Source organism: Pseudonaja textilis, chromosome 1 (genome assembly GCF_049901715.1).
Source record: "Pseudonaja textilis isolate UNSWEBS1 chromosome 1, rPseTex1.2, whole genome shotgun sequence".
Lineage (NCBI taxonomy): Eukaryota > Metazoa > Chordata > Lepidosauria > Squamata > Elapidae > Pseudonaja > Pseudonaja textilis.
Window position 1 is genome coordinate 40,887,241 of NC_141990.1, and position 576,716 is coordinate 41,463,956.

The 576,716-nt window shown below is 37.4% G+C and overlaps 2 protein-coding genes and 1 long non-coding RNA gene across 4 annotated transcripts; 1 reads left to right on the top strand and 2 right to left on the bottom strand.

Annotated features, from left to right (window-relative positions):
- Positions 1-56,069: 56,069 nt before the first annotated feature.
- PRKCE (protein kinase C epsilon) lies at positions 56,070-360,820 on the bottom strand. 2 transcript variants are annotated; one of them, XM_026695853.2, is made up of 17 exons: positions 357,975-358,302; positions 356,558-357,846; positions 199,871-199,934; positions 151,710-151,787; positions 149,357-149,516; positions 148,157-148,191; positions 144,042-144,127; positions 142,029-142,158; positions 137,518-137,660; positions 134,919-135,015; positions 133,415-133,629; positions 127,875-128,048; positions 96,907-97,061; positions 83,560-83,698; positions 82,082-82,270; positions 77,418-77,564; positions 56,070-61,406 (listed from the first exon to the last, which is right to left on the bottom strand). In XM_026695853.2, the coding sequence occupies exons 2-17, from the start codon at positions 356,903-356,905 to the stop codon at positions 61,260-61,262; spliced, it is 2,307 nt and encodes a 768-aa protein (XP_026551638.1). In that variant the 5' UTR covers positions 356,906-357,846; positions 357,975-358,302; the 3' UTR covers positions 56,070-61,259. The 2 variants fall into 2 exon arrangements, with proteins under 2 accessions (XP_026551638.1, XP_026551639.1); XM_026695854.2 differs by lacking the exon at positions 151,710-151,787 and having other exon boundaries at positions 356,558-360,820.
- On the bottom strand, positions 335,306-338,335 carry LOC148127574 (uncharacterized). The gene is made up of 2 exons (XR_015743414.1): positions 336,064-338,335; positions 335,306-335,807 (listed from the first exon to the last, which is right to left on the bottom strand). It is a non-coding gene; the product is annotated as an uncharacterized LOC148127574 (long non-coding RNA).
- Positions 360,821-370,629: 9,809 nt separating the features above from the next.
- SRBD1 (S1 RNA binding domain 1) lies at positions 370,630-528,301 on the top strand. The gene is made up of 21 exons (XM_087932314.1): positions 370,630-371,093; positions 376,999-377,078; positions 378,121-378,298; positions 379,647-379,973; positions 382,520-382,686; positions 383,862-383,979; positions 386,542-386,680; positions 388,999-389,095; positions 390,751-390,886; positions 403,206-403,309; positions 405,237-405,344; positions 406,854-407,011; positions 409,215-409,305; positions 410,209-410,316; positions 434,473-434,564; positions 455,944-456,026; positions 509,012-509,118; positions 510,509-510,685; positions 513,533-513,685; positions 523,489-523,673; positions 527,387-528,301. Exons 1-21 carry the CDS (start codon positions 370,917-370,919, stop codon positions 527,674-527,676), a joined length of 3,075 nt encoding a protein of 1,024 aa, XP_087788440.1. The 5' UTR covers positions 370,630-370,916; the 3' UTR covers positions 527,677-528,301.
- The last annotated feature ends 48,415 nt before the right edge of the window (positions 528,302-576,716 follow it).

A 576,716-nucleotide genomic window follows, 5' to 3' on the forward strand; every position in this document is an offset into this window, starting at 1 on the left:
CTTCCTTAGGCTGTCTTTTCAGACATACTGTAACAGGTAAGTAAGTGCCAACTGTGTGTATGGTGACCTTATTATCTTGGAAAGAATAACCAACTAACCTAAAAAAGGGGCAAATTTTGAAGTAAGTTCGTAAGGATAAAAAATAGGAAATAGTTTATGTTTCTAACTTTGCTATACAAAGAAAAATTCAAGAGTAAAACCAAGAAAAACTTTAGAAAAATGCATATTTGAAAAAAAAAACAGTCTACACTACTATTACTGTTAATCTTCTCATCACTCCTTATCACCCTTCCCCTCCCACTTGTGACTGTATGACTGTAACTTTGTCGCTTGTATACTTACGATTTATACTGACTGTTTCCTAGTATGATTTGATTGCTGATTGTACCCTATGACTATCATTAAGTATTGTACGTTATGATTCTTGATTCTTAACAAATGTATCTTTTCTTTTATGTATATTGAAAGTATTTTCACCAAGACAAATTCCTTGTGTGTCCAATCACACTTGGCCAATAAAGTATTCTATTCTATCTATAAAGGCCAAAGTATTGAATGGCACCTCAGCTACACTCATCAGAGTCTCCCTTACAATTACACTGTTAATAATATTCTCACAATAACATATATTATTTTTGCAGCATGTATTTTATGGTTGGGGTCATGGTTAACATGTTGGAACTGGAAACTCTTGTGGAGCTAATTGCATACCTTTCAGTTATTCTCTTTCAGTCCAACCTCTCACACAGGATTTTTGTTATGGAGAAACATGGAGGAGAAAGTACTGCATATGCTGCAGAGTTTCTAGAGGAAAGACAGGATAGAAATCTGATAAATCAATAAATAAAAGTAATAATACTATTTTTTAAATATCCCATCCAGTTGCTAAGAGAAGTATGTTCAGAGGTAGCATGGCAGAACCTATTAAAAGCATAGGGAAAAAAAGCACTGCAGAAAAAAAAATACAGAACATTATGATTCCCATGCATTTCAAATAATATTTTACCCAAGGGAAGATGGGCTTCTGACTGAGTTAATGTAGGCAGATCAATAAGGATTATCAGATTATTCCTTAAAACAGCTATTGTTCATTAAATTAAAGTTTACATTTTAGGATAGTTGATACAGATAGCTTAGAGCAGGGGTGTCAAAATTGATTTCATTGAGAGCCACAGCAGGGTTGTGTTTGATCTCAGAAGGCCGGGGTGGGTGGAGCCAGGGTGGGCATGGCCAGCATGTCACTCATGTTGGGGGAGGCACCTGTGGTGTCCTGAATGCTCTGCCAATGAAAGCGGAGCTTGGGGGGGCATGCGTGGCCCTCGCAAACTCCGTTTTCAGCAGGGAAGATGTCCTGCAACCTTTTGCCAGAGAAAATGGAGCTTATGAGGGCCATGTGCAGCCCTCCCGAGTTCTGTTTTTGCTGGCAAAGGCACCACGGGCCAGTCCTTCACTGTTTCCAGGGTGGTCCCACTGTCCAGATCTAAGCACCACATAGGCTGCATCTGGCCCCTAGGCCTTGAGTTTGAAACCCCTAGCTTAGAGGACACTTTAGAACAGGGGTCTCCAACCTTTTGGACCTCAGGGACCACCAAACTCATAATTTTAAATCCTGGGGACCACTAATGTGAATTTTGACTGACGGTGGCTTGCTGGCGTTGGTGGGAGAGAGAGAGAGAGAGAGAGAGAGATCTGATCCAACCTCTCTCTCTCCCTCTCCCACACACACAGAGGCAGGATTCAAATTTTTTAACAACCGGTTCTGTGGGCATGACCTAATTTGTGGGTGTGGTTTGGTGGTCATGTGATTGGCTGGGCATGGCTTGTATGTAAATATTATAAATATTTATATAAATATTGAATTTTTTATTTAAAAAAAGAGCAACTTTCACCCAAAATCAGGCAAAGCAGGCAGGAAGATTGAGTTCCTCACAGAATCACAGATTCATTCAGCGATCTATCTTTCTGCCATCAGCTAGCTGAGCCTATCACATAAAATTTGCTTGCAAGCAAACCCATAAAATTAATTCACAACATACCATATATGTAAATATTGAATTTTTTTATTAAAAAGAGCAACTTTTTCCCAAAATCAGACAGAGCAGGCAGGCAGATTGAGTTGTTCACAGAATCACAGATTCACTTAGAGATCTGTGTTTCTGCCATTGGCTACCTAAATCTGCACTGCTTCAGTTCTAAGGAAGGTTTGACTAGTTAAAAGCAGAGCCAAAGATCTAAGATTAGAAAGAAAGCAAGAAATGCAATGATTTCCTGTTTTCTAGCTGATCTAAATCTCACAGCACAGCAGAATAGCTGATGGTTGGGGGAAAAAAGGAAAAATAGCAACTTAGCAGGCAAGTTTGCCAGGTAAGGAGTGAGTGGGCAGGGAGGGTTCCCATGGGCCATGTGGGTGGTGCAGCCTTGTGTTCCTGCACAGTCTGGATTAATTGCTTTGGGGGGGGTGTCTGGGGGTGACATTTCTTTGCGGATCACCAAAATTTTCTCACGGACCACCTTTAGATTGATTGTATAGCAGGAAAGTTGCCCATCACTTTTTATCAGTAAACATAAATATTTTCACTTGATATAATGTTTTCTCAATATATTCAGAGAATTAAACCATTTCATCCATGCATCTATTGCTCTTTCCTTGTTTGTCTCTCTATTAACAGTTTACATATTCATAAAGAAATAGCTATTATGAATCATTAAGTCTTTCTTCAGATATAACTTGGTAGCTAAATTAGTTTAGATGTTGTTTTAACAATACCCTTTTGAGTTTGTGTTTTGTTTTATTGTTAGTTGCTTTGGGCACCAATCTTTGACAGAAAAGTAGGGTATAGATTCAAGAATCAAATGCATTTCCCATATATTTACCTAGCAAGTAAAATCTTGTCAACACTTATTTTACATAGCTGCAAATAATGGTTTTTGACAAATTTTCCTATTCCGGTATCATCCTCTGCATCCTTTTTACATTTAGTCTGGGAACTTTCTCCTTGTCAGAATATACCAGCCCATAGGCACTAATAGAGGACAGTGATTTATTGATGAGAGGGTGAGATGGGAGGGGAATTTCCCTCACTCAGCCACTAAATAATGGCTCCCTGTTCCTACTATCCTTTATTGGCTTGACAGTTTCCTGGCTGGTTGAATTTATTAATCAGCCATGCTTTGCTAATGAGATTGTGTCTCCTTGTTTCAGTCAGTCTTGTCTTCCGATTATTCTTCCATATCTTAGAATTTCCACATTTTAGTTAGAGCTCCAGCTTTGTCAAGGCCTTGCATCTCTTATAGTTGAAAGGGGTATCAAGCACCTGGTGATACTGTTTGGTTGGAAATAAATAATATTACTGTTATGCTAAACATTGGTTTATATCTTCCTTTTCTGTCAGTACTGTCTGTGTGCATAACAACTTCCCCTTCTTCACCCCCACTGGAACTCTTGAGGTTTGTCTTTATTTATTTTCATGCAAAGCTGGCTAAATCCCTTCACCATTCCCATGTCCCTTCTGGTTAAGAGAATGTTTGATCCTAAATATGGGGGTGGGGATGGCCCAGGACACCTAAACATAATGTCCTTTTTTTGTAAACAATATTAGCAACACAAAATCATTGATTTCAACTCATTTGATGAAATTTCTCTGGCTTAAACAGGCCCACAAGGTAGTATTAAAATGCCCCCTAAAAATAACACTTAGAAATATACTTTAAACATACAAAGGTCAAATACCATGGCTAAAGAACAGATGTAATATTATCAACAATGAAACAAAATAACACTATTCAAAATAAACAGTTTTTCCAAAGTCCTAAAATAAAAAGAGCCCAATCATCTTCCCATCTAAGGGAAGCAAGGAGACTTGGAGAGGCCAAATCTACAAATCTCCAAAAGATTGTCACAAAGAAGAAAGGATGGGCTTCCCCCACTTTGCTTCTACAGCAGTGTTTCATAAACATTTTTGTTTCGGGATCCTTCCCATCTTTAAAAATTATGGAGGACCCTAAAACAAAACATTTGTCTGAAATTTCCTGCTTGAGCTCAGGATTGGACTAAACTACCCCAAGATCCCTTCCATTCTGTTAGTTTACTTATTTTAGATTTTTTTAAATCCCACTTTTATTATTTTTATAATAACTTAAAGTGGTGAACATACCTAATATCCCTTCTTCATCCTGTTTTCCCTATAAAACAGAATGAGTTGGAAGTGAGTTGGGCTGAGAGAGAGTGAATGAAATCCTATCAAATTTAATTCTTCACCATTCTTAATGGTTTCTTGTTTTTGAAAGATGAATACCAATATAATACTGTGAGTGTTTTCTTTTAATTATTTTAATTATTTTTGTTTTTAAAATCTGTATGCTGTCCTTCAAAACCAGATTTTCCCAGGTGTGGCTTCATAAATGTATTAACTCATTTAAGCAAGGTGATTTCAATATGATGCTCTCAACATCCATTTGTGAACTGATTAATGTCAGCATTTGCATGATTCATACATCCTACATCAGAAATAAACAAGATAACAAAATGTTATTAATATATATTAATAAATATATATGTATTACCTGCTCATATTTCCATGAGTTTATTATGTGAATGGACAAAAAAATCTAAACTAAAACATAAGCTGAAAGTTACAATTGCTGCCACAATTCTAGTTCAATGCAATAGCAAAATTTATAACCAAAATCTGTTCCTGAACATTTAACATGAAAGTTTTAACCACTAACAAAGATTAGCCTAAATTTTATATGATGTGTGAGTTGCACAGCTGAACCTCCCATGTCATAGAGCATCCAACATTTGCAAATCACTACATTGCATTCTTCTTGAGAGTGAGATGGGTGATATCTAAGTCTGACAAATAAATTAAATAAATAAAAATTTCTTAGTACAGATCTGCTCCCCCTTCAAATCATTCTTATGTTGCACTTGGGTTGATATTGATTTCTCACTGGCTGAAGGTTGAAGGTTTACTGACCATTTTCCGAGGTCAGTAAAATGAGGACCCAGATTGTTGGGGGAAATATGCTGACTCTGTAAACCACTTAGAGAGGGCTGCAAAGCAGAGGTGGTATTCAGCAGGTTCTGACCAGTTCTGGAGAACCAGCAGCAGAAATTTGGAGAACCGGCAAATACCACCTTTGACTGCAGATTTTATAGTATCCTTCCCTTGCTATGCCCACCAACCCATGCCCACAGAACTGGTAGTAATAAAAATTGAATCCTACCACTGCTGCAAAGCATTGTGAAGCAGTATATAAGTCTAAGTGCTATTGCTATCATTGGTCACCAACATCTAAATTCTCAGATTCCTCATAACTGTTTCGTTATAATCTGCAGAAAATCCAGACCAAAAGTGTATCTAACCCAGCCTTCTGCTTCCCACATTGGCCAAACAAATGCATCTGGAAAGCCCACAAGCAGAGCAAGAAGGTAATGTCTTCTTTCTCCTCTGGATCAGTGGCTTCTAAAACTCAGAATCATGTTGTGTCTGCACCAGAGCAAGTATATCACCATCAAGGCTGGTACCCACTGACGGTCTTAGCCTATCTGTGATTAATGGTTGATGCATCTTGTTTGGAGCCACTCTGAAGAACAGGAGAACAGAAATACAGATATTTTTAAGAAATGAAAAGGAGCTATTCTACACAAATAAGACTAATTTTAGGCTTTGATTTAAAACTGCCCTACAATCCTGACTTGAATGCATGCAATAAACCATAATCCTGGCTTTAGATGTTATAGTAAGTTATCTCTGACTGGATTGTTTACCAACTTACAAAGCAGGAGCCAATGTTCTTCTCCAGCAGGAATTTGTGGCTTGATGCAGCCTGGATTCCTATCTTTTTCTTATGTGCCAGTATGGCCATTGTCTTCTGGCATTTCTATTTAAATAATATAGCACTAAATGTGTACTTTAAATAAAAGAATAAGGTATTTACTTTCCATTCTCAAAATCTAGTTTTTACTAAAAGATGCAAATTACTCCTCCTAATCTATATTCATCCTTGGTTATTATCAGTTTGGGTCTAGATTCCAGCAATTACATTCTCTTTAAAACACCCAGCAGAATATTGGTTCCACTAATCAATAGAAGCTTTAAATTTATATTTGCTTAAAAAATTGCAAAAAGCCTTAAAAAATGGCCCAGAGTGTATATGAAAAAAAGCTGTTTCTATATATCAAGGGGCAAGCAATCCTTCTGGAACACTTTTTTAAAAAATTGGCTTTCAAGAACCCAGATGCCTATTGGTGATGCAATGGAGAGGTTGGGGCAGAGATGGTATTCAGCAGGTTCTGACCAGTTCTGGAGAACTGGTAGTGGAAATTTTGAGTAGTTTGGAGAACGGGCAAATACTTTATTTATTTTATTTATTTATTTATTTGATTTGTCAATTGTTTACAAGATAATAAGTATAAGTGTATACATAGTTATGAATACATGAAATGGGTACATATAAGTAAAATAAAAGAAAAAAAAAGAAACAATAGGACAGGGACGGTAGGCACATTGGTGCACTTATGCACGCCCCCTAGAGACCTCTTAGGAAAGGGGTGAGGTCAATAGTAGACAGTCTAAGGTTAAAGTTTTTGGGGTTTGGGGAAGAAACTACAGAGTCGGGTAGAGTATTCCAGACATTGATCACTCTGTTGCTGAAGTCGTATTTCCTGCAATCAAGCTTGGTGCGGTTAACCTTGAGTTTGTATCTATTGTGTGCTCTTGTGTTGTTATGGTTGAGATTTTACAGTATCCTTCCTCTGCCACGGCCACCAAGCCACGCCCACAGAACTGGTATTAAAAATTTTGAATCCCACCACTGGGTTGGGGGACAACTTCGTTCTCCTCCTCCCTTTTTCACTGTATTTTGTATAATTTGGAAACTGCCTTTCTACACCATACAAATAAAGGTTTAAATGTCAATAACAAAACTTTGAATAGAATGGAACCCCCTACAAATGTGAAAGCATAGATGCTACATGATCATATTAACCAATTCCAGTAAATAATAAACTCTTATTTTGGACAAAAAAAGAGCAGAAAATAATGGGAAAAATCCCTTTTTGACAAAGATTTATTGAAAGCTGCTTTCTAGTCAGCAGACAACGGTCCCTATACTGAGAAACAGTCTGTGCTTAAAATAGAAACAATCTGATCTGATCTGATCTGTGAGGGTTCTATACAATGTAAAAATTGCATATATATACAAATAGCATTAAATATCTTTCAACACTCCATAGGTGGAAAGAGATATTATGCTCTTACACTCCTCTCCTCTCCCTGTGAATTATCCTTTACTTTTCCATACTGAGTGGAAACTTTTTACCTAACATGTTATCTTAATATTCTCAGGCACATCAGCCTGGCTACAGGTTTTTCAATCTTCCATTTGTAAACATCTTTCTTTTGTAGGATTTCCCAGTCCAAGTTCAATTTAAAGAAAAAGAGGAGGCAGTGGGAGGTTGAGTTATCCATTAGGATTTAACAGTTGAAGAGCAGATTGAGCAGACATATTCACCTGGTGCCAATCTTCTATACTTTGAAAAAATATAGTATATTTCTATTTAAATATAAATAAGCGTGGGAGTGTCTGTGTGGGGGGGGGGATTAAATTGTGAATTTTAAACTATGGATCTTTAATGTTGTACACCACTTAGAGTCACTGTGTGAGTGTTGGGCGACTGTGTAAATTTGTTTAACAAATATATAAATAAAAACTTTATTTCTAATGGATGTGCATATGTTCTGAAAAATTCCCTTCTCCTGTCCAACCATTTTAAAATAATATCTAAGCAGCTAAAATAATGGTTTAGCCTGCATACTAGGTAATCCTCTTTTCCCAAGGTTTCACTTCTAACCATCTAACTAAATGAAGCAATAGTGTGTAGTATGTACTCACAGCAGCTAATATTAACAAGGCTTTAAAAAGATGTGGGTTTTTTTTCAAAAGAAAAATAGAGATAGTAAAAAATAGGACACTTCTTATAGCTCAAAACAGAAAATTTGATTATAGTTCCTCTTTTAACTGATCTGATGACAGGTAAACATGCTTCCTCTGTAACGATTTGATTGTATGGTAATAGAATGGAAAGAAATGTCACCTGCAAATATCGGAATATTCAGGTAATCAAAATACATGTATGTGCTAGGATTTTAAATATAGCTCCCAGATGATAGAAGAACAGAACAAGATCAAAGGACCAGGTCACTTATTTCCTAGATCAACTAACTTTTAGTTTTTCCAATGATCTGAGTTGGATTCAAAGCTTCTTTTCTAGAATAAACACTCACCTTCACAGTCAAGAGACAAGAAAAATATTTCAGCTGGTTGAATGGAAGATGTACATCCAGAATCCAGATAGGTCTGATATATCAGCTACTACTACTACTACTCAAGAAGATAAATTTTTACTGAAATGACAGTTTCTATTCTCCTAACTCCTTTTGCCATACTTCAAAAAGAATAAAAATTGCTTGGTAAATTTGTAACTATTCCTAAATATCTGCAACTGAATCTTTTCCTGTCAGCTGGTCTCTATTCTCTGATCATTTTTCCTTCCTTAGGATACACACAGGACCAAGATAAAGGCCCTGGTCTCTTGAACTTTGCAAATTGTATGCATACTGCTGAGAGTCATGCATAGATGTAAATAAATAACAGCAGCGAAAGGGCCTTGGTGGTAAACCCAATGATAGTGCACATGCTTTGCATGCAGAAGTTTCCTGGTTCAATACTTAGCTTTTCTAAATAGGTTTGAGAATAAAACCTCTCTTCATACAGGCTCACTGGGTACAAGATTATCTATCTATCCAGATACTTAAATTGAAAATGCCTATTCCTAAAACAACAAACACAAACCCTTCAAAAATTCATTCCATACCCTAAACAGAGAATCATTGATCACAAAATATTTATTTCCTGATGATCTTGAAGCTAGATATGCCATGCAAATTATGTTACTGTGACACTGTATGAATATTATTCAAAGGTATAGCAGGAAGAAAACACAGCACAGAGGCTTTTAAATAGTACTAATAGCTGGGGACAAATAATGTCACTGCTGACATTGGCCTTGGATGTTAAAGCCCTTGATGACCTAGGTCAGGGGTGTCAAACTCGTGTTGTCATGGCATCGTCACATGACGTATCACAACTTTTCCCCCCTTTGCTAAATCGGGCATGGGCGTGACCAGTGCGTGATGCATGAGTTTGACAGCCCTGGCCTAGGTTATAGGAAGGACTCAATTTCTACTTCTGTTACACTTGCTGCTTTCTGTAATTACAGTTCCAAAAAACCTTCTCTTATAGTAGCATCTCCATTATGGAGCTTGTTCCCCACATAGTGCTATTTATTTATTTACACGCTAACTTTTATATCCCTTCCAGCTCTAGGAATGAAGAGTGGCTAACATCCAAATGAAACACATAAAATAACAATAACCATCTTGAGTTAACATAAGAGGAAAGAGCAAACACACATGAGGATTAAAAATGTTTCTCAGCTCTCAAACTTTAAGTGTTGTTTTTTTTAAAAAAATGTTGCTCTATGGAAAATATTTTTCCCCCCATTTTTTTTATTTCAATCTGCATATGCACAACAATACATTAACAGTGTGGCATCAATATATCATACATTTTAGTATAGGCAAAATTAATAATATCAATCATATTTCTCAATGCATATATTTCACATTAATTCATAATCCTTCAATGCTTATTTTCAACCTTTCAAAATTCTATGAAAATATTTATGGAGTCGAGGGGACCCTTCAATTTTAGGAGGCAGCATAATGTACCAGGAATGGTCTGCTAGTCAATTTTTTTTTTTTTTGCTTCCAGGTCCACTCATCCAGATCTGTGGAAGACAAGGAATCCAGAGCATCCTCTCCTGGACTGGTTGAATGGGATAGTTAGAATTCCTCTGGAGAAGACAGTCCCAGAAGGACTTTGGTTCTAAGCCTTGTAAACCATTTTATATTCATTAGTTAGAGTATACATTTATCTTTTTTCTCCCAAATACCTAACCAGGTTTTTATATTCTTGTGAGTTTTGAATGAACACGATCACTTTTAATTACAAGTACTTCCCCTCCCCGCATATTTTTAATATGTGAAACAACAGTGGAATATATTTACATTGCTGGATCCTTCTTGCTCTTTAATTTGCAATCGTGACTCCTATTATCTTGCATTTTTGCTATTCAGGACTGTGTGAGTTGTTTTTTGTTGCCAGAAAAGTGTATAAAAGGGACATGTGTGCAATTCAAATTTAAAAAAGAAAAACTAAGGAAGATAGAGCTCCCTAAACAGCCTGATAAAAAACTGAGCATTTTCACCAGTCTGGGATTACTGTACTTATACTGGTAGATATGAAAAAGTGAGAGGTGAGATGACATAAGGCATGAAAAGAAATAACTGAATTTGCAGTGAATTTTTGGTGCAAGTTTCAGTTCCAATCTATCAATTGCTGTATTTAACTTTTCCACTTTTTGTGGATAATAACTTAAAAAACGAAGCTAACCAAGAATAAGGCCAGCCTAAATTCTTAACATCTCTATAGTGAACTAACAAATCAAGGGCTGTCTTTTTTAAATTATACATATAAAAGCTGACATGGATAGCCTTTGAATATTTTCTTTAATGAAGGCATTTTGCATTATGGAAGATAATATCAATTTTATGATTTACAAAATTCATAGAGCATAATAAAGATTGCACTTTTATATTATGGAGTAAGACCAAGACCAATCTGAACAAGCAGCCAGGCATTATATCAATATTTGGGGTCATTATGACATTGCAGCCTCTATTTTTTTTGCCCAACTCCTACTTAGCAATGTTAGACAGTTGAAAGTAGTTGTCATTTTAATTCCTACAATGAATCTGATGTAATGACACTATGAAGAATTTATTGCAAGGTAAAATGAAAGTCTAAAGCTTCTCAGTACTGTCACCCTGCTTGCTATTTTTACCAGATGTTGATTCTGGACCTGGATAGCTCAGAGAAGGAGTCCCACAGAACACTGGGGCATTCTACAAACCAGGATTTGGCTCTGATAGTAACACTATCGATGGAGAGCAATACAGAGGTGGTTAGGATTATTTCAACTATTAAGGCAAGCATTGTCCAAAGTAAGCTCTTTCTCACCTAGTTCTGTTTGTTCTTGGCATTATGTTCTATCAGTGGGATAATCTTATTTTTCTATTGAATTATTAGGTTTGAGTCACAGCTATAAACTCATCTTTTTGTGTACTGTTGACAAACAAAACAAAGAGGCAAGGAGAACTGATCACACTTAAGGAATATTTACAGAGTTTCAACATGGATTCTACCAGTTTTGGTTAGTTTACTAATAAAAAATGAGCTAACTACTCTAGATAATTTCAAATGTCTTTCCAATCTCTAAAGAACTAATTATATAGAATAGCATTTTTAAAGTAATCACAATTATTTAAAATTAAATAATTCACAGCTTTTGAAATCTCATTTGAAGTTTTCCTCAAGCAGTCTGGTGGTTACTATGTCAGATTCTTACATAATCACATTACTGATGTAGCTCCAAATTTAACAACAAATATGAAAGGTCATGAGACTTATGACTTTGCGGAATAGGATAACAAGGTAAAGAAGAATGTGACTTTTAAGACATGCAGAATTTCTGAAATGGTGGTTTAGGTGTAATTTTTCAAGAAAAATATTTTTCAAAATTAGATGGTGCTGCTGGTCACAGTACAAAGAGTGAAAGGGTCATATTTCCCAAAGAATGTTATTGCAAAATTCTGTATCATTGAATTAAAATTTGGTGACAATATGAAATCACACAGAAATGAAGTTGTCTAGAATATCTGAGGGTATTAGATTGTAGAAAGCTGATGTCAGGCTATCTTGGCCTAAAATCAGCAAAAAACATAATAAACCATAGTCAAGTGACTGCAGGATTCTGCAAATAGCTAAAAATGCAGGTCTTTTGTCAAGAAGTCAAAATGAGATCACATGACAGAGTGACTGTTGGATTTTGAATCTGGGTCATATATATATTTCTGGGAGGTCTGTGGTAACTTAAAATTGTTGCTAAGCAATCAGTTGTAAGTCAAAGACTACCTGTAGTTATTCCAATATAATCCCAATACCAACTTCTAGTTAGCTGTCTAATGGTTTCATTCTGAATTCAGTGCATATTTCACACTATTCCTAAAGATTCACCTGCCTACAGAGCAAGGTAATGTATGAAATCTCCATATCCAGAGACACTGGATCATTGGATAAAGCCAGTGAGACCCTGCAGTGGCAGAGGAAAGCCACATGCTGAAATTTAGAAGACCTTCAGTTTGAACCATTGTAACATCCACATGATTGTTCTTTAAGAGACAAATATATCTTTTCAAGGGTAACAGAATAACATCTTTCACGTAAATAGACCAAGCCCATTCTGAAAAATCAAAACATAGAGTGTGCTATAGTTTTGCTGCATTCCGAAGCTTTCTTTTCCCTGTATTTCCTATCTTAGTTCATGGTAATCAAGCATCTTCCATCTCAGCTATTGCATAGATTTTCAATTTTTGGTGTTTGACTCGGTCATAAATCAAGTAACTTTTTTATTACAGATTAATAGAGTTGGAAGGGATCTTGTGGGTCATCTAGTCCAACCCCACACCCAAGCAGGAGACCGTACACCATTTCTGACAGATGACAATCCAGTCTCTTCTTGAAAGCTTTCAGTGATGAAGCTCCCACAACTTCACAAGGCAATCTGTTCCATTGGTTGATAGCTCTCACTGAATCTCTCCTTGTTCAGTTTCCATCCATTATTCTTTGTCTAGACTTCAGGTGCTTTGGAAAATAGCTTGACCCCTTCCTCTCTGTGGCAGCCCCTCAAATATTGGAACAGGGATATCATGACTTCCCTGGTCCTTCTCTTCAATAGACTAGCCATGCCCAGTTCCTGCAATCATTTGTATGTTTTAGCCTCCAGTCCCCAAATCATCTTGGTTGCTCTTCTCTGTACTCTTTCTAGAGCAGGGGTCTTCAAACTTGACAGCTTTAAGACTTGTGGACTTCGACTCCCAGAATTCCTCCTCCAGTCAAGTTAACTCAAGAATTCTGGAAGTTGAAGTCCACAAGTCTTAAATTTGCCAAGTTTGGAGACCCTTGTCCCAGAGTCTCAGCATCCCTAGGGCTACTTATGATCTGTATTTGAAATTTTGACAGCTGTCCTTCCCCCCCATGGTCACCTGGTCACATTTTGGGCACTCAGCAACTGGCCTGCATTTACTGCTGTCTCTAGCTTCCTTTACAATATATTTTTTTGCCAGCAAACAGCATTTACTTCCAGTTGCCAGCAAACACCCATTGTAAACAATGAATTTGCTTAATGAATGCCATGTTCACTGAACAACTGCCACAGAAGAGGTCCTAAAATCAGGCATAGTCACATGCTATCCTTAACAACTGGCATGACTTACAATCATAATTTTGGACTCAATTGTGGTCATAAGTCAATTGAAATTATGAATCTCAATTGATCAGTAAAAAACTCTCATTAAAGATCAAGAGCATATCAAAGTTTTTCTTGGCTTATTATGCCTCATATGTTTACCTGGTTAACTCAGGTTAACTGTGTTCTCTTTAAGCAAGCAATGGGATGGAATGGGATAGTTTACACCCAGTTAATGAGCACAAACTATGTCCAAGTAATCTGTTTAAATAACTATTTATTTAACAAAATTAGATAAATTAACTTTGTGCTAAACCCAATTCTTAAACATACTGTAAAGTAATCATGCTATTCAGGGAATTCTAGAGCTAGAGTCCAACACACCTGGAGGCAGCAGTTTGAGAAAATCTTCTGTACCTTAAATAAAATGCCCAACACTAATCCCCTGATTTTGGAAGTTTTTATGGGCAGGTAGCATTTAATATAACTGTTTGCATGTCCCATAGAGAGGAAAGCTGGGAGTAACCTCGCCTCTAATTTAAAGTGACAGGGATATGCATCTTAGCAATCCATTTGTTGATTCACTTCTGAGAGCAAAACATATTGGGCTGGCCTTGGGCCATCCTTGTCAGGAGTAGCTGAGGAGGTATGAACAATGCTCTTTGTTAAGCTGAGTTATATTACCGAGAAGGCTTTATATGCTGAACCTCTAAGCAAGCAAGTTGGAACGGGAGCAAATATTATTTTTGAGTGATATGCTCAACAAAAAAAATACAAATTAGATGTCATTAATTACAATTAGCATTGTTTTCACATCACGATGAGATGAGAAGTCACATGATGAAACAGGTCTAGGCTTCGGTTTGTTACCATTTTCTTTCTAGAAAGTGAAAAATCTATTCACTATTTTGTTAGCATTCATGGTGATCCATTAGATTCTTGGCTACAAAATACTTTAATTAACATAAAGTAATCTTTAAAGCCTCTGGGTCTTGCAAGGACTTTACTAAAAATGATGAAATAAAACATGCTAGAACCTGCATTAAACTCCAAAACAATGTTAACTCATAAATATCCCTTAAACAAGTTCATCCTAGACGGACTATTACTGGCTTTTATTGATGAACAAATTAGGCAACAGGACTAACTAGGGCAGAATTCTCTCTCTGTGTGTTTGTGTGTCTGTGTACATCCATGCACATGAATGTAAGGATTTAGGTTAGCATGGCCACATTCATTTGAAATCCTGGCAGTTAAAATCCTAACATAACTAAATGCCCTTAGATTGGGGAAGACGAGTATAAAAGATCAAAATACATTTGCTCTTTCTTTTCCCAAATCATTGATTTCAACAGGGACTATCATACTTAAAACTGGATAATAGTGACTAGTATATTAAAAAGGCCAGAGAGGCAAAAACTAAGGGGCAACTAAGAGGCAAATTAAGCTATCTCTAGCAATGGGCAGCTTTTGACATTTTTTGAAACTCACCATGAGGAAGACTTTATTAAAAATAATGTTTAGTCTTTCAAAATCCAAAAGCTTATAGCCGATGTCGGAAGGTCAGATTGGGTTTTAGCTCACCAAAATTAAACTCTTAGGCTCATTTTACCCAGAGCAAAATAAACATTCAAGCAGGTCTTCACCCCAATTAGAAGTTTCTGAAATTTATACTCCTTACAAATAGGAAGTTACTTCCTACCCATTCTTTTTCTGTTTACCTAAAGGACCACAAACTTTCTTTTCTGAAACAATATAACAATTTTCCTGTACTCTCAGCCAATGGGTATCTTGAATGACAGAAGGTAAGGAAGCACCTCCCAACACCTTTCCAGTCAACATAGTTAGAGAAAATGACACTTTTCATTCACTGCTGGCAGAACAATAAAATCTATAATTGTGCAATTTGGATTAAAGTCTAAAACTTAGCACACCTAAGTTTAAGGGGAGATGCTTGATGCTTGATATTCTCTGATGATGTTTCAAACATTACTGATGTCATCATTGTCGTTGACCTCTAGACCAAATAAGATGGCATTTGGTTGCTTCCGTTCACACTCAGCAGCTTCTTTGATGAGGATGGGAATATCAATATTTGTAGGATTTGTGGTTTTTTTTGTTGTGGTTGTTGGGTAGAGATATGGTTTGTAGATGTTTGATATTCATTTTTTTGTGCTGTCTCTTTTTTTTCAAGGTTTGTTCATCTTGCTTGTATAGTGTCCAGGGATGTTACAATGGTTCAAGGGATGTTATTTGTGTTTCAATGGTATCAATTCTTTTGAACAGGGCAATGTATTTGTCTAATTTGGGTCTGCACAGCAGGCAGAAATATGGAAAAGCATTGATGGATGATTTTAGGAATAGAGCCATTTGTTTTGGTAATCCTAAGCAATTATGGTGAGCGTAGTTATCACAAAGGGAACATTTGATGTAATCTTCATTCTTCTTTAAGAAATCTTTACATATAAGGCAAAAGCAGGAATCTTGTGGTTCTTTAGTAGGGATTTCTTTCTTTTTAGGTTGTGGTTTGACATTGGATTGTTTTCCTGGCATTGTTGAGATGGTTTGTTGATTGAGTTGTTCAATAAAACAAGATCTTATGGTAATCAATAAAGCAATATCACACCAAACAATCAATTATACTAATCACACTAGTCAATTAATTTAACTAATCTATAATCACCCTATAATTAATTACACTAATCACTATACACACTAGTCAATTAATTGCCCTAATCACTAATTTGCACTAAACATTCTGATCAAAATAATATTCAAAACAGTTAATCAAACTAAACAATAACCACTAGTCTATAATAATCTATAATAATCTATTACTCACTAATGATAAATAATTGTAAAAATTAATTAATCTATTAGTTAAGACCAGTTAATTAATTAAACAGAATTATACTGAGAAAAATTAGGGCAGGAAGAGAAAATGGGGGTGTAGGGCAGAAAGAGGAGAAGATTTAGTTTGGATTGCTCCTGAGGAGGTATAGGAAGAGGGCATTTATTAGGTTGAAAATATAGATGAAAGTCTAGATGGAAATCTTTTAGCAGAAGGCTACTCTTCACTCGTTACTTCAGATCTTCAGTTAGTGATGTTAGGAAACCAGATCTGTCTTCTCACGGATCTTCTTGTCAGCGATCTTAGGGATTATGTTGTTGCATGAATCAGTAGGGCTACTAAGAAGGCAGGGAAGGCACACAGCCGTTACAAAATCAGCCGTTGAAATTCTGCCATTGATTAAGAGTCAAGGCTAATTATATATTGCTAGTAGCACTGTAATGCTCAATGGACTCTGATTTTAGCGCTTTTTGGTGAAATAGGAGAACCTGCTCTTTGAGTTCAGGACCTCTATCGAGGGATCGGTTGAACACAGGTGATTAAAGATGAAGCCGGCTTAGGGCACGAAGAAATAAAATCTGTAAGAAGTATCAACAAGCATAGTGCAGCAATTAAAAGTGTTGGTCTAAAAATGTACAACAAAAACATGCAATTGAAACTGTAATTTCCTCCCTGACATAAATAGCAATATTTAGAATGGAATGCTTTAGGAAAGGGCATGAATTTACAGGTACAAAGAATCAAATTTAACTTTTTTTTCTTGTGCCATATCTGTCATCAGACATTGGCAATCATGTTGGAAATCCTATTTTTATCAACAGCCGCACAAAAAAGTGCTGTTGAGTTTTGTCCAAAACAGACCCTTAGATTTTGAAACCAGGATGTTCTTCTTCTGCCTGGACCTCATTTGCCTTCAATCTTTCCTTGGAGGATTAAATGAAGTATGCCGTATTTTTCTGGGTGTTGCATCACATGTCCAAAATATTCTAACTTTCACTTTTTTATGGTTTTGATTATTTCCCTTGGTTTTCCCAAGTGGCTTATAACCTCCTCATTTCTGATTTTGTCAACTCAACTTTTATGTAACAGTTGCCTGTAAACCCACATTTCAACTGCTTCTAGTCTCTTCAAGGGGCTTTCTGTCAGAGACCAACTTTTCACTCTGTAGAGCAGGATAGAAAAGATGTAGCATCTGACAAGCCTGATTTTCAATCTTAGGCTTATGTCATGACTGCAGAAGACTTTTTTTCATTTTAAGGGCATGACTCATTAAGCTTATTGTTCTTATTCAGTACACTTCTTTGCATTTATTTTTTGGGGGATTGTCACAAAAGTTGACTTTAGACAATCATTTGACATCTTTCCTGTTTCATATATTCAATTGAAGAGCTGCAGTAAAAATTTCTTCCCATTGTCTTCCAGCAATTTTAAAATTTCTACTGGAATATCATCAGGACCTGTGGCTTTTCTTGTTTTTGCTATTTTTATTGCATGTTCAACCTCCTTCATAATGATGTTTGGACTAGTTATTATGCTTCCCATATCAATATCATCCCTAGTGTCCAAATTCTTCAATATATTCTTTCCATCTTATTCGTTTTTCATCCTCATCTAAGATAATTTCCCCCTCCTTGACAATTAAGTTGTTGGTTTTCGTTTTGTAGAGGCCTGCTGCATCTTTATTGTGTAAGTTTTAACTTACTTTGTATAAATGCCAGTGTTTCCTCTTTTCCTCTATGTCTCTTACTTAAAGGGGAAAAGGGAAACATGATTAACAATCACATATTTAACATTCCACAATTCCATTTTCCAATGTTGTGAAACCATCATGAGTTACAGCCTATACAAATAGCTTGGTTTCTGGGGGAAGACACATACAAAAAAGACTTGCATTTCTGGAAAACTAAAGAGTTTATTATGCCACATGATTTCTTAGATGACTCTAATGCAGTGTTTCTGAACTTTGGCCACTTTCAGGTCTTAGCTGGCTAAGGAATTCTGAGAAATTCTGGGAGTTGAAGTCCACATATCCGAAAGTGGCCAAGGTTGAGATTTCAGTAGGTAGGATAGCAGCATGTCCCATAATGAGAACGTTGTAGGTAGCAGGGGCAAGTTTAAACATGTTTTCCCTTTGCTTTGTTTTTGGAAGCCATGTGTGTGTGTGTGTGTGTGTATGTGTGTGTGTATGTGTGTGTTTGTGTATGTTTAAAATACTTAATGACATGTTTATTCATTCTGAAATATTGTGCACTAGTTTTATTTTCAAATGAAATATAGTAAGGTATTTCCCTGTTTTTGTTCGGTGATTTGCCATTGAATTTTGGTCACAGAGATATTTATTTAAATTTAGATTTCTAAGATCACCCAACTCAATCAACAGTGGCTTTCATCTAACCAACATTCAAGTTACCTTACAGCAATTAGAAATGCAAATTACAATTTTAGTATTTAAGAATTAGTATCATGAAAATCAAAACTGAATTTGATTAACAATTAGAAGCTTGATGAAAGGTGGGTTTTTCCCAATTTCCTAACTATTGGGAAAATTCGGGCCAATATACCTCCTTCGGAATAATGTTCCCCCTGTTGGTCCTGATCCTGTCTATCTTTAGAAAGATATTAAAAATCTGTGTTTTTCTCCTCAGGCATTGGGTCTGGGAGTGGTATGACTCGTTGGATGACTTTTCCCTCCAACATGCGGTGTTTGCATGTTGTTCCGGATTATGTTTTTATGCTTTGTTCTCTTATACAGTTTTTATTAGCTTGTAATTGTTTTTGGTTATGCATGCCTCCCTGAGTCATGTCTTGATGAGGAGGCTAAATGAATAATCCTATAAACAAATAAATAAATTCCACAGTCTGAAGAAGGCCCTCCCCTATCTTCAAAGTAGATGAGCTTTTGTCAGGGTCTCTCCAATTGATCTTGAGGAAGGAGGCTGGACTGTTAAAAGTAGATATAAAGATGTCTTATTGGTAATGGATTATTCATGCTTAGTCTAATGGAGGAATAAGCTTCCCGCTACAGCCCACAGTGTCTGACTGGAAGAAGAAACAAACCAGGGATGGGAAAAATGGTCATAGGAGCAAATACATGGAGCAAAATGTATTGATCTAGCTATTTACTCTCCTCCTTTACCAGTAGGAATGAGAACATTATTTCATTCTCTTTCATGACAGCTATTCCTATTTGCCAAAGTAATTTTTTTTTACCTTGTCCTTTTTGTCATTCACATTTCATTTTGTCACTCCTTTTGCATCCTTTCTTTAATTATTCTATTCCACCATTTCTTTGATATTAGTGTAACTCTTGTTCTGCAGCAAGTTGTCCCTTGGCGTGTTGGCTGTGGCAAGTTGTCCTGCAGCCAGTTGGCTGCAGTGAGTTGGCCATGGTGACTTGGCCATGATGAATGATGTCATTTACATATGGAATGGCTATGCAACTTATTTAACATGTAAGTGAAGATAATTGGAAAAATGCTGCTGCTATTCCCCTACATAAAATTCTAGGTAACAGAAATGAAGCTAGGAGCTGTGGTGATGCAGTGGTTAGAATACAGTATTGCAGGCTACTTCTACCGATTACCAAGAGTTTGATCCTGTCTTGCTCAAGGTTGACTCAGCCTTCCATCCTTCTGAGGTCGGTAAAATGAGGACCCAGATTTTTGGGGGCAATATGCTGACATTGTAAACTGTTTATAGAGGGCTAAAAAGCAGTACAAAGTGGTATATAAGTCTAAGTGCTATTTCTATGAACACGAAGGGTATATAGCAGAATTCTAATTCAAAGGGTATGAAAAAGGAAAATAAGCAAAATTTCAGAACCACAGAATTACTTTATGCTGCGTTGGTAATAGGCAGAGAAGATTTTTGTTGCTCACTGAGGAATATATAAATGTGAGAAATGAAAAATGTTACATATTTGTTGATTGTCACACACTTTCTCTTTTTTGATTCTTATAATAAAGTCAATAGATTTGAACTATGAAATGTTTATATGAATATGGAGTTGAAACTTAGTTGCTGAATACAATAAGAACAATATTTGATGAATTAAATCATGTATGCTTAGGGAATGGTTCAGTACTGAGTTGGGAATTAACAAGAATGTGTAATGACCCCTTTATTGTTTAATGTAGAAAATGTACAAGGAATGATTATGATGACACTAGAGATGTTATTGACAGGGATGTGCACTTGTATGCAGATAATGTTATTGGCTGGAAACCATATAATTTGCAACAAACATTAGATAGATTGAATAATTCAGAAAGGCTTATGGATTTTAACATTAATGTACCAAAGGCTAACCTATGTTTAACTGGAGAAATAGAGTGAAGAATAGTAAGTGCTATACAAATAGTAAAACATTAGAGCAAGTAGAGAAATTTGTATTCTTTGGTAGAATGCTTATGAAAGATTGGGAAGTGGATACAGAAATTTTAAGATGTGCAAATGGCTGCATATAAGAATGTACTCATTTTAATATGGAAATAGCAGTTGGTTGTAACAGGAAGACATCAACTAAATTATGGGAATATTATGGGAATAGGCTATTTAAGAAGTGATCAAGAAAGAACTGGTATTGAATGAATGTGGATTGAAAACAAAAATGAGTGACCAAAGGAAAAAAATGTATTGAAGTAATTTGGTCAGGGAGGGTGGATGAATGAAGAATGAATTTCAACACAAATATATAAAGAAAGATTGAAAGGTTTAAGATGAAGGAGAAGACTTGTGGTGAGCAGAGTTGAGATCTTTCAAAAGAGAATTATAAATTGATACAAGAGCAAGCAGAAGAATGAAAAAAAAAGAAGGAATCAAAATTGACAAATTCATGCATTATTTTTGCAAGTTATTTCTGCTTTCAGAAGAAACTAACCTTTGTGTTATTGTGAGTAGTTTGACTTCCCCCTCTTATTGCAGGGATCTCTTTTGTGACCTTCATGGAAAATGCTGACCAAATGGCACAAAGACCAAAGAGATATAGAATGATCAACTTATGTTACCAAACCAAAGAAAAGAGGTGTTAAAAATGGGTAAGGCTGAGAGTTTATCAACTGGCCACAAATAAATAGCTTTCAAGAGGTGTCCTATCAGCCAGCTGTATCAGCAAACAATTACAGATAGTAAACATCTACATGAGTTGGCAGCAAACATTGCAAATATCTATTTTCTGATGTTAGGCTTGTTACCTTTTGCTAAGTTGGGTTTTGTTGGTCTGCATAGTCATGTGCAGATCACACTTTATGGTACTATGTGCCATAGGATGATACAATGATTCTATTTAGCCCTATTAAGGACATACCTAAAATGCAAACCTAATGGACAAAGGAAATGAAATCTTTAGATATTGGGATTTGAACATGTGGCCACTGATGAGAAAGATGTAGAATAGATAGTATTGTGGATTTGGGATTCCCCCCTCCCATGTTCAAAATATAATTTCAAAAAGCAAATATAAGAAAAAAAGGAAAGCATGCATCAGTTACATAGTACATCAAAAACCTTTAGTACAATATATTAATTATTACATTTCTTCCTCCTTCTTTAGAATTTAGGTATTTCTATTTTGGGATGACCTCTTGACTCAGGAGAGGTACTGCCAATGGAAGAGGAGGGAAGGCCATTTTTGTTAATGTCAGCCTCACATGTAGTCTCTTACAGTATAAAAATCTACTGCAAAGGATTGAATAGCACTCCAGTAGGTAAACAGAAGGGCTTCAAAGAGAAATGAGAATTACTTTTTCTGCTCTATTAAAGTCTGTTCCACTATTAATATTATCTTTTTTTATTGAAAGAAGATAAAATACTAAATTCAACTTATAATCATCGTCATCATCACTGTACCATTTTTATGTTATATATAAAAGGCAACACAAAGATGATTTGATGGAACATAAAAATCACATAGTATCATGTAACTATAATTAGGAAAGAATAGAAGTAAAGGCCAGACAAGACCACTTCTCCAAGTAAGAAATGGCAGCAATAAGGGAATATTAAGGATTCCAAATATCCATATCTATAATATCTGAATCTGTATCTTGATGTCCCATTCAACTTTGAAGCCCCTATCTATTTAGAGTTTGAGATTCAGGAACATGTTTTACAAGGAAATCAGATGGTAAACTCTTCCATGTTTTTGCTTATTTGTTTGTTACATAGCTCTAACTTAATTTTTCAAGAACTTTAGCAATGGTCTAAATCTTTGCACTCACTGTTGCATGAATTGAAAATACTTCAACTGTATTTTTTCCTTGAATTATGAATTTAGTTTCATATCATTGCTTATTGGTTTAGTTGCTGATAACTTGAAGATCACAGCAAATATAATTATATAAATTTAATAGGTATTCAGATATTCCTTTTTAACAATTGTTCCCTGAATTTATCGTCATTTTCTGTATCTTTTATGAAATCTTTCTAGCTATGTGAGTAATGTGTTATGTAACACAACCCAAATCTCCTTCAGCTAGATTTCCAGGTCAAGGCCTTTAACTGATTTTCATTTATTTTGCTAAGCAAATATTTGTGATTGTGATTCATCAGGATACCTTCATAAACTCCCACTCACTATCTAAAAAAACTAGCAGTGATGAAGATTGCCATTTGGCTGATAGAGAAAAGCTTAGCAGGATATCTGTGCATTGTTCCATGTTCCATACTAGCAGGCTTGTAGACCTGCATTCCTATTGGTCCGGAAGAGCTGGGCCGTGATTGGACGATATACGCATTCCTGATTGGTTCGTATGGGGTTTGCCGCGGTTGGGTAAAACCAAGCGCAGCAAGCTTAAACAACTGTCATAGGCTGCCTGGCCGTGGCCAGCTCTATATACAGGGCTGTCGCGGCTAGGCTTGTTGTCTCAGAATCTGCCTCCTTAATAAAGAGCTGTTGTTCACTACTCGAGCCTCGTGTCTTAATGGGACCCACCGACCATACTTAACATTCCCTTTCTGCTCCACCTGTGGAGAGGCCTGTGGGCAGAATTTGATTGGCTAGCTCTTGATGGTAGCTATCATAAGGTTAAAAAAAAAAGGGTAAAGGGAAAGAGTAGGGCACATAGATATAGCCATTGGTCCTGCCCCTCTTTTGCAATAATTGTAGATGCATCAGGTCAGTGTTTTCCACTGCTGAGTTCCCTCCAGGTATTATTGAGAAAAAAACCCATTAGCCAGAAATACAGTCCTTCACCTTTGCTTTCATTCTTTACTCAGTGCACTTTTTTTATGGCAAGGGGAGAAAAAAAGCCAAATCAATTTGTGTTTATGTGTGTAGAGGGCTATGTATACTGTAAATAGTAAAATCACTTCTGATTGCAACTATGGAGGACAGAGAGTTGATGGTAAAGTATGACGTTTTGATACCAAGCCTGGTGCAGGGGAACCCTTGAAGCTGGATCAAGGTAAGGAAATCTCCCACATGGCAGATCCACAGAAAACTTGACAGATCTTTATTTGAAGTTTCTTCTAAATAGAATCTGAATTGAATTTCCAAGCTCAACAGAAGCTCCACGACAAGGGGAAAAGGGGTAGCACTGATCTTTGTAGTCATGTTATATGTGAATGGCTTAATGAGACACAATCACTTTTGTCATTACTTCAGCTCCATCCACCACCACCATCCATTCTGCCACCGAACTATACATAAGTCAATGTGGTAGCCATTCCCACAAAATTGCGCACTGAGTTCCATAGAATTTTAGAACAAGAGATCTGCAACAGAAAAACAGTTATGCTGATGGAGCAAGTTCACTTCGAGCTCAGGGATCAATTTGGAGGACACCTTTCACTAATCTTATCCATAATGATAAGACGGTGCAATTGCCCTCTGCTCTGCACAAGTCAACATCTTGAATCTGATGACTGAGCTTTGATTTTAGTATTCAGTGCCATACACTAAATAAATTAAATACATTAGCATTCAGTTTTATTGAATGCTATGGAAACTGCCAGACTTGCAGGAGGAAAAAAAACCTAGCTCCTGTACATACATGTGCTGGTTTGAGGAGAAGTATTGACTAATCTTCCAGTGGTTGTGAAAGTCGGTGACTGAGAAGGTACAAGAGAAAGAAGCTAGATGCCTTTGAATTATGTATCTGGAGACTGTTACTAAGAGTAAAATGAACTGCAAGAGGAACAAATCTATCAGTCTTGGAAGAAGTAAAGACTATATGCCCTCTCGATCAGCAAGAAGTAATTCTCATTTTTTAGCCACATGATGCAAAATAGATGATGCACTGCTATAAGGATAATGCAAGTAGTCTTCAACTTAGACTTATTCATTTATAGCAACAGAAGTTACAATGGTGCTGAAAAAATGACATAGGTCCAGTCTTTATACTTACAACCATCGCAATCTCCTTGTGGTTATGTGATCAAAATTTGGGTGCTTGGCAACCAGCTTGTATTCATGACCGTTGCAGCATCCAAGGATCATATGTGACCTTCCCAGCTAGTTTCTGACAAGCAAAGTCAATGGGGAAAATGCTTAGAAACCATGTGAGTCATTTAACAACTGGGGTGATTCACTTAACCTTAGCAAAAAGGGGGTACCATTTAACAGCCAATTTGGAACTTACAGTTTCAGTTCAAGACTACTTGTACTTGACAAGATTGAGGTAAGAAAAAGAGAGGAATAATAGTGGGTAAGTTCAATAGATCAGGAAATCACTGGAATGTCCTTAAAAAACAACAACCCATTACTAGGGGTAGGTTGAAATGCCAGGTGTTTGTCCATACAATTGCCAAAGGAAGTGTCAGCCTTCAAGATTTTCTCCCTTTCCTTTGCATCTTTCGGCTGTCATAAGTAATGGGGGGAGGAGGGGGGAATGGTGAGCTGGAGGTGTTACAAACCAGCACTGTATAAACTGAGGGGGATACATTCTTGCTTAGGTTTCTATTCTATGCTATGCGCAGCTGCAACCCTTTATCAAACTATGTCAAGGTCAACGGACAGAAGCCTCATCACCACCTAGAGATGCCACATGATGATATATACAACTTTTAATTGGATGAGCCAATTGAACTATTGGGGGTGGGAACATTGCCATTACTTTGTATATGTGATTTACGCACCCATTTTCTCAGATTCAGAATTCTTTTGTTGCTACCACTTGATTTCCAGTAAAAGATATCTTTTCTCTGATTAAAGGAGTCTAAGTATTTCTTTCTTGGATTTTGAATGGAGCACCAGCTGACATTATTCTGAATCTCCACATTACCAGCACACCCAGAGAATTAATAAATTTTCTTCCGAGGGGGTCTGAACACAATGTCAAATCCAACCAGTGACCAAGAAGACCTGGGAGCAACTGGAGGACAAGATTATCTGCTGCTAGAGGAAGCAGGGGAAGCCAACTTGTTAGCAGAACTAAATCTTGGGGGAAAAACCAGCTGTAAAACCCAAATGGTCCCTGGGAGTCAGTTGGAAGGATCCCGAGGAAAAGCCTCCTCCAGAAGTGACCACTACCCGTCGGCGTGGAAGAGAGGAGCCATGGCAAGAGAAGGAAAGAAATAATTTTTTACTAACTCAAGCCATGCATCTTCTAAATGAAGCTATCGGAGAACCTCAAACTGATCAAAGGTATGAGGGAGAAGAGGGGGAGACAGCCCCAGCCAGAAGAAATGAGCAGCCACTCCTATAAATCAACCCAGGCTAGTGCAACAGGCAGCAGCAGCCCAGGGGGCCCCAGCGGGAGAGGTAAGTGCCAGAAGATGTAGAACTCCAAAGGTGCCTCCGTTGGAAGTAAAATATGAGGGGGGATCCCAAGGAGTTAGGATTCTTCCTGGCACAAGTCTGGAGCCATATGGAGGAATATGGAGGGGATTTTTCCTCAGAAGCAGCCAAAGTTAGATGTGTTACCAGGGCTCTGGAGAGAACAGCTGCAAAGTGGATGGTGACTTTGCATAGTGAAAATGCCCCTCAGCTGATGAATTTTGACCTGTTCATGACTGTGCTGTGGGCCAGGTTTGAAGACCCACTTGCTGAACGTAAGGCCAGAATTAGGATGAAGACCATAAATCAGGGGTGGAGATCAGTGACCAACTACACCCAGGAATTTAGAGAGCTGGCATGTCATATTCGAGGCTGGTCCCAGGGAGCCCTGATAGAAGCTTTTAAAGATGGGTTAAATGAAGATGTATATCAAAGCTGTATTGCCAGAAGAGACCCCAGTGAGCTGCAGCAGTGGTACATGCTGGCAGCAGAGGTGGAAATTGATCTGACCTGAAACAGATGCCGGGGGGGGGGGGTGTTGGTTGGAGCAAGTCCTCCCCCACCAGCCCTTGAGAAGCCTTAAAATGTCAAAAGGGAGGAATGGCGGCAAAACCCAAGACCACTGCTTGCTTCCAATGTGGGAAGGAAGGTCACCGGGCTGCAGATTGCCATGCCAAACTAGAACTAATTAGAATTAATTTTTCATTGAAGTACATTCCAGGGGGGAGGAACTTCATGGCGGATGCTTTATCTAGATTACCTCAATATAATAGTGCTCGCCAAGAAGTAGTACGTCGATTGTCCCAAGCAAACAGTTGGCAGCTTCAGTGGTTACCAGAGCCCCAAAAAAGAAGGAGGTTGATTTATCAAATGATTTGACTGCACAATTAAGAGATGCTCTAAAACTTGATGATTGGTTCCTTGCTCACTCAAATAACTGTATGGTTAGAGATGGATTGGCATGAGTGGGGGCCAAATTATATGTGCCAGCGAAGCTGAGAAACCAAATATTACAACAAGCTCATGACTCTAAAGCCGCTGGTCATTTTGGATTCGTGAAAACCTTACAGTTGGTTAAAAGGCAATTTTGGTGGCCTACCTTGAAAAAGGACATTGAAACTTATGTAGCTAGTTGTCCTATCTATGCCTCAGCCAAATGGCCTCTTGGTAAACCAGCAGGTTTACTACAAAATGTGGCTAGACCAACGGCTCCATGGAAGGAAACCTCTATGGATTTTATACTGCAGGGGTCCCCAACCACCGGGCCCCGGACCAGTACCGGTCCGTGTATCATTTTGTACCAGGTCGCAAAGAAAATAAAAATAAAAATAAAATAAAAATGGCGGCTTTCTTCGCCTTTGGTGAATGCTGCTGGGATCAGGGATCAAGAACACAAAGGAAAGAAGAGGAGGGAGGAAGCAACTGAAGCCTGTCCTGCTCTCCGGCTCAGTGGCTTCGGTTTCCTCCTGCCTCATTCCTCTCTTAGTTGCGCTCTTGCTCCTCCACCAGCCCAGGAAGAAACTGCTTCAAAGAAGCCAGCAGGGTGGCTTTTCCTGTCGGCGCAGCTCCTCCAAAGTGCCCATTCACCCCCACACAGCCACCTGTGGTTCAATCCAGTGCTCCGTTCTGCCTGCCTGCCTGCCTGCCTTTGTTTCTGGTTGTTTCGGAGCAGCTTCGGCTGAGAAAAAGAGGCGAATAGTTATTAAAGGGAGGGAGACACCTGAGGGATGAGGCTGAGGAAGGCAGGGCTGGGAGGCGGGGCTTCTCAGCTGTCCTGCAGGGACTTGTCCTGAGTCATGGAGACAGCCATGGGCCGCCGCCACCCAGCAATCAGTTTTGAAGGCGCTCCTCAGCCAGGTGCAGTTCCTGAATCTGCAGCTGAAACCCTCCGTTTTAAATGCCCCAATAGAAGAGAATATCTGTCGCTCAGGGTTGCAATGAGGAGGCCTTGGCACTCCCTGAACTTGGTGGTTTGCTGGCAGACGTTTTATTACCCAACTAGGTAACAACATCAGATGTTACCTAATCAGGTAATGAAACGTCTGCAAGCAAACCACCAAACGCCGACTCCACCCCACCCTACCTGGTCCTTAAAAAAGTGTTTCTGCGTAAAACTGGTCCCTGGTACAAAAAAGATTGGGGACCACTGTTATAGTGGAATTATCTGAAAGTGGGGGGAATACAGTTATTTGGGTAGTAACTGATTTGTTTTCCAAACAGGTACATTTCATACCTTGTCTGAAAATCCCATCTGCAAAAATGTTGGCTAAACTGTTTATTTTACTTATCTACAGGTTACATGGGGTTCCTGAACACATAATCTCAGACAGGGGTGTCCAGTTTACCTCAAACTTTTGGAAGGAGTTCCTGAAGTTATTGGGCTCTGCCCAGGGCTTAAGCTCCTCCCACCACCCACAAACCAATGGGGCTTGTGAGAGAACTAACTCAATATTGGAACAATATCTTCGATGTGATATAAATTATCAGCAAGATAATTGGGCGGACCTATTGCCATTCGCTGAGGTGGCATATAATAATTCAGTACATATTAGTACTGGGTTTACTCCATTTAAAGTGGCTTCGGGACAAGACTTTGTACCCATAACCGAGCTTCCATGGGAGAAACCTAACATTCAGTCATTAGATGAATGGATAACAGAGCTCCAGTTTACCTGGCCGGTTATCTGTAAAGCATTAGATGATGCCCATCGAGCTCATAAAAAATTTGCAGATAAAAAGAGAACTCCACAAAAACCATATCAAGTGGGTGACAAGGTCTTTTTATCCACCAGATATTTGCAGACCACACAAAAGTCAAAAAAGCTTGGACCTAAGTATGTTGGACCTTTCTCAATTGACCGAATTGTGAACCCTGTGGCAGTCCAAACGAAATTACCAAAAACTCTTCGATGGATCCACCCTGTTTTCCACGTTAGTTTATTAAAACCTGAACATACCTCCAACTTGAGACCAACTCAGGTTGATCCCCCTGTACCATTGCTAATTGAAGGTGAACAACATTTTGAAGTTAAAGAAATTTTGGATTCTCAAAAACGAAGGGGTCGACTCCAGTATTTGGTTGCTTGGAAACATTTTCCTCCTTCCCAGGCTGAGTGGGTGAATGAGAAGGATGTTAGAGCTCCTACACTTATCAAGGCATTTTGTACTAAATATCCTGATAAACCCTAAAAAATTAGTATGTTGTTGTTACATGTATATTTTCTATTACCTTCTATTTTTATCTTTTTTAGGACTAACGTCTCTTTTCTAGGAGGGCCGAATGTCAGCCTTCAAGATTTTCTCCCTTTCCTTTGCATCTTTCGGCTGTCATAAGTAATGGGGGGAGGAGGGGGGAATGGTTATGGGAAGTGAGCTGGAGGTGTTTACAAACCAGCACTGTAGAAACTGAGGGGGATACATTCTTGCTTAGGTTTCTATCCTATGCTATGCGCAGCTGCAACCCTTTATCAAACTATGTCAAGATCAATGGACAGAAGCCTCATCACCACCTAGAGATGCCCACATGATGATATACACAACTTTTAATTGGATGAGCCAATTAAACTATTGGGGGTGGGAATGTTGCCATTAATTTGTATATGTGATTTACGCGCCCATTTTCTCAGATTCAGAATTATTTCGTTGCTACCACTTGATTTCCAGTAAAAGATATCTTTTCTCTGATTAAAGGAGTCTCAGTAGTTCTTTCTTGGATTTTGAATGGAGCACTAGCTGACAGGAAGGGCCTCACTCAGTGGCACCTGATATCTATATGATACAATCTAACCTGTCTTTTAAGTGATGAAACCACATGCCAGACAGTACCAGATGAAACAACAATATTCAATGTGCATTTCAGTTTTGAATTTCATTACCCAATAAGATTCTTCCTAAAATATGTAAGACATTTTACTGCATGTGAAGAATACCAGAACCAGAATAATCTGAAGGGCTTTTAAAACAATCAAAGTCTCTTTCTTAGCACTCTTCAACGTGTCATCTGAAAGACACTACAGACTTGGCCTGACTTGAAACAATCCAGACACAGAGATGCAGCATTAATTCATGATAGGTGTGACACATAGGATTGAGAAACACCAGGGATATCATAAGCTTACTCCCCTCACATGTGGAGTTTCTCTGTTATATTTGATGCACAATCTGGAAGTATTTTAAACTCTTCTAAATCCCACTCATTTCAGTGTGTAAGCACAAATATTCCACCAGCAGAGTTCAAAATAAGAAGTATACTCTTTAATGTCATAACATCTGCATTGCAATTTCTACAAACCTGGTTTTTTTTAATGTCTTCCTGTTTGTGATTCATTTGAATTTTTTGATAAAGGTAGTAGAGACTGATACTGTTGGATTCACATAATAATCTTTGACTAGTGATGCTGTCAAGAGAAGATTTGGAGAAATAAGTCCCCATTGGCAGCAGTCTGAAACATAGAGCAGTAGAGTTAATGCACATTGTTATCTAACCTTCATCTCCTACTCCAAAGGATCATTACAGTCAATATTCCCAAACTTCCCCCACTATCTTTTAATAAAAGAAATAGGTTTGAAACATGATCAACAAATCAACCAGGATTCATTTGTGGATGGGCTCTATCTCAACTAGAAGTATCAATTGTGCAGATTTTATTTAGGAATAGCTTTATTCCTCACTTATGCCAAGGCTTAATTCTAGACATTTTACCTGTGTATGCACATGCAAATATACAAGCTGCTTCTGGGGGAGCTACATTCATTTGGATGGGATTTATTTTATTTATTTTTAATGTTATCTTATTTTTTCGTGTTGTTATTATTTTTACAAATAAATCAAGGCAGTGAACATACTTAATACTCCTTTCTTCTCCTAATTTTCCCCACAACTCGTGTGAGGTGAATTAAGCTGAGAAAGAATGATTGGCTCAAATTCACCCAGCTGACTTTCATGTCTAAGGCTGGACTAGAATTCATAGTCTCCTGTTTCTAGACTGGTGCCTTAACCACTAGTCCGAACTCTCAAAGTAAGGTACCTCACAGGTGAGCGGCTTGGTATTTCCAGTCTAGTACTTATTAAAGCTGAGATTCACGTATCTTTACAAATGTTGTCTGGATCTGAAAAAAACAACAACCCAAAATTCATGGTATTCATGATTTTAAACTCCCCTGAACATAAAGGACTCCTAGATATTACCTTGTTTTTGCCTTCATTCTTGCATTTTGCAAGTCCAAAGTTTAGGCTACTGACGTCACCGCTGGCAAATACATCTGCAGAATGCACTAGCTGGTTTAAAGGGATTAGCAAAAAGACATTCAAAGTTAATGCATCTCTATCTTTGGTTGTGTTCTTCCTAAGAGTAACACAAAGCCCTTGAGCAAAGTCCAGTATGCTGAAATGGTAAAAAAAAAAAAAAAAACGGGATCTGCAGGAATTTGAGTGGTGCAGATTCCATTGAAGTTAAGTCTTTGAATCTATGATATTTCCTCTACAAAGGTAAACATTGGTGGAGGAAGAAAATACAATGTCATTAAATATGCAAGCCACTACTTTGGAGAGAAACCACCTTGTAGGAGAGAAACTTCCTATATTCAAAGTTTTTTCCCCTTTAGTAAGGGATAATTTACAAAAGTTCCCACACATCATCTTTCCCCACACATACACCTGAAATTTACAGTAGTCTGAAATTTTATTCTGCAGTCTCAGGGATTCTGCCATTTCACTACAATCTCTTTATCCTACATGTATAAGCCCAGGCTTTAGAGATAAATACAATACCTTAAGTCTTCTGGAGACAGACTCTTGAGTGTCATTCTGTCCAGTGTGTTTATTTAGCACATTGTTGGTATAAAAAACAATTAAAATATCCCCTTAATTTTCCACTGGGGAGCTCATTCTGATTAGTGACACATAGCCATTCTCTTTCTCCAAGATGGAATAATTCTTTTAAAAGAGCCACATTTCACAGGGCATAATCCAGCATATTCTGCATGTGGACAAGAGGCAAAGCACCTTTCCCTCGCTTCCAGACCACTCTGCATCCTGAAGTTGGCAGTTCATTATTAAGGCATTGAAATTTAATAGGATTTGAAGAGCACCAAGTTGTGGAAAGCCAGTCGTGGCACAATTTGGGAATGAAGTTTACAGAATCGATTTCTGGAACATCACTGCAAATCTATTTTAACTTACTTGGTGGGTAAGTCTTTGCTTCTAATTCAAGGGACATTAATAACAAATGCCTCATTTCTGTTTTCATACCAAAGAATGATGCTGATGTTCTGTTTTTAGTCATTCCATTCATACAGGTACTGGCCAATGTCAGACTGAAACTTTCCCCCTAGTTCAAATTTCTCCAAGTGGATACCTCCAGCTATGCTGGGACAACAAGTTCCAGAACGGTCATGCTGGCTGAGAATTCTGGAAATTGACAACTTCTCAGGCCTGTTATAAATTTCCCATATTTGTAGGCCACTATCCTGGAAAGATCATTCAGTCTGCACTGAAGGGGAATGGCTGTTGGCCTTTTGGTGTAAAACTTGCACTAGGTATGAATGCTGTTAGGTTGGCCACAGGCTCACTGAAATAGTGTAGAAGAAGAAAGCAGAGGATAGGAACCTGCTGATCCTGTCAATCTTGTCAATGTTGTTGTGGGACATACAGGTCTGACCACCTGGAAAGCATTTGGAAAATGTAATTGAAGGCTTTGCTTAGATGCCTGAAGCCTCTCTCTCTCCCCCCCCTCTCTCTTTCTCTCTCTTTCTCTCCTTCCTTCCTTCCTTCCTTCTTTTATTTCATTTATTTTCCTTCTTAGTACACCCACCCATCCACAAATACACATCCACACACACACACGTGGTGTGGTTAATGTGCATATAAAAATCTTCATGAAACTTCTATAAAATAAAAGAAGAGGAAGAAGAGAAAGAGAAAGAGGAGAAAACAAACCCTCAGCAGTCTGAATGCCTGGTAAGAAGAAACACAGTTTCAAATAAAATTGAAAGATGCTAATTTAAATCCAGAGGTGCACCATTTGGGACAACTATACTTTAGACAAAACTACCCACAACATAATATTTATTGTGGCTTTAATATTTATTGTGGCTTGAGAATTTCTGACAGAATGCTAAACATTGATGGAAACTTTCATTGCACAGTTTGTACTCTCTTCTTGTTTTCTTAAAAACCCGATTGGAGAATTCTTGGAAATAGGGTGCCTTAAAATAGAAAACTATATTTTGTAAAGTGAAATGGCCAAGCTGTGCTTGCATGTCATAGCCAACCACAAATTAGCTAACATATTTTAGTCTAGCATATGGTTAATTTATATTTTGGAGTATTATTGCAAACCCAGAAAATTGGGTGGAGTAGACCATTGTTTAATTGTGGGCAAGCATATCATGCAAATGCAGCCACACTCACTTCATGCCAGTGCTTGTGAGAAAGATTCTAAACCAATATGTTTTCTGATGTAATATTTTTCTATTTGTGGGTAATTAAAAGGTGTATTGCTAAGGATTCAAAATGATAAAGCCTGCTTTTTCCTTCAGGCTTCTATACCCTTACTTTAGATGTAGACAAATCTTGTTTTCTACAGAAAACATGAATATTGAAATGTAACCTCTCCCTTTTGCATGCAAATTGGCATGACTATGGTGACCCTCTGCACAAGAACTTAATATTCTAGTCTTAGGACTTCACTCTGTGGCTCAGGACCCTGTCTCTAGAAGAGGCAGGCAACCATTTTTAGAGAGCCAATATGGATGGCATGGCTATTTATTATATCTCCTGTCCAAGAGACTTCAGGATGCAATTTTTCTGTTCTGCTTCTGAAGTTCACTTCTCTGTGTCATGTCACCTCACAGGCTCTTGTTTCTTTTGAATAATGTGCCTCTGTTTGTTTCAGAGGTTCTTTGGCTCTTCTATAGAATCAGAAGCACCCCTTGAACTGAGCTAATACTTCCACCCTCTCTGTAAGAATGTACCATTTTACCAGTAATCTGAGATAGAAAGAGCTCACCTTTAGCTCTGGAATACAGTAGTCATGGGAATTATATAAATATATTGGTCTTGAAATTGCTAGACTGGTTGCCAAAAGGCTTCTGGGTCAAATTCAAAGTATCAGCTATTTAAGCTTTTTATAGGGCAAAACTGTGATATATTAGCCTGGTGTTTCTCAACCGTGGCAACTTTAAGAGGTATGGACTCTAACTCCCAGAATTCCCCAGCCAGTATGCATTAGGTAATCCCTTGCCAGAATTTAATCAGCCTATCCAGTTCATCAAGAGGGGTCCTGTACTGAGTTACCCCTAAGAGTTAGAAGGGACATGAAGCAGGTGACAATTCTTAGTGATGTAAGCCATTTTTGCCATAGAAGTATGGATCATCCCTTCCTTATAAACATTTTGTAAACTAGCCAATGTCATTTGGTTTTGGAAGAGTAGTTCAGCTCTTAGGCTAATTAAGGTATTGAACACTATGAGATTAAAAAAAAAATAGTAGGGTTTTTTAATAGGAGAAATGATTTTGCTGTACTCTGACCCTGTTCAACTGGGGTAAGCTATAGATATTGCAAATAAGTAAATGTACCCTTTTCCCCATTTGCAACCTTATTTCACTGTCGCTGTGCAGTTACCTGCTGCATTGTACCTAGGTTGCAGTAGAAGCTTTTGAAGATATCTGTTTCCTGCAGAGGGAGGGATGAAGAGGGCAGAGAAGGTAGTGGGTAGAAAGGCTGCTGCTGGCAAGCGATCTGAGGGTTGATAGCTCCTCACTCACAGATAAGTGTGTCCGAATCTTCAAGGATTTTAGTATCTTGGTATGTAATAAGAGAGTGCATCACCACCAGAATCATTATTTCCAGGCATTCTCTGTTGTCCAGAGACTGAAGTCCCAACCCTTGGGCTTTATTTTTTATTTATGTGGGATTATCCAGACTTGAAGAACTATATTTGTGTTGCAGAATAACAGCGCCAATTACAGATTTTAATAAACAACTCAAAAGCTTAGGTAGAAGGAGCTAAACTTCTTCTTTTGAAGAGTTACCCAAATAACCCCAGAAATGGTGTCATTATTTTATCTGTCTGTAGCATGAAATTCTGTTTGAATTAGACACATATAAAGAATTGGAAAATGGAAAGTGAATCACTGGACATTCAAGAAGGGTTAAGGAAGGACATCGGCATTCATTTGTTGTACCACTCAGTGTAGTAGAGAAGACATTACCTTCTATAAGATGGCTCAAAAGTCAAATGCACAGATTGCATGAGGATGTCTTGCCTTCCTTCCTTCCCCGATACTCATTCCTGCTCACACAAATTAATCAAGACTGCAAACAACTTTTTATAAAGTCTGAAACCATGAAAAGAAGTAAGAGGTAGTTGCTGACTAGATGCACCAACAGTTCAGTTATGTATGAAGCAGGTTATATTGTGCTGATCAAGTAATGAGGGACATTTCCATATGACATTATTTCTAGTCCCAAACCCTCACCACCACTTTAGAGCTAGGTGTAATTTTTTTTCCACATAACACATTTCAAAATACAGAGGATTAGATGAGAAGACCATGAGCAGCCACCAAGAAGAGGATGCAAAAATAGTTATTTTTTGAAACAGTGCCCTGTTTCTTGCTGCTGCAGCTTCTGCAGCAACAAAAAAGTCTCCTCATCCCACTGAATATGGAAATAAATCATGAACTGCCCTACCTTCACATTTCCAGAACATACTGTGTGCATTGTGTTTGGCTGCTTGTAAAAAAACAACACAAAATCTATCAGTTGCTGTAAAGGAAAAATTATGAAGACATCAAGTCACCATTTCTCCATTGCCTTTGTAAGCCTATTGCTAAGTATGATGGTGAAAGAATAGCGTGCAGACCAATTTTTTTTTTAACTAAGTACTTTTCCCAGCAGCTGTAACCACTGTTGGATGTTCCTGCAATGTCTGGAACAAAAGTTGGGGGAAGAACATATTAAATGATGAAGATCCATGGTTCCTATGATTGCAAGGGTGAAAGATTGCCTGTAGAAAGGGGAGGGAGAAAGCCAGGGAGAGAGAGAGAAACAACTGTCTGGAATAAAAAAAGGACCATCATTCCCCACAACCCACAATAGGGAAAGAAAGAAAAAATCCTCCATCTATGAAACAATTACTAAAATAAAAATCTGGCTTGCAACCAAGTAAGGAACAGAAGGGAGAAGCAGAAGGCTTTGTCAAACCAAATCTTCTTAAAATGATTTCAATTGCAGCAGGTAACAGTATACAGCAGACCTCATCTTATAAGTTAAAATGGGCTGTGTTTTAGTAGTCCTTGAATAGAAGACTGGCTATTGAATGGTAGGAAACACCAGGGCCAAAGGTTAGACTAGGAAGTCAACAATACATCAGAATAGGGTATGGGGACAAAGTACTTTGTACTATTGCCAGAAAAACTGTATGATACAGTCATGAATTCAGTATAAATTATATTTGACTGAGACTGTACTTCATGCAAATAAAGAAGGAGCCGTTATGGAGGGATGTCTATAAAGCCAACAAGTTATTTTGCTACTTAAGAACCTGTGAATAGGATGCTGCTGTTTCAGTTGAAGCCTGGGAAATAGGAAGCAGAATGAAACAAGGAAACGATGAAAAAATGGTCTTTGCAGAATGCCAATACTAAAGACTGAATATTTTCTTTCTTTCTCTTTTTGATATACTGCAGCTGAGCTAGCAATGAAGTAGCTCAGCTTCTGAACATAGATTGCAGTGTGTGAGGCAGTGCAAAGATTCTCCACATGTAAATTTCTAGAATTGTTTTTCCTAGATTCAATCTGTCATGAAGAAGCAGTAAGACTTAGTAACAGAAGAGCTGCTGATGGTTGTTCTCTTCTAGGAAGTGAATTGGGCAGAGGCTATAAGTCATTGTTTTTCTATGATGGTGGTGTTAATTCAGAGATCAGACTTGCCTGCTAATTTTCAGGAGATTATTGAAAACGAAGCTATTTTGGAGGCATTCTCTTGCTTTAATACATAGTCCCACTTCTATTTTTATTTTACATTGTGTTTCTTGCTTTTGTTGGGGTTTCATGAGTGTGCTTACTAAGGAGGCTTTCACTATTGGCACATGGTCTACCCTACCTGCTTGACTGTGATAGGGTACAAAACAAATAACCATTGTTGTTTGCCATGTCACTTGGCACCAGTTTTCACCAGCATAACAAAGGAAGGATAAAGTGAAAAGACAGCTAGAATCCTGACCACCATTTGACTGATCTTTTACTGTACCTTCATTTCCCACAATCTCATATATCCTCTGGTGCAGGGGTCTCCAACCTTGGCAACTTTAAGCCTGGAGGACTTCAACTCCCAGAATTCTGTGAGTTGAAGTCCGCCTGGCTTAAAGTCGTCAAGGCTGGATACCCCTGCTCTGGTGTGCTACAGATCTTTTTGTAATATTTTTTGGGGGAGGGAAGCTTCCTTTTCACACTGAAGGGAACTATGGCCAGATAAATGGATTGAAGTACAAATATGAACCATTTCATGAATGAGAATAAATAGCAAAAAAAAAAAAAATCCCTTTACCAAGTATGAGAAAGTCAATTTGATCCAGGTGAGAGTCATGGTTGCTTCTGCTCTGCAGGTCTTGACAGACTGTTATCAGTGAAGAACATATTACCCAAACATTATCAATTCCTTCATCTCAGGAGCTCATTTTGTGGAGACTGCAGAAGAGTCAGACAGTTGCATAAATGACCCTAACTGCAGGACCTATCAAGGGTTTAACGTAACCCAGCTGAAATATGGGGAGAGATTTGCAAAGCTGATTGACAGAGCAGAATGTTGCTCTTTATCAACAGTGCACACAAAGGCCTTTGGACCTCACCCCACCCAGAGTCTGTTTGGTTGGAAAAATCTGAAAAATTAAATAGGATCTGTTCTCAGGGTGACAGGTGAGGAGTTCAAAAAATTGCCTGATAGTGAATGATTGGCCTAATTGTAATAGTACATAAGTTGTAGCAGGCAAGACAGGATACAGATAGGTAGACATGGAATATTGGAGATCAGAAAATATGCATGTATTTCAATCCAAGTCTGACATTCAACATTAATAATGTTTTCTTATTTTCTTCATATGATAATATGGGGAAAATCTTCCCAAGCAATATCTGCTGTAGCCAAAATCACAAGTCTAGATTCTTTGAGAATTAGAATACTTCCACTAGACCATTCTCTACAACTATAATCATACATGCTTCATTGCAACAATGTAATGCTTCTTTCATTGTCAGTCTCACAATATTTTATGTGCTTAAAAAGCATTAGGAAAATGTTGAGCTATAGGCCACTATACCTCTGTATGTAAACTGTGTGCCCCACTCTTTCAGGACAATCTTGTGGAGAAGTTTAGAAGCTTTGGCTGCCATCTTGCAAATACCTTTCTTCAGTGTACTGTTTGCTTTTACAAACATATCTTTAAAAATAGATTGCTTTTTAAAATATGTTGTTTACATTGCTTACATAATTCTAACTAGAAATGACTGGGATTTCATTGCATGAAGCAGTCCTATACTTGCTCAGTGGGACTTAAACAAGTTAGCCCATTTATAGTGTATTATGTCAACCTTACCAAGGTGACCAGACAGGAAAGAACAGCCGGATAAGCTAATAGACTTCTTCATTGGCCAAGTGAGATTGGACACACAAGAAATTTGTCTTGGTGCAAATGCTTTCAGTGTACATAAAAGAAAAGATAAATTTGTCAAGAATCATAAGGTACAACACTTAATGATAGGCATAGGGTACAATAAGCAATCAAATCATACTAGGAAACAGTCAATATAAATCGTAAGGATACAAGTGACAAAGTTACAGTCATACAGTCACAAGTGGGAGGGGATGGGTGATAAGGAGTGATGAGAAGATTAATAGTAATAGTAGTGCAGACTTTGTAAATAGTTGGACAGTGTTGAGGAAGTTATTTGTTTAGCAGAGTGATGGCTTTCGGGGAAAAAAACTGTCCTTGTGTCTAGTTGTTCTGGTGTGCAATGCTCTATAGCATTGTTTTGGGGTAGGAGTTTAAACAGTTTATGTCCAGGATGCGAGGGGTTTGTAAATATTTTTTACAGCCCTCTTTGACTCGTGCAGTATACAGGTCCTCGATTGAAGGCAGGTTGGTAGTAATTGTTTTTTTCTGCAGTCCTAATTATCCTCTGAAATCTGTGTCTGTCCTGTTGGGTTGCAGAACCAAACCAGACAGTTATAGAGGTGCAGATGATAGACTCAATAATTCCTCTGTGGAACTGTATCAGCAGCTCCTTGGGCAGTTTGAGCTTTTTGAGTTGGTGCAGAAAGAACATTCTTTGCTGTGTTTTTTTGATGACATTTTTGATGTTAGGTGTCCATTTTAGGTCTTGTGATATGTTAGAACCTAGAAATTTCACTGTTGATACAGTGTTGTCTAGTATTGTAAGAGGTGGTAGTATGGGAGGGTTTCTTCTAAAGTCTACCATCATTTCCATGGTTTAACCATTTCTAACGTAATTCTACGTTATTGTAAAGCTGCATTAACAGAATCTTCCAAGTCTGAAAATATAATTTTCCTAGTGTCACATTTACAATCCCATAACTTAGGGAGGATCTTTCCCAAGTCTCTTGCTATGTAGCTGTAGGCTATGTTCCCTTTTATCTGACCATTCCCTAGCAGCATCTTTGCCCTGGACTCCCAAGGTCATTCCCAAATACCATTACAGTTATAAGATCCACTGAGCTTAAAAGTGACATAACTGATTTGTGAGATAGGAAGTACATGGTAAAAATATGCCTGATCAGCTGTGTATAACTTTGCACGTTTCAATTCCATACCAGATTATATAAAGCCTATCTTTTTCATGCAGCCAAATCTTTTTGTACTCTAGAACAAATAAGATAATCTATCTGTGCAGTGGAATGTGTTCTTAATTGGAATAATGTAAATATAAATATAAAAAAAGCAAATGACTATAGCTCAGTGGAAGAATATATGTTTTGGGGCAGAAGTCCCAGGTCCAGTCTCCACCATCTTCTAAAATCCTGAACAGCTGTTGTCTCTCTGAATCTCCATGTTGTTGGTCAGTGTAGACTAGATCAATGTTTCCCAACTTGGACAGTTTTAAGATGTGTGGACTTCAACTTCCAGAATTCATAGCAATGGTCATGCTGGCTGGGGAATTCTGGGAATTTAAGTCCATGCATCTTAAAGTTGCCCAGATTGGGAAACCATGAGCTAGATGAATAAGTTATCTATGCATAAGGCAACTTCCTGCTTTTTTTTAGTGTTGTGAATGAAACAACTGCTCAAAATTCATAATTATTGTTTCCTACAGATTTAAAGACATAGTGGAGAAGTGAGGAAAATAATAGGACATTCTCTTTCTTTGAACTAGGGATCAAAGCTTGGTGAGGGTGCACATGCTTTGCATCTTAAAAGCATTGGGTTCAGTCCTTGGCATGTTCAGTGAAAAGGAAAAAGCCAGGAACAGATGTAAATGGAAGAGAAGCAAGAATAGTGTGAAGACCCTGGAGAATTGCTGTAGGAAGAGTAACTGATTGAACTAAATAATCAGATAATCTGATACAAGGGTATTTGCTTTGCTGATATAAAGATTCTGTTAGTTGATATCTGTGTACTTAGGATGGGAATGGGAAATTTTCCTAGCCCTGGAAAGAACCCACCAGTGCTGGGAAATTGATATCTTTCTGCATATTTCTGCATAAGAATAAAGACAAAAATGGGATAAAGGTTTGGCAGCAGAACTAGTTAATCCTGAAATAACGATATGTGGGAATATTCCTCCAGGGAAGCTAAGTTGCATCTGCAGAGATATACTCCAGAAGTTAGTAAAACTTGAACCATCCAAAGCTTCCCAGGAACATTTAGTACAAAGGACATTAGTGTCAGAGAGGGCAGCCAATATACAGCTTAGACTCCCTTCATTTTAAGAACAAGCTTCACTAAGCACAAACTAGTTGGAAGTGATACATCAAATTTTCCAAATTCTCCAATACATGATGGAAAATATGGTAGTGCAATTTTGGTGTGGTTTGATTCAAGTGGTTCTATACCCAACCAGAAACAAAAATCCAATGTAGGACTAATATAATTTTCTTGACCCAAGAGAAAATTCTGATCTTATCAATGTGTTGATGCCTTGCAACATGAGATTGCTGTCTGGAGAAGTGAGATTGTTATGCGATAAGCAGCAGCAACATGCCTTGAAGGATGGCTGCACCTTTCTTCAAAGAGGACTTGGCAAATTATTTTGGTCAATCTATAATGCAACTGCTTTATTCTAATTCCTTTTTCTAGACCTTCACATTTATTTTGGAAAATCCTGGATTTTCTAGTGGTTCACGATATGTTCCCCAAGATTTTTGAACATCAACTTTGGCCATCTTTCATAATCATGTAGAGCCACAGAAGAGCACTGAATGTATTTATGGAGCACTTTCAGGCTGTCAGGGGCAATATTCAAATCCAGTTTTACATGTGAACCAACAAAGGCTATGCTAAAATATACCCCAGATTTTCTTTTATAGAGAGAGGCCACTGTATAGAAGAGATTCTTTGAACTTTTTAAAAATCACATCTCAAGGATAGTATACCAGCTGAGCAAAAATCTTCTTATTGTTTGTTTAGCTAGTACTGCACTGCGTTTATCAGGCATGATTCAAAATAGCAGGCTAATCCAGCAGAACAGGAAAAACTCTGAATTGCATAATACAACTGGTAGACACCAGCCATCTTTAGCTTTCCTAGAGATGTACTACAGCCTCCTAATTGTACAGTTCTGCAAAAAAAGTACAACATCAAAGATATTAAAAAAACAAAGTAGGGGTAGCATACTTGTGCCCCGCATATAGACATATGAACCTGCACAGTGAGGTGTGCTATACTGGGGCATTTCCTATATCAGGGACTCCTGAAAACTTGCCTATACAAGAATAACGTTCCAGAGACCAAAGACAGACAATTGCCATCTAAATTTCCATAATGCATTGGAGGCATGATTAGAAATTATAGTGACAGCTTCGAGTACATGGAGATTCAGAGAGACAGCTGATAGTTTTTTTAAAATCTTTCACAGCACAATTCAAGTAGTTATGGGACTGATTCTCTGGAACCATATTCAGACTGAGAAGGTTTATTTTTTTATTATTTAGTTTAAAAGGGTGATATGTTTTTTTGCAAATAAAATTGAGTTGATGGAATGATTTGAAAACCTTACATTGAATATTATTTTTATAATTATAATTATTTGTATGTTCAGAAAAAGATCTGTGCAAACCATTCAGAAGGATTTCACAGCCAAATGATAGTTCTTGCAAAATCTTTGCACTTCTCCCCTTTTTCTATCTGAGCAAACTGGTCATTGCTGTGAACTTATATTTAGATTTTCAAACCAAACAAGAGCTATTTAGGATACAAACTGATTTTCCTTCCTGATTAAACAAACAGCTGCTGCTGGCCCCCGAAATTCACTATTCACAAATATTTGAACAAAACAGAACAGCCAACTGATGAGAGAAGCAGAAACTGGTACACAAATATTTTGGCATACCAAGCCCATGTTCATTTGCTATTTTTTAAAAGAATCCCATGGTCAGACATGTGTTTTCCAGTTATATTGTGACAATATTCAAGAAAAAGGAGCCAAAAATTCTATTTACTATGATCTTGAGGGTTCCTACACTAGTTACACCAACATTTTGTAGCATATAACTGATTACTACCACATTTTTTAAAATGTATCAATTATTGTAGCACATTATCTGGGTTCAGAATACCCCAGTGACTGCTTGGGAGTTGAAAACTTCAACAGAGCACCTGCTTTCAGAGTTTACGCAAGTAGTTGGCAACATCTGTGCTTTTCTGTATTAACTGTGGAAGTCCCCTTTCACCAAAAAGAAACATCATATTCTTCTTCCTGTTGTGAATCAAGCAAAGTCTGATCTATTTCAATAGTCTTTTACAGTTTAATGTCTCCATGTGTATGTGTTTAATGGAATGACATATTTGCATAGAGGAAAGAGTCTTTTAGGCTATCTAATAAAGCTTGATGCAGCAAATCCAGGTTTAGAGATTCTGAAATAAATGGATTTGCAAAAAAAAACAAAAAACCTAATAATGTTTTTGTTGAACGTCCTCTGATGAAAATTGACCAGCCTTCCAGATACTTGGTTTTACTACTAAACTGCTCCAACATCAAAAAAGATCTTCCACTAATGTTCAAAATCAATGTTCCCATAACAAATCTTAAACAGCCCTTGGCCAAGGTATTCTTCGTTTGTCTCTTGAATCCACCTCTATTTTGACATTACCATATTGTACATTTGTTTCCTCCCTTTTCCTTGGTCCAATAACCCAACTGAGAAGGGCAGGAAGAAACAACTCTATTATATTTTGCAGATGTATTCAAATAAATAAACTGTGCAAGGAAGTCCAAAAAGAAGTCCAGAAGAACTTAAGGTCTCCAAAGATTATTGGGACTTAGAAGATGTCTAATGAAGCTTATCATTAACACACTTCTACCAGAGACTGTCATTAGTCAAAATGTCTGTATTTTACTCAGATTCTAGCTATAATTATCAAGTGCCATGTTGGTTGAAAGATGGGATCTTTGAGGCTCACTGAACTTGGTTATTGGTGCTCACTGACCTTGGTTATTTTTTTGTTTCATTACCCAACTAGGTAACATTATCAGTGCTTAAAAGGAAGTGGGTTTTGCTCTCTGTTTACATACAAAGGTTTACCCTCCCAATGGTGGTGGTAGTGTTCTTGGTGGGTCCTTGATTAGGTATATTGTTATGCTAGAGCAGGGGTGTTAAACTCACATCGTCACAGGAGCATCACGTGATGTATCGGTGCTTTTCCCCCCTTTCGCCAAAGTGGGCATGGTTGTGAGCAATGCATGATGCATCTGGCCCGAGGGCCAGGAGTTTGACAGCCCTGTTCTAGAGAATCCATGAAAGTCTGGCATTTAGATGAATCAACCATCAACACAGACACATAGAAATAAACATCTACTCATTATTCAAAAGAGACAATCAAAAAGCTACATCTCCCTGCCAGCAATCAACATCCAGATAAGCAAAGATTAAAATCAAGATTAATACTAGTCCAACAGACAAACTTTAAATAATACAGGATCTTGACAGACTTGAACACTGAGCGCTATCTAACAAAATGAAATTCAATGGTGAAAAAGTAAGGTTCTACATTTAGGCAAGAAAAATTAAATGTACAGATACAGTAGTAGTACCGTAACTGTGAGAAGGATCTCGGAGTCCTAGTGGACAACCATTTAAATATGAGCCAGCAGTGTGCAGCAGCTGCTAAAACAACCAACACAGTTCTAGGCTTCATAAACAGAAGGATAGAATCAAGATCACATGAAATGCTGATGCCACTTTATAATGCCTTGGTAAGGCCACACGTGGAATACTGCGTTCAGTTTTGATCACCACAATGTAAAAAAGATGTTGACACTCTAGAAGGAGTGCAGAGAAGAGCAACAAAGATGATTAGGGGGCTGGAGGCTAAAACATAGGAAGAGCAGTTACAGGAACTGGGTATGTCTAGTCTAATGAAAAGAAGGACTAGGGGAGACATGATAGTAGTATTCCAATATCTCAGGGGCTGCCACAAAGAAGAGGGAGTCAAACCACCTAAGGGCAGGACAAGAAGCAATGAGTTGAAACTAATCAATGAGAGAAGCAACTTAGAACGAAGGAGGAATTTCCTGACCATTAGAACAATTAATCTGTGGAACAACTTGCCTCCAGAAGCTGTGAATTCTCTAATACTGGAAGTTTTTAAAAAGATGTTGGATAACCATTTGTCTGAAGTGGTGTAGGGTTTCCTGCCTAGGCAGGGGGTTGGACTAGAAGACCTCCAAGGATGTGCTTGGCTGTGTGCGCAGTCACTTTGATTTGTGGGCATCAGTAGAGTAACTGGAGACAGCCGTTGAACCAACCGTGCAAGCTCTGTAAAGATATGGCTGCTTTCAAGCTTTCAGAAGAGGCTCTTTGCTCATGTTACACATGTCCTCCCCTTTTGAATGCTTCATGTCGCCTAATGGCAAATGCAGAAAACCAATCCAAACAAAGTAAGTCAGCGATCCATATCCTGAATCATCAGAGATGCCTTTTGGATTTACTTTAGGGTTATTGTGACTTTCTATCATACACAGATCCTCCTAGGATTGATCAGTTTCGTTCGGTGTAGTGATATCCAGGAAAAGTATCAGCAGAGCAAGTTATCAACTTAACTCAAGTTAATCAAAACCATAGTACAGAACAGGAGTCCCCAAACTTGCAACTTTAAGACTTGTGGACTTCAACTTCCAGAATTCTCCAGCCAGCATAGCCTTTCTAATTGTATTTTTTCCCTCACACCATTGGGATGTTAATGTCAAATAGAGCCACATGTTACAGTGAAGAAGGGAATCTTGTCATGCCAATGAGGGACAAGCACAATGTAGCAACACAAATCTCTTTGCCCTGGTTACTATCTCTTAAGCAATAGCATCAACCTTCCTGTCAAATGATGCTAATCTTTTAAAATACTAACATTTTTCTCCTCCCATCTTACTTCAAATGTGTTCTCTTCTTTAAAGGGTTCATTATAGATAACTCTCAGCCAATCATTGAATCTGTCTTTTTTTTCTTGAACAAAAGGCTGATAGTCTCAGGAATGGAAAAAGAGAAGATATAGGCACTTTCTCTTTGTAGAGACACATTCAGTTACTGATGTTGGATCTCCTAACCTATCTTCCTTTCAGGCCCATTTAGGCAGCCTCCAAGACGCCTTCTGCTCACAACATTCCAGCCTGCATTCCTTGGGGAATGAAGAAACTATCTCTGAGGTTCAAAAGCCTTGAGGGGAATGTCATTCAGGCTTTTTAGGGTCTTTTAACTAGGGATGTTTAGATTGGTCTAATGCCAATTTACATAAATGTCGCAGGTTTTAGATATTACTCCTCTTGGTTGATAATTAGAGCAACTTGTCTTTGTTCTCATATATATTGTCCCTCTGAAATACGGAGTTTTGCAACTTTCTCCCATATGTGCTTTAAAAATTCCACATTTTTCTGAGGAATAATAATAAAATGTGGCTTCTGTTCAAGGAAATCAGTAAGCAAAAGGAATATATTATTGCAGGTGTGATCATAGAACTTTCCAAGAGCCAGGGACTTTCACTGTCCAAGTTATTTACACTGGAAGAAACTGAACTCAGATCCGAAATGGAACAGATTCCCTTGTTTCATGATGCTGAATTTGGTTCGTTTGCTGAGATTAAAGGTATTAGCAGCCTCTCTAGATAGACACTAACTGTGTAACAAACTTAGCAGTTGTTAAGTCTAATGAAAACACATGCTCGGAAGATGCACTGTATATTATTTTGTATCCAGAGGATTTTATTTTCATTGAATATTACTGCATAATCCATTAAAATTTCAGTTGAGAGAAATAAAACAAATAAAAGCCAAGTTTCTTTCTTTTAGAAAGGTGGAGCTTCTGGAAGGTGGAACGCATGGGGAGTTGCTATATGAAGTTTTTTTTAATTAACATTTTTATCAGATTATAGAATAAAATACAAAGCTAAAATACAAAAATATGAAAGCAAATATTAGGACACAGTGAGGAGGAAAAGGGGAAATAAAAGTGAGGGTGGGAGGGAGAAAAGAAAAAAGCATTGACTTCCGACTTTCTCTGTTGCAGTAGAATAAAGCATCAACATCGAACCTCAACTTTTTACTTTTCCCAAACAATATAAAACTAGCCATTTCTATAACAACAAATCAATCTGTAGTTTTTTGAAGTTTTGAAACACTTGCTACAAAGTCAGTTTTAGGTTTTATATTTCTTTTTTGGATTTCTTAAGGTTGCCCAACTCCAGGAAGACTTGGGATTGCTTACAATATGCCCAATACATATGTTAAAAACACAATTTAAAATATGTCACTGCCTGAACTAAAACACCATGCAGGAAAACCTCAGTATCAGATTTCTCCACATAGACTCTAACCCCGTAACAAGAAGCCCTGTTTCTGCTTGTGTCATTTGACAACTGAAGCATCTGAGCTGGACTCTACAGTATAGCCATGGAAAGCACAGCAAGTCAGCCTATTACCTGCTTCGTGCTATATAACCTACTGAATGTTTCGTGACAGAAACTTCAGAATTTATCTAGTTCAGATGCAGTTGTAAGCAGTCTGTTGAATCTGGGTGAAGTAGGCTTCATTCTGTATTTGCAGCCTAATTCAAAGGAATTGCCAATTCAGAATGTAAAACATAAAATTTTAGATTAGCAGTTAAAAGTGGCTTGCTTGAGAGAGTGTGCATGTGTGTGAGTGTCTTACTGGTGCTGTTTCTCCCCAAAAGGACATATAAATATCTGGTGAAATTGCTCTGTAAGTGATTGTAGATTTAGATATTTAATTTACTCGGTTGTACTTTACTTTTGGGGGATGAATTCTGGTTTTATAATTTTTTTATAAACTGCTAAGGTGACTTTGATAGGAAGCATGTAAAATATAAAAAATAGGGAAAATAAGGGCAGCCTGATAGTTTCTTTTACGCAGGACTAAAACTCTATCATCTACCCTCATTTTTTGTATGTTGTTTCTTGTTCTCTTAATAAGATCTGTGCATCTAGCCTCCTCGTGAAAAGTAAACTCAGTTTTATTGAAAAATCATTTGTTTGGTTCTTGCATTTTCTTCCTTCCCTGTGATGTCTTAGGCTTGGCTTTACCTACTAGATGAAGAAGGCCTGGTCAAAGAATCATGGGATAATCTGTGACATATTGAGCAGTATTGGTTGGGTCTCCAAATTCTGCTTTTATTGGGGGTTTTTCTAGTTTTTATTATTGTGAGCCACCCAAAGTGTTGGTGCATAATACGAACAGAAATATAATTCAACAAACAAATACATAAATAAAATTGCTTAGGAATAATAGAGTGCCTTTCAAGAGGCACAGAGAGGTAGAAACTTACATTACCATAACATTATTTTTTAAGGCAAATAACCTGCCTGGTTATGTTGCAGGATGATTGTCCACCCTGTAAACTCTGACGGTATCCTCAGTGTAAAACTGGATTTCATTTAGGGTGCTCTGGGATGTTCAGAGCTTGGAGTCATAATTAGTATATTGTAGCCTGTCATTTTTGTTAGCATGCTGGTTGTTGTTGCTGCAAATTCTTTGAAGATGATCTCACACAATTTGCAACCTTTTGGAGGGCAGGTGCATCTTTTCCAGCTTCCACACTTATACTCAAATGTAAAATCTGGGCTTGAAGGATTTTTAAATTCAGAATTTGATTTTCAGTCGAGCTCCAAAGACCGCTGCTTTTATTCCAGCCAGGACAGCAGTATATTCAGCATCCTGGGAAGAAGACTGATCAGCAGTCACGGCAGCTACAGGCAGCTTCCCAACTATTTATATCGAGTCTCTCCCCCTCCTCCATAGAAAGATCTCTTTTGAAAGCAGTTCAAAGATTCATTTGGTGTTTCGTCACTGGGCATCTGTGACAGAACATGATGGCTGAATCAGGAGCTTGTTTCCAGGGTCTTCCAGAGCTACAGCACAAAAGCCGATGGCTTCCTATATTGTGCTGGAAGCTGTCTTTCAAAGCCAAGGAGGAGGCATAGGATGGTCTTTAGTCTCTCAATCAAGGACTCCCTTTTCAATATCCAACCTGGTACATTCCAAAAGGACAAACTATGAAGTGCAACCCTGCAATAGCTTGGATAGTCAGATGCTTGAGGAAATCTGCTTCCCTTAATTTCATCGTTCCTTTTGCCATGTGTGAAAGAAATGACAAAAGAATGCCAGCTTTCTCTTGGTTTTTTTTTCAATGGGTCCTGCCACCTTAAAAAAAAAAAGCACAGGCAGTATGTATTCACAAATGCAAGAATGTAGGATTTTTGATAGATAGATGATGATATAGATAAATGATAGATTTTATATAGATGACGGAGGTGATGGGGGTGGGGATGGGAAAAGAAAGAGAGAGACAGACAGACAGACAATTTTGTTTGAGTTTGGAAGCTAGGCAGAATCAGGTCTGACCAGGAATATCAGAACAGCTGTCTGAATTAGGAATTTGGAAAAAGAAAATCTCAGGAGGCAACAGCGAACTAAATCTGCATTGCTGTGTCATTTATTTGAAGGGGACTTTAGTTCCTTCAAAAAGCTTGAATTATGGAACTGTAGATGTTCATTCTCAGTAGTAGAAACTTGTAGTAACATCTGGAATCTCTTTTGTGAGATGGCAATAAACTTTCATTACCTTTCTGCAATTTGGCAGATTATCTGAGCATCAGCCTTACTTTTAGGCATTTCTCCTTATGCATTTCCTATAGGGACTCTCTTTGGCTATGCTAAATAAACTGGACAAAGTCAACAAAACTAAATATACAAAAATTTCATATTACCTTTTTTTTTTACTGTAATCCCAGCCTTTAGCCTTGTTTATGGTCTATTGCACAGGTAGACCTAGAAAAACATGGTTTACATTTAAAGTTAAAGGTACTGCATGTAGGTTGCTTAAATGAACTTCACTAGGAAGGGAGTCATGAAAAATGAAGAGTTTCTGCCTTTTGAGACATGGACAGAACATGATCACACACTTGTACCTTGCTGGCTGGCAATTAGAACAGGCTTGTGTGGGAAATGGAAGAAACATTTTCATAGTTTGACTTTAATAGTAAACGATGAACAATTTTGAATTTGTCCATCTACCTATAAGGAACCAGGACCAGAATGGGTGAATATTATAGATAATGCAAATTCTTACTTCTGGAAACTTGCTTGCTGATTTTTCACCATTTATATGTATGAACTTGTCATCATTCAATTCATTCTTTTAAGCATATCTTAATGTTGATACAATAATTTTAGAGCCACACACATTAGCATATCATTCAATCTAATAAAACAGCTTTATCTACATATACATTCATATCCCTAACCAATATGCTTTAACATTGTCACAAGTATTCACTTATTATTCATTCATAAATAAATTTAATAGTGAGGGGGACATCCTCATCTTCAGTGTTGAAATATTTATTAAATATTCCATTTAGTCCAATGCATGCTTTATTTCTATCATACACTACTCACGTTCAGTACCAAAATTTCAGTTCCACATTCAAGTGAAAAAGTATGTAAATCAAGCTTATTCACATTTTCCATACACTTTGTGTATGAAAAATGTATAATACGCTTTGTCACACTCCTGCAATCTTTAGGGACCAGCAGAAGAGCAACATTCTGTTTTGCACACCCCCTGCCTGACATAAAGCTGTATTGCAGCCCCAAAGTTTGCTTTGCTCTTTTATCTTCTCCCAGATGGAATTTTGCCAAACATCTTCCCAGGTGAATTTTACTAATTAGCCCCTCTGTTGTTTTTAAATTCACTCTTACTACTTTTCTGTTTGCATAAAAAAACAATTATAGCACTTTTCCAATGATCGGGCACAGCTGCAATCTTCACTTTAAAGAAATTGTACAGGCACTCCATAAACAAACTTCATCCATATTTCAATGTTTCTCCAGTTATACCATCTGCATTTTCTAATAACAGCTTCATACATCAACACTGTTATTTATTGATTCCTTCCTATTTATTGATTCCTGTGATTTATTGATTCCCACCATGTTAAAGACAACAGCCTGGTTTTTGTTATCTGTCTCCTTCACTTCCGGGTTCATCCAAAAGTTTCAGTTTGCCTGCTTTGTCTAATATCTACTTCAGCTGCATATGTGTGAGGATATCAAATTATTTGTCCCTGACAACATGCATAAACCTCTATCACTACTGCTAAAGGCTAAAAATGAACAGTTCAAGTAAGCATAAGTTGAGATCAAAACTCAAACTAGCACCATAACCCCTGTTGGTGTGTTCAGGAATTATTACAGGTAGTCCTTGACTTATATTCTTTTAGTGAGCGTTCAGGTTACAACAGCACTGAAAAAGTGGTTATGATTGTCTCTCACACTTATGATTGTCTCTCACACTCTCTCACATTCCCATAATTACACGATCAAAATTTGGGTGCTTGGCAACTAGGCGTGTACTCACAACAGTTGCAGCATCCTGGGGTCCTGACAGCATCATTTGTGACCTTCCCAGCTGCCTTCCGACAAACATAATGAATGGGAAAGCTGGATTCATTTTTCAACAGTCCAGTTCATGTAATATCCATGGCAAAATTATTGTAAAATTGAGTGTGCCTCACTTAACAATTGCCTTGCTTAGCATTGGAAATTCTGATCTCAGTTGTGGATGTACTTTAAGTCAAGAGCTACCTGAAAAAGCCTTGAGAGAACAAGCTCAGGGAGTATAGTAAGTGAAATATTCTGTATTTTGACCATACTATTGCCAGGCCTATGTGGATGGTTTTCATTTGAGTCACAAACCTCTCTCTGTCTCTAGATTGCCTCAGGCAATTTTAATTCAAGTGGAAGCTAGATCCTGTAGTTATCAATTTTAATAGCTATTCCTTCATTCAGCAGAATAGAATGGACTCTGTGGCCTAAATCCAATCCAGTCGTCCAATCCAATCCCACCTCTGTGATGTCTTTAATTTCAATTTCATCATTTTGTCCTTTTTAAAAGCTCTCATGACAGAAGGCTTTCCCAGATATTGAGGACAAGAAGGCCAGACTTTGTCCTAGTGACACATCTCAAGGTCTTCCATTCTTCTACTTCCAGCTTCTGGTTATTTAAGGAGAAAATTTATGGCTAGGCTTAGCTTTTGCCTTGAAATGATAGAGTTCTAAGGAAAATGCATGGAATCTTTTTTACAAGCAAGGACAGAGTGTTGGTGGTAGGTAGGCACAAGAGGAATTATACTACTATAGTTGTTCTATGTCTATTTTTGAATCGCCATTTAGCTGTAATCTCCACCCCTTTATTGGGTTGAGCACCCAGTTATGTGTGTGAAATAAATTATCCCAGAAATGGCTGCTCAAATTTTACATAAAATAAATGCAGCACAATTCCAGAATGTGACAAAATTCAAACCTTCTAAAAAACATTAAGATGCTTTAATTGTCAATTAAAAGCTAGCTGATGACGTCAGAACCTTTTCAGTACAGGTTAAGCTTCATTAACATTTGAGTGTGACCAACACCAGGAAGTTCTAGGCTACAGGCAATAATGGAAAGTTGGTGGGGGAAAATATCTGGAACCAATTCTATACAGTATTGGATGTGTCCATATAGACACCAAGAATCAGGTTCATCTCAGAAGGAACTTTATCTTTAATGTCTGAATCAGTAATTTCCATTTTAATTTATTGAGTGTATGGCATACATGGACTTGCAATATATATTAACATTTCATATAGATTAATAAAATGGAATAAAATATAAATGTTAAAAGATCTATATTCAAACAGCAATGTCTAGGACATCCAACCATTAAAACCTAGCATCATTTATATGAAAAAAAATCAGAAACTGGACTGGTATATAGTACCCTAAACTTACAGCCAGTTATTATGTGAGCTTTTAATGGGTATCGACTATGCACTTGGAAATATATTTTAAACACATGCAGATGAGATCTGTACATTTCTAAACTGTGAATGAGCCAATTCAGAAATATGCAGATTTATACCACACATGTTAAGGATGCTGGCTGCAACAAGATGATTCCCCACATCCACCATACTTATAAAGATCAACTTCATGTTTCGTTCAGCATGGTCACCATTTCCATGATGCAGCCAAAAGAGACTTGTGGCTCACATAAATACCAAGCAGAGCTTCAATTGCACTCTTGCAGCTGCCGCCTTGATTTCTGTTTGTCATACCTTGCAAATGTTCCTGGTCCTCAGGGGTTCTGTGGCACTCCTGAGAAATGAGTCCTGTTTCCTCATTTCTTTAATCAGGCACATAGGAATGCCACTTCTTCAACTGACATGGTAACTTCCCTTCCATCGTTAACCAATGTCTGTGGGAGAAAGCTAAAAGAATATGCACCCTTCTCTATATCGGCACTGCATCCTGTTCCACTTAGTCTCTTTCCTCACTGTTCTTCCAAATATCTATAACATCCATTGCTGCACAAGTTTAAAACCAAATACATTTTCTACTCAGCAACTCATGATTTAAAAGATAGGACATGAAAGGCAAAAAGGGAGTCAAAGAGATCCTGCCCACAAAGCTAAGATAGCTTATTGCTCTGTGTAAAAAACATAGCGATATACTTCAAGGCTTTTAAAGAGGGCAATGGCTGGAATTTTGGTAAGATTAAGATGCTGGCCGTCTCTCCAGTTTTAAAACAGATAAGCTGAGGAGTGGGTTGGCAGGATTTAATGTCAAATGATTGGTAGGCTTCTGGAAGATAACCTGATTTCTGTCAGGAGAGTTAACAAGGCAGCTGTTACCTTACCCCAAATCCTCTTCTGGGGAGCTTTATAGCTGAATGAGCTCACTTGCTTGACTTGCTTATGGTCTTGCTCTGTGAACACCCATATGTCAGAATGAAATTTAGTAGATTTGGAAACTCTGGGTCTAAAAGTCATGAGGACTTGTTATTAAATCTACATAAATATGTCAGTGAAGTTATGCCTTTTTTCACATACTTTCTTCAATAATATGTTTTCCATTATTTTATAAGATACAAATTGCCACCTTATTTAGGGATACAAGTTTAGCTTAGAAGCTTAGGATAACAGAGTTGGAAGGGACCTTGGAGGTCTTCTAGTCCAACCCCCTGCTCAGGCAGGAAACCCTACACCATTTCAGACAAATAGTTGTCCAATCTCTTCTTAAAAACTTCCAGTGTTGGAGAATTCACAACTTCTGGAGGCAAGCTGTTCCACTGGTTAACCCTAACAGTCAGGGAATTCCTCCTTAGTTCTAGGTTGCTTCTCTCTTTGATTAGTTTCCATCCATTGCTTCTTGTCCTGCCCTCTGGTGCTTTGGAAAACTCTCTTTGACTCTCTTTTCTTTGTGGCAACCCCTGAGATATCGGAACACTGCTATCATGTCATCCCTTCTTTTCATTAAATTAGACATACCCAATTCCAGCAACTGGTCTTTATATGTTTTAGCCTTCAGTCCCTTGATAATCTTTGTTGCTCTTCTCTGCACACTTTCTAGAGTCTCAACATCTTTTTTACATTGTGGTGGCCAAAGCCAGATGAAATATTCCAAGTGTGGTTTAAAAATATCGAGGAAGGAGGCAATGACATACCACTTTTCTACTGTTGCCAAATCAATGGAATGGAATCTGTCCATGTGACGACCAGGAGTTAAGCTTTAGTTGAAGTTCTTTTTGCCTTTTATAGGAGCAGGAATTCTGTGTCAGGGAGTTGTAATGGGTCTCTTAAAGAGTTATGTTCTTCATGAATAGTCCCTATTATATCTGCTTGAGAAAATCTTCATTCTCAATTGAAACCACTTATGAAAACTGCAAAACATTTTTTAACATCATAGTATTTATTAGCTTCTGAAACAATACACATTCACATACTTGAGAATACAGTACATTTGGCACAGTAATAATGGCTACAGTGAAATAACCCTAATGAATGGCAAGAGATTTAAATTACAACTGTAGGAAAAAGTCTGTACAAAGAAAATCTCACAATCGAAGAAAAAAAATGAAAACAAAGCAAAAATACTACCTGGTCCTGTAACACTCAGTAAATTTCATATTTTTCCCCAGAACTATTCTCCACTAAATTTCAAATAAGGCATTTTTTAAAAAGCCTTTCTAGAGAGACAGAAGTAGTTTTATTGTAGAGGGAGAGGTAATATTGTCCCCATGGACAGTGACTTCCAAAAAACAAAGCAAGAAAAAGTGGTCTGCTGTGATTTCTTTCCATTTTTCCATTTGGCATTTCGCACACTTTTTATGCATCCTTCTTATCGTGCCAAAAAGTCAGGGGGAAAGCTTTACTAAAAGGAAAATCTTTTAATCACTTGCTAATTTTTTGAAAGTTTGAGAAAAATGAGGAAACTGCTGAACGGAATGGTTCAGGAACAGAATTCACCTATATGTGGATGGCAGCAAGAGGTTTTGCACACAAGCAAACTGCTTCAGCTCTGTTGGCTTTTAGTGCAGCTAGTGCCATGCCTCCTCTTTAGTGGCCTTGCATGCTGATAGATTCACCCATTTCCATAAACAAAAATAAAAATCCAGACATTAACCTAGATAATTTAATATAGATTCAGGTTCAGGTATCATGATACAGCCTGAGATACATCTGTTAGCCACATACCTGCCATGGGCAAAATCCATCAAAGTTTAATTGCATGGGTTTCTATTGCAGGATCAAGGTGGACTTCAGGATTACAGCTGAAATATCTTTGCATGCAAAAACATTATTTTTTTTTCCTATTCAGCATCCTAGAGAGAGAAATGCAGGAACTGCAGAAATGTTTGTCAGAAATCGTGCATGCCAGGAAAGGAAAGTCATATACTCCACAATTTTGCTTACAGAAGCTTTGTGGAATGCATGTTTTAGTCTCTTATAAAGAACCACTAATCTCCATTTTGTATAAAGACCTTGCATGCCATGCAAACAAGACTGCACTGGACAATCATTCTGCAGTTTAGCCAACCTACAAACAGTTTTTGGGAAGCCTTTTGCAATTTGCAAAGTTTTTATTCACCTATGAAAAACACTGCTTAGCTTTGTTCATTTTTGCACTGGATGAACTTCATATGAAGTTAACTTCATAAGAAAAATCTACAGAACAGGTATGACACTCCAAAAACTAAAGGGCATTTTTACACTCTTTCCCTCTAAAATGAAAATTCAATGAGATGATGCATCCTTTGTGACATTGCTGTGCTTTCGCTCTAGAAGCCAGAGGGTGAGGAGATGGGGTTTCTTCCCCCTTCCCCCCAGCCCCTTAGTTTTGATTAAAAATAAAATAAATTATTTAACAATGTTTGATACTTTATTACTTTGGTAAGCCAGACAACACATGACTTGGTATAGCATATTTAATATTCTGAAATCCTCATGAATACATACATATATGTATATATATTTATATATAATAATAATAATTACACCTGAGTTTAAAAAAAAACACAACATAAGGAAATTAAGTGTCTTTGTCACCAAAAGTGGCTCTGAACAGCCATACATAAAACTGATGTAACCTAATCTGTCCCTTTATAAAGATGACTTCCGTCACCTGTTCAAGCTACTTTGAGGCCTGGAAATTGCTCCACGAGGCTTCTTGCGACATTATGCAAAGTTACAGGCCACATGGGAGAAGTCCACAATGGGTGCCTTTTCTGGAAATTGGGGTATAGTGTCTATATGCTCTGGACTGTATGCCCGGAGGCAATCCTGCTTTAATTGGTGGGATCCTCTGGACTCATCTGAAGGCACCAGTCTGCAGCAATTTGACCAATTTTATCCAAGTCTAGCTCTTTGTAATTTACCCCATGACAGTTTATGTGACAGATTGTCCCTGCTCAGACTGCTGACAAAGCATTTTTAAGAGGGGCTTCAGAGCAGGCTCCTGTAGCTGTCCATGGATACCCAGTTCAGATGCTGTTCTTATCTACTAGCATGGAAGGACACTTTTGATAGGCAGGAGGCTCTACATTCTCTGATGGAGAAACCTTCCTGCAACAATTTTCTTCTCATAGAGATCGCATGAGATGGGGCATGTGTCTGAAAGATGTGCTTTGGTTAATAGTGGTTGCTTTCCCCCCTCTCCCCGCTCTCTCTACCATTCCATATACAGTTTAAGAGAACTATACAGGAGAATCAGTACAGCTTAATATAAGTTTACATCGGTCCTATAGCAAAAAAAAGAGAGGGAAATTCATCTTTGACAATAACTTGAACCAATACACAAACAGAGTATTGCACATGGACATAATCATAATTATTCCTTCATAGACTAATTTTAATAATATGCCTGAACATGCAGCAGTTGATACCTCTATATTCATTGAGTCCCACAGGCCTTGCAATAAACATCTATATACAAATCTCACTTGCACAGAGAGAGAGAGAGAGAGAGAGAGAGAGAGAAAGAGAGGGGGAGAGGGAGAGGGAGGGAGAGAAAGAGAGAAAAGAAGAAAGGAAAAGTTAGGAAAATGCTTGATGACTGCCGCTCTATCTCCCCATATCCAAAAGTCAGGCTCCATAGCCAATACATTTTATGCATAGACAATGCACTTTATTAATATTTTTTTCAGAGAAAAAAGGCATATACCATAATTAGGAATGGTCAAATAACAAGTGTTAAATGACTAAGGAAGTGTTCAGAAGAAAATTACAACCAATTCAAACTTTTATGTAAATTTTATAATAAAGTGTCTATGGGGCTTCACTTTTGGTACACCCTGTATGTAAGTGTGCGTGTATGTTTGTGTGTGTGTGTATATGAAAAATCCAAGTGCAACAAATAAAAAGGATTCCCTTAACTGCTCATTCAGTATATATATATATATATATATATATGTATGTATGTATAAATCTATACGCACACGTACATGTATATATATATATGTGTGTGTGTGTGTGTGTGTGTGTGTGTGATACATGTTGTACAAACACGCATGTCCACACTTACATATACAAAAATGCAGTATTCCCAGAAATATGAGTAAATAACATTATCAGCATATCTACAAGCGGTAACTTCACATTTCTTTCTTAATGATTTTCCACATGAGTTACCAGTTTGTCATGATTACACAAGAAATCCATTTACAACCTTCAACAATGTCAGTTTTTGAATCTTGATCTTAATCTCTCCCTCCTTTTTCATTTCATGAATGGTTTTGCTTTGCTTTGTGGTTTTCCTGTTGACCACAGTTATCACATCAGTTCTTTCAAAGCTTTTCACAACCAAACAGTAGTACTACTGGGCTGACCCACAGTACAGTAGTCGCGCATTCCAGGATCTCCTTCTCCAGCCCTCTGCTGTTGGCCAGGGGCCCCTTTACACAGGGCTCCGGAAGAGGAAAGAGGTAACTGGAGGTGAGCATTCAGCAAAGAGAAAGGGAGGACAAAGACTATGTACAATGAAAGATGGGTCATCCCATTTTTGTGGGTAAAAGCCTGCAAAAGTAACACACTGCTATTGAAATTAAAATTAAATAAGCAAAGCAGGTCATCATTCAGGTTCAGTACATAAAAAAGAGGCTCTCCCTCCCCCTTAAGTCCCTTTCATACCTGTCAATGCACCAATGATGTAAACGATTTAGGCACATGCTTTTAAACAGTTTTACTATGGAAGGATTATCATGAATATGGCAAAGCAGCTGTAAGAACTGTAGAAAACCTATGATGCTTTATTAAAGCTAGCATAGGCTTTTGGAGAATTTGTCCATTCTTAGCCCTTTAAAACACCTGTCTTTGTAGCATTTGTGTTAGTGATTCTTTTTAAAAAAATTAGTTATAATTTCTAAATCAAAACTTTTAAAAAGTCATGTATTCTTTAAAAAATATAGCTTTTTCCTAAAATGTTTTCCATAGCATTTATTATTCTAATCACAACACTTTCAGAGTATTTGCTTTTCAAGACCCAGCCTTGCAACAAAATGCTCTTTAAAATATAAATGTTGAGTGGGAGGAAGTGGAAAATCATTTTGCCCCATTCACTGCTGTATTACAGCATGGCTTGTTAATGTTTAGAAAGCTGCTCTAATATAAGTATGGGTGAGACCCATAGAAAAGAGAAGAGTAGGATTCCTTCCTGTCAGTTACTTGCATTTCTAAAAGAAAACAGATTTCAAGAAGAACATTGTAGAGTTTTTAACTAGGTTTTCGATGAGTGTTTGCTTAATAAGTCCCATCGTGTTTGAGGTTTAATTGTGGGTTAAAAGTGGCACAGTTCAGCCTCAGAAACATAATGTGGAAGTCCTGCATAGCATACGATGGCTGTTTCATCCTGATGACATTCTCCTTTCAGGCTCCCATCAGAATTAAGAGAAACAATCCCCAATTGAATTTCTTATTTTGGGGCAGACGTCAACTCACAAGCTTGGGGCAGCCCTTGTAACACTAAGCCCTGGTTCTGATTAGGACAGTGCAACACCAAGAAGCATTTAGAGAAAGAGTGGGCATTGGTGTATCTGTCACTAGCATTTTCTCTGCAACTTTTCCATTTCCTCTGTGTCTGATCATCTTTATCCTGAAAGAAATTCATATATCATGGCAACTTCTGATTGCATGTGGAAAGCTGCCTTTTCCTTTGATCTGATTGTGAAACAGATTAGGGCAGATTATGTAGGCTTGTTACACATCTTTGAATTCTGAGATTATCAACATTCTGCCTCCTGTCATTTCTAATCACAATGAGAGCAGAGATTTTTAATCAGCCAAGGCAGTGTATATATATTTTTTAAATCTGAGTTCTGAAAAATTGTAGTGTATCCACAGAGTTCAGTTACCTTTTCATTTAACCCTCCGAGGTTAAATTGAATGAAAGCCAGTTTGAGTTCAACTGAGATCTCAGATGCATGATAAGCTGCTAAACGGAAGCTGTTTTCAGCTGCTTTTGTGGATGTCAGCCTCTAGACCGTCTACTAAACTATTTATGTATACTAGAACTATTTGGGTTTCTAGCATCTTTTTCCTCACCAGGTAAAGAGCAAGCAGTGTGACAACAATGCCTTATGACAGCAATTATTGAAGGCAAACATGGCATTATACCTGGAGCATCAATTAGTAGCCATATTGACCAAGACAGACCTCAGCTCTCATATATTTAAAATGCTTGCCTTTCAAGGGTAAATGCTTCATTCAGTTTATTTTGAATATTGGAAACCTGGCATCTCCATTCTAAGCACATGAATTGGAAAGAAATGATTACATTGGGTTTTATAAATTACTTGCATGATTAGTTCAAATGTGTAAAAACCTAGGGTTGGAGACAGACATACTTAAAACAAGCCTAATAAAGGAACTGAATTTAAATTAGCTGAAGAAAAATGAAATCTGAATTATTTCAGTGAATCTAAGGGAAAGAATATGGGGGTTTGCTCCCTATTAGACTAAATACAGTTGCTTATGTCTACAGTAGAAACTACAATCCAAATTAGGATAGTGGCAGCAGACAAAAAGTTAAAGGCCCCCAGCCCCCAATCTATTTTGGTGTGTTTTTAAAGCAACCTTGAGCCTGAAATTTTAAAATGTGTAGTCCTAAGAGTTCCTAACACTTGGAGCAGCTGCTTTTTCCTCTCCAAATGGTTCCCAAAGGTTTTGCCTCCACAGATAAGATTTAAAATCAGTGTTTATCGCTGTATCTTCTAAGACATAATTTTTGAATCCCAGCAACCTTTAAGATGTATGGACTTCCCAGTTTTAAGTCCACACATTTTAAAACCGCTGAGATTGAAAAAAAAAAAACATTCTAAGACGCTCAACAGAACTTTGAGAAGATCATATTTGACAGATTTGGGCATATTTCTTTTGCCTGACACTAAAATGCAAAACTTCACTTTCCTAAGGTTGCATTCCATGGAAAGAGCTGCCTATTGAAGAATTGAAGTTCACTCCAAACGTACCCATTTGAATGTTAAGGGGTGTGAGCTCAACCATTCCTGTTGACAATTTATTGAAATCAATGGCAAAAGGGTTTAATGTTTATCTCTCGTGCTTCATAAGGCCCCTGGCAATCAACTCAAAATGCATTGAGCTAATTCCAAGCTCAGTAAATCTTATGGCTGATTTATAGATTTGTATCTGAGTTGAAAATAAGTCATAATGAAGAATTCCTCTCTCTCCATAATCATACAACATATATACTTATCTATCTAGCACAATGGGATGAGATACCTATTTGTGGCATCTTGGAAAAAAGTTGTCTAACCTTCAGTACATACTCTAGACCATAATTTTAAGCTTTAAAAGATGAAGCTAAAATTCTGAGTGATTTTTCAATATTAAAAATGGTTGAACTAATTACTTTTGACAGTGCTAGATGATTTTAAAAAAAGACAAAGCCTTCCTGAAAATAAAAGAAAGTCTGAATAGAGAGAACGAGAGACACAGCAGCAAAAAACAACAGCAATGTGTTACCTTTACAATTTCTAATACAAAATTTTTGCATTGCTCTGTAAAACAGCTAATATGAGTGCCTCCAGATCAAGGAAATATAACAATAAATAGACAGTAGAAAGTAATGGGTTTAGGCTCATGATCAGAGAAGCAGTTCTTGATGGTGTAGCTGGAGGATTTTTCAGAACACAACTTGCAGCATCTGTGATCTGGTGGTTCCAATTTAGGGGTGGGGAAAAATATCTTATGGCAGCAGCTCTTCTCCAAAATATGAGAAGCCTTTAAATTCTTCTTGGTTGATTTGCTTTATAATTGTCTCATCCACTGGTGTTAATATTGGGTCTTCTCGTGTAAAGTCTTGATCAAAGTTATTTACATCCCTTTTGGTTTTCTGAGAAACAAAAGCAAAAGATGAAGAATGAGTGGTGTTCTTGCACCAACAACCAACTTTTTTTTTTACTGGGATTCGAAAAGAGTGATAAAGGCTTCTAAAGCAGGGTTTGAGAATCATGGCCCTGTTATGACGTGTGAACTTCAACGCCTGGAATTCCTGAGCCAGCCATGCAAGTTATAAAAGGGCCATGGTTCCCCACCCCCGTTCTAAAGGAAGATGGTGCCATTTCATACACACAGGTCTCTTTCTCTCTCTCTCTCTCTCTCTCTCCCCCCCCTCACACTTCATACAGGAGAAGGCGAAAAGAGAAGGTGGCCAAGTGAGGATGCAGAAGCAAAGAATGGTCCTGGATAATTAGCTTTTAATTGAGAAGTTGGAAGCAAAATGATGGTATTTATAACTTAAACTATACCACACTGCACCAATCTGGATAAATGAATGATGAATTCAAACAGAATTTGTCTGGAAATGGCATAATGGGTTGATTACAAATATAGGAGTGAATATAGGATTACAAATATAGGAGTGAAGCATATGATCCCAATTATTGATGGTGAATATGACATGGGATAAGCAAAATCTCACAAATTCACAGTTTTTTTGCACCTAGCAGTGATTGTTTTTCACAGACAGAACTTTTACAACTGTGTGTGGAAGATCCACCACCTACAGTCCTGATATGCCTAGTGCTAATTTTGACCATGATGGAAGCTATTCTGAACATATCAGTAAAATTGGCATACAGTCAGTGATTGCATCTATTTAGTATGCTTACTACAATGCAGTTTCTCTAAATTTTATGCTAATAAATGAACCTTCAATGAAGTGCTTCCTGTTCCAGATTTGTTGTTCCACAGGGGAAACTTACCTCTTGAAACATCTTTAGTTCAGTGGTTTCTAAAACATAAGTTTTCAGAGAATGACACAAACTCCCAATGTACTCTTCACAATGTTTATCTTAACTTGACAGAGACTCAAAATATCTACATACAAGAGTCATGATGGCTCAGTGGTTAGAATGTAGTATTGCAGGATAACTCTGTCCACAGCCAGGAGTTCGATCCTGACTGGCTCAAGGTTGACTCAGTCTTCCATCCTTCTGAGCTCAGTAAAGTAGAACCCAGATTGTTGGGGGCAATATGCTGACATTTGTAAACCATTTAGAGAGTGCTGTAAAGCATTATGAAGTAATATAGAAGCATACATGCTTATACTATTAGTATATAACCCATCCCAGTCAAGAGTAAAATCCTAGTTGTGGCGTAAAAGGGAAAAAGATGGGTATCCAATTTTCCAAATATCCCCTTTTCATTGCAGACCCTTTGCTATACCTTTAAAAATCTGGTTATGAAACCACCTCTCAATTATTAATTTACTGAGTCTAGAAAATATGACAGCTAGCAGATAAATGTTTTACTCCTTCTCTTTGCTTATGAAGGCAAGCCATGGATTGTTTTCTGAAGTAGGCATGAGTTTTTGAGAGGGCCTAATAAGTTATGGCTGGATCATTACAGATATGACTTATGACAACTGAGCCTAAAATCTCTGTTGCTATGCAAGACAGTTATTAAGTGAGCGTTACCCCATTTTATGACTTGCCACAGTTGACTTTGCTTGTCAGGTGGTCACAAAGGGTGATAACATGACCCTGGGACACTGCAACATCATAAATACATGCAAATTGCCAAGCGTCCGAATTTAAGTGCAACAACCAACCGTAAGTCACTTTTTTCAGTGCCATTGCAACTTCGAATTGTTACTAAATGAATAGTTCTAAGTTGACGACTACTTGCATATCATGTTCACCTTTTGTACACTATAATCTCAAATGGTTTTTCTACAATTACTGAAATAAAAAAAGACATCATTTGATTAAAATCTCCCAAGCAAGAAGAAATCACAGTGTTTTCGTTATAATTCAATACAGAATTAAGCACAGAGATGTAATTACTAAAACTGGAGTGTGTAATGTTTCCAAGGAAATTCTTCCCACATAAACTTTCTTGCAACTATTAGCACTGTATATCCCACAATTTGTAGAAAAATGGATTTGCATGGACTTTGAAAGCATGTATAAAACATGCATTACCTCAGAGATCTTTGTACAACCTTCATGATAGATTTCTTCAAAATGATGCTTTTCAAATGTTTTAAAATACAATTTCTTATCTAACAACTATGGGGACATTAATTAAAAATAGGGAAGGTACCATTACAGTATTTATGTCTACAATGTATATCCCATAATTTTTTATTGTTGAAAACCATCACATGTTAAGAGAGACTACTTTGGGCACTGAATTTGGAGAACCCAGAGGATTTTTTTTACTCCACTGCAAATTTCCAATGTTTCCCTGTGTTCTTCCAGTATTCTTAAAAAAACAGATTTTCATAACTTTGAGGAAAACTGTAGTGCCAGAAGGTTAAATAAGATCGTGCTGTTCTAGCTCACAATTACATGATAAATTTGTGATGCACTCAGTGCAATCTTGCCTTTTTATATTTCTTGCCCTGTTTCATATTCGTAGTTGATTCAGAACAACCAATCAACTGCAGCAAATTTCTTTTTCCTATTGTGTTCCACATATTTTACATCTATTGCATTTTTGTTTTATACCTATAGTGCAACTGCATAAACTAAAAAGACATATATTAAGTCCTCTGCCTTGAGGGAGGAGCATAACTTCAATCCATACCTCAACACTGTCTTTACTCAAGGTTGCACCTTGTTGCTTGCTTTCCCTTGAAAATGTTCTACTTCTTTCTTATAAAAGTGCCCCCAGCCTCTGTCTGCAGCTTCTGATTTCAGAAAGCAGACATAGGGTCTCACCTAGCTTTTGGTTTCAATTGAATAGGCTTTAAATCTATTGGATATCTGGATTTGTTTTGGGCTGTGCCTACCAAAAAGCTGTAGTAATATCGGTGATTTTGAGGCTTTGACCACTCTTTCTGAAACAAACTATAACTGTACTTCATTTGTGAGGCATTATTTTACTGTGTGTTAAATAGAGTAAGTTATCCCAGACTTGAGAACTAAAGAAGACTTATAAGAAGCAAGAAATGAAGATGAGATTAATGATACATTCAAGGTGAGACAGGAACTTATGGGGAAATCTAAAGCTAAGAGTTAAGAGAAAAGAGAAGAAAAAGAAAAATGCTGTTCGAAAAGGAGCTGTATCAGGTAACCATCATGAAAGTCTCACTTAATTGGATTTGGAATATTTCTAGTAAATGAAGTCACATAAAGTAAAAAAAAATTTTTTTTTTTGCTGAAACTGACCCATTTATTTGCTGCTCATAATGATTATTTTAAAACACTGCCACTGACCTTATTCATAAAATTTTGCAAGATCAGATAAAATAGCACTATTCTGAACTACAAGGCTAAGATACATAATAATATACAGAAAGCATATACAGAACAGATTTTGTTCTTTCTTTTGCAAAAGGCAGGAGATGACTCAAACACTATGAAGTGAGAAACTGAGCATGGAGACAATGTGGAGTGGATAAATGGGAAAGGTTAAGTACTTCTGCTGAACTGGCATGCACAACCATCCTTCATAAAGTCATGTGCTAAGGAAAAAAAATGGGACAGCCCAAACCAAATTGGCTAATAATTCTTTTTCTTTATAAAATGTGCACAAAATTAACTCTGGTGCTAACTTGATTTCCTTGCCATTTATAATATTGTATTTTATAGAAGTATATTTAGTATAGTAGTGTCCATTTTTTCTCTAAGGAGTTCAAGGCAATGTAGGTGGTATAGTAGCACTTATGCCTCTCAAGTTCATTTGCTTGATTTAGGCAGAGAATTGCTCTTTTAAAATGACGATTCGCTATTTTTCTTCTTTGAGTTGAACTCAACTCTTGGTGACTTCATGGACGTATCCTTATAAGTCTTCCCTGCAACAAAATTCAGATGATTGCTGTTCTTGGATAGCGTGGGTTTTTTTTAAAAAAACTTCCCAGTCTAACCTACAGCCAAGGAATCTTCTAGTGGTCTCTCCTGTGGGTACTAACCACATTGGTCCTTCTTAATATTTCAAGAATAATCAAGATTGACTAGATGCTGCCACCTTGCTGGGCATGTCCCTGATTATTGTAAAATATGTATAACCTACATGTTATATTTCCTATACCCATATCAGCTTTGAAGAAATTAGATCTTCATGTAAGCTGCATTGAGCTCCTAGAGGAAAGGTATGATATATATCTAACATATATAAGAGCCTCAGTGGTGCAATGGAGAGTGCAGTACTGCAAGCTACTTCTGCTGACAGCCAGCTGCCTACAATTTGGCAGTTTGAATCCCACCAGGCTCAAAGTTGACTCAGCCTTCAATCCTTCCGAGGTGAATAAAATGAGGACCCAGATTGTTGGGGACAATATGCTGACTCTGTAAACCGCTTAGAGAGGGCTGTAAAGCACTGTAAAGCGGTACAGAATATAAATCTAAGTGCTATTGCTATATATATATAAATACAGAATTGAGAGTGCTTCCGCCATTTGGAATTCATTGTTGGTTTTCTTCTTCTCTGGGGAAAGCGTAAGGCCCTCCAACACCCTCCTCTGATAAGCACTTTCTATCTATAGCAAGAAGAATTGATAGCAAGAGGAGGTGATGGAAGCCAATCTCTCAAACAGATCTCTGAAGAAGTAGAGGAAGGGATGGGTAATGTTCACTTTGCTAAATTAATTTGAATTTCTCTTTCTGCTTCCCCCTATGAGAATGTGAGTGTTTTGTAGATAGGAGGAGAGAAGAAGAACAGTTTTCTCTTGAGATGAGGAAAAAGATAAAACTGAATTCATATCTAGAATATTTTGAGTTTGTAACTGACAAGCGTGCTGTGGTTCTTCTCTTGGCCAAGCAGAATTTAAGCAGATGATATTCATTGCCTTTCCATTTCACAATACGTGAAAGGGACTGGAGGATATATTTCTTTATTCTCAGTTATTACATTTCCCTTCGGCTCTGCCATCCCTACTGGATTCTATGAGGAAGAAGTCTCTAATTTGAGCTTATGACACAATGAATAGGATAAGCAACAGCCACCACCCTTGTTCTGGTACTGTGAATGACTGCCCAGTCATGTATGCCACATTGTAATCCTAAACCAGTTGATAAGCCTGAGATATTAAAACTTCCCACAAATAAATGCCAGTGCATTAGAATAAGAGTATTGGATAAAACAGCCTTTTTTCCCCTTTCACATATATCTGTGCTGTCAGTATTTCAGTCTTTTCCTGTTCTTTGATTTTATCCTCTTTTAGTTTTACATGGAGTAGTGAAAAGTGCACAAGCAATGCAAAATTAACATAACTGAACAATAGAACAAAATCTGGAAGCTGAAAAGAAGAAAGCACTGCTGGACCCAGATGTGCCATCAAAAGAGGCTATTTCACACATATAGTTGAAGATCTATAACACTGGGGAACTATCTCTTACTGTATAGTAGTTTATTGTAAAACTGCCACCATGAAAAGAACGACACAGGAAAAATACGAATGACAAACAACTCATAGGAAATAACAACAGGAAATAATAGCAATCCATAAACAAGGTGATGAAAAATGTTCCAGTGAAACCAACCTGGAGGTATGAAAAAAAAAATCAACTTTGGGGTATTTTGCACCTTCCCCCGCTGCCTACTCTCTTCCTCAAATATAATATAATGCATGCTTCCATGCTTTGTAAGTCTAAACATTAGGCATAGATACTGGAGTCCTAAAGGGCTGCACCTCCATGTATTTGTATAGTAGTTTCTTTTTCAGACATTTGGCTTCATGCCCAAGGACTTGACATTATTAAGGGTAAGTGTTTAGCTAAAATATGTGCAAATAATTAGATTCATTCGTTTAATTAGTTTCTCACACAGAAGTTTTTCCTAACTGATGATGAGAACACACAAGATGCAATCATGTAAGGTTAGTTCAAGCATGATTCTTCCACTTTTTTTTACTATAGCTATAATTTCCCTTTGAATGCCTTACACAAGTCTGTTCCTTGGTCCATCAATGCATTAAACCAGAAAAGTGCATTTAGAGACCACAGATCTTAGAGACCCCGCCCCCTCAAAAAGCTGCCATAAAATAGTAATCGTTAAAATGAAATTGAAAATGTGAAAGCAATCATTCTGTCTTTAATTAAGCATAATATTAATCAAATTATATGTAAATTAAATTGGATCAAATTTATTTTTCACCTAGCCTTGGTTGCCCTGCGGGAGCTACTTAAAGGCTGAATCTGGCTCATGGACTGAAAAAAATGCTCCTCGGCTTATTTCTTTTGTTTTAAGTATGATTAAATGATTCAATGATTCATGAGCGAATGGTTCATATGCAAAGCCATAAACTGTTGCTTGCAACCAACCAAATCCAAACAACCAAGTCATGTCCTCAACCTCATTTGTGAACCCAAAGCTTTTTGAGTCAAAGATGGAATTATTGATGCTAGTTACCATGAAGAACTCCATCATTTCCTTCCTAACCAGCCAGGAGGACCAGTGTCAGTATTAGAACCAAGTTTTTGCATTTTAGTTTTGGTCGAAAACCTGCATCTGGTCATCTTTAAATTTTTTCAGCATTTAGGGAAAAAAAATCCTAGAAAGCTTCTTAAAATTTTACTCCAATATGTCCATTCCTTGAATGAAATGTCCTAATGTTTGATTCTCCTATTATTTGTTCCTACCCTCTAACTCAGTGCTTCTCAACCTTGATAAATTTAAGCTATGAAGACTTCAACTCTCAGAATTCCTAAGCCAGCAACTTAAAAGTTATCAAAGTTGAGAAAAAGGGCTCTGTGTTGATCTTAAATTTGGAAAGTGGAAATTTTTATTTATAAAGAATGCAGAGCCTCCTCCCCACCACCCATTTCTAAATGTAGCTGCTATACATATGGATTTGGAGGAAGACAGAGGTCAAGTCCAAGGCCAATGCTTTGTGCGTTGTTCACTCAAGGCTCTACTTTTGTGCCACTCCTATTTAACATCTCCTTGAAGTCTCTCGGCAAGTATCATTTGTCTGCATGGCGTGTAGTATCATCAATATTCTGCTTTTACTGTTGTACATCTTTATGCTGGGTCAAGCTGCTGCTGAGGTCCTTTCCCAATACCTGGAGGCCATGAGGGTCTAGATGTCAGGGAATAGGTTTAATCAAAACCTTGGCAAACCTGAGTGGTTGTGGGTTTTAAGGGCCTCTGGCTCTAACTATTTCCCACCTTTAATTGTGCCTTCCCCAGTCAGAATCAGCCTCCTGGATTCACGGCTCCTTTTCAAAGAGTAGGTGACAGCTACAACTAAAGGATCTTTACATTTGTGGGCTGGGGTGGGCATGTTCATGGTAACTCATAACCCAGTCACCTCCCACTTGGAGGATTGTAATGTGGTCTACATGATGAGCATATGGAAACTGCAACTGGTCGTGTAGTGGAGGCAGTTTTTAGAGTTTCTTGCTACACATATAATGCTGCTGCTTTGCAAGCTGCTCTGGTTTCCAGTAGGCTACTGAGTGCAATTTAATGTGCTATTGTAATCTATTCAGAACTACATGGCACTGGTCCTGGCTAGATTTAGCAAAACCCAGCTCCCTTCTGTCAAACAACATCATTTTGTTGGAGGCTGGAATGGAGTTTTCTCAGTGGCAGTGCCTGTCCATGAACAGCATCCTCTCAAAGAACTGGACTCAGGCATCTGGACCAGGAAGTTACATGAGCTCTGTATTGGAGTGGGTTTTTTAAAAAAAATGGAATTCATGGTTTGTGTCAAGTGTCATGAGTCATTTGTAACTGTTAGTTTTATTGTTTGCACACTGCCCACAATCACTGGAATGGTCATATAAATTACACACATACATACAGTATATACAGACAAACTTAGAACACTTGCTTGAGATCTATACTGTATGATCAAAATTATATATAAATTTAGATCTCACTATCATCAAAAACTTCTGATCAAAGGGGCAATCAAACTTAGTACTGTAAGCATTACAAGCAAGGGAACTAGAAGCTCTAGATGACTTCACTTTTACAGACAATTTTTATGTACTTATGCTTCAGATATTAACAACAACTCTGAAAAGACCCTGCAGCTCCCTGTATAAAATAACAATCACCACAAAAGGTACTTTTTAAAACCCATTAGATCGCTTAATTTTCCAGTGCCTGAATTTGTGAGGTTTTGAAACAATGATAGCTAATTCCAGTAAAGCTTACTGGCCCATGTTGACGTGGAAATAACTACTCATGAAATTCAGTGGAAAGTCTTCTGAGAAAGTTCTTTAGGATTGGGTTTCCCCTTCTGTAGCACTGATTCATCTGCCCTTTTTTTTCTTACATTTAACATAACCATTTTATCCTTATAACGCAATTATTCAGTAATGTCTCTGTATTTCCACTCGCATAACCATTTTTCTTTTTCCTCTTAGGGAATTGCTGATTCCCACAAAGTGATTTCTGGAGAAATATTTGTAGTAGAAAAAGAAATAAATAAAAAGTAAATACTGTAAATAAATACTACAGGAATACAAACAAATGGCATGGCACCATGCCAAAGAACAGAAAGCTGGTTCCAGAATCTTTTCAGCAAATATTGTTAGGCAGTTATGTAAATTTCTGGTAAAGACATACGTTAAAATAGAAGAAACCTGAACTCTAAAACCTAGCTAGTTGAAAGATAGCGTTTTTTTAAAAAAAACCTTTTAAGTATGTTTCATTCTAACAGTTTCTAGTGATCCTCTTTCTCTGCTCTCATGAAATTAAAAAGAACAGAATATTATTTTGTTTCCCCCCTACAAATTTTCATTCAATCTGATGATAAAATACGGTTTAGAAATTCTTTCAAAGGGCATCTAAAACACATAGGCGGAGAGGGCCATTCTGGATGCTCTGTGTTTCATGGGACAATAACTTCTCCATAGATGTTTAGTTTGTTAGGTTTTCTACACCTCAAATAAATGTTAGTGAAAGTATTATATAAAAAAAACTTCCTCTTTATTTTTTTTTCTGGAGGGATGTCACTATCCTTGCTTAAGGAGGTGTCTGGTCCAAAGAAAAATCTGGAAATATTATCCACTGAATAACTATTCCAACAAACTTGGCAGACAAATGTCATTTGTAATTAAAGTTGCCTGGAAAGAGCTTATTGCTCTTTTTTTCTTCTTCATTTGAGTAGCAACCTCCAGTGTGGAACACATACTCATCCATATGGTCTCCTGGTGTGATTTAAATCTCTGACAGATCAGGGTTTGCTAAGCACACAGGGAATGAAGAAGGCTGTCCATTGGATATGTTCTATGAGTCCCAATATAGGACTCATGGTGGAGACCAGGGGTGGGACGGGATGGGAGCTATCTATCTACATAAGGCAGAAAAAGACTTTTTTTTTGTATTTATGGATCATAAATTGGTAGGGAAATGAGATGGTTCCACTTTTAGGGGTATGAGAGGTTTCCATGAGAAGTTTAGGGGAAGATTTGAACTGTAAAGTACTACTGTATCACTGTAATATAACTTAAGGCATACTAAATGTGTAGCTAATTGATATATGATTAAAGGTAAATATATTGTTGTATTCTAGATATCTAAGAATATTTATCATAACTATGTTTCAAACAAGTTCAACAAAAAATATTTTCAGAACAGAATCAGTCTTTTGCACTACGTTTTGGCTTGAGTTTCTCATCTGGTCATATCAGTCATGCGTATCAATGAGTTGTAAGGGACATGGAAGAAAGGATAGGCCCATTTTGTAGCTTCTCTGTATTAGGTAGACTTAGCAAATTAATAGCAGTCAATGCAGCAGAATTAATACCATACTGCAGAAGAACTTATGTACATCTGTCTATTTATCTGTCTGTCTATGGAACCGTAGGATTTATTTTCTGGAATCTTGACCTTTCACAGAGTTTGAAATTTATTGTTTTTATTAGCCACTAAAACATTAAAAGATACAACCTACATACCAGTATTAAAAATTCTAGTACATCTTTTAATACGCTGATTGAATTTTTTGGTGTAATCATGAGAAGAAATTTCAGCGCATAAAGAAAGAAAAGGGAAATGGGGAATTGATGAAATAGTGTTTTACAATGAAACATTGATCAACCCTACCACCCCGCACCCTCAACTGATCTGAGCAAACTACATTTCATGCAGATGCATGCAAGACAGCTCCCCTCTTTGCATCTCCCTTCATCTAAATGCCAATTGCCATGCATCAGATGACTGAATGGAAATATATCATGAGACCAAAACAGCACCTCAGGTTTGTATGTTAGGCCTAAAAAGAGACCTACCTGGATATTTTCCCCACACTGTAGGCCTTACCTTAAAGAGGGACATTCACACTGAAGCAAACTTGAAAAGAGAGAATATTCACACAAAAATAAATTTATTTGGCCAGTAATTTTGGTGTTCCCATGACTATTACTATTAATAATGCATTATTAAAAGCTACTGTTTTCAAAAAAGCTTTTTTTTTCTTGTTTCAAATAAATTGAAAAGTGATAATCCCATGCTTATGACAGGGACCAATACAAAACTGTATATACAATGTTATGACTTCAAAGCAACTGAACAGAAAAAAAAACCTTTCCATTTAAAATGCACACATATTTTGGCACACTAGTTGTAAAAATTCTAAAAAAATGAAAATAAAATTCTTCAAATTTCCATAGGCACATTTAATTTTAAAATATTGCCTCCAGAAAGAAAGTCCCTCTTTAAGAATTGCAGCTACTGCCATCGTCAGTGTGCAACTTGGCATTTGCCACAGCATTGTGAAAACTAACAAACACTGATATTTCTGCAACTGACATATCTCAAGCTAAAGCACTTCCAATTCCTGAAACATATCTCAAATTAGGTTACAAAAGAAAAATGTTTCACTGTGGCAAACTCCCAATCTGGTTTCTTACCATCCATTTCCCTTTCATGCAGGGTTTCTACCCTCAAGAATCAGTGAGCACTTTGTAGCCACTGAGCATGCTCACAATGATTTGGCCTGAGATTTTGCATATTTTATATACATATTTACATATAAAAAGATGGCACATGTTCCTTTGCCAAAAGAAAGCATCTGTTTTTAGGCTGATTGCACTTAGCATGAACATGGGCTTTCTTTTAAAGGAATAAATGCATTTAAATAGCAATAGCACTTAGACTTATATACTGTTTCACAGTGTTTTACAGCCCTCTCTAAGCGGTTTATAGAGTCAGCATATTGCCTCCAACAATCTGGGTCCTCATTTTACCGACAGAAGGATGGAAGGCTGAGTCAACCTTGAGCCTGGTGAGATTCAAATTGCCAAATTTCAGTCAGCTGGCAGTCAGCAGAAGTACCTTAGTACTGTGTTTTAACCACCGCACCACCACGGCTCTTTAAATTTAATTTAAATGGAAATAAATGCTATAGGGAAAACCTAGCACATCATTGGTGTTATTAGAATATGGATTACAATAATGTGTGAGACTAAACATATGGAAAAGAACAACTTTTCCAATCTTTCAATGCTAAAAATAAAATATTTGAGAAGTACACTTAGTAACCCCCAAAGAATCAATAGCTGATAGTAGTATTTATATTATCTTAGATATGGTTTATTTTGTAAAGTTGATAAGCTGCTCCAATTGAAGCTGACTCTTAAGTGTCTTAAGTGCATGACTCTCAAGCAGAAATGAAGCATTGGTTTATCAAGGAAATTAATATTCTTACAATTTGTTGTCTCCCTAGGACTGCAAAAATAGATGGCTGGAAGAAACTGGCCATCAAGCATTTAGCACAGTCTTTTTCCCCAGATACTTCATGATCAGAACATTCAAGATTCTTATGAATCACTTAAAATTATTGCATCAAGGCATAAATTAGTACAAATCCTGAACTGGATTATTTGTGATGAGGATTCAACCAGTACACCACAAATGCTTGGTCAAACAGGAAAACCAGCCAAGTCAAGTTGTTTACAGAAGCACATTAGGAACACTTGAAATACAAAGTCTCCTATTTGGAAGAGGAAAAATAAATCCCTGACCATCTTTCCTCAATAATCTGAAAAAAAAACGGGGAAATCTTAGAGGTTACTATGAAACAAAATGTATTTAAAATCTTTCTCTTTTGAAATAAGTCAGAAAAAAGAAGGGAAACTTTTATTCTGATATAGCAAGAAGGATGTACAGTATATTTTTATACAAGATCATTTGCAGAATGAGGAAATAATAATTCATACACACAATGCAGGTTAATCTCCCTGCCTGTAATTTTCCTGATAAAGTGGATTACATGTCCACCATTTCAAGCCAGCATGAGGGAAGTGATGGCAATTGTAGCGGAGCAGGGTGAAGAAGCAATTCAGGAAGAACAACTGTAAACATATCCAGCACTCCAACCCCCTACTGGGGGTAAGAGATGCTGGCTGGAAAATCTGAGAGTTGTAGTCCAAAACCAGTGGAGGGCTCCAAGTTGTGTTCTCTTCTGGCAGCATCTGAGGTAATTTGGGGAAGCTTTACATTGAACTTCATTTTGCTGAAAAAGGCTTCCTTCTGATCAGAAATTTATAGGATTGTGATCAAATCAAGCTATGGTTTTTGTGGCAGAATTCTATGCAGGATTATTTGGAAGTAAATTCTAGTAAAATTTGCTTTTCCCTTTCAAATGGCACAGATAGGAGTGCTCTGAATATTCATTAGTTTACAGTAAGTCTGATTAAGTAGTGTTCTGCTCAGGTCTTATTTCAAATTTCAAACGATCTATATTTCAAAGAGTTCACTGAAATTCTCTTCTTAAGTTTTCTGACAAACCCAAACAGCCCTCTCATTCATGTCTTATCCTTCTTTCTTGCGTTTAAGCAAACAATCTTAAGAGCTCTTCTCCCTGTTCTCTAAAGAGGTTGCTCCAGGACCAGTTGTAGGTCCCTTCATTCAATGCTGCTGTAACTTCAAACTGTCACTGAAAGAATATGAATAAATGGACACACAAACACGCATACAGGTAGTCCTGAACTTATGACTATCCATTTATTGAAAATTATAATGGCCTTGGAAAATGTGACTTACAACTTGTACTCGCAGTTATGACCATTACAGTGGCAAAAAAGACCCATTGGCAAAGCTGGATTTGTTTAAGAACCATGTGATTTGCTTAACGCCTGTGCTGATTTGCTTAATGAGCATCATTAAAAACCATTCTAAATTCGTGTCTGATTCGATTTGCAATGACTTGCAATGAAAATTCTGGTCTCAATTACAGTCATGAGTTGAGGACTAAACTGTATATTCTTCCTAGCATTTTTTATGCAATTGCAGTTTCCATTTTTTTTTTTTGATCAACCAAGTTACCCAAAGAGATACATAACATTTTGGGGTGTGATGACGTTTGATGAAAAAGCAATAATGGAATGAGGTTAGGAATAAACATATTTACAAGCAATGTACACAAAATTAAAGCGATCTAGGCTGGTCATCCTTAATCAAATTGTGTAGAGTTTTCCTATTTACAGTGTAAAAAATAATGTTCTGGCTATATTTCCAGGCAGGAGATTAATTTGGAATGTTGAATTTGGTAGAAGAAAGATGAATTTCTTTGTGCACTGGGCAATATTCTTCTGTGATTTTACACTATAACAAAGTGAACATGATAATCTAACATAATCCAATTCATACCTCAAACAGCAGTAGTGGATTAGAAGGCAGTAATGAGAGTAAAAGATCCCTGAACAGTCTCTATGAATAAATATTTTGATTTCATAAAAGCTGATGAGTATTTTTACAAAGAAATCTACTACAGGTTTTTTAAAATTCATTTTGTACTCCAATACCCCAGTAATGAATGCAGATTCATCTATATTCACCCTCCTGTATTTCAGCCTTAACACTGAGCACATATCATTGGCTATGAATTACCTTCCTTCCCTTTCATTATTCTACTTGACATCATAAATATCTAGACTTCAGCTTAGACAAGTATCCCTAAGTCATGGAGATGATCAGAGGAAGCTCCAGCTAAGTACACACTGGTGGTTTATGCTGAGAGTAAAAACTTAATGCAAGCATTTAATTGCCTACAAAAATGCCTACACTTTATTTCAGCTATTGGTTGGAGAAGCAACAAAAGTATAAACAAAAATGCAACACATATCTGTGTTTATCCACTTCTTCCCACTTTTCATGCAGATCTGAAATCAGTGCTATATTTGACTATTATTAATTTGGCTAAGAATGAGAAAATGTGAAGGAGAAATAATAAAATAAAGCACACATAAAAGCCAGCAAGTGGTATATTTCATGCCCAGAGGAAAAGAGGGTAACAATACCAGGAAATGCAAGGTTTTGTTTTACTCTATGTTCAATTTTTGTCAGTCTTTTAGTGAACACTGGAGAAAAAAAGAAAGCTTAAAAAATGCCCATGTTGAAATGGTATGAATAGATTGACTTAGAATTAAATAGCCTCAATTTATTTATTTATTTATTAAGAAATTTTATATGACCACTCCACTCACTCTTGGTAATTCTGGGTGGCTTACAATAAAACTCCAATACAAAACCCAATAACTCCCTACCCCAGTCAATGTTCAAAATATATACAAATAACATACAATAGAGAGCTAGAACTGAGTGAGAATTGTGACAAGGAAACCAAAATGAGGCCCCACTTGAATATGCATGTTCTAATCTTTCATCATTCAAGATTTCATGGCTGTTTATTTGTCAATGAGAACTCTTTCAGATATGCATAGATTGACATTAAGTACTATGAAAAAGAGCTCTTTATGAGAAATATTCTGAATGGCTAACTCAGCCATGAAAGTAACTTCTTATCTGATGATCTTACATAGACACAGTATAAATCGGGATCTTCTTTAGGAAAATGATATTGGATATTTGCTGATGAACTTTATCACTGGGAAATATATTCTTTTGAATAAAGAAAATACATTTTTTTCAGCACTATATATTAACAATATTAGGATCTTGAATAAGAAAAGAGACCATAAACTGGATTTCATTATAGCATTTGCCAAGTCTCCAGTGAATCAGGACTAAGGAAAAAAATAGCAAGGGGATTTTTTTTTAAAAAAAATCAACCCATATTTATTGCTTTATAAATAACTCAGGGTGTTGAATATACTAATACTTCCTTCACCTCCTGTTTTCCCCAAAACAACGAATTCTATGCAGTGAGTGAATTGGGCTGAGAGAGAGTGACTGGCCTAAAGTAACCCAGTCTGCTTTCATGCGTAAGGCAGGACTGGAACTCACAGCCTCCTGGTTTCTACGCCAGTGCCTTAATCATTACACCAAAATGAATTTCTTGAGTTTTTATAGAATTAGAATTTATCTATTTAGAAAATATATATGTCTGCCCACTCACAAACAGCGACTCTGGGTGGCTTACAAAAAAATAAAAACCCAATTATAACAATAAAAATAAACAACATACAACAATAAGAATTCAGAATTACTAGCAGTGTTAGTCAACAATCTCAGTCAGTCCGAAACAAGAATGAAACATCTAGCATCTAAGCAAAACAATATATGACAGTCATAAATATGATTCCCAATTGATGCAGATATTAATATATTACATGAAAGAATACCTATTCCAATATGAGTTTTGGATACTGAGGGTACCTTCACATATTTAGATTAACATGTGAAGCATGATTATCTTAGCTGTGTTTTCAGTGACAATAAGTGGCAGCAAGAAAACATGGTAACTTATTCCATAACACAAAATTAATGGTTTTAAATATAAAGGTTATCAGATGATAATGTCAATGATTTACTTTCAAAAACAGGATAGCATAAGTTCTTGATCATTTCCACATTCAGTGTTTCATTAACAAGTATGACACATAGTTCTAAGAAAAACCATTAATCCCTTTCCTTGGTATAGCAAACATTTGACCATGTTAACAGTTCTATTGCACTTCTGCAACCTTGCTATCATAAAGGTAATCAGACAGTTTTTATAGTCTGTTATGCAAGTTCTCTTGCCCAACTCAATACTTACAATCCGAGGTTTGAAGGGTGGCTTAATTTTCCTTTGTTCTAGAAGAACCCAGTCAATTTCTTTGAAGAACGGATGCTGTTTAATGGCATCTTCACCGTTCTGAGATGCCACACAGCCCAGGCGTTTGTTTGGGTTTTTTGTCATGAACTGCATGGAAAACAAATAACCAATTTCAGTTACTGGAAAAATTATATAAAGTGGCAAGACAAACTCTGGGAAAAGCAGAAACATCTTGCAAAATATTCTATTTGCGTTAGTCTTTCTTATGCTTTTCCTAACTCAGTAGAGTTTTGAACTTTCTATTATTATTCTATGGTAACTGTAGTTGTCTTTATTGATCTGAGGTAGACCATTTCGAAACATTATACAGTAATAAAACCACAGCAACTCTTAAATCAGGTTAATATGTACTTAAATCAATGTTATGTTTTACTGTGCTTTTTAATGCATTCAAATTTATATACAAGGGGTAAAATTTTAATATACGAATGAGTCAGAAAAAAGAGTACATTTGGCTAATATAATAATCTAGACTATGATCCAAATGCTGTGCAATTTTCATAGACAAGAATTGACAGATTCACTAAATATTCCAAAACTGAATGTCACCATTTTACTACTCTATTAATGGGTACATAGAGAGCATATTGTTTGATCACTGAGAATGTAAACCATTGACAGATCTATAGCGAAGGAATAGAGAAAGGTAGAAGAGGACCATCGGAAACAAAGCAACCTCTTGTATTTTCTTTTAATCGAGATGGTGAGATGGTGAAATCCAAGCTGAACTACTCACAAAAGAGTATACTATGTCATTTAAAACTGGGGCAGAAATACAGTACATCTGGGTATAACAAATGGTATAGATGAAATTGTTGGTTCAAGAAGATTGATACGAAGACTCAAAAACAGAAACCACAGTAGAACCAAAAAACATTAACAGGTGTTGTAAAGGGGAAAAAAACCAGGCTATTTTTCAATTAATACAAATACATTTTAACCAGCACAAAATGTGTTTGGCCCTAACAGGATTGAAACGAAAAAGCTACTATTTTAGTAACATCAACAGAAGGGAAGCAGGATTGAACAGGAGAATCCTTAGAGAAGGGCTATCAAATTCCTGGCCTGCGGGCCAGATGCATTATGCATTGGCCACGCCCATTCCTGGTTTAGCAAAGGGGGAAAAGTCCTGATATGTCACGTGATGTCACTGTGACGACATGAGTTTGACACCCTGGCTTAGAGGAATGAACCTTAACTACAAGCTTGGTTAGCATTCATCATCCCCTTGAAATAGAGCAATAAAAAAAAAATGGAACAGCCACAACACTGAATTTTTTCTTTTTTAACGTGTGATATGGCTGATAGAATATGCTATGCTTACATCTAGCACTTTTTATTCAAATGTGAGTTGGGAATATAAAGTGCTGGAGCATGGAAGAAATACCTAATCAAAGAATTTTATTCTTAGTGAATTGTGCCTTTTAAACATTAAAATGTCAAACAGATCCATCCACTAACTATACCGTATATTAAAGAGGTAATTGAAATCCTTGTCTGTTTCCATGATATCTGGCAAATAATTATTTACATTAAAAATATCTTCAAGAAAATGATGTTACATCTAAACAGCCCCTGCACAAGAGCAGCACCTCTCTGCTATTCATCACATCAGATAGTTGTTTTTTATGCTTTTGTATGAATATGAAAAATATTCCAGACAAAATCTGGAAAGCAACTACAAATAATATAGAGCATATTGTTGAGGGATCTAGGAAGTTCCATTTCTTATTTAAAGTATTCAGTGATAAGAGCAAAAATCTCAAAATATTTTTCATTATTACAATGATTGCCAACTCATTATATACACCACAAGTATATGAACTGATGTGGATACTTTTTGGGAGAGGACTGAACTTTTTTTAACAGAAGAGATGAACTAAGATTATTGGTGCAATAATATTGCTGGATAAAATTCCCAGTCTTTCTTCCCATTTCTGAAAGGCTTTTTGTGCCCCTCCTACTCTCTTGACGAGTTAAACCAATCCAAGCTTTAATGCTCTTAATTAAAAAAAAATAAAAGTAAAAATTCCTACCAATAATTGATGGGAAATTACACTAATGTTTGGTTGTTTGCCAGCAAATTTCATTGGTACAATCTTAGTAGTCTCTGAATGCTGCAAGAAAGGTGATAGGGCAGCTTATGCATCTCACTTGCCAAGACCTCTCATAAAACCTGTATTTTAGATTTCCTTTAATCAGAGAGGACGACAACTGAGCCTACGTTTTTTTGGAATGCAAAGTATATTTTCCACTGCCAAGCCTAGGCTCCTTTACTTCTCATTTTGTCTTATTTTCAAGAGAACTAATATTAAGTTTTTAAAAAGTAAAAGGGTTTTTGAATGCCACAAAGTCATAAGATGTGTAAACATTCTAAAAATTCAGAGTGGTATCTTTCACAAAACCTCAGAAATTAATATGTTCTCCATCATCCAGCACTGAAGATCAGTTCAGAGAAATTAAATCCCAGATTTTCCACTGTTGCTCCTGCCACCCTCCCCAAGTTTCAAAATATCTTCAGTTTCCAAGTCTGGATATTTTTTGTTTGGAAACTGTAAATAAATTGCCACATAATAGTGCAATAAAATAAATAAAATTGAGTAGAAACCAAAAATCATTCTGCCAAAGCTACTCAAAATACTTTTAAAAATCTTAACAGGATTCCAATTTAAAGTGCCTGAAGAACAAAGCCCTCATCTAACAGTACAATGTAAGGAAACAAAGTGTTCCAAAGCTAATCCCTTGTTAATATTCGGCAGTCAAGTACATAGACGCCCCTCCATTTCCTCTGTTTTTCCTGCTCTTTGGTTAATTCATATTGCTAAAGAACAAGATGAACAGCCCAGGTTTCAAACATTAATCTAAGGCTAAAGCTCACCCCAGAGAAGTTTTCTTTCTGTTGTCGTAAGATGCTGTTTGCGTGGTGGGTGGGAAAAGCCCTCACATTATTTCTCTTCAGAGTAAGAAATGCGGTAACAATCAATATGTGTTTAAATGACTTTATGGATGAGTCTTCTTCTCACTTCCATAAATGTCTACAGAGGAGACCTTCCCCTATCAATAGATCTCCATACCATTGAGGATCCCAATTCCCCAGAGTCTTCCCTCTCCTAGAGACCTTCTATAGTTAGCAGAGGTTCAACCTTCTAAGAATTCACTATCTACATACAGAGGACAGAATGAAGTGGATGAAACCAGCATGCTCATTTCTTTCTCCTCGATGTGTCAGTGAACTTCATTGTGAAGGGCTTATTTCAAAATTTAAGTAACTAACTATGAGGGGTGATCTTAGCTATCATGCAATTAAGGAAACAAAGGCTATTTCAAATTCTATTCCACATATTCTTCACCTCCCAATAAGTTCCTCCAAGATTCTCTAGGCTGATTGTACTCTATACCATGGGCATAATTTTACTGGTATTTACTAGCGAAACCGTTGCACAAAATATCTCTATGATAATGAATGGATTGTCTGACTTTTGCTGGATTCTAAATAGGAACTTTCCTGGCTTTATGTTCAGGTAGAAACATTAGGTTTGCAGCAAGTTTTTAGATTTTCCAGTACAAATGACTACATATTCAAAACTGTTTTTTATTTTAAAAAACCAATAAAACATAACTGGATGTGGACTATCAGGATATAAATGTTCAAAGTCCAACCTCTCAGAAAACTGATGTGGTTATATTCCCATCCCTGGACTGAGTTCCCATTCCACATACAGCCTTTTTTTAGCTACAGTACTTTGGAGAGATTTGCCCACATAATTTATTTTTACTAAACAGTTCTCACTAGCTTGCTAATCTTCCACCCTTTGGCAGCGTTCTTTTCCACTGCCAAAACAACAGGCAGAGTTGTTTTGTCAGTGTAAGGAACAGCATGAGGACAATTAAATGTATATTTTATAGATGTTACAATATTTTATTTTGAGCAAAGTGCAGTGTTACCTGTTTCAGGGAATTAACTGGGAATTAACTTTAGGTTAGGAACTCATCCATTAAACGTAAATCCCTTGTAGAACCCACTCATCTTAAAATAAAGATATGAAATGTATTGAAACTATCTTCATCCTTATTTTGCCACCTTTTTCAAAAAAATTCTTCAAGATCAAGAACATTCTTTGAATGCTAATCAATAAATTCTAATTGACATTTGCCCAGAAGCAGTGGTGGTAAGAAACACAGGATCATCTGCCAGAAAAAGCAGCTGACTTTTAAGTCAGCATGATGACGGATCAGCATGTCATTTTGTTAAATATCTTTTGGATTGGGGCCCATCTGTGTGGGACTTGCATCCACAGTTGCATAATTCTGTCTTCACTTCAGCCAAACATATAATCTGAGTATTCAGCTTTATGAGGCACTCCAGTTTGCTTGTGTTTTTGGTTCTTCCTGAAACATGATTCTCTCAAGTACAGGCATGTATACAGATATACAGATACAAAGAACACAAACATTTTGTCTCTTTCCCACAAGAAGTTTAATTCATCCCAGACCCTTGTATACGGACAATGGCACTCTGAACTATACTTGAACTCCCAAGGGTGGCTGTTTCTCAAATGTTCTAGGAAAAACTAAAATTTAAAAAGAAAAATAGATAATCTTACAGATTTCAAAATGCTGACAGCTTCTTTGCTAAGCCATACTGGATATAGCACATCATCATGTAGGATAGACTCAAAGAGGTCATCTTCATTATCAGCTTCAAAGGGAGGTTGTCCAGCCATCATCTCATACATGAGAACCCCCAGGGCCCACCAGTCCACGGAAGGACCATATTCTAATTCCTGGAGGATCTGTTAGGAGAAATCAAGAAAAAGAAAGAGAGAAATCAATGGATAAAAATGCACAATGTGGACAATTCATATTGCCTGCTATTTGAAGAAAAAAGAATGCAGAGAAGAGCAACAAAGATGATTCGAGGTCTGGAAGCCAAACTATATGAAGAACGGTTGTGGGAACTAGGTATGCCTGGTCTAGTGAAGAGAAGAACCAGGGGTGACATGATAGTTGTCTTCCAATACTTGAGGGGCTGTCATAGAGAAGGGGGGGGGGTCAATCTATTCTCCAAAACACCTGGCGGCAGGTTAAGAAATAACAGGTGGAAGATATTAAAGGGAGATCTTACTTAGAATTAAGAAATTTCCTGACAATCAGAACAACTAATCAATGGAACCGCTTGCAATGGTTGTGGGTAGAAGTTGTGGGTGTTCCATCACTGGAGGTGATAGAAGAAAAGATTGAACAACCATTTTCTTGGAATGGTACAAGGTCCTGCTCAACTAGGGGATTGGCTAAAAGACCTCCAAGGTCCTTTCCAACCCTGTTTTTCCATGATTTTATGAAATTATTTTTTAAAGCCAGTTTTAATGAAACTCACTTGGACCTTAAATTAAAACCTGTAAATTCTTTGAAAAAGTTTCAGTGTGACACAATGTCTGCCCATTGTTTATCAGTGAGAATGTTATTCTACCCATCCAGTATACTCATAATACACTAAAACTAGTTGTATATCAATGAAGCTACATGAAAGTAGATTTACACAAGAAAAGAAAAAGCAGTTCTTCACTTAGGAAACTGTTAACTTACAGAATTGCCAATCAGATGATATGATTAAATCTGATGATGGACATCACCTAATTCTACTCCAAATGAAGCTAGCAAGTTCATGTGAAAAAAAAGATTGAAAAGTCAGTGATCCTTATGAGTTATTCCTGTCTTTAGAGGCAGAAGTCTGCTATCAAACTCCTATCATGGTTGTAAACTTTACTGTCGTTGGCTGTAATATGAAAAAATACTAGAAGAGATAGGCCTTCATTCTGCTCCGACAGTGTTTTTCCTGTGTTTTATGTGTTTCACAAGATGGAATTGTTTTCTGAATGGTACTGGAAAATTTGTATGGGAAGTACCCATTAATCCTTTTTTTTTTTTACCAAGTTCCTATTGTGATGTACTACAGTCATCATCATATTCAATCCCAAATAGGATTACATAGAAAAAAATTCAGTTTCAGTTTTTCTTGGAGGGATAATTAAACTAGCATCATAAAATAGAGTTCTATACACTTCAATGCATACTGTTATACCTCTGGAGCTATGTAATCAGGTGTTCCACAAAAGGTAGTAGTTGTTACTCCATTCAAAATTCCTTCCTTGCACATTCCAAAGTCAGCTAGTTTGCAATGGCCTTCTGCATCCAAAAGAATGTTGTCCAGTTTCAGGTCCCTTGAATAAGAAACAATCAGGAAGCTCTTAGCAATAAATAAAAGGAGGAATTAATGTATTCACTGTGAAGAGAAACCTTTGCCATATTCTAATAGAGAGATACAAGTTTTAAATAGAGAATGTGGAGTACTCTCAAACCATATCTTACTTCATAGTATTTTAAGATCTTCCCAAAGAAAAGTGTGATTTTTTTCATCTTTTCTACAAGCAAAGTGCATTTATCACTTTTGCAGATGTCACATAAATATTTGATATGATCATCTATACCGGGGTGTCAAACTCAAACGGCTGCATCAGGGTTGTGTTTGATACATCTAATTTCATTTTAAAAATTGAGCATTTTTTTTAACACTTTGAAGTCAGAATTTTATGAGCTAAAAGCTTCATGAAATCTGCTCAAAAGGAACACCCAGATATTCTATTAATTGCAAAAAATATAGCACATCTTTATCAAATTGTGCATTTCAAGGAGACCCTAAGAAAACAGATGCTAACACAGTTTTTACATGGTATAAAGGTAAATAGATTTCTGTAAATTTGAATGTAAACTTTCTATTTATTTACAGTTCTTTACATAATTTAAATAAAATCATGAATATGACAGATACCAAATTATGAATAACCTTTCAGTATGTTGTAAAACTTCTAAACATTTCCTGTAGCACAATAAGAATTTTTCTATCCTAAGAACAAGTCAAAGAAACAATGATTGCTTGGGGGAAGAATTTTGGATATGGAATTGATCTAGAGAAATGGCAAAAATTGTGGTCTCAAATTATAAAATGACAATGTCAACAGCATATAAAGAAAATTTGTATAAGATGTTTTACAGGTGGCATTTCCCCCCAACAAGAATAGCAAGAATGTTCAAGAACAAATCTGAAAAATGTTGGAAATGTCATCAGGTACCTGGCTCATATTACCATATGTGGTGGACTTGTGCGGATGCCAAAAAATATTGGACTAAAATCCACACATGGGTAGAAAAAATGACAAAAAAGCATATAGACTTGAAACCAGAGATATTTTTATTGGGAATTTTACCTGAAATATATAGTAAAGAATTGAAATATTTGATTGTAAATGTATTAACAGTGGCTAGGATTGTATTTGCTAAAAACTGGAAAAATGAGAAGGAGGAAGCTATTAAGAAAATATTGGAATGTGCTGAAATGAGTAGATTGACATTTGAAATCAGAGAACAAGAAGATAAACAATTTTATAAAATCTGGGATCTATTCTATCAATGGTTAGACAATAAAACATGGTAATGAAATATGCAGATTTTTAGAACATAATGAATATATAAAGATGTATTTTATTATATCTACAAAATGATTATGGGATAGATTTGAGATGATAATATGAACTGTCATAAAACAAATTAAGTAAAATATGGATTACCTTGTAAAACATGAATGAATAATAGTATAGTCAAATGATTGATTAACAATGATATTAATGTATTTAGGAATATTTGATTGACAATATGAGAACATATACAATGTAATTGTAATTGAAGATTACGAAGTGGAAGCACAAAACAATTTGTAAACCAATCGACACACTGTATGCACATATATGGAAGATGGTTTGATGTTTTTATGTTGTGTTTATGTTTGTTTTAAAAACAATAAAACTTTTTAAAAAAAGAATTTTTCTATCCTTGCTTATCATTGTCCCCTTCCCCAAACCTTCCTTGCAGAATTCTTCTAGCTCAGAAATATTCTTAGATCTCTTTGCATCCACTGCATATTTGAGGTCTCAGTGACATTCAAATCTAGGGCTGTGAAGGCCATTCCAAAACATTTTTTTTCTTTTCCTACAACTATTTTAAGGTTGAAATAGTTTTCAATTTTAATTTCTTCACTGGATTAGGACATTAACTTCAAGGATAAACTGATATTCTTTCCTTCCCTTCACACAATATTTTCTCTGCCACTGGCTGCCAGGAAGCCCCAAAATACAACAGAACCATCGTCATGCTTCACGATTAGCAAGGTACTCTTTTTTTTAAATTTCACCTTTTCTCTCTGAATGTCATCTTGTGTAGTTGTGATCAAACAGTTCAAATTTTGTTTCATCTGTCAAAAACACCTTGTCCAAAATGTTTCAATTTTATCACATTTCATTGGTATATTATTTCCCTGAATGTGGTGCTGTATATTGTTGACAAATACCAGTCTTTAAACCTGTATCCACAAAAGCACATAAAGCTGGTAGCTTAGAAAAAAGTAAAAACTTTTTCAAACATTTGGAACTCAAAAGAGACAGGCTTAAATAAGCAACAGAAAATTCTGTTCACTGAACAATTTCAAATGATAACAAACAATAGTTTATCATTTGCTTGAAGTGGTTGGGGTAACTTCTATGTAGGTGCCATAATGTTTTTATTTCTTCTTTCTGTCTTTTATAGAATATATTATTTGATATGCTTTTGGTAGTCTATTTCTCCATTGAAACTTTAGTGGGTTTAAATAAGGATAAGATGAATTTATCCAATGATAACTTTATCTTTAAAAGGCATTTTGCCATTTTATTAGCTAAAAAGGTATCTGACTATAAGCTGTCTTGCTGTAATTACAAAGCAAATAAAATAAAAGAAACGAGTAGAGGCAGTGAGGTGTAAGTTAATTTTCTTCTGTGCCAGAAAATCAAAAAACCCATAATCCTTTGCAGTGAAACAGCTTATCTTTTATTTAAAAAATGACACACACTATGGAATAATGGTATGAGATTTTTAAACTACAGTCTGATCAAGTTCGAAGATTGAATGCTTAAAAAGGAAGATTAGACAGGTCTTCAGAGACTATATTTATTTATAGACATTATTGCTGAGTTTACATCCAACCCAGTTGTAAAATTTAATTCAACTTATCAGACATACCACAGCTGGTTCAGTGCTTATTCAGGTATTCTCAGATAAATGTCAATTGAATGTATCTTGTAAATAAAATAAATACAAGTGATGAAAAAACAACAACAACCATACGGACTAACTGGGTTTCATGAGCAAATTTATCTCAGGTCATATTTTCTAGTTAGTCACTCTTTAAGACATGCGTCTTCAAACTTGACAGCTTTAAGACTTGTGGACTTCAACTCCCAGAATTCCTCCCCCAGTCATGTTAGCTCAGGAATTCTGGAAGTTGAAGTCCACAAGTCTTAATCTTGCCAAGTTTGAAGACTCTTGCTCTAGGAGGATATCAAAGGTCACTGTGGCTGGAGATGACAGCAATTGAAACCCACCACATTTCAAAAACATCAAGTTAGTGGAGGTGGCCTTACATAAACTAGAGTGTCCAGGAATTTTGAACTAGGCTGATTTTATCTAAACTTTTAATGAAAAAATACTGAAAACAGACCATACAAACTTTCCCAAGTTTCATACTGATATTCTGTTACATGGAAGCATACTAGCACCTTGTGGGATACTATATAGAAGTGGCCAATGTGTCAAATAGAATCTATTCAACATGACCTTCTAAAACTGCCTTTGGGGAAATGCAGCAAAATATTATTCATTTTCTTTTCAGAAGGCTGAACTAGTAGAATATGATTGGTTAAGCACTAAGAAATCCAGCCAAACTAACAGAATTACATTCTCCTTGTCTAGTTCCCACCACAGATCCATCTAGGTGACTAAAGCTGTCTCCTTCATATAATTGGATGCAAATCAAGACTGAAATGAATGGGGATTCATCTTGATTAATGATCAGTTATCAAGATAAACTCCTAACACTCTTAAGAGGCTCCTTGATAAAGACCTCATCAGGGTTCTTCAGAAGAAAGGTAAAGAAATTAGACAGAAATAGACAGACAGGCAGACAGAGAAATAAATATATAAGAAAGTAAATCACTTTGAAGTTAAGGGAGAATCTTGACTAAAACACAAACTGCATTGGATGGATCTTGACTTTGAAAATACCCTTTACTTCATATGGAGATGTGAAAGCATTCTAGATTTCCTTTTGTCAAACGAATTTAACTTTTGTATTGTAAAATTTTAAAACATTTCTAATAAAGAATGCCAATTCTTAAATAAGACTACATATGGATGTCAATCTGAAAATTCAAAACAGAAGGTATTTAAGATATCTTTTTTTGTGTGCATGCAATAGATACTTTTTGCCCAAGTGCTCCATTCACCTAGGAAAACAGTAAGAAACCAAAAATCTTGTTATAGTGAAACACTACAGGTAGTCCTCGACTTGCAACAGTTCATTTAGTGACCAAAGTCACAAAAAAGTTTTTCACAGTTACAACCTTTGCAACATCCCATGATCGTATGATCAAAATTCAGATGCTTGACAAGTGGTTCATACTTATGACCATTGCAGTGTTCCAGGGTGATGCGATCACGTTTTTACAACCTTCCAACAAGCCAAGTCAATGGGGTAGCCCGATTCATTTAACAACTGGGTTACTAATTGATCAACTGCAGTGATTCACTTAACAACTGTGGGAAGAAAGGTTGTAAAATGGGGATATAACTCACTTAACAAATGTCTCACCACCACCAATGGTGGGCTCAGTTCTGGTCGAAAATCAAGGATTACCCTAATTACGTTATTATTGTTTCCTTTTCTTTGGTCCAGTGTGCATGTTGGTAAAAACCCAAAACTCACAAAGTAGTGATGGATTAAGTTACCAAAATTATTTTGTTCCCACCATACTATCCCAGGCTAAAAAAGGGGAAAAAAAACTCTCTCAGCTGTGCTCTCCAGAGTATCCTCAAAAGGAAGAAACAGTTAGTTCAATAGTATTTCCTCCCCCAACAAATTTTTGCTATTGAAGGAGAGACTTAAAGAGATTTTTGCAATGAAAAGTCTTTCCATGGGTAAATAGAACTGACTGTTATGTAAGAACGGTTATTTATATTATTTATAGAACAACGTATCAAATATGTTGTACCATAATGAACTGTTGACATAAGTACTACTGGGATGAAGCTTTTAATATCCAGTAGTAAAGTTCAGGCTCCTTTGCTTTGTCTATGTGCATACTTTAAAAAAAATGAAATCTGTGTTTTCCAAGGCACGCTATACTAAATGAGTTTTTAGCATTACCCATAAGACTGCTTGTTTTTCTATCTAATAGATCTCTACTTTATAAAAATGTTTTTCATACAGAAGTATTTGGGGGGAAATGATTGAATGAGTGTGTCACTCAGACAGAACTGCATCAATTCCTTCTGATAAATTCTTTGCTTGATTTTTTACATGGGAATGGTTGTAAGTCAAGGACTACCTATATTATTGAATTTCACAAGAATCTTTTCCCTTAAAACAACTGTAGGGAGCACCAATTTTCTCTGGAATACTACTGTTAATACACATGGTTTTCATATCCACTCCTGTTTCTCAAGCTAAAACCATCATGGTCCATGAGAGAGGGCAAATATCATAAATTTAAATGAAATCATAATCATCATTCCTGAAATTTTTTTGTAATTCTTTCATGTGATTATCTTTCATCTGGAGCTCATAGCATTTATGTGTGTGATTGTTGGTAGGATGAGAGGATGAAGGAAGCTCTTCTGTAGCAGAACTATATTCTAGACATTTGTTGACTTCAGTAAATTCTGGTTAGAGGATGGATAGATCCCCAAATTATAAATTAATTTTCAAGATGTGGTGAGGAAAAGCTTGACACAGTATTTTAAAAATTAAATCACTGTGAATATATTCTGTAAAGAGCACAAGTAAAGTGCCCGAGGTGTTTGCCATTCTTAACTTACCTTCCAAACTAAGTTGAACATATTTTAAATGGCTTTTGCCTCCTTATAATGATATAAAAGGGGATGGGTTCAATCAAATAGAACACTGATTTAAAAATAGCAATATTATATGGTTGGTTGAAAACCCTAGGGCAAAAAGGTAACAATCTACCCTTGCCTTGTTCATATCCAGCTAAATATTTATGCAACGCTCACAACAAATAAGTCTTCTCAGTCATACAGAGGATTGGAAAGTATATTTGTGGACAGCATAGTCATCAACTACAGTATAAGTACAGCTCTCTCCTTCCATACAATTTTATCACTTGACTCCTGCATGGTTCTATTGCAACTGGCTCATTCTGCCTACTGGTAGGGTCTATTCTGAATAGGGTAGGTTTACACCTTAGAAATAAATGTGCTACTTTTTTGCCAATCCCATCTACGCCTGCTGGCAAATAAGTTTTCTAAAAGGCATATGAAAATGGAAGGTAAGTCAAGTTCTTAGCAGTTTCAAAGCTGGCAGTCATGTAAATTTAACTGCTACCCTTCCATCCTTTATTTTTCAACCAAAACTGGCAATTGCAGATGGTACCTCTCAGAGAACAGATTTGGGCCAGGGACTGTCAGTTATAGTTTCTGAAGAATTAAGCCTCGAAAAAACTGCATAGCAGAGGCAATAATGTCAAGCAACTTAATATGTTATATTTGGAATATTGAAAGCAGTTGTACATTTCTGTGATGTTAGGGGGCTTGAAAAAATATATATAAACTATTTGATAAAGCCCGGCAGGTAAAAATTGTTCTGTCAAATCATTATTTATAATGATTTTTTTCAAAAAACAAACAAACAAACACAGGCTGAGCTAATAGTCTTGGCAAAGCTCAGGAGATAAGACACACACACAAATAAGATGCAGAAAAAGTATTGCTTAAGCATATAGCTACTTAAAATAATTTGAATTATTGGGCTCTGAGCTTTGCACAATATAACACCATACAATTTTAGAGAAGGTGATTATTGTTCCCATGTGAAGAATGGTTACGGAAATCCTAATGATGGGACAAAAGAAGAGACCTAAAAATGTTCATTGCTTCTCCAGTTTCTTTTGGGTGAAATAAGATTGCTATCAGGGATGTCACTTCAGATATTATCTCAGGCATAAAGTGTGGTTGTTGTGAACAGCAATTATACAGTAAATGATAGAAACAGATTTTCTGAGAACCCAGAACCTAAACAGCTGGATTCAAAATTTGTGGCAATATAAGGCCACTTCCCATTGTGTCCTTAATACTCGACATATGATTCATGGGTTTGTGACTGAATGAAACCCCCTTTATATAATATCATCACTAAAAGCAAGTGAAGGCTTAAAACTTCCTTTAATCACAAGCTCTTTGGTGACATCTTGGTCAGTTTGAAGTGAAGATAAAATGAAAGACAATTTGTGCACTAATCCACAAACAGCCTAGCATTTAGGAGGGAAATTATTTTATCTATAAATATATCTAACCCACCTTGTAATGTTAACAGTATGGTTTATTCTAACAGAATAGCTCATTCTACAGTATAACATTAACATTACATAGATACTGTTTAGGGTGACTCAGTTTTCTAATGGTCAGGGAGGGCCAGCATAATGCTACTATTTTGGCTTTCTGATAGATAAAGTCACTTAGATCCGCTCTGTCTTGGATTCTAACTGGGCAGTCCATCTAATGCACTTAGGGCCTGGCCTTGTTATATGATCTAAATTTGATCTGATGACTACTAATAAAATGGCTGAGATTCTCTCTGCTCTCAGTTTGGCCATCTGTTCATTGGACCTGGCCACCTCCTGATTACAAAAGCAGTCAGGGAGTTGCTATGGTTGGATCAATACTGTGGTGTTGGCCTCTTTGAGAGACGGTATCTTCTCCCTTGAAAGAGACAGTACTACAGTGTCTCTTGGACTCTTGGATTCTTAATTCACTATAATTAGGGGTGGGATTCTACAGGTTCACATCTATTTGCTAGAACTGGTTGTTAACATTCTAAGCAGTTGGGAGAACTGGTTGTTAGAAGAAATTACTGGCCTAATCCTGTAAGGAAGGCAGGAAGGAAACATTCTGGTGTTGCTTACAGAAACTGCCTCTCCGTTAACTCTTATTGCATTCTTGGCAGGAATAGACTTCAGTCTCAGGAACTTCGCTGAAGTTTTTTTTCCCCTTCTTTGCTGGTACTTTGCTTATGTGGAGTGACCATTCAAAGTTACAATGGCACTGAAAAAAGTGACTTATGACCGTTTTTCACCCTTACGACTGTTGCAGCATCCCCACAGTCATGAGAGGCCAGCCAAGGAGAAGCGTGCCTCGATGTGAGTGATGTTGAGTTGGCCACGCCCAATCAGTCACATGGCCACCAAGCCACGCCCACCAACTAAGCCACACTCACCAACTAAGCCACACCCACATAACTGGTTGTTAAAAAATTTGAATCCCACCCCTGACTATAATCACATCTCCAACCTTCCCATTTTAGGGAAAGCTGTGAAGACAAGAGCTATCTGTAGTTGGTGGGAAGCAGTGGATTATCTAGATCCCTTAAGAATACTTAGGTTGCCTTCACTCTTGTCAGGAAAAGGCACTTTAATTTTTTGCAGGAAAAAACCCAGTCTCTATTGTCATTCCTTTTGGATCCTTGTGAAGAAAAAAAAACAGTTTTAGACCACACTTGTGCTGCTGCCTGAATTATTAGTGGAGTTTTGTTTTGGTTTCTTGAGGAAGATAAAAAATGTAAAACCCTCTTCTCTATCACAGCGATAATGAGTACATTTATTCCAAAGGGAAGATCTTGCAACTAGTTCTCTATTCATCTAATCACTACTAATAGGTTACCAATAATGTGTCTGGATTTTAAGCCATACAAGTGTTTAACTGTACAAGATTAAAATTTCCCCAAAGTATCTGGATAAAATGGGCATAGCACAGTAAATATTTAAGTTCCTGATTATAAAAAATATCAGTGTAGAAATACTATTTTAGCTCAAAAATTTAAAGGGCAACTACTAGATATAGTGGAGAATTGCAATTGCTCTTTCTTTTTCTCTTGAAACCAAAGTACTCCACAAGCCATCTTCATTATTCTCCAGAGAAGCATTAAAGGGAAGTTCTGTGTACATAGAAAAAAATAAGACATATGTGCTTCTGTCCCTTTCTGTATATAAAAGCATATATTTTTGAGCTCAGCCAGGGAATGCAGGCTCATTTTTAGTTTCTTGTTAAGTAAATATAACAACCAAATAAACTAAAATAATTGATGTTTAAACAGAAGATAAATACTGCTTCCCAACTTCCTCTTTGTAGACTTAGTGTTATCAGGCAGAAAGCACTGGTCCCCTTCCTACAAATTCTACAGGAAAACGACTGCCCTCTCAGGAATGTAAACTTGGCATGCTTCTTGGTTGCCTTCTTTGGTTTCTCTTTTTCCCTTTTAACAAAAGGCCCACCCTATTCTTCCCATGTTAATGTCAAGGTTCTGTTTATGTGATGATCTGTTTACATGATGCAGATGAATATTAAGGAAGGGAGAGCTCTGACAATGGCACAAATGCCATCTCTAGTAGCCTTTCCAGTTGGAGGAACAAGGGGAAGATAATTTGGAATGGGTCACATTTTAGGAACTCAGAAAACTCTTCTTCAAATGTCATCCCAGCCAGAAACTCACTGGGTTAATTCAGATGGAGTTGCCAAGCCTTGTCTTGTTGACTGTGACCTCCAGGCACGAATGCTTCAATTTATTTTCTTTCTTATGTTGAAGAACTACAATTGGCATTAATATATGAGAGGCTCTACATTCATGAAAAATCCTCAAGGTTTATGTTTTCTTGTTTACCCATCCCCAAGAACTGGGCTATGGTGACTGCAACTTGAAAAGTAGTTGCCATTTGTATATCATCTGCACATCCATAACTGTCTGGTTTGGTTCTGCAACCCAACAGGTCAGACACAGACTTCAGAGGATAATTAGGTCTGCAGAAAAAACAATTACTACCCACCTGCCTTCAATCGAGGGCCTGTATACTGCACGAGTCAAAAAGAGGGCTGTGAAAATATTTACAGACCCCTCACATCCTGGATGTGAACTGTTTCAACTCCTTCCCTCAAAACGACGCTATAGAGCACTGCACACCAGAACAAATAGACACAAGAACAGTTTTCCCCCGAACGCCATCACTTTGCTAAACAAATAATTCCCTCAACACTGTCCAACTATTACAAAGTCCGCACTACTATTACTGTTAATCTTCTCATCACTCCTTATCACCCATCCCCTCCCACTTGTGATTGTAGGACTGTAACTTTGTCGCTTGTATCCTTACGATTTATACTGACTGTGTCGTAGTATGATTTGATTGATGATTGTACCTTATGACTATCATTAAGTGTTGTACGTTATGATTCTTGATTCTTAACAAATGTATCTTTTCTTTTATGTATACTTAGAATATTTACACCAAGACAAATTCCTTGTGTGTCCAATCACACTTGGCCAATAAAGTATTCTATTTTATTCTATTCTATATCCTACAATATGCCAAGGGCCACTTCATCCACATTAAACATTTTTGTGTGTGTCAGATATATTTCAGGGATAACAGTAATGCAAAATTTTTTGGGGAGAAAGGGCCAGAGTTGCTGTAGCTATGTTATTTCAAAACAAAAAGAACATCATATCTTCTGATGTGCTTGGAATTCAAGGAAATGAAAAAAACAATGATTTCCTTCTTTGCTATTTGTTATGGGCCCTTCTCACAGTCATCCCTCTCCTGTTTGAACTATTGTCATGCATTCTACATTAGGCTGCCCTTGAAGAGTTTAATTGGCTCATAATACACATGGTTTTGTGTCATCTCTTTTGCATGAATTGCACTTGTTGCTGATTTGTTTCCAGGTGTTGACTATCATCTTTAAAGTGCTACATGACTTGAGGGCAGGTTACTTGATGGGCCACCTCTCCCCAATTATATCTACTGGTAAATCTTCACTTTAATGGACAACCTTCAGCTTAAACAGATATTCTTCCTTTTGTCCATTAAAAGTCCATTAAAATCAGAGGCTTACTCTATTGTTATAAAAGGTAATACAATACTGAAGTTCTCAACTAGTCATCTTTTTTGCCAATCCCCTTGTTTTTCATCATATAAAGGAAAAGCCATGAAGACATAAGCCATTCTTGGTTTCTTTCCATTGGAGAAGAAAATGTCCATGGAAATTTCCACATTGCATGACATTGATCTTTTCTCTCAGCAGGAGAACGCAATCTTTGGCATTCCAGATGTCACTGAACTACAACTGTTAATAAGACTTAAAGACTAGCAATCTCTGCATTTACACAGGCAATTCAGAGAAGACAAACTTTGTTTGGCATCTGGCTCTCTGCTCCTTAAAACTGCTTTTAATTGTAAGAGATGGAAATGTTGACAGATAGGAGCAGATCCTATTTCTCAGCAACTTTGTTAAGAGCACTAAATCAATAGCACTAAATCAAAAATAGGTCACCGCATTGTGACATATTTAAGGCCATTTTTTAAAAAAAGATTTGACTGTAAATAATTTATTTGTGGTGAGTACATAACACAACAGATATAGGCAATAACAGCAATCCCACTTGTTCTTTACTGATTGGTTCCATGTCTCTGAGATTCCATGACTTCATCTCTGTTCTATTTATTTTCAGCTCAGCTATGTTGTATGTCATACAGCTAAAAAACTAGTTTGTGCCCTAAAATACTGTGGTTCTGCAGGCACAGCAGTTGTTTCCATTTGAGGAAATCTTAGTTTTATCTCACTTCCTAGTTCTTTGGCTACAACCATATTAGCAAATCTTTCAAAGGGAATGGTGGCTTGGCAGCATTTCATCCCTGCCTCCTCATATGATCTATTGACACTTTTTGGGGGGGTCATATGAACACCCAAGAAGTGAATGTGTATGCCTCAAATGCAGGTAGTTTATTGTAGTTCCGTTTTATATGATGTGGAGTTGAGGGGGGTTGTTGCTATAGGATTTTTGGAAATTTGAGGGAAAGTAAGTATTTTTGCTTTTTGTTCTCAGCATATCTGAGTGTGTGGTGTAAGCATAAATACATGTTGTCTTCAAATTGCTTCAGAGGGATTGGGAAAGTACCAACAGCATTGAAATCAAAATTTCCAAAGGAAGTACAGAACCAGAACATTCCTAGAAATTTTTATGTACCAGGATAAGATTTCTTTTCCTGAAAAGAAATGAGGAATGAAGGGGGGGGGGGATGAAATGTTGTTTTAACACTCTTATTAAAATCTCTCTCTTCTACTCTTTCTCTGGAATATAGTGTATATTATGTGTGACTTGTTTTGCTCATAAAATATTGTAGTAAGTTTTAAGTTGCTTATCTCCCTTTCAGAGGAATAAATGGACTGCTGTCCATGCCACTGAATACCCAATACAGTACACTGAGGTTCAGGCTGGCAAAACCTGGATAGGAAAAACAACCAATTCTTCATTCTCTCTCCCCTCCAATACATATTTCTATGTGCTTCCAAACATGTATTATTTTTCTGCTTCATTTTAGTGCTCGTTGGCAATGATATATCTGCAGCAGCCTCTCCTGTGAATAGTGCTTTGTGACTGCCCTCTTCAAGTACTTCATGAAAGAGAAGTGATCCCACAGCCAACTTCCCTTACTGCAGTTTCTTCTGTATATGCCTGCCAAATTTTATCTGAAGTCGTGAAAAACTGCCAGTTTCTTTTCTTTGTTTTTGTTTTAAAGGGAAAAGAAGGAGAGGAAGAGTGAAACGACAAGATAAAGGCCTTAATAACATAAAGAGATAGTAGGTGAAAATGTATTAAGAGGTTCCTTGTTTCTAATAATAAATATTTATCTCTAAGTGTATTCTTCATGGCATAATGAAAAGTTAGCAATTCAGATTTTGTTATTGTTCAGCCAGATGCCAATCAGGGGCTGCAGGGAACAAATTCAAGTTGTCTCCAAAGAGGTTCTTCCTGTTAGCAGCTGAGCCTTCACCCTCAACATTAAGACTTCATGTACAAAGCCTCATCAAATGATTATCCCATCTCAGACTGGAGACAATTAAGACAAACAAACCCAGGAAGTGGCAGGGAGTTCCGAAATGAAAGGAAATCCATGGCAGAAGAAGAAAACTAAAGAGATTGCCCTGATCCGCAACCAAAGTCAACGATGGGTCACAGTGTGCCAAGTTTTTAAAATAAGCGTTGCTTGTTTTATAATACAAAACTGGCACCCACAGCTGGCAAGGCCTGCAGAGACGATTCAAATGCTAACAGTCAGAATGATAAACAGTCTTCTCCCCACCTCAAAAAGAGTAAGAAAAAAAACTTCTGTGTTAGCAAGCAATGTGGTTGCTAAGAGACTCTGGACTTTAGCCAACACCAAAGAAATGAAGAGCTTTAATAATTCTTTTTTTCCCCAACCCTCTGAAAGAAAAATACCTGTAGATGACGCCATGTTGGTGTAGAAACATGAGTGCCGATGTGACTTCTGCTGCATAGAAGCGGGAGCGAGGCTCGTCAAATTTGCGTGAACGTTGAATCTGAAACATTAGGTCTCCTCCATTGACATATTCCATGACGAAAAATAGGCGGTCCTAAAATTCACAAAAAATAGAGCCATTTCATTATTTTTTTTGACCGAGTTTCACAAAGATGCTACTGTACATTCATGACACATCAGGAAATTAGATCTCTATCCAAAAATGGACGAAACAGCCAACTACAGCTATCTGAACAAGAGGAGCAAATGCTTCCAAATTAAACTATGGGTACTTCAGCTGATGCAGGATGGCTAAAAAAAATTATAGATTTGTTTTTCAAATGAATACTATTTTTTTAAAGGAAAATAAAATAGATGCATGGGGATCTTTTGCTTAAGTGTAGCATTTCCTTCCATTATGACAAACCAATTTATGTGATATTTGACTTCACCTCATTTTATTTTATTTTTCTAGTTTTTAGCATTATGAAATAATTCAAAGCCTCATTTTGATTGTGCCAATGAAATTCTTGAATAGGAAGAAAATACAAAAGAAAAGAAAAAGACTGTTCTTAGGCAATTCTGGATCAATGGGTGGCACTGAATATTATAGAGCCACAGTCTGTCATTTGACAAAGATATTTCCTTGGTTCTCTAAAACAGGGATGGGCAAGTGGTGACTTTTGTGGCTTGTGGACCACAGAACCACTAGAACTTGGCATTATGGTTGAGTTTGAGATGTATTTCCTGTGATAAATTAATCACCGCTGGTTCTGTATTAATCAGAGGTCAAAAGGAGATAATTGGAGAATTGAAAAAGGACAGAAAGGGGAAGCTGTTGGCAAAAAGAATAAACAAAGTTTAGGTAAAATCCCTATAATTTACAAAGACAAATGAGGTATATTTGATTCAAGAAATTGAGACAATGCATTCATACATTACAATTTTATGTATGTAAACATAAGAATTCATTGGAGTTGGGGAGGTATAACAAATTTGAATAAGGTAAATCTTAGGAATGGGGAGCCTGAGACCCCACAGATGTTGCTAAATCACAGTTGCAAGCAGCCCCAATCAAGCTGTCCAATGGCAGGTAACATCTAAAGGACATTGATTCCTCATTCTATGTTAAATCTAATTCTGGGGGAAAAAAAGCAATTATCTGCTATACCATGACAGAAATTTTCACCTACTAGTGCTTCTACAGCTGCAGGTTTTCACTTAATTTTAGTTCAGTTAGCTAGTTTTCACAGACATTTTCAATGCTTGTACTTTTTTGAATAATAAGATTGGGGGGTTCAAAGTATACCATTATTTTAAAAGCTTGTTTTCCTTTGATTTTTTGTAGCACCTCTCCAAGTTCTATCAAGAACCTTCAGTGTTCTGTATGGTTTCTCTCTGGTTGGTGACATGCAAATGGCTTAATATGCCTTGTTTATGCAACACAATGATAACACAAGTCAGCACTGAGCTAAAACAGAACCAATAGAGACCGGATTGCGGTAAGGATAGTGAGCTTCATGCTGGTCAGCTCAAGACCAATAAATCTGGCAAGAGCAAAGGCCTTACAGTCAGTTATGAAGGTGCTCAAGACCTCTTCAAAGTCAAAACACTGAAGAACCAGAGGGATAACTATATGGGGAAATAGTCTCAAGGTTTTAGAGCCTCAATCTTGCAGGGGTTTTTACTTCAATATGTACAACAGAATTGTTCTGTTTTTCACATGTTTTCTTTCTTTCCAGTTTTTACTGGATCAATGCTTCCAGACAATTGACTGAAGTTTTAAAAAAGAGCTGGATATCCTTTGATGGTAAAATAATTCTTGATTAGGAATATATAAAGGCTTTTGCACAGACTGAATTGGATGTGTTGCAATATCTGGGGAGATTACTGAGAAAGATGGCTGGACTAGGAAAACAAAGACCTGTCTATATTACTTTACTTTACTTTATTGTCATTGCTCCTCGTACAATGAAATAAAAAACCATCTTCAGTGCACATCATGACCATGAAAATAAACACAAATACACATCCTTCACCCTTCACACATTGAACCGAAAACCCCCCAACACCGCACCAACACTGCACTATACAGCAGAATTCAGAAGAGCTACTGCCCTGGGATAGAAGCTTTTTTTCAGCCTATTTATCCTTGTTTTTATTATTCTGTACCATCTGCCAGATGGTAATAGTTCAAAAAAAGGGTTCCCGGGATGAGATGGATCTTTGAGAATATTTTGAACTTTCTTAACGCAGTGGGAGCTATAAAGCTCTTCCAAAGAGGGGAGAGGGCAACCAATGATCTTCTGGGCAATGACATTAACCCTCTGGAGTGCTTTCCTATCTGCCACTGTGCAATTGTCAAACCATACAGAGATGCAGTATGTTAAAATGCTCTCTATGGTGCAGCAGTCACCAGCAGTTTTTCATTCAGTTGTTGTTTTCTGAGAAGTCTCAGGTAGTATAATCTCTGCTGGGCCCTTTTGACTAGTGCTGCAATGTGAGCACCCCAGGTCAGGTCCTCTTTTAGGATAATGCCCAGAAACTTAAAACTGGCCACTTGCTCTACTCGGTCTCCATTGACAAGCAAGGGCTGGATGTCTGATCTGTTCCTTCTATAGTCCACTATAAGCTCCTTGGTCTTATATTGGTGTTGAGGACCAAGTTATTGTTTCCACACCATGAAAGCAACCGGTCCACCTCATCTCGGTAGGCAGACTCATCCCCTCCAGAGATAAGTCCCACCACTGTTGTATCACCTGCAAATTTAGCAATAGTATTACTAGCGTGAGTGGGAGTCATGCACATAAAGAATATAGAGTAAGGGACTCAACACGCAACCTTGTGGTGTACCAGTGTTAAGAATAAGAGCTGAAGAGGTATGATTACCTAATCTGACCCTCTGTGAGTGGCCAGACAGGAAATCCATACTCCAAAGGCAGATTTAATTAGAAAGTCCAAGGTCTAGAAGTTTAGACACTAGTCTATGTGGAGGAATTGTGTTAAATGCAGACCTAAAATCCACAAAAAGCATCCTCACATAGCCCCCCCACTGTTCTAAATGAGTCAGAGCAGTGTGAAGAGTGACGGCTATAGCGTCCTCTGTAGATCTATTTTTTTCTGTATGCAAACTGATGTTAATCAAATGTATGTGGAAGACCAGAGATGATGTGCCAGCAGACCAATTTCTCAAAGCACTTCATGATGATAGGAGTGAGTGCCACTGGCCTGTAATCATTGAGGTTATTGATAGGGAACTTCCTTGGCAGCGGAACAATGGTGGAAGCCTTCAAACAAGATGGAATAATGAACTGGGATAAAGACCGATTGAAGATCCTGGTAAAGACTCCAGCCAACTGATCAGCACAGTCTTTAAGAACTCGGCTAGAGATACCATCAGGACCAGCAGCCTTTCTAGGGTCCACAGCCCTCAGAATGCTCCTCACCTCCTGTTCCTCCACAACGAGGTAGGTGCTACAATTGGCTGCTGATTGTATTTTATCTGTCTCTGATGTCTCCACTGCAAAGCAAGCAAAGAAATGATTCAATTCCTCTGTCAATGAAGCATCCCTTTCAGCAGGGATGAAACTGATCAGTTGATGGTTTGTAATTTGTTGAATCCCTCGCCACACCTGCCTCATGTTATTGCTATAAATATTATCCTCTATCTTTCCCTTATAATCAGTCTTGGCCTTCCAAATACCTTTCTTCAGATTAGCTCTGGCAACACTGTATCTTGCCCCATCACTGGACCTAAAGTCCTTGGTCCTGTCATGCAAGACGTGCTGGACTTCCTTGGTCATCCAGGGTTTCTGATTGGGATAGATCCTAATACGTTATCCACAGTGGCAGTATCTGTGCAATGTTTGATATAGCACAGAACAGTTGCAGTGTGCTCCTCTAGGTCAGGGTGGTAAAAGATGTCCCAATTTGTGTTCTCAAAACAATCCTGAAGTTGTTGGGAAGCATCTTCTGGTCAAGATTTCACTGTCTTTATTATAGGCAGAGCCCGTGTCCTAAGAGGGATGTACGCTGGTACTAAAAGCAGTGGCATATAGTCTGATTGTCCCAAATGTGATAATTGTATAACCTTATAGCCATGTTTGATGTTGGTATATACTTTGTCCAATATGTCTGCTCCTCTAGTAGCATACTTAACATGCTGATAGAATTTAGGGAGCACTGCGTTTAAATCAGCTTGATTAAAGTCCCCCACTATGATATGCACAGCATCAGGATACTTATTTTAGTGATTACTAACAACGTTGTACAAGAATCCCAAAGCTATGGTAGTATTGGCATCAGGTGGGACATAGACTACAGTAATCAAAACCACGCTGAATTTCCATGGAAGATATATGGATCTACATTTAAGAGTCATATACTCCAGATCCATGGAGCAGTGGCTGTCTACAGTCTTTGTATTGATACACCAGCTTTTGTTCACATAAAGGCTTAAACCTCCCGCTTTGATCTTGCCAGAATCTCTACTCCTGTCCTGCTGGTGAGCTATGTAGCCTTCCAGTTCAACAGCTGAATCTGGAATGAGTGAATGAAGCCAAGTTTCTGTGATTAGCAAAACACAGCAATTGTTGATGAATTTAGTCTTTGCAACCTGTAGCCTTAATTCATCCATTTTGTTAGTCAGAGATCTTGCATTGGTAAGAAATATACTTGGAATTGAAGGCTTGTGTGGAAACTTACTCAGCCTAAAGAAAACTCCAGCATGGCATCCTCTCCTCCTCTTCCTGTTCCTCTTTCTCCGCCTCTTCCTCCTTCCTACAGGGATAGTGATCCATGGCTCCCCCAGGGACCTAGCTGCCTCCTTTGGTATGTTATGAGAATGTATAAAATCATCCATAATAGCCTTTTCACATTTCAGTCCAATTTGTAACAAGGCTTGCCAACTATAGATGCTCCTTGCCCCACAGGGTTCAATCAAGGAAAGGATCCAAAACACATAGAATCATACACACCATACACTGAAAGAAAGAGCGGTTAGCCACAGCATCCATGTGTGCAGCCATCTTGAAAAATATACAGTTCATTTTAATTATCAAGTCCTTTTTGTAATGAGATTTCTTCTCTAAAATTTGGCTTACTCAACCCTTCCTCAGAATCCAGTACTTCTGCCCATTTTAATTTTTTCTTGTCGAAGTGTCCCTTTCCTCCATGCTCTTTTATATTCATTTTCTAGTTTCCAATGTTCTGAACAAAAGTTCACTTTTTTAATTTATCTAAAGCAAGTTGGTTCCTCCACCTGCCTGTTTTACTTTCTTGATTCCATATGCCACACATCAGATTTGAATAATGTATGACTGTCATGCTGAATGAAGTCAACTTCATGTTCAATAAGACTTTCTTCCCTTCTATCTGCTGGGGACTGCCAAAATAAAAATAACTGACAAGCTGTTAGCCCTATCACAGCCTCAGGTAGGTTTTTCTAGCAATTTATGTATATGTTTTATTGTAGTGTACCATTCCTAAAGTTGATTTCTTATAAAAAGCTAAATTCTTTTTTTTTATTTATGCTTGGAGAAAAAATTAACTCTTGCAATTGAAAAGAAAGAGATTTATGCCTTTAAAAACTTTTTAGACACATTTGCTTGCTTTACATGGAACCTATCCTCAAGAAACAAAAAAGTGTAAACTTCCCAGGACTGTTTTGGTGTATGGTTCTGTGGCATACTTAGTACAGATCTCATGAAGAGTTCATAAGGAAATGCACACATAAGTGTAAATAATACTATAATATATAAATGACTACGAAACAGACATTGTTAATTGTGCGAGCAAACAGAAACAGAAAGGACTGAATAGAAGAAGGAAATTGAATCACAACTATGTCAGCCTTCAACCAGTATGAAACGAGCTACATGAAATCAGGGGTGGGATTCTACCAGTTTGCACCTATTCGCTAGAACCAGCTGTTAACATTCTAAACAGTTCGGAGAACCAGTTGTTAGAAGAAATTACTGGCCTAATCCTGTAAGGAAGGCAGGAAGGAAACATTCTGGTATTGCTTACAGAAATTGCCTCACTGTTAACCCTTATTACATTCTTGGCAGGAATAGGCTTCCTGTCTCAGGAATGTCTCTGGAGTTTTTTCCCTCTCCTTTGCTGGTACTTTGCTTGTGTGGAGTAACCATTCAAAGTTACAATGGCACTGAAAAAAGTGACTTATGACCATTTTTCACACTTACAACTGTTGTAGCATCCCCACAGTCACGAGAGGCCAGGCAAGGAGAAGCGTGCCTCGATGTGAGTGATGCTGAGTTGGCCACGCCCAACCAGTCACATGACCACCAAGCCACACCCACCAACTAAGCCACACTCACATAACTGGTTGTTAAAAAACTTGAATCCCACCCCTGACTATAACTACATCTCCAACCTTCCCATTTTAGGGAAAGCTATGAAGACAAGAGCTATCTGTAGTTGGTGGGAAGAAGTGGATTATCTAGATCCCTTAAGAATACTTAGGTTGCCTTCACTCTTGTCAGGAAAAGGCACTTTAATTCTTTTTGGATCCTTGTGAAGAAGAAAAAAAAAACAGTTTTAGACCACACTTGTGCTGCTGCCTGAATTATTAGTGGAGTTTTGTTTTGGTTTCTTGAGGAAGATAAAAAATGTAAAACTCTCTTCTCTATCACAGCGATGATGAGTTTTTCACACTTACAACTGTTGCAGAATCCCCACAGTCATGATAGGCCAGGCGAGGAGATGCGTGCCTTGATGTGAGTGATATTGAGTTGGCCACGCCCAGCCAATTATACTACCACCAAGCCACACCCACCAACTTAGGCCAAAGAACCGGTTGTTAAAAACTTTGAATCCCACCCCTGCTTGAAATACCACGCTACTTCCTTCTCCCAATGCACAATTCTGAACACAGTCTTTTGGGATTATAGTAATCTATATAAAAACGTAATAAACAAATAAACATGGAACTGACATTTCCTATTTTTGCAAGCCTGGTCTTTTGGAGCTTACAGGTATTGGAGTTTATGCACAAGTATTTTAGTGTACAAAGAATGGTCGAAGTGGGTGATTCCTCTCTCCTACCACACTTCAAAAATTCTTAATTTTGAACAATTATTGGCACAGGAATCGTGAAATCTCTGTGATCCTTCATTATGCTTTGCCTTAAAAAGACTTCATTAACCTCTCAACTCACGATATAGTCCATTACTTCTTAAGTGCACCGAATTGTCCAGCAGAAGAAAGGAACAATGGCTTTATTGCTTACCTCCACCCAGGGGTGGGATTCAAATTTCTTAACAACTGGTTCTGTGGGTGTGGCTTAATTTGTGGGTGTAGCTTAGTGGTCATGTGACTGGCTGGGTGTGGCTTGCTGGTTGGGCATGGCTTAGTGGTCATGTGACTGGGTGGGCGTGACCAACTAAATGTCACTCACGTCAAGGGGTGCCTCACCTGGCCCCTCCCCTCCCAGCCATTCCTTGTCACACCAGCCTCAACTTATCTATAGTTCTGTAAAAATGTTCACTTTTTTGGCTTTATTATTTATGTACTATAGATGTATTTTCATGGACCACTGAAAGGAGGAAATGGCTCACATGCTTTGCTCAAGAGTGTGATAGGCAACAGGCTTTTAAGGGGTTGCAGAAAGAGGGGGGCAATATATATTCCAAAGGGGCTAGCATGACTTGCAGGCTTACCTGTGTAGACAGGAGCTGCTTCCTGGAGGGAGGGGCCAGGTCTTGCAAACTTTTAGGCCGGCAGCAATGGCTGGCCTAGCAGGCAGGCAAATGCAGGCTGCAGGTATGTCGCGCATATGTGATAGGGACTGACTGGGCAGGGAGCAGAGAAGTGGGTGGAGAGGGGCAGGGCCAGCCAGAGGCCCAATTTACCGGTTTTCCAAACTACCAGGAACCATAACCACTGGTTCTATAGAACCAGGCAGCACCGGTAGAATCCCACCCCAGACTCCACCCCTTTATCAGCCCTTTGACAGATTTAATTAAAGGGAGATTTGTGAGTATTCCTACTGTGAGATAAAACAATTTATGGCAGGATAAATCACTGTACGCATATCTTGGGCAGCAGCTGAGCTACTAAATCTTACACTGGGAGAATTAACATTTCTCCCACTGTTTCTTTGAATTGTGCCAGAAATAAACATGCATGGGCTCCAATGGTTATTGTGGTAGGGCATTTAAGTATTCTATGAAGAGTATGAGTGCATTACTCTCCTATATACATCTCAATCATTGGGTCTCCTCTGAACCCCAACTTCATCTTCACATCCATGAGAAAATGTTGAGTATATTATCTTTGTTACCAGAACTACCCAAATGTAAACCATGAAGAACAAGTTTGGGAACTCCTCATGAGAACTTGTGAATGATGACCACAGCTTCCTGTGAGGAGAAATAAATCTTCAAACCACTTGTTGTGTGTATCTAAAAATGACCACTGAGCATTTAATGTTTACATACAGAAAGATAGTATCAGTGGGGAAATGGAACTTCATGTATATTGCAGACAAAAGGTAATGTCTTTGATGTATTGTGTTCGGCCTGAGAAAATCTGCATAAAGAACTTTTCCTCTCATTGGATTCTAGCAGAAATCAATTCATCTTTTCTTCAGCTTGTTTGTTTTTTCACTTTTCAATATAATGATTACAACTGGACAAAGATACTAAGTAGCAGGCGAAAACATGAATTGAGAAAAGCTAAGAGGGACAACCTTCCCTTGATTTCCATTCAACACTGAACATTAGGCAGCCTGTCAGGTAGCCAAAGATAGCTTATTTGGCCGAAATATCACAAACAGAAACAAACCACGCAATACATTTTCCATTTTCAAATCTCAGACATGTGTCCGTGCTATGTGTCAGGCAAGCAAGGGGTGTCAACGCTGGTACTAAATTTCAGGAGCTATACTTGTACATGATTCAAACACCCAAATCAGGAAAACCACCACATACACACCCCTCAATCACTAGAATCCACAACTGATAAGACTTATCAGTATTTTCCAAGTGGTATTTTTCTTTTTATATATTTCTCATATAAATGGGTGTGAAGATTTTTCCCCCGATTCCAAGAAGTCTTTAAACTTGGGTTTGCTTTGTCAATAATCCTTTTTTTTTTATCTTCCTTCTTGGAAACCTAATAAGTTTTGTTTCATCTCCAAATGGTAAAATTGTTCAAGAAATGTTCTAAATTGTTCATGAAATAAAAGTATGTCTGAAGTCTGAATGATAGGAGCTCCTGGCAAACAGAGTCCACACAGTGGCTATCTAACAGAAGTCAAACTAAGGCTATGCTGAATTATCACTCTTCTCTATGGAAATAGAGAAAATATTCAGTGACTTTTAAGAGTGGATCAATTCTAAGAATTTCAGGAGTTACTTCAAATGATCTGTTAAATACTGAGGCCAACCATCATTGCTTCAAAACATATCCTGGGAGCTATGCTTCTGTATAACCCAAGGGTCTTCAAACTTGGCAAGTTTAAAACTTGTGGAGTTCAACTCCCAGAATTCCTGAGCTGGAAGATGAATTCTGGGAGTTCAAGTCTACAAGTCTTAAAGCTGTCAAGTTTGAGACCCCTGGTATAATCTATTCCATTGACCTGCTCTATTCTTGTAATGCTACCAGGCTCTTTAGGATAGCCAAATAAGAGAGGAGAGGAGAGGAGAGGAGAGGAGAGGAGAGGAGAGGAGAGGAGAAGAGAAAATCATGAGTCCTTAATATCCTTTGGAATTTGAAATTGCTTAGGTTGAGGCAAATAGGCCAGGCTTAGAAGCTTTCCTGTACTGTTCTTGGTAAAATCCTATTGGTTCTTTACATCACCTGATCCATGCATTGATGACTGCAATATTGTCCTCTCACCAGTTGCACTGAAATTGCTGCCATATAGCAGATCACAGATATATCACAGATGCCCAAATCCTTCTTCTGGCATACAATGGCTATGATCTGTCTTATAGGAAACAACATAGACAGTTTCTCTAACTGTAGAAAGTTTGCTCAAGGAATCCAAAAATCACTACTGAAATGTGCCAGACTCCTGCGTCCATATTGTATATTTGATTATAAGATACTTAATTCAAAATTAGATACTTGATTCAAAATTAGATACTTGATTCAAGATTCTCTATCAACTGAAATAAAAATTCTAATTCCATATAATTCTAATATATAATTCTAATTTAAGTGAGAGCTCAAACAGAATATTTAATATTGTTGAAAGTTATGGATTTTTTTTTGGTAGTCTATTAGTAAATCAATTGCTTATTTAGGCTTTGCACAGTCTTATGATAAAGCACAACTTTCTGAATAGTTAAAGTGCTGCACTGTTTTTGACAGGTACATGTGGCTATTTTGGAATGATTCATTTTTTTCTTTGCCAACTGAATGCTTAAATGTATATATTTAATCCACATTACTAGCATGCTGCTTCACTGATTTCTACAGAATTCTGGAAGAACAAAATGGAGACAGATAATTGTAAATGACACCTATAGTCAGTATGTGCAAGATGTTCACGATGTTCACAGTGGAGGCAGCAACCTTGTACATGCTCTTGATTACTATGCAATCAGGTTTTAGTTGCCATTGAGGCTAACCCATACTATAACCTTGGCTTGGCATGGCCAGGATTTAGGGGAAGTGAAGCATCTGCTCCCAAATTGTTCTGATGTGACTAGTCCCAAAAGTGCACGAATTTGAAGGGCAAGGTTAAGATTTTCTCTTGGCCTTTGAACAGTCTGTTGCACACCCAATAAAGAAGTATGGTTAGAAAAAAACTACCTGGTTGAATTAAGTTGAATTAAAATTAAAATGACATTAAATTAAATACAGTCAATATGATAATATGATACCTATCTTCTGACACATCAATAATTGTAAATGACTGGCAAATTTTAGGGACTCCGATCCAAGGCTTTAGGGACCTGCAAGAAGCCTTTCACCTTTTTGAACTACCCAGAACCTGGAGATTTCTTAATTGCTTTTTCTGAGCCAGATGTTCATCTATTAAGATAAGCTCTTGTTTTGCAAAACATATTGTCTCAAAAACCTATGCATAGGATACTGAATGCATGAGATAATATATTCCTAGCGGCTTCTGCCAAGTAGTTAGATAATATCAACAAAGGCAGGGGTAGTCAACCTTTTTATACCTACCGCCCACTTTTGCATCTCTGTTAGTGGTAAAATTTTCCCTAACCGCCCACCGGTTCTACAATAATGGTGATTTATAAAGTAGGGGACAAAACCCCTACCACCCACCATGAAAACTGGAACGCCCACTAGTGGGTGGTTGGGACCAGGTTGACTACCACTGAGCTAAGGTATTCTAGGTTTAAGACAGGTTAAATCCAGGATAATGCCACCCTATGTTGCCCTTGTTATTTCTTTTATTTTTCATCAAACATAAAGATGGAAAGTGGCTCTCTTCAAATATTTTTGCATGTGGTGGCAAAGCCCCAAAACTGGTAGCTACTACAGATGAAGCAAACCCTTGTTTCCTTTTATTTAGTTTTATTTATTTATTTGATTTGTCAATCTCTTACAAGATAATAGGTATAAGTATAAACATAGTTATGAATACATGAAATGGATATATATGGACTTAGGTACAGCAATTTTCTTAAAGGAAAGAACTATTCATTATGTGAACTGAATCAATATGTACCTGTCACTGCTTTATTGCTCTAGATTAGAATCTGGATGGCATGGCTTCTTATGGTAGGATAAAAGTAAGTTGAATTTAATAATCATTTTATTAGACAAGCCATACTAAGAGTTTGGAATAAATATAAAACAAGGCTCTCTACCAAATTGCTTCTTTGGGTGTCACCCCAGGAAGCTTTCTTTAGAAAAGAAATGTGGCAAAGCCAAACTGGTTGACGTATGGTAAAATTTTATCTTTCAACTCTGGTGACCCAATATTAAAGCCAAGGGAAGAACTTGAATCAGAAGGTTATGTTTGCCATTGGTTTACTTATCAAGAACTGAAAGAAAGATTTAAACTGGATAAAAAGTGCTATGGATTTAAACTGGATAAAAAGTGCTTTGTTAAAAAAAGAATTAGACATTTTATTATGTGAAAACAAATATATTATTACTAAGATCTATACAATGTTATTGAAATTGAATTTGGAAAATGAACATGTAAAACATTGTATGATTCAGTGGGCAAGGAATTTTGGATATAATGTGATGCTTGAACAATGAGAAAATATGTGGACAAAAGGTTTTAAATTTACATTAAATTATAATCTAAAAGAAAATTATAAGATGATGTATCATTGGTATTTAACATCAGAATTGGTAGTTAGTTAAGATGTATAAAGGTACATCAAATGAATGTTGGAAGTGTAAAAGTAAAGAAGGAACTTTTTATCATCTATGGTGGACATGTGATAAAACAAAAAAGGGGGTATGATTCATATTTTAATACAGAAAATTTTGAAAATGGAGATAAAGATGAAATCAGAACTTTTCCTTTTGGGCCTAATGGAAAAAGACCTAGAGAAAAAATTTGGAACTTTGTTATTATATATGTTGACAGCAGCAAGACTATTGCATGCACAAAAATGGAAGGACACTTCAATTTCTACCATGGACGAATGGTGGCAGAAGTTGATGGAGTTTGTGAAATGGCAAAATTGACTATTTTGATTAAAGAAAACAATATAAGTACTTTTGTTTCCACATGGAGACTGCTTCTGAACTTTGTGCTTGAAGTAGAAAAGAATAACACTTTGATTTTGGGTTTTACCAATTAGATTGATAGATCTTTATAGAAATGGCTTGCTCATATTATTATGAAAAAACAAAAAGTTGTGATTTGATGTTAATGCCTTACTTTACCGCAACAGAGTTGGAAGTCAATGTTTCTTTTTCTTTCTTTTATCTTCAAGAGATATTACCAGAGAAAAAGCTACATAAGATTAGGTTAACAATTCTTAACGCCTTTTTGGTGATGTAGTTACAGTGGGCTCTAGCACTTAGATCATTTGAGATGAGTACTCCAAGAACCTTGACAGCGTTTGGATCATCAACTTCTGGAGGCAAGTTGTTCTACTGACTAATTGTTCTGTCAGGAAATTCCTCCTTAGTTCTAGGTTGCTTCTCTCCTTGATTAGTTTTCATCCATTGCTTCTTGTCCTGCCTTCAGGTGCTTTGGAGAACAGCTTGACTCCATCTTCTTTGTGGCAACCCCTTAGATATTGGAACATTGCTATCATGTTTCTCCTACACCTTTTTTCATTAAACTAGACATATCCAATTCCAGCAACTGTTCTTCATATGTTTTAGTCCCCAGTCCACTAATCATCTTTGTTGCTCTTCTCTGTACTCTTTCTAGAATCTCAACATCTTTTTTACATTGTGGCGACCAAAACTGGATGCAGTATTCCAAGCGTGATCTCACCAAGGCATTACAGAGTGGTATGTCAATATTGATTAGCAAGAATCCTGATTAACTACATTGTATGGAAATACTTTATGTTTGTTTACCTTAAGAAGCTCAAATGCTTCACACTCAGAAGGCATCATAAAGGAGAGACCAGAATCTTACATGTACATGTATGTAACAGAACTGTAGCAGCTTATATGAAAAAAAAAAAACTAACTCTGAAAGAGAAAGATTGAATGAAGAGATACTGGGTAGAGACGTGGGTTATGCAACTCCTTCTCCTTTTTTCTTTAATCCAAAACTCCATCTAGTGCCTGTTTCTCCTTAGTGATATGGAAGGCTGCCCCACTTCTATAACACGCTCATGTAATATGGATCTCAGCTTTGTAAACAAGCTGCCACAGCATTGCTACCAAAAGTAGAACTCATCTCCATTCCCGCTTCTATGTGAAGTGGTTCAGCAGTTCCCATGTACTCATGTCCAAAGGTCAGCCAGTGACAACAGTGGGCTCCAACTTCACAGCACAGCAAGAGACATCTACAAGGACTGTGATCATCTTGAATGGAAAATTTCAAAGAGTCTTCCCGGGTCACAAACTTTGGCCTGCCTCTAAGCAGTGGATTATTTTTATGATTTATTTGAACACAGTGTTCTGAGTAACTTAAAATTCATTAAATTTCCATAAAGGCAGATTTCTCTTAATGACCATTCTGCTGGGATAAAAAGTTAGCCTAAAAGAAATGGCTGGAATGTGCAAGGGCAGAAACCATGCATGATTTACTACAGAATATTAATGGCATTAATGGGCCTGCTCAAGAGGTCTGCAGCCGAGATCTCACTGATTTCCTATTCACGAATTATAGAAGGATGTTAAGGCTTCAGTATCACTATACTTCCATGCTGGATCTGCTGTATTTTTAAACTGTTGTTGGTTAGAGTTTCTTTTGGAAAAATAATATAATTCCAAACAATGAATTGAAACTTCACTGCATTTTTCTACCCCAGAGCTTTTATGGCCTTTGTTGTTTATGTTTATTTTTTAAAGTCATTGTTTCATTGTTTCAGTATGGATCTATAAGTTAGAATGCAAAAGTACACTTATCCAAGTTTTATGGAATAAACAATTTAGTAGGTTTCAAGGCAGAATAATTTACCAAGGAACCTGTAAGATGGAAGCAAGGAAAGATAGGAAAATATACCCTTCAAAATTCATTCATTCATTTTAAGGTTGTTTTTAATTAAATAATAATAAAGTGCCATTCAATAAAAACAAAAATATATAGTTTACAGTGATGTAGTTTACAGGAAACTGTGCACAAAAGTATACGTTGATGGAAAAAAAGCATATAAAATGTGTGACGATATACAAAACGCATACGTTAAGAGCAGTGTAAGAAATACAATTTTAATGCAAAGTTTAAAAATATTCAGACAGGTGCAAACTGAGCCTAAATTCTAAATGCTGGTCATTTAAATATTTAAAAATAATTTTTCATATTATTTTGCTCATGCGATTCTTTGCTTGGAACTGAGAAACCTAAAACTGAAAAGTGAATTTACATTCTTAAACAAGCAGCAGGCATATAAGGACAGCCAATATACAAAATATTCCATTATAGAGCATTCATAGGAAGTCTGGAGCCATATATCATTTTCCAGAACATTGCATTTGGTGCCATCTTTCATTGTTCCATCTGTTTAACACTCTTGTCTAGATCCTGAGCTGTCTATAACCAGTTAAATTTGTTCAATATACTAAGTGACTTTGGCAGGAAAAGATGATTCCAAAAAGAGCATAGTTGTATTTCTGAAGCTTGTTGAGGTTTCTGTCCTCTCTTGTGTGTGGATGGTGTGTTTCTGACTCCATAAAGGCTACCACTTGGAAAACTGAACTGCAATTCCTACATCTAATGAGAGACTACTTGCCAATTTTTGATTAAGAGACAAAATTAGATTCATGGGGAAACTAACATTCTATCTTTCCCTACCCCCAACAACTTTGTGTGTGTGTGTGTGTGTGTGTGTGTATGTGTGTTTAAACTTGGCTTTAATATAATCTTCTGGACACAGAAGAAGCTAATTGCTTTTATTCCATAAAATTTATAAGTGCTGATTAGGATCAAATAATATAAAAACCATTATGTTTCAGTTCCCTAAATAACTGAACTAAGAGGGCACTTTAAGATGGACTTAATAAAGCAAGATTTACAATCTAAATAACTTCATAATACTCAGACTCATTCTCCAAACCGGAAGTCTACTTCAAGCTCAATATAGTTCATATTCTATGTCATGGAAGTTATTTTTTTTTCTCTTCATCGTCTAGAGTAGATAGGAAAAAAATAAACTTGAAATCAATTCACACAACCTCAAATGCCTCTTAGACAACCAGTTCCGCTCTCTCATCAGGTAGGCTTTTAAAAAGTCTAGCCAAAGAAAACATGTCCCTATGTCTATGCTGAGCGAGAATAAAACAATAAAAAATTATTTCAGCTGTTGCAGCTCAGGAAGGAAAACAAAAACATTACACAGGAGCAAAAAGAAAAAACATATTCCTGGCTTTCAGACTCCTTGTTTTCTTTTGTAAATGATTGTCCAGCTCTTAATATAGGAACCAGGCCAAAGTTAAAAGTATGTCTTTAGAAAGAACAAAACAAATAAAACCAACAAAATAAACAAAACAGACCAAGTTTGGTTTTGAATCTAAATCCAGTCTGCAATGCTCTGGATCTTTAGATCAGATAAATATGTTACATGGAGCATGCATTAATTGGCACCTTTACCTTCAATTCCAACTATACATAATTTTTTAAAATTATATACCTAAACTGTCAGCTTTTGTATTAGCAGGAACATATGTGCATCTGTCTTCAGCTATAAATTGTTTTCCCAAGAAATGTTGAAGCTCAATATTACTCAAACATAGATGGGCTTGACTTATTTTCAAACAGAAAACGTGCTTCTTCCAAATAGTTCATCCACACAGAATAAATATAGGATGATTCTAAGGAATAATTTTATCTCCAACAAAAAAGGCATCTTTTTATTAAAACTCCAAAGTCTACCACTCAACTGCAATGATTGAAATACTCACGTGAAAATCAACCAAAAGGACTTGCAAGCCAATCTCTCTGCAAAAGACTCAAGGACCAGAGTCTCAATGGGAAAAGATCATTACCATTATAGACTGAGGTTGCACTTCACACAGTTGAAGCAATTCTGTATGCAATTTGCATGTTTCCAGCAGTACCAAATTAACTATTGTGGGAAACAGTTTTTTAGGGTAATCAGAGTCACTCTTAGGATTCTTCCTAGATCAGCTGACTCTGTGGATTTATTCAGGAAAGAAGCGCAATTCCTGCTCTCTTTTCTTTCAAATTAATGGATAACAATAAAACATTTAGAAAATTAGCTCACATGAATTTGGGAAGACGTATGAGATAAAACATTAGAGGTGTTACAAAAATGATGAATCATAATGCCTGGAATTTTGGGAGGTGGGAGGAGAAGATGAAGAAGATGCACTTCAATGTTAAAGAAAAAAAGAATCAAAGCTAATATGCAGGCACAATCTTCATTTTCAAGTTTAAAAGGCCTTGCTGTAAATATCTAGGGAAACATTACAAAGGCGGCGCCAGTGTAGGAAAGCACGGTTAACCTTGACCAGAAGGAAAGGGCGAATTTCAACAATAAGCATTTTCCTTTTTCTAAACAGCTGGTTTCTTGAACTTCACTTAAGCAGAGGAAATACTGTAAGGTTGTAACATGCTGTTACAAAGACTTTTGTTAACTCCCCCTCCCCACTTTTTAAAATGTGGCTATAACAGAGGATGATGTTAAGAAGATGCATATATTCTCACAAAACATCCTTTGTAAACATGAATGCTTTATGCATTTTTAAAGGCTGGTAAGGCAGTCTTCTTTAAAATCTGTACTGCAATGATCAGCAAGAAATTTTACCAATCTCCAAAACAAATATTTCAAAATACGCCATCCTCAGACTTTTCAGACAGAGTTAGAAGTCACATTAACAAACATATGGTCCAAATTTAAAAAAAACATGTATGTGCATGTCCATGTATGTCTGTACTATTCATCATTTTGTTTCATCAGTATGTTTCCTCACACAATACTATCTTTCATCTTTCTCAGTAAATTCCTACTCAATATTGAGGAGGAATTGAAGACATAACAATACTCTTAAAAACCAGACAGAGATTTGATCACACCGTCATGACTACCATTTTAATTTTTTTTAGCCACCATCCTTAACATAAAGGAGAATCTAATGCATTTGGATGTTTGGAAATTAGCAACCACCATTGACATTCATATAAAGAAATAAGTGAACTTTCTTGGAAAAAGTAGCAGAGAGTGAGAAAGTACCACTTTTAACAAAAACAACACAGCTATGCATTTCTTGGGAGAAAAGGAGAACTTTGGCTAAATAGTGTGATATTTACTTTGAATGACTGCCCATCTGCCCTTTGCTAAACAAGTGGCAAGGGAAAACAGGGTGTGTTGGATGATTGCATACCAGCCACTATATGCCTTTTGTTCAAAAGTGCAATCTGATGATAGGCATTAAAAGGAATTTTTTAAAAAGACCACAAGAGTTTTTAAAAGGAAAACTTCCCTTGTTTTTTGATGATGTAGATCCTGTAACTCTGCTGGCAACTAATTAGGATCTTAGTTCCCAGATAAAAGCTTGTTGATGAGGGAAATGTCTAAAGGACATCTAGGTGCAGTTCAAACGTCCATGCATGACTGTGAATTATGTTGACTGATAGTTTCATGAGGCATAAGTGCAAACCTCAGAAAGGCCAGCCTATTTACTGATCTACTGTAGACCTGCAGCAGATTTTCTGTCACAAACATGTGACACAAGCATGACCAATCCTCAGCAGTTGAAAACACACAAAAAAATAGTAGTAGGATAGAAAATGTAGATGAAAGCTGAACTACACACACAACTGACTACAGCAACAGTGAAAAGACAAAACATCCATAATGGTTCTGCCTATCTCTTATCTCTGAAACTTTTACCAGGGTGGCTCAAGTTGTCTTAGAGTTTTTAGATTTAGCATCTACATCACTCCGCCCAGTTAGGAAATCTGCTTCTATGTGCCATTCTGAGGAGCTGCAGCCAAGAAGTATCAGAGAAAAAGGAAACTTCTAGTAGCAGTGCCTAGTTTGAACCCCACTTCTCTGTCTCTCACTGAAAAAAGACAGTGACTTTATGGAATAATACCCATCCTGAAGAGTTATTAATTCAAAAATATATTGCCTACTTTAAGGTTAATGCAGTGTTTAACAATAATCTTAAACTATTTAATACAAGAAAAATTCATCCTTTATGTGAAAATATAAATGTTAGATTTAAAAATATGACCCTGGTGAAATAGAATTTCTAAGAATTCTGAACTATAGTTTACAAAAGTATAAATGAAATGTAGGTATTGGGAGATATCAGATATACGCATGAAATTACATGCACAAAAGTAAAAAAGAAGCATATATTGTATGCTCAGTTATGTATAGGACCTATTTCAAACAGAAATTCAACTAGTTCATTTATCCTATGGGAATAGCCCTTGTGAGATTATGAGGTGGGACTAGACAAGATGCCGCAGGACTATGGAACATTTTATTTCCAGATAGTCATTTTTTATTTGGTAGGCAGCTTATCTCTGGAGGGCAGCTTACCTCCAGGAATTTACCATATTTTTTGAAAAGCAGTTAAGATGGCACTTTGTTCGGCTTTTTGTAAGCCACTAAGAATTTTTCTGGGGTGGGCAGTACAAAAATACCACAAACAAACAAATCTCCAAACCCTGGAAAGCAATACTTTTAACAACAACATTCAGGGATTTCTGTGCACATTTAAAGAAAGAACCAAGTTAATTTCTACCTGCTGCCAATTTCTATCAAACAATTGCAGACAGGGAAAAACAAATACTGGTTGTGCAAACTTATTCATCATGCTGTCTGATTCCAGGTCAATGGTGGAAATTTCTGTTTATTTTACTGAAGTATATTGATGTTTCTGGAAATGGGATATCTATGACTTCCCTCTGGACACATTATTATGTTACCAATTTGAAGGTCATTGGTTTTCAGCACTTTTTATACACACAAAGAAATCAAATTGGATAAAACATGGCTTCAAATGAACTATTTTGACTATTGTTTAGAAAGGAAGCTTCAAAGAACTGATGTTAAACCTCCTGAAAACTATCATCATCGTCATAATAATAGACAGTTCCTCAGCTGCCAAATATAAGTAATACGATCTATTTCACATGGATATTGGAATATAAGTATATTTATAATGTATTTTGAATCAGGTATGGTTTTAATTGAAATGATCTTCTTTGTTAAAGAGAAAGGTCATATTTAGATAAATTTAGAGAAGACAGGAATATTAGTGGCTATTACTCTTAACTATACACCACTTGGAAGCAATTATTTGCCCTTATATGCTGTTGGTAAGTTTCCTAACTGTCTCAGTTTGACTATTGTGCAACATGGGGTGCTAGATTAGATGGATATTTGATCTGATCAACAGAGCCATTTCTTACATTCTTTACAAGGCACAAAGAATCCTATGGAAAAAAGCTGTTATTTCTTGCAGGAAACTCTCCTATTTACCTCTCTTTAAAATAAAAAGAAGACTGACACTTATAAACAACCTACTTATATTAAATAGTTATACAACTGCAGCTAGCCTTGCCTGATAAATATTAAATGGTTGGAGGAAAAATGTTTCACAGCACTTGGAAGATGACTGACCAGAAAGAAAGCTGAATACTACTACTACTACTACTACTACTACTACTACTACTACTACTAATCATAATAGAACTGGTGGGATCATAAGCCTGAGAAAGTGGTCGAAAATGAGCATGCAAAACTACTATGGGACTTCCGAATACAGACTGACAAAATTTTGGAAAACAATACTGCGGATATCATGATTGTGGAGAAAAAAAAAGTGTGGATCGTCGACATTGCCATACCTGGTGACAGCAGAATCGACAAGAAACAATTTGAAAAAACCACCAGATATCAGGATTTGAAAATTGAACTGCAGAGACTCTGGCATAAACCAGTGCAGGTGGTTCCAGTGGTACTCGGCACACTGGGTGCTGTGCCTAAAGACCTAGGCAAGCACTTAGAAACAATTGGTGCTGACAAAATCACCATTGGTCAGCTGCAGAAGGCCACCTTACTGGGATCTGCTCGCATAATCCATCGATACATCACGCAGTCCTAAACGCTTGGGAAGTGTTCGACTAGTGATTTCTAGTACGAAACCCAACATAGTTATCTCATTTGCTGTGTACACTGTAGTTTTTTGTGTATAATAATAATAATAAGTAGATTGACAAGCACTAGGTATCTATTTTTTGCAAGGCCCTAAGAGGGAGTCATGATTATTTTGTCCATAGAAATTAAAATCCTATTGTTATGTAAGACTAATAAAATTACTGAAATCAGTATATATTCTCTCCATAAGGAAAATACGTACAAAAGCTCATTCTGCTGAGAATGTAGGATTCCTCATCTTCTTAGAGTAGATTTATAGATTTCTGAAGCCTTGTCAGACATAAGCAGCAAATGGAAAATTATTTATTTATTTTTTAAAAATTAAACCTGAATTACACAATCCAAATTCTCCATTTACCTCGATCAAGGGAAGAAGCAGGAAGCAGGAGTGAGACAGGATATCCTTGCAAATGGCAGAATATGCATGCACAACATGGTGGATGTAGCATTTTTTCACAGAGGAACATTGTGGCTGAGCATTTTACTAGATAAAAATCATGTTTATTATTGTCTCCCTGTTGCTGCCCTGCCTCTTGGATGTGGAACCAGTCATCATGAACAGTAAGACAGGACATTTATGAATATCAGCTTACAGAATCTGTTCTTTATGCTCTACCTTTAAAAAATTGCAATGACTCCAGCTGGCTGCTTTCAATTTGAACCTTTTTTTTTTGCAATTAGTCTCTTACAGAAGTCCATCAAGTACTCAGCAGAAGATTTAAAACCCTACAACGGAGGACTAATCACATGAAAGGGATTCTGCCCTCAGGGCTTTCCACCAGAATTTGGTTGGACTGTTTGGTTGGACTGTAGGACAAAACAGTAGGGATGTAATACAATTTTGTTCATTTTGCAAACCTACTAATTTTCTCCTTCCTAGAGTATGATCAACTTCTGGAAGGCAAAATCTTGCATGCTGAGTTTCATGCTACCCCATTGCAAAGCATGACTTGCTAGCCAATGAAAGGGACCATATAGGTATTTGGAGTTCCTTGTGACTCTTTTTAAAATCTACATTGTCATCCTAAATAGGAATTATGCAAGCAAAGGAAAACAAAGTATAGATATTAGATTACGCACATGCTTGAGTTCACAGTCTTAAGGATATATGGATTTAGATAGAAAGATAGATAGGTACATAGATAGATAGATAGATAGATAGATAGATAGATAGATAGATAGATAGATAGAGATAGATATTCATATAGATATACATATAAATATAGATAGATAGATAGATAGATAGATAGATAGATGATAGATAGATGATAGATAGATAGATAGATAGATAGATATACACACATAAATAAATTCTTCTTTCAGTTTTTCTCACAGATTGATCATTTCAAATATTTATAAAAATCAGAGGTTTCACCTAATAAATTTTTTCCAAGAATCAGTTACTCAACAATAGCTCAAGAGCTATTGTCTAGTTTAGACATGCTAATGATAGTTGTGTATAATTTGAAAAGTTTAGGAAACTGACTACATATGACTAAAACTAAAAATTAATAGAGTTATTTATATTCCTGTGTGGATTGCAGAATACATCACCTGCTTACAACTACAAAATTAGCATTTACAATTAGGTAACAAGACAGGGCTAATGATTTTTGGAGGAAGACCAATTTCAAGATTTGAAGAATTGTTAAAACAGAGATTGTTTTTGTACTAGACACTCCATTTAAATCAGAACGAGATATTTACAGAAAGCCATCCAGACTGATTTGTTATTAGGATTCATATATTAAAGTGTGACCAACCATTTGAAGGACATATTTCAACCATTGGTTAATAAGAACAAATTTCATAATTTTTTTTTAAATAAAGTTTTATTTGGGTTTTCACACATACAAAATACAAGTAAAACATCTTTTTTGAAAATAGCATGGTCCCGGGTTGAACTTCTTTATACAGACACAAAACTCAATTTCATGCTCCTTTTTGTATTCTATTCCATATCTTATACGATTTTACATTTTCTAGATAGTTTTTCCCCTCTTTTAATTTTCTCAATTTTATTTTGATTATCTCATCTCAATTCAAATCATTATATTTATACTTTTGTCTGTTCTGTTTCAATTTCATATTATCTTTTCTCATTAAACAAATTTTCTCCTGTAGTTATTAATAGGAGTATGACTCCTTTATATCTTTTAATTACATCCATTCAACTCTTATTTAAACTTCAATATATACCTTAAGTTTATGACCTTCAATATAAGACATAATACATAACTTCCAATCGAATTCTGCTTGGTACATTCTTATAATACACACTATATTCTTAAAAAAAAAAAAAGAAAGATTGTAAATATATGTAATTATAAACCCTCATTCCATTCCAGTTCAGTTCTATCGTTAATAATCATTAAAATCTTAACATCTTTAACACTTCTTTTCAATTAAATATCATACTTCCTTAAAAACACATATAATCTCCATAATTAATTTTTCTCTTATTTCTCTTCACATATGTTTTATAAATCATTAAATATACCTTTTGTTACATTTATTTATTGTCAAGCATTCCACTCAATTACGATAGCAATTTTATCAGACATTTTAATCATACATTGTTTCATATTTTCTAAAATTATTTCTGCTTCTAATATAACCACACTGTCTTATGTACCTTTGCAGAATCCCTTTTTCCATTAAGTTTTCACCCATTATCTCTAAATAGACCCCGTTTCTCTATATTTTGCTTCTGTCCTTTATAACTTCTTTTCCTTTCTTTCTTCCCTCTCATCTTCTCCCTCCCCTTTTTACCTCCTTGTCTCTCTAGTTCTAATTCTTTCTTCTGCATTTCCCTCTTCTGTTGCTTTCTGATTTTATACTTATTTTTCACTCTATTTTTTTTTGGAATTGTTTTTCCCAATCTTAAACGTTCCATTCTCTTTCCCCGCTTTCCTTTTTTCGCCCCATCTAAGATTACTTGTTTATTAAAGATGGCTTCTTCTTTGTCGCAATCTTCTTGTTCTGTAGGCATTTCTTATTTCTTTTTTTTTGTTTTGAAAATTTTATTTGGGTTTTCACAAAAACAAAATGCAAATAAAACATCTTTTTTGAAAATAGCATGGTCCCAGTATGACACCTTTATATCTTTTAATTTTATCCATTCAAACTCTTACTTAAGCTTCAATGTATATCTTTAAGATTATAGCATTCAATATAATACATAACTTCAAATCGAGTTCTGCTTGGTACATTCTTAAAATAGAGACTATATTCTTAAAAAGAAAAAATTATATATATATGTAAATAAAACACACATTCCATTCCAATTCAATTCTATCATTATTATTCATTAAAATCTTAACATCTTTAACATTTCTTTTCAATTAAATATCATACTTCCTTGGGAACACTTATAAACTTTCCATAGTTAATTCTTTTTTTTTCATATTTCTCACTTATATTTTTATAAATCATTACTAATAATTAAAAATGTTCCCTTTTAATTCTCTCAATCATTTTAATTCATTTATTTATTAACAAACATCCCACTACATTACAGTAAATATTTTATTCATCATCATATTTTCTAAAATTATTTCTATTTGTAATATAACAATGATATCTTATGTACCTTTTGCAATTAAATTTTCACCCATTATCTCTAAACAAGCTTATGGTTACAATCCTTATATCTTTTCTCTGTTTCTCCATTTCTTGTTTCTGTTTTTTACAACTTCTTTTCCTTGCCTTCTTCCCCCTCTTCTCCCTCCCCTTTTTACCTCCTCATCTCTCTACTTCTAACTCTCTCATCTGTAATCCCCTCTTCTGTTGCTTTCTAATATTATACTTATCTTTCAAATTGTTCTTCTTTTTGGTTGTTTTTTCTAGTCTTAAACTTTTCACTCTCTTTCTCCCCTTTTCTTTTTTCCCCCCACTTAAAATTATTTGATCATTAAAGATGGCTTCTTCTTTGTCCCAATCTTCTTGTTCTGCAAGCGTTTCTTGTTGCTTCTCATAGTACCAGATCTCCATTTCTAAGAATTGAAACACGAAGCCAAAAGAACTTCTCCCTTCTTGTGCGTCTTCTTTCCATTTTTAAAGTTCCATTTTCAGTTCCACTTTCTCTTCCTGGGCTTCTATTATTTTGTTACCAAGTTTCCATTAAAATGTATCTTTGATGAATCTTGGTAAAATTTCACTGTAAGTTCCTTTTAATTACAGTACCATTCCTTAATTCCAGGCAGTCTCCTCCATTTTTCCAGATCCTGCCCTTTTATTCTTTTTTTTTTCTCCTTTCCTGCTTTTAAAAACTTTTAAATGTCCAGAAATCTTTATTATCCCTTTGACTTTTATTTTCAGCTTAGATGCCTATTAATGTCAAAGTGGATTTTTTTCAATTTCTTGCTTAAGTCTCTTTGCTGTCAGTATAAGGAAGGGAAGAAAAAAAACCTAATCCTTTCCCTTCTCTCTCTCCTTCGCAGCTTCAGAATCTTCTTTGGGAACAATGTTGTTAAGTTTAAATTCCAGGGTACCTTATTTGTTGCTTTTGCTGTTTGACCCAGTCAACCAAAATTTTCTCTTCTTATCTTCCTCCTGCACATTCTTTTCTGGTCGAGTTTTTCTTTGTGGTGACCGTTTCTGACCACCGCTACAACCACCTTCGGGAAAGGGAGTAATGGCCAGCTGGGGAGGAGAGATGCGGCTCTCCTCAACCCTGCTGCCCCCTCTTCACCACCTCTACAGGGTGGCTTAGCCCTGAAACCAGCCGGCTCAGGGCGCTCCAGCGGCGAGCACGGATCGAAGCCTCGCAGAGACGAGGTTTCGGTCTGTCTCTGAAGAAGCTCAAACCGGAAGTCCAAGAAATTTTATAATTTTTGATTAGTTGACAAAGACTCAGGATTTTGCCATGCTAAATCTCAGGACCTTCGTACAAGCTGCATTACAGTGTTATTCTTACAAATTCATTTTTAATGTTTTCAACACCTAGACATGTGTTTCATCTGAGTTTAAAATTAAGTGATAGATCTAATTTATCTAATGGTTTGTACCAAATACATCTGACAACTGGAATTCATGTAATTATTTTGTCCCTTTGAGACTGGTTTTAATCATATATCATACTAGGTCAGGGGTATCCAACCTTGGCACCTTTAAGACTTGTGGACTTCAACTCTCAGAATTCCATAGCCAGGTATGCTAGCTGGAGAATTCTGAGAGTTGAAGTCCACAAGTCTTAAATTTGCCAAGGTTGCATACCCTTGTGCTAGGTAAACATATTGCTTTGTTTGTTAAGAGAGATAGTTGAAATTCAGGAAACATATTTGGGTTTCTTAAATAATGCTACATATTGTTATCTATGAATAATCATGTGAATCATACCAACAATTTCCTCAGAAAGACACAAAAGCTTTGCAACCTGTCTCACCAGTAGCATGGATGCCAGTACTGTTACTTATACTACCCATATTTGAGTAATCTTTGGATGGATTCCACCTTACAAGAAAGAACACAAGCTGTATTTCTATATAAACATTACAGAAACTCTGGTGGCAGTAGTATTTTATTATGAACACAATCAAAAGTTCTCCAGTCTTCATTGTCATGTATCAGCCATTATTTAGTTACATCTTAAAATTATTTCCCTAAAACTTTTTAGGGATTTTCTTAAAAAAACAAAACAAAAAGGGGTATTTGTGAGCTAAAATAGAAATATCCTGAAGAAATTCATTATACTACAGCGATACTTGGCAATCCTAAAATGATCCTCACTGTGGTTCAGAACATGAAATAGAGCCTTGACAAGGGGTCTTACATGACGCATGGCAGGACTATCAGACAATGTAAATGCACTTTAAGTGGATTACATCTATATAACAAAATCTTCACAACAGGTTTAGCTGCCTAGCAACTTACACAATAGATGGTTGGATAAAACGGATTACAAGCCATTGATTAGCCCCAGACAAATATACGGCCAACCAGCCAGTCAAGTTAATTTTCACTCTAAATCACAAATGACACATCTTGGCCCTCTGGCCAATAATTACAAGAGAAACTTAGACTGCTGTCTGTACAGATTGGTGACTGGAAAGTTGTTATAGCATAGTTTGTCAATGGGATCTGAATATAACTTCAACTCCAGAGACAATTTTCCTAGGAGACAATAATCCATTTGTCATAATGAGATGAACACACTCATTTGAGGTTAATGTAATCTGTAGTGCTATGAGATGTCTACATAGTATCCATTTTACCCTATATTTATTAACATTGCCACTTTTGGGAAACTGTTTGGTCTCTACCATCATGCCACTATCCATCTGTTTCTCTTCATAGAAAAGAATCAACACCTATATTTTGTGAGAATTGTTTATATATACAGATTTTGTATACAACTTCTTGTGTTTTTGTAAATTGCCCAGGAAACTATATACTAAATTTATTTAAATATTTGTAAATTGCCCAAGAATCTATATATCAAATATATATATATTTCTGCTTAGGTAAATTGGAAAAAGTTGTTTAGAAAATGGAATTGGTGTGTATGGTACTCCCCCATGTAAGTTATTTTAATGTAAATTTACAAGGTGTAAGTTGCTCTTTAAAAAAATCAAGTACAACTTTCAGAAATATTCTGTCTCTCATAAACAAATGGATATACTTTTCCTATTTAAGAAATATAGGATTCTGTAGAGTCCTTGATGCTCTCTCAGAGCTTTTCAAAATACTTAGGCTCTGGAAAATACATTGCCCTGACATGGAGAATTTTGACCTGACAAATTGGCTTATTGGATTGAGAACAAGAGCTGTGCTCATTAAGAAATTATTTGTAAAACAAGCAAATGTTAACATTCCTGTTGAAAGATACAATAAATATTAGGGGTGGGGCAGTAATGGAGCTTGTCACTCTTCCAGAATGAATGGTGTAACTGAAGTGCTGATGGTCACACAGCCTTTGGGGAAGGAGAAAGAAATGCTAATGTAAATATAATATCCCTAATAGGGGTTCAAATGTGCTTATGAGTAGTTCCCCTGGCACTCACTAAACACCCAGCTTATTTCATTTTTTCTTAGATTACTTTGACTTGAACCAAGTGTCATATGTTAGAACAATCTTTATCTTCAGGAATGTCCTCTCAGTTTAACATAGACCTCATAGGAAGGTTTAGGATGGGTGGGGGAGCATGGCCCCTTTATGATTTGCACACTTCAACTCCCAGAACTCCTGAGCCAGCATGACTGACTCAGGAATTCTGGGAGTTGAAGTCTGCAAGTTATAAAGGGGCAATTGTTCCCCACCCCTGGTTTTTCAAATAATGAAAATGCTCCTGTGGTTTGTTCAGAAATGTGCCCTCCTAGCTAGAAAAAATACAGAGGTGATGTATAATTGGATTATAATCTCCTTGTGCTTAAAAAAAAAAACCCAGGTAGAACAAAAAAAATTGGTTTATCTCTGGGTGTTTTTTTTTTTTTACTGCTAACTGCTGAATGGTTAAGCACCGCAGGCTAGCCATTTTCTTGGAGAGCCAACAACATGCTCTCAAAAAGTCAAATATGCCCCTCAGGCTCCAAATGGATACTGATGTGGAAAAACATTTCTCTTCATAGTTTATAGTTGCCATCTTTCTTTCCTTCTAAAATTCCAGAAGTTGAGTCAGCTTGGACACTGAGATTAATGTGCACTCAATTCCACTCTTGTTATTTCACCCACAATACAATAAAAGGGCTAAGTGCCCCATGGATACATAAAAATGATAGCTGGAAGAAGACAACTGAAAATGTTTTGACAAACCATTATTTTTGTTTGTTTTAAAGGGGAAGGGTCTTGATGCTCTCCGAGATTGGTTGTTTTCTTGTAGACTTTTCATTAACCAAACCAAGAAACATCATCAGTTTGTTTTAATAAAAGAGTGATTAAAGCAAGCATCAACACTGATCCTTTAAATTTTGGTCTATGGCTTTGGCCTAGAATGTCAGACACCAATGTTGGTATAGACCCTTATTTTTATTTTTTTATGAATAATTTTATTAAAAATTACAATTGCACCAATAAAAAACTAACACAAACTTTAAAAAAGAATAAAAAGAAACAGAAGGTGCAGAAAAGAAAAGAAAAGAAAAGGGAGAAAAATAAAAATATATAGTAAAGGAAAAGAAAATATGAAAAGAAATGACTTTCCCCTTCATCACAACTTATAAACAATTTTAGTAACGTCTCCTAAAATACAGCAAATGGTTTCTTCTTCCCATATCCCATCTCTTAATCTTAAATCCTTAGAGGCAACCATGGCCCCTTAATGCTAAGTCTAGTGTACCTCTAGTTTTAATCATGTACAATAATAGTTAGGACTGTGATTTGGAACACTTCCAATTCAAATAGGACACCAACCATTCTTTCACTAGATAGCCAAACCATAGATATTGCAGAATATTGTAATCTGCCTTACATGACTGTAGTTCATATATGTGAAGCATCAGAAAGACTCATGCAGCTATATAAACTATTAAGTATTATGCTTTTCTGATGAATATTATTGCATCTGCTGCAAATGAGATATGTAGATTTCAAAATCTGAAAGGCAGATTTCAAACATTCTGATAAAGGATGTTTTTTTTCCACAATAAGCTTAGTAATAGAAATTTCACTATGCTTGGCACAGCACTCAATTCCATACATGTCCTTGTGACATTCTTTTTCCTGCAGTTCAAAAAAAGCATTTCACACCAAAAATTTAGAAGGGAACCTAAAATGAAAGACATAACAGAAATCCAGAAAATGTAGCTATTATCATTTTTCCAGGTTTTGAGACTTGAGAATCAGAAAAAAAATCTATTTAACTGTTCATATTACTAACATTATTTTAATCTGGAAGCTTTTAAAACTTATTCTAATGGATTTTTCAAAATAAAATGTGTAAATTCACATTTGTATTTCCACATCCTCATCAAAACTCCTAATACTCTTTCCCCAGTTTTGCCCAGCCCTAAAATGATAGTAGGCAATTCAAGTTCCCCCTCTAATCTACCCAGGCACATCCAGAATATAACATTTATTGTTATAGCAACAAGGTTGATTTTTTAAAAGCCATTTTCATCAAAAGTCATATCCAGTCATAAAAACCTGAAACACGTTATAAGAAGGGGGGCGGGGGAGAGAACTGAATAATTTCAATCCCACCCACTTGGTGGACACCATGGTTGCTCTCTGTGTCAAAATACTTTTTTAAAAAAGGCATGGCCTCAGCCAGGTTTAAAAGTATCACATTTTTTTTTTCAAATACAAGGGTTTTCAGATCCTTCAGATCTTATTTTTCTTGAGCCCATGTCACCTGAAATTTCCTAGAAGCAGAACACTCGAATTATACCCAAGATAAACCAGGTTGGAATGCTTGCATTTCTATTGCACCAGGGCTTTAAAGTGACATTTTGCCAGACCATATCATAAAAATCACAAACTTTGTTTATTCTGAAAGTTTAGAAGTTTCATTTGCTTAGAATGCCGTACTTATCAATATTTCGATGAAGTTATATAACAATTTCAAAAGGAGAGAGTAGAACTGGCAAGGAATTCTCCTTTTTATACCTTTAGTGCCATCTTCTGGCATTTCACGTGCAATACAATATATTTATTTTTATATTAAAATCTGTTAGAAGTAAATACATTTTTAAAGAAGTTTACAGTACAGAATTAGGTGGTAGATTGTGGAATCACTGAAATAGTTTTATAAATATGGTTTATATAATGAGTTTTCAATACCTAAGTGCAAGAAAGCCCAACAAAGAAAGGACATTGTACTTAAAATTTCACAAAATGGACAAATGAAAGCAACCTTTAGCAAAAGGAGAATCTTAGGAATCAACACCTCCTTGGGAATGGATGAATTAGTTTTCCACCAATCCATATTGCCATCAAATGTGAAACAGACACCCAAGTTTCATGCAAGATACACAAAACCCATTGTTCTGTTGCTTTGCAATTCTATGCTTAAAATGAGAATGCAACTTTGCACTTAATTATATATTTCAAAGATATCATTTAAAATATTTTCATTTCATAACTTATTTTTCCAGACATCTAACCCCCCCCCCTCCTCCTAACATATTTTGACAATTGAAAATGTTAAGGCATAAATAAGTTATTAAGTTATTATCATCCAGGCGGTGAGTATCATCCAGCTCACAGGAGACTTCAAACTCCTTGACCAGATCAGTAGTTAGGTATGGGATAGACGATAGCTTACCTTGGTTTGGAAGCAGCAGTAGAGCTGTGTTAAATAAGGATGCTTTCGTGCTAATGCCAGAATCCGTTTTTCTGTCATTGTACAGTCCACATCATCATCTTGAAGAATGACATCTTTCTTTAAGACTTTCACAGCATATACTTCATCTTTACCTTTGAGTTCTGCCAGCATAACCTAAGGTCAAGAACAACGTCTCATTTATAAAATACACTGCACACTTTTCAAAAGATACACTAATAACAACGGGGGAAAAATAAACCATCACAAGCACCTTACAGTAAAATATTTTACAAAGGTCCTATGTACAATATCTATCTGTCTGTCCAGCTACAGACAAATTTGTACATATCACTTAACAGTTCAAGGTATAGTTTGACTTAGATCATGAGCTCAATATAAAAAGGTAAGCAGTGTCATCTCTAACTGAAAAACCAGCTTTTCATGAAAGATAATAGAGTCAAATTCAATACTTGTCATAAAGTTTAGTATCCATGTACCATTTATTGTCAGGGTACCTTTATAATGAAAGATATGCAGAAATTCTTGTGTATGATGAACCATGAAGAAATTTTTGCACATGTTCCAATGGCTTCTGGACAGCTGCTATAAATGAGAGTATATTTGTAATCAATAGCAATATGCCCATTCACACACTCAAAGTAGAGGGTTTCTATTGCTATTAATGTATTATTCTTAAATAAGTAAATAGAGTACTTCACAAGTCTAATTTTAAGCAACTGTAAAGGAAGATGACAAAAAAAAAAAGAATATATTTTTTATCTTTAGTGGCTACTTCTTATAAGCCAGAAGGGAAAGGATACAGGGGTATACATATAAATATTTGTAATTCAGGATCTTTGGCACTAATTAGAAAGCCAAGGATGGACACAATGATTCTACTTTGAACCTGACTGATAAATTTCTGACTGATAAAGTTCCATTAGACGTCCCTCTAAGTAAATCAAGGCACATAAGGCTTATAAGATTTCTCAAGTAAACCAGAGAGCAAGCCTGCTCTATCAAGTCTCACAAGAAATAGCCACAAACTTTGGACCTTTTGCCAACACGGTTCAATATTCACCTTCCCTTTACTATACCAAGTGTTTCTGCTTCTGGCTGCATGATCCTTATCCACTTGTTCATGAACTAACTCCAAAATGGATAGGGCATGATGTGAATCTCCTCCTCAGAAAGTTTCAGTCAAGTAGTTTGCATATTCCTTGCGCCCCAAAACTCAGTCTCTGAATGCAATTTTAACTGGAATAATCAAACTAGGTATTAGCTAGATAAACTGAATAGACCACTGTAGAGTTCTGCAAAGTCGTTGTGTGATCATTTCACAAATAGTCCGTTAGTTGATCTAAGTCCTGCAGATCACATCAACAAAAAGCAATTGCAAATAAATTTATGGGACATGCATAAATAGCCTTCTTTAATTAATTATGTAGTTAAAATATATCAGTATTTAGTAACAAATGAGATCACCAAAGACATTGAAAGGCATATAAATTAGCCTTTATATTTGTACTTCATAATACAGATTAAGATGTCATCAGAATCAATGTACATTCAATATAGACCTAGTTTATGCTGCAGATGAGAGCCAGGTTCAAGATTTAGCAAAACTATACACCTACCAAGAGCCTATGGATTGGAACAACTTATAATCAAGTGATTCCTCTTTCCCATAGCAACTTGCCTATTCACTCAGGCACCATAGTTAGTGGCATGAGGCAACATTGTAATATATGAGAGAGGGAGGGAGGGAGGGAAAGAACGAGAACTGGATTGGAGAAAGCTGCTTGTTCTAGTACAGCAACTATTGTTGTGTATCTGGAAAATGCTGCATCCATGTTCTTACATATAAACATTATGTATACATCCATATATAATCTTATCCCAAAGAACATAGATCAGCATTGTCCAGATACACAGCAATAGTTGCAGTACAGTACTAGAACAAGCAACTTTGTCCAATCCACTGTTTTCTAGTTTGACTAGAAATACCATACTTCCTAATCAGCAGTCAGGAAAGCCTCCGAGTTGCAGATAGAAACATACAAAGAAAGTGCACCTAGGGAATGTTCAAAGAATATACCATGACAAAGAATCATGGCAAAGTTGGATCTCTTTTTTTTAATAACACAGATCTTCTTGAGTAAATATATTGGCCCCAATGAAGATGTCTGGCACATGTCTATGACCTTTAGAATTGTTGGTATCCCTGATTACCTTGCACAGAGCTGAAAAAACCAACAATGGTTCTATAATTATAGAAAGTGAAATTTGTCCTTACTTTTTTCACTATTTTGTAACTGCTTTATAGGGTATAGTGATTGGAGCCAGAACAAATACAGTCTAATATCTACATGCCATGTTAAGTTTGCATAGCTGGCAAGCTGGGAAAATAAGCAAAAAATTATTTGATTTGCAAGATCAGAAAAAGCAAAACAGGAATTATCTACATAGAGAAGAAATGTCAATCACCTGACAGAATACTTTCTGCAGTTAGGCTCCTTGACAAACATAATTTAGCACTTCAATGATTAGATGTCAGGCTACAGAACTTTTCCCATTCACTCAACTAGAATGAACTTCTGAAAACGTATCCAAACGTATCACAAAGGAATTCTTTATTGAGATGAGACAATTCCTGTAGGAGTTCAAAGCAGCGTCTGAGGTCTCTCAGGCATACAGGGATACATAAGGGAGTTTAGAACCCCTCCCCTTATCTCGATGTGTATTTAGTGAAACAAAAGCCAGTAAGTTAATTCCTCCCCACCCCTCTTGTTAGAACGAACTATTCAAGAGTACTATCCAAAGTACAATCTTGCCGTGGAATTTTTATGACTTTCTCATCTCCTGGTTGTGCCTTACAGAGGTGATAGTTCTGGCCATCTGGCTTTTCTCCCTCCATCGTATCATGTGTGGGTTATACAAATTCGATATAAGATTAAATGTATTCAGGTTACATCAAGAAAGGATTTCTTTATCAGCCTCCCCCCCCACCTTTTCTTCTGAAGAAATGACAGATACATGGATCTGACAGTAGATATGCATTCAACTCATAGTATAATACTGACTTTTTTAAAAAAACAATCTTTGAAATGAGAAACATTTCTGCTACAGCACTTGTAGAAATTCACAGTTATACATTCTTTCTAGAGTTCTTTCCTGTACATAGATGGCAACATATTCTTTTATAAGAGTAAAACAACAATCATGTGTACAAAGACACGTGAATAGAATGTAGAGACTGGTCTTCTGCAACTACATCTCCAACATCAGCTTTTGTCAAATTACTCTCTTGAAGATATATTGACTTATGATTTTCTATAAGGTCGGAAATTCTAGAAGTTGCAAATCTTCATGCCTAGAAGGCATCAGTTGAGAAAAAGTTGACTACATTATCCATTGATTCAAACTAACCCACAACAGAAGACTGAAGTCAAGATGATCTGACAAGAATCCATTGTACTTACCAGCTTAGATCTGACAGCACTTGATGGGTCAGCAAGTTTGTCTGTGCCCTAAATATATCTGCACTATGTAGGTGGGATGGGAACATTTAACAAGCAGTGCCAAAATGACTGGAGAAACCAAAGTCAAATTACAATTTATTTGTAAGATTTGTACAATGGCAGGGATAAACTGAGGAAGTCCACATGACTTTACAAATGACTCCTACAGACTTCGGCATGGCCAGTACATGACACATTTGGCCTGTGGGCCGCGAGTTAGACAGTCCTATTAGATTCTTCCTTCCACACATTTTTTTTCTTTTCTATTCTATTTTTAAAAGTATTTATATTTAAATTTCTAGTTATGGGCAATATACTTTAAGAGCAAAAAGCAAAAACAAACAAGAAAAAATAATGTAGGAATAAAAAACCAAAACATAAATTAAGGCCAATGATATAGCAATGATTGAACTGCCAAAGGCTTATGGGATAAAATGTATTTAACTGATTTTAGAATGTCAGCAAAGTTCAGGCCTTGTGTACCTCTGGGAGGAGAAGGTTCTGAAGGATGGGGGCCATCACAAAGTTTGTCTTATCCTCATTTAATGTATTTCACTGGAGAATGGGGCGGGGTACTTTTAACAGCCTTTCTCTAAGTAAATAAACTGGACAATCCAATCCAATAATGATAACGTGATGCATGATATATCTTACTGCTGAACTTTGAAGGAAATAAAAGCACTTTGAACTGGCCCCAGAAGTCTAATATCAACTAACACATTGATGTTACTATTATTCTACATAGATAAGTATTAACAATTATACTATTTGTAGCTTCTGGATCATGTCCAAAGACTATCCCAATAGAGTGCACTGTAGTAGACTAATTACATTGTGATCAAGACATGCATTATTAATACCAGAGCATCCTGGCCCTTCTACTGGGAGAGTACAACACTGTCCAAAGTAACTAGCGGGACCAAGTTTATATTATGAGGGAACCATATGTTTGCTAGCAAAACCATCTTGGTAAGATTTAATCTGAATGTTGTTTCACCTCATCCACATCCCTGTTTTCAGATGCTTCTTCAAGACTTCCACATCAGCTGCTACTCAGCCTGGGATGCCATGATATTATTTAATCAAATCAGCCTATTGATAGGATCTCATTCTGAACTTACAATTGATATCTCCCAGAGGTTTCATGAAGAAACGGAGGAAAATAAAGGAGAATTGAGCACTGTTTAACCTCACACTGTTGCTCCCATGAATTCAAGTGCTTCCCTACCTAGAACATAGACTAGCATCACTCATTTATTCAGAAAGGGACTTAACCACTGTAAAATGAATTCTCTTTTACTTCCAACATTTTTTTGATAATCTATTGAATGTTGCTGAGAAGTTTAATAAATAACATGTAATTCTGGGAGAATCTATGGGTTTTTATTCACGTTGTCATTTCAAACTTGGGAAATAAACTGGAATACCACTGGAATACAATGGGAAGGAATTGCTGTATATGTTTGTGTTAAAGTACAATAATAAAATAACCAAACTAATTAAAATGAGTAATAATTTATATAATTTAGTTTGGTCTCCTGCTGACTGCTTTTTGTAAAGCCCTTTTATGTGGCTCTTTCTTAATATGCTATTCCAAGGCTGTTTTTGCAAAACAGAAGTTGCACATCTTGGCCATAATTTCATGTGACAAAGAATGTATTTCTATATGTACCATAATTGTAATGGTATACAAGAAAGACTTAGAGAGAGACAGGATGAAGAGATGCTGCCTAAGGAACAGTCAGATAAGAGACCCCATAGCCTGCAGCAGGATAATAGGTGAAGAAAGGGACTCAGAAGGGACCCTCCCAAACTTCTGAAGCTGTAAAGGAGATGGTAGGATATCTCTAGTTTCAGACTTGCAATAGTCTGTTAATGTACCCTTACAAAAAGTAAAATTAGATCATCTGATCATGTTTCCGGTCTGGTCTACCTGAGAAGCCTGTAATATATTCATCTTAGGAATAAGGATAAGGCAAGTGACCAAAAAGAACCAAGTAGCATTTATAGGCTGCTCACCTTTCCAAAGCTGCCTTTTCCTAATACTTTAATGAAATTAAATTCGTCCAGGCCCATTCGCTTTGACATCTGAGCTTTGATGTCTCCGTTTTCCCCATTCTCCCCGGGTGTGTTAAGTTGGCTATCAGCTGAGCTTGTTGCTGCTCCCCTATGTTCTTCTCCCCGATTGTCAAATGATAATGCTTTCCTGATGTTATTTTCAAGCTCTTTGATTTCTGTGTGAAGACAAAAAACAGTGCTGACAGGCAAGATATTTTACAAAAACCTCTGCAGGATTTTATATTAATTTTAGAGACATGTGAATTATGTCAGATGCTTTTTGAGTCACAAAGAATGAGAGGTTATGGCTCCCAATTTACCCATACTTTCTTGACTGAATTTAAACTGGTCTAAGGGCAGAAAACAAAAGAATATTGTGGGAAAATGGAGAGCAGCCTATCAGATTTTGGCTCTGCTCCAGGATTCCTTTGAAAGGTTCAGAGCCCTTAAAGGGTTCCCTGACATTACACATTGGAGACTTAGCATGTGACATAGAATTGGGTTGCTTTGACATTTTAAGGCAGCAGTGATAATCTGAGACTGCAGGATTAAAATGTCTTCTGGCTATTATTATTATTATTATTATTATTATTATTATTATTATTATTATTATTATTGACAACTGGTAGTGTAATTTTCTGCCATTTAAATGCAAATAAAAACTCTAAACTCATCATTAAAAAAGAAGAAATAGTTGTGTGACAACTATTTGTCTTTTGACCCCACTCATTGTGGGCACACAAAAGACACTACCAAATATCATTTTTTCCTTGTTTGAAATGATTAATTATTACATCCCAATAATTGATGGTTTAATTATTGGGAAGTTTTAAAAACAATTACACTGTTGGGTCCAGACAAGATTTTAAGGCTTTTTGGAATCTCATCAGCATTGGAGCTATACAATGATTAAGGGGACGTCATTCCAGGCATTGCTACAAGAAAAATATGTTTCCTGGTTTCCAAAAAAATGACACCGCTTAATTGAGAGGATCTGAAATATGCCCATTCTGCCAGACCATATTGGGCAGGAAGAGATCACAGAAGACAGATAGTCCTGCAAATAGCCAGATGCTATTCCAGGTAGGGTTTCACAGATGATAACCAGGACCTTGAATTATACCCGGCAACACAATGGCAATCAGTATAGCTCAAGAAGCAGAGATTAGTGTGCTGAGACGAGGCAATCACTGCTTGAAATGTTCTGGACCGATTGAAGCTTTCAGGGGAGAGGGGTGGTCTTCAAGAAAGCCCCATGTAGTCTGCACTGCAACAGTCACATTGTGAAGTGATAAGGGCATGAATGAATGTCTGAAGGCTAACTGATCCAAATTATGATATTGCTTAAAGGTTGAAAGTTCTGTTAAATTAGAACTGGTGGAGCTATTTTTTAAATGACATAGTTTAATCAAAATGTTAAGGTAAATGCAATTTATTTATTAGGAGAAAATAAATGTTGATGAACCTTGATCACATGGGGAAGTCGGTGCTGACTTTGATCTGTCATCTTCTCCTGGTGAGGATCCAGGAACTGGCGGTTGAGATTCTGCACCTGGAACAAGCTAAGAGTAATCCAACAAAAGAGATACTTAATCACAGTCATGTGCTCTTCTGACATGACATTTATGAGACACTAAAGATGTAACATCACATAACAATGCTTTTCCGCAAAAAGTAACAAAGAGTTAACCTGGCATTGTAATTCTAAAGCAGGATATTTACCTGGGCCATGTAATTAAACAGAAAGGCAGATGAATATACATTTTACCTTTAATCAAAGTTTAAATCTGGAGTTCATCTTTAACCTTTATTCAACCTTTAAATCCCTTTAAAAGTCTTATCTTCTGAAATAAGATTCTAATAAAATCTTCATGCTTAATATGCTTTTCTAACAAAATATCCATGACATATGAAGCCATGGAAGATACAATTTCATGTTAAGATTTAAATATATACAATTTCATCAGAAATCATTGCTGAGCCTGAAGTACCCAACAGTAATGCAAGATAACCTCTAACCATTATGAAACCCATCCTGGCCACGCCCACCCCCAAGGTCAAACGCAACCCTGATGCAGCCCTCAGTGAAACCAAATATCTACTGAATTGCTTCAGAAGAATGTTATTTCACTGTGTTTCCATTTGACATCTATCTATCTATCTATCTATCTATCTATCTATCTATCTATCTATCTTGGTATAACTATTATATTCTCCATATGTACACAGTATACTTTCCAACTTATATGTGTTTGTGTGGAAGGGTCAGTTTTGCAAATATCTACTGAATTGTTTCAGAAGAATGTTATTTCACTGTGTTTCCATTTGACATCATTGTAATAGCATGGAGGGCAGAGAGTTTTTCAACTAGATAAGAGTATTTACATTTAAGAGTATTTACATTCATGTGTGTTCCCAGAAAAGGACATCAAAGCAGTGGCTGTGGTGTTTATGTGGCTTCCTGACAAGAAATGTTCTTTCTAACAATTGAAAAAAGAATGCAACCATCTGTGACTTCACTCAGGTCACATCAGTCTAAGGGACAAATTGCTAATAATTGTCCCTTAATATGTTCCATATGCATGATGCAGTTTCAGGTTTTGATTATAATTTAATTAATTACAGAAGGCAGGAGAAATCGGGGGACTGGAAATTTTTCTTTTCTTCCAGTATGCAGAGCCCTTCTTACCCAAAAGTCAGATTCCTAATGATCTGATTTATGATAGACATAATTTAATTTCTATTGGATTACTTCTTTGTGGTCTGGAATCTTGTAAGGAAAATTGTTCTCAGCTAGCAAGAAAAGAGAACCGTACGCTTCCATTCTTGTTACGTTGCAAACACCTATCCTTAAGATTTTTTTATCAGAAATAAAGGATTTTGTCTGATGTCACATGTATTTTCAGCATAGCATTTAATTTATCCTTTAGCCCAATTAGCCTTCAGTCTCTTCAAAGATAACAAAGAGTTAATCTGGTATTGTAATTCTAAAGCAGGGTATTTACCTGGACCATGTAATTTAACAGAAAGAAAAAATAAATGCGTAGACAGTAATTCATCTTCTTTAATTAAAATAACAAGTATTTTTTCTAATCTACAATATGCCACTCAAAGTAGCCCTCAGATTGAAACAAGTTATATACCCTGGTTGATGGTGTTTGTGTAAGGAAGCTGGAGCAGAAATGCAAATTCATGGACTTCAATGTCAAGCTTTCTTATTCATAGCTAACAAGCTTTAGTTACTGTGGTGAGAAAAAGATAAGATTTTTTTCAAAATGCAACAGTCTAAATCTAGACTTTCTTTCTAGAAAGAAAAAAATCTTTCTTTCTGTTATAATTATTTAAAGCCAGAAAAAAATTACAGTACATGTTACGTGATGCAGGTTTTGCTGTAGCAAAAATCATCTGCAAATCAGGAACTCGGCAATGATCAAAACTACCCTTGTCCATCTTTTTATCATCTAGATACATTATAGACAGATTATAGCCTTATAATTTAGATATCACCAGGTTAAGGAAGATTATTTTAAACATTTGCCTTGACTTATGACAACATGATCTACCACTCCACGTTACTGGCTGCTACTTTGTAAAAGAAGGGAGTAGGCCAACATTTTCAGTGGCACCAGAAATAAATATTTGGGATGGGTGAAACATTTCCAGGTCATTGCTATTTTGCTCATTTTATCCAGACAACACAAAATGATTGTACTGTCATGTTTTTACATTAATTTGCAGATTGTTCTCCATAGATGTATTCTAAATGCATATTTTAACGTATTGAAATTGTTAAAGAGGGAATTTGGAAAGAGGAGGAAGTCTTTTCAGCAACTCGTTGTTGTGAAATCTGATAGATAGCTGAAGTGCAATCTGCCCATTGGTTTGTGAGGGCCAACATCAGATTATTTTATTTAGGAAGTGACAAATACATTGACAATCCTTAAAGGAACCAGAATATATAGTTATGCTCTAAAATCCAAATTAAAATAGGACACAAGATGTCTCCCATGCTTCACAGTGCAGAACTGTTATTAGTTCATATTTTAAACTGTTTCCTTGGTTACCTTCTTCCTCCTTTGTCCGCTATTAGTGATTTTATCTGGAGTAACGCCAAGATCCGCCAGTACTTTAGCTATCCCTCTAGCATCTACTCCACAGTTGGGTGCTACGTTTGTTTCACAGCGTCTATGTACATTCATCTTGCAAACTGTAATTTAAACCAAACAGAGGGGGGGGGGCAAGAAAAATCCAGGTTAAATACAATTAAGCTGTCCTGATAAATCACTATCTATTATTTATCTGTATTATTCACAAAATCCCTTTTACAGTCCCTGTAGTGAGAATCTGATTTAAGTGAAAATAGACTAAACAGATTGGTGACAGTTCAGATAAGTTTTATTCTATACAGAACTGGCTTGTAGGATCGAACTGAAAAGTAACTCAGGGATGAACAATACCCTCCTCACTTTGTGGGCTCATAGAGATTACTCCAGGTTACTGCTGAATTTGGGTAGGATCCCAGTCCAATTCATCAGTACAATTTTGGAGCCATTTGCAAACCCCCAAATAAAGAAAATAAGCTCAGTAATTTACTTCCTTACAAAACAAGTTTCCTAAATTCACCAAAAATGGCAAAGAAACTTGGGAAAGTTTTGATTTTGCATGACATTATGGTTGCTTAGAAAACCAGAAAATTGCGGTGGGTGCGGGGTGGGGGAAGAAACAGAAATTAAGCATGGATGCTGATAGAAAATGTTCTTTAATCTGCCCCTATTCTAACTGTAATCTTCTGTACAACAGCAGTCAAATAAATAGGGACTTATTCCTGTCTCTCCTTCAAATGTTTGCTACAAAGATTCAATAGCAGTCTTTCTGGAAAATAAAATCAACACATCCATTGTGGTACAAAAATAAGAGAGATCATGAAGACCCAAGTCACAATGTCAGTCATTAAATTCATTAGGCTGACTCTGAACCGTTCATTACTCTTCAGTACAACTTAGCCCATAGGACTTTTTGAGGAGGGAAGTACTTGAACCTGCTTGAGTTCCTGAAGGAAATGTGCGAGACAAATACAATGAACAAGGAAAAGAGGAAAGCAAAAACAAGCAAGCTTCCTTGTAAGATTTTAGAGTGAATTATATATAACTAAAATAAATATGAGCACTTTGACATTTTGACAACTCAAGGAGCTCACAATGTTGTGTTAAACAGAAACAGTATTTTTGTTGCCATTTTAGTTCAGGTTTTTTTTGAAACCCAATTCTGGTAACTTTGGTGCATATTCCTGATTCTCTACCTTCATTCCCAGAAGCCTTCACTTATCTATATAGTCATCCCTTTGTCTGGGCATTCATTTTATCCTCTTTGGAGCACAGCATGATTTTATTTCATCTTACCACTTTGATCATCATATCTCTGTCACTCCTCCAAGATCTCACTGAAGTCCCTTTTTTCAAGTTCCTGTTATTTTATTTTCTCTCCATCTCTAAACGACAGCTACTTCTGAACCCCAATTCACTTGTTCTCTTTACCTTCTAACCACAAAGCTTTTACTCCCTTGGTGGAAAATAACTTGACAGGTGGGCCGTGCGTGTAACAAGCTTCAATAGATAGGGATAACTGGCAGCAATTATTCTAGTTATAGCTAGTTATATCAGTTACCATGGTCATAGTAACACAAAAATTTTCCACATCATCCTGCCTGTTTGCAGAAGGAATTGCAGTCAGCTCTTGATCCTTGTAAATGCAGACTCAAATTAAGACAAAAAAGGAATAATATATATGCTTCATATAAATATATTGAATTCAAATGTACAAGTAGAAGCAGCAAATAACTGGGGAGATATTGTTCAATATCCAACCTCTTTTTTGGAGGGGAGGCAGATTTATTGTCATCATGGCAGTGCTGGATTACACTTGTACAAGTGCTTTCTTGTGGAGGAAATTAAAATAACATGCAGATTTTGCAGAAATGAAAGAAAAAGGTAAGGAAATTTGTGGGAGAAAATTCTTCTGTACCAAATTGATGAATCTGGTGGGAAAACATAATTTGAATATCTTTAGGTCCACCTTACAATCCTATCCTTTCCTGTTTTGTCCTCATTATGACTGGAGTGATGCTACCCGATGAAATAATATTTATTACGAAGCTGAGATTTCTATTTGCCCTTTTACCCAAAGAAAAAGGTCATTGTGCTCCCGAAACAGCATCCTTCTAGAATACCCATTGAATTATTCAGAAAGCAAAATTCTGATGTGATTGGTCTGTTTTTTATCTAGGTCTTTACTGAGAAAAAAAGACCCAAGCTTACTTTGAATATGGCCCAATATTGCATTTTCTTAAAACATGCAAGTTGCTGAGGAAAAGTAGAAATGTCTCCCACCCAGATTTGAAAAGGCCAGCATAAAAAATGACAGCAGTGGCTGGACCTCTTTATTTCCCCTGGTCTTTCTCTTTGAAATATTTTAGATACTTTCTGTTCTGCTTGAAGTTAGAAATAAATAAGTAAAGGCAATATAGTAAGTACTAAGCTTTTTTCCTCGCATGTGGAAAAATATAAACTGCAAGATATATAATACCCATTATGAAAATGAGATGGCAAAATAGAGAATGCTGACCACTACAAATGTGATTTTACATTGGAAAGTTGAAGTTTACAGCATTTCTCTACTCTCGCATAAATCTAATGCTGGCAGATATGTTTGGTACAGGTTTTCAAAGGAAAGTTATTTATTGCTTTCACTTTCTAATTTTCAAAGGCAAGCAAAAATCCATACAAAAATGTGTATTTTAGAAGAACGCATATAATTCACATTTTCATGCCTGACAGTGTGGTGGGATGTATACATACATACTAATGCCAAAATAAAACAAAACTGGTTCATGAATCTATAGAAATATTAAATTTGTGCAAAGATCTGTGGTAAGACTATGCTTGAATGCTTTGGAATGTAACCTTCGGTGCTCTTGCCTATGGATTTATATTCTAATGGAAGGACAAAAAAAATTGAAAAGTATCAAATTTGGGATATTTAGGTTTAAGTACTATGTTTGCCATATGCATTCATTTTTACATTTCTATCTCTCTGTTTCTCCTGTGTTATTCCTAATAAAATTTGAGAGAGATCTTGCAGATAGAATGTTCAAAGTGAGAGTAGGAATTATGCTCATTTTACATCAGTTGTAACTATTGAAAAGAACAGACCAAGAGAGTAGATTAAATGTAAACAGCAAATATATGGTTGTGTATTCAGACTCAAGAATTATGTTAGAGAATATAGTAACTCATCTGATGTACCCTTTGCTTTCACTATGCGATCCTAATTGTCCCACACTGCAATTCTTTCCTTCTATATTAATCACTATCAAATAATGCCATTAACTTAGGGAGGTTTATAGTTTTGCATGTCATTTTCTGAATCTGGCCAGATTGTCTGCCTTATGCTTATAATTTATACTGCTCATACAGACACAAATTCCCAATGAAAATGAAGTATTTTATTCTCACGTGCAATAAACGGATAGGAAAGCAATTGGGACTTAATCAACCACACAGATGGAAAGTTAAATCTGAAAAACATTTCAGTCTGGGCAAAACTTCCTCTGAACTCAAAGCCAGAACTATATATCAAATTATTCCATTAACTGGGTATTACATAATTTTCTGAGAACCCTGTTTTAGCTGTAATATGCAAATTAGCGCACTACTGTGCAATTACACAAGGTAACATAACTTATCTATAACAACTGGATCTACATAGTTTGACTTTAAAAACATGCTCAAGGCTACTGACTTGAGCAATGCAAGGACATTTAGCTCTTAAGTTTTAGGTTGCAGTTTACATAATTTATTTGTAAGAGCTTAATTAGTTGAATTAGTTAATAGTGTTGTACCAACCAAAGGGAAATCATTTAGGACCTATTTTGTTTCAGTTTTATGTCCCACAGGTACTTTTTCAAAAGGCAACTGGACTTTGGGACCTGGGTCTCCAACCTTGGCAACTTTAACATTTGTGGACTTCAACTCCCAGAATTCCCCAGCCAGCAAAACTGGCTGAGTAATTCTGGGAGTTGAAGTCCACAAGCAGGGGTGGGATACGACAGGGTTAACTACCGGTTGGGATTTACGAGCTTCCCTGCACGCTGTGAGCCATGGGCCTGTAAATCGTCATCAGCACGCTGTGTGCAGAGACGCAGCCTTTGAAACAGCCCTCTTTTCCTGCTTTTTAAACTGCAGATGTGCCTTGTTCGGCAGCTGAAGTTGAAAAATCAGGAAATAAAGATCAGGTAAGAGCCTGGGAGGACGGGTGGGCAAAAACATCAGCAGACATAGAACTGGTTCTATGTCTGCTGCTCTTCAGAGCTACTGGTTCTACAGAGGTGGACAGAACCAGTAGAAACCCACCCCTGTCCACAAGCCTCAAAGTTGCCAAGGTTGGAGACCCCTTACCTGGATGACTCAGAATTTCCATAGATGTTTCACTTTAAATGTACATGAAGATAGACATGAAGTGGACTAAAGCTATAACATTAATAACAAAATCCTGCATTTAAAGAGAAAAAGTATCTTACCTTTGCATTGTAAACCTTGTCTCAGAAGACCCCAAAGCAATGAACCACAGTGGTCACAGAAGGTGGGTACTTTGTAATTGTGAATGCTAAACTTGTGAGGCATGTTGACACTGAAACGCTGAGAACCCACCTGGAACATAAAATGTGCAAAAGCACCAAAGTTAGCACGCTACTGTTTAATCCAATGTGTGACTGGTTGGTAAATTCTGGCATATGAAGCCCACCCATCTTAGAGTTGCCAAGGTTAAAAAACATTGAATTAATCTCAACTATTAGAAAAATAAAGTTTCTACCCTCTCAGGTTGATTTTTATAAAGTTTCCTGTCACACTTAAAGATATACAGTATTAGTACTGTATCAGTTCACAAATTCTTTAAAATTGGAATCCAAGAATGAAATCAACACAGGAAATCACAGGGTCCTGCTGGCATAAAATGTCTCTTATTAAAAAAAAACTGAATATGTTGTCTTGCAAGGCAAGGGGGACATTGAAAATGAGGTTTAAGACAATGTCCCTTGGAAAATGAAAATGCAACAGACAAGGGATCTGAACAGGTGAACTTTTTAGTAAGAAGTCCATAAGTGTACTGTATCTTATTATACTCTTGAGAGTTGAAATTAGCCTTCCCCAAATTAGTTGCCCTCAAGAAATTAAAACATACTGTCAGCCTTGGAACCCATATTTTATTTAGAATTTTCAAGGCTGCCACATTTAGTGCCTGGGAATTTGGGAGGGGGGATTTCATAGAGAGGTGGCATATTAGACTCAACAACAGTCTCCTCATAAGTCAAGGACAAGTGACCCTGCACCTGGAGAGGAGTGTCTGGAGGGATGTCTCCAGTTGGGATGATGGCTGATTGGACCATGTGATGAACTGACGAGTGCAGGGGATAGGCTTTTGATTTTCAATTGGGATGGGAAAACCCAGAACTCTCAGATTTGGATTTTCCCAGATGTGCCAATATGACTTCTTTAATAAATTTCTTGCTTGGATGAGCTTTGTTTCTGAGTGCTGAATGGAATGGGGAGTTTCATTGGAATGCTGACACTTACATTATAACCTTCACAAAGCAAATTGCAGTCACCTTTATAGCCTGGAAAGATGGTTCAGAACCTATGTTATATTTCATTTTTTAAAGCAATAGTTATTGCTTCCATTGAAATGTTTCATTCTCCACATGTAGATATAATTAGAAGGATGCAAACAAATCAGAAATCGAACAAACTCCACCAATCCTGTAACACTTTATCTCTTTTTTATAAATGGGAGAGATGGTAGCAATTTGAGAGAAAGAGGCTTTCCAAATGAAAATGCAGTCCCTTTGGTGGGTAAGGTGAACTCCCATTGCTAATCCCATTGACACGGAAGTGATTTTGATCTATCTCTGGGCAAGTAGTATTATAGATATGGACAAGAAGCCATTGTGTTAAGGCAGTGGCTCCAATATACGACTGCAATATATGACTGTCCTGTGCTTGAAGGGACAGACTGTATGATTCCTGGAGGAGTCATATGGTTCACCAAATCTACCATCATATGGAATCCTTTATAGCAGGATGCTGACATAATTATGAAAACCAGTAGGATGGCATGCAGCATTAGGAACTAGGGAAACAAGGCAATGGACATTTGCCACATGGGATAGTACTAGCAATTTATTATCTTTTATTTTTGTGAAGAGGGCAGAAGAATGAGTGTTTAGACATGGACTTTAGGGACAAGGCAAGTGGCCTGCAAGAAAACACCAACTGGCTAGCAATCCATAGTGGTCAGCCATTGGCCAGAAAAGGCCATAGCTAAGTAATTTCAGATTTCTAAGAGTTCTAGACCCATCATGTCTGTGCTCACAGTGTCTTGATGTCTAGATCTGAAGAGAGTCAAAACAACCCAGATCAGTTGTGTATTTTAAATCAAGAGACGGAAAGACTAGTGATTTAGAAGAACCTTGCCTTAAACACATTAACTCTGCACAGTTTCCTTTTATTTAGGCATTCCTTCTGTAAATATTTACCTCATCATGGGCTTCCTGCTTCTTCAAGCCAGCGCACTTTGTTATTATAAGCTCATGGCATCGCTTGTGGACTACGCAAGTGCAAACTGTAAACAAGAGATTATTTTATCCATTATGAAAAAGAAAAATGAAATGAAATAAGAAATTCTGGGGGATTCATCCCTACCAAGGGTCTTCTAAAAAGCCTACATTAGATTCTGGTCTGTGTGAAAAATGGGGCAGGACAAAAGGATAGGCGAGGAATCCTATTGGAATTGTGGCTTCCAAGTGGGCAAAGAAAACTCTTAAATTAATAAGAGTAAAGGTAGTTCATATTCTTATGATTCTATCACATTTTAAATAGTGTCAAAATATCTGTTTGCACTTTCACAGAAGGGAAATGAAGTTTTGAGGCTCCATAAACTTCTAAATCAATGAAATCATATTGAACAATCTGGAAAAGGCAACAGACTTTTCCAAACTACCATATAAGGAAATATTTCTAGAACATAACTGCCTCTTGTTCAAAATGAGCTGTTATAGTGTTATCGTCAACTGGTTTTGAGGGTGTTTTATTGCTTTAGAATTGTAAGCTACTTGGAATAGACTGAGTAGATGGTATACAAATAATAAAAAGAAAATATAAAATAAATTCATATTTATTTTTAAAAAATTGAATTGCTTTGGACATGTTCAACTTTAATGCAGTGATACTTGGACTTGCATCCTTCTATTTCACTGCCTCTCTTGGCATGAGAACAAAACATCTGAAGTGTTTATTTCTGTTTAAGGTTACTCATAATTTGCTGTGTCATCCAAAACCAAACAAATTGTAGTTAACCTTAATTACACCTATCTGAAACAAATCAACTTCTAATAATGGATTTTGACTAATTGCAGTGATAATCAATAAGTGAGGTGAAGCTAGGTAGGAGTCAAAATTTTAGTTAATCTGTAAAAATAAAGACTGATTAGTTTATTTGAAGAAAAAAACTGGGTAAGTTATAGAAGCTTCTATAAATGAATTACCTGATTTTACCACTTGTTTTGAAGCAGTTGTTAAACAAACACCACAGTTGTAAAGTGAACAAATTGGTCATTAAGAGAATTAATGAGGTCCCAGAAACCGGCCCAAAGACCAGAAACTGACAAAATACATTATGAATCATGGTCATATGACTGCAAAGTGTCGCAACCAGCTGTAAAAAAGAGCTGGTTGCCAGGTGCCCAAAATATAGTCATATGAATGGGGTTTGAACTTCAGAATTGGGTCATAAGTATTGTTTGGGAAAGTTGTCAGAACTTTGAATGGTCACTAAGCAACCCGTTGTTAAGCGAGGATTATCATGGATTATCACTACGTCTACAACTGGAGCTTACTATGGTTAGCTTCTGAGTCTTAATCTTTTAAGGTTTCTAAACTCTTTTCTGTATAATATTTTTAGTATACTGTATCTTTCGTTCATTGTCTTTGAATTGGCTACTACTTTGAATTGGCTAATATATTGTCATCCTTTAGCATACCAATTTGAAGTGGGAACCTTTTTCTGAATTTAAAGATCTTTTGGAAGACTATCCTTATGTCTATTCCCATCTTCAATGTCATGTTGTTGTACTACTGCTTCTTTGTCTTTTCTAACAGCACTCTGAAACTTGTTACAGTCCTTCCTGAGATTTTTATCTTTCTTGGCTTTGGCTTCTCTTGTCTTCTTGAAAATTTCCATGATTTGTGCTGATGTTTTTTTTTCTTCTGTTTGTCCATCTTTGGCAGTCTCGTTATTATATTCCTCCTTAATGATTTCCTTAAGTTCATTCCAGAGTACCTCTGGTTCTCTATCAATAAGTTTTAGTACTTCAAAGTGATTTCCGATATTCTTCTTGAAAACAGTATTTATATACTGAAAATCATATTGAGCAACTAATTAGTTTTCTTCTTCTTCTTCAGCTCATTTGGTGCTTGTTCCACAGTGAGCGCCTAGTCATGTCTTTGATGCTATAACTGAAGCATCAATCATTGTTGACAATGATACAATCATTTTGATTTCTATGTATCTGATAATGTCTATCTAGAGGCATCATTTTGGTTGTTTGACGGCTATGTTTGCTTTCAAGAAATCTTGCCAGTGGCACTCTATGAAAGTGAAAGTTGGACTTTGAAGAAAATGGACAGAAAAAAATATTGACAATTTTGAAATCTGGTGTTGGAGAAGATGTCTGATATCATAGCCAGTCATGAAGACAAAAGAAATGGATTGTTGAACAAATTAACCAAGGGCTCTCATCCAAGACACAAATGTCCAGGCTCAAATTATAGTATTTTGGAAATATTATGAATTAACAATCAATATTCATGATAAAAATCCGAGTCTTATGGAAATGAACAAGCTTTTTGTCTATGCAAGTAAATATTTCAAAATCTTAAAACCTAAAATAGATAACTAATCTTAATTCTAAAAGGTATATTAATATCAAATAATGTGTCCAAAAGCAGCTAACAGCTCTAGGTATGCACTGATGATGTTACCTAGTTTGGGTAATTGAAACGTCCATAAGAAAACAACCAAGCTCAGGGAGCACCAAAGACCCCTCAGGCCTGGATATCTTAATAAATAAGTAACTAGAATTTCCTATTGATTTACTTATAACTTTTAAATTAAGAACCCAATGACAACTATTTTTGTGTTATCAGTTTATCCTGTCCACACTAACACCTTCTACACCTTCTATATGTTTTCTACTCACATAGTAAATTGGGAAGGGGTGGGGGAAGTGTAATAGCCAACTGTATTCAACTCCAGGCTGTAAGCTTCTGAAAGACATCTGATGAGCCATTGTGGGCAGCTGTTAAATCAACACTACTGCACTATACTTTAACCAGGACTCAGTGTTTATGGGGGCCATCTGGGGATTTGTATTAATTGTATGTCTTTTTGTGTTTATTTTCTATTCTTATTGTATGCTATTGTATGCTGTCCAGATGAGGTCTGCATTACAAAAACCATGAAGGAAACAGACAAACAATCCTGCTGGATTAAGAGGGATGGATTCAGCAAGGTTTATCCTTTATCCAAAGTCCAGGGGGAAACACCAGAATATCTTTCATTATTTCTGTGGACAGTGGTGGGATTCAAATAATTTAACAACCAGTTCCCTGCCCTAATGGTTTCTTCCAACAACCAGTTCACCAAACTGCTCAGAAAGATAACAACCAGTTCTCCCGAAGTGATGCGAAGTGGCTGAATCCCACCACTGTCTGTCAAGGGACATCTCAGGTGCTGCATATTCAGAACAACTTTTCCCCTTGCTGAAAAGGACTGAAAGATCAAGTTGGCTTTTTACACTTTTTTATTATTCATGTAAGGACTTCCAAAATTAGTGGGAATTTATTTTTAAAAAAAAACCTGCAAGGAAGTCATTTCCTCCAAGCCTCTAATGTGATGGGATGTGGAATTGATCTTAACAAAATAAAAGAGTTGGAGGGGACCATGGAGGTCTTCTAGTCCACCCCCCTGCACAAACATGAGGCCCTATACTATTCCAGAGAAGTGGCTGTACCGTCTCAAAAACTTCCAATGATGGAGCATCCACAACTTCTGAAGCTATTCCATTGTTCTCATTGTTAGGAAATGTCTCCTTAGTTTTAGTTTGCTTCTCTCAATTGTTTAATTTCCATCTATTCTTTCTTGTTTTTCCTTCTGGTCCTCTGGAAAATAGGTTGACCTCCTCTTCTTTGTGGCAGCCCCTCAAATATTGGAACACAGCTATCATGTCACCTCTAGTTCTTCTTTTTCACTAGACTAGACAAACCCAATTCCTGCAACCAGTCTTTATATCTTTTAGCCCCCTTAATGTTGGGAGACTCAGGGAGGAGATGCTGGCTAGGGAATGATCAGATAAGAGAGAGCATACCCCACAATTGTTTAATGGGCAAAGAAAGAAATTGAGAAAGGAACTTCCCTAACTTTTGGTTGTAAAAGAGAGAGCAGGAGATTTGTAAGAGTCTGTTAAGGTAGCCTTAAACAATAAAGTACAATTAGCTCCTCTGGTCAGGTTTCCTGTCTGGTCTACCTGACACCTAATAATCAGGGTTCCTTATAGATTCCATACATATTCATAAAATGTACAATTTTTCTTACCTTGACATTGGTACCCTTGCTTTCCTATTACTCCCCTGTTGTTGTTTAAAAAAAAGAATAATAAAGCACATATTAGGGATAGACCAATGATGCAATTTCACACTGTCATTTATCATATAGTGAATGGCTAAAAATGACTATACAGTATGGAAGACCATGCTGGATACATTCCTATTTCTGCACGAACATTCTCCTTCTAATTCCACAGATGCAAATAAATAATGTGATAAAACTCACTTTGTCTTCTTCCCATCTTACATTGTATGAAACACCACCAAGCAATTTTCTTTTCATTTTCTCTGCTAACTCATATGTTTCCTAGTATTGACAGGGCTTTTCCAATCTTACCCCTAACATCTTCATTAGCTGTGAATGTTTGGCAAGGGCTACCTTCTTTGTTTCATCACTGTAGAAACCAGAAAAGCTATCACTGAACTCTCTTCATCACATACTTATTAGAAGTACAGATGTAACACAAAGAGGCCCTATCGTCCAAATTAAACTCACATTAATCTAAACATGACCTTCTGCTGTGCTTCAATTACAGTTCTAACAACAAATTAGATCCCACTGATGTTCGCTTCTATGTAAAGATATATGGATCAAGTTCAGACAAAGCGTTTCTACTTTACACTGAGGGACAGTTGCTTAGCAATAGAATCAGATGGGAGGAGATAATGAGATAATCTGAAGGAGTTCACTGAGTTTGTGTAACCGTGCCATGTGGGGATGCCATAGTAGTGGCTATGAAGTTTACTGTGGCTGAATATTCTCCATATATTCAATCCTTTTTCACTATTTGGAAATGAGAAAATCCAAATCAAGGAAAATCTATACTAAATTGCCTTATAATGCAAACCTGTACCAGCAAGTCCCACTATATTCAGTGAGTCTTACTGCAGCAATGTGTTCGCCTGATTACAATCTTAAACTTTTTTTTACTAGAATACAAAGAATTTGATATCCACTATATATGCTTGCATAATGTATGATTAGGTAAAAAAGTACATAACCACAGTTACGGAAAGCCTTTGCATTTTCCCAACGTATAAAATAATGACATCATTATTTCATTCATTACTATTTTCCAGAAAGGATTAATGTAAAGGGTTTTCAATAGCCAAAACAACAATAATAGTGTTACCGTGAAAAAACCTAAGCCATATGATATGAGAAAAGTCTCCATGTAATAAAATTTACCATATAAAGTCTCGACAGTGTGAACAATAGGTTGGTTGTCTAAGATAGGTGGCCATAAACTTGTGCCCATTAACCTGATGGACCCTGCGTCGCACTGCCCCCTGGCGCTTCCTGGGGCGCATCCGTTCCCTAAATACTCTTTCTTCATTGTCTTTGGGTGCTGAAGGGAATAAAAAGAGAGAGAGAGAGAGAGAGAAAATGGAAGAGATTAACAAATATTAATATTCCAGGCACAAAACCGAAGATCAGAAAAAAAATGCAGAATGGACAACTTCAAATCAATTCTCTTATATCTCTATATGTATTCCACCACATCTCTGTACTCTTTTCTGATTTAAGTATTGTGAATCCCTTTGTTTTAAATATGTATGACTGTATGAATAGGGTTAAATGTATGGGGAAACTTCATTAACCTAGTGCCTTTAAATGTGTTGGACTCCAAGTCATTCCCAATGGGCATACTGATTGGAGATCAATGCATTCAGATACAACCAAGTTGGAAAAAGCTGGTGAAATATATGAAGTCATAAAGGATTCAGAGATGGATATATAATTTTGAATTATTTAGGGACTAATAAACTGGTAGTTGGGAGGGGAAATGTCTGAGATATTAAATTAGATCTATTATGTCCCACCTTTCTTCCTGGAGTTTAAGATGATTTACATGGAGATCTTTTATCCTTACAATAATAACCCTATGAGTATAGTAGGCTGAGAGACAGAGAGAAGCCCAAAGTCAAGGTTCCCTTCCTAAGGATGGATTTAATCCAGGGTCTCCCAGTGTGTTGGTCTTATCCAGCACACTTATTGCTACACTACAATAGCAAATTTTCAAAAGCTAGGGGCTCAGTGAATTTCCACTGAGACACTCCCCACAATTTCTTGGAGAGCTCTTGATAATAGATCTTGCTGGAGTGAGCCCTTTTTGAGGATGTGTGCCAATGAAAGCGGCCTGCAATTATGGAAGAGCTGACAAGGCTGAATCATAACATTGTCACCTACACTGGTGTCCAAGATCCAGCACACAATCCTTTCATGACCATTAATTCTCAGAAGTCTAAATATTGATTGATTGTTACAAAATAAATCACATTATATCTCTTCCCTTAATGAAATTGCAGGATAATAAAGCAAATTAAAACAGCATGAATGTGAAGCGTCAGCACCCTACCTGCGCTAGATATATTGAAAATTAATTATTGAGGTGAGGTAACAGCTAATTCTACCAACGTACCTCCTTACAAAAGTATAATAATCAGCATTTTTCTACATTCTTCTATTTGCTTTAGGCAATCGGACATAAGAGCCAACCAATTGTTGTTGTTGAGAAAATCCCTTTTGTGCATCAAAATACTGGGATTTCATATTCTGCATTTTTTGTTTCTTTTAATGGAAATGCAGCACTTTTTCTCCTTATCTGTGGCATTAATCACAGTTGCTGCAGAAGCCATGATGTGCAGATATCTCTCTTTCTCTCTCATACACATATGCACATTTTGGCTACCAGCTGTGTTTCCAGCATCAAAGCAAAGCCACACTGGTGCTTTGCTGCTGCTTCCTGCTGTGTCACATTTATCTGAATAAGTGTCTCACAACAGCTTCAACCCCAGCTTTTGGGGAGGGGGGGACGAAATGATAGGAAGGACTTGCATCATCCAGCCCAGTTGAAGAGGGACATCTATGGGAATATACCCAAAGGATTCAACCTGCAGGTGATGATCTCAGAGAGCTGCCCTGTGTCCTAATGAAATATATAGGAAGAAGAGGGATCAGGAAATTTTTCTGGACATGATGCTTTGGATTTCAAAATGTCCAACATTTAGCTAATCCTGAGTTACTAGTGTTCTACAGAACTCTTAATGCTCTTAGGAAAACTGTGAGCTAGCACAATGTGAAAGGTAACACACCTAAATGGTTTTCCCAATTACGGATATCTGCCTCTGAGATCCTGTTTTAGGCTAAATGTGTGGCGTGTAACACCCTTTGATGTCAATCAGTTTTTACTGAGGCAGCCCAAGTATCCCAGAGCACTATAGCAAGACTTCTGGTTAAAAAAAAAATCCTCTAGAATTTCTATTATCTTGTATTTTGGTTAATTTTATTCAGATACACAATGGCTGCAGATTAGAAACAAAATGCAAATTTTGCATGAATTTGATCCATGGACTCTCCAGCCAAAAGAACTGGTTGCAGCTGAATTTCAGAAGCATACCTGAAATAAATTAGCTTTTCTATGGATTATGATGACTTGCAATTTATAACCTAACAGATCTGAAAGTTACTTGATAAATAATCTGATTCAGCTCAAAATTTGACTCAACTGAATAGTGAGATGTTAGAGGTAACAACTCACAGATGATTGAAGTTCCTCTTCTTTGAGTGGGACTCCAATGTACAGAATCTGATCTGCTATCTTCTGAAGTTGCTTCCCCTGATGTTGTAAGACAAGATAAGCAACAGTTCAATGTGCAAGACAGTTTGCAAAGGAAAATAAAGGACAGTCTTGGTATTTATTTTTTTCTGCTGTGTCTCTTTAAATTACTACTGAATATTACTATTGCTATTCCCTTAAAATTTAAGGCAGCCTTCTCCAATGGTTGAAACATTTAATACCCCCCCCCCTTTTTATTAACTAGTTAGAAAGAGCCATAGTCGCCCAAATTGTTATCTAATGAGAAACAAATGAGTCCTCATTCTCTGCTCATATACAGGAGGAAAAGACAGGACTTGCCAATCCAAAGATGCAGTAGTCCAACTATGATGTTCCAAATGAAGGTTCAAATGATCACTTAATCTACATTGAGAAGTGTATGCAATACCTCTTATAAAATTACCCTGTGCATATTCAATTGGAGTACAAGTGGTAGAAAGTTAGTAGGAAGAGCAACTAAATGAATTGCTAAGAACAACTTTTGTACTCTTCATCACCAACTAGAACAGGGTCTCCAACCTTGACAACTTTAAGACTTGTGGATTTCAACTCCCAGAATTCTGGCTGAGGAATTCTGGGAGTTGAAGTCCACAAGTCTTAAAGTTGCCAAGGTTGGAGACCCCTGAACTAGAACATGTGGAGCCTTTTCCCACTATATCAAAGAGTTTTCCTAACTCTATTATGCCCCATGAGACTAGAAATAGGCAACTTGGTGACCTCCACACATTTTAGAATTCAGTTTCCATTAGCTCTAGCCAGCATGGCCAAATACAAAGTACCATATAAGTTGTAATTTAAAATATCAAGAAAAAAACCTAGCCACATCCTTGTTTTTTTTTAAAGTAAAAATCATTGATAAGCAGCTGGACCTATTCTACTTTCAGCAAGTGAAAAGGCTTTACTGCAGCCCATGCTGGAGAATGGCATGGCTCATAGTGGATATAGATTATACAAATGCAGAGAAGCTCCAAACAGGATAGTCAATAACAGGATATAAATCAATGATCCAACTCAGCAGAAAAAAATTATAGTGTCCATATCTCCCTAAAATACGTTCTCTGTCTTATTTTCTCAAAACATGGTAGGTTGCTCTATATAAATGCCAGGTTGGAATATATATGCTACACTTTACTTAAAACTAAAGAAAACTAAAGAAATATATAGCACTGTATTTCCAATCTGTTTTATGGGGCTCTAAAATAGTTACATGTGCCATAGCAAAATCAATGATGTAATGAAAAATCATTACTTAATTTAATTTTTGGTACACACTCAACGGAATTTAGGAAGGAATTTAGTAACAAGGTCTGATCCAGCTAAGGAGTGCCAAAATACATTAGCTCAAATCCAGATAAAGCAGCTGAGCTGAAATGAAGTAATTTAGAATTAGCAGTCAATTATCATTGGGCAAAGGACTAAAAAAGGAGCATTAATTGCACAATATAGACCAAACATGCCTATAACTGATCCAAAGATGAGCTAGTCTATGCCTCACCCCATGTTAAAATACAGCATAGCAGCAGGCCTTGTTTTAGGATGCAAAGCAGATATAGGATTATTTTGGAAAAGTCATGCAACCTGCACTCATTCTGATCTTGTTAATACTATAATTTCTAACTTCCTGGGCTTCATATAATCTCATTTTTTAATTATTATTTTTTTACCAATTGACCAGGGGAAGAACTTAAAACATCTATACTATAACTGATACATTGAGAGATGTAATTTAAAAAATGTTTTAGTAATCAGATAGATCCTGCCCTTATGTTGACTGAAGCTATAATTCCTATACATCTCAAAAGGCATGTCAAGGACGGTTGTTTATGTTACCTGACTTTCAGGATTTGGGACTTGCGATCCAGTGATTCTCCAAGGATACTTATAAAAAATATATTTCGGAGCAAGATAAAAGGGGCCCATTTTATTCGAACATATGGTTATAAAAAATCAAGCTTCTCTATTTAAATAGAAACTAACTCTCACTCACGCAAGAAGAAGGTAACCTTTTGAGTTGGGGCAGTGGGCAATATTTAGAACTCACAAAATGGCTGCCCCTTGAGGCCTACAATATTCTCTAAATCGCTGCCATTGTCAATATGTTCAGTCACAAAATGTCCATTTACTGGAGAGTAAGCACTTCCACTGATGTTTTCTAAATCTTCTGGTGGAATTTTTGTTGGGCTCAAACATATTCTTACACACAATTAAATATGAAGTTAGAAGCCAGTGCTATGTTTTGCAGCATGGAAGCTTATATAATCTGCTGTTTGTTACTAGTATTTTTTATTTTAAAAAAACCAGGTAGGATAGAAAGTCTGAGCTATCTGGAGTACAATTGAGTGTCCATGGGTGCCATGTTGCTTATCTGTAGATTTACTGGGTTAACATGATGTCCAAGCAAAGCCCACCGACCTGAGTGGTATTGTATATTATGTATCTATATCCTTTGAAGATTCCAACTCATTTTCATTTAACTTACTTATTTCTCTTCTCAGGATTTCTCTTCTGCCCAAATTATAAGACTGAAATACAGTAAATTCTGACATTTCCCTCTTCTCAGCTGCTACAGAAGGGCTGAGAGAAAGGGAAAGGATGAAAAGCCATCTGGGCTACAGAAAATTAGATTACTGCTGCTGCTACTGACTTAAAATGTGTTTTTTTTAAAAAAAAAACAACTTGTTTATATAGCTTGTGCACATAGCTTAATTAATTACTTCCTAATTTTATCAAATCATAATTTGTCTACAAATTAGACTAGGATTACCCCTCTGCAGGCAAAGGACTAGTTGATTAACCAGAGAGTAATTTATTAAGACTTGCATTCAAAGAGACGACGGAAATTTGCAGAGAAACAGACAAATATAAGAATAAGGCTCAATCATTGCTTTGGAGGTCTGTGTTAAAGCTGGGAACTAGACTCCCAAATCCATTGGGGCTCCCAAATCTGTTGGTCAGTATAGCAGAAATATGACAGAACCAGAATGACGTCTGTATATATCCTTGTACATGGAGCATGCATGTAAATCAAGCATGCACAACTTTTCCTGGGTTGGCATGAGGTTTGCATTCCAAGCAAGTTGATGGGACCAGGATAAAAGCAACTATAGTTTTAATTGATATTTAAATAAACTTGAACAAGTTAAATACCATCAATGTAACCATTTACATTTTATAATTCTCCCTTGTATTACAATTTGAGGCAACTTTTGAAGAGGTCCTTAGAGCAGCAGCAAAACTTTTGAGGGCCATTGGCAGCACAGGGCTTCCAGCTGGGTTCCCCTGTTCTTTTTCTTTTTTCAAACATACACAGAGAACACTATTTGGTCACAGTTGAGCACTTTGAAGTTTCATTTATTCCAATGAAATATCTCCTGTTCAAAGTGTGACTAACGTTTAATATTAGCTGGATTGTGCCCCAACTCACATTATTACATTGTTACTAATACACACACACACACAAAAGTTTGACAGCTTGTGCTTCAGTTTATGCTCCAGTGAATAAAGTGGCTGGATTTAAGGCACTTTTGTGTGATTGATGTGTCAAACAAAAGGAAATCGAATTTGAGCCACACAAGGCATTTAGTCTCTCTAATGTTTTTAACTATTCTTCAACCCCATAAAAGTTTGAACAATACTTATAATAAAACTATAAATTCTATGGACAAATGTAGCTATTAACTGGAAGCCACCAAAGATATGAATGTGTGTGTGTGTGTGTGTGTGTGTGTGTGTGTGTAAGTGTTTGTACAGTATATATGTTTTAAAGTAGGATTATAGGAGTGTCTGATGAATAATCATGGAAAAAAGTAATTGAGATGGGAGCGGCAGAAATCTCAGAAGGAACAGAAAATGGCGTCATATGTAGACTTGACCAAAGTGTAATCAACATTATCCAGAAAATTGCCTTCTAATTTGGCTTTAAAATACAAAGCCGAGAGTTGGAAGGTATGACACAGGCATAAAATTATGAATGCAACAAAAGCCCAAACTCTCTACCATAGCCCTAACTCCATACCAGAAAAAAAATGTCATTAAAAGGATGCTCCTTTTCTATAATTATACAAATATACGAACTCTACAGCTATATGATTATTTATAGCAAATATTCATGCTGGAGTGGGACTATACAATTGTTACTTCAAACCCACACAAGTGAATCATTTCCCTCCAGGCCAACAATTTAAATAATTCCTTCACACCACTGGGGGTCACTCTAGTCTGGAATTTAAAACAGTATCACATGTTTTTCTGTTCCATTATTAGGTTTTGAAACCTTAAAAGCCAATTTCCCAGTAGCATGCATCAAGAATGGACTTTCACACAAAATTTGTGAAAAAAAAATATGTGGAAGACTCAATCGTGTGTAGGAGAAAGTCTAATTCTAAGATTTGGTCCGAAATATCTATGTACAAAATATATACCATACAATTTGTGAATTCATAAAGAGAGAGGGAGAGAGAGAGAGAGAGAGATGGAGGGAGGGAGAGAGATATATTTTGTTATAATAAATTGATTGTCATTCAGTTTTTGTCATAGAAACCTTAAGGTGCTATACAACAGATATCCACAAAAAGAACACAAAAAGGCCTTTTTCATATAAAAATGTTGGAGACTTAAGCTGCAATATTAGTATCTTCATTTTCTATAAGTATGTATTTTCCCCCCTCCCACTTTGAGAATAGCTACCCAAAAATGTTCAATTATTTTAAGGGGATATCCAAAACATCCATATTCAATATTTCTATCAAAAGATAGAAATACAGATGGAGATTATGGTTTGTATGGTAAATTTGCAGGTGCAAGTATTGAGATCAAATGTGAACAAAATGTGTCTGAAGGGTTTTTCAAAACACTTTACTGCTGTCTTAAACATGCTTTTCAAAAGGCACCTAGGGCTGGTTTTTCCCCAGAAGACGTTTCACTTCTCATCCAAGAAGCTTCTACAGTTCTGAATGAATGGTGGAGTATGGAAGAAGCCTTCTATTCCTCACCATTCAGTCAGAACTGAAACGTTTTCAAGTGGGGAAAAAAACTACAAGACAGTCCAGTTACTTTTTGAAAAGCACTTTTGGGACAACCAAGACTTGAATGTTTGATAATCTCCATAGAAGCTTCATTTACATTTCCCATAATACCTTCTAGAATGACATTATTTTGGGGATGTTACAGAAAATCAAACAGCAACTTTCACATCCCATAAAAGAGAGTAATGTTACTGATAATTTTTTTCAATTTCACTATTTGGTAAGTAAATTAGTAGGTGGAATGGTGTGGGTATCTGTTGCATAAGTATAGTACAGAACAGTGGTGGGGGGACGCTGACCTTTTTATGACTTACGGATTTCAACCATTTTGGCCCAGGAATTCTGGGAGTTGAAGACCAGAAGTTATAAAGGGGCCATCATTCCCCAACTTTGGTATAGGAGAAGGCCCATAACATACCAAGTCTAACACTCCCTAAAAACCTTGAACTGACATTGATTGTTGTCGGGGTGGGATTCAAATTTTTTAACAACCAGTTCTATGAGTGTGGCTTAATTGGTGGGCATGGCTTGGTGGTCATGTGACTGGCTGGGTGTGGCCAACTCAATATCACTCACATCGAGGCACACATCTCCTCGCCTGGCCTCTCATAACTGTGGGGATGCTGCAAAAGTAAGTGTGCAAAACAGTCATAAGTCACTGTTTTTCAGTGCCATTGTAACTTTGAATGGTCACTCTACACAAGCAAAGTACCAGCAAAGGAGGAAAAAAAAAACCTCAAGAGAAATTCCTAAGATAAGAAGTCCAGGCCTGCCAAGAATGTAATAAGGGTCAACAGAGAGGCAGTTTCTGTAAGCAACACCAGAATGTTTCCTTCCTGCCTTCCTTACAGGATTAGGCCAGTAATTTCTTCTAACAACTGGTTCTCTGGACTGCTTAGAATGTTAACTGGTTCTAGCGAATAGGTGTGAACTGGTAGAATCCCACCCCTGATTGTTGTTGCTTGGACCAGAATTAAATATTTTCTTATACTGAATTAGCCTTCCCTAAGGATTCATTTTATTATATTTTTATTTTGTCTATTTTGTACTGGTATGTGAGGAAGATTTCTACTATTGCTCAGCGATAGCTAGGAATTATTTATTTAAAAAATCTCTGTTTTTTAGTCTGTAACTTTTATTTTTTCAAAAACAACTTCTATAAGATCAAAATGCAGAAAAACATCACTGGAAAATAATCAAAGCTGAGCTACCAGTCAAAATCAACAGAATAAAAGTAATTTTTGCAGGTCTAAGTAACAACTGTTATTCAGTTACTGAGAGTTTATTTGCATTTTTTAAAAGTTATGTAAAAATCATTATCAAGCTAACCTGATAGACCTTCTTTAGATGAGGAACTCCTCTTAAATATTCTGCCCTTCACTGGAAAGATGTGTGAAATCAAATGTAAAATAAATAACTTTCCTGAGGTTTTTTTGCAAACTGTTTTAGCCCTCTAACTGCTAAAAGCCAATTAACAACACCAACTTTAATTAAGGACATTATCTCTCCTGAATGATCTTTTGATTTAAACAAAATTCTGCGCAGGAGTATACTGTTTTTGTGAACACGAGATGTTCTATTCTATTACACACCAACACACCCACATATCATGCATAGTTTTTACCCAAATAGGTAAACCAGCACACTCAGTCCCTGTTGCACTCTTCTCTGGGTTCCCTGTAATTAACTTTTTAGTGTTTTTGTTCTTTTGAAAATCTTGGTGACCCTATGGTCACCATACCTTGGTGAAGCTATAGATATCCTCTGTACACCAGAAGTGTAATTTTGGCCACAAGTAGAAATGTTTATAGCTTGAATTCTGGAAAGAGAGAATAACTCAACAATTACAGAACAGAACAGAACAACAGAATTGGAAGGGACCTTGGAGGTCTTATAGTCCAATCCCCTGTACAAGCAGGAAACCCTATACCATTTCAGACAAATGGTTATCGAAACTCTTCTTAAAAACTTCCAGAGTTTGGGCACATACAACTTCTGGAGACAAGTTGTTCCATGGATTTAATTGTTCTGTCAGGACATTTCTTCTTAGTTCTAGGTTGGTTCTCTCCTTGGCTAGCTTCCATCCATTGCTTCCAAACTGTGCTGTCCTTAAAAAAAATATTTGACTAGCCAGATTCAAAACAAATCTAAAAATTAAAATATCTGCTGAAATAAATCACTGTGAGATTAAAAAAATAACTGTACAATTAGATTTCCTTCCATCATGTCACTGACTACTCCAACTACTACACTGTAGAAAAAGAATTAGATGCATTTACTTGTCAGCGTGTCTATATGAGTGTAACTCTTACTTTTCACAACTCCCACCTGAAATCTTTAAAAAATAATATTTTTTTCCAGGAGGAATTAAATCCTTTTATGGCATGTTACCTACCAATTCTGGTTTAGTTTGTATGTTGCTTGGCTCTCCAAAGTACTGCAGCTGTTACCGGGTGTTTCATGGCTGTCTCTATGTTTGGTAACTGCATCATTGGCAGATTTCACTCAACTACCGTCATTCTTTCCCACGTATCCTGACATCAGAATAGTATCTGCTGTGACAATGCAATCCCAGCCACAGAATTTGAGGGGGGATGTGTGTTTCTGGTCAGCCTGGTGGCACTCCCTAACGTTCTCCTCCATTTGCTCCTGAGCTGTTAAGCCAAGCAGTTGCAGGTAAGATGACTCAGGAATGAGAAGAAAGCAGTTAGTCTCTCCCTTGAGTTTGCTCTTCTCCTTGCTCACTGTTAGAAAAGCCCGCTTGTAAGCATGTGCAACAACCAAGCAGAAGGGTCACTTTGGAACTAAATGGTAACAGGTACCAGCTGAAAGCAAACAAGATAAAAGCTGGCTGAATTCTCTTATAGTGTATGCTTCCTGGAAAGCTGTTAATATTGAATTGGCAGTAAAAATATTCATAAGACTTATATCTGGCCCTGTTTTCAGAAACAGCTTAGTAGTGCCTGTCTTTTTGTTATGCTTAGCCTAAGAGGAAAGCTTTGCCATACCTGAATCCATATAACAATAATAGTAATTTATTAAATGTATATGACACCTAACCCTCGGTAACTCTCCTGGTCCTTATTTAATTCCCAAGTGACAGGGAAAAGATTAACCAACTCTTCTACTTTTCTTCCATTCATGGATCCACAAGTGGATATTCATAGCTTTACTTTGGATTCAGATCTAGATCAGGAGTCTCCAAACTTGGCAACGTTAAGACTTGTGTACTTCAACTAGAATTCTGGGAGTTGAAGTCCACAAGTCTTACAGTTGCTAAGTTTGGAGATCTCTGATCTAGATGATTGTAAGACGCTAAGTTATATTGAACAATGTAAAGTTATAGAACAATCCTCTGCATCTACGTTTCCTCCTTTCAATTGTGTCTGATTCTCAAAGACTGCCCGGACAAGTTCCTGTAGTTTTCTTTTTCAGAAGTGGTTTGCCATTCCTCCTTTCCAAAGTGGAGAGAAAATGGCCAGCCCAAGGATACCCAGCTGGTTTTGTGCCCAAGCCAGAACTAGGATCCATGGTTCTCCTCATTCTTCCAATATTTGAACTGATTCTTCAAATCACTTGAGTGCAGGGCAAGAAGTAAGGGTGCAGGATTATTAAAAAGAGATCTAACCTAGAATTAAGGAGGCAACTTTGACAGTGGAAACAAATGATCATGGAATGGCTTGCCTCCAGAACTTGTGTGTGCTCCAACACCAGAAATTTTTAAGATGAGACTGGACAGCCATTTTCCAGAATGGTGTAAGATCTTCTGCTTGGGCAGGGGGTTGGACTAGAAGACCACCAAGGTCTCTTTCAACTCTGTTATGTTTAAAGTATATGGATGGGTACTTTCAATCCTGCAGGGAAGACAAGAATTGTACACAGGTGCTTGCTGGCTTTTTCCTCCAACTCTTTCATCTTTGTGTTTTAAATGGAGCCATCTTTAGTGGCACGCCTATTTTGTAAAGACAGAGAAAGAAAATTCCCTTTCAAACAAACATATGTGCTTCACAAAAGACCACATTTCCCTTTATGTAAAGGTATGCCAATGGACATAACTAAAAGAATGCCAATGGACATAACTAAAAGAAGGATAATGGAAAGTGGAATAATTTAAAGTGGGATACTTATGTTCATATAGTCTGTAACTGTATCTTCCCTGAAACATTAGGAATTGATGCAAACACACTCTGGGTCTAAGATTATGTTTCCCCTACTTTTCACACACACATCTCACATGCATACACAAACTTTGCATAATGGCTACTTTAAATTTTGGAAACTGAATAGTCAAAAATCCATTACAGGCAAGTTACCCCAGATAGCCACAATCAAAGTAGCTTTTAAAAATAATGCAATTTATTTATTTTATTGATTGGATTTACATCCCATCCTTATCTAATCTTGGGAGAGAAGCAACTGCTCGCTATAAATCAACAACAGTGCCCTTCAGATCCATGTGATCAGAAAGACACATAAGGTACATTGTTAATAACTTCTAAATCTTGTATACAACACGGAGACAGATTATGTTAGAATATAAGAAGACTCCCAAAGCCTGTCTACCCCAGCAAACAGATGATTCTGGGAAGGCCAGAGGCAAAACATAAAAGCAAACACATTTTTCCATTAGTGCATACTAATGTACGCTTGCTCTGATAGTGGAGGTAATATCTATCCCTGATGACTAGTAGACTGACTTGCCTGAATGTCCTTGAATTTAAAAAGGATTTTCCTGCTTTTATCTAAAAAGGGTACCAGTTACCACTTCACAGGTCTATTCCCAAAGATATGGAAGCCGCAATGACCCATAAACATCAGTGTAGTCAATTGGAATATTTTCATTCCCTTTGCGCCATCTGAGAGGATGAGATTAAAATCTAAGAGTAGAACTCAGGAACCAGAAATCTTTGCAACAGGGCTTTGATTTAAATACTTCTTGTGTCTAAATGAAAAAAAAAAAACAGCATAAACTTTTGCTGAACTGTAAACATGTGCCATTCACCAGTGTTTTTTTTTCAAGGTTTGAACCCTGCAGAGAAAAAAATGATATAAATACATTTCTGTCTTTATAATGGATCATCTTTTACATAAAACCTGAACCACATGAGAGAAACAAAGGCCAAATATTATTTTTTAATTCTAACCAGTAGTTTGAAGGCATGACAGAGCTTATTAAATAAGGGCCTCTGGAGGCAAAAGAATGTTCTGTGGCTGACTTGGACCAGGACAGGACCATGGTTTATAAGACGACTGCATTTCTGATGTTTACATAGCCACTAAAACAAAAATGCACCCTACAACTTGCAAACGTGCACAACAAACTCTGTATATACAACACCTCTAAAAAAAAAACAGAAGTAAAACATACATTCACTGAGGAGACAGTCATGCATCTCACAGCTTAATCACTCAGCTTCCAGCTAAATTATGACCTTGCAAACAAACAATCACCAATATTTAATTTTTAAAAAATATTTCTTGACTGCAGAGCTAGGAGTATATCAAAATAAAGATCGACCATTTATATAATGATATAAAGTGAGTGATTGGGAAAACATAATCTTATCTTCTGGAGAAAAGTTATCTTTCTTAAATGCAACATCAATAAGTCTTCATCTTTACAGTAACAAATACAGTAGAACCGACACACTGTATGTAACTGGAAGATGGTTTTATGTTTTCTTTGTCTTTGATTGTTTAAAAATAAAAATTCTTTTTTTAAAAAAAAGTCTTCATCTTTCCAGAATCCATGTGAATTGGTAAAACTATGAAGTTAATATGAAATTCCTAGACTTATTTTTTTTTCCTCACAGTGAGCTGACAATGGTAAAGAGCCATAAGTAAAGTTAGAAAATTAACACAAAGGCTAACTCCAGTGTGTACTTTCAAATCTTACTGGTATCATATATATTATGTTGAAATAGATTTATATCCTAGTTGAGAATTCTAGGAACTGCATTTTCAATGTATGAGGAAAGCATCAGATAAGGGAAGGCTGCTTTTAGATTTTGCAAAAAACATTTTGCAAGTAAATGATAGTGGGGTCAAATATAGTATCCATTATGGACACTAAAAAACAGCAACTATTGCAAGTGCAAATAACCCCTACTGCACCCAGGCAGGCTTACAAATACACCTTAAATGATATCCAAATATTATTATTAATAAAAGAAATATAGACGTCTACTAAACTAAATGTTTTAAAATGGGAATTCAAAAGGAACAAACGTTGGAACTACCTGAATCTAGAGGTAACTGATAACTTATATAAGTTATAACAGTTACAAGTTACTTATAACAATTATTAGGCATTTGACAAAGAACCTTATCACTATTCTATTTCTGTCTTCCTATTTTGATTTACTTTTGGGCCTCTTTCATTTTATGGCTGCTTATTTTTCATTTGTAAACAATTGTTGAAATAAATTAATACAGGCATTTAAATATTTGTCCTTCAGATGCAATCATATCACCTTAAAAAAAGGAAAACAAAACCATCAATGCACATACATTCACTGTACCCATAGAAATGCTGTAACTGCTACTGTTTTCTTGAAGAAATGCTCTATGTGTTCCTGGCACATGATGGTTTGTGTGGGCTAAATCAGGTTTCTGAGCATTTCCCATCTGGCCTATGAATCTAGTAACCTTTGCTTGTTCCAAACTCACTCTTCTTCAAAACTAATTAGTAATAAAAGGTTACAGTTGAAAATAGTCTGAAAAATGAGAGAGGAAGCTACAAGCATAAGGTGCAAAACATGCAGCTCAGTAGCATCCCTTTAGCCTGCACTCTGAGCCGGAGAGTACTTAGAGAGCCAGTGCCAAATTGTAGCCATCTGGCTTGTGGAGTTACTTGGAACCTGACATGTCTGCTTAGGGAATGTGTTCCTTGACATGCTGTGTAATGAATAGAACTAATACAAGTTTGGCACTCCTGTTATATGGGAAAGTGCGACCTTCCCTATAAGACTTTAGGGATAATCCAGACTGATCTTCAGGATGTAAGAGCTGGGCTCTTGGTATCAAAACTAAGAAACACCTTGGCTAGATTTACATGATAAATCCTAAGCTCAGGATAACAAAACACAAATGCTGTATATATATGTGCCCCAAAGAATAAACTATAATATAGTGTGAATGTTGCCTTACCTAACATACTAAAACATCACAACAGGTTGAAATATAATCTTCCTTATCCCATTTCACCTGTTGCCGACACGGGTGCAACTGGGTGGGCATGGCGGGGCCAACCAGGGGTGATTGTTCCGGGTCCAACAAAGGGGCTGCGTGCAGGAGACAGAAGGGGTGGCAGGCAAAGGGGCCATGCGGGCGGCAAAGAGTCATGCTCCTTGGTCGCCCACCCCCACCTGCAGTTCAATAGCCGCACCAAAAAAAAGCATGTCCCAGGTCAGGCAGCTCCGAGCAGCTGGAACATAGAACAGGGTGGCGCCGGACCACTGGAGAAGCAGAGCGAAGCCGGAGATCAGTAGCCACCTCTTTGGCAGCACAAAGAAGCCTCCCTCAACCAACTGAATAATCTCCTTTCTCTGCCTGTTTGTTCTGTATGACCGAGGAGGAGACCAGCCGGCCAAAGCCAGGCTGCTGCTGAAGGCAACTCTTTTTCGGTCTCCAGTTGCCTCTTCCAGCACAGAAATCCTCCCACAACTGGCCAGCTACTGATCTCCCGCTTCTCTCTGCTTCTCCAATGATCCGGCGCTGCCCTATTCTATGCGCCAGCTGCTCGGACTTGATGGGCCTGGCACATAGAACAAGGCATGCTTTTTTTGGTGCGTTTGCTGGCCTGCAGCCGCACTGAAAACAGCACACAGCAGCTGCAGGCATCTTGTGACAAGAGGGGCGAGGTCCCTGGGCTACTGTACATGCACACTGCACATGTAGCAGCTACACACAAAGTGCACATGTGCAGCATCCCTGGGACATCCACCTGAGCTGCGCCATAGGGTAGGAAAGTGAGGAGAGCGACCGGGACAAGTAGGTGACCGGGTGACCGGGTCAGGGGTGTGCCCAGCCAGGGGTTGCCACCGGTTCGGTGACCCACACCAAATCACCACTATCGGTCCACCTGAGCTGTTGCGAACCTGTTGAATACCACCTCTGTCTGCAGCAGGGGTCTTCAACCTTGGCAACTTTAAGACTTGTGGACTTCAACTCCCAGAATTCTTCAAGCCAGCAAAGCTTTTGGGTTTGCAGGGAGGGGGAAATGATAGGAAGGACTTCCATCATCCAGCCCAGATGAAGAGGGACATCTATGGGAATATACCCAAAGGATTCAACCTGCAGGTGATGATCTCAGAGAGCTGCCTTGTATCCTAATGAAATATATAGAAGAGGGATCAGGAAATTTTTTCCAGACTTGATGCTTTGGATTTCAAAATGTCCAACATTTAGCTAATCCCGAGCTACTATTGGTTCTACAGAACCCATAATGCTCTTACTATGAACTAGGACAATGTGAAGGGTAACACACCTAAACAGTTTTCCCAATTACTGAGATCTGCCTCTGGGATCCTGCTTTAGTCTAAATGTGTGATGTGTAACACCCTTTGGTGTCAATCAGTTTTTACTGAGGCAACCAAGTATCTCAGAGCACTATAGCAAGACTTCTGGTTAAAAAAAAAATCCTCTAGAACAGGGGTCTCCAACCTTGGCAACTTTAAGACTTGTGGACTTCAATTCCCAGAATTCTCCAAGCCAGCAAAGCTGGCTGAGGAATTCTGGGAATTGAAGTCCATAGTCTTAAAGTTGCTAAAGTTGGAGACCCCTCCTCTGTAGTGTTGCCATATCTCATACTTTATGTTTACTTTAGATAAAAGTAGGTATAGGTCTTAGTCCTTTGACCTACATTAGCTGCTTATGAGATAGTAAGTATCCTATAATGATTCAGTCACCTGACCACAAGATAAATACATGCATTCAAACAGTATAGAGGTAGTCCTTGACTTATGACCACAATTGAGCTCAACATTTCTGTCGCTAAGTGAGATATTTGTTAAGTGAATTTTGCCCCATTTTACAACCTTCCTTGCCACAATTGTTAAGTGAACCACTGCAGTTGTTAAGTTAGTAACACAATTGTTAAGTGAATCTGGCTTTTCCCATTGACTTTGCTTATCAGAAGGTTACAAAAGATTCCAGGACAGTGTTCAGTGCTATTGTAACTTTGAATGGTCACTAAATGAATATCAAACAGGAGGATTGAAACTGCTATGAACAGAGCAGTCTGCCAGAATCCTGCCGAAGGATGGCAGTCCTGATCACACACACACACACCCCAAAAATTAATACAACAATAAATTTCATCACAAATGTACAATTGGAGAGTGCACTTTCAGAGGTTAGGAGAGATGGAGTTTGTTTTTATATACCTATTAACTAGAACAGATGGAAGATGAGTCTAAGAGAGCCTCTAATTTCTAGTAAGAAAGGCAGAGGCAAAGACATAATGCAACATATTTTTTAAAAATTAACCAAAGCCATGGAGAACCAAAGAGAAAGTGTTCTCATACATCCCACATTTCAATTAATTTTGGAAAAAAAAATCTAGATTAAAAAAAATACTACAAAATAATTCAGCCGCAATATATGCTGCTAAGCAGCAAATGCCCAAATAGTATAAATTATCAGCAGTTCTACTATTAGAAAACTATTTCTGATGGAAATTATGAAGAAAGAGAGCAATAATCATTCCTTCTCCTCTGTACCATCCAGACAAAAGAAATCTACTGTCAAATATGTCCAATTCAGGAACAGCTGCTGTCTCAAAAGCCGTACATAGTTTTATAAAATAGAACAAAGAAAAAGGAAATGACAGAATTATGATGCTTTAGACACTACAGCCATAGAACAATATCTTTATTAGTCATTAGGGATGTCCCTGGCCAGGTCCACTTTTCCTTAAAACAAAAATCCAAAATAAAACAAACTGGTCAGGAACATCCCTTATGATTAATTTGGTTATTTCAGACTAAATTATTGCAAAATGATCAAGAATGAACTAACAAACTTTCTTGGATATTTCCATTATTAACAACAATAGCTCGGTCTAGATACAGTGATAAGTACAGCAGCAATGCAAAGGGGTGCCCAAAATCTCCTTTGGATAGCTATGCTACCCGACCAGTATTGTATCACATTCTTCTTGAAGAGAAGTAGATGCTTTGCATATCAAGCAATGCTGTAATGCAGTTGTGAATCCAAACACAAATCTCTCTCCTGCTAATACAGATGGTTTATGATTTACAATAGAATTTTTTTCTTGGATAGGGAAAGATTTCTAGGAATTGCCAAAATTGCAGAATCCAGTCAGGACTTTATTTCACCTTAAAATATATATTACGAGGCTTGACAGATTTTTTAAAAGTGTTTATGGAGATAGACTTAAAAAAACTAGAATAAAAAGTAGAATAAAATGGATGGAACTGAATCCAAGTTTTCTTCTGTATAATTGAACAGTAATTAATCTGACAGTCAAATTTAAGAGTAGATGAAGCAGTGTATGTACCCAAAGCTTGTTCATAATGGCCATCTGAATGAGTGAATGTGGACAATTGCATCTTGATGTGCATTTATTTCATGTCTCTCTTCAGTGAAGACTCATATCAATCAAAGTATAGAATAAAAGGATTAGATATTGGACAGTAAAGGTTTTAGTTTAAGTTCCAGCTTGTTGAGATCCTTCTAATTCAATTATTCATGCCATTTATATTTGATGTACCTGCCAACAAGAATTTGTAGAAGTTCTAGAACTTCTTCATACATTTTGCAGCATTTAAGGCATAGTTTTTACTTCATGCACATATCGTTGAGAAAAATAACACCCACATCTCCAGGGAATATAATTGTGTAACACATTCATTTTCCACTTCCATACAGTTACATAAAAGATTTTAAATATCACGATAAAAAAACCAGTGAAATGGATAACAGCACCATTAAGTGATATATCAGTCTTCCCAACTTTGTAGTCTCCAGATTTTCTTCAAGTTCACATAGACCATTCTGGGATTTGTAATCCCAGCACAATATGGAGCACCAATTTGGGCAAGGCTGTTACATAGATAACACAACATTCATTCTTGTCCTCCCCAATAAATAGGCACAGAAATCTGCCTGGAAGAGGACATAAGTTTTGGTCTACTGTATATAACTTGGCATGAGGTCCGCTCTCCCAAAGTGGTTCTCCAGGGATTCAGTGAGAAACATCTCCTAGGTCTTTCTAGATATACTAGAAAGTTACTTAGACATTCAGTATCATCCATCTGCTTTTTTCTTTTCACATGCTAAATTCTTTTTCATCTTGATAGTCTTCCTCATTATGCTTAAACCAAAATTCTGCCCATGGAAATATTTGAGGTTTCTCAGGTGTTTTGATTGCAATGCAGTCAACACTGCTCTTTCAGCTTAACACTCCCAGAAGCAATTCCGGTTTGAGCTTCTTCGGCGACAGACCGAAACCTCGTCTCTGCAAGGCTTCGATCCGTGCTCGCCGGTCGAGCGCCCCGAGCCAGCTGGTTTTGGGGCTAAGCCACCCCGTAGAGGTGGTGAAGAAGGGGGAGACTGCCTGCAGGGTTGAGGAGAGCCGCATATCTCCTCCCCAGCTGGCCATTACTCCCTTTCCCGAAGGCGGTTGTAGCGGTGGTCAGAAATGGCCACCATAAAGAAGAACTTGACCGGAAAAGAATGTGCAGGAAGAAGACAAGAAGAGAAAGTTTTGGTTGACTGGGTCAAACAGCAAAAGCAACAAATAAGGTACCCTGGAATTTAAATTTAATAACATTGTTCCCAAAGATTTTGAAGCTGCAAAGGAGAGAGAGAAGGAAAAGGATTAGTTTTTTTTTCTTCCCTTCCTTATACTGACAGCTAAGAGACTTAAGCAAGAAATTGAAAAAAATCCATTTTGACATTAATAGGCATCTAAGCTGAAAATAAAAGTCAAAGGGATAATAAAGATTTCTGGATATTTAAGAAATTTTAAAAGCAGGAAAGGAGAAAAAAAAAGAATAAAAGGGTAGGATATGGAAAAATGGAGGAGACTGCCTGGAACTAAGGAATGGAACTGTAACTAAAAGGAACTTACAGTGAAATTTCAACAAGATTCCTCAAAGATACATCTTAATTGAAACTTGGTAACAAAATAATAGAACCTCAGGAAGAGAAAGTGGAAAAAAGAAGCAGAAAGAAACAACCTTGGATTATTTGGATTACTTGGTGATTTTTTGTTTTTGCATCTGGATGACTAAAATTAACCGGGTGGTTGTTTAAAAGTCTTTAAAATGGTATCACTCTTAGAAGAACTGAAAATGGAACTTAAAAAATGGAAAGAAGATGAACAAGAAGGGAGAGGTTCTTTTGGCTTCGTATTTCAATTCTTAGAAATGGAGATCTGGAACTATGAGAAACAACAAGAAACGCTTGCAGAACAAGAAGATTGGGACAAAGAAGAAGCCATATTTAATGATCAAATAATTTTAAGTGGGGGGAAAAAAGAAAAGGGGGGAAAGAGAGTGAAAGGTTTAAGACTAGAAAAAACAACTAAAAAGAAGAACAATTTGAAAGATAAGTATAATATTAGAAAGCAACAGAAGAGGGGATTACAGATGAGAGAGTTAGAAGTAGAGAGGCAAGGGGGTAAAAAGGGGAGGGAGAAGAAGAGGGGGAAGAAGGCAAGGAAAAGAAGTTGTAAAAGACAGAAACAAGAATGGAGAAACAGGGAAAAGATATAAGGATAGTAACCATAACCTTGTTTAGAGATAATGGGTGAAAATTTAATTGCAAAAGAAATTCTGCAAAGGTACATAAGATAGCATTGTTATATTATAAACAGAAATAATTTTAGAAAATATGATTAAAATGATGGATAAAATATTTACTGTAATGTAGTTGAATGTTTGGTAATAAATAAATGAATTAAAATGATAGAGAGAATTAAAAGGGAACATTTTTAATTATTAGTAATGATTTTTAATTATTAGTAATGATTTATAAAAATATAAGTGAGAAATACGGGAAAAAAAGAATTAACAATGAAGTATGATATTTAATTGAAAAGAAATGTTAAAGATGTTAAGATTTTAATGAATATTAATGATAGAATTGAATTGGAATGGAATGTGTGTTTTATTTACATATTTATATATTTTTTTCTTTTTAAGAATATAGTGTGTATTTTAAGAATGTACCAAGCAGAATTCGATTGGAAGTTATGTGTTATATTGAATGCTATAATCTTAAAGGTATACATTGAAGCTTAAATAAGAGTTTGAATGGATAAAATTAAAAGATATAAAGGTGTCATACTCCAATTGATAACTACAGGGAAAAATACGTTTAATAAGAAAAGATAATATGAAATTGAAACAGGACAGACAAAAGTATAAATATAATGATTTGATTGAGATGAGATAATTAAAATAAAGTTGAGAAAATTAAAAGGGGAAAAACTACGTAGAAAATATAAAATGGTAATAAGATATGGAATAGAATATAAAAATGAGCATGAAATTGAGTTTGGTGTCTGTATGAAGAAGTGATAATCTGGAACCATGCTATTTTCAAAAAAGATGTTTTATTTGTATTTTGTTTTTGTGAAAATCCAAATAAAACTTTCAAAAAAAAAAAAACCCAACTACTTCCAGAAGCACCTTCCACTTATATAACCCTTTATCACAGGAGAGCATCTTAGTTGTTGCACCAGCATCATGGCTAAGGTCAACACTGTCCAGAGGGCCAGCGATGGAAATACACATTAATGTGTTGATATACTCCATACTAACAGAGTGACTATTGTTTCTGCTGGTGGTTGGTTGAGGAAGCAGGGATGCTCCAGGTAAACTCATGAATTCTTTGCATAAAATTAAAGGGCTGGAAACCATTGACTGCAGGGTAAAGGGACATATCTTGGAAAAATCCCACAAATAAGCCACAAATCTTCCCAGAAAAGGACTAGGAACAAACCAGAAACGTTAGAGAACAAAATAAGTGATACAAGCAAACAACCTAAGTGTGAAGAACCAAGCACTAAACTGGGGGTGCTGTGAGATCATAATTGAGAAGCAGGAGATATGGAAATAAATACAAATATTACAGATTCTATGTGGGTAGGATTTTTAAACTAACAAAAGGCATATTTTAATGGGTATTTGTTCTCAAAATATTTATCTAAATGCTTATTTCAATACATTTAAATTACTAAGAATTGCATCTTAATGTGCTATTTCATGAATTCAGACCTATGGATGGAGTGGCCCAAGAAGACCTGCCTGAAGTGAGAACAGCATCTATTGCTCCACTGGTGCTTTCACTCCGCATTCGTTCTTCAATGGGAGCAGCACAACCACTCACCCCTTGGCTGCTGTCCCACAAATCTCTCAGTAATAGCAGATTATGGAAAGCAGCATGCCTTAAGTACAATGAAATAGCTGTTCTAAGTAGTAATTGGGAACAGTTGTCTACAGTAATAGTAGCGGGGCTCTGCAGTCCTATAGATTCCCCAAAGTCTTGCCTGCAAAGGTATTTTACTGAGGGGTTTGCTGTCTTCAATTCAGTAATTCACCAGACAAGGCAACTGTTGTATTCCCTGCTCTGTGTTCTTTCAACTGCAAGAAAGATCAAATAAGGTAGAATTCTAACTCCATTTGTTGGGCATGAGTAGATTTCTCCATCAGTTTGGAGTCAGGTGTCAACAGAACTCTCTTGCAGATGACTATGACATTGTTGGAGAACTCAAGAGATAGGAATATTATACACAATAAGATAGGAAGTGAAACCGAAATGGGACATACATGTCCTTGGTTTATGCTTCACACATTCAGGATAATAAAATGACAAAGCTTTAAGTTTTTACTGTCATTTGCCAAAAAATTCTGAGGGCCAAATGTGACATGACTTATTAAAGACAGTTGTACTAGAGCAACAGATTGGTTTAGGACTATGACATCAGGCAAGGGATTTAACAGTTTCTCAAGTAAAATCGCATCCAAATCTCTTACTTTCTCTGAAAATGAGAAAGTAATTTTAATTAGGAAAATATGGAGCCAATATATACACCTTCCTAGAATCTCTGCATTTTGCTGGTCTGAATTATACTATGTATTAGTATCTCATCTATTTTCATTTACTGTATTTTGGAGGGTCTCAATTGTTTGGCCTACATGCATGAACCCCTGACTAGCAGAACAGAATATATTATTGGGTTCCAGCCGGTACAATAAGCAAGTATCAAAAGTTGGTAAAGAAGGCTCCTGAATATGTGTGTCTGTTTGGTGGTGGAGTAACAGCTTCAGTTTGTATAATGGTCTATGAACTAGGATAATTCTCCCCTAAGATCATTCTCCCTCAAAAGTCTACTTCCAAAGTGGGGATCAAGCAAAAAAAAGTACTACTGAAATCTATGACTGATATGTATTGTTTGTTATCTTCTTTCTGGATCTGCCCTAAGAATCCAACTGGCTGATTCATTGTGCTTCATCAAGTCCACCATTTAAATGTATAGTAATGCACTTAAAAATCACCTACTGATAATTGTTGCTTTTGCACAACCTTTCCCAACTATGTGCTTTCCAAATGAATCAAACTTCTGTTTCTGCAATCCCTAACCAACATGGGGATTGAATCCCAAGGCATTCTAGAGACTAGTTGGCTGGGAATGGCTGATCTTGCAAATTAGAACAATGAGAATGAAAGGCCTACGTTAAAAAATAGACCATAGCAGATTTCTAATTTTACAGATTATGAATGGACAAAAATATGGAAAGCTTTTTGACATGTGCTATCACTGAAACAAAGGAGGCTGATATAAAACTCCCAGTCATGCCTCTTTGGAGCTGAGTTTCATACTAACAGAGGGGGTCTATCACCCCCCCTTTCCATGCTAAAATCCTTAGCCAAGTGGTTGTAAAGAAAGCATATAGTTCATTTGAAGTAAGGGTTGTTCCATTTCCCATACTGTAGGCATTGAATCCATGTATACAATCCTCTTCTCAGTAATGTAAAATGAACCTGCTTAATCTAAAAAATTACTGACCCTTTCATTTTTAAAAATCTTTTTATACATTAATAATAAAGGGCTTTCAGATCAGTATGCAGGCAATCAAAAAAAAGCTTGAGTTGGTTTATAAAATACATCAAAAATTTGCTTAGAGAATAATCCATTTTCTAGGAATACCTGATGGATTTTTTCCCCTCTGTATTGATGAATGTCTAGTTGACCTAGACATGAATATGACAGAGTCAGCTGCAACAGCTTTTGAAAAAGTCAGTGCTTCATCAGAATTGATTCTATGCTTTGCTATTATTTCATGCAGCATCTGATATTTGAAATTGCCCATTTTAAGACTGTATAAAGCATGCTTGCAAAACATATAATTATGCTTGTTTATGTGGATTTTTTTTTCTAGGTTGTTGCTAAGAGTCAACACCAACCTGGTGGCATATATTAAATTATTCCACCTGGACTAGGTAAATTTCAGTTTTCAAATGTAAATCTGCAAATAGGTATCTAATGAAGTCATTAGATGTCCTATTATGCATGTGGTTTGTCATCTTGTCCCAGGATTATAAAAGCACAATTCTTGGCAAATGTGTTTCTATTGAGACCACAGTGTTCATTTTTACTGCAATCAGAGAGAGAGAGAAATTATCATAGTGGTGCCAATGAAATACCTTTTACTGCCAATTGTAGCATGGAGGCAACTTTTGTGATTAAAGCTTCCTCTGTGTGCACTATAATTCTGATAGAAGCTTTGATACCTAAAACACGAAGGCTAACATTCACCTTAATAAAAGTGACATGTCCTTGAAACTTAAAGACATTTACAGGTGTTGTCCTTTTTTATGATTCCAAGTCACTGGCATTTTATTTGACAGCTTAGACATGATTCAGTATTTGCTATGGCCATTTCACTGGTACCTTGAGTATCATTTCTGCAAATGGTTCTGCTATGCTTACAAATGTGTCTCACCACATCTCCTGATGCTCTAAGTTGATTACAAAAGCTGTTTCCCAGCCATCTGACTATATCTAAATGAATCTCAAATTCCCTAAGGATTACTCAAGAGCTATTATATAGAGAGAGTGAAAATCTTCTATTGACTGCTTCTACTTTTAATGGATTCATTGCATCAAATTCATTGTGACCTTTACAATTCTATTCTGAAGGTCAATATGCAAATACAACATTTGGGGCCCAAGATGGCAAAAACAGAAGCACAGAAATTTGCTTTATATGAGGATCAGAGTATCATCCCATGTAACCTGCTTTTATTTTCTCCAATTGGGGATAGGGATAGGGTTTTAATTTTACTTCTTTGGACTGGAGATGCAAGGATTGAATCTGTGACCTTCTGCCCATAAAGCATGTGCCCTATCAAATGAAGGCGAATACGTGTGTCCCAGCATAAGGTTGCTGGATCTAATCTTAGTCAGTCACTGGGACCAGACATTTTGTTTTCTGAGCTTTTGGTCTCATGCTGGAGACAGAGGTGGGATTCTACTGGTTTGGATCAGATCTATAGAAACAGTTATGATTCTGCGCAGTTTGGGGAACTGGCAAATTGTGCCCCTGGATGGCCCTATCCCTCTCCACCAGCCCCTCCCCTTCCTGCCCAGTCAGTCCTTATCACGCATGCGCGACATCACGTACATGCCCGACATCGCTGACTGCGTTCTCCCCGCCCAGTCACTCTTAAAGTATTTCTTGTTTTCCCTCCCGACAATCAGATGTTCCGATGATCAGCTATGCTGAGATCCTCCTTGCTATCTTACTCCTTCCCTCAGGAAGCTTCCCTGAGGCCCAGGAAGCAAAAAGGGGTACGGGGGTGCAAGGGAGATGGGGGGGAGCTGTGGTCCCCGCTCCATTTTTTGCCTTCCTGGGCCCCAGGGAAGCTTCCTGGGAGCAAGAACGTGCCCCAGAAGGCTTCCCTGAGGCCCAGAAGGCCCCAAAACGGAGTGTGAGGGTGCTGTGCCCCCCCAGCCTCTGTTCTTTGCTTTTCTGGGGCCCAGGGAAGCCTTCTGGGAGCAAAAATGTCCCCCACTCCTTGAGGCCCAGAAGGCCCAAAACTTGGAGGGGTGCTGCAAAAAAACAAGAAGCCATAGCCACCCAGTCACATAGCCATGTCCACCTAGCCACGCCCACAGAACCAATTGTTAAAAATTTTGAATCCCAACCCTGGCTGGAGCCCATCTTCAGGGAACTTCTCTAAACAGGAGCCCTGTTTCTATGAAAGAGTCCTTCTTACAAGCAAGGATATAAAAATACTGTTCCTAGTAAAAAAAAACAGGGAAGGTCATTCAGAAGAAAGTATTACTACCACTCTACTTCTAAAGTTTGTCTTTCATACAATGAGCTCAATTCAGCATACATTTTATTTATCTTAAAAATGGTCTTGAGATGGTAAGTCAAGCTGAAACTATTCATGGAGTAAACTGGTAATGAAGTTTGAGTCTCCCTAATCTAATTCCAAGACCATGACTAGAACATTGGCTCACACACTATGTTAAATTCTACTCTGGGTCAGAAAATTCTTGTATTCATATAACATGCTTCCCCCGTCCCATAGCAAACAAATTATGGCTTAATGAAAAGACTCACCTCACACAGCATGCTAAGATAATATTCTCAAGTTGTTAGATTTGGAATTAGCTCTTCATCATTGTTTGCATAAGAAGGCAAGGTGAACAAATAACAAAATGTGTGTTCCAATACAAAATTTGTTCAATTGGTACTTGCAGCATGATAGCACACCAAGTATTAAGAAGATATAGCTAACTTTGACTTTTGAGCTTGTTATAGCCTCTCTTCAATGCTCTTTTTAAAGACAGAAATCTGAAAACCTGAATATGCTCTATTATGGGATAACAGACTAAGAATGAGTGACATACAGCCCTCTGGAGCCTGCCATCTGTCTTACCTCAATCCAACCAATAGAAAAAGGACTCAGAAAATGATAATTGTGTCCAAATTTGTGTTCGCAAATGTAGTGTTCTTTGACTTGTCATTTCCCACTAGGCTTATCCAGCAACACTAAAGTAGTTGCTTATCATATGGCACTAAAACTAACAAGCACTGAAAATTGCCATAAAGCATCAGGCAAAGGAGTTAATATTAACTCGTAATTATTAATGTTTATCTTTGCAAAGCAATTTCACTGCTGCTGCAATAGCATCACCTGGTTTCACTGATTTCTTATGTAAGAAATGTAAATGTCATTGTGCTTGAACAAAAGTTGAAATTCTCTTTGCTATGGAAATGGAATGGAACACACAACATCAAACACTGGTCTCCTCCTCCGTCCCTCCTTTTCAAACTACTAATTGAAACATACTCCGGTTTCTAAACCTGTTTTCAGTTCTTTAAAACAGAATGATGGGGAAAATGAGGCTATCCTCTTTTTTACCTTTTAATACAGAAAACATGCAATAATTTAATACATAAAATAAAAAGAGGTATCATTCAAGCAAACATGTAATTAGCCTTCTGCTCTTCAGATAACTCTGGCAGAAGGGAAGCATCCCGAAGGATGGCAATCCAATCATTGCCATCACTTTGCAATATATTTTTTCTGCCAGAAAAAAGCCCAGTGCCTGTTTGTGGAATAGAGTTGTGTATACTACTGCAATGGAAGTGAAGAAAAGGCAGCATTGAAGTAGAAGTATATGGGTTCAGTTTCTTGAGTCATGAGAGAGGGTACCTCTCTTTATTTTATAGCCTGACTCCACATATGGAAGCAACCAGGCCCTATAAGTATTTCTGTGTGTGATATATCTAATCATTTGTCTCCGGGGCTTATAGAACCTACTGAAGTCAAAATTTCAGACTGTCATCTCACAGAAGGCTCTATTCCATTCTGATTTAGCCGATGGTTTTCAAAAATACTCTACCTGACTCTGTGGTTTCTTCCCCAGACCCCAAAAACTTTAACCTTAGACTGTCTACTATTGACCTCACTCCTTTCCTAAGAGGTCTGTAGGGGGCATGCATAAGCACACCAACGTGCCTATCATCCCTGTCCTATTGTTTCTTTTTTTCCCTTATTTGTATCCATTTCATGTATTCATAACCATGTTTATACTTATACCTGTTATCTAACAATTGCTTGACAAAATAAAATAAAATAAAAATTAATAAAAAATTCATTCTTTCCAAATCCAATCTGGGAGAATTTATGAGTTGAATCCAAAACATCTTGCATGCAAAGCATGCGTTCAACTAATTTTCTCTCTCCAGATCTTTGCCATCTTAAGAGGACATGAATCTGCACTATATTGCATGACCTGCACCATTTATTTTACTTCTATCCCTGCAATCTCTAAATCATTACTGGACAGCTGTCATTTGTGATTATATCCTAGTTTTCTGTATCATCCTTGCCAATTTCCAAATTAAAATCAGGCCAATTGGGTAAAGCCAAAGGGGATGCAGTTATGAATTACAATAAGGATGAGCAAAATCTCAACATATTAAGAGTGAAGTTTTTGGGGTGACTTGGAATCAGATTTTGTGCATTGTCTCTTGGACTGCAAGAAGATGAAATCAATCAATCCTAAAGGAAATCAACCTTGACTCTATAATTGCATTTATAATTTGCACCTGAAATTGCATTCACCAGAACTTTATCAGGGATGGCTAGGTGACCTCCCAATCTCTTTGTCTAGTGCCTAACCATTGCTCAAGCAAATAATAAACCTTGAGATTGTGGATGCAACAGAAAACATGAATTTCTATTTTCTAAATCGCCCAGAGGGCATTCTCCACTACAGGGCAGCACCTCACCCCAAAGCTAATAAACAGAGTATAACTTTAATGAACTCTCCAGGGAGGTGATGTCCTAATTCCCAGATTAGGCTGGGAGAGTTCAGCCCCATTTAACTGAAAACACTGAAATAAAACCTTATGAAATAAATAATAAAATAAAGCTAGGGGTTAGTACTCAGGAAACCACTCTAGGAGAAGATGAAAAAAATAGAAGAAAATTTCAATAGTTTACCTCCACAGACATGGCATAACCAGGAGTCTGAAATACCAGAATATTCTCCACAGGGAGATTCTAGACTTCAAGATGTGTCAAAATAATATCAGTTTAGGGTTCCGACGTTGATATAGTTACATTACTAGTATTACTTTCTGGAAAATCTGCTGACCAAAAACTAAAGTTACCTTCAGTAGAAGGGAAAGGTTAAATATAAATATCATCGAACCTTATAGAACTTCCATAACTGAGGTTGAAAAGAAGGTTTTGACAACTTCTTAGTCACTCTTGTGGACACCAAGGAACAGTCTTCAGTATGAATAAACTCACCAACTGATTCAGAGGGGAAATCCCATTAGTGTTGTCAATAGTGAAATTAGATTCTGGCAAGGGAACCTTTGAATCACAAAAATATAAAGCAGGATATATTTTTCAAAACCCTACTGAAATGCGAATGAGTAGAAAAAGGCTTTTTCCACCTTGCAGGATAAAACATTATTAAAATGGGGGGCCAAATAGTGCAAATATTCAACCCACTGCCAGAAAACTGTCTATGTTGAGAGAACCCACGAGATTCAGCCAGAAAAGACTCAGAGGAAACCATTGTCAGTAGAGGAAAGCATTGCCTGTTTCCCCTCTTTGGAAAAAAGTTGCCCCCCCCCCCCAAAAGAGTAACCTGTGCCCTCCCTTATTAAGGCTTAAGACCTGATGTTTCTGAAGAGGATTTGGAACCTAAGGAATGAATACTATGACTGTTATGAGATTATATAATTTCTGAAATTTGCTAAATTTGATTTGAAAACCTCTAAGATTCAATTGATTGAAGTGACATAAAAGCATATAATGAATTAACACTGACAACCAATGAGTTAAGGTCTTAAAGAACTTTAAATGTGTATCTTATAATCTTCAAGACGAGATTGATTCAGCACAAGATCTTTTCTCCATGTTTATTGGACACTCGGGGAATTTTACAAAAGAATTTATACAAATTTATACAAAATTTAACTTAACTTTATATGATTTTAGAGAAAAATATATAGTTTTAAAGGTGTGAAAACAATTGTGCATTGTGTACCCCAAATTTGTAATCTATCAATGTATGAAGAATTATGGATTATAAGATGTGGCCAAAATGATTCTGTGATAATGCCACCTGTGCCACCTAGGATGGATAGATTATGTGAGTTTGTTTTCCTTTCAAACTAGCTATCAATCAACAAAATGAACAACTAAATAAAATGTTTTTATGTGGTCAACAGTTAATGAGATATTATAAAATATAAAATGCTGTATTAATGCTGTATTTTTAAAAACGATTTTTTTGTACAAGTACTGCAACACATTCAATTCCCACCAGCTCAAGTTTGACTCAGCCTTTCATACTTTGGAGGTCGGTAAAATGAGGACCCAGATTGTTGGGGGAAATATGCTGACTCTGTAAAGTGCTTAGAGAGGGCTGTAAAGCACTGTGAAGTCGCATATAAGTCTAAGTGCTGTTGCTATTTTTCTCTATCATTCTTGGAGAGAAGGGGTTCATTCTTTCTATTTTGAAACCATTTTTCCTTATAAAAACTAAATCCATTAATAAGTTCCTTAGGAAGAATATGGGGGTTTTGTGTTTGTTTTTCTCCTAGGATTCTTCCATAGCATGGCTTTGTCAGTTTGATCAGACTGGGAAACCAGTTTGATGCAGCCAACAGGATACTATCACAATAACCTCTGCCTTTTTACTCCTGATCTTAGGATCTGAAGGAACAGGAAAACAAGAAGATGTTTACTGGTCACTGGATGATCAGAATCTCCTTCTTGCTTGTTTCTGGATTCAGAAACCTGAAAAGAATTGAACTTGAACACGTCCTTGGTCATTAACAAATACTGTGCGCCTTTATTTAATAATAAATCCCACTGAAGTGAATATGTTTACTTTCAATGAGGATATATAGTAGTAGTCCCATTTAAATTTCAAAAACTTGCTTTGGCTTAGTGGGGGATAAATATAGTATCTATCTACCATTTTTTAAAGTAGCTGTGTCCTTTTGAAGCAGCTGCTTCTAAGAATTGTGCTATAAATGCACTCTTTTATGCTGTAAAGCAGGAGGCGCCAACTTTTTGGACCTCAGGGACCACCAAACTCATAATTTAAAATTCCGCAGACCACTAATATGAATTTTGACTGATGGTGGTTTGCTGACGTTGGTGGGAAAGTCGGTCCCATATTCCAGAGCTGCAGTAGTCACAGGACTGGCCCTTTGGTCATCCCAGAGCAGCTGCTCCTCCACCTGGGTGCACTGGCCTGCCATGGACTAGAGGAGCTGCTCCGGGATGACCAAAGCAGCTCTGGAATATGGGACCAATTTTCCCACCAACATCAGCAAGCCACCCCGGGGTGGATTTCCCTCCCCTACCATTAGTCTTACCTTCCAGTTCCAGCTCGCATGAGTCTACTCAAGTTTAGGTTTGCACTCATGCGAAGGGTGGAGGCCAGCGGGTAGGCAGGCCATGTGGGCGGTGCAGCCTTGTGTTCTCGCATAGCCTGGATTAATTGCTTTGGGGGGCAAATTTCTCTGCGGACCACCAAAATTTTCTCGTGGTCCACCAGTGGTCCATGGCTCACCATTTGGTGACCATTGCTGTAAAGTGTATTTCAATGCAACATGCTATACAGCATTTGCATAAAGTGATCTTCTTTGACTGAATTGTCTCAATTCAGTTTTTCTGAATATTCTTATAGTAAGACCAATTCTTCAGAACTCCATTCAGGAGAGATTGGTTGCAAAGAATTAATGTTTCCCTCCCCCCGACCCCCCAGATTTTACCTACAACCAATATAGAAAACCCATCATTTCCAAAGCAATCCAGATAACTGAAATAACTTATTTTTGCAAATTTATATTATTTGTGTGATTATGCTTTGATATTTCCACCACTGTACGTCAAGTGCATAATTACATAAATTGTCAAAAATTATATGAAAAAGTCATCTACTAAATCATTCTTATTAATTTACATCAATAATACTCACATCACTTGCATAATTATGGAGAAATGATGTAAAAGTTCATTATGATATTATATAAATGGAAGCTATTGATGTAAATTGACACTAATGAGATAATTTCAGATTTGGTATTTGTAGTTAATAAAACCCCTTCCCCTAAATGTTCTGTTAAATTAAGGCTGTCTGTTAAAAGCACAAAACATAACACAGCATGTTGGATTACAAGAGACTTACGTCCACAATCAACCATGGAAACATATTGGGTTATTTTTGGTCATCACTCCCTAGTCAATCTACCCCATAGGTAGGGGATAAATTCCCATACTAGTCACCCTGAATTCTTGGAGAAAGGACAGTATATAACTCTAACAATTACATCCTGCAGCCTTATTTTCCAAGGGCCCACAATGTATAACCTAAGAAACCATGTTTTCACTTGTTTGATTTTCTTATCTATATCATCTACAACAGATGACTTACACATTATGGCTTTATTGTCCTGATAAAATCTAAAATATAAATCTACCACAGTTCTTATTATATTTCTTTTCAGCCTATTTCAATGGCTCAGATTTGGGACAAAAATATTGGTTTGTAGTTTTTAAAAGAACTTAATGGGACCTGGGTTCTGAGAGGAATGGAAAAATCAAAAGCCTTTGAGGGCTTAACTCTGAAAATCCTACCCATCAGATCCATGGGATTAGCTGTTTAGTTTCTCTTGCCAGTCTCCATGCCATCAAGCCCTTAATATTTATGCTGGAAATTTTAAGAAAGCAGCACTTTGTCTTTGTGAACAATCTCCATGGAATCGAAATCATTCCACTAGTGTCTTTTTCAGGTGCCATCCCAGACATTATAGTCACTCCCAGCATTTTCAAATGCAAGCTTTGGTTGTGGGCTTTTCTTTCCTATATTTTACTAAAAGGCAGAATTAGCTTGCTTTTCTGCTGTCAAGAAAAATTACAGGAATATTCCAAATGGAATACTTTGAAATCCATAGAACAGGCTCTGTTAATCTGTGTTGGAACCCATGAGATACTAACCATACTGACATCACTGACAGCTAATTTACAGAGCCAGCTTTCCATGCCTGGGGCAAATACTCCACTGCCTATTGCCAGCTCTTTAAGATCATGCCAGAACAGCAACAAAGGGTGAAAATCACAGTCACCCCTACATTGTAAGCATAGCTATCAAGCCCTGTAGTAACAAAGGCCTGGAAAATTACTTGGAGCAATATTGTGCCTCTTCCTAGTTCTAGGATTGGTTTTTAAATGATGCAAACCCATTAAGACAGATAATCAATCTCATAATAAAATACAACCTCTCTACCCTTAATGAATAATTTGCAAAGTGGACAAGGAAGGGACTGTTGCTAACCTGCTTTACTTCTTAGATTTGATTTTCTTGATTGGACGCTGCTAGAGTTTCCCTCAAATTTAAAAGTTGATCAGGTAACTCAGTAAAAGTGTAACAATTATAAATATTCAGGACAAAGACATAATGGTTCGACTGTTTAGTAAATTTACCTTGCTAATTCAGCAATCTTTCCAGCCCTTCAAAGTGACCTCAAAATTATTATCTCATACTGCAGATGGCAAGAAGGTACTTAAACCCTACTATGGACACCTGGCGGGTTTGTAGATGCTCTGCTTTAGATGCATAGCTTGATTATGTCTATGCTGACAACTGAAATCTCTGTTTTGCCATTCAGGCTTCTATCACACATGAAGGTTTCTTTGTTAAAGTTATCTATGTACAAGTGTCTGGAGCTTGGAAGAAGAAGCAAGAACATAAGAGCAAGGGTCACAAGGCTATGATAGTGTATGGTGTTCTTATAAAATATACAATGCATCATAGTCAGTCTCTGTAGTCATGTGTATATTACTGCAACCTTAAAGAAACTAGATATATTCATTTTTTGTCTTTTCTCCCTTTTTTATTTCATTGCATTATTTTATATTATGAAGTCAGGCCTTGAGAGGACTGGCAATAAAGTGCAGAATGCTGTTTCTACCCTATTCTTTCTAGAAGTCAATTCAGCTGGTATCTACTAACACTATAGAGGTCAATGGAAGACCAAGAGGGAGGAGATAGTATTGTCAGAAGAATTCTTTTAAGATTTGCAAAATTTAAAGGAGCCACACAAACTATCTAGACACATCAAACAGGAACTGAAGATATGAATGAGGCCACAGAAGACTGGATGTCTAATAAGAGGGGGAGAAGGAAGGAGTTGGAAATGAGCATCCTAGGATGGACATGGGTGGTGGAAACCCTGAAAAGAACACTCCAGACAATATTTTCTTGTCTGTGGAAGCTCCCTCTCTTGAATCTCATTGTTGGCCAGTTGTCCTTCCTGTGGAATGAATGACCTTTTCAATATACCCTATCACCGTGATGGCGAATCTATGGCATGCGTGCCACAAGTGGCATGCAGAGCCATTTGCGCCAGCATGTGAGCCGCAGGCAAACTTACCTCACTGTGCATGCGTGCGCCTCACAGCTGATTTTCGGCCTCCCAGAGGCTTGAGGAAAGCCTCTGCAGCCCGAAAAATAGGCCCATTTTGTCCCTTCCTGCATTTCCAGAAATACTGGAAGTGATGAAATGGGCCTATTTTTTGGGCTGCAAAGGCTGCAGAAGCTTTCATCAAGCCTCTGGGAGTCTGAAAAAGGCCTCAAACAGGCCTAAAATCAGCTGGGAGGCGCAGTAGAGGTAAGGGGGCGGCACGGGGGGATTGTGCACACATGCGCAGGTGGTGTAGGGGGTGCACATTGCCTTCTGGGTGGTGGCATGTACGCACATGAGTAGATGCACAATTTTTGGCACAGGAGCCCCAAAGGGTTTGCTACCATTGTCCTATATCTTATTCTTGCTACCACTGAAATTTTCCTGCCAGCCATCTCTACTCCTTCAGAATATGAAGCAGAATTTACAAAGCTGCTACTTTATATTATAGCTTCCTATTTATTTGAAGTTTTTTTTTTCATTATCAGTTTCTGAAGTGGAATTATAGATTGTTTTAAACAACAATAACAACAAATCTGGTGTTCTAATGCAAAGCAGAGCTGGTCATTGTCCAAAACCATTTTAGGGTAAATATTACTTAGAAGGAATTCTAGAATGCCAATATTATTTTGCCTTGGGACTGGTATTATCTAGCACCAATAAAAAGGAACTGAAAAACTATGTTATTCTTCTTGTCTGGTAAAAGCTACCTTTGTGCATTTGTATCTATAGGTATGAGAGGGGTGCAATGGCTCAGCAGTTAAAGATACTGGGGTTGTAGGTTGGAAAGTTGACAGCCTAGGCTCGAGACCCAATTGCCGCATTAAGGGTGAGCTTCCGTTATTTGTCCCAGCTCTTGTTCACGTAGTAGTTCGAAAGCATGCAAATGTGAGTAGATAAATAGGTGCCACTTTGGTGGGAAGGTAGTAGTGTTCCATGCACCTTGACATATAGTCATGCTGGCCACATGACCACCGGTCTTCAGACAATGCTGGCTCCCTCAGCTAAGAAACGGAGATGGGTACTATCCTGCGGTGGGATTCAAATTTTTTTTAGTACCGGTTCTGTGGGTGTGGCTTGGGGGGCATGGCAGGGGAAGGATAATTCTCTAGTTAGAGGTGGTATTTGCCAGTTCTCCAAACTACTCAAAATTTCCGCTATCGGTTCTCCAGAACTGGTCAGAACCTGCTGAATACCACCTTTGGTACTATCCCCTTGAGTCGGACACAACTAGACAGGGAAAACCTTTACCTTTACCTACAATATAGGTGTATGTACATACAGATACATGCATATATTCATATCTTCTGATGATTACTGGAGGGTAATGTTTCTAACATACAAACAGAACAGATAAAAAGTTCTTCACCTAAAGCAGATAAAATTTCACAGCATTAATTACAGTGGGAAAGCAGCCATTGACTTCCTGCTGTGCATTAATTACATTGATCAAATGGATACAGGAAAAGGAGGTGCAGCTCAAAATAGCCTGCAGGTTACCCATCCCTCTATCTTTTAAAAAACATCTTTTAAGACTCTAATTATAATGCAGGTAATCAATATTTTGAATTTGTATGAACAATATGGTAATGTATAAATAATTTAAAAGATTATTTGTTGCATGAAGCCAGTCCAAATTTATTTGCATTTACAACAGGAAAATAAAACAGATAATGAAACAATTAGGATGAGGAATCACAGATTTTAATGTTATCTTTTTTCACAAAGGAGAGAAATAAAGAAAAAGGTACATTAATTTGGAAGAATGACTATATCCGTAGGTCAAAGATTTCAGTAGATCTAATGACAAAATAGCAGATTTTAATGTTACCTTTTCCACAAAGGAGAGAAATAAATGAAGTAAAACGTACATTAATTTGAAAGAATAACTATATCCATAGGTCAAACACTACAGTAGTTCTAATGACAAAATAGCCACTGTCCTATTTCAGGGCCTCTAAGTGAGGAAAACAAAACTCAACTATTGAATGGTTTTAAGTGGGCAAATAAAATTAGCTTCGTTAAAAGAGGAGTAAATAATTGATAAATTATTATTTGGTCCTCTGGTATTTTATTAGATATTTGGGAAGATATCATCCTCACCCTTATCAATATACATTTTCAACATTTTATGTGTTAGAAAGGAATGAATAATTGTGTAAAGGAGTGAGATAACATGCTTTAGGGAGGGGAAGGGTATCATGTACTGATAGACACCGGTTTTGATGTAATGTTATAAAGCTTAGAATAATTTTATCTATTTTTTCAAAAGTCCAGGTATTATCCAAACATTATTGAGGGCACTAGGATGGAGAAGGCTCTTCTACATCAATGTGGAACAACTTGAGGGAATATAGTATCAGAAACAAGCCTCACAGATAGATACCATTAGTCATAACTAATTTTAAACCCTTCAGATCAAGTCTAATTAATCACTAAAAATATTAAATGCCAACTGCAGGAAGGAGTGTTGAATATCCATAATGGCTTCTGTGCCTAAACATGGCAATGAATATACATAATTCATAGTAGGTTGTTAGACTAAGAAGAACATCCCATAAAAAGCCATTGGCAAACAATTGAAAAGCTGCTGCCAAGAAAACTACACGATTGTGCCCATGCTATCACCAGAAGTTTAGTTCAATTCAAGGGCACTCACTCTTTGTTTTCTTTGAGTCACCCACTTGAAGTTGAACTTCGACTACGCTTGGCTAGCCAAAATAATGTCTGGTTCAGTATAAAGCAGCAATTTCTTAGGACATCAAGCTCATACTGGCTGTCCTACTACTCATTAAACAGTGCACAACACTGCATGCACTGCACTGAATAGTTCTCCATCCATAAAACAGAAAACAAAAGCCAACTCAGGCCCCTCTCAAAAAAAAAATGATTCCTGATGCAAAGAGATCTTAAACATTAAAAGGTAATTGTAGAAATAAAAAAATAAGCAATTTTTCATAATTAATTGGGTAAACAAAAAAGAACAGATGCATTCCTTAGGTTCTGGAAAGGGAGACAGGATTAAGAGTTTCAGGCTGACTAACTCAGTGAGCTATAACAGAGAAAAAACACAATCAGGCTTGGAAGATTTTATTAATATAGCCTTCTGGTGAAGTAGGTTTCCTATTCTAGGCCTGACAGTATAAAAGGAAATTGGAAGTCATTTTTATTTATTTTCATGATTAAGGGGCACAAGGAGAAAACACAAAAGACAAAGAGACCGTGATTTGCTGCAATATTGCTAGGGCATATTGCACAGAGCCTTATTTTTCATTATTAAACTGAGGGTCTGCATTTAAAGTTAATTATGTTAAAGTTATAGGGTTATATAAGTGTATTTGAAACACAGAATGCTTACATAATGCTTGCATTAGATAATTACATATAGAATTCTAACTTACTGTCATAACAAAATGTATTTCATCTTCTTTTTATTTATTTTTAAATACTTGATATGTAATTTTGTAATATAAATATCTTTGTGTTTTGTTTCATCTGATTTATTTTTCTATTATTTTAAAAACAATTTTAAAAAACTGAAGGCCTGACCTGACTTTTTCCAAATTTTGCAAACAATGACAGTTTCCTGCCAGATCATAATCTCTTTTTTGAGATTTACTGTTTCTCAAGTAATAGGGAAAACTATGAAATGTGTTTCTAGTTATTTTAACTCTCAGTAGCCAACAACAGTAACTGTTACTCAAATACTTAGAGGACCTCAAGATTTACTCCTGCACTAGAGTTAGAAAAGAATACAGAAAAAACCCATGATAATACAATTGTCCAAAGAAACATGCAAAAAATCCATGCATAGTTAAAAGAAACCAAATTCAAGGGTAGCTGCTTTACAATAAACAAATTATTGCTCCTAAATTATTCCAACTATTTCTGTTAAAAATTTCAGTCTTGTTCCCTACTTATTATGCAACATTGCAAGACTTCAGTTCTGAGAAAAGTAGCAGCCAATGAAGTTTTATTATCAACAATTTGTCCCAAAGGAACCAGAAAAGCTACACATGACAAAGCTTTTATCCATCTACATAACCCTTAAAAAGTACAAGAGTGCTGTCTTTCTCTCCTATCTATTTATTTAGCAGATAAGTTTGTTTCAGAGCAACAGTGTTCCCATCTAAATATAGTTTAACAACTCTCTGAAGCTTAAAAGTATGATGACTGGATGACTGAGCTAGTCCAAAGTTGACTCTTGATTTCATTGATTTCATGATTTCACTTCATTTGAGGAGCCAGTGTTGCTTCCTTTATTTTTTGCTCTGTACTGGTTTCTTTGAACCAGAGAAAGCTGGCTATTTTCTGCATTACTGACAGCTAAACAGAGCTTGTTGGCAGTTTGCATTCTTATTGGCAAGAACTCAGGCCTTTCCTTGACTCCAGCCCCTGGGCTAAAGTAAGTTTTAACTCTTTCCTCTCCATTCCCAGAAAGACTTAGCATCTCATCTATGAATCCAGGAATTTGTGATTAAATAAGGTTGCAATGGAAGGGGGAGAAAGAGGTACTGTGAAACGACTATATGAATAAATACACGAAGGCAAAACAGTTTCAGACCAATTCATACATCATTGTCCTATGCTAGGGTCTTGTTCTGGTATAGATTCTTAAGAGATTATCACACACACACAAAAGAAAATAACTGCTGTATATAACTGCTGGCAATGTGTAGTTAGAAAACTAATTCCCTAAGCTTCAATGCAAAGAAATCTCAGCTTCTACCCAGTCTAGAACAGCATTTCTCAACTTTAAGATGTGTGAACTTTAACTCCCAGAATCCCAGATTGAGAAATGTTGTATATAGCTTTCATTTCAGGGGATCCTGATGATCTCTGAGCTTGGTTGTTTTCTTGCAGACATTACATTATCCAAACTAGTGTCATCCGTGCTAACACTAGTGCTAACATCAGTGCTAGCAACCAAGCTCATAGAGCACCAAGGACTCCTCATTTCAATCCTGAGCTACAAATATTCTCCTTTATTGGTAGTTTTCATTTTAAATAGGAACAGCTTACCTAAACAACTGCTCTTCTTGTTGTTATAAGGCACCCCCAGTTTATTTTACATTGCAGGTACATTTTAGTTGGCAGGATATAGACAACAGTATTTCAGCTTGCAAAATATTTTTCAAATTAGAGGTACTAGTTTGCATAGAATAGAATGGGTATGATTAGAGTAAAGCTGAGCTTTGGTTGCACTTCTGGCATACTGGCCAAAATTCACTGACACTGCCCTTACCATATAACAGGGAATATTGCACAGGGCACAATTGCAATCAAGGCTGGTAACCTGGCCTACACCTTCTCTGTTTCCTTAGAAAGCATTATATGAAAGTCTGCCATGCTATCCTTAGCATGAGAATAGTAATGTCACAGCTAGCAGAAGGTTTTTAATAGAAGATAAGGAATGGTCATATTGGTTAATCAATGGCTTAAAAATGGTTGCAATTTATGTTATTTTTCTAATGTCAACTAATCCAGGGACTGTACTGGCTCAAAGGATGGGATACAACTTGAGTCACATTTTGTGAACTTTCCAACTATCAATTTGAGGAAGAACTGACTAGTTATCAGTGGTCCCTATGTTTTCTTAGCATTTCAAAATCAGCAAAATGGAAGACAACTGATGGTCGGTCATCTTTATATTGATTTTTAAGCTAATTATGGTGGACACTGAAATCTACCATGTGAAAGTGTCCGTGCTTTCTGTTAACCTCAGGACTACCTCACGAAGGGAACATTTCAAAGTGTTATTTTCTGAACAGCTTACATTTTTTCTAATAATGTATAAATAAAGTTTTGATGGGTTAATCGAAACAGTACTTATTTTTTTAATTTAATGGTGAAATCTCTGTGTAAACGCATACACATGTGAAACCATTAACAAAAGATAGTGATTATACAGTGAAAAAAGAAAGCCTAGATATATTGAAGTGATTAAAATAAACTAAAAGTGACAAAAAAGAAAATTAATAGGAAAAATGAAAAAAAATCCATTTCAATTCCTGTTTAAATTAAAGAATTACTGTTAACATCCTGTATTCTGTACAATATCAGCCAATCTCAACAGGTTTTGCAGGATGGATTTGGGGGGAAAAAGCAATTAGCAGTTCCTTAATCTTAGAAATGGTAGGCAAGGGAAACAGATGGTTTCTCAGTTTGAAAGAGAGGGCACAGACTGTAGGTAACATTTACTGAAGCACCCTGAGCAGGAATCAGACAAAAAGCAGATTTAGATTAGCTATTTATTATTCTACCCTTTAGTACCTGTTTCCTTAAAAAGTATCTTAGCAACTGCAGCAGCTAACACAGGTATCTAGAATTCAATTATATCATTTCCCATGGCCTACAATGATGCTTCACAATAAACTTTCTAGAACAACCTTTCTCAATCTTTATCACTTTATCACTTTTTTTTTTATCTTTATCACTTTAAGATGCATGGATTTCAACTCCCCATGCTGGCTGAGGAATTCTGAGAGTTGAAGACCACAAATCTTAAAGGGGCCAAGATTAAGAAACACTGCTTTAGGCTAGATCATTCCCATTATTCACTATCAGCAGTCAGAGTGTAAATAAACTTATTTATGGCCAGCGCATATTTTTGCAGCACTGGCTTCTGACCACAGTAATTGATTGTCTAATATGAACAAAGAGATACTGTCAGTTTTATTTAAAATGTATGCTTTTTAAAAATATCTTGTTGTTAATCAGAGACCTGAGAAGGCCATATATCCTAAATAAAATAGGGCTTTTTTTTAATGATCAGTGGTATCTCTGCTTTTCATAGCTAAGATCCTAAGTCCCATTCTTAGTATTTTCACCTCTAGGAAACTATGAGCAAAAAACATTTTCCCCCAAGATGCTGGGAAAACCAATTAGTACTGGGATAAATTGTCTAACCTTGACCTCAGACAACTTCTCTTTGTCTGAATTCTGCAACACTTTATTTTTTGGCCATTCCATGACAGAAGAGTTTAAAGTTTGCATTCTCACAGCAGTTTACATTACAGAATATTTTTTAAAAATTACAATAACTAAAAGTACCCACAACAAAAAAAATCTTTTTATTATTATTATTTTTTAAATTGGCATGTTAGAATGTTAACAAATAAATCAGTTCCTTCTGTTTAATAGAGCACTTTCCAGGAATTTAAAATTAGAAAAAATACAAATAGCTAAACTATATGAACAATAGCCATCTTGATGTAAACAGATATATGTGCATGATCTTGAGTGTTAGAGGCCATCATGCTGATGGAAAAACTGGAATGCATTCAGACACATACATTGCAGAATATCACCCTAGCAATACTGGGCTTGATTGCCCAAAAGTTTATTTTCTCCATTTTAAACATTGGATCCAAAGCAAGGTCCATTTAATTTGCTCTACATACTAAAATTACAATGTGCCTTTCACATTTGGTGTTTACTGTTTTCACTGTGTACAAAAAAGAGCACTGCCAGAATTTTTAGGCTGTTGTTCAATACTTAGATGTAACCTGCGTGGTATCTGAAGTGGGAAACCTTTTATTCTTTTCACAGAATGTAATAATTATGCTAAATGCATGATGGGGGGAAAAAGAGTAGGCAGAAGGTTCTTTGGGCAAAGGAAACGTACCTTAGGAATGCACAATATCCATTTTAAATGACTTTCTATTAATAAGAATTCTTAAGAGGGCCCTCCATAATAGTTGACATGACAAACTACAATTGTTGTGATACTTTCTGAATATTGAACATTCTGTGGAGGTACTATGCAATGGTTCAATGAGTGCAGGTTTAAATGAAACAGCTGTGCTAAAGCCATGATTTGAAACCAAGGAAACTTATAAGATTTCAATATGCTGGTGACACATAACCATCCCACCTACATCTCTGAACTATGATATTTTATTGAAGACTAACCTTCCCACTTGTGTGCTGAAATCCAAACTGGTGCTTTTAATTAAGCACATGCAAGAAGACAAACATAATCCATTACTTTATCTTCCAGAATTTAATGAGAAGGTACCTGATTCTCAAAAACATGGATACAGAGGAAGAAGAGGGTGCAAACTGAAAACCATTATCTAGTTTTTCAAGCAACTGTAGACAGGAAGAGAATGGTCATGGTTTCTCAAACAAGGGGAATTACCTGGCTATAGTCAAGAGCGTTTTTCCAGAAAAATAAGTAGGTAAAAATCCATTCATTGGAATAAATACTTATGTACAAAGTTTTTAGCCAGATTTCCTAATTATTCTAGCCAGAGGAACATATATCCCTAAAGAATTAATGGAGACAAGAATTTGTTTGTTTCCTGAAAGAAGTTTAGAAAGAAAATTGATGACAAATTTGAATTTGAATTTGAACCAGACCTTTCATTAGATCTGACCCAAGAAATACTTATTTTAATGATAGATGTTTTCAAGACCCACTATTGTCATGGGTAACTGCATATTAATGTAAGCCGAAAGCAGAGGTGGTATTTATTTTATTTATTTATTTTTGTCATTTGCTTACAAGATAATAGGTATAAGTAAAAATATAGTTATGAATACATGGATACATATAAGAAAAATAAAAAAATAAAAGAAACAATAGGACAGGGACAGTAGGCACGTTGGTGCGCTTATGCACGCCCCCTATAGTCCTCTTAGGAAAGGGGTGAGGTCAATAGTAGACAGTCTAAGGTTAAAGTTTTTGGGGTTTGGGGAAGAAACCAGAGTCAGGTAGAGTATTCCAGACATTGATCACTCTGTTGCTAAAGTCGTATTTCCTGCAATCAAGTTTGGTGCGATTAACCTTGAGTTTGTATCTATTGTTTGCTCTAGTGTTGTTATGGTTGAAGCTGAAATATTCATTGGCAGGTGAGACATTGCAATGTACGATTTTATATACTATACTTAGATCAGACCGAAGGCGGCATAGTTCTAGGTTTTCTAGGTCTAGAATTTTGAGTCTGGTGGCATAAGGTATTCTGAAAGGAGTAGAGGAGTGGAGAACTCTTCTTGTGAAATATTTCTGGACTTTCTCAACTGTGTTAATATCAGATACGTAATGTGGGTTCCAGACTGATGAGCTGTATTCAAGTATTGGTCTAGCAAATGTTTTGTATGCTCTAGTTATTAGTGTAATATTACCAGAGAAAAAACTACGTAAGATTAGGTTAACAACTCTTAATGCCTTTTTGGCTATGTAGTTACAGGGGGCTCTAGCACCTAGGTCATTTGAGATGAGTACTCCAAGATCCTTGACAGAGGATTCAACAGGTTCTGACCAGTTCTGGAGAACCAGTAGCGGAAATTTTGGGTAGTTCGGAGAACCGGCAAATACCACCTTTGACTGGCCCCACTCCCATTTATTCTTTGCCTCCCAAGTACCAACTGATTGGCTGGGTCATTTTTTTTTTGTTGCCTTGCCCAGGAGAACGGAACTGGAAAGCAGGTTAGTGGAGTGGGGAAGGAATGGGATTTTGCAGTAACTTTAGTGGGGTGGGAAAAGAGATTTTACAATATCCTTCCCCTGCCACACCCACCAAGCTATGCCCACCAAGACACACCCATAAAATCAATAGTAAAAATTTTTTTGAATCCCACCAGTGGCCTAAAGCAGAGGTCTCCAAACTTGGCAACATTAAGACTTGTGGAGTTCAACTCCCTGAATTTTCCAGCCAGCATAGGTGGCTGGAGAATTCTGGGAGTTGAAGTCCACAAGTCTTAAAGTTGCCAAGTTTGGGGGCCCCTGGCCTAAAGGATTGAGAAAAGCTACAGAAGCAGTTAGCAATTGAACTTTGGTGGCTGCCCTGTTTTGTTAAACCAGATATTAGCAGAAAGCAAATTTATAATGTATGCCAATCATGGAGACTTCAGTTCTTGAAATTTTTGAGACACAAACACTATATATTCAAAGAGTAGCCTTTCTTAATATAATGTCCTCAATGTATTCTACAGAACTTTCAAGGACCATGTTGTCACGGTCTTCAATCGTTTATTTAATGAATCTCAGTGTTTATAAATATAAAACTTCAATTTCTACAACACTTTTACAAATTGCTGGCTCATTTCTGGTCCCAATTCAAAATGCTGATTATCACTTTTTGCATTCAGTGGTTAAAACTTAGAGCATTTTAATGGTCTGCCTCACCCCATCTCTCCACTGTTACAGCAATCCTTCAAGAAATCTTACCACCAACTGAGCAATATTTGTTAAGAACAATATGAAATTTACCTTCCTGATGGCTGCAAGAAACTATAAACAGATTGCTCTGAAAAACAGGCCTGTGATCTATCATGATTAGTTCTATTGTGAAATAAAGACTTTGAAAACACATTTGGTTTGTCTTTGGCTTTATTTTACAAGCCTTCTTTATGCTGTTCTGCTCTGTTATTGTTTTGCTTTTTTGTGTCATTATGGGGAGCTCCATTATAGGATTTATCAGGCCCAAACAACCAGGTCCACATGTGAAGAATTCAATTAGCTTTTATTACATAATTTTATACACAGGAATCTGCTCAGACTAATGTTTTGCACCGGGGTGAGACTAGATAAGGTTAAATGGTATTGGGCAGAAGTCAGGCTGTGTCCTCTGGTACCCATGTAGGGATTCCAGACTATGTCTACATTTGACTCTTGCCCTTGGCTTAGCCAGTTTCTCTCTGCTACTTATATGAGACATATTGTAGTTGCCTGTTTAAATTGAAGAATTTAAGGAGATGGAAAGTTTTGTGATAAAGGAGAGACTAACAGAATAAATGTTACTTTATTTTAACTCAGTTGTGGATAGAATGACAGCTCAGAGTTGTATATGAGAGCACAATGGGATTACAGTATGCAGAGAACAGAAAGTTCAGTTTTCGTAAGTTTTATACCAAAGCCACTCTACCTTTAGGATGGACATCCCTGTAAAGGGTCTTCTGTGCTCTGCAGATCTCTTTTAGGGAAGAGCAGCATTCATAACATGACCTGTCCTGAGCAGTTTAAAGATACTAAGGATACCTCAGGATTCCAAGATGCAAAAACTGGCTTAAAAGGGCATTTAAAAAAAAAAGTCTTTGGATACCTCTCATTTGAGAAATAATGCTTACTAAAGAGGAAAGTCAGCTTACTACAGAAAATCAATGTGTTCTTGGGACAATTGCCAACGCATTAAAAAGAGTGAGCTAAGGAAGAAGAAATAACAGTTAAGACTATTGTCTTCCCTCAGAAGAGAAGCAAATGGAGAAGTACTTTCTTCTCCAAACTGCTGGTTCAAAGATAACAAAAACTGATGATTATTAAGGTCACACAGGCTCAAATCAATGTTCTCAAGAGGCACAGAAACCAAGAAAAACACCTTCCATATTGAGTCAAGAAGCTTACTCACAAAAACCAAGACAGAATGACACAGTGCTACTATGGATATGAATGAGATGAAACCAGGGGGTGGGATCCAACAGGGTTAACTACCAGTTCGGTCATTTACGAGGTTCGTGATTTACAATGTGCTTCCCTGCACGCTGCTGGCACGTGCCTGTAAATCGTCATCAGCATGCTGCATGCAGAGAAGCAGCCTTTCAAAAAGCCCTTTTTTCCTGCTTTTTAAACTGCAGCTGTGCCTCTCAGGGCAGCTGAAGTTGAAAAAATCAGGAAATAAAGATCAGGTAAGAGCCCAGGTGGGTGGGCAAAAACATCAGCAGACATAGAACCAGTTCTATGTCTGCTGGTCTTCAGAACTACCAGTTCTACAGAGGTGGACAGAACCGGTAGAAACCCACCCCTGGATGAAACTATTTATATGCTTCTTTTTTCCTTCTTAACAGAAGTGCCATTGTAGAAAAATTGGATGGTTAGAACAAAGAATATACATCTGCGTGGAAGGTTAGAATTTCTTTCAGAGCTTCTACAACCATCACCTACAATCCTGATCAATGAAGGACAGGGGTCAACAGAGATCAACAAAAGATTTTATATGAGGTTTCAAAAAGAAACTTACAATATTAATCATACATATAACTCTAAAGTCCTTTTTTTGTTCAGCCTGAAAACTAGACTTGTATAATTCTTTTTATTAATGCAAAGTAGAAACAGATGTTTACAGAGATTTTCCCAAGACCACTGAATTACATACTAGTTAAAATCTCTCTGAATCCATTCTGATCCACTTAGATACATTAGGTTTGTACTAAAGAATAATGAAGATAAGCAAATATAATAAGGACGGCGCTTAAAAAATAGATTATATTATTTAATTGCATTAAAAAAATTCTATACTATTCTTCATCCAACTGGATCTCATAGCAGATGTACAAGGCATATAAAATTATGTTTACTTCAAAGTATAAAAATTGTGTGTGTGTGTGTGTGTATGTATAAATTAAAAAGACCAAACCCAACTCATGCTTTACATGTAAGAATAAAAATGATTGAGCAAAACTGATCCAGGAATATTATAATGTTAGTGCCAATTACAATTCAGTTATTTAGGAATTCAATTATTAGTAATCATGTCCCTCAAGAAGGATAAGAGGATGAGGGCAGCGCTCAATAAGCATTCAGGTTTTTTCTGTCTTCATGAAAAGTAAAAGCTGATGTTGTCATCAAACAAATGATAGGATGAAATAAATGGTTCGTCAACAGATCACATTTTGTGCAGATCACATCTACTGTCAGTGCTACTTCTTCTCTTCTAGCATCCTTTATACCTCAAATGAAGGAAGGGGGATAACCTATCACTGTTTGTAATGCTTGTAGAGGACAAAAGGAATTGAAGAATGCTGATTGCTCTTTTGATGCCACCAGAACAATCACTGTCAATGGTGTCATTCCTGTTTCTTAATATATTAGAAACATCATTGCAAATATGAGAAAGAAGCACTCAAGTGACTAAAGAAAGGGTGGGACTGCAATATTGCTGTTAAAATTTACTTAGTTGAAGTCTAGTTGTTGCTAAAGCTCCTATTGGACAGCTCCCTTCATGAACTTGAATAATCTGATCTTTGGCCTATCAGTTCGATAAAAGCAGAGGCTAAATCTTTTGGCCAGGACAAGACTGCATATTATTGCTCTTCTGTATATTTAACATGTATATTTAACCTCCTGTATAAAAATTCAGAGATATCATAAGCAACCTCTCACTTGATTCCCCAAAAGCTCCTTGTGAATTTAAAAATTAGATGCTCATTAGACAAATTGAGAGTTTTTCCAAGAGTTGGCTACTACTTCTAATCTATAAGGCCTTGCTAAAATTGCAGCTTTCATTTGGGAAAAAAGCTCAGCTCTTGTGAGTACTTGCTGTGCCTGTATCACTCACTACAAGCAAAAATAGAAAGGCATCAATTTGTTTCCAAATGGAAAACATACTATTTTTAAATGTTCAGAATTGCAGAGAGGCTCTGCAGAAACCATGAATTTGCAGGTTGCACAAAGATAGATTTTCAGTGAAAAAAATAAATGGAAATGTCTCCTATTGAACAACTGATTAAGTGTGAAGTTAATAGTAAAGAAACAATATTCTGCTCATCTAGGTATTTGTGATATTATAGGGATTAAAATGCTAAAATAACAACCAGATTAGTTAAATCAATTCCTCTTGATTCATTTAAAAGAAAATCTCCAACTTCTGTTCAGAGTACAACAGAGCGATGTTTTTAGTCATCCTTTTTATGTGTCAGATACCTTTAAAATCTTTGTTTTAAAGTTATCTGACATTTAGGGATATGACTGGAAATCAAAAGAAGCCCCTTTTCTCTTTTTGTAATTCTAAATATCACTGCTCTTCCACTGAGGTTGAAGAAGTTTGCTATATATGCCCATTTTATTTGTCTTAATGATATTGTATTATGATGGAATGTCATTCCAGAAGGGTTTTGGATATAGAAGCCACGAGCATAAAGTGCCTTTCAGTCTGGCCACAATTGCACTGAGTCTGGTTAGTTTTCAGCATCAGTTAACTACATAACTGACTCGATGCTCATGTGTCATTTACTGTGTTCCATAATTCTGATTTCTGGTTTAACCTTTGGAACTTGATACAAAGTTAGTTTTTTTTAACTGAAGTGAGTGTCCTGGTTAAAATTATTTCATATTCTGCTTTAAGATTATTACTATATGATACTATATATTGCTTTGGGATTACTTTCATGAAAAAATTGACTATAAATATGCGTGTGCATTTTTACACTGACAGAGGGACACACACACTCACAAAACAAACTATGGGAAAGGAGAAAGGGGAGATGAGAAAGCACTGTTCAAAGAAGCATACTAGAATAATACTATATCCCTGGAGGCTGCTTGTTTCAACTATAGAAACACTTATGAAGGAGGAACAATAGAACTTAAAAATAGAAGGAAAGGAGGAAAGGCAGCTACTCTTTGTCTCCTGGAAAATTCTATATCCCAGTTTTAAATCTTTCTTTCCCTCTTCTCTAAAATGGCTAGGGAAGGAGTTTGCATGAGTTGGGATAGGCTTCCTGTTTGGGTCTTCTCATTCTTCCTTACAGGAAGAATGTAAGGCCAAAAGTCCACTTAATCCAGCACTTTGTTTCTCTCAGTGGATTGCCAGAAGACTCTGGGAAAGCTCACAAACAAGACAGGAATACAAGAAGTGTAAGAGTGTGTAAGTTTACTCCAAGACATTTCAATGTTCAATGTCAAGCCAAAGCACAAATGGTGTTTTCCACTCTCAAGTGAAGTTAAGTCTGAGTGTGTTATTTTAGCACACGGGGCAGAAAATCCCACAAGTACCTTTTTAATCTCTGGCAATAAAGATATAATAATAACAATAATAATTTAGTTTACAAATTGCTTCTTTTCTGTCATCAGTACTGGCTGCTTAAAAGGACTACTGCTTCATTTGCCTCATAACAGAATGGATCTGAAGATAGGCCAACAAGTCTACATACTGATTAATACTTGTGAGTAAAAGTACCACCATAATCCAAACATTGTTGTTGCACTTTAAAAAGCCAAGCAAATATATCTTACTTTTTTTCCCCCTAGAGATGCCTCTGTGAATGTAAATAATACCCATCTAGAAAACAGCCTGTTTACAAAATACACAGGCATTCCTTCCCAGTGACTGGGTAAAGGGCAAAAAAAAATAAATGCTTACATCAACATTTGAAATCAAAACACTCTTAGCTATTTAATAAATATATCCCAGCAGTTCAAAACTCCTCTGGAGATTATTAAGAAAGAATACAATCCAATGTACTTTTAAAATCTAGACTGTTTTTGATTATGCAGAAGCAGATTTTTTTTAAAAAAGTTTGTTTGCAAGAAAGTGGGCATATGATGGAATATAAACTCCATTAGCCACTGACCATTAGGCAATATACACACACGTGTGTGTATGTGTGTGTGTGTGTGTATGTGTACAGTCCCCAGATATAATTAAATACTGTATATAGCATGATGTTTTTGCCTTGGTTGATGGAGAAGATTTGTTTTTACCCAGTGTCCTTAACGCTTACCCCATCAATATTCTGGTTCTAGTTTGCTTCTACAGTCTTGTGATCATAAAAATCATGCAAATACAGTTGAAACCAGTTTATGCACCAAGTGATGATCAATAAACCAATGCATTCAGTTTCTCTGAAAAATCTTATAGACTATTAATAGCATTTTACCACATGGTTTGGGTAGGAATGCGTGTTTTGTGTCTGTGTGTATATTCATGAAAATAGCTCTCTGAGCTTTCTAAAAAAGGAGAGAATAAAATAATCATTAAGGGACATGGTACAAGTATTGCCTGACTATATACTGTATGCTCAATATTGTGATAAATATTGTCAGCCAAAACTTGTACTCTGTTCCACCATAATTATTTTTTTCCTCTCTCTTTTTTTTAAAAGAAAGTTCAGAACTATTTGCATGAAACTTCCAAGGTTGTCCTTTGGGCATTGGTCAAGGGTACAATCTCCTGGCTGCAGAAAAACAGAGAAAGAAACACAGTATCAGATTTATTCCATCACTAGCTGAATATATTTTAAAAAAAACCCTAACCTGTGGCATGTTGCTATAGCAGAATCACAGAGAAGAGACTCTAACTTCTTGTTCAATACAGGGATCCAAATTAAAGCATCCTTAACAATTGGCTGCTTAATTTCTGTTGGAATATATCCAGTGAAGAAGCCCTAGCACTTCTCTTAAGTAATAGGTTCTCTATCAAAATGCTCTTTCTGCTGGGAGTTGTTTTTTTAAAAAAATCTGTCAATCATCTGATAATTTTGTCCCAAAGGTTCTTTCTTTCTTTCTTTCTTTCTTTCTTTCTTTCTTTCTTTCTTTCTTTCTTTCTTTCTTTCTTTCTTTCTTTCTTTCTTTCGGCAACTGGACTTTCTTTTGCTTGAAGACATTTTGATTCTCATCCAAGAAGCTTCTCCAGAAGAAGTCCAGTTACCTTTTGAAAGAAAGCATCTTTGGGACAACCATGACCTGGATGTCTGAAAATCTGGGAACTTTCTTCTTAGAATATATATATTCACATATATAAGGGAGTCCTTGATTGGCTTAGTTTCCTGTGCCCCAGACACACACAAAAATCCGTATGTTCAGATCAAGAGCTCTTGTGAATACAATAAAATCTAGCAGTCTTACCTTCACCTGAAGAGCCTGAAAGATCTATGATGACGTACACTCTTCCTTCTGGCTCCAAATCAATCTGCAAGAAAAGGAAGCAAATATTTATTATTAGAATTCCACTGTGTTCTTTTCATAGGGTGTGTTGTTTTCCTGAGAATTCAAACAGGATTTTTAATCCACTCTAGGCAGGCATTGGCTTAAAGAAATTGGAGAGAAAAAAGGAATAGATGCCATTGAAACATTATAAACCATCCTTAGATTAAGTAAAAAGAGTTACTGTAAATATTTAGCTACATTTCTGGATTTGGATCTCATAAGACCATTTACTTATTTAGAAAATAAGTAAGGATAATACTTCAATTACTTCAATGTATTGCTTTACCTGTTCCAGAACTTTAGAGGATACAATGCAAATTTAAATAACACAGACTATAATATGTTAAAATAATGAAAACTATAGATGCCAAAATCTCATAATTTTGTCTGTTTCAGAGTGGTTCTCAGAGATCTGCTCAATCTTTTATATATATATATATTCATTCTTAAGTTTTCGCGGGTACTTACATGTATGGCATTCAGCTTTGTTCGGGTATTTTCCCACGTCATGGTAGTTGTGCTTTTAAAGTTGTAGCGACGTTTCAGCAGATGGCAGATGAGATTCTGTTGAAACGTCGCTACAACTTTAAAAGCACAACTACCATGACGTGGGAAAATACCCGAACAAAGCTGAATGCCATACACACACACACACACACACACACACACACACACACACACACACACACAAATGCAGGATGGGGCGAACTTTTTCTATTGGAACTGATTAAAAAAGAGATTATAAGACTCATGCAGGGATTTTCACATTTCTACAAATAAGATATGTTTGGGCTCATCCCTGATGGACTCTGCAAACATCTGTTTGCTTCTACAAGTGCTAACTTTTTCCTTCTAGGATAATGGACAGATAATTTCCACCAAATATTACACATGAGGGATGTAAGTATGCATTAGTATACTGCTTTGTGCCAATACTTGATAGATGTCAGAATGAAAAAGGCACACTGTAAAAGTATCTTGGGAACAACATAGACAAGGAGCAACTAAGGAAAACATATCTTTAAGTGCCTTGTGTTGGCACACAGTTGGTAGTCTCAAAATATTTTTTCCCCTGCTGACCTTGGAGATTTTGATAGGACATGGGAAACATTTGATTTATTATGTACAGTATGTTATGGTTATTTTTCAGGTGTTTAACACAAGACGTGTGTGTGTTTGTCATCAATATATAGTTCTTGCAAGGTGCAGCCAATGTCTCAAAAATATTTCTTTATTACTATTATTTTATATCAGGAGTAGACATTTTTAAAGCTAGTGTGATCTACTAACTCTAAGGTTCCCCAACCAGAACCAAATGGAAAACAAAGCCTTAGAAGCTAAAATGAAAGAATGAATAGAGTATCACATTCCTAGATCAGCATAGGCTCATTCCAAACAGAAATAAAAATACTCAGGTTTACAACAAGTTTAAAAAATCAGTAAAAAAAATAGAAATACAGGTAATCCCTGACTTACAATCACAACTGAGTTCAAAATCTTTGCCGCTAAGTGAGAAATTTGTTAAGTGAGTTTTGCCCCATTTTATTATTTTTCTTGCCATATTTGTTAAGTGAATCACTGCAATTGTTAAGTTAGTAACATGGTTGTTAAATGAATCTGGCTTCCCCATTGACTTTTCTTGTCAGAAGGTTGCAAAAGGGGATCAATTGACCCCAGGACACTGCAACCGTCAAAAATATGCACCAGTTGTCAAGGATCTGAATGTAAACTACATGCTACATGAATGTAAGCTACATGCCTATATGGATGCTGTAATGGTCATAAGTGTGAAAAATGGTCTTAGGTCGCTTTTTTCAGTGCTGTTGTAACTTTGAATGGTCACTAAATGAACTGTTATAAATTGAGGACTACCTGTAAACATAACACATAAATAATAATTTTACGAACAGTTCTGTTTTTCCTTTGCTACCTGAGCAAAGTTCTTAGCCAAAATTTAGCCATGAAATTGCTTAGCTTCTGTTTCTATCAGTTCTTTCTAAACGGCTACTGAACATTTGCTTTGCATAATCTTTCAGCCAGGAAAAAAAAGGTGTTTTACCAGCTGCTAGCTGGCTAGAGGCTTTCGTCACCTCTGTTGGAGTGGAGACACTGCTTCTCCTTCAGTTTTTAGAGTGCAATAAAGAGGAAAACAAACTATTCTGAAACCTGCCTCTATTCAGTCAGGATGTTCTCAAGTTATAATCCAGTTCAAATCCACAGTCCACCTGTATATATAGCAACATAAAATGGTGGCGTAGAGAGCATAGAGAATGGCTTTGGAGGACGACGGAAAGAACTGTTATCAAGGCGATGATCAGAGAATGTGGCTTAAATCAATTTCAAAAAAACAATATGAGAAAACACATTAGACAAATCCCTCACTAATTCACATGAAGATAAAGTGAAGGAGGAAGGAATTTAAAATTCCTGCAAGATTCTGTCTCTATACCTGTTCTAATGAAATTTATTTTTAGACTGATAAGGCATTGGTTTCTTAGTCTGTTCCAACCTATGGGTTAATAAATGAAGACAGGAATTAGAAGCAGAGGGTGAAGGATGCCAAGCACAGACCAAAGAGTTGTAAATTACCAGAACAGTACTAAATATTTGGATCAAGAGGCATATATCAATTATTTCTTGTCTCTCTCAGGGCCTGCCTTTTCTTACTATATTATAATTGTTTATATGTCTTTTAAGACAGCGGCCCCCAACCTTTTGAGCACCAGGGACTGGTGAGAGATTTTTATGCAGACCAGAGGAGCATGGTTTCATGTGCTGCCTGCATCCTGTAGATGGGGATTCACTTGTTTGCACCGACTGGTTTCTGGCATGCCACGGACTGGTGTCAGTCCATGGACCAGGGATTGGGGATCCTGTTTTAAGGGATAGCATGTCTTGTACTGAATGAGATGGAAACTATTTTTACATTCTCTAAAGTGATATTCATTTGTTTCTTGAATACATGACATCCGTTGTTAAGTCATGGTTGGTCAAGGAAGGACCAATTGTTAACAGTTATATAAGCAAAGCTAATAAAAACAGATAGAATTGGCCAAAGGAGCTGTATCAGAATGAAAAGAGATAATATTTTTTTCTTCTAGAATATCTAATTGTAGTTAGATATCATGTTGTTGTTAGTCGTGAAGTCATGTCCGACCCATCACAACCCCATGGACAACATTCCTCCAGGCCTTCCTGTCCTCTACCATCCTCCAGAGTCAGACCTAGAGGAAATCAACCCTGACTGCTCTTTAGAATGCCAGATCCTGAAGATGAAACTCAAACATTTTGGCCATCTAATGAGAAGGAAGGAAACACTGGAGAAGAGCCTAATGCTGGGAACAATTGAGGGCAAAAGAAGAAGGGGACAGCAGAGAATGAGGTGGCTGGGTGGAGTCACTGAAGCAGTTAGAGATCTAATTGTAGGCCCCTAAAGTCCGCAACATTGTCCTTGGATTCCCTGAGTCATTGTACCTCTATGATGGATTGCAAATATTTTAATAGCATATTGTCATTCAAGTCTAATCTGGCAGTGAAATCCCTCACTTTGAGAGGATGGGAAGTCAGCTGAACATTATTAAAGTAGATCTGTGCTTTTGACCAGATTTGTATGATTCAAGAGTGAGGGTTGCTATAATCCTCAATATGCAAACCACTAATTGCCAATGAAACAAAAACAGCAAAAGGCAATATAAATTCTGAACATAAGATGACTTGTTCAGACTTTCTATCCAGTAGTATACCAGGAGAGCAGTCACAATGATTCCAGTAATCTTGCAAGTCAACTAGAATTCGGGGGTACCAAATGGAGTATGTCATGCCTTGAAGTGGAACCACCTAAAACTATGCCATCCATAATAGCAGCCAGCATTCTTAAAGAGCACTCTTCACTCTGCAGCAGTCTGTTCATATACTCACAGACACATAGTTTAATATGGGAGGAAAATGTGCAGACAGAGCTTGACTCATCCTTGGGGCAGTAAAGGAAGAGCAAAGATGTATTCCCTGTTGAAGACCAAGAAATGAATGATTTACATTATGAAGGTTGGCTGAATCATTATGTAAATGAGGTGACTGGATATAATTAGGCTCATATCAAGTCAGGTTGCATTCAGCTGTATCTTCAGCATTTAAGCAGGGCACAAGGCAGACAGGACTGGTTCTAGCAGAGAGAGCTCAGGAAGGCTTCAGTGGAGAGTTTGAGTGCCATCATTTACATACTAGGAATGAGGTAACTCGCAGCTTTTATACATGAGAAGAAAAAATGCTCTGCCTGAAGCCAAATTTAATGCCTGATACATTTTTGAACCATATGCAGAAATGAGCTGCATAGACCAAGCTATATCCAAGTTTCCTTGGATTTTACTATTACCATTGCTACATAATTAGGATCCCAAAATCTTTGGGCAAAAATCTCCAAATCACCCAGTGAATTGATAATCAAGCTTATCTATCTCCCCTCCACCTCACTTTGTGTCATAAATAAACAGTGTTAAAAAATATAAGACAGTCTTTTTTGCTGTCTGGGTTTTAACTCAAGTACTTGGAATCTAAATTCCCAGTTAAACTTTCTTCCATTTCTTGTTCATTCAGCAAATATTTTTGCCACCAAAGGATCCCTAGCAGAATTTGAAAAGCCTCTACAGTAGAGAAATATGTTTTAAACAAAGCATACAGTAGAGAAATATGTGTTAAGCAAAGTTTAAAAGCGTAATGTAAGAGAGAAAATAAATCATTTAAAGCATATCCACATATGCTCCCCTTATGCACGAGAAATATAAACTTTATAAGACATATCGGTAAATACAGAAGCAGATTGGCTAGGCCAGCATGAAACTCATAAACATACAGAGTGAAGGATACCATTCATGTCAGCATGTGTCAATACCCTTCATACTCACTGTCACAAAATGTTCAGCAAAGATGGGGATTTTTCCCATCAAAAGAATGCTACAACAGCTCACATTCTGTGGCCCATAATGGACAATCAATTTTGACATCCAAGTCCCTTTAGTGGCTATGATTATTAGGCTTGTACAACATCCTAAGGCATAATATAGTTTGGGGTTTGGCTTAATGTATTTTGTGAACTCAGCCATTATTTGAAAATCATTTTTATGGTTTTATGTTGCCTGAACGCCAGTTGTAGTTTATTCAGCAAAAGATTGTTAACCCAGTCATGTTTATTCCATTGTGGGAAACCAGACAGTGTATATATTTTTTTCTCATCTGAAAGGAAGGGATATCTTCATTATTTGATTTGTGATGGGTAACCTTTCCTGAAATTAACTGAGAAAAGGGATTAATTAATTTTAAGCTAATGAAGTTCAGATCTAAATCTGCTCATTGTAAGATTAGATTCATCCCAAAATTTATGTTATGTCATTTGCATATTAATAGATTTGGAAGCTCCAAACATGCTTCCATTGCTATGGAATACTGCTAGTCCTCGACTTACAACAGTTCATTTTGTGACCGTTCAAAATTACAATGGAACTGAAAAAAGGTGATTTATGACCATTTTCACAGTTACAGCCTTTGCAGCATTATATGATCAAAATTCAGCTGCTTGGCAACTGGTACATATTTATGAAGGCTGCAGTGTCCCAAGGTCATGTGATCCCCTTTTGTGACCTTCTGGCAAGTGAAGTAAATGGGGAAGCCAGATACACTTAATAATCGGGTAACTAACTTTCCATCTGCAGTGATTCACTTAACAACTGAGGCAAGAAAAGTTGTAAAATGGGGCAAAGCACACTTCACAAATGTCTCACTTAACAACAGAAATGTTGAGCTCAATTGTGGTCATAAGTTGAGGACTACCTGTAGTATCCTGAGGTATTCCTCCAGCTGTCCTATTCTCATCTTCCCAGAATGTGCACACTAGTGACAGCAAGAGTGATGCAGATAATAATCAGAGTTGGAAGGGACCTTATAGGTCATCTAGTCCAACCCCCTACCCAAGTGGGAGACCCTACATCATTTCTGACAAATGGCAGTCCAATCTCTTCTTGAAAGTCTCAAGTGATGGCGCTCCCACAACTTCCGAGGGCAAGCTGTTCCATTGGTTGATTGTTCTCACTGTCTGAAAGTTTCTCCTTATTTCCAGGTTAAATCTCTCCTTGTTCAGTTTCCATCCATTATTCCTTGTGTGGCCTACAGGTGCTTTAGAAAATAGCTTGACCCCTTCCTCCCTGTGGCAGCCCCTCAAATATTGGAAGACTGCTATCATGTCTCCCCTGGTCCTTCTCTTCACCAGACTAGCCAAGCCCAGTTCCTGCAACCGTTCTTCATATGTTTTAGTCTCCAGTCCTCTAATCCAGTCCCCTGGTTGCTCTTCTCTGCACTTTTTCTAGAGTCTCAACATCTTTTTTATAATGTGGTGACCAAAACTGGATGCAGTACTCTAGGTGTGGTCTAACTATGTCACTCTTACTATACAGATAATTCAACAGCCTGCATGATGGGTACCAGTAGCCAACTCAAACTGCAGAGCTTTGCATGCAATCTGCAATGTGCCACATACTCCAAAATATCATTATTCGAAACCAGACATTATGAAAGTTGTCTAGTTAATATTCATAATCATAAGGTGAATTTTTCCCAGGCAGGCATTCCATTTAAGCAGGTGAAGAAATGTTGTGCTTTGAAATAAATGAATAGGAAAGAATTATAACCTCTTTGCAGACAACAATGGTACCAACGGCATTCAATAAAATATCAATATTTTAACAGGAAAATAGGCAGGCAGCGAGAAAGTTGAAATGCTCACTTGTTCCCTTTTGCAAATGTTTTAAGTGCAGTCTGTTAGAAGATCAGAAGAGCAGGGCGCTAGGTAAATGTTTTGAAGTCAGAGAGGATGGTTGCCTTTGAACCATACCAGTAATATTATGCAGATGGCCTCTGGAAAGGAGAAAGTGGGAGGTGGGGGAAAACCCTCCACTCATAGTTATCCAGTTAATGCCACACAGAAATATTTATAAACACAAAATGATTGTACTGTACTGTCTATGCAATTTCAAGGCAGAGGGCAGACCTGCATGTTAAATTACAAGCATATGAAACAATCCCCGTTTGCTTGGGGTCACTGGGTGGTTCCTAGCAGAGAAGATAGATGTTCGCTCCTATGGACAATCAGAGTAAGGCTTACAGTACCATCAGCTTGACTTCCATAGGGGAGATTAAAAACTCTGATGTTCTAGACTAGATATAAAGTGGTTCTATAGCAGGGATGTCAAACTCAATTTCATTGAGGGCCGCATAGGGGTTCTGTTTGACCTCAGGGGACCAGGGGTGGGCGTGACCAGGGGGCATGCCTAGGGTGGGCGTGGCCAGCTTTATGTCACTCGTTGAGGCTCGGTTTTCGACCATGATGGCCTCCTGCAGCCCTCTGCCAGCGAATGCGGCCCCCACCAACTCCGTTTTTGCTGGCAGAGGGCTGCAGGAGGCTGTCATGGTTGTAAATGGAGCCCGGCCCTCCTGAGCTCCATTTCCACTGGCAGAGGCACTGTGGGGATGTCTGTTGTTTCCAGCGCAGCCCTATGGTCCAGATCTAAGCACCCGGCCCTCTGGGCCTTGAATTTGACACCACTGGTCTATATTATGCCTATGTTCCATCTTAGAATAAAGTCTGAAATCACAGCAGTTCAGATCAATTTAGAAGAGTTTTAACTCATGCAAGGCAGAGTATCTAGTTCCACTTTACCTGTCCTAATCCAACATTCTTTGTAATCTTGTCCTAGCACCGTGCTAAATTGGAAATAGCAATGTGCCACATCAAAAAAAAAAAAATTAAGATTATTTTGGCTATATAAGCGAGAAGGTGGCTTGAGGTATAGAGTATATAAATTCATCTAATTTGGGAGAATATATCTATGGAAGCCATATGCTGGAGATAATCAGAAAGTGAACAGCTGGTTTTATGTTCTGTTTGGAAGTTTCCCAGACCAGACCATTTTAAAAATGTGACTGCATCTCATAGCCGTTGTATGGCCTTATTTAGAAGAGATTTCCCATGGGTTTTATTTATAGAGCCAGCAAGAGATAATGAAGAGGGCACTTCCATGCACACCTATGCCAATTGAGCCCATTGTAAAAAAAGAAACCACACACCTTTGTACTTCTCTTTACATTTCACTGGAAGAATTAATATCTTCATACTATTAAATATGTGGCTAAGATAAAAAATCAAAACCTGGGATGTTTTAAACATTTCAATGAGCTTTTTATTCTGAAAAGCCTGAGCTAAAAATAAATACTTGAGAAGAAAATCAAAAAGACATAACATCCACCTTAATTGTTTCCTCTTCTAGCTCTTCACTCATTGAATAAGGGGAGTGAGAGTAGCACTAAAATAAAATTGCTTGCCATTGTTTCTGTTTTCCTCTGCCATTCATGATCTATACGAAGCCATAAAATTAAATGGGCCTGACCTCAACCATAGCAGCAAAGACAACCTCTCACATGGATTACATGCTGCTTTTTATCCATAGAAGATTCTACCTGTGTGGCATTAATGCGTCATGCAAGTTTATGTCTAAACATTCTGGAGCACTGCAGATGACTGCATTAGTGATGCTGGACTGCAACCTCTCAGAACATGTCTGATTGGAAGCATGCAAAATAAATAATATCAAGATTTATTTGTAGACTAAATAAATGAACTGCTACTATATATGAAAATATACTGTACAATATGAACCATTTTCATCTGATAGCTTCTTGTTCTTTATTTGCCAATTCTCTTTTCAGCTTTTAATTTACTATTTTTCTTTCACAACATACAAAAAATATATTTTATTATACACACACACACACACACACACACACACTTCAGTTGAACATGTTTTGCCATATTCTTCCATTCTAGAAAAGGAGCCATACAAGTGACTGGTATAGACACTGTGAATTCTCTCATTACACTGTCAAATTTATCTGATAGAATTTGCAAACCTTGGAAGCAAGGTTTGGCATGCTGGATTTCATTACAGTTGCTACTTCACAGTCTACATCTAAAAACATCCAAAAACATCTAAAAAACATCCAAGTTACCCAGGAGCTTCCTCTTCCTGAGACTATCGTCTGTGAACTGTCCTTAAATATCACATTTTGATTCTTATTATGTTACAGAGCCCCTGATTATGACATCGAACATGCAAACAAGTCAAATTCACTTCTAACCTGGACAACATCATGCCACATGCTTTTATCTTTCTTAGTGACTTCAATCTACCTCATATTAACTGGACCCTAAACAAATGTAAAACTGAACCCATACATACAACCTTCTACAATGCTGCAACAAATCTGGGACTGGAACAATTAGTAACCAACAATACTAGACTTAACAACTGCCTCGATCTCATCTTCTGCAACAGTTTGAATTCAATTTACGGAATACAAATTAATGAACCCTTTTCCAACAGCGACCACAACATGATCGACTTTTGTCTCAACATATGTCCTCACAAAAATCATCATAACTATGGGATCCCCAATTATCACTTCATAAAAGGCCACTATGATCTTATAGACAATGATCTCTTATCTCTTGATTGGTAATTTCTATTCACTGGATGCAATACTGTAGAAGACCATTACAGCATACTTTTACTTGAAGTCAAAAGAGTCATCAAACTATATCTACCAATAAAAACTCCAAAAACCAGAAAAAACAAATTACCCATAACAATAAGGAAACGTCAATCCAAAAAGAAATCACTTTGGAGAAAAAACAAATCTGGTCACGTTGCCAACTTCAAAAGCCGATACAAAAATTTATGCCACCAGATAAAGACTGAATACACCAATTATCACATTAAACAAGAGGAAAGCCTTCTACACACAAATTCCACCCGCACTTTCTACAGTTTTGTAAACAACAAACTAAAAGACTCAAGGTCCATCCCACCCCTGAAAGGACCTAATGGTAAAGAGTGCAACGATGACACCATTAAAGCCAACCTCTTTAACACATTCTTTGGCTCAGTATTTGTAAACAGCAATGGATCATGCCCAGTATTTCCTAATCGAATCACAAACAACTACAATGATCTAATACATATTGATTTTACAGAAGACAATGTTGAAAAGCACTGTGCAACTATCCTGTTGAAAAGCAGGGTTTTTTTGACCTAAGAAATAAACCTTCAGAGCAGTACTATATAACTTGAGATATGTAAATAATACCTATTGCTTAGGAATCATTTTAGCAAAAAGAAGATTCATAAACATTTGATTGCATAATAACTCCAGAACAGACAATCCAATCTTGGTTGGTTGAGAAGAACATGACATATGCTTTAGCACTTGATATTGTGATCTTGAGAATCTCCATTTTTCCCAGATGTAGGAAGTCCCACATCTATAACAGAATACAGAATGCATTCAGCTGCAAAAATATCTTCAGGTAGGCAGGATAATTTCACATACATATTCATATGAGAAAGTTAACAAAATGAATTATGATATGACAATATTTATTACATCGTGTTGTTTTACTGAACCTAATATTTTCTACAGACCTGGAAAAAAATGTTCTGACTGCAGTATATGATGAGAAAATACTTTGTCCCTGGTCAATACACATAAAATTGAATGACAAGGATTGAATAATTTATATTTCCTACTTTGATTAGATGAAGAGCTAGTTATATTAGCTCCACAAAGGTTCATGCAATTTTTCATATCAAACTCCTGGAAGAATAGGTCACTAAGAATGCTGGATAGCAGTTCAACCCCCAACAGAGTCTTCTGTATTGAAAGAACACAGGGCACTCAGAAGCTCTTAGAAACCTGACTTATCCAGTAGATAGGTTGGTGAAAAACATTACTGTGGCAGAGACACATACATTTTGTATTATGATTCCTATTATTAGTCATTAAAGTGCTGTGAAAGTTTCTGGTATGACATGCTACAATGAAACGACATTTTGATACTCTACTCCAGTGGTCCCCAACCACCGGGCCCTGGACCGGTACCAGTCCATGGATCATTTTTTACCGGGCCGCAAAGAAGTGGGCACCACCATCTTGTTTCGACAGCGCTTGAGAAAGTGCTTCCAGGTGAACTTGTCGGTCGTCGGATGGAAAGTGGCATTTGGGTGCTGAAGGAATCCTCGCGCCTTAGTTTTGTCGAGGGGGGCAGCTTCGAACGAAGAGCCGTCCCGATGGCGGTGGAGTCTCGCATCAGGAGGAGATTAAGAAAGATCCTGAAAAGCCCATCGACAAAGGTACAAAGGAAGAGTTGAAGGTGGCGGGGAGAAGCAGGGGATGGCTGGCTGGCCTGTCGCTCGGCTCACCTTGCCTTGGTCATGCGTGCTGATGCCGGTACCAGTCCGTGGATCACTTTGTGATGCCTGTACCAGGCCGTGGGACAAAAAAGGTTGGGGGCCACTGCTCTACTCTATAACTAAACCCTTTTCCTTCTGCAGCTATGCAGCTTGCCACCAACTGCCAACTGTCAAAGTGTTTGCATGAAAAATACAAAAGCCACTAATTGAATAAGAAGATCGGGAATCAGAATACAGTAACAACAATTACAATCAACTGAAATAGCCTGTGTTTCCTCTCTGTCTCCACCTGAGAAAGATGTCTTAAGGCATTTTCAATGAGGAAATATAAATCTTGCTTCAATTTACATTGCAGTACAGAGATCAAGTTCAGACTGGCCAGACTCTCTGTGCAATGTAAACAATAAATCAGGGACCAAATAAAATAGTATAGGATTAGGAGGATTTAAAAGCTGATTTTAGTTCTGTATAAGAGAACATGTTAGCAATGATTTTTAGCAATCACATAGATAGGTCTTCTCAAGATGATTTGTCCCCAAACTGTTCCTTCGGGTCTTCCAGTGGTGTACCCAAGTTCTTCAACCTTACTGCTGGTCATTCTGTTTTCTTCCACCTTTCCTAGCAGGAAAGTTAGATCTATGATGACAAACTGAGCCTCAGGTGGTACCTCTAGATTAATTTGTTCTATAATTCATTTAATTTTTTCTTGGATATTCATACCATTCTCAAGCATTTTGCCTCAAGGTTTAGGGCTAGATAAAACTCTAAGATGAAGTGAGAGTTCTGTAAGTGATCTCATAGCGTTTTCCCATACAGAATGCCTCACTCCCCCTGCATGAGGGACATTCAAGAACATTGGTCTAGGTTGCATGTTTGCAGTTAAGTCAAAGGCCAGGCTCATGAACTGTATGAAGCCGTATGTTTTTTTCACCACAGTTTCACCATGGTTTATTGAACCATACGTGCAATTTGCTAGTTAGCCATAAATTATAATTTTCAGACTATAATGGCTATATTGAAACAAACACTCAAACCAAAAGTAAGACAATCACATTTTACGATTTTGATGATTAGACAGAATAGATATAGAAACAAGAGGCATGATAGGGCTTGAGAGAGAGAAATATAATTGTACTTATAATTGCTGTGAAGAATCAGAAGCAACTTCTTTATGGCTTTTTTATGTATTATTCTTTTTATACCTTCTTCTTTTTTTGCTCCATTTTAGTTTGTACCACTTCTTACTATTGTTGTTAAAATCTCTCTCTCTCTCTGTGTGTGTGTGTGTGTGTGTATGTGTGTTTGTATGAACCAGACTCTACCACTAGATGGGATGATAATCTCAAGCTCTTGGTTTACTATCAGACGTTCTCAGAGAGTGAGTGAGCCATTCAGGTCATTGGCAAGAGTAATCTGGCTTCCCCTGGCAACCAAATGGGCAGGGATGAAGAGAGAAATTCAATTCTGCAACACCCAAGCCCCCTGGAGAAAAAGGATCCTGATGGCTTTTGAATTCAATTTAATTTAAGTAATGTGTGACCAAGCCACTAATAGGCCTATATGAAATTCTCCACACCCCTCCAAAAATGGCCTCCTTCCACAACTGTCATTCATTGGCACTTTTCTTAAATGTCACAGCAGAGAGACAGCAAATTAGCCGGAAATGGAAACAATTACTCAAAGAAAGGTGAAATATTTATAACCCCAATCATGTGCATATTTCCTCTTACTGAAAGGTAACTGGAATCTTCTGCATGGGAATGGTATGACAATGACTTTGATCTATGCTGAATATAAATAACTTTGGAAGATCTTAATTTTGTTAGGTGCCTTTGCAACAGAAATGCAACATGTATAACATTTTGATCTAATCAGGTTTTAAAAAGCAACAATGAATGATATGCCTCCGGAGTATTAAAACATCTTGAGAAAGAGAAAGCTATCTTGTTAAAATGGATATTTCTATCACATTTTAGGGTAAAATAGCTCCTGGATAAAAACGTAAGAAGAATCCAGCTAGGATAAGATGGATAGTTAGTTTCACCCAACAAAAGAATACAGTCGCTGATATGAACTGTAGCAACACAAATGATTTAGGTTGAAACTACAGTAGACATTGCAACAAGTGCAGCAGATCCAGGCTTTTTCTCCCAGATAACGGGTTCCTTGCTACATTCCCAGCAATGCAGTCTCCTCCTGCCTTTGAGACAAAAACAAAGGCGTACAGGTGTCTTGGCAGTGGTTCTCTTCGTTGCCTCCTTCATAAGAACATGTCCTCAACAAACATTTTGATGGACTGCGACAAAAAGAGTTGCTAGATCAGGGGTCCCCAACCTTGGCAACTTTAAGACTTGTGGACTTCAACTCCCAGAATTCTATGCTGGATGGAGAATTCTGGGAGTTGAAGTCCACAAGTCTTAAAGCTGCCAAGTTTGGAGACCTCTATGTTAGATGAACCAAAGAATGAGTTTCAGAATGAGTCGCAGCAGCTGCTGATTGACCTAATCTACGTTAGGAAGAAAAGCAACCCTGATCTTCCAGTTAGGATCTAGAAAGGAGGACTAGACTAGATTGAAAGTTTGGAGTCGGGGCGGGGGGGAAATGAGGAGAAGAAAACGGCAAACACCTTTCACACTATTGCCAAGACAAATACAGGGAAGTGCCCTTGAAGTCCTGAATTGGAGGTCTTCACTTGTTTTATACACAATTTTTGCACTACAATTACAGCATCTCTTAAGCGAATGCCACAATGCAATAGCTTTCATATCCACTGACTATAATGTGTATTGAATATTTCCATATGACTAATCAGAAATGTGTTATACGCACAGTGGGAGAACCGTTTGAAATAGTTACTGAATGAATGGAGAATGAGAGGTCGTCTTTGCCGATTTCACCAAAAACTTGCAGATTTGGTGTCAAAGTTCCCTGTCCCCTGTTCCTTCTCAAGACTGGCAATAGAAAAGCCTAAGCATTATCTTATCATGCAGAAATACATTATTATTTCAATTCAGCTGAGAATATGTTTCAAATCTTGCTAGCAAAAAGGGAGAGAGAGAGAGAGAGAGAGAGAGAGAGAGAGAGAGAGAGAGAGAGAGAGAGAGAAACAGCTGCAAGAAGAGCAGGATAATTTTCTATGTGGCACATTGTGTTTCATGATCGCCAACAACTTCATCAGCAAGATAGGTATATGAAAGGCTGCTAATTACATGCCTCACAAAATTCCAAATTCATCCATCCAACATTTTCCCCTTTAGCTTTGCTAACATGAACAGAGGGGCCCAATCTCTTCCTTAGCCAGCATTTGACAGATAGCCAGCCAAGGAAGTAAAGTAGACTGTGGTCAATCTTCGGTATGAATGCAAACATTTAGAAGCTTCTTCGTAATGTGCTGCCTTCCATTTCCACCCATTACTCTAATGATAAATGATTTGAATGGGCTGAAATAGATGGTGAATTATTGATATTCAGAGCCACTGCCATCTTGCCTGCAGGATTGTAACTGGTCTATTGGGTTAAAAACAAAACTCAGGAATTTATTGGGATGACAGAGTTGAAAGTGAAAACAGCTCCTCTATTTGAACAATAAGAGCAAAAACTATGGAAAGTCAATGAAGCACTACTACTAAATCGCATTTAACTTTAAACTTAAAGCACAAAACAAAAAAGCATATAGGCTTCCTAAGTACTTATATACAAAACTTCTCTATTTATGGAGGCAGAAGCCATACATTTACTCAACATAAACTGTCTCTACAAGGTCTTCAATATGCAACAAGGGTTTAAAGAGAAAGGCAAGCTTTTAAGCCTACACTAAAATAAATATTAATAGTTTTAAAATAAATACCTAATGATATACAATCAGAGCAGTGACAGGACAGAACTTCCAAGGGACTGTTTAAGCAATGTACCCTTCTCTGCAAATATTTGGATTCTGGCAGCCTGCCGTTTGCAAGCATTTAACTGATTTACATGCTCTTAAAAACATCTGTAGCCAGCATTAGTATCTACAGTATGTTTCTTATGGAAGGAAAAGGAAAATGGAAAGCTAATTTATCTGTAGGATAAATTCAGCTTTCTCTTCCTTTTTTCTTCATGAACCACAAAGTGGCTGCTAATGGGACAATCTTCTTGAACTCAATCCCCTCCAGATGAGTATGACTTCAACCTAAAGTATGTATGTCCCTCATACAAACATACATAGTACTCACAGGAAACAGGAAATAATTATTAAGAAATGATAAGCCAAAGACATTAAAGGCATGGGATAAGAAAGAAAAAAGGAAAGAAAGCTGAAATTAATTTGCACTAACACCATTCAAAATACCGTGTCTTCCAAGCCTTACATACTTTCTTTGCTTATATTATGTCTTTATACTTCTGGCTGCATGTAACATATGTGAGACCAAGGCCAAAACTTCAGTCTATGCCTTATCTATCTTATTAAAAAGTATCCTGTGATGTTTGCAGCAAAAAACATCTTTGTAATAGGCAGTCCAGTGTTTCTCAACTTTGGCAAATTTAAGATGTGTGAACTTTAACTCCCAGAAATTTTCCAACCATATTTTCCCCAACATGCTAGCTAGGGAATTATGGGAATTGAAGTCCACACATTTTAAAGTTGCACATTTTAAAGTGTGGAGAAACACTGGCCTAGTCAACTGTGATAAGAACTGTCTCCAAGAGACAGGAATTTTAGAAACTTACTTTCAGGTAAAATATGAGTGCTTGAGTAATATTTAAGGCCTTAGACTATTTGGACAATAACAATAACAAAAAACCTTGGAATGTCAGTAATTCAAAGTGTTACATTTCCCAATTAAGCAAAATGTCTCCCAAGTCCTAATCACTAGCACATATTTTGGATCTCTGAGTGGTTAGCTCTAAAAGTAAAGATATTACCACTTCTTGCAATAAATGCAAGTAGGATTTATAGTAGTATACCATCTAGTATATCTTTCTCCCAATAATAAAAATTGTGAAAAAAGCAAGGACTTGGTAGCTGTTTTGAGATGTGTCTATGGACCACTTCATTATCTTCTTTATTTACACGGCTTTTCTCTCAGTCTGAAGCTGGTGTGCTTTTGTTTACTTTAGAAGATTAGAAAAGGATTAATGAAGCCAATTCTCTTCACAAAATAGACCTGTTTGCCACACATTGCAAATTACTGATGATTCACTACTGCTTTTTCTCCGGTTCCTCAGCCATAACAAAACCCAAGCAATCCCACTGTCAACCAACTGGAGCTAAACAAGAGTTTGCTTCAACTGGTGTTTAAGGACAGGTTGGAACAGCTGTGCACTGTCAAACACCAGCTGCCCTAAAACAGTGTAAGCAATTTAAGAACACATTGGCTATGAGGCAACATTACATTTCTTAACTTGGGCAGGGGAAAGCAGGTATCAAAACAGTGGAAAATGTGCATCCTGGAGGTGTACTAATTTCAGAAAGGGGAAAAAATCAGTATAAGATTAAGTAATTGTTAGAACATAGAATAACAGAGTTGGAAGGACCTTGCAGGTTTTCCAATCCAACGCCCTGCCTGAGAAGTCCAACCCACCATTTCAGAGAAGTGGCTGTCCAGTCTCTTCTCAAAAGCCTCCAGCGATGAGACATCCACAACTTCTGAAGGCAAGGGATTCCACTGATTAATTGCTCTCACTGATAGGAAATTTCTTCTTAGTTCTAGACTGCTTCTCTCCTTGATTAGTTTCCATCCATTGTTTCTTATCTTGCCTTCTGGTGCTTTGGAAAAGAGCCTGACATCCTATTCTAGACTGAACTTTTTGATTGACATAGAATTCTTCTATGCTAACAAGGGAAAAAAAATGAAAGACTAAAAGACCACGTTATCAGACTGGGCATGTGTGTAGTTGAATTTCTTAGCATTTAAAACAGGGGGGTCAAACTCAAGGCCCGCAGGCCAGATCCAGCCTGTGGGGTGCTTAGATCTGGTCCGCAGGGCTGCCCTGGAAACAGCGAAGAACAGGTCTACGGTGCCTCTGCCAGCAAAAATGGAGCTCAGGAGGGCCACGCACGGCCCTCCCGGGCTCTGTTTTTGGGTGTGGTGGCCTCCTACAGCCCTCTGCCAGTGAAAATGGAACTCGGCCCGTTGACCCCCAGGCTCCATTTTTGCTGACAGAGGGCTGCAGGAGGTGGTCATAGCTGAAAACAGAGCCTCAATGAATGACATTGAACTGGCCACACTCCCTGGCCACACCCTCCAGCCTCCCGAGGTCAAACACAACCTGATACGGCCCTCAATGAAATCGAGTTTCACACCCCTGATTTAAATCAATTGAATGGAAAGCTTATACAAAGGATCACCATAACTAATACTCTGACGAAAGAACTGAATTAACTCAGCACCTATAGAAAAAAAATCAAAGGGTAGTATTGGACATACAGAGACTTTGCTACTGCAGGATCAGTGATAGCAGCTAATTTTACCAGTTTTAAAAGAAGATGAGGCAAATAGCTGGAAGACAAGCCTATCAGTGTCTCATGGCACCATCAAGATCTGAGTCAACATATACCCACATATCTTAACAATGAGACTGTAGGTTTCCCTTGGCTATTTGTGAGGAGAAAACGCTGCTTAACACAACCTCTACTCTTACATGGAATTCTTACGTTCTTAAGGCTGGAACAAAAGTGTAATGAGGAGTGGGGAGAGAGAGAATTCAGGCAGCAAATGTAAAGAAAGTTCACTGTAGATCTAAATGTTTTCCTGAAATGGTTGGATTTGGAGGAGTTCCACAGTCATAAACCAAGGGCATCTGATACTTTATTACAATTTCTTCCAAGTATAACAGTTTATTCTGAGCCAGGGCTGTCATGCAAACTATTTTCAATACCAAACCTCAGCCTCATACCTATATCAATCCTTCTTTGGAAGAAACATTTTCTAGTCCCCACTAACACTTTACCAGACATAGCTAATTCAAATTCTGCAGGAAAAAATATTTCATATACACATGTGTAGCCAAGTTCACCAACAAGGTAAAGATTGGGACATACCATTTCAGACCACAAATCACGTGCTCTACATTAAAAAACAAAACAAAACACCTCTCAATATCTGATCCAGAGATCAGAAAAAAGAACTTAGTTTTCTCTTTGTTTACTTGTCTTTGTCAGGATGTGTGTATATTTAATATTTGTTAAAGGATCCTTCTCCCTGAAAATATAGTCAAGTCTTCAGTTGTGCAATTTCCACCTGCTGTTTAAAGTACTGCAATAGCAATAGCCATAGCACTTAGACTTATACACAGCTTCACAGTGCTTTACAGCCCTCTCTAAGCAGTAAAACAGTAGTTTTATCTCATCTGGTTTGGCTAAATCATGCAACCAAACATATTAACTTTTCCAGTTATGTTAGTTTGTACAGCTAGTCAGTCTTCCATAGTTAATGTCAGATCTGCCCCAATCTGATCCCCTAGGAAAGAAAGACTCTCAACGCCATTTGGTTGCAGTGGAAAGTTTCTTTTACTAAAAGATGTTGGCTGCAGTAAAGTCAGGTGAGCTCTATGTTTCCCATGCTCAAAAGATACAAAAAGGTTTCCCCTCCTCCCAGCCCTTCTCCCATGACCAGCCCATCTTCAGCCAATCAGAACTAGCTGATGTGTTTTGAGAATGCTGAGATGCTTGGGGTAATCCACATTCTTTTCAGGGTGCCTGACCTTGGATGCTGGTACAAACCAGTTCCAAACTTCTCTAGTTTTTAATCACCTGTCATTCCCCACTCCCTATTTCCTGTTATGTACACAAACAGCTTTATTGGCCTACTATCCTCCTCCGCCCTTCTAGTCTTGGATGGCAGGATGCCTGTGAGGCACCAAGCTGAGCCTAGCAGACCTGACAGCTAAAAACTTCAAATAGATTTATAAATATGATAATTTAATCATACATATTATCTTTCAATGATCTTCAGGGCAGTTTTTAAAAATCCTGAGAATCAAGCTGTTCAAAAATTCTATCTATGCATGGATGTGCAAAGCCAGTTTGATCTGGGGGCTAAGGCACCAGGCTAGAAAGCAGGAGATCTTGAGTTCAAGTCTCACTTTAGCCACGAAAGCCAGCTGGGTTATCATAGGCCAATCATACTTTCTCAGCTCAACCCACCTGACAGGGTTGTTGTTTGGGGGGAAATAGGAGTAGGCAGGAGTATTAACTATGTTTGCTGCCTTGAGTTAAATGTCAAAATAATAAAGGTGGGATACAAAACAGATGAACAATGGAAAACTCTTAACATTTATACTGGAGTATTTTAATGATAGCTGGGATTTATGGAGAAGCGGTTCTTTTTCACGTAAGGATGCCCAGTTAATATCATTAGAGAGTAAAAGTAAAGCCTCCTTCAAGTTTAGTTCATTGAGTCTTCGTGGACACATTCATCAGGAAGTTTTCTTGACAACTAATAGAGGTAGCTTGTCAGTGTTTTTTTAGAGGCTTGTTTTTAAACTTCCCAAGTTAGCCTGGATATTCTCTAATACTGTAGTACCATCTGAATAGTAATAAAGTCTGTTTCTTTTTGACTGATGTGTTGAGAGATGGGGAGAGGGTGAGCTCAGATAAGGTTGACTAGATATTGGAACTTCCCTGGGAAGATTTATAGATGATTTTTTTTTACTAATTTTCATAAGATTTGTTCTAGATTTTTTTGAACACGCATTCATCTTTAATGCACACCATGGTCTCTCTCCAAATACTTTCCACCCTGGCTCCATTCTCTGGCATTCCTATCAATTCTACACGGGGGGAGGGAACTTCAACTCTGTACATTCAACTGAATGTATATAGATATTTTTAATGCAGTCCAGAATTCCAATAGTGCAATACTCCTAATTATGTGGAAGACAAATTGGTTTGGTCTTTCTGACAACTTCTAAAACTAAAGTAATCCTTTTCCAAGCATGATTCCATCATAATCTAATTAGCAGGAAAAGAATTGGTTTACAAGAATAATGGCAACTGAACTATTTCTTATGTAGAATGCCACACATCCAACTTCAATAAGGTGAAGACATTTTTATCATATGCCGAACTGCCTTGCTTTGAACTGGTAGTAGCTCTTTTCACAGCTAATGCAGAAGCTTGCAACTGGCCGTTTACAAGCCATCTCCTAAATATTTATCAGTCTGAGAATGAGCCATTATATATATATATTGTGGTGTGTTCAACTGAGAATGCATAGGTTTCTTCTTAATTATTTAATATAGTTTTGTACCACTTCCTATTATTATAAATATCAAACTGGTTTCTGCCAAATGCTTGACGCTCTAGAGTCAATGGAAGCTTGCAGATAGACTATCCAATAAATCATTCACAAAATGTCCCTAGAACTCATGGAAGGTTAGGACTACTACCTAATTGTTTTCAATACAAGGCTTTTCAAAGCCATTTTTCCTGTTCAATCAATAAACAAACAAAATATATTATTAGCATTGCAGTTTCGAGCACGCCTGCTTAGAAATAAGTTTGTTATTTGAATTTGGTGAGACTTATTGACAAGTAAGTATGGCTAGCAAGATTACTTTATTAAGTTGGGGAACTCTCTCTCTCCCTCCCTCCCTCTCCCACTCTCTTTCTCTCTCTCTCTCCCTCCCCCCCTCTTCCTTCCTTTCTTTTTTTCTTTCGTTTCCTCCCCCACCATCTGCTTCTGCTAGAATAATGGGATCCAAATAAAACTCTTGACAGAATCTAGACAGTCCTACTCTGTTTTGGTCCAGTGAAGCCTTGAGATGTTCATAAAATAAACTTTATCATTTTCCCCTGTAAACTTTAATCTGTATCCAGCTGGCACTTTTCAACTGTACTTTTAACTGCATTGTGTACGTAGAACGCTTCCAAACTATCCAATGCCAAAGGCATTTCATAAAAATAAAAAGGGGCTCTAGTTAACATTCACATTTTATTATATTTTCCCATATTCAGATTCTCTTTAATATTTAAATTCACTCAAAACTATAATACAAAATCAGCCAGCTGTATTATATATCTTATTTTAATTCAAGGGCATGGAGGACTCTGGCCATTTTAATATGATTTCAAATAGAGAACTCAGGAATTGGAAAGGAATGAAAAGCTAAAACCTCAGTAAAATACTTTAGGTTGTTTTGAATTAATGATGGAGAATTGATGGCATCTTTTCAGTTTTGTACCTTCTAACTCCCACCATTATTAGCATCATTATGGAGCACTGTGAGAAATTACATGGTGCCCAGAATGGTCCAAAAGTATCACCATAGGTAAACAATGCATAATAAATGAAATCTCAGGCAGCTATCACTGGAACTTTCTGCCAGTGAACAGGCAGTTACTTTAAAATGTTTAATTTTGAGTTAGACATAGATTTGATTGCTTTTTGTCAAGTAACTCATGAGGGATTCTGTCCATGAAATAACTTTTCTCTGCACTCCAATCCTTTTAAATTTAAAGTAACTTGATTTAATTTCCCCTTTCCAAAGAAAACGAAAAAAAAAGTAGCTATCATGGATTTCTCAGAATGTTATATTCATTGGCTTGCATCCACACAACATATGAAACTTGGGATAACATACTTAATTTGCTTTGTTCACATAACTTGCTATGTCCAAACAACTGAACCACATAAGGCCTCAATGTAAAGGCCTTGTTGTTTATAACATGGTAAACAAGGATAGATTTCTGAAACGCAGATTACCAATGCTATTGATACTGCAACATAAATGGCCCACACTAAACCATTTGCCCAGAGATGGGATGATCCCAATCTTAATACATGAACAGAACTTCCTCAGCTTTCTCCAAGTATATTTTCTCTGATAGAATCTAACTCTGACAACTACAATCCCAATTTATCTGGACAATGCCAAGTTGAAGAACTTCATTCTAAACCAGAGGATTCTGATGAATAATAAAAATAAAAGCACTTGTGCACAGGCCTGTTCATTGTCAGGCAAACCTCCTTGAATAAAGTCCTCAGAGGAACCCTACAGAAGTCAATGGTGCATATTAATCATTTGAGTGTAAGCTTTGGACCAATTCAATGTAAGATACATTGACCAGTGTGCTGCTTGTAGCCATATTCAATATACAGCATGTTGAACATTTCTCATGAGCTTGTAACATTTACTCTTTGTTCTTGGTTCCTCTTGATCCTCAAAAATCCAGCTATTTCTAAATGCATTTAGTACATTAGTTACATTCCTTCCCTTGCTTCAGATTAAAAAGAGTCTGTCACTCTCACCTCCATAAGCATCCCTTTTTAACTTTTTAAATTAAACTTATTTTTAAAATATTTTATTTTTTAAATCACAGCAAGAAATTTGAGAAGGCGTTTAAGATGTTTAGTCATCTACTTAAATTACCAACTGTCCTATGATAACGTTTATTGGATTCTCTTCAGTTTCTTCTGTTTGTTTAACATCTTTGTATATTCCTTTCTGAATAATCTTTGGAACAATTACTCTCTTGTGCCTCACTTCTGAGGCTGTTTCCCACCCCCCAACATTTACTTAAAAGAAAATCAGTCTGCTTGTTTTGTATAAAGCCAAACCTGACTCTTAAATATATAAAGATATGTAAAAAAAAAAAAAGTTAAAAAAAAACCCTGCCACACATTTCTACAAAAATCCTACAGGGATCTGTAAAATAGATTTCACTATAATAGGGACAGTATAATAATAGCATTGAATAAAGTCCCTTAGCACTCATCTTTCTCTGGTTAAAACTCCATAAATATAAAGTATTTGTGAAGTGTGGACCCTCCCTAGTCTGAATTTCTAAAATGGCATACAATGGGGTAGTTATGTTCAAAAGATTAGGCACAGTTGAAAGTCATAAATGCTCTCAGGGGCATTTATGAAACCAGGGATGTTAGAGATAGTTACACTCTTGGAGAATTTACACTGATAACAATATACATTAAGGGGAAGTTGTGCATTCCTTGAACAAAAAGAGACAGCCTTTTTAAAAATTCTGTAAAAACCCCAACATACTAGACTACAAGAAAATCCCTAATTTCCCCTGATTGGCAAATTTTAAAGTATAATCAATAGAAATTAAAAAGTGCCAACTTCTGCACATACCTAGGTTTAATAATTTGATCCAAAATATATTCTAATCCAAAATATACTTTAAGTTTTATCCTCCCCCCACCAATTCTTTTTATACTTCATTTTGGGGTAAATATGTTGATATGTTGATTAGCATGTCTCTTGCCCCCCAACACACACACACAATCTCATAAAACAAGAAGTAACTATTGTGCACTATTTTTGTGACAAAGCAACTGAGATAGAATTTCATTTCTAGCAGGAGCAAGTAGAGTCGCCTCATTATGGAAGTAATTGTAATTTGGTTAAATAATTGCAGAACAAACTCTGTAAGAGGTGATCCTAGTTTGAACTTTTTCAAGAGCAAAAGGGGAGTGGGGATCAACATTTTACTAAGTATGTTAGATAGGAACACTGCTCTATGAAGAGTTACTGTGCCAAATATAGAAATTTAATTAAACCATTCAGGAGGGAGAGGGTGATTCATCCTATTTCAAATAGAAATCTTAATGCAACCATAATCTGTTAGATTGCTGTTGTTCCTTGTTGCCTCTGGTAAAAGTTGAAGGATTCCCACTTAGACCATTATATGCATTTTACATGCACTATACTTTAACTCACTTGGTGTTATGACAACTACAGGAACTATGAGGAAGATTTGTGTGGCTGCCGGTCGTGGGATGGTAGACACATTTAGAAACTTGGCATAAATATTTTTCCAATTCTCTATCACAGTATAATATATTTCTTTGTCCTTTCTCATGTGGATAGGTAATAATATGAGAAGAAATTTATGAAAATGACAGCCCACCTACATATGCCCTTGTGAATATTTCATCAATTATAAATAAAAGTCCTCAGAGAAAAACAACATACCTAAGACTCCAAAACTGTCCTCCCACAACAGGTAGAGGAGCAAAAAATGATTTTTGAAAGTCTACAGTCATCGTCCAGATGTGGTTACCTACAACTAACAGGAGCCACAGTCAGCAGCATGAGTGATGCTGGGAACTGCAATTCAGCAAAATTCCTGCTACATTCAGCTTGGCAGAAGCTGTTGAGCTGCAGACACAGCCTACTGCAAACCTAGACAGAGATGGCATTTTGATATTGTTCTATCGCCAGAACAAAGGGACTCGGAGACCAGAGTTGAATTCAGTTCTTTATTTAACTGTCAGTAACTTCAACTAAACTTGAGCCGCGGCAGTCTCTTTTATAGCGGCGGCTCGCGGCTCGCAACCAATGGCATCATTTTAAACCTCCCGCTGTTTAGGCGGCCAATCATAGCAAGTTGTTAACTACTAATCGCTAGACGGCAGTGGTTGACCAATAGGAATGTAGTATTACGAGTATGTAAATGTCCATATACAACAGATATTGCTTATTGGATCTGAACCACTGAATTTGTGTGTGTGTGTGTGTGTGTGTGTGTGTGTGTGTGTGTGTGTAAAACCTTTGCTCTGCTGCAAATCGGTAGCTCTCCTGGAACTTAGATATGTTTAAAAAAGCAAAAAAGGATATCCAGTTGCCAGAAACAGTATTTGAATTCCTAATTTGCCACAAGCAAAGGAGGTGGAGGGCAAGTCATCACATTTACCAAATCTATCCAGCAAGACACAGCTGAACACAGCAGGTTGCCCACATCTTGGATTGGTTACCTTAAATAAGGCTCTGTCCCAACACATCTTTCAGAGGGTGAGACGGTCCATTCTCTTTTGATCCAAAAGGAATCCTGACTGGGAGGGGGAAAAAAATGCCTGAAAGAGGATTTGGAGATTTTAGAGATTCAATTACAGGAGGAAAAACCTCAATGAAAAGAGAACCACACTCCTTAAAATGGGAGACAAGCAGTGTCTGCTTGAGAATCAGTTAAAAGGGAAACCAGACAAAGATTGAGCCAAGTAATTCAATATTCATTACTTTAATAAAAACAATACCCTTCCTGGACTTCTGGAGAGTTGTGAATACCTGGCTCTTCGGAACATTTGGGAACACAAGGAATAGCCCACCTGTTTGGCAGCACATCAAGGGAGTTTCTACAATGAGCCGTCCTGATGGCTTTGATCTTTTCATCCTTATATACTGGTGGATGTGATTTGCTCACATCTTTCGGGATATGAGTGGCCTAGAAGCTGCATCAAATAGCTCTAGCTGCAGATCCAACAAAGTGGGATTGCTTTGGATTCCATCTGTCAAGCAGTGCTGTCTGAAGGTTGCTAGGAAATACATCCATCACAGTGCTTGTCTTCTGGAATAGCATCCTCAAAAGGATCAAATAGACTTGACTCTGCTGTCCCTGAAATACACTCTAAAAACCTAAATTCTTCCCCAAGCTCTGGGGATAGATCTGGCAGAGATGTCCCTCTAAATGAAGTACGTCAAGCTTATACTCTATATCTATTCCCTCTGTTATTATTGATTTTTTTACTTGCTTGGTTTAATGTACTGGGCTTCTGATTTAATGTGTACACTGCCCTGAGTCGCTGTGGAACTAAATGTCCTTTAAACAAAATCTAAATTGTAGATAAAAATGGCAAATTAATTACAATGAATGCAATGCAAATGAATGCAAATGCAAACATTTGATTAATCATTTAGCAGTTCATTGTCCACACACATGCACTTACAAGAACAAACCTTTATTCTCAGGTTTAAAATTAAGAAGTAGCAAATATGTGGTTTTGTTTGTTGTTAAAATCAATAAAACTTTTTATATATATAAAAAAAGAAGTAGCAAGAAGTGGTGTGAGTGGGGGAGGAGAGCCTTTGCTGGCACAGAAGAAAAGAAAGGATTGCATTTGACACCTCTGGAAAAATTGCATGTGGCACTTAGAATTAGTTTGCACAATATATTTAGCCACAGACAAACCACATTAGGGCTTAACATCATGGGAAAACTTGGCTTATATTTCCGAATCTCTTACTCATATACCCTCTGAATCACATGAAATAGAATCCTACTCTTTACAATTTAAAATACGAATGGGTGGTTCCGTGTTTGCATGTGAAATTCTCCCATTTTGAGTTCTGAAGACACTTCTGGAAGAAGAAAAAAAAAGATGCATAAAATTGTCCCTGCCCAAATGTAAAGTTAACATTTACTTTATGCGGGTATAATTTATGATTTTCCAGCAATGACTACATTTTTAAAGCACAATCTATGAACCATAATGTGAGTTTCTTGTTTCAGGGTTACCTAAGAAGACAACTGAAGATGCCTCTTGTCATTTGTAAACCAGATGTGAGTATTGCACAAACAGATTCAAAGAAAGGCACCTCTGCAAAGGTTCTCATGACTTTCACGAATAGCTGAAAAATGTGGGTTAATACAAATTGCGACTTGGGGATAGGTTGTGCCTACATAGACTTCCTTCTCTGCATTATGACCTCTGGAACCTGGCCATTCTCCTAATCTAGGATGGTATCCTGCATAACTTCACTTTCTCTTAAATTCCCAGGACCATAAAACTTAGGGGAACTTAAATTTTATAACCTCAGACTTCAGTGGGATGTAGGTTCACATTCTAACTCAGAAGAAAGCCCCAAGTAAGTGCAAGTAGATGTTCTTATCTATCCAGCCAAGTACAGGTAGTCCTCAATTTACAACAGTTCATTCAGTAACCATTCAAAGTTACAATGGTACTTTAAAAAGTGATTTATGACCATTTTTCACACTTACAATCTTTGCAGCATCCTCATGGTCATGTGATCAAAATTTAGATGCTTGACAACTGGTTCACATTTATGACAACTGCAGCATCCCAAGGTCTTGTCATCACCTTTTGCAAACTTCTGACAAGCAAATTCAATGGGGAAGATAGATTCATTTAACAACCGGGTTACTAACTAATCAACTGCAGTAATTCACTTAACAATGGTAGCAAGAAAGGTCATAGAATGGGGTAATAGCAATAGCACTTAGACTTATATACTGTTTCACAGTGCTTTACAGTGCTATTTAAGTGGTTTACAGAGTCAGCCTAATACTCCCAACAATCTGGATCCCCATTTTACCGACCTCCAAAGGATGAAAGGATGAGTCAACCTTGAGCCAATGAGACTCGAACTGCCGAACTGCTGGCAGCTGGCAGTCAACAGAAATAACCTGCAGGACTGCATTCTAACCACTGCAGCACCATGGCAAAACTCATTTAACAAATATCTCACTTAACAACAGAAATTTTGAGCTCAGTCGTGGTCATAGGTCTAAGGCTGCCTGCACTGATTCCAAAAGGCAACAGGTCTCTCTCTCTCTTTTGTTTTTTTTTGTAAATTTTATTGGAGTTTTCACAAAGAGAAAAAAACACACAAATAAAACATCTTTTTTGAAAGTAGCGTCATCCCGGGTCACATTTCTTCGTACAGACACAAATTCAGGTTCATGCTCATTTTTATATTCTATTCCATATCTTATTACAATTTTACATTTTCTGCATAGCTTCTCCCCTCTTTTAATTTTCTCAATTTTATTTTAATTATCTCATCTCAATTCAAATCATTGTATTTATATTTTTTGTCTGTCCTGTTTCAATTATCTATTATCTCTTCTCATTAAACAAAATTTCTCCTGTAGTTACTGATTGGAGTATGACGCCTTTATATCTTTTCCCTAAACTTGTAACATTCAATATAATACATAACTTCCATTCGGATTCTGCTTGGTACATTCTTAAAATACACACTGTATTCTTAAAAAAAGAAAAAAAATTATAAATGTATAATATAATTAAAACAATATTCCATTCCAATTCAATTCTATCATTAATATTAATATTCATTAAAGTCTTAACATCTTTAACATTACTTTTCAATTAAATATCATGCTTCTATGGGAACAATTATAAGCTTTCCATAGTTAATTCCCCCCCTCTTAACTTATATTTTAGAAAACATTAACTAATTAAAATGTTCCCGTTCCTTCCTAATTCAATTTTCTCATTTATTTTATTTCACTTATTTTATTCACAAACATTTCACTAAATTACACTAACTATTTTATCCCTCATTTTAATCATATGTTGTTTCCTATTTTCCAAAGTTATTCGTATTACTAATATAACAATACAATCTTTGTACCTTTACAGAATCCCTTTTTCAGTTAGATTTTCACCCATTATCTCCAAATAGGTCCTGTTTCTCTATATCTTGCTCCAGTCCTTTGTAACTTCTTTTCCTTTCCTTCTTCCCTCTCTTCTTCTCTCTCCCCTTTTTACCCCCTTGTCTCTCTACCTCTATTTCTCTCTTCTGTATTCCCCTTTTCTGTTGCTTTCCAGTATTATACTTATTTTTCAAATTATTTTTCTTTTCTTTGGTTGTTTTTTTAAGTCTTAAATTCTCCATTCTCTTTCCCCCCTTTCCTTTTTCTTCCCCACTTAAAATTGCTTGTTCATTAAAAATGGCTTCTTCTTTGTCCCAGTCTTCTTGTTTTGCAGTCTTTTCTTGAAGAATTGAAAAATGAAACCAAAAGAACCCTTCCCTTCTTGTGCATCTTCTTTGTACTTTTTAAGTTCCATTTTCAATTCATCCAGAAGTGGTGCCATTGTATAAATTTTTAAACAACCACCTGATTGATTTTAGTCATTCAAATATCAAGAATCAAGAGTCATTCAAATATCATCAAATCAAGAATCCAAAGATCACCCAATAATCCAAATGCACACAAGCTGTTTCTTTTTTGCTCTTTTTTTTCCACTTTCTCTTCCTGGGGTTACTATTTAGTTGCAAAGTTTCAGTTAAAATCTATCTTTTAGAAGTCTTGTTGAAGTTTTACTGTAGATTCTTTTTAATTCCAGGCAGTCTCCTCCCTCTTCCAGATCCTGCCCTTATTCTTTTTTTCTCCCTTCCTGCTTATGAAAAAGAAAAATTTTAAATTTTAATGTCCAGAAACCTTTATTATCCCTTTGGCATTTTGTTTTATTTTCAGCTTAATTGCCTATTGATGTCAAAGTGGATTTTTCTGATTTCTTATTTAAGTCTCTTAGTTGTCAGTATAGGGAAGGAGAGAGAAGAAGAAAAAAAGCCAAACCTTTCCCTTTTCACTTTCCTTCGTTGCTTCTGACTCTTCTTTGGGAGCGATGTTATTTTTTGTAAGTTTAAATTCCAGGGGACCTTAGTTGTTGCTTTTACAATTTAACCCGGTCAGCCAAAACTTTCACTTCTTATCTTCCTCCTGCACATTCTTTTCCAGTTGAATTCTCCTTTGTGGTGGCCATTTCTGACCACCGCTGCAACCGCCTTCAGGAAAGGGAGTAATGGCCAGCTGAGGAGAGATGCAGCTCTCCTCAACCCTGCTGGTGGTCTCCCCCCTCTTCACCACCTCTATGGGGTGGCTTAGCCGCAAAACCAGCCGGCTCGGGGCGCTCCAGCAGCGAGCCCAGACAGAAATTGCGCACGGATTTCTGTCTGTCGCTGAAGCCCTTCAAACCGGAAGTCCAAGGGAACAGGTGTCTTAAGGCAGGCTTTCACACTATTGGCCTTCTAATTCTATTTTAAATGGAGATGTTAAGGGCTGAATTTGTATTTAATACCATGAACTCTCTCACAAATATATGGCCGTCTATACTTTCATTTTCCATATTTCAGACTTCCCCATCCTGGTGGCTTCCAGATGTAGTAGACTAGGGGTGTCAAACTCAATTTCATTGAGGGCTAAATCAGGGTTGTTTGACCTTGGGGGCCCAGGGTGGGCGTGGCCAAATCAACATCAATCATTCATTGAAGGCCATGGCCCTCCCAAGCTCTGTTTTCATTGGCAGAGGCACCATGGGCCAGTCCTTCGCTGTTTCCAGGGCTGTGGGACAGATCTAAGCACCCCATAAGCCACATCCAGCCCCTAGGGCTTGAGTTTGACTATATTTTTCATTAATAGGTAAGTATAAACGAATGACAAAAGTTGTAATCCAATACATCTGGAGGCCCACTTTGTCGATGAAGGGTAATCTAAGCAATAGATATCATGATGGCAGATAAAACACACATTCCCTCATGTATGATGCTGACACTCTTTAAAATTTCAGGCAAAAAAAGGCAGAGCGAGAAAGAAATATTCCATAGGAAGTGGTGCCAAGAACCAAAGGTGGAATCTTCCAAAATTAGCCAGGTGCTCTGCAGCTGAGCTTTCATCCTCCCTTGAAAATATTTCTCTGTACTTTTCTCCCTTATGAGAGAGAAAAAAATGTGCTTGTATATATGCAGGCGTGCAAAAGTTAAACAGCAAGAAATCTCTGGGCCTTTTTCTTTTATGTTTTTTTTCCTCTGAGGGGATCCATACCTGGCAGTATATGTACTGTAGCAGTTCACAAAGACAATTGCAACAAAGCAAACTTAAGTACCTGTCTGAAGCACATAACAGTGTGTTCATAATACCCATCAATTAATATTAGAGGTAGGGAACTAACCTCTGTGGTGCTTTATAAAGAGCCGTACATACTGCCTCCTACAACATGCTATATATACTGGTTTAAATTCACCTTTGCAGTTACTACTTTTAATGGCCTGGGTTTCCCCCCCGTTTTCTTTCATGTGTTTTCCTTTCTTTTACAGGCTACATCTTGCTATACTTGCCATGTAATCTTCTATCTGGTAAGATCTTCTGCTCCCTGTTTACTGGTTTTGTTGATTTGCCCAAAGCACTGCTTGGAGACTGAACTGGAGATTTCTACTTGTGATACTTGTCTGAGCCTGTCAGAGAGACACAGAAGTCAGGTTTATCTCTCTCTCTCTCTCTCTCTCTCTCTCTCTCTCTGTGTATATATGAAACAATCTGAGTCAGCAGATTCAAAGGAGCGCTATTTCCCAGGACAGAAGGATTTGGGTTAGTTGATGCAGCAATGATCAAGCAGGTATACAGGATTTTCACTACATAAAGACACAGTTGCAAACATCCTACCAGATAGTTATAAAAGAGGATTTAGCAAATTCATGAAGAATTGATCTCACAGTTGGTCATAGCCTTTATGGCGATATATTATCGCCAGCATCAGATAAAAATAAGGTTTGTGGTTCTTCACAAGTATCAACTAGTCAATGCGGGAACAAAATATGGTTTTGATCAATATTTCTCAACCCCTGTAAGCATGTTGCTGGGGAATTCTGAAGTCCATCTTAAATTTACAGAGGTTGGGAATCATTGGATTACACAAATCTTTGTATTAGAAGGATTCCTGTGTCTCAATAAGTATAGAAAAATATAGTTACAAAACTAAAACAAGGAAGAAAAATATTCTAAAATGCTTGTTTATTTATTCATTAAATTTATATGCCGGCCATCTCACTATCCAAAGTGACTCTGGGTGGCTTTCTTAGGTAGCAGAAGGCATATTATACTTCCTATTTATTCCTAGTCCTAGTCCTATTTATCCTATCTATTTATCCTTTCTATTTCATCAATCATTACAAATACATTTTTGTTGAATTGACTGTTTAGAAAATTTTAAAACCACTCACTTCTTCAGTGACTTACAGCATACAGTAAAAAAAAAAATTCCATCTCTTTTTTTGTGATTTGACAATACTTCACCTATATACCATTAACGATCTTGTGTTTGTTTTATTATTTATAACTTTTAATTGCATCATAGGGCATTTTTTGAATCAATGTACATCAAATGAGTTAATTTAAAGAATATGTTCAAAATGATCCAGGACAATTGTGGGATTGAAATTTGGCAAAGGTGTGGCCCTTTCAATATTGCTGCACTACCGCATACAAACACAGTCAAATGATAATCATTTCTAACACTCCCTACTAACTTCCTACAAGGAAAGTCAATGGGGAAGCCAGCAGGAAATTGGAAGTTGTTTCCAATTCCATTGGTTGTTGTTGTTGTTTTGCCTGCCTCTGGTTATTCTATTCTCTAGTTAGAAATACCTCTAAAACAATGACCCAATGGGCCATGTGCTGTTTAGTACATCAAAGTACTATTTTACAAAAATCTGAACAAATAAAATGGTAAACTCTTTAAATCACTCTATGTCACCTTTTTTTTTAAATTTTTGCTGCAAGAAAATAATTTCTCAGCTGGAATCCTCAAGACATAAGGATCTATTTTCTCTCTGGAATACTTTCTAAATTATTTAAGAATTACTAATTGTTAAATTTTAACTATTTAAGAAATTACTTTTTCAAACTGAATCACAACTAGTAAGAAAAAAAATAAAGGTTTCTTGCAGAATTCAGCTTGATCTTTAGAATCTCTGATTTTCCTTTCCTGGAAAATTTGAAAGGCCATCAAGTGAGAGCACTATGCCAGGCTAGATGAACATAGGGCCTTCCCTTGGGGTAATTTTCTTTACTCTAATTTTTTATACTCTAATTTTCTTTACTCTAATACAGAGGTCTCCAAACTTGGCAACTTTAAGGCTTGTGGACTTCAACTTCCAGAATTCCTCAGCCAGCATAGCTCTAATAGCTCTGCTCTAATAGAAGAGAATCTATGTAGCTCAGGGCTGAACTGTGGAATCCTTCACACCGATAATGTTACCTAGTTGTGTAATGAAACATCTGCAATCAAATAATGAAGCTTATAAAATACCAAGGACTCCACATTTTCTTTTCTACTGCAAGTTTTGATTTTATGCCAGGATCATAGCATTCCAGAGGACAAGGGAGAGGTAATAACATATCTTATTATATTAATATCTGAAATCCTTTTCCCTTGTTGCTTTCCAGATCTTTGGCTTGCTGTTGGCTGCTTTGGATACTCTATCTAATTCATTCTGCAGCACAGTCAGAAACAATATTTTATTCTTCTAGCAAGTACACAGACTGGCAGCTTTTATACTGTCTTAGTTTTGAGCACAATGTGGTTAGCTGTAATAAGAGCATTTTGCAGATTGTCTGTTTCACATTGCATTTCATGGGACTCTTCAGTAATCCGGCTGCCTATTTTTTGGATTCTTCAGAAATCCCTGATCTCATTTCAATCCTTTTTTTTCTTTACCATGTTTTGTGCAATTCCATTCTTTTAATTTGTGGAATGTACCTTATAGTTCTCTTGGCTATTTTGCTCTGCTGCTCAATGAAATCATATATTTTAAGACTTCTGTCTTCTCTCAGATTCAACAACTCATTTCTAAGAACTGAAGTTTGGGGTTTTGAAAAATAAGCCCTTTTTAGGGTACAGGTTATGCAACTCTGGTGCAATTAGAGATTATGGAATATTATTTATGACCACATATATAATGAGAAACACTCTTGCATGCAGGCATTTTTACAATAATCTGACCTTCTGATGCTCAGATGTTGCAAGAAGCAGGCACATTACTCCATCAGCACATTCAATTAATTCATGGGGGTAATGCTGGGGAGATGTTGACTGAATAGAGAAGAAGGGACCTTGGAGGTCTTCTAATCTAGTCCAACTCCCTGCTGTCCAGTTTTTTCTTAAAAACTTCTAGTGATGAACCACCTACAACTTCTGAATGCAAGCTGTTCCACTGGTTAATTGTCCTCATCGTTATGAAGTTTCTCCTTAATTCCAGGTGGTTTCTCTCCTTGTCTAGTTTCCATCCCTTTGTTTCTTGTCTTGCCTTCTTTTGGAAAATAAATTGACTGCCTCTTCTTTCTGGCAGCCCCTCAAATATTGGAATACTGCTATCATATCACCCCTAGTCCTTCTTTCCTCTAGATTGGCCATACCCAATTCCTGCAACCATTCTTCATATGTTTTTGTCTCCAGGGCCTTAATCTTAGTTTATTTATTTAGAAAATTTATATTGCTGCCCACACACACACATAGCGACTCAAGGTAGCTTGTAAGAGATAAAAACACAATATAAAAAAATAAAAATAATAAACCCCAACGACAACACACCCCAATGACAATGCACATTCCTACCAGCCATTTAATGGGCTCCATCCAGTGGTGCGATTCAACTGGTGTAACAGCTCTGCACGCATGCACTCCACATTTTAAAAAGCCTCTAATACTTACCTTCAACTGCAGCCTCTGTGAATAAAACAGCTGAGGCGCAGTAAACTGCTCTGCCATGAGAATCAGCTATGCTCTAAACAAAGGAAATAAAGCACAGGAAAGATGGGCCCACATGATTGTCGCAGTGAACCGGTTCTGAGCCAGCTGATCATCGGGACAAGGGGTTCGCCCGAACCAGTCTGAACCGGGAGAATCCCACCCCGGCTCCATCCCACTCTGGTTTCCCCAGGCTCATTGGCAAAATGTCTTCAGGGCCTTCAAAAGAGTGTTAGAGGGAGGGCCAGTCTAATTCCTGGAAGGATGATGTTCCAGTGGGAGCCAGCCACCATGGAGAAGGCCTTTCTTCTGAGTCCTGCCAGATGTATCTCTTTAGGGGATAGTATCTGCAATGTTCCTTGCCTCTCCACTCTAGTGGATTGGGTAGATGTGACTGGCAAGAGATGGTCAGATAACCTGGTCCCAAGCCATGAAGCACTTTAAAGATGACAACCAGCACTTTGAATTGGACCCGGAAGCAATCTGGCAACCAATGCAGCTCCCACAGGAGAGGTGGTGCACACCTAGGTCTGCACAAAACCATGTGGGCCGCTGCCTTTTGCACCAACTGGAATTCCAGATGCTTTTCAAGGGCAGTCCCATGTAGAGCATGCTGCAACAGTCAAGACAGAAGGTGGCTACAGCATGAGTGACCGTTGCTCTTCTTTGCAGTTTTTCCAAAGTCTTTACATCTTTTTTGAAATGTGGTGACCAAAACTGGATGCAGTATTCCAGGTGTGGTCTTACTAAGGCTTTATAAAGTAGTACTAATACTTCACGTGATTTTGGTTCTATGCCTCTGTTTGCACAACCAAGGATTGTGTTAGCTTTTTTGGCTATACAGAGCAGCCAATCCATAGCAAATTGACTTTATACTTTGGCTAATTCACCTATATTTCACTAAGCCAGAATGTGGATTGGTTATGTTTTAACCTGTAACATGAACCCAGCTAATTATGGTGTATTTAGCAAACCAGTATTACTCAAACAACATTTTAGGGGTCAGGACAATATCTATTAAATTATAGTTCAAGTTTTGACTAATGTATGAGTCACTGTGCACCAAAAAAGTTATCCTATGATTCATTAACAGTTTTCCAGGTATATAAAATCTGACAATGTAATACACGAAATGAGTTCCAACAGAATGTAATTAATTCTACACAACTGCTGCAGCCTGGAACTAATTTTCCTATTATGGTGGGCCAGAACATAACAATGGATTTTGCCTTCAAGGCAAAACTCTGCTTATGATTTCACACCTCAACTGCTTGACTCAGTGCTTTAGCTAAGCTCCAAATATAGTGCAAGTAAAGAAGGAGAAAGAGAATCAATAATAAATAAGGGAACCTTAGAGGTCAAGCATAGAGCAACAACTGCCAATAACAGGGTGGAGTGTTCTCATTAATAAAGTAATGGCATACACAGAAGGCCACAGTAGGAATAGAGGGTTTCAGAAACAAGATGTATCAATATATACAGTCAGCCCATCTTCGATCTTTACAAACGTAAGCAGAGTCAGACATCTTTAGTATTTAGATGGGAGATAATCAGGAAATCCCAGAACTGTAGGTCAGACTGGGAAGTAAAATCAGTGACAACATAGTGACTGGACTCACATATGTTAAACCAAAATGTGCTCTGGTGTCTCACTTCCATCTCTCCAGTTATGCTAAATTTCAGTTCCCACAATTCCTAGGTGCAGAGCAAATGGTTAAGAATTTTGGGAAATAAAATTCAAAAAATAAGAAAATCAAAATAAAATTAGAAAATTGGTCTTATAAAGGTAACAGCACAATCTGTCATTTTCAAGAATAGCCCCACATTAGCCTAATACACAACTTGGCCCTATAATCCATGGTTCCCAAATATTAAGATGAAGGCAGGCAAAACAATCACAAGCTATGGAAGATTGTTCATTGCATTTAATTCAGGTATACTTATTTATCTGGGACCAAACCTTAAGCTACCAGGAACATTTAGTGGGATGAGTAATGGACAGCTACATTATAAACCTGCTGAATAAGTAGCCATGGACAATTAGCAGTCCCAGTAGCAGGTTGTACTATAGGCAAAATGCTACTGACTATAACAGTGATGGCTAACCTTTTCGGCATCACGTGCCAAAAGTGCGTGCATGTACATGGGCATGCACACGTGTCTGACCCATAATGCAATGCATGCGCGACCCTCCTGCCCACCTGCGCATACGTGCGTGGGCCACCCAGACACTGCACAGCACAGCTATATACATGTGCATGCAACCCCCGTGTGTACCACACACGCCTCTGTGCATGCGCACGGATCTCCTGTGTGTGCCCTGCCCCACATGCATGCACAGCAGATACCCGACAATCAGCTGGCTGGTGGGAGGCATGCATGCATGCACAGTGGACCTGATCTGGGGTGACGGCTCATGTGCTGGCAGAGATGGCTCTGCGTGCCACTTCTGGCATGCGTGCCATAGGGTTCACCATCATGGGACTAGAGTATATCCAAAGTATATATTGTAAGTACTGTGCCTTGGCAAATATTGTTTCTAGTAAGTACCAGATCTCTCATCAGGAACAATAAGTGGAAGGACATGGTTTGAGGCATAGTTACCTTAAATTTGTTTAGTACTCATCATTTTTGGTACTCATTGCCCCTTATGGAACTAATTATGCTATGCACAGAATATGCAGGTCAACTACCAGTAGCTGCAAAATAGGAGCTATGATTTAAACACTAGAAACCTTGGGAGGCTTGGCCTCTTAATTCTTAATACTTTTGTTTGAATTGGATATAGATTTTATACCCCTTAAATGGATAACTTGCAAGCAGGACATCTGAAAGTGGCAGAACTGTACTTTACTTTTGATTTTCAAAATCCCTTGCTTATGCAAAAACCTTTCCCCAAAGACTTCTATAAATAAAGAAACTTACAAGGTTTTTCTCTAAATTTCTCCACTAAGGAAAGAATATTACATCTTAGGGTCAACAACAGTACCTGATTATAGTACTTTCTGCTGGAAATGCTTTCTTGATACCTACATAGATGTTAGTTTTTAATTTACACTTTTTTATATTATTAGTTTCTACATTATTAGTTTTTTAGTTTATAAATATTATTTGATCTGGTTCACCTAAGTAAGATTTCCTACATTTCCTCCTTAAAATACTGGTCTATATACAACTAAAACTCTCATGAGTTTTCACCCCTTTAACTGGGGTGAAATGATACATTTTAAGCAAGACATTTCAAACCAAAATAGTCTTAAATGGACTATTTTTACAGACTGTATCCAAATCTGGGAAGGAAGAGGGAAGGAAGCAAGGTAGGGAGGAAAGAAAGAATAGGGAGGAAGAAAGTCCTGCATTTACTTCTGGCCCATGCCACCCCCTGCACTCCCCAAATTTACACACCTTCCCCATACTGTACCATTCCCTATATGCCTTCCCCAACCCATGCAGTGCATCTTGTGCACTCCTACGCACTCTCCCTGACCCACACTGCCCCTCTTATATCTTTCTTGACTCACATGGCACCTCCATGCACACTTCTCAACTCATGCTGTCTGGGCACACACACACCCCGACTCGTGCAATACATCTTTTGCATCCTCACACACCCTTCCTATCAGCACCATTCCCTGTATGCCATGACTGACTAGCATGGCACCTCTTACATACACCTGCAACTGCCATGCATTCTTCTTGAACTGCACCACAGGGAGGGAGGGAGGAAGGAAGGAAGGAAGGAAGGAAGGAAGGAAGGAAGGAAGGAAGGAAGGAAGGAAGGAAGGAAGGAAGGAAGGAAGGAAGGAAGATTTCCAATGTTTACTGCTACCTTTCTCTTAAGGAAACTCAATGGCAAGAAGTTGGAAGTCATTCCCATTCCCACTGCCTGCATTTGAACATTCTGTTTCTGTATTTAAGTAAGGAAATATCCCTGAAATAGTTCAAATGGAATGGGTTGTCTAGTCAATTTTAAAAACATATTGGTTCTGTTTTGAAAGTTTGAAAAGTAATTTAGGGATGCTATGTAAGCTGGAGTATAAATATATTAAATGAAAACTAAATTATTTGCAAAATAATAAATCCTAGTATGACTATTTAGGATCAATAGAGTTGGTAGGATTTATTCAGTGTATTTATAGTATACATTTCCATTGATATAAGATCAAGACTTATCCAAAATGCCCTTACTGTAGGGTCTTCCACTGATCTTAACGGGCATTTAATCAAATTTAATAAACTAAATATATTGGGGCATGGGAGTTAAGCCATTGCTTATCAGGCTGAATGGCATAACTGTGAGAATTTGTTTTCTAAAAAGAAAGTTTCTATTCTCTGTAATACAATAAATAATTAACATACCAGCACTGCAAAAAAACAGTTTTTGTTAACCATAATACATGAAATAACCATAATACAATGCCAAATCTCTGTACTTTTGCAATCTCCAAATCTCAGAATAAATTGGAAGTTTTAATAAATCTCCAGAATGCTTAATCATGCTGGACAGTAAATAAAGCTAAAGAGAGCTTGGTGATATTGACCATTTAATATACATTTTGTCACTGCCTTATGATGTAACAAAGGAAGAGATTGTATTTATTCAAATTAAACTCTCAGAATGCTCTGATGGTGTCAAAACAAAAGATTATCTCTTGTGATGAAGAAATAAACAATGACTACAGGTTTTTAAACTATAAAATCCAGATGTTATATAAACCTCTCACTCTATTTGAGCAAAACTCAGTTGGGGAACAGATGACTTTTATTTTTTCAAAAACAAAAGTTTAGCCATTGCTTATATTTATCTCAACATGTTTGGAAGAAACAGTAGCAAATTAGGTACATCAAGAAACATTCCAGCAGCAAGAAATAGCACAATTAAGTGATTGAAAGATTCTCCCATAACTCATTATTAGACAATGACAAAATAAAGCTCCTTGGCTTTAGTTTGGCCTGCTTCCTCTCCTGACCCCTAATCCTACTTTATTGATCATTTAGTTCCAAATATGAAAACCTTTACAGTATTTTGCAGTCTCCTGGGCGGGACCAGTGAGTAACCCCATGACCCTTTTTATTAAATTTATTTTATGATGTCCCCCTCAAAAATTAACAATAAAATACAGATAAAATGTAAGATTATGGTTAAAGCTAGAAAGATGTCTGGAAGCTCTCAACAGATTACACATTGAAGGCACGTATGTTTGGAAACCAAATGTTGGCTTGAATATAGATGTCTTTGCACATCAGTGGAAAGACAACAACAATTTTTATTAGCTTTCTTTAGCAGTGAGTTTCAGAATCTGGGAACAATACTGGAAAATTCTCTACTAACTCCCAACAAATACCTCTTCAATGATGAGGATAAGAGAAAAAAAAAAACCCTTTCCACCCCCACCCCCCTTTTATATGATCATCACTGAGTGGTACAATACAAGTTTTATGTGCAAAGAGCTTCTAATATTAAAAAAAAATATTAAAAAATATTAAAAAATAAAACATAGTGATTGGAAATACCAAAGATCCTTGAGCATTATGGAAATTAATCAGTGTTATCAATCAGTCAAAAATAGTGGATGAAATGCTACAACCTCTTCTGAAACTACCATTATTCTTAGCTTGCTGAATATTAGGAAAACCAATCTTCTAATAAGCACGGAAAGGAGGAGTCTTTTTCTTCCTGGAAGTGTTCAAGCAACCATAAATGGGCTATTGTAACACTACTGATTCTTACAAATGAAGACGTACTTAAACCTTCTTGATTAATGAAATGGTAATATGCGAACCTCTGGCATTACCTCAGAGTTCCTGTAATTGTTGCCTATATGTCATTATCATATCTGTCCCCCTCCTGTTTTTTTTGCTCCTGAACAACAGTTGCTAGCAATTTCATGCTAGATTCGACTCCTGCATTTAATCTTATCCTCTTTAAACCAATTGCTTTTCCATATGGATGCAGCATAATTGCCATGAAACATGACTTTCCATTTTCTGGTTGCCTGAACAGTGTAGGCAGAATCCTTGTGTGGGAGACAAGAATTAAAAGAATACTAAGTCACTTTCTTGTTCAGAGAAAGGGGGGGAGGGGGGGAGAATTTGGTTTGAGTAGAGAAAAGCAATGACATTGTAATGACATTTGCAACTGATAGCACACACCTCCTACATACAACCTCATAAAACACACAAAAAACAGCCAGGACATGGAGAACCATATACTGAAAGGAATGAGAATGAAGAGTAGGACAGAACTGATGGCATAAGAATTAGGAAATCAAAGAGGGGCATAACAAACATACATTGTTTGCTATTCTATTCTCTAACTGGTCAGAGCAAGAAATAGAATTCATGACCTGCCAGGGGGGAAACACAAAGAAGAATGAAATAAAGAAAACAATATCATTCTGAGATTCAATTTTACTTCTATCACATTTTTAAAATATGCATAAAACAAACATAAGCACATATAGACCCAGAGCTATAATCCTATTCTATATTTTTAAAATAGAGGAAACTAAGATAAAATCCTAAGCAAATACACTTTGCAACTGCTATCATATTGTTACTTTCAGTTCTGGTCATCAATATCTAGATTTTAAGCTTTTCAGAGTCCATTTTTTCATGTATCATCTGAAATGTACTGGATAGTTATTAGAGACAAGTGTCTGTGATATATTTCTTTCCCCACACTAAGTCATCTGATCTTATCAGGGTTTTTTTCCCTCAAGTTCTTGCAATTTAATATCAAGTGTTCTCTACACCTTTTTAAGAGTTCAGAAGTTCTAAGATCTGTAATAAACCTGTTGTAATTGGTATTTTGTTGTATAGTTTTATCCTATTGCATGTACTGTACATTTCATAGACCCTGCTTTAATTTTATAAACATTTAATGTACAGCATCCATTTTACTTTAATTATGTATTCAATGCACTTTGTTTACTGAGAAGCATTTAATCAAATGCTGAGAAACATTTAACCAAGAATTTAACTAAAAGAAATGAAATAAATACATGCATGATTATAACGGGCAAATGTGGTTATAATTCTACCTCACATCAGGACTACTGTTTTTTACTTACAGAGGAAAAATCCTTCCCTTTCTGCCACTAAGTTCAGATGTGTGAGAGAAAAATCAATGTATTGAAGTGACCTTTGCATAAGCTCAGCTTTCATCTGTTATTTAAACTAGCTCTGCACTTCAGCTAGACTCTGGTATAGCTTCTGTAGATAATTAAATGATTCTCATAGCATTATAAAATCCATTTTTAAACAAAGAGGAGAGGAATGAAATAATGTCTGAAGAGCTGATTTCATATAAGATCAAGCACTGTTCAGCGTAATGGAAGCTAACCTAGGAACAGGTGGGGCATGCAAAGCCAGATGGGTAGAACATAAGCAGGGATCTTACAGAAAAATTAAAAGAACCAAAAAGGGAAGAGAAAATTGAGACAGACAGACAAATGTTCAGTGAGTGGTCATTTTTTTTCATACCACTGTCCAAAAGAAAAAATCTACCTTCGTTATTGAAATGTAAATATCCTGCCAGCTTTTGATTTTTTAGTTGCCTAAACAATGTGGGCATTTCCACATAACAAGACCAATGGCCAGGTGTTTCATTGCAGATATAACCAATGCACTAGTAATGAGAAAGGCCATAGTTATCCTATCACTTTAAAAGGAATGAAAGGGAACAGTTACTTTGTTATGTTATGTAGTGTAAACCTTCTCAGAAATGCACTTCATTTACTAATCTGCAACAATCTGTGTAGCATGCATGGTTTCTACTTGGTTCGTAGCCATTTGGCCATCTATACCTTTTGTTTTGTTTTGCAAAGTATTCCTACCTTTGGATTTTCCAACTAACATTCACTGCTCTTTGGCTCAGTTTTCCTGTCCAATTTAATCCTCAAAACAACTTGTGAGGTAAGTCCAACTGCTTATCTTAGTGGGTAAGGAGTAAGCTAATCATCCTTTGTGATATGTCCATGCAATATCACCCAATCCAAGTTGAACACAAATTACTTGTAAACAGATAGGGCAGGGGTGTTAAACTCACGTTGTCACATTGTTGTCATGTGACATATCACAACTTTTTTCCCCCTTTGCCGAAACAGGGGAGGGCATGGCCAGCGTGTGATGCATCTGGCCCAGGGCCCGCAAGTTTGACACCCCTGGATAGGGGGATAAAATGAAGCAAGGGGGGATAGGGGGTAAAATGAAGCAAGCATCTCCAATAAAAGAGGAAAAGCAAGAGGATAGGAAATCTGCAGGCCCATGTCAGAGTAATTAGCACCATCCCCTAAGCATTCATGTTTATTCTGTGGTCTCTAATTAGTTGGAGCAATCAATCCAATAACACCATTGGGGAATAAAAATGACAGTGTAAAGTGTTTTGTCCCAAGTCTCTAAGGAAGCCTTGCAAATACTAGCATACAGCACAGGAGGAGATAGGACAATAACTTCACTAGATGAAGTGATGTATGGCAGATATGAAACTATGTGGCTTTCACATAACTCAAAATATTGCAATGGTTGCAGCACAGCCAAATATATTGGGCAAGGGAATATATTTCACATTTTTAGGGAACACTTATAAAACATTATTCATTGGATATTTGATGCTTCCCAAACTGGCCAGTCATAAAACATTTATTTTCCAGTTAGGTTGAAGTTGAGTAACCTCAACTGATGAGTTTCCTCCTCACAATCTTCTGGTTCACAGCATACTTATTTGAGACAGAATGCCACATTTCCAAATAAAGCATTGATGGTGTATGTGTGTTGTGTATGTGTGTGTGTGTGTTAAAATCTGCAAGATGGCTCAGAAAGGAACTCTTGCTCGGAGAATCCAATCCCAAGAACAGTCCTAGGAACACCTCTAAAAACAGATTTGTGCTGAATTGTAACTTTGAATACAATAGGATCAAATATTAATTATTTAGAGGCAATATTAAACCTATTTCATAGTCCTATATTTCATTTTATTTAAATGTAGTTGAAACTATTATGTTGTCAGGGCATAGTGTGCAGAATTAAGATTCATCATGACTCCATATAAAGCACACAATATATTATTACATTGTCTTTAATGTCTAACTTGTGAATATCTTGTGAAAAGGAACTTTACTAACAGTTTTTAAATAAGATTGACACTTTATCAAGTATATAATCAAAGTTGTAGTTGAGCCGGGGAAAGTACAAAGAAAAAATTCTGGATTTACTGTTATATCTACTGGTGGAACAGATATTGAAGCTTCGTGGGAGCATAAAATATCTCCCAATAATTCCTTTTATCACCCTGAATACAAAAAGGATTTGCTGATACAAGGGGAGTGAGGAAGGCAGGGCAAAATCTCCTTTCCCACTAGATGGCAGTGTTGTTTTCTTAGGAAAAAAAAGAATATAAAACAAAAAACAAAATTTGCTTATAATCAGTGAATGCAAGGGAAAAAAACTATTCCATGAAAGTGAACTCTGAGGATCTGGAGAGAAGGACAGAAGGGAATGAGTGCATTTTTCCAACACTAATTTATGTCAACAATCAAGAGCAATAAATAATTAGCTCAAACCATACCCAAGGTTTTGCAAATTGGAGAGTTTTAATTCGTGTTCTCTAGCCATGCAAACTGATAATTCAAGTGATTGTAGTATCACTAAACTGCCACTTCAATGTCTCACATGGCATGGCAATAGGTGCAAATAGCACTGTTGAATCTGCAGAATCAACTCCAGGAGAAAATTATCTTGATTCACACTTCACCCCCTCATTGTGATTTTTGGCAGCTGGCTGGAGAAGAATTTATAGAGCTTCACAGGATTTAACAGTGCTATCACATTTCGTTTAGAGACAAAACTTCAAGAAAAGGAAATTGAGAGGAAGAAAAAGGAATGAGATTTCCAGGTTTTAAAACATGCGGGCATTAATTCAAAACGTTTTTACCCCTTTCTACTACAGCTAATATCCAAAGCCACATCAATAATATAAAAGAGATGTATGAGCAGCATTGAGAGCGGATTTGGGGTAGTGGCTAAAGGCAGCAAGTTAGAAACCAGGAAATGGTGAGTTCTAATCTTGGCTTAGCCACAAAGCCAACTGGGTGACCTTGGGCCACTTACACTCTCTCAGCCTTAGGAAGAAGGCAGCCACAAGCCACTTTCAAAAATTATGCTGAACAAATTTCAGGAATTTGCCCAGGAAGTCAGCACTGATTCCAAGGTGTGTGAGTTCGCACATACAGAGCAGCAGCAAAAAACAACAACAGAACAATAAAAAGGGACAAGCTATTTAAAAGGATTCAAGAAAATAAAATGCCCATGTCATACAATTTCCCTTTTCTGAATTACCATCTATTTGATTTGTGACAGAAGGGGTATCTAAAGGAGTTAACCTCCTACAGCTTCATGATATAATATTATTTCAAGTGTGATCCAGCTATTCAAACCCTAGATTCAGAGTACATTTAAAGTCCTCTTCAGAATCCCACCTGAGAGTTGATTAGCATTTTCTGTTGTAGTATCAAAACATCTGCTTATTCACCTAGTGCCCACTCTGTTGTTCTCAGGGCCAGCTGAGGATTTCTTCTTAATATTTGCTATTTTATCCAATCAAATAACAGATTTCAATGGTTTGAACCAGTTTGCTTATAGATGCTGTTTCGGGTGGTTTCCAGTAAGTATGTAAACAGAAGGCATATTTTGCTACTGTAGCTTTTTTCCCCTCCTTTGTTTCTAGAATGCCCTAAATTGAACCAACGTGATCTCCAGATTTTTTTAAAAAATCTATGGAATACTATATTACAGGGATAATGCAATTGCCCAAAATTGGAAGGAGGGTTTTTAAACTGATTTGGTCTAATATATCAAAGTATATTTTCCAATTTCAGGGGAATTTGCCTTCATAGGATACAAGTTTCTTCATGTTTTATTGTAAGTACCCACTGTCCCAATTTGGTCAGTTAGAAAAAAGAAAGATCTTGAATCCATTGATAACAAAGGTAGACTTTACTAAAGCCAAGTGGCTACAATGTAGCAAAGCCAGACCTGAACTTTCCCGCCCGAAGCATCTGGCTAACTTCTTCCACCTTCCCCTCCTGGTTATCTCTTGCTGTCCAATTACATTCAAACAAATCGTTTTGGTAACAGTCCCTGGCTTGGTGGTCCGGAAAGTGTTGAATTCCATGGTGTGAACTTGGAACAGCCGGCAGCTCTCCTGGGATGGCACTATGAGTAGTTTTGATTACCCTTTTGCCAGCCATCCTTTATCCCATCCCATAGCTCCCTCCTCCTGTTGCATATGGCAGACTGGCATCTGGCAAAGCATAGTTGGCACAGCAGTCCTGACAGTAAGATTCTATTGTTGTTGTTTTTTTAACTATTCAGTTCTCTAGCTGCATAGTTAAAGAAATGCATTAACAAAATGAGGAGAATCTCCGTTGCCTTGGCCAACAAAGCAACTCAACTCAACTGACAAGAGAGCACGAAGCAAAACATCCAGGGGCTCCCATCCCCCCCTCCCCAAAAATTCCTCCAAAATACATGGAATCTAACTGAGAAGGAAAATGCCTCAGCTTCTCTCCTTCACTGTCTACTTTAAAGCTCCTCAAACAGTGGCCCAGACTAGCTCTGCTATTTTGCTCACCTTACCAAAAGCAAAGAATTAAAACTGACTAATTATATTTAGACCTTACCAGCCTTCCCCAATCTCCTGCTCATATTGGGTTGGACTGATCACAGAATTTAGATCTAATGGGGGAATCTGGGTGTAGGTACAATATCAGACAAAGCAATCCTGTGGAATCACCATTCTATTTCACATATGTTTGTATGTAATAAATCTACAGCATGTACCCTGTGGGCTACAGGACAGAATGCAAATTTTTTAAAAAGTGAAATAAAAGACAAACTTACAAATGTGTAGAAGCACGAAAGAAGACAGTTATGAATTTAATAAAAAAAATTTTTACATTTCTGCTCTTTATATAGCATATTGTGATATCTAATTTACCTTTTATACATGTTCTGATTTGAAATATACATGGCAATATATATCTTTCTGGGTGGTGATACAGCTGAAAATATTTGGGAATCTGGTAATGCGGGGAATGACTACATTAGAACATTTCTGGCTGAAAAAGAACACTGGAATTTCACAGCATACACGAAGCATGGGCACTAGATTACATATTATTAAAATGACTCATGGCCTTTAATTGGGCAAAACGCTGTATCATAGGACAAAAAGTTTTGAACCAAATACCTCAAATAGGCTAACTTACTGAAGATGTCCAAAATCCAGGATCCATGATTCCCAAGGGAGTGAAATTTGGGGATGTTGTGGCATCATTGCTATTGGCTGCTGCTGCATGACTGGACAGCTGCTGCAATCATGTGATCTTTATTTTCAATGTTCCATGACAATTTCCCAAGAAGGGAGAAGGAAGAAAGGAAGGAAGGAAAGAGGTCATATAGCAAGCAAGACTGCGACCAATTGCTCCTTTAGCTATTTTTCTCTTCCAGAAATATTTTCCTCAAATTGGACACTGTGAGACTTCACAAGTCATGTTTAAAAGCAGCCTCTAAGTTTCTTGGCCTTCTTTTCCTCTTATTATTGTTTTTGCATTTTGTATTATGCCAGCAGACAGACAGAATAACTTGTCTGCAGAGTGCTTAGAGAGAGAAAAAGGTTCTTTAATATAGTACAACAAAACAGATAAAATAACTTGAAATCAGGAGATTGGTGGCACCTTTTCTGATTAACACATTTTATTAAAAGCAGACGCTTTTGTAGGCTGCAGCTTATGGCTTTAAACAAAACGTTCGTTGGAAGCCGTGCTGCCAGACTCCTTTGAGTTTAACTACCATAGTCTTAAGATGATTTTTCTTCCTACACTGTACAAAATGATTTGACAATTTATGATCAATATCTGAACTGGCTATATAACTATTATGGGAAAAATCAATCCACATATTCCTTACATGATATGACATGTTACTTGATTGTATGCACTGGTGCCCTGTTTTCCAGCTATGGTACAATTGAGACCTCCAATGTTCTCACCAGAGGTGGTATTCAGCAGGTTCTGACCAGTTCTGGAGAACTGGTAGCAGAAATTTTGAGTAGTTCGGAATACCACCTCTGACTGGTCCTGCCCCCATCTATTCTCTGCCTCCCAAGTCCCAGCTGATCGGCTGGGTCTTCTTCTGTTGCCCTGCACAGGAGAACGGAGCTGGAAAGTAGGTTAGTGGGAAGGAAAGGGAATGGGATTTTGCAGTATCCTTCCCCTGCCACACCCACCAAGCCATGCCCTCCAAGCCACGCCCACAGAACTGGTAGTAAAAATGTTTGAATCCCACCACTGGTTCTCACCCATATTTCTAGTAACTGAAATCCATTATATTTGTACGTACCAGGTTGGGGCACTTTGGAGTATTTTATATTTTGATCTCCCAGATAAACATAAACACCTCCAACTGATCTGCTAGCAATAGCTGTTTAAAGTGAAGTTGTAGTTTCAGTGGGGGAAATCTCATTGTACACATGTTGTTCTCTGACAATAAAAGTAATAATGAAAGCATGATTTTTCCCTTTTGCAAGACCATACATTCTGGACATTGACAGTGTTCAGTACAACTCCCTTTAAGGGCATTTGGAGGAAGTAATAAAAGTGGCAAAGGATTATTGCAGATTTACACAGGCTGGCCCAGGGATTCTGGGAGCTGAAGTCCAAACAGGTTATACAGGGGCAATAGTTCCTCACCCCTGACTTACTGCTTTAGAGGTGAAAGAGACTCTGACTAGATGACTTATCTTCATAAACTGAAGATCTTGTGCTGAAGCTGAAGGCAAGAGCTTCCATAAGTCAAATCTCTTTTTATCAAATCCTTCTTTGTGAGGATAGCGATGAGATGGGGGTGGAAATACTTCCTTCCTCCACAGAGCTAAGACTGGCTGCCATGGAAATCGCTGTACATTCTCTGCTCACTCCAATTCCCTCCTCACAATCACCCCTCTGCTTCAAACAGATGTCAGAGGCCCCATTTAGATAAAGCCATGGGTGACTATAATTATGGTTAGTTGCATTCAGTTTTAGTGATATTTAAAAATCTTGTTCTCATTTGGGCTTCAGGAGATAGAAGGAAGAACTAATGATCGATACTTATGTGTCGGTTATTTGCATCAGATTGGCAAGGTTTTTCCTTCAATCTTTTTAAAACAATAGCAATTAAAAAGGGCCCCCACCTACCCAGCCCACTCACTTCTAATAACACAGTGAAAACAGAAGAAAGATTGGGGTGAAATAAACATTTTTTGTATTAGTTCTGTTGGGGGAGGGGGGCTTTTCATATGTCTCTGCCTAGAGAAATGAATGTATTCCTCAAATATGATTTGGTACAGTTAGTCCTTGACTTACAACAGTTCATTTTGTGACCATTCAAACTTATAACACCACTGAAAAAAGCGACTTATGAACAGGGGTGTGATTCAAAAATCCTAGCAACCGGTTTGCTGCCTAGTTGCTGGGCAGGTGTGGCCATGGTGGGCGTGGCCTACCAGAATCTCTGGGAGGACCATTTTTCACCTTCCCAAGAGTCCAGAGGCTTCCCTCGGGCCTCTTGAAGGGCAAAAATGTCATCCCCGGCTCTGGAGACTCTCCAGAAGCCAGAAATAGGCTCATTTAGCAACTGCCGGTACTTCCGGTAGGGCCATTTTTCACCTTTCCAAGAGTCCGAAGGCTTCCCTCAGGCATCTGAGAGGGCAAAAACAGCCCTCCCCCAGTTCTGGGGGTCCTCCGGAAGCCAGAAAAAGGCCCGTTTCACAACTTCTGGTCCATTTTTTGCCTTCCTAAGGGTCCAGAGGTTTCCCTTGGGCCTTTGGGAGGGTGAAAATGGCCTCCCCTGAGCTCTCGAGGCCCTCCAGAAGCCGGAAACAGGCCCACTTCCAGAAGGCCCATTTTCCCCCTTCCCAGCGCTTCTGTGTGGATCCTGCACTTACCTGCATCAAAAATGGGCCACATGGAGACTCCTGGGAGGGGAGGGGTGGGTGGGGCCAACCGGTCGGTTCAAATACTGGATCAGCAAGCCAGGTGCAAATTTAACATCCAGTTCGCCCAAACCGGTCCAAACCAATAGAATCCCACCCCTGCTTATGAATGTTTTTCACAGTTACAACCATAACAGTATCCCCATGGACATGTGATCAAAATTCAGATGCTTGGCAATTGATTCATATTTATGACAGTCAATTGATTCATATTTATGATGCTCTGTTGTCACATGAACCCCTTCTGGCAAACAAAGTCAATGGGGAATCCAAATTCATTTAATAACAGTGTTATTCATTTAACGAGTGTAGTGATTCACCTTTGGCAAAAATGTTCGTAAAATCAAGCAAAACTTCACTTAACAAATATTTCACTTAGCAACAGAAATTGTGATGGTATGTCGATGACTACCTGTACTTGGTTTTGTTGATAGATCTTGGGACCAATTCTGTTGAGGCTTTACAAAGTGCTGTTGACAACATCTTACTGAAATGAAGTCATGCTTCTGTGCTTGCGTGTGATGATTTAAGCCTCCCAATCTAATTTAATCTTTCTACTACTGATTATATCTCATCAACCTGGTGTCAACCCTTAGCAGCTACATAGAATGATTTTCTATTTTTTTCTCACCACAACCTCTTCACCACCTGATCCTTTAGATCTTCCAGCAATTTACCCATCACTGCTATAACTGAGTCCATACAGCTTGTTGCTGGTCATTCCCCCGCCTCCTTTCACTCATTTCAGCATCATGTACCGTATTTCCCCATGTATAAGCCACCCCTTTTTTCCAAAATTTTCAAGCCCAAAAAGTAGGGGGGTGGCATATACAAAGCAGGTACACTTTTTATACGTGAAAAATGCATAAAATAATAAAGTAGGAATAAACTGGTTTTCCAGCAGTATGCTATACTTTTTTGTAAAAATTGTACGTGATGATACGATTACGAGTGCGGTGCTGCGATAGAAATGCATACGCTAGGCATCGGCCTGAATGCTTCGTTCCTACTCTCGTTCCGATGCGTAGATTGCTAGTGTCGCCCGCACCGCTTTGGCGTCATGACCGAAGTTGTAGATCTAGACGTCGAATTTTGTTTCTTTGTAAATTTTCTTTCTTCATAACTTGTTTCTCTAATAAAATATTTTTTTCAAAACTTCACAGTCCAAAAATTGGGGGGGTGGCTTATACAAAGGGGGTGCTTATACATGGGGAAATACAGTATTTCCCCTTTTCTTCCATTCAATTGGGTCCGGTATTCGGCTTAGATGAATCCCTGCATTTTCTTGGCAAGATTTTTCAGAAATAGTTTGCCATTGCCTCCTTCCTAAATTTGAAACAAAGTGAACTGTCTCAAGGTCACCCAACTGGCTTTGTGCCTAAGGTGGAACTAGAACTCACAATCTCCCAGTTTCTAGCCTTATTATGCCTTAACCATTACACCTTGTGCTTGAAAATTCTTCTTCCACATTAATTTTCTTTGGGAAATGGCTCTCATATATTTCTTAAGGGGATGATGATGATGATGATGATGATGATGATGATGATGATGATGATGATGATGATTTAGTAGTAGTAGTAGTAGTAGTAGTAGTAGTAGTGCCAGTGGAGCTGCAAAATTCTGCACTACTTGGAACAACATAAATTTTAAGAAGATACTTGGTTGATACCTAGGATGCTCAACCATCAGAGCCTGTGCATGATATTTGTGATACATGTTGACTGAGTTTCATGTTTAATGAATAAAAGTTTATAATAATAATAATATATTCAAACATGACCATTTGAATTTGGTCCATTTATGCCTTGAGTAAGACCTCTAGGTTGATTTGTTTGAAGATCCATTTGTATGTCCCTTGTATTATTAGAAGTCTTCTTTTGTTTCTCTTTCTACCCTGGCTTTTTCAAAATCCAACTTTCACTTACAGTTTGTCACAAGGAAAACCATTGACTGTACAATTCTGATCTTTTTAGATAGGAATACACTGTGGCCTTTTTAAGACCTTCACATTTACTGTACAAGTGCTATCTCAACGCATTTCTTGACTACTTGTGGTTTTTTTTAATGTTGATAGGTAAAGGTAAAGGTTCCCCTTGCACATATGTGATAGTCATTTCCGGCTCTAGGGGGCAGTGCTTATCTCTGTTACAAAGCCGAAGAGCCAGCGCTGTCTGAAGATGTCTCTGTGGCCATGTGGCCGGCATGACTGAACACCGAAGGCACACCGAACACTGCTACCTTTCCACCAAAGTGGTCCCTATTTTTCTACTTGCATTTTTACATGCTTTTGAACTGCTAGGTTAGCAGAAGCTGGGATAAATAACTGGAGCTCACTCCATTACGCGGCACTAGGGATTCAAACCGCCGAACTGCCAACCTTTCTGAGCAACAAGCTCAGTGTCTTAGCTAGGAGCCACCGCGTACCAAACAATTAATGTTGATAGTTGACCCTAAAAAGGACACTTTTTCACCACTTACAGATCATTGTCATCAATACTTAAGTTGGTTGCTGTACTTCTTGTAATGAGATTGGTCTTCTTTATATTTAACCATAATCTTATTTTGTTCACCATTCTTGACTTTTCTTACAAAAGCTTACATTTGCTGCTATTAAAGTTGTGTCATCAGCATTGGGCAGGTTATGTTTTTTTTCTACTAGCTAAATTATAGTTTATAAGGACAGCAAGCAAGTAATTCAACTTAAAAAAAAATATTACAGCATGGTACCATTTAATTAATTTATAAATAAAAAGTGGTGGGGATAATAATAAAAACAGCAGCCTAGTAACCACCTGCCAACCACGTGAGCATTAGTCAGAGATGTGCTAGCATATCACTGTGGACTAAGGTGCTTTCCAAGTAATAATCTGGCAAGAACAGGAGAAATGTACTGTATTTTTTTAAAATAATATTCCTGGAAGTTAGTATTAGGAATATGCACACTTTAAAGATTATTTGGAAGAAATATTATAAACCTCAAGAGAATGCAGAGTGAAGTACTGTACTGTTCTGTTATTCATTAAAACCATCTGATATATTTTTTTTCAGGATTTTGCATACGCCTGAAAAAAGGAGGACATTACTTTAGGAATCCCATCAAAGACATGCTGCTTCAATGATTCCATTTAATAAAGCAATGGGATTTTTTTTCAGCAGATCCAGAACATTGAAAAAATATGTCTGTGCTTTAATGAATAGCAAAGAGGTACTTTGCACAAATGATCTCCAAAGCATTTCTTCCAAACCAGGCTGAAGTGTGCATAGCCATAGATTAAAAATTGTTTTAGATGGCAAGCCAACCTCAGTTCACTGAAAGTAGAAAGAACAGAACCATTCAGTTCAATGAATAAACTGCCTTTAGAAGATTTTAAAATTAACTCATCCTGCCAATATGGTTTAGAATATTACTCAAGCATAGAAATAAAAATCCACAATGTGTGTTAGGTACAGTTCTTTATCAAAGTATGACAATACATCTACTTCCCTGGATGTTTCAGAAACAAACTTTATAAAAGTCTAAAGATAGCTAAGTGTAGTAGTAATTTGCAATAGCTATTGAGGTCCTCCTGTAGATGGCGCTAGGCACTAGCAGCAAACTGCAGTGTCTAAAAACCTATATAGGGCCTCTGGGCTACTTGCATGATCTCATTCCCTATCTTGATGAAGGTGAAAAGTCCTGGACATTCCAGACGTATAGGTTATCTCATTTTACTAACATCACCACTAGTCTTAAGGATTGGTTGGGAGGTTGTACCAATGTGGATGGGAGGTTTAACCCATGTGGTATCTATTCTCCAATCCAAATACTGTATCTATGCTACTCTTCCTTGCTTGTAAGAATGGTATAAAAGTAATAAACACCACGTATGTGGTCAAACATCTTGGCACCCTGCACAATGACTGGTCTTTGAAATCCATCATTATGGCGCCCAAACAGGGCCATCAACCCTACAAGGCGGGGCCATCAACCCTACAGGGTTGCAGCTACCAACATGCTTAACATCATCTGGAAACAGACCTCTAAGGTGCTCACCTTCGTTCTACGGGACCCCGGATCCTACGGGACCCATCAATGGTAAGTAAGGGTTGCAATCTATCTCAGCATCAGCAGAAACATGTTCAGGAACTCAGATTCCTGCTACAGCTAAGATTAAAGATTAAATGTTGAAGTTTATTTGTTTATCAAAATAAATTGGCATCTCATCTTGTAGGAAGTGACTCTGGGTGGCATACAACAAATAAATAAAAGAATATATAAAAACAATCATTATTAAAAAAATCTAAAACAATATTTAAAAAAAAACCCACCAAAGAGTAAATTAAACACAATGATGGAGCCAGCAAAAAAATTATCAGTCCACTGAGATTCCTCCTTCCCTCCCAGGTCTGGTAATGCAGCCAATTTTGGGAGGACTTTTGGAACATCAATAGGGATGGATGGGGAGGGGGGAAAGTGTTCCATTAAGCAGGAGCCATGACAGAGAAAGTCCAAACCGTTTGAAAACCCTAATACAGGGGTGTCAAACTCAATTGATGAACCAGCACAACACTGTGTCTCCTACCCTCAAGCTGATCCAGAAAGATAGCATGGTTGATGGAATTGAAAATCACAGAGAAGTCAAGTAGGGCAAGGATGGATGCCTCAACCAACATCTTGGCTAAGCTACAGGTCATGAGAAAGTGCAACCAATTCCAGCCCATGTCTGGACTTGAATCCCAGGTGAAAGGAATCCAGATAATCCATTTTTTCCAAGATCCTCTGAAGCCACCTTGTTAATCCCCCTCCCCAATAAAATGAGGTTAGATATTATATGAAATTTGTCCAGTATGGTAGGATCAGTACCGGCTTCTTAAGAAACCACAGCTATCTTAAGAGGTAAAAGAACAACTCCTCTCATTCAAAGAAGAACAAATCACCATAGAACCCATTCATACAACATTTACATTTACTAAATGAGTATATGTAGGGTTATATGTAGGAGAAAAAAGCAAGTATGTGATGGTTATCAAAGGAAAAACTGGAAGCGAATGGGTTAGGTAAAAAGCACCCACCCTTATTTAAATAGATTTGTAGAAAGGAGAAAGCTACAAAGAAAAACTAGGCAACAAAGCTTCCAATGCTACAATTAATACATTATCTCTCTCTCTCCCCCCCTCAACAGATATGCTGCAGAAAGAAAAAGATTAAAGAAATGGTAGGAAAATCTACGTAAGATATATCACTTGTATTCTCCCAACAGAATAACTGCAAGAACAAAACAGAACAAAATGCTCCTGTTTGGAAGCATGTCACATGCATATATAAATAACTGAAATACTGTGGATATATCCTCTGTTCAGGTGCAATCCTACACACATGTCATTATAAGAACAACCCACAATTTTAATAGCTTTTGAAAGCCAGATGAGGGACTTAGGGTCAGTCACTCTCTCTCTCACTCTCAGCCCAAGCCACCTTCTACGCTTGTGGGGAAAATAGGTGGCGGAAGGTGTGTTGGACATGTTTACTGCCTTATTTGTAAAAATTATATAAAGGTGGGATATAAATAAATAAATGGATTCACAGATGAGTAAATATAATACTAAACCAATAATAATAATAATAATAATAATAATAACAACAACAACAACAACAACAACAACAACAACAACCTGTCCCATTGTTGCTTAACATTATATTTGAACCACATGCTTACAAGAAACACACAGGTAAAACATGGTTGCAAATATTATGATTTTCAGATTTCACAGAATCCAGTGGGGTTTAATTTTGAGTTAGTATATACAAAATTATACTGTGATTTTCAAAAACCATTCACAATATGATCATTGTAGTCACACAGCTAGTCATACACATACAATATCCCAAAGGTTGCTCCACTGAGTTCAGTAGGGTTTACTTCTAGATTGTAAGTGGGCATCAAATTGTAACCTTAAGCTAACAATTACCATTAAATGTCATAGCTGACTATAGGTAATGTGAAATATTTATATTTTACTTGCAAGCTTTCTTAGTAATTTAAAAACTCATAAGTTTATAAGTGTTTTGTCTAATCCATTCTAAGAGAAGAAAACTGATCACCTGCATCTGCAGAGGAAATATTTCTTACACTTGACTTAAACGTAGAGGTCAAAGAAGTAGAAACATTTCAGCCAGTGTTTGCTTGATAACCATCCAGCTGAACAGACTGTGAAAACATATAGCTATTAAGAGACTTTGTCATTGACTTTCAAAGACACAACTTGAGACCCACATATTTAACTATTGTTTACTTTCTTCTAAAAATAGATCAAAATTAGCCATTATTCAATTGGTAAGAGAATGTGAAGATTCTGCATGTAAGACAATTCTTCGAGTTTTAAACTCTTTAACTCTTCATAAGAAAATGGGCCTGGAGCATTGAAGTTTTATCTGCTATGTCTAATTAATAAAGGTGCAGGAAGGAAAATGGCATTGGCGATGGCAACCTCGGTAAAATTGATCTCTTGTAGTTTTGATGTTTCCTGTTATTATTGTTCTGAATGTATAAAAATAAGAACCCAGAATGACCCATGGAATTCAATTGTGCTCATAAGGCAAATAATTTAAAAAATTGTATCAATGAAAGTATAGGATATAATATTTGTATCTTCTGTGCTTATGTCTTTGGTAAGTAGACTTTAGCATAACGCTATGGGCTTCTTTTATAAACAGAATAAGTCATGTCAGTGACTGAGCATGTTCTCTTAATATAGGCAGTTATTGTTTGAACAGTAAACCATCTTTATGCATCTGTGAACCCAGTCTCGAGGCATTATTGACCTCAAAGCTGGAGAATCACTTTTTAGCTTAGAGTTAAATTACTTTATCTACTTTGTACCTTGGACTGAAGACATGGCTCAATTTGTTTGGAACGGAAGTAGATCTGTTAATTAGCATTTCTGAGTTCTCTTGTCTCTTTCTTTGCACCTTTCTCTTTTACCTGCAGGAAAATATGGCATCTGTCCTAGTGCCTGCCCACACTATAAAGGCTGCTAACTCAGCAGGTGGTAAGAAATGTGGTATAAGATTGTCCATTTACCGATCCAGCCATTGCTTCCTGGCTCCTGCTGGTAGGTTTGATTGCTTGCATCTGCTTCCTAGTTGCTAAAATCAATTCTGTGCAAGCTCAATTTCCCTAAAAATGATGCATTTAAGTTTATCACCCCAAATGGCACAAACTACAAAATTCCACAGACTATTTCACTGGAGTAATATCTTCCAACACTGCATAAAAGCTGAAAGATGTACTAATATTTTGACCGTATGTTTTTAAAATTCATTAATGCTTTCAAGCCAAATTGGAACACCTAATTCGTACCCATTCTTGGCTTTTATAAAGCCTTCGTTAGCCAATTAATGTTTTCAACTATAATTTTGTTTTGGAAAGATTTCCATTTGTCATAAATAATTATGAGTGTATTTTTTTTCAAGATTTAAGGTATAGCAGCTTTAAAAATCTCAAAAATCAGCCCTGGATGCCACCTGCACTTCATGCAGGAGTTGTAAATCCAAGAGGGTTCCCAAATTGCATACAGCCTCTGAATCTTAGTAAGGCCTCTCCTGGAGTACTGCATCCAGTTTTAGACACCACATTACAAAAAAGATGTTGAGACTTTGGAAAAAGCTCAAGGAAGAGCAACTAAGATGATTAAAGTCCTGGAGACTAAAACATATGAAGTACAGTTGCAGGATTTGGGTTTGGCTAGTCTAGAGAAAAGAAGGACTAGCGAGGACCTGATAGCAGTATTCCATTAGTTGAGAGGCTGTCCCAAAGAGGTGGGGGTCAATTTGTTTTCCAAAACACCAGAGGGCTGGAGAAGAAACAACAGATGGAAACTAATCAAGAAGAAAAGCAACCTGGAATTAAGGAGAAACTTCCTCAGTTTGCCTTCAGAAGTTGTGGGTGCTTCATCACTGTAGGTTTGTAAGAAAAGCCTGTCAGTCACTTGTCTGAAATAGGGAGGCTGGACTAGAAGACCTCCAAGGTCCCTTCCAGCTCTATTCTGATTCAAGAAGAGTGTAATCTACCCAGAAGGAAACTTTCCAGCCTCAGGAAGAAAGCTTTCCTAAAATGATAAGTTACTGATAGGCAACATGAAAGGTTAGTCAACTAATGAAAAGCTTGTTTGCACAGTAAATTCAGATACCAAATTGAGAGAGATTAAACACGCCATACACTAGCATACACAGACAGAGGCACACGGCCATTCTTCTCCCTTGCAAACTCTGGCTTATTTAATTACTAGCCTGACCCAATTTCCTTTTTCCAAACAATTAGTTTCAAGTACTCCTTGCCCCTACTCCCGTGAGTTCTGACTCATGCAAACATGAAGCTGAAAGTAGATTGCCCAGCAGATGTTTGCTACAGTATCCATCACTAGCTGAACTGAATTGCTCGTCATGCTTATAATTTGATGAGGATTGACTGAAAATTATTCACTGTAACAAGTAATAACTTCTCCCATTGCTATTGATGAGTTATTATCACTTAAGGACAAAATAAGGAAAAACAGAAATAAAGCAAAATGCAGAAAGGAAGGAGGAAGGGAGGAAGGAAGGAAGGACCTATGCTGAAATAAATTGATATAACAGATGCTCTAATAGCAATAGCTATTAGCTAATAGCTATTAGCACTTAGATTTATATACCGCTTCATAGTGCTTTACAGCCATCCCTAAGCAGTTTAGTTTCAGCAAATCAACCCCGAGCTGGTGAGAATTGAACTGCTGGCAATCGATAGAATTAGCCTGCAATACTGCATTCTAACCACTGCACCACCATGGTTCTTATATGAAATCTAATGTTGAACAATAAATTAAATATAAACTACATGTAATAATGTAATATTAGTAATAATGATTGGTTTTTTAAAATCAGTACCAGTAAAAGGCAAGCTCACATGTAGAAATGTTTTCACATTAGGGTTTTAAATCAATTGTAATAAAGTTCTTCTGCAGGGGTAAAACAATCTTCTGAATTGTATCTCCTGAATGATAACTCTAAAGTTCTTCATACTTAAAACTTCCATATTTTCAGGATCCAATTGAACATCATGTTTGTATCTTAAAGCTGTTTTTCTTTTCTTAACACTCTGCTAAAAGCCTTATGAATATTAGACCCCAAACGGTCTCAGCACAGAACAAGTCCAAAACATGACTGACTCAGTGTCCCTTGTGAAAAATTATCCTTCCAACATAGAGTTTGAAGCCCAGCCCAGCCTTTACTGCCCCCATCCTCTGAGGCTTCCACAGAAAAGAATATTTCATTGAGTTAATCAGTTCTTGAAAACACAGGATACCAATTTAACATACTTTCATACTCCAGCCAACTGTTTTGTTAAAATAGGATATTTCAACTGGCTTCTTCAAGTTGCTTTCAGATACACACATATACAGTATATACCTTGCAGGAAAAAAAAGTGTTACACATGACTAAAAACTCTGAGTAAAACCATTTCTACATACCAGTTTTAGTTGTGGATAAGAATTAATGGTAGTTTTTGGAACTTTCAAAACTTTTCCAACACTTTTAATAGTTTAGGAATTTCAGTTCCTGTTAACTGATTAGAGAACCAAATTGTAAAATCAAAAGACCAAACACATTGCCATTCAGTAATAATCCAAATTCTTTCTGCAATACAGTGAATCTAAATAAGCTGGTACAAAAAGTACTGATACCACTTTTTGTCTAGGAAGAAGCAATTTTTTACTAGCAATTTTTTCAGATTGTCTGAAATGTCTGAAATTCTTGCAAACGTTACAATTAAAATTTAGGCTTCAACATGTTTAGTGCAAAAAAAAAACAACAACAAACGATTTATAATTAAACCAGGAAACAAGTCTCTGCCAAGTATTAATGGGTGGAGATAATAATTAGTGCCCATGAAAGCCATTTTGAGATTAAGAATACCATGAAGCAGTATAAATCAAAATATCACCAAAGGTATAGTTTGGAACTAGTGAACATCCATCCCTTCATATATGAAATTTGTAATTTAGATTAAGAAAACTCAAGAAACATAGAGGCTTGACCGTTTCATAAAAGTGTTCTCAAAATCTTATCATGCTGTTTGAATTATTTAGCTAATATTAAGGTATGGTTATTTCTAAGAATTTATCAGTCTTGTAGTAACATTTAAAAGAGCTCAGGGTTGAAATGAGGGGTCCTTGGTGCTGTCTAAGTTTGCTTGTTTTCTTACAGATGTTGCAGCCTAGCACTGATGATGTTACCTAGCTTGGGTAATGAAACGTCTGCAAGAAAACAAACTCAGAGAGCACCAAGGAATCCACATTTATTCTTCTCACAGACTCATAGGGATTTTTTAAGCTATCTATTTGTATAATAGTTATCTGAGATAGAAAGATGAACCTTTAGCTTCTTTCTCTCTCTGACAAACTCATTTGAACTTTTGCTCAAATCATTCAGATAATTTGTGATATATTGCAGATGACAATACAAGCTTTATGCACTTCTAATTTTTAATGGCAAACAGAAATGTTCTTCTGGACAGATTTAAATTATATATCATCTTGTTATTGCCAAACCTTTACAACAGCCTCTTCATCAGTAATATTAACATATCAGATGTATGGAGTGAAATTGGAAGGGCAGAACACAGTGTTTCTCAACCTTGACAACTTTAAAATGTGAAGTCCATGCACTGCAAAATTGCCAAGGTTGAGAACACTGGTATGACCAGCCAATCGAGCTGGCAAATCCATTTGTCAACATGGATCAAGCAAGTGCTTTCCAATATCTTCAAAAGAATATCCAAGTATCATGGGGGAAGAAACTTAGAATTTAAACTCTAGAACAGAAATCTACATACATGTTTTGATGGCGGTGGATAAATCAATGTATATAGTTTTTGTTTATTTCTTGCCTGAAATAAATGTCAGATTCCATCAGAATCTTGCGCCAAGAAAGCAAAATGAGTAATAAAAGGTTAAGAATCTGGAAAACCAATATCTAAAACTAGACCTGGTATGGTGACCAACATCAGGCTGGGAAAGAATACCCTACACAAAAGGTAAGTTTGAATGATTTGGTTTCTTTTTATAAAGATGTTTAGAACTGAAAAAGCTTCTTGGATGAGAAGCCAAATGTTTTCAAAAGAAAAAAACAAGAAAGTCCTGTTGTCTTTGGAAAAGCACCTTTGGAACAACCATGACCTGGATGATTGAGAATCTCCATAGGCATTTGGCTAAGATCTTTATTTTTATGAACCCTGACTTTTGAAATGAAATAATATATTAACGTATATTGTTATGTTAAAAACCTACAACCTTTCTCTATCAATTCTCATCAAATTTAGTAATCTACTTGTCCTCTTCCCCTAACAATCAAAGCAATAGGTTGTTTTCCAGTGACTCTTGTCTTTGCATTTTTTTGTGTTCAGAAGTTTAAGCTTTAACTTCTTATTTGTACTTTCAATGAGCAATCTGATACTAACTTCACCTAGTAATGAAAAAAATGTACTTCTTGCTCTCCAAGTTATTCTCAACTATTTTCTCCAGTATAGTTCAAAAATCAATATTTCTTTGCTCAGATTACTTTTTGATGATCAAACTTTCATAGCCATATATTACAACTGATGTGATCATTACAAAAAAGCTTTTAATGGTCCCACATATGAACTGATCATATTCAGTCCATTGGTCACTGCTGTGTTTTTCATATCTGCTTACAAACCACAAATTGCCATTTCAGTGCATCATCTTGCAAAATTTTAAATAGTTCTGTTGGTATTTTATCAACAACTGCAACCATCTTGTTAGCAATATTTTGAGAGCCAATTACACTTTCTAGAATGTCATGCAGCAAGTCTATTTATTTATCTGCTGCCATGTATCGGGGTGGTGATTTAGAGTTTTGCAACTCATATCTGGTTGCTAATTAAAAATTAAAACTGTATTATTTTTAGATTCTATTATTCATATTGCCATCATAGCTTCCTACCTAACATGACATGTGATAACAAGCCTGTGACCACAAATACAAGACAAATGTATATGTAATTGGCTTCAACCTTTTGCCACTGCTAGTTGAAGAATTTCATTTAAAAGCACTTCATTCAATGGACTACTGTGAGAATTCATTAACTTACTTTCCACTTTTCCAAATTCCTTCCTTTGTGTTTTATAATGAGCTATTGTCTTGTCTTGAGGGTATTCAGTTTGCTATCAATGTGTATATGGATATTCTTTTGTTGCTGTGGAATCACCAGAGCTGACTGAATATACAATGGTGGGGAGGAATTCCATGAATAAATCAGGCCTAAGAAACAATAAGATACAGATGGCTTTTTAGTTAGTTCTGCCAGGATGCTGTACAAGCCAACTTCATGGGACTCATTAACCCACAATAAGCAAATTGCCAGTAGCATCATCCAGCATGTATATCTTCAAATTACATTATATTTTAAATTAATGAATGTTAACAGTTAAACATTGTCTGGACCACCTACTAATCACTAAGATTTGCAAAGTTTTTCAGAAAGGAACACATATGAATCCGTTCCTTACAATGAATGCAACTGCATTGTTTGTAAGGCTATGTGAGCACATACATGAAGTGACCCACCCAGGAGCAGATTTGAAAGAGGCTGAGCGAGCCCTGCAAATGTATGTTGTTATACTATATATATATTGTAATACTACTGTATCTTCAAACAATGCCTTCAAACTGCATGTTTTGAAATAATTTCCCGAATTCTTGACACAACCTTATTAATTTTTCCATTGGGCTGGAGAAATGTAGGTCTATTCTATTATATTTTTTGAGAAATAAGCTGTCTTAGTTCTTCTCACTTACTGCTAATCTGAAAGTTATTTCACAAAGCTATCATACGATTTCATCTCAGGTAATTAATTACAAGAACTATAACGTTAACAACTCATAAACTCAGCCTTGGGTTTGTTGCTTTCCTCTTCTCTTCTTATTCATTTTCATTGTCTAAGATGCTTTTAGAATGGAATCAAACAGAACTCTTGGAAAAAGGATCTGAGTATTTGTTTTAGCTCACAAGTAATATAAAATTCATTATAGATACCCCCCCCCAAAAAAAAAGTTTCCTTCTCTTGCAATCGTTCACCAAATCCACTATACCTATTCAGCTTATAAAACAATGACCTTTTCATTCAGATCAAAGCTCTAGTTGCTTTTCCAAGTGGAGTGCATAAAGATTACAATATCTGGCCTGCAAACTCCAGATTCCCCCACAGACAGCAGCCAAGAGTTAGACCATGCCCAAGAGCTGTATACTACATGCTACCTTAGTTTTATCTGTCCAATTTAAGAGATGGTGCCCACATTACAATAGCTGTTCAGACGGCTGTTTAAAACAGCCTATTTGAGAGCTATTGACCAAAGGTAATGATGTAAACAGATTTTTTTTTGTTTCATGAAAGTTAGATAGGAAAAAAGGCATGGGGTGACATGGCAAAAACTGGCAGATTCTTGCAAGCAGGCTGTCGTAATTAACAGGTCATCATGTGAACTCCACTGTGTGCAAAATGAACTCCACTGTATGCAAAATGAACTTGGAGGATTCTGGAATCAATCATTTTGAATTGTTCCACTTCCCCAATCCAGCACTCTCTTGGACGTGTTGGGTCTGCAACTTCCAGAATTGTTAGTCACCATATTTTAAAATTAATGAGTTTTTGACCACTCCTCTCAACAAAATATGCATAATGTGGATAAAGAACATTAATGACTATGACATACCAGAAATATTAAACAAAAATAATATAGATCAGATTACTTTCCCCATAAGAACCTATCAGTGCTGATGAAACTTTTTTAGATACAGATTAGATTCACACACCAGGCTAAGCAGTGGATTGCTTCCGCATGGTTTATTGAATAAACAAGAGCTGACCATACTCCCACAATATGCCAAGTCTTGAGCCATAGCTACTCACAATGGATTGGGTTGCACAACATGATAAACCGACTCTAAATAAACTTTAGCAACCTAAGGCTAAGCATGATAGGTGAAGAAATTCAGCAAAATATTATAGAAAGGACCACCAATTCTAATGTTACTGAAATAATAACCATAAATTAGTAAATATTGGAGACTTAGAAGCCGTCAGAGATAGCTGCACATCTGAAGACTTCAAAAAGCAACAAGGAGACTGGGACCCATGAATTCAAGAGTATGAGACATCCATAAGGGAGAGGCTAAATTCAGGATGGTAGCTAAACCTCTGCCCATATGCTTCACAATTATCATCTTTTTATGAGGGAAGGCAGCATTTATGAGCTATGATGCAAAACTAGTTTTACCTTCATTCACCTGGACCAGATCAGATCATGCAAACTACAACCTGTATGCAATATAAAACAACCTGGTCTCCCAGTGCACAAAAATATTTTACAACTATGTCCTCAGAAATGTGAGAATGACATGAAACACAACATTGTATATTCTCAACACAGGCATTACTGAAATCAAGTGGCCATTGCAGTTGCTGGTTACCCTGCTCAAAATATCAATTTGAGCTAAATTAGTAAGAGCAAAGGCTTTTTGTATTTTATATTCAGAGGAACCAGGAAAGTAGCTCCTCCTGTCATTCCAGAAAATACATAAACTTCATCCAATTGAACTGTGTCATTTCAGACATAATTTGCAGTTGAAGTCAACATAAAAGAAATCATAGACCCAGCAAGGTAATTTGGAACCTACAAGGATGAAAATACCTGCAACTCTTTAAAGCAACCACTTCCCCCTCTTTGCCCCCAATCACACTCCAAGTCACTTTTGGGAATCAAACCCAAATGGCCTTACTAGGTAATCAAATCATCCAAACTGTTTTTCAATACTGGTTCAAACACTCTTCATTCTAGTGGGATGTTTCTTCAGGATTATTTGGAAGAAGGAGCTGGAGAGTAAAATTCAGATTTATCAGTTTGTCTGAGAGATTATGTTTAAATGTAAAGAGATTAGGTCTGCCTGTAGAGTGAAGGGTGAATATCTGCATCCAACAACTGAAAAAATGCGATTGTTGTATCCCAAGACTGAGGAGAAGGGAATAAGAGGACTGAGTTGCTGTATGTGTCTGCATGTTTGGCAGAATATTGACCAACTGGGTATGAGAAGTGAAAAAAAGCAAAATTGAGGCACTGTCATTAGCCTTCATGCTGGGTAGAGATACTGTAAACCTTATTTTTGCTCTTCTTCAAATCATCAAGAAATATATGAATGTGAGAAGAAAAGCTTAGGATACATTTATTGATTAGAGAATGTGTATGATAAAGGACTCAGGGTTTAATTAGACAAATGTTTCTTAACTTTGGCAACTTCAAGATTTGGGGTGTTGGGCCACATATCCTGAAGCTGCTATGATTGAGAAAGATTGAATTAGACAATGTCATGCAGAAATATGAAATGCGTATATGATAGAAGTAAAATGTGTGAAATTAAATACAATGTTATTGAATGATTAAATACTGAGCTGGGAGTAAAACATCTGAGATGTTCCTTGGAAATTTAAGAAATTTATGGATAAATATGCAATGAAACCTTGTATATATTAGAAGTATGTAGGTTGGGAATGATATTTATATTTCCTTTTCTCTTATCTCATGCCTTTAATTTCTTTTTATTTCTATTTCTTATTCTATTTTTGCTATCTGCATAATATTGCTTAGAATAGTCTCAATTAATTACAAAATGGAATAGTGCATGCTGCTATAATTTTATCCATGACTTTAGATGTAAACCACCTTGAAAGGACTGTATAGTCCCCCAAAACATAATATAAATACTTCACTAAGTCTATTATATTTCTGCAATCAAAAACTCATTTTTGGCAAGGAAAAATCTTGTGAAATGTTAAACACATTTATTATTGTATAAAAGAGTTTGTTGCCATAACAACCGTATTAGTTTTTAAAGGGCCACAAGATTGTTCTATTTGCTACACGTAATTCTGCCTCCGGAAAGGGTTTCAAAATGTCCTTTTTTCCATATAATCTGGAGAGTTTATCTGAGGGCAGACAACAGGGTTATATAGACCTGAATCTGTTTGAAGTTCCATCTATTGCAGAGATGAAGAATTATATACAAAATATACATTTGTTTTTATAACCATTCTCTGAGTGCAGCTTAGTATCTTATTGATCGATGGTCTTGAAACATAGAACATCAGTAAACACTGATAGTCAACTATTAAAGGTTACTAAAAATGGTAATTGTTGAAGGTAGAAAATTATTCAAGAGCCAGCTTCATCTAGTGGTTAAGCTTTAAGCCAGAAAGCAGGAGTTCTAGTCCCACCTTAGCCATGAAAGCTACCGTAGCTGGATGACCTTGAGCCAGTCACTCTCTCTCAACCCAACTCATCTCACAGGGTTGTTGTTATTGGGAAAATAGAAGGAGGGGGACAAAGGTGTCTTGGATATCTTCACCACCTTGAGTTATTTGTAAAATAATAAAGATGGGATACAAATAAATATTTTTAGTAACAGAAGCAATAAACTTCTCAAAACGAGTTGCGGGGAAGGAGTGCTACTGTCCTTATGTATCTTATTTAGGGGGCTAACTGGACTTTTGGTTTCAACCTATATAGTATTCCTGTCTTTAATAGATTGCCACATTTAAATAGTATTTGATTTCCAAGTATAATGGGAACCTTGGGGGAACAGTTCCCCTTTTTTCTGCAACTCAGTTGTGTCTTCAACTTATGAGCATTGACACTGCTTGAATAAAAAGAATAGGTAAGGTCAAGGGGGAAAAACATGGCATCTGAAACACTAATTAAAGTATTGTGACATAAGCATTTAGAGGCTACAGTCAGTTGACATGATAATAGCTGTCTAGTGTTTGTGTTTGTGTCTCACTGTGTATATACATACAGGGAAGCAGAGATAGAGAAGAGGAAAATATTGAGAGACTGTGAACTAAAGAGCATAGTAAGTTAGAGGCAGTATCCGACGCATATCAATTTGAAGTAAGCTCAATAAAAAAGAGATGTAGTTCAGTAGTAGATCACATTAATCTTGCCAAAGTTTCTAAGTAGTATGTTCCCTTTTCCCACTATTTTTATTCAATTTGACACGTGTGATAGATACCCTTGCCTTATTTAGTTACAAGGACTCCGTGGGAGTTATAGTCAAACCCATCTGGAAGACAAAAAATTGTCAGTGTACAAAATCTATGGTGGACAATATAAGGCAACTTTCTAAGTTTCTATTTAGTTAGAGGGGTTAGTTAGTTATTTTACAATTGTATCTGAAAACAAAAGTGTTGAGTTGGGATACAACCTCTTCCTTTTCATGCTTGCATCCTGATGCAAATACAAAAGGGTAGAGTTTGCACCATGATGTTGCAAAGTACATTATTTCACCATTTTATGTTTAATTTATTTGTATCCCCCTTTATTATTTTTACAAATTATTCATATGCAAGACACTTTCCTCCTTTCCCCACAACAACCACCTTGTATGGTGGGTTGGGCTGACAGAGAATGACTGGCCCAAAGTCACCAGGCTGGCTTTCATGGCTAAGACAGAACTTGAACTCGCATCTCCTTCTTTTCGGTGCCTTAACCACCAGACCAAACTGGCTCTTTTGGTACTACTGTGGATAAGAATGAAATGGTTGAGGCAATAGGCTAGCATAGTAATTTCTCTTGAATTGTTTTTGTGTTTCTCTATTGTTCTTTGTTTTTAAAAGTGAAAAAACCTTTTAGGTCCTGAGAAGTAAGTTTTGGATTTAATCAGTTTTCTGGAAAGAATGTGCCTGAAATAGAGTTCTATTAAGCAAAGTTTGTGACCAGGTTTTAAGTATGGAATATCAATATGCCAAAGGTGTGACTCACCTTGACATACACTGGTAAAAAGTCTGTGAAAGAAAGATTAGTAGCTGTTTGAACACCTTCTGTCAACAATGCTGGAAGGCAAACACAACTGAATCCACACAGAGTATTTATGACCGTCATACTCATCAAGTGATTTAAATTAAGCTGTTTGTAGGTTAAATCAAATTGCATTTTTGTTTCTGAACATGATTGTAATAAAAACAAACTGAATGCAAATTTATATTTTTATGCCTATGCATATTGACATTTTGTATAGGTAGTTAAAGCAGCATAGGTCTGATTACCAACAGTAATCAGTAAGTAAGTACTTCATTTTTCTGATTGTATTTTGCAGATTTTCTGCTTCCAATGGCACCTGATTAGCCACCATGGGAAAGAGCAGTTTTATTTAATATAGGTTGTTAACGTGATACATTTGGTTTTGGCTTAGCAGGTTGTTTGAATCTAGTGATCATGATGCATGAACCATGGTTGATGGTTTACAGCAACGCATGATTTTTTTCAACCGTAGCTTATACTATACTCCATGGTTCGACATGCTGTTAGAATGTCAAATGAGATGAGTTTACAGTGACCCAACAAGCAGTTCTTATGCTACCCATCAGGAACAGCTTGTTCCATTTGCATTCATAATTTGAAAACTTGACATTTTGCAGAACCTGCAGGCGTTGACAAGGAATATTTTAGTGGCTGAGAGAGAAACAGATAATTGAAATTTAGGTAGGGTATGTATGTGTAGGATGTGCGATTTTCTGATAAATATTCAACATGGGTTCAAGTTTTGTTCCTGTTTTTTTCTCTGCAGACCTATGCCCTATAAAACTTTCCAATATTACAGGAACCAACTATATGCAACTGTAGCATGGCTATAGCAAAGTCTGTGTTTGATTTTAAAAAATCTAGACTTTTCCAAAGACAGACATTACAGCTAGTTTCTTCTGAATTTTTGTAGTACAGGGTCAACCACACCACAGGGAATTAAGGGAGCTCTAGAATATTGGTAAGCATAGATTGAGGAACATTGGCCAACAGCCAAACAGCTATGGTTTCTTGAATGGAAGCATTATGCATAGATGAAAGCCTTTTCTTTACAAGCAATCTTTCTTCAGACCTTTCTTTCTTTTTTCCTTTAATCTTCATTTCCTATCATCTTGGATAATCAAGCAGTAATATAGTCATCAGCTTGGGCTGTTCTATCATCAGCCTGACATCCATCTGTACTGATATTACACATCAGCCTAACAGGATGAACTAATCAGTTGCCATCTCTGCTGCATGCATGAAATAGTGAGTTATGCCCTGTTTTAATTTGCCCAAAGTCCTATAAGCAGAAGCATTTTAGGATACAAAGAATGTCTGGGATTGTTCTGAAAATTCTGCTTAGAAATGTTGAAGGTGAGTTAAAATGGCTCTGCTTCTTAGATAAATAACAAATGGTAAACACCAAGAATATTACTACTAAATTATAACATGGTATTTTTCAGAGAGTGAAAATGACCTTTCCAATTTCCTGAACCAATGATAGTGCCTGTGATTCATTCAAGCTCATTGTTACCACGTGCCTTTTGCTCCCTACACCAACACAGTAAGATTCAACCTCAATGTATAAGATTAAAAGAATAGAAAATGAGGGGTTTAGGAACATATAAAGCTGTGTGTATTCCATAATAATTCTTATATCAACAGATCAGTGGTGGGATTCAATTTTTTTTACTACCAGTTCTGTGGCCGTCGCTTGGTGTGTGTGGCAAGGGAAGGATACTATAAAATCTCCAGTCAGAGGTGGTATTTGCCGGTTGTCTGAACTACTCAAAATTTCCGCTACTGGTTCTCCAGAACTGGTCAGAACCTGCTGAATACCACCACTGCAACAGATGCTCAGATGGAAGGGAAAGTAACTTTTTAGTTAGTCACTGTTATAGTTCTAGCTCTTCATCCTATTCCTCAACATTATTCCTTCTTCCCATTACAGGGTGTGAATTAAGAAGATGAAGAGAAAAATGTCTATGGAGATTCTCAATCATCCAGGTCATGGTTGTCTCAAAGGTGCTTTTCAAAAGGCAACTGGACTTTCTTGATTTTTTTTCCTTGAAAATGTTTTGCTTCTCATTCAAGAAGATTCTTCAGTTCTGAAAGCTAAACTGAAGAAGGTTCTAGGATGAGAAGTGAAATGTTTTCAAGGAAAAAAAAAACCAAGAAAATCCAGTTGCCTTTTGAAAAGCACCTTTGGAACAATGAAGAGGAGAAACAGAACAAATAAAAATTATGAATCCTGAGCATGCAGAGAAGCTAGCTTCTTAAAAACCACAAACCAGACCAGTCCCGCTGACAGGCAGAGGGCTGGATTGAAAAAATAATCAAAAAGTTGGTAGGACCACTACAATTCATAAAATTAAATTGACAAGGAGTACTTACTAGAATAATAATAATAAAAAGTGACAATATTTCATGAATACTTGTTTAAGACCTACAGTTGCTCCTAAGTCTTCCCTTTTTTTTAGATTTCCAGGCTCATGAGCTAAACTTCTTCCTCCCCTCCAGCTTCTGCTCTGGAACATATACTCTAATTGCAATATGACCAAGCACTGGATAAATTTGGAGGTGGGGGAGGGATATGTGTGTTTCACCACATAGTCATTTATTTGCACCTAATACCATGTTCTAAATGTTAGCTAGCAAGCAGCACTGCCTCATTCAACAATACCATATGGAATTAACATCTGATACTGCTTACGCAAGATTCTCTTCTCATTGAAAACACGTCAAACATGCTGCAGATTACACTGTGGCATTTAAATAGTAATAATTTGGATGTGAAATCTAAATTAAAAATGTGTTGCACATTAGAAGCACAAATTCCTCCAGTATGGATGGCAAAATAACAATTAGTCACTTTTAACAGTAGAAGCCAAGGTACACAAATGAGACCCTCTGTGATCTATTATAAAATCCACATTTATTTTTACCTGAAAAAATAATTTAGGTCGTACTCCAGCACTTTATTAAGTATGTTCCTGATCATATACATCCTGCAAAATAACATCAGCTTTATAATGGATTAAGTATGTAATTCTCAAGGTGCTATGATGGAGTTTACTTATTCATAACAATGTCCCATCTGCTTTTACAAATGATGCTTAAATCTTAAATCTTCCTCTATATATTTTTGTCAGTAAAGAGGAATTAAAACATTTTCATTGACTAGAAGTGATGTATTCCTAAATAAAAGGTATCTATAACATTAAGTGTGAAACTTCCTTTTTATGCTTTCACTTAAATATGACTGTATCTAGTTAACCCAGTTATATGGAGTCCTTTGGATTCCATATAAAAGATAACTTCTCATGACTCACGTGCATGAAACCTTTACACTTATCCACACAGATGAGAGCAAATAAACGAAGAATAATTTCTCGTGCAATAAGGGAAATATAAGCAATCTGAGTTCATCATTTTGAGGATCAAGACTGATAAATCAAACAGGTATTCAGTTGATGGATCCACAAAAGGAAAGACATCTCACCCACTGCTAATATAACATTGTCTCAAAGTAAGTACTTTTCATTTATCCATGTGTGGGGTATGAATGCATTTCACAAAACTGCGAAACCTATGAATGGAAGGAATAGTATTTAGCCAATGCAACTGAAGAGTGAGATAAGTTTTCATCCTTTACTTGCCATTCTGGATTCTTCACCCATGTTTGCACATGTATTTATGATGAGGAAAGCTTCTGGCAGAAAAACTTATGAATAGATGGAAAACCAATAAGTATAGCTTCCTCATTACCATTTTGCCATTTTTATTATTTCCACTGGAAGAAATACTGAAGTTCAAAAACAACTTCAGCCTGAAGTTACAGATTTATAAATAGAAGGCATGGCTTGGGTTTAAACACTCAAGGGTATCTTAATCTATTAGTCCAAGCATAGCAGATAAAGGGGCATTGTTTATATTTTTCACAAACAAGCAAGAATTCACATGCCATCAAAATGTGTGCAGAATTGAATTATTCATTACAGAAGCATTATCCAGAATAATTTCTGTGGGGTTATAAAATTTCCAGAGATGATGTCCAACGTTTATTTTGATATTGACAATATGGCAGAAGTATGATTTTGAAGGTTCTTGGTATCATTTTAAACACAGGGATGAATATTGACAATTGCTGGTTAATGCAGCTACAAAGACAAAGCTTTGTTTGTAAATATTAATACTTGTCAATGTTTACTAAGTAGTTAAAGGATTTTTCCCCAATTTTTATATCATAGGGTCTTTGGGACTCTGATATTTCTTCCAGGCCTAGCCTACCTTTGTGAAAAACAACAAGCATATTATAAATCAAATTACTATAATATTCTAAGCTAAGTCTTCCCAAATCCATAAGAAAAATTCTATTATCCCTTTTTAAAAAAGTCATAGCCCTAAGGAAAGTCTAAAAGAGCAGGCAATTCTATTAACAAACTGTTCTGACAACCATCAAACAAAGACGAAATAATCTGCTTTATTATTTTCTTCATTCTCATTTCCTTCCCCATGCTGATTTGCCCCAAACAGCAATAAAACAAAAGAGCTGTTTATCATATAATTCACTTGCCAAGCAGAGCATCAATTATACAAATCTTCCATTACTCTGACACCATGGAAAATGACATCATCACCTTGAATCTGGAAGAAGTCCTGGAAGTGCCGTTTCCTCCATTATTCCCTAGTGTTATTGGTGACCTTGGCACTGTTGTTACAATTCTTAACCTATGTCAAAATCTTCTTCACAAGATTGATGTAAGGCTAAAAATCTCGTATACGCAGCCTACTCTGCCTGGCTGAAAGTAAAAATAACCATTAGAAAAATCCATGTACTGTGTTATATCCATATAGAATCCTTTATGGGTAGCAAACTTGATTTATAGGCTCGTGAGTCTTCAGCACCACCCCTTCTCCAGCCCATAATGGCCAATAGTAAGAAATCAGTCCTAGTGGCAGCTACTCTGAAAACCAATTTTGTAAATATCTTTCTCTGCCAGTTCCTGAAACCCTTCATCCAGAAATACTAATATCTACACTCTTGGGACTTTCTGCATCAACAATGGTCTCAGCCCAGGAATTTTGTCTACAGCTTTAATAAACTACCCCATTTTGCATATACAAGTGTTTGTAGCCACCATTATAGACATAAATAATTTAGGATAGGGCCCTGCTGGATCTTTTAAAAAGCTGCTTTTATACAGCATCTTGGCTTTATTTGTCTATCTCGCCCTGCTCACAGAAACTCTCCAGCTTTCCAGAACATGATGATGATGTGTTTTGTTTTTTTTAAAGCAATACCATTATCAGAAGAGGGATTGAAAATAACATTCACAATACTGCAATGTTTTGGTTCAAATATGTGATGAAAGTGCAATTAGAATCCCATGAATAACTTGAACCATCGGTTCATGACCCATCAGGAGAGAAACTGTAGGGCTGGAAGAAAAAAACAGGTTGAACTAAACAAACCAGGGTCTAAATAAACTCTCTTAAGAGAAACTGTTGTACCTTATGATTCTTGACTCTTGACGGATGTATCTTTTCTTTTATGTATACTGAGAGCATTTGCACCAAGACAAATTCCTTGTGTGTAAAATCACACTTGGTCAATAAAAGAATTCTAATTCTGTTGTAATATCAGAGATTGGGGTTGCTCAGGAAAAATCTACAACCCAGGAATATCCATTAGAGAAGCCTCTGGATTTAAAAAAAAGGAAGCCCTTCTTCAGAAGGCACATAATCAATGCATGAAATTTACTACAAGAAGACATAGTAATAATAGTCACAAGTTAGAGATGTTGAACAGTAAATAAGACAGTTATGCATATCATAAGGTTATGAATGGCTACTCCTTTTGGTGACTGTTTCTCATATTAGAATCAAACCAATAAAGTACAGATTAGACAGTCATGGGAAAGTACAATCTGTACAAATACAGATTAGGTGAAACTGGCTCAAAAACAGTAATTATGAGAGCGACCTTGGAGTCCTAGTAGACAATCACTTAAACACGAGCCAGTAGTGTGCAGCAGCAGTCCAAAAAGCTAATACCATGATGGTGAACCTATGGCACGTGTGCCGAAAGTGGCACGCAGAGTCATTTCTACTGGCATGCGAGTGGTCGCCCAGAAGAGCCCCACTGCACATGCACACACACACCCCTGCCAGCCAGCTGATTGTTGGGTATCTACAGTACATTTGCAGGGGGCAGGTCCAGGGTCACACGTCCATCAGCAGAGGCATGTGTCATGTGGGGGATTGTGCGTGCATGCGCATAGGCATGTGGTGCGTGCGTGGGGGGTCGTGTGTGCATTCATAGGGGGCGGGGGTCACATGCACATTGCATCATGGGTGCAGGCACACGAGCAAGTGCACGTACCCGCACTTTCAGCACATGATGTGGAAAAGGTTAGCCATCACTGAGCTAATACAAGCCTTGGTTGTATAAACAGAGGCATAGAATCAAAATCACATGAAGTGTTAGTACTGCTTTATTAAGCCTTAGTAAGGCCACATCCAGGGGTGGGATTCTACCAGTTCGCACCTATTCGCTAGAACCGGTTGTTAACATTCTAAGCAGTTCGGAGAACCGGTTGTTAGAAGAAATTACTGGCCTAATTCTGTAAGGAAGGCAGGAAGGAAACATTCTGGTGTTGCTTACAGAAACTGCCTCTCCGTTAAGCCTTATTACATTCTTGGAAGACTAGACTTTCTCTGGAATTTTTTCCCCCTCCTTTGCTGGTACTTTGCTTGTGTGGAGTCACCATTCAAAGTTACAATGGCACTGAAAAAAATGACTTATGGCCATTTTTCACACTTACAACTGTTGCAGCATCCCCACAGTCATGAGAGGCCAGGCAAGGAGATGCATGCCTCAATGTGACTGATATTGAGTTGGCCACGCCCAGCCAATAACATGACCACCAAGCCATGTCCACCCAGTCACATGACCACCAAGCCATGCCCACCACCTAAGCCACGCCCACAGAACTGGTTGTTAAAAATTTGAATCCCACCCCTGGCCACATCTGGACTACTACATCCGGTTTTGTTCACCACATTACAAAAAAGGGATTGGAGTAGAAGATGCTGGGAACATGAATGGAAAGGTGCTATTGCTTATGGTCATTCCATTGGCATCTAGCAGAGCAGCCTTCTACTCCAGAGAAATTGACTTCATCTCTCAGAATTCTCAGAGAATGGGGAGATACTGAGAATTGTTGGAGGTGGCGTGCACACATCTGGAGGGCATTTATCTGGATCAAGTATTAATACCATGTATCTTTCTTAGTTTAAACCTTACATGGCCATGTTAGGGCAAACACAGCCTTATATGGGGAAAAAGTGGTACAAGTGACAGGTACAATTCCATTTTCCTGTTTTACCTTGTTCCATCCAGGTATTGTAAGCAATGTTCTCTTTATGCAGCAGTTCTCGTGTCGGAAGTCAGAGAAAAAACACTGTTTAAAAGTCAGTGGTGAATGGAGCAAGTATTAATGGGGAAAACCTTCCCTCTGCCTCCCCTTTTCTGTATATATAAAAAAAGATTGATTCCCTCCCTGATGCCTGCAGAAATAGGACAGGCAGGTGGATGAAAGACACTTGGCAGAGGCCATCTCATATCTCAATTGACACAAGGTTTCCAAAGACTTTTGTGGAGGCTCATAAAAACCTACAGCATGTAATGGATGGGGATAACCGCATGAAAAAGAAATTTCTCAAAAAAAAGTCACTTAGTTTATAATATTACTTTAATCTGCTGCACTCAGCTACAGAGAGGGTGGGGGAGAGGACATAAGGAAAAATTGCCTGCCAAGATTTGAAGTTTCCTAATGAAATCCAGAGCAAGTGGTCTCTAGGTCTCTTTCACTGTCTCATGCACAAAATACACAGAACAAGGCGGCAGTATCAAGATGCCGTCAAACCAAAACAGAAATTTCTCTCAGCTGCTAATGCAGAATAAAACAGTCAGGGTTACTAGGTTTCATGTCAACTCCAATTTAACCATCGAAGGCTGCATTGGAGACTTCATATTCTGCACATTTGTACCGAAATGGAAAAGATTAATTCAGAAATTCCTAGTGACTGATATGCCAAAAAGAATAAAGGTTCAAAAACCCAGCTTCTATTCTGCAATCATTAAATTGTCTTTCCCTTATGCTGCTATACTGCTTATTTTTCTTTAAAAAAAAAAACTTCCTCCATTTCTTCTGAGGTCATTACTTGGGAGATGCTATAGCAGTCTTCCCATCATAACATTTTCATATAGCAGAAATTTTAGTTCGTTTCTACAAGAGTTATTAATAACATTTTTACCAACACCTGAAACAGACCACCTCCACGGTGAGAGACTCAGCAGTTGTGGTACAAGTAGAAAAATCATAAGGAGCCAAGTCTGGAACTGAGCAGTGCAGCCTTCAATGCCGGATTTGCAATGCCATTGGCACTTCCAACAGGCTGCGCACCATAAGGCAAAACCATACTGTAGAACAGGGCTCCCCAAACTTGGCAACTTGGAAGACTTGTGGACTTCAACTCCCAGAGTTGAAGCATAGCTGGCTGAGGAATTCTGGGAGTTGAAGTCCACAAGCCTTAAAGTTGCCAAATTTTGAGACCTCTGCTGTAGAATGAAGCAGTGGCCTGAAGGCTGTCAGTTGGCTTTGCTGACCAGCATGGAGACTATAGGACATATCAAACCTTCTTTCTGGGCTAGAATCAGAATGTCTTAGGATGAGTAAAGCAGTAAAATCCTATCTCATATTCAAGTTGAAAAATAGTAACGGTGACTTCATGTCTTGCTTTGTGTGTCAAGCCAAAGTTCTTGGTAAGTAAGGCTTTAGCAGTTGTATGATAAGGTTCTTTCCCATCCAGTATGTGCCATTGAGGGAGGGGAGCATTAGCATGAAAGAAATGGTCTTTTTTTCCAACTCTGGTCTTCAAAACTTGATTGCAGCCTACATGCTATTGCAGCATATATATACCCTAACCCTAATACATGATGCCTGTATGGAAACTCCTTGTCCAGTATGTCATTGTAATAACCAGCTCAAAGGATGAGGAAATAGAGATTACAGAATCTTTTGGAGATAATCAAACATGGGAGAAGGAAGAGACAGAAAAACCTTAGGAACTTCAGAGTTTCATCCTAAAAAACAAGGCCATCTTGATGCTACAGATATAAAGACATCAACTGATCTCAGTGCCATTTGAACTAGTGTGAGGCTGGGCTCTAAGGAACTAAGAGCCCAATTTCTTAGGCAAGCTGTTGGAACAACATTCTCATCTCTGTCCCAAAGGTGCTTTTTCCAAAAGGCAATTGGTCTTTCTTGGTTTTCTTTTTCCTTTGAAAACCTTTCAGTTTGCATCCAAGAAGCTTCTTGAGAACTGAAGAAGCTTCTTGGACGAGAAGTGAAATGTTTTCAAATAAAAAAAAAATCCGAAGTCCAGTTGCCTTTGGAAAAAGCATATTTGGGACAACTATGACTTGGATGATTGAGAATCTATATAGATATTCTCATGTGTACTTCAAACCTTTGTGGTTGTTAGTTGCAAAGTCGTGTCTGACCCATTGCGACCCCATGGATAACGTTCCTCCAGGCCTTCCTGTCCTCTACCATCTTCTGGAGTCCATTTCAGCTCATGCCTATTGCTTCAGTGACTCCATTCAGCCACCTCATTCTCTGTAGTCCCCTTCTTCTATTGCCCTCAATCTTTCTCAGCATTAGGCTCTTCTCCAGTGAGTCCTTCCTTCTCATTAGGTGGCCAAAGTATTTGAGTTTCATCTTCAGGATCTGGCCTTCTAAAGAGCAGTCAAGGTTGATCTCCTCTAGGACTGACCAGTTTGATCGTCTTTAAACCTTAGATCCCTACTATTGCTGATCTCAAAAGTTTTGACTTTCAGATTGTAGCCTGGATATGTTGCTTACTAATGGCCATATTCCCCTTATATACTTACTAAATTTACAGTCTCCACAATCAACCTTAGTTGTTTACAGCAAATACCATAAATGACAATGTTCACAATAAAAATATAACTCATAAAATCACAAAGATAACAATAAGAATGCTAATGATTAATCATACTGTCAAGGATGTCCTCTATAAATCCTCCAAACTCTATAATATTTTTTTTCAGAAGGCTGATTAGGTGGGGGCAGATCTGTTCCACAATACAGGCAAAGACCCTGAAAAACAGCACTGTGGGATCAGTCTGCCACAATTCATGGAAGTGGGAGGCCACCAAAAGTTTCTCCTGTGATGCACAAGTTTGGTGTATCAATAACAAGGAAGAAGGCAATCCTACATTTGCCTTTGGTGGCAAAGCATATAAAGTTTTATGCATAACTCTGTACTCTAATTTGTACCCAGAAGAAAACCAGAAGCCATTGAAGGACCTTAAGTATTAATCTAATGTGTGTCTCATGGTGAATGAAAACCAGAAACAGAACCACTGCAATCTGATCTACCTCTTCCCTTCCTGGTATTTATATGGACCCTGTGTGGGTACAAAAAGGTCAAAATATACAATACAAGACCAATTAATGAAATAAGAACACACATATAATGTATCTAAAAAAGTAAATCCAAACAGAATGATCTTCAGCGTTTGTAAGAAGTAAACAGGATTGAAGACATCTGCCTTGCTTGGGGGGAGGGTATTTTAAAAAGAGAGGGTATCGTTGAGACCATCTGTTGCACGTTGAAGTTACTTAATTAAGTAACGAAGAGCGCATGAGTCACTGTTGTGAGAGTCTCTCACTCAAGGTAGGATTATAGCAGGTGTACCAACATACGCCCCCATGGTCACAAACTTTTCCCTTCCATAAAACAGTAGTCATTACTCCAAGAGGAAGTTCAGATCACAAATCTGCTTTTCCGGGGCAGCTATTACCCAAACTAGAGATAATACAAGACCTGTTTAAGAACTTCATGGTCTAAAGGTTTGGTCTTAGAACTGGAATAGACTCATCTTCTCTTGTATTCTTCTCTTACAGGACTGATACTTCTGCTATGAAGCTAGAGTATCATTGGTCGAGAGAATGATTCAGAAAATAATGCTCCACTGGACCTACAAGAGAAACTGGCTGAGGCCTTAAAATTGGAAAGAGAAATACAGGTAGTCCTCAACTTACAGCAGTTCATTTAGTGACTGTTGAAAGTTACAACGGCACTGAAAGAAGTGACTTATGAGCATTTTTCACACTTATGACCTTTGTAGCATGCCCATGATCATGTGATCAAAATTCAGATGCTTGGCAACTGGTTCATACTTATGACTGTTGCTGTGTCCCAAGGTCATGGAATCCCCTTTTGCAATCTTTTAACAAGCAAAATCAATGGGGAAAGCCAGATTCACTTAACAACCATCTTATTAATTGACCAACTGCAATGATTCAGTTAACAACGGTGACAAGTAAGGTTGTAAAATAGGGCAAAACTCACTTAACAAATGTCTCCCTTAAGAACAGAAATTTTGGGCTCAATTGTAGTTGTAAGTCGTGGACTATCTTTACATATGACAAACTAAAAGAGTGACTTTGAAAAAAAAATTCTATTGAATTTATAAAAGAGACTTGTTAAAGCCTTAAAGAACTTTGTGTGATGGGACGAAGAAGAAATGAAGAGAAATCAAATCTTATGATTATATTTAAATGAACTAAATATTAATTAAATATTTAATAGCCCTGGCTGCGTAACATAATCTGATTACTGAATTACCCGACTTTTGAGTTTACTCAATAGGCAGTAATCATAAAAGAACAAACAGGTTTGATTTAGGCACCTGGGTAAGACTTCAAAAACTCCTAATTAATCAAGAACTCAACATCTAGGATACACTATTGAGGCATGAAGCAACACTTTAGGAAATCCTCACAATCTTAATTTCTACCTCCCCGCAATTTAAATTTTGATGGTTCTAATCATGCCCTATGAAACAAAACAAAAAAATATATTTTGCTGTCTCTCTCTGCTTTACAACATTTAGACATTTGAAAAACAATCATAGCTCTCCTTAGTAATTCCACCAGTAGCATTAACAATATGTTCCACCATTAGCATTAACAACATATCACAGTATAACAAAAATTAAGAAGTGATAGCTGCACATTCCCAAATCATTTCAGATCAACTATTTGCTAAAATGCACAGACCAAAAGTTTAACACCCATCAATTTTTGAAACAAATAAAAGCAATGGAAATGGTTTTAGAAACAAGGGCTTGAATTTTCAGAAGAATTTTATTCTCAAAAACATGTATTTTGGGCCCAAACATCACTTTTTAAAAAATCATTATCTTTGTTAGCCACATTCATGTTTGATAAAGCTATATTTAAAATAAATACAGTATGTAATTGTGATTTAATATACAATTTTATCATCATATGGATTATATTTCTGTGTGTTCCATTGAGGTCCTGGCTGAAAAGCTAGAAATATTAATATTATTAAATATATTACTGATTGAATGAAAGCAAATGTATTCTGACCATGTTGTTAAGCTTTTCTCCATTAGTGGTTTTTCCGAAATAAGTTAGCTATCGGGCCATGGACTTTACAGAACTGTAAATCAAAACAGAAAACACTCAAACTAATGTGTGATGAAGAGCACTGTTATTATTGAGTCCCTACTGTGCTGCCATAAATAAGTGAGGGAAGGAGAAGGCTTCTGCTTTGATAATCAAAAGGGAAGTGAATCCATCATGGAGACAACAGCCTAATAAGCAGGTGAAGCCCAAATACCCAGAAATTGTAAGACTATTTTTAGAAGACCCTGCTTCCAAGACAGTTTTAAGGGCATAGACGCACTGGCATCTACAATCAGATTTTGAAATTGCCCTTCCAATTATCTGGATGAAATTATTTGGCTAAAGAGTAACTGTGCAGTCTGGATTCGGAGAAAAACCATTTTCTCCAGGATCAGTCATAGAGAAATGTAACTGTAGAAAACATTCCATCTGGTTTGCAAAATATATAAAAACCAGTGGAAAGACAGGACAGGGAAATACGGCAGAATTAAAATAATAAAGAAATTTAAAGTACTCTGTACCAACTGGTTTTAAATGAGTCTGAACTCATGCTAAGGACAATTGTACAAATGAACGGTGCTATCCAGTAGGTCCCATTGGCCAGAATAGTGGTGATATCTCAACAGCAGAACTGGTTGTCATTAGAAATGGATTACTGTATCTAAAAATTTTGGAGGTTGGACTTCAATGAGATAACAATAACCAAACGAAGGATTGAATTCTGACCAAATATGTTGGAAAATGCCCAGCAAGACAGGGAGGAGGAGTCAAGTAGGGAATTAGTCTTGAACCATTGCACAGTCTCAGGAGGTCAAAGAATGACCCAATCCTCAATCCATTTTATCTGTTTGTTCCCAAGAGAAGGCAAGCAGTTTGAGGAGATTCTGAGTAATAGGCAGAATATAATAAAGTAGTTAATTTGAATACTAGACATTGGATCTTGTTGTTTGTACCTGATATATAGGCCTATTATATATTTTTGATGGAGGGAATAAAGCATTACAAAGCACTAAAGTTATTCTTTATTTCTTTAAGTGACACTGCCCACCATGGGAAATATCTGGATAATCTGTCACTTAAAAAATTGCTTGATCAAATTTGGTTAATTAGCCAGTTTGTTAGTTTTTTCCAATAAAACTCACATGCTTAAAAATGAAACTGGCAAATCATTATATCTTGCCTTTTAATCTGTTTTAGAAATGATAAACTACTCATTGTGGTATTTAAATGTCCAGTACATCACATTGGCCAAACAGTGAGGATACCGTAATAGATAACAGCATTGTTGTAACAACTGGTAGCAAACTCAAATTAATCACCTGCTACTTTAAGGTTCCATACTGCCCTGATATACCATTGCTCTGTAGCATTGCAGGAACATTAAAAAAGGGATATTCACCCAATGGAAGGGCAAGACCGCATAAATGCCAGTCTTAGCATTAAGCTCTTCACAAGTATTCCACTCATGCTGGGTGCAGCCACTGGCTCTGAAACTATAAGTCCTCATAGTCAATAATTGTCAGGCATTGCTCTGTGGCTGAACTTGAAAATCAGCGGCATCAATCCATATTTCTATAAGGTTGTTTTAGAGAACCAGAGAGATGCTTTATTTTGAATCACATCTTCCAAATGGAATATATCACTTCTAAGCTTTGGCCCTTCTTTGTTATGATTTTAATTATTGATTTACTAACATTTTTTTTTCCTATGTGAGGCTAAGATGATCCACAAAGCACTCTCCCTTTATTTTATTTCCACAGTGTAACCCCATGAAGTAGGTTGTGCTAAGAGAGTGAGACTGGCTCAAAGTCAGCCAGGGAATTTCTTTAACAGTCTGGATCCAAACCTGGGGCCCCTCTGTCCTCAATTCTAAGCTTTAATTATCATGTGAATTCCAGTAACAATTCAATGTACATTCATTTGGAGATAACCTACAGTACATCCAATCCCAATTATAACCCAAACTTGATAGCAGAGCCATCCACAGCCCTGGGGCTACTGCACAGGAGAGAACCAGAAGTATCATATATACATGCTGTAGCTGCATGGATCTTATTGTCCATGGAATATCACCTTAGACATAATTCATTAATGGTGTACTGGGAGGATTGGAAGGTACATTAAACATAAGGAGGTAAATGCAGTGTTTATTTCCATTTACAAGTTTTCTTTTATACAATTCTTTCAGCAATACTTCCCCTTCCTATCACCCATTTAATCTCCCCATTCTTTTTTTAAATGTTTTTATTGCAGTTTTCAAAAATACAAATGTCAATCATAATCTTAACAATGTTTTGGCATTGACAAATACATATATCCTATATACATATATTTATAATCTCTCCATTCTTATCCCCTAAGTTGATCCTATAATTTTCCAATGAATATAACACTGAAAGAAAAACTAACCACTGCTCTCTCATATTTGGTATATACTAAAGGCATACAATTAATAGAGTAGAATAGAGTAAAGAGTAGAAGAGAAGAGAAGAGAAGAGGACCATGGCAGTTTTCTAGTCCAACCCCCTGCTCAAATAGCTATCCCTATACCATTTCAGACAAATTGTTGTCCAATCTCTTCTTTAAAATGTCAAGTGTTGGAGCATTCACAACTTCTTGAGTCAAGTCATTCCACTAATAAATTGTTCTAACTGTCAGGAAATTTCTTCTTAGTTCTAGGTTGCTTCTTTTCATGATTACTTTCCATCCATTGCTTCTTGTCCTGCCCTCAGGTGCTTGGATATATATATATATATCAGTGCTCTCTGAAATCCCTTATGGCTATTTGCACTTATACTAATCTCATGGACTTCAATAGAAATTTCAAGAATTGAATGGCAGAAGTACCTAAAATTCCCACCATTTTAGATTATTTCTTGAATATGGTTTCACTCCTCCATTTATGGAACATTAGCAGCAGCTATTTCTAATGTTCAAATGTTAATCCCACACAGAGATGGATGTCTTCCACCTTAGCTGGGGAGACTCATGCTCAGGACATTTTGAAAGTAATCTCATTTGGGAATTTTGCCCAAATAGCTGATGCTTACATGAATGCCCATCTGTTCATGGCTGAGTGCCCAGCTCAACCATAGATACAGAAAATCACTGTCACTCCCTGCACCAAAAAACATATCTTGGATTCAAAGTCCAGTTATGTTTAATAAACAACAGTTCTTTGCTAGCATGTGAATGCCGAATGTTGCTGCTGGAAGATTGAAAAATTATGAACCCGTGCAAGCAAATCTATACAAGCCTTCATACTTGCTTGAATGGTACAGAGGTAGAATACAAGGACATAAAATGTCATATAAATCTGAGCTTTGAAGCTGTATTCCATTAAATTGGTGCCCATGAAACAATTATTTTGGAGAGCATTCACTGTTCAATTTCATTCAACAGATTGCCCTCCACAGCAGATGCTTCTCAGGGTGGAAAGCAAATGTTCAAACAATAAGGAGACATAAAAATGTCAAAATAACAACAGAGCAACAGTAGGGCAAACAGGTTAGGACACAGGTTTTGGCAAACAACAACTATAATAATAGCAACAAGTAAAATATGGGTCACCTTTAAAACAGACTGATGCAGAAGAGCATGATTCTTAAAGCAATCTGCTCCAAACATATTTAAGGCTTAAAAAGTTAATCTGGGCCCTAATCTGGAACAAAAAAATGTGTAATAAAAGCCACTGGGCTTTTGCATATTACAGCTGGAGCAACAGACATGTTTAGTGGGTTTCCAGTTGGTGAGACAATAGATCAACTTCCCAACTCACATGCTGTGATTCCCTCCTGAAAATTACTCTGCTGTGCTTACAGAAATGAGAAAAAAAAAGAAAAAAACCAATGTGCTACTTATTACCCATTTTTTTCTGTAAACCTTTAAATTCAAAGGTAATCTGAAAAACAAGTAAATCTTTGCAGTTTATACTGTCAGATGGACTCCGCAGAGCTATTTGTTTTATCTATCATAACCATCATAATTATTTTCTTCCCTACTTTAAAAAACCAGAACCCAGTTTTACAATTACAATCCTACATACAGTACATGATTTTATAATCCTAGAAATCTTTCAAAAATTAAAATGAGAAACTGGTAGTTAGCTTTCGTTCTGAATTATAAAGAAAGTATAGAAGAGGTAAAAGGAATCAATTTAATGCTTACAACTTTTCCTCCTGAAAAATGGTGTCTTATTTTACTTTAATGAAATCATATTAAAAGGCTAAATTAGAAAGCAATAAAAGATTCAAATCTAAAATCATCAATGAATTAGAAAAAAATAGGAAAGGCATTCAGCATTCTTGTTCCTTACCTGTAAAATGATTTAAGAACTTAACAATCATTAAAACCACCTAAAACAATGAGGTGGGCTAAGGGAACTGTAATTCACAAGATATTTGCAAACGTCAATTTTCATGTGTCCAAACTTGCATGATAAGGATATAAGGAATATAAGGATAAGGAGATAAGGAGATAAGGATATAAGAATATAAGGATAAGGATATAAGGAAACAAACTAGACAGCATGTGAAAGGCTGCAATCTCCCAACATGTGTATTGAATAATGAATAAAGTTTATAATAATATAATAGTTCTAATGAATAATATTTTATAACTTTGCTTTCCATGATTAGGAAATACTCCCCATTCTGAAGCTTACTGTATAAACTTTGCAAGGGAGTCTAGGATTCCTTTTATTGCAAATCTCCACTTATATTAAAAAATGCAAAAAGGTGATGTTTTTTTATTGGCACAATCCCACCTGCAGATGCAAGAAATCTTCTAGAAATTGCTTTCCCACTATCTCTTTTGAAAGCAGACAAATAGATTCATGGTCTATCCATGCTGACTCAAGCTGTTTTCTTAAGAGATGAAAAACAGAATTTATTTACTCACAGATCATATTAAAACACTTCTTCCATAGAATTACAAGTCAAATTGTTCAAAAGGAACTTGTTTTTTAACCATACTCATTCAAATACACTCCCCTTTTATTCTTCACTGCTTTCAGCCTTAACATTACTGGGGAATTTCTCAATGTCTGATCACAAAACCAATAAATACTATAGAGGATTGTGGAAGTGGGAAATAACTAGATTAAACTACATACTTTAAGAAAAATATTATAAACTCTTTTTTGTCAGTTAGTCTGAAGACTGGACTCTAACTATCTGTAGAGCTTTAAGAAATGACAATATCTGAAGATCTTTACAAGGTTAGGCTAATATCTGTCTTACAAAGAATTTTTTTTCTGACACATTGTGTAAACACCTTCTCTTTCAAAGCAAAAAAAAAGTTCAACTATTCTCAATAGTGAAGATTTAGTTGTGGATACGGACAGAGAAAGAATCACAGGAATACTGAGAAAAAAAATACTTTGAAGTTCTTTATTTTAAGAGAAACTAAATCTGGGTGTAGTCAAATATGTATCTTGGACTTCAAAAGAGCAAATTGTGATAAATTCAAAGCAACGCTAAGTAGATTTACATGGAAAAGAAGTCCTGACATTAAAAATTGCTAAAACTGGAGATCTAGAAATGGAATTGCAAAAAAATTCATTAAGAAGAAAATGAAGGACAACAGAAGAAAAAAACAGAGCACAGCAAAAGACAAAGTAGCTACACAAAAAACTTAGCAAAAATCTGAAAAAGGGGACACCTGTAGAAAACAGAGAGGTCAATTTGAATAACCGCATTCAGCTCATTGACACTATCTAAAAGTGTCAGAGAACTAACTCAGGTTAGTGAAGGATGTTCAGGACAGAAAAAGGTGTTTTTCACTAAAAATGTGAAAAGGAGAAAAAAAATCAGTACACTAGCAGCTTCATGAATATGGCAAAATGCTAGCGATAATGAAGAAAATTCAGTGAATCAGAAAGTAAAACTCAACTTCTGTTTCAGCTCAGTTTTATTCCAAAAGGTGGACTAGGCATTGCACCAAATAGTTATGAAGAGAAAGATGATGGATGGAAAGACAGTCAGACAGTGTTCTTTCTCACCTGCAATTTTATACATCTAGTTTGAATGAAATACGGCCATGTTCAGAAGAATGAAATAAGATCTGCAATCTATTCCTGCTACTCAAGCATGAAAAGTTGGCACTTGCTGGCATGCGGATTCTCCCACCCACTACCCACCATCCAGATATCCTTCTCTGTGTATCAAGCACGAGCCACTCTCTTGGTACACAGAATACAGAAGTATAACTAAGTACAGGATGTGCAATATAAGGCCCATCTGAGGTTGCTGAAGCAATTCCCATGATCCCTCAGCTTTAGCCATGCAACATGGTTAGTTGTATGGACACTAGGACAAGCTTGTCCTACACGTGCCATCAAATAAAGTCTACCATGGATCTTGTCAGTCAAAGAATTCTGACTATCGGGATCCAGAAGAAGAGCCTTCTCTACCACAGCACCTGCCCTTTGGAACATCCTACCCTCTAAAGTAAGATATTTCCTCTTCCTCCTATCCTTCTACATGTGCCTGAACCTGGTCCTGCTATCTGGCCTGGGAACCAAATGGGCAAGTTCCATGCTGGAAGTGGCTGCTGGATTGATGGTATATTTGATCTTCCTCACATTGTTCCCTATTCTCCAACCATCCTTTGTTTTGTTATATTGATGTATTCTCATTGCTTTCTTTTTCATCATTTTATTGTTTTACTTCTGTTTTGTTTGTTTTCTTCTCATTTCTTCCTTTGTATTGTTGTAAGATATTTAGAATAGTCCCTCGGCAAGATAGGTGGCAAATAAATTTAACAATAAGTAAATAAAGACATACGAAGAACTACATATGCCCATTCTCAGTTTAGCATTGTGCATGAATGTAGTCAGTATTTGCTTGCATTCACAGAAAGAAAGCACTGGGAGGAAGGCAAAACAATGAAAGGAAAAAGAAGGCCGATAGGAGACTGAAATCAAAGCTCCAAGTTAGTTGCCAGATGTCTCTCAATGCACATATAGTAAGAGAGAGCATGACCAGCGTGACTGGCAAACCTCTAAATTACTCTACTTAAAGCTGGCTTAATGCTGGCATTAATTTGTACCCTCTAACTTGTCCCTTGTCATGCATTACTGAAACCACATCCTAAGAATTACTTTTAGTTTGGGTTACAAATTGGTTGAGGGCTGCTGTCAAGTCACTGGTTGCTTGTTGAAAGAATGTTTGCAATTGAGTGGTTTTTCACTTTAAAAACCAACAAAATGCAGAAGGCCATGTATGCTGCCAATAAATTCCATAACTGTTCTCTGTCTGATGGGCTTAAGTAGCCACTAGAATGGATGAAATCCCTCTTCTGAAATGTGACCTTGAAGTGCATAATGCAAAAGCAAAAATGGCACATTTTTGAAGAAAATGCTTTCTTGACCATAGCAGATTTTCTTGCAGCATCTTCCTACCTCAATGTACCTTTCACTAAAAGAGATGCCAATAACAAAAGAGAGTATACTGAGGTGTCATACTGAATTTCATTGAGGGCTGCATCAGGGTTGTTCTTTACCTCAGAGGGCTATGGTGGGTGTGGCCAGCATTGCATCACTTGTGTTGGGGGACGCCTGTGGTGGCCCAATATTCTGCCAGTGAAAATGGGCTCTTGAGCTCCATTTTTGGCTGCAATGGCCTCCTGCAACCCTCTGCCAGTGAAAATGGAGTTCGGGGGGTGGCATGTGCGGCCCTCGTGGGCTCTGCTTTCAGCTGGGATGGCCTCCTGTAACCCCCTGCCAGCACAAATAGAACTCAGGAGGGCTCTGCGTGACCCTCCCTAGCTCAGTTTTCACTGGTAGAGGAATCGCGGGCCAGTCTTTTGCTGTTTCCAGGGCGACCCCATAGGCCAGATCTAAGCACCCCGCAGACCGGATCCAGCCCCCGGGCTTGAGTTTGACACCCCTGAGGTATACCACATGTAGTGAAAACTCTATGCCTGTTTCTGAGTCCCTCTGTTACTCTCGTGCACTGCCTGCCATTCACTAGCAGTCTTTTGTAAGTATCTGGTTTTTGTAAAAGTTGCAGAGATGCAATTCTTTTTCTTTACACATTCCTTTGAGTTGGGGGAAAGGACTCACCTGTGCCCCACCCCAAATGAAGATTTGATTCTTCGCAATGCCTCAACATCAGCCTGTAGTTTGCAAATTCTGACAGCAGGCAGGGTTGCATGTGCTTGCTGTTAAATCAGCTGGCATTCATTCTAAAGGTATTGTAGTACAGCCAAGGGAAAAGAGTGACTGTAGAAAAGAGAGTGCAAAGAACTATGGTGTAAGTTTTGAGTGGGTAGAAAAAAAGTTTAGTCCCCATCATTCAGGCCCTTTGCTTATACAGTTGTCCCTCACAATATTCCTTTTCATGTGATTTCTAGTGATAAAACAAACACAAGAATCTAAAGATAAGTTTTCTTCCTTTGTATTTCACTTTTGCTCCATCTCACGAAATATTGGCTATCACCCCAAGGGCAATATATCCTTATAGCTGAGGGAAACATATATACCTAGTTAGATAGACATGTATAATTGAAACTGAAGGGCTGTGTGTAGGAAGAGACTTCAAACAATGCAGTAGAGCCACGGGGTCCCTCTTCAACAACCCAAGTAATGAAAAAGAGCTCGGCTTGACAGTCTGCTGAACCTGTCAGTCAGACAAGAAGCCTAGGAAGAAAATGGCTTGGTACTTTATATAGCCATTTTTCTAGCCCCATGTTGATAATGTGTTCTATAATGAATCACTGACATAAAAACTAGCCTTGATTCAAATGGTTAGATATACTTCTTTGAGAAAACATATTTATGTGATTCCTCAATTCTCCAGTTTTTCTAAGATTAAGCATCCAGATATATAGATACGAGGACTGTCAATTGTGAGAAAAATTAACAAACCAAGCATCAAAATCATGACTTAATTTTATAGCAGAATTCTGACAAGATGCATTAGTGATATAATCTGCTCAATATTCCAATACTAAAAAAGCTTTCAAGGAATGGATGAGTGAGAACACAGGAATTAATGTAATTTCCAACAATACATGTCAATACATTCATACTATTCTAGTTTTCAATTTTTCTGCCATTTCAACTTCAGAAAATGAAAGCACCTTTTTTTTTTTAGAGAGAGCAGTGGTTGATAATTTGGGAAGAATTGTAGAGTTGCAATGGAAATATAGGTAGTCATCACTTATTACCACAATTGAGATCAGAATTTCTTTCATACGTTATTGGGGTGGGAAATAAAAAGAAAAGGTCACAAATTGTGGTCAGTAAGATGCTGAGCTTGTCAACTGGAAGTAAGTTCCTAAGTACCATGTAACAGGGAGAGCTTCTGCTATTTGCCCCAGCTCCTGCCAATCTAACTGTTTGAAAGCATGCAAATGTAAGTAGATAAAATAGGTACCACTTTGTTGGGAAAGAAACAGTGTCTATGTGCCTTGGAGAAGAGTGATGTCAGCCACATGATCACGGAAGCATCTTCAGACAGGGTTGGTTCCCTTGGCTAGGAAACAGAGATCAGCACCATCCCTAGAGACAGGTATAACTGAACAGAGAAAACCTTTACCTCGTTTTTTTTAACCACAGGATGCTGTTACCAGTTGTAAATGCAAGCAGTTGCCAGCATGTAAATGGTGATCACCTAATCATGTAGTGGTATGGTAGTCATAAGCATAAGTAGAGATCATAAGTCACTTTTTCCAAGACCATCAGAATTTTAAACCATCATTAAAAACAGTTGTAAGTTGAGGTCTACCAATATAGGAATTCTGTGCTTGCTCATTTTTTCCCCAACTATTACCATCTATTAGGTTTTGTTCTCCATCTTTCATCTGCTATGAGAAAAGCTAGTTAGTTATATTAAGGAATTATATATAGTATCTGGTTTACCAAGATTTGAAACTTTTAAAGAACCTGGTTGTCAATGAGGTCACCTTCTCACAGTGGCTCTGTCTACTCTGTGTGATCAGGAACAGTACACTTTCTGCAAATTTGAGGAACTGTTATCTTTAGAGGCCACAGAGTCAAGTTTTCTCAAATGCATTTCCCCTTTTCTGGAAGTTTACCTCTGGGATCGGAGTAGCTCCTATCCTGTTGAGTTTATGGAAATCCGTTTACATTAGATTTCTAAAACAACTTCAAGATAGGAAAACCAAGATCCCCTTTTATGTTTTTTTAAATATATATGAGTGCTCCTCTGATTTAAATGAAGTCATATACATATTTGTTGAAAAGAAATATCAAGTTATGCAATAGTTAAAATTATGTGTAATCTCCACTAACTGAAAACATCTGGAAAACATTATAATATGGAAGTTTTTTTTAAAAAAAGCTGGCATTGAAAAAGGGGAAGCGAAGCCATTGTGCCAAACTCTCTCAACCTGTATTGCAGGAACCTGAAATGGAAAACTGGAGAACACCACCTGATATCTTGTAATAATATCAATTGCAAAAGTGCTGCTGATTTAATTGACAACTCTCTATTTATTGTATCAGCCAATCAATTTTCATTGAAACCACAAGGAAGCCTGTAGACAAGTTGCGAGTTACAGATTTCCTCTTGCGTTCTTCTCAGCAATTAGTGATGGCATGGCACCAAAATTCAGACTGAACTGGCTCAGAATGTGCATTTGTCCAGCTTGTAATATGCAGCAGCACTGCGAACTCCTTGACAAGTTGTCTGGCTTAGATGGTAACTGGAGCATCTGCGCCCCAATTCCCAGTACTGTGAGTGCTGTGATGAACAAAAGAATTTGTTCAGGATGCTTCATCCTGGATGTTAAATGATCAATATATCATCCAGCAAGGAGGCAAAGGAACAGGAGTTTTCAGAATGTCCTATAACCATAGTAAAAACTCAAAGGGCCTTTAAAAATTGCAGGCTCTTGCTTCTTAGTCTTCCAGATAACAAGGAGGAAAATTCTGCAAAGGGAAGTCTGCAGCTGCCAGAAATGTGGGAAGAGGTGAAATAGGAGGCCAAGATTTGGGGGGAAATAGAGAAGCCATAAACTATCTTTCATCTTATTATCCCAATGAGGTACAATCAGAAGCACGCTGGGATTTGAATTCTGAACTAGGAGTAAGAACAAATATAAATGCCTTTCTGAAATTAAGGGGAAATCGTTGGACTTGCTGATTTCATTCAGAGCCAAGTCAAGCGAGGATCACACATCCATGATAAGATTTTTTTAAAAACGGTATTGTAGGCTGCAGCTAGTATCAGTTTTGAAAGAGAAGGTTAGCATATCCTGATGTTTATAAGAAAATGGAATCTTTGATTGTTTAATCCTTAACAGAATAGAAACAAAAAGGTGTGGAAGAAGAATCTAAATTCAGGACATTAAATCTCTGTAAAGAAAGTGAATCAGGAAGCAAGACAAGTAGACATGAAATTTATAGCACATTTCAGAGGTGCTAGACATACAGCAGCATTACATCTTAAGGCAGACAGGTTACCATTTGCTGCTGGTCAAACTGTGAATGGAGGAGAGACAAGATCAGTGCTCCTCAACCAATCAAAAAGAACAATATATATAACCCACAGACTTTTTGCAATTTTTGTTAGTCTTCTAATTTGTTAAGAGGTCTATTGATTCGGCTATATGCTGTCATTGGAGAAAATATTGCTTTCTAATTGATTGTTCCATGAGTTGTCTTGAGAATTAGAAAACAATAACAAGAATTATCTGCTTTTCACTACCACAGAGAGATTTGGCACATAAAAATGAAATATTATATACAAATTCCAATAATGAAATGAAGGAAGGAAGGAAGGAAGGAAGGAAGGAAGGAAGGAAGGAAGGAAGGAAGGAAATCAAACTTTTTCCCACATCAGTTAACAGAAAAGTGAGTTCTTAGGAAATGCACGATAGAAATACTTTATTTGCAGCTTTACATAAGCCTAGATTCCCACATCATAATAAGCCATGGTACAGTCTGAGTTTAGTTTAGTGTATTGAATAAATAGTGTATGGATTTCTCCTATTGTCTTACTGGCTGAGCTAAGAAACTTTAGTTTGCTGTATAGAAGTTCACATTTGGCAAATCCACTGCCTTTGACGTATGACATAATACAACAATCAATATGATTATATTCAAATCAAGGGGCAGCTGAGTGGCCTTTGGTTCATATCTCCAGCCACAATGAGAATAAGAGAAAACCTGCAAATATTAAAGTTGTCAGCACTATCAGAGATTCTCTTGTTTACTTCTATTGCTGTTGCCCACTGCCAGTGTGGTTGATTGAGGAAGTTTATCAGAAGGAACTTTTCAAGGTTTCCTCTCATAGACAATATTGGCCCCAGATCTATTTATATTTTCCTTTTTATTTACAAAGTACAGAGTACTGAACTTCTGATTATCTCTATGGAAGTACTAGCTCAGCTTCAATGATAAAATTAATGGGCTCTCAGAAGATTTATAGCTATTGAAGCAGTATCCATATTCCACCTTTTCATTCTTGGCATCATTTGCTGAATTTATTTCAGTTTGATTAGCATCATTGAGTGTTTAATAAATCATCATCATTATCTTTATATGTAACTGATGAATGTCCTCAACAATATGAGAGTCCTTAACTAAGGCCGCTACATAGAAATGCCAGTTCTACCTCCATTGACAATCTAGCACTCATAACAATCATAGCAAACAATCATTGCAACTTGAGGTGACCAACTGGAATAACCTTAGGCAGATGCATCACACTGCACTCCATTCAATAGTTACACCTCGGGGCAATGAACCACAAAGCAAGAATAAAGGAAAATGCAAATAACACTGCAGCTAATATATATACCCAAATGAGTGCATACAACTGAATTAGATTAAAGGCATCATTATATAGTTCATTGCAGTCAGCCAGAAGTTCAGAAGATTTGGCATTTTTTTCTTCCTATTGAGACCTTCCCAAGGGCCTGGGATAGGCTATCGTCTGTCTGTCGGTCTGCTTGTCGGTCTGTCTGTCTGTCTCTCTGACTCTCTGTCAAGTTTGGAAGCCATATTAGCACCAGACTCGTCCACACTGCCACATTCTTGAGCCTGGGAAAATGGGAGGCGGGAATTTTTTGGAATGTATATTGTTAGACATAATAGCACTCTTTTTCTAAGTCAAGGTCATGTTATTTCTGCACCTGGTTGAGAGGACATCTCAAGTTGGGACGAGGATGATTGGGGCATGTGATGCAATGAGGGGTGCAGGGGGTGGATTTGTAGTTTTTACTTATTCCAAGGAAACCCTGAACTTTCAGATTTGGGATTTCCCAGATGTGCCAGTTTACTACTCTAATAAAAAGAACTTTGGAGAGGATATCTATCTCGGAGTTATTTGTTGGAGTGGAGGTTTTCTGGAACACTGACAGTTTCTCCCATGAGCTGTTCAAAGCCTCCAGTAGCGGAAGGTGCTTCAGTCTCTACATATCTAGGCTGGGCTTAATTTGTGGAACATTCCTCCTCCTCCACGGGACTCCTCCCCAGCGTTCCCCAGTTTTGGCTCAACCTCGTTGTGGATAGACAGGAGTATTACTCAGCAGGTTTGGATATAGTCCAGTTCATTTTTTCAAGCTTTTAGCCTCCAAATCACTTTACGATCTCCCAATGTTAGCTCTCTCCATCTGGTCATCAGAAATCATTTGCATTTTCGGGCAGCACTCTTTCACGCCCAAAGCAGCAGGCGGCTTCGGCATTGCTCCAAGCCCCTCCCCATCTGCTTGTTCTATACCCTGCCATTGTGATTCCACATTGCCTTTCTCTATATCGGCAATAGCGGCGTGGGCGTTTTCGCTCTCATCCAAGTCATATTGTTTGATTTTTCCCCTCAGAACACTGTCTTGGTGTGGAAAGCAGTAAGAATTCTTTCCACCCCTTTCCCCACCGTTCCTGTTAGCCGCAAGGAGAAACCATTGAGGCATTTCCCATGTGGCGGGAGTTTGTTGCTGGGAAGCACGCGTGCGCCAAAAATAACGCCCATTGTTTTTGCCTTTATTTAAAAAAAAAAGCTGCGTGGCCGTGCTATTTGTAACGAGCTGTGTGAGGTAGTTTTCCTTCCTGATCAGAGGTTTTTCCTTCTGATAACCTAAGGAATTATTACACCTCATTTGCTTATTAGATTTGAGGCCATCTGTGTATTATTGTTGGCTTAACCCTCACAGCCTTACCCAGCGGCACAACAGTGAGCACCCAGGCCCGTGTCCGCCTGTGCAGGGAAGCTGTTGAAGGCCTCTCTTTATTATCTTGGCCTTTCAGGCTGTTTGGATATTCACTATATCAAGCCATTTCTCTATTAATTTATTATGTGTGTGTGTGTGTGTGTGTGTGTGTGTGTATGTATGTCATTCAGCTTTGTTCAGGTATTTTCCCACGTCATTGTAGTTGTGCTTTTAAAGTTGTAGCAACGTTTCGGCAGAATCTCATCTGCCATCATCAGGCTTCTGTATAGTGTTCATCTGTGAGTCAGACTTTTACAGTGGTTTCAGATTTAAATCTGGGGCAGCCTATTGCTGTGCCAGAATGGTTTTTTCTTCACCCTGATTGGTTGGGAGTCTTTCAATCCGCTCCCTCAGACTTTTTCATGTCATGCCCTGTTTCCAGAGATCTGGTTAAACGTAATCTTATGGAAACAGCTATCCATCATCTACTGGACATACGAGCCATCCAACCAGTAGCTACCAATCAACGAGGGTGAAGTTTCTATTCATATCTTTTTGTTGTTCCCAAAAGTTCGGGGGGGTGGAGAGCAATATTGGATCTGAAACGTCTCAACCATTTCTTAGTATATCACAAGTTTAAAATGCACACCCTGCAATCTATCTTACTTTGCATCAGAAAGGGTGACGTCCTTACATCCATAGATCTGACGGAGGTGTACCTACACATTGCTATTCAGCCTTCCCACTATAAATTTCTGAGATTCTGTTATAATAACCACCATTTTGAATATGTAGCCCTTCCTTTCAGACTAGCTTCTGCCCCCAGGACCTTCACAAAGGTTCTCGCAGCGCTAGCTGTTCATCTCCGTGATATCCCCGTACGACTCCAGTATTATCTTGATGACATCTTGATTCTGTCATCTTCCTATCATCAAGCAGTCAGAGATACTCAGAACACATTACAATCCCTACAACAACATGGGTTCTCAAAAAATTGGAAAAAGAGTGATTTAACACCATCGACTCAGTTAACCCATCTGGGGGCAGTCATAAATACGGTGGAAGGCAAAGTTTACCTGTCATGAGATAGACTAAATAGCATTCAGCAATTAGTTAAGGAGATCAGGGGTCTTAAGAGGGTGTCCCTAGCAGAACTATCAAAATTGTTAGGCAAGATGATCTCATGTATATCTATCATCCCTTGGGCCCGGCTCCACACTAGATCCCTCCAGTGGTTCCTGCTCCCGTACCAGCACTCCGGCCAAAGCAACGCCAAATACAAGGTCAAGATACCATCAAAGGTCCTCATATCTCTCCTCTGGTGGACCAGACCAGTCATCAACAGAGGCTGCCTCTTCAAAGAGCCACACAGACTTACCATCACCACCGATGCCAGCCTGTTTGGATGGGAAGCACACGTTCAATCGCTCACAACCCAAGGCCGCTGGTCCGCCATAGAACAGTCATGAAGCATAAACCAGCTGGAGCTTCGAGCAGTACACCTGGCTCTCCACAGCTTCCTTCCACAGGTACGCAATCAGCACATACTAATATTGACCGACAACGTAACAGCCAAAGTTCGCATAAACAAACAGGGGGGCACACAGTTGAAACATCTCATGTGGGAAGCGGAGTGCTTGTGTCATTGGGTGAAGACTTTCCATCAGAGCAGAGCACATTTCGGGCCTGTTGAATACACAGGCAGACTGGCTAAGCAGGGCCACAATCGATCAATTGGAGTGGCGCCTCCATCCGACCCTGTTTCAAGAGGTAGTCAGGACATTTGGACAGCTGGTGGTGGACCTGTTCGCTTCCCCCCTCAATGCTAAGCTCCCGAGATTTTTTTCCAGGTACCCCTCACAAGGAGTGGAGAACTTCAATTCACTCCACTATTGTTGGCCCCCGGGACTTCTGTATGCATTCCTGCCACTTCCACTGCTTCCCAACGTCATCCAGAAACTGCTAAACTTGAGGGCGGAGCTGCTTCTAGTAGCTCCTTACTGGGCCAGACGGCCGTGGTTTGCAGACTTCTGCAGTCTATCCATATCAACACCATGGAGAATTCCGCCAGACAGAGTCTTGCTAACCCAGGGACCCCTTCAACATCCGGACCCTCAATGGTTGCACCTGACCATCTGGAGGTTGAGCGGAGTTGTCTGAAGAGTGAAAAGTTTTCCAACAGGGTTATCGCCACCATCCAAGCCGCCAGACGCCCCTCAACAACTCACATTTACAATGCCACATGGTCCAGTTTCTGCAAATGGTGTACCAAGTCTCAAATTGATCCCATCTTTCCATCTGTGGCTCAAATCCTAGAGTTCTTACAAGAGGCACTTGACTCACCTAATACGTTGAAAAGACAGGTGGCAGCCTTGGCGTCAGTTTTCACTATCTCTTTCCCATCATCCACGCATACGGAGTTTCCTTCGAGAAGCCACAAATTTATGCCCTCTAGCGGTACACCGTTATCCCACCTGGGACCTTAACAAGGTCCTCATTGCACTCACTAAGGGCTCTTTTGAACCCTTGAAATCATCAAGTCTCCCATTTCTGATGTATAAAGTAGATTTCCTTGTAGCAATCACTTCTGCTTGTCATATTTTGGAACTTGCAGCTTTGTCTATCAAACAAGATCTTTGTGTTTTCCATTCTGATCGGGTGGTCCTTTGTCCTGATCCTACGTTTATTCCCAAAATTAACTCAGTTTTTCATAGGGCACAAGAGCTGATACTTCCTAATTTTTGTCCCAGACCATCCCAAGGGTTGGAACTACAATGGCATAGGCTTGATGTAAGGTGAGCATTGTGAATATATATTAACCACACAGTGACTTTCAGAGAAATGGAAGCCTTATTTGTGTCGTTTCAGCCCAACACTCAGGGATGCAAGGTCTCATCTTCTACAATAGGCCGTTGGCTAAGGGCCGTGATAATGAAAATGTATCAGACTCAATCACTGCGGGTGCCCAGGGGCATAACAGCTCATTCAACAAGGAGCGCCGCAACATCGACAGCATGGGCCACACAGGCACCAATAACTGAAATTTGTTGAGACGCAACCTGGGCCTCTCCATCGCCATTCATTAGGAATTATAAAATAGATGTGTTTGCATCTGTTGAGGCCTCCTTTGGCAGAAGAGTTCTGCAACAGGTCCACAGGGACCAGGAGGGGTTTCCAGGCCAGATGGAGTCCCTCCCGTAGGACAGGCCAAGCTTTGGTATGTCCCACTACTGGATGCTCTGAACAGCTCATGGGAGAAAGGGCGTTGGTACTTACCTGACATGCCCATTCTCTTTGAGCTGTGAAGAGCATCCAGCCCCACCCTTTTCCCATCTGGTGGGGTCCTGTTTCGGCCAATGAATTGTTAGGGCATTGAGGACGGGGGCGTTTATTTCTCTCGTCTTCGCCAAAACTGGGGAACGCTGGGGAGGAGTCCCGTGGAGGAGGAGGAGCGTTCCATAAATTAAGCCCGGTCTAGGCATGCAGAGACTGAAGCACCTCCCGCTACTGGATGCTCTTCACAGCTCAAAGAGAACGGGCGTGTCAGGTAAGTACCAAAGCCCGCTCTATCTATCTATCTATCTATCTATCTATCTATCTATCTATCTATCTATCTATCTATCAATTAACCTCTATTTATTCTCTACCTTTATTGTTTTTTAAATAACTCAAGGCAGCAAACATGGCTAATACTCCTTCACCTCCTATTTTTCCCATGACAACAAACGTGGGGGGATATTGACCTGAGAGAGACTAAGTGACCCAAAGTAACTCAGTCAACTTTCAGTCCAAAGTTGGACTCGAACTCATGGTCTCCTGGTTTCTACACTGGTGCCTTAACCACTGGACCAAATTAACATGGTTTTTAAAAAATCCGTTTTTATAGCTTGATGAATTCAAGCAAGTAGGGGGTAAAAAGTATTTCAAGGAGGCTGGATTCCAGAGCATGAGAGCCAGGAAAGAACACTCTTTTATTGCTATTAATGCATATATCTTTTGCAATAGTAATCTACACCTGATCTCCTTAATATTTTGGACTGATTCTCATCTGTCCCAGCCAGTGTGGCCCATAGCAAAGGACAAATGATTTTGCACATCGTGTGCTTTTGCATGGGTGTGTTTGCAGGTGTTTTCTTTGAGGTCATTCATGGGTCATGTCTGGATCAGCATGATGTTAATCCATTTCACTGTTAGCTTCATAGCACAGATGTCCAGTCCAACCATTTTTCTCTCTGGGGTTTTAATTAAAAAAATCAAGACAAAGAAAAACAGCTGGTAGAGGGTTCCTTTTAAACATGGTTGAACTGCTGTGGCTCTTGTTTTTCTTTCTTTCTCTTAAAAACAATGCGCTCGGCAGCCATTGCAATGTGAGCTATATGCTCAAAGCTTCTTGCCCTTTGTGGTGCTTCCTTGAATGACCTGATCAAGGCCTTTTTCCAACCATGACATCTGCTGAAAAGCAGATTATGCTGCTGAAATTAAGCTGTAAGCTGTAAGTTTTGCTTTTACTGCTTACCACCATGGTAAAAAAAAAAAACAGAACAAGGAAAGATGATTTGCCATGTGGCTGTCTAGGAAACAGCAATTATTATCGAGATGACCAGTTTCCTGGTTCTATGCCATAAACAGCTGAGCCTCAAGGAAACTTAAGGTATTATTGTACCTTAAAACAGCAAAAAATTGCAATATACAGCATTTTGTTTTGTGTGAATTTGATGTCCTCTTCCTAATATTATTGCTTGTTATACTTCTATAGAAACTTTAAGAAATAAATATACAAATTAAAAACCAAAGCAGGACAACACAACACCACAAATGTGGACCTAAAGGAAAAGTTTATGAATCAGTAATATAACGTGCATTGCAGACTTCCAAACTATGCAAACAATATAGTATCTTTTTTTTGGAAAAAGAAGGGCAAATAAGATTTACATCCAAGTGCTTAATAAGAGCCCACTTCCAACACAGCATCTTGATAAATTCAGGGGAAAGCCTCTGCTGTGCATCTCAGCATAACTTCTGGAAGGATAGAATGGCTATGTGATTAATTCAAATGCTACATTCTTTGCCATTCCTTCTTTGCCAGTTCCTTCTAGACGCAATCTAGAAGGAACTGATTGACTGTGATTGGACACTTAATACGAATAAACTACTCCCAGGTCATGTGATCAGAAATCTGGCACTTGGGACTTCTGGTTTGAGCTTCTTCAGCGACAGACTGAAACCTTGTCTCTCCGAGGCTTCGATCCATGCTCGCCGCTGAAACGCCCCGCCCCGAGTTTTGGGGCTAAGCCACCCCGTAGAGGTGGTGAAGAGGGGGGAGACTGCCTGCAGGGTTGAGGAGAGCCGCATCTCTCCTCCCCAGCTGGCCATTACTACTTTTCCCAAAGGTGGTTGCAGTGGTGGTCAGAAATGGCCATCACAAAGAAGAACTCAACCAGAAAAGAATGTGCAGGAGGAAGATAAGAGGAGAAAGTTTTGGTTGACCAGGTCAAACAGCAAAAGCAACAAATAAGGTATCCTGGAATTGAAACTATTAAAAAAACAATAACATTGTTCCCTAAGAAGATTTTTAAGCTGCGAAGGAGAGAAAAAAGGGAAAAGATTTGGGTTTTTTCTCCTTTAACTATACTGACAGCTAAGAGACTTAAGTAAGAAATTGGAAAAAAATCCACTTTGACATCAATAGGCATTTAATGCTGAAAATAAAAAGTCAAAGGGATAATAAAGATTTCTGGATAATTAAAAGCTTTTGAAAACAGGAAAGGAGAGAAAAAGAATAAAAGAGCAGGATCAGGAAGGGAGGAGATTGCCTGGAATTAAAAAAGAACTTAGAGCAAAATCTCAACAAGACTTCCAAAAGATACATTCTAACTGAAATATCGTAACAAAAACCCCAGGAAGAGAAAGTCGAAAAAGAAATAAGAAGATATAACTTGGGACTATCTGGATTACTTGATGATTTCTGGATTCTTGGTTACTGTTTTGAATGACTAAAATCAATTGGGTGGTTGTTTAAAACTGTTTAAAATGGCTCCACTTTTAGAAGAACTGAAAATGGAACTTAAAAAGTACAAAGAAGATGCACAAGAAGGGAGAGGTTCTTTGGCTTCGTATTTCAGTTTTTAGAAATGGAGATTTGGAATTATGAGAAACAACAAGAAATGCCTTCAGACAAGAAGATTGCGACAAAGAAGAAGCCATCTTTAATGAACAAGTAATTTTAGATGGGGGGAAAAAGGAAAGGGGGGAAAGAGAATGGAAAGTTTAAGATTGGGAAAAACAACTCCAAAAAAAAATAGAGTGAAAAATAAGTATAAAATTAGAAAGCAACAGAAGAGGGGAATGCAGAAGAGAGAATTAGAACTAGAGAGACAAGGGGGTAAAAAGGGGAGGGAGAAGATGAGAGGGAAGAAAGAAAGGAAAAGAAGTCATAAAGGACAGAAACAAAATATAGAGAAACAGAGATAATGGGTGAATATTTAATGGAAAAGGGGATTCTGCAAAGGTACATAAGATAGTATGGTTATATTAGAATCAGAAATAATTTTAGAAAATATGAAACAATGTATGATTAAAATATCTGATAAAATAACTATCGTAATTCAGTGGAACAAAAGGTATATTTAATGATTTATAAAACATATGTGAAGAGAAATAAGGGAAAAATTAATTTTGGAGATTATATGTGTTTTTAAGGAAGTATGATATTTAATTGAAAAGAAGTGTTAAAGATGTTAAGATTTTAATAATTATTAATGATAGAACTGAACTGGAATGGAATGAGGGTTTATAATTACATATATTTACAATCTTTCTTTTTTTTTTTTAAGAATATAGTGTGTATTATAAGAATGTACCAAGCAGAATTCGATTGGAAGTTATGTATTATGTTGAAGGTCAAAACCTTAAGGTATATATTGAAGTTTAAATAAGAGTTGAATGGATGTAATTGAAAGATATAAAGGTGTCATACTCCAATTAGTAACTACAGGAGAAAATTTGTTTAATGAGAAAAGATAATATGAAATTGAAACAGAACAGACAAAAGTATAAATATAATGATTTGAGAGATGAGATAATCAAAATAAAATTGAGAAAATTAAAAGAGGGGAAAAACTATCTAGAAAATGTAAAATCGTATAAGATATGGAATAGAATACAAAAATGAGCATGAAATTGAGTTTGTGTCTGTATAAAGAAGTTCAACCATGCTATTTTCAAAAAAGATGTTTTACTTGTATTTTGTATGTGTGAAAGCCCAAATAAAACTTTATTTTAAAAAAAATCAGGCACTTGGCAAGTGGTTCACATTTACAATGGATGATGTATCATTCAATCATATGATCACAATTTGCAACCTTCCCAGACAACTTCTGACAAGCAAAGTTCAGTGGGAGAACCTGAATGATGGTCTAATTCACTTGATTCGCTTAATGACCACAGTAAAAATGTTTGTAAAATCTGGTCCAGTCGCTTAATGACTCACTTAATGACTGCAGTGCTTAGTGACCAGAAGTGAAATTCTGGCCCTAATTCTGGTTGTAGGTTGAGGCTACCTGTAATTTTAAAGCAGCAGCTTTCTAGGATTTCAGCTAAAGATATTTCTGATCATCTGCTCTCTGGTGTTTTTCACTGAAGATATTTATTTATGGCATTTATATGCTATTGATTCCATAGGCTCCTGGTTGTTTACAAAATTCTTAAAATCAATCAATCAATCAATCAGGGAAAATTGTTACATAAAAACATTAAATATATAGCAACAATCTACCTCAGCACCTTAAATATCAAAACCTGCAGAAGAGCTGCATGTCAACTGCCCTCCTAAAGTTTGTTCCTTTATTTGCTTGTTTATTTTATACTGCCTGACTCTCAGCGACTCTAGGCAGTTCACAGATTAAAAATTCCCAGAACAATAAAATAATAGTGATGAAGAAAAGAAACTGAACAGTAACCAAAAGGAAGCCTGCATTATCCAGAAGAGGGTGCAATCACCCTCATCTGAGGTCTGAATGAGCAGGGATCTCACGGAGAAAACTATCTCAGAGGGCAAGTGCTATTGAAATATCCAGGAGAGGCTATTCTGTAGAAATAGAGGGCAGACTGAAAGCATTGTTTCCTGGCTTCTCTCTCTTCACTTGCTTTGACTCCTAATTCAGGAGGAGCAAACTGGGTAAGATGGTGGTACTTGAAAGAGGCCAGCTGATCTCTCTTCAGAGGGCTTTATAATATCTGGAATTAAATCACAGATTGGATGAAATTCTTGACTATGTCAAGTTTTTTTTTTCCAAGACACAAATCATACATTTTCTTCTTAACAAGACTCACTGAAATGAAAGAGATAGCGTTATAAACATTTCAGAAATGAATGATTTCCAACAAAATTATCTTGTAAGATATTAAGATGGATATCGTTTACATTTCTTTTGAATGGTTTTAGCATGAATCAATAAGGAGGCAGTTCTTTTTCCTGAAGATGACTGAATCTGCAGATGGCTGCTTACAAAATCTCTTGAACTCTTATCAACCTAAGAATACACTTTCAGAGACCGCTTGCAGTCTTCCAAAGACCCAGTTCAAAAGAGAAAGGCAGTATGGACAACCCCAATCAAGTTTTTACATGCCACTTGGTTCGATCCCCATATTTATTGTACCAACAGAATGGTGAATCTTGCACCTTATGCAGTTCACACAGTGCTTCAAAAGATACCTGCATGAATCAAAATAAATTAAAGAAGACAGATATGGCATTGCTTATGGAATAAGTTATGATGGGCTCCACAGAGAGGCAACCATTCTCTATTGCTAATAAATCTCAAGCCGTCTGGCATTTATCCCAATTTTACAGGACTTCATGTACCAGGGCCAAGATTTCAATTATAAATAATAATAAAAAAAAATATTAAGAGAACAAGATGAGTCACTTGCACAAGATTCTTGCTGATCTTGGCAACTGATCCTGCTGCTTCTATGTTTTTAGAAGGGCACATCAGCACTTTGAGATCTTCACAGGATAATTACTTTTCTTAAGTGACTTGTGAATCTGAAACCACCAGGAATGGTGGTTCCTATTAAAGCAAAGACAAAGTTTCTTAGTGCTTGTTCACCCACAGCCTTGAGGATGGAAGGAAAAAGGATGGAAAGGAGCACGTTTTCTTTCCTTCCTTTCCCCTCCCCACACCACATTTCATGAAACAAAGCTTCTATTGCAATCTAGCCAGTACCCCGAATAAAATTGCTGCCCTGAGTCAAATTGTTTGAGTTAGACAGCTTTCTAAATCTTAAAAATACATAAATAAAAATGTTCATTTCAGTAATATAATAGCTAGATTTATATAACGAGTTAAGCCATTAGTTCTGATTTTGGTTTAATATATTATATGAATTTAGCCCTCATTTACTTTATAAGCTATGGTTTATGGATTCAATATTAAGTCAATTGCTGGGTTTTTTTTTAAAGGAACTATGGTTCAACAAATATTTTGTTGTTGTTCAATTGGTAAGTCGTGCCCGACTCTTCGCAATCCCATAGACCACAGCACACCAGACTCCCCTATCCTCCACTGTATCCTTGAGTCTGCTCAAACCCATCCTCACTGACACTATCGAACCATTTCATCTTCTGCTGCCCCCTCTCCTTTTGCCTTCAATTTTTGCCAACATCAAGGTCTTTTCCAATAAGATCAAAAATATAGCCTCATCCAAACTGATTATATTTCAGACGAGTGGACTTCATCTCCCAGAATTCCAAGCAATAGCCATTTTGACTGGGGAATTCTGGAAAAGAAATCTATATGATATAGAGCAGGGGTGTCAAATTCGTGGCTTACAGGTGCTGGCCCAGCCCCGGCTCGATTTAGCAAAGGAGGAAAAAGTCCTGATACGTCACATGATGCTGCCCTGATGACGTGAGTTTGACACCCCTGCCATAGAGGGCTTTCCAGCTTGAGGAAGGCTGGTTCAATATTTCCTTGAATCCAGTCATTCTGTTGTAAATACTGTAAGCCCTCCAGGACTCACACAATCATTTTTGTTTCTGCATATACTCTAGATCAAAGATTGGTCAGGAATGGTTTAGAAACAACTACAACTACATGTTTAATCTTTGAATTGATTTCTTAATATATTTCTTTGGATGTAAATCTAATATTTTCCATGGAATTTATAGTACCCTTAATTGAAATGTATGGGACAGTTTAATTTTGTGTTGTAAAATATTAAAATTATATGTTAAGTATTTTACACATGGCAAATTACAAACTTCAAAGAACTATATATTTGACAAACAGGGAGGAAGACCTCACTTTCATATATCTTTCTCTGCCGCAACTGACCAAATCATTGAGGCCAACACTGTTTTACTGAACAGTGATGCATAATCAAGATCTCTTTCACTTGTAGAAAATCTGGAATGTTTTTATAAATTACAAAGGTAGAGTACTGAATATACTTAATGTTCAAATGTATTGATTGGATAAACATTAAGGGTGAAATTACTTGTATGCTTATGTGAGCATGCCTTTATAAAAGAAGTAAAAATCTAAGAAAAACACATTATTAATATTCTTTATTTGAATCATCTTGGCAGGATGATGTTAAAATAAACTATTTCATTATTTACCTTATTACTGAAAATCAATCGCTACAAAGTTATACTTATGAAATATTAGATGTAAACTTTTAAAATGCACAAATGACTTTGGTGTCAAGGTGTTTTTAAGAACCCAAGTGTTAACTCTTGTAGCTTTGAAACTGATAAAAGTTATCACCTCACATAGTTTCCAACTCCAATTTCTATTTCAAAGGAAAAAATAAACTCACAAAGGCCTAGATTAAGACTCATATTTCTGTCCCTTTCCACCATGATTGATTCTTTTTAAAGAAAAATAAACGGTTTTCCTTCAGGCCTTAGTTTTATCACCCAGCATAAATATGATTATGTGTTTGCATAACAGAAATAGTCTTCTATTTAAATCATTCAACAATCCTACAATAACAAAAACAATAACCACAGTTCAGATCTGGTATATTGGGGCTGCAGGCATTTAAAAATCAGAAAACACTGTAGAACTTAAAAGTCCTATGTTTTATTAATGCACTGCAATTTCAGTTTCACCTAGCAATCTATTGTAAAATTAATTAGAAATACTGTTTCTGCTCCTTTTCCTTCGATATCCCAGAATATACTGTAACTTCCTCTTATCCTGAGTAATTTCCTAAGGACTATTTCCACAACCTATTCTCTACCAGGATCATTTTTGTTTTCACAAAAATCCCAATGAGGTCACTCAGGAATTATCTTTAACAGAAGCCAATTCTGCCCATCATGCCATGGAGGTGCCAGGAGAGAAGGTCAATGGGTTTCTGACATTCTCAACAATTGGTCATGTAATAAATAACTACTATAGTAATTGTTGTACTGAACTTGTATTTGAACACAAAGAATGAATACATTCCCCAGATCATTTATTCTGTACTGTTTTCTTGAATGGCAATGAATTACTATTAGAGGGAAAGAAAGAAGATGTGATTAGTGGTAGGAAGACTCCTAGTTCTAGAGCTCCCAATACTTAAAATTAGCTTCTGAATAAGCTGAACATTTCTTGATGCCCATACATGTACAACTGATAACAAAGAACACCCTTCATCCTTAAGCAAAATAGGTGCTAAAACTGTTCATGGACAAAACCTGCTCAACTTCAGTTGTGGATTGTGACTGTGTATAATGCTTTTTAAGAAACATCAGCAGTCTTGGGATTTCTCTATCAACAGGACAAAATGATACAATTCCATTTGAATTCTTATGGATGAAAAATATGCACTATGGATAAAAAATATCCGCTACTTTATTCTCTGTTTCTCTCCAAATTTAGGCCTCTGAGTCATGGATTCCATTAACTCAGGAGCAGCCTGTTGTTATATATTTTGTTTTACTAAATGTTGCTTAAATCTCAGAGAACCCCAGAGTTAAAATGACTAGAAGCAACCGAATGCTCACTTATTAGATCACTATTTCTCAACCTTGGCAGCTGGAAGAAGTGTGGACTTCAACTCCCAGAATGCCTTTGCCAACATTCCAAGGTTGAGAAACACGTTGTTAGATTGAAGGGCCATTCAAAAGCTTCAGCCACAAGAAGAGAATGGCTCCTTGTAGCATCCTGTTCTCCAGCAACAGTTTTTCTGAAGAGTCTGGTTTCTTTATATTACTAATAGCATAGCTGCAACTGGCCATGAAAGCTCACTGATTTGAAAATGTCAGGATAATGAACAAAATACTAATTGGAATATTGAATATTAACATTCCTGAAATCTTCCCTACTCTGCTTGAATATTTTTCTTGTTATTTCAGGCTGGCCTAATGCTGAACCTATGGTGTTCTCTTTTTGTTGGATCACAAATCCAACATCTTTTTGAAATTATTTTCACTGTTAACAGACAGGCATAAATGAATACTTTCTTTCCAAACGCTCCATTGAAAAGCAACTTTCGGTCTGTTGATTTCCAGTTCTTTAATATGCCACACAGAAGTTGGGATTCCGTGAGAGCTACAGTTCAAATATGTTCTTGGAGCTGTCAATCAACATCCAATAACAATTTCTCCCATGACCTTATGGTTCCTTTGGGTACCTCCTCAAGGCAACCTGAAGAGCAGAATTACACTTTTTTTAAAGTGAAACTCTAGAAGACATGCATTTGGGACATTATTTGTGTCTAAGACTACACTATACATACACAAAAATTTCCTATGGTCACTGATGATGATGGTACTCCACTTTCTCTAATTAAGCAAAGTTCAAACCTATTGACTTTACCAATAGAATTTATAAACTGCCTCCCATATATCAAACACATCTACACATGCCGGCATCTGCATATCCCTGGACTGATAATTCACAGGCAGGAAAAGAGTCTTTTGTGCATGCACAAGGTTGCATATGGAACTTAGTTCCGAAAGCTGTCTGAGTCTTCCTCTTAATGTAAGCATATATCAGAAGAGTGGGCCTCTGGTTAAACAAATGTCAAGGCAGAGTTGATGCTGAAGATCCTACTTCTTCACATGTTCAATGAAAAGAGGGGCCAACTTAACACCTTTACTATAAAGCAGTGGTTCTCATCCTGTGGTCCACAGAGCCACGGGAGTCCATGATCTCGTCACAGGGTGGGGGTGGGGGGTCCGTGAAGGCTTGAAGAAATATTATGATTTAAATCTTGAGTTAAGACTTGAAGTCCGTGGCCACAAAAGTTATTTAAAGGGGCTCTGTAGTAAAGAAAAAATTGAGAATCACTTCTATAAAGCATAGTAATGAGCTTACTGTACAAAGATAATTAATTTTTAGTCCTTCCACAGCAGCATTCCATAGGGCTTTATTTTTCCTCATTGCTCAAGCATAATCAAGCACGGGACATATATCTATATTCCTTGTTGTTAATAATACCCCCAGCAGTCAACCTAATACCAGGCTAGTACTACTTAACAGCACAGCTGCCGGCCAATCTCTATTGTTATGAAAGATTCAGTGGATGCATCAATTAACTCTGCAGCTCAAAGGCTAATTCAAATGTTGATTTCAGCCTGAATCTTACACAGATTACATGAATATCTACAGTACTTTAACAAAAAGTACAGTTTTTAAATGGACATTTTGGGGCAAAGCAATCTGCCCAAACAATTACATAATATATCCTGATTAAAATCCATATTTGGCAATCCAACATTTTGAAACGGATACACAGTCGTGATGAACCTCATTCTGAAGAGTAAAGGAATTCCTGTTCAGTTAAGGTCATGCGTCAGAAATACCCTTTTTTGCACATCAGGCGTTTGAAAGGCAGCATCTCAGTTCCTGCCTTCATCGGCAATCACACTACTTTTTTTTTTTTTTCAAAATATAACCATGAGGATTTAGAATAACTTTTAATTTATTGCATAATATGTCTAAAATTATAATTTTCTTTATAACAACAAACTCAAAGGTACCTATTGTTTATATTTTTTTAAATTATATTGTAAAACTAAAAAAGTTTTTTAAAAAAATCAAACTAGCTACTTATTACTCAGGCAAAAATACAGTGTATCTGTGTGCTTTTCTCCTTTTTAAAAATCATCTTAGGGAAAAGCATTGGAGAAAATACTGATTCCACTACTTTGAACAGCATGCAAAAGGAAAAGAGGATCAATATTTTTATGTTCTTAAGTTCTTTAATGAAACTGAAAAGAAATGAAAGGTCACAATATTTCTTTTAAATGTATTTTTGTTATATTTTAATTCATGAATGCCTACCTTGATTAGATTAAATCATACTATAATCTATTCTGAATCTTGCAATCTTAATTGCAATCTATGGAAAGCTGCCTTGATTATCTTCCTTTATTTTTATTGCTTTGAGTACCAAATAAAAAAACCAAACACTACAGTGCAAATATATGATTTTCCTCAAAGACTCCTGGGAATTGCAATTATGGAAATTATGGTCACAGTGCAAGTATTATCAGGTATTTCCAGCCTCCAACTCAAAGAATTACAGTTCTCAAGATTCTCTGAAAAGATGAATGACTTTAAAATGACTATTTAACCCCTTACGTTCGCAGATGCAAATGGAAATATATTCTGTATAAAAATGGTTAAGCATCCCTTTAAGTGATTACTCTGAGCATTGTTTCAAATAACACTCATCCAATATTTCTAGCGTTTTAGAAAATGAATATTTAATTCATACTGGTTTACCTTCCATTTCATTTACACTGAACATAATTGTTCCCTAATAAGAATTATGACCAACATTGAAATATTGGGAGGAGGGGGTGGCATCAAACAGCTGCTGGTAATGACAGTTTGTGACAAGCCAAGAATAATTACTCCAATCTTGATGTACTCCATGCAACAGAGCAGCAAGGTCCTTATACAGTATTTCAAAAGCTGCAGGCTACATGTGCTTTGTTTATCGCTCACTTATCCTGAACTGCAGGGTTTTTCAACATGCAATTGATTTACGAAACAGGCCTTTTGTTTTGTTGTGTTTCCTTTAGTTTTCTTTGACGGCTTCAAAAGAAAAAAATATCTCCCCTTCAAGAGAACTAAAGCCAAACAACTGAACCACAGAAAACTGCTGTTTATCTGTGTGATAATTGAAGTCTATTTAATTCAGTTGACCTTTCTTGGCCTTAAAACAGCTTTTCTTTTCCTTCTGAAAAAGTATACATGTATTTTCGAGTTGCTCTGGAAGCATAATTCTTTATGCAGAATTATGTTTCCAAGAACACCTTAAGATTTTAAAAACTGGACTAATAACAAGATTTGAAGACCACTTATGCAAAAATCAATGCTGAAGTGAACCTGGTTGACCCTCAACTATTTATGAGGCACTGAGATAATAACCCCCTTTGAGATTAAGTAATTCTCATCCCCCACAAATTATTTAGACAAAATATAAGAGGCAAAAACCCCATGGATAGACATAACATTTTTCAATGAGGGATCAAAAAGAAAAATATTTTCCCCACATCTGAAGCTGATGTGTGTTTAAAGAGAAAGCAAAAAGATAATTGTTTCAAAGTAGCTTGTTTGGGATGCTAATTCGTTTCCAGCCATAGGCTTCTAAACTTTTAACAATGGTATAGAAAGGATGATCATTCCATTAGCGTGCATTAGCATCCAACTCTACCTCAAACCTAACTTCTTGAATTAGGCTCCAAAAATCCCTGCATTTCCTTTTGTAAGTTTGGTAAGGAAGAGTATTCTCATTTCTGTCCCCCCAATGTCCTGGTACATTGCTTTTACATGTCCAGTCAATTTTGTAAGCAGTTTGTAATACAACATGTAGGTCAGCTGTTCAGAGGGACAAATGTATCAAAACATTCTACCAGACTACCAAATAAACTGTTTGGATGAATAGAATAAGCTTCTTGGATTCTAGTCCACCTAATGAAATATGGAGTGTTTTCTTTAGAACTGATACAGCAAGACAACGCTCTTGGTTCTTTTAAAAGCGCAAAAAACACCTGTGTGAAATTGAGGATTAAATTAACACAATATCTTGACACATTTTCATAGCAATGGGAAGAGGAAAGAAAATTTCTCCTGAACTACGTGATAGTTCTCTTCACCAGAAAGCACAAAAAAGCACACACTGACATACATCTATAAATGCAAGTTTAGAAATAATGACTTTAAACAGAAAAATAATTACGCACCCCATTGCAGGAATGAATGTTGATCTATCAATCCTTCCTTACTAGGAATAATAAGGATAGGTTAAAATAATGTACAAGTTACATAAAATATTAATTGATTTAACAATAATTAGTGGGGAAAGCCACAATTGATTAGGTTTGTGCATCTGTTAAACCTTAGTGGCTGGGTTTCCAAAATGCACTAAGTCAAAAAGCGAACAAACCACATTATGGCTCAACACAGCATTCATTTTGGGATCTTCTGTGGTCTCAAGGCAACCTAAGGAGGGGCTACTACTTAAGTAGGAAAACCTTTGGAAATAGTGGGCATCTGGTGTTTTAAAGACAAATGTATTTATTAATAAAGTGTATACAGTATGCCACCCATCTCCTTATCCAAAGTAACACTGGGCTGCAGAGGTTTTCACAAAGTATTTATCATGGTGGGCAGGTCCAGTCACTAAGTATAGTACAGGTATCTCCACATGACCGACGTTTTTATGCTGGTTGTTAAATGAAACAATTGTTTGCTATGTGTTGGTTTAACAAAACAGAATTTACTTCTGGTTTGCCAAAAACCAGAAGTAAATTCTGTTTTTTGGCAAAAAGATTGTAAAAGGCAGTCATCTGACCACAGGATGCTGCAAATAACCATAAATGTGCAGAGCACCCAAAATGTGATCACATGATCATGGGGAACAGCTGTTATAACTTTGGAACAAGGTCATAAGCACCCTTGGGGATTCTGTGATAATTTCGATTGGTGGCTAAGCAACCAGTTGTAAGTTGAGGGCTACCTTATTCCATAATAAGGTTCCATTATAAGAGGTAAGCTGTCCCTCTTCACCACATCAGGATATTTTTGTCACCCATCTTACTTTTGTCTTTTCTCCAAACAGAGCACTGAGTTATAGCCACATTCATTTTATTTCCTACTGAGGGAATTTCTGAAAGCAAGGATGATATCTGAAGTTGGCATTCGTTTTGGCTTTTTTTTCCTTTTTCCCCTAGGATAAAACTAGGTAAAGCAGGCAGCCCTGTAGCGATAAGAGAGGTGTCTGAGGCACAGTAATGGTATAGGCATTTAATTGCTTACAGATTTTATTGGAAAATCAGTCTTATCTTTTAAACTATATGTTTTACTACATAAAACATATGTATTTATCTATTTGCTGTATTTAAGAACCACCCACCTCCTTCGCAGAAGGATCCTGGGTGAGGTGCAATAAAATATGAAAAGCATAAAAACAGTATGTAAAATTTAAAAGAAGCAGGGAATGTTAAAAAAATATATTAAAAAGCGGGGTGGCTTTTGGGGTGGCCAACCAACCCCACAGCTGCATCCTCTGTGAGCCCCAAGCAAGAGTGCAGAGCTAGGTGTTTAAGCCTTTACAAAAGGCCAAGCGAGTGGCGGCCCACCTCAACTCCAGGGGGAAAGCGTTCTGCAGGCCAGGGGCCAAGGGCAGAAAAGGCTCTCTTTCAGTTGAAATTCTTTGGCTGCCAGTCTGCAGTATAACTTCCCTGGCTAACCAGATGGGATGGGATGATGTAATAGGATGACGATGGTTCCATAGAAAACTTGGCCTCCATGCCATGTAGAGATGTAAAGGTCATAACCAACACCTTGAACTGGGCCAGGAAGTAGACCAAAACCCAATACAGCTTGCACTGCAATGCCAACCAGCAGGTTCTGACCAGTTCTGGAGAATCGGTAGCGGAAATTTTGAGTAGTTTGGAGAAGCGGCAAATGCCACCTCTGAATGCCCCTGCCCCATCTATTCTCTGCCTCCCGAATCCCAGCTGATCAGCTGGGTCTTCTTTTGTTGCCTTGCACAGGAGAAAGGAGCTGGAAATCAGGTTAGTGGAATGGGGAGGGAATGTGGATTTTGCAGTAACCTTCCCCCACGAGTAGGGAGGGAATGGAGATTTTACAGTACCCTTCCCCTTCCATGCCCACCAAGCCACGCCCACAGAACCAGTAGTAAAAATTTTTGAATCCCACCACTGCAACCATCCTTCTCTAGCCTGATGACTCCTTAAGGCATTTCTTCTACAAGGGTTGGTCTACTACTCAGCCTATCTGAAGGCAAGACTGCTACATAAAATAATACTTTTAACCATAATTTATAGTTTCTTATTATAAAATTACTGCATGATAAAAAAAAATCTTTAATGATTTTATAGTCATACATATATCCATCTTTCTGCTTGCCTTTTTAAAAGCTTATTTTTCAAAAATAGATTGCGACTGTATACATTTGAAAGGCCATTATTTAACATCTGGTCTGCATAATAAAACAATACTGTTGCAGGAAATCATTATACTGTTTGCTTGTCAAGACTGACAATCATTTAAATTTAATTTTGGGATATATTTGATAGCATTTCAGCAATTGCATTCCTTTTAAAAGAACAAATACTCCAGCCAAATGCTGAACTGTTTTTTCACATTCTGTTTAAATACTGTATGAGTAACTTGTCGCAAAGAATCCTTGCAGCTTAGTCCAAACTTTAGATCAGAAGCCAAGTTTTTTTCAAAGTAAAATTTGAAGTGTAAAAAGGTCATTTGGCAAAAAAAACCACCCTGAAATATGTGAAATGCTGAGATGAAAATTGGCATGCGAATGAATCAGAAGGCTTAATATGTGTAGAATCTTAAGGCAGGCATAAAGCTTAATCATGAGATACAAACTGTTTTCAAATAATGGTTTTAGACCATAGTCTGTGTGAATTTATTCAAACAATGCTTCTGAATGTTCAAAAATATTTCAAAGCAAGATTAAATGCCTGTGCAGAACCAGAAGGAATATCAGATTATGATAAATGAGTATACATCTCCTCTCCTCTCTACACAAATACTTCTAGCTCCCTTTGATTTCAGAAAAAAATAGCTTGTTGCAGGCAATCCTCGACTTACAACAGTTCATTTAATGACTGTCCAAAGTTAGAAAAGAACTGTAAATAGTGACTTATGATCGTTTTTCACATTCATAATCATTGTAGTATTCCCATGGTCACGTGATTGACATTTGGATGCTTGACAAATGACTCACATATATGACAGTTGCAGTGTCCCGGGGCACTGGAGGAAAAAACATACTATAAACAGCTGCAGAAACTGGGCATAGCTAGTCTGGTGAAGAGAAGGACCAGGGGAGACATGATAGCAGTGTTCCAATATTTGAGGGGCTGCCACAAAGAAACATGGGTCAAGCTATTTTCTAAAGCACCTGTAGGCCAGACAAGGAATAATGGATAGAAACTGAACAAGGAGAGATTTAACTTGGAAATAAGGAGAAACTTTCTGACAGTGAGAACAATCAACCAATGGAATAGTCTGCCCTCAAAAGTTATGGGAGCTTCATCACTTGAAGCTTTCAGGAAGAGACTGGACTGCCATCTGTCAAAAATGGTGTTGGATCTGCTTGGACCAGATGACCTACAAGGTCCCTTCTAACTGTATCTGTACCTTCTGACAAGCAAAGAATATGGGGATTCACTTAACAAACGTGTTACTAACTTAATAACTGAAGTGATTCACTTAGCAAATGTGGCAAAAAAGTCATAAAGTGGGGCAAAAGTCACTTAACAAATTTCTCACTTAACAACATAAATTTTGGGCTCAATTGTGGTCATAACTTGAGGACTACCTGTATTTAATCTGATCTAATAAAATGTGAACCCTGAACAAATCAAGATTATTAACCAGCTCATACCAGTCAGGGTTCAGCTATGCGTTATAAGTAATGCTCTCAAATTCTTCTTCTTAACATGATCTCAGCACACCATTTTAAATATCCTAAGAGATTTGATGACAGATGGTATTCACTGTTCTTAGGCTTGTTACATGTTGCTCTAAAATATTACACTGATTTGCAATTTTGGCTTATACAGAAGGAGCTTCCTTGATGAAGGGAAGCTTTGCTTTTAGTTTTGTTTTGTTCAACATCAAGGCTACTATACTTCTGACAAATGTTCAATAGTACCTCTTTTTTGAAATATTTCTGGGATAACTTTCTTTGAAGTATTCCATTTAAAAAAAATATATTTCAATTAAAATGTACTTTAGTTAGAACAGAAAAGCTATGGCAGTCCTTAACTGAGAGCATGTAATGCTGCTGCTTACATGGTAACTGAATTTGCCAAGAATACACCATATGTCATTGGATGGTGACATTTTTATATTTAACAAGCTTTCTGGGTGAAAAAAGATGCACATTTTGCTCCTCGGATTAAGTAGGGGCTAAAGCAGGGACAGGCAACTATGGTAATGTCATGACCTGTGAACTTCAACTCCCAGAATTCCTGAGCCAATCCTGGTTGGGAAAATTGTGGATCAACTCTATGTGTGACGTGTACCGATTTAGCAGATGCCTGAATTTAAGCAGGTGTTTTATGGCAAGCATAAACCTTTGGAATCTTGTTCATGTAAGATTCCACTTAAGGCATTATATGGATAACTTGAGTAGACTACTGTTTGCTGAGTTTGAACTATAGAACTGTTCAAAAGTCATTCCAAATAATTTTCACCATCTCAGACAAGTGGAACAGCTGGAAATTTTTAACATTCCCCGCTTTGTAACTTTCTTTTTCTTTTTTCAGATAAACCACAGGGCATGACAGGTTGTCCTTGACTTACAACAGTTTGTTTGGTGACCTTTCAAAGTTACAATGGCAGGGAAGAAAGTGACTTATGACCATTTTTCACACATATGACCATTGTAGCATCCCCATGGTCACGTGGTCAAAATTCAGACACTTGGCAACTGACTCAGACTTTTGACTGTTGCAGAGTCCCCTTCTGGCAAGCAAAGTCAATGGGGAAAGCCAGATTCGCTTAACAATTGTGTTACTAACTTAACAACTGCAATGATTCACTTAAATACTGTGGCAAGAAAAGTTGCAAAATGGGACAAAATTTACTTAACAACTGCCTCACTTAGCAACATAAATTTTGGGCTCAATTGTGGCCATAAGTCTAAGACTACCTGCATAAGAAATAAATGCTTCCCAGCATTACCCAAGTTGAACAGGGCAATTTCAACCTGTCATTGCCCAGACTGCTTTGCCAGTTCTTTCTTATCCCTCCCTCTGTTCTGATTCCTTTCCTAAAAAGCAAGCAACTAATAGTTTATCATCCCTACAACTCAAGTGTTTTCCTTTCTGAAGCATAGCGCTACCATGGCTCTAGCACAGTGGCCCCCAACCTTTTGGACACCAGAGACGGGTTCCGTGCAGAGAGATTTTTCCATGGACCAAAAGGGGTGTGGTTTTGCATGATGTCTGCATCCCACGGATTGGTCTTCACTTGTTTGCGTGGCCTGGTTGCTGATATGCCACAGCCCAGTGCGGGGCCATAGACCAGGGGTTGATACCTCTGCTCTAGAAGATTACCTTTGCTCTGAATCAATGCATTTACTACCACTTAGCAACTGTTTTGTCACAGCAAAATTGTACTACCTTGCAGATATTGGTTACATTTGAAAACCTAAGCCTGGGTCAGACATGCTTGATTCTTGTACCAGAGTTACAAGGAAGTCTCAGAGATGTTGACTAGAATGAGAAATCAAATATCTTAGAAGAATGCAATGGCAAAACATTTCTGTGTTGTTGCCAAGAAAGTCCACATCTACATAGTGAACAGAAATCAAGTTGAAATCAAGGATGAACTGACCTCTTTAGCAAGTTCTTAAATGTGGCTGCCTAAAGATACTGCACCAAACTAAAATGGCTACTGTTCTGGAAATGGTTGAATGTGTGTTAATGTCGTTTCTTTAGTAAAATTAGTTTGCCTCACATCAAAATGAAATGTGATCACACCTGAAAACCTGAGTCCCTAACACAATAAAGAAGATCCAAATTTTGATTTGCAAGTCAGTTGACCTGTTTCCTTTTTTGCCTGGAATTGGAGATAAAATATAAATACTTTCTTTCATTTTTAGGAGTGGCTGATCACATGTTTACTTTGGAATGAAAGCAACAAATAGTTGTTCTAATTTCATACGATACTGTAGAACAACAATGTATGCATAGTAGAAAATTTGAAATTGTAGGTTTAGAAGATCAGATCAAACATTGTCCAAAGAACCAGGCACTAGCAAGAAGGAGTCTTCAGGAACACTTCCCTTTGGACTGCTCTTTTCTTTAAATTATTTACTGATCATTGTAATTCTTTAGGGTAGATATTTTACGTTATAATGAATTGCTGATCTTTACTTAATGTCTTTGTGAACTCAGATATTGTGTAAATCTAGACACTGTAATTTATTTAGCAAATCAAAAGTAAAACATGATGCATAAATTTAGGTATTGAGAAGACTTTGAGAAAAAGAGTAGTTCTTTTTCAAAAAGCAAAAAAGTATAATTATAAGAAGAGAAGAATATGACAAAAGAAAGTCGGGGGAGGGAAAGCAACTACAATTTGCATGGGGATAAATTATCTGTTTCCTGCCCTGTTTCCTGAAACCCCACTATTTATGCTGCCAAGGACTGACTCTGGATATCTGAACCTATTTTTCCCAATTATTTAGCCATATGCATATACAATTAGATAAACATTGATAGCAAATACTCAAAACCACAAATAAATATGTTTACATAATATAGGAATAAATACCTTAAAATACAGAATAAGTTGTTTTAAAATAATCAACGGTTATCTAGATGCTGATAGTGTATACTGCTATCAGTGGCAGTGGTAGTACTAATGATAATTGCTGCAAGGTGAACTCCACCCTTACTCTTGGATACCTGGCACTTCCTGACTAGCTGCCAATTCAGAAAATCCAAAAATGCCTTTCTGGTGAATCACAATTACTTTTCTTAGGGAAACCTTCACCATTTGTTTTACTTTTGGAGGTTACCTTTGGCAAAACAGGAAATCATTCTATAATCCTTCCCTCTGGCAATCAGGGAGAGCAGAATTTAAACTTCAGATGTTTAAATAACCTACCCACTTTCTCAGAAACTATTGGATTATTCTACTCCAAATTAATATGAATCATTTTATCTTCCAGATCAGTATTTCTCCGCCTTAGCAACTGTAAGACATGTGGAATTCAACTCATAGAATTCCAGCTGGCTGGGAAATTCTGAGCGTTGAAGCCCAACACATTGTAAAGTTGAGAAATGCTCTAGATGTCTTGATATTTCTCATTGAGAAATCCTCTTTGGTTAGGGCCATTTAAACAGGGTCCATGCCACTTACTGATAGTAGCTCTGTACTTCTGGTTGCTATTGTTAAACAAATCCTATGCTGCAGTTAAGCTATCACCTAGCTGAAATTTCAACCTCCTGACCTTCCTTGTCAGAAGCTGTCAGTGAAGGTTGCAAATGGTGTTCCCATGACCCTTGGACACTGCAAAGGTTATTAATGAGCATTCATAAGTACCACTTCTTTAAACCATCATAAACTGTACATCTTGTCGGGCTAAGGAATAAAAGCCTCTTTACTGGCCTGAACTTGTAAATTATTATTTAACTGCTTGAGGTCTTCCTGTATGCTACACATGAACATTTAAATTTTCAAAGGCACTGAACTTTCCCGATTTCCACCAAATCACTCACTTACCCAGACCCAGAAGGCAACTGAGAGACAGCAGCCCAAGAGATATGGGACTGAACATCCACCTTGTGCTCCTTGATGTGTTAAAGCAAGGATGGCTTTGAGCCAGTGGTGGATTAAGGTTCATTGGTGCCCTAAGCACTGATCAATCTTGGTGGCCCCCTTCAGGGATTTCCCTTCCATTAAATTAGTGCTTTGTGACTGAACAGGCCTGTATCTGGATAATAGATCAACCTTTTGTGAGCATGCTGTATGTGCCCTTGGCCAAAAAAGGTAACCTAGGCTCAGCCCTTTGAGATAGGCCAGATTAGGAAACAGATCCACTAGAATTATGGAAGTCTATTTCATTGATATATCTATAAAGCATACCCTCAAAGAGAATCAGGACAGAGTCATTTTAAGTTTCTTTCTGGCCCTTTCTTTCCCTGCTGGTCTTAATGCATACTTCACTAATGGCTATCTGCCTTCCCTAAGATCCAGGTAATACTTTTTGTCCCAGCATTTTAGCTAGAGAACTTGGCCCTCACCAAAATATCTGATTATAGTCATGCTTTGAGGAAAAATAACTGATGTTCAAAAAATGTTTATAGGGTGCAGTCGTCATTGATGAAACTGGGAGACGAAATGGTGATTTTAATCAGCAGGATTTCAGAAACTGATTAAAATAGGCATTTAACACAGCTTTTTAAAACCCACACCTAAAAAAGTAAATTAACCCTTTCCCGAAAAAGAATCAAGTTATCCCAGCCGCATATGTTCCAGGGGCACCCAATTTCAACAAATACACCAGGTAAGGATCTTGAGGAGGGAAAAAATGTGACTCTTGAACCTGAGGGGGAAAAGCTGTCAATACTTATTTTAAGCTTCTGATTTTCCTCACTCATAATTCCTCATAATTATTAAAATCATTATCTTTGAACAACTTGTTTAGAATATTTTAAAAATGTATAAGAGACATGTGTTTCTTTTTCCAAAACTGGATGTGCAACAAAAGACTAATATAATCATGTTGGCATAGTTTTTTTAAAAAATCTTATACTTCTTTAAATTTATTGATAAGCCTGAGATGTCTCTGTTCACAACGAGCTGCACTGATACTTGTAACTTTACCATTTCCATCTATAAACAACATTTGGCTGATAAACTGTTTACTAGATAATTTGCTATTAAACCATATTTATAATTTCTAAAAACTCTATCAAAGTTTGTCCCTTTACAACATGTTTCTTGTCAAAACAAATCACATAAACCATAAAAACCTCTGTGAGGTTCTTTTTCCCAAATTTTTATTCTTCCAATAAAAGCTTAGAACACTTTGCTAAGAAAGAATTTCTGGCACCAACTTGACACCAGAAGAGGTTGATTTGAGTCTGGGGTTTATCGCAGCAGTAGTACAGCAGACATGACAGACTCATATTTCTGAGAGAGAAAGAGAGAAAAGAGAGTGAGGGGAAAGAGTGTGAAAGAGAAGTGTTTGCACACACAGAGCTTATATACAGTATTCAAAGAAAACTGTGTTGAGATAAAACAGAGTTAAAGCATTGCTAACCTTGATTCTTGCTTCCAGAGTTCTGGGAACATCTGGCACTGGTTTTGGTAGTGATGGTGTGTGTCTGTTTGTGTGTGTGTGTGTGTGAGTGAGTGTGTGCAAGATTGATTCCATTACTTTTTTAAAAAAGAGAAGCCGTGATGATGTCATCTTCTGGAAGGCCAGAGTAACTGACAGATTGTCCTTGTTCTTGCAAGTGAATGAAGAGATCAAAATCCTTTCCATTATTTTATTTACATTCAAGTCAGAGCAGCAGACAGAAAATCAGACCATCAGGAAAATGGCTGAGATGCTTTTTCCTTTTTTCTCTGACAGGAAGAATTTGGAGTTGGTCAGTTAAACAGTGACAGTTCTTTGTAAGATAATTTGGCAACTGCAGCTGAAACTAAAGCTTTTCACTTTAGCTGTTCAAAACTCTTTTCTTAAAGTTCAAAGAGTGTTAATAGCTGGAACTGACATAGCAAACTCAACAATTGTGCTGAATGTAATAAACTGATTATCATAGAGCTTTTTTGGAGAGGGGATTAGATTGTAAATATACTGTCAGATGAGTAGCTGCATTTATCCAGAATTACTTCAGCGACTGAAGCAGCATACAAACTGGCAAAGAAAGAAACAAATAAATTACAACACTCACTGACTGTAGGAAATAAAATGCTGAAAATAAATTTATCCTTGGCTCTGACATTGTGTTACATTGCTCTCACAATGTAATTGTGAGAATTTAAAGTTAAATCTATTTTATAGCAGATTTATATCTATTAAAACAAGATTAGGAGAACAATGAGAGTAAGACGCTAAATAACACCAGACCACAAATTCAGCTAAAAGCCTGGCAAAACAGCACATTCTTAACATATCGCAAATGACATTCAACATGAGCCATAAGTGAAAAAATTCCACAATCTGGGCAATTCATATTTATCTGAAGATGTACTTACAGATATGAAATTGTTTTGATTTCCCCCATAATTACTTGAAAGAAAGAGCAAGCAAAATCTTTTCTGCCATGTTATTTTTCCAGTCAAATCACTGATATTCTTTAACCTATTAAAAAAATACAAGACAGTCTTCCCACCTTCTATGCTGGGCTCTTGTATTTGTCAATTAATCAAAACTTTAAAGGAAAGAAGTTGGACCAAATATTTCCTTTCAACTGGACATTACAAGAAAAGATTGTCGATTTTTCATCAGGGAAGGTAGGGTAAACTTAAAACTGTTGGTATCTTTGTCCTCATCTTCCCGTCTCTTGCCTTTCAATGATAAATGCAAAAAGAACGAGACAAACCAACCCATGGAAGACCAAATCAGAACCAAGCCAGCAAATGGAATTTGCAACCTGAAATAAATAATACTTTAGAGGAGATTTTACCAAGCTAGAGAAGTTTGCTTCTACGGCCATCTCTTCCCCAGTTCTTAAACTAACTCCACCCTTATTTTGTCTGTCATGAGTGAAAAGAAGGGAAAAGAGAAACTGAAACTAAGAAATCCAACTGAATTACTTTGGATCTAATCAGAAAAGAGTTAAGAGTTTCATTCTATTTGCTTACAAAATTGAAATCTTAATGCAGTTTCCATTTAGAAATTTGTTAATATATTCCTAACAACCACTAAGAACAGCAAAAAAAACCTTGATGGTTCATAATGAGGGTAATTCATATTCTCAGCATTGTATGCCTTTGTGACTCCTTTTCGATTGCCAGTGTACTTGTAGGTGTGATTCAAGATGCTGGTTATGACCTATAAAGCCCTATATGGCATAGGGCCTGATTACTCGGAAGTTGTGGGAGCGTCATCACTTGAGACTTTCAAGAAGAGATTGGACTGCCATTTGTCAGAAATGGTGTAGGGTCTCCCACTTGGGTGGGGGGTTGGACTAGATGACCTACAAGGTCCCTTCCAACTCTGATTATCTGTTATCTGTTACTTGAATCTCTCTCTTGTGATATCTGTCTGACCAATTTGATCTGACATGTTCTGGGTTCCTTCAATTAAACAATGCATCTATGTGGACCTAGGAAGTGCACAGTGCCCACCCTGTGGAATGAGGCTTTTCTGGAAATTGAGATGGCTCCCATCCTATTGGCATTCCAAAGAGCCATTAAGGATTAGGTATTCTGGTGCCCCCTTGGTTGGATGCCAGCTGTTGATACAGTGCTTTGGAATTTATACTGGGTGTGCCTTTTTTGCTTTTGCTTTTTTTGGATGGCATCAAATAGAATGAATGAGTCAGTAAATAAATCCCACCTTGGAAGATCAAAGCAAGATATATTAGCCAGATCCTATAGTGATAGCAGTAATTGCATAATTGCATAGTGATAGCATAATTTAAAAGGAATCTATTACTTATCAAGTGCAAAGTTTACATTATTTTGGAAGTGCGAATAATAATCTATAACTTCAATGTGAATATCTACAGTGAAATAGCTGGTGTCCTTAGGGATACCATTTTGCACACAAAGAAATGTGTTTGTCCCACTTCCAAATCCAGGAGTTCTTTAGTCCTTAGTCCTCAATTTCTTTTTACAATCTACTTATCCCTTCTGAGATTAAAAACTGAATAGAAGTAATATCTGCATAGACTGTTCTCCATAGATCAGTTCTGACCTAATCTATCAAACAGGGTCGTCATTGTGAGGAACAATTTTTATTTCCATCTCAGCTATAAGTGCAGGCCAATTAAAAATACAAGTAAGTACTAATATTACTAATTTTTCAATTGCCACTAATCTGATTTTTTTTTAAATATGATCCGGACTGTTTAAATGATTCTATCTGAACTGGAAATTTGATTTAGGAAACTGGGTCAATTCAATTCTGAATGCTAATTTTGAGCCAAGAACCGTGCTACAAAAACTCACAGCAAACCCAAAGGATAAATGTGTTTTGATCCACGTATAAATCCAGGGATTGCAAATTCAGTCAATTTGCTTAAAATGTAGATCAAACAAAATTCTCTAGCCCAAAGGCCTTCCACAACTTGAAACCTGTAGTGCCTTGGTGGTACATGAAAAGATTAGGATTTCAGATGAGGCAAATTTCAAACAGAAATCTATAACACATTCCAGCTCTAGGCAGGCAGATTGAGTTGCTCACCAAATCACAGATTAACTTAGAGATCTATCTGTAATTGGCTACCTGAGTCTGCACCGAAGAGCTTCAGTCCTAAGGAAGATTCAGCTCTGCTTTTAGATTAGCTAGAAAGCAAGAAATCCAAGGATTTCCTGCTTTCTAGCTAATCTAAATCTCCTGGCAAAGCAGAACAGCTGATGGTGGCGGGGGGAGGAAAAATAGCAACTTACCAAACCAGTTGGATGGCTCGCATGCCAGGTAAGGAGTGAGTGGGCGGGGAGGGGAGGGGCCAGCCAGTGGAGCGATTTGCCGGTTCTCCGAACTGGGGACAATTATGTGTGCAGCCTTTGCAATAAATCATCAGTGGTGCCGCCTGGACAGCTTACAAGCACTGTGCTCCGGTGCGCAGCGTTTGAAAATACTCTGGTTTCCTGCTTTTTCAACCTCAGCTGTGCCGTGCAAAGCAGCTGAGGAGGGAAAAGCAGGGAATAAAGGATGGCCTAGAGCCTGGGCAGGCAGGTGGGCGAAAGACCGAACCGATTCGGTGTCAGCTGCTCTTTGATAGCATCCCACCCCCTGTGTTCCCACATGTCAGTTCTCTTTGGACTCAATAGAAAGGCACCTGCTTCATATACTAAAGGTCTTGGGTTTGATCACTGGTCTCCGTCGTGAAAAGGATCATAATTAACTGTGGGTGTGAAAGATCTCTGCCTGCGAGTCTGGAGGAGCACAGCTTCTGACTAAAGTGGATTAGACGAACCAAGTAATCTGGCATAAACAAGATCCCTGTCATCCTATATGAGGTTTGGTTATTTTTAAGCAGACGCTTAATATATATATAGCACATGGATTCAGGCACATGCTCAAAGTAACCTATTTCAATATAATGCGTTAAACTTCAAAACTCCTGTTTCCCAGAGGGTATGGTCTTTGTTCATCCTGGCTGGGAATATTGGGAGATGAAGAGCATTTGAAGGGCTGAAGAAAGGAGAAGACGTACTTAAGGATTGGTCAGGAGACTGGATTAGCTCATTACCTCTGCTGTAATTTTTTTTTAATTTATCCAATAGATATGACTGTCTACCCCAAGATGGGACACTGGCCAGCGAACAGAAATAATAAACAAACAAACAAATAAATAATAGCAAACATCATTGAAGTTAAAATACAGGCAGCCAAGAAACAACCCAAATAATGAAAACAACCAAGAAGTGGGTCCCTGCACACAATTAGGGCCCCAGACTCAGACAGAGAACCAGATCTTTAGGGCCTTCAAAAAGTCCATCAGTTGGGGTCATCCTGATCTCAAAAGGGAGAATGTTTCATAAAGTGGGCATGGCAGAAAAGGCACATCTTCTAAGCATTCCAACTGGACCCGAAACATTCCCTCCCGCCCCCCTCTCCCTCCCTCTCTCTCCAGGATAGGGGTTCAGTTGGCACACGTTTTCACCTTTGCTCTAGTCTACAGTCCTAGAACTCAGGAACTTCAGCATTTGAAACAGCGCAATTTAGCAGTAGAAATACAGAAGACAATAAAAACCTCTTGCATCCAAAATAGCCTCCTGTAATATCTCCTCTGTTGCTTTTTTATCACTTTTGTTTGTACCAATGTCAGGTTGTGCCCTTTGCTGGCCAATGTTATTGACATTTTGGTACTGTGAAAAGAACTGTTTAATTGCCTGAACATTTCAGCATGTAATCTAAGTTAGCCTTTAGGGCAGTTTAATTCACTCTGCTGATTTTTATGGATTTGTTTTTAATTATTACTTTTCTTATTTTTTTGTGCAGAAAGTATTTCATTGGATAGCTGGCAAAGCAGCTCTCTGAGCAATCTGCAGAGATCTAATTTATGGTTAGGTGCACAGAAGGTACTTATTGGAGTAGGAAAGGAACATATGGTCTCAAAGGAAGACCTATAACAGATGATGGGATTGTCTCTCACAAAGATGGATATCTTACATCCATAAAGCAATGTGTGCAGAACCCATAGCCCATGATTAGACTTATGTACTGTTTTTTATTTTGTACAACTCAAGACTGTGTAATAATGGCATTCCCTTCTTCCTATTTTCCCCACAATGACAACTTTGTGAGAATGACTGGCCCAAAGTCATCGAGACACCTTCCTTCCATACTTTTAACAAATTACTAGAATTTTCAGTCTCCTGGTTTTTGTCCTGCACCTTAACCGTTGCACCATGCTGTTTTTCATTTTGCAGCCATCAAAACTATACAGAAATCACACTCTGACATTATGGCAGTAAACCATCCAAAAAAAATTGCTACAACCATTTTGAACAAATAACTAAAACAGTGCATAACTCTTTATTTTTGGCTCTATGTGAAAAAAAACAAACCCTGTCTCCAAAACCTGAGATGTCATTACTTCCACACCTACACTCAGAGGTGGTATTTAGCAGGTTCTGACCAGTTCTGGAGAACCAGTAGTGGAAACATTTTGAGTAGTTCAGAGAACTGGTAAATATTGGTTTTGACTGGCCCTGCCCCCATCTATTCTCCCAAGTCCGAACTGATTGGCTGGGTCTTCTTTTGTTGTCCTACACAGGAAATGGAGCTGGAAAGCAGGTTAGTGGGGTGGGGAGTATCTTTCCCCTGGAGTGGGGTGGGAATGGAGATTTTACAGTATCCTTCCCCTGCCATGCCCACCAAGCCTCACCACAGAACCGGTAGTAAAACATTTTTAATCCCACCAGTGCATACACTGCTGTTTTTGATTATCTGATTAAAGTGATGGCCACTTCGATCTATAGCTTACAATCATTATCATCATGTGGAAAGGGGGAGAAAAACCCTGCTAAGGAGATGTAGCCATTAGCAGGGAAGGGGCACTCTGCTTGGTGTCAGAAATGAATTACAAATGAATGGGGGACTTCCGGTTGCAGGCTTCGGCGGCGGCAGGAATCCGCGACGCTGCGGGTCCCTGCTGCGCTCGCCGCTGAGGTACCCCCGATCCAATTGGATTTGGGGGTTGTCGCTACCCCAAAGAGGTAGCGGAAGACAGAGGAGATCCGGGCAGGCATCTGGGGATATCGCAACCCCTTTCCCCAGCCGGCTAGACTCCTTTTTTCTGAGGCGGTGGAGCAGCTGTCAGAAATGGCAGCCACAAAGGAATCTTCAACCGGATAAGATCTGTGCAGGAGGAAGAATCAGAATGAGAAAGTTATCTTGGCTGAACCAGGACATTAAGATACTTTTAAACACCCTGGAAAACTGACTTTTGGATTGATACATTTGTTTCCAAAAGAAGTTGTTAAAGCGGCGAAAGTGCTGAAGGAAAGTTTACTCCCCTTCCCTACGGAGAAAGCAAATGAGCACTGAAAAACCTGCTTCTTTAAGGTAAAAATAAGCTCTTTGTTATAAGTGGGAAGGAGAGGACTAAAAAAACCTTCAAAAATTTGTTGGAGGAGACACCTTGAAGATTATAAGACTAGCAACTAACTGTAATACGGCTTTAGAATATATTTTGGGATTCTGCAAAGAGAAGAAGAGGAAATACTTTGTGTTTGTTTGGACTGTTTGATAACTTTGACACTTGGAAATTACTTTAAGACTAAAAACATTTGGGTTGTTTTTAAAAAATTTACAATGGCTCTATCTGTGGATGAATTAAAAATGGAATATGAAAAATTAAAGGAAAGAGAATAAGAAGGCAAGGATTCTTTGGGAGCTGTCTTCCACTTTTTAGAAATGGCAGTTTCTACGTATCAGCAAATACATGAGGAAGAAGGAGAAGAAGAAGAAGAAGAAGAAGAAGAAGAAGAAGAAGAAGAAGAAGAAGAAGAAGAAGAAGAAGAAGAAGAAGCCGCCATTTTTAATGGACAAAAAAGTTCACTTAAGAAAGAAAATAGGAAGAGAGGAACGAAAAATGAGAATTTAAGAGTTAATAAAACAACCAAGAAAAAGAAAAATAAGGTGAAAAAAAGGTACAATGTTAGAAAGCAACAGAAAAGAGAAATACAACAGAGAGGGGAAGTTAAAAAGGTGGAGGTTGGGGGGGGGGGGGCAAAAAGACCAGACTGGAGAAGAAAGGGAGGGAAAAAGGGGAAAAAAGCCATAAAGGCCTGAAACAAGATGTAAAAAAGCCTATTTTTTTCAGAGATAAAGGATAGAGTATTAAGGAAAGATTCTGCAAGAGTACATAAGATAGTATTGTAGTATTTGTATTTGAAATAGTCCATTGGAATATTATAAGATTTAATAAAATATTAAAATATTAAAATGTTTAATAATGATAGATCTCAATACTCAATAAAATATCAAAGAGAATGTGTAAAATGATTGTTTAGTTACAGTTTAACTTGATATTGCTTTAATGTTATTATAAATTTATTATTTTTTCATTTTCTTATTTTAAAATAATGTACTAAGTAGAATTAGAATTAGAATGGAAATTATATACTTAACGATATTATAAATTTATTATTCCTTTATTTTAAAATGCAACATGTAGAATGTACTAAGCAGAATCAGAATGGAAATTATCTACTATTTTAAGTGTTAATTTAGGGGAAAGATAGAAAGGCGTTACACTTTAAAAGTAATCACAGGGGAAATTTTCTGTTAAAGAGGAGTGATATATAGATAATTGGAAAAGAACGGACAAAAGATACAAGTATAATGATTTCAAAATAAGATGAAATAAACAAAATATAATTAAGAGAGTGAAAAGAAGGGAGAAGTTATATAGAAAATATAGAATGGTAAATAAGATAAGAATGGTATATAAGGTGAGCATGAATTTGATATAGGTCTGTAAAAAAAGATGTAACCCGGGGCTAAGCCACTTTTCAAAATAAGTTTTATGTTTTATGTTTTGTGTTTTGGTTAGCTATGTTCGATTGAGAATTAATAAAACCTTGGAGGAATAAAACTAAAGGGAGAAACAATGAGAAACTTGGAAAAGACGTGTATAAATGATAATTAAGGAGGTTTTATGCTTTTATGTCTTGTTTTATGTTTTGTATTTTGTGTGTTTATGTCTGCTTGAGAATTAATAAAACCTCGATAGAAAGAAATATAATTGAATAAAAATGAAGGGAGAAACAATGAGAAATTTGGAAAAGATATATAGGTGTTTAAATGGAAATGTGATAATCTGGAACCATGCTGTATAAATGTTTATATTTGATTGAGAATTAATAAAACTTTGATAGAAAGAAATATAATTGAATAAAAGTGAAGGGAGAAATAATGAGAAATTTGGAAAAGATATATACGTGCTTAAATGGAAATATGATAATGTGGAACTATGTCTTAAAAAATAATGTTTTATTTGTCTTGTTAAAACTTATAAGTAATTTTTAGAAAGGAGGTTTTAAGCCTTTATGTCTTATGTTTTGTTTGTCTTTAAAAAATCAATAAAATTTGTTTTAAAAAAAGAAAAGAAATGAATTACAAATGAAAATAGCTTTCTTTCAAAAATATATACTGCCGTGATTGTTAAGATAAGTCAGCCACACCAATCTTATTTCATTCTACCAATCTTATTTCATTCTTCAACACAGTGACTAAATTAGTAGACCAGAAAAATACTGTGGACATAATATATTTAGATTTCAGCAAAGCATTCGACAAAGTAGACCACAACCTACTTCTTAGTAAACTAGAAAAAGGTGGAATAGATAGCACCGTCACTAGATGGATTCGCAACTGGCTGGTAAACTGCACTCAACGAGTAGTCTTTAATGGGTTTAAGTCTACATGGAGGGAAGTAAGCAGTGGGGTGCCACAAGGTTCCATCTTTGGCCCAGTACTTTTCAATATCTTCATTAATGACTTAGATGAGGGAATTTACCAAATTTGGTAAACTTACCAAATTTGCAGATGATACTAAGCTGGCAGGAATAGCTAACACCCAAGAAGATAGGCTCAAGATCTAGATGGATCTTGACAGACTAGAACATTGGGCCATATCTAATAAAATGAAATTCAGTATAAAGAAAAGTAAAGTCCTACACTTAGGCATGAAAAACCAAAAGTACACATATAGACTGGGTGAAACCAGGCTCAATAGCAGTAACTGTAAGAGGGATCTTGGAGTCCTAGTGGACAACCAGCTAAATATGAGCCAGAAGTCTGCAATAGCAGCCAAAAAAGCTAGTGCAATCCTAAATTGTATTAACAGAGGGATACAATCAAGATCAAGGGAAGTACTAATGCCACTCTATAAAGCCTTAGTAAGACCACACCTAGAGTACTGCATCCAGTTTTGTTCACCACGTTATAAAAAAGATGTTGAGACTCTAAAAAAAGTACAGAGAAGAGCAACCAGGATGATTAGGGGACTGGAGGCTAAAACATACAATGAATGGTTGCAGGAACTGGGCTTGGCTAGTCTAGTAAAGAGAAGGACCAGGGGAGACATGATAGTGGTCTTCCAATATTTGAGGGGCTGCCACAGGGAGGAAGGGGTCAAGCTATTTTCTAAAGCGCCTGTAGGCAGACAAGGAATAATGGATGGAAACTGAACAAGGAGAGATTTAACCTGGAAATAAGGAGAAACTTTCTGACAGTGAGAACAATCAACCAATGGAACACCTTGTCCTAGGAAGTTGTGGGAGTACCATCACTTAGGACTTTCAAGAAGAGATTGGGCTGCCATTTGTCAGAAATGGTGTAGGGTCTCCCGCTTGGGCGGGGGGTTGGACTGGATGATCCACAAGGTCCCTCCCAACTTTGATTATCTGTTATATCTGTTAACTGTTTTGGAATCAGAGCAACAAGGGAAAAGAAAGGGATTATGCCAAAGAATCAGAAGGAATCCAAAGAGGCAAGCAGACATCACAGTAACACTTAAGATACAGAGAGAATTTACTGTGACACATCATGTACTTAACATATTTCAAAACTAGATAAAAAGGAATTGCATGCATACAGACATGCAAAGAAAAAAGATATATTCATGTTGTACTATATCAAGTTTTCCACAATGTAAAGTAATTTATAATGATGTGAATATTGGCCAAGAGCACTTTTTGATGGTGCTGCATTTTATTTGTTATAATCCTGAAGCAAACTCATTCTGAAATGTATGGGAAGCCTTCTTCACACAAACTTGCACAAATTCTTCTGGGTCCATTCCACTGCTTGAGATTAAGCAGGGACTAAGGCTTGGAAAATAACTTATGTAGTCATTCTGCTTCACTTTTGAACCTCCATATTGGAGAAATTTGCTTGGAACCCACCTTGTCTTTTTGGCAACAAAGGCTTGCTATTTGTCCAAAAATTAAAATGCTCTCTGGTTTAGAATTATTTTACAATTCTGATCAATTTTTACTGACTTCTATGCTGAACGTCCTCTGCTTTGCATCTTTTATATGTATTTCACACAAAAAGATACATGTTTTCTAGCCTAAACCGTACATTGCATGAGACATTTTTCAACAGTACTAATTAAAAGCTACAATTTGTTCTTTTCTCATATAGGTTAGAACTCAGAGATATAAATATTCTGAATGATGTCTTCTTTATTTATTGTGATAGAATTTATTAGGCTCCAGCTTACTTCCAGCTTGCCTCCCTATTGGCTTCTATTTCCTTTTAACAGTAATTTAAGATGCTGAGGGCCAAAGCAGGGTTACAGCCAAAGCAGGACTACTGGAGAACAGAGCATCACAATTGTTTCAGTCATCCCCAAATTTTGACAAAGTAGATGAGAATCCCCAACAGGAAAGGGACTCGGAAAGTGAGGGTCTTTTCTGGCTACTATATGAATAGTGGGACACAGTAGGCAGAAACAGAAAAAATGGGATGAACCAGACATTTTGAACACAGAGAATTATGGACAAATGCTTGGCTGATTAGAACATGGACCAGGAGTTCTATTTCATTTGTTTTTCTTAATTCCTTTGCATGGAAATATACAAAATGTTTTTAATGTAATCAATTTGACCTTATCAAAAGTATTCTTATGGTGTTTTTTTTTTTTTTTTGCTATGGGCATTTCTGAAATCACAGAATGCTGTAGGAGCATTTGCAGTAAGATCAGTACACCTATCTAAAACTCGTTCTAGGTGTTTCAAACTTGTCACCTTTTAACTTTGTTTAGCACAGCACCACAAATAAAGAGCAGGAGTCCTTGGCTCCTATATTAATGTTCCTTCTGTAGTCTTAAAATCTGACTCAGGTCCTAAGACCAGAGCATGTTCTGAACTATAGAAATGTTGTGGAAGTGGAGGCAAGGAATGATAAAAAAAAGTGTCTTCAATAACAACAGTACAGAATGTATTAAGTGCTAATAGGAAATAACAAGTCAAGTGGTCCCAATAAAAGTTCCAAGTCAGTTTGGCTTTAAATCATCTTAATGATCTTATTTCTGCATCTTACTACAGAGATGCTTTTATTTTTCCCTTATATGCCTGCAAAGTCTTTGATGCATCTCCTCTGTTCTTTATTTTAGCATTTTGCCCAATTCCTACATGGACTAACTAGCTATGAGCTGCCATAATTCATGACAGTTGCCAGACCCAGGTACATGATCTCCTAAACGCTGAGCTTGTTGGCTACACTACACAACTAGATCTGGCTTGCAAAAATCCAGATTATTATTGGGAAGCAGCATAGAGAGAGAGAAAAACTAATATTTTATTTTTTCTAGCAGTTGTCCAGATTTTTGGAGTCCAAATCTGGTAGCCTAACTCTTTAATTAAATTGCAACACTAACAGGTTGTGAAAGCCTTGCCATATATATTAAACTAAATGCATAAAAAGAGAACAGAGTAAATGAAAATGAAACGCACTCCTAAATTTGTTACCAATAGACCATACTAGATATAAGAAGTTAATGTGTCAGTTGACCTGCGCTAAAAATGATGGCAATTTAATTCTGTGCCTTCTACTTAACAAGAAGTCTTGGCTCTACAGAGATGTAATTGCAGAATTCGGGGAGATGAAATGCAGGCACTGATTTGACCTTTAAAGTTAAATTAGGCAACAGAACAACTCTACTGGCTGCACTACATTCTTTGCAAGAGGTATTGCTATATTCTCCAAATGTACTTCATCTTACCTTTACCCCATTTTATTCAGACTGTTGTACATTGAGGACCTATTATTCTCAGTGAAGAGTTTAATTTAGGCAATATAAAAAGACATTGGGTAATGCAATAAAAGTGCACTGACCAGCAGATTCTGCAAACCAATGTCAGAACATGGCATTTTTAAATTCAAGTGAAGTAAACAACTACCTTTCAATCCTTTTTAAAGGATTTCATTCAATTCTCTTCCATCCAAATCAATTCTGAAGCCACCAAATAAGTTTAGTCTTCTCTGGGCTATGTGGAGAAGAGTTGTTTCCTTGGTTTTCCTTTATGTATGTATTTATTGAATATATAGGCTGGCTAACTCCTCTGCTTGTTCTACTTCTGCAAATATTGAGAATTTTCCAAGAATCTTAATACTTGCTTCTTATTTATCAATTTAATTTTCTTGGTTGCATAATAACACTGTATGCTGGCACATACAGCATATTCCAGTGCTTAACATGTTATAACGCTCTTCTGAAGGGTACAACTTGTTAATCTGAATTGCAAAAATCAAAATGACCACTAGATGACAACAAAGAAATTTATATGTATGGCATTCAGCTTTGTTCAGGTATTTTCCCACGTCATTGTAGTTGTGCTTTTAAAGTTGTAGCAACGTTTCGGCAGAATCTCATCTGCCATCATCAGGCCTCTGTATAGTGTTCATCTGTACAGAAGCCTGATGATGGCAGATGAGATTCTGCCGAAACGTTGCTACAATTTTAAAAGCACAACTACAATGATGTGGGAAAATACCCGAACAAAGCTGAATGCCATACAGGTAAGTACCCGCGAAAACTTAAGAAAACATATGTGTGTGTGTGTGTGTCTGTGTGTCTGTGTGTCTGTGTCTGTGTGTATGTTTTCTTAAGTTTTCACGGGTACTTATCTATATACTTATATATATTTTATATATATGTGTGTGTGTGTGTGTGTGTGTGTGTATGTATATGCATATGTATATGTATATGTATATGTATATGTATATGTATATGTATATGGAGGATCAAGTCCAGAGTGTCATGTATATGTAATTTAAGCAATAACTCAAAATGTTATATTTTTATTTATTAACAATATTGTATTTATATTCCCTAAGATGACTATAAAAATAAAACAAATAAATGGAAATTACAAGGCACAAAAAGCACTACAGAAACAGTAAGATTAAAACTGAACCTATCAAGCTCATTTTGTCTAAAACTGAAAGGAGAATCTGACAGGGCAAATGAATCAGATTTTTCTCAGTTTAGACCACCTTCTGAAGATCTTACAAATAGCAAAGGATATAAGAAATATAGGCAAGTATTTCAAATGCTATGTACCCCATTCAAGTAATTCCTTTGTCTAGAACTTTAAAAACAGTTTTGATGGAAAATAGAAGGAACTTAGCTCTGGGCTATGATAGGAACATTTCATCTGCTGAATTTTGCCAATTCAACCCTCTTAAAGAGAAAGGGAGGAGATATGATATTTCATTTTCAAACCAGTGGGTTACTCTGTGCCAAATAACCATTCCTTAATTTAGTGAGAAGGGCTTGTTCCTAACCATGCTTACTTGGAAGGAAATGCTCCCTATTTTATTTGTAAAGAGAGCATCCTGACAAATGGTTCAAAGGGTACACAGCTCAAAAAAGAAATGCTAAAAGGACAATGTAAACACGGAAAAATTCTAAAAGCATTCAGAAAAATAAATGCCAGCAGGAAAATGTTTCTTGGATATAGAATATATCATTAAAACCTCGTCTCTATCCATTCTCATTTATCCCACAAAAAAAATGTCCAAAGAAAAAAATGGCCCTAGCTGCTTAAGATTTTAACAATAAAAATAATTTCTCTAGATTTTCAAAGATCACTGCAAGTTAAAATCCTGCAGGAAGACAGAAAAGCTTGGCACAACGTATGTAAAAAAAAGGAGGGCAGAACTTGACTGTGAAGTCATGGCTGCCATTTTGAGTTTTTTTTTTAAACACCCTCTGATAGGGGAATATGTGGAGTGAAGACCACCTCAGTGAAAAAAGATTACGTGGGGCGTCTTGTTGTATTGCTTCCTTGTTCTTTAGTTCTTTTTCCAAAGGAGAGGAGAGAGAAAGAGAATGACAGAGAGGAGAATTTCATAGGTTGTAAGAGGAAATCCTATCTTCAGTGCATGAGATGCAGCCCATAGTATACAAGACCTCCAAATGATCTGCCAACTGTACATCTATAAATTATATTAGCTTCTGCTCCTAAGTACGATGTGTCAATCCAGTTATACTCTCAGGATAGAATTTCATGGCAAAAGTCTAGGGATGGGCCAATTTTATGTCCCATCCATGTTACTTTTGCATGTTTATCCATAAATCCATTCTGTTCTGATCCCCATGTTAATCTGCATTTTTAATACGCTCAAAACATGTACTTAAAAATATTGTTCTCCCTCAGAATAGCTACTTCAATGTACAATTTGAGATTGGTGCCGAGAAATAATAAGATTTACAGTTTGGAGAAGTGCAATTCCAATTCATTCACAGACAGAGAAATGAACAAGTGTGTAAGTATCTCTCATTCAAAGTGATATCGTGATACACTGGACCTTCACTTTACCTTTCAACACACAGAGAACTTATTTTGCTTTTCTCCAATTTGGCACTTTCTGGAGATTCTGGGGCTGCAACTCCCAGGAAATCTCTGATTAAAATGCAGGCTCAGATTATTAGGACTCATAATCCTAACATCTCTGAAGGATGCCAGATTGGGAGAGTGGGACTTAATTTGTTCTTCTGCTGATCAGATCAGTCATAAATAAAGTAGTGCAGAGTTATCATGTTTGTGCTGCAAAAATCTGGATGACCATTAGATAGCATCAAAATATTAGTTGTGTTTCTCTTTGTTGCTAATAGTTATCCAGAAGTTTGTGGCTCAGATCTGACAGCCCTAAATTAAGGACATTACCATTATTTGTTCATGCAGTATTATCATATAAGTTTTCAGTGCAAAGAAATGGGAGTTGAGCAATCCCTATCCTATCACTAAATAAACCAGACAGAGGAGGAAAACAGGCCACAGATTGAAGGGATAGAGCCTTGCTGATTGTCTCTGGAGCCAGCAAAAATGTGGCAAACAGCTACAAAAGCTGGAGGAGGTATGTATCACAGTTCTGAAACAAAATTTAACTAACAACTTTCTCTTCCTCCATCTCCTCTCCCAGATATTCCAAGTTAGAAAGCTCCTTCTTTTCGTAGAGTTTAAATTCAGGCTAGCATATAAAGCTTAAATTGAAGCTTTATGGCATTCTTACACAGAAACCAGAGGAATGTACTATAAAAACCTGTGATAACTCACTTTAATTAGAACAAGCAATATGTTTGCATTGCAGAAGCTCCACCATCAGAGACCTATACAGATTTGCTTATACAGCATACTCAGAGTCAACGCCCCCACCCAGGTCAATTAAGATATGCTTTATTATTATTATTTTTCAGACAAAATGTTACTGTCTTTAGGAATGTTCAAAACTGTGCATCAAATGAGTAAGGAAGCGTTTAGGAAAAATGGCAACTTATTCAAACTTTTACAGCAATTCAAATAACACATTGTCTATGGGACTGGACTTTTGGTGTCTATCTCTCTCTCAGAGTTGATGGTGTTAAAAATTGGCCTTAGGCCCACTGAAGAAATCCACTGCCAGGCAGAACAGCCTATTCCTCCCTCTGTTCTATCTTCCTGCTGCCTGTTGTTCAGATGCCCTCTAAAAGCTATGATATTTAACAACCCCAGCAATAAGAAAATGCAGCAGCCTCTCTTGTAAGTAATACACGCAGGCTGGATGTAAGGCAAATGAACAAACAGGTAATGAGAGTGTCAAGACCCATGTGTTCTTCACAAAAAACTCACTCTCTTCAATAAAAGAGAACATTCCAATTAAGAGAAAGGATTAGGTCATCTTAAAGAGAAAATATTGGATCAGGGACAGTATTCTAAATAAAGCAGTCCTCCCGTACTGGTCTCTTCAAAAGCCTCCTCATGGAGTGCTGCATTATGTCTTTCCTTGGCTTTAGGCATTTTTGCCTTTGTGGTTCCCTCCTACCATAAAAATAATTGTAATATAATTATAGTTCATTATGATTTTTTCAACATTTTATTTATTTATTTATTTAGCCAATTTATATCACAGCCCACCTCAACAAGTGATTTTAGGCAATGAACAGAGTTAAAATGAAACAATTTTATAAACATTTCAAAATTTTAAAATACAACATCAACCCAGTTCAATAGAACTTAAGGGAACAGAAAACAAAGGAACAGGAAATAATAGAGATGTTATTTAATAATAATAATAATAATAATAATAATAATAATAATAATAATAATAATAATAATAATAATAATAATAATAATATAAGTAACAAGAGCTAGTTTGGTCAAGTGGTTAAGGCACCAAGCTAGAAACCAGGAGACTGTGAGTTCTAGTCCTGTCTTAGGTATGAAAGCCAGATGGCTTTGGGACAGTCAATCTTTTTCAGCCCATGGTGGTAGGCTTTGGAGATAAGCTGGTCAGTCAATTCCTGTCACAGTGGATTAATACTTGGTTGATGAAAAAAATGGACCCATAAGATGCTAGAAAGAAAACAAAAATTAATAATAATCACCTGTTCCTAATTAATTATATCTGTTGCACACTGAATTGAAAATTCTATTAAATTTTAGTATTAATGCTATCTAGGTTACAAATAAGGTTATCAGTCTGATATTCAAGTTGTATATATTTCTTACCTATTCTTTTGTTAAAAGGTACAAGAAGAAACAATTATCAAAAGACACAGATATAAACTCTATTTCATTTTTATTCTTCCTGATTTTAGGCCTGTTGTACCTAATGGATATGTTGGTCCTCCTCTTCTAGTTGCAGCAATGAAATTTGGGGCTACAATTTGCCAATGGAATTTGGAGGCAAATCACTGTTGTAGAACTTGCAACAACTGTGTGCATCTGTATTTCCTTTCTTGCAATACTTTGGGATTGATAGCATTTGGGGGAGGGAGGTGATTCATTTTTCCCACTGGCTCAGTCCAATTCATCATCCTGGCTGTTGTGACTATGGTGATATCTTGGTTTTCCAAAAATTACAGTAAGTATAATAAAAAAAGTGGCAATCATCCCTCTGGATAATGAATACTAGGTAATTAGAAGACAATAGTTACCATTTGCAGAATTGGTAGGGGTGATTTGTTTTTTGTATACTGTTTTAAATATATATATATGGATCAAAAGAGATCATGTTATACTGTACATATAATGTTATACATGCTAGACCAATACACACTAGACCAATCAGCTGCAGTAATTTCTAAACACATTTTATTATTAAAATCAGTTTAGCCTTCCCCAGTCTGGTGCCTTCCACATGTTCAAAATTCAGTTCAATTTTCTTTAAAATATATTGCAAAGGTGATTTGCAGCTTTCGAACATTAAATTGCATGTTCCCAGATGCCTTATCAGTACTATTAATTACCTAATTAGGTAATACTTTACAAATGGTTATACAATTTTTCTAATTAGTTCTTTTTATTTAATTTTTTTTCAAAAAATGTTTACAAAATTTTAGTTTTGGCCAGAACAAATAAAATGTGTTTTTCTCATTTTCTATTGGAAAACAATTAGAAATAACCACTGGATCTGACCAGTTCCTAAATCCTGGAACAGAATGGGAGAATCAGAACAGATTTCCATTTCTTCAAGATAGAGCACATAGGTATGAATTTGTTCTGATCTTGTTCAGAACAGATCCAACCTGAGGCTTGTACCAATCTACATTAATAAAGGTAACAACACACTAGTTATGGGGATATTTATTATTAATATTTACATAAAATATTCCTCATAGTAGAGGCAAAGAATAAGAAAAAAATGATTCAATTTTCTAAACTATTTTAGACTCATTTATTTTCCTCAGAAGACCAACAAGTTAATCTTGTCATATTTCTGTCACAAGCCCAATCATTCAATTCTACTTCACTGAGAAAGGAGGAAAAAGAGAATTTATTTCACTGCTGCTCTTTCTTTGCACAAAACTCCAACATCTCTCTGAAACTCAACACAATGTTTTGTGACAGATATCTGTAATCTTTAATATCACATAAATAAGTATATGAAACATTATAATTTCAACTAGAAAAGATATTACTCGTGTTTATCATCTTAGTCCAAAACCTTGATTTTGTTCACACTTTTATTACATGCTAAAAATTGTCCCTTCACTGGGGACAAACATTTTTCCACTAATTTTACTATTTTCAGCCTATTTAATATCTTCTTTCTTCATATAACTTTGTCCCCTGCCTCTCCATTTTAATCACCCTTCTTTGAATATGTCAGACCATTATAATGACTAATCTTTTGAAGAGGTGTATCTCAAATCAACTGTAATCCAGAACTCCTTATGAGGACCATTTATTATTGTTGTTCTTGCTGTTGTTTCATTGGGTGTCCATTTTACCTCAGGCTACTCCGAACTCTAAGATGAAAAGGCAAGTCATGGTAATTCAACTGTGAATGCGAAATTCAGCATATATAAAAAGATGCCATATTATTTCTGTATTATTTAAACTTACTCCTTTAGCAGAATATCTATGCCTGCCACAGCAATGAAGCTAAGCAGACATCAGCCTGATTATGCCCAACTGGAAAATGATCGGAATACAGTACTCAGATATGACTAAGCTGGAGTCCCTAATATCTGTTTTAAAACTGCTTCAGAGTTATTGTAATTCCTCTTTTTAAAATGTATATCTATGTAGGAATGAATACAGACAGTAATAATTGCTGAAATTATTTTAGCATGACTGAAAATGACTCAGAAATATATATTTGGCCTTACATGAGCAGAGCACCTCTTAGCTGTTCATTAGAGTACCCAGTCTTTTTTTTTTTTGAAGCTTCTGTACAAGACTAAAAGGAGATGAGATGAAATTATTTTAGCATGACTGAAAATGACTCAGAAATATATATTTGGTCTTACATGAGCAGAGCACCTCTTAGCTGTTCATTAGAGTACCCAGTCTTTTTTTTTTTTGAAGCTTCTGTATAAGACTAAAAGGAGATGAGGCTGCTTTAATCAGATGCATCAATTGCTATGACAATCGAAACAGCAAAGCTGCTTTATTGAATAGCAGGAAGAAGCTGTACTCATAACAGGTCCAAAGCATGACAAATCTTTTTCAAAGCCCTGTTATTGGTATGACTTAAGGTACTGCAAAGGATTAAAAATGAAATATATTATTAATAACTCCATTGTGTAAATAGAAAACATGGAACAGATCATTAATACATTCAGTGTTTTGGAAGGGCATATTGTACATATTGCTTTGTGAACTGCACTGCTTGCCAGTTTGCTTCTGGGGTGATTTGGGATCCTAGTTATTATCTATAAAGCCCTTCATGGAATAGGGTCTACTTCCCACAGCATCTGCCTGGCCAATTCAGTCTTGCAGGATTGGCATATTCCAGGTTGCTTGATTAAACAGTCTCTCATCTCTCAGGATCCCAGAAGTACATTTTCTCTGCAGCAACACCTGCTGTCTGGAATGACATTGCCCTCCAAATCTAGATGGTCCACATTTTGGTGTCGTTTAGAAGAGCCATGAAGGCTTTTGGTGAGGGACAATGAGATCCCTTGCTTCATTCCATCTCATTTGTCATTCTTGCCATATTTTATCTTTGTTTCCCTTTTTGTTAGTTTTATTGTAATTTCTTTTATACCTTATTTTGAGAGTAGGCAACAGAATTTCATTTCTAATGGGTGCCTGTATGCTCACAATAAAAAAATGACAAAGTTTATCTTATTTTATCTATCGTATCTTTTCATTCTTCTGAAATGTTCAATGTCATTGGGAGTTAGAAGGTGTACAAGTTTAATTATTAATAATAATAAACTCCCAGTGACGTGGTTGTGGAGCTCACATGCTTTGAGGAGGATGACAGCTATACCAGAGAGTCAACCATACTGCACGGATCTCATCAAAGGAGCCAGACAAAGAGTGTTTTTCCATAAACAATGTGATGAACCCCATACCAGATTGGTCATTGCCAGGGTCAACAAGGAGTTGGAGTTCCTGGACATCTGGTGACATAGGACTCAGGACTGTTGACTGAGCAACCAGGGCCGGCAGCTGCAGGATTACTGGAAAAAAAGTTGTTTACCTATCACAATCAAAGGTCAAAAACAAAGAAATAATTATCTGTTATTACAACTCAAGTCCAACAAGATGAGAATATTTGGAAGGGAAAAAAAAAAGACCATTCTGGAAAGAACAATATCCAGAATCAGAAATAACATAACATAGGCTAGAAGATAAACATCAATTTTATAATACAAAGTAAAATATTCACTGAAGCAGAATTGAAAGAACTGCAAAGGTCTACTCAGGGCAAAGAAATCAAAGTCTTGACAGAAGCAGCTTAAAAGGTAGAGGCAAACCAGAGAGAGTCAGCAACAGTGGAAGCTAGCATTGTTACTGAACTGTTTTCTCTCCTAAACCAGGCATCCTTTCCTCAGAATGAACAAAACCTTCTAACTAAAGCAGAAATTGAAAGAATAGAATAAATGAGGCATCTAAAATAACCAAAAACAGAATAAGATTGCCTGCACTGAAGCTTGCTCCAAACAACTAGCATAAATATTAAAAGGTGTAAATGCTGTAATATCAAATATAAGCATCAATTCACTGCAAGAAACCTACCAATTAACGTACAGCAGAACTGCAATTATAATTGAATACCTTGGATGCAAAATTGACAAACAAGAAAAGAAGTGCACCATCAAAATGGAAGATCGGGTCAGAAAATAAGATCAGAAGCTGAAGAACAAAAAGAATAACTGATCATGGAGTCATCCAGAAAAACAAGGAAAATGAAGGAAGCACTGGAAATAAGAAGGCAGCAAATAACAACTCTACTTAAGAAGATCAGCAGATAATGAAGCTCAAATTGCACACTACAGTCATAATCTCCAATTTCAGTTGAATCAGAAATGTTTCTACCAATCCATCAATGGAGATGGTTCATCTACAATGAAACAATCAACACCTGACAAAGAAGAAACAGTTCAGTTCTGGGCACCAAAGAAATATGGGTAGTCCTCAACCATAATTGAGCCCATCATTTATGTTGTTAAGTGAATTCCACCCCATTTTACAACTTTTCTTAGTACAATTGTTAAGTGAATCACTGCAGTTGTTCATTTAGTAACACGCTTATTAAGTGAATCTAGCTCCCCCATTGACTTTGCTTGTCAAAGGGTCACAAAAGGAGATCACATGACCCTGGGACACTGCAACCATCATAAATATGAATCAGTTGTCAAACATCTGAATTTTATTCACATGACTATGGGGGTGCTATAGCAGCCATAAGTGTGAAAAATGGTCATAAGTCACTTTTTTCAGTGCCGTTGTAACTTTGTCACTAAACGAATTGTTGTAAGTTGAGTTCTATCTGTATAACAAGAATGCAGCTTGGACAAAGGAAGACAACAAGAATAAAAAGAACCTAAAATGAAAGAAGTAGTAATAACAGCAGAAATGGTGGAGGAAAAGGCAGAATAAATCAAGAATTGGTCAGCACTGGTTAAAGATGAACTGCATGGTTTTCTGATTGAACATTCTGACTGGTCTGCATCCACATTTCCAAGCAGTTTGAAACATTTTGCAAGGAGGTATAATTGAAGATTGGGTAACAACTGGCAAAACCTACCTGATAATGAAAGGTCCAACAAAAGACGTTGCACCAGACAACTACAGACCAATTACCTCCTTTTAAACTGTACTAACCGGTGTGGTAGCTAATATAGTCCATCAGGATCTAATTGAAAATAAGTTCTTTCCACATGAGCAGAAAAGAAATTGCCCAAACTGTAAAGGAACAAAAGATCCTCATTGACAAGATGATTCCAGAAAAATGCAAGAGAAGGAAGACCAACCTGAATGTAGCATGGATTGATTACAAGAAGGCATTTGACTCCTTGCCAGATAATTGGATAATCAAGGGCCTAGAAATAACAGGAGTCAGTAGAAACATCAGAAGCTTTGTGCAAAAATCAATTGCACAATGGAAAACACAATTGCTGGACAATGGCGATTGATTGGGAGAGGTTAAAGTGGAATCTTTCAAGGAGATTCACTATTATCACTAGTGTTTGTCATTGCATTGATTCCTCCATCAACCACGCTGAACAAATCAGGCCATGGCTATCAAATATCAAAAACATCTGCCAGACTATCCCACCACTTTTATATAGATGATCTGAAGCTGTATGGAAAGGCTATCTGAAACAGAATAGCTGCTCAATGCTGTCTTTATACCTAGCCAAGATATTACAGTGGAGTTTGGACTGTACAAATATGCCACCCTAACCATCCACGGCGGGGGGGGGGGGATATTGGAAAATGGAAGGAATCAAGATGCCCTATAGAAATAACACCAAAAGTCACTAAAAAATATCTGGTGATCTCTCAAGCTGACAACTTCAAGGACACTGAAGTCAAGAAGGTTAGAAGAGAATACATCATCAGGGTGAAGAAAATCTTAAAATCCAAATTCAGTGGAGGAAGTACCATCAAGGCAATTAGCATTTGGGCAATTCCAGTCATTAGGTTCATAGCTGGAATAGAGGACTGGACTCAAGCAGAACTAAAGGCCCTGGATAAGAAGACCAGAAAAGCAATGACAATGAAACATTCCCTTCATGCAGGCAGTGATGTTGACAGTCTCTATTTATCAATGAAAATAGGTGGATGTGGAATGTTTCAAACACACCAGACAGCTGAAGAAGAAAAATGGGCATTGGAAGTATATCTGAAGAAAGTGAAGAGGATGCACTGAAACTAGTACACCATGAACTCAACACCAGACAGACCAAACTGGCTTACAAAAAAGACCAAATAAAGAAAAGAGACATGGCAAGGCAAAGTTTTACATGGTCAATACATTAAAAAAAAAAACTAGCAGGCAATGCATATATAATAAGACCTGGTAATGGTTAAAAACAGGAAAATTCAAGAAAGAGATAGAGGGCTAATTCTGGCTGCACAAGACCACGTTTACTAACAAATTCACACAAAGCCAGGATTAAGAAGACAACAATAGAGAGCAAATGCTGTCTCTGCAAAGAAGCTGAAGAAACAGTGGGCCCACCTGGTTAGCTACTGCAAGAACATCTTTCAGGCTGATTATAAACAGGAGCATGACAAAGTAGCTACACTGATGCGTTGGAATATCTGCAAGAAATACCATTTGCCTGAAAGCAACCACTGCTGTGACATAGACAAAGTGATAGAAAATAAAGAAGCTAAATTGCTCTGGGGCTTCAGAATTCAAACAGAAAGGCCCCTACCACACAACACCCTAGTCGATAAGAAAGACCCCACAAAAAAGTCTGGATAGAAGATGTAACAGTACTTGGAGACGGAGGAGAAAAAAACTGAAGAAAACAGAAGTAGAACAACTGGCCAAAGAAAGCAAAGATAGTACCAATAGCAATAGCCACCTTGGATAATCTCAAACCACCTGGAGCACCACTTGAACCACATCAGCATTGACAAAATCACCATCAGCCAATGGCAAAAAGCAGATTTACTTGGAACAGCTCAGATCCTGTGACAATACCTTTAACCCCATCAAATCTGCCCATCCCAGGGGCTTGTGAAGGACTTGATAAGTGAATAAAAACGCCAAATTGAGTCTAAACATCTGACTGTGCGACCGATCATCATCACAATAAGTACAGTAATAGTAGTAGGAATAATAGTAGGAATAGCCTGTGGCTCCTTAAAGCACCCCCTGCCTTTTCTGGACTCATGCAGTACCTCTGAAAAATATGTACATGTAGTCCTCGACTTACAACAGTTTATTTAGTAACCATTCAAAATTACAAAAAAGTGAACTATGACCATTTTTCACACTTACGACCATTGTAGCATCCCCATGGTTACGTGATCAAAATCCAGATGCTTGGTAACTGACTCATATTTATGATGGATGCAGTGTCCAAGTGACCTTCTGACAAGCAAAGTCAATGAGGAATTTAACAAACTTAACACTTAACAACTATGTTACTAGTTTAACAACTGCCATGATTAACTTAACAAATGTCTTGCTTAGTGTTCTATCTCGGAACAAATGGGGAGGCCACACCAGAGCATCTCAATAACACACTTTATTCAGGGGAATAAAGGGGGCTGTCGCGTCTGTAGGCTAACAACAGACTTTCCAGCGAACAGCGGCTGGCTCGACCTAGCAGCCGGCTTTTATAGCCGGCTGTCGAAGGGAGCCAGCCAATGGGGGCTGCAAACGCCCCCGCAGTATGTTCGGACCTGAGGGGGAACTTGTGTCAGCCCCGAGGACATAACACCCCTTCCCCCTAGATACGAACACGAATAGTCCTTTAAGTAAGCTGGTGGTTTGTGTGAGCGCCCCGACCGGTGCAGTTCTGGCGATGCACAAGGTGGCATAGAGTTCTGGGAGTCAGGAACTGGCCTTGCCGGGCAACAGGGTCGATCTGGAGTCCAGACTGGAGTCTGGGAGCGGTCACAGTCCTCGGGTTGGATTGTTGAATTGTCATTGTCCCGCAACCCGGTGGTGTCGTCGGCTGGTACGGCTGATGACCCCGTAGGATGGTCCCGGTCTACCGTCTGTTCCCTTGACTCGGTTGGTGGCGACTGGTCACTCTGACAGTCCCAGCTGGGATTCGGGTGCGGTGATTGGAAGGTCACTGCAGGCCCTGGGTCAGCGTTGGTATGTTCGCCCTGGCGACTTCTTATCTGGTCCAGATGCCTCCGCCAGATACGCCCGTCCTCCAACTGGATGTGGTATGACCTTGGCCCGGTGATGGCCACGATCTTCCCAGGTACCCACAGGGGATCGCCTGCGTAGTTCCTGACGAAAACTTGGTCCTGCAATACAAAACTCCTAACCCTAGTGTTAGAACCCAATGGTGTGTCTGGGCAATAGTGGGGATGCAGTCTATCTAGCACTGTCCTTAGACATCTGCCCATCAATAATTCGGCTGGAGACTTATTTGTGACAGTACATGGGGTCGAGTGTTGGCTTAAGAGAAAGCGAGAGAGTCTGGAGTGCCAGTCGTCTTGAGTGAATCTTGCCAACGCCTCTTTTGCTGATCTAACGGCTCTTTCCGCCAATCCGTTGCTGGCGGGATGAAAAGGGGCCGTTAGGATATGCCGGATGCCCAGGTTGGTGGCATACCGGCTGAATTCTGTAGACGTAAATTGGGGCCCATTGTCCGAGACTATGGTGTCAGGTAGACCGTGTGTAACAAATAAACGGGTCAGAGCCTGGGCAATTGCTCGGGTGGTGGTTGTGGGTAGGAGAGCCACATCGATCCATTTGGAGAACGAATCCACGACTACCAGGAAGGTCTTGCCGTGGAAGGGCCCGGCCAAGTCAATGTGCAGCCGTGACCACGGTGCATTGGTACTTTCCCATTTGGTTGGGGTGGTGATCGGTGGTGCTGGCCTGGATTCCTGACAGGGGCGGCAGGAGCTTACCCATTTCGTGATCTCGTCGTCCATGCCCGGCCACCAGACGTAACTCCGAGCCAACGCTTTCATCCAGACGATGCCAGGGTGCCCCTCGTGTAATGCCCTCAGGACGGGTGTGCGCAGCGGTTTTGGGATGACAACTTTGGTCCCGCATAGCAGGCAGCCCTGTAAACTGGAAAGTTCTTGCTGGTGGGTTTTGAACGGTGAGAATTCAGTTGAGAGGTTACCGCCCGGCCACCCCCTCCGTACCCAGTCCAGAACCTGGGCGATAAGTTTATCTTTTTTGGAGTGGAGAGCGATGTCGCCAGCGGTGACTGGGATGTCGAACTCACTGGCATCGAAAATGGCATGGACCGGGTCCGGGTCCTCCACGGGTGCTGGCAATGGGCAGCGGCTGAGTGCATCGGCGTGGCTGAGGTTTTTTCCTGGGCGGTGAACCAGTTTGTACGAGTAGGCCGCCAGGAATAGGGTCCACCTAGTCATTCTGGGGGACAAGACTTGCGGTGTTTGTTTTTCTCCCGAGAGGAGCCCCAACAGTGGTTTGTGATCTGTGACAAGTTCGAAGTTGTGACCAAAAAGAAATTCATGGAATTTTTTGACCGCAGCAACGGCGGCTAGGGCCTCCTTGTCGATTTGGCTATAATTACGCTCGGTTGTGGACAAGGTTCTAGAAAAGAATGCGATTGGCGCTTCGGAGCCGTTGGGAAGTCTGTGGCTTAAGACAGCCCCAATCCCGAAAGGTGAGGCGTCTGCAGCTAAGACTAGAGGAAGGTGCTGGTCAAATTGTATTAGGACAGCGTCCGAAGTGAGTAGCAATTTGACTGCCTTAAAGGCGTATTCCTCTTTGGGACCCCAATGCCACGGAGTGTTTTTGTCTAGAAGTCTATGCAACGGTTCAGCTACTGACGCTTTGTGGGGTAGGAACGACGCATAGAAGTTTAGCAAACCCAGGAAAGCTTGTAGTTCTGACTTGGAAGAAGGAGTGGGTGCCTCGTGAATGGCTTTGACTTTAGACTCCACGGGGTGGATGCCAGAGGCGTCTATTTTATACCCAAGAAAGTCCACCTGCCTAGTGGCGATGGCACACTTCTCCCTTTTTAGTTTGAGGCCATGCTGCCTGAACCTATCCAGTACCGCTCTGACTCTGAGAAAAAGTTGGGGCCTGTCCCTGGCTGAAATCAATATGTCATCAAAGTACGGAACAACGCCAGGGAGGCCTTGCAGTATCCGTTCCATTAATGACTGGAAGATTCCTGGGGCGACGCTAACGCCAAATTGGAGGCGCTTGCATCGAAAAGCCCCTCTGTGGGTGACAATAGTTTGCAATTCGGCCGTTTGGTTATCCACAGGAAATTGCTGATAAGCCTGTGACATATCCAATTTGGCGAATATCGTTCCCGGTTCAAATGTGTGTAGTAAGTGTTGGATTACTGGGACTGGGTATGCGCTAGTCTGTAGATAGCGGTTTATTGTGGTCTTATAGTCAGAACACATTCTTATAGTACCATCTTTTTTTAGGGGTGTGACAATTGGAGTCTCCCATTTAGCAAAATCTGTGGGCTCAATCACCCCTTGTTGGAGCAATTTGTCCAGTTCCGCGTCCAGCTTAGCGCGCAGAGCAAATGGTACTCTGCATGGTTTTAAACGGACGGGAACTGCTTGGGGGTCCACCGAAAAGGATATGGGCATACCCTTATAACAACCTAATTCATTGCTGAACACATCAGCATAGTCTGAAAATAGTGAGTCGATATCGGAAGGTGAGACAGCATGTACTCCCGTTAAGCTAAGGCCGAGATAGGGGAACCAATCCAACCCCAAAAGGCTAGGGAGGGTACCATCTACCACCACCAAAGGCAGATGGCCTTTAAAGGATTTGAATTTAACGAGGAACTTGCCTGTTCCGAGTACTGGAATATTCTTCCCCTGATAATCCCTCAAGGTGAGACGACTCTTCTGGAGTTGCTTCCTGGACAGGCTGGGTCGTATTTTCTTAAGTGTGCTCCACGAGATGATCGATAGTGCCGATCCGGTATCGACTTCCATAAGACAGGGTTTACCTTCTAAATGAATAGAGAGGGTAATTTTATTAGGTGTCAAAAAAGTGTGGTTAGCTTGGTAGCACGTATAACAATTTTCTACTTGCCTGGGCAGTCCCGGAGGGGAGTAAGGGGACGGTGCCTTTTGTGGAGCCGCGTGTGTTGCCTGGCAGGCCCTGGCGATGTGGCCTTTCTTGTTGCAATTGTTGCAGGTGGCGTTCCTGAACCTGCAAGTCATTCTGGCATGGGACCCCCCGCAGGAGAGGCACAACAGGATTTGTTTGGGCACATTGCCGTTTTTTGGCCTAACTCCTACCTGTGACTGTTTGAAAGGTTTGAGGCGATGCACCTCTAATTGTTCGGTGGGGTCTTCTTCACTCACTGCTTCCTCGGAATGAACAGTGACCGGACTGGGCTTGGCTGCGCTTCCTTGTATTTCAGCGGCTGACTGTGTCGCTAGTTCAGCGGCCAAAGCTTCCTCGATTGCCTGGGTGAGGTTGAGATCTTTTCTGGCCAGCAACCGCCTCTGTAACCTTAAATCTCTGACTCCACAGACGAGCTGATCCAGGAGCATGTCGTCTAGGTAATTTTTAAATTCGCAGTGGAGAGCTGCGGTTCTCAGGGCGGCCATATACTGATTGATAGATTCTCCATCTGTTTGTTTCCTCATACGAAAGGCAAAACGTCTCGCTATCTGCGATGGCTTTGGAGAATAATGGTTAGAGAGTGTCTCCAACAGCTCGGACCACGGAACGTTCTTTAATTCCCTTGGGGCGAGTAGCGCCGTGGCGGTATCGAATACTGTGGCCCCGCAGTAACTCAGGAAGTACGATTTCTTCCTGTTTTCTGTAGCATCGGCCAGACCGATGGCATCAAGGTAGTGATTGAAGTGGTTTCTGTAAGAGTCCCACTTGTCTTCATCTGGCTTAAATGGCAGAAACGCCGGATTTGAATTCATACTGGTGTTCAGTCTGTTGGTAGACTGATCAATCTCTCTCTGGGAATACAAGGCCCTGATAAGAGTGGCAGCTGCAGCTCACAGCGCTGCTTCAGCTCTAAGGATCTCTCTGGGTTACACGCTCTGTGTGACTATGGCGACTATTGCTGTAGCGCCGTACTGACTTCCGTTTGAATTTTGTGCCCTTACAAGGGCGTAGGCGGCTATAGCTGCAGCGTCATGCTGACAGCTATTCAAATCGTGCGCCTATGTGTTCTGGCGGTTGTGAGTGCAACGCCGAAAGCTTCGCTAACAAGCAGAATCCGAACAGCAGCGGTTGGATTCTGTGCTCAATGCTGAGGTTCTCAGTGCCCCACTTCTCTCACGTAGCTTTTTTAACTGAGCGGCTACACGCTCCACTTTCACTTCCGCAATCAACGACTGACCGAGCTCTCAAACGGCGCGGCTACGGTTCAGCGTTTTAGTGTATGTTTCAGCTCTTTCGGAATTGCTGCTGGTTGGCCAGATCCTATCCTCGTCGCCGATGTTCTATCTCGGAACAAATGGGGAGGCCACACCAGAGCATCTCAATAACACACTTTATTCAGGGGAATAAAGGGGGCTGTCGCGTCTGTAGGCTAACAACAGACTTTCCAGCGAACAGCGGCTGGCTCGACCTAGCAGCCGGCTTTTATAGCCGGCTGTCGAAGGGAGCCAGCCAATGGGGGCTGCAAACGCCCCCGCAGTATGTTCGGACCTGAGGGGGAACTTGTGTCAGCCCCGAGGACATAACACTTAGCAACAGAAATTTTGTGCTCAATTGTGGTTGTAAGTCAAGGGTTACCTGTATTGGAAATAAAGAGACATCAACAGGTATGACAAGCTGCTTTTGAATGGGTATGGACATGCAGTTGTTGCCTCCTTACTTCAAAAGCATATTTTCCTGAAATCGCATTGCTACCATGAGAACCCAGCTAAAAGGAGATGTTTCTTTAAGATGATGTCAACAAGCATAACCTATGCACTCATACCCTCTCTGAAGCACCTTTGAATCCAAAGTGCTGCTTTGCCTACAAATCAGCTGGCTTACAGACTTGCGTTTTACTTTATGTTAGCTGTTTCCAAGGAAAGCATGTTTCTTTTTGCATTAGAGCTTACTTTTTTAAATAAAAATGAACTGTATACTTCCATCGTACTAGGTAAATATATCTAAAATATTTTAACTGCAGCACATCAGGCCTGCTATTAGTGCTTCAAGCACAAAGATAACAACACAGGCCTTGGGATTTTAATTTCTACAGTTATCACATGATTACAAGGCATATCAGACAGTAGCATCAATAAAAATAAAAGAGTATGACAATTATCCCTCCCATCTCCAGGAACATAATATGGAAAAGATACAGGACACAGCATACGTTAATTCAGTAATATGTACTATTGTGTTGGAAGAAAGCTAAAAATCTGAATTAAACAATATTTAAAAAGAGGAGACAACACACCAAACATGTGTTCTAGTAATACATTGTAAGATAAATTATCCAGCATCTTTGTTTCATAATTAGGGTGAAATCACTATAGGAAATCTGTAATTCTCATCCACCCTCTATTATGGCCCAAAACCTTAACCGCATTGCTCAATTGTTCATCATTATTGAGGTCAATGTCCAAGCAAAAAGTAACATTTAATCTCTAAGAAAGCAAACCCATTCCAACATAATAGTGTAGCCTACAAATTACTGTTTTAGCACTTGGTTCTCATCTAAGGGGCCATTTACATTTAATCGGGAACCCAGAAGTATGTGCAAGAAATGAGACCATAGAACTGCTTTTGGAGCACTTATGTAGGTAATATGAAAATATATAAATAAACTGATTTTTTTTAAAAAGAGCTGCTTTTGAAGAATGCTGGGAGTTGTAGATCCAGAACATCTGGAAGTCACCAGATTAGGGAAACTGCCTTTAAACACTGCTCCGTGTCTCTTTCCACCATTAATCATCTGATACACTGGAACAATCATATTACACAATATTACAATATTACATATTACACATATTACCCTACTGATAATAGATAATAAATAGCCAAGGTAATCAGTACAGGCGCTACATTATTTGGCAGACTGCTACTTATTCTGTAGCCCCTACACTGATTTCTAATAAATGTTCTTTCAGTGCTATTGTGATTCCTAGCTCCGTATTTGTGTATTGTTGCAAGCATTTGCTCTGTAACCATGGAATCAATCTACATCACAGTCCTAACTGAGAGGAAAATAGCTAACATCTCCCTACAGGTGAAAAACAAACATGCTATGATCCTAAAAATCATTAGCCTTTAATGTGCAGGATGTGACCCCCTTTTAGAACATCCAGATGTAAAGTATCAGTGGTATCAGCTTCCTTTCTTTTTGTTATTTATGGGAGGAGCATGGGGGGCTGAGAAGAAAAGAAATATTCAAGATATTTCTTGTCTGTCTGTCTGTCTGTCTGTCTGTCTGTCTGTCTCTCTCTCTCTCTCTCTCTATCTCTATCTCTCTATCTATCTTACAGATCACAGGAATAGAACTTAATATGAAAATTTAATAATGAGATTCATGATGCAGCTTCCAGTGAATATGACTCCAAAGTTTGATTATTTATCATTATTTTTACAAATAATTCAAGGTGGTGAATGTATCCAAAATATGTTCCTCCTCCTATTTTCCTCACAACAACACTATTGTGAAGTGAGTTAGGCTGGGAAGAGAATGTTAATTCCCTGCCAGATGTTTCATTCTCAAGCTAGATCATATCATCAGTACTTGGGAGAGTGAACCTTGTTGGTTGTTTTTATGTTAGAGCTTGCCATGCTAGTCTTGGTTGGAGTGCATTGATGCTATTACCTAGGTTGGTATTGAAATGCCTACAGAATATGACTGAGAGAAAATGAAGATCTCAAACAATACTGTTTTACTTTTAGTAGACAGAATAGACTCTGATGCCATTCAACATACAAGTTCTTCACAATTCTTCTATGATACAGAAAAAAATAGATATTTGTGATTGGGAAAATTCTGATCATCTGGGAATGTTAGCCACCTTGAGTGCCTATGAGAAGAAAGGTAGAATATAAGCTGAAATGATACAAACAATAACAAGTCAATGACACCTCAGGTCTAGAGCCAAGTCGCCCCGTTGTTCCAGGTCTCTCCATTGTTTCAGAGCCATGACACTATCAACGTCTAACTGTGCTTTTAAAGAATATTTATTCTATTTTGATTTAAAAACACAATAGCTTGTAAGCAGTTTGGGAAATAATGTTAAATGAGATAGAGATAATTACAATTAATCAGTAATGTTCTAAATGATCCAATCACTACATTAATCAGTAAACTAAACAAGATAAATAGACTTCTCAAGGCATTTCAATAGTTCTCTTTTGAACTCCCCCAGTCCCTTATTAGTTCTGCAAGATAAAGAAATAAATATATTTAAAGGACAGGAGCTGTCCTATATACATATATATGGAAAAATAACTCCCTACTTAGTAGGAACAAAAGAAGTAGCTGTATATTTCCACTGGTCTATCTAACTCAGCAATGTTTATATTCACTGGCAACAGCTTTCCAGAATAGGATAGACCAAGGTTTGGTCCAAGATCTCTCTGCATGCAGTAAAAGTACTGCTCAAATGAACTTCATCTCTCCTCTACAAATCTTATTGCAATAAAGTTGTCAAAGCAGTGGTTACAAAGTAATACGCATTTTAAACAAACCCTAATATAAAAGAGGAATGAAACAGACCTTGGAAGCTTATTAAGTATGGATTTATTTTTTAAAAACCTATTTTTTGTTCTTTGAAAATATTGTGCAAAAAGATCCATGTAAGGGTCAATGTAATAATTCAAAATATATACTGGTATCTATGTATTGACTACATATTGACTGGTGTAATTTGATTCAAATCACCTCTATTTGGATTTTAACATGAAATTGATTACAATGAAAATGCATGCTAATATGGGCATAAATATGCTTTATATATGGGACATAGCTGTTCAGCTTGCTACTGGGAAGGAGGGGTGAGGAAGACCTGTTTCATAGGCAGATCCAAGATGTAATCACAGGCAGGATATGCAGTGTATCACTTTCAAAGTTTAAAGGAATAATTATGGCCAACCAACACAATTATCTGCCAAGGAAGACAGAATCAGAAATGGAGTAAAAGATCTGAAATGTCACTAGCTTCTTTAAAATGATTCACATATATTCCTTGTCAACATATGTTGGCACCATTTATTTCTTCAACTGATTTTAACACATTGATCTAGCGCTGAATATGCAGCTTAGAAATATCTGATTTATCATGTTTTTTTTTTAAACTTTTAAGAAATCAAAAAGCTATTGTCAGGAAACCATAATTATAATTGATTTCAATTACAGACCTGAAAACACAATCATTGTTTCTCTTTCAAGACCTGAAATTGGTAGCCGTGTTATGGATTTCAATAGGCAATTATGGTAATATATGGTGTTGAAGCTCATGTATCCCCTTCCTTTCGCTCCCTTTTAAGAACAATTTTAATAGGGATTGTAATACTCTCATGATTCCTTCAAAATCAGTTAATTATATTTGTTTTGCTCTGTGCTTCTTTATGCTAAAGTTGGGGAGCATTTGCTAAGGATTGATTCATATACTATATTTATGCATCTTTTTTTAGGCATGCACCAACAATTTTTACATTTTGGTGAGCTAGGTTATTTGTAATTCCTTGCTGACTAGAAATCAGTCCAGGATTTCACTCTGCACATCCCATAAAGCAGCTTTATTACCTTATATCTATATTGTCACACATCACAGAACAATTAAGAACCTGTACATTGAATTGTCAGGCTGTATACTGAATTGTTTCCTATCTACTCCCTGTTCAGATCGACAGTTTTAGCAAGGTGGTTGCAGCATTTGACTTCATCCATGTGATGGTTAGAGACCTTTCAACAAAGCAGTGTTTCCTTTGACTTCTGTGAAGTGCTTCCTTAATCACTATCTGTTCTGCCGTTGATTTCTAAAGACTGAGAGATAAACTTAAACTGAAGCAGCCTGTCATTTTATAAAAAGCAAAACTCCTGTAAGCCTCAGCTTCTTAGTGCTTCACGTGAAAGGTGAGAACATGAGCAGAATAACCTAAGTAAATATATTCGTTGTCTCACACTCAGTTCTGCCATATCTGCAGAAGCAAATTGAAAGCATTTTTTTTTAAGTTTGTGGACTATCACCTCCCCAAAAAAGTGATTCCTTGCCACCTAGACATTTGAATTCTAGGAAGTATTACTGCATGACTAATTTAAGAGGGTTTTTTCCTTTATGTCTTTGATTTATTTTTTCTTGTATCCAAAAGGAAATTTTGGTCCTAAGGAACAGAGAGCATAGACTTTATAATTAATCCATTTAAAAACAACAGTTACCTAGTTATGTGATTGGGGAAAGCCTTTGCTTCAGACCTTGGCAAAGCATTCTCAATCTGCTAAGAGAACAAAATAACCCAAATTTATTTCACAAGGCTGATTTTTTACTTGCAGCTTTCTGAGAATCTATATTAATGGTCCCTGACCCAGTACCCATGTATGACCTCACCCAGCAGCATCTGTTTTCTTGTAAATGTTCCTGAAGCACTACACTTGAAGCTATAAATCAGTGCTTGGTAATATCCTTCTCATTGGAGAGACTTTATCCTATTGTAAAATGCACTTTTCAACTGGGCTTGGAAAGCTACTGTGGTGATGGAAGAAAAATAGACTAATGTTGAGCAACCAAATTCAGTCTTTCTCTGCTCATATCATCATCATCATCATCATTCTCTTCCCAAGTCCTTGGGAAGCACTCAATAGGTGGATAAAAATGCTAAATCTAGTCTAAACATCTGGCTGACTGTGTGGGGAACCACAATAAATAATATGCTGGGTAATATCACGATGTTATAAAGTCACTCTTGGGGTGGTTTCAAGCAAAATATTACTAATGCTACCAATCAAAAGTTGTTATCCTGCCTGTCTGTATTTTCCCTTTAGTGAATTGTTTTTTTTTTTTTTGTGGTAAGAACAAAATATGGAAGAAGCAGTAAAAAAAAAAAAAGAGGTTCTAGATAGAAGATATCACTGTCTGGAGCACACACCCAAGAGAAATAGGCAATGCATGACAAAAAGCATCATAATTTATTAATCTTGGCCTCAGTACCCCATTTATAAAATAAGAATAGTGAAGACCTGGCAAAGGATTCTTAAATATGATAAAATGTTTGTGCATCAAATGTGTCATACACATAATTAATCACACTAACAATGACTTCTAGAAGATTCTAAGAAATATATGTTTAGTTCAGGAGTTTGCACATGCTCTGAAGAATGAGGTTACCTTAATAACATTCTGAAAGTTCAAAAAATCAGAATTTGTGTACTCATAACAGTTCAAATGTTTGCTGACTTTCATCTGAATCCAAAATATACTCTTCAAATAAGAGTTCAATAAAATGCATCTACCCAAGTGCAGGAAATAGTCCCAAGAAAAATAGTTCTCAAAAATTGGGACCACAATTGCACTTGCTCAATTCTTCTACCACTGAATTTATCTCTGAACTTTCATATATTTTGAACAGGTATACACATTTTATATAATACAAAGAATTACTTTTAAAAACAAACAGGAATTACATCAGAGGCTTATCTACTTCCCAATTCTTATAACAGTCTTCAAGAAATTTACCTTTTTTTTACAGCGTACAGACACTAGTTAATTGCTTTCTATTAAATATATTTTATTTGTGTTTTATACATTCATCCTACCAGAGTTTGTCCTCCCCATCCTTAACATTATATATTGAAGTTGACCCAAAACTATCTTCATTTCTGCCAAATGCAAAAACATAACAAACCCCACATCATGACCTAATCTGTATTCAGCCTCTTTCCCCATCTGATCAATAGAGTGCAAACGCCCTCCTCCAAATCAGTGTCTCTCACTCTGTATTAGCAGTTGTGATGGACAGAAGCCATTTCATCCCTACTATCCAAAACATGGAATAAAATAACTATGAACACCCTATATTTTTTCAGTGCTTCATTTGCTTTTAAGTATCTGTTCAGTTGTCTGCAAAAAAAAAAATCTATCAGACTATTTGGATACCACGAGGGAAGATCAATTGTAAATAAATGTGAACAGAAGCACTGAAATATTCCAAAGACTTCTCACTACCTTGTCACCAATTATACTCAGCATCCCCATGAATTGTGAAAGTGAAATGCAACCAGTCTTTCCCTCCAATTAGTCTTGACCATAGTTGCATCTTAGTATGGTAGAGGAGATACGTTTTAAATATTCTGTATAGGAAGAGAAGCTCTGGGAACTGGACACTGGACCTCTATGTGTAGGATTTCCCTTAAGATTGGCATTTCTAATAAATTGGAAACAATTTTACAAAAATGGACAAAGAAATATTGTTGAAACAATTTTACAAAAATGGACAAAGAAATATTATTGAGACTGTCAGATTTGAAAGGGATCCCAAGATGGTACAAAGTAGTACTGTGGAACTGTCCATAGTTATGCTGTGTAATCCTTGCAAAAATCACCTAGAACGTGTTGTGCCTGCCTGTTGAAAATATTACTCTGTCTCTATGAGATTCTAGCCCCTTTTCTACTCCACACCCGCAGTGAATAAAGAAACAACTGAGGGATGTGAAAATCTATGCTAATCTCCCAGTTCATTTGTTACTCTCTACCCAAAGCCAACTAATAAACAAACGAGACACGCACGCTCAAGTCTCTTTAGTGAGATCACCCTATGTAAGATCTCAGGGGCAAATGGACCTGAAAGAAGCTCTACTCACAGCTCTTGCTCAGCCTGAATCAAGATCATAATTGACTGACTCCTCTAGATTCATATCTAAAGCCAGTGTTCATGTTCTATCAGTCAATCGCACCCTGCTGTGTGATGTTCGATAAAGTTTGTCACCCCAATCCTGTTGCATCATGACTTCCTGAAACGCTAAATAAACGTGTTGCCTGAGCATAAGTTACAGTACTTTCCAACAGTCAGCCTGTCCATCCTGATGGCTGAAAACAAAGCAGATGAAGATGATATCTCAGAATCGAAGAGTCCTATCTAAGAATTCTGCAGTTCCTGTTTTTCTTTCATGATTAGGACACATGCTATGCAGCAAGGGTATAAAACAGAGAAAGAACCTCCAGAACCTTGATTTTACCACCAGCGCTTAAAAAAGATGGGCTGGATTGCAATAGCAAAAAAATAATAATCTTAAATTTTGGGAAATAAAAGGGGCAAATGTGACATCTTCATCATCAGAAAATATTAGGTTTGGTTGTGGGGGAACTTGTTTCTGGATACTTTATTTCTATTGTTCTGGAGAGCCGCATTATGAATATAAATGTGTTAATAGCTGGGAGTCCCAGCAGATTACAGTGGGTTAGAAGCTGAATGAATAGATGGTCAAATAAACAAATGGCAACCAACCCTAATCATGCAGTAGAGATATAGCTAGATGTCTATTGGGGTATTTAAGTCAGTGGCAGAGCTGAGGACCCTAAATCCTAGCTATCAAGATTCAAACTACCATTGCCTTCTTGTTAAAAAGAAGAATAGCAGCATCTTCCTTTTCACAAGGCAGATTTGAGACACCACATCTGCTATGTACTTGCAAGCATGCTTCAGCCACCTGCTTGAACCCTGGGTCCAAGATAAGCGTGTGTGGCTGAGATACATCTGTCAAAGGGGGTAACCTTCATCTAGCTCAAAGCCACAAAAACAACCTGGCCCTGCTATGCACAACCTCAGGAGCACTCACCCAGTCCTCGAAGTGCCGGCTCCCGTTCTGCAGCAAGTCCTCAAACTGGATGGTACAGTTAGCCACAAAATCGTCGTACCCGATGGGGGCATCGTGGAAAACGGCCATTTCAATCTTCCTGCCGTTACTAACATCGGTAACAAATTCGTCGTTCCAGGCAGGGCTGTTGGTTTTCTGCTTGGTGGAGGTCTGCCCGATCCTGAAATCGTCCACGTTGAGGGCGATGTATGGGTCCAGTAGAAAGGTCTGTGGCCTGGGACCCACCGCATGCCTTAGCGACCAAGGGGTGGGTTTGAGATTCACGGCTTCGCAGATTTTAATTTTCAGCATGCCATTAAAAACCACCATGGTTAGATGGCTTCACTTTTCTTTGGGATTAAGCACGCTCCGGAGCCAGGAAGGTTTCAAGGAGATGTCTCAATAAATAAGAAGGCAGGTTTAAGTGGAGCTGGGGGTGGGTGGGTGCAGGGGGCTCCTTTCGGTGGCTTTGGCTAGTTTTTCCTCTTGCGACACCCAGTGAATGCATACAGGCATACATTCATATATACACGCATGTGTATATACACATGCATACAAACACACACGCATATATTTAAGAGAGATTGGCCTGTGTGTGTGTGTGTGTGTGTGTGTGTGTGTGTGTGTGTGTGTGTGTGTGTTTAACGGAAAAACAAAGGGCGGGGTGGGGGGGGCAGAAGGGAAGGGGAGAGGGACCGCGTTGCTGCTTGCAGAAATCCGAAATGCGATCGCAGCACATTCAAAAGAATCCTCGGAGCGGGGAACACAGGGACGTATCTAGGTCTATATATGTATATGCGTATATATATTTTTTTTTCTTAAAAGAAAGACTCCCCCCCCCCGCCTCGTCTTTCTCTCTTCAGAGCATAATCCTTGAGCAGTCCTCCGCTGAAAGCAATCCGCCGCTCACGCTCTGCTGCTGACTTGCCTGTGCGGCGGCGGCGGCGGCGGCGGCGGCGGCGGCAGGAACAACAGGGGAGGGGAGGGAGGGGAGAGGAGAGGAGAGGAGGGGGAAGGGGGTCGGAAAGAAAAGCAAACACCCAGGAACACCGAACCTAGCGCGCAGCCCTGCCCACTTCGCAGCCTTCCGACTGAAGGGGAGGGGGGAAGGGGGGGGGGGAAATCACACAGTCCGAGGAACCTTACATCCGCCTCGGCTGCTGCAGGAGCTTCCTCGCCTTCTCCGCCTCCTCCTCCTCCTCCTCCTCTTCCAAGGCCAAGGATCCAGGGGATCGAACCCAATGCATGAGGAGAAACTGCTCCCGATCGACCTGCTCGGGAAAGGAGGGCGGCTCTTTTTTTCTGTTATTTTCAGAGGATCGATTTAAAAAAGAAAAAAAGAAAAGGGAAAAAAAAAATCTGACGCCGGCAAACGAAGTTCCCGCCCTTCCCTCCCCACCTCAAGGCCGCTGGTCTGGTTTGTGCCACGGGCTAGGCTTGCCTGATGCTGGGCGAGGAAGGCTCCCCCAGCTGGCTCGCTCGCTCGCTCGCTCGGTGTGTCTGTTTCCCCAATGCAGGAAATGCGCAAAAGACGTCAGTGTGTGGATCTGTGTGCGAAGAGAAAGTTTTGCCTGTTGGGGGAGCAATAAGCTGCAAGGGATCGCCGGCGAGGACAACTAACCAGCGACGCGGGAAGAACCTTCCCGGCCGCCGCTTCTGATCTCGGGATCAAGACTTTGGACAGAGACCCCCCCCTCCCTCCGGTTGCCCCTTCCTCCCAGCGCAAGGGTTCCGTCTGGAGCGCTTCCTCCGGCGCCTCCATCCAGCGCGCCCGAAGCTTTTCGGGGCGTTTGTGAGGAAGAGGGGCTGGCCACTTGGCGACACTGCTGTCCCTCTTCCGCCTCCTCCATGGCCGCCTCCCGTCCCGTCCCGTCCCGCGCGAGGAGGCAATTTTAAAAGCGAAGCCTGCCGCGCCGCTTGCTTTTTGCGCCTCATCTTTCCGCCCGGGCTCGGAGCGGCGGCTGCTGGCGAGCGCTTCAGCAGGCTAAGGCCGCCTCCGCGACACTGCAGGTCCCGAGCAATACACACGACCCGGGACGTCCAAAGTCTCCCCTTCCCGGCGCCAACGGAGCCGTGTTCAAACTGACGCCCTCCGGATGAGTTGGCTTTCGACTCCCGGAGACTCTGCCGGCACATCTGGAGACCACCAGGTCGGGGAAGGGATCCGCTAAAGCCTCGAGGCCGCTCATTCAGTGGATCCGAGGGGGACAGACCGCTAACACGGCCAGCATTAAATGCTTGATGTGGTGCTCAGCCCTTGCACCGTTCCAAACAGTGGGCTACAAGTAGTCCTCGACTTACAACGGTTCGTTTATTGACCCTTCAACTTCAAAAAGTTGCAGCCTTTTCCCCCCATGGTCACGTGATCAAAATGCAGATGCTTGGCGCAACTGGTCCATACGACAGTGGTTATGTCCTGGGGTCACGCGATCAGCTTTTGCAAATTTCAGACAAGCAAAAGTCAATGCGGAAGCCAGACTCACTTAACTGTGTTACTAACTTAACAACTCGCCATGGGCGAATAGGTGGCAATATAAATTAAATAAATAAATAAATTGCAATGATTTGCTTAACTGGCAAGGTAAAATGGGGCAAAACTCACTTAACAAATGCCTCACTTAACAACATAAATTTTGGGCTCACTTGTGATCGTAAGTCGAGGATTACCGGTTTATAGTTATTTTAGACTTTGCACTTAATGGTCCCAGGAGGAAAAGGAAGTGCTTTCTTGCTGGGATATTCACCAAATGAGCCTGGGTGTTCCTGGGCGATTTTCCAGCAGGTGGGGGCAAGACTGAAACTAAAACTGAACTAAATATGTAAATGACATTATCAGTCTTTCCAAAGGCACACTTTCTCTTGTGGATGGTACACCAGAATGAAATATTTTTTTAATCTAAAAAATGTAAAACTATTAAGCATAATTTTAAAATATTTAAGCATTCTTTGCTTGACTGTGTACAATATATATTTATAGTAAGTAAGGATAATGGACCCTGTACTGTGGGCCTTGGGACTCTGACTGGCCTCAATGGCTAACTTTGCCTGTGTTATGTGGCCCAAGTTGCAATGGGAACCATGGTAAAATTTCTGGCCTTATATATGAATGTTCCTGATGCAGTATATAAAAATACCTTGATAAGTTCTTTATGCCGACATTTTTCTTTGCAAGTGCTTATTGTATTGTATTTTCCCAATATATGTATCCACATTGTTTCCTTTCTCATGACTCAGTGCAGTTTTCATAGTCCAAGTAAAATAACGCACATAAAAATGTCAATGTAAAGGTGTATGACTATTGTTAAAAACTGGGCTGCAGAATGCTAAGGAAAACAAGATAATGTGTTGGAATTTTGATGACTCCCAGCTATTGATTATTACAAGGGGCAGAGCTTTGGCTTGGTTGTCATTGAAATAATTTCCTCAGCTCCTCTCCCTCAGTGCCTGGGAAGTAGACAGGAAACCAAAGGAAAACTTAGCTCCTCATCTGGATCTAAGACAGGGATTGTGAACCACTCTCTCTTGGGAGAAATGTTGAAGGGACGAGAAGACAATGCTAAGCCTATGAAACAATTCAGCAGGATGACCTGGAGTTTCCATTATGTTTTTCCCCCTGTGTTCAGCTGTGGCACCGGCGAAGAAGCATTGTTCCACTTAGAAGATACTTAGTTGTTGTAATAAAATATCACTTTTCATGTCACATTATTTAAATTGATCAGATAAGTTCAGAGGTTTTTTAACTTCTTTCTCTTCCTTTCTTGTGGATGCTGGAAAACTGTTAGGCATCACAGCAGATCGCATAACAAATTGAAAAAAGCAAAACAACAGCTTTCAAGCATTTACTCCCTCCATGCCAAAGTAATTGTTAAAGCCAGCATCTTGTATGGAAATGACTAATTCCAGCCAAGGAAGGGCCCTTTTAATTGAGCCATTTTCTGTCAAACTTCTGATGAACAGAAAATTTGCATTATGAGTAGATTCCAGATTGGAGAGAGAGAGAGAGTTGAAAAAGAGATGAAAAAATGGTCCACTGAACTGGCATCACATTATGAAAATCAATCCTTTATTCAGTTGTTTCATTTGTCTTTTTGACATTCCAGCATCAAATTATGAAAACTTGGCCTCTCCTCTGGATTATCCAGCCTCACTCAGTATCAGAAAAATAAAACAAGACCAAATATAACATTCCAAATATTCCGAGCATTGTTTCTATAAACAACCTATGTGAACTTTTGATTAAATGGATTTTTTAAAAAAATATAATGATGTAATTTTTAAAAAAACATTGAATATACAGATTGTGTATTAAAGACACACTGAACGGTAAAAACCATCTTGGAGGTACAGCATGTTGTTTTACAATGTGGGTTAGTACTTGCTGTGTGATAGGTGCAGGGGCAGGCTTCAAAAATTTTAGGTTCTGTGCCTGGTTGCTGGGTGGGCATGGCTCTGGAGGCTTTCCTAAAGCCTCTGGGAGGGCGAAAACAGCCTCCCCGGGCTCCGGAAGCTCTATGGAAGCTGGAAATGGGCCCATTTCTGGCCTTCCCAAACTTCCAGAAGGCCCGTGTTTCATCCTACTTGAGCCTCTCCAAGTGCCTTGCACTTACCTGCATCCAAAATGGACTGGTTGGGGACTTCTGGGAGGGGTGGGCGGGGCCAACCAGGGGTGGGATTTGGGGGTTCTCAAAATTGTGCAGAATCTTAGCTAGGGCCTCTCCCGAATCCCTGCGTACCCCCAGCAGCCCACCCCTGGATAGGTGCATTGTTATATTTACCAACTTCCCCCAAAGTGGTATTGCATGTATTAGACGGGACTTCAGAAATTTCTGTCATCATTTCCAATTATCTCAGCCTCTGACTGATGGTTTCTATTTATGACAACTGAAGGCCAACTCAAGTTGAGGTACTAGGCTGGGGAAATAATACGCCATTATTAGTGGATTTTTGATGCCAATTTATGACAATTACTGTGTAACTAAAATGTAGCTGCTGAGAAGAAAACTATCACCATGCTATGAAATACCCAAGAAAATAAGAACAAAATATTCAGGCTAAGTGGAAGTAGCATCTACTACAGTGTGTTTCCTTTCAGGGTGGAGAACAGCAGGGGAGGGAATAATAATTTAAGGAATAATAGGCATTGTTGGCTTGAACATTAAATGAAAGCACTGAAACTATGATTTTGTTGCAGGTCTCATTGGGCTAAACAAAGAACATATGCCTTGTTCGTAATTATTGTATTACCCACAAGACATGCATATTTGATAAATGCATGTGAGTCACAGTTTAACATTTTTTTTCTTTCTTTTCTTTATATATCCAATGGCATAATGTTCTCTGCTGCAAGTCACATTATTGAAACATGCCAACCAGTGCTTTAGATACCAATCAATTCACACTGATAATCTCTTAACTATGCTACTGTTGGAAGAGAATATTTGCAGCTCAGTATTAAATTGTGGGGTCCTTGGTGCTCTCTAGGCTCAGTGGTTTCCTTGGAGACATTGCCAAACTAGGAAACATCATCAGTGCTACTAGGGAGTAGAGTTTGGTCTCATTTTATATACTAGCAGCTTACTCTGTTAGCATTGGTGGGTGTGAACTTGGTGCTTTCTTGATTAGGGTATTGCTTATTGATAACTTGTTTGTCTGAGTTGCTAGTTCCTTGATTGGTATTGTTTACTTCTTGATTGTTGCTTTAATGTTAATCTAGGATGCTCACAGTTTCCCAGCTGAAACATAGTTAATTCTGTACATTTTTTGTGAAATTAAGGAGTTTTCATCATGCTTTCTGCTAGTTGGTGTTCATAGATGTGCTCTGATGGACTTGTCCCTGTTTGTCCTATATAGTGCAGTCCTTACAGTGTATAAACATGGTGAGATGAGCAAACAAATGTAATAAATAATCAAAATAATATTTTAGATGATTCCTGTTTTTTTTTTCTTCTGGGGCTGTTCCTCCTCAACCAGTAATCATCACCTGGATGAGCAGGGGTGACAAAAACTTCACCCAATTTCTGTGTAGTCAACAAGAAGACCATATTTTAGGCCTAGGGCTATTTTTTGGTGGTGCCTTGCCTAGACGTGCTTCAACTTCAGTTCCTAAAACTTTTGGTTAGAAATGACTGAGTTAGACAAATGAATAAACAAGTTGAACTTAGGAAAGGTGACTTCACACATCCATTCACCATGGAGGCATGAAAATGAAGCCTTTATTTCTTGGAAAAATTATGCTATTTCTTCTTACCTTTAAAATAGAAACTTGCAAACTCAATTACATCACAACAGGTTTGCAAGAATTCAAGCAGGAACAGGCAACTGTATTTAAACTGTAATTTAGAAAGATTGGCTTTTATTGCTTGCCTTTAATGCTTGACTTGCCATTTTCTATATCTTCTGTAAAAGCCAAAACAGAAGGTTGCAACTGAGGCAGAGCTACTTTGTGCCAGCCCCTGACCTTTGCATGGCCTGAAAATCCAAAGGCTGTTTGTGGAGGAACAGCATCACCTAGTGGGGGAAGTATGCAAATATCCAACCTCACTTCACTGTTGTGGACATTTTCCTTATTCATGGCCTGCAGACATGATTATATTTAGTCCCTCCCAATTACTGATTGCAAGTGATTCTTCAGACACGCCCACATAAGTCTTTCATTAAATCATCTTTTTAACAAAGGGAATAAGGTTGTGCATACATAACCCACCAAAAATATTTTTCAAGCTACCAATAAAATCTGAAGATAGATAAAATTAGATAGAATAGGATAGAATACTTTATTGGCCAAGTGTGATTGGACACACAAGGAATTTGTCTTGTCTTATACTCTCAATATATATAAAAGAAAAGATACATTTGTCAAGAGTTGAGAATCATGAAGTATTAAAACAAAACAAAGCAATTTCAAAGGCAAAGTTTAAAAGATATGTCAATATGTTTTTTTCTCTCTCTAAAGGACTAGAAAATACAGAGAAGTCAACATTGTAAGTAGAATAAGTTACACAGTTTTCAGGGGAACACAAACTGGCAACTGAGCTTTTTGGAAGTCTTTTCTGATGTCTTCATTGCCATTGACAATATGATTAATAAATTGTTTTCATAGGAAATGTCACTGGAAATAAGACTCAGTTCCTAAATATGAGAACCAACTCCCTATTTGCAGGTAGATTCTCAATGTACACTGAGCCTCTCCTTTGCAGAAAAGACACAGAACGTGCATGAACCAATTTCAGGATTAACATGGAAAGTTCACCCAGAAAATGCTGGCAATCAGCTCAAAACAAGTGAGATATAGGTGATACTTAATATTACATAATTATAACAATTAGATATAATTGGCTAATCCCTTATTTACAGATTTCCAATTGCATATTATCATCATTTTTACTATAAAATTGCACGGTTACTTTCATGATATATCTTTCGCCTGAAACAGGTTGATATTCAGCTGGTTCATTGTCCTCTTTGCCACAATAGGCACCCATCTCTGGAATGTTATCCTTCTTTGGGATCCTTTATTTAGTAGGTTGCAGGAATCATTCAATGGCAGTCAGGCTATCCATCTTTCATCTATCACCACAGCCTGAACTTTTTAAGATAAAAGCAGCTAAAGGAATACTAGACACAAAGCAGTTCCATAGTATAAAGATACTTCTGGATGGGGCTTTTCTCTTATAATCAATTTTACCACTGATAATAAGGTCACATGAAAATGCTGCCATATGTAGATTTTAATTTATAGGCAAACTGTATATAAGGTCAGTATTTCAAGTCTTTAAAAAATACTGCCAGCATTATGAACTGGGTCCTGAAATATTTATTTCTTAAAGAAATCATAATCGGTTTGTTTGGATCATAATCGGATGTTCCTAGCTGCAACCGACATCTGCACATTTTAGGAACTTCTTTGTTTCCTACTTTGTACTGTTCTACCACATAATTGAACTATTCAATAATGTTTAAGATCAGCGCTAGTGATTATCACATTCCTAAATCAGCCTAGATATTAAACCTTACATTATCTCTCAGGGTTGGCAGCAATTGGGAAGGGATATGCAACCCTGGGTTTGGGCTCCTTAGCCGAATACTATGGGATATACAACTGTGGTTTGGAGTCCTAGCTGAATATTAATTAATATATGCCTTGAAATAAGACCTGCTCATCTTAATGTAATCTATCATTATTGAAATAGGCTCTGCTCAATATTTACTCCCTGCAGACATTGTACATTATTCAGGAGAAGTCTGACTATTGTTATGGAACACACCCTTTGCATGGACAAAAGGTGTAAAAATTATTATTTACAGATGTTTTCACAGCACTCAGTTCTTGGGCCACAGCACTTGGTCCTTTGGCTCCTCTGCTCTCTCAGCCATTTCCAATTATTGATAAATGCTGGCTTGACTGATTTCATAAGGAGGAAATATAGGAATTAGGCACGAGTAGATACAGAATTTCATTGTTCATAGAAGCAATGATTGTTAGAATGAAAAGTAACTTCTATGATAAGTACAAATCTGATTCTCTTATATATGTATGCCACAACATTTAAATCCTGACCTTCCTTCTCTAATAATTCTTTTGTAACAGATTGCTTGAACTCTATTTCTCACACTAGTCATTTTACTTGGCCCATGCTTACAAAAATAATCTTTATTCCATACCTCACCAACTCTAATCTCTACAGATGCTTTGAAAAATTGCTCCTACCATAGTTACCCAAGTGTGCTTGGACAATCAAGACTGCCACTCAAACATATTTATTTATCCTCCCCTCTCTTTATTTCATTTCTATGCCACCCTACAAGGTGATTCTGGATGGCTTTAGTCTTTAAGAATGTTTAAGCAGGGTTTAAAAACGTTTTTAGAATTTATTCATGGTTTTAGTTGGACTGCCATTACAAAGTGCACTCACTAGAAAATATTTTTTTCCAGGTTGCAACTAAATATTTCTTTGGTGGTGTTGGAAAATGATAAGAGGGTTTCTAAAGCAGGTATCAAACTTGTGGCCTGGGGGCTGGATGCATCACACCCTCCCATTTTAGTGACGGGGGTGGGGAAGTCACGACATGATGACACGAGTTTGATGCCCCTACTCTAAAGGAAACAATTAGAATAGGCCACCCTGGAAAACCTGGCTTTGAAAGCAAGTGTTTTTAAACATTTTTGTTAGGAATAACAAGGTTACCTAACGTAGTTTGGGTAAAATAATATATATAAACTATGATTGTAAGTTTAAGTGTGTGTCACTTTAAACTGCAAAGCATGTAATTTTGGGTGCGGTGTTGAACCGCCATAAGAGGGAGCAAGAGAACCTGTTTGATTGTTGACGATTCCTGATGATTGACTGGTTTGATGGATTGATGGTTTGCTAACTGCGTGTTCCCTGAATGCTGGAGGAAGAGAGGAGTTTTTGACTTCTTCATATCTCTACTGCGAAGAGATATATTACTGGACTGATATTTGTAAGTTTACTGACCTCTTTTTCAACACTGGAATTTACAACTGAATAATCTCTGGACGGACTGAATTAGTGAATGATATATGGACTGTTTGACTATGCTATAACTCTTACTGGAATAAACTATTTAACTAGCACTGTGTATCTGTTTTACTGAGTGTAAGCTACAAAAACGTTTATCTCACATATTTTGCCTGCCTGCCTGACTGCCGTGCAGATTCTGCTAGGGTGTATCCCTAACAATTTTTCTACAGAAGAAAGTTATCATTCAGTCACCCTCATCCTAAACCATTCACACAGCCTTGAAAATCATCAAAAGCTTTGAATTGCTCCTGGGAAACAACTGAAAGGCAGAACAACAGAGCAACTAGCAGTTCTCTTAACAATTCTGCTGTATTCTGGATATCTCAAAATCAATTGCTTGCAGAATGAACTCCCAAAATCAAGATGATATAGTTAACACATATCACTTTAGCCAGAATTGCATTCCCTCTTGTTAAATAATGCTTTTGTTGCCATCTTGAGTGCAGTACATTAATTCCAGTACAAGTGTTTATTGATTGGACCCTCAGATATTCATAACACTACTATATTCTACATTTAATAACTCAGTACAGACTTGCTGGCTCAATCTCAATTCCAACAAGGAATTAAACTGGTTTTGCATAATATAAAAACAGATTTCTACTGCAAAGCACTGCCGGAAGTTGATGACGCAGACAGCTATTTTGGAGTTGTACGCAAGCCTTCCATAATACATTTTAACAAAATATAAAAATAGCTACACCATTTACATTTACAACAGGTTATTTTTATCCACACCCTGTATTTGCATACTTACAGAAAGATCATGGATATTTTTTTGTTCAAAGATTATATTGGGATAATTTTACATTTGCTCCTACAACTTTAGATTTGTCTACTGCTAAATCTTTACAGCAGATGCTTGATTTTCATAAATCTGCAATTATGCATTGATATTTGTTCACAGCAATGACAATATGAAAATATGTTTAGATTACTTATTAAGAACATAAGTAGAGAATCCAATAAAAAAAAATCTTGACAATCTTGTCAGTGGTTTCCATATGATCAATTGTTGAGTTGATATACTATGTCAGCAGCCTCCAAACTTTGGGGCACCAGGGACCAGTTCTGGAGGGAGGCTTTTCCATGGACTGGAGGGGTTGTGGTTTTGTGGCTTTGCTTATTTGTGTGGCCCAGTTTTTGGCATTCCATGGACCGTTGGACCTGTGTACTATATCATTACTTAATGACCAGCCTATGGTTGGTATTTATCAATGGCTTCTTGAACACTCCAACATTCTTATGTCTTAAGACCTTTCAGATACAGATATAGATAATCAGAGTTGGAAGGGACCTTGTAGATCACCCAATCCAACCCCCCACCCAAGCGGGAGACCGTACACCATTTCTGACAAATGGCAGTCCAATCTCTTCTTGAAAGTCTCAAGTGATGGCACTCCCACAATTTCTGAGGGCAAATTCTGTTCCATGGGTTGATTGTTCTCACTGTCAGAAAGTTTCTCCTTATTTCCTGGTTAAATCTCTCCTTGTTCAGTTTCCATCCATTATTCCTTGTGTGGCCTACAGGCGCTTTAGAAAATAGCTTGACCCCTTCCTCTCTGCGGCAGCCCCTCAAATATTGGAAGACTGGTATCATGTCTCCCCTTTCTCCAGTTCGAATAGCCATTATGCAAACTTGACTTCACAACATGAAGTCCATGGCCTTCTTCCATGGCTTCCTAGGGTTTCATCTTATATCCAACCCTTGAATAAGACAGCCAAGTTATTCAAAGCTGAACTGTTTATAATTTTTTTTCTTTTTTCACTAATTCACCCCTATGGTACTGCTTCATTGTGTTGGCAGTGTTGAGGGGGGATGTTCCTTGGAGGAATGAACAAAGAATGCTGGCGATGTACACTAAGAATATATATTCCTAACAGGTTGCTCATAAGAAGTTATGAAGGTCATCGCAGCTCCCCAGCAAAGGTAAGAGGCATCTAGTTTGGATAGCAATCATATAAGAAGATATCAGAAGCAAATGATTATTTTTGTAACGATGGCAAAGGCATCAATTTATACTGTGCAGCAAATAATGGTAAATCACTCCTGTACTTTTACCACAAAAACCACATGGGTAGAAATTAGACAATTAATAATGTAGTGTTGGATGATAGATCCCTCAGGTCTGATGGCACTCAGTGCTGGGGAAGGACTAAGGATCTTTTGGAGTACTAATGGCGTGCATGATATGGGTAGTTAAAGCTTTTGGGATGTCTAGTTCCTGAAAGCCAGTCTGGTTTAGTAGTTAAAGCACCAGGCTAGAAAGCAGGACCCTGTGAGTTCAAATCTTGCCTTAGCCATGAAAGCCAGCTGGGTGACTTTGGACCAGTCACTCTCTCTCAGCCCAATCTGCTCGCACAGGGTTGTTGTTATAGAGAAAACAGGAGGAAGGTGTTGATCACAGTAAAGCTCAATATAGTGAAAGTTGAAACAACTATAAATTAACATGTTAGGTATTGGTGAATTGAGGATTGGGCACTTTCTATCAGAGGATCACACAGTTTACCACTTTGGACATGATAAAGAAAGAACACTGAATGTTTTTATATTTAGGAAGGATGTAGAAAGAACAATACTTGGCTACCATTCAATGACCAATGTCGATTAAATTTTATAGACAACCCTTTAATATGGTGATTATCTATGTTTGTACACTAATTCATGAAGAAGAAGAGGCTGGTGAGTTTTATGATCAAGTTCAATTTAAAATTAACAGAACATGAAAACAAGGTTGGCTGATTTTGATAGGAGACTGGAATGCCAAATTTGGAAATACTAAAAAGGAAAGTGTATCTGCATTATATGGCTTAGGAAGCAAAAATGAAGTAGAACAAATTACTAATTTCTGCCATTTCAGTGATTTCTTCATAGCTAACATTGTTTTTAAGCAACAGAACAATGCTTGTATACATGAGGGAATTTATAGAAACCAAATTGGCTAGGAGGTAGATGACCTCAATTATAGCATCGAAGACATGACCAGGTGCTGACAGTAAACATATCACAAACTTCTCATATAAAAGTTCCAAGTTAAGCTAAAGTAGAACAAAAACTCCCTACCAATTTCCAGATTATGATCCTGAGCATATGCCAATTTTCAAAGAGAACTTCAGGAATTGTTTGAAGTCCTGGTCCTCATTGATAGACAACCAGAGGAACCTGGAATGAGCTTAAAGACGATTAAGGATAAATATTGAAAAGAGATCAAGAAACAAACAAACAACTAAATGTCAGAACAAACAGTAGAAACTACTAAGGGAAGAGACACCAAAGACAAAAAGAGACAAGAACCTCAGGAAGGAATTTAACAAAGAATTTCAAAGAGCTATTAGAAGAGACAAGCAGTATTACAAAACCATCTTGAAAACATTGAAGATGAAAACAGACAAAGAAGAACAAGGAAAACTTCCCCCCTCCTAAAAAAAGACCTTTGAAGGAGTTTCATACCTTGAATTGGTATGCCAAAGAACACCATTTGATAGAATATAATTGATTCAAAGGAGATCGAAAGAAGATGGAAGGCATATATTGAAATACTGTACAGTAGAGAAGTCAGTATCAAAGATACAAGAAGATGAAGTTAGATCATACTCATTACCAATTCAAAAGCCTATTGGAACTGATGGAATACCCACAGAAACAAGGCAAGCAAAAGGAAAAGGCTCAGTAATGGTTCTAAACAAGCTTACCAGCAAATCTAGAGAAGAAACAGTGACCAATAACAATAAAACTAAAAACAGAAAAACCTGAAACCAGAGCTATACTTCTCTGATGCACCCACATTCTCATTCCACCCTGACCTCATCCCAATGCCAGGGGTATTTAAAACAGGGCCTGTTTTAAAGTGCTCTCCAGAAGGATAGAAGGCAGGGATGTATTAGATTTTCAGTATGTGGGTGTGCGTCTAAGATAGAAACTGCAACAAAAAAGCCATGCTTCTGAGGACCCACAAGATGGCAATGTTTAAGGGATCTGGAAACACAGCTATCTCATCCACTCTGGTGGAAGGGAGAGATGTCTTCAGGGAGACACACAACAAAAGACTTAACAGAATGTGCAAACTATTACACAACATCCTCTATTTCACAGGACAGCAAAATAACACTTAGGATTGTTGATGGCAATTAGAGCCAATCCTATATGGAAAAGGAGAGGGCAGAAGCCTTGTGGGCCATGTCAAGCTGTGGAATGTGCTTAGAAAAAATGGGAATTCCAAAACAACTCACTGCCCCCCTATTGCCTAGGAATAACATGGACACGGAATGTTAGAACGCTTGGAAGAACCTGTTGGTGAGATGTACACCTATTAAATCAGGGGTCCCCAAACTTGGTCACTTTAAGACTTGTGGACTTCAACTCCCAGAATTCTCCAGCCAGCATAGCTTGGAGATCTCTGTATGAAATAAACAATGGACTGAAGCTCCAGACTAGAAGCCTAGTAAACTGGAGCACCTAGTGGCCAAACGGGAAAAACAGCAGAAATATTTTCTGTTGGAAGTTAGCTCTTCACGCTTGTTAGCTTATTAAACCAGAGCCAAGGAGCACAGGGGAAAGATTTTTTCCATCGGCATCGCGTTAGATCTCCGCTTTCGCTAGAGCGTCTCCGAAAGGTCAGGGCGCGCCACTCCCGCCGCCTTCATTGTCACACGCTGGTTGGGGAATTCTGGGAGTTGAAGTCCATATAGTTTAAAGTGGACAAGTTTGAAGGAAAAACAAAAGCAAAACTCGGGCTAATCCGAAGAGGAAGCGACTCGCCGGGACTTCGTTGTCGCCGACGGCTGCTGGAGCTGCTTCGATGCGTAGTTCCTGCTCCTCCCCTTCGTCGGGTCGCTGCTTCCTCCGCTTTGAACGGCTGGGTTTTGCTGCAGTTGCGGCTGGCGCCGGTTTTAAATGTGAACGGAGGCTTGTCAAAGGGAAGGCGGAACAAAGCGGCGAGGTTTCCTATCCTCCCGTAGCCGAAGCTCGGAAAAAGGTGAATTGTAGAAGGTTGCGGCGTTCAGGGAGGTGCCGAACGTGGAAACCCCTCTGGGGTTGCTCGGTTCATGAGAGTTGCTATCCATCTGTTTTGATTTTTTTAAAAATATATGTTTATTCTCGTTATCCTTGCAGTTCGGGGTTGCAGGAGTTTTGCTGGTTTATGAAATATCGAGTATGAGGAGGAATTGGTCTTTTAGAGCAGGGGTCTCCAACCTTGGCAACTTTAAGCCTGGCGGACTTCAACTCCCAGAATTCCTGAGCTAATATGACTGGAGGAGGAATTCTGGGAGTTGAAGTCTACAAGTCTTTTTTTTTTTTTGAACAAATTTTATTGATTTTCCAAAACAATACACAGACAAACAAAACATAAAATATAATGACATAAGAATTTTTTTTTTCTTAAAAAGCCAATACAACAACTTATTTAAAGACAGAATTATTCCAAGTTATCACATTTCCAAACAAGCACAATTTGATATATATATTTACCTTATCTGTTCATCTTCATATCTTATCCCAAACTTCTCTTTATTACTTCTTTTCCTTCTATTTATTCAAATTATATCTCTTTAACTTTAAATTGTATACATTTTTTATATCCATCTGTCTTATACATTTTCATTATTCTCTTCCAATAAGAAAAAAAACAAGACATAAAACATAAAAACATAAACATTTTTTCTGAAAGTTGCTTGATCCCGGGTTAAAACTTCCGGCTTGTGGTTCTTCAGTGCAGGCAGGAATCCGTGGCACTGCACGGTTTCTGCCTGTGTTCACTGCCTGAGTGCCTCGAGCCATTTGGCTTCGGGGCTAAGCCACCTTTGTAGAAGGTGGTGAAGACTGGGGGGTTCTGGCAGGGACGAGAGACATCGCATCTCTCTTCCCTAGCCGGCTAAATCTCCCTCTCCGACGGCAACTGAACGGCGGTCTTTTATGGCCGCCATTTAGAAGAGCCCAGCCGGGGAAAGAAATGTGCTGGAGGGGTTTGTGAAGAAATGAAACTGATTTTGCTGACCGGGACAAAGGAACAGTGAAAGTATCCTGGTATTTAATACCTACTAAAGACACATTGTTCCCAGACTGAGTAAGCAGCGAATGGATATCAAAGGGAAAACTTTTTTCTTTTCACTCTCCTTCCAAACGGAACAGCTTTGAGAGAAATCGGAAACCCGCATTGAAGGTATGCTAAATGCTAAAGACTGTGCTAATGCCAAAGGGATATGGATTTCTAAATATTTAAAGAAAATTTTTTCTTCTGCTGTGAGTGGGAAGGGAGAGGAAAAAAAATTGAAGTTGAAAATAAAGAGCAGACTGCCTAGAATTTTAAAGAGCCATTTGAACATTAATAAGACTTCAAAAGACATATTATAATTGGAATTTTGTGATTTAATAGCAACCCCAGAAAAAGAAATGGAAGAAGGGAAAAAGTGCTAAATGAAATAGTTTATCTGGATTGTTTGGTGACTTTGCATCTTTTGGGAAACTTTTTTTTCTTTGTTTAAAAACACTCGAGTGGTTGTTTTGGGAAAAAATTTTCCTCTTCATAATGGCACCACTTTTGGATGAATTTAAAACTGAATATCTAAAACATAAAAAGGAAGAACAAGACTGGAAAGATACCTTGGACATTCTTTTTCAATCTCTAGAAATGGCGGTGCATTCCTATGGAGAATTGATTGCGCAGCAGGATAATTGGGACAAAGAAGGAACTATTTTTGATGAACATGTGACCCTATTGGGGGAGAAGAAGGAGGAAGAGGAAAAGGAAAAGGGGATTTTAAAATTTAAAAAAACAACCAAAAAAGATAAAAATGAGTTGAAGGGTGGATATAAGATTAGGAAACAACAGGAAGGGGGAAAGCACAAGAAGAAAAGGGAGGTGAAAAAAAAAAGGGGTGAACAGGGTAAGGAAAAGAATAAGCAAGGGAGAAAGGAGCGGGTGAGAAGTCTCAATGATGGGAAGCAAGATTTGAAGAAACAAAATTTATTTATAGACAATGGGTAAATTTAATTGAAAAAGGGATTCTGTAAGGTACATAAGATTGTGTTATTATAGGCATTTATAGAATAAAATGTTTAAGATATAAATATATAAATAAGTATTAATAGGTACGATTAAAATTTTTCTTTTTCTCTTTATATAATATATTGTGTGACTTTAGGATGTGCTAAACAGAATCCCAATACAAGTTATGTGTGATATTAAGTATTATCAGGTTAGGGGAAAGAGTTAAAGGCGTCATACTCTAATTAGTGCACAGGAGAGGTTTTGTTTAAAGAGAAAAAATGAATGGATAGTTGAGAACAGACAAAGAATGTTAAGTATTATGACTTGAACTGAGATAAGTAGAATAAAATTAAGAGAGTTAAAAAAAGGAAGAAGCTATATAGAAAATGGAAAACGGTAATAAGATATGGAATGATATATAAAAGGAACATGATTTTTGAAGAGGTGTCTGTACGAAGTCTACAAGTCTTAAAGCTGTCAAGTTTGAAGACCCTTGCTCCAGAGGGTTAATGTCATTGCCCAGAAGATCATTGGTTGCCCTCTCCCTTCTTTGGAAGAGCTTTATAGCTCCCGCTGCCTTAAGAAAGTTCAAAACATTCTCAAAGATCCATTTCATCCAGGGCATCCCCCCCCTTTTTTTTGAACTATTACCATCTGGCAGACTACAGAATAATTAAAAACAAGGACAAATAGGCTGAAAAACAGCTTCTATCCCAGGGCAGTAACTCTTATTGAATTCTACTGTATAGTGCAATATTAATGTAATATAAGGTGTTTTCAATTCAATTGTATAGAATGTGAAGGATGTGTGTTTGTGTGTATTTTCGTCATCATAATGTACACTGAAGGTGGTACTTAATTTCATTGTACGAGGTGCAGTGACAATAAACTAAACTAAACTTGTGGATTTCAACTCCCAGAATTCCTCCTCCAGTCATGTTAGCTCAGGCATTCTGGGAGTTGAAGTCCACAAGTCTTAAACTTGCCAAGTTTGAAGAAGATCCTTGTGTTAGAGCAACCATGCAACTAGTCCATGGCTCCATTGCTTTAGAATTGGTTTCCAAATACTCTGGACCATGCATACTAATAAGACAGGCATATCAATAAGATATGCATAGTAATAAGGCACACATATTAATACAACATGTATTCCACAGGCTCCAGAGGCTCCTCCTCCTTACATACGCAAAAACACGCAAAATGCTTGTCTAGAGCATGACAAAAGCCCATCTGGTTAGTGTTTTATGTTGTCCAAGGATCAGTTGCAACATATCACAAAGCCCAAATCATTTATTTACTTACACACACACAAACACACACCCCTACCTTCTTTCCTTCTAAAAGGGCTACAGTTCTCTGTGCTTCCCTTGGACTTTCTCTACTCTAAGGTAAGGGTACTTGCATCTTTTGTTATCTGCTCTTCTCCTAGGCTTAAATGAATTTTCCATGTACTGCACCTAGATTAAGTCAAAAATATCCACCATGTGTTATGTGTTGTGTTCTTGCCAAATGTGTGGGCAGCTTAGGTTAGAGCAATAGTTCTCAAAGTGTAGTTTGGAGATCCCTGGGGTTCCCAAGACCCTTTCAGGGGATCTGTGAAGTCAAATATTTTTACATTTTTGTTTTAATTTATAATAGAGTAAATAGTGATATTTAAAGCCCACATAAACCACATGGGATCCTGTGCTGTCCAGCCAGTATATAGTTAATGGGAATTGGGATAGTTAGGAATTGGGAGCTGTCCCCTTAAGGGAATGCATCATGGTAAATGTAGTTAAGGTATCCTGGGAAATGTTGTCCATGTCATGTGGCCACATCTGTAATCCTGATTGGTCACTGAATTGACCCTTGGTAGGTTGGGGAAGGTTTCTTCACTCTTGCCAACCTCGTGCTAGCATCTCTACCCCTGCTCCTATGATGTGGGATGAAAGGGATAAAAGATTACCATCCTTTTACACCAGAAAGTTAGCTATGCAAAGACTTGGACATTGAGATGAATCTCAACGTAACTGTAAGTTATATTGAGGATGCCTGATGAACCAATAAAAAGACTTTGTATGGATGCTTTGTGGAGTTATCTGTCTGCCTTTATACATTCAGCCAGCAATTATAGAGGACAGAATAGTAAAAGGATGGTATAAATCTGAATTCCTGAAGCCCAGAAGTGTAAAAGGATGGCGAGATCTGAAATCCCTGAGTAAAGGGAAGAAAGCTAATCCGGAATCCCTCAGTAGAATGATGAATTGTTTATCTGGATTCCCCTGCTAAAAGAAAAGTAAAGAATATTGTTGTGTTTGAATTCCTATGACAAGAGCAGAAGTGTGTTGAAAACAGAGCTTTCAAAGTAAGGCTTTCTCTCTCTGAGCCACAAAGTTGTCAAACCAGTTTGAATTACAGGGAGGGCCAGGAACCCACGCACCCACTCTTCATCGAGAGAATTTTCTAGCTACTTCCTTTCTGCTCAATCCACATCTCTGTTGTCTTCTGCTATCCCAAAGACTCAATTAGCAAAACAAGAGAGACTTTTGCTATCTGCCCTTCTCCTAGGCCTAAGTGAATTTTCCATGTACTGCACCTAGACTAAGTCAAAAATATCCACCATGTGTTATGTGTTGTGTTGTTGCCAAATGTGTGGGCAGCTTAGATTAGAGCAATAGTTCCCAAAGTATAATTTGGAGGTTCCCAAGACCCTTTCAGAGGATCTGTGAAGTCAAATATTTTTACATTTTGTGATATTTAAAGCCCACATAAACCAAATGGGATCCTCTATCATTTCTAAGAATGTAGGAGTCCTGAAACCAAAATGTTTGACAACTGCTTTGTAGTAATCCAAATCATTATTGCGCCAGCCTTTTTTCTTACACCGTATTCATTAAGTACTTCCCTACAGTGAAATTCAGGTCGTTCTGGAGTTATGACCACAGTTCAGCTCAAAATTTCTGAATTTCTGTGAAGTGAATCTGGCTTCCCCCATTGGCTTTGCTTGTCAGACCCCAGGACACTGCAACCGTCATAAATATGAACCACTAATCAGGCAAGCATCTGAATGTTGATCATGAGACCATGGGGATGCTTGCAAAGGTTGCAAGTGGGAAAAACGGTCATAAGTCACTTTTTCCAGTGCTGTTGTAACTTTGAATGGTCACTAAATGAACTGTTGTAAGTGGAGGACTACCTCTACCTCTAATGGGCATTCTTTTTGTGTCTTAAGCTTTCAGGGGCTGGAAATGACAATTAATATATACATGGATATAACTATGTAGCAGTCTATGCATGGCCAACAAAAAAATAAAAATGCAAATTCATCTTCATTCTCCATTCTTCTAGGTCTTTTTCTTCATGATCTGTATTTTATGACTGCTTGCCATTTTCCATCTTTATTAGGTTGTTTTGTTATCTGTCCCTTTACATACACACACATACTTCAAACTTTGCAATTTCTTAATTTATTTCTTATTTCATTTAAGAACTAAGGTACTTCATGTTACCTTCCCCCAAATCCAGTGAAACCTGTTAGGCTGACTTGATGAATGGAGATTTAAATGTTTCACATTCTACATCTAAGACTTTAGACATGGCCTCAGAGTGATTTTTCCTAGCTTACAGCTACTTCTTTCTTGTACATGGATGGTACTAGTGATTACTTAAAGATCCATACACAGAGAACATAAAAGATAATGAAAGCTAAGGGGATATTGTTCCTATGTATATTGCTTTCAGATGTATATAAAATCGGAGGAGATTTTTCAATTTCATATTTCAAATCTGTTGTTGATACAGATATTCAGTGATGCCTATTCAAAAATATCAGATTTGCAATCTCCATCTGTATTTTTGCAGTCTCTTAGGAATAGGGAAAAACTCACAAATAAAACTATTTTTCTTTTCTCAGATGTCAGCAGTTTCTAAACGGAAAAGAACTGCAGTAAAACTAGACATTTCAAAAGATGAACTACCTTCCTTCCTTAAATCGTGAGTTAAAATTTATGATGAGTGTGTTCTAATTTCTATTCAATCTTTGTACCTGGAGTTGATATTAGGGCATCTAGTACTATTTGCAGCATTTTGGGATTTGCTGAAGTTTACAGGCAATAAGTGTGTACACATACACTGATAATACCTGGCTTGTTTGACTTGCTCATAAAGCCTAACAAAACCAATAAGTTTGAAAGAGTGAGAGTATCAGATAAATCAACAGGATCTTTTGCATACTGCTTCACTATGTTCACTGTTTCTGTGTTTGATTTCTGCTCTCCTGTGAGCTCATGATGTGAAAACAAGAAAGGGGAAAATGGATAAACATAAATATGGAATTTATCCATGCAAATTAAAATGTTTGCTATATCCTAGATATGGAATTTAGGGATAGAAATAGAAGAATTGTTCTTTTAGTGCACTTATTAAATGCTGTTGCTGGTTTTGTTAGGTTTTTTTATTCTTTTAGTTTGTGAAATCTATGCAGAAAAAGCTTGCTGTGAGTTGATTGCAAAAATGCTTGAATCAATGGGCTGATTGCAAGCTCAAAATACAAAACCAGGCTATGAGTAATTGCTTAAAATTGTATAACTTTGTGTAACAATGGAATGCTTCTCCAACAAAATTGCTAGTGGCAATAGCTAACTGGCTACTATTGTATCCACAATGCATTGCTGCAATTTCTTTCTAGAACATTATGGGAACTTTGAAAAAACAGGTGTTTCAGGTGTTGGGAAAGACTGTTCTAAAGATAGGCAATAAGGTTCACAGATTAAGTGTGATTGGCATTCTGTCACTTGTTATAAATAAAAGATAAGTTTTCTTTCACCATGAATTTTGATATTTTGTTGTCATAAATTCATTTACTGATTGAGAATTTACTGATTGTGAATTGTGACTGATGCAAGTCTTTTGTCTAGGGCAACATATACATTTTAGCATCTAAATGCATGCAACTCCTTTGTTAAAATCCCTCGTATTTTAAGGACAGCGCGCTGTATAATCCCATTTATTACAAACTTCCCCATCTCTTGTGCAGATCTTCAGAGTCAGAAGATGAACAATATGAAGAGGAATGGGTCCCCAAAAAGGAAGTCTCACATAAGGCCAAAGTGCCAAAACCCAAAGTACCAAGAGTTGAGAAAAAATCAGTGACCAAGAAGAAACCCACTGTAGCTAAGAAAGGTACTAAGAAGCTAGCGATAAAAGAGGATCCGGTAAGTAATTGAAGCTAGGAAGCCATTTAGTTTTCAAGACATTTGAGAGGGAGTAAGAGAAGGCAAAGATTATATTGTGGAGATTTATCTGTGTTCGTCACTATTTCAAATTCCCCTGATTTGGTTCAGTTCTTTTGCATAAATCCAACAACCTGATTTACCTAGAAATTTCTAAATTATATAAGTTATTGGAATGGAAAAATGGGAACTCTAAATGCATGGACACTGAGCTACATGCAAGAAAAATCTGCCCTATGTTTTTTCCTGACTTACTTTAACCTCTGTAACTGATCCAGCATAATTGATGTGAAATTCCTTTAAACATGCTAATACTTTTGCATTTGAACCTTTGGGATGTATGTTGGAGCTTCTTATTATAAATCAAATAGAAATTATAATTTGCTCATATCATACTGTCGTACTGTATCAAGGAACAACAACCAAAATTCAAGTCCTGCTGGAAAGCATTCAAATAGTCCTTGGCTTACAACAGCAGTTGGGATTAGAATTGCCAGTACTAAGTTAAGTGATGGTAAAGGTGAGTGTCAATGACTATTCCAACAGTCCTGTTTGCCGTGATTAAGCAAGGACCAGTTCCCATAGGCTTCCCTGTTGACTTGTGGGAAATCAGTAGGGAATGTCAGAAATTACAATAACATGACTGTGGAGGTGCTGTGATGTCCAGAACTTCCAAGGACCCATCATAAGTCCTCTTTGTTCAGCACCATCACAAACTCTTGCTGAACAAATGATCATAAGTGAAGAAAGGGGGGTGGGGGTGCAGCAACAGTAGACATGGACTACCATTGTCTTCCTTTCTTTCTGGGTAAGGACCCAATAGGAGCCTACCCTTCTAGATCTTACTAGATAGGCAAAAACCCGCTGGGAAGAGGCAATCCCAAATAATGCTGCTGGAGCTATATACATGGTACATGATACTCTTAATTGCAATCTGTTACCATAGAAAGCAAATTATATTACAGATAATCATTTTTCTGTTCCAACTATGTGCCTGAAAATCGATTCACATTTGATCTTGAATCTTGGATTAAAGGAGAAAGTAGGTTGGCTTTAAGAGCAGTTATCTTCAGGTGCTTCTGATTGTTGACCTGTAGTCAGACAGGGTAGCAATGGTCCTTCCTGAGGCACTCATGTTTTCTGCACTTACAGTTTACTAAGCAGAATGCAGATATCTATAGTAGCTTTTCCCCCACTCGATTACATTAGTTCCATTCCTCCACCATCCTAAAGGGTATGACGATATGTAGTAAGTCACTGATGTTGTTTATGTTCAGACTGCCTGTGGTCAATATTAATATCTCTTAATATGTTTTGGTGGTTTGAGTAGGACTTACCTTTGCCTATTGCCATACCTGGAGAAACAGAAAAAAAGACAGAGGAAGATGTCACAATGAGATGTTCAACCAAAAAACCCGCAGTGAAGAAAGTTGGCGGCATTAAAGGTGAATCCGGCTCAGTAAATGAAGATGAACCATCCACAAGTGCTGCAGTGTCTAAAAAAAAAATTAAGATGGAAGAGTCTGAAGAAGATTTTACATTTGATGAACCTCCCTTAAAAAAATTTAAAACAGGATGTCCTCAGGAGAAATCTGTAAAATATGTGGCAGGTGACAAACTGAATGGGGACCATAACATGAACTGGGACATTGTAGAGGTATGTAGTGCTTTGATTTTTATAACAGAACTAACATATATCTATACTGTTGGAGGAAACTCTCTAGAATGAAGATGTACATCCATTTTATTTCTGATATAATACCTCATCTGGATGTATTCCAAAAAGTATTTATTTTTATAAAACAAACCACATTGTCTTCTCTCTTTATAATAAGAATTTATCCTGAGCATTAGCTATGGAACAGGAAGCTTACAGTTAGTATTATATTTCATAAGAAAATATCAAAAATGTTCTTTTGTTACTTGCAAGTAAAAGAAAAAATATGAAAGAATTTTTTTCAATGTTGACTTCAACTTTTGCTGGTGAAAGATTAGAAAATATTCCAGGATTTAAAAAGTGGTAAAAGAAAACATGCAAGATCAATCTTAGTTTGGTACGCTGTAGTAAAAATATATTCCAGCTCCATTTTTATCACATTGAAATGAGAGGCATGTTTCAATTTTCTGAGTGTTTTGGGGAACATACACATTGTCTTTTAATAGCAATAGCACTTAGACTTATATACTGCTTTATGGTGCTTTACAGCCCTCTCTAAGCAGTTTACAGAGTCAGCATATTGCCCCCAACAATTTGGGTCCTCATTTTATCTACCTCGGAAGGATGGAAGGCTGAGTCAACCTTGATCCTGGTGAGATTCGATCTGCCAAATTGCGGGCATCTGGCTGCAGCAGAACTAGCTTGCAGTCCTGCATTCTAACCACTGTGCCACCAGGGCTCTTTGGAGAATATTGGGGAAGGAAAGATTTATCACTGTTTACCAGATGAATAAGGGTTCCTTCTATTTCTTTTTTGTCTTGTAATTTAAAAGAAAAAAATACTAATTGTTGTAGTGCAGAGGTATCAAGCTTGCAGTCCAAGGGCCGAATGCATCACGTGTTGGCCAGGCCCATCCCTGGTTTAGCAAAGGGAGGGAAAGTTGAGATATGTTATGTGACAATGCTGTGTCATTGTGATTTTGACATCCCTGTTTCTAGTGGGTGGTGAAACTTCATTCAGCATCTCACACATTTCCAAGAGCATGGTAGGCAGCTTGATGCTATGTGCCCCCATTATGTAATAAACATTTTTTCTCAATTTCTGAAACTGTTTAACTGTATTTGTTAATGTAATTTTTAAAGGAAGCTGCCATTCTAATAAACATCCTCATCAATGATTTTATTTATATCTACGAGGCTTAAATTTCTCTCCCCCTTCTTTTCTCCTCCATTCTAGCAAATATCTGCTTCAGTGGTTTTATTTATTTCTAAGAAGCTTCTAATCCTCTTCCCTTCCTCCCTCCCTCCCAACATTGATTAGTTACAGTAGGCCAAAGTGCTGGGAAAAGAGAAAAGTTAGTGGAAGCTAAATTGTAGAAAGTGTACATGTTGTGGAGCGGCGAAATAACTGAGGTGAACACGGAGCAAACTTCAGCTTTTACTTTATTGTAACAATAAAGGGTTGCCGCTGCTGCCGCACTAACAAGGCAGCCAGCTGGCGGACAACAGCTGATGCCGTTTGACAGCTCCCTTTTATAGCCAGCTGTCAAATGGCATCAGCCAATAGGAACTGTCCATGTTCCCGCTGGAAACACAGACCAGAGTGAAGACTTCAGCTCAGTCTTTTCCGAACGCCACAGTACAGAACTGCTCCTCTGGTAAATGAATGGATGCTTGCACCTGATCACGGGAACTATAACAGACATTTTGTGGGCATGTTAGGATTCTCAACATTTGGAGTGTGGCTCTCAGTTCAAAAATCTTACTTTTGAAACTGGATTGACAATACCTGTAAACATTTTTTCTATTAGTACCCCAGGAAATGCAATTAAGATACTGTGTTAAGAGTACTGGTATTCTACCAGTTTGGCCCTGTTTGACCAAACCGGTAGCTTTGAGAATATCTGTGAGCGTACCAGTTTACTCCAACGATCAGCTACTGGGCCTGCCCTCCCATCCCAGCTGTATTCTGACCTTTATTTTCTGCTTTTCAAGCTCAGCTGCTTCGTGTGGCACAGCGGATTGCCGCGCGTCAGCTGTTGAAGACACAGGGAGAGTGCAGGATTGCAGGAGGTCAGTAGCAAACCCTCTGCCTGCGCGCAAAGCACACACTCACCGAACTGGTTGTTACACTGGTTGAGTCAACTCTCAGATGAGTAGCAACCACAAAGGTGTTTTTCCCATTCTCTTTTTATGAAGTAACTAATACCTGAGAAAGGGAATATTCAAGTACACTTTTATAATGATGAAGATCCTCCCAATACTTAGAATTTTGCCTCCTTTCCACTCTTCAGATTTTCAGGATTTCTAGAAAAAAAGCTAAGCTGAATGAGTCAGGCCTATTTCTCATTTGAATCATTTTGGGGATATGGCTTTAAGAATGAGAAATGAGTGAAGTTTGTAAATAAATATAGTTATTCTTGTATGTTTGCCTTATTAAGTAAATTGCTGTAAGATGATAGCCATAACCATTTCTTCTCCAAGTTTAACATTTTCAGAATCTTTTGAGAGAACGTCATACTTTGGCCTTTTTACTGTGGGTTGCAGGTTTTGTCACAAAGGACTGATATTGAAGCATGGGTGTGTGCCAATATAATCAAGCTTTTCAATGATGATAATACAATCCCCTTCATCGTTCGGTATCGAAAGGAACTTATCAATAATCTGGAAGCTGATGTGCTGCGTGAGGTGCAACAAATAATGGAAGAACTACAGTATGTATTAAAGCATTGGGATGGGGGTAGAAAGAGAGAGTAAGCAGTACTTAAGCAATTACTGCAGTATTGTTAGAGTGTTAACAGAGGAGTTCATGGAGGAAAGCTTACAGATCTTGTCTGATGTCCAATCATGGAGAGGCTTCTTTTTAACATTCCTGGATTGATACAAAATATTATGATATAAGCAGCCATCTGCAAACTTTGCAGTTATCAGTGAAAATATTGCCTCTCTATATCAGGGAAGCCAATTGGGAAAAAAAGTTTTGAAATCTCTGCCCCAAAGCTGATTCTAAGTAGAAAATTGTTCATCTACTGGAGATTTTGTAACCACATTTTTTCTCAATGAATCTTGACAAAGAGATTCAATGAGAAACTTTGTTGGAAAGGATCACTTTCTTCTTAGGCAGTTGTTAGAGAACTTGACAACCCTTATGCTTTGGCCAACTAGAATAGAGCTCTGCCTTTAAGAAAAAGGTTCGAAGCTTTCTAGCAATTCCGCAATTCTTGGGACAGAAGTGTCATCCAATAGTATCTGTCAGCAATTCCTTCTCTACTTTCAGTCACTTGCATGGCCAGTATTATCATGAGCGAGGTAAATGCAATGGAAAAAGCAAAACTAGCTTTGATTTTAGTTTTCTTTAAAATTCAAGAAAATGAAAATAAATTTGTTTAAAACTCAATTATATAAATGATCCAAGATTTGGGTATAACATGAAACTGTGAGTAATTATCAGAATCCAACTCTTCCATTTTCTTCTTTCGTACTACACTCAAGAAATGGGCAGTTTTAAGTATGTGAGACTGTGGACCATCTAATCTTCCCATTCTGACTTTTAATAGCTCTTCATTGTATCTCTTAGGAAAATTTAAATAAAAGGGTATGTTTTCATTTAAGTGATTAACTTGAAAACTCTTTCTCAGTGAAAACTGATTAACTGTATTTCTACAAGAAGGAACTACTCATGCATTGGTTATGATTTTCACTTAAGAAAGTGCCTTTTCTATTGAGCCAACAGAACAGTTTAGTCTGAGAGTCCCTTTGAGCAATATATATATGGAAGGTTTCACACTGAGGTGATACTGCCTTAGGGATGCAGCAAAGTTAGGAATAGGATTTATATAAATGCTATTGAATACAAATTTTTAATTCTACTATCTATGCTTGGTTTTAGGACTTTAGCAAAAAAGGTTCATGTCTCAATACAAAAACTTGAAAAAGAAGGAAAGCTGTCAGAAAGTGTTTTAACTTCATTATTAAACTGTAAAACTTTGGAGGAGCTGGACCATGTGGTTAGTATAATATCTTAATGCAAATTTTCATTTACCTTATTGTGCATTGGATTTATTTCCTAACATTGCTGAACTCTTTTATGGAAATTGTCGCCATAATCTTTTAGAAGCCATTTTATACTAGGTTAGATCATTACTATATTATCTAATAACAGTTCTACACAGTTTAAGATTTTAACTTTTCTCTGCGAGATCTCTTAATTCATCACATTACTGAGCTATTGAAATATGGCTCAGCCCTGGTTCATATATGATACAAGCTATTCTCTCAGGCAAGAGAGAGTTGTAAAGGCAAATTACCAAAAGCATAAAAAGGAAGGAAGAGTCAAGGCTCATGGTGGTTACCGGAAGTGCAGTAAAATCATAGGGCTTTTAGTATTAATGCCGTGTATATTATTTTTACATTATTTGCATCATTATAGCATTATACTAGTGATGAAAAGCATGAAGTTTGATCTGTTGCATGCAAAATTATGTCTCATTAAGCTTTGCTAAATATAGGTTTCAACCGTAGTTATTATTATTATTTGTAAAGATGGCTCCTTGAATTTCACCAATGCATTTTTTATTCAAAATCTATTATACCAATTGGAACTAAAATAGATCTGAAATGAAAAAGAAGTAAGTGTTAAAAGTGTTGTTTGCTAGTCTACAGAGTGAAAATTGAGTTAAGACTGCTTTAGCCTTAGCTGAAATATTTCTCTCCTTTCAGGCAGTATAGCGTGTACAGAAATATGAAAATTCTTTGCCTTTGAAGAAGGCATTTGCTCAGAACATTAGTTAACAGTTTGAAGCTGGCTTTTATAAGTCATTAGATTTGACATCCACATTTTTGCTCCCTATGAACTAAGACTGGTATCCTATTCCCCTCCCCTCCCCACCAATGTGGGAAATCTCATAAAACTCAGTGTTATATTTTCATAAGCATATGGAATTATGCTATAAACATGTACTCTAAAAATTAGACTTGAAATATCCTTGGAATTATGAATCATAGGAGAAGGTTAAGGGTTATGAATGAATTCCTACCCAGGAAAGATTGTTAGCAATTATTGACCTTTTTCATTAATAAAGACTTCCTAAAGGAAGCCTGGGTTTCATTTTCAGGATACACTCTTGGTCTACCTTCTTATATAATCCCAACTTTAGAAATAACATTTAGTGGGTTTCAATAGGACTTCAATAGGGTTTGCCCCTAGCATTGGTGTCATACACACACACACACAGAGAGAGAGAGAGAGAGAGAGAGTAGTCACTCTTTATTGAATAAGTGACACTCAGATTCTCACTTTATGCCAAATATAAAATATTTGGGTAAAATATTAGGGTTGGCTGGCTTCATACAGCACACTAAGCTAAGCAAACCAGCTACGTCACAATTTACCATGTGTGAACTAACCTGAGTTAAAAGAAGAATGATGACTATAATAATATTTTTAAATAAAGCAGTTTAAGGATAGGCAGGGGTGGGATGCTACCGGTTCTGCCTGGCTCTATAGAACCGGTAGCTCTGAAGAGCAGCAAACACTGAACCAGTTCTGTGTTTGCTGCTGTTTGGCCCACCTGCCTGCCCAGGCTCTTACCTGTCCTTTATTTCCTGCTTTTTCAACCTCAGCTGCTTTGCTCAGCACAGCTGAGGTTGAAAAAGCAGGAAAAAAGAGGCTTTTAAAATGCTGTGCACCCATGTGCAACACTTTTCAGCTGTCCGGGTGGCACAACTTAAGGTTTTTTACATGCGCGCACAGCAAAACGTAGTCACTGAACCGGTAGTAACATCAGGTTATAGATATACTGTATATGGCAGACTTGCTCACTGTGCGCGTCAGGAGGGCTTTGGCTATTTTCACTGGGATGACCAAAACAAGAGGTAAAAATGTAACGATAGATTTAAGTTAAACAAGGTTAAGTTCCAATTGAATGTTAGAAAAAAAACTTGAAATGCTGTATAGGTACTGTTCAACTTACAACCACAATTGAGCCCAAAATGTATATTGTTAAATGAAAAATTTGTTAAGTGAATTTGTCCCATTTTATGATTTTACTTGCCACATTTGTTAAGCGTATCACTGCAGTTGTTAAATTAGTAACATGGTGGTTAAGTGAATCTAGGTTCTTCATTGACTTTGCTTATCAGAACATCACAAAATGACTCCTGAACTCTGCAATCGTCATAAATATGAGTCAGTTGTCAAGCATCTGAATGTAAATCATGTGGCCATTGGGATGCTGCAATGGTCGTAAGCATGAAAAATGGTCATGTCACTATTTTCAGCGCCGTTGTAACTTCAAACGGTTACTAAATGAATTATTGTAAGTTGAGGACTACCATATAGGTAATCAATTACCTAGGAGCCCATTGGACCAGTTAATTGATCTCTTGATAATGCTGTGATTCTATATACTATATATCATCACTTTGTTTTCATCCTGTAGACAGAAAAAGCATTAAAATGTGAAAATTTGCAACAATAAAATTACATACATACACATGCAAGCATAAACACATACACAATATATGCCTAGCCCTTATCGCTTAGACTTATACGATATTATCTATTATAGTATGCACCATATAAAACTGGAAGCAAAGGAACTAAAGCACAAAGAGCTAAACAGTTGGGCTTGGAACAGGCAGCCAACTTGCTCATTGAGAATCCAAAGGAACTCAACTTACTCTTTTATGTCAAGTCCAATGTCGAAGGTAAGAATGTATTTTTTAGAAGTATTAAAGAGTATATAAACAGAAATATTTTACTGAGTAAGAGTGGTTGTTTGAGTATGGTTCTGCAATTTGGTGGAAACTTGTAGCCAGTGAACACTAGCTCCTTTTGAAAACAGCAAAGGGCTTTGTCTGCAACATATCCAACCTTTTTTCTGAATTATCTATTGTCCTAGTTAGAAAGTCTGGAGGCCTGGTGATAATCAATAGAGACAGTACTGGATAGATTAACTTGGCTTGGGATAATATTCTCTCTATGTCTTTTCTTCAGATGCTTGCTGAATATGAACAGAAACTTATTAAGTGGATTGGAGAACTTTCCCCCCACCCACCCCAATACACTGAGGTTCCCTTTGTCATTTTAAAATACTGTATATTCTTGGCTCTCTACAGTATGAAAGCTACTTGTTCATGTATAACATTTCCATTCCTCACCAATAATCCTCAGGCTTATTCAGCCATACAAAAGTTTTTAAATATGCTTAATACTCTTGAATAAAATGACTGAGATTTACTTTGACAAAGAAGTTAGTTCCAATAAAGCAACATGTTTTCTAGTAGGCATGTGCTGTTTTCTACACTCCCTAGAGATCTCTAGGGTGAAAAGGCTGAGGTAAATCAAGAATACATAAATGTCTTTGATCCCAAATGAGCCTCAACAACATCAGCTTCCTCCTGATTAGTGAAATATTTAGAAGATAATGAAACTTGCATCCATGTTTTAGTAAGCTGCCAAACATAGATTAAAACTACAGAAGTTTCAACACATTGTAATATAAATTATAAAAAGATTAGTGACTGTGCTTCAAAAAGATAAAAAAGAGGCAAATCTGCACTTAATCAATAAGGAGATGACTGAAGGAGATAGATTTCAGCTCTTTGAGAAAGATCAAGTTAGACAATAGGCAATGTAAAGATTGCTGGAACTCTTGGCTATTGCTGTAGGGCCAAAAACAGAATCTTGAAAGCTTGATAGTTTCTCTCTGCCCTGTCTTCTACCATATAAAATCAAAGTGGTTTTTAAAATCTTGTTTTCACAGTTGTTTATTGTCTCTTTTTTCCTTGCTAACAGCGCTTGGATAGCTTTGTGTTATCTCTGTTTTCTTCTATAGGACAGGATGGTTTGGGAAAGAGTTAAGGAAAGTGTTTGGGTCTGTAATTCATTCCATAACACCATTCCAAGGTTTTCTTTGCATGCAGGAGGGGAGACTGAATCTAATGGAGCACAGATATGACCTTGGGTTAAAGTATGCAGTGATTACTAATAAAACATTAATTTAGATCAGGGAAACAATAACGCTTTGAGGTAAAATGAGGAAAAGAGTATTATCATAGACAAGACAATCTCTACATCTGCTTTCTCTTAAGCCAGATAGTCCAAGCCTAGGGCTCTGAAGGAGTCATGAACTGTAATAATCATATTATTTATTACTTTCCCCACAGAACAGTTAGCTTGTTAATCTTTTGCCACTAAGATTTTTGTTAATTTAGTTAATACTATTATGATGATAATAAAGTTGATGGGCAAGTATTGTAATTAACTGCTTCTGTCCCCTGAGACAAAGAAAATTAATTTTGAAAGAGATGATATATGTTAAGAGTATAATGTTTATACAATACAGTGTAATTATAGATAAATCTGTAGGGGGCAATCTTAGATAGCAAAATGCACTCATTTTCTTTTTAAAAATAGGGTACTGAACAGTCTTTCCAGTTCATCTTGAACAAGATTTTTCTTTTTGGAAAAAATGCTAATATTTACTAACATTTTGTTAAAATGAATTCTATAGCTGTGAGGTACTGTTAACTGAACTTTATGATAGTTTTCCACAAGACTTCCTTGTTGATTTTAGCAACAGGAACATTCTTGGTTCACACTTTTTGTATAACTCTCTTAATGGCTTGTCACCAGGCTAGGTCTGGCACTCATCAAAAAGACAACTAGAGGTGCCTATTCCGAGTGTATTTTAATGTGCAGGAAGTAGGTTTGAAGCCATCAGTTGTTGTTACACGTAGGCTGACTGTGAAAGGGGAATTATATGGTTGAGTTAGCTGTGAAATGTTTCAGTTCAGGTGCAGCATAGAAGACAAATGTGCAACCTTGTTTTTTGTGGCTGGGAAAAGGATGTGAAGTGCCTGGAACATTTAGGCCTGGTGTAAGTAGAAGTGTGACCTTCTCTTGCTTGACATCAGAACAATTCTTGCTGCATGTGCTGTATAATTTTCATCTTCAGCTGATTTTTGGATTTTGTAAGCTCCCCTTAAAGCTTAAGTACTTAAAACCAAATATTTTCCTTTAGGACTTTCCACCATCGAAGAAGTAAAATCAGGAGTGCAGCATATCCTGGCTGACATGGTTGCTAAAGATAAAGAAACACTGGATTTTATCAGAAATTTGTAAGTGATTTTGTCATAGATGTTAGGAATGTAAGTCACCTAACAGGTATTTGGGTTGGAAATATATAAACCAGGATAGACATTTTAATACTGTATCTTTAAGAAAATGCAAAAACTGTAATTGGGTGTGGTTTCTCAAACGTCCATAAGTTGGAGCCAGAAACCTGGATTGTCTTAGTCTTAGTCTCAGAAGTCTCAGTGAGTCTGTTTCCTTCTGCTGGAGAGTATTGCCATTCCTCCATTTTTCCTTCTAATTGACTGATATTCCTGGATTTTATGTAAGTCTGATACTGAGCTGTTTTTGACACTGGACTTTGTTATTGGATTATCCCTGGACTAAAAACTGACTGATCTTCCCTGTGAATGACTTTGGACTGTGTTTGAACTTTGATTAAACGTTTCTGGAAGTAAAAACCTACATTTACTTTACAGTGTATCTGTGTGCTGTGTGTGTGTATTATTCAAACACTACTCTCAAATACGTCTCCCTGTATGCACTCATTCTCCTAATGGGGAATTACCTCAACAATAGACATATTCTTTTGTTAGAGATTGGTAACATTGCATTTTGCTAGTCCTGTAGATTTGCTGAAAGTCTTTGGTCCTGGGTAGAATATATTATTCCATACGTTCAGACAAAATTTTCTGGGGAAGGAAGACATTTGATATTTGTTGCCAGCTTCCCACAAGGAAATTCAATAGGAAACAGGAAGTCTGAAGTTGTTCCCATTCCCACTGATTTTGTTCATGTCTATGGTCATTCTGTTTATTTAGAAAAGGAAGGAAGGAACAGGAAAAAAGGGATGGAAGAACAGGAGCGAGCAAGGAGGGAGGAAGGTTGGTTGGTTTCCAATCTCCCTGCCAGATTCCCACAAGGAAATACAATAGAGAAGCTGGTAGGAAGTTGGAAGTTGCTCCTGCTCTCACTGCTTTTTTCTGGGTGTGGACATTCTGTTTCTGTAGTACTATGAAGCGGTATATAAGTCTAAGTGCTGTTGCTATTGATTGCCAGTAGAGCTATTCATCCCTCCATTCTCAGATCTGATTTTTTTTTTCTTGGAGAGAGTTTAAGCTAAGACAAAAGCAATAAACCACAAGATCACTTTCTGGATTGACGACAGTGCTCTGATTATAAGGGCCATTTTCAAAAGTGTCTGTTCCAAAGACTAATATGTAGGATCAGGATGGAAAAAAATTAAAATCAATTTCATTCATTTATATCTAATTAAAGTTAAATGTAATAGGCATTAAATATAGCCATGCATTTAATAAATTATCCTGTTATGACATTAAACTTTCTATTTTGATTCTCAATCATCCAGGTCATGGTTGTCCCAAATATGCTTTTCAAAAGGCAACTGGACTTTCTTGTTTTTTCCTTTGAAAATGTTTCACTGCTCATCTAGAAAACTTCTTCAGTTCTCACTGAATGATCGGGAATGGGAAGATTTATATTTCTTGACAGTCATTTGGTCATTACAAATTGTTTTTTGGGCTACCAGTTTTTGGAAAGCACGTAACCTATTTTTAACTTGGCATTACGAGTGATATCCAATTAATTTTGTAATATGATGAAGTTATTTTTATTAATGTTGCTATCATTCAGATGAAATTCTCTTGACTAAAGGATTTTTTTGTTTGTTTTAAAAATACAGATGTCAAAGAAAATATATTTGCATTCAGTCATCTCTAACAAAAGTAACTTCTAAAAACATCAATGAAAAAAATGTGAACAAATTTCATCTGTACCAAAATTTTTCTTGCAACATAAAAAGCATTCATCATCACCAGGTATGTTTGCAAATTGTCTAAAGAAGTACCTCTTAAGTAAGAAAATAAAAAGCTATATTTCTTGTAAAAAATTTGTTATGTGCTATAGTAATTAAAGTGTTAACTACTAGTGGGGAAACCTGGGATTTGGTCCATTCTCAGCCATGGAAGCATAATGAATCACTTTGAGCCAGTCATTCTCTGGCAGCCCAGCCTACTCAAAGAGTTGCTGTCTTATGGGGAAAAGGAAGAAACCTGCGATCCTGAATGGAAGGCAGATATAAATGCAGTAGAGAAAATAAACAATCTAGTTCCTGAACTATTTTCCTGTTGCCTAGGTAGTCTTGTGCATGAAAAAGAAAACATGTTTTGTTTCAAACCTAAAGGAAGCAAATTGTGGCTTAGAAATTTCCCTGTACTCTCCTGGATTGATCCCAGCTGGCCAAACCAATATTTGGTGCATTTGGATTCTTCCAGATTTTAACTGCAACAAATTGTGGAAAGGTCTTAAGGAGTGAGTAGACTTGAGTTGGTATGCCTTGCCCCTCTCTCCTTCCTGCCACCGGCTCTTTGTTCCTGCTAATGCCCTCCTTTCCTGCTTCCTCAGCCTCCATGCATCATTTTTTAAGTCAAGTCTGCTATGTTCATGGAGAAGACTGTGAGCTGGTTGGATGCATAATACCTTGTTTGTGGGGGTGGAGGGGGTAAGCCAGTGGCTATGCTCCGTGATAAACCTTGATTATTTTTTTATTGTATTTTATAGAATAAGCCATAGAGGCTCAGTAAGCTATACAAACCACAATGGCTGGGTTCTCATACGATAGTAATGTAAAGATGAATGGAGGGAAACTATTTGGGAGTAGTTTATTGTGCTCTCCTCAGATTGGCCATGTTCCTGTTGTTTTAGGTAGAAAGGGATTCATTCCCCTTATTTTGTGATTTACTGCCTTTTGTCTCTTATGCAACCCAGCCATAAGTGCCAGAGATATCGCTCTTTGACAGGAATCAGAAGTAAATGACAAAAAGTAGAAGTAAAGTTCTACTTAGGCCTAGCCATCAGAGTCTGGAACAGCCAATGCCAACCAAGAGGCTCTTGTGGCTTCATGATGAATGGATAAATTGAATCTGTGATTCAAAGAATTTCCAAACTCACTACCTCCTCTCAGCTGAGTTCCTGAACGAGGGATATAAATGGAGGGAGCTGACTTCAAAGAATCTGTGAGAGGGAATTGGGGTTTGGGTAGAAAGATGGATAGAGTGAAGTTCTGCTTTCTTACCCAAGTATATCTTTCTGCAGTCTGAATGAATGGTTTAAAGCAGTCGTCCCCACAAGAAGCGAACCGTTACTCTTATCTTCACAGATAGACAAAAGGCTCCACTCTCTAATCTTCAGTTCTCATTATAGATGTTGTAAATAAGCTCCTTACAAAAATACTGCCTTGCTATTCTTACAGCACCACAGTAGAATATTTTTTAAAAATAGGAGTTGGCTCTCCTCAAAATGCTCTAAGAAGAATATGTGGATTTGCTGCTGAATTTTAGTTTGAACTCCTATTGTACATATATGTATGATAATGTAGCGTGCATACCTTGTATTCTATTAAGAAGATGTAGGATCAGAGATATAGTAATCATACTTCCATTCTCTACCTCTAAGATGATCATAAATACCAGTTTCTTTGTTGAGATTTTTGACTGAAGGAGTATAGGTTCTCCAAACCAAGCCCAAATTGTAAACCCCATGTCAGCCTCAAGATCTCTTCGGGTACCCCAACTATTATCCTTTATTTCTCCCTTAGTATCTCTACTACTAGGCTTACTTCTTTCGGCTGTCATTAGCAACGGGGGAGGGGTAATTGTGGGGGAAGAGAGCTGGAGGTGTTTTGCATTCTTTTACTGTGGGCAGAAGAAGGGGGATTTCTTCTTTCCAATTTTCCATTTCTTTCCTAGCCTCTATCCTTTTGCGCAGCTGCGAGGTCTTATCAAAATATGTCAAGGTCAACGGACAGAGGCCTCATCACTACCTGAAGATGCTCACATGATCATACTCAGAACTTTTAATTGGCAGAGACTTCTGGACTTTGGGGGTGGGAACAATTCCATTTCTTTGTATGTGTGATCTCATGCCAAATTCTCACTTTCGAATTCCATTTGTAGCTTCCTTTTCATCTTCCAGTAAAAGAAGAACTTTGCTCTGAACCATGGAGTCTGAGTATTTCTTTCTTGGATTTTGAAAGGAGCACATACCGACATTATTCCGAAAGTCCCCATCAGCCCACCCGGAGAAAACACCAATTTTTCTTCCGAGGGGGTTTTCACATCATGTCATCTCCAGCCAGCGAGGAGGATGAGCAGGGAGCTGCGGGGGAGCAGCAAATGCTGTTACCAGAGATGCCAGCCACCGATTTGTTAGCTGACCTTACACTGGAAGAAACTCCAACCGAGATGCCCAGATGGTCGTTAGGAGTTGGATGGAAAAATCCGGAAGACCCCCCCCCTCCTGGAATCACTGTAAGTCGAAGAGGTGCGAGGGAACGGCTGTGGCAGGGGGGGGAGGAGATGGAATGCAGGCTGGATCAAGCCGGGAAAAGCTTTAAGGATGCTTCTGAGAAACCCGGCAGGGCTCCAACATATGAGGGGGAAGAGAGAGCGAGTTCAGCCTGGGGAAGTCGGGCTGCCACCACCCCCTGGCCCATCCCACGCCGGCGCAACCACCAGCTCCCGTCTGGGGAGCCCCAGCAGCGGGGGTAATGCCTAGAAGACGCCACCTGCCCTCCTTAGATGTGAAGTTTGGAGGAAATCCCAAGGACTTGGGGTTTTTCCTGGTGCAGGTTGGAAGCTATATGGCAGAATATGAAAGGGAGTTCACCTCTGAAGCAGCCAAAATAAGATGTGTTACCAGAACCCTGGAGGGGATGGCAGCTGACTGGGTGGTGGCTCTGTATAATGATAACTCCCCCCAACTGCGAAGCCTTGATGTTTTTATGACTGCCTTGAGGAGGAGGTTTGAAGACCCTCTGGCAGAGAGAAGGGCCAGGATCAGGATGAAAACCATAACTCAAGGGGGAAGATCAGTTGCTGACTACACCCAAGAGTTCAGACAGTTGGCATATCGCATTCGAGGTTGGTCCCAGGAAGCTCTAATAGAAGCCTACAAAGATGGCCTAAATGAAGAGGTATACCACATGTGCATCTCCAGAAGGGATCCCCATGACTTGCAGTTGTGGTACCTGTTAGCGGAAGAGGTGGAAATAGATCTAGCCCGGGTAGACGCAGAGGAGGCTCCGCATGGAGCACCATGCTCCCTTCGGCCCGAGAGATCCCTAAGCCCCGGAAGGGAGGGGTGATGACAAGGGCCAAATCCACTGCCTGTTTCCGTTGTGGGAAGGAAGGCCACCGAATTGCGGATTGTCGAGTCAAACCAGATCCAAAAAAAGGACGGGGCCCTGGAAGGAAGGCCGAATCCTCCCCAACCAGGCCTCGCGAAACCGGGCTAACAATAGGGGAGATTGTAGAAGTCACTCCCCAGCGGAAAAGAGCTGGGACCCCGACTCCTCCCGACGAGAGTGAGACCGACTCGGAAGATGACGTCTCGGTAAGTCCTAACCGGGGCCCCCTTACCATTCCAATTAAATTAAGGGTGCCCACCTCGGGTACTGAGGGGGAAATGCTGGCCTTATTGGACTCGGGGTGCACGAGGTGCCTAATTAGCATGAAAGTAGTTAAAGGCATGGGCATTGGACTGAGAAATTTGAAAACGCCCATATCCTTTTACCAATTAGATGGGTCTGAAGCGGGGGGTTGCCCTGCACGGTTTATAACGGAGCCCTTAGAGATGACCATGGGAACCCACAGCGAGACCTTGTGCTTTATTGTGGCTCCCGGGATGGAACACTCCCTAATCTTGGGATTGCCCTGGCTTCGGAAATGGAATCCCCAAGTAAACTGGAGAAAGGGGTGGATACGGATTCGTACTGACCAACCTCCAGGAAGGGAGGAGCAAACCCCCCTTAAACTGGGGGAGAATCCCCATCCCAAGCCCCAAACCCCTGCTGAGACAGCTTCCACAGGGGCCGAACGCATAGAAGGGGAGGAGAAAATCCCGAAAGAGTACTGGGACCTAAGAGAAGTTTTTAGCGAAGAGGCCTCCGATGAGCTCCCTCCCCATCGGTCAACCGATTGCAGCATTGAATTTCTACCGGGGGTGACACTACCGAAACCAAAGATGTATTCGATGACCCCAAAGGAGTTAGAGGAATTGAGATCGTTTATCGACAAGAATTTGAAACGAGGGTTCATCCAACCTGCCAGACCTCGAGTGGCGGCCCCTGTGATGTTCCGCGAGAAGAAAGATGGCTCCAAGCGCTTGGTGGTGGACTACCGAAATTTGAACGCGGTATCCGTGGAAAATGTGTACCCCCCCTCCCTCTAATGAAGGACATGTTGGCTCACCTGGCCAAGGGGAAGATCTTCACGAAACTGGACTTGAGGGAGGCCTATTACCGAATCCGAATTAAAGAGGGAGACGAGTGGAAAACTGCATTCAATTGCCCAATAGGTTGCTTCCAATTCAATGTTCTCCCGTTTGGCCTACAGGGGGCACCAGCTGTCTTCATGCAATTGATCAACCAAGTGCTCCACGAACATTTATACAAGGGGGTTTTGGTCTACCTTGACGATATCCTTATCTACTCGGAGACCAGGGACCAACATGTGAAACTGGTACGGTCCGTGCTGCACAAATTGCGCGCTGCCAAATTGTACGCCAAATTGTCCAAATGTGAGTTCCATCAAGAAAAGATTGACTACCTGGGATATCGTATCTCACCCGAGGGTCTTGAGATGGACCCGGAGAAGGTACGAGCCGTATTGGAGTGGGCCCCACCAAGAACCCGAAAACAACTTCAAAGTTTCCTTGGATTTGCTAACTTTTACCGGCAATTCATCCCATGTTTTGCTAAAATAGCCATGCCTATCACCAACCTACTAAAAACAAAGGGAGAAGCAAAGCCAAAGCCTAGCCAGCCGTTGAATTGGTCTATGGAGTGCCAAGCCGCTTTTGAGAAGCTAAAACGACTATTTGCTGCCGAGCCAGTGCTAAAGCATCCGGACATGGATGTCCCCTTCGTGATCCAAGCTGATGCAAGTGATGTAGCGGTAGGAGCGGTCTTACTTCAATTAAACGAGAAGGGGACACTACAACCGTGTGCCTACACATCCCGTAAATTAACTGACACTGAACGTAGATGGGCTGTCTGGGAAAAAGAAGCTTTTGCAGTCTGCTGGGCTCTAATGACCTGGAGGCATTTTCTGGAAGGCGCGAGGCACCCATTTGAGGTTTGGACTGATCATAAAAACCTGGAGGCCTTAAAAACGCCTCGGAAACTATCTCCTAAGCAAGTTAGGTGGGCCCAGTACTTCAAACGATTCAATTTCCTTCTGAAGTACATCCCAGGAGGAAAGAATTTTATGGCGGATGCTTTATCTAGGATGCCACAATACAACAGTGTTCGAAAAGAAGTGATAAGTCCGATTGTGCCCACCACACAGCTGGCAGCACCAGTGGTCACCAGGGCGCAAAAGAAGAAACAAGAGGCAGATCTGTCCAATGATTTGATCGAACAATTTAAAGAAGCTTTGAAAACAGATGAATGGTTCCAGGCAAATGCAAATAACTGCACTGTTAGAGATGGGTTAGCCTGGATGGGAGCGAAGCTGTATGTACCTAAGACACTGAGGAGCCAAGTATTACAACAAACTCATGATTCCAAGGCAGCGGGTCACTTTGGTTTCGTGAAGACCTTACACCTGGTGAAACGGCAGTTCTGGTGGCCCTCTTTGAAAAAAGACATTGAAACTTATGTAGCAAGCTGCCCAGTTTGCGCCTCAGCTAAGAGACCTCCCGGTAAGCCGCCAGGTCTGTTGCAGAATGTGGCCAGGCCAACTGCCCCTTGGAAGGAAATCTCTATGGACTTTATAGTAGATTTACCTGAGAGTGCTGGGCACACGGTGATCTGGGTGGTGACCGACTTGTTTTCCAAACAGGCACACTTCATACCTTGCACCAAGATTCCCTCGGCGAAGTCGTTAGCCAAACTGTTCATTATACACGTCTACAGACTGCATGGTGTTCCTGAACGTATAATATCAGATCGAGGAGTTCAATTTACCTCGAACTTCTGGAGGGAATTTTTGAAGTTGATAGGCTCCACCCAAGGGTTAAGCTCCGCCCACCACCCCCAAACTAATGGGGCCTGCGAGAGGACTAACGGGGTGCTAGAGCAATATCTCCGATGTTACATAAATTATCAGCAAGACAACTGGGTGGACCTGCTACCTTTTGCCGAAGTAGCGTATAACAACTCCGTTCACAGCAGCACTGGTTTTACCCCGTTCAAAGTGGCCACGGGACAAGATTTTGTACCCATACCTGAACTTCCTCGCGAGAAACCCAATATCCAGTCATTGGATGACTGGATATCTCAACTACAACTCAATTGGCCAGTCGCTCGCAAAGCTCTGGACGAAGCGCATCAATCCCATAAGAAGTTTGCAGACAAGAAAAGAGCCCCACAACAGTCGTATCAAGTAGGCGACAAAGTATTCCTCTCAACCAAGTATCTGCAAACCACTCAGAGATCAAAGAAGTTAGGCCCTAAGTATGTGGGGCCTTTCCCTATTGAGCGAATTGTGAATCCCGTGACAGTTCAATTGACGCTACCAAAGACTCTTCGTCGCATTCATCCTGTTTTCCATGTCAGCCTGCTAAAACCCGAACACACCTGTACATTGAGACCGACCCAGACTGATCCCCCCGTCCCATTGTTGATTGAGGGCGAACAACATTTTGAAGTTAAAGAGATTTTAGACTCTCGAAAAAGGAGGGGTCGCCTACAATATCTTGTAGCCTGGAAACATTTCCCCCCCTCTCATGCTGAGTGGGTGAACGAAAAAGACGTTAGGGCTCCTGACCTGCTAAAGAAATTTTATACAAAGTATCCTGATAAACCATAAGAATGTATGCAATGCTTAACATATCTTTTATTCTCTCTTACAGGGACTAATGTCCTTTTTCTAGGGGGTCCGAATGTCAGCCTCAAGATCTCTTCGGTACCCCAACTATTATCCTTTATTTCTCCCTTAGTATCTCTACTACTAGGCTTACTTCTTTCGGCTGTCATTAGCAACGGGGGAGGGGTAATTGTGGGGGGAAGAGAGCTGGAGGTGTTTTGCATTCTTTTACTGTGGGCAGAAGAAGGGGGGATTTCTTCTTTCCAATTTTCCATTTCTTTCCTAGCCTCTATCCTTTTTGCGCAGCTGCGAGGTCTTATCAAAATATGTCAAGGTCAACGGACAGAGGCCTCATCACTACCTGAAGATGCTCACATGATCATACTCGGAACTTTTAATTGGCAGAGACTTCTGGACTTTGGGGGGTGGGAACAATTCCATTTCTTTGTATGTGTGATCTGCGCGCCAAATTCTCACTTTCGGAATTCCATTTGTAGCTTCCTTTTCATCTTCCAGTAAAAGAAGAACTTTGCTCTGAACCATGGAGTCTGAGTATTTCTTTCTTGGATTTTGAAAGGAGCACATACCGACACCCCATTGGATTTTACAAATCTGCTGTCTGATCTTTCTCAGCCCCTAAATGAGTTGCTCCTAAGATCAACCTGTGCTGTCTAAGGTTTTTGGAAATTGACTTATTTTTCAGTGAGCTACTCGACCATTTTGAAACATATCTAGCCTATGGATATCAAACAAGGAAGGAGAAAATGCAGATGTGGTTTAAAAGGGGTAGATTTTCCTGTTAAGAGTGGCAATTAGCCAAGTGAAAAGAGTTGCATTAGGCCTTTTCAAAAAAGGGAAATTGTTTTCTCCAGAGATAAAAGTGAGTTTTTACCTTTTATTCTAGGATAATGGCTGAGGAAGGTGGAAACATTGTAGTTTCTCCCTTGCGATTGACTGATAAGAATTCAGAATGTTTTCTTTGCTCTTCCTGACCATGATTTGAAATATGCCATGAATCCCATACAAAGTTCACAATTGTTTCACTCTTTTCTACATCTGGCCATATGGAATCACATTATTTGGTCTTGCCTCCCTCCCTTCAAGGTTTTATGGAACACCAATAGGGAGGGGGCTACATGGATTTTAGAGGGGGCCTCATTCCAAAGAAAGGTACCATAACAGAGAAGGCATGCTCCCTGGTCTTGGTAAATAACACTGTTTCATGAAAGAAACCCAGGACATACCAACTCTGCCAACATGTCCTGGCTTGGCAAAGGCCATAGGAGATAAATAGTCTTTCAAATAACCTGCTTTTATGCCATATAGGGCTTTCATGGGAATATAGGAGGCAGAGGTATTAGGTATATTGACTGCCTTGAATTCACCAAATATATATATATTTTAAAGGTTAACAATAATAATAACAATAAAAACATTTGAATCACACTTGGAAGCATACTGGCAACTACTGCAGCTCATAGAGCAAAAGTGTCGTGTGGGTATATTGAGGCATGCCCATCACTGTCTATGTACTGCATTCTGGACAGGTTGAAGCTTTCTTTAGAGGTTTTCCAGGCCAGTCCCATGTAGAACAAGTTGCTGAGCCTTGAGGTGACTGATTAAAGAACCTCCCAGTCCAGAAAGAGGTGCAACTGATGGAGCTGTGCAAAAACCTCTTTGTCCATAGTGTCACCAGCTCATCAAGACACAACATCAAAAGCCTCAGCTAACCAGCCTGAAATTGAAAGGTATAATTGGTACCATCAACATATGGATAATACCAAATTCCAGATTGGCAGATGACCTCACCTAGCAGCTTACTGTAGATGTTAAACATGAAATGAGAGAGCATTGAACCTCGCAACATCTCACATAAGGGTCTGGTGCACATCTCTCCCTTCATACCTGCCAATGCCAACTGGTACCAGCCATAGAAGAAGGATTGGAGCCACATTATTATCCCCCACATTTCCTACTCCTAGAAGAATATCATAGTTCACAGTACTGAAGGCCACTGAAAGATCAAGGAAAACTAGGACGGATGCATTACTTCTATACTGGCTTCACCAAGAACATTAACAAGTGCAACCAAGGCTATCTCAGTATCATCTGAATTGGGTCTAATAATCTACTTCTTCCAGGATTTCCTGCAACTGCATACTGAATGTCTTCTTAACAACATTCTCCCAAAAGGGAAGTTTAGAGACAGGACAATTGTCTAAAATCTAAAACAGAAGAAAACTTTGCTTTCTTCAAGACTGAAGGCACCAACTTATAGCCAACACTACAGTCACCAACATCTTTAACCTCAACTGCCTTTGAAGAACCAGTTCACAAAGTAATAATGCCTAACCAATAATGAATTACAGAGAGGCAGCCCATGTGACACATGTATTAAAGATCTTTCAAATGTATTGTATCTGCAGCATATAAAGGATGAGAGTGAACCTTTTATAAATATTCTCTGAGGGATTCAGAATAAAATATTTTTCTTGCTGAACAAGTTGGTTTTAAGTCATACAAAACAGATCTTCTATTCTTTAAAACTGAAACCAAGGCAATAGAAGATATTCCAAATCTGTATTCCAAATGTTATGTTGTTCACATTTATTTTGGATGCTCTTTTTTTAAAAAAAATCTAATAAAACATTGCTAATATTATTTCAGTAGAGGCTTTCTCCAGCAGTCTGAATGTCTCTGAGATTTCAGAGGCTGGTGATGCCCAGGAATTGCGTCTGATGAACTGTTTTGTTTTAAAATGCAACTTGGATGTCCCTTGACAGAGGTGTTTTAATTTTCACCCCTCTTGTCGCAATAGAATAAACCAGGCAATTCTTTGCTTGTGAATGTGCCGCCTCTTTCTCAAACTTGCCCTTTGTTTTGGCAGTCAGGGTACCTGATGTTAAAATATTTCACATGCAATTTTTATTGTTTGCTGTACTGTTCAGTGATATGTCAAGCCTGGTATGTCAACAAGCACCAGAAAAGCTGAAGAATATAAATGGGTGTGATGTCTTCAGGTCACTTTTAGACCATTGTGTTTAACATATGTGACATGTCTGAGTTAGCTGGTGATTGAATTAATGTTCATGATGGACAGGGAATGCTTGCTTGTGACAGGCAGAGGCCTATAGCATCCATCAACGTGTGCAATGACATGGGTATGTCAACTTTTAACAGCTTTTTAATGGTTTTTGCAAGTCTAATGTATTAAAAATGCATGGTTTTGTTAACATTTAGGCGCACATGGACAGCAAGTGTACACAGCAATCATCTGCTTTCTCTCTCCTGACAGTTTAAATGCATGTTTGTTTTATTTAATGGAAATCTTCCATCAAGTGAATCAGAAAGTGAACATAGAGAGCAACCTTATACAATTTTACACATTCTAAATGTTTTGGACAGCAGTTCTCATTATCACCAGTCAGCATGGCCATTGGAATGATGTTAGTTGTAGTCTGACATATCTGGAGGATACTGTTAGGGAATACATGTAGAATAGTGGTTAGCTTGCTGAACAAAGTCTAGACAGTTTTTTTTTTCAGAGCAAGCAGTTGGAGGTGTACGTTGTGACAGTTACACTATCTCAGCTGGAACCAACAATTTATAATTTTCCAGGGAAAATGGAAAAAAATCTTGACATAATTAGTAAAAATAACTACTACATTTTAGTTCAGTCATACTACATTTTAGAAATTTCTTTGAACATGCAGTGTTGTAGAGGATATCATGCAAAATTTAAGAAGAAAATTAATGATGAATTCTTTAACAGCTAAATATCTGGGAAAGAACCAAAATATGTTTAAAGAAACACTGTACAGCTTTTTGGAATATGACTGATCTTGCTTGCTCAAGTATCTGTCAAACATGAGATATGAATATTTGAATATTAAGACTAGAAAACTATAAAAGAAAAATTCATATTGAAGTCAATGAATGCACAACTTAGAGATTTCTTCTTTTAATTGTGTGATTGAGCCTCCTCCTGCTACAAATCCTGTTAGGTGAGAATGAACTGTCAGTAGATATTCCCAGGTATCTGGATAGGATGGATAAAACTATGTGCAAAAAGCAATCTCACAGATACCAATATCCTGAGTAATCACCATAATTTGCACTCAGAAACAGTTAATCAGTGTAGCTACTGCAACAAAGGTATAATGTGGCAATATCACAACTTCCCTGTGAGCATGTTGAGCCATTGAATTTTGGACCAACTGAAATCAACAAGGATAACAAATTACCACAATATAACTGGCAAGGGAAAAGGTGACTGTATCACAACATCCTAGTCCAGATAATTAACAGGTGCATCAGCCACGGCTGATCATTACACTATTGTTGCAATTTTGCCTGCTCTTTGAGCAGAAGGTAAGGATCTCGGAAAATTGTGAGCCTGATCTTTCTGGAAAAGCACAAATCTATTTGGGAGTAAAGTTGGTGCAATCCTGGAATTGGTAGATTTCTGAATTAAAATCGCCATTCTGTTTTGCTTGGGTTGAGTCTTTTTTGGCCCACTCAGATTCTGACAATCTCCAGACACTGAATGAGGGCTTCTCATTAACTTTAGGGTGAAGTTAAACAGCATCTTGACATTTAACCCAAACCAACAAATGACTTCTTCCAACAGACTTCTGACGTTTACTGACAGAAGAAAAGTTCAAGCCCTGAGTCACCCCATAAAAGAGTCCTTGTTGGCATTTCCTCTTATACCCTGAAAAGTTGCTAGTGGACTTGTCACTCAAAATGGTACCTCCAATTCCTAATCTTCACAAGGAGTCCAGAACAATACTATGGTTGATAGTATCAAAGGTTGCTTAGAGTTCTAGGAGGAAATGTTTCTTCTTTCCTTCCAAGTTCCATCATAGGTGATCCATGAGAATGACCAATACATTTTCCATGCTATGCTCAAAACCAGACAGTCACAGGTGCAAATGTTCCATATTTTTCAAAGGTGTAATTTCCATTTCTTCCATAGTTACAGTCCCCGAAATGGAGAGGTTGAGATTGGAGGACAATTATCTAGTTCCCTTGAATCAAGGATTAACAGTTGCATGGATATATGTCCATATGAAGCCTGAAATCTAAGCATCACAGACTTTATTCCAGGAAAAGCTGGATTCTGCCATTTATACATATTATAAAATTTCAGCTATATAGTTTATCTTTATTTGTCAAAGTTTTATTTGCAATTTTGTTGTGGGAGAAATGATAAAATTTGGAATTAAGAAAAATTGGTTGGGTGATAATTTAAATCTTTTGGCTATCAATCTATTAATGTAGATCTCTATCTCTATGTGTCATAAATTTTTACTGTTTTGGGTTTTAGATTCTTGCTATTAACCGAGGAGAGAATCTGAAAATCTTGAAAGTAAAGGTCAACGTTCCTGATGGAGTAAAGAATGAATTTTCTAGGTGGTGTGTAAATGAAAGGTTTGTATAAGTATGTCTGTGTCAATGTTCTGTTGTTCTCATTAATGAATCATACCAAATGCATGCATTTTTAAAAATTTCATCTGAATTTGAGTTTTCCAAGATGAGGATAGGCAAGTGTATTTTGGCTATCTGTATGGTAGGGGTTTTGGCTTCCCACATGGAATAGGGAGTTGTCCATCATTAATTCGAGGACTACACATAGTCCTCAATGTACAAGTGTAATTGAGCCTGAATTTACAGTTGTAACTTCTTATGGTTGTAAATCAAGGCATCATGTGGTCAGACCTGATTTTTTTGGTGGGGGGAATTTTGGGGGCAGTCATTAAGCAAATGCTGCAATCATTAAGCGAATGTAGCAGTTGTTAAGTGAACATATCAGTTATCAAATTTCCCCAATGGACATGTTTTTGGCCAGAAGCCAAATGTAAACACCAGAAATTGGCAACAAAACATCACAAATTGCAATTGTGACTGTGGGACACTGCAAAGGGCTGTAAAAATGACTTGGTTGCCAAGCATTCAAGATATGATCATGTGACTATGGGGGCAAGATACAAATATTCTGTGTACGTTTTCTAACCCAGGGGTCCCCAACCACCGGGCCGTGGACCGGTACCGGTCCATGGAACATTTCCTACCGGGCCGCCGGTTTGCTGGGCGCCGCCATCTTGTTTGATGAGAAAGTGCTTCTGGGTGAGCTTTTCTGGTTGGAAAGAGGTGTTTGGGTCCTGAAGGAATCCTCGCGCCTTAGTTTCATCGAAGGGGGTGGCTTCGAACGAAACTAAGGCGCAAGGATTCTTTCAGCACCCAAGGCAAGGCGAGCCGAGCGACCGTCCCGAAGCCATCCCGAAGTGAAGCCCATCGACAAAGGTACAAAGGAGGAGTTGAAGGTGGCGGGGAGAAGCGGGGGACAACTGGCTGGCCGGTCGCTCGGCTCGCCTTGCCTTGTCATGCGTGCTGATGCCGGAACCGGGCCGCGGATCATTTTGTGATGCCGGTACCGGGCCATGGCACAAAAAAGGTTGGGGGCCACTGTTCTAACCTACTTGAGTCTAGTACCAAATATTAAAGTGCAAAGAATTAGATACTTTTTGGAGATCACATGGATGTTCTGAAAACATTTCAGAATTTCAAATTATGAGATTTAATTTTGTAAATGCTGTGATATACAGTTTAGGCTGTAAACTCATAGATTTGTCTTTTTTAATGGAAGAAGTTCCACTCGTAGGGGTTTTGTGTCATAAGTTGCTTATTCTTAAATTATTTATTAGGTCTTCTGTGAATATTTACATATCTTAGTTCTTGAATCATTGACATTTGTGTGTGATATATCATTAACAGACAAATTATTTCTCCCACTCTTGATTTACTATTTATGTACGTTTTTTGTTTTTTAAGGTAGACTTTTGGGCCAGTGAGAATAAATGTAAAACAATTATTTTTCAAATGCAGTAAACTATTTTCTAATGAATGCTTGAATTAGCAGAAATTAGAACTAGAACTCATGGCCACATTCATGTTTAATACTAAAAGTGTGCTATCTCAATATCAAATGAGGAAGAAGAGTATTATTAGGGCTGATAATGGAATAGGGATAGGGACAGGGGTAGTGATAGGGATAAAAGAGAGCCTCAATTATACCCATAGAGAGGTTGGTTGAGGTTTGAAGTGGCAACTGTTAGCTCACAAATACTCTTGTATTTGCAGGAGTTACTTGGATTGATTTTGGATTTGTAATCTAAGAAAAGTCTTAGCAATTCTATGAATTCATGATTGACAGTTGTCATGGACATTATGAGGAAAAGCATTTCTTGAGTTTACTTAGTGGGTTTACCTATTTACCTATTGTTATTGCTATTTTTGACATGGTTTGATTTAAAAGATTGCCAGAGTGATTACAGTTTTAAAAAATTCTGATTTACAGATGGAGACCAAAGGCCTTTGCCAACCCTGAATTAATGGAACTACTGCGCTATTCAATAGAAGATTCGTATAAACGTCTTATTTATCCCCTGCTTTGCAGAGAATTCAGGTAAAGCAATGTATCTTCATTATTAAAAGTTAAACTTAGTAAAACTTAGTACTCCTTAATAATCAGACTACAAACCTAGTAAATCTAGCATCCTATTTTTCACAGGGGCTAAACCAAATGTTTATGAAATACTCATAAGCAGGAAATAAGATATAGGAGCCCTCTCTTGTCTCCCCAAAAATAATGTTCAGTGGCATACTGCTCTTGGGAATTTCTAGATGGCCATCTTGGCTATGAGCTTTGGATAACCATATATGGATTTCTCTAATTTTAAAATAATTGAAGCTGAATAGTTTTGACTGAAATGTATATGCATTCTCACTAAAAAAATGACAACCCCGTGCATTACTGGTGGTCCCTGCAACCATGCAAAGGTGTATTGTCTGTTTGACTTTAACTTAGGAGGCTTGACCTTAGAGGCTGAGAGATAACCAAACCAAAGTTCCATATGTCTGTTGATCAACCATTTAATCTAGATTTTGCTATAATATTGTATTCTCACAAATAGTCAATTGATATATGTTATACTTACCCAAGTTTATCCAGACACTCAAAGTTACATGTTAATGTCCACTAAAATCCATAGGATTTATTTTCAAGAAGGTTGATCTGGGACTGAGATAGCAGAAGGATTTTTGACACATGTTTTTCCAGAAACAGTTTCATACCTTTCCTACTTCTTCAGACACTAAGAATTCCAAGCATTGGCAAGTTGGAGACATTTTTTTCTTGGTAGTACAAAGGAGGAAAGTGGAAATGGAAAATGCATTTTAAATTTGGGAAAAGTTGACAGTTCCATATCGATTAAAAACATATTGCTTATGTTTTTAATGATCATGCCATACTGTGTATTTTTTCTCCTCTGCTATCATTGAGTAAGATTGTTCTAACAGTCTAATGGTCTTGATGCAGACTGCTGAGCTACTAAAATTGTTTTCATTATATCCATTTCACAATCGCTGTTTCAGTTGTGCTCTCCATCATGTCGATCTAATCCCATTTGTCATACTTCTTTTAAGAGAAGTGGGGAGACTAATTGCTCCTGCTATAAATATCTCTGTGTCTGTCATTTTTCATTCTTAGATTAACAATCTAATTGGCATAATATTGGGCTCAACTTTGCTATGTAATGACTATGGAGTAGGAAGCCATTCTGTTTTGTCAGTGACAATATAATGGCTTCTTTTACTAGCTGAAATTGCAATTTTTGATATTGTAAGATTAAATTGTGATTTCAGGTTCAAACATGTAATTTCCATAATTTGAAATATATATATGTGTGTGTGTGTGTGTGTGTGTGTGTGTGTGTGTGTGTATATATAATTTCAAAATATAATTTGAGTCAAGTTCAAGAATCAAATGCCTCTCATATGAATATGTCCAGGTGTATTTGTTTATGAAATAAACTAAAACAAGTTAGAGAAAATAGTCAAGGAACTTTTCATCAAGAATCAAAAAATACAATTTTGCATATCTATGAAAAACTGGACTTTTTTGCTCCCTTATCAGGTCAAAACTAACTTCAGATGCTGAAAAGGAATCAGTAATGATGTTTGGAAGGAATCTTCGTCAGTTGCTTTTAACAAGCCCTGTGAGAGGGCGAACATTGATGGGAGTTGATCCTGGGTACAAACATGGCTGCAAACTAGCAATTATTTCACCAACGAGTAAGTCTTCTGTGCCATCTGAGAGAGGTGCTATTTTTCATATAGGACATAAAACATATTTTTTCAGCTGATGTTCTGCAGATTCCATTCACACATAGAAACTTATATCTTTGATATGGGAAACTAAATATAATACATTAAGGCTATCCATATTAAAGCTGACAGTTTTTAGACCTGCACCACATGTTAAAAAGATGTATTGAATAATATTCAGTAAATGTGGCAGTGAACTACTTGAGATAAAAAGAGCCTGATAAATATAAAACTTCTCTCTCTCTCTTTCTCTCTCTCTCTCTCTCTTACACATGCACACACACACACACACACTTACTTTTTCATATAATGAAATTGATAATACAAAAGCTTTGCTCATAAGTCTACCAGCAAATGTCAGCTTTAGTCAGACAGGCATTTCTCATTGTTACTGAGAGAAAGGTCTGTGCTTCCGTCTTAATTCATTCTGTAGCAGAAACCAATGAATAATTATAATTACTACTTGCTCCCAGCATTTTAACCAATTGGGCTGCCTTCCTGGAACAAAATGAAAGCAAATGCAATATATTTGAGAAATGCATATAAGTGTGATTTAGACCAGGGGTCTCCAACCTTGGCAACTTTAAGACTTGTAGACTTCAACTCCCAGACTTCCTCAGCCATGTGGCTGAGGAAGTCTGGGAGTTGAAGTCTACAAGTCTTAAAGTTGCCAAGGTTGGAGATCCTTGACTTAGACAACAACTGGTTCCAATGATATTTCTTCATGTTTGCTTTTCCAAATGAGAAATATCAAAGTTGTTAAATATATTACAACAATTTGTGGTATGCAATAGGAGTTTTGACCCTGCTAGCCTTGTTTTTTCCCCTTGGCATTTCAGCCTGGATATTTGCTGTGGCCATCTTGGGAGATAATATAATGGGTTTGATAGCCAGAATGCATATTTATTTCTATTGTTGTTGGCATTTCATATTAACTTCCTAGAATTGCTTTGGTGAATTAGGCAGCTGTATAAATTAAATAAAACAACAATTAATGTTTTTAAAACTTGAATAATTTCAACAGAAATGTGATTCACAACAGTTTTAGTAGCAGGGATTCGTAAAACCTGTAGTGTCACAACCCCCCACCCCCCAAAGAAATCAAATAAGTTTGGCCTTTCTTATCACCTCAAAATCACAAATTCAGGACTTACCTCTAAATAATAACATTTAACTAAATTGAAACTTTTGAGAAGTGGCATGATTTTCAAATGAGACAACATCTTGCGCATAAAGGTGGATAGCATTTATTGAAAATAAAGGGTTAGAAAAATGTTCCCATTGCATTTCTCAGAGAACTAAAGACACAAGAAAAACGATTTGATACCCATTGGATGTACATGGTAAAACATGAGAATACTGTCTTCCTTATTTAACTCCTCCCTTTTCTACTATCAATTTAAAAGATTTTATTAGTTGAAGAGGCATTGGCTACAGTCCTAAAACTAAGTGGCCACACTTCTGTTGAGAATGCCACCTTATTGATGTCACTCAGTCCTTTTCCTCAGGTTCTACTGAGCTAAACAGGTATATGTATCCATAAAATATTGGGAGACATTTTAGTGCATAATCCATAGTCATTGCACATTACTTTCTACTACCAAGGAATGAGTACATATTAAATGTTTCAGTCATATTTTTGTATTTTCAATACAATTGTTGCTAAACTCACATGTTTAAACTCTGGTTATCAGAAAGCCAGCTGCATGACTTTGGAATAGTCTCTCTTTCTCTCTCTCTGCCTAACTCACCTTACAGAGCTGTTACTGAGGGGAAAATAAGAGACGAAAAGCCCTTATTATGTATTTCATAAGGATAGGATAAGGATAGGAAGGATATAAATCTAATCTCATATAAATGAATTCATACAACTGAACCAGTTGGCTAGATAACACCCTTGGTAACACCTGGGTAAAAATATCAAATAAAACAACACTTGAACAAAAAGTTGGTACCTTGATAAGATGCCAACTGCCATTAAATTCATCTGGTTGAGAAAGGTAATATAAATTCTTTGATTGCTTTTGATTGATTGAATAATGAAGTGGGAGCTGGGAACTGGGGAACGTAGATGCCCAAGGCTTCGTGAGGTTTGTTCCTACCATGTTCAACCATAGTTGTTACTAGATACCAGGAAAATAAATTTACATTTCTTTTATTCTCACATTAGGTCAGGTACTCCATACAGATATTGTTTATTTGCATGCTGGTAAAGGAATTCATGAAGCCCAGAAGATCCGGAAACTTCTGTTGGATCACAAGTATGTTCATCTTAATGTTGCTTTTCCCTATACAGTATGTTTCACTGCTGATCAGCAGTATAGAAGACAAATTAGGTTGCTTTTGATATTTTAGAATTTTTATAGGAATATTTGGAAGAATATAAATGCATTAATGATGTAATGAGGGCTACTATTCCATGTCAGGCTCTTCAAATTTCCCAGAGGGAACACAATGGTAAAATGTAGTTAGAACCTTCTGTATATAGTTCAGGAATGAAAGAGAGATGGGATTATAGATGAAGGCAAAAACCCTGTTTATATTTCATTTGAACCAGAATAGTGAGTTTGGTCCTTTGTACAGGAGGTACTTCCTCCCTTCATCAAAGCAGAAAAGTTTTGAAATTGCTCCATTAATTTGGGGCCTAGCCAGGTAGAATGCATTTGGTACATCTGTGGTTAAGAAAGTAGCGGGTCTCATATTCCACCTCCTTCTCTAATGTAAATTCCCCTTCACATACTATCAAAGCAAACAAATATCCCTTCACATACTAACAAAGCAGCTTCTAGTTGCAGGAATTCACCTGCAATATGTATTAGGTCTGTGGTCAGCTACTAGCTACCTTATCTTTAATATGGTGTCAAGAATAGATGTAAGTGCATTTGGGTTTCATTCCCATTGCATGCTCATTCATACACCTTACACCGTCATCACTTGTGTATTACTTCTATCAGTACTTTGATGAGAAAAGGAAAAAGTACATAAAACTCTTTTTGGAAGAATGCAAAGCCTCCATATTTTTAAGGCAAGCAGATTTCCTTTTCCATATTACATTGGAAGAGGTTATGTGGGAAGAGAAACAAAAATGAGAGTTGGAGTATATGATGGCCTTAGATGACCTTAATTGTAATGCTATTTCTTTCCCTCCCTCTCTCTCCTAAAAGCTGTTTCACTATTGTGATTGGCAATGGAACAGCTTGTAGGGAAACTGAAGCTTACTTTGCTGACTTAATTATGAAGAAATACTTTGCACCTTTGGATGTCACTTACTGGTAAGAAAATATAAAATAGTACTACATTATTTGCATTGGAGTCCAGAAGAATTTGTTTTTATAGAAATGTTTTGGGATGATAAATCCTTTACATATCATATCACCATCTACTCCATTAGGCTGTTTTCAAATCTAAGCCATAATCCTAGGTAAATAAATACCATTCTTGTGCTCATGCAACATGCCATAACTAGACAATTACATCAAAATAAGGCATCCCCTAATAGCCTAATTTACATAACAGTGGGTCAGTTCCTATAATATAATGAACACAAACAATTCTGGAAAATGTATGGATACAATCTTTACGTTTAAAGATAATCAAATGTCTAAATAATACCAAATCAGACTGTTTTTTTTTTCATTCTCGTGCTTTTTGAAATATCCTTTTTATTAAAAGACTTTTTTTAAAAAAAGTACATTTCTTGTGACTTTTGAAATGGCCAGATAAAAAGGTTGTTTATACAAAATTTATATTAAAATAAAGTTATATATAACTTTATTGTTATATTTAACAATATGTTTGTTTTTAGGATGTATTGTATTACATAGTGTAGGATAATATAAAGGCTATATTTGGTGATGCTATTTGGTGGATCTCCTTAGATTTTGGAAGGGATTTATTAAAGTAGCCCTACCAACTATTGTCAGCATTTCTCCTTATTCCAGAATAAGACCTGGCAGAATTTAGTTCTTTTCCAAGAAGAGCCAGAGAAAAAAAAAACAGCAGCTATTGCAGGCATTGATGGTGATTATTATGTTTTCTATAGAGGGTCTAGTGTTGCTGATAGGCTTGCTGGAATGTTTGCCCCCCCCTCCCCCGAACTTCCTGATGTTATCATCACCTTGTATTAGACCTAGTACTGGAACCCAAAAAGGAGGAAGACTTGCACATTGGATATTTGGCATGTAAAGGATGTCTCAGCCCATAGAAGGAAAGGGAGTGTAGGAAGCATTTCAGAAGGCTCCCTCCCCTAATTTTCCAGAGAGTAAAAGGAAGGGAGGGAGAGTTTGTTTGGTATAAAGGTTAAGGCATCAGGCTAGAAATTGGGAGACTCTTGAGTTGCGGTCCTGTCTTAGGCGTGAAATCAGCTGGGTGACTGTGGACCAGTCATTCTGTCACAGTCCTAGGAAAAATCTTTCTAGGAAAACTGCAGGAACTTGTCCAGGCGGTGGTCAGGAGTCAGAGTTAACTTGAAAACTCACACAAAAGGGAAGGAAAGGAGAAATATTTTCAGACTTGCAAGATTCTGTTAATGTAAGCTTATTTTAAAGATAAGAGTTAGTATTCATTGTTGTGCTTCTTGTCTGTACTTTCTTGGGGGGCAAGAGATAACACAGATGCTAGCAGAGGAAAAGCGACATACAAACTTTCTTGCTTTCATTTGTTTTGTTTGTTTGAAAAAAGCTAAATTCTTAGTTTATTTGAATCTGGTTTTCATAATTGTTAATAGTTTAAGGTTCACTAAAAAATAGATGTAAAGCTTTTGACACTAGTTAAGAAAAAGACTAGGGGGAAGCAGGTAAGGTTACTGTGAATATCAAATATAATTTAAAAAATAAAATAAAAAGTTGAATGTTTAAGATGGCAGTCTGTGCTTTCAATATACCTTGAATTATTAATCCCATAATCCTTGTTGTGTATACTGAAATTTGTGGCGGCAGTAGTCACAAACATCTACCTCCCCTTCTGCATATATGTTCTGAATTAGCTCCCATTGATCTTAGGTGGATATTCTTAGATAGATGAGTCTAAATTTACAGTCTAAAATAAATTCTGTATAAATATTTATTTTAAATAACAATGTACCATGATATGTACCATGATTTGTAAATCCCTTAGAAGATACTAAGCTACTTCCTGCATACACTCAATGATTTCTATGGTGCATTCTTAAAGTATTTTTCTTGGATTCTAATTGATTAAAACAATGTTGAATTGTATTTATTTACTTTATTTATTCAATTTGTATGTTGTATGAGTTCGCAACAATAAATAACATAAAAACAGCAGAGTACAAAAATAACTATAAAACATTCACAAACGAATATTTTAAAAAAATCACTTAACACGGGAGTCCTATCTCTGTTTGCTTATAGACTTATATGCCAGACCGTGAGTGACTTATATATCTTATTTACATAGATAAAAAGTAAGTTATTTAAGGTTAAAAAAGTAGTACTTAATATACAATATTTATATATTTATTAAATTTAGAAGATCATCCAACAGACTCTGGACAGCATACAAAATTATTAAAACAAGAAAAGAATGGTATACAATCAGCTGAACAATCCAGCTAGTTGTTAAATCCTATGGGAGCGCAGTGCCTGTTAAAGCCTGAGGCCTAGGGAAAAACTTTGTAGCTAGTTCCTGTAACCTTTTCAAATTTGAGATTATTTTTGTTGTGCTATTATTTTTAAAATTTGATCAAACCTTTTTTTCTTCCCAACCATCCCCTCCCCACTTTTCTAGAAATGGGCAGGTATTGATCATCTTTTATATTGCCAAAATTAAGCAAACTGTACCTGAGATCTAATTTCCAACAAACTGTTTTCAGTTGCTGAAACTGGAATATCAATAATACATGCTTTGCGCTTTCCTAATGGGGTTGTTTCTTGGCTTTCATGCGTGGCCTTTCATTTGCGAGCATTTTGGTTTAATGTTCTAATTCTCCGACATTTCGTAGTTCCTGTATAAAGCTTTATGTGTAAACTAACATTTTGACTCTAATGCGTGCTATATTGATGAAGATCTGCCTTATTCTCTCTGGATTTTTAAGAAATGCCACTTTCAAGTCCTCTTGCTTCCTCTATATCTAGTATTTCACCTCGCCTAATTACCTTTACTTTTCTGCTTCACAGCACTCTCTCCGTTTGAAGGGCAACTTAACATTTAGGTTCACATTATGATAATTATATTTCAAGACCATGGTGGGCAGGGATTAAGAGGTCTTTGCTCTGGTTGCAGATAAAAAGGGTTCAGATCCACTTGTAAAACTAGATTGGTTAACAGCCCATAGTTTTCATTATGTTTGCTACTCATGCGGCATTAATTCTTAATTCATCAGGTACCCAGGGTGCTGTAACTCTAGAGGTGACCTTGGGACTTGATTTACCTCAGCTCAGTTTTCTTTGTTAATGTACCATGAAAGAAATACATGAAAGATAGCCAACTTCAAAGCTCCTTTTAAAGTAAAATGGTTGATACAAATCCCCTGGCGTTTAATGATGTCTGTAAAATATTTCAGCTGTCTTATATTCTTTTACAAGCTTTTGCTTGCTACAACTAAATCAGTTTGTTTCATGTTTGGTTGGAAATATAAAAGGATCGAAGGGTGGGTTGTTGTTGTTGTTGTTTCTGAAATTTTCAAAATTATGCTGAAAATTTATTAAGAGTACAGTCTCATTATTGCCTAGAAATGAGTTCTACTGAATTTAATAGGGCTTACTTGCAAGTAAGTGTGTATGAGATTGCAGCCTAAGATTTACTTCACAGTAAATATCTGGTAAGTGTTGCAATCAACCTTACTTGTTCTTTTGTAGGAAGCCATGTTAAAATTAGATGTACAAAAATGGCAATTAAATAAATGTATTAGTAAGTTTTTTAAACTGGAAATAGGTTATTATAAATCAGTAGTCCCCAAGGACCACTGGCACCAGGATCTGGTTTCATGGAGGACACTTTTTCCATGGATCAGGAGGAATGGTTTTGGTTTCACTAACTCACCTGCCACTCACTTCCAGCTGTGCAGCCCAGTTCCTAACAGGCCATGGACTGATACTGGTTTGTGACCCGGGGTTGGAACCCCCTGTTATAAATGTCAGCAAACCTTAAATACAGATTTTGCTTACCAGTATTTAGGACATTTTGGAATATTTTTCAGCCTTGCATGATAAGGTGCACCCCCAAAATCTCTGTTCAGAGTTATTAAAAAGAACATTCACCATTCTTTTCCTTTCAGCCTAATTATTTAAAAGTATATGTGAGGAAAGCAGCCGCAACAAAACCTTTGCATATATAGAAATAAAGAAATAAAATCAAATTAAAACTGGCACAAGATTTAAAAAAAAACTAGGTTTCAGCCCTTCTAATAGTTGTGTGCCTTGAGCTCTTTGGGTCTCAGAAATGATTCACAAATACTTGATATTCAGATGGTAGCTATGACCAAAGGGTCCTTTGTGCAACTTGATATGCTAGTTGTGCCTCTTTGGGGGTTGGTAGACCTACTCATAGTCACTCCCACTTTAGTCACCTCCCAATTAGATTACTGTAGTGTGTTCCATGTGGGGCTGCCCTTAAAGACCATCCAGAGGCTACAATTGTTCTAGATGCGGCAGTACACATTGCTATTGCAGTGGCCACTTCTTGCTATGTCTTTGTGACACCACCATTCTGCAAGCTGCACTAGATCCTAATTGGCTTCTGGATAGGTACAGGTTATCTCCTTTAAAACCCTACATACAACCATTTACTTGAAGACCACATCTTCAGAGGACCTATACAAGGGAGGGCAACTTCCATTGTTGAAACAATGTGCTCTTGTAACCAAGGTAATTTATGGAATTACCTTCCTCCTGATATATGATTGGCCTTAATCCTTTTCTCTTTAGAAAGGTTATTGATAACCTTGCTATCTTGGGATCAGAGTAATGAGCCATGGAGATGATCTTAGACCACAAAGTTGTTAGCTTAGCAACAGATACTGAAATAGGCTTTAAGATGAAGTACCAGAAAAGTATAAGAAATTCAAGATTGATGCCTCCCTGACTAGTGGGAGTATAAGTGGGAGGGAAGAAAATCAGATTTTCAAGATTTTGTCACTATAACCTATCTCAAGAAAATATAGTTTTTCTTGTGCAGCTTGCAGAATGGTGGTGTCATATAGACATAGCAAGAAGTGTCCATAGCAACCTGTACTGCTGTATTCTGGAACAACTGTAGCTAGTCTTCCTATCAAGTCAGATTCCTGATCAGGTCTATGTTGTAAGGTTGACTGTGATGTGTTGGAGCCCTGATTGGATGATGATGTTGTTTATGTTTGGATTGCAATGTATTGTTTTATTAACTAGTTTTATATGTTCATATAGTGTGGTTTTGTGTTTTTAATATTATGTTTTATTCATTTTTTTTTGTAAACTGCTTGAAGTCACTTTGGTGGAGTTGGGCAATCAAAATGTTTTAAATAGTTGACCTACTACAAAGCATTTCTATAAAATGGGTACCATCAGTGAAAAGTCACTGTTACATACCTTCAGTGTACTAAATATCTTACATTAGTAAGATAAAAAATAGATAAGAAAGGATGTGGGGACTGTACTTGAGTGTAGAATTTGAGACTAAGGGCCCAAGTGACTATGATAATGATAGACTTATATACTGCTTCATAGTGCTTTATAGCCCTCTCTAAGTAGTTTGTAGAGTCAGCATGTTGCCCCCAACAATCTGAGGCCTCATTTTACCAACCTTGGAAGGATGGAAGGCTGAGTCAACCTTGAGCCGGTCAGAATCGAACGCCTGTCAGTGAGCAGTGACTTAGTTTGCAATACTGTATTCTAACTATTCTGCCACCACACAGTGATACTGATTGATTGTGGGCATATTATACAATCGGGCAAGACTAGGATATTCTGTTCTGCCATGTTTCCTGGGGTGGTGATGGGATGATGTTCATCAATAGATTTCTGATAAAATGGTGAAAATGAATTAATATCTAGACCATCATTGATTTCTACATATAGTTGAAGTGCTTTGGGCATGCTTTGAGTTGGTTGACTAATATCAAGTTCATTTGGCTAACAACCCACCAGAGCTTTGCAAATTGAGTCTTTTTTACTTTCATTTGTTACATATCAGGCTATTTGAAAATCTATGGAGATTCTCCATCATCCAGATCGTGGTTGTCTCAAAGATGCTTTTTCAAGAATTAATTGCACTTTCTCATTTTTCTTTCTTTTTCTTTAAATAAATTTTATTGAATAAACATTAAAAACAATTGAACACAGTGCAACTTTCTTGGCCATCATTTTGTCCATACAAACTATAGTATAAAGATACACATAACAATTAATTTCCTTTTTCCCTTATGTTATTAGTATAGTGCTAGCTGCATATTATTTCTGTTTACATTTATATACATTTATATACAATTATATACATATTTACAACCATCTTTTATACTCATGCATTCGTATCATCTCATATTTGTCCATTATATTCCATTCTCTTTGGTTTACAAAACTTTAACTTTCATTCCTTTAAAGCATCAACCCTTTCTTTCTTTTTCCTTCACTCTAGCCATTGATACATTTTACTCCAGACTTCATAATACTCTGTCTCACCCTTATCTTTCATTTCTAAAGTTAGTCTGTCCTTCTCTACACAGACTAATATTTTCCTTATTATTTCACTTTCTGTAGGGGTATTTTCATTCTTCCAGTTTTGGGCATACCAATCTCATAGCTGTTATTATATGTATCATTAAATATATTGTTCCTTTATTGTATTTCTCATTAATAATTCCCAGTAAGAACGTTTCAGGTCTGAATTCTACTTTCTGGTTAACCATCTCTTCTATCCAAACCTTTATTCTCCACCAGTATTTTTTTGCTTTTATACATTTTCACCACATATGATAATACGTCCCTATCTCTATGTTACATTTCGAACAATATGCTGATATACTTTTGCTAATTTTGGCTAATCTAGTTGGAGGAAGATACCATCTGTAAAACATTTTGTATTGGTTTCCTTTATACGAAGTTGCCAATGTTAATTTTCTATTTCTTTCCCATAACTTTTCCCATTTGTCTAACTCAATATTACAACCGAAATTTTGAGCCCATTTTATCATTATTCCTCCTCCATTTTATATTCTAGTAGATAGTTGTATGTTTTCTTGATTGTTTTCCCCTCCATTCCTAATAGTATCTTATCCAATGCCATCAATTCTCTCTGTATGTCCCATTCTTTCTTGTCTTTCTTGTATCTTGATTGGATTTGTAGGTATGCTCACCTTTCGAGTTGTATCCCTTCTTCTTTCAGTTCATGTCTTGATTTTAGTTTCCCTTTTCCATCTAGTAGATCTTTGCATATAATGACTTCCCCAGATTCATGAAAATTGGATGCACTATTGCTTCAAGTGTTGAGAGCCATCCCAGAATCTTTATGTAATTTTGCTGTTTAGTTTTTATCCATACCTTAAGTAGAGCATGTCTTGCATAATGCCTCTGGAAGTGATCCGAGAAGCTTCTTCAACTCTGACTCTCCCACCATCCAGTCAGAGCTGAAGAAGCTTTTTGGATGAGAAGTGAAATGTCTTCAAAGAAAAACCAGACAGTCCAGTTGCCTCTTGAAAAAAAACACTTTCAGGCCATTTGAAAATGTGCCTGCATATGTGCTGTAAGAAAAATAAAGGCTTTCTACTTATCTCACAATGTAGTTAAGTAGCTCATATATATAGGATATGAGTTTTGCTCTTTAGCAGTTGCTTTTTGGCTGGTAGCTGCTATTATTTTTTAAAAAATAATATACCATGGAAGAACTATCCAAGTTATTTTTGCAATGTGTATATCAAATATGAGGTCAACTTCACACAACCTGGCACCCTCCACTTATATTGCTGTAACAATTTCCCCAGAATTAGATATGCTGGTTAAGTATCTGAAAACATTTGGTAAATACCATTGCGATAGAAGGTTGCACACAGCTATAGGGATAATAGATATTGCTTTGGGATGAGGGTGGGGTTAAAATCTAAATCAAAGTGTCTTTGGCTTTTCCTCCACGTCATGATAGAGTTGGATAGTTTTACAAAGTTATTAAATAATAATTTTGGTTTGAATCAGTCTGGGCCTTATATTTCAACCTGGTTTTGGATCTTTCTCTTTTGGGATAAAAAAGGACATATATGTTTTAAGTAAACGTGTCATGAGAATTTTTTTAAATTAGTATTTCCATATAGTCGTTTTAAAAATCTGAAGAAATAACTAATTACAGTTTGCCTCAGATTTAAAAGATTCTCAAAAGTGATCCTCCATGATGCCTGATCACCATTATAAATTTCTTACAGCTGTCCAAGTAATGCCATGATGTAGGGTAATTTAGCTATGTGGGAAATTTTTAAATGGTGGGCGGCTGCGTATCACCCTTGCCAGGGTTCCAAATAACACACCCATATCAATCAAGCTGACCACCCTCAGTAATGTGTCTGTTTGGAGTTCATGTTCCCTGGCTGCTGTTGGCTTATAAGTGGTGTGATGTCATGTTTTGTGTTATTTTATGTTATGTTGTATTATGTTGAGTGTTAATATTTTTCTTCCAATCCCTTCTTTAGTCGAAATCTCTTGTAGTGCTGCTGTTTTCTATAAGTGAAGCAATAGGGAAAAGATACTTAAATTTGAGAGGGCATGGGAAGAAATAATCAAGTGACCTACCTAGAATCAATTCTGCTTGATTGCAAGACAGTAAATGAAAAAATAAATAAACAGAAATATGGGGATCTTAATTATGGATTTTACATGTTGTGTTTTGGTGGGGGTGGAGTGGCTGATCTAGCTCAATATGGCATTGTTTTATTCCCAGGCATATCTGCTTATGCCTCGTGTAAGTCATTTCCTAAACTGCCTTAAAAGAATGTCTGAAGATCTACCCGATTACAGTAAATGTATGATGTCATTGAAACACTCTGGGCTAATTTAACATTGCTTTAATATGAATCTCCCAAAGCAAGGTTATATCTCTGCTGTGGTGTCTTGCAGATCAGGGCAGTAAGGATTCTCAGATTACCTGATATTTGAGGCCAGTTTGGATTTAAATCTGGATCTATCATGACAGATGCTGAGCATATGTAACAGGGAAAAATAATATTTGGTATTGTGACAACGATACAACAATGACCAATAGTGGAGAAGACAAGAAAAGATGATACATATTTTCAGAGCTTTTCATAAGATCCATGTATTTGGGTGATAGGGTGATAGGGAAATGGTGACAATAAGTCTGTCAGGTTGGTGAGAAATGCTTCAAGTTCTGCTTTATGCAAGTATTTTATAAATATGTGCTTACAGGCTGGCTGTCCATCAGTTAGCTGTCTATTAATGTAAGCTTCAATGTTATTACAGTCATATATTCTAGCTGAAGATGCAATTTGAATTTTGAGCCTGGTATTCAATTGCTGTTCTGCTGACGGTTAAATTATATTGACTGGATAAGTTCTATCCCATTACTGCCTACAACTAAACAGCAATATTTTTATAAGACAGTTTCTTTTAAAAAGAAAATCAGTGGTATACACATGCTGTAAGTAATAAAAGAGCTATTATATTGTCTTTCTAGCATTTAATAAGCAAAAGAATGTAAAATGCAAAATGCATACTGCATATCTGAGAAGGATTTAAGCATTACAATGTAGAAATAAATGAAGCATACAAGAATTAAATATTATACACACACGCACGCACGCATGCATGCATACATACATGCATACATACACAGACTTTGGAATGCATGGGAGCATCTATACAGCACCTGTTTTCAAATTGTTAAAACAATGGTGCTTTTTCTAGGTTTTGGAAACTGCCCCAGTATGTGTATAGGCAAGAGGCACTTCACTTTGCTGATAAAAATACATAAGTGGTGATAGCCAGGAGCAACTTTCAAACTAGTTGCGTGAGCTTGAAAGAAAGACACTTCTTTACATTACAAATGTCCTCTTTCAAAAGATTTGCACAGCCCTACTAAATATCACATTTTAAAGGTATAACACCAGAACTTTATTTCTCAGATTCTTCTGGAAGAAGCATTGTCAGAACCAGCTTTGTTATGATAACAACGTCTGGCCCCAACTGATTTAACAGATCCTGAGATTTGCTCTTTTCAGATATGTATTTGTACAGCAGCCAGTGTGCCATTCTGACATGGCCACATACTGCTGGTGGTTTTTCTGCCTCTGAGCACCACATGTGAAGCTAATGCTGTGTGACACCTGCCATTTGCACCCCTTTCTTACAAGATGAAGACAGATATCTGACCGTTCTTCTCTTCACAAATAAATGCTGAGGGCATGGTTCATAGATGAATGGATAAAGGATTCCAGTGTCACAGTTGCACAGTTTGTTTTTATGTGGTAGAGCTGAAGAACTTATGGGAGAGGTTTAGTTTGATGATAGTACTAAAATTGTTCTGCTGTTTCCACTTATTTGTCTGAGAATAAATAATTAACAGTGTGAAAACTCTTGTTTTATTACACTGCTTTTTAAAAGAAGAGTGGAGTCAATGAAATCATGTAATGTTTTTGTAATAGTCATGTTTCAACTTAAGCTGAATATTATGAATGAGCTTTTTATTAAACCTTGCAGTTCCTTCCCTCTTTTCTTCAAAGAGAGGCCAAAAATAAAACCAAATAGCTTCTATCATGGTTTGAAATTAAAATATCATGGCTGACCTATTTTGAGGAAGAGAAAAATTATGGTTAACTGAAAGCTTAAATTTCATTTTTAATAATGACCCATATGAAAAGAGTAGCTATGAATTTGGAGAGTTGGAGAAATGAATTCATATCTCAGTTCATTAAAGCAAAATATTATTCTTTGAGCTGAAAATTATCTGTCATAGTATAAAGTGCCCATTGTGCTTTCTGTCACGGCTGGAAGAGATGAGAAACTGATTTCACTGTAGCTGCAGTCTGGCATGAATATCCCATGTGGAGCATGGCTGTTACCGGTTAACAATCAGTGAGCTATTAAAACAAAAACATACAATGTCAGGATCACTCATTCTGTAAATTTATGCTTTTATACATAACAAGAATTTGAAATTTGAATTTGACAGTTGCTATGGCTTCTTTAGCACTTAAAAGCAACAGATCAATTATGCAGGGCATATTTTAAACTGCAGGGCAGGCTTGTTATTCCTGTTGGTACAACGAAGGAAACAATGCAAATTCTTCCGGAGGACTGCAGTTTGTTTATTGTTTCTCTAAGCTAGAGGTTTCCTAACTTGGCAACTTTAAGACTTGTGGACTTGGGAATCCTGGAAGTTGAAGTCCACAAGTCTTAAAGTTGCCAAGTTAGGAGACCCCTGCTCTAAGCCAATAATGGTTCAAATATTTAAATTTTGTTTTTGTTGTTGTTATTTGTTTTGGTTTTCTATATTGTTCATGGCTTTTCTTTCTGTTTCTTTTCAGAAAACCTGTTGTATCTGAATATACTATTTTATTTGTTTAATGTTACATTGGAAGATGTTCTGCTTATGATACATTATGGAATCAATGAATCATAGGGATAGACGGTACCTTGGACATCTTTTAGCCCTGCCCTGAGTAGGAATTAGACAATCCTAGACAAATGTCTATAAAACCTTTGTTTGAAAACTTCAGTGATTAAGTATCCACTATTCCAGGATGCAGGTATTTTGCTGCTAAATAGTTTATTTTGATCAATTATTGCTTAGTTTAAATTAACTACCTATTTAGAGTTCAGATCTTTCTTTAAAGCAGCCTTTGGCTCTTGCTCGAGGCCAGTGGTTCCCAAAGTGGGCGGTACCACCCCCTGGGGGTGGGTGGGATGCCTTAGGGAGGCGGTAAGAAGCAAGGGGGCCAGCAGGGGCTGCTAAGAGGTGGCAGGGGAGCGTTCGAGGTGCCGGCCCCACAGGCTCACTGACTGCTAGCCACGCAGCCCATTGACTGTTCATTGCTCCATAGCCAGCACCTTGAATGTGGAACTCGCATGCGGTGAGTCTTGCCAAGCCTGGGTGGGAAAGGTGGGAGGTGGTGGAAAGAGGGCACTTTAGCTTGCAGGCTGCCCTTTCCGGTGGAAGTGGTGGAGGCACGCCAGAAGGCCCGAAAGCAAAACCCTCCCAAGGCACACAGTGGAAGGGTGAGTGGTCCGGCGTTAGGGCCCCCTTCCCCAGAGGAGAACAAGGGAGCACGCAGCGCCTGCCTGGCCTCTGCCTCTCCAGCCAGCTGGGCTTGTGCGCAGGATGTGGGTGGGTGCAGCTGCAGCTCTCCAAGGTGCGTGGCTCGGTTCGGTTCGGCTCTACGTGGCCGTCCCGGACCTAGAACCTAGCTTCCCAATGCAGCCGGGTTCTTCCAACTGAGCCCTGCGCTTGCTTGCTTGCTTGCTTGCTTGCTTACTTGCTTGCTGAGTTTCCAAGCAATCGTTCCCCCCACATCCCCTGGTCTGGGCTGCTTCTGCATGCCTTCCTCCTCCCGGGCAGAGCATAAAGATGGGCAGAAGTTGGGAGTTTCTGAGTGTGTGCAGAGTACCTCCCCTTGCTTGGCCTGATGGAAGTGGACCTTGGGTTGAAGCAAAGAGGGTGAGGTCGGCTGCATCGCTGCCCCAGGGAGGTTGGCATTGCAAAATTGGATGCCAAAGGGGGCTGGCGAAGGGGCAGAGGGGCAGCTGCAGGGGGCTGGAGAGGGGGCAGAGGGGCAGCTGCATTAAGGAGCAGGAAGATCTTAGCCATGGTTTATTCATTGACTAAGCCAGAATCAAACAGCATGCTAAACTCTAAACCAGAATGGCTGGGTTGATATATTCAGCCTGTGTTTCTCAACCTTGGCAACTTGTGTGGACTTCAATTCCCACACTGGCTTTGCTCTACTTTCTCAAAGTGCCACTGCTGTCGCATTCGTTCTTTCTTTCTGTCTGTCCGTCCATCCGTTCATCCATCCATCCATGCATACATACATACAAAAGGTCTGCCTGTCTGTCTGCCTGTCTTTCTGTCTACCTACCTACCTGCCTGCCTACCTGTCTTTCTGTCTACCTACCTGCCTACCAATATAGATCTACCTACCTACCTATCCATACATTCATCCAAAAGGTCTGCCTGCCTGCCTGCCTATCTACCTACTTTTCTACCAATCTATCTACCTACCTACCTGTCTCTCTCTGTCAATGTCAAATATTAATGCTTTTATCCCATGATGAAAATAAATGCATATTTTTATGTTGTTTGGCTTCTTTCAAGAAATGAAATGGATCTGTTATCATTGTGGGCAGAAAAATTCAGTAAAAGCAGGAAAGTTACCAAAGATTTTGACAGCATTGGCAGTGGCTGAGGAAGGTCACTGGGGGAATATGGGGGAGCTGGTATGCCAGGAGAATGTAGGGCGTGGCTGAGAGAGAGGATGACATATATACTAAACTTGCCTTATTCACTTTAACCAAATTGTGGTCTTCCTGAAACCTGGAACAACCAAAGCATTGTTCTCAGGAAGCCCCTTCATAAAAATGGCAATAAGTATAAAAACTTCACAACACAATTCACTTCTAACCTATGCAATCCATAGTTTACAATGGGGTGGGCAAACTACGGGCCGCGGGCCGCATCCGGCCCGTTGGTCTGTCCAATCCGGCCCGCCCCTGAAAAAAAATCAGTGGGCGTGGCGTATTGCCCTGCGCCACGTGGCCCCCAAAGCTGCAAAACAGTGCGGAGCGCTCTCGGGGTAGAAAAGAAAAGAAGAACTTTGCAAAGGCCTCGGCTGGGAGTTCGAAATCACCTTCGAGTGCGACCTCTCCGAAGGTGAGTCCCCGCCGATCCCCCTTTTTTTTCCAGGGCTTTCAGGCTTAAACTTTGCAAAGGCAAAGTTTGCAGGTGGGAGCGTCTTCCTGCCGAGGAGCGGGAAGGGTTCCGCCCGGCGGGTGGGTGGGCTGCTTGGAGCGGGCTGCTTGGAGCCACCTAAAGCTAAGCTGCTGCTGGTGGAGCCTTGCCCTGCCTTGGTGCCCCATTTCCCAGCTCGGCGGTCCTGCTCAGGCGGCACTTTAAAAGCCCTCCTCCTCGCGTATGTGCCCGACGAGCCGCTCACCATGACAGCGGCTCCCAGCAACTTTCGGCTTCCTTTCAACTCACAGGTGCTCGCGCCTGGCCCCGAGCCGTGCGGTGGAGGGGAAGCCCGGAGTGCTGCCGGGTCGCCTCCTCCAAGCAGCCTGCCCGCCTCCGGGCAGAACCCTTCCGCTCCTCGGCGGGAAGACGCCCCACCTGCAAACTTTGCCTGTGCAAAGTTTAAGCCTGAAGCCCGAGCAACTTCCCAGCAACTTGCGGCTTCCTTCTTCTTGCGGGCACTCACGCCTGGCCCCGAGCCGCGCGGCAGAGGGGAAGCCCGGCGGGCAGGCGGGCTGCTTGGAGGAGGCGACCCTCCGGGTTTCCCCTCCACCGCGCGGCTCGGGGCCAGGCGCGAGCACCTGCAAGTTGAAAGGAAGCCGAAAGTTGCCGGGAAGTTGCTCAGGTTTCCGGGGCTGGCTTCCAGGCTTAAACTTTGCACAGGCAAAGTTTGCAGGTGGGAGCGTCCTCCCGCCAAGGAGCGGGAAGGGTTCTGCCTGGTGGGCGGACGGGCTGCTTGGAGGAGGCGACCCGGCAGCGCTCCGGGCTTCCCCTCTGCAGCGCGGCTCGGGGCTAGGTGCGAGCACCCAAGAGGAAAAAGCAAGCCACAAGTTGCTGGGAAGTTGCTCGGGTGCTAGGAGCCGCCGTCATGGTGAGTGGCTCGGGCGCGTACGCGAGGAGGAGGGCTTTTAAAGTGCTGCCCGAGCAGGACCGCCGAGCCGGGAAACGGGGCACCAAGGCAGGGCAAGGCTCCACCAGCAGCGGCCTAGCTTTAGGTGGGCTTGGATGCCCCTGAGTGCGGGTTTGCTGTTTGTTGTCTCCTGGGACTCGCGTTTGGAAAGCATGGAAAGTAGTAGCAGGAGCAGCCGTGGTGTTATTTTTTCTCTTTATATAATATATATATACATTATATATATATATAATATATATATCTATATTATAAAGGGCCATTATAGAATGCAGCAAATTATATATAAGAATATATATATATATATATTCTTATATATAATTTGCTGCATTTTATAATGGGCCCTTTATAATGGCCTTTAGTAAAATTGGTTCGCCCTCGAACGCAGATCTGATTTTCCATGTGGCCCCCGACAGAAATTAATTGCCCACGCCTGGTTTACAACGTTTACAAAAACAAAAGCTGTGGCATTACATAAAGGTTGCCACCACTGTTAGTGCTAGCATCTCAAAGTTTAAACAAATGATTGTTTTATTTTCAATCATCTTGCAGAATCCTAGTGGAGAAAGTCTGTACTAGGAAATCTGAGTTCTGAAGAAAGAAAAGATGTCCCAGGCATTCCCTATTCTTTTTGTCTGGCTCTATAGGTACAAGGGCTTTCAGAGTTCAGCCTCCTTACAAAGAATAAGCCATCTGAAAGGACCATGACATTAATAGGTCAGCTTGTTGAAATTGACATTTATCATGATGTTCAGATGTGTGTTGTGCTGCTTTTTTTTTTTTAACCCAATGCATTTTTGAATTCTGATTGCATCTGATGGATTTTACCATACACACGCTATGTTTTAATTTATGGTGAAAGTGTTATCCTCTTCTGTGCTTTGTGAGAATTGCTGACAATGGCAAGTAGTAGCATTAGAAATAAGCTCAACATTATTGCAGTTTTCATGTTGCTTTTGACTGCGGGGTAATACTGAAAATCTGTCCTCCTTTTGTGTATGTGTGGAGATACATAGTTGCAAATGTGTGTTTATTTCACTCACTTGCACAACATTTACAGGGCATAATCTTGAAAACATGTTTTTGCAAAGCGTTTGTATTGCTTTATGGGAAGAATAATGAAAAGTGATGAATGAGCTCAAGCGGGTATTTAAATCCAGTTGAGCACTATATGGGAATGCATTTGTTTCATAAGAGGGATTTTCTTTTTTAATTTAAAGCTTTGAGAATCCATTCAAAGGAAAAAAAAAAGGAGATGCAGTGATATTTTGGCATGTGCACGGATGATGGTTCTAAAATGGAGGCTGAGTTTTGGCCAAGCAAATGTGCCTGTTATGGGTAGCTGAAATAGACTGAAATGAGAAGGGCTATAGCAAAACACAGTAAAAGAGTAAGATGTTGGGGGCACTAAAGGGATATCAAAATTCAGTATATGTGGTGTTTTAATTTACCTTGTATATAAAAAGGGTGTTGTTTCCCCAATGATGACAATAAATGCCCCAGTAGGACTGCTGTAGAAAACCACCTGGAAACTAAATCGGTGCAGAATGCTACAACCTGCTTGCTAGCAGCCAGTATTCTGCAGGAAAGTACATATACTGCAGGGCTCTGAATGTAGTGCCAATTGGGACAGGGGTGAGTTTATTGGCTTTGCCTTAATTCTTGGCAATTGCCTGGACAAATCTCTGCGGTTTTCTAGACAAGATTTTTGGAAATTACCAATGGCTTCTTCTTAGGGTTGAGGGAGAGCAACTGGCCTAAAGTCTTTTAGCTGGCTTTGTGCCTAAGGAGGGACCAGAACTCACAATCTTCTGCTTTCTGTCCAGTGCCTTAAACCAGAGTTCCCCAACGTTTTCAGATTAACGACTGGTGGGGGGGGGGGAAGAGGGGATGGTTTTGCATGAGTGGCTGGCAAGCATGTGCATGCGCAGCTCCATTTGCATGAGCAGCAAATGGAACTTTCTCATCCCGTGAAAGAAACTTCAGATTTAATCTTTAGTGGGAGCTTCATAGTGCTTTCTTGGTAGCAGCAATTTTAGAAAATGGCTTTCTCCTTGGGGTGCTGATGAGATATAAAATCCATTGCTGTCTTTTAGGAAGAGTATGAAGATGGTGCTTTTTGCTGAGTGTTCAGAACTTTCTTAACTGATTATGGGTTTACTTGTTTCATGAGGTTGTTTTTATGGTTCATTGCACTATGAGCCAGTTGTGTGGACTGGATTTGACATCTATTTGTTGCATCCTTCACAAGGATCTGGGATAGGCAGATGTTGTTTGATGGTGTAAAATTCCCTTTTGCAATTGATTGATGGTGATATTGTCAATGCTGATTATTATTTGAGTGATGCTCCAGATATTTGGGGATTGCACCGAAGGCATCTGTCACTATTGGTACTATATTTTCTTTCTTTTCCCAGTCTATTTCTATTCACAGGTTTTCATTTTTTGTGATTTTTCTTCAGTTCTTTCTCTTCTTGTCTTTTTAAATTTTACTTCTCAACAATTAAGTGTGGGGTGTTATGTAACAGATGTTTGTCTGTTTGAATTCTAAAATCCAAGAGTACTTTAGCTTCTTTATTTTCTATTACTCTTGTCTCTTTTGTGATCCCACCAGCTCTTGCCTGCAGGCAAATGGTATTTCTTGCAAATATCCCAAGCACCTTTGTTGCTACTTGTTATTTGGTTTTTTCTTGTACACCGGTTTGTTTTCTCCAATATTCAGTAAGCCTTCATGGTATACTAGCTTTAGTGCATCTTTTCCACTGCCCTTCATATATTCTTCCAATGTCCTTTTTTCTTCTTCAGCTATCTGGTTCATTTGCAAAATGCCAACCTATTTTCTCCACTGAGTTTGGACTTCAAGATTTTCTTCATTCTCATGATATATTTACTTCTAACTTTCTTGGTGCAGTGGTTAGAATGCAGCATTGCAGGCTAACTCTGCCACAGCCAGAAGTTCAATTCTGACTGGCTCAAGATTGATTCAGCCTTCCATTCCTCTGAGGTCTGTCAAACTAGGACCCAGATTGTTGGGGGCAATGTGCTGACTCTGTAAAATGCTTAGAGAAAATGCTAAAAGCACTATGAAGTGGTATATAAGTCTAAGTTATATACCTGTAAGCTATTGCTCTTACTACTCTTCTTGATTTCAGTGTTTTTGATGTTGTCCTCCAGACTCTTGATGATATTTCCATAGGATATCTTGGTTCCCTTAAGATTTCACTCTGTTTTTCCCTGGTTGACGGTAAGGATGGGCCTTTTTCCCCCCAGTCAAAACTCATTTCAATATTTTGGCTGTATGTCCAATTTTGAGCAGCAACTCCCTTTGAGGTGGTATTTTTTCCATAAAGCTACAGATCTGCCATGTAAAGAATGTGGTTTTTGTGAATGTGGCCTGGCATGTGTTTTTGATGTTTAATAGCTAGGGCCTGACCTTTCAGCATTGTTGGTAGAGGAATCAGTACAATGGCGACCAGTAATGGTGAGAGCGAATTTGGAAAAAAAGTTTATGTACATTAATTAATTAAATTATAGTTTCATTAAAAGTATTCAGCATTTGGATGAGTGAAATTAGAACCAAAAATTATAGTCAAAAAAGTGGATGAGGTGCCGTTAATCTAAAATAGAATGTCCATATTTTAGCAAAGCATACTATAAAATTACATCAGTTGCTAGAAATAAGATTTATACAAAGGATAATAAAACATAAGTATTTTGCTGCAACACATAAATATGGTCATTCAGATCTGCATTCTTTATAGAATATAAAATTTTATTTATAAAATAAATGATTGTTTTGATACCATTCCTGTATATGGCAAAGATTTTTTAAAGCGAGGAAAGTGATATCAAAGGACCATTTTAATTAATAAATTTAGCTTAAAAGTAGTGTTGATGGAGAGTAAACTTCATTAGTTTGATAGTTCATGTATTTATAAGCCAATTTGTCCAATGTCCAAAAATACTGAAGCACTCCATATTTTTGCAGTATTGTAGATAGTCACCAGATGGTGCCAAAACAACACTTTTAGACTTCTAAAATCTGTCATAATCATTTTACTTCTCTTTAGTTCCTAACAGTGTTCTTTGATTTAGCTTCTTTATGCATTATTCAAAAGGAAATTCTATGTCAGTATTTGAATGAAATTTGGTGGTACAATGTGAAAATATGACTTTGAAATCTTGGCAGATAAAAGTGAAATGATGCAGAGGACACCAAATATAAAGTATTTCAAGTAAAGTTATCTTGCATTGAATAGCCTTAACTGAGTTGTATTTGGGATTCAGCCACATTGTTAGAAAATTATTTAGGATAGAAAGAGTATTTATCCTCTACATTGCTTCAGTTATACTTGCCAAAGGCACCTGTATTTGTGTGTAACAGACTAAATGTTTATTCTTTAAAGAAAAATAAAATATTAAGTATACATTTCAAAGACCCCAATATTGTTATATGGGTGCAATAATTTTGTAGCTTTGGAATATATTTTAAGAATAAAACAGGAAGAACAAATTAATACCCACTGAATGAAATCCGATATCACATAGAGTTCTGGAAATAGATTTTTCTTCCTTAAATCCTGGCCCTTTGCTCTGAAGGGTTCATAAAGAAAGTAGATAGTAGATTGTAATGCTATGCAATAACTTTTTATTTTGCATTTATGTAGTCCAGTTACTATGTCACCCAGATGTGTGGTGATCTTTATACAGAACATATTGATTACATTTTTCTCACTACTGTTACAAAATATATCTCACACAGCAAAGTTATAACTAACAAATAGCTTTTTGTTCTCTTTTTCCCCTTTCTTTAAGCATACATATCTTTGATGTTCATACAAATGGAATTCCAGATCTGTAGGAAACTTTTTTTTGTAAAATGTTTTCTCAAAGCTATTTTATTTGCTTAGGTCAATTTTTAATTCCGCATATATTGTCATTTGAGGACATATCTGAGAGAGCAAACCCAGTAACCATATGCATTAGTTGTTATCCAAACTTTTCAGTGGGACACTAGTATTAGACTTTGTTTACAAAATTCTCAACTAGCATGGCCTTTGAATAATAATTTTGAATAAATTTTATGTAATACAAAACATATTTATCCCATAAGTGGAACTGGTTCCAATAAATATTTTCTATTTCACCTGTTTTATGTATTTTAACTTTGTTTAACTATGAGTAAGACATACAGAGAATGCAAAATTCATCCTCAATTTTTTTGCCATTTTAAAACAGATTAAAATTCAGATGATGCACACTTATTTCTTGTATTCCTAAAATTTTATTTAAAATCACTGTCTTCCACGTATTGAACTTTAAAGTTAAAGTGTATGGATTGCATTAATTCTAGAAACCCGAAGATGTTTATCTTTCCCGAATTTGTTTTTAAAAATTCTCTTAAAAGAGAATTTTGTTTATTATTGTTTATTATTGTTTTGTTTATTATTGTTTATCACTTGCATTGATCTATTAATGTGTGAAGTGCTTTACTTTTATCTCATTCCAATGATCTGCAGTATCTTTATTAGTATCTCTGCTGGGGGCAAGCCATATTCCAAATACAAGATTCTGTACTTGAATTTTATAGACCAGATATATTGATAGCTCAATACAAAAAAAAATCTTTTGCTTCCAGCAGTTTAATGCCTTGAACACAGAATCAGTTACCTGATTATCTCTTCCAGATGGAGAAAGAGAGCTTTCCACTCCAAGGAGAGCTTTACTACAAATTCATCCTGCTCTTCCTCCAGAGAGCTCTGATTATAAATTTGAGTTCTCCATGCCCTGCTTCCAATTAATCCCACTGTCAAGTAGAACTGGATCAGGATGACCTAAAAGATATTAAATGTGGATGAGGATTTGAACTAAGACCTTGTGGTCCTAGTTCAAAACTATTCAATACCATGATTCCCCAATTGGATGTCCTCCAGATGTTAGAACCACAATTCTCAAAATTCCCAGCTTAGTTAGCCAGTGGCATGTTTATTAAGAATTGGAAGAATGCTAATCCCAATAAACATGAAGAGATACAAGTTGAAGAAGATTGCTTTGGGGACTGTCCCAAAAGTGCTTTCTCCAAAAGAAAACTGGACTTTCTTGTTTTTTTCCTTTGAAAACTTCACTTATCATCTAAGAAGCTTCTTCAGCTCAGTTCAGAAGTAAAGAAGCTTCTTGGATGATAAGTGAAATGTTTTCAAAGAAAAACAAACAAACAAGAAAGTCCAGTTGCCTTTTGGAAAAAGCATCTTTGGGATAACCATGACCAGAATGATTGAAAATCTCGATAGACATTTCGCTCTGGAGACTGCTGCTTACTAGTAATAATTTTTATAACGGCATTCCATGATTTTAATGTTCTGAGAAGTTTGTCATTTTATGATGAGGAATCAAAAATATGTTCACATTTTAAAATACAGCAGCAAAGTATTCTTATAAGTTATCATAAGAATATATCTGTTCTTTGATACAGTCAATTTTTCTGATCCTTTTTAAAATTCAGTTCAGTTCTTAATGTTTCTAATATCTTAGAACCACAAAAAAAAAATTAGAAAAGATGGTATAATTTCCAGTTAGATTTAGTTGTATCCATTGAAAAAAAAAATATCAAAATGTCTTAAGTTCCAAGTTTTGTCCTTTCCATGTTTTATTCCAATTTAAGCATTACCCAGGATCAAAAGATTGCCATCTGTGACTGCTGGTATGTTGCTGGAAACATGTGTAATTGATAACTGTAATCAAGAATAGTTAGACCCTCCTCCTCTCTCCTACCCCCATCCCTGCCCCACTTCACATGGGCAGGCTTGCCTACGCGGTTTTGGAAATAAATCATGGTAAGCCAGTCAAATCTTGGCTAAGAGGGGATGAAATTAATACATATATTTTTTATAAATGTGCCTGTTCACAGTATTGTCCAGTTTCACAGGAGAGTTTTCAAATTTGTGCAATAATAAATGTAATTATTTTGGGGCACGGCATAATTTTCATCAAAAATTATAAAAGTTCCTGCTCAGTATTATCTTTATTTTTCCTGCTAGTAATTGGATGTAATGATTAATATTTCTATATTGTATTTGCTACCATTTATTTTGATATACCAGTTGTATATTATGTTGCAGAATACAATAAAAATTGCATTTCTAGATTAGAGTATTTTAAAATAATTTATATTCTTTGCTTGAAAAATATATTTCATTTGCATCTTGGACTGTTCTAATGTTTTACATCTGAAAAATTGGAAGAGTCAATATGATGCAATTAGGAAACTTAATATAAGTTTTATATAATAGAAATATAAACATTATGTATTTTAATTGAAACAGTCCCCTGTTCTTCTATTTTATCATTCTATTAATGTTTATTATGAAATTTAATTAATTTTCCATGAATAATAAAATAATATCCTTAGATTGAATAACTTCATTCTTTAGATTTAGAATAAAATGTCATTTTTATAAAGTAAAGTGGCTTGGGCTTTTGTTTACTGGTTTTGTTTTGTTTTTAAAGCATTCACAATTAAGCACATCTGTGGCAATAGTGATGTGAAGATAAAAGGACCTTCTCTTATTGTGAGGAATAGTGATTTGATTATTTTTTTTGCTACTGCGATAGAAAATGTATTAATCTGTGGATGCTCTTTTTATATGCTTTATTTAAAAAAAAGAATGCACTTTTGAAAGTATTATCAGTTGTTCAGAAATAATTGACAATACACTGGGAGAAATTACCAGAAAGATAATTCCTTTTAGACTTCCTAAAGAAAATATTAGGACAAATTTTCTGTGCAATGGTTTTAATACTGCTGTGTGGGTTGAATTAAAGCCTTTTTTATTTATCACAATTCAACAAAAGTAATGTGGGGTTTTAGCAGTCTAGAGTAATTTTAAATGTGATACTGGAAACTTTTTTTAAGCACAGGATAGCTTGTAGAAAAAGGATTTTCTGAAACATAGTAAATGCTTTCATCCATGCTGATTTCATATTTTAATTAGCAACTTGGAAAGGCAAAAGCAAATAGGCAATGTTAATTAAATTAATGACAAATGGCTAATTATTTCAGTAACTTGTAAAAGTTAATTTTTCATGACTTTTTTTACAATGGTAAAATGTAAGGTAGCTGGGCATATTCCTTGGACATCTTCTTAATCTTTGCTATTCAAAACAGCTTCATACACACACAAATACATACAAATTCTTTTTTAAAAAAGAATATTTTAGTTTTTTCATGCCTCACCTCTGTGATTTTTATATGACCCACACTTTTGTTTGGAAGCAGGATAAGGTTTTAATATTTATCTCTAAAATACTTTACAATAAATGCTTCTTTATCAATAGAAGCAATTGTATGCAGGTTGCATTTTCAGTAAATGGACAAAATTGAATCCAATTGCCTCTGACCCATAGTTCGTGAAGGGGCTGGTTCTTTTCTATGAACAGAAATGCCATTGTTTTCTTTCCCGTGCATTCAGCCTGAAAGTTTGCACTAGTAGGTGAAAAGGAATTCATTTTCTCTGAGCCAATCCCCTCTTCTGGATTTCTGTGTTAATCTTTTAAAATAAGATTCAGTTCTGATCCTTATTTCAGTTTCCCTTTGCATCTGCCTCTGTCTAAAGCTTTAGAGGCATTTGAAGGCATCTCAGCAGCGGATAACTGATACTCCTGCCATGTAAGTTTGCATTTTGTGTTTGTAACTTCAGCTATTAAGGCTGGCCTTCAGTGATGCTGTGATTCAGATAGCTTTCAGAGGAGACTTGGTTAGCTTTTGAAGGAGATGGAGATGGGGATTATTGCAGAGACTACGAAGAAGTAGTTGGTTTTATCCTAATTTAGGAAAGTCATGTTTAATTTTATGTTGGGGAATGCTGTAACATAAATATAAGATACATTTGTATAACCTTGTTATGTGGATGCATACTGCCTTTTTGGAGTGACAGGCATATTATTGCTGCAGATGAATAGCTGCTGTTAATACCAGAGTTACCTACAATTTCAGAATTATAGTTCAAAATTCTAAATATATCAAATGACAAACTCACTCATTAAATGTTCTGATGAAAAGGGACCTGTGCTTGGCACAATCATGTTATACTGGCTTTTATGTAATGGCCTAAATCAATAAAATAATACACCTTGAATTTTGTTAATGATTGCCTGCTGCTGTTTTGTTCTTGTCATCTAAATATATATATATATTTGATCTCTTTTACTTTAACTTCAACTGCATACTTGATGTGTTCCAAATAAAATGTTCATTTACAAATAGTATAAGAATTATGTAGCCCAAGATCTTCCCAAAGCAGGATGTAATGTTGTCTGCTTTGTTCACAAATCTTAACTGAAATAAGGCCATCTACACAAGTGACAGTATGCTAAACAGGTGACATTCGCATGAGTTTAATGTTTGGTATTCAGATTGTAAAGGATGGAAATATACCACATATATTTAAATTTGAGAATACACACACACACACACACACACACACACACGAACACATAATCTTGCCAAGTTTATTTTTTAGATAATGGTTGATGCATTTTTGTCTCTACAAGCACTGTTTTTTTATCAATCTTTGGGTTTTTTTGCTCATTTTTTTCATCATTTTTCTTAAAATATAAGATATGTTGTATGCTTTTAATATTACAGCATTACCAATGAAGCAGGAGCTTCCATATACAGTGTTAGTCCAGAAGCTTGTAAAGAGATGCCTGATTTAGATCCTAACCTACGAAGTGCAGGTAACTATTGCTTATATACTTATTCGTTTCAGAAATAGAATATATGTATATTATAACCATTACAAGAATGACTTGAGCTTTAGGCAAATATTCCTCGTTTGTGAATATTTACTGCATATGAAATACTGAACCATTTTATAAAGCCATGCGAACAAATTATAGGAAATTATATATAATTTTTTTTGTTTACAGATCTTGAGTACACTTGTTGGCTAATCCAACATTTGCTTGAGAGAAAAATCTGCTCATTATTTACATACTGTTACATGCCATTTATAAATAAGAACACATATCTTATCCTATTATACACAGCATAGCATATCTTCTATCTTCCATTGTATAGGATTTTAGTATACAATATTTTTATAAGACTTCATTTTATTATACATGTTTCTTAAATAGGAATAACTAGAATAGGAAAATTAATAGAGGAAGGATGAATTTCTGTTTTAATAAAGACACGTACTTTTATAATAATAGAAATTATCACTCTTCCATTCTTTTTTTTTAAATCCACTTCCCTTGAAATTTCGCCAGATTTACATCAGAATAAATGGACAGTACAGAATGAGCTGAGGCATAAATGAGCTGTAAGTTTTGTAAATGAATTTCAGCTTGAGTAAAGAAAGTTTCGTAGGACTCTCTCCTTTACATAAGCACTGTCATCCGTTCTTAGTATTTCCATTGACAATCAGAAACATATGTGAGCTTACATAATGTTATTGAAAATGCGGTTGCAATGCTGTATCGTTGAAGTTTTCCAAGTTGTTTCTACATTTTTCATGATCTGTCTGTAGACCTATCAGCAGTTTTCTAAACTGGAAATTTATATATAAATTTCATTTTAAGCCATATTTTTCTTTCCCAAACTGACTGAAAATTCCCATCCCAATCGATCTAAAAAGCATGAAGTTGGAGAAAACTACTTATCCTCTTATTTTCAATTACTTTGTTACTCTTGAACGACATGTTAACTCTGTGTATTCCTGCTTTTTTCTTACTAATTCATATTTATAAAATATTTCTCATCCAGCATGTAGTCTTTTTAGGAAGCTATGTAATTCCTGTCTAAATCAAGGTGCTATCAACCTTTTGGTTTTGGTTCAAGTGACTTCTCTTCTGGCCAACTATATTTTCTTTGATATATGCTTTTTTAATGTTTTAATTTTAAACAACCCAGTATTGGGCAGCCTTGATTGATTGATTATTTGATTCATTGAATGAATGAGAGAATGAATGAGTGAGTGAGTGGATGGATGGATGGATGGATGGATGGATGGGGCATTACTTCATAACAGAGACAAAAATGGGAGATTCCTGCTATGACCTCTGTTGTCAGAGAGATTGGAAAGAAGTCCAGTAGTTATGTTTAGCATGCTTTCCCTACCTTATTATGTATTGAGCTGTAATGAACATGCATGCCTGGCTGAATTGGCTTGCAGACATGTGAATAATTTAATCACAAATATAATCTTTACCATGTTTTTAATTAAAACTGAATGAATATAGAATATATTAAAATATATGAGTTGTTTAATTCTATTGATTTATCTCTCTTCAGGAAGATTTCATAAATGGAGCTTAGGGGGGTTAAGGTCAAAATGCCAGTTTATTTCTCCTGCCAGATAATCTGATGCACACCTATTTGAATGCTTTGTATTGTAATCCAGAAGGTCCTGCTTCAGTCACCATTTCCTCTGTTTCAGTAGTTCAAACCTGGTAACTGGCTAGGAATCCAGATAACAGGTGTAATGGGCTGTGCCTCTATATCATGAATATTAGAGTCTGAATGTTTCTTGTAACAATTAGGGATATGCAAGTATGGTGGAAGAAGGGTCTTGCCTTTGCTCCTTTACCAAGGAAATAGCACATACCTTATCTAGGCAGAGCTGAAGGCTGATCAAAGATAAACAGACAAATTCTGTGACCCAAGGTGCTTGGAGACACCACTTTAGAGAAGAGATAGAAAAAAGGAAGGATGAATAATTAATAGTTGTAGAAAACTGGCTTGAAAATTATTATTTTAGTAAAGTGTGCAGTACATCCCAAATGTTTTTGTTCACAGATTTGTAAATTTCCGAAAGAGAATGAAACATCCACTAATTTGCAATCTTATAGATAAGTGTGCTATAATACCAAACAGCTGTTATTTGAGAGTGACAAATATGGGAATTTCTTCCTATATCATTTCTGAAATCTTAACATCTTTCTTCCAGATGCTGGTGAATGCTCTTACCTGAAAATAAAATAACCATTTTTTAATCTGTCAATAGTTAATAAGTAGATATGAACAAAGATATTCCTAATGGACTGTTTTAATTTAGTTGGATTAATTACCCTGAAACACCTACCTACCTACGTGCTTTCTTTCTTTCTTTCTTTCTTTCTTTCTTTCTTTCTTTCTTTCTTTCTTTCTTTCTTTTTTTTTTTCTTTCTTTCTTTCTTTCTTTCTTCAGAACCAGTGGAAAGATTAGATGTAAACCACATCCTTAAAATCCCAGGGTAATTCAGAGAGGTGAACAGTAGTCAGAAAAATCATAGTCTTGGGCATTCTTTTGTCCAGTCTCCTGCATTCCCCCGTTTTTTCTTTAAAGATAAGGAGAAGTTCACTTTCTTGATAGGAACTTGGATATCTTTTCAAATTTCTACTACCAAGATCCTAACATTCCCTCCTTTGATTAATATCATTAGTTGTAGTTCTTTTTAAAGAATATATCTACTTAGATATATCTACTTAGAGACTGGAGGTAAAGATACAAACAATGGGCAACTCTTCAGCTACTTGATGAATGCTGTTGTGTCTGTCTTCAGGGTTCCTCTTTTTATGAAAAACATAGTTGGTGCTTCAACTTATCCTACAGGATTTGTTTTCCATACCCCAGACAATATTAAATTCTATCTTCTGCCTATATTCTTTGTCACCTATGCCACTGTTTTCAGGATAAGAAAATGAAAACATTTCCATTGTTTAAAAAATCATGTTTTCATTTGAGACTGTCTAAAATTACATTAGCCTTTTTTGTAGCCCTATGCACTGGTTCGTGTACAGTTTATGATTAGTTGTAGTATCACAGTAATAAGGCAAGAGCATAAATGCATGCACACTACTATCATCTCTAATCTGTTCTCCATACTTACAGGACAAATGAGAAAATTAATCCCAAAAAGTCAGGCTTGTGCTCTGCAAAATAATAATTTGGGGTCAACTTTTGTCCTGATCCACGTGTGCTAGTACAACATACAACTTCTTAAAAATAAATTTCAGTATTAGTACATTTATATGACTGTGTTTGAAAAATTGGAATGGCTCCTAAGTTTTATTTTAAAAGTTCCATGATCGCTTCTCTTGAGAAAAATCTGATATATTTGCAAGTACTCTACAGTATGCATTTGGTTCTATAGGATAGAGAACAGAAATATAGTGAACTGACTTGTCTGCTTGCATAATTTCAGCAGCAACTTATTAAGTGGTACATTTGTTTTAGCTACTGAATACCAGAGAGAACTTTTTAAAAAATTATTCTTTTATTTTTCCACCATAATAACCTGAAGCAGTTGTACTGCTGCCAAATCATGGAGATGAGCTGCCTTAAAACTGAATGTGGTAATGGCTGTTATGAATTAGTAAAATTATTGAAAAATTGCCCTGTGTGTTTTGATTGGCAGTTTCTGCATTGGTTTAAGAATTCTTGCTATTTGAAGATCATTTCAGCACAGTTTTCAATTTTGTTTCACAGAATAACAAATGCCTCCCTTTCCAAAAATTTCTGTGTGTGCTTCTTTTAATATATATATATATACAGTATAAAAACACCAAGCTAGCAACTCTGTGCTTCAATGCACTAAATCAGAGAAAATAATATGGACAAGCCACAGTATAAAATTTTCTTCAGATTTGGATAGGAAAGGACGTTTCCTCTTAGTGACAGTGACATTTATGCTAGCCTGTCTCAAAAATGGTAAAGCTTGTCTATATAACTTGTATAAGTCAGTGCAGTGAAGCACAGGGGAATACTTTCATTTTAATTTCCATTTCACTAGTTACATCAGAGATTGTACTGTACATTTTTTCCTCTTTGTTTCCCAACTGTGATGCCTGCACGATAAACTATTTTTAAAAGCTAATAATTAGGAATACTGTGTGTCAAGTTCTGGTCACTATGACACACAAAAGAGGTTGAGACCCTGGAGAGTGTACAGAGAAGAGCAACGAAGATGATAAAGAGGCTAAATCATACAATGAATAGTTGAGGGAACTAATTAGCCTCTAGAAGAGAAGGATTGTGCGTGCCTTCCTGGACTTGAGTGGCTGTTACAAAAGAGAGAGAACTTATTCTCTAAGAAACTAGAGGGAAGGAACAAAGAAGTAATGGGTGGAAGCTTGTTAAAGAGAAATCCAGCCTAAAAGTGAGGAGAAATTTTCTGAAGGTGAGAACAATTAATCAATGTAATAGATTGCCTACTGGGGTTGTGGGTGGTTGCTCCTATTTTCAAAAATAGACTGAACAATCATTTGACTGGGATGGTATAAGGCTCCTGTTTTAAGCAGAGGATTGGACTAGAAGTCCCCCAAGTTCCCTTCCAGTCCTAAGATTCTATGGTAACATCATATCGCTGGAGGTGTGGATGAGAGTTGCTGCAGTTTAAAAGCAGCATTTGGGGTGGGGGGTGGGGGGGGCTAGAGCAAAAGGTCACGGAAGACAGCTTTTCTTAGGATTGTCAAGTCCCATCTGCTTGTCTTCTCTCCACAGGGCAGAATTCATTGGATTATTGTACACTCAAAAGTTCAGCAAACCACTTGTACTTTTCATTGCAAGAAAATGCCTTTTAGGGATTTGGGGCTTGTTGGGACTTTGAGACTGTCATGCTACAGGGGCTTATACCCTTGGGTGCTTCTACAGATAGAGACATACTGTTCAGAGCTGTCACAATGCCCCCCAAATGGAAGGAGAGGATCGGAGACAATATAATCTCTTCTGACTATCTCAGATAAAGTAAAGTTGTTTGATGATTAGATGTGTGGAACATAGTGCCTTTATGTCTACTTGAGCTAATTTCTTTAGCTTCTTTCAAAGATCATTGCTCCCCTTTGGCTGCTCCAAAGCAAAGGTCACTTTTAGAAAACTTTATCACTGAAAAAGCCAGAAACTTAACATCAAACTGGAGAGGGGTTGTTATAAGTGAATAAAACTTTTAGGTAACTGTAGGGCACCAGTGTGAATTAATGCCGGATTAGAAATACATTACCAGGATTTAAAAATATTATTAGACAAAAAACTGAATCACTTGCTGTCATGTGCTGTCAAGCATTTTCAGCAGAAGTGCAAACCTAGTAGTTCCTTTGAAGACAGCAAGAGGAGATGTAGCCATTTTAATACAAAAACAGAAAAACCAAATTGCAGGTACAAATGAACAGTCACATCATATTTTGATGGAAATGGTTCCTTAGCTTAAAATATCTTTTATGTATCATTACCATTGAGAATCTATTTATTTACTTAATGGGTTTATATGTCCATTCATGATTGGGCATCTAACAATATTAAAAATAATAAAACCATAATATGCAAACACACATACCAGCCAAAGATGGGTGGGAAATTACACATTCATCACAACTAACAAACAAGCTCCATGACACACTCTGGGGGTTGTGGGCTTGAGCACAGAGCCAGGTTTTTAAAGCCTTGCAGAAAGCCAGCAAAGTCAGGCCCAATCAGAACTTCAAACAAATGATATTTCAAGGGAGGGTAGAACCCTCAGACAAGGCCCTCCTCCAAGGCCCACCAACAACTTTCATAGCAGACAGGATAGAGCGGGTAGAGACAAACAGTCCTGTAAATAATTCAGCCCAAGCCACAAAGGGCTTTAAATATCAACACCTTGAATTGTACCCAGCAGCATACTGGTTGCCAACGCAACTTATAGAAAAGTGTGTCGCATAAGCCAAATGACAGGCGCCCCAACTGCCTGCACAGCTACATTCTCCACTGGATGAAACTTCTGGATGCCCTTTAAAGATAGCCCCATGTACAGTGCATTGCAGTATTCCAATCGGGAAATCACTAGAGCATGAACAACTGCTGCAGACCCTCCCCATCCGGGAACAAGCAAATTGATGCACAACCCATAACTGTGTAGAGGCCCTCCTAGCCAAGGCTTCTCCTTGAGCATGAGCACAAGACCAGAAAGACCTCCGGATTGTGCACTAGTTCTGTCTGAGGCAGTGCAACACCATTCAGAACCAAAGATGGAAGGTCCTGTCTGCTTCTACAGATAGAGCAGACAGGAAACAGATCAGATGATCTGATAATTACACCAATTACACTAATAATTACACTAATTATATAATTACACTAATAACTAGAGCATACAAAACTAATAACTAGAACATACAAAACATTTGCTAGACTAATACTCGAATACAGCTCATCAGTCTGGAACCCACATTACGTATCTGATATTAACACAATTGAGAAAGTCCAGAAATATTTCACAAGAAGAGTTCTCCACTCCTCTACTCGTTGCAGAATATCTTATGCCACCAGATGTCAAATTCTAGACCTAGAAAACCTAGAACTACGCTGCCTTTGGTCTGATCTAAATATAGTATATAAAATCATACATTGTAATGTCCTACCTGTCAATGAATACTTCAGCTTCAACCATAACAACACAAGAGCAAACAATAGATACAAACTCAAGGTTAATCGCACCAAACTTGATTGTAGGAAATACGTCTTCAGCAACAGAGTGGTCAATGTCTGGAATACTCTACCTGACTCTGTGGTCTCTTCCCCAAACCCCAAAAACTTTTAACCTTAGACTGTCTACTATTGACCTCACCCCTTTCCTAAGAGGTCTGTAGGGAGCGTGCATAAGCGCACCAACGTGCCTACCGTCCCTGTCCTATTGTTTCTTTTATTTTTCTTATATGTATCCATGTATTCATAACTATGTCTTTACTTATACCTATTATCTTGTAAGCAATTGACAAATAAAAATAAATAAAAAATAAATAAAATAATTCTTGTCTACATTGGCAATCTTGAAAGTCTGAAAATACAAATCACTTACCATTTTACAGCCCATTATGCAGTTGTGAATTCTCCCCTCTCTCCATCTGATTGTCCCCCAGGCAGCATCTCTTCCCCAAATCTCCTAAGCTCATTCTTACGTATCATTACAGGTTCCTAGAACTGTCCCAAACCCAGAGCTATTCAGTTTCCTAAGGTTGCTACAGCCAGTGGTGCCCCATCCAGGCCCTCATAGCTTCCAGGCACTGAGGCAGAACCTCCACAGCATCACTCAGATGGCTTGGGGCAGAGCTTGGTATCAGTAGGCAAAGGTGTCAGGGGTCCAACAACCCTCCATTCCAATCAGTAATTCACAAACATATCTCAAAAGAACCTTTATTAGGATAGAACTGGCACATCTGTGGAATCCCGAATCTGAAAGTTTCCGGGCTTCCTACAATTTCCCAAACTACAAATCCATCCCCCCTTGGCTGTCATCACATCACATGGCCCAGTCACGATCCATCCAAAAGTAAGATCCTCATTTCATCCTGCGCCATACTCAATGACCTTGAACTAACAAAAGAATTTTACTTTGTCTACTTAGAGCTACTCAATTGAATCCACCCCCCTCCCACTTTCTCAGGCTTGTGGCAGCGTGGAATATGGCTTCCAAAGCTGACAAAAGGGGAATGTTGCACCTTTTCTGAAATGTTGGCTCAGATAGGCTTTACAGGAAAAATCCTTACAAGCTTGAAATATACAAGTAGTCCTTTACTTAGACCACAATCCAGCCCAAGATTTAGCTTGCTAAGTGAAAATTTTGTTGTATGAGTTCTGCTTCATTTTACAACTTTTCTTGGCACGCTTGTTAAGTGAATCAGTGCAGTTGTTAAATTAGTAACACAGTTAAGTGAACTGGCTTCCCCGTTGATTTTGCTCGTCCGAGGATCACAAAATCTGATTACGTGACTCCAGGACACTGCAACCGTCATAAATGTGAGTCAGTTGTCAAGCTTCTGAATGTAGATCATGTGACCATGGGGATGCTGCAGTGATCATAAGTCACTTTTTCAGTGCTGTTTTAACTTCAAATGGTCACTAAGTTAACTGTTATAAGTCGAGGACTACCTGTAGTGTGAAGCTTGGACAAATAATATTGTCTATATCCTTTAAAGTACACTGCTTTTTGAAGATTTGGATAGTTAATCAATTGTTGCTGGACTATACGGAGGCTACAGTACATTTACTCCAGCCTGACATCCTTCAGCTACGCTAGAATTACGATTCCCAGAATTCTCACCTTGCCTACCCAGAACTCTGTGGGCTGACTATAATAGGAATTGCAATCCCAGCTTGGAGAAAGATTAAGTATTCGAGAAATCTGATCACACGTTAACTATTTGGAATCCTTGAGACTGTGGTGGTAGATAAATTGCATAAGTCAAGCTAGCCAGTTCAGCTTGAGCCCAAAGAACAATGAGCAAATTCTGTTAGCATAATACAGCTTCTTTGTTACTCCTGCAGCCCTAAAATTCTGCTTTCAGGATAGCTTGTGGTGTAGTGCCTTTAATTAAACCTTGGCAGCAACTGTTGGAATTCTGTTGCTCCGTCCATTGCACAAACAAGAATGTATCCTGCTTTTTAAAGGAACTTTCTGGATCCAAGCCATTGTATACATTTAATAAGCTGCAGTGTAAAGACATTCTTACTTGAGTGAGACTAGTATCATCCAAATAAGCATCTGGTTTCTGCCATGCTGTATTTAAGTTCCTTGGACCCAAAAGCAGAGGTTTATACCCTTCAGCCAGCACTGGAGGTTATCAAGACTAATTGGAATATTGAAGTATATTAACATTAGTTGTGGTACATTTGTATATAACTAAGCGAATGAGGTTGATTTTATACTGAATGCTCCCTTCAGACAAATTAAATGGGAAATCATTGTGTGTCCTGAAGCAAAAGCTTAATCCAAATCATATGAGGCAGCTCTCATTCTGAAAAAAGAGATTTGAATCAAAGTCTGATGTGATTAAATTTGCATTTCCTTGGAATTCATGAGAGTTTTTCCTATGGTTCCATTGGGCAGAGTCTTGTCTGCATAATTATTAGAAAACCTCAGAGGGAGTCAAAATATTGGGTATAATTTACACTTATGGTGGGGAGAAATAGACAAGAATCTCTGATAAAATTAAATTAAATGATCTGTACTGGTAATAGGATAAGTAATTTGCATATGCTACTATTCCGAATATTGCAGCCTGCCACAAACTCTGTAAACTTTGTAAAAGGGTGTTCAGTTTTCAGATTAATTTTACTGGTAATTTTGTGCTGAGTTAACAAAAGTTACCTAACTTGAACTTAATTTTGTATGTATTTCATGCTTGTGATATTTAGATGGTTACCAAAAACAACAAATATCACCAGTATGCTGCAAAAATCAGCTCTGTCAGCTCTATTTCTTTAACTGCAGAACAGCTGATTGGTACACCAGGTTTCAAGGCGGAACATTAGCCTCAGTCAGCTCACAAAGTTTCAGAAAAAGTAACAATTGGCTCTTGCAAGCTGGTGAAAGATGGCTCCAGCGCACTACTGACCAATATTATATGCATATGTTGTTCCAATTCCATTTTATTCTGCCAAAATATAATGCTAGAAAATTAGAATTATCTCCATTTAATTGGGGTGAGCAATGCGCAGTCCTTCAAATGTTGAACTTCAGTTCATGTCAGCATTTGCTAATGTGTCCACTGGTGAAAGATAACGGCAGCTGCAATCCCTACCAGAGAATATTCATAATAACTCTGAATCAGTATGGGGCATACTTATATATGTCCAGATGTCATTGATTTATAATACCAGCATTCTTCAATCCCATTAATGTGGTTGGGACTGCCATTTAACAACATTTGCAGGACCACAGTTCTCCATTCTTGCATTAAGTTTACAGACCCTTGGATACTGACAGGAAAAATGAATCCTAAGCATAATAATTAATTAATTATGATCCAAGTACAAAAACTACTTTGGAATCAAAATGAAATTGGTACATTAGCAGTGTGCTAAAAGTTAATTAAGATTATCGGTATTATCTATGAAAGGAATCTACTGAAGAAACTATTACCAAACCGTACAAATATGTACTTGAAAATCCAATGTTTCCAGTAGAAGTTATTCACCATTATTTCTTGAAATTAAATAATAAGGATAAATAATATTTTAGTTGGCACAAGTCAGAGGAGTTGCTAAATTTAAATTTTCCACATTATAATTCATCTTTAAAAATCTATTGTGATCACTCTGTTTGAGAATGCTTAAATGTCAATGTTTCATTTTTAAACCAAGATTAAAAATGCACATTTTAGAGTTTTGCTTTAAAGCATATGGTTTGCATTTGTACAAAAAAGTTTCAAAGTTTACATAATAGTTTTGTGTATTTTATTTTTATTTGTGGCTGTTTGTATTTTATTCAGTTATTTTTTTCTCTAATCCATATCAAGAAAAGACTGCTTAAACCATAGTCATATTATATGTTATTGATTTTATCATGTCAGAGGTCATCCAGATGTTTAATCTTTTCACAATAGAAAATTAGCAATTGCTGTAGATTTTTGGACAAGCTATAGCTGTTGGGCGGCTGCTTAACTTACATCTATTTGGTACACTAGAATTCAGATTTGTTTCTATAATTTTATTGTACAGAAAAAAAAGTTCTTAAGATGAAAACTACTACAATCTGCTGTATAATAATAAGTTGAAATTTAGGTCTATAGGAATTGAGCATTTTGGTTCACAAGATGTTTGAACAATAAATAGAGTAGATATCATTGTGCGCTAGCAAAAATTTCCCTGAAAATTGACAAACCAGAGGAGAAGCTGTGATGTGTGCCACATCATTCTGGTCCATATCATATTGTATCAGTTCTCAGATCCCATTTGGAAAGCTATATATCTTGTTGTCTTTCTTTTCACAGAATCCCCCTAGCCCTGCCTATCTTTTTTCTCTGAAGCACATATTTATTTTATCTATGGGAATAAATGGCAGCTATGGTATTCATTTATGTAAAAAAAGAAAGAAAGAGATAAAATCAGACTATGTGACACTCTAGCATTGTATCTAGTTTTGGGTGTTGTCCTTTTAAGATGGCTATAAATGCACTAGAATGTTTATATCATACTGTATAAGCACAGGTTTAAGGAATTACATGGAAAAGAGGTTTACCCAGGAAGTCTAAAAAGATAGGGACACATTTTACATGGAAGAAAGCAAGCACCTGTTTTGTCTTGCTATAAATAGCAAAACTAAATCTCCCCTTTAAGAACACATGTCACATAAACATTTAAAGAAATTATCAGTGAGAACCTGTGTTATTTTGATGCCAATAACCAAAAGGATGTGAGTCCATTGTTTGTCATTGCTTCTTATGTGCCTGAAACCTTTAGCCTGCCAATGAATATACTTAATAATTTATTTATATAATCAGTCAGAAGTCGCTTTCCTTCATAACATAACAAATGTCATCAGTAATTGAAATGAAAGAACATTGAATATGTCATGGATGGATTTGAGATGAATTCTTGATTTAAGGCACTGTGGTATTAGGGTCAGACTGAAGACACCACCCCTCAGAAAATGATATCCCTTTGGTTCAGGGGTCTCCAACCTTGGCAACTTTAAGACTTGTGGACTTCAACTCCCAGAGTTCCTCAGCCAGCGCTGGCTGAGGAACTTTGGGAGTTGAAGTCCACAAGTCTTAAAGTTGCCAAGGTTGGAGACCGCTGCTTTAGATGACAAATTCATTATGGATAAGTGCAGGATTTCATTGATAGGGAATTTCTGTTAAAGTTCAGGAAAATGAAAAGAATTGTCCTAGCTGTTGAGAACCATTTGGAATACAATCTGCTCTATCATGTTGGAATAAAGAGGTGAAATAATGAGAAAATGGGGTGGAATACTGGGTCCATATCTCTCCTTATATGGCCTGACATTCATTTCAGTCCCAAGTAGTACTATCTTAAAATCATACAGAATTAAAATATATTCTGCAAAATTTATTTACTACTTTTAAAATTTTCTTGGTGTGCCCAGCTCCAAAGACGTTGGGCAGCTTATATGATGTAGATAACTATTCTTTTTTCTGTCCGTTCTCTGTATATAGAGAGTTATTTTAAAATTATTGTAATGGCACCTTTTTAAAATATCAAGCTAGGTTTTTAAAATCAAGGAAATACAATCTATAGGCAGTGAACATCTATTCTGTACCGGAACACTTTAGCATAAAAAATTCAAGACTGAAAAGAAATACAGAATATTCTTCTTTAGGGAAGGATTGAGGTTGAACTAATTATATCCCAATAGTTTGTGGTTTTCATATATTTGTTTATATGTTCATTTGTACATTCTGCTAGCATCTGGAAAGTTCATAATATTTAAAATACATAGCTGGGTTAAACTGTTGAAGCCATTTTGATGTTGCTTGGAAAATAGAATAATTATGTTTAGAGCATTTGGTTTATGAAAAAGCACTAATCAGGAAGATACCTGATTGCAAACATTTTATCTGTCTTGAAGAATTAATAGAGAGGAGAAAAATAATAAACCGACACTGTTTCTCCCTATGGAAACTCTTTTCTGTGTTTGTCTTAAAATTTTAAAAGGGAATCTTAATATTTGTTTGTTTGAATTTACTGGTACTTCAACTTCCTGAATTCTGGACAGCATACAATATTAGAAACAACAACAAAAAATGGCTAAAATGTAAAATCAGACAGATAGCTCAGACTAAAATGATCTAAGAAAATGTTTTTTTTAAAGGGATAATACTTTAAAAAAGGTATAATCCCTATAACAACTGTAAAGGTATAGATCTTATGAGACAACAAATTAATTAAGCTATTATAGGGATATATTCCCTGTTTCTCCTGCCAATTAAATTCATTTGTGAATAATCTATTATGATTTTTTTTTATTAAACTCTCATTGCCATGACTTCCAGATCCTATTGGAATAATACATTTTGAAAAAGATATGTGAACCAAATCAAACAAATTTATTGCCTATTTAATATGATTAAAATACCTTTTAAGATTTATTTATGTGTTTAATTTCTTACTATTTTAAGGTATTCTTTAAGTTACGTCAGTATTTCATATATTGTTTTGGGGGGATTTGTTTATCTCTTTTCTACCTCATAAAATGATGTATGTTTAGGTTTTTTATATATATCATGTATGTTAGAATCAGTTTTGTTCCCTTTTTTTGTTTTGTTTTTTATTTGTGTGCTATTTGGCATCATTTGGCTTGATTTTCTTGGCGGCCCTGAGCGTTTTAATGAAATAACAGCTTTGCTGTTGACATACAGTGCTCTAAATAGCTTGGAACCAGAGTATATGATATCTGGTTACATTAGAGGGGGGAAAAAACCGCAGCAATTTGCAGGAACCCTTTCTTTTTGTAGCACCCATAATTCGGAATGTGTGCCTCCTTGAAATAAATGAGGGACCTACAATTGCCTCTTTCAGTCATCTGTTGACTATTGAATGAATGTGTCCCTTTGGTCTTTGTCTCTGCCAACATTTTTAACAAACATCTTTTTACATTGTTTTGATTTATTATTTTTATTATTGTATTTCAGATTATTTTATTGAAAATTCTTTTGAATGGAAATGTGTATAGATGGCCAAGTAAATGGGTAACTTTAAGCCAGCACTCCCCCTCCCTCGGTTCCCCAGTGCCCTCCAGATGTGCAGGGTTTCAATTCCCAGAATTCTAGTCCACAACAACTGAAAGAATCTTAACAAGCAGTCATCTCCAATTTAAATCTCTAGCACCTACATTGACGTAATTAAAATTCTTCCTGAACAAAATACACTGGATGTACTGTACCTGTTGCCCAATTTTCCTAATTACTAGAAAACTCTTGAAATAGAAAATAAACTTGGTATGGCTTCCCCTCCTCACCCCAAAAGTGTCAGAAATGCAGTTCATTTCAAATTATATATAACACAAATGAATAATGAAAGTTTCTGCTTTGGGTGCTTCAAGACGTCTCAAATGGTAGGGCTAGAGGAACTGCTGAGGCCATGCAAACAGCTGCCACTGAACAGCTCAAGTAAATGACTCACAACAAGATGCCAGAGTGCTGAATACGCTAAAGTCTAAAAATGCATTGAGAAACCATATATATATATATATATATATATATATAAAACACATACAGATCGGATATGCAATATTGGTGATTTTTTTTTCTCTTTACCATCAGCAGCATCATAACTGTCTGAAAACAGACATACTGCAAACTAGGTAATGAGATTAACAACGACAAAGCCTTGCCTGCAGCTAAACCATCTGATCGAATGTATAATGGAAAGGAAGGAAGGGGGATGCTGACAAAGCAAGGGTGATGAGAGTAATTCCTCCATTAATAATTAAAAGTTGGCAGTCAGAAATTTAGACTTATTAATTAATGTCACGTGAGCTATGGGAAGATTTGCGGTTGTGGTGATGGTTTTCATATTCTTGATTGTAAGGTATTTTGTGGGAACCGTTACTGTTGTAAAAAGAAATAAGTTAAAATGTTAATCTATATTGTTCTGTTAAGTAGCACTTTGGGATAGAAGAATCTAAGTTAATTTGGTAGCAGTCATAATAGTCATAAGCAGCCAATATTGTTTGGTTTGGTTTGGGTTTAGTTTTTTTTTTCCATTTTACATAAAAGAGCTTCTGCCCCTGCCCACCCTTTCTATCTCCTACAGCAGTGTCATTGCACTTTACTGTTTATTGGCAAAAGCATTATGCTAGATAGTGGCTTTGTCATATCAGATTTGCAGCAGGAAGTGAGCTGAGGCCACCATACTGATACTGAATTGCTTATCTGAAAGGTGCCCCAAGCATACCAGGTAATAAGAGAGGATCCTTGTTGAAAATCTGCATCATATGCCAGAGATGCCAAGGTGAAAAGTGTGTGCATGAAATTAGCTTTGCCACTTGATTCCTCCCCTTTCTTCCAGCTAAGAAGATGTAGACGGACTTCCTGCCTGACAGGACAATATGTTGTTGTCATGCCAGATGTTGCAGTATTCCTAATTGATGACCTAAAAGATTTTGTCTCAATTTGATAGGAAAGGACTTCAGGTGATGTTTCCTATATAAACTGAATTAACCTTGCATAGAAGTCAAGGAACTGCATCAGTCTTGGTTTGTGTTTTTTTTTAAATAGTGGATAAAATCTTAGCTCCCATTATTATTTTTGTTTTTATCCCATTAGTCTAAAACATCTTATTTGAACAATAGTTTTTTTTAAATGAATAATCTGAAATGTTTGATCTGAATTTAAAAGAACATTAGAAATCCTGATATATACATACTTAATTTAATTCTTATTAGCAGAATTAATTCTTGTAGCAAGAAAAATGAAGTATTTGAAAATACTGTATATTCAGAGTATTATAGTAAATGAAAAGTATGTGTGTGTGACTATCAAGACATTATTGTAGAACAGGGGTCACTAACCTTTTGGACCTCAGGGACCACCAAACTCATAATTTTAAACCTCAGGGACCACTAACTGGTTCTGTGGGCATGGCCTAATTTGTGGCTGTGGCTTGGTGGTCTGGCTGGCCATGGCTTGTATATAAATATTATAAATATTTATATAAATATTGATTTTTTTTATAAAAAAGAGCAACTTTTACCCAAAACTAGGCAAAGCAGGCAGGCAGATTGAGTTGCTCATAGAATCATAGATTCATTCAGAGATCTATCTATCTGCCATCAGCTAGCTCAGTCTGTCACATAAAATTTGCTTGCCATGAGTTTGCGCTGAATAATAGAACCTTCAGTCCTAAGGGAGATTCGGCTGTGCTTAAAAGGAGAGCCGAAGATCTAAAGACTAGCTAGAAAGCAAGAAATCCAACAATTTCCTGCTTTCTAGCTAATCTAAATCTCCCAGCACAGCAGAACAGATGATGGTCAGAAAAAGGAAAAATAGCAATTTAGCAGGCATGTTTGCCAGTTAAGGAGTGAGTGGGAGGTGCAGCCTTGTGTTTCTGTGCAGCCTGGATTAATTGCTTTGGGGGGGATGCCCTGGGGATGAGATTTCTCTGCGGCCCACCAAAATTTTCTCACAACCCACCAGTGGGCCACAGCCCACCGGTTGGCGACTGCTGTTGTAGAGTGTGTTTCAGGTTTTTTCTTTATGTACTTATGTATTTTAAAGTTTTTAGTATTTATTGTACTATTTATTAATTTATTTGTATGTTTACAGTGACAAATAATGTTATGTTCTCCAAATGGAAGGGTGTCTGTTGTAAATTCCAGAAGCATAAGAATCTTCACAGCTCCCCGTTGACTTTGCTTGTTGCAAACCAGCTGGAAAGCTCACAAATCACAATCATGTGACCACAGAACCAACATAAATGTGGGCCAGTTGCCAAGTGCTAGAATCACAATTATGTGAACATAATTATGTTGTAATTTTGAGGATGAATCATAAGTCACTTAATGCACCAAAGTATTCACAGAGGACCTGACCTGGGGTGCCCACATTGCAGCCCTGGTCAAAAGGGCCCAGCAGAGATTATACTACCTGAGGCTTCTCAGAAAACAACAACTAAATGAGAAACTGCTGGTGACCTTCTACCACTGCACCATAGAGAGCATTTTAACATACTGCACCTCTGTATGGTTTGACAATTGCACAGTGGCAGATAGGAAAGCACTCCAGAGGGTTAATGTCATTGCCCAGAAGATCATTGGTTGCCCTCTCCCCTCTCTGGAAGAGCTTTATAGCTCCCGCTGCCTTAAGAAAGTTCAAAACATTCTCAAAGATCCATCTCATTCTGGGAACCCTTTGTTTGAACGATTACCATCTGGCAGACGGCACAGAATAATAAAAACAAGGACAAATAGGCAGCTTCTATCCCAGGGCAGTAGCTCTTTTGAATTCTGCTGTGTAGTGCAGTGTTGGTGTGGTGTCGGGGGTTTCCGGTTCATTGTGTGAAGGGTGAGGGATGTGTGTTTGTGTTTATTGTCATGGTCGTAGTCATGATGTGCACTGAAGATGGAACGCCATCACTTGAGACTTTCAAGAAGAGATTGGACTGCCATTTTTCAGAAATGGTGTAGGGTCTCCCGCTTGGGCAGGGGGTTGGACTACATGAGCTACAAGGTCCCTTCCAACTCTGATTATCTGTTAAGTGGACAGGCCATCACTTCACAGATGTGTGTATCTGTTTGATTTCATTGTACGAGGTGCAATGACAATAAAGCAAACTAAACTAAAACATTACGTTATAGTTTGGTGTGTCTTGTTTGAGGGCTTCCCTATGTTGTTTGAGCTTGCATATGCATGCTCTCAGAAGACCAACAAAGGATTTTATGTTGTACCTTTGAGAACCATGGCTAATTCAGCATCGCTAATTCAGCATCATTGAGAGTTGTGGTTTGCACAGCCCTACTTGATATAGAATTCCAACTTTGTATACATATTAGAATTATGCTTTGTTCTATTTGATTCCCCTTTTTCCCTGTATATTTTTCTGAGCATAGTCATGGAATATGGCACTGCTGTTTAGATCAGTCCTCCCAACATGGTGTTTTCCAGATATGTTGAACTTCAGTTTATCATGGGATTTAAAATCTAACATACCTGAGGGATGCTACATTGGGGAAGATTGCTTTAGATAGTGAATACTTCATTTTATATGCTCAGGTAAATTCTTTTTGCAATTCTGTTTTTTCTTGTATTGTATATGTTATTCATCTCTTCATCTTATTGTTAATTTCACCCATCATTCTTTTCCTCTCGCTCTTTCTTAGTAAAACAATACTATCTTTTAAAAGTTTCCCTTGATCCATACCATCAGAGTTCCAAGTGGTAATTATAAGAGAGTTTATTATAGGAAAGCATTTCTTTTGTAGGCTGTTGTATTTGCACTGATTAATCTTTTGTTATTTTGACAAAAAATGCATACGTGAAGTCTTTGAATTCACAAGTTCTCTGTTATAGAAGCTGACTGATCAGATGTCACTAACATTGTTGTTTCTAAGTCAGGCTGGAAGCTGCCATTGTTCATATATGTTAAAACTTGTATTAAAGGATGTGAAACCTTGTGTGTGACCGAGCCATGAACTTTAAATTTTAGTATATAACTTTTTCTTTTACAAAGGAAGAATATGCAGATCTTTGGAATAAGAGATAGGTCATGGCACATATTAGTTGTATCTGAATGTGCGCCTCATGTTCTGGCATTTGAAATATTTAAGTTAAACAACTGAGTTATTATGCCCTATATTGTATCTGATAAAGCATCTATGAACCATTCTAAGAAAAAAAAATCAATAACAGTAGGTATTCTTCAGGTACTGTGTGGCTTTCGTAGTTAGGGCAACCAAATTAAACAAACTGCCTCTTAGTGCCAGTCTTGCCATTTTTATAGTTTATAACTAGGAACTTGGAAGCTGACAATATTGGAATATCTTTTTCTTCAGAACCCTGCTTCTTTCTTTTGGTTGCTGGGAATTGCTAATACTGAACTAGAAACTTTCGGTTATGATTGCAGATTGTAAGGGGTGATACTAGTCAGGCAGGAATGTGTGATTCTCACACCATAGAAAACTATTTTGTAAGTAAGCGATGGATAGTATAAACCTTCAAGGCCAGTAAACAAGTAGACACAAGCAAGTAAAATCAAAAACGGAGAAGGAGATCCAGAATTCAAGCTTTGATACCAGCATATAGGGCAAAATTTCTTGGTGTTGTTAAATAGAGAGCATCTTATAAGTACCGTATGACTTTATAAGTTTATAAAATCTACTCATTCTGATTCTCTTTGGACTTATGGAATCTAATTACTCTATCTGATATGAAACCTTAATGCTTAACCAGATGCTCCATGAGTATAGAACATGATTTTGGTTGTATAGACTCTGGGCTGGCCCTAGTAATTCAACCTGGCCGCTGAATTTTCTCTGTCAGAAAGTACTATTCAAGGGTTTCTATTTTGTCCCGGAGTAACTGTGTTATGCTGTATTCCTTCTCAGACTCTGTAAGTTAAAATTATTTCCAAATGACCTTTCCAAACATTGTTTTGAGAATCTTATCAAGATGCATCCAAGAACAGCCCAGGTCAAAGTGAATGTGACAGATTTTATCAATAGGATACTTAGCGGACATCTCTCATTGGCCTGTTGCCAGATCATCCTACCTCCCCCCCCCCCAACAAGTAGGCTACCCTAATTACTAATGCCAATTGCAAACTTTGCTGTTCTTATTGCCCACGGGTCAGGCCTGAACATGAGCGCTTAGCAGTATTTGTTCACATTCATTCCTTGTCTTTCTCCACAGAAGCCTTAAGTATCAGTTCTGTTGCATCATCTACTGCAGTCCTTTAGTAAAACAAGCAACTTCCTGGGATAGGCACACAAAGAGAAGCTATTTGGAAATCATTACTGAGTATGTGGTGGAATAGTTACAATCCCCAAATCCCACAACTTCTCCAACACAAGTTAGAACAATAGACATCCAAGGCCAGGTCTCTACCAGGCCACTTAGTTTCCAAACAAAGTCTTCCCCTTCCCCAGTTGCAATTACAGGAAAGGAGACTTCCAAGATTGGTGTCAGTTCAGACAGGAAACATGACCAGATGAACTAATTCTTATCTTATTCTAAGGCTACATTTGTCTATGCAATTATTTATTTATTAGATTTTTCCCCACCTTTAGTACTTTGTAAGTAACTCAAGGCAATGAACATACATATACTTCTTCCTATTTTATCCACAACAACAACTCTGGGAGAGGGATTGGACTGAAAGAGAATGACTGGCTCCCTCTTTGCCACTTCTTGCAAGGTCTTTATCATGTATCACTGTGTTCAACTCTTCACAAATTTCTACCTGTCTTGTCTCTACCCTACTATATCTTATTGTCACCTTGGTCTCCTCTCTTTCTTTCCGGTCTCTTATCACTACATTCCTTCCCCTCCTTGTCACTTTGTTTCTCTGATCACCACTCTCAGGTTTTCCACTCTGTTCCTCTTCTATCTACTTCAAGCTCTGAGAACAAGAGTGACAGCAAACTTTAATCTCTAGCATAACTAATGTAAAAACAACTAATTCATAATATCTTTCTGTATCCCCAAGTGATTGTCAATCACAAAAAGAAAAGAAAACCTACTCAGGACATCCATGTCACCTAGGGAAGCAGTCCAAAACCTTTGCAGCTTGACAGCCTGGGGGAGGAGGGAAGGTAACTGGGCCATGCGAGTGGCGGTCCAGCGCATGGGCATGCGCAGCTCAACTTGCACGAGCAGTGAGCCAGATCGCGTATGTGTGGTGCACTGACCCACCACTCATGTGACCTGGTTCTGAATAGGGTCACAGCCTGTAGTGGGCCATGGCCCGGGGGCTGGGGATCCTTGACCTAGGGTTATATTTATTTGCTATAACGCAAATGAGAATACACTTAAACAATTTAAGCTAAAAATACATTTTTTTCAAAAGCATAATTATTGTATACTTTGTGTTGCTTAAAATAAATAACTGGAGCATCTTTTCTCAATCTAGTACACTTCAGATATTTCAGAATCAAAGATTTTATGCACCAATATTAAGAAGCATGGAGATGTTTGTAGTATTTCTATAATTCAACATGAAAGTCAAATTTGTAATTGACTTCATATTCACTGAATATGAAAGGAATTAGTTTCTTAGAATTTATTTATTTATTTATATTTATTTACTGTGCCTGGCTCCCAACAATCCTTTGTACTGACTGAAATATACATATATATTAATATATATTAATTTCTATGATCTACCATTACGTTGTATGGCCATATAGCACAGATTTTCAGTGCTATTTTTATGTAAAGATTACTTTACATAAAAGTCTGGCCTCTGCCTTTGTGGCATCCATATTGGTATTTTGTAAGCTGTTTTGAGTTGAGGAAACAGGGAGTGAGAGAAAATATATGGAAATCGAGGCAATGAGAAAACACAAAAATCCCAATTGTTTATATAATTTGTCTAAACTAATTAATGTTAATACTTGATTACTGTGGCATGTGTTCCTCTTAATGTGTTGTTTGCATTCCTTCAATATAATCACTCTATTTTTCACTGTACATGCCTGGCAAGATTTTTTTAAAGTTAAATTAATGAAAACATGCTGCTTGTGTTCACCACAATATGTATTTTCTCATTTGAGACTTAATTTTAACATACACTACAGCTTTATTTTCTGTGCAGTTAAAAAACAGAATGAAAATTCATTCCACTAAGTAAACCTAATGAAAAGTACAGTATTTTTTTTTGTCTTGCATTTCACATAATACCATTCTTGCTCTGTTTTTCCCCAGTTTCCATTGCAAGACGTGTACAAGATCCCTTAGCTGAACTAGTGAAAATTGAGCCCAAACATATTGGAATTGGAATGTACCAGGTAAGGCAATGTAAAGTATTTTAGTCTAAAAACTGTTGGATTAGTCTTTAGTCCAATATGATAGGAAACAGAACTGAGACCGTATGTATGTATGTATGTATGTATGTATGTATGTATGTATTTATAAGGTATAAAACCACATTTAAAACAGTAAAACTAGTAAGAAGAATCAAATAAATTAATATAATAAAATCACACACACCCCATCTCCCACCTCAGTGACAGCAGACCACACAAGCCATTTAATGGGCTCCATCCCACTCTGAGTTCCCCAGGCCAGCTGGCAGAACCAGGTCTTCAATGCCTTCCAGAAGAGAATTAGAGTAGGGCCATTCTAATCTCTAGGATAATGTTGTTCCAGAGAAAGGGAGCCACCACGGAGAAGGCCCTTCTAGGTCCCACCAGGTGTATCTCCCTTGGGGATGGGACCTACCGCATTCCCTGCCTCCCTATTCTGATGGGTAGATGTAACCAGCAAGAGACGGTCCCTCAGATAACCTGGTCCCAAGCCATGAAGGGCCTTAAAGGCAACAACTAGCACCTTGAATTGCACCTGGAAGCAAATTGGCAGCCAATGCAGCTCCCACAGGAACACACTGGAATATATGTGCACACCGGAATCTGCACAAAACCGTCCGGGCCGCTGCATTTTGCACCAACTGGAGCCTCCAGATGCTCTTCAAGCGCAGCCCCATATAGAGCACATTGCAATAGTCAAGGTGGGAAGTGACTAAGGCTTGAGCTTGGAAATTGTCAGCTAGTTCTATGTCTGTTTTAAAAGTTTCATGGAATGGTAATAAATATTTATAAATTGTTGTATATTTTTAATTTTTTTCTAGCATTAAATATGAAGACTTAGGGTTGCAGATTTATTGCCTATTAGAAACATCAAATCAGGCTTCTAACTTGATCTGCAAATGTTCTCTTTTATATAGATGCAATGGTCATTTTGAATTTTTAATGTCTCTTTGGAAAATGCTGTAAGATTCACGGTTCAGACAATTGGCCTCTGCCCCTTTTTGCAGTTTTTTCATCTAATATTTGTAGAAGCACTTACTGTACTTTTCATTAATTAAATGGCAAATTAATTCATTAATTAAATTTCATTAATTAAATGGAAACTTTTTAGATTTTATATCATATACACACACACACACATATTTATACCTATCTGACTGACTGCATGGCTGCTCTCTGTGCACGCACATACATGCACACAGACACACAAACAGATTAGATTAGATTAGATTAGATTAGATTAGATTAGATTAGATTAGTAGATATCCATCCAGTGAGTTTTGAAATTGAATGCTGAAAATTATATGTGCCATAGGTATATATGATATAAAGCCACTGAGAATTGATTATAAGATGGATGGCTATATATATGTCTTACATACATGAATGCATAAATAAAAATATGTGCAAATACAATGTAGTTGATAGAATATTGAACTGAAAAATGTTTTTTTAACTGAAATTGCACATTTTTTTCTGAAGAATTCGTGAATGTTTAAACCTTGAATAGGATAAGGGATAAAAGAAAGTGATAGGCAGAGAGACAGACTGATTTTAGAAGGATGCCCACGTCTGTGCAGCCTACATTAAAAGATAATTACAAACTAGAAAGATCGATTTCTGAAACATATGAAATTGTATAAAGGGGTCAATGCTCATTCTAACCCGGAGTGTACAGGAATGGAGATTTTTTGTACATTGTCAAGGTGGGAGTCGTATAATCTATTGCTATGCGTTACCAAGCATATCAATATCAATTGCCATATTTTAAGGCAGTTTTCTGTTATTTATTGCTGCACAGACTCTTAGAATTTACTGTTATGTGAGGCAAGCATGTACACAGATATGCATATTAATAGAGACAGGAGCGTGGTAAGTATGGGATCTTATTAAATCAATATATATCATAAGCAAATATTTGATGAAAAATACTTTAAATTAATTAATGTTTAAAGTAGTTAACTTTTAATTTAATGATTAATATTAGTTAAAAATGGAAAAATAATCACTTTGAAAAACACTGTGAAGAGCTCCACCATCAAATGGATAGTGTACTACTGTATCTCTTTCATAAACTGGATCCTGTTTGCCCACTTGCTGTTTTCTAAACAAACAGAATACCAGGTTGTCTGTGACTTTTTCAGCATTATATTAAGTTTACTTGTGAGGCTGAGAGAACAGAGTTTGCATCGATATGCTCTTGAATATGACATCGCATGTGTTATTCAGAAATGACAAAAACATGGTAATCCTTCAGAGGAAGGAAGTTACATAGTCAGTGGGATCTCTATCAAAGATTGAATGAATATCGTTATTCTAATCACTGACCAGAACTGCAAACAAAAACACATTAAAAATAAAGTAAAAGCCAGTTAAAATATTACAATTAGCAGTGGGTTTTTCAGTAGGTAAATCAAAGTCTGCCTATTGTGCTTGAGCCAGGGGTGGGATTCTACCAGTTCCCACCAGTTCTATAGAACCAGATGTTATGATTCTGCCCAGTTCGGAGAACTGGCAAATCATGCCCCTGGCTGGCCCCGCCCCTTCCCAGCCACTTGCCTCTAATGAGGCTTTAAGCCTGGAGCAAGAATCCCTTTCTCTCCTCCCCCAACCCCCGCCTGCGCCTATCCCATTTGGAAGATATTGAGTTTTGCTGTTGCTGATGACACCCTCTGTGCTTCCTAAATGAGGTAGATCGAGTGGGAAGTGGCTGGTTGTGTGTGCCTGTGAAATTAAGCCTCCTTCCTATAAAATCCATTCAGAAAACAGTGGAGCAGATATGGTTTAATTCTGCCTCAGCCCAGATTGCTGGGAGAGAAAGTAGTTTAAAAGTATTATTTAATTGACTAATTCATTCGCTTCCCGACATTTCTTGTAGTACCGAGGAGCTGCTTGCCTTTTAAAATCCAGCGCTGCTTCTCCGGCTGGATTTCAGAATAAAAGCCAAGGAGCTCAGTGGTTCAAGGAGAAGTTCCAGGAAGCGTTGCTGTAGCTGAACTGGGCTTTAAAGCATTTTAAAGTAGCCTGGAGCAAGTATCCCTGGGGGAGGGGGGGACTTTACTCTTTAAAGCTGTGTCCTTGCGATGAAGGGCAGTTTATATTACATTTTATAGATTAACCCACCAGTAGAAAATAGGTAACATCCATTCGAGGTCAATCCATGCATTTAGTGAGGAGGAGGAAGAGGAGGAGGAGGAGGAAGAGCAGGCAATATTAAATCAGAGCCTTGGTACAAGGGGCGATCCAGTAGAAGTGCCTTGATGGTTCTGTCCAAGCAGAGACAGGAGCGTGATAAGTATGGGATCTTATTAAATCAATTCATACAGAGATACAATGCTCAGTATCTTTAAAGTTGGTAATTCTTTCATGTTACTGACTTGGGAGTAATCAAATGATCAGGTCTCATGCTGCCTGGGGAATTCTGGGAACTGAAGTCCACATGTCTTAAAGTTGCTAAGCTTGAAAAACATCAGAAGTACAACTTTTTGTGAGCCTGGGTTATTTTCCTGCATTTTGGGAATAAGGAAATTATCCTAGGTGTCTGGTGCAGAGATGCAGCTGAAATTTAGTTAGATGCTAATTGGAAGATTAAAGCAGCAGATACAGATAGTCTTTGACTTACAACTATTTGTTTAGCCTCCATTTGAAGTTACAACAGCACTGAAAAAAGTGACTTATATTCCCCCACTCAATGGACACAGAGAAGAGACAGAGGGAGGGAGGGAAAGAGAGAGACAAGAGACAGAGAGAAAGAGGGGGAAGAGAGACAACATACACTCAGAGAGAAAGAGAGGGCGAGGGAAGAGAGACAAGAGACACAGAGGGAGGGAAAAAGAGAGACAAGAGACACATACAGACAGAGAGAAAGAAAGAGGCGGGGAGCGAGGAAAAGAGAGAGAGAAGACACAGAGAGAGAAGAAGAGGGGGGAGGGAGGGAAAGAGGGAGAGACAAGAGACAGAGAGATGAGAGAAAGAAAGAAAAAGGGAGAAAGAAAAAGAGATGAGAAAGAGGGAGAAAGAAAGAGAGAGACTGAGAGATACCTGTTTAAAAGAAAATAGAAAAATGTCTCTTTGAGTGTTTAAGGTTACAGACCCCGAGTTAAGCAAACACCATGGTCATTAAGTGAATCTTGTGGTCATTAAGCAAACACTGTGGTTGTTAAAGAAGTCTATTTTCCCCAATGGACATTTTTAACCAGAAACCAGAAGGAATTGTTGGAAACTGGCAAAAAAACACAGAAAATTTCAGTCACAATATTGTGTGGGATGTTATAACTGACATAAGTGTGTGTGTGTGTGTGTGTGTATAGCTGTCAAAACACCAAAAACAAGTCAAGTAGCTCTGGGGAGGTCAATCATAAATTAGAACACTTGCTAAGCAACTGGCCATTAAGCAACGACCACTTATATTTGGTTTGCCAGTCACATGGCCAACTAGCCACACCCATCTAGTCACATGACCACCAAGCAACACCCACAAATTAGGCCACGCCCACAGAACTGGTTGTTAAGAAATTTGAATCCCACCCCCGGCTTGAGCCTTAGCTGAATATAATTTTAGTGCTGGTTGGATATGCTGGTGAAGTGTAAAGATTGAATTTCAGCTGCTGTTTTTTGAGCAATTTGTATAATTTTGGTGTATACTGTGTTTGGTTCAGCTATGGAAACCCATACCCGAATATTTAAAAGATTTCACTTTGGCCATTTATACTTCAGGCATGCAGTTTAGGTAGGTCTCTTTACAAAGATCAGGAACTTAGTTTTACTAGAGTTTCACTCTGTTCCAAAAATGGAGTAGATTCTGTTTCCAGAAAGCCACAGTTGAATGCTTTTATAACTAATACAGGGAAGTTGGTCAGTATCACATTGATTGTCTAGATGAAATTTCTATACAAGAGTAATTAAATTTCATTGAAATTAAAGGGTAATCTATCAGGGAAGACCATGAGACAACCCAGTTGGAGAATTCATCAGTCAGATCACTATTGATAGATCCGTTCAATTGATATAAAATTTTGTAATGAACACTGCCCGCTCTAATTCCCATTTGAGTTTTTAGATTGCTGGTTTGTATGGGAGAATGCAACGACTAGATAAAAAGCTTCTTATCGTTTGTCCTGCCTTTGCATTTAGATCACCAGAAACCATTACATATTGTAAGTAGAGGAGATATTAATCATAAGTATACTAAATGTATGCTTCAAATTTGGTCCACAAGTAATAGAACATTGTTAAATTTTAGCAGCACAGACATTGCATAGCACTCCCATTGGTTGTAACTGTATAGTTTTTAATTGTAGTTTACTTGAAATTTGTATACTCAGGCCACCATCCAAGAGCTACTAAAAGTGAGAACGACTTCCCTCCTCGCTTGTAAATCATCTGTTTTCTCGCCAGATGTCTTGTGTGTCAAATTCAGCCACATAATTTATGAAAAGCAGAGTTTTTGGATTTCACGTTCCAGCCCTGCAGTATTCCATGAAATAATTGTTAGGGTTTTAGAACCTGGATGTCAGTCTGAGTTTCCAGTAATGGCTATTTTGTAAGAAGCATATCATCAAGAACGGTGGGAATATAAGTTGGTTCATACGGTTTGGTTTGGTGTTAAGATCAGATGTCAGAAAAAATAATATCAATATTAGAAAGATCTATTCCAGGGATATTGTGAGGCCCAGAGCCAGACTTCTCTCCTGTAAATAGTTGCGAATAGCTGCAATAAGAGTTCTTCTCCTTCGTCAGTTTGATCTTCAGCATATCCATCTAGCACCCTTAGTAATTTAAAAGTAGTTTCAGTGGGATACAATTGGAGAGCTACACTATGGAGGGTATTAATGTTAAAAAGATGTCTGAATCCGACGAAGGCAAGAAATTAGCTCTTTTTTTTCAGGGTCTGTGTAGATTCTGTCATTGATGTAGCACTTTATCAAGCTGCAGATTGTTAGGATTAGACATTAAAAGTTCTCAGTTAGTGGTTAGTGTACCCAGGCTTTTTTTGTGGTTGTGGAATCATTAGCAATTTGTTGATTGAGTTTATTACCACAGTCCTGGATACATGATAGGATGATATTAATTAATGGTTTTGCTACAGAGGCTATTGTCACCAATGTTTCTATTAATTTATGCAATCTCTGTATGATGCCTGCTTGCTTTGAATCTGGCAGTGTACCAAAGGAGTCAATCGATTTTTCTTCCAGCTATCTAGCTGTAGATAATGCAGTCTTTTGATTAGAGCTCTTCTTTACCAAGGTCATTGCTAGTGAAACATAGTTATCTGGATTCAAATTGTTAGATTTAAAGTGATAATATCCTTCGGGGGAAACTGATCCAAAAATGGGTTCGTTTTCTCTGAAAAGAAAACATGTACTGGGAATATCAAGAAGGTGCTCAAGAAGGGCTTCATGCTGTGGATTTTAAACTGTTTAAATGTTAGCAGAATTCACATGCAGCCTCTTATATGGCAGCTATTGGTGGGTAGCAGATCTATGAAAGGGCAGCTGGGTCAACCAAGGCTAGAACCTTTTTGAAGTCCTTATCATCCTCTATTCACTGTATTATTGGAAAACAGCAGAGTGATCTGATTGGTCTATAAATGAGGATTGCACTTATTTCATCTTTGCCTCAAGGAAGAAGAAAGTTCTATAAACTGTTACCTTTCAATTTCTATATGTAGTTCCCATTCTGAAGTGTTATAAGAGTTATGTGGGTTATGTCTGTCTGTAGAGTATGTGGAGTCATAGTTAGTTACTGAAATTATCTATTTATTACATTTTCTACTGATTTAAAGTCTTTGGTTGAGTCTCTTCTTCCTTTTTCCTATCGTTGAGTTCTGCTTTATATTTTATGGAGTTGTACCTAGAACAGATAGATGACCTCTCAGGCATTAGTGTTTATAAAAGGTAAATTAAAATAATATAAAATGAGACTAGCAAGTTCAAAGATAAAGTAAAATAAAACAGATATACATTCACAGCTGTTCATTCATTGCCATCTTTAGAACCCTCCCATCAAAGTTTGTTTGTGACCAAATGACTCAGTTTAACAAGAACTCTTAATATGTTCTCAAATAAATTGTTTGAGAATTTTACACATTTTTGATATATTCAGTAATTCCAAGCTTAAAGAATTGGGTGTCCTTTCTGATAGCCAAGGGAGGAGAATGTATGACTCCCCAAAGATTATTGAACTATAATCTGATTTCTGGGCCATGGTGCTGAATTGCTGTAAGGTATAGATCTTTACCCCAGCAAGTGTTCTTGCTGCTGGCCCAGATACCTAGAAAAGTTATTCTTACTAAGAAAGATATCTCAAATTTATTTAATAGGACAAAAACAGTTCTAGAAGTTATTTTATTGATAAAGGAGAATGTTTGTAGCTCAGGGTTGAAATGAGGGATCCTTGGTGCTCTCTGAGCTTGGCTGTTTTCTAGCAGACATTTCATTACCTTAACTAGGTAACACCATCAGTGCTGGTAAGAGAGGAGTTTACTCTCAATTTATATTCTAGTGGTTTGCTCTGTCAGTACTCTGAAGTTCTATATGGCCAAACATGAACTGTAAATTAATAAAGAATTTAATGTAGAAATGGTGCATTTGATAGGTCAGAAAGATGAATAGTTGGTCTCTGTACATCATCAGCATCTACTGCCTATGTTAGTAGATGTTGATTTTGTGTCAGGAGATTCAAAATCTTACAGAAATAGATGAATCAGAAAATGAGAGGAAGAATCTTTCTACTTCTGATGGTTGCTGTAATGTTGATGTGAAACTCGTCAGAGCATTTCCCCTTAGTTATAAAGGTTATATAGGGTCTTTTTGAAAGTATATAACGTGTTGAAATGAAATAAATTTTCTGATGTAGGCAAGATGACAAGCGTGCCTTGTGGTTTATCTTTAATCCTCCAGTGACAAAATGGAATAAACATAGCTTTAGGTAACCCAAATTGCTTGCTTGTCAAAAGTTTTTAAACAAAGCATCACCCTAGATGATATGTAAGATTCATGCTCAGTGATGTAAAGGAATTGTGAACCAACAGAGCATTCAGCGCAATGACACTTTCAGAGACAAATTGTTGAACTTGTGTGTCAAAGGTGTGATTATCCTTAGGCACAGAACAAATCTAAAAAGAAAGGGATTAAGTGATTTCTTCCTTTAAATATAGTTAGGTATTTGTTTTCAACAGAAAAGTTTAAGGGCAAATAAAGAAGGAAGACTTGTATAAATCTGGAATAGAAGCAAAAATTCTCTGTTTGATAGTAGCTGTTGGTTGCAAACTTTTTCTCTTATCAACACTGATGATGTTACCTAGTTAGGGTGCTGGCCATTTGTGGTGATCTAAAAAAGGGCCAATGATGTGTGTGGCACAGGATTTATTTATTACAATAAAACTACTTAATTGAAATGGAAAGGAGAAGCATTATGGTGCTTTCTATACCATTTATGTAACATTAGTAAGCATATTCACTATTTTAGATTTTATTGTTGGGTCATGCATAAACAAAATATTCATGACCAAACAGTATTTGTTGGGGGGCAATATGCTGACTCAGTAAACAGCTTATAGAGGGTTGTAAAGCACTGTGAAGCGGTATATAAGTCTAAGTACTATTGTTATTGCTATTTCTTAAGGGGCCGTCATGTTTTTTCCAGTTAATGCAGAAACAAGAAAAAAATACTAGTTATTTCAATAAATATCAAAGAGATTCTGTGCTTATTCAAGGGCAAAAACACTTTCAGAATCATTATCAATATTTTCATAGCCATATTAATTTTACACACACACCCATTATGTTAAATGTTAACTAAGTACCCAATAGAACACATCTACCAAGTGTTTTTATAAAGCATACTTTTTTTTATCTTTATGCATTAAGGCATCTTTATTTCATTATTTTATGGGTCATGTGATGACCCATGGCATGGCATAAAAGCAACACAGTCACATAAGTAAGAAGAGTCCTTTTAATATCTCAAATTTTGCTCCCAATGTCAGGTTACCTTCGGCTGGAGAAAAAACTCTCCCAAGAACAGTCTTTAAATGGAAGAAATTCAATCCGAAAACAAAGTACATATAAACTGTAAATAAAAATCCACACAAACCATGCTGCAGTAATTAACTGCAGGATAAAGGCAGGGTAAGGAATTGCAGACTTGAAAGGCCAGCAAAACACACACAGTTGGGAAGACCCCAGATAAGCCTCAACAATGCCAGATAATTCACGATTTGCTCTCAACAATTTGCTGTGTGCAACCTCCCTTTTTAAACACTGTGTTCCAGCTGCAGCTAATGAAGGGAATCAGGGCCCTTTCCTCCCCCGTAAGCCATGCAACTCACGTTGCTCCCTTCTCCGTTCCTCCTTGTGTGCCCTAAGATGAAGAGAGGGTGGTGCTGGATCTTCTTTTGAATTCCCTCTGCCTTGCTCCACCTCTCCCCTGCTCTGCCCAGCTAGACTTTGCCCTTCCCCAGTTTCTTCCACAGCCAATGGAGCCACAGTCCCACTCCCTGTCAGCTGGTCGGCCTCCCCCTCCAAATCAGATTCCGATAGGGACATGACAGGTCAAATATAAGCTCTGTGCAACTGTATTCCCTTCTCCTCAACAACGCTCTTGATTGAGAAATATTTTTTATTGGACAGTGATTATCATTGTTGATCCTTACAGCAACAAAAATAGGCATTTTTTATCAGTCATTCTCTAAAAAATCATTTTTATTCTCCCTTTTCATTACATACCATGAACTAAATTAAATTAATCTCTATTTTAAACAAAAATTATGCCCTAATGCAGAATTATGTTGTTTGCTTTTACAACTGTAAGTCATAAGCAATTAATTTTCCTTGGAATTAATTTACCATTCCCAGTAGCATTGTATGTTGATACAGGGTTAAAGATAGCTTAGTGTTTTTCTTCAGTAAGTTGGGCGTAACTTTGGCAGATTTCAAGTTAAAGGAAATTTTGAGTATTCTTAACATCCTACATACAAGATTATTTAAGATGAATGCTGTAATTCTTACTGTCATCCAGATGATTATTCTAAATTTGTATTCAAGGTTTACCAAAATGTAAAGAGAATCAGCAGTTCTCTTTCTGTTTCATTTTACATTTCTTCCAATGTTTAGTTCAACAAAGGCTTAAATGATTTTGTGTCCCCAAGCAGTCAAACAGAGGCAAAAGGCAAAACTGAAGTCTTTGCATTTGTAAAGGCTGACCACTACATAGTTATATGGGGATTCCCCTAAATCCACAAGAGGATTCTTTCTCAATGTAGAAAAACCTAAAATATTTAGTTTGATTGTATGAGATTATGGAAAACAAATATAATAACAAAAATTCTTTAATTGTCTGGAACCAATTATTTTTCTGTTATCAAAGGAGGATGGTAGGTGAGACTGAGGATGTGATTTTCAATGTTAACAGATGGTATCTTCTTTTTGAGAAGAACCCAACTCAAAGATAATTTTAGTTTTCATTAAAAAACTAAAAAAAACCTTTGAATGAAGCTCATCATGTTTTAACCTTTAAATTATATTCATGCCCCTTTGATAGAATTTAACAGATTGTTGATCCATGTATATTTTCAAGTATTTGTGGGAAAGTGCCTTCTAAATAAATGAATCTGAATAAGTAGAACAATATTCAATAGTACATATGCTTTAATAAAAGCATTTTTGTTGGTTAGACTGCAGCAACCATGCTTTCATCATTTCTCCTTCTTATTGCTCTAGTCCAGATGTATCACAATGTTTACTTAAGGACACAGATAAAGGGCTTAAGTGACTTAAATGATTTTGTGTCCCCAAGCAGCCAAACAGAGGTAAAAGGCAAAACTGAAGTCTTTGCATTTGTAATTTTGTATGTCAAGTAACCATGATGTATTGTATGAAAATGAGGGCTACAGCTTTGTGTTTAAGACACATATAGACTGATCAGTAGGAAAAGAAATGAGATTAACTATCATAGGGAAAACACAGTTCACAAAAGTAGAGTTGCGGAAGTGATATAAGGCTTAAGTGGTAATATGAGCAAATATTTGATGGTCCAACTTTCTGTTAAAATAAAATCACTTTTTTCATCAGTTTCTCTGTTGGATATTAATAGATGATAACTTGGATATGACAAAACAACTTATTTTGCTGCATCCACTTAAAACCATGTTGAAAATGCTGATTATATAGTTTCATTTAAGTTTGACTTTGCCTGGATATTATAAAAAAGTCTTGGTTGTTTATTTCAATTTATTATTCAGATTTCATAGTTACACCTTTAAGCCAAAATGATATGTATTACACGAATTACAACTGAGCTGGAATAATGTGCCATATTATTTGTGTCACACTTAATTTTTATAATAACATACAAGTCTTAGAATACCACTTAACAAGACATGGGTTTAGAAGTACTGGATCTGGGGGATTTGATATGGCTTTATCCAGGCAGTCATGTTTCTTTAATTGTGCATTTTAAATGTTGTAAGCTGCCCAGAATCTTTTGGAGTTGGATGGCCTCAAAAATCCAACAAATTAAATTAAATTTAATTATACATTAAGGTTCATGTTAGATATTATGTGTGATAAATTTCCTCACTGATAAGACTTTTTAGAGCCAATTTAAAATTTTCAGAATTGAGATTACCTCCCAGCCTGAATATTTGAGAAAACTATTCATATATAAGGACTTTTTTTCTTTACCCGCTGCCCAGCATTCTAAATCTTTTTCATTCATTTTACCTCCACTACTTGTTTAGGAAAGTCTTCATTATTGAAACATCTGTCTCTTATATTCCTTTACTCCATCTGAATCAGTCTCCAGTATAATTTATATTGCATTCTCTGCAGTTTGGTCTCACCAGCTGTTCTTAATGTTCTGCCATGGTGTTATCTCCATACTAAAGTAATTATTTTTAGATGATGTAATTCTGGCAACAGGCTTCTCCCTATGCATAATATCTCATACAATCATAGATAATGTGGGCACCATTTTTTCTACAGACACTTCCTTCGGTGCCTAGCAATCTCTGTATCTCATCTAACTTTAATTTGTTTTTAAATTCTTTAAATTATTTTTTAAAAATTACAAATTAATAAAAAGTTGTTATGCTAGAAAATGAAATGCCAGCCAAAGTAATAACCAAATACTTAAGGAACTCATAGCTCATGGTGAAGAAATGATGGTGCTAGTTTATTGTTTTAGAATCAAGAGCAAAGATGGCAATGTGCTGGAAAAGTAAAGAAAATATTAATAGGAAGGAAGGCAATGACAGAATTATACAGCACCATGAAGGATAAAAATACTTTTAAAACAACAAACCAGAACCAAAAAAAATGTGTTTTTGCAATAGAATTGTACAGCTGTACCAGCTAAAAACCGAAAAACAGTAAGATAAAGAAAATAGATTTCTTCAGATTACAGACCTGGAGACCCTTATAAAAGAACCAGGGACTGCATGAAGAATTATTCAATGAATCCTGGCTAAAATAAAGACTGACTGTTCCCTTTAAGACAAGGCTGGGCAAACAGAAACCTTTGCCCTTTGGCCATGTGGCATTAATAGTGATAACCTTAAAAAGGATGCCATCCGTAGCAAAAGTAAGTAAAGTAGACTACAGTAGAGAGGCACCATTGGTCATGCCTGATAACAACCTATTTCAAAGCTTGGATGAGGATGGTGGATTCATCTTGATGCTCCTTGATCTCTTTGTGGCTTTTAATGCCATTGATTATGGTATCCTGTTGGATCAGCTTAGAATGGAAGCATTGTTTTGCTGTGGCTGTCCTCCTTTCTACAGTGACTGAATTCAGCCGGTGTTGGCATTGCATCCATGGCAGATTGCATCCATGGCTCCACACTTATGGAATGCCACTGAGGTCAACTATTTCTGACCTGTTTCTTAACATCTACATAAAACCACTGGTGAAGTCATCTATCAGTTTGTAATCAGGTATCATCAATGTGTTTATGTTACCCTTATATATAATATATCTTGACCCCAGGCTAATGAAATTCTGGCCCAGTGCTTGGAGGCTGTGCAGGTTTGAATGGAGAGAAACAGAGCTGCTTCCAAAAATAGTCTTGCTTCCTAGGACTTATCAAATGTTTTGGTCTTCTTTGCCTAGAGGATAGTTCTTAAATATTTTTGTCAAGGTTATCTCTCATACTGTTTACACCTTCAGACAGTCACTTATGCCTTGGTCACCTCACCATTGGATTAGAATAATACTCCATCCATGGTATTGCCAATGAAGATTACCTGGATCCTACAGCTGATCCAGAATGGCAGTGAAATGGGCTGTCATGGGTGTTCTATATCAGGGGTCTCCAACCTTGGCAACTTTAAGCCTGGAGGACTTCAACTCCCAGAATTTTGGGAGTTGAAGTCTGCCAGGCTTAAAGTTGCCAAGGTTGGAGACCCCTGTTCTATAGTATGCAGCTGTGTCCTCGCTGTTTTATAAGATGCACTAGTTACCAGTTGGCCTCCAGATGTAATTTGGATGTAAGAAGTTGGCTCACCTGTAAATCCACTAAAATAAATAAATACAAACATGGCTAAAACCAAAAGGTCAGGATTATTTATTTATATGATAATCACAAAAAGCTGTCCTCAACTGTCCCCTTAAAAACGTGCTCTGGAATTGTCATGTTGTGGGTGCGGGAGGGAGCAAATGACTGAATTCTACATTTAAGCACCATTCCTAAGAACACTTATTTTAGCTTGGCTTGCTTTTTAAAAAAAAGCAAAACAAGACAAATGGTCTTAAAATATTACTTCCGCCATTTGAAATGAATTACTTTATTTTAATGTATTACTGAATGAGTAGCATATTGAATTCTTAATGATTTTTAAAAGAAAACTGCAATCAGATTGAATGCAGTGGGTTTTATTACTTGGTAAACAAGCATGGCATTGTCCTGCATATTTCTTAACCCACAAAAAGGAATAAAAACAACATGGCCTTTAAAGAGAATCATTTATAAGCCAAGATTAATAAACTTAAATTCCTTTATGGTTTTAAAACACTTAAATGGCCTTTTTAAATATAAAATCACAGTCCACTGAAACTATAAGGATAGGTATCAGATCTCTGTTTAAAACAAAAACAAGCTACTGCTGTCCACATCGGCATTTATATATTGACAAATAGTTTTGATTTTGTATGTACTAAGGACCCAAATTGTTGGGGGCAATATGCTGACTCTGTAAACCGCTTTGAGAAGGCTGTAAAGCACTATAAAGCAGTATATAAGTGCTATTGCTATATACAGGTAATCCTCGACTTACCACCACAATGGAGCCCCAAATTGATGTTGTTAAGAGAGATCATTATTAAGCGAGTTTTGTCCCATTTTACGATCTTTCTTGACACAGTTGTTAAGTGAATCACTCTACTTGAGAAGTTAGTAACCCAGTTGTTACGTGAATCTGGTTTCCCCATTGACTTTGCCTATCAGAAGGTCACCAAAGGTGATTACATGACCTTGGGACACAGCAACGCTCGCAAATATGAACCAGTTGCCAAGCATCTGAATTTTGATCACATAACTATGGGGATGCTGCAAAAGTTGTAACTGTGAAAAACAGTCATAAGTCACTTTTTTCAGCGCTGTTGTAACTTTGAACAGTTGCTAAATGAACTGTTGTGAGTCGAGAACTACCCGTCCTTGAAATAGGCCTGCATCATGAGCAGAGCAGTCATGTGAATTTATAAGAATTATAAATTGTGACAGAGGAGCAGGTGTACTCAAAATCCTACTGAGTTTGGTGGCAAAAAAGGAAGGAAGGAGGAACATTTTCCTTTGTTTTTTCTTCTCAACTTTTTTTTTGCTAAATATTCTTTGTAAATTGTTAATATGTACATATACATCTATAGCCTTTTCCTTTCCATAACAATTGATACACAATGCCAAAATTAACAGTTTCAAATTGTGCGTAAAACAGCCATGAACAGTGCAAGAAATAGGAAGGTGAAATGAATTTCCCCAAAAGATAATAAAATTGCTATTAAGCTAAAATTGCTACTAAGCAAACATACTTGAGATACCTCTACAGAAAACCCTCTTTCCCTATCAATCACTCATCCAATCTCTGAAGACAAAGATACTTGAAGTCCTTGTATATCTGCTTACTATGCCTTTATATTTTTCAACGCAAAACATTCTTTATCATTGTACATGATACCAGGCTCAAATAAATTGCCTCTTCTAGATGAGGTTGTATTCCTTCTCCAAAACAGATGTGCAGTCTACAGGTGCTTGCAAATCTGTAGTTGCTACTAGTAGCCCAGTTGCAGATAGCACAGCAAGTACGATCTTGTGCTGTGGTGGTGCAGTAATTAGAATCCAGCATTGCAGGCTAACTCACTGAACACCATCAGGAGTTCGATTCTGACCAGCTCAAGATTGACTCAGCCTTCCATCCTTCCAAAGTCAGTAAAATGGGAACCCAGATTGTTGGCGGGGGGGTAATATGCTGACTCAATAAACAGCTTAGAAAGGGCTGTAAAGCTCTGTGAAGAAGTATATAAGTCTGAGTGCTATTGCTATTCTGCCCAATCTTCTGAACAAGTAATGCCTTATGTATTGGTATCTGTTCAAACTGTGGTAATACGTTTTATATAGGGCAGCCCTTGAGAAATCTTTCCAAGCTCTAAGTAGTGCAGAATGTAATACTTAGGCTGAGTAGGATCTCTTTACCACACATTAGAATGTCTACTCCAAAAGACCAGCAGTGCCTGCCAAAAAGTATCATTTTGGTTTATAAGGTTATAAATGACTCAGAATTAGATTATTGAAGAACTGAATTTTTCCATATGGCCTTGCCTCGTCTTTATAGACTACAGAATATGTCATGCTGATTAGACACAGTCTGTTCTTACTTCCTTAGTAATTGGTTCACCCATTTTGTAAAATTGTCTCTAAAGTAATATTATAAACGTCCCCAATGTGACATGCTTCCTTGAGCAATATTAGGGTGTTCCCCTGAAATCTCACTACAGTAATCCATAGTATTTAATTTTTTACATTTTATTTTGCTACAGTACATTATATTTTTGCTGACCTAATTGCAACCCTTTATAATATAGTAATTTTATTAAAGATTACAATTTCTAACAATAAAAAAGTAATACAAAGTAAGAAATAAAAAATAGTACAGAAATGGAAAAAACAGAAAAAGCAAAAAAAAAGCAAAAGTAAATATGGCATAGTAAAGAAAAAGAAATATATAAAGTTTTATGTTGTAAACCTTGTTGATCCAAAAGTTTCTGTTAGCTGAGAAGCAGTTGAACAATTTTCAAAAATGCTAAGAAGAGGAAGTATATGGCACTGAGGCACTGAGTTTGTGAGTGGGAGAGTCACTCAGTAGGACAAGAGTGCAGTTTCAGCAACATAGGTATTCCCTTGTCTCCCAGAGCTCTAAACTGCCAGAGATCATTTGCAGGAAGCAACTGCGTGGAGCACTTGTGGGCAATCTCAAGTTCTCCTCTTGTCCAGAAGTGAATTGTTTAGAGCTTATTTACTTACCAGTTCTTTATTCTGCTGTGGACAGGTTTGCTTTTTGTAGAACTGTGTTCAGTTCAGTATTTCACAAGTCACATTTAATTGTAACTCTAACACAACAATATGAACAGTAGTGTGTGTGTTTATATTTATATTTATTTATATTTGTTTTGGTAAATCACAATCAGCAAGTCACCCAAATATAAACTCTCATTGGCTTTTTGACCTTCAGCTTTAAATAAAATACTTCCATATTAAGAACACAGCAGATTAAATAGAGATATTGAGTGTCCCAAATGCATTTTTAAAAGCTTAATACACAGCAGTTTTATGACGCTTTTGTCCTGCTGCATCTGATGAAGTCTGATGAAACTTGACTAATAAGATAATAATTATGTGCATTTTAAAAAAAAATAAAAATTGTAATATTACAATGGCTTTTTCATACCCACCACTGAATAAAAAGCATGACTATGATTACTAATTTATTCATTCATGCAAATACAACACTATTTCTCAAAGGCACATTTATAAAATAAGCAGTAGCTTGTTTGAATTGTAACATTGCTGCCATTGGAATTTTGCCTTAGAGACTTAAATATAAATAAACTAAAGTAATAAGGGTGATATGTTTTATGGAGTTGTATGAACCTGAAAAAAAATTCTTCTCCAGGCGAATAATATTTTGGCAAGCGAGTCAAACTAGGAAAAAAATTCTTCAAAGATCTGAACAAAAGAATTAGTAAATTTATTTGGCAAAAGAAAAAAGCTAGAGTAAAATATAAATTAATGCAGGATAGTAGAAGTAAGGGAGGATTGGCGCTCCCAGACTTTGAGTTATACTATCAAGCTGCAGCGAGTACCTGGATCAAAGATTGGATTAATCTGGAGGACAAAAGAATACTGACAATAGAAGGCTTCGATTTACAGATTGTCTGGCACACGTTTCACTGGGGTGGAAAAAATAAAACCCAAAGGCATTGGATAAGGGACGCTTTGTTATATATATGGGAAAGAATTAAAAGAAACCATTATATGAAAATACCTCTCTGGCTATCTCCAATGGAGGCACTAGTATATCCCAGTGTTATGAATATGAACAAAACAACAAAACAAATAACAGATGAAGGCAACTTGAAAACACAGATACAATTAAAAACACAGGGAATTGAAACTGGGTGGTGGCCGTATGCTCAAATTCAAACAAAACACACAAAAAACAAGGAACAATTTGGATTTTATAATACAGATCAGGAATTAGACAAATATTTACAAGGAAGTGAAAAAAAGATGATTACCAAAATGTACAATTGTTTATTGAAATTCAAAATGGAAGAGGAAACAGTTAAGGAGAGCATGATAACATGGGCTAAAAATTGTGGCCACAATATTGAATTAGAACAATGGGAACGAGTTTGGTGAACTAACTATAAATTAATGTTATCAGTCTCGTATAAAGAAAATATTTATAAAATGTTCTATCGCTGGTACCTCCCACCAGCAAGACTTGCTAGGATGTTCCCTAATATGTCCCCCAAATGTTGGAAGTGTAACTTTAGCCAGGGAACGTGTGGTGGACATGTCCTAAAGCCCAAAAATACTGGTCTAATATACAGACATGGTTAGAAGAGATGACAAAACTAAAGATTAAATTCAACCCGGAGACCTTTCTACTTGGAATGACAGAACCGACATGGAGCAAAAAACACCAGCATCTGATATCACATATCATTACAGCGGCAAGGATAATCTTTGCCCAAAACTGGAAATCAACAATGATACCCACGGACCTGGCAGTAATTAATAAAATCCACCAATGTGCAGAAATGGTTAGACTAACAATGTTACTAAAAAATAAGGAAGAGGGGGAGTTTTTTACAATTTTGAATATATGGTACAAATGGTTTTATAAAAAGGAAGTAAAGATGTCTAGTGAAACTGATTAAACAAACAAGGGAAAATGGAAATAAGGATAAATGTATATATAGCTATGTATATATGTAAAGTGTTATAATTAAGTAAATACTGTATTATAACTGTAATGATAACATAACAAAAAGTAAGGATTTAAGAAATAAGTTATCGATTCACTTGTAACAAATGACTTTAATTGACACTAATAGAAATGTACACTATGAAAACGTTGCAAAAATGTGAGAGCATATTTCTCTTTTTTAAAAATATGTTCTTGTTTTTTTAGAACTTTCAATAAACATTATTTAAGAAACATTTTGGCAAGTGAAAAGAAGAAGAAAATAATAATTTTGAGTTCCCTAGCAGCCAGATAGAGGCAAAAGGCAAAACTGAAGTCCTTGAATTTGTAATATTTTATGTCAATTAACCATGCAATTATATGAGAATACAGGGTACAGATTTGTGTTGAAGACACATGTAGACTAGACTGATCAGTATGAAAAGAAATGAGGTTAGCAGATTAACCAACCACCAGAGGGATCTTAGAAAAACATAATTCCTCCCTCCCTCCCTCCCTCTCTTGTATTCAGAGGAGGGAAAATCATATCTGGGACAGTTTTTATAGTACCCGTTCTAAACAATGGAATAATTTCAATGAGACCAATTCACTAAAACATGGCTATGAATTTCCTGATTTGAAGAAAAGGCCTTTTACTTCTGTACTACATCAGTTCTCACTTCTTATGCAGCTTCATTTTTGCATCTTTTAAAAAATGCATTAAAGATTGCATTTAGCAATGAAATTAAACTCATGTATGATTCATCTATGGATTTAAATGCTTTAGGGTTGTTTACTTATTTTTGTTACTTGAATCATGCAAAAGAAAAAAGAAAAGATATTATACTAGATAAAGTCAGACTTGGGGGTTAACAATGGCTTGCATTTGCAAATCAAAATGTTGCTTGAGATGGCATGAATGAATTGGTGATCCCTTTGGAAATAAACATGGCAGATGTAAACTCTTAATAGAAGGAAAACATAGAGGAAAAATGAACAAATAACGTACAGTGTCTCTTGAACGTAAACGGCTGCCTCTGCACAGGCCACCAAGAAGCCTGAAGTGATTGACAGCCATCCTGGTTGAATATTTTTTTTTTTCCTGCGGTAGCACTGAAGTCAGTTTAAGTCTATAGACAAAGCAAAGTGAATACCAGTTTCCCCAGTACAGGGGCTATTTTTTTAAAAAGAAGTCTAACTGAAACCAGATGTTTTGCCTAGACTTAGAGTTTGTTTCTGCCATCAGAGGTCAGAGTTCTGGACAAAGGGCTCTGCTAGAATTCTTTCACAAATTGCTATTTGGTGAGGTTTTAATCCTAATGGAAGGAATAATGCACTTGTAAAATATGCAGTTATTACAAACACAATATACATATTGTGGGCTTCAAATGACTGCATATTTCATTCCCATAAACATGGAAGGAGATGAATGTTAAATATAACAACTTTGGATGTTCATACCAAAACCAAGTTTATATCCCTCTTACCCATTTATTCTTAACACAAATAATATGGTAATAGCTAAAAAAAAAACACTTTCTGTGTTCAGTCTTGTGTGAAATATTTTGAAATATATATTGCTTAAATTTTTAAAAATTGGAAATTTGCTATCAGGTTGACAATTATTCTTAAAGTATGTCAGCTGAGTACTCTGTTACATGATGTTTGTTCTGCTATGCTAAAATTTATTTTTATAATACTTGCTGGAAACACGCAGTAGTTGAGGAAACAGCTGAGAGCATTTTAAGATTTTTTTTTAAAAAAAAAAGCAACAAGAGAATAATTTATGAGAGCCAACCAAAAATACTTTGCTCCCTTTGCAGGTGAAGCCACATATTATCCAAAGTCAGATAGGTTATATTGATACATGTGTCAGAATATCTAGAAACACTTGCAGAAAATCTTGTGGTAATAATAAATAACGGTTACTTTCTGTTCTTTCATAATACTTTCAGCCTAGTCTTAGAACTACAGATAGTCCTCAATTTATAACCCCAACTGAGCCCAGGATTTATGTTGCTAAGTGATAAATTTGTTGAGTTTTGCCCCGTTTTACAATTTTTCTTGACACATTTGTTAAGTGAGTCACTGCATATATATTAAATTAGTAACATGGTTGTTAAATGAATCTGGATTCCCCATTGATTTTGCTTGTCAGAAGGGCGCAAAAGAGGATCATGTGAACCTGGGACACTGCAATCATAAATATGAACCAGTTGCCAAGCATCTGAATGTAAATCACATGAAAAATGGTCATAAGTCACTTTTTTCAGTGCCGTTGTAACTTTGAATGGTCACTAAAGGAACTGTTGTAAGTTGAGAACTACCCATAGTTTTGCGAATTACTAAAAAAAAACCTTGTAGCATCCCACATTTAAAAATATGTATTTTGCTTTACTAAGCAAAATAAAGAAGAATAGTTGTAGTAAAATAATTGTGGGAAAAAATACAAATATCAGATTTTTGTGTTAAAGTTATATATTTAAAAACTCTGTAGATTAAAGTAACATCAGTATTAACACCTACAGTAAAATGAATGGAAAATCAAAGCCTGGAAACTTGCATAATAACAGAACTTGATTACATTGTTAATAAGCCCTCATTCCATTAGTTTAAAAAATTGAAAGATCCACTGGCAACATATATCAGCACAGAGCTAGTGTGCTACTGGTTAAATGTTGGATTAAGACCAAGAAGATCCAGGTTTCCTCAACTATGAAGTCACATTGTATGACTTAGCCAGTCATTCTCTCATTCAACCTACCTCAGTGGGGAAGTGAAGGCTACATTTAATTTTTTCTAGAGCATCTGAAGGCAGCAACTTGTTGGCCAGTGGTTGATAGAACTGAGATTTGCAGGAGGGAGTGTGAGAGAAAATGGCTGTTCTTTATTTTTTAAACTATATTCTGCTATATTAGTTTCCCTGCACAAAATCATGGGAATTTCCATTGACAATTTTCATCCGAAAAAATAGCTTTAGGATTGTAACTTGTTTACCCCCTACTGTAATGCCTCAGCCTGGGAACAAAGACTCTCTCTCTTTGTAGTTCTCTAAACCAGTGGTTCCCAAAGTGGGTGGTACCGCCCCCTGGGGGTGGTGGGATGCCTTAGGGGAGCGCTGAGAGGCAAGGGGGCCAGCAGGGGGGTGCTAAGATGCGGCAGGGGGGCGCTGAAGGTGAGCGGCAGGGCACAATTCAGGGGTGAGAAAAAAATGCCACTGCCGCCGCGTTCGAGGCAAGGCCCTGCAGGATCATCCCATTGACTTGCACACTCTGGTGCAAGGAGCTCCGCCCATGAACGCAGTATTGGGAAAGGAGAGCAAAGCCAGAGTCGGTATTCGGCGGCACCCCGAACGCAGCGTTGGGAATAGGAGAGCAAAGCCTTTTCAAACATCCCACCACCGTGTTCAGGGCGGCGGGGCAGTGCCCCGAACATATTGTTGGGAATAAGAGAGCAAAGCCAGAGTGGCTTTGCTCTCCTTTTCAAATATCGCGCCGCCGCTGTGTTTGGAGCGGCAGGGCAGTGCCCCGAATGCAGCGTTGGGAAAGAAGAGCAAAGCCTCTTCAAACATCCCACTGCCGTGTTCGGGGCGGCGGGGGGGCCTTTTCAAACATCCTCCCTCCGCCATATTCCACCCCATTGAGACCCTTGCATCAGAGGCACCTGCCTAAGCAAGTCCGAACGGAGCGGTGCACGAAGTCAATGGGGTGACCCTGAGAGAGGGAAAGAGAAAAAGAGAAAGAGAGAAGGAAGAAGAGAAAGAGAAAAGGGAAAGAAAGAAAAAGGTACAAAGGCAGGGTGGAAGGAAAGGACAGAAAGAAAAAGAAATAAAGAAAACGGGACAAAGAAAGAGGGAGGATGGAAGGAAGGGACAGAAAGAAAAAGAAATAAAGAAGGAAGGAGGGAAGGAGGAGAAATATAATGAGATATCTATTCTAGTCCAATCACCTGCTCCAGCAGGATTAGAAGGGAATGTGTGTTTGTGTGTGTTCTCCTTGTAATTTACCAGTACATTTTGGTTTTGCCTTCTTCAGAATTGGCACTGTAATACATTGGGGAAAAGTAATTTTTAGGGTGGAGATCTGGTCCAGTGGATCCTCTTTAAAGCCTCAACAAAATGTGAGAGCTTCCTGATAGTCTTGGCCATGTTGCGTCCAAAAAACCTTTAATTAATAGAAGATGTTTCAAAGATGCTGGCAAAGATGTTTCAATGTGGAAAAGGGCCTCTAAACTAGGCCTCATTTCAATTTGATACATCAGGGGTCTCTCTCTCTCTCTCTCTCTCTCTCTCTCTCCCCCTCCCTCCTCCATCCCTCCATGCCCCCCCTTCTTCTTTCTTTCCCTTTTCTCTTTCTTTTTTTCCTTCTCTCTTTTCTCTCTCTCTCTTTCCCTCTCCCAGGCTCACCCCATTGATTTGGTACACCGCTCCGCTCAGACTTGCTTGGGCAGGTCCCTCCAGTGCAGCGGGCTCAATGGGGTGGACCTCCAGGGCCGGCACCTAGAACATGGCAGTGCCGGCACGTTTGAAAAGTAGAGCAAAGCCAGAGGTCAGTATTTTTTGCTGCAAAGAATCACAAAAGCTTCTGGGTTGTGCACAAGAAGGGATACACATGTCAATACAATTCAGCAACATAAAATAAATACAAATAAAACAAATCAACAATAATCGGCAAAGCATCTCTGATTAGATTCTATTCACTACTAGAATCTAATCAGAGATGCTTTGCTGATTCTAGTCCAATGACCAGCTCCAGCAGGGTTAGAAGGGAGTATGCATAAATGTGTATGCATGGCTGTCAAAACTCCAAAACCAGGTCAAGTAGTCCTGGGGAGGCCAGTCATAAATTAGAACACTTGCTAAGCAACTGGCCATTATGTGAGGACCACTTGTATTTGGTTTGCCAGTCACCAAACCACACTCACCCAGTCACGTGACCAGCAAACCATACCTCAAATTAGGCCATGCCCACAGAAATTTGAATCCCGCCCCTGGGTGGGTGGCATTGAGGATGAGTTTGTAGCACCAAGGGGGTGGTGGACTGAAAAAGTTTGGGAACCACTGCTCTAAACTATACCAAGAGTCTATGAAATTGAAAATAAAATTTTAATATATTGTATTCTAAATAAAAACTACATCTGCCTTCTGCTTTTATATAGCAAGGATTATGGCAGGATTGAATCCAGCCTTTTGGTGAAATGAGTTCCATCATAGCTATCCAGTTTTTCACAACTAGTGCCATGTTGTGCTAAGGACTTTCAAAATGGTTTTCGCAAGGATTCGAGTGGCATTTGGAAAGAGTGATATCAGTTGCTTAGAAAATAGCAGCACTGTAGTTAAATACCATATATGGCTACATTGCTGATTTTTAAAAAAAATTCTTATATTTTGCCAGTCAAATGTTTTGATCTCTGATTTTGGCAGAAGTGTCCTTAGAAATGCTGCAATGAGACGTAACTCCCTTATCTTAACAAAGCCATCACAATCAGATTCAGTTCTTCTTATCGGTATTTTAATTATCTGCAGCAGCATCACTGCTAGTTTTCTCTTTCACTGAATGTTTATCTTATGACTATATTATTGCTTATGGTCCTACCAATCCTACGCTGTTTTGTAGCAGTTTGCTGTTTTTTTTTTCTGTTTATCGTCATAATCTTCCTACTTTCACATGGGGGGAAAAACAATCTCAGTGTGGTATTTTATTCATGTTGCCTTAGATTGCAAAGAGCTGGTGTTTAATGTATTCTCATTTATTTGTTTATTTTAGATTTTTTAAATCCTACCTTTATTACTTTTATACATAACTCAAGATGGTGCACATACCTAATACTCCTTCCTTGTCCTATCTTTCCTACAACAACAAGCCTGTGAGGTGAGGTGGGCTGAGAGAGAGTGATTGGCCCAGATCCACCCTTTCAGGCTATGGCAGGACTACAATTCACACTTTCCTGGTTTCTAGCCCCGTGGCTTAATTATTAGACTAAATTGCCTCTACAATCCACTAAAACTAGCTGAGAAGTAAAAGTGAAATATCAGGACTTTTAAATGAAAAATAATGATGTATATGTAAGGAACAGTTTATATATTCATCTTCTCATTTTCAATCTGAAATTGTATTTTATTTAATTTATTAAATTAGTTATGGTCTCACATTGGCAGTTTACCAATCTGCCCATAAACCCAGTAAAAACAATTAATAAAGTTAAAAGCCACATGAACTGTCAGCCCTGACTAAAAACAGTACAAAAATGCAAGATCCCTGTTACTTCATAACCACAATTAACCCCAGGCCGGGAAACAGAATCGAGGCTTGAGGGCTTTCGGGAACCCTAAGGCATTGGGCACCATTTTTATCTCTGGGAGCGGGGTATGTTGTGACAAAAAAAGCTGAAATATGCAGAAAAACATAAAACAAATATTACAGAATTACAAACTGATCAGAGTCAAAAATTTATCCACTTGCCTGTTCAATACTGGTAATTCTTTGGAGACTTTTTTTTTTAAATTGAAGCTATTTGGTTTTTGTTGACATTTAAACCAATCAGAAATACTTACTTCAAGTTCAACCATCTGAAGAAAAAGTGACAAACTTTAGGGACAATTCATTCTGAGATGTAATACTTTTTTTTGCCTCCAGTAACAATTTCATAAAAAGTTTTTTGTTGATTTTGTTCATATTATTGAATTTCCAATTGCTTGGCAACTAGAATTCCCCACTTCTCAAACAGTACTTTTTAAGGCATGGCCAACTTTGTTTTGTGTTTTTGCTCTTGGTGTTGCTGTTGATCTTGTTCTACAGTTACAGGACCCAAAAGAGATCCCATTCAGATATCTTTTATTTTTTTCCACTTTCAACAAAGAGGATAAAAAAATGTTTTTCAAACCTGCAGCTAGTTATTTCTGCAGGAGTTCCCACTTATATTCCATCTTGATTGACATTTTGAAATGGCAGCTTTTCAGAAAAAGCTGTTAACTTGTAGAATTTGGTTATGGTACTAAGACAGACTGACTTTGTTCTACTGTTGGGGCTTGTCCAATCTAAACAGAATATGCATTTGAATTTAATAGTGCTGCTCAGTTTAGACTGTGAGTGCCTAACACTGGTCTTTCTGATTCATTCTTATACATGACCCACTGGATATTCTTTTGGAAAATCTTTAACTTTATAATTATTGTAATTTGATTTTCTTCTCTCTTTGCCTTTCATTGAGCAGATAATTCTTCCAAAGTTTGCCTAAATAATAGAAGATACATAATATGTCTTGGCAAATAATCTTTTCAAACTTTTTTAATGTACTGTTGCTATACATGACTCTTAAACCATTAAACATACACAAATCCTGGTAGCTTTTTTTCAATTTATTTCAGAGGCTAAACAAAACAAAAAAGGTTATAGTCTTAACCGATCATTGTAACATGATTACATTTTAATTTACAGTTGAAAACTGGAGAGCTAGTGAGCAGTATATCATAATTTTCTCTTAATCATTGCCAATCATTTCTTTAATGGCTTGCCAGATGTTTGAAAGTCAAATATATAAAGAAGGGGTTTGATCCAAATTCTCAGTTTTCTTGTGCTCAAAGTACAGTATGCTTGGAAGTATACTTTGAACATCAATTTACTTGATATATGGCAATGTCTAACCTGCGATTTAACACAAATGTCTACAAATATTAACTGTAGTGATACACCATATGGCATGCTGTTACCTTTCTTAGCACATTGAGTTTTACAGTTTCTTATATGTTAATACCATGTAATGGTTAAGCTTTTAGATTTATAATTGAGAAAAATGAGGAATACAGTGGTTTGAGAGGGTTTTTTTTTTCATTTTAAAATTATTGCTATTGTTTTAATTGATATTAGTTCATGATGGACAACAACTAGACATCTAGGAAGATTTGCTTTGTATAATCCATGTGTAGCTCAGTCTGTATCTATGGTAATTTTAATTTTTGAAACTCCTTCCAGTTCTTACAAGCATCTATCATATCATGAAATCATTACTTCCTTCTATGTTATGCTGGTGTGATGACACCATATTTCCAGAAGGATACTTAGTTTAGAAAACATTAGGAGTATGACAAAGGTGACCCAGGGACTTGTGGACATGACTTATAAAGGCAAGTCTATGGGAATTTGAGTTCTATATTCTGAAAAAAAGAAAACTATAAAAACACATTATCACTGTTCAGGTAAATAAAAGCACTTATATGAAACATAGTCAGAAACTACTTTTGCTTTGCTACAGAAACTACACCAAAAAATAATGAGTATAAGTTGCAAAGATCTAGATTTTGTTTAAATGTAAGGGAAAATTGGTAAGATGGTTAGATGTGAAATAGAGGACCAGTATGGAGTTTGTAGGTTCTTCATCTCTTGATGGATCTTGGGGTCCCTTCCATCTCCACAGTTCTGTGATTTTATGGGTACAAACTTAAGTTATGCTTAGACCCACTACAGTCAAGTACGTAAGAATTCCCATTCAGATCTTTCCATGCACATAGGCAAAGTTCTTATCACTGGAGAAGACACCACTACGCACAGGTCCTTTTATGTGCACTTAATCGTTGTCCAGTGTTACTGATCATTTGTACTGTGAGCAAAAATTCCAAGTACTAGTATCTGTTACAATCTTTTTGCAATCACCTTCATTGTAATATAAATGCCAATTTTTGTATTACCATTGAAAAGAGTCAAATTCACCTTTCTTCTTAACATACTTGCCTAACAATGTGCAAAAGATTATAACCTATCTCTAACTGAGACCAAAAAATATATTACTGGGGTTTTTTTTATAGAGCATCCACTGCAGGGCATTGCATTCCACATAAAGGATTGAAGAACAACACAGTTCAGCTTGAAAATTAGAAAAATGCTGCATAAGCTCCAGACATCCCTTCATGTATCCCCTCACCAGCTGGGAAAACAAAATATACAGGGTCTCCTGCTAAGAAATGGGGCTATTGTTTTAAAAGTACATTACTTCGATATAATTATTGGTTTTCTAGGTTAGACATATTTTGCTATATATCAGAAAACCTTGCAGCTATTCATCATATTTTCCCTTTCTATTAAAGTGGCAAATTTATGTACTGATATAAATATATCTAGCAAAAATAATCTATTTCATTATTTCTAAAAATTGTAATAGAAGAGAAAAAGAAAAAGAAAATAGCTGTGTAGTTTAGCGCAATTCTTAGAATATTCATCTATTGTAATTTGCTGCTTTCTAAATATATATGGGTTTACAATCTTAATACTTATTGGGTTTTTTTTTTAAACTTACAATTTGGATGAGGATACATTACTCCAATGACCTAAATTACTTCCATGATCATTTCAAAATAGTTTTATTTAGTTTGTTGTTCTAAATAAACAAAATCTCAAACTGAAATAATTACTGGAAACAAGTTCAGAATTTACATGAAATTAATCAGAATCAGGATATTTTGTTTGTAGTTTTCATACACAACAACATTCCTGTATTCAATTTTACATTCATTTTTTTTGTTTTTACCATTCTCTCATTACATGCATTTCTCTCCCCCACCCCATGTCATTCTTTCATAAATATATTTTTGTACAATTGTTTATTCATAAACTGATTTTTAAAAATTCTGAAATCTGCAGTTTATCCTGAGAGTATCATGTATGTATAGTTTTAAAAAATTAAGCATAATTTCTCTCTCATCCTTAGTTCAAAATGCAGTTATGTGTGCCTCTAAACCTGCATGTTACATCTCTGCTTCGCGAGCTGCCCTAGTTGGCAGTTAGCTGCTTCAATTCAAAGTGCTGGTTATGGTTTTAAAGCCCTGTATGGCATGAGGCCAAGTTTTCTGAGGGGCTATCCCTCCTCATATATATCTCCCATCCCATCAGATTTGAGAAAAGAGTCATGATATGTGTCCCATTGACCAATCACCTTCATTTGGTGGGACCCAGGAAGGGAGCCTTTTCTACTGTGGAACCTGCCTTCCGGAACATCAATCCCCCTGTGGGAAGATTGGCCTCAACTATTGGCCTTAGAGCAATCTCTTAAAAAACTGGTTCTGCCATCAGGCCTAGGGATCCCATGGAAGTATGAGGCCTGTTAAATGGCTGTATTGTATGTACATTTAGAGTGCATGCTCCACTGTCTTTTTTGTTGTTATAGCTTTGAACCATTTAAACTATATTTTAATGTTATATTTTAATAATGGCCATATGTTCTTATTTGAATGTATTGTATACGATGGGCAACTACATATATTAAACAAACAAACAAACCTCAGCATGAAAAGAAAACTAAAGAGATCACGTAGAGACCTCCTATCATTGTAGGAAGCCTCTTTTAACCACTTTTTTAACTAAAAATGTAGAATTTTCATACATTTTAGCTTGCTGGAAAATCAGGATTCCAAATGGTGCAGATTCTTTTTATAAAAAGAAGAATGGATGGAAGCCTATGAGGATCAATTGACAATGGGCAGCACTAGTATGCTTTTCTCCATTTAGTTGTGCAGACACTTTTTTTAAAAAAAAGGTCATTGTCTTTCTTCATAAATTAAACCATGGCAGCTTCTACTATTTTGCTAAAGCACCATTAATAAAGATTTCTTTCTTGGCATATATAATACTTAAAGTTTTTCTGAACCAGTCTATTAGGTTACTTTCAGAGCGGATGAATAATGAGTCAATTCCTCTGCCGGTGCTCTTGAGTATTTCTGTGATTTCTATTGCTGAATAGAAAATTTTTACTTCCAAAATAGGCAGTTATCAAAAGAGGAAGAAAGGGGACAAAGGTAAATAAGCACGTTATACTGCTTGTTTCCATAGAATTGAAGCCAGTTCTACTTTGTATTAAAGAAGGTTGGAGGACAAGATGTTGCTATAGGTAGGCATGATTATGGGAATATATAAAAGTGACTTTGGATGCACTTTAATGGTGAAACATCATGACAGACATTTTACATATCCTTTTAACAGGCTCATCTGTTTAGCTAGAGGCTTAAGGTGCCAAGAATGGTTGAAATAGACATATTAGCAATTCTTTTAGCATTATTTAGTTCCAGAACACTTGCTAAGCCAAACAGACATTGGTGCATTTGATTTTTGCCTTTTAGCAATGTGGTAGAGTTCAAATTTTGGCAAGAAAAATATTTTGGAATCATTTTTATAAGGAAAGAAGATATGAAACTTAAGAAACAAAATAGCCAATATTTTTATGCATTTGTGGATATGGCTGATATAATGAAGATTCACAGTTTTTCCTGGCCTAGAAAATATGATTTAGAGTTACTTCTGTAAAATGCTTAGTCCCAAAAGATAGATTTGAATATGGAATGGGTTATTAACTATATCAATAGCTATCTTTCATAATAGCTGCATGATTATTGGGTACCCTGGTATAACTTTACCAGTTCATCCATCCCCCACCCCCATGGAGAACTGGGTATAAGAGCCATAAATGACAACAAGGAATTTTGGGAGTTCCAATCCAACGTGGGAGTGCGGGACAGATAGACTGGCAAACTGCGTTAGGTTGCCATATATAATAATATATATAATCTCCTGGTTTACAGAAGGTGTGCCATGGAGTAATGCTTAATGGAGACAACATCAGAACAGAATGTTTTCTTTCAAACCTTACTTGGGCTGCCAATGGCATGTTATTAATTAAGATGGAGAAGCAAGATGCCAAGTGAGAGGAACTTTTGTTTTAAGCTTCATACTGAATTCTATGCCAGGATAAATAGTGACCTTCTCATGGACTGCCTAGAGTATTTTACTATTCACTTTTTAATTCTTTAGAGAAAAACCACTATATGATAGCATTCCACTCTACAATAATTAGCAAGTTAACAAAGATAAATCTAAAATATTACAATCTGAAATATTAAATCTAAAATATTACAATCTATGAAATAAAAATATACATTAACTAAAATAAAATAACTAATGCATAATAAACCTGGACTGATGAATAAAATAGAAGCGGTTATTCCTGTGTCCAATGTCTTATTTTCATTGTGGCAACACAGGATTGGGCTGTTCCACAATTAATAAAGGATTTCAAATCTTCTAGAAGATGATTCTCATGCTGTCTGGTAAACCAGACAGTTTTTCTATGAATTTACATATCAAGGGCAAAATATAAGCAGACTTAATATTCCTGTAGAATTTTCAGTGCAATAATGTGTGAGAAATAAATTAAATCACGTGGTCTGTTACTCTTGGTAAATGAAGTTTTGGAGTATCTGCCTTGCAGCAAATGCAGTTGGTAAGATATTATGCCTGGCTTTGAAGAATGTTAACCTCAACTTGGAGAAAGGGTGTTGGTACTTACCTGACACACCCATTCTCTTTGAGCTGTGAAGAGCATCCAGTAGCGGGAGGTGCTTCAGTCTCTGCATGTCTAGGCTGGGCTTAATTTGTGGAACGCTCCTCCTCTTCCACGGGACTCCTCCCCAGCGTTCCCCAGTTTTGGCGAAGACGAGAGAAATAAATGCCCTCGTCCTCAATGCCCTAACAATTCATTGGCCGAAACAGGACCCCACCAGATGGAAAAAGGGTGGGGCTGGATGCTCTTCACAGCTCAAAGAGAACGGGCGTGTCAGGTAAGTACCAACGCCCTTTCTTCCATGAGCTGTTCAGAGCATCCAGTAGTGGGACATACCAAAGCTTGGCCTGTCCTATGGGAGGGACTCTGTCTGGCCTGGAATCCCATCCTGGTCCCTGTGGACCCATTGCAGAACTTTTCTGCCAAAGGAGGCCTCAGCAGATGCAAACACATCTATTTTACAATGCCTAATGCAGGGCGATGGAGAGGCCCAGGTTGCGGTTCAACAAATTTCGGTTATTGGTGCCTGTGTGGCCCACGCTGCCGATGTTGCAGCGCTCCTTGTTGAATGAGCTGTTATGCCCCTGGGCACCTGCAGTGATTGAGTCTGATAAATTTTCGCTATCATGGCCCGTAGCCAACGGCCTATTGTAGAAGATGAGACCTTGTATCCCTGAGTGTTGGGCTGAAACGACACAAATAGGGCTTCCATTTTTCTGAAAGTCACTGTGCGGTTAATATATATTCACAATGCTCACCTTACATCAAGCCTATGCCATTGTAGTTCCAACCCTTGGGATGGTCTGGGACAAAAATTAGGAAGTATCAGCTCTTGTGCTCTATGAAAAACTGAGTTAATTTTGGGAATAAACGTAGGATCAGGACAAAGGACCACCCGATCAGAATGGAAAACACAAAGATCTTGTTTGATAGACAAAGCTGCAAGTTCCAAAATATGACAAGCAGAAGTGATTGCTACAAGGAAATCTACTTTATACATCAGAAATTGGAGACTTGATGATTTCAAGGGTTCAAAAGAGCCCTTAGTGAGTGCGATGAGGACCTTGTTAAGGTCCCAGGTGGGATAACGGTGTACCGCTAGAGGGCATAAATTTGTGGCTTCTCGAAGGAAACTCTGTATGCGTGGATGATGGGAAAGAGATAGTGAAAACTGACGCCAAGGCTGCCACCTGTCTTTTCAACGTATTAGGTGAGTCAAGTGCCTCTTGCAAGAACTCTAGGATTTGAGCCACAGATGGAGAGATGGGATCAATTTGAGACTTGGTACACCATTTGCAGAAACTGGACCATGTGGCATTGTAAATGTGAGTTGTTGAGGGGCGTCTGGCGGCTTGGATGGTGGCAATGGTGGAAAACTTTTCACTCTTCAGACGACTCTGCTCAACCTCCAGACAGTCAGGTGCAACCATTGAGGGTCCGGATGTTGAAGGGGTCCCTGGGTTAGCAAGACCCTGTCTGGCAGAATTCTCTATGGTGTTGATATGGTTAAACTGCAGAGGACTGCAAACCATGGCCGTCTGGGCCAATAAGGAGCTACTAGAAGCAGCTCCGCCCTCAAGTCTAGCAGTTTCTGGATGACCTTGGGAATCAGTGGAAGTGGCGGGAATACATACAGAAGACCCAGGGGGCCAACGACAGTGGAACAAATTGAAGTTCTCTGCTCCTTGCAAGGGGTACCTGGAAAAAAATCTCGGGAGCTGAGCGTTGGGGGGGGAAGCGAACAGGTCTACCACCGGCTGTCCAAATGTCCTGACCGCCTCTTGAAATAGGGTCAGATGGAGGCGCCACTCCGATTGATCGATCGTGGCCCTGCTTAGTCAGTCTGCTTGTGTATTCGACAGGCCTGAAATGTGCTTTGCTCTGATGGAAAGTAGGTTGCTCTCCGCCCAATGACACAAGTGCTCTGCTTCCCGCATGAGATGTTTCAACTGTGTGCCCCCCTGTTTGTTTATGTGAGCTTTGGCTGTTATGTTGTTGGTCAATATTAGTATGTGCTGATTGCGTACCTGTGGGAGGAAGCTGCGAAGAGCCAGGTGTACTGCTCGAAGCTCCAGCCAGTTTATGCTGCACGACTGTTCTATGGCAGACCAGCGGCCTTGGGTTGTGAGCGATTGAATGTGCGCTCCCCATCCAAACAGGCTGGCATCGGTGGTGATGGTAAGTCTGTGTGGCTCTTTGAAGAGGCAGCCTCTGTTGATGACTGGTCTGGTCCACCAGAGGAGAGATATGAGGATCTTTGATGGTACCTTGACCATGTATTTGGCATTGCTTCGGCTGGAGTGCTGGTATGGGAGCAGGAACCACTGGAGGGATCTAATGTGGAGCCAAGCCCAAGGGATGATAGATATACATGAGATCATCTTGCCTAACAATTTTGATAGTTCCGCTAGGGACACCCTCTTAAGACCCCTGATCTCCTTAAGTAATTGCTGAATGCTATTTAGTCTATCTGGTGACAGGTAAACTTTGCCTTCCACTGTATCTATGACTGCCCCCAGATGGATTAACCGAGTCGATGGTGTTAAATCACTCTTTTTCCTATTTATTGAGAACCCGTGTTGTTGTAGGGATTGTAATGTGTTCTGAGTATCTCTGACTGCTTGATGATAGGAAGATGACAGAATCAAGATGTCATCAAGATAACACTGGAGTCGTACAGGGATATCACAGAGATGAGCAGCTAACGCTGTGATAACCTTCGTGAAGGTTCTGGGGGCAGAAGCTAGTCCAAAAGGAAGGGCCACATATTCGAAATGGTGGTTATTATAACAGAATCTTAGAAATTTATAGTGGGAAGGCCAAATAGCAATGTGTAGGTATGCCTCCGTCAGATCTATGGACGTAAGGATGTCACCTTTTCTAATGCAAAGTAAGATAGATTGCAGGGTGTGCATTTTAAACTTGCGATATACTAAGAAACGGTTGAGACGTTTCATATCCAATATTGCTCTCCACCCCACCAAACTTTTGGGAACAACAAAAAGATGTGAATAGAAACCCTGTCCTCGTTGGTTGGTGGCTACTGGTTGGATGGCTCGTATGTCCAGTACGTGTTGGATAGCTGTTTTCATGAGATTACGTTTAACCGGATCTCTGGAGAGAGGGCATGACATGAAAAAATCTGGGGGAGGGGATTGAAACTCCAGCGCAAGGCCAAATCTGATCATGTCTCTGACCCAGGAATTAGAGGTTGAGGAGTCCCATTGGTCTGCGAATAATTTAAGGCATCCGCCAATGGGGGTTGGGTCCAGGGAGTTATCTTGGACGCCAAAAGGGCCTGTTTCCTGCTCCCCGAAAGGGTCTCTTGGATTGACCACCCCTTCTGCTCCTATTCTCGAAGTTGGACCTGTCTGGCTGCTGCCCTGGTCTGATTGGGGGTCTCTGGTATCTGGGTGAAAAGGGTCCCTGCGCTGTGACATGTGAAGTAATGGCCCTGGCTGAAAACTTGACTGCATGATAAGTTACGTCAGCTGAGAATTCAGTGGCTGCTATAAGTTTAGCAATATCTTGGTGCGCTCTAAGGTTGGAATTAGGGACATGTTCCCATAAGAGGCAGAGCCATCTGAGAGAAGAATGGGTAAAGAACAAGGCGGCCGTGGTTGCTCTGATGGCCCATGTGTCAGACTGATGGGCTCTGCATAGGGCCCGCTCGGCTCATTTTTCCTCCGGCTTTAATGCCTCCAGCGCTTCACTGGGAATGGAGGAGGACGCTAATCCCACTATAGATTCATCTACCTCGGGAGTATTCAACAATTTTGAGAAATCGGGGGCCAAATTGAAATATTTCCTGTCCTATCCAGTGGGGGCTGGGTACACCGCTGCAGAGGCCCACTGTTTCTGTACCAGGTCCAAAAATGGGAGGAAGTAGGATCACCTCTGCCTCGACTACTGGTTGGTTGAAAATTAGATCTTCTGGTCCCTCTTCTGAAGGAGCTGGAGTGGTAGAAGGGGTTGACTTGTTTAGGCATGCAATGTTTTTTGCCTTAAAGAACAGAGATCTGAAAAGTTCTGGGTGGAATAAGCCTGTAAATACAGGTTGGTCAGGAACAAGGCCCTCATACTCAGACATTCCCCTTTCTGACAGGGACTTGCTGTCATGTATTGATCCTGATTCAATCTGTTCCATTTGATCAATTTGATCCACCACCACCTCCTCCTCCTCCTCCTCCTCCTCCGTCGGCCCTTGGAGAGGGACTTCCCCTTGTAGATGTACCTGGGTATAGTGCTGCTCCAACCTGGTCAACGACCTCAGCGATTGGGGATCATAATCAGCGATCACAGGATGTTCCCTGGTCAGAACTGTGTGTTGAAGACCTGCTGCGATTCCCTGGTGGATTGCCAGTTCCATCCAGGCCTTCATCCTCTCTGGAACTTCCTCTGGAAGAATGTCATCCTAATGAAGACCGGCAACCATCGGAGTGAATGTAGCTTCGGGAGCCCTTCGCGTGGTCGGTGTCCCAGGTACTTGGGCCTGTTGGCTTTGGGGAGCCAAGCTGCGCCTGGATGAGAGGGAGAGATCTAGGGGAGGAGGAGGGTGGGAAGAGGTAGACTGACCTGGACTGGAAAAGGGAAAGTCCTGTGAGACCTTGTGCGCTTCCCATGTGCACTGTTTTTGTAAAGCTTTATGGCGCCTGATGGCATCCCTTTCTGAAGTTTTAGAATTCCCTTTAGCCTGCTTAGGTTTGTGCTGAGATTTGGCTTTGACCTTCAAGGATGAGGTCTGAGAGCTGCTACCATCTGCCATTTCGATTGAAGTACGAAATTGGAATTGCAGTATGCTTGTTATACAATGCAATACTGTGAAGGCAGTTGGCATGCCCAGGGGCCTGATCTGAGGACAGACCGGTTGCCCTGATGATGTTTTTATTGCCCCCTTTTCTCTTTTTTTAAAAAAAATAATACCTATCTATAATGAGTCGTATCTCAGTAATAATATTTTATTGATATTAAAATATTATACCGAATAGATGATGATGATGACTAATAATAATAATATAATAATAATATGATGATGATGATGATTGTATTATTATATAACCACTAAATAAATAAATAAATAAATATATATATATATATATCTATATGTATGTGGATCTTTGGTTCTCTCTGAAAAGCAAGAGCCAAAGACAGAGGCCTGATGATGATGAATGAGACTTCATCGAAACGTTGCCTAGACACTTTGAATCTTACGCGGGAGAAAACCCGAACAACCACATACAAATACCCTGAGAACCTCAGAAAACATCTATATGTATGTATATATATATATATATATATATATATATATATATATATATATATATATATATATATATATAGCTACATATATATATAGCTACATATATATATATAGCTATATGTATATGTATATATATATAGCTATATGTATATGTATATGTATATTAATTAAATGGCACGAGGCTAAGTGCTGAGAAACCAAACAGCCAAATTGAGAACTCCTAGGCCCAGATTGATAAAGGTAGAGGCCTTCAACAGCTTCCCTGCACAGGCAGACACAGGCCTAGGTGCTCGCTGTTGTGCTGCTGGGTTGATTGGGCTGTGAGGGTTAAGCCAACAATTTAAATGTAGGAATAGTCTCGAATGTAGAAAAAAACCAAGATGAGGGTATAATGATCCCAAGTGTTCCTGAAGGAAACGTCTGCTCGGGACAGTTACCTCATACAGCACGAAATGAAATACAGTCAGCATGGCCACGAGGTCTTTGTAAGAAAAGATGGCCTCCAGCTGTTAATCTTTTGGCACGCTCTCCAGCAGCAAACTCCCACCATGTGAAGGAATAGCCTCCAATGGCTCTTCCTATAAGGCTAAATGGTGGGGAAGGGTGGAAGGCACTAAGCGTTTGAATCTTCCACCCTAAGTGGCATTCAGAGGGGGAAGGAAAGTGATACGACTCCGTTGTGAGCAAAGAGCTCACGCCGCTGTTCAGGTGAAAGAAACTCTGTGGCTATCTGTTGGAATGGCAGGGGTAGAAAGAGCGGTTGTGGGGAGGGGACGCGGAGCAGCGCCGAAGCCTCCTGCCACTTTGGGGCGCGAATCAGCGCTTCTCTGTAATGCGAGCGATCTCCAATTGCCCGATGTTAAGGAGCCAACGTCGAGAGATCGCAATGCAATTAGAAGGCTAAAGAATTCTAAAGACAAGCTGATTAACTTTCAAACCTGCTAGCAAGGAAAGAATTTTTCCTGTTTCAGCCAAGGAAGAATCACAAGCACTGCCTATCGCACAAGGCTGAGCCAAAACTGTGGAACGCTGGGGAGGAGTCCCGTGGAGGAGGAGGAGTGTTAAGCCCAGCCTAGACATGCAGAGACTGAAGCACCTCCCACTACTGGATGCTCTGAACAGCTCATGGGAGAACGTTAGATTTTGTTTAAGTATTTTACTGGTTCCTCAGTATTCTGCCACATTGGCACAACTAGTTTTAAAATTTTTAGGCCTTAATAATAGACCTAAAGGGGATATATTTTCAACAATGAGCAGTTGTTTAACTTGGTCTTACCCTAAATAAATTAGGAATGCGTGGAAAGACTGTATAATACTGACTTCTGCTCCATGTTCCATTTCCAGGGGAACGGAAAATTGAATATTAGAGGTGTCAGGCCAACTGGAAATAATTGGATTTTCAACCAATAATTTATCATCATCCTCCAGGCTCTTACTGGGAGTGTGGGTATTTCTGTCTCAAGCCTTCACGAGGAGTTTGTTGTTGCAACGGATGCAGTGAGGATCAGTCTCAAGAATTTTGTTTGTCCTAATCTCAATGCATCCTTTTCCACACGGGTTCCTATTTGTGCATTGTAAAGGATTGGACCAATGATTTGGCTTGAAAAAGTTTAAATGCTGCATGGATTAATTCTTCTCTGCTTATGTAGAAGAAGTGTTTTAATAATAGAACTTGCTGCCATTGCTCTTTTCAGCCCTATAGTGATATAATAAATAATGGTGGCAGCGGCAGCCTAAAGGAGTATAAACACTTTGCATCCTGCGAGTTTAGGAGTGTGGAAGTCTAGGCTGTAAAGAAGGTCCACCATTGAATTGATATGTAAGTTAAAAAGGGAGGGGCAAAAGAAACTTCCCTGTTTTCTGAATAATTATTGTAATTGAGATACCCTTGGGGATTGTATCTCATTCTTATGGTGGTGTTGGAATATAATTTCTGTATCAGAAAAAAATGAGGTGCTTAACAAGAGTTGTTTTTTAATTTTTCACATTTCTGGAAACTGAATTGAGGGTATATTTAAAATTTAGAAAGGTAACAAAGAGGGAAGAATATTTTTATGGGTGATTTTTGTGTGTAAAAGTCATGGTAGAGCACCAATATATAGTCTGTTGTTGACCTCTCTTCTCTTAATCCTGCCTACTTAACTTGAATTATAGCCTCTGTCTTTATCCAGTTTTGCAGTTTATGATTTAAATGTTTAGCATATAATTTGCCAATGACAGAACTCTAGGTATTATAGCTATTGTATAAGAAAGCTCTTGAACCAAGACTTAGAGGGCTTAATTTCTCTACTGTTACTAGAGTTTAGTAGATTTGATTTTGGAAGCAGCTGTAAGAAGATATTTATTTTCTACAGCTGCCGGTCTTTAAACTTCAGGAATACTATTTAATATTCTTCTTTCCAGAACATTACATTCAGAAGCCTGAGGGGGATAGCACAGTTATGACTTAATTGAACTTGCCTGAAAGAAAAAAAAAGTCAATCTTAAAAGTAGAAAATGCAACATAAATTTTATCACTGAAATGTATATTTAGGCAAAATTGGAAGAAGATGAGAGGTTTATAACTAACCTATTTTATCATATGCTTCTGGGTAAGCTAATGGTTTATGAGAAGGCTTCCTAAAGTAACTCTAGCTTTCCCGTTCATTGTTCAAAGTAGTTTGATTCAAATTGGTGTGTGTGTGTGTGTGTGTGTGTGTGTACGCACGCGCATTGCAAGCCAATCAGGAATGAATGGAAATCTATTCCTATTATATCATAAGATGATGCTGGGGATTGCAAGCTCCTCAGAAACTCAGTGCTCACACAAGACTCTGGTTGGATGCAACTTATTAATTATATCACAGATAGTATTTCAAGTGCATGTTTATTAATATTGCATTTATTTTAAGTACTTTTTCCCTTAAAATTTCATGGATATATTAATTAAAATTAAAATTATAACACTGTTGAGATTGTATAAAATTCCATCAATAATAACATATTATTTTTATGTGTACTCTTAATTAGAAATACTATTTTATTACATAATATTATTTTCAGATTGTTAAACCAATCAAATCAAGCAAACAATAAAAACTAAGATATAATGGAGCAGAAGAGGAAAGGAAGGGTTTTTTTAATGAATATATGGTGCTGTTAAAACATGATTTGTATGATTTTTTTCAATTCCCATTTCAGGGAAATCTATTAAGGTTATTAACACTGAGTCTGATCACTAATCTGTCTTTACTATTCTCCTTCATGGATCTAAATAGGGTTTTTTCCCCATAACTCTTGTTTTCAGACATAACCAACCTGAGTCTGCATCTTCATTCACACAAAATTTTTGCACTACCACTAAACTATTTTCTGTTCTCAAAATACAAAAGCATGTAGTCATTGCAATTAGTTTTAGACATTTTAAATCCTTAGTACCTAAGAGTTTCTTCTGTGGTAGAAAACATATCCTATAGATGCTATTCGATAGTTACTTCTGTCTTCTCATTGTCTCTCTTTTATCCCCCGCCCCCCAAATAAATAAGAACAATTTAAATAGGAACAGAACAAAGAAATCCTGATGTTACCTTTGATGATTTACAAATATTACTAAACATGTAGGAGTCCTTTCCTTTCCTTCATATAACACATGATGCTTAGAACTAGCAAGTCGGTCATTAAATATTTGACATAACTGCCCACCAGTTTCAGGTTGCTCAAATCTCAGTCACATGATTGTATGGATGCCGTGATGGTTCTAACTGCAAGGACCAATCATAAAGTTACTTTTCCAGCATCATAGCATCTTTGAATATTTGGTAAACAACCGTTAAGCGAAGACTACCCATATTCACCCACCTTCTTTGGCCTAAATAGGACTAAAGACAACTGAATGTTTGGGAGGATCACTATTTGATTTTTTTAAAGTATTTCCGAAGAAAACTAAACTTGCATTGTATGTGTAGGTTTCTCCAGATACAAGCCATCACAATTTTCTAAAAATTAGTGAGCTATATATTTGAACTCTATGTTCCTTTCATGTAGAAAACCTCAGAACTCCAGGCAGTATCATATGTGGTGGTTCTTGATACTGTCTTTGAAAGAGGCAAGCTGTGACTTGATCATAAACTTCAGATATATTATTTGAACTCAAATCTTTTTCTGAACTCTTACGACATGATGCTGCTAAATACTATAGATAAATAAGGAAGGACTAAGCTCTAACTCCAAAAGACCATTTGGGACTGTTAATCTAATCTACTGAAGCTAAAGCACATATAATACAGCGAATAGTCAACTTAATCAGCATTTTTTCTTCCCTTAAGTTTACCCAAGAAAGATGCTTGCATTACAGTTGCAGTTGAAACATACTGTTGTTAATTAAATATTATGAGTTGAATACTTTTGATCAAACTGTATGTTCTCCTCAGAGAAACTTCAAGTTTTTTTGTCCTACTTTTACCCCTCAGTTCACACTGTTCTTCTTGAGACATATTGTAATTCAAGCCAGGGAGACAGAGAAATATTTATTTGGGAATTAAGGGTCAGATTTAGTTTGTTGTTCTTTTGAAAGTTTGCTGTAAAGGAAATAGGAGGTGGAAACACTATGTATACCATCTGGAATTGTATACCATTCCACACAAATAAAAGTGGAATGTAAATCTAATAAGTAAACAACATTCAATTTCAGTTGTTTAGTGTCAAGAACTTACAGTTTATGCACATTATATAATAATTACAGGTGATCAATAAAATCTGGGTTCATTGCAAATCCTATTATCCCTAAACATGGGCCATTCTGGCTGGAACCAATGGTATCTGCACTCTCACAATTATCAACCCTTGGCTGCGATCTGCAATTGTAGGGTTAGGTGTCTTTCAGAAGTTCATGAAAGATTACTAGGCTATTTAGCAAGTGTTAGTTCTTCTCCACCATTAATAACATAGGCTACCCACGTGAATTAAATGCATCTTATATGTTCAGTGACAGTCACAGTATGCCTTTGTGTATCTGACTTTGAAGTCAAACAATAGACATGGAAGTTTCTATCTGCAGATAGAAACCAAGAGCAGACTAAATAAGTTCCATGTCTAGGAAATATAGGTTCTACTTAGAAATCTATTGTGTATTTCTGCAGGATTAAAGTGGTACAGTTAATTAGACCCAAAAATATTATGACAAAGGTGGCAATAGTGAATGGGGTCTGATGCTGCTTCTTATTTGCTGATCAAGAATCTGCACCCAATGTCTATGGAAGATGCATCTGGAAAGGATATAGATGTTGAACAGTCAGCATTTGTTTAGAAATATGTATATATACAATATGTATGCACAGTATAGGGAATTACGTTAAAACTATTCATTACATACAGAAATTCCTTCTATCAAGTAAACAATGAACAATGAAAAAAAATTTTTTTGTTAGGAATTACTTTTTAAATTCACTCAGTTTATGTTCCTTTTTAAAAAATGAAAACAATGCTATAATATATATTATACCATAGTAGATTACTTCCTTCCACAAAAAGTATGTGAAATACTTAAGGTTACCTAAATATTATTGGAGCAAAACCGCATTAAAGCTCTTAAAAATTAATAGATTATAAATAATTTGCTGGGAAGAGTTCCAGAGTAGTGGGGTTAGCATTCAAAAGGCCCAATCTTACTTACCAGTGTAATTCAGATTGCTGACATACTAGATATCACTAAAGGCATTATATGCCTTCCTTTCTCAATCTTATTTTATTTTTAAATTAGCCCCATAAAGTCTAATAACCTAAATGGCAATGTATAACACCAAGTTTTATGGCTTCATGGCTGCCCTGAAAATCAAATTTGGCTTTCCCAGGTAACTCATCATTCCAACAATTTTGCTATGCTATCTTTTATGTATGTGTGTCCTTCAGTGGGGGGAAAGTGGAATGATAAGAGAAACATGCTGCTTTGTAGGTAATGTAGACTGAAAGTCATCAGGTCTTTTCCTGAATCCAGCAAGAGAAAACGAAAGTGTTAGCTAGTTATGTCTCTATGGAGATTCTCAGTCATCCAGGTCATGGTTGTCCCAAAGGTGCTTTTTCAAGAGGCAACTGGATTTTCTAGTTTTTCTTTGAAAGTGTTTCACTTTTCCTCCAATATTAGCTAATTAGTTATTATTTATTTGATTATTATTATTTAGTGAATAATGCTAGTGTAAATACAGTACTTATACAACTGAGTATCTGACCACTGAGTTAGATGTTTGGTTTCTTTTTCATTAGCACTAAGCCTGCCCTGACTTTTTGGTGTTCTAGATAGAAGCTCTCTTCTGTCTTATTTGGAAATATCAGTGATTTGTTTAGTAATTAAAAGTTTTTTTGACATATTGCTTCTTATGAAAAAATGGTTTGGCTGGAGATAGGGGAGAAGGATCCAAAGTTCGGCTATAGGTTGGCTTGAAGATGTTATATTCCAGTCTTTTCCACTTAAATCATTTTTTGACTCTCAAAAGCATATTTTGGTTGACACTCTTCTGAAACTTTCTGAATTGCCACTAAGATTACTGTCTTGTCATGAAGCAGAAAACAAGTAATTAGAAAACAATCATATAACTTAATGAATGTTGCAGTTATCAGTTATTAGACTGAACAGACTAGTCCATGAAACAAATTGCCTAATTAGATAACTGACTCATCAGTATCATGAAATGGTTGTGGGTTATTATTGAATGTAGTGATGTACTTCTCTCTTGCACAAGGTATATAGCATGTATAATGTATGCTTTGTGAAGTCATTCACACATATATGCAATAGGCAGAATACAGGAACTACTGCAAGACTTTCCTGCTTGGATTTGTACAGTATAAGAACAAATCAATGCTGTGGTAGAAAATTAGTGGATGCCTTGTACCAGTGGTGGGATTCAAATGTTTTTATTACCGATTCTGTGGGCCTGACTTGGTGAGCATGTCAGGGGAAGGATACTGTAAAATTTCTAGTTAGGGGTAGTATTTGCCGGTTCTCCGAACTACCCAAAATTTCCACTACCGGTTCTCCAAAACTGGTCACAGCCTCCTGAATACCACCTCTGCCTTGTACTGCAGAAATGTTTCTGTAATTTAGACTAGTTTGGATTATTATGCCTGTGTGGCTTGCTTTGAACATCAGTGTACAAAACAGCTCATTTGTAATGCTATTCTTTTCTACAAATTTAGAGCTCACATTGTCTATACCAGTGATGGCAAACCTTTTTGACACCAATTGCCCAAACTGGAATGCTCACACCGGAACACCAGAAACCCAAAGACCAGCTGGCCAATGCACATGTACACGCAGGCCAGCTGCTCTTCAGGTTTCTGGTATAGTCTTTGAGTGTGCCAGAGTGCCAAAAACCCAAAGACCAGCTGGCTGGTACACAAGGTTGGCTACCACTGATATACAACATAAAAAGATAATAAATATTTTATGCTAAAGAATCATAGTTACCCAGGGTCCCTCGCCCCATTAATTAAAGTATATAAAGCTAAGGTTATACCTATACTCTTCTATGGAGCAGAAGTTTGGGGTCTATACTCAACCACAGTCCTAGAACAAACACAGTCCCAGCATTTGAGATGCATTTTGGGTGTAGATCTAAGAACTGCTACAGCAGTTAGAGCTGAATTGGGAATTCATACAATTCATGCACTATCCAAAATTAGAGCATATAACTGCTGGCACAAAGTCGATGAAATGGAGACTGATAGACTCCCCATGTTATGTCTACTAGAGTAAATAAAATCACAATCACAAATCTCCTGAATCACCAAATTAACAAATTTTGTAAGAAGCTGTGGCTTTCCTGCATCTTACGTAACAGGAGAATGATTTCTTTAAAAGCTGCTCAAAGAATTAAGCATATAGAAAAATGGCATAGCTATCCTTAGTACAGTAGTAACTTGAAATGGCTGAGCAAATACAAACATACTTTTCAAATAGATAGGTATTTAAAGTTACAACTGCCCAAACATCTAAGGGAGATATTTATGCGAGCGAGATTTGAACAGCTCAACACAATGGTCAGATAAGGGAGATTCCATTCTATAATCTATAACATCTCTGCATTTGCTGAGCAGCAGAGGTAGAAGACTTGACTGACATCCTATTTGATTGTTGCCTGTATAAGGGGGTGAGAGACAGGTACTTCAGTCTGTATACCAAACAAATGACCCATTGGGATCCCCATATCAAAACAACTTACCTTATGTGCGGCCAGAATCTGAAAATAACATTTAACACAGCACATTACTTAAGCAAAATGGTTCAGTTGAGATCTGCATATGATTGGGGTAGATTGCAGTGGTGACACCGAATATAATTTTATCATATTGTATCTATACCTTAAATTATTGTATTCTATTCCAATTTCATTTTAGACTGTATTTTATTCCAATTTCATTTTAAATTGCTTTTATCAAATTTTAGTAATAATTTATTTCTGGAACTTTGCACTTTGATATGGCCCAAGGGCTAATCAATCAATAAATAAAGAATGAAGAAGATGTATGAGACTGTTGGAAAATCCAAAAACAGGTTTTAAAATAAGTATATTCTATATTCATCTACTTTGGATAATTTGCCCCCAGAGATAAGATTACTAATATCAATCTCTAATAGTATTTAAGAAGTAGGAGAATTTCAGAAACCTTGTGACCTTGGAATCTTTGTCTTGAATATAAACAACAATATGGTTTGATGAGATTGTAATTATTGTGATTTTTCTCCCTTATTATATTGATTTTGTTGGTTATATTTTTATCCACTATTTTGACTTTAGACTGCTCATCATAGGTCAAATTGAAGCAACATGAAAATCATAGAAATAAATAAATTCAAATGATATGAGTGTTCTATTGTTTTATATTGCCTGCTTCGACAGGCAACAGCTCTCTGACATCACCATCGCTCTTGGTGTATCTAGACATGGCTAGCATTGTCAAAAGGTAACTGACTATTCTAAGGACCACAACTGGAGACTGATATTGAATTGACAAAGAATATATCAAAGTGGTGGATAGCTTCTGCCTTTTAGGATTAACCATTAAAAGTAAACAAATAATAGCCAAGAAATATACTAGACTAGAAGTTGGTACTGCAGACTATTTGCAAACCAAATAGTGAAGACAATTGTGTTGCCTATGATAGAGGTCCCCAACCTCCAGGCCTCAGCCCATTAGTGGGCTGTGAACTGTTTGCACTCAGCAAATGTGCATCTCCATTTATGCGAGCACCATGTGAGCATGTGCATGTGTGCTCTATTTGTGCACATGCATTTGTACAAATGGACCTGCATGTGTACGTGCCATCACTTGTGCAGGACCATCCCGCCCTCTGCCCCTGCCAGTCTGCAAAGCCAGAAAGGTTGGGGAACTCTGACCTATGACATTCCATGGAGGGAAAAGTTGGATTTTAAAGAAGCAGATTGGAAAAATATAAAGATTTTTGAAGTTTGGTGTTGGAGAAGATTCCTGAAAATACCAGAGACAACCTAGAAAACAAAAAAATAGGTCATCCAACAAATCAATCGCGTAAAAGACCAAACTCAAATTATCCTACTTTGAAACATTATACAAAGATATTCTGATGTCGGAAAGAAAGAAAAGTAGAAGGTGGAAGGAAACGGAAGAAAATGACTGGCAGCAAAGTGAATGGACTCATTTACAGTGCAATGATTGCACTATTGGAAAACCTGAAAGCCCAGATTGAGGACCAATTCTCATAGTTGACAACAACTTGATGGCACAAAATCAGTACTTGAGATATACAGTTCTGGATCTGGAACAAAATGCTTTCCAACTTGGCAGTCATTTGGAGAACCAATTGATTGTTAAGAACTCAAAAAATGGCTGGATACAATACCATTGTCAGCCGAATGCTTGTTCATTTTGCTTGAAGTCAGCTTTTCTAATACTACTGGTAGCTATTAGAATATCTTTCCTATCACATTTATCCTTTGTTTACCTAGAAATGCCAAGGACTAAATCTGGCACCTCTGTTTGTAAACCAAATCTTCTACAATTGACTTTAGGTTAACTTTTGTTGTTTAAACTATCCTTATTAGAAAAATCATCAGTCTCAATTTAACAATGCCAACAAATTTACAATGAATAACAAGTAGGAATTAAAAATATTTAACAAAGACTGTTTGAATAGTCTCTCTTCCTCTCACCTTCTTATAATGGTACATCAAATATACATTTATATATTAGTATAGTATTTGTATTTGAATTCAATTCCCCTGCTTATTTTGTAAGCAGTAAATGTGGTTATACTCATGACATATGGATTGATAGTGTTTCATTTTGTTTCAAATAAATGGTTAAAGTAAATTCAACAGAGAGTAATAATCCAGAACACAATTTAAAATGTAATAGTATTTTCAGGTTTGTCAAAAGTTTTGATTGATTGAAATAAACATTGATTTTTTTCTTTTGGCCTCTGGGGATATTTTCAGGTATCAGCACTGGAAGCACTGCTACAAAAAACAAGCAGGAATTTACTTTGAAAAACCAGAAAATGAAGCGGTAGAAGTACAACTAGGGGGAAAATCCCTAATTTTTCCCCTACTGTTTTTTTAAAAAAGTCTTCAAAACAGAATGTTGAAGTAAAACTCTTTTATCAAACATCAGAGGACTATAATTGAAGTTATTTTTTCCAAGAAAAACCAAATTTTCCCACTAATTAAAATTTATACTTTGAACTTTCAGTAATTTATTCTTTAAAATGTAGAGTTGTTCCCTTCCCTCCCCCAATTAATTCCACATAAAATTGTGGAAAATGTTCATTGTCTACCAATCAGTCCATCCATATGCAAAGTTTTATGTATTGACTGTAAACTTCAAGTGTCACTAGTCATTATGTCCTTCACCTGGTGAATTGTCTTATATTTCTATTTAAATTCTAATCTCCCTGTGTATCTGCATAGTTATTGCAAATATATTATTCCACTTTATCATACAAGTATGAGAGTAAAAGGTTATATTTCTTCACTCTCTAACTCTTTCGTCAAATTTTGTCTGGAAGATGGCTAACATAACAATATTTTGTTCACTACCTTTAAGTGTAAGTTATCATTTGGAAAAAGCATAGTTGTTTATCTTGTGGTTTGTGAACACAGATTCATCATCCCCATTTTGCATGATAAGATGGTAGGTTTGTCATGGAAATAATATAAAGCAGTGTTATGTCTCCTCTTGGAAATTCAAACGAGCAAACAGAAAGCAGCCGTTTCACAATCAAATCAAACTAAAGGAAATAACAAGATAACGGCTGGCAGAAACTGTTAGGACTCCCCTTCGAAATTCAAACAAACAGAGAGCTCTTTGCAGTAACGTCCTCATTCAAAATAGTCATTTTGTTCCTGGCGAAAGGCACCAGCTCAGCTGTGTCCTTTTATACCCATTAAGGCAACGTGCTAATTAACTGGCTTGCCCTTCAGATTAACGTTTCCTGGTTCTGACGTCAATCCACGATCTAACAGTCATCAGTCAAAACTCCCCACAGGACCGATCCTTCCAATCACAACACTATCCCCCACCGCAGGGCCCTTCCCCCGAGTCTGATGATTAACTTGACGATGTTTCGTTGACAACCCCACTCTGTCTCCCACAGCCAATGGAGGCATCGCTCGTTCCAATTGTCTCAGGTGGTCTACACATTGGAGACTTGGAAAAGAAATACCGTTCTGCGGCCAAGCCACCAACGGATTGTGCAAACGCAACCAGGACATTCCGAGCACCAAAGGGAGATGAAGGTTCGAGGTGATATAAAAACTTATCGCCTCCTCATGATCCCCAATGATCATACGCACTGGCTGGGTGGCGAAACGAATGGGCCCAGACTTGAGCTCACGCCCATCCACGGTTTCCACCTTAATGGGTGGATGTACAGCAACCAATGGGATCCCATAGTGCGTAGCAAAAGCTCGGTCCATAAAGCTGGTTGTAGCCCCTGAGTCCACCAACGCAACAGCGGGAATTCCCTCCTTCTGTGACTGTAGAAAAATTCGAGTGTCCAAAAGTAAATGCCGAGGAGGGCCAGGATTTACTTCAGCAATTTGAGGTGGGGATGTGAAATGTGTCCGACCTAGGGTTTCCTTGAGGTCAGGTCTACCCTGTTTTCCTGACGAGCCAAGAGTGATTTCAGGTACGGGTCTGTGGGTCCCTCTCCATTTGCAGGAATTAACAAAATGTCCCAGACCCCCGCAATAAAGGCACAAGCCTTCCTGGAACCTTCTCGAACGTTCTCGCACCGTTAAGCGAGGGCGGAGTGCGCCTAACTCCATCGGCTCCTCAACATTAACCGTGGGTTGGAAAACTCTCGGTGGCATGGGTTGTGCACGAGAAAACGAAGATGGTTCCATACCGAGCCGTTTGCATCCACGTTGCTATAAACGAGCTTCAATTCGTAAGCACTGAACTATCAATGCATCCAAAGTTAAAGCCCTCTCTGCATGGACCAGCTCATCTTTGATGGCATCAGACAAGCCTTCCTGGAATGCAGCCATATGAGCCGGTTCGTTCCAGTTGGAATCCAAACACAGCAAACGAAATTCTGCAACGTATTCCTGCAGGGAACATTTCCCCTGATTAATGTCCCATAACCGTCTGTCCACAGTTTGTATCTTAATTGGGTTCTCAAACATCACTCTCATTTGTTGAAGAAAACCCTGGAAATCATTTAACAACGGGCTATCTTGAACTAACAAGGGAGTAGCCCAATTAGCAGCCTGCCCAGATAAAAGGCTAAAAATAAATCCTGTCTTGGCCCGATCATTTGGAAAGTTTTCAGGCCTCAAGGACATAAATAATTGACACTGCCCCAGAAATGCCGGAAACATGTCCATTTGTCCTGAAAATTTCTCCAGCATGGATACTGGGCTTTTCCTCTCAGGAGGGGCAGGGGGAACAACAGCAGGGCTTGGTAAGCTGGAAACATAATTCAGCAATTGTGTTACCTGATTCTGAAGCGTCACATTGCTTTGCAGTAGCTGATTAATTTGTTGTTGTTGCTGCTTTACCAAACGCTGCAGTTGATTTAAATCCATCTTGCTTGAAAGATGGTTTGTTTGGGCCAGGAACAATAATGTTATGTCTCCTCTTGGAAATTCAAACGAACAAACAGAAAGCAGCCATTTCACAATCAAATCAAACTGAAGGAAATAACAAGATAACGGCTGGCAGAAACTGTTAGGACTCCCCTTCGAAATTCAAACAAACAGAGAGCTCTTTGCAGTAACGTCCTCATTCAAAATAGTCATTTTGTTCCTGGCGAAAGGCACCAGCTCAGCTGTGTCCATTTATACCCATTAAGGCAACGTGCTAATTAACTGGCTTGCCCTTCAGATTAATGTTTCCTGGTTCTGACGTCAATCCACGATCTAACAGTCATCAGAGTCAAAACTCCCCACAGGACCGATCCTTCCAATCACAACAAAGCAGTATTGATGCAAATCAAAATTTCTTCAGACTTTAGTAAATAACTTCAAGGGAAACAAGAATAAAACCAGGTTTACAAGCTGCTAGTTATGTAGCTTAAGGGTTAAAGTGTAATTTTGAAATCTGGCCACTTTGATGAATAATTACAATATACAACACTGTTATTTTTATTGCTGCATTTGTAAGCAGACATTTGAATGATCTGTCCTTCAAGATTCCCTGTTTTGCTGATAATAACCTTAACATATATGAAAGCCCAAATCTTATGTGCAACTAAACCTAGAAAATGTATTGTCAGCATAAAAATACATTCTGGATATTGCCTTTTTTTAAAAAAAAAACAAGATTTTTTAAAGGTACATAATTCCACTGTCAGAAAGTTACATGTATCTTCCATTATTTTGCAATATTTAACGTTTTGGAAATGGAAGATCATCTCCAAGATTGTGATAATTGTTCGTTTAGCTGTTTAGTATATGGGGCTTCCTAACCTTAGCATTTTTCATTTAAGACAATTGATAAACAATTTGGAAGGTGGCTAAGTCTCCATTGTTTGTGCTCTAAGAGTAAGGGGTTAGAGTTTTTGTTTTTTTAAAAAAAAACCTTTATAACTATTAAATTATGTTCAAAGAGAATGACTGCTTTTGGATGGATAAGAATAAGTAATGCACTGATAAATTGAAGTCTTAGTGCTATCAGTGTTGTCAGAGCTGAACACTAGCATAACGCTAAACTATTCTACTGTTCTTTTCCATTGTGAATGTTTTGCAAAATATTAGGAAACTGCAAAATTGTAACACAGTATTATGATTCAATATATTATTGCAGGAATCGGAGGTTGGGCTCTTCAGATGGGGTTGAAAGAAGATTCCCATTGTTTGCATTTAAATATGTGGCGTTTTCTCTCCTGGCACAACACCCCATCATGCATAAATAGACAGCAAATGCCTGTCCATCTGGTATAGCTGTTATCTGTTCACTGTTAGGAACTTGTGGTTGCTTTTTTCTTAATGGAAGTGTGAGAGCTTTATCAGGTATTAAGCTGCATGTATCTGTTAATCAAACCTGCTGCCAATGATGCTGTTTTGAAGAGCAAAATACATAAAAAGCTGTGCCTTTCAAATGATTCCTTGCTCTCTCTCTGACTCTCTTTTATGCTTTGTGAACCAAATTACTTGCCGAGACAATCAAGACACTCCTCAGAGTTACATAACAAAATAAACAATTAGGTGAGTGGGCAGTGTGACAGAAGTAGCAGTGAGTACATGGCGAAAGCATATAATGACATTTCAAGATTTATAAAGGATGGTAGAGAGAAATACTGCATGAATATATTTTAGGATTTCAGAATGCATCATGTTAAGAAAACTGCAGTTGTTAGCTTGTCATTCAGCAATTGGATTATGTGCAATTGCAAAGATTATCCTCATGCCTATCATTTATATGTCCTGCTAGGAACTAACATTTAATTACAATATGTCACCTATTGGAAAACAGAAATGTTTAAAATGGCATAATTGATCCCCAGTGTGAGAAAAATCAGAGGCCAAAATAAAAAGTGTATTTTCAAAAATCATGACGAATAGAATAGAATAGAATAGAATAGAATAGAATAGAATAGAATAGAATAACAGAGTTGGAAGGGACCTTGGGAGGTTTTCTAGTCCAACCCGCTGCATAGGCATAGCAGAATCATTGTGTTAACATGATCCTGCCCATTCTTTTGGAAATGTAGTTCTTCCTAGGAGAAAATAGTCCATCCAATGCTCACCTAGAAGATATATCTGATTCTCCTGCGCTCTCTGGGTCTCATGGGTACGTCTTCCAGCCTTTGCTGGTGTTGGACACACCTCGGTCACTTGGGGAGACACACAGCCTGCTCTCCACCCTGAGACACTCGCCTGACTCTGCTGCGGCCAATGCTCCGCATCGTAATGGGCTCCAGGAGGAGGAGGTGACACCATCTTCCCCATTGTGAAGCGCACTAAATTTAACTGTGCTGCACAAGGGCAGGCCATGGACCAGCAGCAGAGAGAAACGGCCGGGTCGGGCCAGTGTCTCGGGGCGGAGAGGAAGTTGAGTGAAGTGTGCGCAGCACCAACAAGGACTGGAAGAAGTGCCCACAAGACCCAGCAAGAGATGAAGCAAGTACATGGCACTTCAGTCATGTCCGATTTTCAGAGACTTTCTGAACAAGTCCCTTTGGTTTTCTTGGCAATACACACACACACACACACACACACACACACACACACACAAATCTGGCAGATTGGTTGATTAATGTATTAAAACTCCAGGACAAATTTGATGCTTGGTGACAAGATGGTCACCTCCATCTTGCTTAACAATGGTAATTGGGACCAGAATTTATGTCACTAAGAAAAGAATTATTTGAGGAGAGCTTTTTGCTAAGAGTTACTGGCAATTTTAGTGCACTAAATTCTAAATGGTTCTTTTACACTTCTAGCAACTGTTCAAAAGAACTTAAATATTATTGATTCAAAATTAATAATTTTAACATGTAACTATATTCTGTCCTCAAACTGAATGTGCATGTATTGTAAATACACAACTATTTGGTACGTGTGTTTATGTCTGTTTTTCCCTGACTGTTGTTGGAATTGCACCTTTCAATTGCTAAGCATCCAATTACTTAGCTTTCAGTTGGATTTGATTCAGATTACTCCTTTAAAGCTTTTAAAATAAATTAATAGGCATAGGCTATTATTAAAAATATATTTTGCAGAAGTGGGAAACAGATTAAGCGTGGAAATAGTTTTGGTGATCTCCGCATTATTTTTAAACCCCCAATCTCTATTACCTTGTATCTATCACCATTACTGTTACAAGATTCCAGTTTTTATATGCTGTTAACGGTGAGAATTTGTTTTCTCATATTTCTGTTTCACATTTTCTTTTTAATGTTTTTATAACAAATCTATTAAGCTATTAGGTATTCTTACCATAAAACTTTAATTTAAATATGTTTATTATCATCTACAGAATTTAAAGCTTTGTAATATGAATACTCTCTTAAATACTTTGCTGCAAATTTATGTCATAATAGGAACATTAGAGGAAATTGGCATGTGCAAAACCAACACTTCATTTCCTCTTTTTCATTCTTAGAGAAAATTGCATAAAATAGGCATATGTCTGGCCCTGGTATGACTATCTGTTTCTAATGGAAACATGATAGGCTGTCTATCACATATATGGTGCCTATCTGAAGTTTTTGCAAACTGGTTAGAGGGGGAATATGGGATTTAAAAATAAATTCAAATGAGTTCATCCAGTTCCACAATACAAACAGTGGCAGTATATCAGATGTTCATCTCTTGGGTTCTTTTATGTGTCAATATTCTACCCACAAATGTTTTATTAATACTGCCATTCTCTGGAATTCTCATTTCTGAATAGTTTCCATCATACAGTAATCAAATACTACTCAAGTGTTATTGGATTTCTCTTTCCCTCCCCCTCCCAATTTACAGCATGATGTATCTCAGACACTACTCAAAGCAACCCTGGACAGTGTGGTGGAGGAATGTGTCAGCTTCGTAGGAGTTGATATTAACATCTGCTCAGAAACTTTATTAAGGTGAGCTTGAAAACATTCACTTAGAATAGATAGTTTCAAAACTCAAAGAATTCATACAGTGGTTCTATATCTTTGGACTAGTGCCTTGTTCCGTACTTTTATTTTTATTCCAATGACTGCAACACTTGTTCTGTAAATGGAATCACCTTCCATGAGCAGAGCTAAAGTTAAGTCTGTATCCACAGATAACATCAAACCTTTCTAACCATTCTTAGCAGTGAATGTGAACATCTGAATGTTCCCCTATTCCCTTTCACCATCAGCACAGCCAAAATAGAAATAGCTATCTGCGGCCTAGATGTTTACAAAGCACATTTCTTTATTTCAGGGTTTATATCTTCCACAATAGTCTGGATAGCTATCAGACTAAGAAATGCAACCAAATATAATTTAAATATAAGTTCAAAATACATATAAAATAAAAACTACTCAAAAATAATAGCCTGATGAGACATGGCCCATGTCATGACCCTTTTCCTGTCATGGCTATGACAGAAAAGCGTAATCTTTGTCACCTCACAAACTAGTAATGTAGGAAATGGGGCGTCCATACCTTAGAAGGGGAACTGCCATTAAAAAGCTCTCTGTTCTGTGTACTTTGCTGAGATGATGCAAATAAGCCAGAAAAAAGCTCAACAGGAAAATTCGTACAGACAGGAGTTAATTTGTGGAATTCGTACTTCAGTGGGTCTTGTTAATTGAGAAATACTTTATCTCCTGCTGGTTTTCTTTCTTCATATTGTTATTTTACTAGCTTGATTTTCTTCTTTTTGAGTTTGGACCTATAAGGTTGTCATATATTACAGTTTTACAGAATGAGGCTTCCTCACATAGTCACTAAACATACTCTGAAGCTTAATTTCTATAGTTGGAAAGTCATTGTGCTCCTCGTCTGCTAAGCTCTCCTGTTTTCTATTCCCCCACCTGCTGCTCTCTCTCAAGTATTTTTCCTCCTTCTCCACTGTGTTTTTCTTAAACATAATTGTGGTAAAGTTTCATAAGTCTGAAAGTTTATAAAGAAACCAACCAACACTTATGCTTTTAGTATTAGTAAAACTGCACCATTCTGTATTATTAACTGAAGAAGCCATTGCTTGAGTGGAGATCTCTGGATTTATCACTTCTATAGTAGAGGAACTACAATGAAGCTTTTTTCCAATCATCCAAGAGCAGGGATGTCAAACTCACAGCTTGTGGCTGGAAGCATCATGCGCTGGCCTCACCCACCCCTGTTTTAGCGGGAAAGGGAGGGAAAGTCACAATACATCATGTGATGACAACAGGACGACGTGAGTTTGATACCCCTATCCTAGAGTATTACGTTGCTTTGATATTACTTATTGCTTCCTTTTATGAAATGTAATTCTAAATCTTTTATTATGTTTGTTAGACATATTGCAGGACTGAATGCCAATAGGGCTAAAAATATCATTGAATGGCGACAGAAAAATGGACCATTTATCAATCGGGAACAGCTTAAAGATGTCAAAGGATTGGGACCAAAATCCTTTCAACAATGTGCTGGCTTTATCAGGATCAATCAGGAATACATCAGATCATTCTGCAGGTAATATAAAAAGGGTATGAGGTTGTTTGCTACATGTAAGTAGAGATTTGATAAAAGTAAAAACCCCAGTAGGTAATAGGTTAGAATCCTTGACTTGAGAATCTACATTTAGGGTGAAGAGTAATTTGTAGTCTGCTGATTAATCAATTATAGCATAAGAAGGGTCATAGAAGGGCAATGTGATTTAGGGAGTAGAGTCATAGATTCACATTTCAGCAAAAAAGCACTAAGTCAATCCTGGCAAAAACCTCTTTTATTACATTAATGTGAATTTATTTCATTCACAGCCAGCCAATGGCTTGGCAAACAGTCTTGCAAAGATATACTAATTAGCTCAGACCTTTATCAACCCTTGGAATGCTTCCCAGTAAAATTCTACATAGTGCTAACAGGGGAGGGCTGGGTAATACAGATAAATCTTCACGAGGCTGGAACAAACAGACGAACGAACAAGTGAGTTGTTTCCCCTACCTTTTTGCTTCTCTTTTAATCCTGATGGGAGGGGCCATTCATCATCCATCTGTGGCCTTACTCCCACATCGATCCTGACTTCTTAATTGTGCCTTCCTTTTGGCAGCTCTGTGCATATGCAGGCTGGGAACTGGTTCCAGAAGCTCCCCCGCCTCACTGCTGTCTGAGCCCGAAGGCAGCTGATGACTGCCAGCCTGCCCTGGGCCTATCTCTGCCTCTGACACAGAGCCCTCATCTGAGCCTTCCTCAGCCTCCAGGACTGGCCTGGGTTCCTCCCCAACCTCCTAATTACTGTCCAATTCTGCTGCCAGCTCCACCTCCCGCTGGCGGGCCACAACATCAGCTATGAAGTTCATAATTCAGCTTTTAGATATTAATTACCATCTCTTAACATAATGAAATAAACATTCAGATGGAGACACTGATCCCACTAATCTTCCACTACTCTAAGCTCCCATCCACTCCCATCAGTTGCCATTCGGGAAGACATGCTGAGTAGTTATATGTTGATACCATTTGTTTTGGATTTATAAAATAGTGAATGTTGCTTATGAATCACCTTTGAAGGATTTGTGTCATACAAGTTAAGATATTGATCCATCTAACTTTAACTTTTGTTTCCTTTGACAAAGAAACTATCAAATGTAATAGATCAAATTAAATTTGAGATGGTGGTCTAACATTATAGAAAAAAAAACATCCACAGAAATTGTGGAGTTCCTTCTTTCTTCTCTTTTTTTCTACATTATCCTACCCACATGTTGCAGCCCTCAATAGTAATAACTAACATAAACATAGTTGCATTATATTATGTCTTACAATGCCAATTTGATTTTGATGAATATTCTCTGGCAAGTAAAGACTGTATGTCATAATAAAGTTTCTCATCATTTCCAAGGAAAGAAACTCCAAATGACAGTTCAATTTAAGCAGGACAGAAATATAATAGCAATTTGTTTGAATACTGTGGAATTAAGCACAAAGACTCGTTTAAGAAGCCGAAGGTTGACCCAACTTTGGATATAGAGATATCTTAAATACACACACACACACACACACACACACACACACACCAGTTTTAATAATTTTGAACTTGCTGCACCAGCCAACCTAAGGTATCTTAGACAACTGTAGCTACATTTGAGGCTCAATTGATATAATCTACACAAAAGGGAAAAAAACATTGCAAAATAGTGCAAGGAATTCTGGCTCTCATATTGATACATATGTTTTTAATATAAGGAGTCATATCTTCCGAACTATGATTGGTCTTGGGATTCAATGAAAACCCATAAAAAAAAAAGTTGATAATAGTTCTATGCATGGACCACTTTGGCTGTGTAATAGTAAGTTTATGAGTGAGGTTCTCTTTGGCATTTAGGGTGGGATATAAGATATAACGACTGTGCACAATAAAGAAAAAAACACTGATTCAACATATTAAGATTTTAAACCAACACACTCACCCACACAAAAGCAAGGAAAAAGAAAAGTGATATCAGTTATGAAGAAAAAGAGTAGAGGGATTCCCAGTTTGATGTCTGAACTGTTTATAGGAAGCATATCAGAGGTGGTGTTCAGCAGGTTCTGACCACTTCTGGAGAACCGGTAGCGGAAATTTTGAGTAGTTCAGAGAATTGGCAAATACCACCTCTGACTGGCCCCGCCCCATCTATTCTCTGCCTCCTAAGTCCCAGTCGATCGGCTGGGTCGTCTTTTGTTACTCTGCACAGGAGAACAGAGCTGGAAAGCAGGTTAGTGGGGAGGGAATGGGGATTTTGCAGTAATCTTCCCCTGGAGTGGGGTGGGAATGGAGATTTTACAGTATCCTTCCCCTGCCACGCTCACCAAGCCACACCAACAGAACCGGTAGTAAAAAAATTTGAATTCTACCACTGAAGCATATGAATCAATTTTAAAACAATTCTAACCATGGTCTATTAATTTAGCATTAGCTATACAGACCAACAACGTCATTTCAATATTTTTCTCAGAAATTTGTCAGAAATTGAATCTGGTGCCTTCAAACTACAAGCCATGTGTTTTACAATTTCATTGTGTTTCATGAGTGAAGCTGTTTACACTATTCCCTGTAACTGAAATATTGAATCTGTGTTTTTTTAAATTATTTAATTTCAATGGAGTTTGACAGAAATATAGATAATTAAAATTAGAGCACTTCAGGTCCACTATATGCAGAATTTTTGAGGATTTGATTATTATAATGCTTATTTGTTAGCAATGTTTGTCGAATCTGTAAATATCAAATTTGAGATTTTGTAGCTTTTGCCATTGGGCAGAAATGGAAAAGATACATAAGATGTTCACTGCTTTAATGATAACTACATCCTTTTCTCTTATGATTTTGGATCTCAGTCAACAGAATGAGCTTGCAGCTGGGAGTCATAAAGCAGTCACAAATGAGAAACAGTGTAAAAAGAAAACCAAAGCTGCAGCAAATGTCATTCGGCAGCCAAATCCTTTGGATCAAACATGTATCCACCCTGAATCATATAATATTGCAATGAGGTAAGCAGTGTAAAAATGAAAATGCAGTTAGCTCTTTTAGTTTTTAGTCTGAGAAGTAATATTTTTTCCAGATTACATGTGATCCCAGACAGCTAGTAATGCAGCCCACAAGATTGTAATAAAAATATTTAAAAATAAAGGAAGTTTGTTGTTCAGATATGTTATCTTTATAATATATGCTGTCCAAAGGCAATTCCTCTTCATTCAGTGCAAGCCAGGCAAGCCAAACGGTTAGACACACCTGATTTAGATATATATGGTTCTTTGTAATGTATGTTTTTATGATGCTTACAAAAGATATAAAGTTCATTATAACCAATTTTGGGGATTTAAACAATGTTGGTAATGCAGTTTGATATTATTATTTTTGCCTGTCCTGAAGCAACTATATAATCCCTGGAATCTTCCTAATATTTCATCATTTCCAGTGGGAGGTATATTTTAATACAGGATTCCTGCAGTGTTAATCAGGTACTGATAATCACCAAACCCCAATTTACCATGGAAATGTTTTGAAAGCCAGATTTCTGCAGCTGCAGGAAAAATGGTTTAAGGAAATTCAGATGAGTGTATTTAACTTTTCCTATTAATTTCAAAGCATCTTTTTATTTTGAATATGAAATTCCATGCAGCTCTAAAACTGATACAGTATAGTATTCTTCTTTAAAGTGAAACTTTACATAGAAATATAGACAATCTAATTATGTTAGGGTACTTTCCAAAAGACTGTAGTCTAACCAAGTATAAAAAAACACCCACAATATAGTTCCTACCTTAACTATGTGGCAGTTATGCTGCAATATCAGACAACAATGGCAGACAGAATGGCGTCCAAAATGGCATTCACTCAGCCTCCCAATATGTGACAGTGGTACCAAGAGTATGCAGAGCACCATAAACTACTCTTTTCCTCCTTCTCCTGCCTTCTAGAACCTTCTGGGTTGGAATTGCAGACAGGTTTGTTTGTATTTGTGAAAGTTCATAACTCGAAAGGACTGTCTGTAGTAGCAGCAGCAGCAGTAATAGTGATGTTATTATGGTTCATCACAGTCAGTCAGACGTTCAGACCTGGAATAGGCAGATGTTAATGTTTGATGCTGTTAAAGTTTTTGTCACAGGATGTAAGCTGTTCCACGTGAAGCTGCCTTTTGCAATTGACTGATGATTTTATCAATGGTGTTCAAATGATGCTCCAGTTGCTTTAGGATTGCACCCAAGTTCCTATTACTAAGCATATTACCATTGTTTTCTTTAGCCATAGTCATTCTATTTCTGTTTGCAGGTGTTTGTACTTTGTTACCTTCTCCAGTTCTTTCTCTTCTATCCTGCTGCCTCCAGGTACTGCCATGCAAAGAAGTATCCACACTTCTTTATCTTTCTTATCAACATTTGTTAAGGCTGTGATGTAATGTGGCAGGTGCCTGTCTGTTTGAATTCTAAGGTTCCACTTTAGTTGCTTCATTTTTTATTATTTGCTCTATTTTATGGTCCCACCAGTTTTTGCTTGCAGGCAAATGTTATTTCTTGCAGATTTTCCAATGTACCATTGTTGCTACTTTGTCATGCCATTGCTTGTAGTCAGCCTGGGTGATCTTCAACAGCTAACCAGATGATCCACTGTTTGTTCAGTTTCTTTACATTTTGTTGTTGTTAGTCGTGAAGTTGTGTCTGACCCATCACAATTCTCGACCCCATGGACAACGTTCCTCCAGGCTTTCCTGTCCTCTATCATCCCCCGGAGTCCATTTAAGCTCATGCCTACTGCTTCAGTGACTCCATCCAGCCATAAAATTCTCTATCGTCCCCTTCTTTTTGCCCTCAATCTTTCCCAGTTGCCTTTCTTTACATAGGCAACACTTACTGTCTGTTGCTGTCTTCTCAGTTCTGGCTTTGTATGCATTTGTTCTTAAGGCTTGGGCTTATGCAGCCAGAATTAGCTCCTTGGTATCTTTCTTCAAGTTTCCTACTCTTAGCTATTGCCAGTCCTGTTATTATCTGCTTTCCCTGCTACTTGTTTAATGTATTGGCCATGTAATGCTTTGTCTTCCCACACCTCCATTCTCTTTTTCATTTGGTTTTTCTTGTAGGGCAGTTTGGTCTTTCCTGTACTCAGTAAGCCTTCCTAATTTATTTGCATCTACTTAGCAAACTTTTTTGTCTTCTGATTGCAGAAACACTGTCAGTTTGGAAGCAAAATGGATTTTTCCCCAAAAAATTAAGATGATTAAATCAGTTGAAATATAACTACCGTATCTGTGAATAAAATCTTTATTTAAACATCAAAAATGTTTAGAATTTCTGATAAGAATTATTAAAAATAATACTAATGATGAGAATTAATAAGTTTATATTTTATGCTGATTGCAGAGAGAGAAGGATAAAACCTGAAGAGTAAAAGTACAACAATTGGCTTTTATGGATTAGTCCCTTGTGCAGGACCATAATCCATAGCAAGTTTACACAGAAGTAAAGATATTTGAGTGAAATGGGAATTTTTGACTGATATCAATTTCCTCTTAATGTTTTTAGAAATAGAAATATTTTCATCAGGATTACAACAGGGAAATTGGGGTTAAATTCCCTTTCCTATACTTTTTCTGATCCTATTCATTATCAGTGTAATATTAGATGCAAATACTTAATGCCAGATGTCATCTTGCCTTCTAAGCAGGCACGTTTAGAACTACATAACATGTGTCCTTCAAGGATCAGTTGTTGAAACTTTTTCCGTACACACTGTCATAGATATGTCATTTTAACTCTGCCAGAAAAGATGGGAGGGGAGATTTTAAACAGTTTTTTGTATGCAGCATAATCCTCAAAGCATCTCCTTGTCAACACCCACTATGTTTCTGACATGCCTCAAGTAAGTAGGAGCCAGAGAAATAACCAACTACAACTTATGGCCTCTGGCAAACAACATGTGCTTAGTTACTAGATTACGCTGCCCCCCACCCGTTAAATTCTAGTTAATTTCAGTTTATAAAGATTCAATCTAACATGATAATGGATGTAACAATTAACTATCATTAACTGGGTACTATAGATGATCCCTTTATTCTTTGACTTCAATGCAAATGTAATAAAATTTTGAGTTTTAACTGAAACCTTATGGAATTAATAGTATTTTAAATTTTGTTTAATATGTAAAAAAAGAAAACCCTCCACAAACCCTTTCAAGATAGTGACTTACAACAGGGTAAGTTTAATGCTCATTAAGATAAGCTGACAAGTAAATCATATTATGAAGCCAGATTGCAACATCTGGTTTATCAGTTTTATTTCCTGAGTACTTAGAGCCTTTACATTTTTTTTATAAAAGTTTTTTTATTTTTATTTTTAATTTTACACATCTCTTCACGTGAGCAACATGATTCCGGATTATAACACTTGTACATAGTCATACTTTCATTTCCATTTCTATTTTAAGGGATGTATGCATGATATACATTTGGATGTATGTCTTTTCGAATATTACTAGGCTTTAAAGACCATTAATACAATTTCTTTCTTTCCCCTGCCAACCTTTTCCCATGGTCTGCATGGAGAACATCAGATTGTAAAAAGCTATCCTGAAGAGTAGTGCTGAAGCCATATTCTCCATTTCATATTCTAGAATAGTCTACATAGCTCTGGGTCCTCTATGGATATTCTAGGATCACTGTGATAATGTATTTTCTTTGCTCATTTATGTCTATTTCCTTACTTTTATTCTGCAGCCCTTCTTGTCTTGAATCACAAACTGTAAACTGCTTGGGATACAGCCTTTCTTACTTTATCTCTTAAGGCTAAAGCTGTATGTATATTACCTGTCTAATAAAAATAATAGTAATAGCAACAAGAATTAGCTTTATTACAAGGCTTACATTTTTAAAAAATCCTTGCAGGAAGCATTCAGTTTGGTTGGTATCAGCTTTCTGGAGTTGCAGCAAAGCAGCCATAGATACATTTTTTTCCACTTAAAATAGTATTGTTAAAATAAGGTAATCCTTCTCTATTTCATGACTAACTAGTGATAGTAACATTTATTTGGTATCAGTATATTGAAATAAGACGTAACCTATCTTAGCACCTTTTATTATGGTAATAGCCAACATCCAGTCGATTGCAAAAGCAAGCCTTCCTGTTTTCATCTGTTTACCTTGCCTCCTACAAGAGCTAAAAGGCTAGGTACAGTTAGAGGCAGATATAACTCATCCTTGGACAGAAAACCGCCCTTACCTATATTAGATTTGTTCTTCTTTCACTGCTTTCCAAAAACTAAATCCCAAGCCTCCTACCGAGATACTCAAGAAATACCTTTCTGAGAGGCCGAGTTACATGAAAGAGGAAAAGTAGGAAGATTTGCATTCTATATCTTATCTACAGAGCAAGCAGAAAGACACTCATATAGTATGGGGTGTAAGTGAAGAAATTTGCATTTTGTTATTTTAATTGTAGCTAGTAAGTTATTCTTTGGAATAGATTGGTTGTACCTTTTGCATAGTTTTAAACATAGTGTTTAAACCAAGGAAATTTCAGAAGTATGCCTTAAACTAGCCTCTTAGCAATCAGTATTTATCTAGACGGAGCTCTAATAGTTGCTGCATTCAGATGCCTAGTCTTACAAGAACAATTGCCTATTTGCTGTATCAAACATGGTCATTTAACCTATACTATTCAAACTTCTGGAAATAGCAATTTTTATTCATCCCAATTGATGTTCAAGCCTATTCATTATCTTTAAAAATTGTAACCTGAACTGGCATTTCCTTTTATTATTGAAGCTTCAGCAAATTCACTTAGAATGCTGGTAACATTATGAAAATAAATACTAATGTACAGATTACAATGACTGTCCAAAATATGATGAATGCTGACATTTGCATGAGAATATTGACACTCTCAAGTAAAGTTTTCAAAGTTGGAGTCCTTTAATAACTTATTTAAGATAAACACTAGCAGTGTTATGTGTCTAGTGTTACATTCCAAAGAATTAACTTCTGTATCTACCTATTGAAAAGTTAGTGGTGTTTGATTCAATAGGGCTTACGTCTACATAATAGCAAGTAGAACTGTAGCTTAAGTTTCTAAAACCTCCAACATGCATCAATGAATTTTTCAATATACTTAATTATGAATGTCAGCCAAACTGAGAAGGTGAGAGAGAATACCAGGTATTTTCTCCATTATTGCATTTTCATTGGGATCATCTCTATTAATAACATTAGAATATTTTTTGAGTGTTTGATAAGAAGGTTTTACTATTTAACTTCTTATACTGATCTTTTAATTTGTATTTCAGCAATTAGCATGTGCTTTCGTAAACTTTAAATGTTTATCTGCATAGCATGTCTTAATTTTTTGCATGTGTACATTTTATATCAAATAGTTTGAAAAATATTAAATGTAATTTATTATTAGTAATCACCTACAAATAAAAATGTCATGTGTAAAAAGAGGGGTAGTTATTATTCCTATAATTTGCTTTTAAAATACTGCAAGCTGGAAGCTCTCCATTAGTGTTCTTATGTCAGCTTCAGTATACCAATTGTTCCACCCAATAAAAAATAAATGAAGACAGAGAGAAATAATTGTTTATAGCATTGTTCTTCCTTAAGCATAGCATAGCATAGCCCAGCATTGTTCTTCCTTAAGCACAGCATAGCATAATGATACTATGCTGTTATTACATTTTCTGTGACCTTGGTATAACTGCGGATGTTTTTCTATACCCATAAGGATTTGCTTTGTTCTTAGCAATGACATTTAAAAATAGAGGAGGTCAATATGCATTACCGCTGAGATGGAGTTTCATCTTTAATGTTGATTTCTCTTCCAAGTGTTCTCCAAGGCTGAGGTTTTTTTTTGGGGGTGAAAATGAGCCATGAAAAGAAGTAAAGGGAGGGAGGGAGGGAGGGAGGGAGGGAGGAAGGAAGGAAGGAAGGAAGGAAGGAAGGAAGGAAGGAAGTTCCTATGTTCTTTCACTAAGAACATAGTTGATTTGGGAATGACTATATCATATTCTATATTCTAAATCAGATGTAGCTCTAAAAGTGTACAACAAAATGGAATTGTTTCTTTGAATATAAATTTATAAGATTGACTGTAAATTCTGAGCTTGGCTGTTGGATTTTTCCACAGACTTTCATTCTCATTCTGCTTGGTACATTCTTAAAATAGAGACTATATTCTTAAAAAGAAAAAATTATATATATATGTAAATAAAACACATTCCATTCCAATTCAATTCTATCATTAATATGCATTAAAATCTTAACATCTTTAACATTTCTTTTCAACTGAATATCATATTTCCTTGGGAACACTTATAATATTGGAATTAGATTTTAATTCTTTAGTTTTAATTCTTTAGTTTTATATGTCCATCAACAGATTTTGTGCTGGTAAGAAGTTTGACTAGATCAAAGAAATCTAGGTACATATCCATTAATGGAAGTTCACTGGGTGACCTTGGCAAAGTCATTATCTCTCAGCCCAACCTCCCTCATAAGATTTGACTCATAAACCTAGAAAGGGCCATATAGGTCATATAGTCCATGCCCTCGGATGATGAGACAAACAAGTGAAATTTATCTCCTTGCCTTGCACCAATTAGCCAACGTAGCATGTTTTGCACCAGAATCAATCTGATAAGCCAAACTAGAGATGACAGACCTCACAACTATACATTGGAAAGCTCTCCTTGTTGCTATCTGCAAATCCAATGACCACTGACAATCATGGAGCACCTCTGGCCTACAACATAACTTTATAGAATGTAACTTTCTGTCCAAAATTCCTACATTCTGTTATTATCCATCAAAATGGCCAAAGCAAATTATTTATTGGCTGAAAGCCTGAATTTTAACAATATTTGGGTAAAATGATTAAAATTGGCAATGAAATGTTTTAAATAATAGTTATTTAAATAATAGCTTGATAACTATTTAAAAAAATCTGTCCAGAGCTCCATCAAAGTTTCTAACAGGAGTGTTGTTCTTTACATTCCACTCTTAAAATGCATTTTTCCAGGGAGCTTTGAATAAAATATAGAACTACATCAATGAAGTAGCAGTCATAATCACATGGATTTGAAAGGAAAAACCAAACATATTTTATGGTTATGGTTTTTATAATTTATTTTGTGCTTTCTCTTTAGTAGTAGAGCATTGTTCATTTTTAAATTACTTTCTTACATTTTTATATCAAAATAGAAATGGCCTCACATTTTAAATATACCATATTTTTCACACTATAAGACGCACCTGACCATAAGACGCACCTAGGTTTAGAGGAGGAAAACAAGAAAAAAAATATCAGACGGAGCCTGAGAGGACCACAGATAGGTGTCCTCTCATGAACCAGCTCTGCCTATTGACACTGCGGAAAAGAGACAGAAGAGGTGGGGTTCAGGAGCACTGTAAAAGGACCCCGCCTCCGTGGCCCAGCTGCTATTCACCAAAGGATGAGCACTGATGCACAGACATTTCCACCCACTGGTCCATGTAACCATATTTTTCGCTCCATAAGATGCACTTCTCCCATAAGATGCACTATTTACACTCAATTAATAGTGTAATACACTCAGTTAATATTTTAATCTTTTAGTTGATTAGTCTAGCTGTTAAACAGATTCAATTTGTTAACTCTAATCCATATAGTTCTGAGGCTCAGAGTACAGGTAACTTGATAGTAACTACAACTTGGTCATTGAGTGTAGTGCCAACTTGGTCATTGAGTGTAGTGATCACTAAGTGAAACTGGGACTATGCTTACATGATTTCAGCTTTCCTTTGCTTTACAAACCTGCAAAAGTCATAAATACAGCTATTTGCTTTTTTTTTGTTTTTAATGCGACCTACAGCTAATTGAATAAGGAAACGCTTATTCATTTTGGAACTCACATGAACAAAAACATATATCAAACTTTGGAAATTGTGATGCAGAAAAATTGTTTAATGCCCTTTCCTTCAAAGTCAGTGACAATTCATCTGGCTAATTCTTATTGCTTTGTAAATGACCTAGCTAATATTCAGAAGGACAGAAATAAATTTCAGAGTGATCTTGATAGATTAGAGATACAGGCTAAAAACAGAAAAAAGTAGTGGATAAATGTGTTTTTCATTTTGAAAAAAAGAAATCAAATGCCTTGAGAAATGATAACTGGGAGAGATAACAGCAATCTTCAAATAACTAAAGAGGTGTCATGTTGTGTACAATGTGCACCGGGCTTTTGTTGTTGTTGCTACTCCTGCTACTGTCCCAAAGTACAGGACACAGATTAATGGATTTCAGTTAGAGGAAGGCAGATCTGCATCAATTTTAAATCAGCTTCCGATAGTAACAGTCTTTAAGCAGTGGAATCACCTACCCATGAGGGTGGTGTTGAACTCCTTTCACTGAATGTGTTCAGGCTGAAGTAGAAAAGCCATCCTGCAGGATAGTACAGAGTTTCAGCTCAAATGCAAACAGCCACTGCTGCAGGCATTTGTTCCTGGTGCAAAGTAATTATTCATGAGGTCACAATGTGATTTTTAAGAGGGGAGTAGTTGATCGTCATTCTTTGCATGCTGAAATCCACCACACAAAGGTATTCCCTAAACTTTTCCCAAATAATTCATTTTGCATTGGGAAGGTTGCTTAACATTCACTAGAGACAAATGCTCGGCAATACACCAGAGTTGGAGCCATATAGGTACATGTATGTGGTATGTAACAATGAGATTAAATGGATTCCAGAAGATGGTAGAGGACAGGAAGGCCTGGAGGAATGTTGTCCATGTGGTCACGATGGGTCAGACACGACTGCTCAACTAACAACAAAAAACAATGAGATAGATAGCATAGAAATTTAATAATAAAAAATAAGAAGAGCAGGAGAAGCCACCTATCATTCCTTCTTCCTCACTGAGGAAGAAACCTTTAGAAATATGTGGAGTGGTATCCTTGGATACAGAGCCATGTGGACTCTTAACATCCCCCTCAGCAAGGCAAAAGTAATACAGTAGTAGCAGCTTTCGCCTCTTCTGCCTCCATTGCACTTATCCTCTGCAGTGTAGGGCAGTGGCAGAGGGTAAGTTAGCATGGTCTTATTTATGGGAGAAGACTATTGTGTAATTTTACAACTGAGGAGAACTAAAGATTCTAAGCATGCCTTGGAATGAAAACCATTGAATCTATAGGATGTATTGACAGAGGAGGCATGCCGTGGGCCCCGTTGGTCAGCATATTCCAGATGAGGGGGAGGTCCAGGAGAAGAACCTCTCTGCCATTGTGAGACACCTCTAGAACATCTTACCCCTCCCCCCCAAGATGAGATGAGCTCCAACCTCCTGACCTTCTGTAAGAGCTTAAAGACCTGGCTCTGCCATTTGTCTTGGGACACCAATGGAGGGGCTTCATGTTGTAGGTCAGAGGTCTCCAAACTTGGCAACTTTAAGACTTGGGGACCAACTCCCAGAATTCTCCAGCCAGCTATGCTGGAGAATGCTGGGAGTTGAAGTCCGCAAGTCTTAAAGTTGCCAAGTTTGGGGACCCCTGTTGTAGGCGGTGGCTTGATCAACAACAGATTCCACCCTGTTCCCCTCTCATGTTGATTTTATAGTATTATATTTATAGGTTATCTATGTATATGTATCAAAAGTTATTCTAGCTAAAACCTGTTATTATCTAAAGGATGAGATGCAGATGGAGAGAGAGAGAGAGAAAAAATTCTTTGCACTATTCGTGCTATTTATTTAAGCTTATCTTCCATGAACTGTGGTCTAATAATTCAAAAGTAATATTTTCTACTCTCATCCTGCTTCTGTTTTATATATAAGGTTTTTAACACTTGTTGGAGAAAGTCACTGCGATATAGGAAAGCCAAAAATGCAGCAGAAAGTGAATTCAATAATTGAAAGAGAAGGGATGGATGGAATTACAAGAAAATTGAATACAACAGAACAAACACTGCAAATAATAATTGATGCATTGACTCAGCCAGAAAGTTTTGACATTCGGAAAGGTAAGAGGTTTGAAGATATTGTTCTTTTGCCTTTGATATGTCAATTTTTGTTTATAATTTTAGTGACATTTTAGTTGGACAGTTATGTACATTCTCTGTAAGCTGTCTGCAAGCAGAAAAGTATTGGACTGCTTTGTGAGGTATGTAACAAAAATTAGTTTTATCTTTAAGAAATTTTATCCCTATTCTAAAATCATGATCCTTCAAAACTATAGAAGTATGGTCCTGGTTAAGTTCATGATCCCTGACTATCTGTGTTTGCTCTACTGTTCCACCGACTTTGAAAATGAATTGTAAATCTTTTCCATTATTCCTGCCTGAGTAGTTGGAAAAATTATGTTTTGTGGGGATCCTGAAATATAGATGAACCAGATAACATATTTTAGGCTTAGATGTTTGTTGCAAACCATGTTTATTTGTTTAAACTGGCATTATACTTTTTTTTTCTAAAATCATAGAAACTTTTATAATGGATAATGGATAACGATAAAAAGAATGGTGAAATGTATTTCAGAAAATGCAGTGAGACTAGTCGGAAGTGATTTATATGGCTTTTACCAACAGGTTGCTAGGTTATACAGTATTTATTTATAAGAATCCTATAACTTCCCTGTCCAACATACAGTTGATACAGCATACATTATTGATTTTTTAAATATTTATATTATTTTTAAAGTATATTCAATGGCTAAAGTTCTCTGGAAAGTTTACAATAAAACACACTAAAAATACACCCTGAATAAAAAGATATATTATACAATTGTCTAAAAATACAAAATAGAAACACCATATAAAGTACACAGCAGCACACTAATCCTTTAGAAACTAAAACAGTATGAATTAAAAGCCATTTTAAAAGTTTGGATAAATAGGAAATGTCATCAAATGATCCTCATGCCTGTGCCAGTTGAGCTTCTCTAGGGAAATATATTTATATATTATAAGTTAGGGAGGGAATTCCATAAATGGGATGGCACAGAAAAAACATCATTAGATAAACTTAAAACTCTGGTACTACATATGGGAAAAGATATTACTTCAAGTAACCTGGTCCTAAGCTATTAAGGCTTTAAAAGTCAGCGCCAAAACTTTACCAAAAGCACTTGGCTGTTTATACAGTATACAGTGGTTTGAAGCACTCTTTGAGTGATTTACAAATGCCAGCATATTGCCTCCAACAGTCTGGTCCCCATTTTACCGACCTCAGAAGGATGGAAGACTGAGTCAATTTTAAGCCAATCAGGATCAAATTTCTGGCTGCGGGCAGTTAGCCTGCAATACTGCGTTCTAACCATTGTACCACTATGGCTCCTTTGAATTGCATCTGGAGACAGACTGGCAACCAACATAGATAGGGAAGAACAAGGCGTTATCTATTCAATCCGCCAGTCCCAGGGAGCAGTCTTGATGCTCTACTTTGAATTCATTGGGGTTTCTATACTGTTTTCAAAGGCAACCTCCTGTACTATGCATTGCAATTATCCAACTGATAATAACTAAATCCATTCATTTGTGGCTCATATTACAACTTATTAACCCATAAGCTTATTTTCTTTCCTTTTTTTCTGCTATAATTGGGGACTTGTGGTATTTAAACAATTTTCCATTTAAATAAATGATATTTAAATATATATTTCTAAAATATCTCATCTAAATATGAATTTATGATATATTAAATATATTTTCTTTCTAAATATGGATCTTAAAACATGTTTTTGGTACACTATGCACTCATCTAACTACTGAAATGTTTAGTAAGCATGGAAGCCAGTAGTTCTCAGACATTCTTTTAGGTCAGTTCATATCCAAATTCCTCAAACATCCCTAGTGAAGTGTTGACTGCTTTTAATAGACTCAAAGAGCTTTCACGATCAGATTAACATTGACAGTAGGATGCAGTGAACTGGACCATATCTTTAATTAAATTGCACTGAAATTAGGAGCAGCTGTATTTTCGGGACAGGTTTTTGCAGTATAGCTCTCAACTGCAACATAGATTGTAGCAGTAACAGTTGCCATGGGAAGTCATGCGAGTAGATTGCATCAGACTGTGGAGCTTCATAGGAACTCCTCAATTAAAATAAAAATTGAATAGGTGCTGGCTAACTAAATATATTTTTAAAAAACAGTGGTAGAAAATAAAGCAAGCATCTTTTCAGAATGGGAGAGGTCACAAGGCGAGTAAAGCTCATATTTCAATGCCTTTTTTTTCCTAACACAGCAGCAAAGAGTGTGGAAGTTTTTCTTTCATTTTTAGAACCCATTGCTGTACCATTCAACTATTGTTTGAAACAAGCAAACATCAATCTGTAGGTTATAAAACTGACTTGTTTAAACAATCTATATTTCATATTAACTGTAGTTCAAATGACCTTGTTAATGAATCGTGGAAGCAAAAGTTTTTGAACTCACAGCAGAGAAGCCAGAAGATATATATCTTAGTTTCACTCTAGTTTGTATTAGTCATACTAATTTATGAGCCAGTCTACCAACCCTGGTGACTTCTAGATGTATCACATTACAACCCCCCATATACGGCCAGCCTAATATAACAATTGACACCGTTGGTTTGAAGATGGTGAGAATTATAGACTAATATATCTGCAGGATATAGGATAGGGAATTAGTCTAATTATGCTATTATAAGTGTATTTCATCTCTTCTCCTCAACCATCAATACACACAAAAATGCCTCAGAAATCTGTAAAAGCTCTTGGCTACCTGTTAGAATTTATGGATCTTATTCATATCACTCTCAGACCCAGTACCTGAGGGGAAAAACAAGTCTTTAATGCCTTCCAAAAGGGCTGGGATTAAGTTAATCTGGGGGTGGGAAAGTGTTATACCAAGCCTATTGTGGGTTTTATTTATTTATTAAATTTTTAATTTATTTTTAATTTATTTTTATTTTAAAATCATCTTTGTGTTTTTATTTTGGTTTTTCCTTTCATGCAGATTTTACCTTTATAAGGTAAAATTAATCCCAATAAATGTCAGACCATTACTAACAGATGATATTGCTCTGTTGACCATGACTTTCAACTCTTTCAGAACCAGCCATAAATTGTGATTTGTGACCAAATAAAAAACATGCCAATTTATCTTTGAAAAGATGGTTAGATGACATTATTTTGGGGGTGCCAGCTCAAAATGAAAAGAAGTAATAGATGGTAGTAACATATGGTTATACAAGAGAATTTTTAATTATGCAATGGATTGCCTGGAAGCCCCCTGTACTTAGTTTAACAACCCTCCAGTTCATTTAATGGCTGCATCAGGGTAAAGCAGGGAGTGGTGTCATTAAGGAAGACTTTTTCAGCTGTTGCAACTTTTGACCATAATGGACAAGCTCATTTTTCTCATAAAAATACATTTGGTCACTGTGTGACACCATGTTAATCTGATGTACCACTCATATTCTCATAGTCTTAGTGCTATCTAACATGAAATCAAATTATCCCTCAGAATCTACCCAGCTACTGTACATTAGAAATTAATTGATATGTTTCATTAAATAAAACATTTTAACCATCAGTTCATGGTGCTTTTCATTTGTGGGAAATCAAACAAATCTGCAATGGAAATTGTGGGTCTGAAAAATAAAACTGAGATCATCTGTGGATTACCTAAAGTAGAATTTAGAAAGCTCTGTTTCCAAAGTTTTATTTTAAAATCATCTTTGTGTTTTTATTTTGGTTTTTTCTTTCATGCAGATTTTGATCAACCTGATTTCAAAAAAAGCATTGTTTGTCCTGAAGATTTAAGAGTTGGAACTATTCTCACAGGAAGAGTTGAAAATGCTACTCTCTTTGGAGTTTTTGTTGACATTGGAGTTGGTAAAACAGCATTAATTCCAATCCGTAGCATAACAGAAGACAAACTTTCAAAAGCAAAGAAAAGAAGAAGTCTCGGTCTTGGTCCAGGAGAAAAAGTTGAAGTCAGAGTGCGTGAAATTGATCTTCCACGGTCCAGAATAACTTTAGAGTTAATACGTGTATTATGAGCAATTTGTAGACATTTTTCATAGTAAGGGCTACAATCTCAACATTAATGAGAAAATAGTAGAAAAAGGAGGAATAAGTTAGAATCTTCATTCAAACTACAGCTAAAAGGGCATGTTTGCTATTGACAAAAAAAAGCAAAAAAACTCCCAAAGTCTAGTTATATGAATGACTGCAATCATCTAGGGTGCAAAGGCTATCAATTTAGTTATAGCTGTTTGTAGTGGTTCTTTAAAACGGTTGTGAAAGTCACTTGTTTTTTAACATCCAGCCTTTAGCTTCCATGAAACATATTAAAAGATAGAATACTTTCATAGGCATTTGTGAAATATGTATATGGTTTAATATGGGTTAATAAGTTTAACAAACCATCATTCCTCAAGCAAATGAAATGATTAAATCCCGTTAATCCAAATGATCCAGTCAAGCTTTAACCTACAACATTTTATCAAGAATGTACTTGATTTCTAGGGCTTTTTAAAACTCCTATTTCCATAGTTGTATATTTCAAATTTAACTTTAAAAAGTAACAGAAATGTGTTTGGATGTTTAAGTGAGTATTATAGAACTTTGTATCTCCAATTGTAGTTGACAATTTGGTTATGATAGCTCTGACCATTTTCCCTTCCACAATTTTTCGTTCTTATTGATATGCAAAGTCATATTAGAAAAAAAAACTTTGATCTGAAATTCTCTATAGTAAACTTGTCCTTGGACTGTATAAAACATTATCTGCATATAAGAAAGTCATAAAAAATTAATTCCATGTTCGTTCCGTAGTGACTTTAAGTTTCTATGAGGAAGGATTTTGTCTATATAAAGGAATATTCAACCACCTTATTCCGTTACCCTAATGTGAAATAATGCAGGCCTGACTCAGTTTTTTAATAAAATTGTTTAAATTTCAAGGGTAACTTGAGCAATTAACTCCAGCTCTTACTTTATGTGTAAAATTTTATTAGCTTCCATGTAACTATTGGTCGTTTTTGTGATAGAGAGAATCTGTCCTTTCCTTTGCAGTTTCACCTCAATAGTGGCTCTATGGATCTGTTCCTAAAAATGTTTCTTTAAAAGATTTTAATTTATGCTTATTTTATTTTTTGCTAGCTGATCCTTTTTATAAGAGAATAGTAATAATGGAAAGCAAATTTGTTTAGATCCCAAATTACAGGGAGTGTTATATTATCTCAACCCGGAAAAAATTGTTAACAACAGGTACAGATTTTTTTTATGTATGTATTGAGTTACACAATACATTGTAATTTTGATAAACAACATTTTCATTAAGAAAAAAAATTGACTAATGTTTCCTTGAAAAACATGTTTATTAAAAAATATATTTGCCTGAAAGGTCTTTTTGTCTTGATTATTATTAGAAATCAGCACATAATTATTTTGTACAAACATTTTTAGAAATAATTTTGTTAATAATACTTTTGTTAATAATAATTTTGTTGATAACTACTTTGTGAACTCTGCTGTGGGAACAGTTTTACCAACTGTGATTGTTGTTATAATTTATGCTTCTTTCACATTCCTCATTTATGATTAGTATCGGGGAGACTAAATACCATAGGCATACACAAGTGGCAGATGATGATTATGATGTTCAATATCGATGAGGTTATGATGCCCACAGATGGAAAGATTTGAGACTATCCCCTATGGAGGAATGGTAGTAAGGTTGACATATGTTGCCGAAAAGGAAAAATTGGTTTCTTTGATTAGAGAGAAAACATTTACATTTATTGATGACTAGAAGGCTCTTATGGACTTTGTGAGTAAAAATGAAAAAAAAAATGATTTATGATTTTGATGATGAGGCGGGATAGATTATAAAAAGAAGAATAGTACAATGTAACTTTGAAAGAAAGATTAAAATATATTTGTACTTTATAACTGCTTCGAAGAATAGCCACCCAAAGTTGCTATATCAGTGAGATAGGCAGCGTAAACATTTAATAAGTAAAATAAATATCAGAAGGAACTTCTTCCTACCTTTTTTCTTTCCTTTCTATTTTACTTAATTTCTTTTCTTTTCTTGCATTTTTTATTTTATTTAATTTATTTTTTCTTCCTTCTTTTTATTAGTTTTAGTTTCTATCTTCTGTGTCTTTAAAATTTGTAGTAAAAGTTACAAACAAGAATATGATTGATTGATTAACTCTGGGCAGCTTACAAATTATTAAATATATTTGAAACATACTGGCATCAACAAATACCTAAGGACAGTACCATATGTCATTTCCCCCCAATATTATGGCTAACAGGAGATACTTATACTAGAGACTATATGTTAAGGCTCCAGAGGTAAATACTTCACATACTTTTCTGTTTCCTGAGTAGTGCTTGTGTGGAAGGGAGTTTATTCAGAAATAAGGGCAATGATTTTTTTTTCTATTTCTTAGTTCTTTTTGTGTTCAGAGAGAGCTAGTGAGTGGCCATTTCAGTGTATCTGATCCTTTGGTAAGGAGGAAATAAATGTAGGGCCTCTATAGGGACCATTCTGTAGTCATCTGTTGGGGAAACTCACTCAGATTCATTTTGGAGTTGGAATCAGCTGTACAGTTGAAGTTGCTTGAAGTTTATGTGGCCCAGTTATCTGGGAAGAATTCAAACCTGTCACCCATGAAGAAATGGACAGGATCCTGAGTATTATGAATTCATTCTCCTTTGTTGTAGATCCCTGACCTTCCTGACTGATCAAGTTCTCCCAAGAGTGACTGATACTTGGTTACAGATAATGCTGAATGTTTCAATGTGGATGTAGTTGTCACTCCTCCTTAAGAGACCATCATTGGGCCCTCTTCAGTGGAACCCCTTGTGGGCTCTATGATCTGTTATTGCTGACTGGAATTTTTGACATTATGTGTTTTCTTTGTTTTTATTGTATAATTTTTGTTTTGTTATATGTTGTTAGCTATGCAGAGTTGATATGGAAACAGGTAGCACAAACAATTTCATTGTCAGTTTTGAGTCTGGTTGTTGTACTTGTTATCATTAATTTGGTCTTCTTAATATTTAGTCCTATTTTTTTCCTTGTGTTTCTTGGCTTTAATTACAATTGCCTTTTTAGCTATGTGAGTAATGTCATCAGCATAGTACAGGTGATTGATGTTTCTTTCTCCAGTTTTAAAACCACACTCATCTTCTTCCAATCCAGCGTCCCTTGATATACTGTATATTCATTACTTGACTGCAAACCATATTGTGAGGCATAATTTTATGTGGGCTTACAAAATATGGTTTACATAAATTGTGGGTCAGTGTTATTCAGGAGCCTAACTTTACTTGAGAATTGGTTAATACCTTCCACTCAACCATAGTGATTTATTTGTTTTTGGCTCTTCCGTAACATAGAAATCCATCTACTGTGATTTAGCATTATACTGTATTTTAGATCTTGCTAACCAAGATTAAGCTTTTCTTCCATGTGCAACCAGATAACCTACCGTATCACATGAGATAGCAAAGTTATCAATCAACCATTCATTATTAGAAACTCATCCTTTAGCACATAGCATGTGCACCTATCTATAATGAAATTAAGATGGAATAAATTGAATTTCAACAACACACAGCTGATTTTAAAAAACTTTTATTTCAAAGAAGTAAACTTGTAAATGAACTGGGATGGCTGCCAAAACTATCTGTTCCACAAGAAAAGGATCATATATTTTTTTCATTCCATTCCCACCCCACTCCAGGGCAAGAATATTGTAAAATCTCCATTCCCTCCCCACTCCTGGGGGAAGGTTACTACAAAATCCCATTCTCTCCCCCCCACCCCACTAACCTACTTTCCAGCTCTGTTCTCCTGTGCAGGGCAACAAAAGAAGACCCAGCCAATCAGCTGGGTCTTGGGAGGCAGAGGATAGATGGAGGCGGGGCCAGTCAGAGGTGGTATTTGCCGGTTCTCCGAACTACTCAAAATTTCTGCTACCGTTTCTCCAGAACCTGCTGAACACCACCTCTGATGCAGGCTTCTTGTGGATAGTAAGAATATATTTTATGCAAGAAGAAGAAAGTGTTCTCTGTGGCAGCATACTTTCTTTGGAATAATCTCTTTCTCACAGGTATAATAATATGCTTTCGTCAAGCCAGCAGAAAACTAATATAAATTGCACTCCCCAAATGGCTGAATCCTACTCTGCCTCAGTGATGTTTTGATGTGGGACATCATAGCATCAGTAATTGATAGATTTCCCCCAGTTGCATCCCTCTCCACAACATCATTTTCCAGGATGAAATACGAGAACCAAATGCTGTCTTTTACAGGGCAGGCTTGGCTGACTGTGGGCAAATTCTGGGACAAAGGTTCCAGTTGCTTTTAAATTGCCTGAAAGACACATTACTGGTGTGGAGAACACAGGCATTAAGCTATTTCTGACCACAGCTCTAACACTTCTGAAAGTATTGGGCTATTCATTCAAATCCTTGGCCAAAGCTCTTTCTGAACTGCCAGTCAGCCATTACAACAGCAGACAAAATCCCATAAAAGGCATTGTCCAGGGATTGAGGGTTGGAGGAGGTATGTCCACATCAGCCTAAAGGAATTGGTAGGAACCAGGTAGATTCCAGTCTCTCCAACATCATCAACGAGGCATAACAGATCATTGAGGGGGGTTGTATTTGGGAGGAGAGGGAAAATAATACTTGGAACAATAATTGGAACAACGAAATAAGTTTTTAAGCTGCCACCACAGAGAGATGAGATGCTGAAGGTAATAATTCTTTTCCTTATATCTTCCCTCCCAGCTTGTAAATGTTTTTATACAGACACTTTTAATTAATGTAACAATAAATGCTTTGCATTTTTATTTTGTATTATTTATTTCATTCAAAGTTTTGGTGATGGAGGACCTCATTCAAAGTTTCTTGAAGCAGCAAGGACCAGACTAGACAGTAGGATGATGCAAAGTATGTCAACTATGTCCAAATATATGAGTCAGTCTGGAATTATTCATTTTTTCCCTGAGTTTTTGGTAGAATTTGTGGAGGATTTCTTTCTTTCTTAGAACATTGGGTTAAACTTAAAATAGTGGGAAATGATCGATTTCTCACCAACAAGAGTAAGAAATAACCCTCTGCAGCATTTCAGATCTGAAGAGAAGTTGTTTTGGGAGTGCTCACGTTGAACCTGTCCTTGATGCATCCTATCCTGGTATCTCACAGCTGCCCTCCGTAGCTTATTTAAGGAAAAACGTATTTGGTTCAAGGAGTTTCTAACAAATGCTTTATATGCTCTGAAACAGTTTTTTCCCCCTTTTGGTCCAGAATGTTGCTGCACATGTTGCTATAAGGAAGAAAGGAGCTTACAGAACAGAGCAACTCAGTTTTATGGAAATAGTCTCGTGAAGCACTGTGCTTCTCCAAACCTGCAGACATTGCATTTCTCCAAACCTGAAGGCATGGTCTCAGGTTTTTGATAGGTCCTCCATTACCTGCACATTCATGTGTCTGCATAGATAACACAATCATTGAAGTATCCATGCAGGCAAAGACAAAGCTGCAGAATTAGAAACAAGATGAAAACAAGTCCTCAGTGAGAAGCATGCCCTATATGCCAGAAGAGAGGATTTAAGGTATGTGAAATCTTTTAGTCTTCCCCAATACTCCTCCCTCTTCAGTTTGGATGCCTGTGGCTTGTAGGGCTTGGGCAATTGACACATGAGGACATCCAAAGATAAGAGGGGAACAAGACTCCTGCTTTGGATAGTTGCCACACAGCTTTTATCTTGTCTAGGTGCTGGGCCAAAGGAACTTTTATTGGAATGTGATTTCACCCCGCCTGTCTAGGATGCATGTTGTTACTATATGGGACAATAGGTTGAACACTGTTATCATTACGGTGCTTCTTTCATTCTTTGAATGAGATCATCAGCTGGATGAAGACAAGCTGGCTGGAGCTAATCTCAGACAATGGGGGTGGGAGGAAGGCGGGAGAGAGGAGAGGGGGAATAATGACTATTTTTATGGCAAGTATCATTTTCACTAGACAGCCTCTATCCACTACTCAGCTCCAGCAATTCTGCATTCTCAAGATCCTCCTGGATTTGTCTTTGATTCTGCTACCTAATCAGTAACAGCTGCTAAAAGCATTTTCTGATTTTTGTGGCCAAACTTCAGTCTACCCTGGCAAGATGCAGAAGTGGTCACATTGAGGTCTGCCTTTATGATTTCCAGGACCGTTTAGCAGAAATGTGCCTTCCCTGGAAAGAAAACCATTGAAAGTGAAGAAGAATCACTTTGGCTGCAGCTAATTGGTTCTCTCCTTCACAGGCTTTGATTGAGACTGGCAATGTGGTGCTATTCTATAGGATAATGATTAGAAAATGAACGTGGAGTTGAGCACCCTTCAGTTCTCTGAAAAGACAAAAAAGTAAAAAGAGACTTGTTTAATCAAACCAAAAAGCTTCCTACTTTTGTTTTCAACAATGCCTACTCAATTCCTTTTAGGAAGCTCAAAATCAGGATGCAAACACATTACCTTTTCCTAGGAGTTGCTCTCTAGCACATAGAACGTAGACATATAATGCTATTGAACAAAAAATTCCAATCAAAATGCTATTTCCACTCTGTCTCACATTCGCTCTTTAAACAAAGCAACACTCACAAGAGGATGATCTCAATTGGTTTGGGGGAACTCTTTAAGTTATTCATCTTCTAGGGAGGATCAAGAATGAATAAGCACTGAATGAATAGGTTGGAAATCTGTCAGGTCCAGACCAAGAATGATATAAAGCAATCCAGTAAATTTCAGTTCTTTATTTGCTCATATCATATAGACAGAATTTTGCCAGAGTAAACTTAACTACTCTCACCATAATGGATACATCCTGGAAAATTCTAGGGAGCGGCTCTCCTAAATCTCTTCCTCTGTCTCCTATCCAGGTTGTGCTCCAGGTTGTGCTGCCTCTTGTCTCACCTCTTTCCTTGGAATGTGCTCCCTCCTTTCTGCTTCACTATAGACCAGGGCTATCAAACTCCCAGCCCTTGGGCCGGATACATCACGTGCTGGCCACGCCCACACCTGGTTTAGCAAAGGGAGGGAAGTCCCAATACGTCACATGATGCCACCATGATGACATGAGTTTGACACCCCTGCTATAGACAATCACACCTCTCCCCTCATAGACAACGTCCATCACATATGCAAAAGTAAGTGACCAATTGGAGAGAGGGCCACTGAGGTGATTTGGTCAGTGAAGAGAGGATGAATAAAATAAGTATATAAAGAGTGATTCTTTTGGGGACATGTGAAAACTAAGGAAGCTTTGGTTAGATGCAGTTGACAGAATTTTCAGCAGGGGTATTTGCAGATGTAATGATATGTAAGAATGACCTTGGGAGACCAATTTCTAGGGGAAAAGTCAAACAAGAGGCAGCTTAGGCCACAAAAGGATTGTAGGTGTGGCAAATATCTTTAGTTTCTTGGGTCGTAAAGATGAAGACTTTCAGACTTGCAAGATTAATGTCAGCCTAGTAAGATAGTCCAGATAAGAAGCATGCCCAGATGGACTAATTCTACTTTATAGTAAAATTACATTAATTGAATTTTGCAAGTTTGAAAGTACATTTATCTCCCTTTGCATTTACAGCTAAAGAGGATCTTTCTGTTTGCCTTACTCACATTATGAGCTTAGCTGGCTGTTACATGTTTTCCCTGTCTCCCAAGGTCATTCCTACATACCATTTCAGCAGGGGAATTTTAAAAGTCAAGATAGCAGCTATAAATTGGTGGGATTCTTGGGGGTGGGGAGTGCACTCCAGAGGAGCAAAAAACAACTCAGTTTAGATTGTGTAAGAGAAAGAGGATGAAGATAGCTCCTCCTTAATAGTTCCCAGTTTATATATTTTATATGGCCGGTAGTCTACTTTAGTCTGATAAGGTTCTGTCTTTAGGTGAAGAACAATAAAGGTAACTACTCAGAAGTAACTCCATGTATTGACAATGGGTAAGGAAGAATAAGGAAATCAGCTTGGAAGAATCATAACATGTCTGATGGTGCAGTGCTTAAAGTGCAATGTTGTAGGCAAACTTTGCCCACAGCCTGGAATTCGATCCTGAAAGGTCTCAAGGTTGACTCAGCCTTCCATTCTTCTGAGGTTGGTAAAATGAGGATCCAGATTGTTGGGGGCAATATGCAAATAATATTTACTTTGCAAATTGTCCACAGAGTGCTGTAAAGCACTAAGTTTAAATGCTATTGCTATTGCTATTCTTGGTTTTTGGAGCCTGAGAGCAAATACCATTCTCAGCAAGGGAGAGATAGGAAGTTTAAAGAACAAAAGATTGTATGAAGTGATGTGTGGACATGGTCAAAATATGTCTGGTTTACAAGGTGCAGAAAGGTATCATAAATGGTTTAATTTCAACTAGATTTAGCTAGTAGTTGCCTCAAACTGCAAAGTTGGCAGCAAATACATTTAAAAAATAAACAATGTTTTTTTCTTATCTCATGCCTTAATTTGTTTGGCTTCCTTTTCCATAACTTGTCTATACTTTGCATAGCTCCACTTACCACCAAGAAAATGACAGAATTAATATATGGCCTATGTATAGCAAAGGGAGAGAAAAAGAATAGTTCAGTCCAAGCCAGAGAAGAATTTGGAGATCAAAAAGGTCTTTCTTTTGAAAGACACTAGAAGACCCATTTGTACAAAGAGCCAATCCCAATCTTCATCAGCTCTCACAGCTCACCCATATTGCCAACATTTCGCCTTTTAACAAACTTTCCCCCTGTCAAAATGTCAAGGGCAATGTGCCAATCAAAGAACAGATCTCACACTTTCAGAAAATCATTTTGATTTCTTTGTCCTGCTACCCATCCCATAGGAAGCACCTTGTTTCTTGCTGCTTAAAGGTTTTGGAATCAGACATTCTATTATCCTCAAAGTCAATTTTCCTTTTAGATACTGTAGTTTTCAGGTTCCTGTCATCACAGCCTAATTATTACCTCTTTTACCATGTTTTTCTCAAGCTCTGAGAATTCAAGGGCAATTGTGCTAGCAGTATCTTCAATAAAACATATGCCCTTGGGAAATGCAAGCTTGGCTCATATTGTTTTGTTCCAATTGAGACAAAGGCAAGGGCACATTCTCAATTCCATATTGTATAAACAAGACTGAAGTGGTGTTCTTCTTCATGGCTAGCAATGACACATGAACCCAGCAGGCTAGCTGTGACACACATTAATATTTCTCACTACATTTTTCTGCTGCTCCTTGCCAACTTGTATTTGCCAAATGATGTGAACACCTTACACTCTGTGTAGGGGAAGAGCCAGTACACAAGAAGACCCTGAATCACCCTTGCTCCCCAGGATTTGCCAGTCAAAGACTTGGAACCTCTGGATCTAAATTTAACATAGAGCCATCATGGCTATTAGTCAATGAGTCACCTTCACTTTCATATGTTTTCTAATCATCTTGTTGCCTAAGGGACAGAGGTGGTATTTAGCAGATTCTGACCAGTTCTAGAGAACCGGTAGCGGAAATTTTGAGTAGTTCGGAGAACTGGAAAATACCAATTCTGACTGGCACCGCTCCCATCTATTCTCTGTCTTCTGCGTCCCAGCTGATCGGCTGGGTCTTTTTTGTTGTTGCCTTGAACAGGACAACAGAGCTGGAAAGCAGGTTAGTGGGGTGGGGAGGGAATGGGGATTTTGCAGTAACCTTCATCCAGAAGTGGGGAGGGAATGGAGATTTTGCAGAATCCTTCCCCTGCCACGCCCACCAAGCCACGCACACAGAACCGGTAGTAAAAAAAATTGAATCCCACCACTGCTAAGGGACTTTCCCATAAGGACTGTGTGCTAGTAAGAAACCATCTCCAGATGTCTGTAGTCCAAAGAAGTTGGCTTGGTTTAAAGTGAGCTGATTTAATGCTAGTGGTATATGTTTTAGCAACAGTACAACTATAGTTTATTCAAAATGCAGTAGGGCATATAGACTGTCTATTTCCTGATGAAGACACCTGCTTCATCCCAGCTTCAATTTCCCAGGCTTCAATCCTACCGTTAAGTCTTTCAAATATAAGAGTAGTTTGACAGCTGTGTAATCTTTTATAGGCACCACTCAGATGTTTTACCCTTGAACCAGAAAAATTTATTACAGTGTTCAAGGCATTACAGAGACGGATGGAGATGTCCTCATTGTAGTTGTACATTCCTTTTGTGTAGAACTGAGATAAGGTGATTTTGTCACTTCAGGATTTGCAGCAATTTGAGATAGCATACCCATTAAACTATGTGTTTTGCTAATTGTCTGTGTGTTTTGATGTCATCAGAAATCAAGGTGATAATTGATTTTTCAGGGATTGTAGACTAAAAACAGTAGTGGAAAGGCATGACCCAATGTAGAGACAGCATCTTAGGAAAAATAATGATTCTTAAGAATCAATGAAAAATGAAAAATTCAGAGAAGCATCTCACTGTACATGCCTTCCTATATATAGGTAGTCCTTGACTTACGACCACAATTGAGCCCAAAATTTCTGTTGTTAAGTGAGACATTTGTTAAGTGAGTTTTGCTCCATTTTATAAACTTTCTTGATAGAGTTGTTAAGTGAATCACTGCAGTTGATAAATTAGTAATCTGGTTGTTAAGTGAATCTGTCTTCCCCATTGACTTTGCTTGTCAGAAAGTTGCAAAAGGGGATCACATGACCTTGGGACACAGCAACAGTCATAAATATAAACCTGTTCTGACCCAAATCCTTTTCCAATAAGACAAACAATAACCAAAGGGAACAGAAACCTTTTAATGAGTTTTACAAATCCCTGGTTAAAAGGCTGCTGCAAACTAATTAACTTTGATAAGCACAAACCTTGCCAAAACTGTACGAGACTGCCAAGAATCACAGATAAGAAATATTTCACAACACAAAAGTCTTCAAATACCAACTTAAAATACTGTAATGTCCACTAGGCTGAGTTTCAAAACGTCTTTGCTTCCTGCAAAGAACGTTTGCTTCACAGCTTACCTTTTATCTTCTTGAAGGAGGGCCATTACCTTACAGCCTTACTCCCGAGTCACCTGTGCTGCTGCAGCTGCTCTTTCCTGCAAGCAATCCTGCGCACATGCACACTTGGCACAGGCTCCTCGGGAACCTCATTGCTGCTGCCAGCCCCCACAATCTCTAAAGGCAGCAGTCCACTCCCTAATGGTCCTGGCCCCTCATCTGAGTCCTCACTCTCCTCAGCCATCTGCACCTGTTGCCAGCTAACCACAATAAAACCAGTTGCCAAGCATCTGAATTTTGACCACCTGATCATGGGGAAGCTGGAAAGGTTGCAACTATGAAAAATGGACACAAGTCAATTTTTTCAGTGTCATTGTGACTTTGGTCATTAAATGAACTAAATGTTGTAAGTTGAGGACTACCTGTATCTAGTTCTGGTGAGAAACCAGAGAGAGTTCTATTTGCTGTCTACTCTTTATTTCTTTTTTTAAGAAGACACGTCTTAATTCCTTCAGAAGAAGAGAAGAACTTTCAAGATTTATTTTTAACTTTGACGTGAGGAAGACCCCCACACACACAGTTTGACCAAACAGAATGGTAGCATGAGTTTTAAAGTAGCTTTTTGAATTGGTTTTATCCTTAATCTATAGGCAGTTTTAGCCAGGTTCTGTTAGTTTACCTAGTGCTTCTATTTTAGGAAGGATTTAGTTTGAGATTAAAATAACAAAACTAGCAGTAGAATAATAGATTGCTTTGAATCAGAGTTAGAGTGGCTGGAGTACGAATTGTACTGGAGTTGCTGAGGAGATTCCAGAGGGGAAGAGGAGAATTAATGCATGGGACATGGACCACAGAGCCCCACCAACCTCTTTCTAGGATTAATAGTTACATTAAATAGAGCTTGGTACCTAGGAATCTTGTATTAGGTTTAAAATTAAGATGAGGTACCTATTCACATCCCAGTCGGGAAATAGTAGTCTAAAAATGTTACAAGTGATATACTCTGAGCTTTGTTTTGCCTTTTCTCTGGCAGAAGAGTCTTAAACGTCAGCCACAGCTTCCTAAATCCAAAGTTCTTTGCATTTTCTAGTACATCCACTGGCTAGGGTAATAAGAGTTAGTTACATATGAGAACTCTATGCAAGCAAATCAGTCTTGTTTTTCTTTTCCCTCCTCTTCTCCTTTTCTTTTTGTGTGATGTCTTTTTTTAAAAAAGAGGAGACAATTACTTTTTGTAATTTTTGCTTAGGAAGGACTGAAAAAATTAATATGAATGTTTTAAGCAAATGAAGAAGCAAGCTAACAGATGGAGGAGCCATTTTCTTTCATGTCCTGCTTATAAGATTTCATCCTGGAGGCATCTGGTTATGGTTAATGAATACATAAACTAGCTGAAGGTCTAGATGGATGCTTTGATCCAGCAGCACTCCTTATCTTCTCAGTTCTGATCTGATCTCCAAATTTAAAGAACTGAATGAAGGCCAGGAATTCCAATGCAAATTAAAATAGGTTATGTTAGAGAAAAGGAATCTGGTCTATTCCCATACTATATACTGTATATCTTTGTTTCATTCCAGGGCAATTCAAATGAAGGGAATAAACTGGCAAAAAATATTAAAACATTTCCTTCAACTGGAGATGGCACTGGAGTTCCTATTAGCAGTTGAAAGGACAATCTATTCAAATTAAGCTCAGCATCAAGGAAACTCCCATATTGTTTTCTTTACAACAGTGCAGAAGACATTTGCCTTCCTCTGACTTCCCACCCTAACCTGGAACCCTGGAATTTCCTGGTTGTCTCCCATCCAAACCTGTGTAGCTTTTTGCTATCAGTCAGGTTAGCCAGGAACTCTCTAGCTGAGCAATCCCACAAAAGCAGTTCTACTTCATCCAGTACAGCCCAGCTCCAGCCTGTTCTGCATGCAGTTTACCATTCACTGTTGCAGTAGAACTATGGGGAGACTTTGTCCTCTTTGTCCTACATGTTTACCTGAGTCAGAAGTAGAAATACTCTTTTAGACAACGTAGTTGAGACTGAGCTCCAGCTTCTGAAGCTCTGGATGGGATGGATTCTTTGGAGTCTTTTCAGTTGAGTTCAAATTCCCATTGAATGAAATTTAATGTGGAGGGAAGCAAGGTTTTACACCAGGGTGAAATTCAAAATTTTCCCCTACTGGCTCTGTGGGTGTGGCTTGGTGGGTGTGGCTTGGTGGTACTCAGTCTCTAAAAGGAAGAAGGAGGGGGTGTGGGCGGGGCCAAATGATTCAAATTGTTCCAAGGTGGTGCAAGGTGGTTAAATTTCACCCCTGTTTTACACTTAGGCAGGCAAAACCAAAGGTACAACTCCAGATTAGGCAAAACATGGCTCAAAAACAGTAACTGTGAGAGGGACCTTGGAGTCCTAGTGGATGATCATTTTAATATGAGCTAGCAATGTGCAGCAGCAGCCAAAAAAGCTAATATGGGTTATATAAACAGGGGCATAGAATCAAAATCACATGAAGTATTAGTGCCGCTTTACAAAACCCTAGTAAGATCACACCTTGCAACCAATTTTGATCACCATACTTCTAAAAAGATGTTGAGACTTTGGAAAAAGTTCAAAGAACAATTAAGATGATTAAGGTTCTGGAGACTAAAACATGAAGAACGGTTGCAGGAATTGGGTATGGTTAGTCTAGAGAAAAGAGGGGCTGGGGTGGACATTATAGCAGTATTCCAGTATTTGAGGAGTTGGCACAGAGGAGGGGGTCAACTTATTTTCCAGAGAGCAAGAAACAATGGATGAAAACTACTCAAGGAGAGAAGCAAACTGGAATTAAGGAGAAACATCCTGACAGTGAAGACAATTAACCAGAGGAACAGCTTACCATCAGAAGTTGTAGATGTTTCATCACTGGAGGTTTTTAAGAAGAGACTGGACAGTCACTTGTTTGAAATGGTATAGGGTTGAGCAGGAGGTTGGAGTAGAAGACCCCTCAAGGTCCCTTCCAGATATCTATTCTGATTGATAGCTTGGCTCAAGCCTGGCTTCTTGGTGGAAGCCACACTGGCTGCTCTTGTGGATAACGTGCAACAAGAAATGAGGGAAATGGTTCAGCTTTCCTCCTCTTCTTAGATTTTGTCAGCAGATTGGATAGCATCAGTCAGATCTAATAGGACAGGAGACTGGACTTACATCATCTCCACCTGCCTGGTTCTAACAAGTTCAGTCGAATATCATCTGTTTTGTTGGAGCTGTACTGGTTGCCACTAGGCAAACCAGTTCAAAGCACTGTAAAGCCTTTTACAGCTTGCTTGCTTTGTCTCCAGGTTGGAATTTCCTTGCGTCTAAACTGTCCAGCATAGAGAGGATACACAGCAAATAAAGCTGAGTGATTTGTCTTAAACATGGCACTCTTAGCCTGTTGCTGCACACAGTTGCTGCCAATTTCATTTTCCAGATAGCTAATAGGCTTTAAATGGAGAAAAATTGCCTCTGAAATCACTTCCAATACCTCTATTTGAAAAAGAGTCTATACACTGCTCCTGTTTTTGAAGCTATTTAGTGTCCTATTCTCACTTTTCCTCCTGCCTCAAATAAAATTGGGCGGATGCTCTTCCAGACAGCACTGGGTGAGGGTAACATGGCTCAGGACCTACTCAAACTCTGCTGATCCTCTTATCTTCCAGGTATGGTGATTAAAAGAACTTCTCAGCCATAGTACGAGAGGACTTCAAGTTGACAAAGGACACAGCACCCTAACTTTGAAGAAAATAAATCCCAACCAACATCCATAGCATTACAGCCATAAATGTTAATCGATGAACATAGAATTTCATTAGCTGTTAAGAAATAGTGCCTGGCATTTATCTGTAATCCCATCATTCCTTAGATAAAAATCTGGAAAATGGAACATAGGAATGGCTTAGCAAAGTCTGAAAGGGAAATTAATCCAAGCTGCCCAAAAGAGTTCAGTGGATTTTTTTTCCAGATGAGGTAGGAAGGCAGTGAATTAGATCTTACCAGAGAGCCTTGGAAAAGAATTTGTCAGCTTCTTAGGTTTTTCAAGGTTCAAACTATTGCTTAAGCAAAGATGTTTAATGATTTGTCATTGATTATTTTGCTTGCAGTTTCAATTTTCTTTTATATTCTAATTGGTTTCATGGCTAGTTGCAAGGTTTATCTGTTGCATGCTTTAATTTTTTTTTACACCATAGGAATAAAGTTTCTTCTTAAGGGAGAAGCAGAATGCCCAGAATTCTGTGTAAGGCCTTGCTGCAATTTAACCAGGTGCCCTTAAATCATTTTTCTGACATCAATTTGTTCAAGGAAAAATAGTTGCAAAGTCTTCATTGTGAAAGTCAGGATTTCACTAACAGCTCCCATGCAGAGCATTGCTCGGGAAGCAATGGAAATGCCATCAATGGATTGTTCTAGTTTATATGCCTGACTATATTGCTTTGTGTTAGCACTTGCCCCCATGAGTTTCACAATTGTGACTTCTCCACAGACCCTCCCTGCAAGGGATTGATTAAGACTCTGTAGGCAGATGCTCTTGCCAGATTCCAATAAAGATGGCACCATGGGGAAAACCTAAGTCAATTATTGATGGGCAGCAATCCATTAATCAGACAATCTCAAAATTAATCCCATATTCCCTCACTGTATTAGCTTGCCTTCATCCTTAGGTGTTACTGAGGAAATTCACAATTTGAGAAGAGATTCCCTCTGGCCTAATTATGTCCTTTTGAGGGTATTACATTAAGAAAAGGGATGTGATGAAGGTGGTTTGCTGTTAGTTTCTGAAAAGGTAGGATAGACATTTTGGTGTCAAAGTATGATTCATAATCATAAAACTCAGTGCCTTTTCTATTAGTGTTGGCTGACAAAGGCTGAGTAAACTTTAGACCAGTGGTCCCCAACATTTTTTGTACCATGGACCGGTACAATCCATGGACCGATCCATGGACCAGTACCAGCATCAGCACGCACGATCAAGGCAAGGCGACCCGAGCAACCGGCCAGCCAGCTGTCCCCTGCTTCTCCCCGCCACCTTCAACTCCTCCTTTGTACCTTCTCGCGGTCAATGGGCTTTTCGGGCTCTTTCTTAATCTCCTCCTGAGTAACGCAAGACTCCACCACCATCGGGATGGCTCTTCGTTCGAAGCCGCCACCCCCTTCGATGAAACTAAGGTGCGAGGATTCCTTCAGCACCCAAACGCTGCTTTCCAACCGACAACCGACAAGCTCACCCGGAAGCACTTTCTCAAGCGCCGTTGAAACAAGATGGCGGTGCCCAAGCAAAATAGGCGGCCCAGTACAAAATGATCCATAGACCGGTACCAGTCCGGGGCCCAGTGGTTGGAGACCACTGCTTTAGACTCTTTTGCAAAGTTAGCAGCATGTAATGCGTTGGAAAAAGTACATAAAGTCTATTTTAGGAACTAACTCAAGAGTCCCAATGATGTGTTTGCCTCTAATGGATCCCACTCTGGTACCAGTACAGAAGATTATACTTTTAATAGCCTTTGTCAAGCATGTCCTCTGTATGCAAATAACATAGCTACAGAACTGCACACATCAGGTACTTATGATAACCAAACTGATGTTTGAGGGAGAGAAAAAATGTTTTCTAAAAAGCAAAGTAATAAATGGGTTAACATGGCATGCTAAGTCATTCCAGCTGGTTAACATGAATATATGGCCATCCTTCAGATATGTTGGAACTACAGTTCTAATGATGGATGGCCATGCTGTTTGGGAACAAAGAATTTATAGCAGGAGATGATATGTCCTTAATTGATTTCATTTTTGGTTTGATCATGTGGGTTCATATCTGAGAACTGGTTAAACAATGCATAGAGGAATTAATTTTAAAGAGAATACTAGGAAGCCAGAGGCAACTATCTGATAGCAAAGCTTACATGAGAGGAAATTTCATATATCCTGTAGTAAATAGGAAAAAGGAAACAATAGATGAAAAGCACAACTGGGAGAAAAACTTCAACAATTAGAATAAATACATATAATTAATGCAAAAAGACAATCCTACAAAGAATTGAATAAGGTTAAACCACAACTAGATTAATTGAAATGAAGAACTCCAAAAACAGATACTGTAAAATTTGTCTTACAAAATCATTTTGAGAATGCCAATGAATGAAGGAAATTTTGGGCGTATCAAGTTAGAAAAGAAAAGGAGGATGGACAGCAAAAAAGGAGGGGGAAACAAATTTCTGTACATAAAATTGGAATCATATAAAAACCTATAATGTTTTTCAAGAAATATATGTTAGGTCTAATATTGGAAAAACATGTTTGAAAAAATGTATTGAAGGTTCAGCATTTTATAAAATGCATATAGATCAAAGAAGTTATAATCACAAGAGGAGAATGAATGATAACCACAGAATTATAATAATATAAACACATTGGAGTATATTAATAAAAGGGAAAAAGCAGCACTAATCTTGTTAAATGTGATTGCTTTTGACAACACGGTGTGGCCATTTTTATTAGCAGTATGATATAAAATGAATCCTGGAGGTTAATATAAAACCGGGTAGAAAAACATGTATCACCAGCAAACATCACAGCTAACTGCAAACTTTTCTGTAAAGAAAATACTGGACAAGGAAGTCCAATCCCTCCTTTATTATTTGTGATTGCTTTAGAAGTATTAGCAGGCAAGATTTGAAAGGACAAACAAATATCAGGTATCAAAATTCAAAGTGAGGAATGTAAATAGAAATGTGCAAATGATGTAACACTGTATTATGCAACTACAAAGCACAATAAAACAGGCAATTAAAAACAATTAACATTTTTGGAGACAAAAATTAACATAAAAAATTGAAATGTACAGAAAAAGTTTGATTGCCAAATTACAAAAGACTCAATGAAATATCTGAGATTGTACCTGAGCAATAAGGGCATTTTGAAATATATAATCCTAATGTTACAAGACATTTCTGTCAGTGGTGGGATTCAAATTATTTTACTACCAGTTCTGTGGGTGTGACTTGGTGAGCGTGGTGTGGCTTGGTCGGTGTGACATGGCTTGGTGGGCGTGGCAGGGGAAGGATACTGTAAAATCTCCATTTCCACCCCACTCCTGGGGAAAGGTTACTGTAAAATCCCATTCCCTCCCTACCCAACTAACCTGCTTTCCAGCTTTGTTCGCTTGTGCAGGGCAACAAAAAAAGACCCAGCCAATCAGCTAGGACTCAGGAGGCAGAGAATAGATGGGGGGCGGGGCCAGTCAGAGGTGTTATTTGCCGGTTCTCTAAACTACTCAAAATTTCTGCTACCGGTTCTCCAGAACTGGTCAGAACCTGCTGAATACCACCTCTGATTTCTGTGTTATAGAAATAAAAGATCTTGAAAGATGAAGATCTTGAAAGGTAAAGATCTTGAAAGGTGAAAAAAAACCTCTTCAGGTTAGGATGAGTTGTGATTGTGAAAATGAACATATTGTCTAAGATAATGCTTCATTTTTTTAACATTAAACAAAACTATAGAGCTTCCTATTTACTTTTTCAAATGGCACCAATTTTAATCCCAGATAAATTCCTGTAGGGATGGTAAAGAACAGACAGTAGATTTATATAGATTGGAGAAAAACAAGAGTAAAATTCAGAATTTTACATGATTCTAAAGACAAAGATGGACTTGCTTTCCCAAATTTTAAATGATACTATTATACAAACTCTCTGGTGTGGATAACAGAATATATGTCAGTATTCTGGATAACTGCATGTATTTATGATATAAAGAAACAAGGACAAAGAAACAAGTCAACATTTGATGAAAACATGGAATTATTTAAACCCATCAATAAATTCAGCAACTTCACTACTGGCTTCCCTATTAAATTTTTATTCTGGATGGTAATCGTAGCAAAATTGATAATTACATATGCAGCTATGATGAATTCGAATTCCAGAAATAGACTAACCACATGGTAAGAATTATTCAACAAAGGCAAGAATTGTTAAGTATAATTTGTAACCAAATAGTTTCTTAATACTGGGTTCACTGATTTTTATTTTTCACCATTTTTCTTGTACATCAATACCATTTTTTTGGTGACTATTATTATTTTTATTTAGATAGAAGGATAAACAGCTGGTATGATGTATGGACAGACAGATTAGAACTAGAACCAAAACCAGAACCTGACCACCCATGAAAGCTTTCTGGCTGACTTTGAACTAAATGCTAAAAACCTATTCTATTTTATCTCATTTGGTGTAAAGAAGCACTGATAGATAGAATATTATATATTCTGCCTTCAGCTTCTGGAAACAAGGCAATATCATCATCATTGTCTTCATCTCTGAGTGGTAACCATTTAGAATTGTTGTATACTTTGTTGAAACAGAACACCACGTATTTCCTCTTTCCATATTGACAAAAAGTGGCTCTGGATAATAACAACAATAAAATAACAATGGTCTACATCAAGAGTCAAAATGTAGGAACAAACTATAAAAAGGAGAAGTTCTGGAGAGAGTTATAGCAAAAGGAGAAGATTCTAGAAAGAGTACAAAGGAGAACAATAGAGATGATTAGGGGATTGGAGGCTAAAACATATAAAGAACAGTTGCAGGATTTTGGTATGTCTAGTTTAATGAAAAGAAGGATAAGGGGTGACATGATAGCAGCCTTCTAATATCTGCGGGGTTGTCACAAAGAAGAGGGAGTTACCCTATTCTCCAAAGCATGGGTCTCCAACCTTGGCAACTTTAAGACTTGTGGACTTCAACTCCCAGCAAAGCTGGCTAAGGAACTCTGGGAGTTGAAGTCCACAAGTCTTAAAGTTACCAAGGTTGGAGACCCATGCTCCAAACCACCTGAAGGCAGGTCAAGAAGCAATAGATGGAAACTAATCAAGGAGAGAAGCAACCTAGAATTAAGGAGAAATTTCTTGACAGAACAATTAATCAGTGAAACAACTTGCCTACAGACATTGGAAGTTTTTAAAAAGGGATTGTACAATCATTTGTCTGAAATAGTTTAAGATTTCCTGCCTGAGCAGGGGTTGGACTAATAGACCTCCAAAGTCCCTTCCAACTCTTATTCTGTTGCATAGCAGAAGAAAAACCAAATGTTTGTTGAAAAAGAAAATACTTGATGTCCTCACTGGTCACATTGAGAAGACTTTTACTGTAACTTTCTCCCAAGGACACACTGGAGTAAGCTTAGCCCCAAAGACAAATACAGGAAGGTTTTTCCTTGTTAAATATAGCACCAATCTAAATTTTTGACCTTTCCCCAAGCATTTCAGGGCAAATAACTGCATACTTGTCAAACTTAGAAATGTCTCTTATGCATCAGTGGAGGACCATATTACATCAGGAGGACAATGGGAAAAAAAACCAGAATATATGGCCTTTTTTCTTCTGAGAAGGGTGCACAACAAAAATGGTTCCAAAATGAGTATTTGTGTACTTGCTTTGCTTGCTTCAGCTTTTTCTATTGTGCTTCCTAAAGAGCAACACTCATTTGCTCTTCAGTAAATACTGTATTATCTATATTACTTAAGAAAAACAATCACGTTACAGACCAACATTAATGAAGTCCCTGAGTAGTCAGTAGAGTGGCCCAGCTATGATTGAAATGCAAAACCCAGCCTTGTTATTTTGATGAAACTGAGAATAATATAAGTATCCAATTGATAAAATGTTATTAAAGCTGACAGCCCTTAAGTGATCTAAGTGGTAAATATTGAAATGAAGTTTCTGCAGTGCAGCACTAGGCAAGAGAAGCCTACGGCAGTAATAAGGATTAAACAATGATTTAATGTTGTTCTACGAGGGGTAAAGATTGTGATTTCGATGGAGAGCAAAAGCTCACTCTGTTTAAATAATTAAACTGTGATTTAAGAAATTGATTGGAGAGAGTTGTAGTGGTGTGTTAAAAGTCTGAATGAGTGAAATGAAAGAAATCTATGCTAGGGCAGCTGAAAGCCAAAGGAAAGGATGATTCGAGCCTCCTGATATAATCCTCAGAGGGAGCAGCTAGCTGCAACAAGCATATTTTATCATCTCTTTTCTAATGTAAACAGACTTTTGTCGCCAGAGGGTGGATCATAGCTAATGAGCAGAGGGGATTCCACAGGGTGCAGATTTTATTAACACGGTTTATAAGAAATGGAGACAAATTAAAAATGCAACATCTTTGAGATAATGTGATAATCAGGGTCCCAAAGGGGAAGAGATTTACCTATGCACAGCAGAGCTTAACCACATGTGAGCATAGAAATCTGCAAATTATTTCCTTAGCTACATTTGACAATTATACAGATGGGGTGGGCGGAGGAAGGGAAGCTAAATTAGGGATATTATTTTTCTAGAAGAATGCTCACACCTCTTAATGATTTTTGCACCTTTAAAAAATAATAATGAATGGGAAGATTCCACAATATTTTTGTATACTTAGAACAGATTTGCTGGAAAGGATTGATTAAATTCTGATCCAGAATATAGGTTTACACTTACTTTGATACAGAAATAAGTGTCATATCCAAAGGGAAGAGTTTTATTCATCTTTTGCAGCAAGGACAAGGGGGTAGGCAACACTCATTTAAAAACTAAGCAATTCTTTGTTGTATAAATTTTCATCCATTTCACCAAAAGAAAAATCAATGACTTCTAGACATTGAATATAAGTACGGTATAAAGATTTTCTTAAAGGCTGAGGTGGTATTGAGTCAATTCTGACAGGTTCTGCAGAACCAGTAGCGGAAATTTTGAGTAATTCGAAGAACCGGTAAATATCACCTCTGGTTGGCCCTGCCCCCATCTATTCACTGCCTCCCAAATCCCAGCTGATCGGAGTCCCAGCTGATCCTCAGCTGATTGGCTGGGTGTTCTTTTGTTGCCCTGCACAAGAGAACGAAGCTGGAAAGCAGGTTAGTTGGGTGGGGAGGGAATGGGGATTTTACACGCTCACCAAGCCACACCATACCCATCAAATCATGCCCACAAAACCGGTAGCAAAAAAAAATTGAATACCACCACTGCTTAAAGGTATTTAAACAGCCTCTTTTGACTCCCTTCCTCTCCCCTCCATCCACAACAAGGTCTTCTGAAGGAGGGTGTCAAGAAGTCATGGTGACGGTTGTGACTGTAAACCCAACTCCATTTAAACATGCTAGATGGTCATACATGGTGCATGTGAAAAAGATGTGTCTCTTTGGTGCAGAGTCACAGCTCCATTCTGACTTTTTTGACACAATCCTTGTGGATGACCTATCTCCAGATAGGCCATTTTGACAGCTCTATCTACCATAGGAGAACTGGAATCTATTCTTGTTTAGTCATAACATTCAGCTTATGTTCTATAATAAGCAAAATAAATACAGCTGTTGATTACATGCAGCTGTTCAATCAAATGGATGTTATTAATCAGTGAAAAAACAGTAATTAAAAGAAAATGAGAAAATGTTTTTAATGCTTTTTTGAGGCACAAAAGGAGTATGAAGATGTTACAGGAACAATTTTTCAATGTACCAATATGTATAATTTATCTGATAACAAAATGACTCTGGGTGCTTTCCAGCATTGAAACATACATATGTATGCATGGGTGTATGTATGTTTCAATGCTGGAAACCACCCACATACATAGAGACATACACACACACAAAATGACTCTGGGTAGTTTCCAGCATTGAAATATTAAAATCCTAACAATTAAGTATTTTTAAAAAGAATAAAAATAGAAAGGTTTAATATACTACTACAGTGATATTTCATTACTATTTCATATCACTAACCCAAAAAAGAGTCAAAGTAACTGAATTGGAAGAGACATTGTTTTCCTTTATGACGGGAAATATATGATCCCTGATTAATGTTAAAATCAAGGACATCTCCAGAAGGAGTGAGTCAAAATCTGCATCATCTGTAAAATCTTCAAGATGTAACAGATTGCAGTTGAAGCACATGTACATTTGATCACAATGCTTCATCTACACGTTACAGACTTTGACCCACCAGGGTGGATCCTCTGGTCATAAATGTCCATGGGGAAGGACAAATATGTAAAGGTGCCTGTAAAAGAGGCCAGGGCTTTGATCATTGGTTGTGGCCACCATATTGACTTTTTGACACACAAAACTCATGGATACATCTACAAGGAACATTCAAATGAAAGAAATGGATGCATTTTTCTTTTTCTTGAGCTTAGAAGACTGAGAAATATGGCCAATACAGTTCGAAGCCTAGTTTCCAGCAGAGCACTCAGATTCATTTTGGCCTGTTTCCCCCTGCTTTTGTTTCCTTAGGTCACAGTGACTAGGACTGGTTTATGTGGTTGCCTATTGTGGTGTTTCATCAGGCTCTCCCATGATTTGGAAGAGTCAGAGCTGGAGCAGACTGGACCATCAGCATATCAGCCTCAAGATTCAGAAAAGAACAAGTCCCTTGAGGATGATTCCATCAGCAATCAAATGAAGTAGAGGTAAGATAGATCAGAGAACAAAAATCCCATTTTTCTGATGACACTCTGAAAATGCCTCAAGAACAAACGTGTTTATGGCTTCAATATCAGCTGGTTTATACCAGAACAACTATCCAGTGAATGGTGTCTCTGTTGGGAACAGCTGCTTCAACCATGGCCCTATATGTTCATATCCATGATACCCATGTACCTCCTGAACTTCACTCTTTTAATCTCAGACCAGCTGATTACCCTTTTGTGACATCTGCACTCCTGGAATATCTCCGGATTACTTCTAGATCATCTATCTGGATGCTGATTTGGCTGTGGGTTAAATTAGTTAGGGAGACTAGATTCTTCTGTGAACACTGCTCTGTGTGTGCTGGACCTGCACTATGTGTGTCTTTTCCTCTAATTATTTGTGAACTCAGAGTGAATAGCTTGCTGGTCTGAAACAGGACAGTTTTGGTCCAGGATTCTCTCTCTACAGAAGCTTCCAAAAGCTCATTTTGACCAAATACCTTCAGCTCTATCTGATTGATAATGAGATAAACAAAACACTGATATATATATATATATATATATATATATATATATATATATATATATATATATATATATATATATAATGTTTTCTGAGGTTCTCATGGGTATTTGTATGTGGATCTTTGGTTGTTGGGTTTCTCCGCGTAAGATTCGAAGTATCTGAACGTTTCGATGAAGTCTCATTCATCATCTTCAGGCTTCTGTCTTCGGCTCTTGCTTCTCTAAGCCTCACTCTGAGAAGCAAGAGCCGAAGACAGAAGCCTGAAGATGATGAATGAGACTTCATCAAACGCTGCCTAGATACTTCAATCTTACGCGGAGAAAACCCGAACAACCAAAGATCCATATATATATATATATATATATATATATATATATATATATATATATATTTATATATTTATATATTTATATATTTATATATTTATATATTTATATTTATATTTGCATTAAAGATGTTTCTCCTTCTAATATGTCAATTTATTATTCTTTTAAAGAGTCATTCCGAATTTTTTATTTCGAAAGAAGCATGCAGTGGTATACCCACCCACCCCCAAGGTTCTGCTTAGGCCCAGTACTCTTCAACATCTTTATAAAAGAAAGGATAGAAGGGAAACTCATCAAATTTGCAGATGACACCAAGCTGGGGAAAATAGCCAACACCTTAACAAATAGGCTCAAGATCCAAAAGGATCTTCGCAGTCTTGAAAATCAGGCCCTATTCAGCAAAAAGCATTCCAGTGATGACAAAAGTAAGATTTTACACTTAGGCAAGAAAAATCAAATAAACAGGTATAGGGTGGTCTCTGGCTCAACAGCAGTGACTGTGACAGGGATCCTGGAGTTCTAGTGGACAATCATTTAAATATGAGCCAGCAGTGTGCCAGTATCAAAAAAGCCAATGCAGTCCTAGGCTGCATCAACAGAGAGATAGTATCAAAAATATGTGAAGTGTTAATACTGCTTTATACTTCATTGGTAAAACCACACTTGAAATACTGTGTTTAATTTTGTTCATCATGATAGAAAGATGCTGAGACTCTAGAAAAAGTGAAAAGAAGAGCAACAAAGATGATTAGGGGACTGAAGGCTAAACTGTAAGATGATCAGTTGTGAAAACTGGGTATGTCTAGCCTCACAAAGAGAAAGACTGGGGGTGATATGATAGCAGTTTTCCAAATATAAGTGGCTGCCACAAAGAAGAGGGGGTCAATCTATTTTCCAAAGCACCTGAAAGCAGGATGGTAAGATTTGCTAGGCAGCTGATGGGAAAAGATAGGCCAATAAATTATTAGACTTTGAGTTGGAGGAGATTGTGCAAGGATGAGGGATTTATGAGCTCTTGGTCTACCCAGAAATAAGTTCCTTTCTGTGAATGACTGGTTTATGAGAAAAAGAAGTTACATTGTCATGTAGCACAAAATGCTTGTAATGGAGAAGAACTATTGTTTCTAATATTTTCTGTACCAACCCCACTTCCCCCAAACGCTGGAGCTCTTCATCTGTTTATTATTGTAATGAAGCATTTCAGGTACATTTAAATACACCATCTTTCAAATTAACTCTGATAGTAGCTTTCAAGCTGCCTTTTATCTCTTGCTGCATCAGTTTGAACACACTTACTGCATTTGCAGAATTTATGTGTTTTATAAAGCAAACAGAATGCCTCATGTAGTGATTGATGGAAAATCAGTTGTTCAGTTGCCAGAAAATGATTGATTTTCCAACACAGCTGCTCCAGCTGTGCTACAGATGCACTTTTCTACAAATATTACAGAGTTGGTATGGCAAACCATTTGATTTGGCCCCCTAATTCTAATGGTCTCTGGGGAGTTGGTTGTTTAGCAGATAATTTGGATAAATGCTCCATATGGTACAAGTCCACTATTTTGTTATACTGAATGGGTATGCCAATTTCTTTTACAAAACCAACCTTTGCAGTACAATAATTAATTGTTTAAAAGTTCAGAGATGAAAACTGTGCCATTCCTCCTATCTACCGGAATTACCTCTGGATTTTTTTTCCCCTTAGAAAGTAAATAAATTGAAACTAAAGAGAGTTATATCACTCTGATTCCCACCCCCACCCCACTTTTAGTAACTGAATATACTGTGTTGTCTTTGGCTGCAGAAATAGGATGAGTGAAAAAATATTTTGCTCTGTATCTCTTCTAAGCCTCTAGCTGAACGTTATTCACCCACATTAGATTACTGTGCTTAGAGTATTCCATAGTGAATAGATAATAATTCCTAACTGGATATTATTTTAATATATGACAGGCATTAACCCTTATGATTTGTGATGCCAAATTTACAGGCTTGACCTAACTAAGATCACCTGTCAGTCCTCTGTAGTTTTGTGATCAAACATATGCACACAACAGAACAGACCAATATTGATATAGCAGAAGAGGCTAGCTCCATGTTGCTGGCTCATACCTGAGATATGGTGGCTGGCATTTTATACTTCCAAAGTAGCTGTGAAAGAAAGGAAGCACGTGCTTTAGATTTTGAGGAAAAGGAACAATTAAGAGATAAGCAGGTGATGGAACTGCATTTCCCTAAGCACAATAAACACAACTCCCAAGTTGAGATTTTAAAAAAGCCTTTTAGAACTTTGATATGAGAAGGCATGCAGCATCTCTCTTGATTAGCTTTCTTGATGCCTTTGGCTCCCTTTTACCAAGCCTGCATCTGAACTGGGGAGTTATCAGATGCACCAGGTGATCATATTGTCTTTCCCATTCTCTCCCCTCAGGCTAGAAAATGATGGTATGAGGATGGTAGAATCTGCAGTGCCTGACACCAGGGCTCCTATAGGAGATCCACACACAGGTACTTTGGGGTGCATAGCATCTCTTAAGATGCAAAATGTCGCAAAATTTTGAGAATGATACAAATGAGTTCTTTCTCCCAAATAGAATGGAAATTTGGGAGAAATTTAAATGAATGCAATAAAATATGTAATCACCTTATGCATTTATTACTTTGGTTTGCTTATATTGATAATTGGTATTTAATACTTGTATATTTTAGACTGTATTTACTGGAAATGTGAAGAAGAGTCTTAAAGATATTTATGTGGTCAAAGAAAATGTGTCTACATTTATCTGCACCTATTTATTTATTATTTATTTATTATTAATTATTTATTTATTGTTTTTATTTATATCCATACAGACACACTAATTTGTCCTGCAATCCAGGTGGGCCCCACCACATGATATGGACAATAGCATAGCAAAGTGTGTACAGTATTGGTTCTTATCTCATAAATTGCATAGAAAAGCACATCCAAAACATATGTGTTAAATTTACTATAACTTTCTGGATAGAATTTACTTTAATTATTTAGTTGTTATCAAATGCAGTAAAATCTGCTAACCTCTGAGGAATGAGAAATCTCTATATTTCTGTCTGTATAGGAGAAAGAGGCAGGCAAAATATTAACATTAAAAAGAAAAGAATCACTGTAATGAAACACTGAAAGTAATGTATTCTTAATTTTTTCTTCTACAATATCAAATAGATAAAGAAACTTTAATTCTCTCTTTCGAAAAAGGCAAAGATAAGAAAGGCGGTATTCAAAGTTCATTTCTAAATCCAACAAATTACCAATATCAGCATGGTCTATAAAGTATACTGTTTTTGGAAATGGATGCATTTGGAATATATCTCCACTGAGAAATGCTTCCCTACTTTCTTTACATGTTTGTACATTTCTTGATTTAGTGCATCATCAAACAAAGTTTAGGAAATCATTCTCAGTCCTTTTTTAAAAATTTTCAACCACTTCCATTTTAAGAAAGAAAATTCTTGGGTAGAAAAATGGAGGGAAACAAAGGGTTTTTTTCCCCCTCCTGCGTTTTTACATTTCTGAGCATTTCTTTTCCTGATTATCGCTAAAATGGATCTGGCCAAGTGCTTACCACTTTAATCATATTGTAACAAAAACATTACTGTAACCTCATGCTGTGAGTCTTTTTACATTACGTTGCCATGAGGAAAGCATAACAAGCAAAACAAAACACAGCAGTAGCTCATGAATCAAAAAGTCTCCTCAGTCCTGATCAGAGGTTAAAAGGTGGTGTTAATATGTATTTTATAATATCATTGGCATTAAAATGGAACACTGAAGTATTAAATAACTATTCTAAAAAAACCATGTATATTAATATTAGTATTATATAAGTTTGATTGATATAACAACTATTATGATTATCATTATTGATGTTTGTATCAAAATGAATTATACCCAGGGGCCACACTGTTCATGGATTAATATTGATGTGTACTTAAAAATAAAATCTAATAACACTTTTTAAAAAAAGCCTTCTCAGTCCTGTTGACCAAAGTCCATGCAGATCTATGGAATGAAACTCAGAAGGATAGGAAATGGGGATGATATAGCTGGGACATGCTAAGGACCTGTGTGTGTGTGTGTGTGTGTGTGTGTGTGTGTGTGTGTATGTCACTAAGCAATGTAGTCATTAACCAAGACATTTCATCTCAAATACATTAAGGAAAAGAGACAGAAGAAGTCAATTGAGATTTGTTTCATACTATTAGGTTGAGCTACAGTATTTGTGTATTTTACCATTTAATTTTTAAAGGCAAATAAGAAGGGAAAAGGTACAATTTTGCAAGTTTTAGGGGAGGATAATCAGTTTAAGCTACTAATAAATCTGATATTACTAGCTTAAACTGAGTTGTAGCACAAATATGCATATTTTTGGCAAGTTTTTCACGTGTTTTGTAAATTGGGGAAAGAGTTTTGGTAAATTGTTTTGACTATACCAGTGGTGGGATTCAATTATTTTACTACCAGTTCTGTGGGTGTGGCTTGGTGGGCGTGGCAGGGGCAGGATACTGTAAAATCTCCAGTCAGATATGTTATTTGACGGTTCTCCAAACTACTAAAAATTTCCACTACCAGTTCTCCAGAACTGGTCAGAACCTGCTGAATACCACCTCTGGACTATACGTATAGAAATTTCACCCAGCTTAATGTACATTTTTTAAAAAAGACTGTTTTACCCTAATATTCTGGAACTACAGCTACAAATTCCCTTCATTTTTCATCCACAAGATTAAAATCCTATATCACATTTCACAAAATTAAATTAGAAAACGTTAACCAATTAGATTTGTAGTTTAAAAACTTTTCTGAATCAGTAAAGTATTTAAGCTGTAGGAATATATTGGTTTTCTTTAAAAATAGGACAGATCAGCAACAATGATATAATCAAAGCTTTGCAGCTTTCTGCTTTCATTTTAAAATTTAAATTAATTTTTTACACTTTTGTTGAATTGCACTAACAAATGAAGAAATTAGTGCCATTGTGACACTCTGGAAAAAAGTGAAAAATAGAAACCCGTATGTACTGAAGAAACTACTGTGGTTTATCCTTTTAAATCAAGAAATAATTTGACAAATTTATTGATTAAAACAGGAACTGTTCTGTTAGATCTGTGGGCATCCCTGAAATTTTAAACGTCAATAGATTAAAGTAAAAAGAAAGGCAGACATTTTTATTCTCCCAATCCGAGTCTACAAAAATGGTTCCTTTTACATGAGCACTTAAGAGGTACTGTATTAGTAAATACTGTATTGATGCTGTTGAGCTGAGTTTGATATGAAACTGAAACAGTCTATTAATACACTCCAATATTATTTATTAAAACATTTTCATAACAATCCAATTATGAAAAAGGAGATATCCAGCATATATATTATTGCACTATATGTTCCTCCAAGTTGATGGGATATGTTGGATTGCAAGGTAGTCTCTAAATTAACAACCCTAGTTTGCACAGAATAGTGAAGGCACAATTGGGATAGAATGAGGTTTTGGTTTCATTTGTAGTATAAAGGCTAAAATGTCCAGAACTGACTGACACATGTCAGAGAATGTCGCATGTGACAGGGTATAACTAAACTTATTACTTCTTCAGCTTATTAAAAAGTAGAGCATTATGTTAAAACCTCAATTGGCCAAAGCAATGGTGGCATATATGGTCCCTTCTGGTGATATTCATGAGGTATAGAAAATTGTGACTTGGAAGAAGAAAATGTTAAAGAACATAAGTAAACAAAAGAAAACATTTACTGCATGTGTTTGTACATCTAAGAAAAAGAAGAAGGATGAAATAAATGTGAATGAAGATAATCTGATGTTATGGAATCAAATGGATAAATATGCAGAGAGGGCAAAAAAGTATGCTGGAAAGAATGAACCAGTTGCCGTAGGTGTAAATGGAAATATAAATCCATAGGCTGATGATAGCTACATTTTATGCTCTAGTAAATATTGATAATGGAAGAAACAAAGGCAAGCTCTGAGAAAAATTGAACAACTGTCTGAATGAATGTAATCCAGGGGAAACATAATTTCCTAGATGACATGAAAGTGAGTATGAGATGAAATAGACTTATGACCACAAGTGAGCCCAAAATGTATATTGTTAAGTGAGACATTTGTTAGGTGAGTTTTGTCCCAAATTATGATTTTCCTTGCCACAGTTGTTAAGTGAATCACTGCAGTTGTTAAGTTAGTAACACATTCATTAAGTATATCTGGCTTCCCCACTGATTTTGCCTGTCAAAAAGTTGACTCATGACCTTGGGACACAGCAACTGTCAGAAGTATGACTCAGTTGCCAACTTTTGAATTTTGATGACATGATCATGGGGATGTTATAAAGGTCGTAAGTGTGAAAAACGGTCATAAGTCACTTTTTTCAATGGTGTTATAACTTTGAACGGTCAGTAAAGGAACTGTTGTAAGTTGAGGGCTACCTATATGTAGACAAAGTGATTGGTCAGAGATCTAAGAATAAAGAAGAATGATGATTATGGGTATTTGCTTTGAGAAAAAGTTCTGCTTGCTTTAGATATCTCTTTTAAGCATGGCCCTATTCATAGGGACACATGACAAAGACGTATGTATAAATCTAAAACCATTATCAGTTTGATTATTTGTGATGAAGGATTTAGTGACGGACACAAAGATATGAGGCATTCTGTACTGTGGTATGAAGGTTCTGTCATGTTGTTGGCTGAGAATTTTTAGGAACTGAAACAAATTTAGAAGACTGCATAATGGAAACAAGGAGAAAAGACTGAGTCTGATCTTTGATGAACGTGATAATGTATTAAAGACTGGGATAGTTTGTGTTTGACAGGGCAAATAAAATGAATGACTACAGATTATATGTAAGTGGCAGTAAACTCAAACAAGTGGATGAATGTGTGTACCTTAATAGGATGTTTACTATTAATGAAAAATGGGTGGATAAATGTAAAAACATATGAATACTGATAAAAGGGTAGTGGATCATAAGTGGTCAATTGTGAGGCATAATTACAGCATTTGTTTCCTCCCTCAAGTTTCTAAAACAATTTTCCTTAGTTGTTTAGAAAATGGTCTGATCTGGGAAATTTTACTGGACTCTTTCTTTCCCAGGTCTCTGGTGAATATGGTACTGTAGATACCTCCACTTGTCACAAGAGAATGAGGTTGGGAGGGCCTCCCAGGAGGAGAAAAGAAATCAAAGATACTGCAGATCATTATTTTAAACATTTTTTTGAATAGCTTTATTAAATCAAGTCCAATTATCCCCCTCAGATCCTGTATGAATATCAGTCCCTCATTTAGCACATCTCCTTGCTCCCAATGTTCCTAGAGCGGTCCATTCTTCAACTGCTTTTTAGGGGGGTTGCTTTTGTTTTGCTATCCTTTCCCCCAAAACTTATGTTTTCTGCTTAGGGAAAAGTCCATTCTGATAGTCTTCTCCTTCCAGTCCTGCTCAGACAATTCTCTGTCCTCTGAGTAGTAAATGTTTCTTTCTTTTTTTCTTATCTCATGCCTTTAATGTCTATTATTTCTATGTTCTTTTTTTCCTGCTTTGCATATTATTTACCCTCAAAAAGGAACAGTGTGTTGAGTATGTAAGTATGGATAAAGAAGATGAGGAAGGAAATGTTTATTTTAATGTATTTTCATCAGGTAATCTGGAATAGACAGTAAAAGTTGACAGAAATCATAAGTGATAAATAGCTAACTTGAAAGAAGGAATAGCATTAGCATTCACATTTTATACAAATAATAAATTGACCCATAAGGAAATGTTGAGTTTTTAATAAATATAGGCTCTATATTTTATTCCTTTACAGAGGCTGGGTTAGTTTATTGACTGCATGAGAAAAGGTAAAAGAAAAGGAAATATAGAATATACAAATTCATGATGTTTTGCTTAAGTCTGAGAAATATAAAAACAACTGTAGAGATGTTAGAGTTTGGAGGACCAGCTGCATTTTATTGGTGGTCTACAACTTCAAAGATTTTTTTTCTTCAGAAGCTCAGCCAGGTACCTAGGCTGCCCCTCATCTGCTCTTGCTGACTTACTGTTTCTCGGTGTGTTTTCCTTTCTTTTTTCACGAGCTATGGCTTTCAGTCTGAATTTAAGCAGCAGCTATTTTCTCTCTATTCATTTGTCTTTTAAGGTTTAGGTTGTGGAATCCTCAGTGCTCTCTGAGCTTGGTTTGCTTGTGGATGTTTCATTACTAAATTATTTTATTTATTTGTTTATTTTATTTTGTCAAGAGATTATAAGATAACAGGTATAAGTATAAACATAGTTATGAATACATGAAATGGATACGAATAAGAAAAAAAAGAAACAATAGGACAGGGACGGTAGGCATGTTGATGCACTTATGCACGCTCCCTACAGACCTCTCAGAAAAGGGGTGAGGTCAATAGTAGACAGTCTAAGGATAAAGTTTTGGGGGTTTGGGGAAGAAACCACAGAATCAGGTAGAGTATTCCAGACATTGACTACTCTGTTGCTGAAGTCGTATTTCCTGCAATCAAGTTTGCTATGGTTTACCTTGATTTTGTATCTATTGTGTGCTCTTATGTTGTTATGGTTGAAGTTGAAGTATTCATTGACAGGTAGGACATTGCAATATATAATTTTATGTACTATACTTAGATCGAACCGAAGGCGGCGTAGTTCGAGGTTGTCTAGGTCTAAAATTTCAAGTCTGGTGGCATAAGGTATTCTGCTACGAGTAGAGGAGTGGAGAACTCTTCTTGTGAAATATTTCTGGACTTTCCCAATTGTATTAATATCAGATATGTAATGTGGGTTCCAGGCAGGTTGTTTGTCTCTAAGTGGAGGATAATGGATTGGTTAATAATTGATTCCATGACTGTACAGGTGATGCAGCATAAAGAGATTGGTCTGTAATTTTCAACTAGGGTGGGTCTCCCTTTTTGAAGATGGGGATGACCGTGGCTAGTGACCATAGGTTTGGCAAGGAGCTGGTCCTGAAAGGTTTTTCAAAGATTATGCTTAGAGGTTGGCAGTGGATAGCTTTTTTAAGAAGTAGGCACATATTCCATCTAGTCCAATAGATAGAGATTGCATAGTGCTTTTTCAACATTGTCTTCTGTAAAATCGATATGTATTAAATCATTTTAGTTGTCTGTAGTTCGACTAGGAAATATTGGGCATGATCCATTGCTGTTTACAAATACTGAGCCAAAGAATGTGTTAAAGAGGTTGGCTTTAATGGTGTCATCATTGCAGTCTTTACCATTAGGTCCTTTCAGGGGTGGGGTAGACCTTAAGTCTTTAGTTTGTTGTTCACAAAATTGTAGAAAGCACTGGTGGAATTGGTGTGTAGAAGATTTTCCTCTTGTTTAATGTGATAGTTGGTGCATTCAGTCTTTATCTGGTGGCATAAATTTTTGTACCGGCTTTTAAAGTTGGCAATGTGACCAGATTTGTTTTTCTGCCAAAGGGATTTCTTTTTGGATTGGAGCTACCTTATTGTTGTGGGTAGTTTGTTTTTCCTGGTTTTGGGAGTTGTTATTGGTAACATATAGTTTGATTATTCTTTTGACTTCAAGAAAAAATATGTTGTAATGGTCTTCAACAGTATTGCATCCAGTGAATAGAATTTGCCAACCAAGAGATGAGAGATTATTGTCTATAAGATCATAGTTGCCTTTTTTGAAGTTATAATTGGGGATCCTGTTGTTATGGTGATTTTTGTGAGAATGTATGTTGAGACAAAAGTCAATCATGCTGTGGTCACTGTTGGAAAAGGGTTCATTAATTTGTACTCCATAAATTGAATTCAAACTGTTGCAGAAGATGAGTTCGAGGCTGTTGTTAACTGATGTTAATATCATCAATGCTGGCAGGCTTAAATTATTCACCCATTGGACGGGTTGGAAAAAATTTTTAGAAGAATCCTGACCACTCACCCCTAAAAGGTCCAGTTTTCAAGATCCATTCTGACTAATTGTAAATAAGTCATATCCATCCTAGACATTCATCAGATAGCCATTGTTGAAAATTCTGGGGACTGATCCACAACATTTAATGATGCTCAAGTCCAGGGAGACTGAGGTTAGGAAAAAAATGCTCTTTATATTTTATTTATTTTATTAAATTTATTGGCCACCCATCTTACTGCAAAGTAACTCTAGAGTGTGCCTTTTCAAAAGATGAAGGGAATGAGGCCCTTTGCCTGGACCTCTTTCTCCTGGATAGGGCCTATTCTAAGAGAATTTAGCTATCTTTAAGAACGCTTTCAAATTCAGTCCAGTCACTACTGAGCTCTAATTTCTTCTGCTTTGTTATGTTGCTCTTCAAAGACTCAATTGAGGTGAGCTCAGTAGGAATTTCAGTAATGAAAGTGAAAAAGTGTTAAGATTCAAGTAGTAACCGTGATGAACAGTTAGTGCATCCTTTATCTAATCCTAAAGCCATTAATTGTTCACCACATTTGGAGAAATGTGGAAGGGCTTTCAATGTCGGAAAGCCATGAGAAACTTGTGGAACCCTGGTGTTTAGTAATGATGGAGCTCTGAATATCAGGTACATTACCTTTTCTTGGGATCCCACCGGAATGGAGCAGTAGAAATTCTCAGGCCTTTTAAAAAAAATTATCCTTTGGGGAAACAAAGCACTAAAAGATAGAAAAGAAGCCCTTAGTTTTTAAGGATGCAGTGGAAGCTCAGAGTTTCACCCCTGAACACCCCGCCATTCCCCAATTAACTCTGGAAAAGAAGCCATATATAAAGCATAGATTATGAATTGCATACTCCTGAATTAACCAAAGTAAATGCAGGGATATCAACACAAATAAAGAGGTGATTTAAAATAATGAGTTAAAGCACTTTCCTCTGCATAGTAACTTGCTCTTCTGGAACATTTTATTATGTGAAAGAACTTCTCATTGTCCTTATGCTGCCAATCATCCATTATCTAAAATTTATGGCTGTTTTGCTGAAAAAAATCCCCTGGTAATTAGATCAAAGTTGTTGTTCGAAAACTTTTATCTGAACATCATAATACATGGACAGACTCTTTGGGAAGAAGACAAGTCTTAGTTTCCAGCCGTACAAGTTTCATTTGGGCTGGGAAATGAAATGGAACTCAGTGTACAACTTGCAGTAAAAGAGATGCTCACTTCTCACATAGAAAACCTCTAAGCAGACCTCTTGGGACATCCAAAGACTTTAAGAATTTCACACCAATACATTTTTGAATCATATTAACATGGAATGACTTAACTTTCAAAGAATTAGTAGGCTGAACTAAAATGATCACCTTTAAAGTGTGTCAATTTGCTTTGTTAATTACCTATACAGTATATTTTACTATATGACATCGCCTCCTCCAATTTTCCCAGACAACCATCTATTAGATTGGCCTAAGAGAAACTTACAAAGTGAGTTTCCATAGCTGAGTGGCCCTAAATCTTGGTCCAAATCCAACATTTTAATTATCACTCCCTACTAGATAGATAGCTGCATTTAAGTTGGCTTTAAACAGTGAGTAAACATCAGCCTAGTATCAGATTACCAGATATTTATTTTTATGATTGGGCAAGAGGTTTCATAATAAATCTAGTGAATGTTTTTATTATATGTATTTTAGGAACATGTTTTTAAAAATCTGAAATAAATACCACAACTGGAAAAATTGTATCCTTTTTAATTCTCTGTTTTAATTCTCTGGCTTTAAACTGTGTATGCAAATGGCACACTCAAGTGATAAGATCTGTTAAAAAGATTGCAATTCTGTACAGTAGGAGCATAATAGACTAGCTTTCTTGTTTAGGCAGACAGGCAGTGGGGAAGTGGACACTTTGAAGTTCCAGACTGCCAATAAAAATGCAGATGGCATTCAGAAATTTAACATATCTAGCATTAAGCTTTTCCACATCTCTTCTCCAATCGTAGAACATATTTTTTTCCAAATCAGGTTCTACAAAAAAGGATATTTCTTATGCTTGGCAAATACATTGCTGCATCTTCAGGGATCCTGAGACACTTCTAACCTGATGGAACTGTCTTTTATCAGAGAAAACAGAGAAGTCATCTGACCCAATAGTATACTCCAACATAACCCTGCATAGAGGGTTTTCAATGATACTACATGCAGTCCTAGGAGCTGGATCTGCCAGGAAACTGCCATTTTGCCACAAACTATAGAACAGAGCAGAATTTGCTACATGCAACATGGAATAAAGCCGATACAAAAATTTATGCCACCAAATAAAGACCGAATGCACCAATTATCACATTAAACAAGAGGAAAACCTTCTAAGCACCAATTCCACCAATGCTTTTTACAATTTTGTAAACAACAAACTAAAAGATTCAAGGTCCATCCCACCCCTGATAGGACCTAATGGTAAAGACTGCAACGACGACACCATTAAAGCCAACATCTTTAACACATTTTTTGGCTCAGTATTTGTAAACGGCAATGGATCATGCCCAGCATTTCCTAGCCGAACCACAGATAACTACAGTGATCTAATACATATCGATTTTACAGAAGACAATGTTGAAAAAGCACTACGCAATCTAAAACCATCCCTATCTATTGGACCGGATGGAATATGTGCCTATTTCTTAAAAAAGTTATCCACTGCCATAGCCAAACCTCTAAGCATAATCTTTGAAAAATCTTTCAGGACCAGTTCCTTGCCTAACCTATGGTCACAAGCCACAGTCATCCCCATCTTCAAAAAGGGAGACCCTTGCCTAGTTTAAAATTACAGACCAATCTCCTTATGCTGCGTCACCTGTAAAGTCATGGAATCAATTATTAACCAATCCATCATCCTCCACTTAGAGACAAACAACCTACTCTCCAATAAACAATTTGGTTTCAGAAAAAAACTATCCTGTAATCTGCAACTCTTACACTGCAAAAACATATGGACTACACAGCTTGATCAGGGCAAAACAATAGATGCAATCTACATAGACTTCTGTAAAGCCTTTGATTCAGTGGTACATGACAAACTACTCCTAAAAATAAAATCCTATGGTATCTCTGGACAACTGCATAACTGGATAGAAGCATTCCTGTCAAACAGACAACAAATGGTCAAAATTGGGAGTGTCCTATCAAATTCTGTACCTGTCAATAGTGGTGTCCCCCAAGGCAGTGTTCTAGGACCAACTCTCTTCATACTCTACATAAATGACCTCTGTGATCATATTAAGAGCAACTGCGTTCTTTTTCGCTGATGATGTAAAGCTGTTCAATACCACAGACAATACTGCTACCCTTCAAAAAGATCTTGACTGTGTATCAGAATGGTCAAACAAATGGCAACTTCAAATCTCAACAAATAAATGCTCTGTCTTACATATTGGCAAAAAAAATCCGAAAATAAAATACAAGCTGAATAGTCAATATCTTGTTGATGATCCAAGCTCTGTAAAGGACCTTGGAATACTCACCTCTAATGATCTAAGTGCTAGTGCCCACTGCAACTACATAGCCAAAAAGGCATTAAGAGTTGTTAACCTAATCTTACGTAGCTTTTTCTCTGGTAATATCACACTACTAACTAGAGCATACAAAACATTTGCTAGACCAATACTCGAATACAGCTCATCAGTCTGGAACCCACATTACGTATCTGATATTAGCACAATTGAGAAAGTCCAGAAATATTTCACAAGAAGAGTTCTCCACTCCTCTACTCGTTGTAGAATACCTTATGCCACCAGACTTGAAATTCTAGAACTAGAAAACCTTGAATTACGCCGTCTTCAGTCTGGTTTAAGCATGGTATATAAAATCATACATTGCAATGTCCTACCTGTCAATGAATATTTCAGCTTCAACCATAACAACACAAGAGCACACAACAGATACAAACTCAAGGTTAACTGCACCAAGCTTGATTGCAGGAAATACGACTTCAGCAACAGAGTGGTCAATGTCTGGAATACTCTACCCGACTCTGTAGTTTCTTCCCCAAACCCCAAAAACTTTAACCTTAGACTGTCTACTATTGACCTCACCCCTTTCCTAAGAGGTCTGTAGGGGGCGTGCATAAGCGCACCAACGTGCCTACCGTCCCTGTCCTATTGTTTCTTTTATTTTTCTTTCATTTTTCTTATATGTACCCATTTCATGTATTCATAATTATGTATACACTTTTACTTATTATCTCGTAAACAATTGACAAATAAATAAAATAAAATAAATAAATAAATAAATAAAAATAAGGCGACAAACAAGGAAACTATTATAATGAAGTCAAAATATCGTACCATAGATTAGACAAGCATTTCTCATTTTCATTGCAGCTGTCAAGTATCCCTAAAGAAAGAAGGATGATAATGAACTCCAAAGAAAGCAGTGAAGGCAAAAATGAAGCTTGTTTCAGAAGGAAGAGTTTAGACGTCCCCTAAAATCTAGAGATACTGGTGAGAATGTTGGTGGCAGTGGTGATTGTTGAATTTTACACCATGCAGTGATTGTCAGGTAGGCTGGGTCAGGAAACAGACTCCATAAGTCTGATTATAACTGCATTTTATTGTTATAGGCTATTTATTTGTTTGTTTGTTTGTTTATTTATTTATTTATTTTTCAAAAGCTTACAATACAACAGAAACAAGAATAAATATAAATTTAAATACAAGAAATAGGAACTAATAACTGGGGACAATAGGACAAGGACGGTAGGCACAATTGTGCACTTATGCACGCCCCTTACAGAACTCTTAGGAATGGGGTGAGGTCAATAGAGGTTAGTTTGAGGGTAAAGGAGTGGGGGTTTGAACAGGTGACAACAGAATCAGGTAGTAAGTTTCAGACATTGACCACTCTTGCTGAAATCGTACTTCCTGCAATCAAGTTTGGAGTGGTTTACATTTAGTTTAAATCTGTTGTGTGCTCTTGTATAGTTATGGTTAAAGCTGAAATATAACTGGTAAGACGTTGTACAAAGGTTAACAGAACCTTAAAAGCCTGACTTTTCTTCTCCCTCAAGTGAATTAAGTGGGGGAGTCAGTCTTAGATTCTTTCTCAAGGCTTTTTCCTCTTTCCCTGGTTTAATGCCTCGCTTGACCAAGGTGGTCATCTTGGCTTCCTACAATGATGAAGGTTATCTGAGAAATGTTCAGAATGGACAGATTCAACGAGACAGGTAGAATCAAGAAAGGCAGTCAGATGCCCAGTTAGGACCATCTCATCATCTCATCTCCTCCTATGTCCTCTCATCTTCCTTTTATTTTTAGGGTGGTGGTGGTAGTAGTGATGGTGATGAAGGTACAGCTGATGAAGGGAATAATCTCTCATACTGAGCTCACTTCCAGCTACTGGCCTGACCTAGGGTTACTTCACTTCCACAAAAGACTGCATTGGGTCCTCTAGAACGATATCCTGTACCGGTACCGTAATTTTTTGCATGTTTTGAGTTGTTTCTTTTCTAAAACTAATCTTTGAATAAATATCCTCACAAACCATTCTGAATCATTCCAAATTGTAGTGATCAGAATGAATGCATCAATCATTCATTGGATTAAGAGCATAGAAAAGCTGATACGGTCAGATTTTGAGCTCATCATAATTTTATACACCCCAAAGTGTTTAAAATCTGTTACTAGGAATGAGCACATACATCCATTTGCTAGTTAAACAACCTAACCTGTTTCATTTTTTATGCATGTGGGCAGGGGAAGAGAGCACATTAAAAATGTTAAACACACTGACATGTTTACAGTGTGTTGCAAGAAAGTGTTTAACTTCTTGTGCTCCAAAACTAAACACTTTTGAATTAGAGGGTTTGCTACCTCTCTATTTATTCAGTACAGCTATCACTTACTTATGCTTATTGGTTTAAGTTTAAATTGATTTGGAGCAGGCAGTAAGTCATACAAACAAGGAGATAATTTTGATTTCAGAACCATATGGGCAAAATTGCATTCACAGCTTCCAGTGAAATATGTCTCGCCAAATGCGTTTCATGAAGAATCTGATTGTATTTATTCTTACTCATGTTATGGTTGAGAATTTTATTGCAGTTCAAATTCTAATTTATATTTAAAACCAATTATCTATGTTCTTTTTAAGCCACTTATAACCAGCAGCTCAATCCTATAGATCAGAGTTCACCAACCTTTCTGGGATGGCGGCCTGGAAAGTGGGAAGGGGGAAAGAGGGAGTTGTTTTGTAGGAGAATCAGGCTCATGCACGCGCTCATGCGCAAGCACCATTGCTTGTGTAAGTGGGGCCAAGAATGCTTGCAACCCTCAAGCACATGGGGCCAGGAACGATCACACAGGTAAGGCCGTGAGCCCCTGTGATATTGCAAAGTGGGACCACAAAGCCATGCAATGCTTATGTGAATGAGTCTATGCTCATGCATGCAAGTGCACTAGCCAGCCACTCATACAGCCTGGTTGCGAATAGGCTGTGGCCCACAACTTGGGGAACCCTGCTATAGATTGAATTAGGACTCATGTTTGGAGAACACCACGGGTAGCCCAGAAAAGAAACACATACAAAATGGATCAATGAAACCCATGATGAGGTGGTAGCACCTAGCCAACTTTAGCTGTTCTTAAAAGATAGGACAGATCTGACACCAAGGCAGACTAGTCTGGAAAACTGAAGAAAAAAAGTAGGCAAATTCATTTCTCCTACTTCCCTTAGTTCCTTGGCTGAAGGGCATGGAAGCCTCATTTTGGCTACTATCATTCATATGGCTGTGAAGATCGTAGGTGGATGACACCTTCAATGTCCACCATAACTTTACATATGTACCACTCCTTTGAAGCCACTCTTAAGAGATACCAGATGCCTAAAGGATTGTCCCCTTTGCTTGGCTAGTAGAAACAACATCTAGCAAACTCATCAGCTTTGTTGACCTGGAGTCTCATAGAACAGCAAAACTGGCTGGGGAATTTTGGGAGTTGAAGACCGCCAGGCTTAAAGTTGCCAAGGTTGGAGACCCCTGTCATAGATTTTCTTTGTAAATTAGCTTCACTAAATGAGGTGTATATAATAGCACTGGTGTGAATTTAATTAACGTATACCTTTGCCCTGTCAGAGTAAATTATATACATATTTGGCTTACACTTCATTTCTAATGCTTAAATTATGTATATTATCTTCTTCCACATTTCTGTCAAGTAAGGCCACATTTTAGTAATTATTTCTTCATAGAACATTTCTCCATTTCAGTTTTTGTATGAATTTACGCTACTTCTTATACAGTAATTTATTCACATCTGCACAAAAATCACACTCTATTAAATATTGGAAGACTTTAATTTAGTTTAGTGATTTATTGAAAGCTGTCTAAAGTGCTTTCCCAGTAGGGTTCAGCATAAGTAAAATCAGAATATTTGTATGTGTATGCCTGTATACAATGCACATGTATATGGTCCTGATGGATAATTGCCTTCAAATATTGGATGGGCTCCAAATTAAAGCCATGATCATGTTACAATATGGATTGCCCAAAGCACTTTCATTCCTAATTATGCCTATAAAACCCTAGAAAGTATATTACCTGCTACATTTTCAAAAGCATACATATTACTTTAGATTAAGGGTAGTATTATTTTAGAATGGAGGCAGTCTAGATGGCTGCAATAACAAGTCTTTGGTTTAAAAAAAAAAAAGCAAGCATTTAATCTCCCAATTTGGGACAATAGGAATTTACCTTAATTTCCCTTGGCCAGTAAGATTTTTCTTTATCCTTTGCCCAAGTGGTATTTCTACACCCAAGTTTAATTTGCTGTTAAAAAATGGCATAAGAAGCTCAGGAAGAGATAGAGTGGAAACATTGTCTGTTTTGTTTGTTTTTCAGATCTGGCACTTCCAGAGAATTGTTGGCAGGTTGCCTGTACAAAAAGAAGAATATGGGTCAGTGTTCATGTTGTGTTCAGATTAGAAAGATAGACTCTCTAAGAGGGAAGGATGCCTGTGAAGGATTTTCCATTGCTACAAAGCAAACTCATTCCCTCTACAGCTTTGCAAATCCAGCCACTGAAGACAATATGACAATATGAGCAAAAACTCACAGGTTTCTCTGTTACAGGTTTGTATTTTTTTGGGGGCGGGAGTAGTACTTTTCACAGTCATATTTTTTTTTAGTATATTCCACAGAGTCACTTGAAATGGCCCAATAAAGAAATGTCAGTCATAAAAAAATTATATTCCTGTTGATTATAAAACTTTGGACCCAATATTTCTGAAGTGGTTACATTTAGATTTCTTGAGCCACCAAAATTTAACTGTAAGTTCCATGCCTATTTCATTCTTCATCTCTTAATAATATTTCCGTCCAAAGGACTGAGTTGAACCCTTTTCCAGATCAGGAGGCCTTGATTTTGTCACTCGGACTTTAGTCACCTCTCAATTGGATTATTGAGAATGGACAGGAAACAACAGTCTGGAATCAGTTTTAATAGAGAACTGGAAAATGTCAATATGTTTGTGTTGTGGCAGTGGTTTGTTCTCCGAGCTTACTGTTTACATCAGAAGTAGTTGCCAGGCTACTGCAACCCCTAGGAATAACAATAATTCACAAACACATAGTTACATCCAGAACTAACAAGGATCAAAGACAGAACATGGAAGGAGGACAGCACCAACATAATGTACAAAATCAATTGCAACAATTGTAACCAGTTCTGGGTTGGACAAACAGGATGACAGTTAAAAATCAGAATTCACGAACACCAGCTGGCAGTTAAACGACATGACCAGAAATCCTTGATCTCCAGTCACATCAACAACAAACAACAGCGGCTCAACTGGAACAAAGCCAGAGTCATCAGCCATGTGAAAACCCACCATGCACACAAATTCATAGAACTCTGGCAATCCACAAATGGATCCATCAACAAACACATCGACTTATATGAACCTATAAGAAAATGGACCATCCGAATGACCAACCAATATTGGAAACAATCACCCCCTCACCAGTTGCATTTCACATCTCACAAACAACCAGTCAAATGACCAACTGATCACAACACCACGTAGGAGCTATGTAAACAGAGAAGAAACCAAACAAGACACTTCACCCAAACTTCCACTGAAGATGTTTAATAGTTTAGCTAAGTAACAAAATGTCCAGGAGCTAAACAGCAAGTTCTGATAACAAACTGTTGCCAAAATATTTATATACAGTATTTGGACATCATAAGTACTAATATGTCCAATATTCTTGGAAAATGTCAACATATATATAGAGATACAAACATATTTTACTACTGGGAAGACATTGTGGTTTCTAGATTTATAGAAACAAGATGGTTAAGAAAATCAGCAGTGGCTGCATCATTTGCAAATCGGTGGGCCAACCAGTTCAATGTCATAAAAGGTGGGCAGAGATTCTGTGTGTATAGATGAAATATGGCTATGTGAAGCTTCAAAGGGATGGCTTGATTCAAAGGAGATTTCCTCCTCCCCCAGGTGATTGTTGCATTAATTAATTTATGAAGAAAAAGGGTTTTGAAATCAATTGAGAACCTGGACATTTTGTGAAGTTCATCAGAATATAAGGATAATTAATTTCAGTATGCCTACCACCATTGGAAAAATATTCTTATTTTGTTTAGAATTTTATTTTATAATTTTAGACTTTCCTTCACTGTAAGACATCACTGAATTAATGCTATTTACATAGTTTATATCTCCTTTACAATTTAATATAATATATGATTGTTTGGGATATCCTTTTGTTTATAGTGAATAAACTTAAGAAGGCATACTTGTAAAATTCTCCTGGATCTAAAAAACAACAAAGCATATATTCTATTCATCTGATGTTTGCAGTAGATTTAGAATTATTATTATTTTTCTGTAGAAGAAAAGAAGAAGAATGAAAATAATCTCTAAATAACCATTTTCCCCATTCTAGAAAATTTGCTGGTGTCTTAACTACTATACCAAACCTGCTTAGCAATTGAACAGACTGCATCGATGCAGGGATTAGAATGCAGTACTGCAGGCTACTTCTGCTGACTGCCAGCTGCCTCCAATTTGGTGGGTCGAATCTCACCTGGCTCAAGTTTGATTTAGCCTTCCATACTTCCGAGGTGGGTAAAATGAGGACCCAGATTGTTGGGGGCAATATGCTGACTCTGTAAACCACTTAGAGAGGGTTGTAAAGCACTGTGATGCAGTATATAAGTCTAAGTGCTATTGCTATTGCTAATGGGAAATTGTGACTGCTCCTTCCTTGCTTCAACAGAATTTTAATTACCATATATCAGGGATATGACATGCACTGGTCAAGAGGTTAGAATATACATTATGATCTCCAAAGTCCCTTTCAACTTTTAGTGCATGATTCTGTGATTCTGGGAATGAATGGTTAGTTATTTAGCATAACATGTGATCTATAAATTTAATTTCTCTTAAGACTTGTGTCCAGTTATGTAGAAATGAAACCAAGTGAAATGTATTCAGAATCTGAAGCACAAAACAGAAGCATTGGAAATTAGCAGCATCTTTACTCCTTAGTAGCCAGAAGTACCGAAATCAGTAGCTCAGCTCATTTCATTCAAAGCAATTTCAAGACTTTAGACAACTATATTGCATATCAGCACAGTTGGCTGGAGATCACATTTTCTTCCGTATTTTATACCTGCAGGTCCCTCATTGCTGCGCATGTTTCCTGGTCTGTAGAAACTGTTCGTGGGTTCCTCAGGTGTAGCATGCTCTTGAATAGAAAGCCATGGGAAACACCTGCTTTCTTAGCCTTGCCAGATTTTTTTATGTATTATTCATTGCTTTGTGCTTATGTCATTTGTAATTATATAAGAAGGTTTTTGGCAGCTGTCATCAAACAATAATAGAACTCCAGCTAATACTTTTAAAGCCCACATTCTTGGTATGTCAGTGGTTCATAATGTGTGTATTCTATAATGTTGCTTTTGAATTTTTTTAAAAAAATTAATTGGATGAAAAAAACTCCTAAACTACATTAAATCATCTTTGTAGTGTTTGGATTTGTGCCTGTTACTACTTCTTTAGCCTCACTGGTTTCCTATTGACTTCCAGGTGCAATTCAAAGTGATGATTATCACTTACAAAGTCTTACATGGCACATGACTGGGCTATTTGTAGGACCATTTCTCCCCAGTGGTATCTGCCTGTCCACCTGCTTTCTAGGAGAGAGAGGGGGAAGGGAGGTAGGGAGAGGGAGGGAGGAGAGAGAGGGGGGAGAGAGAGGGGGAGACAGAGAGAGAGAGGGAGAGGAAGAAGGAAAGGGAGAGGGAAAAGGAAAGGGAAAGGGAGGGAGGGAGGGAGGGAGAGAGAGCAATTGGCTTAAGGCACTAGAACTCATGGTCCCATGGTTTCTAGCCTTAACCAATACACAAAATTTGCTTTCTACTGTTAATACATGATCAGATGAAATCCAGACCCAGAAAGCCTGCCCAGGTAGAGGGCAAGACAAGCAATGCCTTTTGGTATTAGAAAAATGTATTTCCTCAAGTATACTTTTGATGGAACTAATCCATCACAGGTATGGAATCACACAGCTAAAAACATAATATCCTGTCCAAACAGAAGCATTCACACACCTAAGAGGAGCCAAACACCAAGTTTTCAACCAAGCTACTTTAATTTTTAAGAAAATATCATCTAATGGTTATGGTGAAAAGAATATAATTCATACCCCTGAAGGTAAAAACTGGACACAATCAATCAGAATTGTTAACAGCAAGCATTAATACAGAGAATCCATCCAACAACTTCTTCATCAAGATGGATGCCAGGATCCCCCCATTATTTCCCTTTCCATGCATTGCTAAGGGTGATTGTTGGCTGTTTCCTGTTGGAAATGCTCCTTGGGAAAGAAGGGAAGCCAAATAACCAGGAAAGCCACAATATTATTATTAAGAAAACTGCTCTACATAAAATTATATAAGGATAACTCTGTAACCTGACCTAGTTTGGTAAGTAAAACTAGCCTGTGAAGGTAATACAATTTATGTGGCCTTGCCTTTTTGCTGGCTCTAAAATGGGAGGAATTGTGTGACTTCATAACTTGTAATGCTTATTGAGGTTCTTTTTTTCTGTTTCTGGCTAAACTCTGGTGTCTTATCCAAATAACAACTCTCCTATTACCAGATTTAAGAAGGCATAACTGTAAAATCTCTTTCAACATTCAAAAATAGCTGGTGGTTTCAAGACTAACCCTTACTTTCATGATTTGGAAACAAAACTGCTGTTGTTCTGCCTTAGCAGAGTGAGAAAATAATTCTTTGCAAAAGGCAATACCTCCTGTTGAAATTTTATTGAATATTTTAGTCAAAACATTTCTCTTTGAAGAAATGTTTCATGTGTGGATTGATGGTCAGAGGGTAGCAATGAAAGAGGGAGAGATGCAGAGTATAAAAGCACCTCTTTCTAGAGTAAGCCCTCTTCCCATTTTGATTAATTGCTTAGCACCAGAAGTTGGGGTGAAGTCCATTGCAGCAATGAACTCATTGGGAATCTCAAAGGCAAAGCAAAAAAGATGTAAAGCTGAGGCAAAGGGGACAGTATTTCCTTGGTATTTGTGGGGTGAGGAAGAAGGGACATGCCATAATGTGAACTACTGAATGGATACTTTAGAACATTCCTGTTTATTTTAAATCAAAGCTGTTCTTTCAAATTACTCCCCAACAGAAGACAAAGCCAGGCATAATGATGAATGCAGAACATTTCTGACCATGGATCAAGTTCCCTTTCCTTGTTATTGCTTAGGCAGGGGACAATGAGACAGGGCGGAGAAAAGTGGAGACGTCGTCTCATATATTTTCATAGCAACGGATCATAGACAGAGGAGAAGAAGCTCAAGGTGGAGTCACCATTTTTGTAGCAACCTTATTTTTGACAACACATCAAGTTCCATCCAGAGAGCAGGCCTAGACATTTCCTTTACCATAACAAGAGCTTGGCATTATGATACAGATTGGAGCTAACAGAAGGAAATTCCACAGCTTTGCCCTTCCTAAAATTGTTTGTCAGGGAGAACTCTCTGAGGAATGATGTTAAAGTTTGGGATATTTGTGAAGAGTTTATGGTATATAATAAGAGTCATTTTCTGAGCTGTGTTTTGTATCTGTATAGGGAATAGAATGCTATGAAAAAATGATGCCAGTGCATTTCTGGCATAATCTCCTATATTTCTAGGCATTTAGCTTTATGAATCCATATATATTAAAAGCACTTAATTGAATAGATCAACACCTAAACATAGAGGTAACCTGCCATTGAAAAGTGTTGTTCACCAATGTTGAAAAAATATCACATTGGGCTTTTAAGATTTAAGCAAATCCTATTTGATGTCACTAGAACTATTTTCAAATAAAAAGACGCCTGCAAAAATATAGTTTTGTTACTATTTTTTAGAAATATGTTTTCTTATTGCTGCACAATTTCTCTGAGACACCAGGGAGACTTGTATTGATAAAAACAAGGAAGTTAATTGGCCATGTAGTTCAGCCCAACCTTATTAAGTGTTAATAGTTAGTTTGAAAAAAGCAATTTAAAATGTTTATAAAATCAATGGTAATTAAAATCCTATATGACAAATGCCTCAACCAGTTTGACAGATATTGTGGCCTGAGTATATATTTAGGGTTTGGATACCTGGAAGGTGTTATTTACCTTCTATAAATATAGTTATTTATAATTGTAACCAGAGTTTTCATATTTAGAGCAAATTCATTGAAATCAATGTGATTTAAATTAGATAAGACATTAAGTGAATTCATATGGATTTCAGTTGATTTGCTCTAAATATTTCCACTCAAAAATTTATTCATTTTATTGAGTCTGCTTTAAGTATAATTAAATCTAGACACCTAGTAAACATTATTCATTCAAAGAAAAGTAGGACAAAGGGGAAAAAAGATAATGTGGACAATGCTATTCTTCTGGATCAGAATTTTAATTACTTTTTTTTAATTTTAGGGAGACTTCCAGTTTAGGGCTTTTAAAAAATGAAAATGAATCAGATACTTAAAGATGTCATTATTCCATCATCAGTGTGATGATGCTACCTAGTTGGATAATGAAACATCTGCAAGCAAACCACGAAGCTCAGAGAGTACAAAAGACTCTACAGTTCAACCCTGAGCTCTTCTATTGAAACTTCATCTTTCTTAGGCAGAAAATTACATCTCAATAATCTGGCGGTTTGCTATTGAATTCCAGAAGTATAATATACCAGAAGGCCCAGCTCCTACATCCTGTGAAATGTAATTACCCAGCAGATAGGACTATAGAACAGGGGTCTCCAACCTTGGGACTTTAAGACTTTTTAAGCTTTGCTGGCTGAGGATTTCTGGGAGTTGAAGTCCACAAGTCTTAAAGTTGCCACGGTTGGAGACCCCTGCTATAGAATGCTTTCTCTGCTAGACCCGATGGGATGGGCAGATGTAATCAGGAAGAATTATTCCCAAAGGGCTTTAAAGGCCAAAAACAGCACCTTGAATTGGACTTGGAAGTAAACTGGCAACTGATGCAGTTTATGCAGCAGTGGTGTAACATGTACCGCTCTAGGGGCACACACAACTGCCTATGCTGCTGCATTTTGTACCAGCTATAAGTTTCTGGACAGTCTTTGCATTCTTCAAGGGCAATCCCATTAAAGAAAACCAAATGGGAGAATAAGGCATGAGTGAAAGTAAGCAGAGCTCCTCGATCTAGGAATGGAGATAACTGGCCCACAACACGAAGCTCTTTGAGCAGGAGTTGTAAACCCATGAGGATGCCCACATTGCCTTGTCTAGGGCAGTGTTATC

Bases quoted from the DNA above. Each gene is read 5' to 3' on its own strand.
- SRBD1 (XM_087932314.1), top strand. From the start codon at position 370,917: ATGCGTAGTTCCTGCTCCTCCCCTTCGTCGGGTCGCTGCTTCCTCCGC. The intron at 403,310-405,236 runs GTTTGTATAAGT...TCTGATTTACAG, and splicing joins AGGTGGTGTGTAAATGAAAG to ATGGAGACCAAAGGCCTTTG. The intron at 409,306-410,208 runs GTATGTTCATCT...CTCTCCTAAAAG, and splicing joins AAACTTCTGTTGGATCACAA to CTGTTTCACTATTGTGATTG.
- PRKCE (XM_026695853.2), bottom strand. From the start codon at position 356,905: ATGGTGGTTTTTAATGGCATGCTGAAAATTAAAATCTGCGAAGCCGTG. The intron at 199,935-356,557 runs GTGAGTGCTCCT...CTTTTCTTGCAG, and splicing joins GCCGGCACTTCGAGGACTGG to ATTGATTTGGAGCCAGAAGG. The intron at 151,788-199,870 runs GTAAGACTGCTA...TTACAACATCAG, and splicing joins TTCAGGCTCTTCAGGTGAAG to GGGAAGCAACTTCAGAAGAT.